The 467,171-nt window shown below is 40.0% G+C and overlaps 3 protein-coding genes across 5 annotated transcripts; 2 read left to right on the forward strand and 1 right to left on the reverse strand.

Moving 5' to 3' along the window:
• Nucleotides 1-128,764: 128,764 nt before the first annotated feature.
• On the reverse strand, nucleotides 128,765-364,252 carry LOC124787986 (uncharacterized protein C2orf42). 3 transcript variants are annotated; one of them, XM_047255016.1, is made up of 15 exons: nucleotides 363,953-364,252; nucleotides 358,174-358,313; nucleotides 346,727-346,834; nucleotides 320,592-320,815; nucleotides 307,099-307,287; nucleotides 303,021-303,155; nucleotides 270,284-270,469; nucleotides 269,785-269,947; nucleotides 256,001-256,143; nucleotides 221,222-221,344; nucleotides 190,050-190,260; nucleotides 173,311-173,441; nucleotides 160,371-160,544; nucleotides 145,126-145,276; nucleotides 128,765-129,592 (listed from the first exon to the last, which is right to left on the reverse strand). In XM_047255016.1, the coding sequence occupies exons 4-15, from the start codon at nucleotides 320,805-320,807 to the stop codon at nucleotides 129,357-129,359; spliced, it is 2,058 nt and encodes a 685-aa protein (XP_047110972.1). In that variant the 5' UTR covers nucleotides 320,808-320,815; nucleotides 346,727-346,834; nucleotides 358,174-358,313; nucleotides 363,953-364,252; the 3' UTR covers nucleotides 128,765-129,356. The 3 variants fall into 3 exon arrangements, with proteins under 3 accessions (XP_047110972.1, XP_047110971.1, XP_047110973.1); XM_047255015.1 differs by lacking the exon at nucleotides 358,174-358,313; XM_047255017.1 differs by lacking the exons at nucleotides 346,727-346,834; nucleotides 358,174-358,313.
• LOC124787987 lies at nucleotides 328,377-330,002 on the forward strand. The gene is made up of 2 exons (XM_047255018.1): nucleotides 328,377-328,530; nucleotides 328,891-330,002. The coding sequence occupies exons 1-2, from the start codon at nucleotides 328,378-328,380 to the stop codon at nucleotides 329,416-329,418; spliced, it is 681 nt and encodes a 226-aa protein (XP_047110974.1). The 5' UTR covers nucleotide 328,377; the 3' UTR covers nucleotides 329,419-330,002.
• A 37,057-nt stretch (nucleotides 364,253-401,309) lies between the features above and the next one.
• LOC124788268 (60S ribosomal protein L27) lies at nucleotides 401,310-406,637 on the forward strand. Its single transcript, XM_047255473.1, has 4 exons — nucleotides 401,310-401,413; nucleotides 401,597-401,822; nucleotides 406,321-406,454; nucleotides 406,537-406,637. The coding sequence occupies exons 2-4, from the start codon at nucleotides 401,604-401,606 to the stop codon at nucleotides 406,583-406,585; spliced, it is 402 nt and encodes a 133-aa protein (XP_047111429.1). The 5' UTR covers nucleotides 401,310-401,413; nucleotides 401,597-401,603; the 3' UTR covers nucleotides 406,586-406,637.
• The last annotated feature ends 60,534 nt before the right edge of the window (nucleotides 406,638-467,171 follow it).

The raw sequence follows: 467,171 nt of genomic DNA on the forward strand, positions 1-467,171 counted from the left end.
TCATGGAGCTCCTGATTGGATTGTTGTACAAGGTGTCAGCTACACTATTAGTCAGTCTTAAAACATGCTGGATATCTGTTAATAATTGTGCTGCGGAGTCAAGTTTGTTGAATAGTCTGGGCAAGCACTTGTCATTGCCTTGGTGGAAGGTATGCCTGAGGGCTTTATGGTCTGTATATATTGTAAATGCCCTCACTTCCAGCTGTACATGGAAATATCTCATCACCGCATAAATGGCCAACAAGCCTCTGGCGTACATGATCATCATTGTGTGAACATTAGTTTGGATGAGAAAAAAGCAGGGGGTTGCCTTGTCTTGTTTACATATTATGGGAGCTGAGTCCCAGTGGGTGTCTGGCTAGCATCCACTACTAGTGTCAAGGTTGCATCTGCCACTGGATGAATGAGGAACACAGCATCAGCAATGCTTATATTGCATCAATGCATCAATCATCACCAGTATCCTATGTACGAGTGTTTTGCCTTTTGCTTTTGGACCAGCCAGTGTGGCTGTGAGTGGCTCATGCAATTTGGCTGCCTGTGGCAGGTGGCAGCAGTGAAAGTTGAACACATTGAGAAATCTGTGTAGTTCCTTCGCTGTTACCAGATGCGGAATATTTAATATGGCCTTGACCTTCTATGGTAAGGGGTATGATCCCATTGACAAAATTTGATGGCCCAAGAATATTATTTGAGGTTGGCTAGACACACATTTATAAACATTCAGGATGATACCATGTGTGGCCAGGCACCAAAAGACTTGCTTGAGATGATGCTCGTGTTCCTCCAGTGTTTCTGAGAAGACAGGGATATTGTTCAGGTATGCAAAACATTTCAGTAAACCTCGTAGCATTGAGTCTATAAATTGCTGCCACATTTGTACTGCACTCCTCAGGCCAAAAGTAATAACCAAAGGACATAAATAAATTATCAAATAGGCCGAAAGGCATTATAATGGCCATTTTAGGGATGTCTTGTTCGGCAACAGGAATCTGGGTGTACACCTTGGCACAATCAAGTGCACTGAGCACTTGTTTTCTGCTTAAGACATGGTTGTAGTCTTTCAGATGTGGAACAGGGTAATGGTCAGGGATGTTCCTTGCATTTAAGGCACAGTAATAACTGCATGGTCACCGCACACCAATCTCTTTGGGTGTTAAGTGGAGGGGTGATGACAATGTGCTGCTGAATGGGCAAATGATGCCTTTGTCTAACATAGTATCATATTTCACTTTCCCAATGGTGTATTTGTCTGGAGCCATGTGTCTGGGCCTGCATGACATCAGGAGGGCCTGCTGTTGTGTTTATTTTAATGGACAGTATCATGGCGTAACCTATTGTGGGGTTCCGGGAGGCCTTGTGAGCAACAGAAACTTGTTGAGTAGTTTGGTGTACTCTCCTTCTGCAACCTGGATGACATTGGCATCACAGCTAGTCACATGGTGTTGGAACCCAGCCATAGACAGCATGGTGACAGTGTCCAGCAAGTGGGCATTGGTGACATCTGAGAGCAGGCAGTAGTGTGGTTAGAAGTCTGCCTCAATTATCAGCTCTGCCACATCTGCCTCAAAGAAATTCCATGTTAAAGTATGTCACAGTCCCAGATCTAGCTCCACATGTTGCATGCTGTACATCTGGATGGTGGAATTGTTAGCTGCTGACAGTCTGAAGTTTGGGGCTGGGCAGCACTTATGCAGTTTGTCTTTCAGCAAAATACTCAAGTACAATCTCGTGTCAACAAAAAATTTGCAATCCAACTTGTGATCAGTAATAAACAGGTTGGCAGAGGAACAATCAGATGCATCAATGTCTTTCTGGTATTTAAGGTTGACATACTCACATATCAGATTACACTTAATGTGCTTGGTCACCGAACTGCTGAGGGTATCAGAATATGTTAGCTGTTGGTGACTCGTCAAAACAAAGAGTGTTGGATGCATAATAATTCTATGATCTCCATCAGTATCTACCTTTAACATGGCAGTTGGTGAGAAGTTCACTGTATTGTTTGCTTAGGTTGTAAACTTTGTTCAACAGCCCATCATTCAGTTGCTGTTCCCGCACCACGACTTTCTTTGTCAATTTGTCGCAATCAGATTTGATGTCCATTGAAGTACTGCTGCACATTATCATTTGGTCAGTCAGGAGGTGGGTATGATGGCATCCTGTATCCAGTCAGCCAGATCAGCCATATTGTCCAGAGGCATTTCAGTATGTGATGCAGTTATGGCCTTTACTTGTGCTGGCAACCTAGTGGTCCATAACATGTGTAGTAGTGTGTCCAGGATGGTGTGCACATAAATTTTGCTTCCTAGGTGGTGGAGATATTCTGAAGGCTTTCTGTCACCTATATCCTCATGGATGAGCATTTGCTGTACCTTTTCTTCCTGTGAGGCAAACTCTCAACACGATTAGAGCTTTCAGTTTCAGGTACGCATCTATCTCTGGTGGTGTTGTTATAATATCCTGTACATCCACCGTGTACCTGTGATCAAGCTGACTAATGACTAGTGCAAATTTGGTAGAATCATTTGTTATTCCAGAACACAGAAAACTTGCCTGCACCAGCGTAAACCAGAATATGAGATTGTTCAGCCAAAACGGTGGAAGCTATACTGCCAGCCAGTCTTGAAGTAACAGCTGCATTGTTATCTGGCACATTTCTGATGTGTAGCACAATATCTTCTATTGTAATCCATACTCCTCACCACGATCATGTCAAGGTCACCAGTGTTGCTAATCTCATCGGGATACGAGGCTGCAGATTATTTTGATGTGCTCAGCATGTGGACTATGAATGGCAGTTACTGCATTCAACAATTCACTGCTATGAGTTAATATATGTTGCTTCCAACTATTTTGTGTAATAAACTAAATTAGGAGAGAAGATATGAACATTTATTTCCTTCAACAGTAGTGGTAGAACAAGTTACAGTCAGTAACAACAGAATAATTAATTTCTAGTTCACAGAATTTATGGAATGTGCATGTGCATGCCACAGCAAGGAATAAGCATGAGGCAGCACTCCAAGCAGCATGTGTGTGAGCAGTCAGCTGATAGCACATACCAAGCATGGAATCTCACATAGTCACCACACATATATATAAAAGGAATATGCACAGCTACTAAAAGAGAACATACACACAAACACAGTGAGAGCGGTGGAGGGAGGGGGGGGGGGGGGGTGAGAGATAGATAGATAGGTAAACAGATAGAGAGAGAGAGAGAGATTACAGTATAAAAATTTTCAACAGCTGCAGCTTGTCTCTTTCATTTATAGAATCTTTCACACTGCAACAACACTTGTATTTATGATTTTCAGTGTTTGGTTCTTCAACTTTTGGCTTGTAGTCTTTGTATTTGGACCAGCTCTAAATGTGATAGCCATATAATACAGGGTGTTTTCAAACAAGCTAAGTCTGTGACAAGGTAGCTTGTAGTCTGATCTATGCCTCCTTTCATAAGCTTGTCTAAAAGAATCTTCTTTAAAAAGTTGTGGGTTTTGTAACTTAAAGAGGAGTACTTCATATATAAAAAGACAAGGAGTTGTCAATAAGGCAATGAATTTCAATAACGGTTTACATGATTGGCTGCTACTAGTTCCAATCACAGGCTTATTTAAAATCATCAGTGTGTCTTTAAGCACAGTCTACATCATTTACTACTCTGCTCAAATGCTACAGCACTGAATACTAGAGAAAAATACAAAACATGAGCTACAGGTAAAATGGGAGAATGACAAAGATGAATAAATGCCACAGGAAACACATGAGTGGGAATCATTAGGGCAACAAAGCAAGACAAAAGTAGAAGGCATCTGGAAAATGTAAAGAGTGTTTAGTAGCTAAAATGGGTAAGTGAAGATGACAACAGAATTTAAGGTAACAGAAGTAGAAATAACGAGCAAGCAGACCAGCAAAGAGATTTATAGGTGCACATGACAAACAGAAAGAAAAAGAACAGAAGAGGAAACACTTCCATTTTAATTCAACGTATGAACAATCTGATGAAGCTGCATATTATAAGCTACTCACTGTCTTACCTTTGCCTATATGATTATCAATCAAGCCAGTATCCTGTGAGTCCCTAAAAAATTCACCAACACATCTTCTGCTGAGAAATAGGTTTCATTTTTCACAGAGTACTTTCACCTTCAGCAAATAACTATTTTGATTGTTGCTTATGAGCTATAATAACAATGACAGCACTCATTCGTTTTCTGCTTCATCTTTTCTTTATGTAATTTTGAAATGTCTTCTCTTGAGTGCTTTTGGTATGGAATCAACAAATCTAGCACCCATTGAATCTTAATTTGTTTGTATCCAAACCTTTACTGGCAATACTGTGGATCATTTAGGACAACTGCCAGCAAGCAGTTACATGTCAGGTCTGTTTGAAAACTTGAAGTAAAACATTACAAGAAACGTGGGAACCAACACATGTGCCTAATAACAATATAGCCTGCAGGTTGTTTAGAAATTCACCCCGCTTCTTAATCCAACCACCCCCCCCCCCCCCATCCCCTCCCCCCAAACCCAGGACCTTGCCACCTGTGCAATTTTCCATTCTTTAGGTATGGATCTTTCCTTGAGTGAGTGATTGTATATGACTGCTAACTAAGGAGCTATTACATCAGCATACTCTGAAATGAATCTAATAGGTACAAATCTGTACTAGAAGATGTACCTTTACTAAGTGATTTAAACTGCTTCACTACACCAAGGGTATCTACTTGTAAGTTACTCATGTTGCCAGAAGTTCTTGATTCAAGTTCTGGAATATTTACTTTGCCTTCTTTGGTGATGGAATTTCAGAAAACTGTATTTAGCAACTCTGGCACTGTCACTGGTAACATTGCCATTGGTACCATACAGTGATGGTATTGACTGTGTCTTGTTACTGGTATACTTCATATATGGCCGGAATCTCTTTGGATTTTCTCCCAGATTTCGAGACAGAGTTGCATTCTGGAAACTGTTAAAAGCATCTTGCATTGAAGTTCACACTAAATTTTGAGCTTCTGTAAAATTTGGCCAACCTTGGAGATTTTGCATTCTTTTAAATTTTTAATGCTTTTTTCATTATTTCTGCAACATTGTTCTGACCAAGTGGGAAGTGGAGGGGGGGGGGGAAAGGGGGGGGGGACTCCATTCCATCCATTGCTATCGATACTATTTCTCTGAATCTAAGCCACATCTGGTCTACACTTTTTATAGTTAGTTTAGAGATAACGGAGGCTGTCCCCTAGGCAGCTGTCTAGTGAATTTTATTTGTTGTTTTAAATAGATATATTTTGTGTTTATTTTTTGTGGGTTTGGATGTTACAGTGTACAGTCTCGCTACAGCAATGTTGTAGTCACTAATCCCAGTATCCATCATAATGCTCCCTATTTGGTCATTGTTATTTGTTGCTGAGAGGTCACGTATCTTTTTGCAACCATTTACACTTTGAGTGGGCTCCTGAACTAATTGCTGAAAATAATTTTTGGAGGAAATATTTATTAGGATTTCAGATGATGTTTTATGCAACCACTGACTTTAAATATGTATTTTCACCAACATATAACGGTTAGATTTAAGTTGCTACCAAGTATAATTGTGTGAGTGGAGTACCTATTTGAAACAAGACTCAAGTCACCTTTGAACTCTTCAGCAGCTGTATCACCATAGTCAGGTTGTCAGTAAAAGCAACTATTTATTACCTATTGTCAGTTGTCAAATGTAACCTCTATGCATACAAAATCACAGGAACTATCTACAGGGTTATTACAAATGATTGAAGCGATTTCACAGCTCTACAATAACTTTATTATTTGAGATATTTTCACAATGCTTTGCACACACATACAAAAACTCAAAACGTTTTTTTAGGCATTCATAAATGTTCCATATGTGCCCCTTTAGTGATTCGGCAGTCATCAAGCCGATAATCAAGTTCCTCCCACACTCGGCGCAGCAATGAGTTCGAAAGCATCGTTGATGCGAGCTCGCAGTTCTGGCACGTTTCTTGGTAGAGGAGGTTTAAACACTGAATCTTTCACATAACTCCACACAAAGAAATGGCATGGTGTTAAGTCGGGAGAGCGTGGAGGCCATGACATGAATTGCTGATCACGATCTCCACCACGACCGATCCATCGGTTTTCCAATCTCCTATTTAAGAAATGCCGAACATCATGATGGAAGTGCGGTGGAGCACCATCCTGTTGAAAGATGAAGTCGGCGCTGTCAGTCTCCAGTTGTGGCATGAGCCAATTTTCCATCATGTCCAGATACACGTGTCCTGTAACGTTTTTTTCGCAGAAGAAAAAGGGGCCGTAAACTTTAAACCATGAGATTGCACAAAACACGTTAACTTTTGGTGAACTGCAAATTTGCTGCATGAATGCGTGAGGGTTCTCTACCGCCCAGATTTGCACATTGTGTCTGTTCACTTCACCATTAAGAAAAAATGTTGCTTCATCACTGAAAACAAGTTTCGCACTGAACGCATCCTCTTCCACGAGCTGTTGCAACCGCGCCGAAAATTCAAAGCGTTTGACTTTGTCATCGGGTGTCAGGGCTTGTAGCAATTGTAAATGGTAAGGCTTCTGCTTAGCCTTTTCCGTAAGATTTTCCAAACCATCGGCTGTGGTACGTTTAGCTCCCTGCTTGCTTTATTCGTCGACTTCCGCGGGCTACGCGTGAAACTTGCCCGCACGCGTTCAACCGTTTCTTCGCTCACTGCAGGCCGCCCTGTTGATTTCCCCTTACAGAGGCATCCAGAAGCTTTAAACTGCGCATACCATCACCGAATGGAGTTAGCAGTTGGTGGATCTTTGTTGAACTTCGTCCTGAAGTCTCGTTGCACTGTTATGACTGACTGATGTGAGCGCATTTCAAGCACGACATACGCTTTCTCGGCTCCTGTCGCCATTTTGTCTCACTGCACTCTCGAGCACTCTGGCGGCAGAAACCTGAAGTGCGGCTTCAGCCGAACAAAACTTTATGAGTTTTTCTATGTATCTGCAGTGTGTCGTGACCATATGTCAATGAATGGAGCTACAGTGAATTTATGAAATCGCTTCAATCATTTGTAATAGCCCTGTACTTCATTTTTGCTACAAGATAGACTACTTCTAACAGCAGCAAACACACCACAACCAACAGTATTTAATCTATCCTTTCTGAGCACCATTAGGTCTTTTCTAAAATTTTTGGCTGAACTTATCTCCAGCTTCAGCCAGCTCTCAGTACCTACAATGATTTGTACTTTAGTGGTTTCTATTTGTGCCTGGAGCTCCAGCCCTTTCCCAGTGCAGCTGTGACAATTTACTACTATAATATGTATGGTTCCTAGGTCAAACCTTGCCCTGTATTTGCCCTACACCCTCTGAGACTGAAGCCCTTTTTGTTGTTTCCTTAGACCACTGCACACAGCCCCCAATACCCATGTACCTGTCTCCTGTGTGTAGTGGACCCCAAACCTATTAAGTGGGACCCAATACCCCACCACACTACCATGCAAGTGGAGTAATCTGCAGCCTACATAGTCACAGAATCATCTGAGCCTCTGATTCAAACCCTCCACTCAGCTCTGTATCAAATGTCTACAATCAGCCCTGTTACTAATGTTACAAATGGTGAGCTCTGCTTTCATCTCACAAGCCAGACTGGCAGTCTTTACTAATTTAGCTAGATGGATGAAACCTGCATCATCCTGATTAATTCAGCTTTTGAAGTGCTTATTAAGGCTACATCATCTGCATAAGCAAGTCTAGTAATGTTCTGTCCCTGCAGTTGGATCCCTTGTGGATTAGTTTTGGTGAATTCTCTATCAATCTTCTCTAAGATAATATTAAATAGAATAGGTGAGATGGCATCCCCTTGTCTCAGTCCAGTGTACACCTTAAAATTTTCAGTCTCTCCTGCAGGTGTCTTAACTTTGCATATGGTTTCTTCCAAACACATTTTAACTAATTTGATTAATTTTAATGGTATTTCAAATTCTTTCATGGTGTTTAAGAGTGTCTGTCGGTGTATGCTATCATAGGCCTTCTTGAAGTCTATAAATAGAATATGGATATCTACATTAAATTCCCATGCCTTCTCATTTATTTGTCTCAATGTGAATAAGTGATCCAAAGTGGATCTGTTAGTGCGGAAACCACATTGGTAGTCCCCAATCAGTTCTTCGGTTATGGGAATCAGTCTGTGTAGTATACACATCGACAAAATTTTATACGTGACATAGAGTAGGGCAATTCCTCTGTAGTTATCACAGACAAGGGGATCATTCTTCTTAAAGATGGGGCATATAATTGCAGTTTTCCAATCGGCCGGTATGTTTTCTGTCTCCCAAATTGTTTCAATTAAGGAATGTAGTTCTATTTCCAATTGTGGTCCTCCATTTTTTAAAAGCTCAGCATATACCTGGTCTTCCCCACAGGCCTATTTACAGCTGTATCAAAATTTTAAGGATGAGATCACTTAGTACTGAATTCAAAATCCGTTTTTATCAGTCAACTATTGTACCAGTAGCATTATATGGATGTGAAGCTATTACATTCAGGAAAAAATATGAAGAAAAACTGTTGATATTTGAAAGAAAAATACTAAGAAAAATATTTGGACCAATCTTCGATGAAAATGTCATGGAGTGGAGGATAAGGAAAAATGAAGAACTACGGGAGCTGTACAAACATAGTACCATTGTGGAAATGTTAAAGAAGAGAAGACTGAACTGGGCTGGTCATGTAGCAAGGATGCCGGAGAACAGACTACCCAAAATAGCATCCACTAAGAAATTAGAAGGAAAGAGAAGAAGAGGAAGACCTCGAATTAGGTGGATGGAGAATATCCGGGAAGATGCAGCTAGGATGGGCATCAACTCTGATTGGACAACAATTTCCCTGGATAGAAATAATTGGAAGAGGCTCGTAGAGCAGGTGTGTGGTCGATAAGGCCTTAGCCACGTGTAAAGTAAAGTAAAGTAAGTAAGGATGAAACCAGAGAGACACTCTTCTGATCCAAAGAGGTACACATCATTAGTACTGGCATGAGCCACCACCTGCAATTGTCGGCACCCTGTGCTCTCCATGGCATCTGGAAGAACCCATTCCACACCTTGGATGATTGCCCCAGTATGCACACTAAATGCACATTGGATTTATTCCCCTTCTTGGCAGCCACGTCCCTAAGGGCCCCATTTATATGTCTACCATTGGAGCTCCTAAGTATCAATAATCCCAACCTCTGTGGCTGCCTGGATCATGCAGCCTGAAAGGCTTCCACTACAAAAGGAAAAGCAACAGCATCTGGTTCAGGATCTTCATTAACCACAGACAGCACCTTAAACCTACTTGTCAGATGCACTAGGGAGACATTTTAATGGGTCCCCCAGAAAGTCTTTCACTGCCTCCCATATCTTGGGATAACTCCCAGTTGACAACAGGTGAAGGGTGAACCTCATGTGGGCAGTAGCTCAAGCATCATCATTAGTGGGCCAATTGGGGGACCACGTTGTATGTGCTGAATGCCCTCAGATCTGCATGTGCATCGGCAACAGCCTCAAACTGCACCTCCTGGAGCTGTGAGTTATGGCCTCCGTGTGAACATGGCAGTCACAGTCCCTCTCCATACTGAAGATGATGGAGCTGTACGCTGTACAGTTAGTAAAAATACTAGACTGCTGAGTAAGCACACGTACATGCAAGAAAGTTAAGAATTAAACTGCTAATTTATTGTCAAGCCTGTCCTATGGTCAGTATTTACATTTGCCAGAGTGGCCATTGCAGTTGTGATGCACATCGCCTGCAAAAGCATCCATGATTACAGTAATATCATTGGTCATTGATTGGGCAGGTGTGCTGCTGCTCCTACAGTGGCAGCATGATGTGCACGGTATGGTATGCTTTCAGCAACAGGCCCTTGCCTTTGTCTTGCATTGTTACTTACTAGAACACTGTTAACATGAATCTTTGATTCCTAGCAGAACTCTTGTCTGAAAGAAGTATGAATGAGCTGTAGAAATAGACTATAGGCAAAATAAATAACAGCCAATTGACTTTGTGCCACAAAAAAATTATTATTAAGGTCTACACTACAGTAATTTCACTATCGTGAAACGTAGTGTTATTCAAAACCATCAGTTAGATGGTAAAAACAATATTAATAGAAAACCTCCATATCTTTGAAGGCCACACTAAAACATTACAATACTGCAAATTTCACTGGTCTCGAAGAATCAAAAACGAAAAATGGAAAAATGAAGAATAACTTCATGGAAAATTATTCTTTTTCTGTCATATAAAATGAAGGTCTTTCCTGTATTTATTACAATATTGTTTTAAATATAAATTTCTGTTATCAGTATTCCATGGAAATCATCAACTGGGTGGTAACAAGAATATGTATTTGAACTAATTCTCTGAAGACCACATTAAAACATAACAGGTCTGTAAAATCAGTGTGTTTAAGCTGTCAAAGAACTGAATAAAAGATAAATTATGGGAAACTATTGTATTTCTTTTTTCAAAACAGAAATGTTCATTATAAGTATTCTATGGAAATCTGTTTCAATAAAGTCTTATAAGAGGGCTCTTCAGCATGTTTCTGACCTTATTGGTCACACAGGATGTAATAAAAATCACAGGAGCTAAGATAGGAAATTCAGTATTTCATCTGTATTACCTAATATAGGTAATAGATCCAATGGCACTACAAAGAGGACAGCTTCTTGTCAGATATAAATCAATTTTCAAAAACAATTGTAATTCATAATAATATAACAACAAAATTATAGTTATATGTAATGACTTTGAAGATAATTATTTAATTGTTTTTGATAATTTCTTGTTTTATTTTTCTGTGTTTTTTTTATGTTCATAGGTATACAGGAGAAACTGAAGACCATCTACAAATTGAGGAGAAAGATGCTGGGAAACAAAAAACAGATTCAGCTGAAGGAACCAGAATTAAACAATCAAATATTATAGCTACTGGGAGACAAATACTAAACATTGACAAATTTAAAAGGCCAACAAAATTGTCAACAAAAATTGTTGCATATGAAATTGTGTTATATTGTAAGACACACAGTTATTTGTTCAAGTACTTACTAAGATTACAGATTTGACACAAGTATTCTTGAAAATATTATCATTTTCTTTCTCTTTCAGTAATCCTATGCATCCTGACATCACAGCTTGTGATACAAGCAGGCTCATCTATTGAAGCAGTAAACCCATTGGCCATATCAGGTCTCATTATTGTTTTACTGTGTATTGTCTGTATATTGATTTCCATTGGACGGCAACCAGTGTCAGAAAAGGAATTAACTTTTAAGGTACACAAAAATTGATGATATGGTAAACACTATTAAAGGAACTCAGTTTTAAAGAACTTGAGAAGTGGTGGTATTTGAGAATTGTTGTACTGCATGAAGGGATCAAATTTTGTATAATGTGCAGAATTTTGGTCCCTACCAGATGTATCAACATTTCAGGTCAAATTTTGAATACTAAAGGAAAGTAGTATTGTAGAACACAAATTAGTAATTGCAGTCCTCCCCAGTAATACTATATAAAAGGTGAGATTATAATGTGTTAAATCTCAAGACATATGAAGTCCATGTTATGAAAGTTATTTCATGGAGTACTAATCAAGCATATTGATAATATCATCCATTCCTTACAGACTGTGAAAAAATGCAGGTAGCAGGAAAACTAAAGTTTTGAATGATTCATTGATTTTATTTTGTTTGTGAAATTTCAATTTGTCATTCAGCACTCATTCCAAAAGGATTACAATATTCCTAGTATGGGTAATTATATGTTATCCAGAAGCTGCACACTGGACAAAAATTCAATATTCCAATATCTTATAATTGCTTATGGCATAAACTTGGTGCATGCATATGTAGAACTGCTCAACTATAATTGTAATTGTAGTTTGAATAATAAAGAATTTTTTTGTTTCAGGTACCATTTATACCAATTCTGCCTGCAATATGTATTTTTGTCAACACTTATTTAATGATGATGTTGGATGTATTCACATGGATCAGATTTGGTGTATGGCTCATTATAGGTAAATATACTAATTGTTTTAAGAAGGTAGTGTTCCACAGCTCATAAATATTAAAATAAACCATCATTATTCAGTACCAAGAGCTACTGACAAAAATTTCTTTATTGTATAACCAATTTCAGTCCACAGACTATTATCAGGGCTCCTGTTTACCTTTGGTATGCAGGATATCTGATGATAATCGTGGACTGAAACAATATAGTAAAGAAATCTTCACTAGTGGCTCTTGCCAGGCAGTAATAAAATGTTTAATATACAATTTCTGTGTTTTTTTAGTGTAATATAGTGCACTAAAGGAACCATTCATTGTTCATGTCAACTTCATTGCTGGCAATATAAAAAATTCCAGTGCATGTTAGTATTTCCTTATACTCAACATAATAATCATCCACCAGGAGTGGGCACAAATCAAAATAAATGATAGGACAATGGTTGTGTAGGGGATAGGAAAAATAAAAAGACTATTTTCAGCAGAAGAGCAAATTTAAGTGTGATATGAACAGAGAAAGATAAATATCACAGTCATCAAAAACACTCTGGAGGGGTGAGGGGAATACAAGAACAGTATAAAATAGCTGGGGGAGACACAAAGGGCGAAAAAGGTAATGGAGAGTATTGGAGAGAAAGATGAAAGTTCAACATCTTGTTGATGATGTGGCCTTTATAGGTGGGACACAAGTTTGGATAGGACAAGAATGGGGAATAAAAATTTCCATGTTGTTTTATGAGGAACCATCCCAGTTTGCCTTAATCAGCTTGGGAAAATAGCTGGGAACTTACATCATGGGGAGGATGAAGGAGAAATCAGAGATTGATGGAGAAGGTGGGAAATGTAGGAGTCAGTGAGAGGGATGACAATACATGATATGAGAGGGATAGGAAGAGGAGACGTGGAAGAGGGAGAAGTGGGAGCAGGAGGAGGATTGTGGAAACAGAAAGGACGTCAGGCAAGGAGAGGAAACACAATACGGTGATGGGGTGGGAGGGAGAGGAGAGTGAAATAAAAAGGGGCAAGAGTGTAAAACTGAGAGGTTGTGAGGAGAAATAATGAGAATTATGAATGGATGCTATGAGTATGGGAGTTATGTCGAGAGATTGGAAGAATGGTGCATAAAGCAAATAGATGGGAGTGTGGTAGGGAGAGTGTGATGGTTGTTGTATTGATGACAGGTCAGTGGAGATGGTGAAGTGACGTAATGATTATGATGGAATGGGGAGTTAGGCCAGTGGAGTAGTTGAGAGGAAATTGATAGAGGTCAGAAGGAAAGAGAGCAATATTATAGGAGGCGACAGCAGAAGAGGAACAGAGTTTAAGAAGGAAAGCAAAAGAGAGATAGTCCCCTATTGTAGAAAGGTAACTAGAGTACAAAAATTAAAAGTACATGCAGATGTTTGTTATAATATAGTCCTCCAGCACTCTGAATCCCACTGAATTTTTAATCTTTCACTTAATTATATTCATGCTAGATTTGTCAAATATCTGTTGTGCATTGGTCACTACTTGCAGTGGAAGACATTCCTTTGTCATCTGTAACCTTCTTATCACCAACCCCCATGATCTGTCAATAACACTTTGTCTTAACTTCATCAGTTGAAAATTATTCAGATGCAAACTTTTCGGTGCACACAACAATTAGACACTATGTGACCTGCCACTTTCATCCAACCAACACTTTTTAAGAGTTTGACAGCTCCGATCTTGCCTCTGTCACTTCCAAAATCCCTCATAGGAAAAGCGTATCTTCTGTAACACCTACCACGTAAAGTCTTAAGACCAGTCTTAAACTAATAATTATCCCTGTGGAAAAGGCTCAGTACTGTGAAGAAAGATGAGAATTCAGCATCTTGTTGATGATGTGGCCTTTATAGGTGGGACACAAATTTGGAAAGGACAAGAATGGGGAATAAAAATTTCCATATTGTTTTATGAGGAACCATCCCTGTTTACCTTAATCAGCTAGGGAAAATAGCTGGAAACTTACATTGTGAGGGTCAGATGGTGATTTGAACCCTGCTCCCCCCAAATATGTGATAATCAATATGCCAACTCACTTGGTTCACTACTGTGATAGTATACTACTGGAATTAGCTGATGGAGAGTATTTGCCAAATGGTAGATTACTATACTTGCAAATCTTAACACTGAAATTCTCTACCACATATCCTACTTGATCTGAATACTTGCAAATGTCTTTCACCTGAAACCACCACTTCCTCCTCCTGCTCCCAACCTTCATCACTCCCCATGTGTTCTTATTTTAAATGTTTCCTGAAACTCGTAAGTCCAACTCCCTTGTATGCCTTATTGATTTTGGTCACTCTGCATCCGTCAGAACATATTGCTATTCTCAATACTAGCTTCCCCTGTTCAGATGGTTTTATAAGACTCTCTGTCTACAGAAAAAACCACTATCAACAGTACTTCATCTGTGATGTACACACATCTACCTAACTCAAAAGGCAATACCCTACTTAGGGATATGATGGATTCTGTACATACAGCGACAAAAAAATTTTCTCGGAAAATGCTAGAAACCTCACCAAGTATGGTAGGGCCATATGGTTCACAACTCACCTCTCATGTCATCCTTCTATGATCCCCTAATACTTTCTGATTCATTGTCATCATTGCACTGTACCAACAACCAGCCAGCACCTGAATGTTGCAACAACATTATTCCACAGAATTAAACTACCTTTCATCATGCACTGGGGAAAAAAATACTGCAAAGATCTTTGCTGTACAACCATAGTAATATTTTGCAGCTTACCAGTATTTGGTCCATCTATTTATCATTCATGCTTCCAACATCAAGCCTCCTTTGATCATACTCTTGTGAATGACACATTGATAGATTTCTTCCACACACCCAAATCAAAAGTTAAGCATAAACAGATAAAAGGAAAATGGGAAGAGGAAAGGTAAGTAATTACTGTAAATAGCCATTAACATTACCCAGCAAACTTATTACCATGTTCTCAAATAAGAAGACAGGCTGTGGCAGTGGAGGCTCTCCTGTAAACAGCAGCTTGCTGGGAAGATTTGCCTGCACGAGTACAAGCAGTTGGGTGGCTGCACCGCCCTAGACATGAACTACTGCCATCCATAGCAGGAGGCTAGCTGTGGCTGAAGTGAGCCCACGGTAGCCCACCAGCTGGAAGGCAAAGTCTCCAGGAGTGGAACTAGCCCAAGTAGTTGACTCATTTATGATAGAGTCCAGTCTCATGCAGGCACCTTGCAGAACCCCATTACCTCATTGCCCAGTATGGATGTATCTTCATAGTAGGCACTGCCAGGCTAAAAATACTTTGGTTAGAAATGATGGGTTTTTATACTGGTTAGGTGCTCATATGCTGTGCCAATGTGCTGCTTCTAACAACATACACTGAAATAAGGCAATGGACAGTAGGTGTAACAGGTAGCCTGCCAATGCTGTGGTCAGACCACCTATCTCGCCATTGGCAGTACTGCAAGCAATGGTCCCTGCAACCTGTCTGCAACAGCTGTTATTACTCGGTAGCACCAAAAAACTGTGTTTGCACTTCGCTTCTCTCAGGAAATCAGTGTGAATTCTAAAGAACACTTATGTGAAAAACAGATTCTTTATTCATGTATTATAGCCTGCAAACAGCACACAGAGATGAATGGAAAGTTTATCTTTGTAAATATTTGTAAGCCATTCAGCACTCCCATATTGTCAACTAATAACCATTATATAATCCTATGGAGTATCTCCACAGATCTGCAGCTTGTATAATGAATTTTTGACTAACAGAAAAACTTGTACTAATATGATACATGATAAATGGAGATAGAAATGAAAGTAACATCTTATGTGTCATAAGCAAGCAAAATAAGACCCCTCAATACACATAAATATTGTGTCAAATAATGTCAGTAGGACTATCAGATTGTTAATTGATGATTCTGTTGTCTACAATGATTGAAAGGCAATTTAGAAAGACTTAGGCATAAATTTCCATAGATTTAAAGAATGGCAGCGCTCTTTAAATGTGAATTAATGCTAAAAAATATTCATAACAGAAGCAACGTGTTAGTATCTGCTTACAAGATTAGTGCTAAACTTCCATTGGCCATCATTAATGCTAATCTTCCATTAATGCTAAACTTCAATTTTTTCCAATATTTAGGTATAACACTAAGAGGTAATGACGAATGGTGCCACGTATTTTTTCAAATACAGGCAATTTTATGTATAGATTTTATAACTGTCTAGGCCAGTTTGACAACCCAAACCCAAATAACTGGAGGATGACACGTAAGAAATAGTAACATTTTATAAAACTATGACTCTTACAGTACTTCTTCATGGCAGTAAATGCTGGGTATTGGCAAAAAGAAAGTAGTATAACCAAATACCGAAACATCTAATATGAATGGGTACAGAGAAAGAACCATAAATGACTTTTCAAACTAGCATTAGCTTACAATCCAGCAGGAAGAGGACATGTTGGAAGACCTAAGAAGCAATGGACAGACAATATGCGAAGCCTGAATGGAATCAATGCATAATCCATGAAGTGTAGAAGAAGAAAAAGAAGACAACTAAGAAGTAATACGAAATGCAGCAATCTGTGAAAATCAATGATAGGTAAGGCAAATGTGGATTTAGTGGAAGGATTCTCACAAACTGCTGTGCACCTGTACAGGAAATCACAGACATGACCAATGTCATAACACTGTTTCATCATTTGCAGTCCTTCTCGAGTAAGAATGACAGTAGACATAAAGTGAATTCAAAGATGTGCTGTTAGTATCATAAACAGTTGGTACAGTCCATATGAAAAAGTAACAAAAATGTCCAGAGATTGTAAATGGGGCTCTTTGTAATAAAGATGACACGATCATTTCAAAATCCTCTTGGGTGAATTTAGAAAACAAGTAGTTCAGGAAAACCATGTGAGAGTTCTGCTTCCTCCATCATATATTTTGCACAGGAATACCAAGGAATACAGGTGGTTCCATTTCCCTTACTTAATACACAAATGAAAACGGACAGAAAGTCACTATTATTGGTGCAAAGGACTCTCTGCCAGAAGCAGTAAAGTGACTTGTAGGGTATAGTGTAGTCACTTAGTGGAGAAAATTTAAAAAAATACTGAGTATTGGACCAAATTTGTAATTGGATTCAGGATAACCTTGCAGACAGAACTCAACATGTTGTTCTAAATGGAAAAAAAATCAAGAGATGTAAAGGTAATTTTGGGAGTACCCTAAGGAGTGTTACAGACCCTTATCTGTTTATAGTTATACTGCCCGAAGGGCACCCAGAAGGGGAGGAGGAAATGAAAAGAAACTTCCCAGGTTCAGAGGGTGTGATATGTCATTTCAGTGGTTACAAAATGGAGTCAAATTTATAAAGAACTGCAGTATGAGCCCACGTACCAGTACGATGTTACACACACTCTTTCTTGGACAAATGCACTAATTTGGTTGGGAATGGTGTCATAAAGCCATTGTATCCACTCCTAAAGCAATCTGGAGCACAATTGTTGTAACTGATCATGGATATCCTGGATACTGCTACTCTGATCCCACATATATTCTATCAGGGACAGATCTGCAGATCTTGTTGACAAAGGAAATAGCTTAACATCATGCAGCATCTGACAAATAAATGTGCCGTGTGTGGCTGAGCATTGTCCTGTTCAAAAATTACAGACATTTTTGTTTCCCTTTATTAATGCATGAATGGAAAAGGACAGAAAATTACTAATATTGGTACAAAGTACACTGCACTATATGCATTAAAGTGACATGTGGCGTATAGTGCAGTCATTATGTAAACAAAATTGAAAAAAAAGTAAGTGTTATCATTCAATTCAGGACTTCCTTGCAAATAGAACTTAATGGAACAAAATCAACAGATGTAAAGGGAATTTGGGATTAACCAAAGGGATTGTTACAGGCCCATATCTCTTTACAGTTCACACTGCCTGACAAAATGTGAAGCATACAGAATAGGAGGTGGAAATGAAATGAAACTTCACAGCTTGAGAGCATATGTGATGTTACTTCAGTGATTACAAAATCAAGTCAGACTTATAAAGAACTTGATGGTATGAGCTCATATATCAGTATAATGTTGCAAACCCTCTGGTTTGGATGCAAGCACTGATTCGATTGGGAGGGGTGTCATATTCACTCCTGAGGCAAACTGGCCCACGACTGTTATAACTGATTCTCGATATCCTGTATACTATCACTGCTAGACCCAATATGTTCTATCAGGGACAGATCTTCAGATCTTGCTGACCACATGAGTACCTTAAAATCATGCATACAGTTAACAATGAAGTGAGCCATGTGTGGATGAGTATTATCCTGTTGAAAAATGTCATCATGATACTGCCGCATGAGAGGTAACACATGAGAATGCTGGATGTCCATGACATACCACTGCGCCATCAGCATTCTCTCTGTCTCAACCAGTCAAGACCTGACATCACATTCACTGGTTCCCCAAATCACAATGCCAGGAGTAACACTGCTGTGCATCTCCAAAAGATTGGAAGTATGGGTCCTCTCCCCAGGTCACTGCCATGCTTAATGATGATGGTCATTTAGGGTAGTGCAGAACTATGATTCATCACTGAACACAGTGCAATACCCTCATCAGCTATCCATATTTCCCAGTCAGGCACCACTCCAAATGCAGCTGCTTGTGTTGTAATGTCAGTGGCAGTATACACATGTGACAGTAATTCTCTAGTCCGGCTGCTGTTAGTTTCCAATCATTAGTGCAGGATGATATGTAATGTTGCTGGGATTACGGTGAGAGTTTATAGCAGGTGCAAATGTGATGGAGTTATGATGTGATTTGTGCACAATAGGGTGATCCTCTCTTCTGGTGATCAGATGGGGTCAACAAGTATGCCTGCCCTTACATTCCCGTGCAGACAAGTGTCTGCTCACTGTTACACCAGAATGCCCCAAAAACCTGGATGGTGCATAATATGACTAGTCTGCCAAAAGGTGACTAATAATGAGCCAGCTTTGAAACTCTGTCAGGTGCTGATAATGCTGTCTCAGATGAGAACACAGCACCACTGTGTACTTCACAGTGATCACTCAACATCTGACACTGTCCACACCCTTTAAATGCTATATCAGGCATGGTATCAACACAGATAATACCAGTGTACTCTGGTGGCCATTCTACCTGCCACAAATAATTGAAACACTAAATCATACCATTGATGGTATGCACATGTACAATTTCACATTGACATCTGACCAAGTCTTCTATGTGCTTCACTTTTTTTTGCCAGGCAGTGCACTGGGTGGTGATAGTTAAACTTTTGCAATTTGAACCAATGTAGATGGAAAACTATTTATCATATGCGTATTCAGCTTTATAGGAATGATGTTCAATCTGTCCATTGCTGGACACAATGTGCAGTCTTCAATTAGTGCATGAGCTCTATCATGAGAGCTGAACATTCTACTGTTTGAAAAGATCTGTGAATAATTGTGTAATGGTATATTAGTGTGGTACCAGGATGTCATGGATGCAGACAGTCATCACATTGAGCAACATTTGTAACCTGGAATGTAAACATGGTACACAGCTATGAAATGTTACCTTCTCATGTGGAAATTAAAATGTGTTTCCTTTAGTGGTTTATTCATTGTTTCTCTTCTGCATGCCCTTACAAATGTTTGCATAATGTTTCATTTTCCTGCAATCACTTGTTTTTCATGGGCCCCTCTCAAGTAGTGAAAATTTAATTATAACCAAGTTATATGTTACTGATATAATGGATAATGTTGAAAGTTCCATGAGGCTATTTACAGATAATGCAGTTGTTTATAAGAAGGATGCAATGACAGGAAACTGTAGTAAATTCAGCAAGACTTGCAGAGAATAGATTAATGATGCAGGAACTGGCAGTTACCCTGAACATGTATAAATGTAACATATAGTGCATAAGCAGGTGAACAGATCCACTATCCTTTAATTACATTATTGGCAACGAATTGCTGGAAACATTAAATATCATAAAACACCTAGCATTAGCCATTCAAAGGGATGTAAAGTGGAATGATGACTTAAAACAAATAGGAAAAGCAGATGACAGGCTTATATTCATTGGCATTGGGAGAATCTTAGGGAAATTTAATTCATCCATGAAAGTAGTAGTTAACAAATCACATGTTTCACAAATTATTGAGAATTCTTCACATGAATGGTACCATCACTATGTTGGATCAATAGAGATGATAGAGAATATCCAATGAAGAACATCATTTAGTTGGTGGAAGAACATTACCAAGATGCTCAACAAACTTCAGTGGCAGACATTACAAGAGAAGAGTTGCATATCACAAGGTGTGTTTACTATTGAAATTTCGTGGCCTACGTTCCCAGAGTAACTCATACACATATCATAAAATGTTGATGACAAGAAAATTCAAGAAACTAGAGATCAAGCAAAGGCTTATTCACAGTCGTTCTTGTTACGTGCCTTTCGTGAATGGAATATGGGAAGAGGATAAGATGGTAGTACCAGAAATATGCTTTGCCTCACACCATACAGTGGCTGGTGGAGTACAGATTTGTATGAAGATATTAATTAGAACCTTTTCTCAATTATGTATTTTGGACAACCTAGTACAGTATAAATCCTGTGACTGAGCTGTGCTTTGTTTTGTAAAGCCTTTTTTTTATCCTGATACTGGAACATATTTTCTTTTCTTGATTAGACATAACTTTTGGATATAGTCTCTAGACTTAAGTTTATGATTATTCTTAACCTATTACCCAACTATAGGTAAAGCAACTTGGAATATTAGCTATATCATTAAAAAACTGTCCTGCAACCTTTGTGATAATAACCAGCCACTGACCAAATCAAGTGAATTATCAGCACAATATGGCCAATCAACTGCAGTTTGTGCTACTCATTGCCAAAGTTAAGATCAACACTTGCTTTGTGACTCATGCTGTATAAATGTTCATCTGCAATAACAATTCTGGAGTTCACAAGTGGTAAATGTCCTTTTGCTATATCTTGAGGTCCCACAATCCATTCACCTTAACCTAAGCTATCCCCTTTGTCCTCTCTAACATTCTCTTCAGATTCCAATCCTCTCTGTAATTAATTTTAGGTCTTTATAATATTGCCTATTCTAACTTTATTAATCATCAGAATTTGTTGTTTGTTATACATTAATAATGTCAATTTTTCTTATTTGTACACCTTTTCTAACACTCTGTTTGTTACGGCTCTTTTATTTGTTTCCTTTCTCCTTATAATCTGTTCCCCCTTTCTGTCATGTATGTAACACAGTCCCCTCTATACCTAGCACTGTGAGTTGTCCTGCAATCCTACACCCTGCCTTGCACCCCACCTTGTACCCATTACATGCAAACTTGCACTCTTGCCCCACCCTCCTCTCCCTTCATAACGGACCACCAGTTACATCACACAACAGTGCAGTGACTTTCATGTACCTAAATGATAACTCTTGTGTCATCATATTGATCCCTCACTACTATATTGGCAGAATTGTACCCTGTCCTATGGGCATGCAAGATGAGCAGACAATCAGATTCATTCTCCAGTTAAACAGGTTAAATCAAGACTCATTTGTGAATAGACCAGTACCCCACTGTTCCCAGGCTCATTTGTGGTGGGCAAGACAGTGGGTTTGTTTTAACTGCTTGTCTGCCTATGCATTCATGTACAGGGTATTAGTTCTACTTCTGGTTCAAGTTTAAGCTTTGCTTTTTGTACTGTCACAAATAATCTCTACAGTCATTTGCTGGAAAGAAGTAATAAAATATAAAGATGATAAGGAGACACAAACAGCAAGAGAAAGGTAGGCACTTATAATGCTGTGTGTTGCTCTGCGAATTTTGTCTGACCGTAATAGATATCTCCAACACACTAATTTATATGCAGCTGAAAACTTTGTGCAGCAACTGTGAATGGAATGTGTGTGGTAGAAAAACACTACAAGAGATAAGTTGTACCTTAGAGTTAGTTATTGACCATTATTTTGTAATTTTTCAGGGCTCTTGATTTACTTCACAATTGGTTATTGTATCAGTGACCCAAAGGACAAAAACACTAATGATGTTACTGCACAGGGGCTGGATAATTTGGCATACACGGAAAATGCTGAATGAGCTCTGTTGCTGCTACAATAATGTGACATATATATGTATATACAGTAACTGGATAAACACAATTCATCATGGATAAAAAATCTTTGTAGCTTGCGTGCTTCTATCTGTATTTGTTTTTTATTAATTTGTAATGTTTAACAATTCACAAATATATTTATTCAGTTACTTTTTTAATACAAATGTAGCTTTGAGAAACATATGAATGTTCATGATTATCCCTATCGTCATTAAGTAAAATATGTACAACCATCCATCATCAATGACAAGCTGAGAACACTATAGGAATCTCACCAATACCAAACTGTAACAGTGACACTCAGTATACTTGTGACACTAAGAAATCTGGGTAATTGGGTTTGTATGAACTCATTGAACAGGATGATATTTGCTACTGGCAATAGTGCTTTTCAGTTCTCCCATAAAAAACAGCACATTTTTACGCAGATTAACAACATGAGGAAAAAACTGCTGCTGTACATGGAATATTTGTACAAGAGTTGCATTATCAAAAATAACTCATCTCTACTCAACAATCAAGCGTGTTAACAACTGATAATCCTGGAATTGTTATGTTCAAAAACTTAAATAAACCAATTGATGTTCCACAATAATATTTATTTAATACAAACAATCCTGTTGGAGGAACGTCCTCAACTGAGCATTATACCAGAGTTTGGAAATACCACTACAGTTGTAAAGTTCTTTTAGTATCACGTGACCATTTTTGGGCTCTTATAAGCCCATCTTCAGCTGTTGTAACTTGGTGCTGTGACCCCCGTGTGCCGCGATTTATGTGTACAAGGCATGGTGTGCGCTGTGCTGTGCTCCGGGGTCACAGCACCAAGTTACAACACCTGAAGATGGGCTTGTAAGAGCCTGAAACTGATCGTGTGATAATAAAAGAATTTTACAACTTCAGCGGTATTTTCAACTAACTTCTGGGAATTATTTAATAGTTCATTACAAATGACTTTTGGCTTTATAGGCCATCCTCAGATAACTTAACACTAAACAGATAGTCCACACATCACTGAGAGTTCAAAGGTGTGCAAAAATTGCTTCCCCCCCCCCCCCCCCCCCCCCCCCCGAGATAAGTGACATTTTACAAGTATATACATCAATACAAAAACATAAGCATAAGGAATTCACAAAAAAAACCTGTACAAATAAATCTGATACTACTTCATATTCAAAGTATAGGAATGTCTATGCTAATATGCTGTACAAGTGAGTAATGGCATAGACTACTATGTTATTTGGACAACTGGTGAACATGATGAAAAGGTTGAAAAAAAGAGGGACAGAGAGAGAGAGAGAGAGAGAGGGGGGGGGGGGGCAGACAGGAGAAAGGAATTGTAGTGGCAGACATCATCACACATAACTACCAAGTCAAAAGCTGATTTGTTCAGTGCAGCTGTCAAAAGAGTTCATGTGCTGGCCACCAGGAGTGCTGGTCTAAATTTCTCTTTGATGCTGATATACTTACCTTTGTAATGATCATTCTGTTTTGTTTCATTATATGTTTGGATTGTTCTGCAGTGTAACAGTGACCTGGTTTATTGTAAATAAAATGTTCATGATACACCGGAACTAAAACTTCTTATCTGTACCTGGCTGAGTTACAAGCACTTCACATCCAGTTCAAAAGGCTATCAACTAGCCATGCCATATTACTGACCACAATGTGATGCAGCCCATGAGAATAAACCACATTACAGCAGAATTATGACCAATTCTTGAAGAGTCAAGAATTTTTTGAGATGGAAGATGTATGCACCATATCAAGGTTCACAGAGGAACTACCCCTGTTTTGGCCACACAGTCCAACATTATGGTTTGCTCAAGTCAAGATGAGTTTTCTCTCTGCTACATGTTAGCAGATTCTACTAAATTTACACTAGTGGTCAGCCAATTAGACCATCTCTATGCTGGAGAAGTACAAGACATAATAACCACATCTCTGGAGACAGAATCGTACAAATGATTCAAGACAGAGTTGATCTGCACAGGAAGAGTGAGTGAGACAAGTACTTACACAGGAAGACATTGGGGACAGAAAGCCTCTGACATCTTCACAGCAAGGTCAATGTGTACACAGTACCAGATACACTGTTGTGCACACTGTGCTGCCATTTCAAGTAAAGGCAATTACAGTGTAGCAGACAGAGGCGCCACTAGACATCATAGCAGACCTGGTAGATAGAATCCAGGACATAATCATGCCGTTCTCATAAAGTTTAACAGTGGCAGCATGCCCAAGTGCATCACAGTGATGTGTACAGATTACAGCAGCCTCATGAATGAGGCTGAAGCACTGACCAAACAGAATGGTGAGCTACTCTCTGACCAAAATGTTAGAGGATGCTTTCATAAGAGGTCCAGAAGTCATTCCTCTAGGAACTCCCTGGCAGTGGGCGACACCACACAGCATGACTTTTGTTGGTGTCATCAGAAGTTCAGATACCAGGTGCAGGAAAGTGCTTTGCCATGCACATTCCCAAACAGCAATGGCAATCAGAAGAAGGCTCACCTGATTGCCAGTCACCATCTCTAGGCCTCTTCATCATCAATTAGAAGACAGCACAAAAGTTTCTAATGGACACAAGATCCAATTTATGTGTACTTTCTGTGGACCCTATTGCATAAATATCAGGCACCAATGTTGTACCACCTGTCTGCATGAAATAACACATCCATAGTGACCTACGGCAAGCAACACACAGAACTAAGAGTCAGGATTGTGTTGTGTCTTCACTTGAAAATTTACCATATCAGACATGGCAGAATTCATAATGAGAGCTGACTTGCCAGCAACATCATCATCTGCTGCTGGACATCACCAATGCATGTCTTGTTGAGAGCATCACTGGTCTATCAGCTACCAGTTTTTGACACAGTGCAGCTGTGCACAACACCAAACTTATCCAGTCAACAGGCAATGGATATGCTGAGCTACTGGAGCAGTTCCCAGATATCACAGGACCTCTAGGTGCTCTGGAAAAGGTACACCACAGCACTGTGCACCACATAACACCACTGTGGCACACCAATTTCATGAAGGTGAAGATGATTGCTCCATACCATTGTGCTACTGCCAAAGCAGAGTTCAATGCTATGTTGGAGGAAGACATCATACACCCTTCCAGTAGTCCATGGTGGTTGCCACTACACGTTGTACCAAAGAAGCATGCTGCATGGAGCTATGCAGAGATTACCATATCACTGCTAGAATGGTGCCAGATTGTTATTCTGTTCCCCTATTAAAAAACTAAAATTGTGCATTTCATGATGCAACTATATTTAGCATGCTAGAGCATGCCGAGGCCTCCACACAATTCCTGTGGCTGAAGAGGACATAGTGAAGACAAGTATTATTACATCATTCAACCTCTTCAACACTCAGTTGATGATATTTGCCATATTAAATGCTCTGCAGACTTGGCAGAGGTTTATAGATCCAGTGTTACAAGGTTTGACATATTGTTTCGCGTAGCTTGATGATGTTCTCGTTTTTTCAATCAGGGTAAATGAATACAAAATTTATTGTTCCACAGATGAATAAATAAATAAATAAAAACACCATCAGCACTTAGTCAAAATCCTTACACATCTGGTCAAATACAGAGTTATATTAAACACTGTCAAGTATGTTTTTCAGCAACCACAGATCACCTTTTAAGCCACCTCATCTCACCTGTGGAATTGTTACTGCTTCCAGAAAAAGTAGAAGCAATACTGAAAATTCCACATCCCAAAACCACAAAAGAACTCTGCTGCTTTCTGGAAATTCTGAGTTTTTACCAGTGTCATCTACCCCATTCAGTAAAGATTTCCAGAACCTCTAACCACAGCATTGTCTGGAGCTAAAGTTTTAATACTGTGGGTGGCCACTGTGTGCACCGCTTTTGAGACAGCCAAGTATAGTCTACCAATGGTGGCACTCCTTGCACACCCTGCATTAGAAGCACCTCACAATGGTGATGTATACAAGTCAGACTGTGATCAGTACAGCATTACAACAATATGTAGATGGTGTGTGGCAGCCACTCACATTTTACTGGCACAAGTGTATCTGCCACAACAAAAATGGAGCTTGTACGATTGTGATCTATTCGTGGTATAAGAATCTTTTAAATATTTTAAATATTTTCACATGCTGTTGGAGGCAAGAGAGTTTGCAGTTTACACAGACCACAAACCACGCCCCTATGCCTTCATGTAGAAAAATGATAAATGCTCAACTATGGCAATACAATCAAATAGAATTTATTGTTCAATTCAGCACCATATCAGGAACTGACAACATAGTAGCTGACTGCCTATCCTATGTAAACAGTATAATGAACATGGTGAATGTTACTCAACTCACCAAAGCACAAGAGTCAGATCAGGAGCTTCAGGATGTTTTGAGAGATACTTCCTCCAACCTACCACTGAAACTCATTGATTTTCATGCCTTGTCAACATTAAGCTATTTTTTGAAGTCTTGAATGGAAGATCTCATCTGTTTCTACCTTCCTCATTCCTTGGACAAATTTTTGAATGCCTGCACAATTTATGTCATCTTGGTGTCAGGTCAACAGTTAAACTGATCACTATCTATTTTGTATGCCATGGTATGTAGAAAGACTGTAGAAACTGGACTCCTGTATATCTTCAGTGCCAGCTTAGCAAAGTATCTAACCATGTACATGCACCTATAGGAGTTTTTCCAGACACAATTGTAAGATTTTCACATGTACATATTATGTAGTAGGACCATTACTGCCCTAAAATGGCCAACAATCAAGGATATCTATTAATGGCAAGTGATCACTTTACCCACTGGCCAGAAACACTGGCCTCTGCCTTTGTTTTGCATTGGATATCCTGGTTCAATTGTTCACTACAAATCATAAAAGATTATGGCAGACAATTGAAGTCTGAACTATATGTGCAGTTGAACAAATTCTGCAGTGGTGTACATCGTAAGATACTAAGCTATCACCCAGCTAGTGACGGAATGATTGAATGCTGGCACTGGCCATTAAAAGCCTCACTAATGTGTCAGGGATCAAATTGGACAACAACTTTACTGTTGGTCTCGCTAAGTCTGTGAAACTTGCAAACCTGAACTGGACTCGTCACCAGCTAAGCTAGTCTATGGAGGAGTACTACAACTTCCTTGTGAAAGCATTGATCCATATGTGGTCTCGATGGACGACACCAATCAAACACACTTCACTTCTGATCTGAGAGAATGGATGACACAAATCGAGCCACGCCCAACATTGGGGTATGGGCATCACAAGCAGCCTACACTATTGAGAGTGACCTGGTAGAATAGGTTCTGCAATAAATCATACAAATATTGGGTTGGTACCTGCTTTCTTGCAGTACAGCCAGTCCCAGTTGAACAGCTCCTTGAGGAGGATCAATATGGAGCTGGATTGGCTGCTTTTAGTGGCTACTGGACCAAACATAGATTTGGTTCCTGTTGATGCTATTGGTAGCTGGAATTTCACTAGGTATGGCCTGCATCTCAAGAGGAAAGGGGAGGATAAATTGGCTGGGCTGATAGCAAAATCCTTAAGGGAGGGCACTGAAACTCATGGGAGTACCTCTTTTCTAGGCTAAGATCAATGTCCTGTGATACAACATTCAGTGGAATCAAGCATAATGAGAAGCTCAGGCACGGAGATTCTTATAAAAGTACAGTGAAAAATAGTAATCACATATTGCATCAGAAAATTATGAGCCTAAAAAAACAAAGTAGATGAACTTCTTGTTTTTTTTTCAAAGATTTAGAAAAGAAGAATGCAATAGATGTACTAAGCCTATCTGAACATCATAAAGCCATGGATATGGAAAAGGTAAATGTAAGTGGATGTAAGTTTGCAGTACATGTAAGTAGAGACAATATGGAAAAAAGGAGGGGTTGCCATATATGTTAAAAGTTATCATAGTGTGAAAAATATAGAAACTAAAAAATTTTGTGTAGAGCAACATACAGAGGCATGTGCCTCTGGTCTTAGACTAAATAATAGTAATTTTATAATTGTAACTGTGTATAGGTCCCCATTATGAAATTTTCCACTATTTCTGAAAAATGTGGGTTCTTTGTTGTGCTATCTGTCAATCAGAGGGAAGCAAATCATTATTTGTGGGGATTTCAATTAGTGAGGATTTTCTGAATGAGTCTTATAAGAAGAATGATCTTGAAGCATTACTCAATTCTTTCAATTTGACATCAGTTTTTGATTTTCTGCTCGGGTAGTACAGGAAAGCAGCAGACTGATAAATAATATTTTCATAGACGAAGATAACTTTAATCAAATAAACATTTATCCCATTAAGAATGGTCTTCCTGATCATGATATACAGTTAGTTACAGCAATGGCACACAGTCCTCCAAAATGATGCACTCGATTAACAATTTAATGATTGCAAAGTTTAGGGAAAACTTGCAGCAGTTAGACTAGGATGAGGTGTATCAGGAACCTAATGCTAATTTAAAATATAAGTTATTTTATGACATGTTTGTGAGTATTTTTGAAAACAGTTTCCCAAAGAAAAAAGTAATATATAATTTTAAAAAACTGGAAGAAACCATGACCTGATAAAGGGATAAAAATATCTTGTAACCAGAAAAGCGAAATGTATCTAATAGCATACAAGAGAAGTGATTAGATTAGATTAGATTCAGTTTTTGTTCCATAGACCTAGAAATAAGATGATTCTTGTGCGTGTAGAAGATGTCAGAAAATATAACATAAAAATCATAGAACAACTGAATATAATACTCACTTCACTAATCAAAATACACTCCTGGAAATGGAAAAAAGAACACATTGACACCGGTGTGTCAGACCCACCACACTTGCTCCGGACACTGCGAGAGGGCTGTACAAGCAATGATCACACGCACGGCACAGCGGACACACCAGGAACCGCGGTGTTGGCCGTCGAATGGCGCTAGCTGCGCAGCATTTGTGCACCGCCGCCGTCAGTGTCAGCCAGTTTGCCATGGCATACGGAGCTCCATCACAGTCTTTAACACTGGTAGCATGCAGCGACAGCGTGGACGTGAACCGTATGTGCAGTTGAGGACTTTGAGCGAGGGCCTATAGTGGGCATGCGGGAGGCCGGGTGGACGTACCACCGAATTGCTCAACACGTGGGGCGTGAGGTCTCCACAGTACATCGATGTTGTCGCCAGTGGTCGGCGGAAGGTGCACGTGCCCGTCGACCTGGGACCGGACCGCAGCGACGCACGGATGCACGCCAAGACCATAGGATCCTACGCAGTGCTGTAGGGGACCGCACCGCCACTTCCCAGCAAATTAGGGACACTGTTGCTCCTGGGGTATCGGCGAGGACCATTCGCAACCGTCTCCATGAAGCTGGGCTACGGTCCCGCACAACGTTAGGCCATCTTCCGCTCACGCCCCAACATCGTGCAGCCCGCCTCCAGTGGTGTCGCGACAGGTGTGAATGGAGGGACGAATGGAGACGTGTCGTCTTCAGCGATGAGAGTCGCTTCTGCCTTGGTGCCAATGATGGTCGTATGCGTGTTTGGCGCCGTGCAGGTGAGCGCCACAATCAGGACTGCATACGACCGAGGCACACAGGGCCAACACGCGGCATCATGGTGTGGGGAGCGATCTCCTACACTGGCCGTACACCACTGGTGATCGTCGAGGGGACACTGAATAGTGCACGGTACATCCAAACCGTCATCGAACCCATCATTCTACCATTCCTAGACCGGCAAGGGAACTTGCTGTTCCAACAGGACAATGCACGTCCGCATGTATCCCGTGCCACCCAACGTGCTCTAGAAGATGTAAGTCAACTACCCTGGCCAGCAAGATCTCCGGATCTGTCCCCCATTGAGCATGTTTGGGACTGGATGAAGCGTCGTCTCACGCGGTCTGCACGTCCAGCACGAACGCTGGTCCAACTGAGGCGCCAGGTGGAAATGGCATGGCAAGCAGTTCCACAGGACTACATCCAGCATCTCTACGATCGTCTCCATGGGAGAATAGCAGCCTGCATTGCTGCGAAAGGTGGATATACACTGTACTAGTGCCGACATTGTGCGTGCTCTGTTGCCTGTGTCTATGTGCCTGTGGTTCTGTCAGTGTGATCATGTGATGTATCTGACCCCAGGAATGTGTCAATAAAGTTTCCCCTTCCTGGGACAATGAATTCACGGTGTTCTTATTTCAATTTCCAGGAGTGTATGTGAATACATTACAGTAAATTGGAGCTGCTAATGTTTACAGAATTAATATATTGTCAGAATGAAACATAGTTATGCACTTTTAATAAAGTTATCATACACAAAATGCCTAATCTTGACTGTTGCAACCAAGTGCTGCGAGAACTGAAATCCAACAGACATTTTTACTTAAGCTGGTCTAACAGACCCTGTTAAGATATTCATCTATAGAGTAGAAGGAGTTGTCTATCAAAAAGTCTTTCAGACTCTGTTTAAACTGTGCTTTTCATGAAATCAAGCTCTAAACGGTTGCTGACAATCTATTGAAAATGTGTGTTCCTGAATACTGGACCACTTTTTGGACCCAGATAAGTGATTTTTGTCTTTATGTAGACTGTTCTTATGTCTATGATACTGCGTATTGAGCTATTGGTTGGAAATAGAGTCATATTATTTGCAAAACTTTCATCAAGGAATAAATATACTGAGAAACATTGATTGGAATACCCAGTTACTAGAATAGATTTCTACATATGTTTCTGAATTTACATCACAAATGAGTCTCATTAGATGCTTTTGCACTCTAAAGACTATTGCTTGGTTTGATGAGTTACCCCAGAATATGATCACATGTGACATAATGGAATGAAAGAAATTTAACACTATCAACCTCTTTGATCTCCATGTCTACATGTGTTATACACATGCTAGAAGGAAATCTCTTACAGATTTTGAACTGCATATTGCGGGTCTTTTCAAAGCTTAATGACAGTGAATTAACTTTAAACCATTTATTACTGTCAGTGAAATTTTGGTTAGCAGGATTTCTAAATCTGTACTTGGCTCACTACTACTAATAATAATATAATAATAATAATAATAGCTTTATTCAACATCGAATGGTACACTGCACATGTACAAAGAAACAGTAATGATTAAAGTTATTTGTACAATACACAAGACACATTCTTCTGAATACGTCATTAATTTACAACAAAATTACAATAAGATGTTTACTGATTTCTATTCACATAATTTCACAAAGCATTTGTTGGTCTTCATATAAGTATGGTACTCTTCTAACATGTTGAAAGGGTGTTTTACTAAAAATTTCTTAAGCTGATGTTTAATTGTAGGAAGAACCATGACTGCATTAGGCAGTGCATTAGCTAATTTTATACCTGCGCAGTGAGGCCCCTTTTCGTAAAGTGCTGTTCTGTGGCTGCCAATGTAAAATCTTTCTTTATTTCTAAGTATTGTACTGGTGGAAATCTGAATAAGTGTTTGGGTGCAGTCTTTTCATAAGCAATATGGCTTTTAGAATGTATGTGTTTATAACAGTTAACACCTCTGTTTTTGGAAACAAGTTGTGACAAGATTCCCTATATTTTGCTCCACAGATTATTCTCACACCCCTTTTTTGAAGAATGAGTAGCTTATCTAGATTAGCTTTGGTTGTTGCCCCCCAAATTTCAATACCGTAGTTCAAGTAAGAGGAGAAAAGAGCATGGTATGCAGTCTTTAGGACTACAGTGTCTCTACAGAACTTGCTAATAGTACTGATTGCAAATATATTTTTTGACAACTTAGTTGTGTGTCCCATTTCAGGCTGCTTTCGATTGTTAAGCCAAGGAATTTTACACTAGACTCTTTCTTTACCAATTCATTGCCAATGTATAATTTAATTTCATTATTCAAAGTACTTTTGTTAAACTCCATCAAACATGTTTTACTGGTGCTTACATTTAAGTGGCTTTCATTAAAAAACTGAACAATTTCTTTTGTAACATTATTACACTCGGTCTCTAGTTCATTACATGATTCCTTTTTACACACAATGGGTGTGTCATAGGCATGCAGAACAATTTTGGAATTTATAGTACAGTATTTAATATCATTTACATAGATCAAGAACAGAAGGGGGCCCAACACCGAGCCCTGGGGCATGCCATATTTTATGCATGTGATCTCTGATTTGTAGACACCACCTTCCGTTTTAAGTAGAACAAACTGTTTTCCATTGCTCATATAACACTTTATTAGGTCACAAGCAGCGCCTCTAATGCCCATGTTCCATAGCTTGTCTAATAGGATGTCAACATTCACACAATCAAAGGCTTTTTCCAGGTCTAGGTATACACCTGCCACATGTTCCTTGCTTTCAATACCCCCTAACACCTCTTCAATTAGTTGAGCAGCTGCAGTGTTAGTTGATTTACCTTTTAGGAATCCATTTTGATTTTCGAACAGCAGGTTGTGTTTGTTAAGAAATTTTATAATCCTGTTCTATATAACTTTCTCAACTATTTTGGAAAAGACAGGAAGGATTGAGACTGGTCTGAAGTTTTCTATTTGGTTGTTGTCACCTTTCTTAAAAATGGGTGTTACCTGTGCTATTTTTAGTCTGTCTGGAAAAGTGCCTGATTCTATTATATTGTTGACTGCTACAGACAGAGGTACAGAGACATTTTGGCTACAGGCTTTTAAAACATTAATATTTAGGCCATCATGCCCAGCTGAATTAGAGGGTTTTAGAGATCTAATGATGCCCATTCTTTCTGCACAGTTTGTGGGAGCCAGATATATACTATGGTCACATGTATTACCTTTAAAACTGTAGTGCATGTTTTTATGTTTGTCATTTATGGCTTCCCCTACAGAAGAAAAATATTCATTAAAAATATTTACAATTTCCATTTGGTCTTTTATGAGCATGCCATTGTGGTTAATAGTAAAGTCCATACCGGATTTGTCATTGCAGGTTTTAAAACTGTTTATGATTGCCCAGATGCCAGCAATTACGTTGTGTGAGTTTTGAAGCTTATTTGCAACATAGTTGCTCCTCGTCTGTGTGTGTAAGTCCTTATAGTGTGCTTGATATATTTTGAAGGCTTCCTTTAGCTCAGGAATCTCTCTACTATTCAGCATTGCACTGTGGAGTAGTTTTAATTTTTCCCTCGCTTCAGTGACATTACTATTTACCCAAATATTTTTGTTTATATTTTTTGTTTGTTTCTTTTTTGTGATTACAACTGGGCATGTGGTATCAAAGCAATAATAGAAGTCAGCAGCAAAGCTGTCATATGAAAAGCTATTATTTTCAAACCATTTTATTTGTGCTAGCATGCAGTTTAGTCTATTTATGTTGTTGTTTGAGGGCTATCCACAAAGTACATTACGTTTTGGATTTAAAAATAAATAAAGTATTGGAATTTTTTTTTATTATATACAGATGAAAGCCACACTTAAATACTACTTTTCTACATAGTTGCCATTTAAATTAAGGCACTTATCGTAGCGATGGACAATCTTGGAAATTCCTTTGTCATAAAATTCGGCCGCCTGCGCCTTCAACCACGTGGTTACCTCTTCTTGAAGCTGTGCGTCATCATCAATTCATGCTGCATGGCCAACCACTTCTTCATTGCTGGGAATAAGTGGAAGTTGCTCGGTGCCAGGTCGGGACTGTACGGCGGATGAGGAAACAACTCCCACTCAAAAGATTCGAGAACTTTACGAGTGGCATTTGCCATGTGGGCCTGGGCGTTGTCGTGAATCAGCAAGATCTTTGAGCCCAACTTTCCCCTGCGCTTGTTTTGTATTGCTCTTCTGAGGTTGTGCAGAGTTTGGCAATACCTTTGAGAGTTTACTGTAGTGCCTCTTTCCAGGAAATCCACAAAAATCACACCTTTTCTGTCCCAAAAGACAGTTGCCACGTGGTTGAAGGCGCAGGCAGCAGAATTTTACGACGAAGGAATTTTCAAGCTCGTCCATCGCTACGATAAGTGCCTTAATTTAAATGGCAACTATGTAGAAAAGTAGTATTTAAGTGTGGCTTTCATCTGTATGTAATTAAAAAAATTCCAATACTTTATTTATTTTTAATTCCAAAACATAATGTACTTTGTGGATAGCCCTCGTATTTAGGCCTACATGACCATTTGGCCCAGAAAATGTTGTGTCTATATATACAAGCAAGTCAGAAAGATTTACAAAAAAGGTATTTGTATTTGCTGCAGCTGGCCTGTAAACACCAGTAACTGTTATGTTATCTCTACCCCATTTTAGGTTTATTGCAGCAAATTCTGAGACTCCTTCCAAGCAGAAGGCACTCACATCAATAGCATTAAAATTACTTTCATTTATAGTGAAAATTGCTACACCTCCCCCAGTCTTGTCTTTTCTACCGAAGGCTGTGCAGAATTTCATACACAGTGGTTGACCAATGCTAATCAGAGCTTCATTGTACCAATGTTCAGTTACAACTAATATATCGGGTTTGTCAATCCGTGAAATTACATCTAGATCATTATGCTTATTTCTAAGACTACCAAGATTCTGGTGTATGATTTTAAGTCTGAGTTTTACCTGCTGGACCTTAGAGGATAATTTTAAACTAGCAATGAGGCCAGCAGGCTTTACAAGTTTCCCTGGCTTGCCAGCAGTGGCTGGTGTTGTGGCAGGTTTTGTTGAAGTGGGTTGTACCACCCCATGGCAATGGACTTCTTTTCATCACTTTGTGAACAACGTCGCCTGACTTCCTCAATAATTTTGCTACTAACAATCTTTTTGCCTCTTTTGTTCATGTGCAGACCATGAGTTGTGTGCAGCTTCCTTTCTAGATAACTGACATCTTCTAGAGACACATTCTGAAATTTACTACATAGAGCTTTAATCCTATCATTTGTTTTATGAACTTCCCGGTTCACAATAGACTGTTTCATAAGATCATGTCTCTGTGGAATGTTGACAACAATTGTTTTAGTGTCATTTAACTTACCCAGTACCATTTTCATATGTCTAATTGCATCATTTGCTTGATTTCTTGCTACATCATGTGAACCTCCCATAATAACGACACGGTCATTATATCATCTGCAAACAAAACAGACTTAGCATCTGGCAATGTAACAGATGAGAGGTCATTAACGTACACAAGAAAAAGCAAAGGACCCAAGATGGAGTCTTTGAGAATATCACATGTAATTAATTCCCAATCTGATGAAGACTGAATGCTTTCTTCACAAGTATTTTGTAATGACACCCTTTGTTTCCTGTTAGTTAAGGCTTGAACCATTTCACAGCACTGCCAACGTCACCATAATATTCTAACGTACTTAAGAGAATGCTGTGATTCAGACAGTCAAAGACTTTTGAGAGGTCATAGAAAATGCAAGTAACCTCTAATTTGTTATCTAATGAATTAAGTATACTCTCACTGAACATGTAAATAAGCTTCTCCGTATTGGGATCCTTAAGGGGCCCAAACTGTGATGTGGACAATATATTAATTGCAGTCAGATGCTTAAGAGGATGCTTGAACACAACCTCAACATTTTCCAATAGTTCTGAAAAATCCAGCAAAAGTGAAATTGGTTGATAGTTTCATGGTATCTATTTATCCTCCTCTTGTAAAGAGACTTAACTTCAGTATATTTTAACCAGTCTGGAAATGTTCTGCTGATAAGAGGCTGATAACACTAGTCTGCATGGTATCAGATGACTGAAAACTAACATGTGATTCTGTCTCAAATTTTTATGCTGATTCCAAATCTGTTTTCAGTTTTTTCCTATCACGTACAGTTTTGCTGCAATCTGCTTCAAAGCATATTGCTGTGCCAGTAGCATTATGCATACTATCGGATGGAAATTTTGTCAATACAGCACTTTATACCTTTTGGTTGCTACATCTGTTGATGTTATTTGTTATTGTGTCACCTTGAAAGTATTGTTTATCTCACAGGCTTGCATTACCAGTGCTATATTTTGATTATTCTGTATATTTAAGACACTATTAATAAAAGAGTTTGCCTGTTGTTTGTAGTTACTACAATGTCAACACTCAAGTGTGTGAATGACCCAATTGTTTTCTGTTGCATTTGTGGAAATAATAGTGCCTGAGCAGAGAATGGTTAAAAGAGACACTGTGAAAAAAGGTTACCATGCTTATTTTAAAATGAAATGTGGTGACCAGGATAAATTATGGGCGCCAAAGACAGTTTGCTCCTATTGTGTTGAGGATTGTGGAAGGAAAACATGCATGCCATTTGTGATTCCAGTGGTGTGGATGTAGCCTAAAAATCACCTTAATGACTGTTACTTCTGTTTAGTTAATGTTCACTGGTGCAATTCCTTAAATAAGAAACAAATTTTGTATCCAAACTTTGCTTCAGCCGTTAGGTCAGTTGTACTTGGAGAAGATCGGATTGTCTCTTCCTCCAGCTGTTTTAGAGAAACTGGCAGAAGATGATGGTGAAAATGAATTTGATGCAATTACTGAAGATGGTTGTGGTATCTACTAGCCTGAATATGACTTTACTCCACAATTATTCTCTTAGAGTGAAATTAATTATCTTGTATGAGATTTGAATCCACCTAAGGAATCTGCGGACCTACTTGCCTCCCGGTTAAAAAGTAAGACTCTTCTGGAACCAGAAACACATTACTCATGTTACATATATAGAAAGAACTAGTTGCTTCATTCTCACAGAATGATTCCTTAGTTTACTGCAGTAACATAAAAGAGTTAATGAACTTCTGTGGCACTGAACATGATCCTGCCCGGTGGGGGTCTTTTACTAGACTCATCAGTAAGAAGCCTGAATGCATGTTGCTGCATTATGGGGATGTGTATGGGTCCATTCCTATGGCCCATTCAGTTCAAGTGAAAGAGGTGTATGAGGACATGGAGATAATGTGTGGTGACTTCAAAATTATTGGAATAATATTAGGACAACAGGCTGAGTTCACAAAAATGCCTTGCTTTATATGCGAAAGGGCAGTCGGGCAAGGAAAACACATTGGACTGTGAGGGTTTGGCCACAGTGGAGTAATTTTATGCCTGGAACTAATAATATCCTGCACAGACCGCTTGTGGAAACATAAAAAAAAGAAAATTCTTGCTTCCACCACTACACACAAATTCAGGCTTGATGAAGCAGTTTGTAAAAGCTCTACCAAAGGATGGTCCATGCTTCAAGTAACTTTCCAAGAAATTTCCCTTCACCACATGAGACAATTTTTGTTGGTCCTCAGATAAATAAATTGATAAAGGATGACGATTTTGATAAGACAATGAAGAAGAGAGAAAAAGACATGTGGCCCGCCTTCCAAGCTGTTACTGAGAACTTTCTGGTAATAACAAAGATCCTAATTGCAAGGCATTTGCTGAAAAAATATTAGAAAACTTTGAGAAGATGGGATGTAATATGAGTTTGAAAGTCCACTTTCTACACTCACATATTGACTACTTTCCACGAAAGTTGGGACATTATAGTCAAGCACAGGGTAAAAATTTTCACCAAGATGTGAAGGATATGGAGAGGAGGTACCATGGGAAATGGAAATCGTCTATTATGGCCACATATTGTTTGAAGTTGAAGAGGGAAAGTCATCATATACAAGGATCTACAACAAAGTCAAAGAAGAGAAGCCATAAAAATTAATGGAACACTGTTGACTTCAAGTTTTTAGGCAAGGTAGTCACAAAATAAATTATTGGGGTTCTGTGGAGTATTTCTTAAATGTATTGTATTTTTTTTAATGTGTTTTGATTAAAACTCATATTGTGTGAGATGGTGTTTCAATATATTTATGGGCTCAGAAGTAAAAATCATCAAAATATTTCATCTTGTTTTGTGTAAATACCTAACATGATAGACAAAAATGGAAGTTATTTCTAGAATCAACATAAAAATTGTTTCAAGGACTCCTACATTCAACAAATCATGTGGCAAAAAGTTTTAAAATGCAGACTAGTGTTACACAAATAAATTAAGATAGAAGTCTAAACTTTGTTGATATATTATCAAAAAACTAGAATTCTTTGATTTTAAGGTTTTTTGCTGGAGGTACTTCTTTGGAAGATATAAGTATCACTTCCATTTTACTGAAGTTATTTGCAGAGACTGGTCTCAGATGTTCCATTGCACTGTTTACTGAACTTGATAAGACAAAGCTGTCAGTAACAGAAAAAAGGATTGTTAAGAGACTTGCAACACTACATGCATTTGTTACCAATGTCTCATTTATTTTTAGAGCTAACTGTTTCTCTTCCTTTCTGGCCCCACCTATCTCTGTCTTCACTGTGTCCCATATAGTTTTTATTTTGTTGCCTAATGCAATTATGTTTTTCTCATAATAAAGCTGCTCTGATTTCTGGATTACTTGCTTCAATATTTTGCAGTATTCTGTGTAATCCATTTCAATGTTAACGTCAGAGCTTTTCCCAGATACAAGGTACAGCTTCCTTTTTGTTCCACGTAATACTCTTATTCCTTGTGTAATCCATGGTTTATTTTTATATTTCTGTTTGATTTGAGTTACCTTTAGGGGTAAACAATTTTCAAATGAGGAAGTAACTTTATTAATGAATGCTCTGTATTTTCCGTTTGAGTCCGAAGTACTGTAAATATCTATCCAGTTTATGTCTTTGAGCAATCTGCTAAAATTCTCAATTTTTGACTGATGTGTTACCTTCCTGTACTGAGATTTAATAATTTAATGTCCTGACAAGTTTCAACATCAATCATAAGATGCTGCATGTCATAATCAGATTGCCTATTTTCTATTGGTCTTCGAATGTGACTTTTTCCCCTAGACTTGTCAACAAAGATAATATCAGTAGCAGTCTCAGAGCATTGACATACCACAATTGCGAAGTTCACTGTGAATGACAGTTTTACTGACTGCAATAATTGTTCCCTGACAGAGCTTTTGAATAAATCCACATTAAAATCACCTGGAACCACTATTCCTTGTTTTTAATATCATATGGGACACCAGTGTTTCCAGATTTATTTATGATGAGGTTAAAGTTTCCTGAAGGCACTCTGTATATAGTTAATGTTATAAAGGATTATTATGAACTACTACCGCTGCTGCATAAGCTTGTAAGTGCTGCTGTGAGCAAAATTTATTAATATCAGTATTCTTGAAATTAAAATAGTTTCTGATAAATGTGGCAGCTCCTCCTTTCTCCATATTTTCTCTACAGAAGTAAGAGACTAACTTTAATCCTGTAACATTTAACACATCTGTATCAGTAGTCACATGTTGTTCAGAGAGGCAGATTATATCAACTGGTTTGCTCAACTCTAATTCTTCAACACAAATATGCAACTCATTAAGCTTACCCCTCAGTCTTCAGATATTCTGGTGCAATATGGACAACTGATTTTGAACACTGGCTGAATTACAACTGAATGAACTTAATTCTTCAGTCAGTTTTTGAATATCTCCAGTTTCAATCAGGGACTGATTGTATGACTTGTGTACACTAAAATTTGCTTTCTGGTTACCTGTCTTACCAATTTGACTGTCATTTCCAACCTGTCTCTGAACATCTTTCATTTCTGTTCTGCCTACCCTAAAAAAACTGCTGTTCTGTCACTTGTAACCATGGTACCTTATCACATGTGATAGTACCTCCCCTTGAGTTATTTGGTAGTAGCCCAGACAGTTTTTCCTTTCCTTTCCTGTTGGGGTGAAGGCCATGCCTGGTATAGTCCCACATACCAATACAAAACGGGAACCACACCAATATGAGACCCCATACTTGATTCGAGTGGGTGCTATGCCTATAAATTAACTCTCCTAACAGAAGAGTTTAAATGACATTAGTCATAGTGCCTCAGAACAGACACAAGCCCAACACCAGTGTGTCTCATTGCTGAAGCTCTCTCTACCAGATCAACCACAGCTGATTAATTAGGATCTCTCTCTATGCCCTTGCCTACCTCACTCACTATTACTATGGTGTCTTTTTGTGTGAAGCCTTTACAAAGTCAATCTATATCCTTTATCATCTGTCCCAGATTTGCAATAGGCTTAAAAAAACTTGTGACATGGTAACCTGACCTTAGTCCATCCTGCAACAGTTGGCTAACACCTCTACCATGTGAACTACCAAACAACAGAACTTCCTTCTTCTTCACACCTTTTTCTGACTTCTTACTTCTTAAACACTCTTTGAAAGTTTGTTGTGTCCTATCTACTGCTGCAATTATCTGTGGTTCCTCAGTTTACAACAGTGGCAACTTATAAAACATGTTCCACATTAACAACAAAATTGTCTGAGAAAATCCTATTCCCATTTCTTGTACAACTTGTTGTCACTTTTTACCTCTCTTTTCCCTTCTCCCTACTTAACCTTTACAGATCTTGTTTTGCATTATCTAGTTCTGCCTGAAGGGCAGCAATTGTTTCCTCCTGTTCCACTATCTTCCTATCTCTATAGCAAATCCTACACAACCAATGAGCCTTGTTTATTTCCCAAATTCCTGCACCACTACAGTCACTCACATAAAAGAAACTGCAACAACCCTCACATCACACCCTGAAACTAATAATCCTATACAGCAAGTCATACACTTCTTACTCATGGCAAACAAATCTTAACTTTAGCTTAAATTAAACAATAATAACATCATAGACTACTCAATTAGTATATTAAATTTCTTAGAAAGTTTAGGTCTAAATTTTGGTACTAAATCAAAACTTATGGAGAAAAAGAAATGATTAAAACTATATTATTTATGTGTCAAAACAAAACAAAATAAAGAGCTGCACTTATTTCCAACTTTTTTTACTTTGGCTGCTTACTAGAGAGACAAATGGATAGTGTACAAGAATACACCAACAACACAAATTGTACTTTATTGAAATAATCATGTAACTTACAGTATATGATAATGTAAACAAAAAATAGGTCAAAATTTGTGCCTATGAAATGTTTGATTTTTCTGAAGAATACACAAATAAAAACGAAATCTTCAATAGATAGCTTACAACAGTTATTAATTTACTTATTTATGATATAACAGTGCGTAAATTAATTGGTATTACACATTTAAACATGTGGCACCCTTGGCATAAAGCACCATATCTTTGGACTCAATTATCTTTGATCTATCTTTGGTCTACGTTCTCTCAGTGTGCTACGTTTGTACTGCCATGTTATATTTGCTTATTTCTGTGCTAAATAAATGTATATTGGATGTTTAAAGTATGTTAGTACCACCCTACGACACATGATAGCCACAGTGCTGACCCCAACAATGTCATCGTGTGATCACGAGTTATTTTGTGCTTCTTTTCATCATGAATGGGCTTCGTGTGCCAGCCCACATTGTTTCCACCACAATGGATCTACCAGTGCCTTCCGGGGCAAATGCAACAGACCTAATTGACTTTGATTGCGATCACGAGTGGACATATGTTCCTACTTTGAACTTGGTACAAAGTGAACAGTTATTTACGCTCGGCCACGCCGGGGGCCACCTAACCATACCCAGTTCAACATGGCCACCACTTAGTGCAGCAATACAATAACGGTCACAACATGGACAGTGCATGTCACCCAGCTATGCAGTCTCCTTCAGTTTGGTTTGATTTTATATGCCGCCGAAGTTCCCAGAACTGTGATTCAAACATTCGTATGCACTGGGTCATACCGTTTCAACACCGCTGGTCGCCTCGACCATGCTGGTTTCCATAACCACCACACCGTGGTTGCATCACGACCACCTTCTGCTCGCTTTCATAATGGTGCTGGCCATTCCACCTGCGCTGGTTATTGGGTCAGCCCCCCCAGTGGCTGCACCATGACCACCTCCTGCCCACTGTTGCAATGGCACTGGCCATTACAACTGCGCCGTGTTCTTCGGCTAGCCTGCAGTTTGGACACACCGTGCCAATTTTTGCACCCACACACTCCACGCCACGTGCTGCATGTGGCTGCCCCCACCCCACGCAGACCTTGGGCGACTCACCAGTCACCGCTACTACACTTCCAGTGTTGGAGGTGTCCTGCCCTGCTCACATGGATCTCCGCCTGCTGGTGCTGCCTCAACATGTTTTACCCGGCAGGTTTCCCAAACTAACCTGCTTTGCAAAAATATAACACTAAGACTTGGTTAGCATTAGTGGATCACCTACTGGACATCCATGGCATTTTGGATGATGACGCTCCTTTTGTCCGCCTGGTGAGTCACCTCCATGTTCACACAGACCTCATTAGTGATCTGCTCCTCTCACTGCCCACCTTGCCCAAGTATTTGATGGTGAAAACACTGCTCATGAAGTCCCTTTCTTGCCTGCTGGTGGAGGCTATCCACGACATTATTTACAATGAGCACCTTGGCGACCACGCAACTCACAGCTTTGGCTGCGCTTTGTGCATTAATTGATGATCAAGCATTACCTGACGCCATGGTTTGGACTTTGTGGATGGTCAAACTGCCTTTGGACCTACAACTTCATCAGCTGTCTCATGTTGCCGACACACTAGAGGTTCATTTACACATAGTGGATCAGGCTTACACTGTCATTCATGACCGACACTGCCTTTCATGAACGACCTCTCCTTCACCCTCAGCTGGCATGCCTGTGCCTCCAGATACACGTCCAGCTGGCAGAGGCCAGCGCACTTGCCTCGGCACCTCAGCTGCCAATCAGGAGCTGCCACCTAGCGGACTACAGGAGGTACTGCCAGTGGTCTCCTGATAGCTGCTGACGTCACCCAAGCAGCAAACCAACAGGCTACCAGCCCTGACACAATCAGCTGGGCTGTGCTGGTTCCACGCTACTTATGGGGACACTGCCCACAACTGCCACGCACCTTGTGCCTTCCCCAATCGAAACCAGAGGGCACATTTAGGCACAATGTTCTGCCGTGATCCTTCACGGCGCCTACCGACCGATGCTGCACCACTCATTCCAGCAGCGCAGCGTCTCTACGTCACTGACTTGTGATCAGACACTCACTTTCTCATCAACACTAGTGCCGATGTCAGCATTATCCCAGCCAAACATGTGGGCAACATGCTTCCCCCTGCTAATCTCGCTTTGATTGCTCCTAAACATTATCCTAACATGGTCCTTGGCTCCATCAAGATGTCGTTTCACCTACCACCATCCACCACCTTCCCTTGGACGTTCCACATCGCCGACGTGGATGAACCTGTGATCAGGTTGGACTTTCTATACCATTACAAACTTTCACCAGACCTGCAGGCCGCCACACTCTGGCACACGTCTGGTTCTACTGTTCCGTGCTCGAACGAGTTCAGCATGACTTCACTCTCCTCCTCCTTGGCTACACTTTCCTCATGTGCATCTCTGCTCAAATGTATTACTGCACAGCACTCTGATCTGTCAGACTTGCACTCACAAATCAATGAGCTCCGCACACAGAATGAGGCATTACACACCCACATTGCCAGCTCCTTTGCTGAATTCTCACATGCTTGGAGTACGATTCACAGCCTGTCTGCAGAGTTGGAACAAGGTGAACCAACACTTGCATCTACTGCATCTTTGCACCACATTGCTCCTGTGTCGAGCTTTCCTCCGCATGCTCCCATTTCCATGTCATCACGGATGAATCTACAGGATGTCATGTTCTAGCTTCATGGGATTCATCACATCACATAGCTGCTGCACCATGCTGTCCCTCATTATCTGCAGCCGATGCCCTACCCGGCAAGGTCAGTGAACCATCGTCGCATCTGCCCACCCTCTCATCCCCCCTGCCTGCCTCCCTTCATGGATATCAGCCATCAGTAATGGCACTTGTCATAGAATCCATGCCAAGGATGGCCCATCTGTACATTATAAGGCCCGACACCACCAATGCTTCGAGTGACGTTCCACTGCCTATGCAGCACTTTGACACATGAGACTCTGGCAGAGTGATTTGCGACATGCCAACTTCTCACACTGGATGCTGTCTTCAACCGCCGCTCTGGCATGACAATTACTTGTTCCAGAGAGAAAGCTTCCCTCCACCGTGCTCCGCACTGCCAGGTTGGAGGGGGGCTCTGTGGCACCTCTGGCATAAAGTGCCATATCTTTGAACTCAATCATCTTTGTTTCATGTTCTCTTGGTGCGCTACATTTGTAATGCCATGTTGTATTTGCTTACTTCTGTGATGAATAAATGTATATTCGATGTCTAAAGTGTGTTATTACTGCCCTACGACACGTAATAGTCACAAACACATCTTTATGAGAGCTCTGAATGTAAATGGCTCAGACCCAGAAACAGTCAAATATTATAAAAAACTACTTCACTGAATTAAGGAAAAAAAGTGCAGAAACATGTGTATCATGTCTGATAATAAAATGAAAATAATCTGGAATATTGTTGAAAGGGAAACAGAGCAACCAAGATCATAGGAAGACAATATGGCCATTAAACTGAATGAAAAGTGTGTTAATAAAAAGTCAGAGATTGAAATATTTTAACAATCATTTTTAAATATTGTGGAGAAAATAGGATCCAGATTTTCATTAGAAAAGGCAAAGCTGTTTGTGGAAGAAGCAATACCTATGAAATTTGATAAAAATGAAATTCCAGCCACCTCTCCTTTTGAAGTTAGGAAAATAATAAACTCACTCAAAAGTAAAAACTCTCATGGAGTTGACAGCATCTCCAAACAAACAGTAAAAACTTGTGCCCAACAGATAAGTAGTATTCTCAGCCACATACACTATGTTATCAAAAGTATCTGGACACCTGGCTGAAAATGGCTTACAAGTTGGTGGCACCCACCATTGGTAATGCTGGAATTCAATATGGTATTGGCCCACCCTTAGCCTTGATGACAGCTTCCACTCTTGTAGGCATATGTTCAGTCAGGCGCTGGAAGGTTTCTTGGGGAATGGCAGCCCATTCTTCATGGAATGCTGTACTGAGGTCGGTGAGGCCTGGCACGAAGTTGACATTCCAAAACATCCCAAAGGTGTTCTATAGGATTCAGGTCAGGACTCTGTGCAGGCCAGTCCATTACAGGGATGTGATTGTCATGTAACCATTCCACTACAGGCCATAGACTATGAACAGGTGCTCGATAATGTTGAAGAATTGCTCTTCAACATTGGGACGCAAGAAGGTGATTAAGACATCAATGTAGGCCTGTGCTGTGATAGTGCCATGCAAAACAACAAGGGGTGCAAGCCATCTCCATGAAAAATATGACCACACCATAACACCACCACCTCCGAATTTTACTGTTGGCACAACACACGCTGGCAGATGACATTCACTGGGCATTTGCCATGTCCGCACCCTGCCATCAGATCACCACATTGTGTACCATGATTAGTCACTCAACTCAATGATTTTCCTCTGTTCAATTGTCCAAAGATTACATTCCTTACACCAATTGAGGCATTGTTTGGCATTTACCAGCATGACATGCCGCTTATGAGCAGCCGCTTGACTATGAAAGTCAAGTATTCTGACCTCCCACCTAACTGTCATAGTACTTGCAGTGAATCCCGATACATTTTGGAATTTCTGTTTGATCGTCTGGATAGCTGTCTGCCTATAACACATTATGATCCTCTTCAACTGTCGGTGGTCTCTGTCAATCAACAGATGAGGTTGACCTGTACGCTTTTGTGCTGTATGTGTCCCTTCACATTTCCACTTCACTATCACATTGGAAACAGTGGACCTAGGGATATTTAGGAGTGTGAAAATCTTGCATAAAGATGTAAGACACAAGTGACCCCCAATCACTTGACCACAGTCAAAGTCCATGAATTCTCTGGAGTGCCCCATTCTACTCTCTCACAATGTCTAATGAATACTGAGGTCGCCGATATGGAGTACCCGGCTGTAAGTGGCAGAACAGTGTGCCTAATACGGAAAACATATGTTTTTGGGGGTGTGCAGATACTTTTGATCACATAGTGTATGTAATAGCTCACTGAAACAAGGCATTTTTACCGATAGACTGAAATATGCTACCGTCAAACCATTGCATAAAAAGGGGGATATGTCTGATGCTAACAATTGTTGCCTAAACTCATTTCTGACAGCTTTGACTGCTGACAAAATGCCAATTTAGTTTCCAAAAAGGCTTTTTAACATAAAATGCTATATATGCTTTCAATGCTCAAATATTAAATTCTGAATTTCTGAACATCACCAATTGGGATTTTCTGTAATCTCTCAGAGGCTTTTGATTGTGTAAATCACGGAACTCTTCTATATAAGCTGAAGTCTTGTGGTATGAGTGGGACAGTGCATAAACGATTTAATTCATATTTAATTGGAAGAGTACAGAAGGTTGAAATAAACAGTTCACATAATGTGCAGAAATCAGCAGATTCCTCAAACTGGGGAGGTATCAAGAATGGGGACCAACAAGGTTTCATCTTGTGCCCTTATTGTTCTTAATATATATTAATAATATTAATGACTTGCCATTCCATATTCACAAAGAGGTGAAGCTAGTTCTTTTCGCTGATGATACAAGTATAGAAATCACACCCAAGAAACAAGAAAAATTATTAAGTGGTTCTCTGCAAATGGACTCTCATTACATATCGCTGAAACACAGTAAATACAGTTCTGTACAGTACATGGTGCAACACCATTAATAAATATAGTTTCAACAGAAGTCTGTAGTTTAGGCAGAATATTCCAAATTTTTGGGTGTATATGTTGATGAGAGATCAGATTGGAAGAAACACATTGATGATCTTCTGAAAGGTTTGAGTTCAGCTACCTATGCTATTAGGGTTATTGCAAATTTATGTGATAAACATGTAAGTAAATTAGCTTACTATGCCTATTTTCATTCACTGCTTTTGTACGGCATCATATTTTGGGGTAATTCATCATTAAGGGAAAAAGTATTCATTGCACAAAAGCATGTAATCAGAATAATAGCTTGAGCATAGCCAATATAATCTTGCAGACATTTATTTAAGGAACGAGGGATATTCAAAATATTGTTAGTAATAACTTGCCTCAATTCAAAAGCAATAGCAATCTGCAGAGCTACAACAATAGGAGAAAGGCTAATCCTTACTACTTTGAATTAAATCTAACATTAGCTCAGAAAATCTTGGTCTCCAAGTAGCAACAAAAATCTAACAGATAGCCATTCAGTATTTAAAAACAAATCAAAATAATTTCTGATTAACAATTCCTTCTACTCAATAGATGAATTTTTAGATATAAATTGGTAATCTTATACATACAAAGAAGCTTGCATTATGGCATGTAAAGAAACCTTTTGTTAAACTGACAAATTCCACATCTTTACATAGTGTCATTTTTGTGATCTGTGAAATAATTAGGAATCTAATCTAATGAAATCTTTGTGCACTGTGAGCTACAGATCCGGACACATGTGATGTTATGCAGAAGTGGAGTGAAACCTGCACTGACACCTCTGCACATAGGACCTCACTGTGTCATTAGCAGAAATGGAAAAACAACAGAAATTTCAGCCAACTGTAAACCCAGTACTGTCTCCATAAACACATTTAAGCCAGCCTTTGTGTTGCAAGAATTGCCACAAATGCATGCACAATGCAACCTACCACAGCCTGCACTTTGAGTACAATGAATTCCACTGGAAACAGAAGCTCAGCCAGAGCACCCATTATGTGCTGGATGGTACATATAATTTATGGCACAATTTGTGGATGACACACCTCTGTCCCAAGGAATCTGATGTAGTGGCAGACATCAACACACATAGATAACAAGTTGTCAGCTGATTTGTGCAGTGAAGCTGTCAAAAGAGTTCGCATGCTGACCACCAATAGTGCTGAGATTAAATTTCTCTCTGCTCAAGTGTGACACTCTATGACTGTTTTATTCTGACAAAAACTTTGCTTAGTTACCAATCAAGCTTGGCTGATATACTTTCCTTTGTAATAATCGTTCTGTCTCATTTCATTATATGTTTGGATGGTTCTGCTTGTGCACAGTGACCAGGTTTATTCTAAATATAATGCTGTTCATGACACACCAGAATAAACATTTTGTATTTGTATCTGGCTCACTTACAAGTGCTTGATATTCAGTTGAAAGGCTATCAACTAGTCATGCAACAAAGTCTATGCATGTGGGCATGGAATAGTTACAACAAGTACATTATCTAACCACGAGAAAAATATTAACTGGTGTGCTGTTAGTTTAGTAAGGGTGAACAATGAAACTTTGTTTGGTCATTAAGGACATCAATATGGAGCTTCTAAGTTTTTAATATATCTGTGTTCTTCCAAGTACTGACAGAATATTCAATAAATAATTGTTGCTATTTGGAAATGAGTTGCTGGTATTATTGACTATTTAACACTAAAACTTAATGAAAAAAATAGTAATTAATTCTACTAGTAAAGTGCATAAAAATTATCAATTACATAGTATAAACTAGTCAACAGAAATAACATTCTACTGAGCTCTATGAAGATGTTACAACACCCAGTAAAACATTAACAATTCAAAAGCCTGCAGGACAGAACCAAGAGAACAAATACATTTTGCATTATTACACTCTTCCACTTTGGATGCATTCACCATTTGTCTTATTGATCAATAACTTTGTTAAAAAAGTTATGATTTCTTTATTTTATCAAAAAGATTTACTAATGAAACAGTCACCAAGAAAACTTTATTTTATTTATTAATTTAATCTGAACCCACTAGGGCCATCATGACCTCTTACATTGGACCAGAGTTTCACACATACAGTACCTTTTTTACACCATATTTACCCAAGAAATAACAATCTGAATAGGACAAATAGTATCAGAATGAGTTAAGTGTCTATGATGACAATGTGAGTAAATGATACTGACTGTGTACTAAGTGTTGCGGCACCACCGTTAAGATAGGAAAAAGATTCAGGGTAATATTTCTGAGTGCACAAGTTACAGCCAGGCGCAGGCCTGTTGACAGTAAGTTATGCTTACCAGCAGTTGCGGAGTAGAATGGAAGCCACAGGGCTGTAGAACTGCTGAAAAGAGTGAATACAGTGGTTTGCAAGGTGCAAGTTACAGGCAGAAGGGCCCCACTGGCCTACCTAGGTGTTATGAGTACATGACTCAGAGTGTCACGTCAGCAAAACAGAGGCACACAGCCACATATAAAAAGGTGCCAGTTTTCTAATGAAATGGATTCAAGTGTGGCAGCTCTCCTGGATTTGGGGGGGGGGGGGGGGGGGGGTAGAAGCCATGTCACTCCACTGGCTACAAGCAGCAGCAGATGAGGCACCAGCATTCCAGTCCACGGCGGGTCGCTGGTTGGACCTCTGAGGCCAATGCAGAGTCCGTAGCCAGCCAGCGGCAGGCTACTCAACAGCTCGCTACTGTGGGCAGTCTTGTTGGCTCCCAACACATGCTGGCGACATCCCAAGGTGAGGGCTGCATATATGGCTGTCAGATCACTGGCGCTTGTTGTCACTGTGATCGTAACCACAACAGCGAAGAAGTACACAGTGGGCCACCCTGCGGCTTCCTGCGAATGGCCCTGAGACAATGAGTATGAAGGCTGCTCAGTCAGCTGCCATTTCATCCTGATATCATCAAAACTCTGTGGCTGTACACAGCCAGCATACCACAGTACATTGCATGGGTCACTGAGGTAGACCTTCCGTGCTAAGCCGTTTTGCAGACAGCGAAGTATTGTCCTTGGCATCGTGCGACCCTGTGACATAGACAGAGAGGAACACAGCACTGTAGTTGGGAATAATAAAACACTTGAAGATCATGGCCAAGTTTTAATACGGCGCATCCTCACAGTTTCCATCCACGTCCTATATTCCTCCACTGCATGCCAACATCTGCATGTAGCAGTGACTGCTACATAAGAAGGTACTGGCAGTATTTGTACTACTACTGCTGCTACCACTAATAGCGACAATAGTAATAATAATAATAATAATAATAATAACAATAATAATAATAATAATAATAATAGTAATGACAATAATGACAGTTTCTTCAATCCATAAACTTCAAGTTAAAAAATAGTGACATTAATGCACTGGTTTTGAGGTGTAAATGTCATTTGTAGAATGAGATGTTCCTCTTCCTTGATCTCCACTCACCAATGAAAGATGTTTGTGGGTTAAGGTAGTTGGTAGGTAGGAAACACCTTACTTTTGGAAGGTTTTTGATCAGAAATATACTTATTTTGTGCTGTTGACAATAATGGCTGCTGGCTGGTGGTTCTACCTGCTGGGCAGAGTTACCTGCTTCATGGGGTTGTGAGTGAAGGGTGTAAGTCCAAGTGGGAGAAGCTCATTCACAGTTTGAGGGCACTGTGTAGCAGGACTCCATAACAGCATTGATATTGTACGGTGACTGATGGAAACTGCAAGAGAATTGGAAGACCCAGTAAAATACAAGAGCTGCAGTTCAATTACTGGACTGTTTCAGTGACCAGTGCCTATCACTATTAGTAGGAAAATAAACCATGAAACACACTAGTATCTCATTGGTAGATTACAAAGCACACTAGGAAAGGTTATGATATTCAAAAACAGATTATAATTAATGTGAGTAGTTAGACAACTGGGTTGTAAATTCCAGTTAACAGTATTATTCATGTTACATAGGTTTTAACCTTTCCAGTACATAAATAGATAACTTTTTGTGACCTCAGTGTGTGGTAGTATATTTATGGCACATGTTTGAGTTTGTGCTGTAGTATATCACTCTGCCCTCTGTACAGGGTGTCACTAAGCTGTAACACCCCTTTTATTTAATGAATGGTTACAGATATCAAAACTATGTTTTGCACAGTTGATAATATGCTGAGGGGCACATAATGTTTTGTATGGATAATGCTCTGAACTCTGGTATCAACCAAGATGTTGAAACAAGTATGGTTTTTCTTTAATGGAACCATACGGTTTTCGTAACTGCAGTCAACAGCTCTTGGAAAGACAATTACAGTGATATAGCACTTGTTAGTATTGACACTGAAACCTTTCACAAAAGAACCCAAAAAATGTACTAAAATTTGAAAGCAATATGGCCAGAGTCAGCTATTGCTATTGCTATTTGAGTACATTTCCTGTTTTTATGGAAACAGCCACAGTTTCGTGAGGCAGTTTTCCATTTAAACACTCCCCATTGCTGCTATGTGTAACAGCTGTTGGTCTCTCATACTTCAAAATGATAAATAGCCCTAGTCATGGCAAAAAAGGAACTGTTGTATTAACTTTCTTAGTTTTGAAAACAAAATACCTGACCTCTCTTTAGTTTGAGACTCCTGAATGCTTCTTAAACGTAAAACACTTGCTGTCAAACAAATGTGTCTACAGATAATACTCAAAATTGCAACTATAAAGAATACACTTTAAATAAACTAAACATTTTAATCAGACTGATGAACAGATGAATGTACATTGGATTATATGCCATCACATGCTGTGACAATTTGACAGCATGTATCATCTGGGCTGCAGGATAGGCTGTGTCTTTCAGAGCTCTCCATAGAAATAAATCAAGAGGAGTTCTGGCGTCGATGAGGTCAACACAGCATCAATATACGGTTGTCTCTAGACCTTGAGCATCGTCTTTGGACACTAATCTAACATTATCTTTGCTCTCTTCCTCCATGTCCAGTTCTTTGTAAGCCTTTGATGTGTTTAGGAGAATAAAGGAACTACTGCAAAATGGGAGTGTTGTTTGGTGTAACCGACCCGAACTTCCTCCTCACTGGTGACCCCGAGTTGTAACGTCTTCCATTATTGCCATTTTACTGTGTCCGCGACCTCCACGTCAGTTATTTTCATGAATATTACATCGACACAGCATTCGAACAATGACTTCGGCCCAACGCCTAACGCCGGATTTTGTGATCGACATGAATCATGTTGTGGGTGATGTACACCCACCAGGACTGCAACACGATGCCTCTCACTCGACGATTATGCCGATTTCGCCAGACTTTTTGAGCCTGCAACAATAAGTGAGGTTAGGAGCGTGCAAGACTCCGGCTATCAAATGCCTTTGTTCCCACCACATGTGCCCTTCCTCATCGACTGTGCAGTTACCTCTTACGGATCTCCGTGCAGTGCGGGACCAATGCCGATTTCTGCAGATGTTTCGTTGGTCAACCTACCACCTCCAGGACAACAATTTGCCATGCCGCAATCCATGCAGTACCATGCGGATACCTGCCACGTGGCCGGAACTGCTTCATTCACAGGCCACCCTACTCAGCATCCAACCACACCCACACCTGCCTCGGCTCAGCATCAGCACTTGCCTTCCTACTTCAATACCTCGACCTGCAACAGGAACAATAACTTGTTATCTGTGCCTGACCTCCACCCCCGTCCCACTGCAATGCGTCAGTGTTTTGTGCCATGAAATTCACCTTATCCGCACACCGTTTTGAGTGGAGTGACTATGAACAGTGAACTTCCACACATTCCATCCCACATTCGACATCATTTCCCAAACTGTGCTTCTGGACAGCCAACACCTCTGCAGCCTTCCTGCAACACAGGTGGCCCCGGCTCTGATCATATGTTGAGCTTTCTGCGGACTAACACGCATTCTCAAACTTTGAACTTTTTCTCACCTGTCGCCCACGCGCCGGCTCCAGTCGACCTACCGCTACCATTCTCCGCACATCTCGGTGCCTCAACCGTGTTGGTCTTCCGTGACGCGTCAGTTCGAACACACCCACAACATGTTGAGCTTCCACAACTGCAATCGACAAACCGACACATTATGGTGTCTCACCCGCATCGGCCTTCCGCGTCACGACGGATCGCGCTCAACCACAACGTGTCATCTTCACGCTGCCTCCTGAACAGCCATCATTGCCACATCCCCTGGAGGCACACTCTCCTAGAATACTACAGCAACAACAGCTCATTTCAGGCAATGTCCCGATGAACTCAACACAACCTGTTCTTCCGAACATTCTACAACACTTACCGATGCTGCCGCCGTTTAATCCCGACAGAGATACAACCTGGTTCAAAATTGTGGATGAAGTGTTCGACCATAACAAACTTGATGGGTCAACCAGATTTCTGTGCCTCATCACCCACCTGCACGACCAGGAGGACTTGATTGCTGACCTGGTCGATGCCCCGGACTCATCTAACCGGTACACTCTAGCCAAAGAGACAGTTCTACGTCGGCTTGCACGCTCAACTGAGGCAGCAATACGGCAATATGGCAATACAGCAAGTGCTCCACATTGAGCAACTAGGCAACAACAAACCTTCCCAGCTCTGGAGACGGCTACGTGCCCTGGTCAGCGCCGATCTATTCTCTGACACAGCTCTCCTCGCCATCTGGTGAGATAAACTATCTCCTCACATCCGCTTTGCTCTGGCTCAAATGCCTCCTGAAACTGTCGAGCAAAGAATGACGATTGCTGACAAGCTACACGATGCATCACTAACCCACTTCGCCAGCCACTGCCTACCTGACAAGTCTCAGGTTCAGGCTTATCGGCCTGCGGCCGGATGCAGCCGGGGCCATACTGTGCCGACCGTTCCACTCGCTCTGGGAAGCAGTAAACAAGCAACTGGGATGTCACCAGCTCTTCCCGCAGTCATGCCCCCTCCTGCAACCAAGCCTGCTGCGGCCACCGAACCTCAGCTACCGCCACTGGCAACAAACTTTCCGCAGGAAATGCAACCACACTACCCGTACTGTTACTCCCACACATGGTTTGGTGAGGCGGCACGGAACTGCAGACCACCCTGCTACTTCCCAAACGCCAATCGCAGGTAGGTTCGGGTGCCCCCTCCTGCACACAACATGACAGGCACCCCCCAGTGCTACATTCTGTCCGGGAACGACCGGATAATAGTGGACGACTTTACATTAAAGACATTTCGTCGGGATACCTTTTCCTAGTGGACACAGGCGCCGACGATTCACTGCTGCCCACGTTCTTAGTGTCATCGAACATCTGCCTTCATCATACTTCACTGCAAGCCGCGAATTCAACTAAACTACAATGCTCAAGTTCAACTTCACATGTCGTTTCACTCTCCGCAAACTGCAAATCTGAGTATGCGAATTTGACGAACCTATACTAGGCATTGACTTCTTGCGACACCACAAACTTCCACTGGACCTAGTGCAAAACACTGTGTTTCACCATCCGTCCAAGACTCACTTCCCCTGTGTTCCATCGAGCAACCCCCCCCCCCAACCCCCCCCACCCCGTTACAAGAAACCACGCATAAGTGCCTCGTAGAGCTCGAACACGTCGCTCGCCTATGCAAGGAAAACTTCGAACTCTCACTCCAGCTCCATGTGACACAGCTCCAGCTCTCCGATGCAGCAAAGGAATTGCAGACACTATAGGAAGGACAAAGCAAGGTCAGTAAGTGCGCCAAATCTGCTTGCAATCCCAGCAATCGAACCTCCGTGTGTTTACCTCCTGCTACCCCTTGCAACTGTGCTATCAGGACTGCCATAACATGTACTGACAGCTCCGCAGGGCCACACCCTCCTAACATGGCAGCATTTGACACTCGGCCGGACACAAGTGCACATGAGCAATGAGCGTCATGTGTTCCCGAACTGACAGCTCCTACCGCGCCCCTCACAGACAGCACCTCAAACTATGCAACATCGGCTCCTGCAGGCCACCGTGTGACCGCCACTGACAACACAAACAGTGCACTCGCGCCTAGCGTTTTGCCCGCGACCGTGCTGCCACAGGCATCACCCTCAGACAATGGACTCACTAACAGCTCATGAGCTCTACCGAGCTCGCCTGACCATGGTGCCACTGCTTTGGGCCAGCGGCCATCTTGTCGTGTTGACTCCCGGGACAGTTTGCCGCCTTAGCTCCCGTCGGATCCGCAGAGTGGCTCCGAACACCACGAACATGCCTCGTCCGCATGGCCCGCCCCACCCACCACACATTGTAAACAAACCACCTCCCGCACCACCAGCAACATATCCATTGTCATCAATGACATGGTTCACAAACTTCGCCTCACGCCAGGTCCCCCAGTCTCAAGTAAACCATGTCAACTTTGTCCCGAGTGCCTCTCCAAGCTTAAAAATCAGATTTCTGAACTACTAAGCTCTGGCGTCATTGAACCCTCTGCCAGAAGCTGGTCTACGCCGATACATATGACACCCAAGAAAGACGGGTCCTGGCGCATGTGCGGAGACTACCATCGACTAAACGCATGAACAATTATGGACACCTATCCCGTACCCAACATTGCCGACTTTACCGGTTCCCTTGCAGGTGCGACCACATTCTCTGTAATTGATTGCAAACAGGCCTACCATCAGATCTCCATAGCACCTGAAGGCATCAAGAAGACAGCAATCACCACCTCGATCGGGTTATTTCAGTTTTGATTCATGCCCTTTGGCCTGAAAAACGAAACCCAGACCTGGCAACGCTTCATCAACAAAGTACTATTTGACTTAAATTCTGCTTTGCATATCTTGATGACATTCTTGTGTTCAGCTCTTCCGTCGAGGACAACATTCGGTATGTGCAAACTGTTATGAACACTCTCGCGGCAGCAGGCATCGAGACCAACCAGGACAAATTGCAGCTACATCAACCTGCTGTCACTTTTCTTGGTTTTTGGGTCTCTGCTGACGGCATTTCACCACCCCCTAAGAAAGTACAAACAATACTAAACCTACCCTGACCTGCGTCATTCAAAGAGCTCCGACGCTTTCTGAGGACAGTTAATTGATATCGCCGACATCTACCTCGGGCTGCGGAGATTCAGGCTCCACTGACGGATGCCTTGGCAGGCATCCACACTTCTGGATCTCAGCCCGGTCCATGGACCCCTGCTAGGACTGACTCTTTCACTGCCCTCAAAAATCTTCTTGCCGAGGCCTGCACTATCACGCATCCTCATCCCAATGCACAACTTTTCATACCACAGACGCAAGCAATACTGCCATCAGCGCTGTCCTTAGCCAGACAATTGACAGCCAGACTTCGCCTCTGCAGTTCTTCTCGTGCAAGCTCACCAATGCACAACGGAAATATTCCGCGTTTGACAGGGAGTTGCTCATGGTCTACGAAGCGATCAAGCATGTTAAGACAGACGTTGAGGGACGCCCTTTCTATATTTTAACAGACCACAAACCCATGGCTGCGGCCATTACAAACCCGACAGCTGACCCGCCTCCTCCCTGCTTCAGATGTATGGACTTCATATCTCAGTTCACCACCGATGTCAGACACATAAAGGGTACTGACAATATAGTTGCTGATTTCCTTTCACGAGTTGATGCTGTTCATTCACTGTTAGACCTCTCTGAACTGCCTAACCTCCAACCTGCTGATGAGGACACACAAAACCTGATTTCAGAATCTACCTCTTCACTACACTTTGTCCGCACCACCTTCCCTGGCATTTCCGGTGAAATATGGCGCAACGACAGTACGGGCACATTACGCCCCCTCATCCCAACCTCACTCCGTTGACCTGTCTTCAACACACTGCATAATTTAGTCCACCCTGATGTTCGTGAGGTCCGCCCACCCCGTAGTGGAGTGCTTTGTGTGGAGAAATGTCAACAAGGACTGCCAGCAATGGGCACTCTCCTGCATCACGTGCCAATGCTGCAAAGTACACAAGCACACTTCACCACCCCTTGGAGCCTTTTCGATCCCTCCTGGGCGTTTCCAGCATATTCATATTGACATTGTCGGCCCTCTCCCCCTCTCTAATGGCTTTCGTTATGCTCTCTCGTCTATTGACCGAACAACTCGCTGGGTCGAGGCTGTCCCCCTCCCCAACATTAAGGCAGAAACTGTTGCTCTAGCTTTCGTCGAGTCATGGGTATCGCATTTCGGATGTCCAGCTATCATCACGACTGACCAGGGCAGACAATTTGAGTTGGCCCTGTTCAATGAGATTTGTTACATCTGCGGCATCCGGCGCATCCATACCAGAGCATATCACCTGCAAAGTAACGGGCTAGTTGAGCACTGGCACTGCACTTTCAAGGCGGCTCTTCGATGCCACGACTCTCTATGGACAGAGGCCCTTCCCCTTGTGATACTTGGCATTCGTGCATATACGGCCAGAACATTGTTCTCCCTGGCGAACTTGTGAGCCCTTCAGCTTCACTCCCTCAGTGTGACTTACCTTCCTTTGTGGATTGCGTCAGACACCACTTCATCAACCTCCATATCCCTCTGCCTGCCAGCCACTCCCACCCTAAGGTTCACGTCCCAAAATCTGTGGACAATTGTGAATACATCATGCTCCGAGATGACACTGTCTGTGTTCCCCTCCAACCTCCATATACCAGCCTGTACCGAGTTCTCCGGCGCTCAGCCAACACCTATGACATCCAGATAAAAGATTCAGCTGTTACAGTCTCTCTCAACAGACTTACGCCAGCTCATGTCAAGCCCACTTCTACCCCCTTCAGGCCACAACCAAGCCACTCACTGTTGTGGCTCACGACACTCCGATCACTCCCTCCACGTCGGACTAACACACTCGGTCGAGGGTCGAGTGACTTCCAGCTCCAATCATCAAGCTCTTCTCTGACCTCACCCTCTACTCTGGTGTTACGAACTCCATCGAGTGATCACAAACTCCCCACATCGAGCTTACCTACGATCACGCCCTCACCGCCTGGCCCTTCGCCGTTCCCTTCAACCTCTCCCCCATTGCCTGCCTCGCCCTGTCGAGGTTTCTCATTCGCCCCATCTTGAACGTGCCCTCGCTCGAGATGTTTGTGCCTGTCCCCCCGGACATAATCCACGACATCTCTATAATACTACGCGATGATACACTGTTCGTCATGTGTTTCCCTTCATCCAGTGCTCATGACACAACCACCGCCATTCCCTGCCATCTGGTGAAATGTGTTCTCCTCTCGCCCGACGTCGACCTAGACACGCTTTGTGTGTTTGCCATGCCCACCGGAGACATCATCGTTGTCGCTCCGTTCCACCCGCAAACCGCCGGCGTCTCTGTCGCCGCACAATCAGCACGCCCAGTATGACGCCCGGCGCACTTCAGCGACTTCCAGGTTCGGTGGCTGAACCTTCCTTCACGACATCTACCCAAGCAGCTCCCCGACGACACTGTCGAGCTGACTGTGGTCCGGCTCCTGTGGACCACCCCTGCCGACGCCTTGGTCACCCCCCCCCCCCACCAGCCTCTCAAGAGTACTCCGTACTGCAGGGGGTGGGGGGCTATGTGGCGCCGATGAGGTTGACACCAGTATCGATATATGTTTGTCTCTAGACTCCGAGCACCGAGCATCGTCTTCGGACACTAAGCTAAGATGATCTTTGCTGTCTTCTGGCATGTCTAGTTCTTTGTAAGCCTTTGATGTGTTTAGGTGAACTAACGAACTACTGCAAAATGGGAGTGTTGTTTGGTGTAACTGACCCAAACTTCCTCCTCAGAGTCAAATCAGGAGACCTGGTTGGTCATTGTACTGCAGTATCCTGTTGTGTCCATTACTCAGGAAACTTTTCATTCAGTGTATGCATTCCACTGTAACACATGAAGAGTAAGCTGAGCAGCAACTATTATGGAACTACATACAGTGTTGATTATCCAGTGGTACTTATTCTAGACGAATAAGTAGAATTTTTGTAAGTAAGTGTGCATATTTATTTTCATTTAATATCTCTGGGAAAGTAAGGTTCCACAATAGAATTTCTGTGTGGTCATAAATGTTGCTTCATTGGTGAAAGGCAAAAATTGGAAAAACAGTGTTGTCTCCCAGGCATCGTAGAGCAAACCAAAAAAAATTCTATACAATGTTCAAAATCACACCATCCAAGTGCCTGATGTAGTGATGAATGATAAGGGTGGAATTTACGTCACTGCAAGACGCAGACAATTGTTGTCTGGCTATCCCATATTATGTAGTAATAGGTGTCGTGCAATCCTGTGGACTGAAGGGCGTTGTAGCTAAAACACCTTCTTCACATGCTCTGTCAGCTGCAGTCTTCATTCTTATCCTTTGATGTTGAAGCTGCCTGTTTGTATTAGTGACCTAATAATTCATGGGAAGGCCTGGCATAATGGACAGCGATGATCAGGATAGTGTGTTTCTAAAGCTGGAAGTATGAGTGAAATACAAGAAGAGAATTTTATGGCGTATAAATACATCATGAATTGCCTACTTATTTAACAATAACGGCAGTCCGACTTTACACGTTCTATCATCTAAACCATTAGAACGTGGCAACCGACGTGATCAGAACTCAAAGAAAGAGGAGTTTTAAAATGAAATCAAGGTAAGAAGATATCGTGAGTTGCCATAGCAACCAATAGTAACAAGACAGAGAAAGTGTTTAGCAGAGTTGGATTCTGCATAAACAGCAAAAAGGGTGAAAGTTGATGAATACCAGACAAAAGACGAAGTAAGGAAAATCTCAACAGTTTAGACTAAGAAGAGTTAAGATGAGATCTATTCAACAACAAGGCTCCAGTGTGGAGAGTAAGCAGCCCTCATACACATCGCGGGGGTGTGGACGCAGTAACCAGCAACCGTCGCCAATGGCGCCAACTGCTAATCACTGGTGCTGACTACAAATCTGTTCACTGACACCGATGCTAAAACCAACCTTTGGTGCTGCCAGAGCCAGTGCTGTTCACTGGCACTGATTCCACACCTGCTCGCCGATGCAGCCTAAGCTACGTTGTGCAAGACGCGACAGTTGGCTGCGACTGCGACGCTGCCCCCTCCTCTTTTCGCACCCTGGCAGACGGCGACAAGGCCGCAACACGACAGGAGTCGTCGCTGTTTCCCAAGCTCTGGTCGGCGGCGGCGGATTCAAATACATAAGAAAAATAAGAATTCCGATTTTCTTGCTGTAAAAAATACTGTATGTTAATGGAACAAAGTTACATCGGCTCCCAGAGTTAGTTTTTCGATACAGATTCTCCTTTTACTTTAAAAAAACTGAAAAGTATCTCTTCCGGTTTTGCGTGTTTTTTTCGCTGTATATTACTTCTCTATCGATTGTGAGGAAAGTAAAGGGCACAAAAAATTGATATATTCGTATCTTACAGTTTCACATCACAGCTTGATAATGAGGTGTCTATTTTTCCGATATTCGTCACAGTTATTCCGATACTTAATTTACAAGTAACCTGCTGCATTAAATTTGAACTGTGTAGAGTGAAAAATGTGGTCGCTGGCTACTTTGCGTATGGTTCACGTTAGGTCATACATCGTTGCCGATGAAACGAAGCTAACATATCGAAATTATTTTTTAAGTTGAGATCAGAATGATATCGATCTCCGTTTCCGAGATTTGGACTCATATATCTCCGGGAGGGTCGCGACTAGCCGCCAGTTCTGTCGACGCGCAACGTGAATCATGTCATCGCACGATAGAGAATGCATTTGTTTTGTTTCGCTGACACATTTGGACCTAATGAAACCATTTTATGTCATATATTTCTCCGGTATGAGTTACTAATATTTCTCCATATTCTCTTGACAATTTCATTTAAAATGCCACAAAATGTAGGTTTCTTAAAAGTAAAGACATGCTGCCTTCAATATATTTTCTTCTCATTCTTGGGAAGATGATAAATTACTCACCTCTAGTATTTTCTTCTGAAGCTGGACGAGGATACCCAAGTAGAAGTAGACGTCCTAACAAAACCAACAAATGTCAAAAATTTACGTTTTTCAACAGAGCGAAATTAATTACAGAAAGCTGTACAACAATCTGTTAGTGGTTGGTGGTTTTTCACAACTGGAAGGTATCATCAAGACACCAATCTACCGTTTACTCTCAAAGTGAAGGTATTGTAAAATGGAACTTTCTCGTTTTACTTTAGATTGTTCATTTTATAATGTACTTGCCGTTTTCAATTTTTATCGTCACAAAAAAAAGAGTAATGCGAAAATTGACCTGGTAGTTCATTTTCATCATTCTAATTCTACATCTGCATGGATTATACTGATTTTCGTAACAGGACTGAAAAATTTGCATCAATGGGAAAATGATATATATTTCACTCACTTGCCAGTTTCAACTGTGCACCAATTTCTTCCCAAATTCCGTCTCTGAACAAAGTGTCCCTATATTTATGGTTCCTCAAATCGTAAAGGCAAGGATATTGCGAGACCAGCTCACAGATCATCACATCCTGTGAGCGACTCATTTCAGTTTTCCTTGACTGACTCGACATCTTTCTGGCAGCCGTACGTCTTTGTGTCGTCCGACTTCCGTCGCAACACTGCTCACTGGTGCAGTGCTGCGGCAGCTGCCGCAACAGTCGCGTCGCATCCCAAACTCGAACTGCGCATGCGCCAGCAGGCAACTTCTGACGTCACGTAGCGACCCGTCGCAGTCGCTAGTGTGCGTCGCGTCTTGGGCAACGCACCTTTAAGACTCTATGCGGAGTGAGTGAAAGACATAATTATTTGAATGTAAAGTTAAGGACACTGTTCAATAATAGACTATTAGTATAGTTATTATACTCAGACGTGAATTTTTTTTTATGATCACGAGATCTAAAAGTAGAAAGAATATGGATCAAGAACAGCAACTAGCAGAACCAGCCACAGCTATTAAAGTGACTAGGGAAATGCCAGACTGGTCTGAAATAGTGAATTTAATTAAAGCATAGCAGGCAGATTCGGCAGCTGTAAACGCTCAAATTACTACTTTAAGTAAAAATCTAGAAGCTCAGAGTTTACAATTAAATTCTAGATTAGATGCACAAAGTAAAGAATGTACTGCTCAAAATACTTCTATAAGAAAGGAACTAAGTGCTACTTTAAGTGAAAAACTAGAAGCACAGGGTGAGGTTTTAAATGCTAAGTTCAGTGCCTTAAATGATAAAGTGGAGATTTAGCAATTAGATTTAAAAGAGTGAATTAATTAATTCCTGACTAACCATGTAAACCAGCTGTTCACTGACTTTAGTCATACACAGAGTAACCAATTCCAGGACTTGGCTAAAAAACTGGAATTTGATATTGAAGATAAATGTAATAATTAGAATCTGAATTTAGTGAGAAATTAGGATCATTTCAAAGCAAATGCAATGTTACATTTGATGCTGTAAAACAAAGATTACACACTTTAAAGGAAAGTATTGAAAAGCAGGACAAACTAATTCCTATAGTCCAATTGAAAATTGCAGGCATTAACATGCGAGTTGATAACGTGGAAAGAAATTTTAAAGAGAAACTAGCCACTTCAGACATAATAATATCAGTAATCTGGAGGAACAGGTAGAGAAAATAACTGATCGAAAAGTTGCCATGAGGATAATCTCCAGAAACGTTTCAACTGTTGCCTTTTCCAATCTTAATGATAACAGCAATGTTATAGATGACTTGTGCAAAGAATTCAAACTTACCCAAGACAGAGTAGAAAATAAAATAACGTTACTTAATGTTGTGTTTCCTAGTAAAGTGGTAATTGTTTTGTTGTGGGGAGACTTTCACAGAAAATTTAACGAGAAGTATGGTCTGTAAGTAATCAAGAGAGGTTAAGGTTAGATCCATGGGATCCGGGTGGAGTCACATCTGTCTCCCAGGGATGTTAACATTGTGTGTTAACAGGCGGAGTGATGACCATCAGATCCCTAGTTGTTTTTGGTGTTTCTTCTGTGCTATTTTTTCCTGCACCGAATTCCCTTCAAGTCTTAAACTATTCTGTAATCTAGTCTTGAATTCTTAAACTATCCTATAATTTTAGTACATATAAAACTGGATGTGACAGTAAAGTAGAAAACTTAACAGAATCACAGATGAAGGGACTAGTGTAGCAGGGGATACAACCCGTCGGCTTTGGACATTGACGTCACAAGTCGCCAATCGAGAAGCGATTCTTCTTAGTGTTGTAGCTCCCTTCAGTGGCTGATAAGTGTTTTTTGGCTTTTAAAAAAAAATCTCACGAGATAGAATAAACAGATCCACTTTATTAAGCAATCAGTAAAAAAACGAAACTGAAACATAACAGCAAAAGCGAAAATGGTAAACTGCTATCTGGCGACTTGTGACGTCATTGTCCAAAGCCGACGGGTTGTATCCCCTGCTGCACTAGACCCCAGATGAACAATGATCTCTAGATGTGAAATGAAGCAAATAAAATATTATTTGAGTGAAAGTTATAGTATAATGATACTATTTAAACCGATTGATTTCTAGATGAGATAAACTGAACAGAGTATTTTATGTGTGTATAAAATATAGTATAAAATGATTAACTAAACAACTATTTCATTGTAGTGTATAATTTTCTATATTTATAGAACATTTTATACCTTTTATGAGATGTGATGTAAAGGGGAGGGTTTGTATTAGTTTTGGAAGGGATGGGTAGTCTAAGTACAAGCACAACTAACATTAAATACACACCACATCTTTCAGACAATCATCACAGACAAGTGTGACTGATTCTTCACCATCTGCTGTTCCATAGGGTTGCTAAGATTTTCTTCGGGGACATCAAAGGCGAAGGTGAGAATGTCCATTCTCTCAGAGATGTTTAACACCATACCTCCTCTGGTCTCTCACTCAAGTACTGGTGCAGTAGGTATCATAGGGATGGGAGGTGGGAAGGGTTTCCTGTCTTTAGGGCTATCTTCTTTCTCTGCTTCGATCTTAGCAACCATTTCTACTTTTTTCCTTTCTTACTTCTCATTTGAGTACCGGTCTGTCTTTCCCACTTTACATATTCATATACTTCTATAATTGAAGTCCTTATTTTCCGTAGTTTCCAATAACCTTCAACTTATTTCATATAAGTAGGCCAAAGAATCAGGATACACAGACACACTTACGCATACACACAACAAAACACAAAGAGACAAACACTGGAAGTACAGATAAAAATGATGTAAGAACCATCAAGTGTTATAGGGGGAAAGAATGTGCACATGGGGAAATATGCACACATGGCTGTTTATTGAGATGGTTCTACATTGCCTAGTTACTTGAGAAAACTATCAAGTAGATATTTATTAATATGTATGTATAGGAAATATATGTATAAGAACAATGACGATTGTAAAACTTCCTGGCAGATTAAAACTGTGTGCCGGACCGAGACTCGAACTAGGGACCTTTGCCTTTCGTGGGCAAGTGCTCTACCAACTGAGCTACCCAAGCATGACTCACGCCCCATCCTCACAGCTTTACTTCTGCCAGTATCTCGTCTCCTACCTTCCAAACTTTACAGAAGCTCTCCTCCGAACCTTACAGAACTAGCACTCCTGAAAGAAAGGATGTTGCGGAGACATGGCTTAGCCACAGCCTGGGGGATGTTTCCAGAATGAGATTTTCACTCTGCAGTGGAGTGTGCACTGATACGAAACTTCCTGGTAGATTAAAACTGTGTGCCGGACCGAGACTCAAACTCAGGACCTTTGCCTTTCATGGGCAAGTGCTCTACTAACTGAGCTACCCAAGCACGACTCACGCCCCATCCTCATAGCTTTACTTCTGCCAGTATCTCGTCTCCTACCTTCCAAACTTTACAGAAGCTCTCCTGCCAACCTTGCAGAACTAGCACTCCTGAAAGAAAGGATATTGCGGAGACATGGTGTAGTGTTTCCTTTACTCGGGGTTCTGCCGTGAAAATATGAAATAGAAAATCTGATTGGGTTTTGAATTTTGGTGGTTTCAGTTACGAATAAGGCGGACTTCGTATTATTGATTGAGATAGTGCTGTAATTTGACCGTGCACGGCAGACCGGGTCGGCAACACTACAAAAAGCGACTGTACGGAAATAGCATCAGAAACTAGTGGAAATTTACCTTATAATATTGTTAAAAATGCAGTACTTATTGCAATATAGTCTTCACGGCTGTCCTCCTAATTCCCTTGTAGGACGACCCGTCTTTCACTTTTCTCCGTCTGTTGAAAACTTCAAGTTGTCACTGTCATGATCAATTTGGTGATAACGCCCTCGAATCACTATTGAAACAACCTCGTTTTGTTATATAATTTTAATTTCCACCCAAAAGCACATTCAACACAGTGCGGAAAAATATACGTCTTTCGTATCAAGACAAGAGAGAGAGAGAGAGAGAGTAATCAATTAGCTGTTAAAAACTAAACCTACGCAAAAGTAAAAAAAAAAGAACAAAATTATTTATAAAAATCGGTCGCTGGCGCAGCGCTCTTCCGCATGCGCGATCGTAAATTATAACTTTGTATTGGCGGAGCGTGGCAGTATAGAAAATTTACATACATACATATATATATATATGAGAAAATAAGAAATTTACATATTACAAAAAAATATTTCTGAGCACAATGCTCTTTGCATATCAGTCTTTGTATGCAGTCTTTTTGGTGTGTATCTTCTTTAGAAGTCCTATCATTAATGTCTTTGAACTGCGGCTTATTATCGTTGCTTTTAGCACAGCGTTTGAATTCGTGTTTACAATGGAATTAATTCCAACAATAAAAGTTTCTGTTATATTGCTCCAGTGTCTTTAAACGTAGTATCGGCTTCTGAATGTGTGTGTACTGCCTGGCTCTCTTGCGTGTGACTTGAAGAAAATCCAAAGTTTGTTCATTGTGTCAACACGAAATTGTGATCTCCAGCAGTCGAATTTTGGTGGCGTCCACCGGGGTATAAATAGTCAATGAGGGCACAGGAAACACCTCACTGCCTACGACAGGTGATGAGCTTGTCCTATACACCAACCTGAAGACCTGCCGGCTTCCACTACACCATAGACTTCAAGGCATATTGAGTGCGGTAGCGTTCTCGCTTCCCGCGCCAGGGTTCCCGGGTTCGATTCCCGGCGGGGTCAGGGATTTTCTTAGCCTTGTGATGACTGGGTGTTGTGTGATGTCCTTAGGTTAGTTAGGTTTAAGTAGTTCTAAGTTCTAGGGGACTGATGACCATAGATGTTAAGTCCCATAGTGCTCAGAGCCAGCCATCAAGGCATATTGACACTACATAAATATTTTTTGACCAGTGTTCCATCACGTTGGTTTCTTCTTGGCATTTTCAGTTCCATTTATATGAATCATGTGCTACATGCACAAGTCCTTTGCAGTTCATTAACATCTCCTTAAAATACATTTCTTGATATAATAGGTACATAAATATACAAATATTTACAATTAATCATTACATGAGATATTTACATTGTTGTCAAATAGTACATATACCGAATTAAATGAAAAATATAGTAAATTTTTACGTTACATTCAGTATCATTGTGCTAACATGTGAATTACATTACATTCAGATTGAAATATACATTTTATTTATTTTATTTGTTAGCTCATTCTTTTTCCTTTCTTTCCTTTTTTTTATTCCTTTCCTTTTCGTTACACTTGCATCATTTTAAGATAATTGTGGCAACTCGCTAGAATATTCAACTTAAAATTCTTCTTGCCTCCTGGAATAAAATTTACACATATTTCAAGCTTCAAGACAGCCCTCTGTAGGAGGATAGGTTCATGGGATATTTGCTAACTACTTCTTAAATACTAGTAAAGGGAAATACGGAAGCGTCCGATCTAACCCGTCGGCTTTGACCCATGACGTCACAAATATAGCGGAAACGACAATTCCAATATGGCGGATATAGAAACGTTGCATACGTATCACAAAGACGAAAACACATAGAAAAACAACACACACAAAGGTTTCACAAGAACAATCTGCTAACATTGATAGCAAACAAAGATAATAATAAACAAGTGGTACTCAAGGACAGGCAGGGGGGGCTGTGCCCCCCCCCTGACCCCCCCCCCCCCACCGCCAAAAAAAACTTCCAACCTAACCTTGTATTCAGGGCTACGCTACAGATCAATGTGTAGGTCAATCAAAAGGTAAAAAAAAGAAACAAATAAAAAAAAAAGAAAAAAAACAATATTGATTCATTAGACATAACGAGTAGCGACAAAACATATAGACCATAAAGATTGAACAATCTAATGGCAAAATGATAAAAGCCTCATAGACGACGTTAAAACAAAAAGTACAGTAAAAAGGTAAACTATATATTACAGGCCCTAAAACTCCTACTAAGGTAACGTCAACGAGGCAACATCTACAAACACGCCACACTCACAAACCAAACTCCGCGTCGTAATGACGTCACACACCACAACACCCTTATGTCACGGGTAAAAGCCGACGCGTGAGATCGGATGTTTCTGTTGACCCTAGTAAAGTTATCTCCTACAGTGGACTACACAAAATAAAATATGATAGACAAAATACATGTTTACTTAATATAATGTAAAATTTCCTATACCTAATACCGTTTCTGAGTGTGGTGTCCCCACTATTGCTGTTTCTAAGAGTGGTGCCCCTCTAAATATCTTAGGATCCTACAAGTATGTACATCAGTGTGGTAAGTGTGTAGTTCATCTCCTTCCTTTAATGAGTATCAAGCAATATAAATAAAGGTTTTACTTAATAAATAAATAAATCTTCTTAGATAATTGCTGATGCGTTCCATGCTGTATATCCATTCTGTATTTACCTTGTGGTACCTTTAAAATTCTATTCATAAATAAATATGTGTGTATGTCTCTCAATACTGTCAAATAATCACAAATTATATAATATCAAATATTTTATCAACATGTGTTTTTTTTTTTTTTTAAAGGTAGGGATGAGAGTGTGAGCCGCAACAGAGGACTGATGTTTTGTTTTCTCCTTATTCTCCTTTCTATTTAATGGTGCATTACTTCAGTACAGTAGATGAGCTTTAATTATGTCATTAGATGACTGCTAAATATGTTCTCTTAAATAATTCTTCCAATCTGAAGTGTCAAGCCTACATAACTCCAAAAATTTCATTACAAGTTCCCATTAGATTAGTGTTAAAGTGTTATAGATTTAAATCTTCTGGTATATTTTCAACAGTGGCTGCTGTAAATAATTCTTTCCACATAAATCTATACTTTCACCTTTAGTTACAAGAATATATAATGCATCACGTAAGTTATTATCTCAGGCATACCAATCTTTCAATAAATAATATTCTTTCAGTACTTTCATTCTGTATTCCATGAGTACATGCAATATAGCGTTCAAATCTAGTTTCTTTGCTCTCAACATATTCTCAATTACTCATAACATTCTCACCTATCCAATATTCATTCTTCACAAAATAACATATACTTATTCCTCAGCATTATATATATATATTTTCCTCTTATTCATCATCACTTACTTTTTACTTTAATAATAATACCATTTTCTCATTTTATATTCCATTTACCTCTCTCCATATTACTATTTGTCCTCTTATCAAACTAAAATTACATTCATTCATCTCATTCAGTCACTCATATCAAAATTACTATTATCACATGCCTCCTAAAGAAAATAATTCTGTTCAGTTCTCTGCCTCCTCTAATGTGTATATGCCTCAATAGCAACTCCTCTTATAACCAAATATCTTATTAGCTATTGGATGGTTCACATTGCTTTTTAGACTTACCTGCATTCATTAGATTGTAAGTATATGTATAACTTCAATGTAGGCTCATCATAACTGTATATCATATTAATTATCTTCTTCTCATATTACTGTATGTATTTTTTCAAATGTTTGTGTGGATGTAGACCTCTGGGTTTATGTGTTAATGGATATTCTAATGAATAACAGCCAGGGTGTGGAATATTTGCAATTCGGTATGGTCCAGAGTATAAGACCTGCCATTTCCTGTTTAAATGTTTCAGTTTTGTGGGTTTAGGATGTGTTCTTAGAAAACTAACTCATCAACTTGACACCTCTGTCATATTTCTGCTTTCTTTCCCTAGCTTTGTCATGTAATGTTGTGTAAGCTTGTCTTACCTTTTCTTCTAAACTAACTGGATTTGTTGTTGCTGTAAATTTAGGTAGAGGGTCTGTCCATTTATTTATTTCTGTTTCATCCATAATTAATATGGTTCGTGTGTATCCAGTAGAAATGTGAGTTAAACTGTTCACTATTTGTTCAAATGGTGCTAGGTATTCTACCCATTTTGTGTGCTTCTCTGGTGTGTGTGTTCTCATAAACTGTCCAAATTCTCGAAATGTTCTTTCTACCGGGTTTCCTGCCGGAAATTAAAATATGTTTAACATTCTGTTCTTCAATAAAAGTCTTCCATTTTAAACTGGTAAAATATGCTGCATTATCCGTGATCATAACTTCAGGTTTTCCTATTCTTACAAAATAATCTGTTAATAGACATCTGGTAATAGCAGTGGTAGAAACTGAACGTAAAGCATATAATTTTAAATACTTCGTGAAAACATCTAACACAGCAAGGATGTATTTCATTCCTCCAAGTGCTTGTGGATAGGGTCCTGCAATATCTAAAGAAATTAGCTGTAATGGCCTCTTAGGTATGATTGGATGCAATTCACTCATGCTTGTGCGATTAGAATATTTGGCTTTCTGACATATGATGCATTTCGTAATATTCCTCAATACTCTTCGCCTTAAATTTGGAAAGTAGCAATATTGTATAATCTTATCTGTACATTTGGTTACGCCATAGTGTCCCCAAGTTCTCTGTGTAAATAAAATAAAATCATCAACATGAGCTTCTGGTAAGCAAACACACCAATGCTGTGATTCAGGGTTTCGTCGGTGAAATAGTACTTCTTTGTGTAATGTGTAATATTTTTCAAGATGTGGGTCTGTTCCTGCACATAATTTATTCTTTATCTGGATCCACCTGGGATCATTGTCCTGCAATATGGCTAACATCCTGCACATGTTTTTGTAGTAAGGTGCAAATGTACCGTCATACATGAGTAAAATTTTGAAATCTGATGTTTGTTCCTTCACATCTGAAAATTCTTGTAGGCCTTGTGGTAAACGAGATAGAGCATCGGCTATAACGTTGGATTCTCCTTTTATGTATATAATATCAAAATCATATTTTTGTAGTGATGCGCACCAGCTTGCAAGACGTGAATGTAATAACTTGCATGATAGCAGGAAAGAAAGAGCTTGATGATCAGTATAAAGCTTAGTACGTTTTCCCCATAGAAAGTAGGGGTCGACAGAAGCGTCCGATCCAACGCGTCGGCTTTGACCCGTGACGTAAGGGTGTTGCCGTGTGTGACGTTATGATGGCGCGGAGTTTGGTTTGAGTGTGGCTGTCTCCAGTTCTGTTTTATCTTATTTTATTTACTTTTCTGATCTGTTCATTCTATCTCGTGAGATTTTTTTTAAATTTAAAAACACTTATTACTTATTTTAATTATCTGTTTCCTCGAATTTCTGTTTTAGTTTATTATATTTATCTTTCTGATCTGTTCGTTCTATCCTGTGAGATTTTTTTTTAAAAAAGACAAAAAACACTAATCAGCTACTGAAGCATCTTTATCTTCTATGGGTTGCAGGGGTTACGACCCCTGGGGAGGTGGGTGGGCATTCATGCATGGCGGTCTTCACTTACACGTTGTAGCTACGCAAGGCGTCTAAATTTGTTTATATTTAGTTTGCCCCCCACCCAAAACACCCCATTTCTCACGCTTGTCCCGTTAGTGTCATTAGGCTTCTTGTGGAAAGTGTGTGTGTTTGTTTTTGTTTCCGCCATATTTGTGACGTCATGGGTCAAAGCAGACGGGTGGGATCGGACGCTTCCGTATTTCCGAAAGTAGCGAAACTTGCGAAATGCCCATACTATGGCAAGTGTTTCGCGCTCGGTCACTGAATATGACTTTTTGCATTCAGTGAGCGTGCGGCTAGCAAAACTTATATGTTTGATGACTGTTTGTTCATCTTCTACATGAATTTGGAATAAAAATGCTCCGAGCCCATAGGAACTTGCATCCGTTACTAGGCAAAAGTCTGACGTCATGTCAGGATGACATAACAACGGTGCATTTACTAAAGCATTCTTAATAGCTTCAAAATCTGTCTGACAGAACTCTGTCCATTTCCAAATATTATTTCTTTTGAGTAAAGATAGAAGATGTGGACTGTTAAGAAGACCAAGAAAGGCTTTGAGTTGTTTACGATTCTGTGGGGATGGAAAATTCTTAATTGCATCAATTTTTCTTGAGTCTGGATAAATGCCTTCAGTTGATATGGTGTGACCAAGGAATTTGATTTCTCTCCTCCCTAATTTCGTCTTTGATAAATTGACTTATGTGTTTCATAAGTAAAAACACTGATTTATACAAATGTAACAGTGAATACCATCAGTATAACACAAGGAGGAAACATGATTTCCACACTGAAGGTAAAAATTTGAAGATTGTGCAGAAGGGTGTACAGTCCTCTGGTATAAAGATATTTAATGCTCTTCCTCCAGAAATCAAATGTGAAATTGCCAACAAATCTACATTTAAAGAGCTTCTGAGGCAATTTCTTTTAGCCATGTCATTTTACAGTTTGGAAGAGTTTATGAAACACAGTGAGAAACGGCCTTAAAATAAGATGTATTATCATATAAATTGAACATTAAGCTGAACATTCTTGTCACATATGTAACTCTTTTAGTGTTAACTGCTTATATTTAACAGTCTGGGTTATATGACCTTTTCAGGTTTAATTTACTTTGTTTTATACCTGTAATCTGTAGGTCTAAGGATTCTCATTCCATTATATTGTGTTATGGATCATTGTAGTGGTTAAGTAACTTTATATTCTTTACCTGTAAACATAGTGTACAAGTACTTGTCATTGACAATGTAAAAATTGACACACACTACATCCATGTGAAATTGTCACAGTTGGATCCATGGTGTAAGAAATAAATAAATAAATAAATAGTGACACCTGCGTCAGAAAATTTAGTCAGAAGTTGCTTCAAAAGATTAACATGTTCTTCCCAAGTAGTGGTGGCAATGACAATGTCGTCAACATAAACTGTGATTTGCGATAGCAATTGTGGTCCAAGAACAGAATCTAAGGCTTCAATAAATACTCCAGCACTCAGTCGTAGACCAAAGTGTAGAACACAAAATTGATAACTACGTCCCTCACATAGAAATGCAGTGTATTTACGGCTGTTTTTATGGAGGTTCACCTGCCAAAACGATGAGTGGAGGTTGATATTGGTTAAATACTGTACATTATGAAATTTTAAAAGTTGTTCTTCCAAATTTATAGGTCATGTGTTGATTGGAATTATGACTTTGTTAATTTCTCGTGCATCCAGCACTAACCTTACACTACCATCCTCTTTATTAACTGCTAGGATCGGACTGCAATATGGTGAATGTGACCTTTCAATGATACCCCAAGCTTGCATTCTTTCAATCTCTTTCAAAACTGTGGGTTTCTTTGACTAAGGAATATTATAATATGTTCTACAGTATGTTTTGTGTGGTTTAACATCCATCTCATAAGTATAGCCTCTAATAATTCCAGGTTTCTCCACAAATACTTCAGCAAATTGCTGCAAAACTTCAAGTATTTCAAGTTGTTGTTTCATCGTCAGATATTCAGATTCTGTGCATTTCTCATATAAATCATTAGGTTTAATTCCCTGAGATACAGCTTCATTAAAGGTTAAATCACATATGTTTGTTGCTGGTGGATACACAAAATGTAACTGTTCAAACTTACCTTGTTTACTATTTAAGTTTTTACTCTGTGTTAACTCTATTGTCAATTGTTGGTTTACGGTTAAATGGCATTTCCCTTTTCCTAAAGCTATGATTGCTTGATATTCATTCAAAAAGTCAATTCCTAATATGCAATGCATAACTAATTTATCTACAACTAGAAAACTGTAATTGAGTGGTATATTTGAAGATGTGAAGTTAATGAGAGCTTGAAATTTCACGTTCTTTCATTTGTTACCGGTGGCACTTATAATGTGGCAATTCTGTACTGGCAATGTTTGTATGTTCATTATTTGTTTGAGTTCATTATATAAAGACATTGAAATGACACTTGCTGCTGCTCCTGTATCTCACTTCATAACTACCAATCATAAATCGTGTTATAGCCTGAATAATCTTCTTTATTTTACTGGTACTATTAAAATCTACATCCTGACATAATTCTTTTTCTATTTTCTTACTGTCATCGTATCGGAGAAAACAAATCGTCGGTTCCGTTGCGCTCTGCTCCCTATCGACCGTAACTCGAGCGCTTAGCTCGGTCGTCGTTCGTTTTCCGGCAAATTCTGTTGTTGCTGCGGATTGGGGCCATTGCCCAACTCAATAATATTTACATTTCTGTCACGTGTCACCCAAGTATCAGCTGTTTGGTTGTTGACATTAACTCGCGTCGCATTGGGAGTTCCGTTAGGTAGGAATTGAGGGTTGCTGTATTGCATGTGTCATGGCGGTGGTCCATTGTGATTTCCCCATACATTATTTCGCTCATGACTGTAACTGGTATTGTCATTACTGTTATTCCTGCGATACATGTTTGGATGTTGTTGTATGTTGTTTCTCTGAAAATATCCTGGATGGTACCTGTTATCCTCTCTTCTTTGATCTCCTTCTTCTGTTGTTGTTATTTTGACTATAACTGTTATTGTTCCGATTGTAATTATTGTTCGGATAACCATTATAGTAATAATTACCGTTTCCTTGCCAATGCTGCGAGTTGTTTCTCCTAATATTGAATGGATTTGCCCCAGTGTAGTGCGAATTGTTTCTTTGAGTGTTTTGTTGTGGTGTCGGAGGTGGATTCCAATAGCCTCTGTCATTTCTGTTGTTGCGCGTACGCGAATTTCTTGGATGGATCGGATACAATTGATTGAAATTCCTGATCTCGTCTCTGTAAACAACATCTATCTCATCAACATAACTGAAAAAATTCTTTATGTTGTCCTCGGATACTCCTATTATTTTATCACGGTAAGGAAATGGTAAGTGGCTTTTAAGTGTTTCTAATTACGTCTGGTAAATCGGCTGGTTTTGTCCAATATAATGTTTTGTCTAGATAGCGTTCAAAGTATTGACGTAATGTCTCTTTCTTCGGGTTGTAAATTTCTGGATTGTATACTTCTCGTTTTAAATTTTGCTGTTCTGTGATCGACCAGAATTCCTCAAGAAATGCTTGTTCAAACTGCTCAAATGCTAAACATCGTCTTTTCATTGCTGCTCTCCACTTAGCTGCTCTTCTACGTAACAAATTTGTAACATATCGAATTTTATCAGCTTCTAACCAATGTCTCGGGAAAATACCGTCAAATAGCGGATGAAAACAATCGGATGCACTTTGTCTTTCTCATCATATGAAAATGTCTGAAAGTATCCATGTCGTACTAATGTTTCATCAGCTACTCCCGGTGGTATTATGGGTCCCGCATTTTGTGACAAACTGTGCATAGTATGTGGTGATGCCTGATAGTAATTTTGATCTTGTGGTAGCATTGAAAATCGTTCATTGGGATTTGCATCACTCATTGGTAATCCTATTTTTGGCTGTGTGCTGGGCCTAGCATTATTCGGATTCTCATTTGTGTTTTGGTTGCCTGTTATGGGTTTTGGTATCACTGACAAACTTGGTATTACATTTTCTTTATATTTACGTACCTCTTTCCGAATATTATCTGGTTCCTTTGTCTTATCTAAAATGATATGTGTCACTGTCTCAAACTTCTCATCTAAATAATCATCACATAATTCGCATTCATGTACAAGTTTCTCTGCTAGAGTTGTGTCATTCTTTAAAGATGCTACATCTGCTCTGTCTTCAAGTTTTTCTAACTTTTCCTGTAAGGATTTCTGCCCCAATGTTACATCATTTAATCTGTCTGAAAGGTCTGTAATCGTCAGGTCTAAGTGTTCTTGGTTTGTTTTTACGGAATTGTGTGACTGTCGTAATTCGTCAACTTGGGTACTGGTTTTCTGTTGTTCAAAAACTACTGTTAACAATTTCTCATTACATCGTCGTCAGTCAGTTTTTGCCTCGTCACTGAATTCCACAAATACCTTTTCTTGTCTCGTTACCTTGCCAGATAAGTCAGTAAATTTCCTTCCAAGACTACTGGTGGTTTCTGTCAAGTCTGCAATTTGTCTCGATTGTTTTTCAAAATTTTGTTTTATGTCCCGTGTCAGTTCATCGAATTTAGTGTCAAATTTCCCAATCTCACGTTTTAAATTGTCGTCTAAAGCGTCACAATTCTCTGTTTTGGTCACCAAGTAACTTTAGAATCTGGTTGAGCATATCAGAGTCCTGTGTCTTAGTTTCGTCATTTTTTTGTGTCTGCCTGATGTCTGGTTCTGAAGTTGACGTTGTCAATGTCGCGTTTTGTCGCGTAGTACTCACTCAGTCACTCTCCATTCGCCTGTATATCTGTTTAAATATAGGGGTTGTTGTCTTAATCGATCCGGTAAAATTATGTCTTGAGCATCCTCACTATTAAGTTCAATATTCATTTGACTGTCGGACATGTTTTGCAATGTGTCACTTTCACTAAACTCGTCCGCGGAAACAATTTCTACGCGTCTAGCGTCCATCTTGCGATTTTCGTAATTAATTGAAAATAAAATTTTCCAATGGAAAAAAAATTTAAAATATGATATGTTGAAATCTGAAATTTCTCTTCTTGAAATCGATATATCTATATGATTTTTAATTAGAAATTGAATTATTAAACGGGTACTGAAATTTTCCTCTCTCAAATAAATGACTGTGAACATGCTCTTCACTTATCATTTGCAATAATAGTAAATCAATTTTAACTACAATCAGGAAAAATTAATTTCGAAATAAATGGATGGGAATAAAGGAAGTACAGATGGCTGCTTGAAACTGGAAAAAAATGTAAATTTCTGTACTCACCAATTTTTTTTTTTGTTCTTCAGTCTTATGTTGCAAATGTAGCGTCAGGTATACAGTTTTGAATCCAAAATTTTTCTTTCGCGTCCGTGCAAATTATTTTATGGAACGTTATCCTTTTCCTTTTTTTTAACAATTTAATTTCCTTAGCATGAAAATAAAAATTAACACGAATTAATAACAGGGAAAAAATATTGTTGTAAATTTCATGCACGTAACGTTACAATTTAAATGAGTGAGACTTAGGCCAAATTCATTTTCTGATGCTATTAAGTGATTAAAATTAGATAAAATGTCCAAAATTTATAATAATTGCACTTGTATCAAATCCGGAGATTGTGAGTCCTGTCACCAGGACGCCAATTGTAGTGTTTCCTTTACTCGGGGTTCTGCCGTGAAAATATAAAATAGAAACTCTGATTGGGTTTTGAATTTTGGTGGTTTCAGTTACGAATAAGGCGGACTTCGTATTATTGATTGAGATAGTGCTGTAATTTGACCGTGCGTGGCAGACTGGGTCGGCAACACTACAAAAAGCGACTGTACGGAAATAGCATCAGAAACTAGTGGAAATTTACCTTATAATATTGTTAAAAACGCAGTACTTATTACAATATAGTCTTCATGGCTGTCGTCCTAATTCCCTTGTAGGGCGACCTGTCTTTCACTTTTCTCCGTCTGTTGAAAACTTCATCAAGTTGTCACTGTCATGATCAATTCACAAATTTGGCGATAACCACCTCGAATCACTATTGAAACAACCTCGCTTTGTAATATAATTTTAACTTCCACCCAAAAGCACATTCAACACAGCGCGGAAAAATACACGTCTTTCGTATCAAAACGAATGAGAGAGAGTGAGAGTGAGAGAGAGAGAGAGAGAGAGAGTGAGAGAGAGAGAGAGAGAGAGAGAGAGTAATCAATTAGCTGTTAAAAACAAAACCTACGCAAAAGTAAAAAGAAAAGAACAAAATTATTTATAAAAATCGGTCGCTGGCGCAGCGCTCTTCCGCATGCGCGATCGTAAATTATATCTTTGTATTGGCGGAGGCGCGGTAGTCAAAGTACCATTACAATGGCTTAGCCACAGCCTAGGGGATGTTTCCAGTGCTCTTGCCCGCGAAAGGCAAAGGTCCCGAGTTCCAGTCTCGGTCCGGCACACAGTTTTAATCTGCCAGGAAGTTTCATATCAGCGCACACTCCACTGCAGAGTGAAAATCTCATTCTGGAATGATGATTGTATATCGCATATGTTCATAAGGATATAAAAACTATGATAATTTCACATCAAGGATACATAAGGACGAAGTGTGAGTAAATATAAGAGGGAAGTGTGAGTAGTTAAGGAGAGCATAAGCCAAGGAGGAAGTAATGAGCATAAGCCAGGGAGGAACTAATTGTGATAATTACTCAGGAATGTCAGTTGAACATTTGTTCTTACAATTTGTAGGATAGTGGAACGAGTATAGCATAAGGAAAGGTATGACATATTGAATAATATATATGTGGTGTATATTGGAAGCATAGGAGTGGAAGCATAATGGAGGACTCTAGGGGATTAAATGAAGTATTAAGAAGTGAGTGTTAAGTGCGAAACAAATTTAGTTTCCATTCAATATTTAATTATAGTGTACATAAAGATGTACACTAGGGAAATGAACCACGAGGCCTACTCAGGAAGGATAAGGAGGGTGCACCCAGCATGTATTGGATATAAAAGTGTAGGTAGGCAGACCTAAGAAGGGGTGACCTATACTGTGTGGACAGGGGCACCAAGAAGGGGATTGACCTGTACCATAGGAAAATAGGAATCAAGAGCGGCGTACCTACTGAAATGGAAGGAGGGAGTGCACTCATAGGGTCAACCCATATTTAAGGTATAGGTACAGTTCCTAGAGAGGAAAGGACAGTATCATAACAAAAGTCACAAAATTTTGTGGAGATTATTCTGGTAAGTTTGGATTCTATATACCACTAGCATTATTATGTTTTATGAGTGTGGAAAAGAACACTTTCATTTTCCCCGAGTTCCTCCAGACTACAAGCGATGGTAGATAATGAAACTAATGCATACTAGAGAAAAAACAGTACAGAGAAGTAGAGTAAAGAATGACATAATTGTCTATGGCACCTGGAGTTTATGATTGGAAATCAAGAATGTTGTCCACATGATCCCTAGACATAAAAGTACTAACTCCAATAGTTGGTGAAATGCTCAGATAGTTATTATCAAAGTGAAGAAAGAAGAGCTAGATATTAAGTGCACAATTACTAGAAGAAAATGTGAATTAGCGTTATGGGAGATATTAATGTACATAATGAATATGTATAAAATATCATGTGTTAGAGCTAAAGGGAGGGATATGTAGTGCTTCGAGAATTTTGGGGTAAATTCTAGAGACACTCAGTCTTCCACTGTCTCGAACACTCATTATTTTAAGTATGAGTGTAGGAGAGTGGAGATGTGTCTACCGCACCACCAGTTTTTGTGTGTGCAGGATGGACATGTATCAGGAGAATACTGCAATCGTGGCAGTCAATTGGCACAGACGAATGTTTGCCACTCACACCATAGAATATGTATGTGATGTGTAAGGAGCAAGCACATTATTTCTCGATGGTGTAAGGATTATAATTGTTATGAACAAATGAAATGTGATTTGACTACAGACTCTTAATTCGGGTGTTAGACTTGCTAGAAGCAAGAACTGTCTTTGTATTTCTGGTGGTTATTAAACTCATCACATTGTAAATATACTTAATTGTATCTGACAGTTAAAGATGCAATTGACTTGCAAGAATTTGTGTACTTATGTGAGACTTGTGGAAATGGAAATATACCAGAACTGAACTGAAAGTATTATGAGAGTACCTAGTTATTTCAAGAGCAGGGAGAGAGAGAGTGAGAGAGTTTTTTTTAATCCCTCTAACCAGCATTATTTCTTTGGAGAAGAAGTTGTGGACGTTGACACAGCCGCATATCCAGAGAAGAGGATTGGCCGAACGTTTCAAGTAAGTCAATTGTAATAAGAGGAAAGGAAAGTGTGCAATCCAGTTTTGTACCGCTTCTCTTGTTGCCAAAACCATTAGACAATCTCAACAGCATTCTTTGACATTCAGTGTACAAAAGTAGCATGTCTAACTTCTCTTCATTGGTGAACATGTCTGCATGGAAGGAATGTTGAAGCTGAAAGGACCTGCCGATAATTGATACAATTCTTGCTAGTTCTGCAGTGCAAACAAGTAAACAGTAAAATGCTTGATACAATGACATAACCTGGCATTAGTGTGTTTATAAAACAATAACAAATTTGAGCCAACTTGTCTTTCTCTTTAAGAACAATTTTTGGAATGTTTTTCAAATAATTTCAATCTCAAAATTAACAAATTTTATATCACAGTACCCATATTTTCAAATGCATTTTGATGTCATTAGGAAAAGTATATCATTCTGTTTAAAAAATCATACTAGCTTCAACATCTTGATCGATACAAGACTTAACACTTTATCACATGACAAATGTACGTGGCTCTTAACATATTATCATTTGCCAAAAACCTCATTTCAATATCTGGAATGATTCACAAAATAAAAGGAATGTTGTGTCTTATCTGAATCATTCAGTATATGAGCACAGGCTCTAGGTTTGTGCAGTATGTCTTTATGCCCAACCAGTGTGTGTGTCACTGCACAATGTCTTTCATTTCGCAATGGTCATTATGCAATAACTGCAATATGCAAAACATAAGTGATGCCAGGATAACTAGGTGATGCTCCACATGTTCTGTTGTAAGAACCAGAGCACCTTGGACTAGGCAGACATTGTTGTACTGAAAAATAGATCCGAATATCCTGGTCAATCTTTAGTGTCAAGCATTGAGGCCATCTGTGTATCACACAGACACAACTCGTTTCAGGAAGGGTGGGGGGTGGATCTCATGTAGTCATTTGGGCCACTTTCAGTGGTGTCACAAAAAATTCTTTGATAAAGTGAGTCAGTGTAACAGTCTTCTGAAAATATACCACTTCCTGGCTGTCAAAAGCAACAATGAAGCATTTTGGCAGGTGGTAAAGAGTATTAACATTGATATGGAGGCTGATTAAAAATGTCGTAAGTGTACCAGCATAGGAATGGACCCAGTGGTGTAATCTCTGAATTGCCTCATCATGGAGCCTTGCAATCAGTGAACAAGTAAAACTCGGTACTGTATCAGAAGACAATAAACTGTTTTACATTGTAAATTATAACTACAGCTTCTGGTTTAATCAGAGAATAATTTTGTTATTCTGACATCATTGTTTTTCATGCATAACCAATTGGATGTCTAACTGCATTCTCCTTATGTGAGAGAACTGTGTCTATGCCATGCTGTGATTTGCCTGTGGCAATCACTAACTGTTCCCCTTGCACTTACATTGTTACATAAGGCTGACTTCAATGACCATCTCAATTTCTGAGGAGTTACCTCGCATGCTCAAGACCATTGAAAGGCTATCTTTTTCTTACAGTTCTGTTAAAGTGAGTACACAATATTGGCAGCCCTTAGGGTGAACTTAATATAATAGCTTGCTTTGGTGAGAAAAGATTCCAATTCTTTAGTATTCAAGGCCGAGGTTGCTGATCTGTGGCTTCAACACATTGTTTCATGGGTTCATTGCTGTCTTTTCTCTGACTGAACACTAAATATTGTTGGAAAAAGTGACACTTTTGTGAATTACATTTCAGTCATGTGGCTTGGCGATGTGAAAACAAAACCTGCAGATTTTACAGATAGCCTTGTCTATTCCAACCACTGCTAATTTTATTATACTATAGCCATAGGAGACCCAAAGGCCCAAGGAAATGCCCCTCCACAGGTGAAACTGTTAAAATCTTAGTGATAACAGCTGAAGTATTCACAATAAAATCCCGTGTCTGAAACATTCCTGAGAAGCAGTGGAGCTCACATAATACTACATACAGAAAGCTGGATAAAATCTGAAATTGATGGCAGTGAAATTTTTATGGTTCATCTAAGCATGTATTGAAAGAACAGGCTGATGATTTAATGGTATGGGGAAATGGAGGGGGAAACATACAAGAAAGGCAAAATGTTTACGAGGAAGTGTGGGACAGGATATATTGGAATTTAATGCATAGTTGTGTGAATTGATGGTGACAATGAGAGTGGCAATGGATATATGTATTAGGAGGAAAGTACTACAGAAAATGAAAAGTGCTAAAGAAGAGGGAAGGCACTAAAGTAAATAGAAAGTTTCAAGTACCAGGGGAGCATAACAGAAGGCAGTGGGAGGAATGATAAGGAGATCATTCAAAGGGGAAGGCTAGTCCACGGATTCCCATAGAGAGTAAAAAGACTGACATGGAGTAAGGACATATCTACTAAAAGAAAGCAATTGTTATACTGGGCATATGATGCTCCAGTACTCGCATATGCATCAGGAAAGTGGGCAGCACAGAAAAGGCAAATGAGCAGGATAAAGGCTTATGAGATGAAATTTCAACAAAATGGTATAGGACTTACTAGAGAGGACAGAGTAAGGTTTGAGATGGTGAAAGAAACAGTGAAAGAGAAGCCCATACAAGAAACCATAGAAAAGACAGTACTAAGGTGGTATGGGCATGTTAAAATGATGGGTGTTGGTGGGATACAGAGACAGGTTCTTGAAATGACTATTAGCGGGCAATACTCATACAGGAAGGCAAAGACAGAAATGGATCGATAGAGTGAAGGAATGTATGAAGAAGAGAGAAGAAGACTGGGTCAGAGAAGAGAGAGAAACATGGTGGGAAGTCAGGAAAACATGGCTATGTTCCAAATAGACACAGTCATGGGCTGTAAACTCTATGATGATGATGATGATACTGGGAAATGGAGGTGATGTTGGTGGTGTACTTGACACAGTAGAAAGGAACTCAAACCTGCCAAGGTAGAAATTGAAGCTGTGTTCGAGTTTGTTGTGGCAGGACCTAGCATCAGGTGTGGGCAAAAATATGTAATTTGGTCTTTTGTCCACCATTGGACTACCCCCAGATGCAATTAAAAACTTAAGAGAAAATTTCAGGTCTTTCTAAGGCTTATGCTCCCCGATCATTCTTCCAAGAAGAGGGGGAGAGTTTGATCTCCAACAGCCAGTTGGGATAATTTTAGTATGTGTACATAGCAGGTATGACAATACATTTTTGTACATGTGGCAGGTATGACAAAACATCATATGAACAGTAAAACCACTATTTCGGTAAACTATATAGATCAAATAGTTCAGAAGCCCACTCATGCTAAATGTACATACTTTATTTGTCAATGTTCACATTTAAGTTGGTACCGGAAAGCAGAAACCCAAAACATTAGCATTGAGCAGGAGCATATAAATAAATAGCTCAGACTTAAAAGGATGATTGCCCAAGCATTGAATAAATACTTACTTCTTGCAGCAGTCGTTGATGGGGGAGACCTTTCATGGTATACAGTCTCTGTAAAGAAACCTCTAAATAAACGGCATAGAGTGTTGTTCCATAACTCAGTGGTAAAGTATCAGGCTATGAATCCAAAGGCCTGTGTGTGATCCCCAGATGGTCCTAAGATTTTTATCTGTCTCTTATCACTTCTTTAGTCTCTGGCAATGTCTGTTAATGTGAAAAATGTCAAGCTGCATGGGTGTTGAGAATCTGTGTCGAATTGTAGCTCCTCCTATAACTTGCGCAGAAAGTCAATTTGAAGTTCAGAGGACTGTCAGCTTCTTCCCCCTTCAGAACCTCTTTCTGCACCTTCTCGTTGGTTGAAAATTTAATTCCATTTATGTGTGGAGGGAGGTCAGTCTGAAGGCATCTGGTTAGGGGAATACGGGAAGATGTTTTAAAAGATCCCAGCCAAATTACTCCAAAAGCACCTCAGTGGCTAAGGCTGTGTGAGGAAAGGCATTGTTGTGCAACACACACACACCTCTTGTCAGCATTCCCCTCCTTTGTTTTGAATACTCCTTTTGAGTTTTTTGCTTCTCACAATATTATTGTGCATTGATAGTCTCTCACTGAGGTAGAAACTTGTCTAAAATGATGCCTTTTCAGTGCCAGAACACAGTGGCCATGATTTTTTCCAGAAATTGTGGTTTTGAATTTTTTGGCAGATGGCACTGTCTTTTTGTCTTGGGCATGTAATAAGTAACCCACATTCAATCTCCATTCACAATAGAACTTAGAAAATCCTCACCTTCCCACTGAAGTCATTCAAGAAACTCACAGGCACACGTGATCTGATTTTTCTTGTGCTGCTCGTGTCAGCCATTTGGGACCCATCTTGTGCAGTTTCCAGTATACCAAAATTTCTGTAACTGTATCATATAAAAGAATTCTGGAGACTTGTGCAAACACTGAATAAATTGCATCCATTTCCAGTCAGTGGTCTTAGTAAACAGCTTTCTCAATTTTTTGCACCAACTCATCAGACAAAATGGAAGGTCTTCCACTCCTGTGTTCATCATGAGTATTTATTCTGTCCCCACTAAACTCTCTACACAACTTAAACATATTTGTTCTGTTCATAACACATTTTCCATAAACTGTTTTGATTCAAGAAAAAATTTCAGTAGGCGTTATTCCTTCTGTGAGTAGGAAGTAGATCACAGCGTGTGGCTCACACTTGGCAGGGTTTCTTATCAACATATTTCATGTAACTAGACACTACAGTGTGAATTTACATACTGCAGTGTTCCTGCAAAGGTCGCTCTGGCCAGGGAATCTCCCTCTATCACTCAGTGTTGCCAACTATAAAAAAAAAAAAAATCAGCCTCTTATGATCACAGAGCACTCAATTTTTGAACATGCATCATATCTTGAATAGGACAATGCCTAGTGGAGCACTGTTGTGTTCAAACCTAACTTCACAACAAATTCCTGCTTCACTTTTTAGATTAAACAAGCGGTTGGATGAAAGCACAAGCAACACCTGTGTACAAGAAGGGTAGCAGAACTGATTCATGAAACTACTGTCATGTAACATTGACATCCAAATACTGTAGAGTCTGAGAACAACATACTTTCAAATGTAGTGATATGTCTCAAACAGAAGGGATATACTTCATGCTAGCCAGCATGGATGTAACAAATAAAATTCGTGACTGGATTTAGAATTTCTTGGTAGGTAGAACACACTGCAATGGATGGGGATTTATCAATAGATGTAGAAATAACTTCACGCATTCCTCAGAGAAGAGTGTCAGGACCATTGTGGTTAACTTAATATATTAATAACTTGTAGGGAAATATCCTATAACTACAATGACTATGAGTCGCAATTAGAAGCAGTCAACTCATGCAAATACCTGGTTGTAACAACTTATGTGGCTAAAAAATGAATGATTACATAAGCTTAGTCATAGGTAAAGTAGGTGGCACACTCTGATCCATTGGCAGGATACTGTGAAAACCTATCTGTTAACAAAGAAGATTGCTTGCAAAACACTTATGCAATTCTTCCTAGAATATCGGTCAAGTGTGTGATTCTGGAGTGTTTGGTGCACAAAATGTTGAAAAGTTGCAAGTCCAAATAGTAATTTCTTATAGTTATATAATTTGAAAGGTGTATTTATTAAAACATTTTTTTAAGTATTCATGTAGTGGAAGCTGTGAATAGATATACGATAAACCTATTTTGAAATAACAATTGCTGTCTCTTAATTCACATACAGGTCCTCTGGCTAAGGGGTATGAAATGATCACTGACTGAGCATTTATAGTGCCTATAAAATCTTCACACAAGTTTAATTTACAATTCGGTTTTTGATAACAACTAATAGAAAACAGTGTGGCCCACAGGTGTGAAGGCAGTCGTTCAATGACATATTCTGCAACTATGACTGGAGAAAGGCAAGTTCAAAAATGTTTTTGACAGTGACATGAAGGTAGCAGAAATAAAATAAAGATTCGAAGGACATGAAAAGGAAGCAGTAAACAAAAAGTTGTGTGAGACAGAATTGTAGAGTAGAGCATTCTAAATGTTATTGAATCAGTATATTCAGCAAGCAGTAAGGAAAATCAAGAGGCATTTGGAAAGGGAATTAAAGTTCAATTATAAGAAACAGAAATTTTGCAGATGACACTGTAATTCCATCAGAAATAGGAAAGGACTTGAAGAGCAGTTGACTGGGATTGAGAATATCTTTAAAAGAGGTTATAGGATGAACTTCAGTAAAAGTAAAACAGGTACCTAATGCAGCCGAATTAATTCAGGAATGCTGAGTCAATTAGATTAGGAAATGAAACACTTAAAGTAATAGATGAGCTCTGCTTCATTTGATCACCATAATAACTGACAATAGTTGACACAGTGAAGATTTTAAATGCAGACTGGCAATACCAAGAAAAGTTTTTCTGAGAAAAGAGAAATTTTTTAAAATTGAATGTAAATGTACGTGTTTTTGGACTTGACTGAAGTTACTTGTCCTGGAATGCAAAGAAACATAAATGAACAGTTTGTATGCAGATCAAGACAAGAATAGAAGCTTTTGTAATCTGGTGTTACAGAAGGATGCTGAAGATTAGACAACTAATGAAGAAGTACCAAATGAAAATGGAAGTGTAAGAATTTATAGCACAATTTGACTAAAAGATCTGTTGATAGTGCACTTCCTAAGGCATCAACAAACTGTTGATTTACCAAATAATGCAATAAATTGCAGAGAACTGTTTAAGTAGCAATATTAATTTTCTTTATTACTTGAAGACCAGTTTTAAGCCTAAGAGTTAGATGAATGAAGTACAGCCCTGCATTCATTTACAAGATGTGTTTAACTAGAATGAATAATCATGTGGCTGTCATAATGGATGTTATTGCATAGCTAGGTGGATGATTTGGTAATGAGCTTACACTTGAAACTAGTCTTCAAGTAATAGAGAAAATTAATATCGCAACTTGGACAGTTCTCTGCAATTTATTACATAATTTGGTAAATTATACAGTTGCTGACATGCCTTCCAGAATCCTAGATCAATATGGTAATGGAGGGAAGTGTGATGGATAAAGATTATAGAGGGAGACCAAAGCTTCACTGCCCTATGCAGGTTCAGATCAATGAAGGTTGCAGCAGTTAAGCAGCAGAGATGAAGAGGCTTGTACATAATAGACTAGCTGCATCAAATCAGTCCTTGGATCACAATAACAGTCTTTCTAATTCAGATTTAGTCACTTGGGTTAGAAGATAATGCTGTCTCGGAACAGGAAGCTATCTGAAATCAAATGCATTTCATTGCAATTTAAAAACATAATGATAGTAACGGTATAAAGTCCAAATACATTTTTGACAACATGCATGGCAAAGAATACAATTATTGACAGATGTAAACCATTTGTAAAATGCCTCAGCTGAATTATTATCTTTAATGGGGATACATTGTCTGGCCTGACTCGGCTTTGAAGAACCTAGGCAAATGAAAGTTTGCTTATCAAGTAGCGAAACAGATGAAGTGTTGTCAACCTGCTAAGTTACTAGTTTATCTTTCATTCACAGGGAAATTTTCAACTTAAAGGGCATGCAGCCAAAGATATTACATATTAAAGTTGTTTTATTTAGAGGAAATTGTTTTATTGTGTCTGACTATTGCTTTTCATTTTGCTGTTCCAGAGATTAGTTAAATGGCCTCTTTAGCACCAGTAATCATAACATGAACTGTATGTGGGTATTCTGGTCAGAAACACACACACACACACACACACACACACACACACACACACACACACACACACACTACCTACCTACCTACCTACTGGATTAGTATGTGCTAAGCTGTTTCCAATATGTACTTTGGATGTGACCAGTGGTGGAACATTCACAAGCTTCTGCACTTATGGGACCCAAAAGAAACCTTCCTTTTGTCTTATACGTTTGTTGGTTTGTCTCAATGAATGGGTAATAGTGGGAATGAGAAATTTTGACTTACATCTTGCAAAATGGATTCAATATTGTCAGGACATTTGATCAGACTCGTGTATCAATGAGTAGCTCTATGAAAGTAAATTCAATAACTAGAACAATGTCACCAACAGGAGCTAGCTTTACTTCTGTTGCAAACAGCTGACACTAGTTCATGTTTTTTCCAGACAATTGCAACAGATTGATCACTCATTACACTGTACAAATACATGTAATAACAGCTAGACTAAAACTCTACTACTGGCTAACTTGTCATCACAGTCATATAAAGCTGATAATATGACCATAGCTGCCATTGTCAGTTTGTGTGCCTAAACTCTACCTGCAATCATATGCAAACTTGATCATCTGTGATGTGGTGTGCTTTTTCCTGTATGGAGAAGTTCCCTCTGCAGCTATTAAACTCTTGCAACAATTGTTGGACAAAGTGTTGGTTATCATAGAAGTACTCTTATTATACTAATAATGTACAAGATGTGATTTATTTAGCCCTGAAATTCTGCTGTCAATCCCCTCAAGCAATTTTGTATGATTTTCTAGCTAATTCATGAGTTCTAATCTAATTCCCCAATTTCATTGTTCATATTACTTTTCATTCCTCTTAATTCATTATTTAATACTGCCAAAGAACTCATGAGTACTGCTGTCCAAGGATTCTCTGTTTCCACATACCAAGATGATTTGGGATGTTCCTGATTTCTTATTTATCCTTTGATGCACACAGCCATAGGTAATAAGAGTGAAAAACAAAGTACAAGTACAGTTGAAGAGATGTTCACTAAATTTTTATGTGGTGTGTGTGACTGATGCTTGGAGTTGCCTTTGTGTGCTCCATGCATTGTGAAGTCACTAACTGTTACTGACAATGCCATGTTAAAAGCTGTGCTGCTACAGCTGCTGCCGCCCTTGATGACACCATCACCACTATGCCAAAACACTGTCAAAGATGTATTGCAGTGTAGTATCACCCAGTGGCACACTGAATACCACCCAATGTCACACTGAATACCATAGCCATTCCTAATCCTGTGTGCAAGTTTATCCACAGATATGCCTACCTGGCTACTTCAATAGAAAAATTGCAGACAAGGTCCCAAAATTATGAACTGACAGACCCAATGAAGCAGCAAAATCAGAACACTTCCTATTTCCAGCAGAACAGTTAAGAGTACTGAATACAAAGGCATCTTGCTGAAAGTCTGAAATTTCAATAGATTGGACCAGTTCAAAAAAACTGATTTAGGTGATACACAGAATCATCTATGTTTCAATAAAAGTTTATTGTGACAAATTAAAAGTTCAGTCTAATATTATGTTCATTTGAGACCAGAGAGTGTGACCTATTTCAGAGCAGATGTACCACAAAACACATATGAATCATTCTGTTGTGGACAAAAACCAGATCACCTGTCCATCTAACACAGATTACTCTGTGAACCACTATTAATTCCCGATGACATTACATATCTCTATAACTTCATGTGATTCATTAACACAATTGATCCAGCTCAAGGTACTGTTCAACACCTGGAGGCTACCATATGAAACTCCTCACCACTTCCGCCAAACCAGACGAACAAATGTTTCTACCACACAACTGGTCACCACTGTCCTCCCACACATATTGCCCCACTGGACATCATTACCTGTGCCTCTGGTTTCCTGTTGTTTTACGGACTCATCTTATAATTCATTTCTATAATATATGACATCACGTGCACAGTAAGGAAACAAAAATATTAGGCCTAAGTGGTTGATTCTACAATGATTGGTATCCAAGACACACAGTATAAAATATTGTTCTTAAACTGCATAATTTCAAGTAAAAAAGAAATGTGCATAAATGACAAGATACTCAAAAGTGTTTGGTGTTGTTCTGGAAGGAAATTGGGGGACTATATAACAACAGGTTGCAGATAAAATAAATAATAGGAAAATATATCAAAGAGAAGAGAACAAAAAGACAGTTCTAATTACTGATAACAACAACTCTTTCTCATCATTTGTCATTTCTTATCATATACTCCTAGTTAGCCTACAGAATTGTATCGTAATAAAGTGGTGACCATCAGACGCACGAAATTTACGTCTCTCAATATGAATATTCTCCATCAGCTTCCAAATTCTGCTGAGCTCAGAACGGAAGTAATTTCCAACCACCAGGATATGACTTCCACAGGTTTTTCCTGGCATAATCCCTATTGTCTGCAAGTGTTAACTGCATTCTGCCTGCAGTCCTTCTGGGCCTTTGCAGTTGTTTCTGACTTACCAGAATGCATCACTTTTGTACAGACCTGGCCCATGCCTAAATCTGTCAGCTTACAAGAAACTGCATGGCCATATGCATATGGCCCTCATGAACCCATCAATTCTGTATTTACATGACAGTCAAGCAATTTCAACTAACATGATGAGGGGCAGCATCACAGAACAATAAAAAAGACTGTCTTAAGTCACAATACCGCTGCTCTCAAATTCACACACATTCTGGTAGATGTTTCACTTCTTACATGGGACATAACACAAACTTTTTATAACCAACGAACATTCAGATGTGATTTCTGAGTGACAAACTTGCTGCTTAATCTTTACTTATGTACAAACTTTAAATGGCATTGCTCCTACCTACTCTGTGTATTTATACTGAGATGCTAATCATTTGCAGTCCAAGCATGTAGAAAGGTTCATGTCAGTTTGACATTTGTTGCATGTTGCCTTGATTGTATTGCAATTATAATGGCCAGGAATATACTATCCTTGTAATTTGATTTCCCCTTCCCCTCCCCACCCCGCTACCCAAAAGAATTAGCCACAGCTCATTAGCAAACAGAAATTTACAACAAAAACTAGTTGCTTCATTTTTAAAGGACCCTATAGCAGAAATAATACCCACTGCAAATGAAGATGAGTTAAGACTCTATTAACTATAGGGGAAAATAATAATGATTATAAGAATGCTAATGATGATGATGATGATGATAATAATAAGATTACATATTGGATAACCACAGCGACTGCATAGAAGCGATGGAAAAAACAGATGCCTACAAATATCTAGGATACAGACAAAAAATAGGAATAGATAATACAAATATTAAAGAAGAACTAAAAGAAAAATACAGACAAAGACTAACAAAAATACTGAAAACAGAATTGACAGCAAGAAACAAGACAAAAGCTATAAATACTTATGGTATACCAATATTGACCAACTCATTTGGAGTAGTGAAATGGAGTAACACAGACCTAGAAGCAATCAATACTCTTACACGATCACAATGCCACAAATATAGAATATATCACATACATTCAGCAACAGAAAGATTCACATTAAGCAGAAAGGAAGGAGGAAGGGGATTTATCGACATAAAAAACCTACATTATGGACAGGTAGATAATTTAAGAAAATTCTTTATAGGACGAGCAGAAACTAGAAAAATACACAAAGCAATCACTCATATAAGTACATCGGCTACACTATTGCAATTTCATAACCACTTCTACAACCCTTTAAATCACATAACATCAACAGATACGAAGAAAGTAAATTGGAAAAAGAAAACACTACATGGCAAGCATCCATATCATCTAACACATCCACACATCGATCAAGACGCATCCAACACATGGCTAAGAAAAGGCAATATATACAGTGAGACGGAAGGATTCATGATTGCAATACAGGATCAAACAATAAACACCAGATATTACAGCAAGCATATTATTAAAGATCCCAATACCACAACGGATAAATGCAGACTTTGCAAACAACAAATAGAAACAGTAGACCACTTCACAAGCGGATGTACAATACTAGCAAATACAGAATACCCCAGAAGACATGACAATGTAGCAAAAATAATACATCAACAACTTGCCATACAACATAAGGTAATAAAACAGCACATTTCCACATACAAGTATGCACCACAAAATGTACTGGAGAATGATGAATACAAATTATACTGGAACAGAACCATTATAACAGATAAAACACCACCACATAACAAACCTGACATCATACTCGCCAATAAAAAGAAGAAATTAACACAACTAATCGAAATATCCATACCCTACAAAGATACAGAAGAAAACAGGAGAAAAAATTGAAAAATACATCCAACTGGCTGAGGAAGTCAAGGACATGTGGCATCAGGATAAAGTTGACATTATACCAATTATACTATCAACTACGTGAGTCATACCACACAATATCCACCACTACATCAACGCAATACAGCTACATCCAAATGTATATATACAACTACAGAAATCTGTAATTATTGATACATGTTCAATTACCCGAAAGTTCCTGAATGCAATATAACATATACCGTACAGTTAGAAGGAAGTCACGCTTGATCGAGGTCCGCATCACTTTCCATTTTTAACCAGACATAACACCTGAGAAAGGAAAGAAATAATAATAATAATAATAATAATAATAATACTGTACATGTCACAATGGTATCAGGAGCTCAGGTGGGCATCTGGGGTGTTTTTCCTACATGTAAATTGAGAAATGCCAGGATTCAGAGAAAATTGGTTTTATTCCCAAGAACTACCACTAAGGGTTACAATATTCATGAAAATGGACTACAGCCATGGAGTGAACCACACATGGTAAGGAAAGAGCATTTTGCCCTCAATAGGAAGGATTGGTGGACACATCCAGGGGGTAAGGAAGCTGGCAGACAAAAGAAGATGATGATGTTTGGTTTGTTGGGTGCTCAACTTGCAGTCATCAACACCCATACAAAGTCCCAATTTTTACACAGTCCATTTTTTTACATAATCCAATCTAGTCACTGTCACACATGATAATGATGTTGAAATTATGAGGACAATGCAAACACCCAGTCCCCAGCCAGAGAAAATCCCCAACCTGGCTGGGAATCAAACCCGGGGCCCTGTGACCAGACAAGAGAGCGACCCTTGTTGTGACCTCTACCTCGCTGAGCCCCTTGACTAACTCCCATCCTCCCATTGGCGGTTTGTTGCAGAAAGTTCGTGTCTCTCTCTCTCTCTCTCAGCAACACAATAGCTCAGTGTAACTGCTTGGGAACTGATCACAAGTACTGTGGAGTAGTTTATGTAACTGCTCATTGCCACTGCCTGAGGCTAAGTTAGAAAGATGGAAGTAGAATACAATAAAAATATTGACCATTATTACCTGTTACCACGTGCAATTCCTCCCCCCGCCCCCCCCCCCCCCCCACCCTTCCATGAGAGCCAGTTACAAGTCTGTCATTGTTACAATGGCTGACACTAATCACTCTTAATGACCAATTGAGAGCACAGAAGTTTTTCTTTTGATGTATATGGAAGGTGGCCAACATTTAGCATTTTTATTTAAAAGAGGGGTCTTAAAATTAATGGAGGGCTGAATTCTCATTTTAAAAAATTGATAATGAAAGACACAGTAGGGGCAGGGGGTATAAAGTTTGAGTTTTTACTTTACAATATAATTATCCATTGGTGTCACTTCAGTGATTCATTATTGGAAGTCTCTGTTAATAGGAGGAACAATACCTCTGGTCAGGTAAATACAGGGTTATAAATACAAAATCAAATAGGAGTAATGCAGAAGTAGGTTTAATAATGAATAAAGAAAACAGGAGCATAGGTAAGCTACTACGAACAGCGTAGTGAATGCATTGTTGTAGCCAAGACAAAGCACATGCCTACCACAGAAGGACAAGCTTTTTGACAACTAGCTCTGCAGATGATGAAGAGATTGAGGAAATAAATTATTCAGATAGTGAAGGGAGATGAAAATTTAATAGTCATGGGGGACTGGAATTTGATAGTAGGAAAAGGAAGAGAAGGAAAAGTAGTAGGTGAATATGTCTGGGGGTAAGGAATGAATGCGGAAGCCACCTGGTAGAATTTTGCACAGAGCATAACTTAATCATAGCTAACACTTGGTTTAAGAATCATAAAAGAAGGTTGTATATATGGAAGAGACCTGGAGACACTGGAAGGTTTCAGACTATATAATGGTATGACAGAGATTTAGGAAGCATGTTTTGAATTGTAAGACATTTCCAGGGGCAGATGTGGACTCTGACCACAACATATTGGTTATGAACTACAGATTAAAACTGAAGAAACTGCAAAAATGTGGGAATTTAGTATGGGATCTGGGTAAACTGAAAGAACCAGAGGTTGTATAGAGTTCCAGAGAGAGCATTAGGGAATGACTGACAAGAACGAGGGAAAGAAATACAGTAGAAGAAGAATGGGTAGCTTTGAGAGATGAAATAGTGAAGGCAGCAGAGTATCAAGCAGGTAAAAAGACAAGAGTTAGTAGAATTCCTTGGGTAACAGATATTTAATTTAATTGATGAAAGGAGAAAATATAAAAATGCAGTAAATGAAGCAGGCAAAAAGAAATACAAATGTCTCAAAAATGAGATCAACAGGAAGTGCAAAGTGGCTAAACAGGAATGGCTAGAGTACAAATGTAAGAATGTAGAGGCATCATTAGGGGAAAGATAGATACTGCCTACAGGAATATCACAGAGATGGCTCTGAGCACTATGGGACTTAACATCTATGGTCATCAGTCCCCTAGAACTTAGAACTACTTAAACCTAACTAACCTAAGGACATCACACAACACCCAGTCATCACAAGGCAGAGAAAATCCCTGACCCTGCCGGGAATCGAACCCGGGAACCCGGGTGTGGGAAGCGAGAATGCTACCGCACGACCACGAGCTGTGGACAAAATCACAGAGACCTTTGGAGAAAAGAGAACCACTTGTATGAATATCAAGAACCTAGAAGGAAGATCAATTTGAAGTAAAGAAGGGAAAGCAGAAAGGTGGAAGGAGTATATAGAGAGTCTATACAAGGGCAATGTACTTGAGGGCAATATTATGGAAATGGAAGAGGACATAGATGAAGATGAAATGGGAGATATGATACTGCATGAAGAGTTTGACAGAGGCCCTGGGAGTAGACAACATTCCATTAGAACTACTGATAGCCTTCAGAGAGCCAGCCCTGACAACAGTCTACCACCTGGTGGGCAAGATGTACGAGACAAATGAAATACCCTCAGACTTCAAGAAGAATATAATAATTCCAATTCCAAAGAAAGCAGGTGTTCACAGACGTGAAAATTACCGAACTATCAGTTTAATAAGTCACGGTTGCAAAACACTAACACGAATTCTTTACAGACAAATGGAAAAACTGGTAGAAGCCGACCTTGCGGAAGATCGGTTTGGATTCTGTAGAAATGTTGGAACACATGAGGCGATACTGACCCTATGACTTATGTTAGAAGATCGATTAAGGAAAGGAAAACCCACATTTCTAGCATTTGTAGACTTAGAGAAAGCTTTTGACAATGTTGACTGGAATACTCTCTCTCAAATTTTGAAGATGGCAGGGTCAAATACAGGTAGTGAAAGGCTAATTAAAATTTGTACAAAAATCATATGGCAGTTATAAGAATCGAGAGGGTATGAAAGGGAAAGAGAGTAGTTGGCAAGGGAGTGAGACAGGGTTGTAGCCTATCCCCCATGTTATTCAATCTGTATATTGAGCAAGCAGTAAAGGAAACAAAAGAAAAATTTGGAGTAGGATTTAAAATCCATGGAGCAGAATTAAAACCTTTGAGGCTTGCTGATGACATTGTAATTCTGTTAGAGACAGCAAAGGACCTGGAAGAGCAGTTGAACAGAATGGACAGTGTCTTGAAAGGAGGATATAAGATGAACATCAACAAAAGCAAAACAAGGATAGTGGAATGTAGTCAAATTAAATCAGGTGACACTAAGTGAATCAGACTAAGAAATGAGACACTTTAAGTAGTAGATGAGTTTTGCTGTCTGGGGTGCAAAATAACTGATGATGGTCGAAGTAGAGAGAATATAAAATGTAGACTGGCGATGGCAAGGAAAGCGTTTCTGAAGAAGAGAAATTTGTTAGTGTCAGGAAGCCTTTTCTGAAAATGTTTGTATGGAGTGTAGCCATATATGAAAGTGAAATGTGAACAATAAATAGTTTAGACAAGAAGTGAATAGAAACTTTCGAAATGTGGTGCCACAGAATAATGCTGAAGATTAGATGGGTAGATCCTGTAACTAATGAGGAGTTACTGAATAGAATTGGGGAGAAGAGGAATTTGCCACACAACTTGACTAGAAGAAGGGATTGGTTGGTAAGACATGTTCTGAGGCATCAAGGGATCACCAGTTTAGTATTGGAGGGCAGTATGGAGGTTAAAAATCGTAGAGGGAGACCAAGAGAAGAATATACTAAGCAGATTCAGAAGGATGTAGGTTGCACTAGGAACTTGGAGATGAAGAAGCTTGCACAGGATAAAGTAGCATGGAGAGCAGCATCAAACCAGTCTCTGGACTGAAGACCACTACAACAACAATACTGTTAATATGGTTAATTTCTTTTCTTCTCTCTCTCTCTCTCTCTCTCTCTCTCTCTCTCTCTCTCTCTCTCTCTCTCTCTTTTCTCAAAACCATTGGAGTTGGTGCAGCAGCCAGTAGTCAACTGTGTGTAAGTGGAGCCAAGGTGATGATGGGCACAGTGGCAGTGATCAGCTAGGCTGCATCTGAGCTGAAGTACATGGTCACCTGGATGCTGTAATATGGACTGGATTTCAGATGGCTAGAGTGCCAGCTGACCAATGAGAGCATGTCGAATACCAGCAACTGCAACACACGCAGGCATAAAGTGCATCAATGGAGGCTCAAGTGACTCACATTAACAAATGAACAAGAGGTAAACTAACAATAAGTGATAGATACAGATAAATAACGAGCCCGTAAGAGGTGTAATTGGCAACTGTTCAAACCTGGTATCAAACATTTTCATTACAAATAGTTAGTTCATTTTTACTCCTGGCATGTGAAAAATACTTTCCCACACAACTGTTTTAACGAATTTGCATAAAACTTGAGTAGACAGTTATACAAAACTCTGTAGCTTAACCTATTGGGAGGGCCATGCCTGTGGAGTAATGTGACCCATCAGACATTACCCAAAGTATTCACCATCTGGCTGGGGATCTGGTACAACCTGTGGTGGTGGCTCACAGGATTTACAGCAGCCATGTTTATACAAAATCCATACAAAGATGCCACAAACCAGTAGAGCTACATACACAGACACAATGCTTGAAATGACCACTTGATTGGAATAATTCTGAGTGTGCCATTCACCAATGTGCATGGTAGCAAACGACGGGATGAAGGAACACAGTTCGCAACAATCAACAAGCAGTGAACAATAAACATTTTCACATACACTTTTTAGCAACTAGAGCAGGGGTTGTTCCAATAACATGTATTGCTGAAATGTGAAGCATGGTCTGACATGCAAGTGATATACTTAATTAGGATACAGTTGACATGTTACGCAAAACCTGAGGGTGAGAGATGGATCACTACAATGAGAGAGGAGCGATACCTCGGTATAATGTGATTGGAAAAGAATGTGATAGTCTTGATATTGTCAGAGGGCTTAGTCCCAATTAATCTGGTTAGCTCATCATTGAAAGAAGAAAGAAATACAGAATAGAGCTGACAATACAGCAATAGGGTAAGTGATAAAAGTGAGAGAGTCAAAAAATTAACTGCAGCAGCAGCCAGTCGTGGGTGCCCGCTGGCAACTTCGGCAGAAGAGACGCACATGCACCATGCCCCATCAGTAGCATAAGTAATGACCATGTCAGAATCAATCCATGCTTACTTAGTCTACTGAAGAAATCAACAGGCACCTAGTCTCGCATCAATCAATAGGTTACATGTTTCAGCATTTCCCTTTGCCTACGAGCATAGTGGCATGGCCACTAAGAAATTTCTTCAGAAGTCTGTTATTTTAGCATATGTGATAGAGCTTGTGGCATTACTGTTACTGATAATGATTTTGAATGTATGTTTGTGCAGATAACTATACCAGTTTCATGGGCTAATCTTTTTCTATCTCCCGTTTTACTGAAGATTGCTACTGCGCCAAAATTATTGAAGTAACATGCACCATGGTGCACAGACTGTACTTAGATTCAGCATGAAAAGTATTTGTTGTGTAAAATGCACTGCATGCACATCTCTCAATGAGAGCAAATAATTATTTACAATATTTAGATAAGGATGTATGTCCTCATATTTGGAATGATTCCCTCAATTGCTATTTTCAAATGAACAAAAGTTGCAATAATGTGAAGTATCTATATCTTCTATTTCCAAATAGCTCAGTCGGAGCATCCTCTTAACTGTGCTGAACATTTTTATACGTAACACAATAAAATGAAAATAAAGATGCACTTCAAAGTGGGGAGGCAAAAATCAGAGAGAGGGAGTAGACTGTCAGATAAAATACATAAAAAAATACAAAGGCATGCAGGTGGAGCCCCAAAATCATATGCTAAACACAATAAACATTTTCACATACACTTTTTAGCAACTAGAGCAGGGGTTGTTCCAATAACATTTCTCTCTTGCCATATACTTCAGCTTACAGGTTGGTATATTTCATGTGAAGGTACTGAGCAGTGAGTGCCTAACGATTCTCCCTATACGTCACAGTATGTCATTCCAATATTACTTCTACTTGTTACTAAGACATTATCTTAATAATCTTGGCTCACTCACATGGTTTGCTAATGGAGTGAAATATTCATGATGGTCTCGTATCACTGTATGTTTTGTGTCTTTGTGCCTGTACTCTTTATTACCATAAGTCATCATTGTTGGTCTTTGCATTGATTTATTCAACCTACCTGCAATGTCCTAGGAATCGTTACACTGCTTCGTTGATTCTTGCAGACACCAGCAGTTGATTTTCCAGTGACAAACTTACCTTGAAGTCTGAAAACTGTAATTCAATGTGGTAAATTATAGAATGTAATTTGAAGTGTGGCTCTGAGCACTATGGGACTTAACATCTATGGTCATCAGTCCCCTAGAACTTAGAACTACTTAAACCTAACTAACCTAAGGACAGCACACAACACCCAGTCATCACGAGGCAGAGAATATCCCTGACCCCGCCGGGAATCGAACCCGGGAACCCGGGCGAATTTGAAGTGTGTTTCTTTTTTTTAATTCACAGCACAAATTTTTATATGTATTTTGTAAGGACACGAATAACAGTGTTTAGTAAAATCAGTATGCAATTTTCATGTGAAAAGAAGAGATTGGGGCTGTATTCCAAAGTTTTCTAGCTGTGTTATGTAAAGGTGTTGGATGTTGTAACTAAGTGACACTTGGCACAGGCACTGTGGCACGATACAGTGGTATGTCCTATAATCAGCAGGGTCTGGTGTCGCATCAGTAACAAGAATATCTTTGGAGTGTGAACTGCTCATGTAGTGCCTTTATGATGAACAATAGTGATGTGGCTGGGAAATGTATGAAAATGTATCTGGCTCGTTGGCAGTGTGGTAGAATCAATAGCAATTTGTAATACTTGATAGTGTTCTGTTATTGTTACTAATGCAAAACTCATAATTTATTTCAATTACGTTTTGTGACATAAGGATACAGCAGCTGGAAATACTGCAGATTGATAAGCTGGTTACACATAATCACTATTAGATGCTCAGGTCCTCATGCCGTGATTGCAGCTATAAAATAAATGGCAGTTCTCGCCATAATTTGAGTGAAGCATTACTGAACACAATTAATAATGGGTATTACTTACATTGTATCTTGAGTAGAACTTCATGTTATTTGTATCTTAATGTGTGATTTCTGCTTAGTTTGAGATCGCCACTAAGAATAAGTTTACTCAGGCGGGATTTGACTTTACTGGCATCTTTTATTGTCTCTGTCTCATGTAACAAAGATATCCATGAAAATGCATATCGTAGCGGGCCCTTGCTAAAATATGAATCTCCGTCAATCACTTCTGCCACAATGACAGATAGGATGGCCAAATCTGCTGGGAAATGTTAACTGAAATTCCTAATGGGACTGGTATACTTGAGTTTATTAAAAACTACATCTGTTATGGTTCTGCTTCTTTAAACACACAGTGGAGTCAGGTTGCATGAGAAATTAGAAATATTTTCCTTTATCTACTGAAAGCTATTATCATTAGCTGGCATGCTATGATTGATATGGTGGATTGCACAGAATGCTTTCAGGTGAGCTCTGAGCAGTGTAACATTGGACGTATTTAAGCCCGTTAGACAAGTGTGTAACCATTTATTTAATAATGGATTTAATGCTTTAACTTAACGTTTTAATAATTGAATAATTCTGTGCTAAGTGGGATACAGTGGATGTTTTATGAAGGGAAATCATGTTCCACTATTCTCTGTTTAGTATAGAAATGCACTTGTGCAAGTTATAAACAACAAGCAGGCATGTTGCCAGAAAGCTGTGTGCCGTATGACATCTGAGCGATCGCTGCTGCGTGCCACCAGAGGATGGGAGGGGTGAGGTGGGGTGGAGTGGGGTGGGGGTGGTTGGCGGGGGGGGGAAGCCCAGCATGCATTCAAAGCTCTATGCATGGGCAATGATGTGGTGTCACTTGCCTTACATGCTAAGCTTTTCAAATTGTAACTTCATTAATATTTCCTATCAGGAGAATGGAAAGACATTTACCTGTCAGTATGATCCTACGGTGTATAAATATTTAGTGACATGCTTATGGTCCTGTTGCCTCTAAGCTGTTGCATCAATTCTGTCTGGCTAATATTTTTACAGATACAAACAAATAATTCATATCTTTCTTGTCCTATTGTGAAGTTCTTATCACTACACCTTTCTCATTTAGTCCATGGACCTCAGAGTTTAGGGATGCTTATATCTTAAAGCATAACAAGGACATGCTGGTAACATTTTTCTTCTTCTTCTTCTTTTTCTTCTAGTTTGTTGTGGTGACACTTTTACCTATCGGTGTGACTTTAGGGGTAAAAGCAGGTGGGGATGCTTGAGCTAGCACATATGGGCCATCATTCTGCTTTATCTGATCAAAGTGCACTATTGTAGTACAGTCAGGTAGCTGAATCTCAGCATTCATTGGGGAGGTGATGCACGATAGAGGGAAGTGGTCCTCATACCAAGGAGTGAACTTCTTAGTTTGTCCCTTTTTTACCATGGGATTTCAGAGGTATACCAGACCAATGGGCTTATATTGAGGGAGTGTAGTGCTTTTATTGCTGCATTCCAGCTGTTTTTATATGGCTTTGAAATTACTATTTAATTTGGTTCCACATGGCTTTGATATGGCAGGCTAGCCTTTTCACTTTGCCTTTATTGATGTCAGAGGGCAATTTATCAATTTAAAAAGGGGAACTCATGGGTCTCCCATAGATTGTTTCATATGGGGAATATCTCATTGCCTCACAGACATGACTATTGTAAGCCGAGGCATCAGTTCCTACATATCTGTCCAAATTTTACTGGGTCTTCCCTACATAATATGATAGCATTCACACAATAGTTTTGTGCCCATTGTTTAGAGTGAAAGGGTGTAGCTCCCAGTTTTTTGATTCTCAACATTTTGCAACTTTATGCATACACCTCTGACATTAAATTTGAGCCTTGATCAGTGAGTATTGTGTTGGGACTTCTGAACAGCAATATCAAGTGACTGACAAATGCAAAAGCAACAGTTTCAGCATTCATATCTGCAAGTGTTATCAAAAATTAAGCACCTTGGAAAGTGATCAATTATTGACAATATATATTTATTATTCTTGGTACTTTGTGAAAATGGGTTGCAGATATCCAAGGCCAGAACTTGTAATGGTTTCAATTTAATGTTAGTAAACGAACTTTAGTCCTTGGTGGAGGTACTCTTTGTGCACAAGGCCAATAATTTTATATACACTACCAAATGTCAGTTATTCAACCTCTCCAAGAGTAATTTGAGGCTATTCTTGCACTCATGGCTTGTCACCCATTACGGCAGACCTATAAACTGTAAAGGCACTGTGCCATTATTCACTGTTGCAGTTCTTTAGGTATTACTGCTCTGTTACTGAATGGGGTCTTGCGACATGGCACACCATCTTCTGTAACAAAATCTGGGATTGTATCATACCGATGGCATCCTACATCCCTCTCCTGTGCCTCTTTCCCCAATTGAAACAACACCTGTATGAACAATTCTATCCTTTTGGCTTAGGCCGTCGGCAATGCTGTGCAGGCAGCCAGACGCATGCCAAACTGCGTAATCATATTCTGATAATTTTAATGCTCATCTAGTCATGCGACTACTGGGCTCTTTTAAACTTAACATCCATATTAAAGCAGTGCGGTCCTTAACCACAGTGAACTGACTCCTTGTAAGAAACACTTAAAGTAATTTACTCCAAACACGGAAGCTAGCAACTCCTTCTCGGTGGTAGTATATTTAATTTCTGCTATGTTCATTTGTCTTGAGGTGTAAACAATTGGTCTTTCCTCACCATTATATTCCTGACTTAAAACAGCTCTGACAGAATAGTCTGATGCATCCATCTAAAGAATAAAAAGTTTTTCAAAATCTGGATATCTTAGTCAACATTTCTTTAATTATCCTCAGTGCTGCTTTGCCCTCATCTATTCATTCAACTACTGCATCTTTCTTTACTAATCTTGTTAATAGCTTTGCTATTGTAGCATAATCCTGCACAAAACATCTATAACAACTGGATAAGCATAGGAAAGATTGTAACTCTTTTACATTTCTTGGGTTTAGAAAATTATCCACTGCGTCAGTTAGCCTAGAATCTGGCACTGAACTTGTGACTGTGCAAAAGAACATTTTTCTAGTTCTAAACTCAAGTGTGCACTTTGCTATCAAGTCAATACATTTCTTAATCTTTCAGCCTATTCTTTAATTGTTTTTGCAAAAATTTCAGTGTCCTTAAAATACAAAAAACACATAGTCGGCTTTAAACCTCACCAGTAATAAGTCAGCGAATCTTTGAAAAGTGACAGGAATATCTCTGAGACCAAACGGAATGCATAATAGTTCATATAGTCCAGATGGGACCACAAAAGTAGATTACGCTGCAATAAGAATCAGATGATATCCAGAACGCATGTCCAGGGTGGTCAAGTATTTGTAATTTCCTAACCTGTCTAAGGTTTTGTCAGTATGTGACAGTGGGTAAGTATCCTGATTTCTTATTGAGGGTATTAGTGCACAAACCTTCCTCACAGGTAACTGCTTACATTTTTTCTCTTCCTGCTGTTTCTGGTTCACTACTTCTATTTGGGTAACTTCTTCGCCATTGGCTACTATTGCGCCACATGACATTTCTATGTCCCTTTGACTAAAATTGTAAATACACACAGGTATTTAAAACCTGTTACCTTTTACTTCAGGTCTACTTAGATCTCTTTTAACATGGATTTGCAGACTGTTGAGAAAGTCATTCTGGGTAAGTGGGTCAACAAGATAGTTCGATCACAGAGATACACAGACTTTCACTTCTCACTCCACTGCTGTCACAGATATGATTGTCTTCAATGTCTGTATATGTGGTTCAGTTGAAGCTTGTGAGGTAGGCCCCACTTCACAAGTCCTTTGCGAATGAGACGCATGCTCACTGTCTGGGCAGTGGTCTGTATCACTGAACTGAACAGTGCATGTCCTACAGTCTATCAGGGAATGATAGTGGGTTAGGGAATCATTCCCTAAGATAACATCAAAGTCCCATCAACGTTTCCTTGCTACTTCTGTATCAAAGATACACTTTTTCCTTTCAGTGTGCAGATGCCTGCAGTAATGACTATCTTGTCTCCACGTCCCCTTATATTGTGGCATGGTGGATTTAGCACATGCTTGTCTTTATTAGAAACAAAAAGAACACTAATCTAAGCTCCAATACTCACAAGAATTTTGACAGTCTTCCCTCTGAGCTTTCCCTCTAAAACAGTCTGCCACCTCAGTGGGCTCTCCCCTTTTTACAGAGTTGATATATTTCATTGAGGATTCATATACCGGGTGATCAAGAAGTCAGTATAAATTTGAAAACTGAATAAATCACTGAATAATGTAGATAGAGAGGTACAAATTGACACACTTGCTTGGAATGACATGGGGTTTTATTAGAACCAAAAAAATACAAAAGTTCAAAAAATGTCCGATAGATGGCGCTTCATCTGATCAGAATAGCAATAATTAGCATAACAAAGTAAGACAAAGCAAAGATGATGTTCTTTACAGGAAATGCTCAATATTTCCACCGTCATTCCACAACAATAGCTGTAGTCCAGGAATAATGTTGTGAACAACACTGTAAAGCATGTCCGGAGTTATGGTGAGGCATTGGCGTCGGATGTTGTCTTTTAGCATCCCTAGAGATGTCGGTCGATCACGATACACTTGCGACTTCAGGTAACCCCAAAGCCAATAATTGCACGGACTGAGGTCTGGGGATCTGGGAGGCCAAGCATGACGAAAGTGGCGGCTGAGCACACAATCATCACCAAACGATGTGTGCAAGAGATCTATCATGCGTCTAGCAATATGGGGTGGAGCGCCATCCTGCATAAACATCGTACGTTCCAGCAGGTGTTTATCAGCCAGGCTGGGGATGATGCGATTCTGTAACACATCGGCGTATCTCTCACCCGTCACGGTAGCAGTTACAACCAGAATCACGCATTTCCTTGAAGAAAAAAGGCCCGACAACGGTAGATGTGGTAAATCCAACCCATACCGTGACTTTCTCGTCATGCAATGGAGTTTCCACGACAGTTCTAGGATTTTTGGTAGCCCAAATTCTGCAGTTGTGGGTGTTGACAGATCCTCGGAGCATGAAATGAGCTTCATTGGTCCACAACACGTTACTCAACCAATCGTCATCTTTCACCACCTTTTGAAACGCTCACACAGCAAATGCCCTCCGCTTCACTAAATCGCCAGGTAACAGTTCATGATGCCGATGGATTTTGTACGGATAGCATTGGAGGGTATGCCTCAGTGCCAACCAAACAGTAGTGTATGGAATGCCGGTGCCACAAGCGCTGACTTCCCCGTGCATAGATGAACCCGCTACAGTCTCCATTTCTTCCTGAACTGTCTCAGCAGCATTACGCTTTGTGCTCGGTCAGCCACTACGGGGTCTATTGGCTTTGAACTTCGAAATCATTCTCACCACAGCTTCATTTGTCAATGGACCTTTACCCGTTGGAATCCCCTTCCTATGGCGATAGGATCGAAATGCTGAACTAGCACATTCCCCGTTCTTATAATACAGCTTCACTAAAAGCGCCTTTTCTGGTAATGTCAACATGCTGCAACTGCTGGTGCATCTGATTCTCTCTCTCATTACAGCTCCTTTTATACATGATTGTCACGCGCAGTCACTGACATTTTGCTGTCCAGCGGCATCTGTCGGAAATTTTGTGATTTATTTATTTATTTTTTGTTTGTTCTAATAAAACCCCATGTCATTCCAAGCATGTGTGTCTGACTAACTATTTTTTTATTGCCTGCTGGTATGTTCCTCTTGGGGGAATTCAGCCACTTATTTTGCAGACAACAATCTTGTTTGTGTCCGACAGTATGGCATTTCTTACAACAGGAAGTCCAGTAGCACTTGGCCGTATTGTTGGGTATTTGACAATTCATGTCATTAATGAACATATATTGTGCTTTTCTGGCATACTCATGAGTGGATGCAAATCTTCCCGCTTCCTTGCATAATAGAGCAAGTCTGACTGCTTCATGGAAGGACATGGGGGAGGCAACCTCTACTTCACTCCCCATTTGTGTATTGATTCTACAAATGAATATATTGATTGCTCTCACTTCAGCATCTTCAGTTAACACTTCACTATGTGTATTGTCCCTTCCTAGGGTGTATGTGTGGCAACATACTCCCCTAATTCTAGAATGAAATTTTCGCTCTGCAGTGGAGTGTGTGTTGGTATGAAACTTCCTGGCAGATTAAAACTGTGTGCCGGACCGAGACTCGAACTCGGGACCTTTGCCTTTCGCGGGCAAGTGCTCTACCACTGAGCTACCCAAGCACGACTCACGCCCCATCCTCACAGCTTTACTTCTGCCAGTACCTCGTCTCCTACCTTCCAAACTTAATAGAAGCTCTCCTGCAAACCTTGCAGAACTAGCACTCCAGAAAGAAAGGATATTGCGGAGACATGGCTTAGCCACAGCCTGGGGGATGTTTCTAGAATGAAATTTTCACTCTACAGCGGAGTGTGCGCTGATATGAAACTTCCTGGCAGATTAAAACTGTGTGCCAGACCGAGACTCGAACTCGGGACCTTTGCCTTTCGCGGGCAAGTGCTCTACCACTGAGCTACCCAAGCACGACTCACGCCCCATCCTCACAGCTTTACTTCTGCCAGTACCTCGTCTCCTACCTTCCAAACTTAATAGAAGCTCTCCTGCAAACCTTGTAGAACTAGCACTCCAGAAAGAAAGGATATTGCTGAGACATGGCTTAGCCACAGCCTGGGGGATGTTTCTAGAATGAAATTTTCACTCTACAGCGGAGTGTGCGCTGATATGAAACTTTCTGGCAGATTAAAACTGTGTGCCGGACCGAGACTCGAACTCGGGACCTTTGCCTTCCGCAGGCAAGTGCTCTACCAATGAGCTACCCAAGCACAACTCACAAAAATGGGTCTTAAAACAAGCAAAATCAAAGCAGTTGGTTTGGTGTCAAGAATGAATTTTTTAGGTGCAAACAATGAACTGCAGAATTTTCTTTTTTCCCTGTCGTGATTCTACAGATGAAAATGTGATGAACTTCTTGACCTCACAGTCTATCAACTGCTATCTATGAAGTCACACCACAAACATGTCGCTGGCCAATATAGTGATGCCATTTCAAGAGTTGATTACAGTAATAACTCAGACAGAAGCAAGCTTAAATTCAAGGCCATTGTGTGGTTACTCTGATGACCTGGATTCTCCCTCATGACGCTCATTTAAGATTGGGAGTATATTGAGTTCTCTTTCACTTTTACCACTTGAGTGGCATCTAATTTGTCTTTGTAACTGATCAGGTCAACATGTCCATTGTAACATGCATCATGTTGGGGACTTATTAACTGTATGTGTGTACTTATGCAAGCAACAGCCTGCTCCTTTGTTTATAACGGGTATCTCAGACACGCTACAATGAGCGGAAGCATTGTGTAGCAACTTGGCAAATACCTATGCTGTAACTTTTAGGATAAAAATGCGATTTTTACAGGCTTTGTCCTGGTCTGAGTACAAATGGTTGGAGGTTAGTGAGTCGTCTCACATTATGTCAAAAACTAAATGTATGAATGCAAGAGCCAGAGGCATAAAGGTGAATAGTTGTGTACACCGTCACTATTAGTTGTTCTTGTGTGTTCAAGTAATCAATCAAAACCTTAGCCAATAATATTTGTTCTTCAGAGCAAACACTACCATAAGGGAAATATAATTTTCTTGAGTGAATCTCATAATGAGTTACACAACACTGCATGTTACATCACTAATCTTTGCAGGAAACACATATAACAATGTAATATCGGATTTTAAGTGCATGCAATGCACGTTGTTCAGAGTACATGTCTTTTACCTGTTATCTGAGGTAGCCATACAATACAGGATGTCTATAAATTAGTTATATAGAAGTAACCTTCCATTGTGAAAGGGGGGGGGGAATAATCTTTGATACAGCACTAAATGCTGTATAGCTTCAAGTTTTATTCCTGCCTAACACTGTTAATTCCCGAAGTTCCCACTAGGTGGCATGTGCAAATGAGTTATTTCAACAGTCATCATGGAATCATATAATGGTGCAGGCTATGCACATTATTATTTATAGTTTCGTGAATCCAAATCCGTTACCACATTTCAGAGACAATTCAGGACTAAATGTCACAAGCCACCACCTCAAACATAAATTGTTATTAAATAGTAGAACTGTTTCACCAATACTGGCTGTGAATCACATAAGATGCTGGGTCAGGGTCGGCTAGCAGTCTCTTATGCAGCAATTGAACGAGTTCAGCTGTTTTAAATTCATTGTACAGGTAAATCAAAAAGACGTGCTGGCTTAGAATTGAATATGCCTACTGTTGTAGTGTGGAAGGTATTACGCAAATGCTTGGCACTGAAACCCTACAAAGTGGAATTGTTGCAAGCTTTAAGAGAAAATGACAAAGAAAAACGAGCTGAGTTTTGTATAGAAATGTTTAACAAAATGCACGCTGAAGATGATTTTCTTAATAAAATTGTGTTCGATGATGAAGCCACCTCCCATAACTGTGGTAAAGTGAAACAGCATAATGTTTAACATGGGATAAGCAGAAGCTAAGTCACATAATCAAACATGTACGGGACTTGCCTAATGTAAATGATTTGCACTATAAGCTGTAACAAGATTGATGATCCTTTCTTTTTTGTCAAGTCAGCAGTAACTAGCATATCACAATGGGTCAAGCTTTAAATTATCCAACAACTCAATTACAATAGGTTGCAAGCACAGAATTTACTTTCCAGCAAGATAGTACGTCACCACATTACCATCATGAAGTTGTCGCATATCTCCATAGTGATATGTTGACATGGATTGGACATTGTGGAACAATAAACTGGCCACCACATTCACCTGATTTAACCCAAATGGGCTTCTATGTATTGGGTTACATTAAAGGCACTGTGTTTGTTCTTCCATTTACAGGAAATGTTGACAAGCTGCAACAACGGATAACACAAGCAGTTGCTGCCATACATAAAGACTTGCTTGATAGGATTTGACACGTAACTGATTACACAGAGATATTGTCATGTTACAAAAGGTAGCCACATTGAACATTTGTAAATAAAACTTGAAGATATGTTGTGTTCAGTGCGGCAACAGACCTTTCTGTATGTTATTTACCTTCTTCACAATTAAAGGTTACTTTCGTGTAACTAATTTATAAACACCCTATATATTTTTCTTTCACATTTATGTTTTCTTTTTCCTCTTGAAATAGAAAATAAACTAAACTTGCCTTTGCAACAGTTGGAAGACATTATTTCCATAGAACAATGTCTTATTTTTAAATTGTGTGTGTGACTCCTCATCTATTCGTTCACTATGTACAGGCTGAATAAGAATCTTTAGGATTGTTGCCAAAGCCACGATATCAATGGACAGAGTAAATAGGAACCACCAACTTCTTCTGAAGACTGTTAATACAGCCATAAAAAGTTTAACCACAGTTTAAATTGAGCCTGAAGAATTTATTGGTGATTAGTATACTGTCATTGTAGGAACTGTAGAGATTGCTGCCAGTATATCTGATGAGGGCAGCCACCAGTCTAATGAAAAAAAAAGGTCTAATGAAAAATTAGAGAAGATATAAAATGTAGACTGGCAAACCTTTTCTGAAGAAGAGATATCAGTTAACATTGAATATAGATTTAAATGTCAGGAAGTCTTTTCTGAAAATGTTTGTATGGAGTGTAGCCATGACTGGAAGTGAAACAAGGACAATCAGTAATTTGGACAAGAAGTGAATTGAAGCTTCTGAAATATGGTGTTACAGAAGAATGTTGAAGATTAGATGGGTAGATCACCTAACAATTGAGTAGGTGCTGAATAGGATTGGAGTAAAAAGGAATTTGTGGCTAGAAGAAGGGATAGGTTGATAAGACACATTCAGAGACATCAAGAGGTCATCAGCTTAGTACTAGAGGGAAGTGTAGGGGGTAAAAATTGTAGAGGGAGACCAAGACATGAATACAGTAAGCAGATTCAGAAGGACAGAATAGTTATTCAGAGATGACACAAATGTAACACTGGCAAAAGAATTAGCTACAGCCTGGACTCTTTATAGAGAAGTAGTAGCTCACTACAAATATCTTGATTGGCTGTTCTTTATTTTCAGACAGACAAACTAAAGTTTTCTATAGTTTATCTGGGCTATGTAAACAGAACAATATCATGTGCAAATCTCATATGTTGCATTTTATCCCCAGGTTCATTCTTTTATACATCTGTACATAACATAGCTAAAAATTGGTGACCTCTAAAACACAGAAAAATTCACAAACAACAAAGACTATGCAGCATTGTATGGTACTGTTGTATCAATAAGTTAATCAAGCTTGGGCCCAGTTGGAGTTGTTAAAACTAGGAGAAGACTTGCACAAACAGATTAAGGATCTTCAGGCTGCAATAGTAATGTAAGACAACAGAGAGACATGTCCACAATTGTTGAGAGATGAAAGAAATTCAGTGAACAGGCAGGATGACAAATATGAGATAAATCAAGCTCAGTATTAAAGGCCAAACTCTGTGGGTCTTGCCGCAAAGGCCACAATTACGGTTTGCAATGTTAGACCTAGCATTTGTGCAGAACAATGTGACTGACAATCAACACTGAATTCATGTTAAGGGTAAATAGTTTGGATATTAGTGTGGCCACTGTAGCCGTGGAGGTTAGAGTGGAAACACCACAGGAACAACAGTATATACATATGAAGAAAACACCAATAAATTGGTTGTGTATGGCAGTAGAGCAACAGATGCAGCAAGTACTGTGTAGCAAAACAGATAGGTGATAGAATGCCTTCAAAATTCTGGTGGCATTTACAAATTATTGTTACAAAATGCAGAGTTATTGGATGTGATGCTACAACACATATGGATGGTGCAGCTGCAAATAGCAGTAAAAGAGACTGTAATCACATATGAAAAGAGCCAACATCAACTCAATAATCACAGCTGCAGACATGGTGTATGCAGCATTGGACAAGGCAAACGCGTCAAATGTAATAAAAGTGACTGAAGAAATCAACACACAAGAGACTGCAGCTATCTGAAAAGAGCAACAGATGGATATTAGTAAGCAGTTAAGCTACCTGAAAGAGCAGACAAAAGCATTACAGAAGCAAGTAGCCACACTGGCAGAAGGTAAGAAGAATACACTCAGACAAGATGTTGCAAGTAAGAGTGGACAACGCCCTTAAGAATCAGCATGATTCAACATGTTGGCATTTCAGTGAACAGGCCACAATGTGTAGCTCTTTGGTACATACCCAAAGGGCACCAGCAGCTGCCAGTAGGTGCGGCAGGCTGCAGAATTAACAAATCGCCATAATAAAGAAGCTGAACACAAAGTGGGTAACAAAACAAACTTCTAACATTGTCACAAAGATTATATGTGAGAGATGTTACCACAGATCGTTTCTATCTCTTTGATTATGAGTCTGATGTTGGTACATTACCGGTTGCTGAAGAAAGGAAGCACAACAACATTCAAGGCTACTCACCTCATGGCTGCAAACAGTTCACCAATAGCAATGTGTGGAAATCAAAGAGTAGAGGTGGATTTCGGATTTAGTAGGAGGTACACATGAAATTTCATACAAGCAAATACAGCACAGATCATTCTGGGAGCAGGTCTTGTTTGTCAGCAGAAGATCGAGATAAATCTCAATGCAGTATAGGTAAAGATGGACAGAGAAATCGTAACATGATGTTCAGGCTGAAGTGCTGTGTATGCCATAGATATTGGGGAGCAGATAAAAAGGATGTTGCATAATAAAGAACACCATATCAAGACGACCCCAGGCCAACCTGTCTCACAATAGCTGAGAAGATTCGTGCCTGACCGTTTTACTGCAGCAAAGGCAGAATTAGAGGACATGCTACAAACAGCTATTATATTCAGATCAGACAGCCCATGGGGATGATGCTGCGTCTAATCAAAAAGAAGGATGGTGCTTGGAGGACCTGCAAGGATTACCACATGCTGAATAAACGCACAATTCTGCAACAAAACCGTGTGCCTAATATTAAAGATTTCACCAATGTGCTAGTGGGAGCCACAACATTCAGCATAACTGGTTGTGAAAAAGTGTACAATCAAATACAATTGGCAAAAGAAGACATACCAAAGATTGCTGTGACAACTACACTTGGGTTGTTCAAGTTTTTACGAATGCCATTTGGGTTGAAAAATGGTGCACAGAGGTGGCAGCGTTTCATGGACAAAGTCCCCAGAGGGCTAGATTTCTGCTTTGTGCCTGGATTACATCCTGATATTTTCCAGGACTGCTACAGCACACAAGGAACACTTCAAGGCAGTATTTGACCAGATATACTAGTACCGCATAGTAGTCAACGAAGCAAAACGCACTCTGTGGCAGAAGCAAGTAAATTTCCTCAGCTATGCAGTTTCAGCAGCCAGCATCTCAAAGACAGAATAAAAATCATGAAGAATATACCTTGCCCAACAGAGTTTCATCAATTAAGAAGAGTCCCAGGGGTTGTAAACTTAACTGTTGGCATCTACCAGGAGCTGCCAAGGTACAAGTGCCACTGATGGCAGCACTAGAAGAAAAGACATTACAGGTCGATGGTCAGTGCAGTGGAGACCAGAGATGCATTAAGCCTTCAACCAGGTAAAAGACAGCTTGCAAAAAGCAATTCTTTTAGCCTGTACCCTGCAAGCTGTACTATTAGCAATAGTCATGGACACCAGCCTATAGGCAATTGGCGTCACACTCCACCAGTATTTGGGAGATTACTGGCAACCTTTAAGTCCCTTTTCTTGCAAGCTCACAACATCAAAAGTAAAGTGGAACGCATTTGGTCGTGAACTACTAGCTGTTTATGAAGCAGTGCCGCATTTTCACCCAAACACAAAGGCCATACCATTCATAATACATATGGACTATTAAGCCTATAACCTTTGTCTTCAGCAAGCAGGACAATTGGTCACCAAGAATATTCTGACAATTCATATTTGTTGGACATTTTATTCCACATATCAGCCACATTAAAAGGGCTGAAAAAAATAGTGTCTGATTTTTTTCATGGGTTGGAGCCATCTCATACACTATGGATTATAGGAGCTGGCCTCAGCACAGTCTGCCAATGGTCAGCTAAAAGAATATTTACATGGGGCTGCACTTTAAGCAGGTACAGCCAGCAGGGGCTAGGGTAAAGATGTGGTATGATGTGTCAAAAGGCAGATCCAAACCTTTCATACCCGAAGGACAATACAAAGTAGTTTTCGACAGAACTCATAATTCATCCCACCACAATGCAAACACAACTGTAGACTTACGACAGAATGATTCACATGGTCCAGGATAAGGAGTGATTGTTGCAGGTGGGCAAAAGTGTGTGGCGTGCAAACAATGTAAATTGGGCAGACATGTCCAAAAATGACAGACCATTTCTACCACGTACAAGTGAACACTGTAGTACCGCTTTCCCTGTAGGAACAGTGCTGATACTTGTTACACAGCCATCGGGCAATATACACAGAGGGCAGAGACAATTCCAATCAAAGACAACTCAACAGAGATGGTGGCAAGGATTTTTTAGGAATGCAGATAGCACATTTTGGCTGCCAGTCACACGTTACTATAGACTAGGTGTGACAGTTCGAGTCAACACTGTTCCTAGAACTGGTTAATCTGTGTGAGTTCCAACATCACCATACAACCACCCACCACCTGGCAAGTAACGAAATAGTGGAACGCTGGTGCATGACAAGGAAAGCCGTGATAATGTGTCATGAGGGCACTTGGCCCTCCACACTGCTGCTGGTATTTTTAGTCCTCCACACTGCATATAAATAAGATATAGGAGCTTAGCAGCAGAGATGGTATAAGGTGAGATCTTATGCCTATCGTCAGTCTTTTTTTCGACACGGCAAGAACTGGAAGTAACCAATCTGCCATACTTGCTGCAACAAGTGAAACCCAAATAATCAAGCTATATCTGTCACCAGAATCACAGCATGGGGAACAAAAATTTTTTGTGCATAAAGATCTGAGTACACGGTCAAATATAATGTAGAGGACAGATGCAGTGTCCCCCCCTCTGCAAACACTGTATGCCAGACCATACAGAGTCCTAATTGTGATGAGCGTATGAGGCCAATACAATGTAATTGCAAGCAACAGACAATTTCCCTAGAATGAGTACAACCTGCATATGTACATCATCAGATGACAAAGTGGTTCATGAAAAGGTGGAAGCAACTGTGGGGCACTGCAGGGAGATGGAAAGAAGGAACAGAGCAAGTACAGTGAAGTACAGCAATGCAACTGTCAATACAAGGAACCCAGAGGAGATTCCAGTAGTTCACACCAGGGCTGGTTGATGCATGCAGTACAAGTACCCTACATTTCCAGAACTCCCCTTGCCCTCTACTGAGGGGGGGAGGGGCTGAGTGAGAATTGCCACTGGCAGAGCAAACTGCGTGCCTTGGAATAGACACAGTTTGGCATTACGTTTACTTTTTGCGGTTAAAAGATTACCCTTTGGAATTTTTTGTCTTTCGACAGTCTGCATGAGTTCTTAAGTTATGTGTTAATAAAACTCATTGTAGTATCCAAAAGTGCCTTTTACTTGGTTTACTAATATAGTGAATATGCAGAACAGCAACACTCCATTTAGTGTCCTATACGCATTTTCTAAGGCTGTGTAATTAATTTTGGTGCAACTGGATTTGTTTGTTGATCCACTTTTCGATACATTCTTTTCAACATTATTTTCCTGTTTTGTCTGGATATATTGTTGTGATTCCTATGTTTTATCAAGCCACTATGGTTCATTTAAAGACACTGAGTACAATTTTATGGAACATGAAATGGAAATTCTTTGTGTAACCATGAAATTAGACATAGTGTCATATCGTATTCATGATATTTCCCTACAATTCGAATGTTCTTTGTGAACTCATTAAAAGTATACTTAGTGTACTATAGGAGAAGTAGAAAAGTTGTTTCTAGTAGTGCCAAAATACCACAAATATAGAACAATTGCATATCACAAAATTGCTACAATGAACACAGTATTGTAGAAATTTTCCCCCACTGTGATTTAAAAACTGCACCTTCGAGCTTTTCCCAGATCATTCTGCAGTAATGAAGAAAAAGAATGGTAAAACAAAGAACACACACATAGCTTTTTTCTTCTTTTTTTTCTAAGAAAAATGTCACAGTAATAAGAGCCTTGAATTTTACAATATTTACAATTAAATGTCACTTATCACACAAGTTACCACTTGAATTATGAAATTTGTGCATTTTTTTAAAATACTACTCTCTAAGGTAATTGTACTAGCTGCAATAGCCAAAACAACAAACTGTCAACATTCACATGAAAATTATTACAAATTAATTGTGAACAGCATCATTAGTTACCAGTTTTAAAAATTATTTGAACAGGACAAGATAACTGGTTCTGAAAATGCACAGAATATAATAAAATTTGAAGTATTTTGCACCCTATAAATACGATCATTAATTCAGGTGTGGTACAAACATCCACAAAAAGACAACACATCAACAAAGCAATTGTCATTATTTTTCTTTCTGTATTTACAGTTCCACAGTACAATACACACGAACAACTAGGCTTAAAATTTTTTGTCTAAAATCAGTCTGTTGACAGCTAACCATTACGTCTATAACATTTTATATTAATTAATTCTCTACTGCTTTACACATTCCTAGTAATTACCATTCAAAAATTTATCTTCAGTTAATGTTCAACAGTTGACTAAGAGTTAAGAAATAGCATGTATAATCTACATGTACAATTCTGAGTAACAAATCTTTTGAGAGACAACTGAAGAAATAAAGTGAGTGGACAAATAACGCAGCAGAATCTGGAAATGTAATAAACATGAAATTATGGAACACCTCTGCTTTCAGGTAATGGGAAGATCATTTCAGCAACACAGACACTTTACACATCATAACAGTGAGGAGATTAGAAGAAGATGCAAGAAAGCAAGAAACATTTACAGAATATTAATGTCATGATCAATGACAAATGCTTACTATTCGAGCCCAGTGCCGGACTCAGCTTGATGCTGGAATCAGTCTCAAGAAAATTTCTTTCCTGTGTGTCACATCATCAATAAAAATTCAATATTTCAACCCCTTTAGGAGGTAACCTTAGCCCATGTGATAATACATCTAACTTGCAGTTTGTTACTAAAGCTTTAAGTATATTACAATGTCCTATCAAACACTACTAGTCAAAGTACTGGAAGATAAAGAAAACTCTTTATTAGACCATACAGCCACAGTACAATTGCTCTGCCATATAAATTAAGAATGTAACTCTCTCAAAAGCAAAAGCTTCCCTGGTATTCATAATGCCTCAAGTAAATTATCGAAATTGTGTTTGTTACATATATGCCATGTAATCAGTCACATATTGATGGCTCTAAGTATTAACATCAGGGACAAATTGAGTTATGATATTCACCAGAATTGTTGTTTCACTACTTTTCTACTGTCTAAAAATCTTATCTCTAGCACTGCAACTTAAGTGGCAATAGCAATCTTCAGAATATTGTTAAGTCATCTAGGGAACACATTCAACAATGAGAAGAATCAAGAATCACAAGTCATGAACGAAATTTTTCCTGGGAGAATAGTAGGACAATAAAAATCATAATGGCAGTTACTAAGTTTTTACAGGGAAGTTTATAATTTACAAGTGCACGATGTTTATTGTCCTTGCTATTCAATTGGGAGCACTGTCATCTGTGGTTTCTTGTAGCTAATAATACCTATGCTGATTGTAGACTTGGTTATAAGTATGAGGATGATCTGTGATTTTGCACAGAATAATAATTGATAAACATGTGTGTGAATGGGTTCAGAGTTCACTACTTTTATTATTGGTATCAGTAATTAAGCTCCTGACTAATTATGTACTCAAGTCAAACATTAAAAATAATGAGCCTGGTTCTCAACCCTGTGAATGCTGTTGAATGTAGGTAACCATTTTTGCTCATATGAACAATAATAAAGAACTGAATTTTGTATACAGAACTAAAAACTTGAAAAGAGTTGTGAAATTCTGCAGATATTAATATATACCCATGTTATATAAAAATTAAGAATATTTTTCATAATTCATTTGCTGCATAGCCCCATTCAGCACCACAAGTAATAACGTGTGATGTCGCAGCAGTAATTATTATTTGAGGCTGCTTATTTCTTTCTACAGAAGTGTAAATATGAGGGAGTTTTTCCAACTGATGCTGGAGGCAGTGGTATCTGATTACTAAATGATTGTCCCAATAATAGCACAGATTTAGTATCAAAAGATAATATTATTTGCTTAGGTTGGTTGGTTAGTTGGTTGACTGATTCAGGGGAGAGGACCAAACAGCAAGGTCACCGGTCTCATGGAATGAGGGAAGGATGCAGACGGAAATCAGCCATGCCCTTTCAAACAAACCATCCTGGTATTTGCCTGAAGTGATTTAGGGAAAGCATGGAAAACCTAAATCAGGATGGCTGGATGCAAGCTTGAACCAACATCCTCCCAAATGTGAATCCAATGCATTGATCACTGTGCCACCTCACTCTGTACCAGTCCTTGTACGATCACTGAAGTTAGGCAACATCTGGATCAGTTAGTACTTTGATGGATGACCGCCCGGGAGCATCAGGTGCTGTTGGCTCCCTTCATTTTGTCCACCCCCTAACTGAGTGGTCAGCACTGATGGCTGCCATGCCACAAATAATAATAGGGGAAATGTTTCCTACTGATGTTGAAGGCTGTAGTAGCTGATTTCTAAATGATCATCCCAATAATATTACAGACTTAGAATCAAAAGGCAAGATTAGTTACTTACTTTTCCAACGGCGTTACCATGTTGAATACACTGGTTCTCTTCCAATCACCAAAGTTAAGCAACATCTGGAGCAGGAACATCAGCTGCTGTTGACTCCCTTTATTTTGTCTACCTCCATAACTGAGTGGTCAACGTTGATCGCAAAGACCCCTATTTAGCGCCACAAATAATAATGTGGGAATCATTTCCTACTGATGCTGGAGTCTGTAGTACCGATTTCTAAATGATTGTTCCAATAATATCACAGATTCAGTATCAAAAGGCATGATTACTTACATATATTGTGAATGGCCATACCACATTGAATACATCGGTTCTCGTCCGATCACTGAAGTTGAGCATCATCAGGCCTGGTCAGTACTTGGATTTGGTGGCCACCTGGTAAAATGGGTTGATGTTGGCTTACTTCATTTTTTCTGCGTCTGTAGCTGATAAAGCGAGGTCCCCAATGATGGGATTGACTTTTTGAAATCATCTATGTAGTGATGTAGGTTAAGAGCCCAAGTTTCACACTCTGAGTCTATTCACCATGGTTGGCCCTTGTCTGCTAGTAATTGATGAAATTTTGTGTGATACTCTCCGGTTTAAGAAAACGACATGTAACACGGTGATTGCACAGTGTAACAGTCAAGGTACTGGATTTGTGTGTAAAAGGTAGTAGATTCATTTCTTACCAGGTGACGCAAAATTTTTTATTTAGTTAGTCTACAATGAAATAACTTTTGTCATTTTTACCCAATTAATTGGTTTACATGTATATTTTTCATTTCTATTTCTTTGCAACATCATTTTAATGAACATATTATTATTATTATTATTTCAAATTGCTTTCATTTATTTCTTCGTATCGTGCTTTTTCCACTTGGAATCTTTGTGCATGTGATTCTTATTATTTCTGTGTATTAACTTTGGTTTGATTTATTCCACTTTCATCATCCTATTTTTTTTTTTTTTTTTTTTTTTTTTTTTCGTTGTAGCATTCATTGTTTTTGTTCCTCATTTTGCTTGAATTTCATTTTATTTATAATACCTTCTTTTGCTGAAATCTTATCTGCTTTACATGTTTTAAATATTTTTATGATCTTAATCAACCAAAAAATGTAAATCTTGTAATGAAAAACACACTTTGACACCACTGCACAGTCAATGTAAATAGATCATTTTGTCTTTTGTTTTTTAACCACTACATTGGTGGTTTCAAATGTCTAACTATTAAGATAGATTAATAAAAATATTTAAATGCACATGTACAGAGATCTGTAGTGGAATAGGAAGAAAAAGAAAAAATGAGAGCAATTTGTAAAGTAGGTTTAAAGTGATGTGACAAAGGAATAGAAAGAAAAAAATACATTCAACCCAATTTATTGAATAAAAATAACATCTGAAGTCATTTTGATGAAGATTTAAGAGATTTCAAATCACCTTGCAAGATACGAACGCACAACCTTTTGCACGAGTCCTGTACCTTCACCGTTATGATGTGCAATCACTCTTTTCCATCTGTCTTCTTAAAGCTGGAGAGGGTCATGCAAAATTCCCCCTTCCTCCCACTCCCAGTCTGCCTGTTGATTACATGCTCTCGTGGGCCCAGTAGCGTGAATGGCAGCAGAGTTTGATACCGAGAGCTTAACATACATCACTGTATACATAATTTCAAAAATTTGATCCCATCACTGAGGAACTCTCCTTGTGAGTGATCAGCATACATGGCTGCCGTGCACATGACCTGGGTTCAATTCCCAGAACTGCCACAGATTTTTCCTTGGTGGCACAACTGGTACGAGTTGCACTCAGCCTTGAGATGCCAAATGAGGAGCTACTTGACCGAGTAGTAGCACCTCCATGGTCTGGAAAGTCTATATTCCTCCTTACCCCATCTGCACGCTACTGGAATGCAGAGGAAGACATGATGGCCAGTAGACATCCTTTGAGCCTTCAAGGCTGGCTAGGAATTCTCTCTCTCTCTCTCTCTCTCTCTCTCTCTCTCTCTCTCTCTCTCGCCCCCCCCCCCCCCCCCCCCCCACTGTCTCCCTCTTATTCACAATCAACATAATATCAATTCTTAGTTTTGTTCATTCCAACTGTTCTTAGAGAAGCTTTATTTTTGTACAGCTGAAGTGGTGACAATGTGAAAGGGGGCAAAAACTGAGTATTTACATTTGGATAATAGTAATGACCCTGTTGTTGATCCTGATTTTGGTGTCACAACAGCTGACAGTTTATCAAGCAGATGTGATGAGAAGGAGTGGAAGGAGTGAAAGAGAATATTGTTGAAAGGGAAACAAAAGGAAGACAAAGATAGAGGTTTTTATAGCACACACATTTCAGGAAACAGTATACTTTAAAAATTTCATGTTAACATTATGCATTTTATAAATAGAGAAAACTCCTTACAAACCAATGGGCAACCCACCTTCAAAGCAGAATGTAACGCAACATGCTTCTCATCAGACAACATGGTGATGCTCAAGTAATGAAAGGAAGACCCACAAAAGGAGTAGGACTCCATCCTCAAGGATGCTGCACAGATAGCATAAGGAATCCTTGCACAGAGGTTTGGCCATAAAGGCCAAAATAGTGCTGAAATCTAAGCTAGATTAATGAAGCCTGAATGTGATCCTAATTTATGCCAACTGAAATGTCATAATAAGTCAAACCAAGAAGGCAGGCAGGATATTTTTGAACAGTTTTGGAGATCATAGCAGACAGCGAGAATTCATCTGTTGACATGTGAAACATGTTAGCAGAAAACAGATCCAAAATGTGACTGAATCAAGAAGAAAAATTTGAAGACTGTATTCTGTAACTGTTCATGAAAATAACACTATGGTGTGTGAGGAAATGTTTCTACATACCTTCTCTCTTGCAGATATATGAATGAAGATTGCCACGAAAAAACTGAGAGCACGTGGAATTTTGTCATCTGATATGAGGGGGAATGATTCCAAAAGGGGAAATAAGAGGGTCACTCCAAAAGAAATGCACACTATTTTTGTAAAAATACAGTTTTCATTCTGCATGTGTGAAAGTTTTACAATGTGTAGATACATCCTTCCCACTTGTTTTCAAACTTAGTTCAACCTGTTCCTGTGAGTGGCGCTGTCACAGCATGTCTTCAAAAGGGCTGCTACACTTGACATTCATCAGAAGAAACGTGCTGTCATAGAATTCCTGTGCTGTGAAAACAAGAAAGTGTATGGAGATGCTGCTGTCGATCGCAGTACAGTTACTCGGTGGGCAAGCAGGTTACATGATGAAAGCGGGCACGGCAATATTGAGGATTGTACTTGCAGCGGCACGCCTCATACTGCACACACTCCGGACAATGTGCAGAGAGTTAACGAATTGGTGACTGCTGACAGACACATCACAGTGAACGAATTGTCACGCTACGTTGGGATAGGGGAAGGAAGTGTTTGCAGAATACCGAAAGTGTTGGCGTTAAAAAAGGTTTGTGCCAGGTGGGTTCCCAGGATGTTGACAGTGGCTCACAAAGAAACAAGAAAAACGGTATGCAGCGAACTTTTGTAACAGTACGAGAATGGTGGAGATGAATTTGTTGGAAGAATTGTGACAGGTGATGAAACATGGCTCCATCATTTTTCGCCAGAGACAAAGAGGCAATCAATGGAGTGGCATCATGCAAATTCAAAACCACACCTCCTGCTGGAAAAGTTATGGCTATGGTGTTTTCGATTGCGAAGGACTCTTGCTTGTGGACATCGCGCTAAGTGGAACCACCATAAATTCTGATGCATATGTGACGGCACTGAAGAAACTTCAAGCTCGACTGAGCCGTGTTCGACCACATCAGCAAAAAGCAGGATGTTTTGCTGTTGCACGACAATGCACAGCCACATATCAGTCAAAAAACCATGGAAGCGATCACAAAATTCGGATGGACAACACTGAAACACCCGCCTTACAGTCCTGACCTGGCTCCATGTGACTATCATCTCTTTGGGAAACTGAGAGACTCTCTTCATGGAACAAGGTTTGAAGATGATGACTCCCTTGTGCACACTGCGAAACAGTGGCTCCAACAGGTTGGTCCAGAATTTTACTGTGCTGGTTCCAAGATGGTGTAAGGCAGTTGAGAGGGATGGAAATTATGTGGAGAAATGAAAATATTGTACCTAAAGGATGTATCTACACACTGTAAAACTTTCAAACAGAATAAAAGATGCATTAAAAAAAATAGTGTGCATTTCGTTTGGAATGACCCTCGTACAAAAGAACCTGAAATAAAGGAGTCAGCGCAAGAGCATACAAACAGCTTTCCTTGTGTGGAATCATATTACACAAGGAGAGAAACAAGCACGAAATACCTTGATACCAAACTGAGCATTGCAAAGCAGCACACAATGTGTAAAGAATGTATCAGGGAAAATAAATATATCTCTTCGAATCCCACACATATATTCAACCAAGAATATAATCTGTCATTCATTCAGCCTAAAAAGGATAAGTGTGAACTATGCGAACTTTACACCAGTTGTTTTAAAGAGGAGAAAACAAAGTTTGCAAATATGCCTCTCACATTGCAATTAACATTATTGTAAGAGAACTAAAAGAAAAGTACAAAATCACTTCAATCAGGTAAATCCATAATCAGTGTATGTTTTGATATGCAGAAAGTGTTGGCTACTCCTTAGTCTAATGTGAGCCTTTACTATTACAAACAGGAATATTCCATTTTCTGTTTCACAGTGTATGACAAGCGAAACAAGGAAGGGCAGTGCTATGTTTGGCACGAGTCCATTACCCATCGCAATCCAAATGAAATAGCCAGCTGTCTTTACACCATTTCTTACAGATGCAAGCTGGTAAAGGTGGCAAAATATTCAAACTCTATTTGGATAACTGTGAAGGCCAAAAAAGGAACAGATTCCTATTTTCTATGTTTGTCATTACATCTATTAAGTTTGGATTGTGAGTCACACACTGCTTTCTATAATGGGTGCAATTCCCAGAATGAAGGTGCGACATGCACTCTTTGGTTGAAAGAAGAACAATTTTGTGTAAATTCTGGATCAGTGGGTCACCTTAATTAGAATGAGCATGATCACCAACAAGCCATGCACATTGAATGAAATGACTCAGGACTTATTATAAGACCTCCAGAAACGGGTGCAGAAGCAATGGTGGATATATCACACCAACAAAAATTAAATGATGTGGAGTAAAGTATGACCGTATAAAGTTTACTTCAAGCACACATACATGGAAGAAGCAAGAAGGTTCTCTTGTCCTTATGGAACAGCAACTGCATCCCAAGTGCTTATCATCAGTTTTATCAATGCCAGGTTGAAAAACAAACCAGTACACCAGATCATACTGATGGTGATGTATCAAATGCTGATGAATGGGATCTCTTATGAAAAGTGCATAAGATCATCACAATACATTATTTTCTCAGTTTTTGTTATCACAAAGCTATTGTAGCACAACTTATGATAGAAATATGCTGAAGATTTTCCAGAGGAAAACACCGTGTAAGTCCACAAAGCCCATTTTTGAAAACCAGTCAAGCATATTAAAATAATATATTAAATACCTTCACTTGTATCTGTTTATCAAAGTTTAAAAAAAACTGAAATAAATTTGGATTTATATTATTCATTTTAAACTTCTTTTACTTCTCCTGCACAGCTGACAGTTTGGAGTTACTATCTTAATACTTGGAGCTGTTGTTAGACACTGGACTCGCATTCGGGAGGACGACGGTTCAATCCCGCGTCCGGCCATCCTGATTTAGGTTTTCCGTGATTTCCCTAAATCACTCCAGGCAAATGCCAGGATGGTTCCTCTGAAAGGGCACGGCTGACTTCCTTCCCCATCCTTCCCTAATCCGATGAGACCTATGACCTTGCTGTCTGGTCTCCTTCCCCAAACAACCCCCCAACTTGGAGCTGTTGATATGCAGTACATCACCATACAAAGTATATTTCCAGGCTCGCTAAAATATACAGTGTCAGATCCCTTTACAAGCAAACTAACGCCACAAATGTGAACAACTAATGTTGTTGCTGCTGCTACTTGGGGGAGAGTGGGGGTGGGGGGTCAGAGTTGTAGGTGTGCAGCGTGATATAGTTGGCAAGGTTTTGTATGAACCTATGAATCAGGCAACATGGTGAGCATGTGATGCTCAAGAAAGGACTGTTAACAAACAGTGGGTGGCCCCTACCACTCGATCCACTGAAACTGTCCATAGAAAAGTTGTTTCAGACTAAGTATAATGAGTTGTGGCAGCATTTTCTGGAGTAACTCTTCATTAAGGATGAAATTATTTTTGTTGTACAGAAGCAAGTAACAAGGATAATATGTGGTGTCCACTCTACAACCTCTTAAAGACAGCTTTTCAGATATAGTTGACCATACTGATAATAGCCTCACATTATATTTACTTCACATGAAGTCTATTGTCAACAATCAATCACAGTTCAAAAAACCAGTAGCATTCATAAGTATAATGTACTACAAGGTGAAATTATTTCCACTATCTATAACTTCAAGTGGCACAAAAAGGAATGAAATCAAACAATGGAAAATCCAGGATGGATTTCACAAAAAGGAGTGAGATAATCAGTCATAAAAAAAATTTTGACCACTTACACAATAGTGGGAAGGGTCTAATACACAATAAAATTAATTTCAAACAAAATTTTAAATCATATTTGCTTGAAGTAAAGATTTGTGCCACTGAAAATGGGGTATTAGATATTGAGCACGGACTCAAATTAGGGAAAGATGTGGAAGGAAATCTGCTGTATCATTTTCAAAGGAACCATAGCAAAATTTGTTTTAAGTTATTTATGGAAACCACAAAACCTAAATCTGGATGGATGGGCAGGGATTTGAATATGCATATGTCTGAATTTGAATCCAGTGTCTTATCTTCAAGTCAACCAAACAATTAAGCAATGGGAAATCCAGGGTGGAATGTAACAATATTATGAAAAGTATAGTTGATACTCACCATGTAACGGAGATGTGGAGTCACAGATCGGCACCCCAAAAAGACTGTCGGAAAGTAAGCTTTCAGCCAACAACCTATTCACGGGCCATCTAGAGGAATCCTTGCTAAACTCTCAGAATCCCAGATCCTTCACCTGGTTCAAATTCACTGATGACATCTTCATGATCCGGATCTAGGTTGAGGACACCCTATCCACATTCCTCCAGAACCTCAACATGTTCTCCCCCATTCGCTTTACCTGGTCTACCAACCGAACATGCCACCTTCCTCGTTGTTGACCTCCATCTCAATGATGGCTACATCTGTACCTCTGTCCATATCAAACCTACCAACCACCAGCAATACCTCCACTTCAACAGCTGCCACCCATTCCATACCAGGAAGTCCCTTCCATACAGCCTATCCACTCCTGGCCACCACATTTGTAGTGACAAGCAGTCCCTCTTGAAATATACTGAAGGTCTCTCCAAGGCCATCACAGACCATAATTACTCTCCCAATCTTACACAAAAACAAATCTCCCGTGCCTTATCTTTCCAGACACCTACCACCTCCCAAAGTCCCACCGTCCGGCCACAAAAGAGCATTCCCCTTCGTGACACAGTACCAACCAGGACTGGAGCAAATGAATTACATTCTCTGCCATGTCCTGAAATGAAAAATGTCCAATCCACTACTCTACCCAACTCTCCTACAGTGGTATTCTGCTACCCACTGAACTTGCACAATACCCTCATCTATCCCTATACAATCCCTGCTACTAATTCTCCCAACCTGTTGCCTCATGGCTCATTCCCTGTAATAGGCCTAGATGTAAGACCTGTCAAATATATCCTCCCATGGCCACCTACTCAACTACTCCAGTGCAGCCACAAGCATCACCTATCCAGTCAAAGGTAGGGCTACCAGTGAAACAAGTCACGTGATCTACAAAGCTAATCTGAAACCAGTGCTGCTTTCTACGTGGGCATAACAACCAACAAGATGGCTGTCCACATGAATGGCCACTGACAAACTGTGACCAAGGAACAGCTGGACCATCCAGTTGCTGAGCATGCTGCCCAACACAATGGCATTCACTTTAATGAATGCTTCACAGCCTGTGCTATCTGGATCCTTCTTACCACCACCAGCTTTTCTGAACTGCATAGGTGGGAACTCTCCATGTCATTGTCCTTCACCCACGTATCCTCTTCCCTGTTCCACTCCAGCATTACCTTGCCTCATATTCCACCAATGCACCTATAGTCTTTTCATTCTCTCCTTTGATGCTTCCCCACCCCTCTGGCCCCCCTCCTGTCTAATCCCCCGACTGCACCTAGCTGCCCTACCCCTTCTCCACCTCATCCCTATATGCTCCCACAAACAGCACTCTACTCTCCTCCACCCGTACCCTATTATCCCTCCAACTCCCCACCCCAGCCTCCCCCTAAATCTCACCACCCACATGGTTTCTCCTGTCATGCACAGTTGCTTGCAGTTTGACCTTAGCAGCCAGAGACAGTGGTCATGTATGTTTGAGTTGCCTTTGCATAAATGTGTGTGTGTGTGTTTGTTGTCTAATTCAGATGAAAGTCTTTTGGCTGAAAGCTTACTTGGTATCAGGCTTTTTGTGGTGCCTGACTGTGACTCAGTATCTCAATTATATGGTGGGTAGCGATCAATCCTTTTCATAATATTGTCAAAGTTAAAAACAGGCTGATAACAAGAAGTAGCAGCATTGTGAACAACCATGAACACTCCAGTTGAGTTACAAGGTACATTGTCACCTTACAGTCCCTTCCAGGAAATGCTAAAGCACAACAAAATTGTGCCTGCGACTTCCACCAGACTTGCAGAAATAACAAAAATAGAAATTATTTAAGACCTCAATCTATTTCTCACACTTCTCAACACAAAATTTTCAAAATGGCTTGGTCATGGCCTTTGCCATTTAGTAACTGAAAGTGTGCAGTTTCAACAACACATACAGAAATGAACAGCATTCATACACTCATATGACAGCTATCATTAACAGTGGTCATACCACTAGATTTTATTTTGCACCATTATGCAGGCACACATAATAAATGTAGTGAGAATTAGTAAAACAACTACACTATAGCCTCAAGTTACCTCTAATTATAACATTTATTCTATCTGCTCATAATAATTTAATGCCTTTGCATTAGCTCTTCAGACAAGGAGGTGAGATAAAGACCAATCAGGTCACACATTAGGTTAGTAATCACTGATCATGCAGTGAAGTCTATCTCAAGTACTTGATTGCAGCTGAATGACTGTTCTGTTTTCTACGGGCATGAACAATTTCATATTGTGAATATGAGGGTATTTATGTTTCTAGTAGAAATGTTTTTTATAATACAAGTGCAACATTCCAACTGTAGAATGAAACTAAAATAATATGTTTCCACATAGTTGCAATTGTAATTGAAGAAATGGATGATCTTGAAAATGCAATGAATACGAAGATATTTATCACAATATAAAGACCATCAAAAAGTCAAAAAGACAGTGCTCGAGAGAGAGAGAGAATGGCCTCTCATTCACTAATGATTTCCTTGTATACAGATCAATCGCATCTCTACGCACTTTTGCCACTGATTCTGGATGTCCTATGACTAAATATAAAATGAAAGTTATAAATATCAATAAAACTACTGCTGACACATGAATTAATTTAATTAGCATTCTACACTGCTATCAAAGACACATTTCTTCAGTTTTGGGTTGGGGAAAAAGGAAAGCAAGAAACATAAACAACCAAGCCCCTAAAATTGTGTGCCGCATGTGGAGTGGCATGTGGTTAGCACACTGCTGTTGTCACAGTAAAACACACTGCCAGCTTTTCCTTGGAGTCATTACTTCTCATTCAAGAATGAACACCACTGGCACTACATGACTTAGTGCATCTTGTTTCAATCTTCCTGCCAATTAGAAATTCCTGGCAATATTGACAATTGAACCGAGGTCAGATGCCAGATGCATTGGGTGTCAAGTTTTATTTCAAAAATATGACATTATATTGATGCATACTCATTTCGAGGCAGTAGAGTACTTTTAATTCTGCATAAGTATCAAGATATTTAACAAAGTAATTGGTTTTGCTAAAGAAAGTAAATGTTAGGGTGACAATACTTCAATGACAACGACATTCAATGACAAAATGTCAAAAAAGAAAAACCAGATAAAATCAATGAAGTAGTTGAAATATTGTGTCAGATTAAATATAAGTTAATTTCTACTTTGTATTACATTCTCATGTTTGCATCAGTCAGCCATTCTTCTGTAACTGGCAAGTATATGCTAGAACATTTTGGAGTTATGTATAGGGGTATGAGTGCCTGCAGAAACTTCTTCAGAGAGGGGTCAAGATTCGAAATCTGCCAGATTTGATATAACTGAGTCGGCAAATCTGAGTATGTGTCATGACCCAAAAATTAAAACTGTCAGAAGAAAACAAAACTTATTGTGCCTCAAAAGATCAATAGGTATCTACTTACAATTTTTAAGGTAGATTACATTGGTGCCTAAATCATAAACATATTTCAATAGTATAAGCAAAGTCCAGCTTTTTCTGTTATTAATGTGAATATTGATGTCACCTTTTTGATTCAACGATGTGAGATTACATCCTGATCCACGGCAGCCAAGTTATGTAGTATAGCTAGAATATATTCACAAAACTAATTTATTCATACTCCCATACTGTTAGGTTGAATCCGAAAATTAAAAATCTAAAATACGAAAAACGTCAGAATGACAGAGAAAATTGTGGTGCATATCAACAAAAATACCATATTAACACACCTCAAAGTGGAGTAATATGGAATAAAGTTTTTAAAAAGGCTTACTCCACTTTGATGACATCTTATAAACCTTCACATGTGTTTATGTTAATTTTTGCATTAGTTTCATGATTTCTATTTTGTAGTGTCAAATGGCTTAACTCAGATTGAACAAAATTGTTTTGAAAGATTCACCTATTTGGTTGGTTTGGTAAAGTGTAGCCTATGGCCAATATACGACTTGAAGAATGTGGGAAACCAAATCCAAGGACTGCATCAAGATAACCCTTGACTCTCCAGTATGTAACATGATTGTGTAGCATGGCAACTGAAATGCACAATTCATAGCACTGTGACTGCATGTGGCACTGTGTTGCACTCATAGATTTTTAAACGTCCACAGCCTGGAAGCATATTTCTCAGCCTTGAAATTTCACACTTCTTTCCTTTCTTCTAGTGTAGAAAAAGTTATTTTTTTTTTTTTATTTATATATTTGGGATTAAGTATAGGTTTGTACAGCTACAACATAATGTGGCTGTGTTGTTCTCTCATGTGAAACTGAAAACAGAAACAAAAAGACATTATAGATTTTCTTTTTGAACAGAGAGATAGTAAACTGCTGTTGTGATTCCATTGTGCATCAAGTGAGACTATCCTTATTGGTGACAAAATCTGTGCATCAGGGTGCTGGACTGGCTACTTTCTGCAGCTCGATAAGGGCTAACAAGGAATTGACGGAATAAATTCAAGACTTTATTTCGACATGGTTATGTAGATGTTCGTATTCACTTTGACAACAAATCAGCCACACAATGGCAGCTGCATTAAGGAATTAGTATAATTTCCCATGAACAGAGTAACAACTAAGAAAATCCTAGGTATACAATAGTGATTACTGAAGCTCATTGCTGTCTCCAATGTTAAGTTTACAGCTTAATAGAATCCTAGTGAATGACTGCTAGAAATTCCTGGGAATTCACTAATGAATAAAAAGGTTTTACCCAGATTCCAGGAGGGGGAGGTGCCCCTCTTGCAACCCTCCCACCCACCCATCCAAATAGTGCACCGGATTTATTTAGCTACCGACATTATATAGTTGCACATTTTCATTATGTCTTATGTAAGAAACGGGCATTAATGGGATGTATATGGTTGAATATTCTTTTCTGTTTGTAATTGTTTGATGGAACTAAGAAGATGATGTAAATCTAAATGTACACATTACGAGAGAACAGCCCAGGTGGGTAGAAAATGATCTTACAAAAGAAGCTGTGTACAATGACTAATTTCTTAGATTTTGAAAGAAGCTCATTCGGATACTAAACTTCGAGTAACAGCTGTGAAAAAGATAGGCACAATACTTACGATGTCACCTTTGCAAAGCTGATTGAAATTCAGATCACAGAAAAATAAATATGAGTAGGTTTATGATCACAATGACAAAAGTGTGCACAAGAAAAGCTACAAAGAATGGCATGTTTCAGATTATGTTAAAAAGTAGAACAGACAAATAAAATAGGGGGAAAGATAAAATCAAGTTCCCACAAATTCAGAGAGCAGAGTGTATAAAGTGTGGTTAAAAGCTATTGTAAATACTTTTATTTTCAAACGCATGAACTGCTCCTCATTTATTCTTCAGTCCTTCATATTCTACACAATACAAACATAAACAACTATTAGAAAGACCCCACATTTTTATTATGTATTAATCATATGACTCACAATTATCATCATTGAAACAATATTCACTGTGACTGGTATTGTACGGCAGTATGCACATTTTTGCATGGCTTCTATTTAGTGGTACATACTTAGTCTCACACCCTCACTGACAAGCCATTTAACAAACATACACTATAATATTTTCAAGTCTTCATAGTGAGTATTATCTACCAAAAAAGCACACTTTTTTCAACTTTAATTGTAATTTGAAAGTATCACAAAAAGCCACAATTTTTTAAACATATATAACAACGCAAAAGCTGCAAAATTCTTTACTAAAATAAGTAATAACAAAATTACACTGGCAGTTCCCCTTCTGTAACACATTTAAACTATGGTGCATAAAAAGTATAGCATTATCACAGCTGAGTGGCCTTGATTATGGTTTCTCTATCCACACTACTTTCCCAAAGAATTACATACATCTCACTAAGTATACTTCAGAAAATCTTATAAAACAGTAAAATTACTACTCATGAGTACCAGTAATGTATAATAGCTAATCTGCAGATCTTAAGCGCTTAACATGTACATTTTACAGAGGTATCACATTGGCAATAAACCACAGTCATCTACTCTTGTTATTGAGATGTCATCATTAAGCCGAGATTCCAGTCTCGAATATGTTTGCCTTAATTGTAAATGCTTTTCCACTTGTCCATTACGTTGATGTCCGAACTCAAATCTGATCCTCAATTCACCAATACTGCTTTCTGGCAATATATTTGGAATCCACTCTATAATAAATGGAGTTGGGTCTGTCTGGTCAGGTGCAGTATTACCTGTAAACAATATAAAGCACATGAAGGAAACTTTAAGCAGGTACAATGTTCAAAATAGTAGTAGTAGTACTAGTAGCAGCAGCTTTATTCATCCGTAGATCTCTTTTTACAAGGATATAGGACACGTCAAAGTATTTACACATTTAGACCAATTTAAAATAAGCTAATTCATATACACCTATATTTACAGACTTCTAGTTAGAGACAATCATTACATTTACTCCTTGTATACAATACTTTTTTACAAGTAACTTATTAAATAATGTATTGCCACATTGTTCACTCATATCTCACTATAAGTCACTACACACACTGTACACACACTGTTTCATAACACTTCACTCACCAAACACACACACACACACACACACACACACACACACACACACACTGGTGATCTCTGGACCATTTTCTGTACCGCAACTTCCCATTTGCTATCCTGAAAAACTGAGTCAGCATCCCTCCATAATGAGTGAGATGTTGAGCTCAGAAAGAGGAAGAGGTGTTAGTATTGTGCTATGCATAGCTTGGGGGTAAGTATTTCTAGAAAGGAAAAAAAGAAGGAGAAAAACACAAAGTGAAAATGTTATGTGGAATGCTGGATATTTTATAATCATTATTATTATTATTATTATTATTTATTTGTATAACTTTTTTTTATCAAACCCCTACTCTGTTTTAGCTAAGTAATCCCTTAATGTATAAAATGTATTGCATAATAGGTACTTTTTAGCTCCCTTTTGAAATAAGTGTATTTTGGCAATTGCTTTAATCTCCTTTGGTAATTTATTGTACAGTTTTATTCCTTGGTAAAAAATGCTGTTTTGAGTTTTATGTTTATTTTTTCTTGGTAAATGTAAGTTGAGTCTATCTCTTGTTGCATGGTCATGGACAGAGCTGTTTGTGCAGTAATTACCAATGTTAGTTTTGATGTGTACAACTGACTGGTAAATGTATTCACGTGGAGCAGTTAAAATCCCCAGTGTTCTGAACAGATCTTTACAATGAGCTCAACTAGAATTTTTGGTTATTATTCTTATGGCTCTTTTCTAGAGTTTGAAAACTGTGTTCATATTTTGTGCATTTGTTCTCCAAAAAAGAATTCCATAGCTACGAATTGAGTGTACATATGAATAATATGTAACTAAAAGACACTGCATTTTACAGATATTATACCTTTATATAGGTCACTGGCTGTAATAACACACAAAAGACAGAAAAATTTTGTATGTTTGTGCAAATACAATGCGGAAGATTATTACCTTATGTATACAATGAATGCTATATAATGAGCTCCATGACTTCTTAGCTCTTAGATGTTATACTGACTACCATCAGGATGTGCTGTAAGGGCTAAGGTAATCCATAATTTTGGAAGTTAAACATCACTTCACTATGATGAGCACTGTTCTGTAGCAGAAGTTTCTGATTCCAAAAGGTCATCAAAATGTTTCAAGCAAATAAAGTAATACAATTGGGCAGTGTGATATCTGCAGCCATGAATAATGATACTGTAATTCAGTTTGAATGACAGTGAAAAGGAAAAAATATTACTTATCACACACAGTTTTCTGTTTGAAGGTAGATAAGAAGTTCATTGTGAGAGATATAACCAATATGACACTTATAACATGAAGACCTATATACTGACACATGTATTTAATTTATTACTGTTAGTCAATTCCTAATGACAGTGTTAATCTCACTGATTTGCCGCTTCTGTTTTGGTTAAAAAGTAAGCACACGTACTTAGTTCATTAGAAGAATGTTACATAAACATATCTACATGTCAGTATATGCTAATAATCACTTTTAAGTTGATCTACTCACAAGCACTGGAACCAACAACTGATACAAAGATATGCAGAGAGTCAATAACTGCCTACACCACAGCAAAAAGTACTTCATCAATGCTGCACAGAACTTGTAGAAGTGGAATACCTGGTGGGGAGCAATATCTGTGAAATCATCATCAGAAAAAGATTCCAAATGTTGATCAAATACTATCTGATCAAATCAGGAACAGCAAAAAAATCACAAACCTTTTGTGAAACTTACACTGGCCAAAGAGCTCTAACAGAGAGACTGATCCAAGCCGAAAAAATCAGCTAAAACAAAACTCAGAAAAATGAGATTATCAGTAGTATAAGACAATCAAAAGAAAACGTGGCCTATAAGCTACTAACACTCAAAAATGGTTCAAATGGCTCTGAGCACTATGGGACTTAACATCTGAGGTCATCAGTCCCCCTAGAACTTAGAACTACTTAAACTTAACTAACCTAAGGACATCACACACATCCATGCCCAAGCAGGATTCGAACTTGCAACCGTAGCGGTCGCGCGGTTCCAGACTGAAGCGCCTAGAACCGCTCGGTCACACCGGCCGGCTACTAACACTATGCTTTCAATTAAAGAACAACATGTGCTAGAGACATCAGACTGTGATTATTCTAAAATAGTTACATTCTATCTGAGAAATGACTGAAGTATGATAAAACCACATAACTTATTAACCCTTATTCAAACATAAAGATTCCATACTATGCAACAATAATTAAATAAAACAGCACATTACTCAATGAAAAATGCTGGGCACCCAAACATGACTTGGGAGTTTTGAAACTTAGGAAATAAGCCCCAGAGTGAAATTTTACAAAAGAAAATAGAAGACTCCTAGGACAAGGAAACATTGCCTGAAGATTGGAAAATTGTCTTAATCCACCTGTTATTCCCGAGAAATATCATGAAAAAGTGAACAAAAGCTTGGAATCTCCTTGCAATCAGTGACTAATAAAATTCTTTCAGATGGCATCATGGAGAGACTAGGAGGCCACGATGATCACCTAAGAGGCAAATATCAAGGGATCTTTAGAAAAAGTTGGTCAATAGCTGCACAAATACAGAAACTCAAATCAATAATGGTATAGTACATGTTTGTTTTGCATAGTAAAATGTCTTTCTTTGTACATATGCAGCAGTTAAGAGTCACCCTGGGATCACAAAGTCTAATATGAAGTTTCTAGAATGTCTTTCAAATTCCACTGAGGTTAGAAAAGGAGTCTGACAAGGAGGTAGCTTTCCCTGTTGGTTTCAATGGCATCCTCAAAATGATCATTACGACATGGCAACTGAAACTAACAGAAACTGGCTTGCTAGTCATACTTGGATCAATCCATAGACTGGCAGTAAAGGTTGAGGAGACCACCCAAGCTTGCGAAATTTCAATGAAGCTCACAATTTGAAACATTCTCCCCAAAACTGATTGTTACCCTCTGGTTCCGGGCCAAGTGAAAGACCTGAACCATAGACTTCGAAGATTTCATGACAAGGAAAGCTATGAGTTCCTAGACTTGTGCCATAGGGCTCAGGACAGTACCATTGCTGAAGCTTTCTCAACAAAGTGCCAGAGTTTAAGATGAGTTCACATACGACTAGGCACAGAAAGCTGGTTGAAACACAAAAATGATAGCACTGAGAATTTTGGAAAAAATTTAAGTATATATTGAAAGGATAGGTTAATAGAAAAAGGAAATGGTGTTTTTTCTGCAGTAGATGAAAAACTCAGATCTACTGAGACAGAAATCAAAGCTGCATACAAGACTGTCTGGGTAAGACACAGTATAAAGTGTGGGCATGAACTTATAATTGAATCTTTCTATAAAGCAAACTTTCCAAAAATCTCAGGTTGTTAATAATTATGTTCTCCAATCATAATGACAGCATCGGAAGAGACTTTACTCATAGGGCAATAACTGGGAAAAATACAGTACAGTATTGTAAGCAATGGGTGTGATAAGACATTCTGTGAAAAGATACTATATGCCTTATCTGAAAACTACCCATAACAGATAGTTTGAGAGCCCACTTATGATGGAAATACGTTGTATCTAATGGCAACAAATAGATTTGACCACTTTGAGGATGTCCACATTGACACTCATCTCCATGACCATGCAGTTATAGCAACAATGATTACCAACATACAAATGTCAACCAAACAAGTAGAAAGATTTGCGTGTTCAGCAGACTAGATAAACAGGTAGCAGAATCCTACCTCAGTGAGGAACCCGCAATGTTTAGCTCAGGATAGGATCATGTAGGAGAACAGTTTAATGTGTGCTGAATAGATATTTACTTAGTAGAACATGTCACGAATTCTTAGGGGAGGAATCAAAGTTTTAGTCATAAAATATTGCACAAAGACACACGCCTTTAGAAATTTTAAGTGTAACAAGGCAAAGTAGTGGGAAGAGTTCTTGTCGAACCAACAAGAAACACCCCACTGGCAAATACTTGGGACGCGGTATCAAAACTCATGTATTATAAATTCTTAACATATGCAAAACCCTACGTTAATTAAAAATAGAAAGGTAGTGAAGGTAAAAATGTATAAAGAATTGTCACATTAAATTTTGATTTTTCCACAAACCATGCGAAGCATAAATTTAACTGAGAAAATGAGAAGTTTAGAATTTATCTAACGGAAAGCATCTTGAGGTTGAAAGATAGTGAGACTGACAGTACAAAAACCTTCTTTGCGAGACAATAGTGAAGAGCTACAGGAATGAGTTGCAGGAGCTGGTGCTGTTGGTGATGCAGAGACAGAAGATCGAGACCACAGGGAGTCACCATTGGTGATAACAACTGCTGGAACTGCCAACATTATGGCTACATCAGGCAATACACTTAAGAGACCACAGTTACAAAAGTTATGATTATTTAACACCCATTTTAAATGGCACATGGTTAGGAATAGTGTTGTCAGTGGGAAATTTACAGTGAACACCTGAACTGATTGTCGCCATGCACATGACGGTTATGGTTTTCTTGTTGTCATATTCAAAATTCACAGAATACATTTACTTTCTCACTGATGAAACTTTCCTGGTCATTTTCAATTAACATTTCTTCCTTCAAAGGGAAAGAAACCTAATTTCATTTCTGAACTGATATGTATTTCCAACAAATTATCCAAGGACAAGGACAAGGAATGTGGGGGGGGGGGGGGGGGGGTGTTCTGCAGCTGCCAAAGTACTGGAAAACAGCAATAAGAAGACTTCACAAGTAAGTGGCCAGTACATTACATCAATGGTGACTTAACTGCCTTTCCCAAGAAACTGAATTTTCCTTCTTGGAGAATCAAACACTACTCTGATGATGATTAAAATTACTTAACATGTCAGAACAAATACTGGGACATGGTTAGTAAGCAACATAAACTTAAGTTATGAGTAAATTAATTTTATTAATGTTAAGTGGGTTTAGACAATCTGTAGAGTGAGAGTCTTTTTCCAGCACTGCTGTGTTGATATGTGTGGTATTCAATGCTCAATTAATTGTGACAAATTCAAGTGTCAAACCAAAGTTAACCAAGAGAAATATTTTAAATTACTTGGTTTCAGTAACTGTCACTTTATGAGTAAGCAATGTGTATGAACTGTTGAACTCTGGTGTGTCTTGCCAGTAGCAGAGGTTTCCTTTCTGACTGGCTGAAGCCAGTGGGGAGATAATTTACAACCCTCAGGTAGACAACGAGACTAAGGCAGATTTTTTGTGACATACGTGGCTGGTCCCACACTGTCAAGACCAGTCCAGCTACTTAATTAAAAAAAAATTCACCTTCTCACTAGTCTGATAACAATTACGTCAAAATTAATGTTGAAATGTGGTATCTACTGGAAAAAAAAAAAAAACATAAATAGTTGAAAGAAGCATTGATATTACTACTATTGTAATCAAAAAGAAGAAAATGGCTTTAAAATAGGTAAATAATAATTGCAGAATGTTTCTGGACCAATTTATCACTCATTACGTGTTTCATGCTCTGCCCACCTTCAGATTTCCTGACGACAAATTAGTAACAGAAAATAATGTTTAAAATCTTGAAAATTTACACAAGTGTCTCAAAAGAGGACCAATGTTTGAACAACAATGACATTTAAAATAAACTACATACCATTTAGAATGTCAATTGGCATTGAGAGAAAGATAAAATTTACTATTTCACTCAGAAAATAACTTTATGACAAACAAGCATGCTGCTTACAGTTGAGTGACGTGGCTAGCAGATAGTCCCCTGTAAAAGAGCTTGTAGACACTAGATGGTGCAGGCTCTGTGGCACTGCCTTAAATACCCACTACATCACTGCAAGCAATAACAACATTATTTGTTACACAGTTTATGTAGTTTTTCTTACACTATAAATAAAAGACAAATTTAAAGACAAATGTTGAAATGTACAGTTTCAGTAGCGTAGAAGAGAGCCTATGGATGCAGGATGGTGTGCTATGATGCTACCATATATGACATGTGCATAATTACGAGTTGTAATTTCACATAAAATATATACAGATTTTTTCCTACATTATGAATAAAAATTAGTGCCAAAATGAAGCAGAGAGAAGTTTAAAATATATACATGTCTTTGCAACAAAAAACATTTTCTGTAGAAAACATACAATTAAAAAAAGAAACAAAACTAGGAGCCTTTGTCAAGAGGTAAAAGTTGCTAAATGAACCATAAAATATTCAGGAGGGCAGTGGAATGTTTTGTGGCTTACTTTCCTACTAGTGGTGATAGGAATAGGTGTTAAAACATTCCAACAGTCGATCTGTAGCTCTCTCATTTTACTGGATTTTTCCAATTTCTTTTTTGTTTGCTGTTGGTCACCATACAATATCAATGCTGTAATGGTCCTGCTAGGCAAAGCCCTTGAACCACGAACCAGCTTCCCCCTGAGGACTTTGATCCATAGTGTCAATGATGCTGAGAGTGATTTTTTCTTCTATCTAGTGGAATAACACACCCACAGAAGTTGAACTTGATGTATTTCCCATAACATACGTGCCAAACTTCTTCTAATTGATCTAGTACATAGGCGTGTAAGTGTAGTTCGATATTTGCATGAGTGCATCCCACAAGAGATTGTGAACAATTTCATACAATAAAATCTGAACATAACTTGTCTTTTCGGTGATGATTTCTTTGACAACATGGAGGTCACATGCATTCCATGCCCTTAACTCATGGCCCCACGGAGCAAATGACTCCATGCAGCAGGTAGAAGTGTCAGTCCACAGCTTTCACCATCGACAGCACAGGATCAATACAACTGAGATGTGCACAAACCATCGAAAACCTACTGACAGTGAATTACTTCCTACTTATAGCTACCTTAACCTACGAATATCTTATATCAGCCAATGGAGATAAAGGTTGTGAAACATTTTGTTCTACGAATGACATGTTACACTATGTAACCAAATGAAGTGTGTAAATTCAGATTTTTGTTCATATATTTACGCTCTATCAAGCAATAATTCACCAAAAATGATAAAAAACAATTACCTACTGCTGGTGATCTGTTCATCAATTATTAGATTTGGAGTTAAACAGCAGTTAGTGTTAATTTCAATCTATTTGAGGTTATCTAGTGTTCTACCTTTTTGTTCTGAATGTAAAAACTTAGGCTATTTTCAGTTGACTGTAAACAGAGGTTTTGTCATCTCAGGTGACAACCAAGGGCTCTGTTATTGCTGGTATGTGTGTGCTCCCTAAATCTTATCTTAAATTCCTTACCTACATTGTAATAGTTTCTTTATTGGCCAGACAGCTAGAGAATTTAAGATAAGATTCAAAGAGCATATGTATGACAGAAACAAGAGCATCCTTGGTTGTCACCTGAGATAACAAAATCACTGTTTACAGTCAAATTTAGCCTAAATATTTTACATTTGGAACAAAATGGTAGAATGCTAAATATCCTCAAATAGGTTGAAATTAACACTAACCAATGTTGAACCAAAATCTAATAATTAATCAACAGCAGGCAATGGTTTTTTAGCATTCTTGACAAGTTGCTGCGGAACAGAATATATGAATAAAAATCCGCATTTCCATACTTCATTTGGTTAGGTTGCGTTCTCCTGTATATTTTACAGTTCATTTAATAACATTTACCTCTTAACACAGGCACTTAGTTTTGTTTCTTTTTTATTTAATGTTTTATACATAAATTATTTTTATTGCAAAACCCTGTACATATTTCAACCTTTCTTTGCCTCACATTGGCATTAATTTTTACTCATAATATCAGAAAAAATCTGTATATGGTTTATGTCAAATACTGTAATATGTTGTAATTATATGCATGTCATATACATTAGCATCATAGCACTATGGCATCCAACATCAATAAGTTCTCTCCTGTGGTACTAAAACCTTGTTTTTACATTTGTCTTTGCTAAGAAAGCAGTATCTTTTATTTACAGTGTAAGAAAAAACTGTATAAATTTTCTAGATTTGCAATGATGTATCGGGCATCTATGGCATCGCCACAGGACTTACGACATCAAGCACCTACAAGCTCCCTTACATGGGACTGTCTGCCAGTCACATCACTCAGCTGTAAGCATCATGTATGTTTGTCATAAAGTTATTTGCTGAGTGAAATAGTAAACTTTACTTTTTTTTCAATGTTAATAGACGTTATTGTCAAAATTGTAAATTCATTCGGTACTAAATGGTATGTATTTTATTTTAAATGTCTTTGTTGTTCAGTTGGTAAGATCGTTTGAAGAAGAGAATAGAAGCATTTGAAATATGGTGATTTAAAAAATGCTAAGATTATATAGGTTAATAATGAGGTGGTAATGAATCACACTGAGAAAAAAGAAATTTATGGCACAAATTGACTAAAAGAATGGCTTATAGCACATATCCTAAGGCATGTTCAAATGGATCTAAGTTGCCGTAGCTAGGTAGGGCTGAAGGGGCTTACACAGAATAGACTAGCACGGAGAGCATGGAAAGCTTGAAGACCACAACCACAACAACAACATCAACATTAGAAAAATATCCAGTTTAAGTGATATATCAAAGTAGAAAACTCTCCAAAGCACATCACTTTTAGTGCAGTATGTTGTGGTAAAGTGTCAGGAAATGTGACACACACACACACACACAAAACTTTTCAGCAATTTGATAACTTTAAGGAATGCCCATCTTTACAAGCATAATAAATTAACACACAAAGTTCATATTGTAAGCAGCTGCAATAAATCAGATAAGCAACACCGTGGTCACCAACAAGGAAATAAACATATGACAATATTTTTTTAAAAAAGGATGAGCTGTTAGACTTAGCATCTTATTTGACAATATACTGGCTGGAGAACAATAAATATAGCAGCAGATGATTCCCAGAACAACATGGGAGTGGTTTTGCAATACAAAATCAGGGTCAAAAACTGAGGTTGGCAGGGAATAGCCCCTACCTTTGTTTGAAAGGCCCTCATTCACATCAGCTCAGCAAAACAACATGCAAGTATGAAAAGAGGTTTAGAAAGAAAACACAGTCTGTTGTACATTGGAGCACGGTTTTGTCTGTGTATCCGCATGGAAATAAAATTTTAACAAAAAGAGGTCTTGGTTGTAACTGTGCTACAAAGAAGTTCCATACCTCCCCCATAACATATTTTAAACTAGTCACAAATCCTTTACTGTGACATTTAACTGCAAACTTCCACATGAAACTGTAATAACTTCAAGCTGAACAAATATATTTCAAGGAAGATTCAATACATGAAAGTCACAAATCAAGTAAACAGAGTAAGACGTGTGTACACTTTAACAGTCAAATCATAACTGAGTCCAAGTCTAACGGCCGCTGGCTGGCTGGCCACTTAGGTAGCCAGCCAGGCACTTATGTAGCGCTGCTGCTGCATGGCTGGCACACAGCACCGCATGTAGAGGACGCGCGTAACTGTGCAGTGGCACTTTGAAAGATTGGCGAGTCACAACACTATTCCCCCCCTTTGAAGTTTTTGCACAGGTCTTGATGGAAGTGGCCTGTAGATTGCTAATGTCCATAGCTGTTGTTTGACTGGCCGTAAAGTCTCGAGGAGCAGGCTTCCCGTACGGACGGAAGTGACCCCGATGATAATGGGTCGAGATGACAGGAGACGTGGGGGTCGAATCTGCTGGGGCCCCGTGCACCAATCTGTCCATTGTGGCAAGTCCGGTTGTTATAACAGGAGACATAGGCGATGTGTCCCCGTCCGTACGATAAGGAGGCGAGTAGAGTCGCTCTGACAGATGATGGTCATCTGGTTCCTGCATGGGCACGTCTCCTGGTGGTGTCACTTCTTGTACTGGCACTGATATGATGGTGAGAAGACTGCGTTGTGAGTAATGAGAGATTCCAGTATCCCGAGTGTCAAGTAGAACCGAAGCTGGTGTAGTGACATCTGGAACAGGCGTTGCCGGCAAACAAGGCCGAAGCTGGTCCGAATGACGCACTGCAACACCTGTGTCCGTCTGGATTTCATACAGGCGTTGGCCACGGTGTCGCAAGATGCGGCCAGGACTCCATTTTGGCCGCCTGCCATATCCCCGTCCCCATATAAGGTCATCGGTGGTGAACCGGTCAAGCGAAGGCACCCGTGGCCGTGAGGTGGAAGGCCACAGAAGATGAAGTAGCGTGCGGGGCTGTCAGCCATGTAAGAGCTCAGCCGGGCTGTGGTCGCCCATGGGGGTGAAACGGTAAGAAACCAGAAATTGGAGATGCACATGATCAGCAGAAGAAGTCAGGAATTTCCTCATCTGAGCCTTAAATGTGCGGAGCAGTTGTTCAGCCTCACCGTTTGACTGTGGATGGAACGGAGGGGCCACGACATGCATGATGCTGTGACGGGCACAAAAACCGCAAAATTGGAAGAGGCAAATTGCAGACCATTATCAGTAACAAGAGTAGAGGGAAGGCCTTCCAAAGAGAAAATGTGAGCTAGAGCATTGGTGGTTGCCGCGGTGGTAGGCAATGTGCAACGGACAATAAAAGGAAAGTTAGAGTAGGCATCAATAACGAGAAGTCGATAAGTACCTAAAAAAGGTCCCGCGAAGTCAGCAAGAATACGCTCCCAGGGCTTCTCAGGCGAAGGCCACAGTGACAAAGGTGACTTCGGGGTGGTGGCCTGTGACACACAAGGGCTGCAGGCAGCGACCATGTGTGCTATTTCAGAGTCGATGCCGGGCCAGTACACATGACAGTGCGCCAGAGATTTTGTGTGAGAGACACCCCAGTGCCCTTGGTGAAGGAGGCGCAAGACCGAAGCACGCAAAGACGCAGGTACCACAACATGTGGCGAAGCATTTTCGGTGGAAAGGAGGATAACACCATCCCTAGCCGTGAGGCTGTAACGCAAAGTGTAGTAGTTCCGCAATGGATCAGAAATCTTAGCGGACGGACAATCTGGCCAACCCTTCTGCATCGTCCCTATCGAATGCCAGATCAGGACCCACGGGAAGGCGATACAGTGCATCAGCATTCGCATGTTGAGCTGTCGGCCGGAAATGAATCTCATAATTGAAATGAGACAAGTAAAGAGCCCAACGCTGGAGGCGGTGTGCAGCTTTGTCGGGAAGTGACGTTGATGGATTGATGGATGAAACAAGATGAAACTTGGATCCATAGAGAAAAACACCAAACTTATGAAGAGCATAAATAATGGCCAAAGCTTCTTTTTCAATTTGAGAATATTTTTGTTGGGCATCCGTGAGCGTTTTGGAGGCATAAGCAATGGGTTGTTCAGATCCGTCAGAAAAACGGTGCGCAAGGACTGCACTGACCCCGTATTGAGAGGCGTCCGTGCAAGAACAAGATGTTGGCCAGGTCGACAAGTAGCCAGGCACAGGGCCTGTTTCAGCATAGTCTTCAATTTCTGGAAAGCCGCATCGCATGATGCGGACCAGTGAAAAGGCGTGTTTTTATGAAACAGGCGGTGCAACGGCTGAGCCACCGAAGCAGCAGACAGTAAAAACTTGTTATAGTATGCTATTTTCCCCAAGAAGGCCTACAGTTCCTTAACAGATGTAGGGCAAGGAAGGGCATCGATCACAGCGACAGTTTGCTGAAGCGGACGAATACCATCCCGAGAGAGTTGAAACCCCAAGTACGCGATAGACAGCTAGATGCCTGAAAAAATTTTGATTTCTGAAGATTACACTTAAGACCAGCAGTCTGTAAGACATGAAAAAATGTGCGGAGATTTTGAAGATGTTCGTCAGTGGTGGAGCCAGTGACAACAAAGTTGTCCTGGTAATTTATACACCCAAGGACAGTGAGCAATAATTGTTCCAAGAATCGCTGAAAGAGAGCAGGGGCACTGGCAAACCCGAATGGCAATTGTTGGTATTGATAGAGGCTGAAAGGCGTGTTAAGGACCAGAAACTGCTGAGAAGCAGCATCAAGAGGAAGTTGATGATAAGCTTCTGACAGGTCAAGTTTCGAAAAATACTGGCCTCCAGCAAGTTTAGTGAACAATTCTTCAGGTCGAGGCATAGGGTAAGTGTCGATAAGGCATTGAGCATTTACAGTGGCTTTGAAATCGCCACACAGACAAATATCACCATTTGGCTTAGCAACAACAACAGGAGAGGACCATTCACTGGAAGTGACAGGAAGCAAGACCCCTGAAGCAGTGAGACGATCCAGCTCCCATTTGACCTGATCACGAAGGGCCACAGGAATGGGCCTAGCCCGAAAAAACTTAGGCCGAGCAGTGGGTTTGAGCGTGATATGAGCTTCAAAGTCGCTTGCACGGCCTAACCCAGGAGAAAAAAAAGGGACGAAAATGTCGTTGACAAGGAATCCAATTGAGCATAAGGAATAGCATCAGAGACGATATTGACAGAGTCATCTATGGAGAACCCAAAAATGAGAAAGGCATTGAAACCAAAAAGATTCTCCTCATTACTAAGGTCGACCACAAATATGGGAACAGTGCGAACGACAGATTTGTAAGATACCTCAGCATCAAATTGTCCCAATAGAGAAATCTTCTCTTTATTGTTAGTCCCTAAGTGCCTAGTGACAGGTGACACGATTGGAGAACCCAACTGAAGACACGTCTGAGAACTGATGATAGTGGCAGCAGAACCAGTATCCACCTGCATGCGAACATCTCGACCAAGTATTTGGACAGTGAGGAATAACTTCCGTGAAAGGGAAGAAGTACAATTGACAGACAACACAGAATCAGAATCTGCATCATGTTCATGAACATCATGCATGCGGTCGGATTTGCAAACGGATGACACATGACACTTTTCTTGCATTTGTGACACTCGGCCCAACGTTGTGGACAATCTTCTCGTGAATGTTTCGTAAAACACCGCGGACATGGAGGAAGCTGCCGTGGGTTTTGCTGCAGTTTCTTAGAGGTTTGGTTAAGGTTAGGCCGAGGCTGCGCTTGGGAGTCTACTGCGGCCACGTCGGCCGACGGGGACACGCCACACGCTTCGTCAACATCGCACAGAGGTTGTATTTCCCTGACGTCGCCCCATGCCTCTATTTGCACTCCAATGGCGCAAGAAATTTCAAAAGACTGAGCGATGGATAGGACTTCATCTAGAGTTGGATTTGCCAACTGAAGGGCACGTTGCCTAACTTCTTCGTCGGGTGCCGATAGGATAATAGCATCCCATACCATGGAATCGGCCTAGGATTCTTTGTGAACTTCAGTAACAAATTGACACTTTCTACTGAGGCCGTGAAGGTCAGCAGCCCAAGCGCGATAGGATTGATTCAGTTGTTTTTGACAATGATAAAAGGCAACACGAGAGGCTGCCACATGCATTTGCTTTTGAAAATAGACAGACAGAAGTGAGCACATTTCAGCAAAGGACAAAGACGCAGGATCTTTCAAAGGAGCCAATTGCGACAACAACTGATACATTTGAGGTGAAATCCATGAAAGGAACCGAGACTTAAATGTTTGTTCATCAGCGACATAAAATGCCAAGAAGTGCTGTCAAAGATGTTTTTCGTAATCAGACCAGTCTTCTGCCGTCTCGTCGTAAGGAGGAAAAGTAGGTAGAGACAACGACAAGAGACGCCCCACATTTGATGCCACGACGAAATCACGAGTCACATTTGTGAGAAGCATTTGCTGTTCTATGAGACCTTGCAATAGTTGCTCTAAAGTAGCCATGGAAACATGTGGGTCAACGACAGAAAAGAAAAATCACTACCTCGTCGCCAACTGTAATAACTTCTAGTTGAACAAATATATTTCAAGGAAGACGCAATACAAGAAAGTCAAGTAAATAGAGTAAGACGTGTGTACACTTTAACAGTCAAATCATAACTGAGTCCAAGTCTAGCGGCCGCTGGCTGGCTGGCTGGCTGGCTGGCCGCTTAGGTGGCGCTGCTGCTGCGTGGCTGGCAGACAGCGCCGCATATAGAGGACGCGCATAACTGCGCGGCAGCAATTTGAAAGATCGGCGAGTTACAACAGAAACAGCCCAATGCCCACAACATTAAACAGCCCAATGCCCACAACATTAGCCTCTAAACCTAAGCTGAAAAAATTACGACATCCACTTCAGTTGACAAGCAATTAGAAGCTTCCTCGTGTCTATTCATAAGGCAATAATTAGGATTCAATGTTTGGGACTTGTGTTCCTTAACCAAAATGATTAGCTAGAAATCATTAGGCAACTTCCCAATTAATGCGTATATAGTTGCACAAGGTATTAGGTAGAATGCAACATATGTGCTACATTAGTGCAAGCTGAGTTACACAGCTGTAAGCACTTGCATGTATTTATTCTTCTCATTTAGAAAAGGCTCGCATGAAACAAACACCATAGAGTCTCCAGAGCCAAGTAATACACTTGCTACACAGGTGTTGCTGGGGAATGATATCCAAGAAATACATCTTGCATCCAGATGTCTACTGGGCACACTTCGATAAAGATACCGAAAACTTAATCTGAGCACCAAACAGCACTGCAAAAGGTCACCTGTACCTTCATAAGTACACACACTTTGTCCCAAACGAAAAGACCCATCAGAAAAAACATATTTAGATTTCACAGGGTCATTCCTAACACCAAGTTGTTGATGGTCATGGGTGTAACCTCAAAGTATCAGCACATAGCTAAGACACCCTCCATATACCAGGAAGTACGGTATCTACGTGACTTAACGAAATTTGAGTCAGCCCAATGATTATACATATAGGTCAACAGGTAAGTAAAATGAAAGCTGCACAATTGGGGATCATAGAGCTATTGAAAGATGCAGACCATACGCTACAAAACATGGATGCAATATGAGTTTATCAGGTGGAATGACTATTCTACACCAAGTTGGATCAGAAGATGTCATGGACAACCACACTGATATTTTCATTTTAAATGGTCATATGCAGCTGCTACAATATGTTTAATGTGCTAATTTTTTGAGAAATGCGTTTCAAAGTACTGTTAAGAAAAATACTTTCCACTTCCTGATCCACATCACTTAATCCTGAGTTAGAGATTAGGGTAGCAAACTTGGTCACTGATGACACAATGCTTTTGTTACAAGAGACAAAGCAATAAATACTTTGATACTGCCTGATATATTATATGTAAAATTAAGATCTATAATGGTTTTGACATTCCCCAACACACACTAGTCATCATCACAACAGACCTCCATCCTGAGATGAAATCTCATGAGTTGTTGTATAATACTGTACTTACCAACTTTTAGGAATGTCTTCAGTTCAAGAGGCTTAATCAAAGGTTGGCAATTTGTTTTTCTATAAATTTCATTCTCATCACTTTTATGCCGATATGGTTCATATGAACCATCCCTATTCTGTATAAAGCTTCGTGTTATTTCCAGTGGCATCTGTTGAAAATAAAGGTGTAGTGAAGCAACAAACATTCCACCAAGAAAAGTAATAACGCATACAAATAAAGAAATAAGGTCAAGTACTGAATTCCTCTTACTACTTATAACAACATGAATAGAGCAGATTGCTACTCACATCATAGACAAGACACTGAGCAGTGAACAGCCACATTTACAAAAAAAATGGTTCAAATGGCTCTGAGCACTATGGGACTTAACATCTGAGGTCATCAGTCCCCAAGAACTTAGAACTACTTAAACCTAACTAACCTAAGGACAACATACACATCCATGCCCGAGGCAGGATTCGAACCTGCGACTGTAGCGGTCGCGCGGTTCCGGACTGGAGCACCTAGAACCGCTCAGCCACACCGGCCGGCGCCACATTTACAAATAAGCTGTATATTAGTCACTGGACAGAGCTCTTTGTGGCAGCTAGGTGGGGCATCAAGAGCTTCTGCTCGGGAAGGGTGAGGGTCAGGGAGAAGAGAAAGGGACAAGCAGGTGCACTAGGAGAACAGAAGGAGTGTGTGAGGCTGTTGGTGGACCAGGGAAGCAGAGAGATTCAATTACTGGGACTGATAAAGGTTGAGGCCACAGGGAATTACAGGAACAAAAGATATATTGCAGGGAAAGTTCCCACACAGAAATTCAGAAAAGCTAGTGTTGGTGGAAAGAATCCAGATGTCACAGGCTGTGAAGCAATCACTGAAGTCAAGTACACTATGTTGAGTGGCATGCTCAGCAACTCAGTGGTCCATTTGTCTCTTGGCCACAGTTTGGTGGTGGCCATCTATACAGATAGAATGCTTGGTAGTGGTCATGCCCATGTAGAACACAGCACAGCAGTTGCAGCTAAGTACTCCGACAGGCAGTACTACAGCTCTCTGACTCCTACCCTCCCAATCTCTTTCCCCTGTCTTCTGTACCCCCACGACCCACCCAAGTCACGATCATCACTCACCCCAGTGCAATGGCGCTTGCTTGCGCTCTCTCTCTCTCGCTCTCTATCTCTCTCTCTCTCTCTCTGTGTGTGTGTGTGTGTGTGTGTGTGTGTGTGTGTGTGTGTGTGTGTGGTGTTTCTTCATCCAACGAAGGATTTATTCCAGCAGCTAAACCAACAACAGTCTACTTTTAGATGTGCCTTCCACTGCTCAACACCTCCTCTACATGGATGGTAGCAATCGATCCTAATTCATGTTGTTATTCCATCCCAGATCCTACATTGTTTGATTTCATCCCTTACTACTTAAAAATACAAATACATCACCTGGAATTATATGTCTTATTTGTACTATAGAAGCAGTAGCAAAAAGTGAACTACACCAATAAAAGTGTATATTTCACTCTAGTTTGTTTTTCTGCAGGACACAGTGGATATCAAAAAGTTGATGACTGATCTTCTGAGAATCTAACTGAGCTACATGATTTGATGATTAAATGGTTAAAGTTATTAGATATGTGAAAGGAAAAAGAGTGCAGAAAAAGTTCATCAATACTGCAATGTAAAAATGCAAGAGACAGTGAGAGGGGCTAAAGGAAAGAGTGATAGTGGAGTGTAAGAAGCAGAGCGACGGAATTCCACCAGACTATGCACAAAGCTTGACTAGTTCTTAGTTGGTGTTACTCTGATCACATATGTCACTTTCCACACTCTTGATACCATCACAGACTACAAACATTCAGAAATCCTCATTCTGATTAAACCTGCCCTTTTGTATATTACGCTATGTTAATGTTAGTCTTAAATCATCTGCATTTAAGCTATTTGTTATATGACTATGCTTATGCTTTGTAGAGGCATGATCAGAAAAATAATTCAATTTACTTGAATGAGCAGTGATGATACAACCTGCCGGCTATCAATACAACTAGAACATTACTAATTCCCTTACCATTTGGATGTATCCTGCAGATAATAGTTCCTCAATGATTTCTTTCATCTTCTGTGGCTTTCTTCCAAGACTGCTTGACCACCTTTACATTTTTTCCAAGACTGCCCAGCCATCATTACAGTAGCTGATCAACAGTCCAGATTCAGTTGGACAACTAATTCCTATTAAGCTAGTCCATAAGATTTGATTATCGGCCAGATGTAAATGACTTGGTTGTTGGCTGACCAAGACACAATAAAAAGTCAAGTTTGTCCGGTTCTTCAAACTGAATTATTAACATTAAACTAACAAATAACCAAAATTGTGCACGATGAATTGCAAGAAACATATTTTTCTTGACTATGGCTAATTTCAACACTCAACATTTCCAAGTAACATAATTCAGTTTGTTCTTTCAATGTAAAATTCACAAATGGAATAAGAGGGAACGAGAACCACACTGGTACATATTTTACACTCTACTAAGCACTGAAAGATGTCTTGCAGGGTGTAAATGTGGATGCAGATGTAGATACGCTAAGAAAAACTTGTTTTTTCCTTGGCAGATACTTTTAATCTTACAAAAAAGAAAATAAAGTTCCAAACTTTTGGCATGGTAATACTTGGGAGAATGTACCTGTGTTCAGGATAAAAGCTTTTCTGTAGGTTGCTGGAAGATACTGCAAATGCTATTTGGGCATTGACAGTGTAAACAGGCTGAAATGATAAACTTAACATCATTTAGGTGTATGTGGAAAAGATGTTCTGGGCAGCTGTCCACCAGCCTCTGGAGTAGAAGTAATGCTGCTCGCAGCATTAAGTGAAATTGATACAGTTAATTTCTGATGCTATCAACTGTGAAACAAATATGCTTGAATGATGAGTTGAGCTAGTATCACCCCATAATTCATGATGGTCCCAGGATACGTTCACTCATATACAATAACACAAGGAGGGGTGCAATAACCTTCCCCTCAAATTACATTACCCTGTCAAAAGAACAGAAATCAACTGCATTTGTTTTGCTTAGTCACCACAAATGGCAGTCTTCTACAATTGTCACAGTGTATTGCACTGAATCTAGCCATCCCCAATGAAAACAGGGACAGCACTTCCTTCAGGCCACATTAGGTATGGGAAAGGCTGTTGTGTCACTTTCTATGTCTTTACTGCCCTTAGTGAGTCAGTATTTACAGTGAACCTAGTAAGTCCCATAAAGTCAACCCCGTTAATTAACCAAGCACCACGATGGACAAACCATAGTTTCTTCTTCTCCTCTCCACAAATGCACAATGATAACCTGCATGCTCTCAGAGCAAATAAAATTACGTGTTCACATTCTTAATCTACAGATTTGCAACTGGGTTGACGTTATGTTTTTTTCCTGTGATATTTCAAACTTTCTTCCTCTGATATATTAAGCACTGTCTCATACAGAACCAAACAACAAAACTAGCACAAATAGCACCGAACACTCGTGACGAAGGTAGCCCTACAAACAGTTTGAGAAGTGACGACATCATCTCAATTGCAAACCCAGAAATCTTAAGAATTCATTAATTTTACCAGAAGCTTGAAAGTTCTAATTGTTGTTGATTTTATTGTTTCCGCATTATGTAAAAGATCTCACGGCAAAACCTTCTATATGAGAGGCTTCATACTTAATATACTGCTAAATGATTGGGTATGGGCATGGGCCTTTACAGAAATTTATCCAACAGGGACCTTTAAGGTAAGATAAAGGAAATTTGGGCTCATATGGAGGCATTGAGACAATCATTATTCCCTCGTTCCATTTGCGGGCGGAACAAGACAGGAATTGACTAGTAGTAGTACAATATATGCTCCACTATCCACCATACATCAGTTGTAGAGTGTAAATGTAGATGTAGGTGTATATGTACAACAAGAGCCTAAAATTAACATCTTTTTATAAAACTGATTTGATGAATTTGAAGATTTATCCTGTCCCAAGAACCAAATTTGACATAAGTACACTAAATTTGCTGTATCTTACATGACTACTGCTTATCCAATACATATTTTTTCAGGGTAACTAAACTTGTATCTAACACAACTGACACCTATCCTCTAGCATATTTTTGAAGATAAATTACTTTGGTATCTAAAAGGTAAATGGGAAACAAGCTGAGAGCACAAAAAGCGGGCAAAAAGGTGCCATCAGATATGTTACAAGAAAGAAATGTTGAGTGAATTAAATTCAAAGAAAGCATTGCTGGAACTGCAGTAGAAGTATGTGGTAAACCTAGAAGCAAAATAAATGTAAACAAAACCCCTTAATGGAACCACAGAGCCGAAATTGCTGTGAAAGAGAAAAATGAAGACAGGAAGGTGGAGACAAAGAAATGCAAAAGGATTGTAGAAGAAATGAATCCAGTGTACATGAATTACAGCAGAAATACAAGATCAGAAGTTAAAAAGTAAAAAGAATTGTAGAAAAAATGAATCCAGTGTACATGAATTACAGCATAAATACAAGATCAGAAGTTAAAAAGTAAAAAGAATTGTGGTCAAAGGAAAACAGAGAGTCTGGATTGATTTCACAGATAAACTAGAACAGGAAAGCTAAGTTAATTCTAAACTATTTTACAAAACTATAAGAAATATGAGAAGACACAATGAATACACAACAGCAATAGAACAACCAGACAGCAACATAGTCAGGGGAGAAACAGAAATAAGGAAGACCATGAAGGCCTATTTTTAAAAGCTATACAGCAACCCAGGAGAAGACCTCAATGAAGTAACGACACAGGTTAGTTTTAGTTGTAATGGTAAGCCTAATCAAGAGAGTCCACCAACATAGAACGAGGTGGAAACAGCCCTTTATATTATACACACAGAAAAATTAACAGAATTTGATGAAGTCGGTGCAGACATGATCAAATCAGCTAGTCCATTAGAAATACAGTGGTTGATAGAATAACAGATGCAATATGGAAGAACAGGAAAATTACAGATGATAGGAAAGTGAATAATAGTACTTCTTTTCAAAAAATCTGGGTAAGTGTGAGTCGGACACACACCAAGAGTTCTGTACAAACTTAATTACATATACAGATAACTCATCTGTCCCAGAAATTAAGAACTGTAGAATTTTTGGCTGTTATCGATATCAGACTGGAAATTCCAAGAAATTCGAGAATGTTTAAGTTTTAAGTTAAAATTTTTTGTGTAATTTTACATTTGCTGTTGTAATTTTTTAATTAATTTCTTAATTTTGGAGTTATATTAACATGATGTGTTAACTGGGAATCTCAGATGCCTTGACTCTGTCTGCTCTCATCCCTGTTGCAATTACTGGTAAGATTTGATGAAAGTCTCCCACGAAGAAAATGGGTACAGCCAGCCATAGGGCTACAGATGTTACGTGTAAGTCAGATTTTTCTGTGGAAAGTTTCAACAGATATTTTATGGGACATTGGAACCTCATCTCAGACAAAGGAAGTGCTGTGTGTGTCCTAGGCATAGCTGTCAGCGTAATAGTTTGGTGGCCTTATGCCAAACACTGCTAGGTGGCAAAGACATTATCTTGACAGCGACAGGGGAGTTCATTCCATCATAGTTCAGCTAATTAAAACTCAATCTTTTAGGATTAATAAACAAAACCTACTCTGTGAATCACTATCCATTACTGAAAAGCAGATCACAATCCATACAATAGGCCCTGAGACTTTTTTTTTACATATTTGAATGCAATGTAAGTTTGTAATGGCAAAAATATATTTTTATATGTGATATAATTACAATTTCACAATTTTCGGATTTTTTCATTTACTTGTACTGTGAAACCATGCTTCTCGGAAAATTTGGTGATTCTAAGTCAACTGGAAGTACCCTATAGGTTTTGGTGGGTGAGATTGTGAGTATTAAAATACGTGACCATAAATGGCTGCTTCTTTTAATTGTGCAGACTTAGAAGCCTAAATGTTTTACACTGCCAAGGGACCACAGACCTTTTATGTAAGATCAATTTCAACTTGATAGCTCTACATTTTTCAGATAGAAATGGGGCTTAACAGTTGGACAGACAGACAGATACAGACGAATGGACAGACAGACAACAAAGTGGTCCTGTAATGGTTCCATTTCTAATGATTAGTGTGGAACCCTAAAAAGATAGCAAAAAGAAATGGAGCAATTATAGAGGAGTCATCTTATTATGTTACGGCCTGAAAATATTTGAGAAACTACCGAAGATAATAGACCCATTGCTACAGGAAGAGCAGCATGGATTCAGAGAACACCGTGCAACTACAGATCTCATGCACAGAATGCTGTTGGAAAAACACTGGGAAAAAGGCAGAGATTTAACACTTGTGTATTCAGATCTTGAAAAGACATCTAATACTGTTCCATGGAAGACCATATGGGAAAGCCTAAGAAAGAAAAATGAACCCACAAACCTAATTCAGAAAGCTAAAATGGGTTGCGTTGGGTTGTTTTGGGGAAGGAGACCAGACAGCGAGGTCATCGGTCTCATCGGATTAGGGAAGGATGGGGAAGAAAGTCAGCTGTGCCCTTTCAAAGGAACCATCCCGGCATTTTCCTGGAGTGATTTAGGGAAATCACGGAAAATCTAAATCAGGATGGCCGGACGTGGGGTTGAACCGTCGTCCTCCCAAATGCGAGTCCAGTGTCCTACCAGTGCGCCACCTCGCTTGGTAAAGCTAAAATGATTTACGATGGCTGCACAGTTGTGTACAGATAGAAAATGATCATTTTGATTAGTTCCAAACAATTAGAGGAATTCAACAAAGCAGAGCTCCTTCTCCTTTACTTTCTATCACTGCCATGTATGAGGTTATGAAAGGAACTAAGTAGAGTGACAGAAAGAATACCAACGTATTTGCATTTGGAGATGATGCTGTAATTTGGGATAATACATGGGAGACGTCCAGGAGAGTATGGCCACAGGAAAGACCATCTAAAAGCACATGGATTAATGATAAATAAATCAAAGATGGTTGCAGTGTCAGTGAACAGGCAGAACAAGAAAGGAAAATAAGAGTGTAAATACACGGCTGGAAGCATTAGGCCAGTACAAATATCTTGGGTGCATCATTGCGAATGATAACAGAATACAGCATGAGATCAATAACCAAATTAAAAGATCAGTTCAGTTCTACCATCAAGTTGGGAATTCACTACGGAATGAACATGCTGCCTTATAATCAAAACAGACTCTCCTTCAGTTGTACCTTATCTTCATGACAACATCTGGACTGGAAACCTGCACAAAATCCAAACAGGATGACAACAAACTGCAAACTACAGAAATGTAGGTTAGAGTGGGGAGACAAAACTAAGGGAAGAAAGTGGAGTACACATTTCCTTCAAAGAAAAGGTGACAAGGGCCCGTTTGAGATGGCTGTGTACAGAAGTGATTGGTAGAAAGCCAGTAAGAAGACAAAGGAACAGACAGCTGGACCAAATAAAGGAGGATATGGGAATGAGAGGGGTCAGCTGCGATACAGTACTGAAAGAGAAATGGTACTGATATTTTAGTGAGATGACTTGCTACAGCTGACTGAAACTTCAAGAACTGCACTCCAGTCATCAGCTGTCTGAATTATTCTTTATCCTTTACTGAGCTCATTCGTAATGATCATCATCATAGGAAGATAAGGAAATACATCAGATGGATAGGCAAATCATCTTTCCTTCAGATGAATGGAAAGTCCTCAGAGTTACTGTATGTTTACATAAACATACATAATACACCATGACTGTAAATAGTGTAAAATTAGCTTTACAATAACTCACAACCTTCCTACCTGTGCAATTCAGAAAATCTGGTGTTGGTAGTAAGGGTCCTGATGGCACAGCTTCCCGACCCTGCACCTATCAGCCCTGTCCTGTCTGCACCATGTCACTGCACGCTCTCAGATGCAGCACACCACCTTCCCCTACCCTCACCTTGCTGTCCCTCCCCCTCCCTGGCCCATACCTCCTCCTTACCCCCACCACCTACCCCAAATTGCCGTTCATATCAAATCCAGGGCTGGAGACAGTGGCCATGTATCTGCATTTTTTATTTCTGAAGGAGGTTTATTGAAAAGCAATCATTTTAAGTAACTTTGTATTGGATGTGATGCCCTCCACTGAAATGATGAATAAATTACACTGAATGTTGTTCTATACGATGTTGAAAATCGAATGTCTAGTACTACTATACTATTTTTACAATTGACCTTGCACATCAGTGATGATTTTGCTTCTATTACATTATATTAACATTTTGATTTTACACATCATCAGAAGAGGTACCCTCTAGAGACGCGAGCTTACATCATGCCTCCATTAGTAGTTCCTTGACACTGTAACTGTAGTCAACTTCTTATATACGACAGCACATGTTTTGCTTAACATTTGTAAAGACATTATTCAATGTCCTTGCCAATAAATATAATGATCTTAGATGGTATTTACTTATGTTCTTTAAAGTTGTGTACAATTAATTTCATTTGAGGTCTATATAGCCTCCTTTTTTTGGTATAGCTGTATTATATGATTCATTACATGCACTTCTCTTTATCAGTTGTTACCAGGTCATCTGATGATAGGCTGTTACATTACATTACATTTATAGTTTTCCATGGATCCCTTGGAGAGGAGTATCTGGGATGTGGAAAGAGTCAAAGGTTATTTTCTTTTTTTTTTCCTTCTTTCTCAGCTACATGGATATTGTATAATTCTAATGCAGACAGATGTATGAGCTATAATCCTTGTGAAGATATTCATTGATGGAGTAGGAGTTGGCCAACAAGAAGTCCTTTAATTCACTCTGAAACCGATCTTTATCACTTAAAAAACATTTGATATGCTCTGGTAAGTTACTGAATATATGAGTACTCATGTATTTGACTCCTTTTTGTACTAATGTTAAGCTTTTATAGTCCTTATACAGATTTTTTTGGTTATGGTATTATAATCATGTTTTACACTATTTTGTGTAAAAAGAGACATAGTGTAAATGACAAAGGACATCAATAAGTATATGTACTGAGAAGTAGTAGATAAAATACCAAGTTTCTTAAAGAGGTCTCTGCATGATGATCTAGAACTGACACCAGATATAATCCTAATGACTCGTTTCTGAATTTTGAAAATTTTCTCTTTGTGAGAGGAGTTTCACCAAAAGATGATTCCATAACACATTAGTGAAAGGAAGTAGGCCGAATAAACTAACTTCTTCATTTTTAAATCACCTATTTCTGCTATCATGCATACTGCAAATGTAGCTGAAATAAGGCATTTCACTAAGTCCAGAGTGTGAGTTTTCCAATTCAGGTTGGGGTCAATTTGTAGCCCTAAAAATTTGACACTGTCTGCAGCTTTAATTTCATTTCTTGAATACATTATCAGTGAGATCATGGGTACTGTTTTTTTTACACCAATACTTGTATCATCAGCAAATAAGACAAAATTTGCATTTTGTGACACTGAATATGGAAGGTCATTAATATATAATAGGAACAACAAGGGACCTAAAATAGAGCCCTGGGGCACCCCTTTTCTAATGGTTTCATATTTTGAATGACTACTGTTATGTGGGAAGCCCGATACAGACACACACTGTTTTCTATTAACCATGACCCTCCTACTTCTGTGTCCTCCTACTTCTGTTATCCCATACCAATTTAACTTTTGTATAAGAATATCAAGCTTAACACAACCAAAAGCTTTAGCCAGATCACAGAATATTCCAAGTGGTAATAACTTTTGTTTTATTGATTCTAATATATCACTGTAAAAGTGAATATAGCTTGATCAGTTGACGATCCTTTCCGAAATCCAAACTGATTGTGAATGAGAATATTTTTCTGTACTAATGTTTATAAAGTCTATTGTACATAACCCTTTCAAACACTCTTGAAAATATTACCAATAATGAAATGGGATGGAAGTTTTCCACTGATGATTTGTCCCCTTTTTTGTGTAATGGTTTGACAGTAGCATATTTAAGCCTATCTGGAAAAGTACCACTGTGGAGGGATTCAATGCATAAGTAACACAGTATGTCACAAAGTTCTGAGGAGCAACATTTAATTATGGTAGTGCTGATTTCATCATAACCACTGGAACATTTGTTTTTAAGAGAGCTAATAATATTAGAAATCCCTTTCAATGGGGTAGGATATAGTTGAATGTCAAAACATGTCACGAGCAAGCACAATAAAGGGTTCAAAACCACCTGCACCTATATTAGTTATGCGAATACCATCATTTTTAAATTCACTTTCATAAGCAAGGGGATGAATATACAGACATCCAAAGGCACTGAGTAAAGAGTATTATCTAAATGATTTTTGTGATGTAAATCCATTTTTGTGTTAAGTGTTTCAACAGGAATTTTTTCAATGTGCAATAAATTTCCAATACTTCAAAAATATTAGGTGCACTGCCCTTGTTTTCTTAATGCATATCTGAAGATCAGTGGGAAGATCCATAATTGAACACCCAGTTTCCTGTAGAATTAAACACCCAGTTTCCAGTAGGTGGGTACTTAAGGCTGATTTGTAGCCTCAGTTGTTAATGAGTTTCTTAAAGCATATCACAAAATTTCTACCAGTTTGACTGATCTTTGAACTACACCCATCACATGTAATGCAATACACTCCAGAGATGTATAACTTTCAAATTTCGACTTTTCCCTATGTCTGAACCATTATTTTCTGACCCTTTGGCCATTATTTCTAGGATTAAAGCAGGCTGGAATTATGTTTTTAGAACTCATATGTTTGCCAGTCCTACTGAAAATGTTACCAAAATAAGGTATTTTATGATAAACCTTATCATTACAGAACTCACTGTGTATGGCAGCAAGGGTAATGGCGCCATTAAGCAATTCCCAGGCCACACAAGGATTATGGTTCCCATTCTTGGTCTTTAAAACACTTCCATTAATGTTCGTAACAAAGTCAGCCCCATATCTGCTGGAATGAGCTATCAACTAAATTACGCTGAACTCGCCTTCGTAGGCTGCCATCTTGCATTGTATTGGATGGTTTGAAGAGTTATGGATTACCAGGTCAGTTAGCTATAGCCTTTCTATAACGGCTGATACTGTTGTCCAGAAATGTAGCAGACTGATCTAAGAGAAGCGAGGTTCTGTTAACACTCTGTTCTTATGGCATATATGGTTTTTCACTTTTTTTCTATTTTCATGGTTACTGAGATATACCTTTATTTTATAGTTTGCTTTTCGGGGCCAATCATTTTAACTTGGGCCACTGCTTTGCAGCAAGTTACTTATTTCTAGTGTGTGTGAATTCCTAAGGGACCAAACTGCTGAGATCATGGGTCCCTGGACTTACACACTACTTAAACTAACTTAAATTAACCTATGCTAAGAACAACACACACACACACATGCCCACGGGAGGACTCGAAACTCTGGTGGGAGGGACCGCGCAGTTTTAGGTGGACTTGTAGCAAACTACGGATCTTTTGTTACTGCACGGCCACTCCATGCGGGTTACTTCTATTGCTTTAAAACTGAACAGTGGGACTTGGCTAGAACTGTGTTCCCTATACACTACAATAATTTAAAAGATAATGTAAGTATATTATTCCTAGCAGCCTTATGTGATTATGATCACTTATTTTTAAAAATTGGTTATTTCAAAGAGTAAATCAACATCTAATTCTATTCAGCAAAACATATGTCATTATGAAGATGAAGAGATTTTGGGACAGCATTAAAAAAAGAAGCAGTAGAAATAAAAGTTCTGAAAACACCATCAATAAGGATAGTGGTTTGCAGCTCAGCACAGCCTGGGATCCGGATATCGTGAAGTTGAAGCAGGCATGACAGACGCAGCATGAAAACATTAGCAAGGAAGAGAGCACCAATGATGCCAGAGTCAGCAGCCAGATACATACTATAATTACCAAGTTTTAGGTGGACTTGTAGCAAACTATGGATCTTTTGTTACTGCCTATGACTCCTGACACAAAAACAGACTTTCGATAATTTAACAGCATGATTATTCAAAATGAGCAATGACTGTCGCAGGCTGAAGAAACAGTGAGGCCCTGGCGACACGGCAGTCATTCACCAATTGACAATGGCCAAGGAGGGCTTCGTCAAAAGTTCATGGGAATTTAACCAGTTGACTGGGCTGGAACCCCAGAAGGTTTTATTAAGTAGATATGTTACTCCTATGATGTACGGATCACCTGGTAATGCATTCTAAGGATACAAAAACCACTTGTGACCTTCCAATAAAGGGCTTTAACATCCTGAGCGGAAGACTTTTTATTCAACATGCAGAGTTTTGGCTGTGGTTGCCCTCATTTCAAAGTTATGTTTAATAACTTGACAATAGCCTGTCCAACAGGTTATGTGCCCAGTAAAATGTTTTACTAACTGGGGTAATATTTTATTTTCTCCACATTCATTAGCCTAATGTTTTAAGAGAGCTCAATTATTACAGCAAAAGTTTTCCCTTGGAAGTGGAAAAGTAAAATATGGATCAAACAAAGTTTTTCAGTCTCCAGAAATTTGATGCAGCTAATTTTCAGTTATAGAAATATCGAATGGAAAGCACAGATACACAGAAATTGTGGACTAAGCTTAATACATAAGAAATGTTTTTTTATCTTGTCTGGTATGGAATTTGACCAGTGGCAAACTGGTATATTGTGTGCTATAGCAAGTGATATGTGGAATCGTCTTAAGATAATTCATGAATGGTGATCTGCAGTAAATAAAACGACACTAAAAAAATGCCACACAGTGAAACTAATGGGCAACATATTATGTGTGAATCAATTCATATTCTTTTAGCTTTGGCTGGATTGCATGGTATGAACATGAAGCAATTTTTTGTGGAAACTGCCTTTCTGAACAGTTATTTGCAAGAAGATTTTTCACATCCTGAAGGTTTTATTAACGATAATGCAACCTTAGTCTGCAAATTAAAGAAAAACCTTTATGGACTGGAGCAGTCTCTAACATGTATGGCTGGATCAATTACCCGGACACTTCCTAGGCAAAAATGTGTTGACAGATCTAAAATGGAAGCAGATTATGTTGCATCATCTGACACAGTTGTTGAAATAATGAGGATTTCCACATTCTTGCAGGAGCTCAGTGTCTATATGGAACAACCAATTTAATTCTTTGTGGACAACCAGACAGCACTGCGAATGTAAAAAGCTAATGATCATCACAAAAAGACTAAACAAATATTCAGAAAGTTTTATTATATTAGTCAAAAGATAAATGAACATTGTATCCTTGTACCCTAAATCAAATCTGGTCAGTTGGCAGACACATTTACCAAAATACTGACCAGAGAAAAGTTCCAAACTAATTGTAAATCATTATCAATTCTGTCTTTAAAATCAGAAAACAAGAACGGTATCTTGTGATATCTGTGTGCGAGTGGACAATATCTTACTAGAGCATCTAGCAGTAGCATTGACTTATCCACTCGCGCGTACACACACACACACACACACACACACACACACACAAGAGAAAGAAAACTTTTTAGCTTTCAGAATAAATCCTTTGTCAAGCTAGAGTATAAATACACACTCAAAACACACACATAGACACACACTTGTGCCAGCTGGCTGTGCAAAAAGCAACTGACACTAAGGCCAATACCAGCAAAATGCAACATCTGGCCTTGTGTGTTATGGTCTTGGCATAACATAAGCTCACCAGAAATTGTAAACGTTTACAGTTAAATGGATAATTATCGAAAATAAGTGGGCTTCTGGGTATAAAAATACGTTCACCTGCACAAAATTTCTGCTTCTTTCATTTGCAGAGAAGTAAATTAAAGGCTGATTTCTCAAGAATGAGATAATGCATGATGTTGTCGGTCAGAGTCATGTCACACTTCGTTTCCAGAGTGAGTTAAAGCCTTATGTTCTCAAGCCACAACAAGTCTCACATCACTATCTTCATTGGATTCTTGAGATAATACAGTTATCAGGTTTTTAACTGTTCTGGTATATTCAATAAAGACTCGACCATTTTTAGGCACTTTATTCATCAATGAAACAAAATCAAAAAGTAAATGAGTAGGCACCCAAATTACAGAGCAAACTTAATAAATACAGTTTTCCTAGCAAATAATATAAATAATACCTATTGAAAGATGCAAAGCAAGGTCATTAAGTTTTTAATACACAAAGCATAATCAGTTAATCTGTGTACCATAGCCAAGTAGATTAGCTGCTACTTTGTATTTGTAAAGGTAAGTTGCGGTGTTCAATTCTATCACTGACATAAATTCCCAGAAATACATCTCTCACTGAGTTAAAAAAAAAAAGAAAACTAACAGCACCATGTAACCGTTCTTTGATGTACTACGCCATGACAAACATCTGAACTACTAAGCTGAGCAGAGGAGTTTAGATACAACTTTGAATTATGATACCCTTTTTCTGAGATCCAATTTCAATAAAATAAAGCTTATATGCTGCACCAAGCTATGGAGTTACCTCTGAAAACCCCATGAAAATTTGTCTAGTAGTTTTGAAGATTATCATGTACAAAAAATACTGATGGTTTCACAGTTTTATTATTAGAATAGATAAAACTTTTTTATCCCAAGCTGTAATAACTTTATTACAGTCTGTCCAACACAAATTAATTGAATATTCCTCATGCTGTGCTCTTTACATTTGCTTTGGATTTGTTTAGCCTTAATTTGATACAAGGATTACACTTTATTTAAATCTGCAGTGAAGCTTTCTTTGCTTTTGTAGCAAAGTTTTAACATTACAGTTTAAACGATCTTTCTCATCCGATCCTTTTTATGCAGTGTCTTGCCTTTTCTGACATACAGCCTAGACTCAGTGACATTAGTCTGCCACCTCTTAGGGTCCCTAAAAAGAGCTCATTATGGTAATAAATTTAAGGATGCAGCAATTCTGCACACATTTGTTCACCAAGGAGTGAGGAAAAGAAGTAGTAACTTTTTAGCACAAGGGAATCTGTGCTGTTCTAGAAAGGCAGATAAAAATAGTCTAGAAAGACGAAGATCACGATTAAAACCTAAAATTATTATTAATTTAAGTTATCAGTTCATGTTCTGAAATTTCACTTCTTTTGTTTCCTTCTTAGAAGTTAAGTACAAATTATGAGTCAATATTTTCTGACCAACTTTCATGCAACATACAAATACAGGAATGTTTCACAACTCACACCATCACACTTTTTCACTTACCAGAGATGTTTCAAAAATTTGCTTCACTTGAATGATATTTGTAATGTTCCAGGTGTATTTTGTAAATGTCCCTATTGGCACTGAATGTCTTCTGATGAATGCTGTGGTAGAATTTGGTAGCCTCTTTTTTCTACTACCACATGAAATACGTTCACGAAGGCAATCAAAGAAATTCTAAAACAAATTGATAAACAACAGTAAGCAAGGACTGTTTAATTCCAGTAAAGGTCATATACAGAAATATTTGAGAAGAAATAAATGTAAAAATTTTCTTACTGTACACCAAGAAGCAGCTGCTTGTTATTGAAAATTGCTTAAGAGTCCAGGCACATCTGATACTTTGACATTCTATCAACTATGAGGTCATTAAAGATGGCACTTAGGCTTCGAAAAGAAAATAAAAAAGGGGGGGGGGAGGAGGAAATCTTTTGTATCTTTTTCCAAGGAACCATACTGACATTTGCCTCTAGTAATTTAAGGAAGCCACTGGAAAACTAAATTTGGGTGGCCAGATGGCGATTTGAACCCTGATTACCATCTGTCCCGTTGAACATGAGTTCAATGCGTTAACCACTGTGTCACCTTCCTCAGTAGTATTATTTTTAGGGTAGAGGGGAAAAAAGGGTGACAGTGAATGAAATGATTGGCGAAGGTAGTGACTTGGAACTGGATTCAGAACTTAAAAATAAATAAACAGAAGTAAGATGTAATACACCAAAAGGAGAACCAGCTACCAGTGTTCAGTTAAGAGTAGATCAGTCATTTCTAAATGAAATTGGAGGTACAGTATCTAATTTCAAATGAGGTACAGAGACATGTTCTTGCCATTTGGCAAACTGAAACATCAACTGGCAGAACAAATGGAAACAGAATAAATGAGAAATGAAAGCAAAAACATTAAGCTATTTAACTGCACATGTTACACAGGACAAGGGATCTGATGATGGTTTCAAAGAAAAGTGAGACCAGTTTTAATAAGTAAAAAGAAATTCTGCGATCCATACTACGAAAAACTGTCATGAAACAGATTGGAATGTAACAAAGTATGTCATTCTATAAACATTATAAAAAAACTTAGGGCTGATGATGGTGGAGGAGGAGGAGGAGGAGGAGGAGGGGAGGAGGAAGAGAGGAAGGAGAAAGAAGGAAACACGAATATGGATTGATTAAGTTTGAACAACAGAATATAATTAAATAACAAAAAGACATAATACACTTAAATCAGCTAAATTAAGAAAAGGGGAAGTTAGAGATGCACTCAGAGACTGAGTTATTAAAGCAGTGAGACAACAGAATACAATATAGAATATATATGGGAAGGGGAGGCGAATGGAAATTTGTAAAATTTTAAATAAGCATGAAACCAGGTCTCTTAATTAGTAACAAATATTTCTCCCTTCAGAGCAAGAGAACAAAAAGTAAAACTGATGTACACTGTTAAAGGGTTGAAGGAGAAGGAGATTCTTCACTTAATGACACAGATGGACAAATGAAATTAAAATACAGTAGGCTCCAACATAAATACTAACTCACTCTGGTGCAAGATAAGCTTGCTTACCATTGGTTTGTATGAACAACTACAGAAAGATCTCAGATGAAGAAAGAGTCGATAATGTGTGTTTAAATGGGAGGGACTAACACCTCTAGTTCCAATACACTGTTTTTATTTGTTTATGCCTCTGCATTGACTAATCAAGCACTTTTCACTTTTCCTTCTTCTCTCATTGGCATTGGCACCATTAGAGATGAGGCAGTAGCTTGGGATGAACACGAACAACGAAGAAATTTAACTATTGTTTTTTTTTTAATGCTCTATCCTACTATTGATCTTAGTTATTGCGGGAAAGTACAGTAAACTTAAATCAGGAGGTCCTGACTGGTATTTGAACTCTGCTGTTCTGTATTGACTAATCAAGCACTTTTCACTTTTCCTTTTTCTCTTATTGGCATTGGCCTCATTAGACATGGAGCCCAATACTGATCCTGGTTATTGCGGGAAAGTACAGTAAACTTAAAACAGTATGTCCTGACTGGTATTTGAACCCTGCTGCTCAAGAATTCAAGTCCCATACTTTGTCATTGTGTCTCCTCACTCAATTATATTGCAAGAGGTGGTTCAAAATCAATAGTAAGACGTGAATATAACAGTGACAGTATCAGCTGATAGGACTTGAGGAAATATTAAAGACAAATAACTTAGTCCAAGATCTTCCAATGCTTTCCTATCAGGTACAAGTGCCTCCAGGTGCCCATCAGCTTGCCCATAAGCATGCACAGGTGTGTGTACACTATCCACCACGCAGCCATATTGCTGACATTCTGTGCATGGGTGAGCCACTTGGCCACCCCTCCCCATGCGCACTAGGCCAGTGCAGTCAATCACATACGCTACGGCCCAATTGCACAACTAGCTGCCATCAGGTGTTTGCCCTTCACGGCCCACATGAGCTCATGGGAACCTCGCTGTCTGCGGGCACAAACTCTTTGTCTTTAAATATGTCTGCTTGTTTCTGTATGTGTGGATGAATATGTGTGTGTGTGCGAGTGTATACCTGTCCTTTTTTCCCCCTAAGGTAAGTCTTTCCGCTCCCGGGATTGGAATGACTCCTTACCCTCACCCTTAAAACCCACTTCCTTCCATCTTTCCCTCTCCTTCCCTCTTTCCTGATGAGGCAACAGTTTGTTGCGAAAGCTTGAATTTTGTGTGTATGTTTGTGTTTGAAAGTAATACTTATATATCCAAAAACAAAGATGATGTGACTTACCAAACGAAAGTGCTGGCAGGTCGATAGACATACAAACAAACACAAACATACGCACAAAATTCAAGCTTTCGCAACTAATGGTTGCTTCATCAGGAAAGAGGGAAGGAGAGAGAAAGACGAAAGGATGTGGGTTTTAAGGGAGAGGGTAAGGAGTCATTCCAATCCCGGGAGCAGAAAGACTTACCTTAGGGGGAAAAACGGACTGGTATACACTCGCACACACACCCATATCCAACCGCACATACACAGACACAAGCAGATATTTGTAAAGGCAAAGAGTTTCGGCAGAGATGTCAGTCGAGGCATAAGTACAGAAGCAAAGATGTTGTTGAAAAACAGATGAGGTATGAGCGGCGGCAACTTGAAATTAGCGGAGGTTGAGGCCTGGCGGATAACGAGAAGAGAAGATATACTGAAGGGCAAGTTCCCATCTCCGGAGTTCTGACAGGTTGGTGTTAGTGGGAAGTATCCAGATAACCCGGACAGTGTAACACTGTGCCAAGATGTGCTGGCCGTGCACCAAGGCATGTTTAGCCACAGGGTGATCCTCATTACCAACAAACACTGTCTGCCTGTGTCCATTCATGCGAATGGACAGTTTGTTGCTGGTCATTCCCACATAGAAAGCTTCACAGTGTAGGCAGGTCAGTTGGTAAATCACGTGGGTGCTTTCACACATGGCTCTGCCTTTGATTGTGTACACCTTCCGGGTTACAGGACTGGAGTAGGTGGTGGTGGGAGGGTGCATGGGACAGGTTTTACACCGGAGCGGTTACAAGGGTAGGAGCCAGAGGCTAGGGAAGGTGGTTTGGAGATTTCATAGGGATGAACTAAGAGGTTACGAAGGTTAGGTGAACGGCAGAAAGACACTCTTGGTGGAGTGGGGAGGATTTCATGAAGGATGGATCTCATTTCAGGGCAGGATTTGAGGAAGTTGTATCCCTGCTGGAGAGCCACATTCAGAGTCTGATCCAATCCCGGAAAGTATCCTGTCACAAGTGGGGCACTTTTGTGGTTCTTCTGTGGCAGGTTCTCGGCTTGAGGGGATGAGGAAGTGGCTCTGGTTATTTGCTTCTGTACCAGGTCGAGAGGGTAGCTGCGGGATGCGAAAGCTGTTTTCAGACTGCTGGTGTAATGGTTCAGGGATTCCGGACTGGAGCAGATTCGTTTGCCACGAAGACCTAGGCTGTAGGGAAGGGACCGTTTGATGTGGAATGGGTGGCAGCTGCCATAATGGAGGTACTGTTGCCTGTTGGTGGGTTTGATGTGGACGGACGTGTGAAGCTGGCCATTGGACAGATGGAGGTCAACGTCAAGGAAAGTGGCATGGGATTTGCAGTAGGACCAGGTGAATCTGATGGAACCAAAGGAGTTGAGGTTGGAGAGCAAATTCTGGAGTTCTTCTTCACTGTGAGTCCAGATCATGAAGATGTCATCAATAAATCTGTACCAAACTTTGGGTTGGCAGGCCTGGGTAACCATGAAGGCTTCCTCTAAGCGACCCATGAATAGGTTGGCGTACGAGGGGGCCATCCTGGTACCCATGGCTGTTCCCTTTAATTGTTGGTATGTCTGGCCTTCAAAAGTGAAGAAGTTGTGGGTCAGGATGAAGCTGGCTAAGGTAATGACAAAAGAGGTTTTAGGGAGGGTGGCAGGTGATCGGCGTGAAAGGAAGCGCTCCATTGCAGCGAGGCCCTGGACGTGTGGAATATTTGTGTATAAGGAAGTGGCATCAATGGCTGGCTCTGAGCACTACGGGACTCAACTGCTGTGGTCATCAGTCCCCTAGAACTTAGAACTACTTAAACCTAACTAACCTAAGGACATCACACACACCCATGCCCGAGGCAGAATTCAAACCTGCGACCGCTGCAGCAGCGCGGCTCCGGACTGGTGCGCCTAGAACCGCATGACCACCGCGGCTGGCTGGCATCAATGGTTACAAGGATGGTTTCCAAGGGTAACAGATTGGGTAAGGATTCCAGGCGTTCGAGTAAGTGGTTGGTGTCTTTGATGAAGGATGGGAGACTGCATGTAATGGGTTGAAGGTGTTGATCTATGTAGGCAGAGATACGTTCTGTGGGGGCTTGGTAACCAGCTACAATAGGGCGGCCGGGGTGATTGGGTTTGTGAATTTTAGGAAGAAGGTAGGGGTGCGGGGTGTCAGTGGAGTCAGGAGGTTGATGGAGTCAGGTGAAAGGTTTTGTAGGGGGCCTAAGGTTCTGAGGATTCCTTGAAGCTCCACCTGGACATCATGAATGGGATTACCTTGGCAAACTTTGTATTTGGTGTTGTCTGAAAGCTGACGCAGTCCCTCAGCCACATACTCTCGACGATCAAGTACCATGGTCGTGGAACCCTTGTCCGCCGGAAGAATGACGATGGATCGGTCAGCCTTCAGATCACGGATAGCCTGGGCTTCAGCAGTGGTGATGTTGGGCGTAGGATTAAGGTTTTTTAAGAAGGATTGAGAGGCAAGGCTGGAAGTCAGAAATTCCTGGAAGGTTTGGAGAGGGTGATTTTGAGGAAGAGGAGGTGGGTCCCGCTGTGACGGAGGACGGAACTGTTCCAGGCAGGGTTCAATTTGGATAGTGTCTTGGGGATCTGGATCATTAGGAGTAGGATTAGGATCATTTTCTCTGTGGCAAAGTGATATTTCCAGCAGAGAGTATGATTGTAGAACAGTAAATCTTTGACAAGGGCTGTTTGGTTGAATCTGGGAGTGGGGCTGAAGGTGAGGCCTTTGGATAGGACAGAGGTTTCAGATTGGGAGAGAGGTTTGGAGGAAAGGTTAACTACTGCATTAGGGTGTTGTGGTTCCAGATTGTGTTGATTGGAATTTTGAGGTTTTGGAGGGAGTGGAGCTGGAAGTGGGAGACTGAGTAGATGGGAGAGACTGGATCTGTGTGCAATGAGAGGAGGTTGAGGTTTGTTGGAAAGGTTGTGAAGGGTGAGTGAGTTGCCTTCCCAGAGGTGGGAAACCAGGAGATTGGATAGTTTTTTGAGGTGGAGGGTGTCATGCTGTTCTAATTTGCGGTTGGCCTGTAGGAGGATGCTCTGAACAGCCGGTGTGGATGTGGGAGAGGAAAGACTGAGGACTTTTATTAAGGATAGGAGTTGAGGGGTGTGTTCATTGGCTGAGTTGATGTGTAGGTAAAGGATTAGGTGGGTGAGGGCAATGGATTGTTCAGTTTGGAATTGGTATAGGGACTGATGGAAAGATGGGTTGCAGCCGGAGATGGGAACTTTAAGTGTGAGGTCTTTGGGGGTAATGCCAAATGTCAGACAAGCCTGAGAAAATAAAATATGGGAGCGTAACCTGGCTAGGGCGAAGGCATGTTTGCGGAGGGAATGTAAATAAAACTTAATGGGGTCGTTGTGGGGGGTGTTGTGAGGGTGACATGGTATTAGAAGGTGGAAAGTGTAACATGAGGCTAAAATGAAAATAAAAATATATGGGGAGAGATAAAGGTGAACTAGAAAGCAACTGGAGATCTGGTGTGAAAAAAGGCGAAAAAGTGTTGGTTAAAGCTGGGCTATGTTGATCCTGTGGTGAACTTGGGTTGGTAGACAACGATGTGCACAAAGGTTAGGTGGTTGTGTTGCCGCCAAAACACGTTAAAGGGTGGAGAAATTCAGAAAAATTTCGAAAAAACTGCGTGTAAATGTATTAAAAGGAGTGGTTTTGTGGTGGCAGATTATGAAAATGAGGCTAACAATTGTCTGACAAAGAAATAATGACGTTAAAACCTGTGGAAAGCGGCTAAAAATGATCAGTGATGTTGGAAAAACAGAAATGGAAATAAAGCGAAAGTTATTAGAACCAGCCGAAATGGTTGTTTAATAGTTGAAAGGAACTGTTTGTGAACTAGAAGCGGTGGATTTTATAGCAGCAGTAGTGTTGAAAGCGAAAAAAATTTTTTTTTTTTTTTGGTTATGGTTTGGAAGTGGGTTACGTATTATTGAGTATATATAGGCGGGATAAAATTGTATAGTAGATTACGGTAGAATGGAGAAGGTGAATACAAAGTGAAACTAGTGGCAAAAACAGAGAGAGAAAATAAGACAAAAGAAAAGATATCGAAATGCAACAGTGACAATAACAAACGTAATTGTTGGGTTCAAATTAATGATATGGATATAATAGAGGGAAACATTCCACGTGGGAAAAATATATCTAAAAACAAAGATGATGTGACTTACCAAACGAAAGTGCTGGCAGGTCGATAGACATACAAACAAACTCAAACATGCACACAAAATTCAAGCTTTCGCAACCAACGGTTGCTTCGTCAGGAAAGAGGGAAGGAGAGGGAAAGACGAAAGGATGTGGGTTTTAAGGGATAGGGTAAGGAGTCATTCCAATCCTGGAAGTGGAAAGACTTACCTTAGGAGGAAAAAAGGACAGGTATACACACGCACACACACCCATGTCCAACCGCACATACACAGACACAAGCAGACATTTGTAAAGGCAAAGAGTTTCGGCAGAGATGTCTGTCGTGGCATAAGTACAAAGGCAAAGATGTTGTTGAAAGACAGGTGAGGTATGAGCCACGGCAACTTGAAATTAGCAGAGGTTGAGGCCTGGCGGATAACGAGAAGAGAAGATATACTGAAGGGCAAGTTCCCATCTCCGGAGTTCTGACAGGTTGGTGTTCGTGGGAAGTATCCAGATAACCCGGACGGTGTAACACTGTGCCAAGATGTGCTGGCCGTGCACCAAGGCATGTTTAGCCACAGGGTGATCCTCATTACCAACAAACACTGTCTGCCTGTGTCCATTCATGCGAATGGACAGTTTGTTGCTGGTCATTCCCACATAGAAAGCTTCACAGTGTAGGCAGGTCAGTTGGTAAATCACGTGGGTGCTTTCACACGTGGCTCTGCCTTTGATTGTGTACACCTTCCGGGTTACAGGACTGGAGTAGGTGGTGGTGGGAGGGTGCATGGGACAGGTTTTACATTGGGGGTGGTTACAAGGGTAGGAGCCAGAGGGTAGGGAAGGTGGTTTGGGGATTTCATAGGGATGAACTAAGAGGTTACGAGGGTTAGGTGGATGGCGGAAAGACACTCTTGGTGGAATGGGGAGGATTTCATGAAGGATGGATCTCATTTCAGGGCAGGATTTGAGGAAGTCGTATCCCTGCTGGAGAGCCACATTCAGAGTCTGATCTAGTCCCGGAAAGTATCCTGTCGCAAGTGGGGCACTTTTGTCGTTCTTCTGTGGGAGGTTCTCGGCTTGAGGGGATGAGGAAGTGGCTCTGGTTATTTGCTTCTGTACCAGGTCGGGAGGGTAGTTGCTGGATGTGAAAGCTGTTTCAGATTGTTGGTGTAATGTTTCAGGGATTCCGGACTGGAGCAGATTCGTTTGCCACGAAGACCTAGGCTGTAGGGAAGGGACCGTTTGATGTGGAATGGGTGGCAGCTGTCATAATGGAGGTACTGTTGCTTGTTGGTGGGTTTTATGTGGACGGACGTGTGAAGCTGGCCATTGGACAGATGGAGGTCAACCTCAAGGAAAGTGGCATGGGATTTGGAGTAGGATCAGGTGAATCTGATGGAACCAAAGGAGTTGAGGTTGGAGAGCAAATTCTGGAGTTCTTCTTCACTGTGAGTCCACATCATGAAGATGTCATCAATAAATCTGCACCAAACTTTGGGTTGGCAGGCCTGGGTAACCAAGAAGGCTTCCTCTAAGCGACCCATGAATAGGTTGGCGTATGAGGGGGCCATCCTGGTACCCATGGCTGTTCCCTTTAATTGTTGGTATGTCTGGCCTTCAAAAATGAAGAAGTTGTGGGCCTGGATGAAGCTGGCTAAGGTAATGAGGAATGTACTATCTTCCTATGTTGAATTTGCTCATATTTTGGTTTTCACGTTTTAATTTAATATGATTTAGTAAGTCCTGCAATGGTCTTTCTGGCAGCATTGAAGCATTTGCCTTAAACAGTCTAGGAAAACTATGGGCAATCTATATGGGATAGCTGGATGAGAATTTGATTCTCTTTCCTTTTGAATGAGATCCTAGTGCCTTAATCACTCTGGCATCTCACTAACGTTATTCACACAATACTTTGGGAACAGGCTAATTAGGTTTTATATCCTGTCAATGATGAAATAATTAAGAGACACAAAGCAATTTCCAACTGGAAAAGCAAGGGATAGGAAAATAGTCAAAGCCCTCTCAAAGAAACGATTCCAATATACGTAATGTGAGACAAGTATGCTAAACACCACACCACGTTGATCAGTTCAAGGTTTCAGAATGGAGTGAAATGAGACAGTGAGTCATCGTCTCTGCTCCTACAGTTTTCCTCTTGACGGTGAGCAACAATCTCCACCAGATGAAGCCATTCATGTATATGCAAGGGTTTCTTATATTTTTTACTTAAGATACATAATGTTTACACTACTGCATAGTGTGACATGCTGCTAAATGGTCAGAAGGCTAAAGTCTTGGCTTTTGTATGCATATATTTTCTTTCCACATGGCGTTCCATTGCATATGCCGGTACTAAATATTTTAACAGGTTTAGTTGTTTTTTCCTTTTGTCCTTCCTTGCACACTATAAAAATGTTTACTATAGACATTTCAAGCAGCCAGAAAAATAGTTTCCATCACAGGTGCAGTGACTTTCTGACAATGCCACACGCAGCTCTGCCCAAAACACCCATTCTTTTTGTATATGTTGTGATTACTGTAGGTGTTTCAGTCGTTACATGTCCACACCATTTCCTCTGCTACACCTGTTCCTGGATAACACTGCACCATGTGCTTAACATCAGTATCTGTACCTCATCCTGCCATGCTTGTATCTGTACTACCATATATATGTGAATAATCTATGCAGTTGAATAACCCTTGCATCCCAATTTTAAGGAAAAATACTGGCTTTAATTTGTATTTTATTTGTAAAAAAATATTCTAATGTAATGGTCCTATTCATCATCCCCAGCAAAAGAATCACTGTTGTCATCACCATCTTGCCATACATCGTTGTCCTTGGTTCTGTCCAGTGAGTTCATGATACCACATTTTTTGAAGAATTTATCGACTAGTGGTTGTAGAATTAGATCCCATGCACATTTCACCTACTCACAAATCTAGAACATTTGGTGCCAACTTGTGGTTTTCATCGGCTATCCATTGCACATGTTGCTGTTTAAATACAGCTTTGAATGGTTGATCTACACACTCATCTATTGGTTGCAGGTCAGAAGTTAGGCCTCCAGCAATAATGACCAAGCCAGTTTTCCTTGCACTTCCTCAGCTGTGTGTCCACGGAAGTTGTGCAGGAGCAATATGTTACTTAAATTCAGTAACGCACCAGGCTGATATTGCCAAACATGCATAATCCAGTCAACCACAAGATCATTGTCCATCCACCATTTCAGATTTGCTCGCACTAATATGCCTTTCAGTGATGTTTTTGGAATAGCTTTCCTTTTTAAATATCACGTACGGTGATAGTTTTTGTCCATCGCCAGTTACACACACCACTCCACAGCTTTGCTTCTCATTGTCAGCAGTTCATATCGCGATGCTGGATTCCCCTTTCCTGTTCATGGTGTTGTCAACCATCATCTCAAAAAAGACTGGCATTTACTCTTGTTACCAATTTGGGGTAATATATAGGAATGTCTTTGGTGGAAATTTGTCATGTAGCAATGAAAATGCATTACCTTTTGCTCGTAATCTCCTGGAAGCCATAGAGTACTGATAGTTTTCCTTCAGAAGCCCAATCCATTTCGACTGAAAGATCTTAACCCTTTAACGGCTCTGGACGTGTTAACGTGCGTGCTTTGCACCTGTCCCTGTGTGTTCTGAAAGTGTTTATGCGTAGACATGTTCAGAGTACCAGATAGAGGGACCGGTGGCGCGCGTGAACACGTTCAGAGCACACAGGGACTGGTACAAAGGCACGTGCGTTAACGCGTCCAGAGCAGTTAAAGGGTTAATAGCCAGCCCCTGCTAGCTTTGAAACTGGTGATGCTTAGTTCTTTGGTTAAAGCCAATGGGATGAGTTGACACATTTCACAAGTTATCATTCATCCATACCGTCACTTCTCGTCTACATAATCATAGGGTCTTTTTTCGAGATCTGGGTACTTCACTTTCTGGCTCCGAAATACCCAGTGATTACCATTCGTTTCTTGAAGCCACTTTTTGTTTTTCCACCAGTAATGAATACAACCCTCACTCACATGATGAGTGATAAGAACTTGCCACCATACTTAGCAATTTTGTATGTGGTTAATACTTAAATTCTAACATGTTACTGATGCGTTACAGACTGAGGTCACAATAATGTTACACTACAACATGATCTATTGTTGTAGGCAGAGCTGTACCAACGTTATTAAAATCAATCTGCATAACCCAGTTTTTTGTCCTGAAATTGCATGGATTATTCGCGTTATAAGGTATATCATTTTCAAGGATACCATGTGCATAATTTTATTTCGCTATTGTTTTATTTCATATCTTCTCTGGTATGCCAGCCCTACTTCTTTGTACAGTTCTTATCAAGCAGATCCTTTTCTTCTGCAATTCCTCTTCCAAAATGATACTTGTGTAAAAACAATCTGCACATGTATGGAAACATATGCCATAAGAATTCTGCAACATTTCTTCAAACATATGGTGTATGATTTGTGTCATGAATGGAAACTCTGGTTTTTGTGATTGAACATTTGGACGATGATGTGTTGTATGAAAAGTACTGCGCTAATCATTTAAAGTGAGATCAGAAGGCAGTGTAATATCTTTCAACAATTTTCTGTTCAAGTATAGCACAAAATTTTGTTCTTCGGTCACATGACTGTCAGTATCTAATGGCAGGTTCACGTACAATATTCAAAGGCTGTGTATGGTTCTAGGACATGAAAAGAGATGAGTAATCCAGTTAAAAATTCGAAAAGTACTATTTCACAATGGACTTTGGATTTATAGCCATTTTGAGAACCAGTCCCAGAAATGTATTCAGTTCCTTTATAATCATGTTTCGTCTGTCAATATACACAGAATATTTCTTTAATAAACAATCAGCGAACTTTTATGAAGCATATCAGTTGATTTGTTTTGTCATTTTCTGCAGAAATTGCCATAAAAGCAAATGTGAAAACTGCAATGGTGTTTTCTATTATGGGGTACTAATTAATGTGAGTGTTATTTCTTTGAACAGTAAATTTTGACGCTGTAATGATATTCTCACTGCCACACATTTTTTTCGAACCACCTGTACCCTGTTAGTCATAATTTTCTTCATTGCTTTTACAACTCAAGTCATGGTTTACCATTATCACTTATTCCAATGTTAATTTCTTCACTCTGGATCACTTATTCATAGGTTGACTCATCACTTGCACTTTTTCTGTCATTATGGAGCCTGCCCTGATGGATGGGTGATCTCAAAACACTGCCACATAGTAATAAAATTTCTCTCTCTCTCTCTCTCTCTCTCTCTCTCTCTCTGTGTGTGTGTGTGTGTGTGTGTGTGTGTGTGTCACATAGTGGTATTACTGTTAACAGTGGTGAAAGAAAGGTCCATAAGGTGACTCAACAACCCTGAGGTGCCCGTTCCATGTAACAAAGATTTTAGCTGTGTAAGTTCCAGGGTGAAACAGAATGGGCCATATGACTGGAAAATCATGATGTGTTACTGGGTGAGATGGTAGTAAGTTCCTATGGGACCAAACTGCTGAGGTCATCGGTCCCTAGGCTTACACACTACTTAATCTAACTTAAACTAACTTATGCAAATGACAACATCGACACCCATGCCCGAGGGAGGACTCGAACCACCAACAGGGGAAGCCGCACGAACCATGGCAAGGCACATCAGACAGCACGGCTACCCTGTGCAGCACTGGGTGGGATGTGTATGATCACAAAGGGTTAAAACACCGGAGTCACATTGAGGAGCAGTTCAGTTCAGATCTAGATAGTGATGTTTTGTGATTTTTGAAAGTTATTTAAGGTAGATGTTGGAATAGTTCCTTTGATAAAACAACAGCTGCTTCATTTAATGACATGTTGATCGAACACTGAACTCCTAACCTTCCTTCTTTTTCTTTTGAAAGTTAAGGAATTAGGAATTTGGGCATGTTATTTACTTGTAGCCCTAGTAACAAATAGTTGTTAACAAAATTTATTTATGAAAAATACTTGCCTGTGGTATATGAAAAACAAGTGGATCTGGTCTTCCATCAAATTGGAAATGCATTGTTTGATTTATCCTTTCTGTCACTGATGCCAACCATTGAGTGAATGAGAAGCTTGTCGTCGTTTCATCAATATGATCTGTAACACAACAAGAGCCCCAACAAAATGATAACAAAATCAACATGTTCAAATTTGTCTTTCATGACTAACTAGTTCTTCAAAGACATTATTCAGTCAATGATTTGCTATTTTATGTCAGCACTTTATATCTTGTCCTGTAGCCTGGCCTAAAGTGCAGTTAGGACACAAAATATCAATTCATTAGATGACTCACCTGGTAAATCTGTGTGCCTTTCATGGGCGTCAGTTTACCAAATGAGTTGTCTTAAAATATCTCACAGCTTCTACCTGCCTGCTTTTCACATGCAGTTCCTAAATTCAAATCATTACTCATTTCTGAGACTTTCTGAAACAAATTGCGCCTGGGCACCAGTAAACCAGGCCTATCACCAGTATACAAACAAGCAACAGTATAGTAATACTGTAGAAAGTCTTGCATATAGCTAAGTGCAACTGAAGATGTCCTCAATGGAAAAAAAAAATGTATTCATCAAATCAAGGGCACCTGTACAATAGTTTGTAGTGTGGCTGAGGGTGGGGGGAGGGAGGGGGATCAGGGCTAGACCAAGAGGTATGGAGTATTTTTAATACTTGGGAAGATGAATGGCAACTTGTAAGTAGACATAAAGCAGTTCCAGTTGTGACCCTATTCAAATTCTGTGTAATACAAACTTCTAAATAAAATTCTTGAAAGAAAAACACATGACTACCCTAAGAAGTGGGGTCTGGGGGGCTACGCATGCATGCATGCATGCATGCACACACACACACACACACACACACACACACACACACACACACACACCACTAAATTTGGCTTCAGAAGATATGTAAAAGACAGCCTAGGATGAAGGGCATTGAAGGTCATTAATGGTGGGGATGGGAAGGTGGTACAAAGTAGTATAAGAAAACAACAAGGGAACTAGGAGGAAGGGAAAGAGAAACAGGAGGTGGAGGAAAGATAAGTGGTGGTTGGGGAAAAGAGAATTAGTAAATAGGGAGATGAACAATGGCAGAGGGGAAGAAGAGCAAGGATACAGAGGAGCAAAGAAAAACCAGTGACAAGCAGGGAAAGAAGGTCAATGAGAGAGATGAGCTGAAGACAACTGCGAGAGAGGACAAATAAGGTATGGGACACAGCAGGAGAAAAACAATGGGAGGGGGAGGGGTACTATATCAGCATAGACAGAGGGATTAGTAATCACGATATCACCACAACGACAATGGTTGCTCAAGATAATAAATCCACTAAGATGGATAGGAGAGTATGTTTTATGGTGGAAAGAGTACATTAGGAGTTTCTTGCATCCTGTTTAGAGAATGAATGTACATATGTACGTAATGTTTCTAGCATTTGTAGACTTAGAGAAAGCTTTTGACAATGTTGACTGGAATACTCTCTTTCACATTCTAAAGGTGGCAGGGGTAAAATACAGGGAGCGAAAGGCTATTTACAATTTGTACAGAAACCAGATGGCAGTTATAAGAGTCGAGGGACATGAAAGGGAAGCAGTGGTTGGGAAGGGAGTAAGACAGGGTTGTAGCCTCTCCCCGATGTTGTTCAATCTGTATATTGAGCAAGCAGTAAAGGAAACAAAAGAAAAATTCGGAGTAGGTATTAAAATCCATGGAGAAGAAATAAAATCGTTGAGGTTCGCCGATGACATTGTAATTCTGTCAGAGACAGCAAAGGACTTGGAAGAGCAGTTGAATGGAATGGACAGTGTCTTGAAAGGAGGATATAAGATGAACATCAACAAAAGCAAAACAAGGATAATGGAATGTAGTCTAATTAAGTCGGGTGATGCTGAGGGAATTAGATTAGGAAATGAGACACTTAAAGTAGTAAAGGAGTTTTGCTATTTGGGGAGCAAAATAACTGATGATGGTCGAAGTAGAGAGGATGTAAAATGTAGGCTGGCAATGGCAAGGAAAGCGTTTCTGAAGAAGAGAAATTTGTTAACATCCAGTATTGATTTAAGTGTCAGGAAGTCATTTCTGAAAGTATTCGTATGGAGTGTAGCCATGTATGGAAGTGAAACATGGACGATAAATAGTTTGGACAAGAAGAGAATAGAAGCTTTCGAAATGTGGTGCTACAGAAGAATGCTGAAGATTAGATGGGTAGATCACATAACTAATGAGGAAGTATTGAATAGGATTGGGGAGAAGAGAAGTTTGTGCCACAACTTGACCAGAAGAAGGGATCGGTTGGTAGGACATGTTCTGAGGCATCAAGGGATCACTAATTTAGTATTGGAGGGCAGCGTGGAGGGTAAAAATCGTAGAGGGAGACCAAGAGATCAATACACTAAGCAGATTCAGAAGGATGTAGGTTGCAGTAGGTACTGGGAGATGAAAAAGCTTGCACAGGATGGAGTAGCATGGAGAGCTGCATCAAACCAGTCTCAGGACTGAAGACCACAACAACAACAACATGTACGTAATTTAGTTCCCGTACAATGAACGTAGAGGAATTATGGGCAAAGTTTAAAAAGACTGTAATTTGCGCTCTGGAGAAGTATGTGTCGAGTAAGTGGATTAAAGATGGAAAAACTCACCCTGCTTCAGTAACAAAATTCAGAAAATGCTGAGGAGGCAGAGTATGTTACATTCTCAGTTTGACAAGGAATGTGGATATGTTAACAGGTAAATGTTGTTAGACATTTCTATGTCTATAAAAAGATCAAGGCACGAAGTATACAGCAACTTCCACTGTCATACTTTAGTGACATATATTGCCAAGAACCTGAGAAAATATTTGTCCTACATAAAATAACTAAGCGGGACCCAGGACGCTATCCAGTCACTCATCGACCTGTTTGGTGTTACAATATAAGACAGCAAAAGGAAGGTTACAATATAAGACAGCAAAAGGAAGGCTAAATTTCTAAGTTTCATGTTTAAGAAATCATTCACAAAGAAGTACCATCCAAACACACTGTTGTTTGATCATCACATACAGTCCTGTATGGAGGACATTACAACACTAGTCAACAGGCATTTTGCATCTGGGATGTGATGCATCAACTAGTATGTATTTTGGTGTGTAGAATCCGAATATACCTTTCAAAATGTTCTAGCATGCACCATTTTTGAGTTTTTAAAGGTTTTTTTATTTTTCATATTCATATTTCACTTTTTTCTGTTCTTCTGTTTTGATGTTTAATTGTTTGTTTTTGATTTGCACAGGAGAGCTAAAAGATCTACAAATTGTCAGTTGGCGTGGTAATCCAGTGCAGTGAAAGAGATCCTCAATGAGTGTTTCCTGTGAAAGATAGTGCAAACCTTTTGTGTTTAAAACTTACACTAAGAAAAATGGCAACTAATAAATCACACTGCTGTCTACACCACCCCGACAACTTTTGTTATGTGTGTGGGAATGTGGGAAATTCACTCCAAAAGTCCAAAGAAAATCAATCACTGATATGGTTAAGAAGTCATATAAATCATATTTTGATTTTCCTGTTGGTGTCAAGATAAAAATTTTGCACCTCATATTGCCTGCATAACCTATACTACAACCTTAACCGAGTGGTTGGAAGGAAAATGCTGAGCCATGCCATTCGCTGCTCCGATGTTGTGGTGTGAGTCTAATGACCATTATTCAGACTGTTACTACTGTCTTACAAATATTTCAGGACATTCAAGCAAAACTAGACATAAAATAAAATATCCAAATGTATCTTCAGTGCATTTGCCTGTGCCCCATGATGAGATGTTGCCTGTTCCTGTCGTTAACTTGAAAGCTACGGAACCAGACACCATGTCAAGTGAATCAGAAAGTATTGAGCATACAGAAGAGTACTGCCCTCAATATTATGACACTTCACCTCAGCTCTTTAATCAAAAGGAATTGAACGATTTGGTTAACAATCTAAAAATTTCGAAACAGCAAGCTGAACTCCTGGGGTCGAGACTGCAACTACGGAACCTTCTACCTCTAGGGACAAAACTTTCCTGTTTCAGATCAAGAGATACTTCCTTCGCTCAGTATTTCGATATGCAGAATTCAATGTGTGTATGTAGAGATGTCAATGGTCTGATGATGCAGCAAGGTGTACAACCTAATCCACAGGAGTGGCGACTATTTATTGTCTCCAGTAAAACCAGCTTGACAGCAGTACTACTGCATAATGGCAATGCATTTCCATTGGTAACTTTGACTTACGCAGCAGACATAAAAGAAACTTATGAAACCATGGCTTTGCTGCTAGAGGCAATCAAATATAAGGATAATGAATGGCAGCTTTGCTGTGATTTAAAAGCTGTTGCACCCCTTACAGGTTTACAGGTTGGATTCATGAAATACTGCTGCTTTTTGTGCCTTTGGGATGGCCGTGACACCAGGAACCACTATACAGTCAAGTAATGGCCTATAAGGAAACATAAATGTGAACAATACCCCATTGGTTGAGCACAATAAAATCATTTTTCCTCCCATTCACATCAAGTTGGGTCTTATCAAGAACTTTGTAAAAGCTCTGGATAAAGAAGGTGAGGCCTTCAATCACTTAAAAGAAACGATTCCCAAATTAAGTGAGGTAAAGCTGAAAGAGGGTATATTTGTTGGACGACAAATAAGAAAATTTCTGAGAGATCCAACCTTTGATACCAAACTCACAGATATCCAATTATCTGATATGGTCTTCTTTTAAAGAAATTGTGAAGGGTCTTTTTGGATAACAGAAAAGACAAAAACTATGTTACCATTGTGAATGATTTGTTGGACAACTATAAGAACATGGGAAGTAGAATGTCACTTAAAATTCACTTTTTACATTATCACCTTGATTTTTGCCAGAAAATTTGGGAGCCGTAAGCGATGAGCATGGTGAACGCTTTCACCAAGACATTCTTACCATGGAACACTGTTACCAAGGATTTTTCAAAAACCAAAGACGATTAAGGGTGAAAATATCTTCTGAACTAATTTGGACCTTTTATTGGCATCATGCCCATATATACATACAAAATAGTAGTGATTTCAAATGTTCTGAATGTGTATTTTTGTTTGACTTAATTGTATCAATTTTTGATATTACCATTTTTTATTTTGCTGTGTATCTAGGAAATGTGGTGTAATAGAGAAAAACCGATTTTACCAGTGTATTCAGCATCCCAAAATTAGGTAAATCCACCCATTTACAAACCAGATGCAGAAAAAAAGGTTAAATTTGTTAACTAGTGTAATAGGCATCCCTGGCACACAGAATTAACTGAAACAGTTGAAAACAAATAAAGTTGCTGTATCTTGGTGGAGTCCCAATTCAGTTTTACAGAGAGTAATCTATAGCATTGGCCTCTTACTTAGCTTTCTTCCATTAGGAATCTCTCACTTAGCAAGAAGTTCCAAGTGACTGAAAAAATGTGCAGTTGACTCTACACATGAGAAGGATAAAAGAATGGGTCCATAAAATTACAGATGAATATCCTAAACACAAGTCTGCTGCAATAAATCCTGAGCATATTCTACATATGAATATAATAAACTTCCTTGAGACAGAAAAGATTCTGTCTACAAATTACCAGGATTTAAAACTGAGTTTGCCTTTTTCTCACGTGATATCCTGTGAACCACAGATAACGGGCAACAGGCAGATTCCACAATCCTGGATCTACAGAAAGCTTTTCATATGATGCCCTACAGTAGACAGTTAACAAAGGTCCAAGAATACAGAATAGGTTTCCAGATATGTGAGAGGATCAAAGAGTTTTTAAGTGTACATAGTCCTCAACAGCAAGTGTTCATCAGAAACCTGGGTACTGTCGGGGTTGACACATAAGAGTGAACAGCAGTTTGCAACTGTTTGCTGATGATGCTGTAATATATGGGAAAGTATCAATATTAAGTGATTTATAATGACACAGGATGATTTAGACACAATTTCTATTTGGTGTAATGAATGGCAGCTTGCTCTAAATGTAGAAAAATGTAAGCCAATGCAAATGAATTGGAGGAAAAAATCATGTAATGTTTGAATACACTATTAATGGTGTTGTGATTGATACAGTCCCATTGATTGAATGTCTATGCATAATGTTGCAAACCAAATATGAAATGTAATGAGGATGTATAGATGGTAGTAGGGAAGGTGAATTGTCAATTTTGGTTTATTAGGAGAATTTAAGGAAAGTGGAGCTCATCTATAAAGGAGACCACTTATAGAAAACTTGCATGATCCATTCATGGAATCTCCACCACTCAGATTAAATGAATATCGAAGCTATTTACAGGCATACTGTTAGATTTATTACCAATAGGTTCAGTGAACACATGAGTATTATGGAGATGATTTGTGAACTCAAATGGGAATACCCAGAGATACTATTGAGAAAACTTAGAGGGGCAGAATTTGCAGCTTACTGAAGAATGATTCAACTGCAGCAAGTGTACACTTCGTGTAAGGAGTGCATAGACAAGAGAAACTGCAGGTCATATGGAGGCATATGGACACCCTCACTCTATTTGCAAGCAGAACAGGAAAGGAAGTAACTAGTAGTGGTACAAGATACCCTCTTCCATGCACCACAGGGTGGACAGTGTAGTATGTACTTAGACGTAGAAGTGGAATAGGGGAGAGGAATAAGAGCTCAGACAGAGCTCTACAGGGCATGTAACAGCATAGCTAAGTTCACGAGGGAGAGGGTAATAAGTGGTAGGAACTAGGAAATCAGTGGGAGAGAAGCAAGAAAAGACAAACAGCAACCAAGGAGAAAGAGCAAAATTTGAGATAGTAAATAAACCATGATAGGTAGTACGACATCAAAGAAAATGTGAAAAATATACAGAGAAACTTATAAATAATTAAATGGAAAAGAAAAGGGAGATGTACGAGATCAACATGAGAAAGGAGCGGAATAGAAGAAGGAAAGGAAGACGGGAATGCTGAAACAGGCAGAAAAGTGCAAAGGGGGTAGAACAGTTGGAGAACAGGTTCTGGTGGATATGATATACATTATGTGATCAGAAGTATTCAGACACCCCCAAAAACACACATTTTTCATATTAGGTGCATTGTGCTGCCACCTACTGTGAGGTATTCCATAACAGCAGCCGCAGTAGTCATTAGACATCGTGAGAGAGCAGAATGGGGGGGCTCCGTGGAACTCACGGACTTCAAACACAGTTAGGTAATTGGGTGTCACTTGTATCATACGTCTGTACATGAGATTTCCACACTCCTAAACATCCCTAGGTCCACTGTTTCCAATTTGACAGTGAAGTGGAAACATGAAGGGGCTCGTCCAGCACAAAAGTGTACAGGCCGACCTCTTCTGTTGACTGACAGTCAGCCGACAGCTGAAGAGGTGTTATGTGTAATAGGCAGATATCTATCCCTTCCATCACACAGGAATTCCGAACTGCATCAGGATTCACTGCAAGTAATAAGGCAGTTAGGTGGGAGGTGAGAAAACTTGGATTTCACAGTCAACTGGCTGCTTATAAGCCACACATCACGTTGGTTAATGCCAAATGATGCCTCGCTTGGTGTAAGGAGTGTAAACATTGGGTGACTGAACAGTGGAAAAGCATTGTGTGGAATGACAAATCATGGTATACAATGTGGCAATCTGATGGCAGGGTGTGGGTATGGCGAATGCCCGGTGAACTTCATCTGCCAGCGTATGTAGTGCCAACAGTAAAATTCGGAGGTGGTGGTGTTATGGTGTGGTCGTGTTTTTCATGGAGAGGGCTTGTACCCCTTGTTGTTTTGCGTGGCACTATCACAGCACAGGTCTCCATTGATGTTTTAAGCACCTTCTTGCTTCCCACTGTTAAAGAGTAATTTGGGGATGGCGTTTGCATCTTTCAACACGATCGAACACCTGTTCATAATGCATAGCCTGAGGCAGAGTGCTTACATGACAATAACATCCTTGTAATGGACTGGCCTGCACAAAGTCCTGACCTGAGTCCTATAGGACACCTTTGGGATGTTTTGGAATGCCTACTTCGTGCCAGACCTCACCGAATAACATTGATACCTATCCTCAGTGCAGCACTCCACGAAGAATGGGCTGCCATTGCCCAAGAAACCTTCCAGCACCTGATTGAACATATGCCTGTGAGAGTGAAACTGTCATCTAGGCTACAGGTGGGCCAACACCATATTGAATTCCAGCATTACCGATTGAGGGCGCCACGAACTTGTAAGTCATTTTCAGCCAGGTGTCTGGGTACTTTTGATCACATAGTGTAGATAATTGATATTATTATTATTATTACTATTATTATTATTATTATCATCATCACAAAAATGAAATTTGTCAATCACATCCAGAGGAAGATGGGCACCAGGGTACAGAAGTTGAAACTTAGTTTGAGAAACAAGAAACTTTCTGAAGATAAAACCAAAAAGGGAGAAGCTGCCAGACAAAATTATTGTCAAATTAGAATGGAATAACCATTATGAATAACACAGGTGATTTGTTCAGAATGACACAGAAATTATGGACTACATTCTTCCATAAACTGTCAACAAATGACAAACCCAAACATCAACTTTTCCCTCATGGCCCAGATTCATGGTGCAAGTATCACAATACTCAGTACTGAAGCACTTCATACAGCCACAAACATTCCACCCCAGCAGCAGTCATGCAAGATATAAAACCCATTTACAGAGACCTGACACATCCAGATTTATTGAAGTTTCTACATGAGCAGACTCAGAATCCAAATAAGCCTTTCAACAATCTCATAAGGACTCAGTACCAAAAAATGTTTTTGTTGGTAGGAAGACACTAAAATGGGGAGGGGGTTCTGTGATGCAGTTACTGCTTTTAATTACGACACACATTCATAGGATGATTGTGCTATGATGTATGGGAATTAATCCTGAAGTAAATCGGACTGTAGAACTTCAACAGATGGGCAAGATTTGCATTCAAAGCAAAGTATGCAGCAAAAATGGCTACTAAAGTGACCAGAAGGGAGAAAAAAATATAGTAATTTTTAGTCATTTCAAACTTTATTAACTGTTTCTGAAAATCTATATTTTCAGTTACATTTTTCCCTAAATCTCAGGAACCACTAGGAGTAGAGTATGCAAATTTTCAGAGAATTGCAACACACATGCACTGAGTCTACTCAAGTAAAATAAAATATAATGTTAAGTGTAATTAAAATTATTTTAAAGAAAACAAAAAAATACAAAACTTTAACCACATATTTTTAAAAATTATATTTCACAAACCAGTGGCTGATATGCTATGATTTTAGTTCAGTACAGACAGAACATAATGTGTAATGTCCTGTAAAAGTTTCATGTCCATTGTTACATTGGCTTCTAGAATACAGGGAAGCCAAGTAACAAAATTTAATATTGACATTATAGGGTATTCCAATTCCCCCTAAAAAAATGCAGTAATTGGTAAAGATCCCTAATGGCCTCATCACTCACAAACAACACTTGGAAGTCACTCAAAGAATGTGAAAGAACTGCTTTGATGAACAGAGAGATAATGACCCATTTCAAACCCAGAGAGTAGACGATGCAGTTATCTTGCACTGTCACCATTTTTTTAAATTTTAATTTTTACTGGCAAGGTATCTCTGCAGAACGAATAATGTTAAATATTTTTAAAACAATTTCAACACATCATTTGTAGGACACTAGTAACAGAAATTTTTTATTTACTTTTTATGTGGCAAAATAAAAATCTGCTAGAAAGGAGGACACACATGAAAAGATTTTTTCTCGTATGTAGAATTTCATAAAAAGTATCTGATAATAAGAAATAAATTTGGTCAAAAGAATCTATAAGAGTTTTTATGCAAACGTTGAGAAGAAACAAATACACATTATAAAGGGAAAAAAACTGGTGGTTTCCTCTCTTAATTATAGAAAAATTATACGTATGGTACACAGACAATGATGATTGCCCTTAGATTTCTCTGACTTTAGGTTTCTCTGTCTACTAACTTTGTTCCACACAGATGGTGTGAACCTCTCTTCTGACCTTTTAGTTGCTTAAAAGAAGTTTCATAAGCTGCCTGACATTCTATTTCTGTTACCTATCAAATCTATAATATCTACAATATTAGGAAAAGGATGAAACATTAATCACCGTAATAATGACACAATGAGTTGCTGACAGGCACAATTAAAAGACTGTTACACATTTAGCTTTTGGCCAATGTCTTCTCCAGGAAAGAAAACGCACACACTTCACACAAGCAGGGAAATCTCTCGCACACATGACTGCTATCTCTGGCAACTCCAACTAGAACAAAACTGTCAAGTTGAACAAAAGTAGCAATTTGAAACGGAGCATGGAAGGGGGAGGTATAGCCAGGGTAAGGGTGGAAAGAGAGAAGAACATTATTTGGCAGAATGTGCAAGGATTAGATGGCAGCAAGACAAAACTGCCAGGCACAGCATCAGGAGACTATGATGCAGTGAGGTAGAGGGCAAGGGGAAGGAGAGGAGTAGAGAAAGATGGGTGGATGCATTGGCAGTGAGTGGCACACAATGAGAGTGATGGGGATGTGAACAGGGAGGACATGCTAGAACAAAAGGACCAGAAACTGTTGGGTGGAGGGTGTGGGGACAATAGGTCACCATAGGTTAAGGGCAGTATAATTTCGAGAGCAAAGAATGTGTTTAATGACAATTTCTACCTGTGCAGTTCAGAAAAACTGGTGGTGGAGGAGAGGATTGAGATGACAAACATTGTGAAGCAGCCATTGAAATCTAGTAGGTTATGTTCAGCTGCATGTTGTGACACAGGATGGTCTACTTAGCTGTTGGACACAGTTTGGCAGTGGCTGTTCATCCTGGTGAGCAGCTGGTTGGAAGTCATAACAACACAAAAAGCTGTAAAATGATTGCAGTAGTGCTGGTAAATGACGTGGCTGCTTTCACAGGTGGCCCAGTCTCTGATGGGGTAGGATATGCCTGAAACAGGACTGGAATAGGAAGTGCTGGGTGGGAGGATTGGGCAGGTTGTGAACCTGGGTCTTCCACAGTGATATGACCCTTGGGGCAAGGAGTTGGAATTGGGAGTAGCGTAGGCATGGAATAGGATGTTGTGGAGGTTGAGTGGGCCAGGTACACCACTTTAGGAGCGGTGGGAAGGATCTCAGATAAGATGTTCCCCACTTTAGGGCATGACAATAAACGAGCCCTGATGGAGGATTTGGTTCAGCTGTTTCAATAAAGGGTGTTATTGTATGACAAAGGGGTCACTCAATTGCAGCTGGCTCTTATGGGTTGTGGGAGGATTGTGGGTGCGTGATGAGATGTCACTGGAATTCTACTTGCAGAACTACATTTTGGGGGATACTGCCTGGTGATACCTTCAGCGTACTGGACAATGGAGTTCTTGTCACTGAAGATGAAGCCATCCTCAGGTGGCCAAGCTATAAGGGAGCCTGGTGTGAAAGGTATGGTAACTATCGAAATGCAGCTACTGTTGGTGGTTGGTGGATTTAATGTGGACAGAGTTGTGGATGGAGCCACCAGAGATGAGGAGGTCAACGTCCATGAAGGTGGAATACTGGGTTGTGGAGGACTAGGTGAAGTGGATAGGAGAGAAGGTGTTGATGTTGTGAAGGAATCAGAATAGGGTGGCTTGGCCCTGAGTCCATATCATGAAGATATCACCAATGAATCTGAACAAGGCCAAAAGTTTGGGGGGTTTGGGGAGGCTAGGGAGGTCTTCTCTAGATCACCCATAAACAGGTAGGAGTAGAAGGCTGCCAAGCAAATGTTCATGGCTGTGCCATGGATTTCTTTGTATACCTTCCCTTTAAAGGAGAAGTAGCTGTCTGTTAGGATAAAATTAGTAAGATGTATGAGGAATGAGGTATTGGATCTGGAGTCTGAAGGATGTTGAGAAAGGTAGTGTTCAATAGTGGCAAGACCGAGAGCATGAAGGATGTTGGTGTATAGCTGGACAGCTGTCTGCCAGGATGAATGGACACTGCCAAACTGTGGCCAAGAACAACAATCTACATCCACATGACTACTCTGCAATTCACATTTAAGTGCTTGGCAGAGGGTTCATCGAACATGAGTAGGAAACAGATGGTAAAGAGCTGGAAATGATGTAGAGTAGATGAATTAAGTGAATGGATACTTTGGCACTGGAGACTAGATTCCGGGCTATTAGTTGGATGTGCTGATCAATGAAGGCCAAAATTCTTCCAGTGTGAGCACTATAACCAGCTACAAGGGGATGACCAGGATTGTTGGGCTTGTGGATTTCAGGGAGCATGTAGAAGGTGAGTGTGCTGGGTGTCATTAGGTTGAGGAGGGAAATGGATTCAGTGGAGTGGTTCTGGGAAGGGCCTAAAGCTTTAAGCAGGGACTGGAGGTTATGCTGGACATCTGGGATGGGATTACTCTGGCATAGTTGAAAGTGGAGGTGTCAGATAATTGGCATAGGCCTTCCACCACATAGTCGTGATTAATAACAACCTGTGAAAGCAGCTGTGTTCTATATCAGCTCTGCTGTAATCATTTCACAGATTTTTATATTGGTATGACTACCAACCAGCTGTCTGCCAGGATGAATGGACACTGCCAAGCTGTGGCCAAGAACAAAGTAGGCCACCCTGCAGCACAACATTCAGCTGAACATAACAGGCTTGATTTCAATGGCTGCTTCACAACCCAGGCCATCTGGATCCTCCCCTCCACCAATAGCTTTTCTGAACTGCACTAACAGGAGTTATCCTTACAACACATTATCCTTTCTTGAAATCATCCTGGCCTCAACCTACAATAACCTACTGTCTCCACACCCTTCACCCAACAGTTTCTACCCCCCAGTGCTCTTATCACCTCTTCCATATTCATTTACCATCACCCACATTTTGTGCCACTCTCTGCCAATATACCTGCCTGTCTTTTCCCCTTGTCTGCTCCTCTCCTTTTTCGCACCTACATCCCCCCCCCCTCCCACAACCTTCCTCCCCCACTACCTGCAGATGCTGTGCCTGACAGTTTCAATCTGCCGCCATCTAGTCTCCGCATGCTCTGCCGGACAGGGCTCTCCTCTGCCCCAATCCATACCATGCTCTCTCTCCCCCCTTGCTCTTCCCCTTCCCCGCCCCATTTTGAATTGCTTCACTGAACATGACAGATGCTGGAAATAGCAGTCAGGTGTGCATAATGTGTAAATGTGTGTGTTTTCTTTTCTATTAAAGAAGGCTTTGGCTGGAAGCCAGATGTTTAACAGTCTTTTCATTTTGCGTGCCTGCAACTCAACATGTCATCTTTAGGGTGAGTAACGATCTATCCTTTTCCTAATACTGTTGATATTTCAACCTGGACTGACTTCCCACTGTTTAAATTTATATTATCTCCACGTTGTATATATTTATGATGTTCAGAGGGCAACTCAGGACTTCACTTACATATGGCCTCATGTACTTGGACGTTATTTTCGTTTGGAGTGGAACTGTACAGAAAGTCAATAAATCATCAATTAATAATTATGCAATATAGCTAAATATCCAACAATAAGTTAAAATAATAAGAAAATCTGTGAAATAAGGATGGTTAACAACAGTCTGTGTACGAAGGCATGTACTGGAGACCCTGCTACTGTAATGTTAAGAAACACAATTAGCCTTATTTCAATTAAACTGGGAATTGCCTTGGATAAAAGATAAGATTATCATCTGCCTCAAATTATTAATATGTAATATAACTGGATAGGAAAAAAAATCTTCTCTCAAAGTATCAACACAAGAAAACACATATAAAAGTTAAGGAAATGTGCAAGCTTTCAGAGCCAATAGCTCCTTCATGTGGCAAAAGTGTTAAAGGGGAACAAAGAGAGATGAAGGAAAAGAACTATCAAGTTTTAGGAAATGGGGAGAATTATGGAAAAATCACCCAGAACTTTTCCATAACCCTCACAATTTTCTAAACCTCACCAGTACTTCTCCTTCATCCCTCTTCCTTCCCCTTTAATCCTTCTCCTAAACAAAAAAGCCACTGGCTCCAAAAGCTTGCACATTTCCTTAACTTTTATATGTGACTTCTCCTGTCACCACTGGTGAATGTATCTTCTATCCAGCCAATTTTATTATAGGTCCAAAAAACTTATTATTTTTGCTTGATTATTAATTTAAATAGCTGGAAATATGAAACAGGAACATAAGATAATGAGCCACAATTACAAAATAGGCTCATGAGTCTACTCCCTCATCGTATCATTCACAACAGTGTTTGTAACGAAGCAAGCTGGGATCTTTTTGCTTCCTCTCTTGTTTTGCCATCTGCCTCCTTAAATTCATTTTATTTTCATTTTTCCCTAATTGTCATTAAAATGCCTGCATATAATCTGCATTTTCATAAAAGAGAAAGGTTGACCCTCAGTATTAAGAAATATACCCTCAGATATAATTTTGTGCTTAGATTTATGTATGTAATTAATTTCCCAATTTATTTTGACTATTCTTAGTTAATATCTTTTGTTATAGGGTGAAATCAGTAATTGTTTCATGACTTAGATTCTATTGTTGATTCATAAACAAATATAAATTCTGTATTAATTATAAACATTTGGAATAAGACCCATTAGCATTCTTTACGTGTTTATTTGGCTCTATTCAAAAACATATTAGCAAAGCCAGCCCTTAATTAATTCCAAAATAATTACTGGATTTGTCAAAAATATTGTTTGTATAACTATATCTGTTAATTTCATCATTTAAACAAATAATTCAGCTTAACCTTTGTGGTAGAAGTAACTGTTTAAAAGAAGGAATTTTTCTATATATTCAATTAATTGAATGAGTTATGTTTTAATTGAAATTTCTGTAACTCAAATATCGAACAATGTATAGTTTCAGTGCCTATTATTGTGAGGATATATAAACGCCTGATTTTTGATCCCAAGACAGTCAGTCCAAGACCGATTTTCAGAAGAGGAACCTGTATTGGTTAGGTCAACAACAATGCATCATCTTAACCTTGAGATAAGAAATACACAAATAGACCATGTGTTAAAATAACGACAGTGTTCAATAGTGCCACACATACCATATTATTCTGCAAGAACTGCGTGGTTAGGTTTTTATTGCTCGTACATGTTCAATGGTAAACTATTGCAGCAGTATGCTGATGTTCACCTGCAAACTATTAATGAGGCTTATAAAAAGTTAACCAGTGGTAACTGGCCATATTAACTGTGTAATACTGGAGGGTTGTGAACAGTGAAAGTAAAGAACTGTGAAACGCAACTGTGCAGCTGACGGTTTCATCATTTACAGTAGTCAGTGTTGAACTTCCACCTCCACACCCCCCCCCCCCCCCCCCCTCCCATTTTTCAGCCAGTATAACAATGAACGCAGTACGTCGACACCGAGGGCTATCAATGAAGAAATAAAGCATGCGAACGTAAAGATAATGTCAAAGAAATATGACAAATATGAAGGAGTATCTTAATTATGAAAAATGTGGGTAATTAATTGAAAGACTATTTTAAAAAATGTATTTAAACTCTCCTCAAACAAGTAGGAGCATTGAAAAGGTTATCATAGCTTTTAAAGCTCTGGAAGAAGATTATTGCCACATGAATCAAAGGTTTGCTGAAACAAGTTCTTTCAGCAAAATGTGGGTAGCTAATACAAAAAAAGTGTCAAAACAAATGGACACTAAATCTTTCAACTGTCCTTAAATGTTCAATAACCTCTCTATAAAAGTAAAATTGATCTATTTCAAAGTCTCCTCCCATTGCTAAAAAAATTAAAAAATTAGTACAAAAATGCTGCATAAACTGGCTTTGCTCTGACAATAACCCTGAGCTTAATGACTAAAGCTCCCACGAATGGAAGAAGTCACAAAAGAACACATTACATAACACAGTACTATTATATAGAGCTTTAGAATCTATTACACTGCTTTTTAAAGTAGAAATAGTTGTTTTAAATTGTGAGGCAAACAGTTTGAGTGCTATTCTAGTAACTAAACTGGGGGGGAGGGAGGGAGGGGGGGGGGGCAGATGAAGGATAGACAGAGATATGCAGGAAGAGGTAGACAGAGACAAAAGACAGGGAGAAAGAGATAGAGGGGTTGGGAGAGATGGAGGGAACGAGGAAGGAGGGAGAGAGAGAGGAGAGGGGGAGGGGGAAGGGGAAGGGGAGAGGGGGGAGAGAGAGAAGGGAGGGAGGAGAGAGAGAGAGAGAAGGGAGGGGAGAGAGAGAGAGAGAGAGAGAGAGAGAGAGAGAGAGAGAGAGAGAGAGAGAGAGAGAGAGAGACGGAGTAGCATGGAGTTAAGAGACGGAAATGGTTGTGGTGGTGTGGGGGCAGGGGGGGGAGGGAGAGAAGAGATCAGGAGATAAAATGTGAGATGGGGCTGGAGTCAGAGTGGGAGGGGGGTAATCATGTGGGAAAGAATCATAGAAAGTGGTGACAGTGAGCGTAAGGATGGTGAAAGAGTGAGGGGAGTGGAGGAGGGTACGAGGAGTGAGGGAATGATAGGGATGTGAGTGGGTTGGGGAAAAGGGGAGAGATGGATAGAGTGATGTAATCAGAGTGAGGATAGAGAGGAAAGAGAGTCATGGGGGAGAGATAGGAGGAAGAGACTGGTAGGGTTAGAATGGAGGCAGAGGCAAAACAAAGAGCACAGCATGTTGGAGTGGCTAAGGAGAAGAAACTAGACCTGTAATTTCTGTTGTCTGTTTTCTAGGCTGCTGTATTTTTGGAGCACTGCCTCTCCTATTTGCTGTGTTACAGCCTATCTCTCTGCTACTGACAGTGTTGCAGTTACTTCCACTAACAGTGTTCCCACAGCTTTCTGTTATACGTGGGGGCTGATCAACAAGTGCAAGCAGTGTTGTCTGCTCCTCACGCTTCCGTTTCACTGTCAGGACCTGTAAAAAAATAACGCAAAACAGATCCAGATACTATCTTGGAAACATATTAAGATACTGATATGTCAAAGAGTGTTTCAACACTTTATACAAACACAAATTTAAGCTTGAAAGACTAAACACTTTTCCAAAATGATTTCATTACATTCTATATAAAGGAAAAAAATACACACACTATGTGACAGTCTCTGGATACTGACCTTGCAAGTGAAATGGATACAAAAAACAAGTTACAAAGATATTACAAGATGACATTGAGACAGTAAAAACCAAAATATTGACTATAAAGAAATAAAATAACGGATTATTTGAGAAAAGCAGTTTTTGTGTGTGTGTGTGTGTGTGTGTGTGTGTGTGTGTGTGTGTGTCACAATAAACCCAACAAGCCAAAAAACTGTAGGCTAATATAAATGGAAGTTGTTGACATACATTAAAAGGAAAGTGTTGCACCCTGCTACTAGTGAGTGTGAGTGTGCTGAGTGTAGTGTTGTCGCACGTGTGTACTTAAATCAACCGCCAACTGCACCAGAGCGGACCGGCCACTAGAGGGCGCCTGTAGGAAGTGTGCACATGGCATAGTCTCCACCGTACTGTCTACTGAAAACTTGTGCCTATATATATGCACAGAGCAGAGCTGTCTCACTGTTTTAGTTTGTACCGCTCACATCATTTGTTCTGTGTATTGCATATGTTGCACCTGGTGTATGGATTCGTCTGCTTGTTACATGTGGAGTCATGAGAGGCTTATTTCCATTACTGTTAAAAGGTTTATGAATAAAGTCTGATTTGCGTTATTCATATCAGTTTCGTATATTACTTTGTTACTACACGACTGGCAATGAGATTCGAACAGTTTCTGCATGTGCAGTTTTTAAGTGTGATTTCATCATGTGTAATCATTATGGACGCTGTGCTACCGGCCCTGATTGAACAGCTTACTTTGCCAGTGACCACTTTGTCAGCTTCCATTAACAGAAAGGTTACCATTCCAACAGTCTATCCGCCCACCTCTTCTCCGTGATGATGATTCAAACAAGGACTGAGAAGCTTACAAAGAAAGACTCGGACAGCACTTCTTGGATTTTGGTGTGACACACTCGAATTTGTGCAAAGCCTTATTCCCCTCGTGGATTCCACATAAGGTGCATCAATTACTGTGTCAGCTTGCCCCTTTACACGAATCACCAGCTCTTACTTTTGATCACATGTGCAGTTTATTGTCCAACAACCATCACAAACAAACTGATGTCATAGTGGTGTGAGTTGAATTCTCCCGATGCCACACCAGTCATACAGGGCCTGGGCAGCCAAACTTCACGACCTTAGCCTTAAGTGTCACTTTGTTACTGATGCTCATAATGACTCTTATGCAGATTCTATAGTGTGTGACACATTATCTGTTTAGCTACAGACAAGGAAGTGTGGCAGAAGGCTTCACTCTGTGAAAACCACACACTGGCAGAAGTTTTGCAAACAGCACAATCTTTTGAAGTTTCTCAGGCAGCAGGTAACCAAACTGATGCGTGGAATGATGTGGCAGTAGTGTCACAAGATGTGCACACTAGGACAACAGATAGGTTGCAAGGGGAAGCAGCAGTGTCGGTGGTAAACATGTGGGCCCAGCACCAAGAAGATCAAGGCCAGCCCACGCGGCTATGACCACCACAGTGCCACTGACAGCATTTTCTGTTTCCATCTTGTCCTGTCTGTTTTGTCCAGCACAAACATTGAGCATGCTCTAAGTGCTGGACTTGTTGTAACGCTTGCCAAAAGAAAGAGCACATTGGCTCCATGTGTCCTTCACTGAAGATTGCTCAGGATATGGACATGGACATACACTGTGAGACTCCAATAGTTGTGACTTCTCCCAAATTGTTTATAAAATTAAATTTTTGACAAGGGCACCAGTTACAGGCTGACACAGGTGCTGCAGTATCATTATTGAATTCTCAATTCTATGAGAATTTACGCTTGCCACTGTTTGCACCAGTCATGCGGAAGCTGGTCAGTTATAGCAATCAGAACATCGCGCTGTTGGGGCAATTTACAACATCTGCTTCTTACAAGTCAGTTGCTTTTTTTCCATCACATTTTTGTTGGTTGCTGATGACAGTGTTGAGAACTTGTTTGGGATAGACGCATTTCAGGTCTTTTGATTTTCCATCACTGACACAAATAACCTTGTGCTGGATCATGTACCATATTTTCAACTGGAAACACTGCGCAAGGATTTTTCAGATTGGTTTTTGGAAGGCATATGGTTGTTACAAATTTTTCTGTTCATATTTCTTTGAAATCCACAGTTCCCATAGTTTTTGTGATGTGTGTCCTATCCCTGTTGCACTGACTTGGAGAGACTTCAATTGCTAGGGGTGGTGCAACATGTTATGACTAGTGAATGGTCGTCTCTGTTGGATGCATGGATGCAGTTAGTAAGCTGTCAGAGAAACTTTGCTTCTGTAGTGACTCCAGTAATACTGTCAATGCGCAGCAATCATGGGTATATAACATTTCCCGTGTCAGGAGGAACTGTTGGCAAAAATTTTGGGTGGCCAGTACTTTTCTAAAATTGATTTAACTGAAGCACATCTGCATCTTCCAGTGGACGAAGAGTCTCAGCAAGTTCTGGTTTTGAATATTCCTTTTGGTCTCTATGAATGTTTGCACTTTACTTTTGGTGGAGCTAGTGCTCCTGCTATTTTCCAATGATTTTTAGAGAAACTGACTATGCATGTCTCAAGTTGCATTAATTATCTGGATGATATTGTCGTCACATGCTGCTCTGCCACCGATCACTTGAAAAATTTACACACTTTGTTTTCTGTCTTACAGTCCGAAGGCTTACAGTGTAACCTTGCAAAATCTCCGATCCCCCCCCCCCCCTCCCCTTCTATTGTCTATTTGGGGTTCAAGCTCTCGTGGGTGGGGTTCGCCCTCTACCAGACAAATTCTCCACTGTTATGTTTATGCCTTGCCTTCATCCATGTAGGAAGCTCAGGCCTTTCTACGGAAGATAACCTATTACCACAAATTCCTGTCGGGGAGGAGGAAAGGAGGGCAGAGGGGGAGGGGGGGGGGACACCCCCATTGCCTTGTAATGCATGTACCTTTTGCCTGGAGCCCGGACTACAAACGTGCTTTTCAGATGTTGAAATGTGAACTATCTCAGCCCCTTGTTTAGCTATATTCTCTCTGGACCAGCACATAGTTTTGGTGACTGACGCCTCACAGTACAGCCTCTGCACAGTCCTAGTGCACCAATATGCTGACGGCTCTAAGCGATCTGTTGCTTTCACCTCTAAATCTCTCACTCCGGCCCAGGAGCATTACTGTCAGGTGGAAGAAGAGGCCATTCCACACTCCTTCAAATGAGGTGGAACGATGAGTGTGTACGTTCGAGTTCCACGTAAAAAGTCTGTGGTGGATTCTTTGCCGGACAACGCCCGTCTCCATTTTCTGAGCACAAATCGCTTCACGCCTATGGCAAGAGCAGAGCCCGTCCAAGTTGCTTCACGGCAGCAGTCGGATGCCTCCAGCTGCTTTGTGCTGGGATTGCCGGTGTGGGAGCAAGTGTTTTGGCACAGGCCCAAGTGGGTAGTGGTCACTGTGGTCCACTGCCAGGGATGCCATCTTTGTGACGCCCATACAGTTGACAGGCTCACGGTGTGCCACTTTGATCACTTACACTCCTGCTCACACCAGAAGCTACCAGTTTGTGGGTGCAGCCCCTGTTGCAGCAGCTCACACTGTCACCTTGCGTCTCGAGCCCATAGTCACCTGCTGTGAAGGTGCTCCTGTCCCATCGGCTGCCTCCTTAATGTGCGGCGTCCTGGAGCTCCAGCTTCACGGCACTGAGCACTGTTCCATCTCCGGCCTCGGGTCCGTTGCTGCAGTTTGCTCTCGCAGTTCGGCCACCTCCACTGGGCCCCCTCTCTATCAACAGCTCAACCTTCGTCACCAGTGGGTCCAACCCCATCTCCTCCTAGAACCTGCTTGCTGATGACGATGCAGAGATGGCGATGGCACCCTCCTCTTCAGTGCTGTCATTGGAAGCTGTACAGTCCCACCACCCTCACGTGTGCCCGTGTCTCCACACATTCCAGCCCTACGGTCCGGTGCTCACCCAGCACATCGTCCCACCCTTGCTATCAGCATTGGCTGCTACCTCTTGGATGCAACGGACGCATCTCTTGTCAGGGCACCGGCATCTCCTCCATTGACTGGGTGCCCCCTACGTGTAAGGGAGAGGGGTGCTGTATACTGCTACTAGTGCATCTGAGTGTGCGGGCACCAAGTGTAGTGTTGCTGTGTGTGTACTTAAGTTCTTTTAGTTTGTACCGCTCACAGCAGTTGTTCTGGGTATCGTCTATGTTGCACCTTTTTTTATGAATCTTTTGTCTTGTTACATGTGAAGTCATTAGAGGCTTATTTCCATTGCTAGTCAGAGGTTTATGAATAAAGCCATATTTGTGTTACTTGGAATGGTTTTGTGTATGACTTGATTGCTACAAAAAGCAAGACCATAGCTGTGCAAGGGAACAAAAATAAGTTTCTGATTTTTGGTTCCAAATGTGATTACAGAGATGTCTTTGTATACTTTAGAATGAATTTGTTACAAAACAACAGCAGAAATGAAGAAATTCCTATGAAGACAAGAAACATAATTCGTTCAACAAGAGGTGTCTGTGCGAGATCCAGGCGGAACTAATGTGGCCTGAAAGGGGTGAAATACCAAAAGTTCTAGCTGAAAACTCCAAATATGGGAACTATCCAAAAGAGAAGGCACTACAGAATAGGCTTTCACAATACAATTCCCAGCACGTAGGTTGACAGAAGGAAAATTACATAAAAGTACTACACCAGTACATCCGATACATTGGTAACAAGAAACTAGAAGCAGAAGTATTCCTAAGTGAAATAGAACCACACATATTATGCGTTAATGGGACATGGGCTAACTGGAAGTCAGATAGATAATCAGCCAATACAGGTGAATATCTTTTCCTGTTACTTCTGCAGAGCTAAACAAAAAGGTGGTGGAGTTTCTTTACATATTCAAATCAAAAAGCTCCAGCAGGCTGAAGTAGTGAAGCTGCAAGATTACTCATAGCTAAAGAAAATTATTTTGAAACTACTTGTGTAATGACAGGTGACTTAAAGACTGTTTTATGTGCACAGATACTTGGTGGCAAGATCAGCATCTTTCTGAATAAAACTGGTAACTTGCTGCTAATGGATATGGAGAGAAACACTGTTATCAGTGAAGACTTCAGTACTGGCATAGAAAAACAATAAAAATCAAGGCAAGATTTTGAAGAACAGTTAATACAAGACAACATGGTGGCAACAATATCTGCACCAACAAAAGTAACTTTTCAAAGTCAGTTGTTGACAACATCATTATTAATGTTAGTAGATGTACCTGTGAGCCACATAAAGTTCAAATAGAAATATCTGCTTCTGCAGAAGCAATGAGATAGTATCAGAATTAAACTACCAAAGAAGTCAGGATCACTAGTGAGCAACATATTAACATACTTAGAACAATATTAAGTGGGGAATCCTGGAATGAAACCCCACAGGTACATAATGTAAAAGGAAACTATGATGCATTTATTATAACAATTAAATACCATTTTAATATGATATTCCCCAAAGTAAAGAGATGAGAAAAGCTGCTGGATCAAACATACTGGATTATCAGTGAAATATTAGAACAGAGAAGAAAGCTGCAGGAACTGAGGTAGGTGGGTGAAGCTGAAACCCATGAAATATTACAAAATAAGTACATGAAAATAATAAAAGAGGTAAAAGCAAGTGCAATTAACACAGCCATTATGAGCTCAGAAACCAAGATAAAGGCAGCTTTGAATGTAATTTGTGGTGGAAGAAAGGAAAATAATGGATCAAACAGAAAAAAACACAGATCAGGTCAATGAAAATAGACAACACAATGTTACAAAAAGTAGAAAATAGGCAAACATACGCAATGAAAATTACATAAATGTGGTAGAAAATGTGAGGATATCTTTAATGTTTTATTGTGTACACTGTAACCCAAAAGTCCGTTAAGATCTGAAAATTCAATACTTCACAGAATAATGTAAGTAGAGAGGTAAAAACTGACACACAAGCTTGTTTATTCAAACAAATGTGCACAAAATGACCAACAGATAGCACTCCAAACGATACAAAAGCAACAGTTCAGTTTTAGCAAAGATATAACAAATGTTAAACATGTTGGAAGTCATTCATCAACAATACTCGGAAGTCGAAGGACTATGTTGTGAACATCACTGTACAGCATATGAGTAGATATGTTGACAAGTTCCTGTAGGATGTTGTCCTTCAGCATCCCTAATGAGGTCAGACGATCGCGGCAGAGTTGTGACTTCAGCTAACCCCACAACCAATAATCATACATGTTGAGGTCTGGGCACCTGGGAGGCCAGGCAGAATGGAGCTGGTGGCTCAGCATGCAATCTGCACCAAACAACGTGCACAAGAGGTCTTTCACACATGTAGCAATATGGGGTGGAGCACCATCCTACATAAAAGTTGTACCTTCCAGCAGATGTTTATCAGTCAGACTAGGGATATGTGATTCTGTAATATATCAGTGTACCATGCACCTGCCATAATTCTCACGTGGCATCCCTGGAGTGTTGCTGTCCAGTGCCATCTGCTGGCCAGTTTTTGCACTCATTTCTTGTTTCAATAAAAGCCCACATCATTATAGGCATGTGCATCAAGTTTTTCCTCTCTATCTATATTATTCAAGAAATCAGTGCATTTTCAAATGTAAATGGACTTTTGGATCATCCTGTATGTATATAATTGGATTTTATGTTGGTCATCCTGTATGTATATAACTGGATTTTATGTTAAAATTTGGTGGCTTTTATTGTTATGGTCCAGTCAGACCAATGTAGTTTGTTGACTCCTAATCTTGTTTAATTGTTTTTATATTTTGTAATGAAATCTGACCAGTGTCCTGTTTGTATCATCACATTCAACAATTGTATCTACTGAAATGGACTCTGCTTGGGGGGGAAAAAAAATTAAAATTGGAAAGACGTAGTCCAAAAAAGGAGGTTACTTAGGTATCACAACATTCATACAAGGGAAAACTATACTGGAACTAAAATCAGTAAGTGAACAAATAATCACTCCATTGCTGGACGCAGCACACAGCTCTTTCAGAGATGAACTTTTCCAAAAAAACTGAAAATAAGCAGAGTTGTGCCATTGTGCAGGAAAGAGGATAAGGTGTCTCCAATGTTTACAGACCAGTTTCACTGACATTAGGTTTCTCACACATCCTGGAAATCCATATGTCTGATAGGTTAGCTGTTCATCTGGATAAACATAACATTCTTGCTCCATCACACAAAGTTTTCAGAAAGGGTAAATGTACAGAATCAGGAATTGCGAGTCTGACAGAATACACTATGTAGTTCTTAGACGAAAAGAAGATGGTATCAGCAATCTTTCTGGATGTCTCTAAAGCATTCGATAACATTGTCCATGAAATACTGATACAAAAATTGGAAAACTACGGCATTCGAAGGCAAGCTGGAAAGAGGAGATCATCATACCTATGCAACAGTATGTATCAAAGAAGACCTCATACCAATTAGAAACCAATGTCATCAAACAAAAAGTTCCACAGGCTCTGGTAATGGAGCCTTTGTTGTTTAGTCTGTTTGTAAATGGGAGATCCAGCCATGACAAAACTCTTCCATCTGGTGTGCAAGATGTATTAGACAGGTGAAGTACCCTCAGACTTCAAGATGAATGTAATAAGTCCAATTCCAAAGAAAGCAAGTGCTGACCGGTGTAAATATTACAGACTTCAGTGTAATAAGTCATGGTTGCAAAATACTAACCCAAGTTTTTTACAGAAGAATGGAAAAACTAGTAAAAGCTGACCTTGGGAAGGATCAGTTTGGATTTCAAAGAAATGTAGGAACATGCAAGGCAATGCTGACCCTACAACTTATCTGAGAAGATAGGTTCAGGAAAGACAAAAACTAGACAGCAGTTACAAGAATAGAGAGGCATGAAAGAGAAGCAGTGGATGAGAAGGGAGTGGAGTTGTAGCCTATCCCCAATATTATTCGATTTGTACATTGAGCAAGTAGTAAAGGAAACAAAAGAAATATTTGCAGTAGGAATTACAATTCAGGGAGAAGAAAAAACACTTTGAGATTTGCCAATGACACTTTAATTCTATCAGAGTCAGCAAATGACTGGAAGAGCAGTTGAATGGAATGGACAATGTCTTAAGAGGAGAATATGCGATGAACATCAACAAAAGCAAATCAAAGGATAATGGAATGTAGTCAAATAAGGGAATCAAATTAGAAAACAAGACACTTAAAGTAGTAGATGAGTTTTGCTGTTTGGCCAGAAAAATAATGATGGCTGAAGAAGACAGAATATATACTGATGTGACAAAAGTCATGACAGCGATGTGCACATACAAAGGTGATGGTAATATCATGTACATAAGGTATCCAAGGACAGTTCATTGGTGGAGCTGTCATTTGTACTCAGGTGATTTATGTGGAAAGGTTTCCGACGTGATTGTGGCCGCATGATGGGAATTAACAGACACTGAACGTGGAACGGTAGTTGGAGAAGCAAGGGACATTCCACTTTGGAAATCATTAGGGAATTCAATATTTTGATATCCACTTTGTTAGGAGACTGCTGAAAATACGAAATTTAAGGTATTACCTCTCACCACGGATAACACAGCAGCCAATGGCCTTCACTTAACGACCAAGAGCAGCAGCGTCTGCATAGAGTTGTCACTGCTAACACACATTCATCACTAACTTAAATAACTGCAAAAATCAATGTGGGATGTGCAATGAGCATATCTGTTAGGACAGTGTGGCAAAATCTGGCATTACTGGGCTGTGGCAGCAGATGACTGACACGAGTGCCTTTGCTAACAACACATCAACTGTAGCACCCCTCCTGGGCTTGAGACCATATCATTTGAATCCTAGGCAACAAGAAAACATGCCCTGGTTAGATGAATCCCAATTTCAATTGGTAAGCGCTGATGGTAAGATTCAAGAGGTAGTGCAGACCTCACAAAGCCATGTACCCAAGTTGTCAACACAGCACTGTGCAAGCTGGTGGTGGCTCCATAATGGTGTGGGCTGTGTTTACATGGAATGGACTGGGTCCTCTGGTCCAGCTGAACCAATGATTGACTGGAAATGGTTATGTTCAGCTACTTGGAGATCTTTTTCAGCTATTCATGGACTTCATGTTCCCAAACAACAATGTCATGTAACGAGGCCACAATTGTTTGCGATTTGTTGAAGAGCATTCTGGACAGTTCAAGCAAATGATTTGGCCCTCATATCACCCGACATGAATCCCAACAAACATTTAAAGGGCACAATCAAGAGGTCAGTTTGTGCACAATATCCAGCACTGGCAAAACTTTCACAATTATGGATGGCTACAGGGGCAGTATGGCTCAATATTTCTGCAGGAGACTTCCAATGATTTGTTGAGTCCATGCCAAGCCAAATTGCTGCACTACACTGGGCAAAAGGAGCCAAACATGTTACGGCATAAAGTCAGCACCAGTATGCCAGTCAGGAACGGCAGAGAAGAAAAGGCTACAAAAAGAGGTCAGCCAGTAGTACGCTGACTGCCTCCCTCCAAGACAACAACGCCACAGCAGCGGCCCCTAGATGAAGATGACATAAGTGCTGCCCCCGATTGGTGGCAGCCACTTCAATAGCAGCTTCAATGTTAACCACTTCGTTAGCCAACACATTGTAGCCTTTTCACTAGCAATCTCTACGTAGTACAGTTACAGATCAACAGTCATTGCAGTTCAGTTCTCAGATCAATGTTAAGTATTTGTACTTGTGTTGTAATAAAACTCATTAATAAAAGTTGTTTGATTGTTTCTCTAGCGAACCACTATACAGGATTCTTAGACACAACAATATGGTGATGAGATGTACAAATAACATGGTGCTGACGATATAAGAGCATTAATATACCAACAACCAGTTAACGCTTCAAACCCAGAGCCACCAGCTGCCACAGATTGTCTCTGTTTTGTTCTGTCGTGGGCTTTTGTGTTTATCTGGTGCCTTAATTCTACTTTGTCTTTCTTTGTAGTGCTGAATTTACATCTTTTAACAGTGTCTCTTATGGCGTCCCCCCCCCCCCCCCCCTTGCCATGCAGCGTTTTCAGGTGGGTGTTGCAGAAATTTTCTATGCTTGTGTGTTTCTTTTTATTACTTGCATTGTCTGTTTGTTGCATTGCAATCTCCGTCTCCCACCCCCTGCTCAGGCGCCTCAGCTGCAATTGGTAGATGCAACACAGCTAACACAGATGTTTCAGTTCCCGATGCAGCAAATTGCAACCCTTCTAAACACAGTACAGCAGTTACTGGCCAACCAAGCAACAAACGTTGCGCGACCACCTGACTAGCATGCAATAACTGTAGCTCCAAGTGCCATACCACCTTTTCACCAGTTTAACAAAAAAGAAGAGGAATGACTCAAGTGGTTGCAACAGTATGAAGCCCACACCATTGCTCACAAAGTATCAGGTACTGTGAAACTACATCACTTTTTGTCAACAGTAGGAAGTGCAGTCTTTTGCCTCATTCAGAAATCGTTTCCTAATGCCACTCCAGGTGAACTTTCCTATGATCAGGTTGTAGGTTCACTAACTATTATGAATGTGGTGGCAGCTAGGTACCAATTCTTTCATTGCAAGAAAAGGTCAGAACAAAATTTTCGCGAGTGGATAACAGATTTGCAGGGTATGACAAGGAAATTCAAATTTTCTTGTGGTACTTTATACTCAGATGTTAAGTTGCGTGATGCGATCATGTACAATGTAAATGGTGTCAATCTAAGAGAACAGATTTTGAAACAGTCAGATCTGTCATTTCATCACACAGTGCAAATTCCAGATACAGTGCAAATTCCAGATAAGTATGATTCAGGAGCTTCAGCAGCCAATAAATTTGAGCAGCCACCAATTTGTTGGGTTGAGTCAATCCCTTGCTCTTGACCAGCCCAGTAGGCAGCAATAGCATGCATGCGCCAAGCCACATAAACAGTTCTCTAAATAGGAAGCTACATCAGTGAATGGATTAAGTCACGTCCTTGGTGCTAGTCACGGCACAAATGCCGAGATTGCTGTCCAGACAAGCACAGTGTTAAGCTTGTGGCAAGAAATATCACGTACAATCTGTATATATGCGATGGAACAAACATAATAATTCCGCCCACTCACAAAAATCTAGTCACAAGGCCCATGTAATCAATGCAGTGTATTCAAAGCATTAGCAAAACTAGCAAGCAAGCAGTTTCTTCTATGCTATGTCAGGCCAACAAATTTTTTGTTCATTTGCATCTTAGTGGAAAACATGTGAAATTTCAGTTGGACACGGTGCCTCTGTTACATTGCTGAATCATAACACATATGAACTGTTTGGCTTCCCATGCCACTCTAAAACTAGCACACACCTGACGACTTATAATGGACAAGATATTCCCATTCTCAGAAAATGTACTTTGCCTGCTGTGTATCGCTCGCGTACGCAAACTGTGACTTTCACTATGCTACAATTAAGTGACTGTGGGAACATATCTGGCCTTGATTCATTTGATTTGTATGGCTTTCAAATTCGTAACACTGTGTTATCAGTGACTGCATTCAATGCCAAAAATAGTGTAGCTAGCTTGTTGAATGAATTCCCTGAGCCCTTTTCTGTAGGTTTAGGCAAGGCTAACAATTTTGTTGCACATATTACTATGAAAGACAATGTTCAGCCAAAATTTTGCTGGGCCAGAACTGTTCCCTTTGCATTGCAGGACAGAGTCATTGCTGAACTTAAAGAATTGCAAGATAGTGGAGCTATTGCACCCATACAAGCTAGTCAGTGGGCAAGACCACTGTTTTGCTCCCCAAACCTTGAGGCCGCATTCACCTCCATGTTGACTTTAAGTCTACAATCAACCCACAAACTATGATTGATACTTATCCATTGCCTCACCTAGAGGATCTCATGGACAGGTTAGGCGCTGGTTGCTACTTTTCGGAAACTGTCTCACGCGACGCATGTCTTCAAATACCCCTAGATGAAAAATCTCAAACCGTGTGTGTTTTGAACGTCCATTTGGGCTTGTTAAAATATTTGCATTTGCCTTTTGGCAGTGCTTCCGCATCCGCCATTTTCCAATGGTATTTGGAACTTCCAACATCTGACTGCTCAATTACCATGCTGTTAAAACTATTTGGACAATATTGTTGCAGCAGGTCGCACACCTGAAGAACACATTGCATATTTGGGTTTCTTGTTTTGTATGTTATATGAGACAGGACTAAAGTGAGGACTGGACAAGTGTGATTTTTTTTTAAACCTGAGCTGCAGTATCGTGGTCACGTCATAAACAGTCAAGGTGTACATCCTCTTCAGTCACATTTGTTTGCCATACGTGACCTGCCACTTCCTCACATTGTCACAGAATTGCAGTCAGTCTTAGGGAAAATGAACAATTATATTTCTTTCATATAGAATGCTGCACAAATGGAATGCTCCAGCATATCGCTTGCGTCGCAAGAACATCTCCTTTGTTTGGACAGAAGAGTACCAAGAAGCTTTTCAAAAACTTAAAGATGCATTGCTCAGTGACTGATGCTTGGTTCACTTTGATCCTGACAAACCAGTTGTGTTGCAAGTTGACGCTTCCTCTTAAGGAATCAGTGCAGTGCTTTCGCACAGATTTGGTGATAAAGACAGGCCTATTGTTTTCACATCAAAAGTGTTGTCCAAAGCTCAGTGTAACTATTCACAAATAGAGAAAGAGGCATTGGCTATTGTGTTTGGTGTCATCAAATTTCACCACTATTTGTATGGCAGAAAATTCTACTTAGTAACAGATCACAAGCCATTGCAGTCCTTGTTTCATCCGATGAAGCTGGTTCCTGTATGAACTGCCCAAAAATTGCAAAGATGGGCTTTGTTGTTGTCTCAATACCACTATGAGATTGTGTATTGTCTGACAGCTCAACATGGTAATGCAGATGCACTTTCATTCTTTCATTTATTCCAAGTGGCCCTGATACAGACTTTGACGCTTCTGCTGCATCTTGCTGTCACGTCGATGCTCAGGATTCTGAATTGCTTCGATCCTTTCCTCTGAACGACGGGAAAATTGCACAACAGGCCACAGAAACAGATTCAGATTTTCACATTTTGCTAAAATACAATCGCACATCTTGGCCTCGCCGATTGCATAGCAAAAGAACTCTGTAGTGTGCCAATACTTTGCATGTCAGCAAAGCCTTGCAATACAGAAAGAAGTGATTCTTGTTCAAAAGACAGTGGACAGTCACATGAGTTGATCCCCAAAGCGTTGCAAAAACAAATGTTGCAGTTACTTCACCAACAACATTGGGGGATTGTTCATATGAAACAGTAAGAGTGTGACAGATGACGACGTAGTGTCACACATGTGTGGAAAATTTGACCACTCTGCCACAAAAATTCTCTGCTTGGCCTAAGTTTCAATCACTATGGCAACGTGTCCACATAGATTTTGCGGGTTCTTTTTGGTACATTCTTTGGTTGATTGTGGTAGACTCTTCAGCAAGTTTCCTTTTGCTGTGCCAATGAACTCGACAATGTCACATAGCACAGTTCAGGCATTGTCCTCTATTTTTGCCTCTAAGGTTTGCCTGAAGTCAGTGTCAGACACCGGCCCTCAATTCATGTCAAATGAATTTGAAACATTCTGTGAACTCAATGGCATACAGCATCTACATTTTGTCAGAAGCTTCAAGCAGCAGACGGCCAAACTTTGCACCACACACACTGGGGATCCATCATTGCAACTGTTTCTCGCCTCCAGGCGGATGGCGGGGTACAACCAAAAGTCTGATGTCACCTGCAGCCACAGTTTCCGGTCCATCAGAGCATCCATGCTCCTGCATCCTCCCCTCCCCCTCCTGTTATTGATACGACGATGGTCTGACACTTTGGTGGAGAGGAATGTTGCAGCACAAAGTCAGCACCAGCATGCCAGTCGGGAACAACAGAGAAGAGAAGAGAAGGCTATAAGAAGAGGTCAGCCAATCGCACACTGACCAACCTCCCTCCAGGACAACGTGACAGTGGCGGCCCCTAGGTGAAGACAACGTAAGCGCCATGCCTGACTGGTGGCAGCCACGTTGATAGCAGCTTCAATGTTAGCTTCTTCATTAGCCAACACATCATAGCCTCTTCATTACCATTCTCCACATAGCACAGTCAGAAATCAGCAGTCACTGCAGTTCAGTTCTCAGATGAAAGTTAAGTATTTGTACTTGTCTTGTTGTAATAAAACTCATTAATATGAGTTGTTTGACTGTTTGTCTAATGAACTGAGTATGCAGGATTCCTAGAAACTTCAAAACATGATATTAGAAGGTATTACATGACTTTTGTCACCTCAGTGTAAAATGTATACTGGCAATGGCAAGAACAGTGTTTCTGAAGAAGAGAAATTTGTTAACATTCAATATAGATTTAAGTGTTAGGGAATCTTTTCTGTAGGAATTTCTCTGGAATGTACTCATGTATGGAAGTGAAACATGGACAATAAATAGTTTAGACAAGACGAGAATAGAAGCTTTTCAAATGTGGTGCAATTGAAGAGAGGAGGAGGGAGAGGAAATCAGTTCGGCAACAAGGTCATTAGTGATGGTGCACAAGCTCAAGTTAGGGGAGAATGGGAAAGGAAATCAACTGTGTTCTTTCAAAGGAATCATTCCAGAATTTGCTGAAGCAATTTAGGGAAATGATGGAAAACCTAAATCAGGATGATTGGATGTGGGTTTGAATCATCATCTTCCTAAATGTGAGGCCAGTGTGCTAACTACAGCACCATCTCGCTTGGTTGCTACCAAAGGACACTGCAGATTAGATGGACAGATCATGTAACTAATGAGGGGATATTGACTAGAATTGGGAGACAAATTTGTGGCACAACTTGATTAAAGAAAGGACCAGTTGATAATACACATTCTGAGACATCAAAAGATCAGCAATTTAGTACTGAAGGAAGTGTTGGGGGTAAAAATCGTAGAGGGAGACCAAGAGATGAATACAGTAAGCAGATTCACAAGGATGTAAGAGCAGTGCCAAAACGGTCTTCAGATTAAAGACCAAGACCACAATAACAACAACAACAACATTAAACTATATACGTGTTAAGGAGAAAGAAAAGAAAATAATGCATGCAGATGACATGACAATACTGGATTGTGGCAAAAATTTGGAACAGATTGAGAGAAGAACATATATTTCTGCAAACATGCAGTGCTCAGACACAAAGAGGAGTCTATGCACATGGGTATAAAAATGGATACAAAGTTAGAAGAAGTAGAATCGACTAGATTCTCATGTATTACTGTGGATAATGAGTTGAAATAGAAACCATATATTAATTATGTAGGTAAGAAACTCAGTTCCATCCTATTCATAATGAAGCAGATACTGCAATATGTAAACAAACAGCTTCTGTGCACCTTATATTGTGGGCTCTTTGTACAGTACCTGAAGTATGGAATGACAGTATGGGAAAACTAAAAAATTCGAGAAACAATAAGTGTATTCGCATCAAAAAAAGCAATTATGATCATTTTCGGAAAAGGAAATTCAAAATATGCAGAAACTGCTACAAAAATATATGCATTTTTAACTTTTACATCTTTATACATATATAAAACAGTAATATACATCACAAAAGATAGCTCACAGCGGATTACAAATTTTAATGTACACACCCACAGCACATTGAGGAAGAACAATACACAAAGCATACCCTACAGACCAATAATGCCTGAAAAAGGATCTCAGTACTTGGATTTCAAGTTACTAAGTAGCCCACCAAAAGTCAGCATACTTGACACTAACTTCCAAATGAAGACTCTCTAGTGGAAAAGGAGTCTAAGTGTATTGCAGAGTACCCACTGAATTAAATTTGTGTATATTGTTCTTTATAATCAATGATATTAGAGAGTGTAATCAAAATCCATAGGAATAATAGCAAATGATAATGCATTTCTTCTGTATCTGAAGTGTCCTATATTACACATATATTTCCTGTACACAATGTAATGCTACAGGATCAAATTAAATTCAATTCCATTTATTACACACATGCCTGTCACGTAACTATTAGATGATTACTTTGTTAAATAAAATTCAATCTCTGCAAAAAGCTTAGCATCATATTTTGATACAATGAAACCAAAATTTGTTTTTACTTTGCCCAAAAAATATTGGGTTGTTTGCAGGTTTTTGGTGAACTGATGTGGCAGATAATGACCAACTATGCTCACCAGCACTCTTTTGCACAATTGCATAGTCTTCATTGACTTTCAAGGACTGTGAAGCTGATGGAGACCACAGAAAAACGGCCTCCCACAGGAAAGTGTGCTGGTTCCAACTCTGTTCAACATATAAATGAATGAGAAACCCATAGCACCAAATAGCAGGAGCTTATCGTATGCTGATAACTTCACTTTAGCCACCCAGAGCAAAACTTTTGAATCAGTGGAGAACACCGTTATGAATGCCCTTAAAAAACTTTCCATATACTACAACTCAAACCAACTTAACCAAATCGCTCAAAGACCCAAGTGTGTACTTTTCATTTGAGAAACAGGGAAACTAGCTGCAAATTAAAGATGGTATAATCGGGTGTTGAACTGGAACCCTGTGATATTCCAAAATATCTGGGAATGACACTTGATAGATCTCTTACTTTCAAGAAGCACTGCATAAACTGCAAGTCGAAAGTTCTCACCTGGAGCAATCTTCTATGGAAATTGGACGGATCACAGTGAGGGTAGCCAACCTGAAACTATACAAACTTCAGTAATGGCACTACACTAGTCTATTGAAGAGTAAGCAGGTCCTGTTTGGTGTCATTCAGTATATGCCACAAACAGGTTGACATACCTCTGAATGACACCTGAATAATCATAACAGGTTATGTGAAATCCAGTTAAGGCAAATAGCTTTACTGTCTTCTGTCTGAAGAGAATAGCTGCAAATGAGGAAAGAAAACTAGTGGAGTAGCATAGAACTCATCCTCTGTATGTGCACAAACCACAACCACAAGAACTGAAGTCAAGGGGGAGTTTCTTTTTAGAATGTCAATGGCACTTAGAACCACTGATGAAAAGCCTGGTTGCAACAATGGAGGGCTTTGACCTACCAGTCTTCCTGTCTCAAAAAATTTCTGAAATTTTACCTCCTGGCTATGATGAGGAATGGACAATTTGGAAGTCCCTGAATAGACTGGGATTTGGAGTTAGTGGACCAAAGGTAAATTTAGCAAGATGATAATAAATGTGATCGTGGAAAAGACCAAACTGGTCATTTTTTTGGGGGGGGGAGGGGGGGCGGACAAAATAAAATAGTCATAACTGTGTCTAATGTGTGTTTCTGATGTGAGAAAAAAATTAATAATCATCCAAAAAAGTTCAAATGAGTTCCTGCTCTGGCCACCACAGAAAAACCACCTGATTTTCTTTGGATTATAAAGTAACAGGCCTTTCTTAGAGGATAAGTGCATTACCATGATGATACAGAAATATGCAGTTACAAACAGTTGCCGCAGTGTGAGAAGAATGGGTTCTGATTTTTTCATAATCATATGCTTTAATTTAGACCTTGCAGCTTCAGCGAAGTCCAAAACAGCATCATGTGATCACACTGCATTAGACACAAGTGAGATTCTTTGCAATTCACACGTACGGAAGAACCGATTGCTACTCACTGTAAAGATCACTCATTGAGTTGCAGACAGGCACAATGAAAAAAGACTGTTATGATTAAGCTTTCCACTAAAGCCTTTTACAGAAAAGAGAAACACACCTGCATTTACACAAGTAGGCACACCTCACACACACACAACTGCTAACTCTGGTTGCTCGGGCCAGACAAACTGAAACATGTTGAATAGCAGCAACAATCTGTAGTAGGGTGGGTAAGGGGGAGGGAAAGCAGGGTATGGATGGAGGAAAAGGAAACAGTGCTGCTTGGAGAAGCATGCAGGGACTGGAGGTGGCAGACAAGGCTACTTCGTGCAGTGTAGGGAGAGAGTGAGGGAAAAGTAAAGAAGGGAACAGAAAGAAGAGGTGCAGGGAAAGGAATATATAGCTGGGTGCATTGGCAGAGAGCAGAACAGAAAGAGGGTAGGGACATGTGTATGGAGGGGTTGATAGGGCAGAGGGGGAGGAAATTATTGGTTTGGGGGGGGGGGGGGGGCAGTGGGGTTACCTTAGGTTGAGGCTGGGATTATTCTGGGGGTGAAGAGTAGCTGGTAGTGGAGGAGAGGATCCAAATGACCCAGGTTGTGAAACAGCCATTAACGTTTAGCATGTTACATTCAGCTGCATGTTGTGCAGTATGGTGGTCCACTTTGCTCTTGGCCACAATTTGGCAGTGGTCTTTCATCCTGGTGGATAGCTGGTTGGTAGTCATACCAATACAGAAAGCTATACAATGATTGCAACAGTGGTGGTACACCACATGGCTGCATTCACAGGCGGCTCGGCCTCTGACGGGGTAGGATAAGCCTGTCACCGGATTGGTTGGTTGGCTGATTTGCGGGAGGGGGCCAAACAGAGAGCTCATTGGTCCCATCGGATAAGGCAATGACGGGGAAGGAAATCATCTGCGCTCTTTCAAAGAAACCATTTAGCAATTAGGGAAGTCACAGAAAACCTAGATCAGGATGGCTGGATGCTGGCTTGAACTGTCGTCCTCCTGAATGCGAGTCCAATGTGCTAACCGAGTAACAGGACTGGAATATGAAGTGCTAGGTGGGTGGATTGGGCAGGTCTTGCACCTGGGTCTTCCACAATGATAAGACCCCTGTGGCAAGGGGTTGGAATTGGGAGTGGCATAGAGGTGGACTAGGATGATGTGGAGGTTGGATGGACAATGGAACACCACTTTAGGAGGGGTGGAAAGGATCTTGGGCATGAAGTCCCTCACATCAGGACTTGGTTATATGGTTATACATAATCAAAGCCCTGACAAAGACTGTTGTTTAATTATTCCAGCCAGATGGCAATTGTCAAAATGCAAATACTGATGTTGGTTGGTGAGTCTAATGTGGACAGGTGTAGATGGAGCCCTCAGAGAGAAGGTGGTGAATGTCCATGCTGGGTTGAGGAGAACCAGCGAAGTGAATTGGAGAGAAGGCACTGATGTTGTGATGGAATGAGGAGAGAGTCCAGATCATAAAGATATCATCAATGACACCCTATTTGCATTCCTTCATGTTCCAACATGGCAGGAGTCATAGCTGTGTGCAGTCAACCAGCACATGGGACACCGAACCAGTTTGCATGGCCTTGTTGAGATGACAGATGCCTCACCCAACAAGTCACCATGCTTTTGTTAACTTCCAGGTCTAAACAGATGTACTGCATGCACCTATGTATATCACTGATGCTCTTGTTTTCCACCAAAAGAAATTCAGTGCCAGCTCTGCCTGGAACGCAGCTCTGTTACAGACACCATTTTGAAAGCTATGTATAGCACCGCCATCAGTCAGAACATCATGAAATTAAGCGGGAATATTCCATAATGTTCCACAACGAATTTTGCATTTTTTTTTTCCAACCAAAATTAGCTGAGGGGGAAAAAAATGTATTTTGAATGCCCCTTTTTTTTGTGTGTGTGTGTGTGTGTGTGTGTGTGTGTGTGTGTGTGTGTGTGTGTGTGTGAAAATGATATTAGAAGTAAATGTCCCCTAACCCAGGGTCCTTTGTGACTTTTCAGAACTCTCATTTCCTAAACCTCACCAATGCTTACCTTTCACCTCTCTTCCTTCTCCTTAACCTTCTACTAGAAGAAAGAGCCAGTGACTCTCAAAGCTTGCAAATTTCTATAACTTTACATGTGTTTCTCCCTGCTGCCACCTGGATAGTAGATAATTTTTTATCTATCCAATTACAGTATATGTTTGAAGTTAATTTTGTTATACATTAAATTCTCAACATTGCTGGGTAGGTGGCCAAATATGTTTATGGCTGAATACTTTGCTCCTTTCTGTGTCACACTAAGGCTGAGTGGAGTTAGTTTATGAATGCCATTGTTGTTTTCAAACTGAGACTGACTGTTGACAACAAACCTCATAATATGTAGTGATTATTCTCCATTCTGAAGTGCTGTTTCACTGTGTACACTCCCCAAGTCTCTTAATGCAACACACTGCATCCTTTCAGTTAGCAAGAATGAAAACCAATAACCAGCAAGAGCTCCGATACCACAGTACTTGACCTTCTCTAAGAGAATATTGTGAATTCCATAATGAAATGCCTTTGATAAGTAACACAGGATACCAGATGGAAATAATTTGTCAGGATACCAGATGGAAATAATTTGTCATTTAAATTTCGTATAACGGGGTCTGTGAATTGAAAATTTGCATTTTCTGTGGAGACATACCTTTGAAATCCAAAAATATTAAGTGTGGTATCACATATCCATGTGACCCCACTGGCTTCTTTAGGTTGGTAACAGAATTCCAGGTTTTCATCTGATGCCGATAACAGTCACACAAGATCTGGTGGACCCAACGGTATGCACCTACTGAGCCACCCCCGTCACTCTGTACCATGGGCGCCCTCTGCTGCCGCGATACAGAATGGCCAGTGGCAGGCATTCAGCCCACTAGTGCCTCTTTACTACATAACGCTATGGAGACGTCACTTAGTCACAGCACTGACTCCATGTCTGTACTTTAGCTCAGGGAGCCTCTTCCTTGCTGACACTGAGAGCCAGACCTCATTTCTTGCTGCAATGTTTGCAATGAGTATTCATTCACTTTGAGAAATACAAGCTAAGTAATTCTTCTGTTTACTTTGTTAACTTGCTTGCTACTCATTTTTGTTCCTGTCCAGCTTTCCCATGACAACAGTTGCCGCACCACTCTCTAACCTATCTTTCCTTACCATTGTGAACAAAGTCAAAAACAACACTAAGAGAGATTTCTGTTACGGTTGTTGCATACATAATTTCTTCTAATACCATCTAGGAGCAGGCAAGAAACTGCTCAGTAATTATTAACAGATTACTTACTACATTTCTTGTAAATGTATAGCTTAATCTGTTTGCAAATATTATCTGTGATAGCGATGTGTTGCATATTTATCTGAATAAATTGCATACAAGTAAAGAACAGAATTGTGTTTCTTTATCTGAGATATTGTCAATGCCATGAGAGTTTTGGTTTTGAGGGAGTTAAATATATTCTTTATTTCTTTACTAAGAACTGAATATTTATGATTTGCCTGTATCATGGTTCACAGAGCCAAAGGCTTCAGCCATGTCACAAAATATAACCTATAGTAATAACTCTAGTACATCACCTGTCCAAATAAATATAACCTTCTCAGTTGACAATCCAAAAGAAGCAACTGAGTTAGTTTTCCTGTATGAAGTGTTTGTAAATTCCTATCTTGAAAACTTTGCAAACTTACTTCCTGACAAGTCCAATATGGAGGTGAACCCTGTCCTTTCCTACTCATTCAGTTCCAGTGTTTTCTTCCAACATCAATATGTTGGAGTAATTGAGTTATCAATGACTTTTTCATATGTGTTTCTGCAGACTACTTTTTTTTATTTTTTTATTATTTTTTTACCAGTATTACTCTATAATCTGTCACTATCAATGTGATACATGTATCTACCCCTCTGCCACTTTCTAATAATCTCATACCCTGTTCTTTTCCTGCACGGAATTGCAAGAGCGGGCAGGAGGGGTGAGAGAGGGAGGGAGGGAAGGAGAGAAGTATTCACACCACTACCTATTTAACTCCAGGTGAGTGGTTGCTTGTCCACATTTTTCGATTCCATAGCTTGCATTATAATAATATTATGTTGATATTTGATTTCCTAGACAGTATTACTTTCTTGTTTATGAAATTTCATTTCTCTCTGATTGATGTGCTTCAAGTGTCATTTCTTTTCCTATAAAAAGATCCTCTGTAATTTTCAAAAGCAAATGACCACTTAATAATGTAGAAGTATTCCACTTCAAAATATGGTGGTTCTTTTTCTCTAACCCTCTGAATTTCAGTTTACTCTTTGTCATTACTGGTTTGTGAGTGTCCAGATCAGCCACTTGGTAAGTTACACAGTTCAGTATTTGAATTCCTAACTTTTACACAACCCCAGTAACTCTCTAGGGCTTTTTTTGTATATATACTTTCTTCTACCATAACTTTTTTTAAATATAATGTTAGTTACAATTTGTTATTACAGGCATGTGTCACATGCATGTGAACTCATATTGCATTGGCCTGTGTCAGATGTATTTCAATTTATAAAAGAAAAGCTTTATCATTCTTAATGTTTTAATGGTATTTTATTAGTTTGCAACACTTCCCAGTCTATCAATACTCTGATTCCTACAATGTCGTTCATAAATATGATTGGTATTCTATGTTTGATCATTCAGTAATTTCTCATTATTTCACTTCATTAATCCCTACTAGCTCAAGTTTCCCTCTACATTCAAGTCCTATGTTTCTTGCAGAACACACTAATTTGAAATATTCTGAGCTACAAATTGTAGAAGTTATTATTTTATCAAATATCCCAAAATGTTGTTGGAGCAGTTGTCTCTCATTCCTTCATTTGGAATGTACAACAAAGGTTATCTTTCTCATGACTGTTATCTTTTCCCCAGGATTATAAATGTCGGCTGTTGTTAAAAAGCTGTTTTCATCAAGATATTGTCCCTTTAAGATGCACTTTCATGTTGCTTCAATATTGCATAGTTTGTCTGTTAATCTACGTCTATAATTTTTTTTACATTGTCTTTGATGCATTTTGGCCTCCTAAAATCCTATCCTGGCTCTTCCATAAAGCATAGCATATTTTTAACTTTAACTTCAGGGGTTTTCTTGGTCAATTTGCTTTTCAGTCTGAGACAGTGTCCACATAATTTTAATCTCACTCTGCTTTCTGTGCTCTTTCATTGTCCAACTGTTATCTTTATTTATTACTGGTCTTACAATTGCCCTCATCATTTCCCTCCTCCTCCTCCTCCTCATTTCTTTCCTGTTAACTCTTCTAACTTAGCAAGTGAAGTGGGGAATCAGTTAAAATATTTCATAGCATTTTTGGGTTGCAGTTAGCCAGGCACTGGGAATATTCCAAAGGTACAGTGACTGTTTCCCTGTCACTCAAGTAATGGAGGAAGAGAATTAGAGACTACAAGCCAGAACTTTACACAGTAACTTATGTTCATTATGAAAACAAAATGACATCATAGACATAGCATCTTATGAATGGCTTAAATACCTGGCAGGAAAGTAATATAACTAAAAAAGGAAAAGGACACTTTGAACAAAGTATATGTTAAATAAAACTGTAAAGATAAAAAGTGGAAAAGCTTTTTTGCCCATAAGTGCATTCATGTAAATAATGTCATGAACAACAATGAGATAACCACAAATTAATTTATACTTCAAGAAGCATGAAGCTGTCAATGAGCAATAGAAACACTTTCCTTTGGTCAACATTTTAAATATCAATTCCGTCAGTAGTAATAAACGAAGAATGTACAGGCAATCTGGCAGAGGTGGATCTGATATAAGTGCCACTATAAAGGAAGGACACATAGTACATACCAGTGGATTTTAAACAGTGCATTAGTGTTGAGGACAGCAATCCTGTGACTAAGGTAATGTAAGTAAGTTTTGACACTTCTCCAAACACACTCATCCAACAGTGGTTGTTTTCTTTTATTTCAGCATCTCTCAAATAAATATCTGTGAAATTGGTTAGCAACATGATATTAAGATTCCATTATTTGGAGAACTATAATGAAGAGCTTTAGCTGCTTGGTTATCTCAGATATTAATCCTTCTGTATTTCATAGGAAAATAACTTCGAACTTTCTATGATGAACCCCACTAAAAATTCAACCAGGAAATATACTTTGCCAATTATGGCACCAAATTGCAAAAAAGCCACAGATTTAAGCCTTCCTCAGTCTGCCAGAATACATTCACAAAAATGTAAACTGTTTTCTCAGTAGTAGTTTGGTTTGGGGTTCCAAATACAATTACAGCAATTTAACCTCAAAGAATTGTTGAATGTACTTCCAGAATGTCCAACATATTTCCAACAATCTTATGAGGAGGAAAGTTGCTACTCACCATATCGCAGAGACGCTGAGTTGCCATTGGCCTTCATCAACAACACACACACACACACACACACACACACACACACACACACGACTGCAGTCTCAGGCAACTGAAACAACACTGGCAGTAGGGTTTCAGTTGCCTGAGACTGCAGTCGTGTGTGCGAGTTGCATATGTGTGTGTGTGTGTGTGTGTGTGTGTGTGTGTGTGTCTATTGCTGATGAAGGCCAATGGCCGAAAGCTTTAATTGTGAGAGTCTTTTTGTTGTGCCTATCTGCGACTCAGCATCTCCAGCAATTTTCCTTCTCATAATACTGTTACATTCCATCCTGGATTTTCCATTGTTCAACATATTTCCAAATTATTTAAAATATTTTTACTTTCATTTACAAGATACTCATGTGTAAATTTGTCAAATATTATTTTAAACAGGCGCAGATAGGGGCACTGAAATAATTTTACTTTAAATCCGTCTTGATTGCAAATTTTTTTTTATTATTCATATGACCGGTTTCGGTTCATTCAGAACCATCTTCAGATCTGATATTTAAGTTACAGGAGTAACCCGTCCATTTCAGCAACTTTCACATGCTACGTCACATGTGACGTAGCATGTGAAAGTTGCTGAATTGGACGGGTTACTCCTGTAACTTAAATATCAGATCTGAAGATGGTTCTGAATGAACCGAAACCGGTCATATGAATAATAAAAAAATTTGCAATCAAGACGGATTTAAAGTAACATTATAAAATCACTGATTGCTGTTATCCCATAAGACATTATGTCTGTTTTTGCAAAACTGAAATAATTCTCCAAAGGAGTGTGAAAATCTTAATGAAACAATCCAGTTTCTCAGAAAAATAACTTAAAACATTAATAATTAAATAATGAAATTCCAGTGCAATTTAACTTGCATGTTCATTGACTTCCAGTGCAAAGTTTAACTTGCATGTTCAGTGAATAATGTTAAATCACTGCTAGTTGAAAAGCATTAAACAGTCAGTATCATTTCTGTGGATGTACTGTTCAGTTTCTTCTTTCAATAAACTTCTAAGAAGAGGTTATAATCAGTAAAGGAAAAGTACAAATAAAAATTTTGAGGAAACATTCAGAGTACACAAATTATATGAAGTAATCCAACAGAACCAACACTAACACCCTTTTCTATGTGTGTTGCATTTCCGAGATTAGGAGCTTCTGTGGTGCTAACTTGCATTTACAGTGTTGTGCAGTCCTGATTATTCCATAAGTTTATAGCATCACACATTTTGAGGATTAATTTTTCACTTTTTCAGTCTCCAAATTAAACCCATTTCTGGAAGTATATCATCTCATCCATTTTATTAAAGTAAGTGGCTAATTGTAAATAACAGAAAACAAATACACTCTGCATTAATGTACTGTTAGCCAGTTTCTCTCTAGTGACAAGGGACAAGCAAAAACTGCAAGCTCATAGAGGGTGGTGGGGTGGAGGGGGGAGGGGGGGGGGGGGGGGGGGGAAGGCAGCAGACAGAAAGCACCCTCCCCTTTTGTAGGGCCATCTGGTGCTGACTTTAAAAAAAGTGGGAAGATCTAAGAGCCAGTTGCCAGTTCACCTTTTTCACTGTAACATCATTTTGGAGTAGAAACCCCACTTTACTAACCCATCATGGCCAATGCCAACAAGCAAATCACCTCCAGTCAAATACAAGTTATCATGGTGATGAGTTGTTTCAATCAATGACTGAATAAATACATGTTGTAGCAAATTCTTGTAGAATATAAATACTGTTGAATTTAAGGAGATCACTCACCAAAAAGCAAAAGCATTGAGTTGTCAATATGCACACACTAAAGAAAGAAAATGTGCTAGCTTTTGGAGTTATCCTTTGACGAGCCAGAGTAAAATAAAATGTGTATTTTACTGTAGCTCATCAAAGGATAACTCCAAAAGCTAGCTTCTTTCTTTTGTGTTTGCCTTTGACAACTCAATGCTTCTGATTTTTGGTGAGTGGTCTCTTCCAATCCAAAACTGAATAAATACAGTCAATCAACGGAACACATCCGAACAGCCGAGCAAACATAATGCAGATGTTAGCATCAAAAATACGCTCACCTTCATGAAGATGACAGTTCAAATCCCCATTTAGCTGCTCAAATTTCGATTTTCTGTGGTTTCCCTAAATTACTTAATATAAATGCCAGCACAGTTGCTTTAAAAATGGCACAGTCAATTTCTTTCTGTATCCTTTCCTAATCCAAGCTTGAACATGATATGTAATGACATTGTTGTCAACAGTATACATTAAAACCTAACTGTCCTTCCTTCCTTTGATTGTGTAGTATAATTTGTAATTTTTGCTTGTAATGCTTCAAATTACATTATTGTAATGTTTTGGGTGTTTTGTGTTCCTAGTTCACATTTTTTAATTTCTCCTTGGCGATTTTTCATTCAGTCCAAGTAATCAGATCCATTCTACCAAGCAGTCACATTTATCAAGTTTTTCATTGCACCTATGTTCAGTGTTTGTAAGGATATCATTCACTCAAGAATTAGCAGTTTCACAGAGAATTAAAAAAGACTATTTTTGCATTTATTTCATCCTTAAAAATTACACTAATATTATCAGTAAAAGTGAAGCACTATAATTCAAATCTTCATTTTCCATTAACATCATGCTACCATACTCCTTTCTCCTTATTCATTCTCTTCTGATTTTATCCAACACCAAACTGTAATGATTAGTAGAACAACATAAGTTACCAAGCCATTATTTTAATTCTGAAGAGCTCAGAAATGTCATTTGCAAACTTAATGCCTGCAGTAAACCAATAAGCATTCCATAATACTCAACTGTTTTAATGATGTCAGCATTCCAATTCTGAGGACTCTTTACAGATTGCAACCTTGGTAGAAATCTATCTACTTCTCTCAACCTAGCTTGTTAATTGCCAATTCTGTAGGCTACTCATTTTAATATTTAACTCAACAGTACTTCAAACTTTTTGTAGTGGTTTGTATGTAACTGGTGGTAAAGAGATGTCAATATAACCAAAGCTATTTGCCTTGTGTGCTTTCTTATGTAACACTTGGATGTGGACCTGTTTTCACCAACCACTCTTTCCTTATTTCCAAAATTCTTTGACAACCTTGTGCAAATCTTTAAGTGCCTATTTGCGTGTATCTATCACATTTGATTTCAAATTCTTTCTTTCCCTGATGACCCCCCCCCCCCCCCCACCACACACACACACCAACTGTATAATAGATTCATTCTCTCTCTCTCTCTCTCTCTCTCTCTCTCTCTCTCTCTCTCTCTCTCTCTCTCTCTCTCATCCATTTCTGATGTTTTTGGAGCTCTCTTTCCTTGGTGTAACTTTTTTAAAAAAGCTGTTGTTCTCTTTATTTCTCACAATTTAGGAGCTCCTCGATACATCAGACTAGAATTCACAGCTGGTTCTCTTTGTAAGCAGTCACCATACTAATTGGTTTGCAGCCCATTCCAACCGCTGTAAAGATTCTGAACAAGTTCTTACTACTGTTGTCTTTACTCTTATAGTTCTTCCCATACTTACATTTAACTACTCTGTTATTCTGGCATACCAATTTTCCCTTATGTGTGTTTTCTCCTCCTTGATTTTTACCAATGCTTTGGGGCAATTTTACCATTGTTCCTCTGATGTGTGCCAATGTTCCACATTTCTGGCAATGAGTGTGGTATTAAAAAGTCATCAATGTTGTGTCCTCTTTCTCTATGGTTTGTTTGGATACTGCTATGTGATCCAACTGGTAGTGGACCAGGTATGTAATTCGACCAGGTAAGACCTATTTTCAAATAATACTTTTCCTGGCAGAATTGACACCAGTTTTTGGGCCAAACTGTTTTTGAAGGAGTGAGCTTTTCACCATTCCTGTTACTGCAACTGTATGCTAGAAAATCACCTCTAAACATTTACGTCTTCTACTTGTTGGTTTACATGTTATCATTGTGAACACATGTAATGTAGTGCATGCTTTGTTTCTTCATCTCAACGAGATAAGTGTAATTCGTTGTGACATTGAATTTATTCCTGAACAAACTGTTAATGTTGAAAGTTCGAACCATTGTGCAGCCTGTTTCTTACGCCAGGTTTCTCTCTACAATATTCTGTTTCAACCAAATTATAACACATTTTGATTTGTGAACCTAGTTTAGTTTAGCATTGGTATGTAGATTGTGTGTCTTTTTGAACATACTTGTTCAATATTTTTGACTGCCTATTTTCAGAAAGGTGACGATGTTCAAAGTACTTATCTGACATATTGTGCGAGAACTATGTTAAGAAATTCCATTTCTTCATTATACGATGTTCTACAATCACCAGAATCCAACTGAATAACTATGTAACTTCTCCATGTTACAGAAGTTTATCTAGGTATTGGTGTACCTGACATCTTTTGACTTAAGTTATTTGTGAACGGACTTATCACCTTCATGAAATGCCACATCTGTCTTCAAATCACCAGGTGGCCTTAACAGGTGATCCAACATGGGAATGAAAAGATGCCCTTCATAGCGTATCAGTATTACTATAACAGATGTTACTTGTTATCATAAATTACTATTTTAAATTTTTTTGAGTGTCTTTTTACAGACTTCTTCTGTTTTATGGAACAGAGGATGTATACTTTGAAGATTCATAGATGTTACATTTAACAAAGCCATTATATGAACAGAGGTAGCTAAACAATATTTTGATGTAGCAGAATGAAAGTATGAATGAAAGTATGAATGAAAGCATTTCTTATGACATTGCGAAATGAGAAGAAACACTGCAATTTAAGACAGAAAAAACAGGTTTTATTTAAAATCATTTGTGAAATGATTTTTCTTCCATTTCATATTTTCAGGATAAAAACTACAATCATCACACCTTTCAAAACAACTTTCAATGACGCAGTGTGTACCCTTACCTTCTGTGCCAGATTAAAAGTAACAGTGAGTGCACCCTTGGACAATAACTCTAGCAATTTATTCTAGACTTATGTACTCTCAACTCTTATGTGAAAACCAAGCAGAGTTAGAACATGTAAAATTTGAATTGTATTAATTAAATATTGGAAAAAAAGAAGGGATGCTGAGAAAAGTGACAAAGTGCAAATACAGCATAATTTTGTTGGAACAAAGGAAAGATACACTTGAGAAACCCTTAAAATTATGAGACAGAATTGATGGTCAGTATCAGAATATAAGGGAGAATACTTAGTACTGCTGGAAGTCACTTGTAAAAGTAAGCGTTTGGAACTATTAGTTCATTTGTCAGGGAAGAGAGAGGGGTAAGGTGGGGTTGATAAAAAGGAAGGGTGAGTCACTCAGACCCATGGATGAGAGGAATCCAGCTGTTGAGGGGACAAGGTTTTGTTGACACATTCAGACGTCAGGTAACATATATATTTGGCTGGTTACCTTAACACTGGGATAAGACCCAATTCCCAAATGTGTTGGCTCCTGCCATATCAGTTTTTTAATTTACATCAACTACTTTCCACAATGGTCCTCAATTCTACTTTACAGTTTTCCTTCCTCCGCTTTTCTACTTAAACGCTGCTTTCTGTCTCTCTGTCAGTTCCAGTATTATTGTGGAGCGCTTATTCTTGTCATTTTGAATCTTTAAATCTCATGATATCTTCCCCTCCACCCTCCCCAAATAGAATCCCATCCTTCACTCATCTCCTTTAGTTTATATTTACAATTCCCAGTGATATCTCACAAGTTTATCTCCCATCTTTCACGTGTGGCACATCACCAGATTATAACTGTAATTCTGAATGTAAATTTCAGATGTGATTCTTGTGTTCTGGATTATCTCATACCTTGTCTCTCTCTGGATTCAGGACACAAAATGACGTCTTTTCCCTCCCTTTCTTCGGAAAAATCTCACCCTTGCTTTTGCCTTTTTCTGCTAAAGAATGGTGTTTAATAAGGCCTTTAAGCCACACCTTTACTTGCATCTTCTCATTTGTACCTCAGTCAACCATGTTTTAGCTTTTTCTATTTCATCAATTAAAATCTTTTTGCAATTTTTCTGTCTCATGTATTGTTAACCACTATAATCACTAAATGGAATCGTATTTAACATGGTCATCATTCTTAAAACTAATTGGCAGTTTTTCAACCTACAAAGCAATAACATAAATTGTTCAAACTTAGCAAATTCACTTTCCATTACAAAGCAATATTTTGCAGTGTCCACCAGGACTACAGTTTGGATTAAACTGATTTATTATGTAAGAATTTTATCAGCAGAAAAGTTTTCTTAGTCTCAGTTCTCACTTCAAGACAATATGTGTGGTGCGGTGTGGTGTGGGATGCGGGGTCTGGTGTGTGAGTAGTTTTATTAAACACAATTCAGCTCAATTACTAAAGATTTAATACATCATTGCTCAAGTTATTCTCGGCATAAGAACAGTTACAGTAACATAGAAGTCAATAATAAGAGATTTCCATGGATGTTTTTTCCCGGTGTTATTTGTATGGATTGACATGTAGATAAAAAACATTGTGTTAAAATGCAGTATGTGAAATTTCGTCACTTCAGAAATTGCAATCTGAAATTTCAAGTATATTTCAAATGTCTACCTTTTCACAGTTAAAATAAAATGCATAGGAAATACTTTACAAAGTAAGTACCAAAAGACTCTTACACTTCAAGCATTTCTTTTATTTAAAATGGGATTTTAAACACCAAACACATTATTAGCAATAACACACCTCAAGTGGAGCAGTGGTGTCACCTAATAAGCTTGTCTCAGTAAATGTCAGCTCTCCAACTGCGTCAATATCACGTATCTGTACTTCGACAGGGTCAGATTGAAGTACATCCAAACTATGTACCTGGAAATTTGAGGGCAATATAAATTTGGAAACATTTACATGGCATAACAACTTTTAACTGGCAATGTTTATTTAAACAATAACAACTTCCTTCTCCTTCACTTCAGGTAATAGGAAACACAGATATCCAAATGTTGGACCTCATCTATCTCTAAACTAGATTTGTGTAGACTGTTGAATTTACCCCACCACATACACAAGAACTTGAAATATGTAGATTCTGTGCATAGGCACATACTGGTTGATTCCGTGATGACGTTCCAAACTTTCTGGGATGAAGGAGAAAGGTAACTGTATCAATTTGAGTAAGGGCCCCTGGTCCAGAAACAGCTGAATCGAAAGTTATAAGTGAAAAATGTTCTGTTACTTCTGACAGTAGAATAGATGTACAGGTATTGTTGTTGCTAAAAAAAAAAAGTAGAATAGATGTACAGGTATTGTTGTTGCTAAGATGTTAGGGTAGCCAACTTTCAGTCTTGGTAGTATGCACAAAAACAAAAGGAAGTCTAGTAAACATGTGCTTTAAAATGCATACCTAAAAGAGCTATGGGCACTTGTTCAGTAGAAGAGATGTGTTTCACAGTATCAAAGATGAACAAGTGCTCATAGCTCTTGAGGTGAGCATTTTAGAGTCCATGTTTACCACACCCTTTTTCTTGTTTTGGTCCATACTACAGCCTCTGAAAGTTGCCTACCCTACAATCTTTTCAATAACATTATCGGTACATGTCTTCCACTGTCAGAGGTATCAGAATGATTTTTGCTTATAACTTTTCACTTTGTCATTTCTGGACCAGGGTACCTCACCCAAATTATACACTTACCTTCTCCATCATCCATAAGTTTGTAACATCACCATGGCACCATCCTGTAAATACTGTTAACAATTTTCCCACCCAAGTCATTTATTCCTTTTCTCAGTAGACTACACCCGTATTGACATGGTGATGTTTAAAGAAACAAAGTACAGTATTCAATAACAGGGCCTCCCTTCCATTACAACCAGTAGTTTCAAGCAAAATTTATTTGACTGCATGTACACAGAATAAATTTAGTGCACACAGAAAATAGAAAAGATACATAAATAAAAGATTATTACAATGTAAGCACTATTGTCGATAAAGATGGGAACATTCCAGTCACCAACAGCATTACCTCCAACCTGACTCCTCTACAGAAACAAATTCTTTATGAGATTATGTTGCATTGCCTTGATGTTAAAACCATTGAATGATGCTGCAAGGATACCTAACTTAATACTATTTGCTAGCCAAAAATGTCAACTTCAACAGATATTCTGAACTGTCATCCATTTTAATACAGTTTTACTTTTCTAGTTTTCAGCTAATTGTATAAAAAATATTATAGCATGCTTACAGGCAGACCTTTACAGCAAAACATATCGAAAATATGACTATGTTCATAGGCATATGTAAACAGCTAAAGTAATATTAGTGATATATTGAGATAGCTTTGTTTTGGCTGGAGAATGTGTCGTATGCAACTTAGTTTTCCTGTAGAGAAAAAAAATGTTGATATTCTTTCATTTGTGAAAGCATTCTGCATTGTCTTCTACTCTATTTTATGTAGATGTGTTTGTGTTTTGGAAATTGAGTCAAAATATACTATGCAATAACACATTGTATAGTAAAACAGCAAAATACTGTAAAAATTGCTATTCACCACATAGCGGAGATGCTGAGTCACGATAGGCACAATAAAAAGATTCACACAATCATAGCTTTTGGCCATTAAGGCCTTTATCAGCAGTACATACGCATGCACACACGCATGCACACACACACACACACACACACACACACACACACACACACACACACACACACACACACAAACGCAACTTGCACACATGTCTGCAGTCTCAGAGAGCTGAAACTACACAGCGAGCAGCAGCACCAGTGCATGATGGGAGTGGCGACTGGGTGGGGGTAAAGAGGCGGCTGGGGTGGGGAGGGGGAGGAATAGTATGGTGGGAGTGGCAGACAGTGAAGTGTTGCAGTTTAGACGGAGGGCAGGAGAGAAGGTGTGGAGGGGGGAAGGGATTAGTAGACGAAAGGAGAGAAATAAAAGACTGGGGTGTGGCGGCTGTGTAGTGCTGGAATGGGAACAGGGAGGGGGCTGGATGGGTGAGGACAGTGACTAACGAAGGTTGAGGCCAGGAGAGTTACGGGAACGTAGGATGTATTGCAGGGAAAGTTCCCAACTGCGCAATTCAGAAAAGCTGGTATTGGTGGGAAGGATCCATATGGCACAGGCTGTGAAGCAGTCATTGAGATGAAGGGAATCATGTTTGGCAGTGTGTTCAGCAACAGGAAGGTCCACTTGTCTTTTGGCCAGTTTGTTGGTGGCCGTTCATGTGGACCAACAGCTTGTTGGCTGTCATGCCTACATAGAACGCAGCACAGTGGTTGCAGCTTAGCTTGTAAATCACATGACTGGTTTCACAGGTAGCCCTGCGTATGATGGGATAGGTGATGTTAGTGACCGGACTGCAGTAGGTGGTGGTAGGTGGATGTATGGGACAGGTCTTGCATCTAGGTCTATTACAGGCGTATGAGCCATGAGGTAAGGGATTGGGAACAGGGGTTGTGTAAGGATGGATGAGTATATTGTGTAGGTCCGTTGGACAGCGAAATACCATGGTAGGGGGGGGGGGCAAGGGGGGGGGGGTGGAAGGATAGTGGGAAGGACATTTCTCATTTCAGGGCACGACTTTGGGAGATGGTGGATGACTGGAAAGATAAGGCACAGGAGATTTGTTTTTGTACAAGGACGGAAGGATAATTACGGTCAGTGATGGCTTCAGTGAGACCCTCGGTATATTTAGAGGAGGACTGCTCGTCACTGCAGATGTAATGACCAAAAGTGGCTAGTCTGTACAGAAGGGACTTCTTGGTATGGAATGTGTGGCAGCTGTTGAAGTGGAGGTATTGCTGGTGGTTAGTAGGTTTGATATGGACGGAGGTACTGATGTAGCCATGTCTGAGGTGGAGGTCAACATCTTGTTGGGTTGAGTAGGACCAACTGAAGTAAATGGGGGAGAAGTTGTTGAGGTTCTGGAGGGGGGGAGGGGGGGGGGGAACACGTTTTGGAAAGGTATTTCATATACAGCAGCAACATGTACACTGCATATTTTCGTGTTACGATGATATAAATTCGAATTCTACCAAACACCGCATGTCACTTTCCAAGGTGGCAATGAAATCAAGATTGCGACGTGCTTTTGTAAGCCAGTCATAGCTCATGTCATGTGATCCCGCCAGCTGATGACAGCATAGGACACGTGATGTAATCAGCCAATAGCAAAATCACTCTTAAATAGTGCGAACACACAAATAAGAAAAGTTGATGGTTTAAATTAATATACATAGTGTTGCTACGAGAAAAACAGAGGTTTCACATATAATCACAGTCTCAAAGATTAATAAGCTGCAAGAGAAGCTAAGCTTCCACATATAATGTTGATCTTTTGTGCGTGTGTTACACTTTAAGATATATCACACAAATGTGCCAGTAAAATTTTTAATAATGACGTAAATGTCTGATTTTCTGGGCTTGAAATTCTTCTAGATGGTCATCCTCAAAGACTTGATTTTTAATTGACAGTCAAATGCTCTGTTGTTTAAGAAAGTCATCATACATTTTCGCATATAGTTCATCTTGTGTAAAAGGAAATTTACTTTGAAAGTAACGCTTTTCAAACCACCATCCGCAACGTTTTACCATGACCTGTTAGAAACTGATTCATTTCAGCAGTTGCCAGAGCGCGCCAGAACAGGCACCACTGCTTTTGTGCAGCTACGATGACACAGGAAGCCCGTATGTTTGTACGTGTAAAACATTAAAAGATCTTGCACTATGTCACAAAAGAAACAAGACATCAAAGGACACTTCAAGTTCATCGGAATTTCATGAACCATACTAAAACGCATAATAGGGCTTAAAGTGCACATTCTTATGTCCAGATTCGGATGTAAATTTTCTTGAGTACCAGTGCTGTATTATCTCATGTTTGGTTCTTTATTATGGCATAATGCTACGCGAGCTAGAAGATGGAAAACGTGCACTTGAAATGCAGCGAACAGTTGAAACTAGCCAACAGTGTGAAATTAAAGACGTCATTTCCAATAAATAGACTGCATCAGCGCATAAGATTTAGTTAATTAGTTACGTGTTCCATTGACCAATTGCACGGAAAAACCGTTATGATGTGGAACGTGTCAAATGCACAAGAAATGCGCACAAGAAACAAGGTTTCCCCCCCCCCCCCCCTAAATATTTCTATTATCTATCCCACTCCCTTAAATGGCACAAAACGCATATATTATATCTCCAGATTTATTTACTCATATTCAAGAATTCAGCTATGGTATAGAAGGAGTTGTCAAGGAGGTAAGATTTCAATTTGTTTTTGAAACTATTACTGCTGTCTGTCAGGCATTTTATTTCATCCAGTAATTTATCAAAAAGTTTTATAGCAGCATATTTTATGCTTTCTGTGCCAAAGACAGGTTAAGTAAAGGATAGTGTAGGTCTTTCTTTTTTCTGGTATTGTAATCATGAATGTCGCTGTTGATTTTAAATTGGTCCATGTTGTTGAGAAAAAAATTCATTACTGAGTAAATGTACTGTGAAGCAGTTGTAAGCATTCATAATCTTTTAAACAGATGCCTACAAGATGTGCGACTATGAACCCCACACATTATTCTAACTACTTTCTTCTGAGCTTCCTAAGTGCTGAGTTGCCCCAGAATATTATTCCATATGACATCAGAGAGTGGAAGTATGCAAAGTACGTTAGCTTACTAATTTCTACATCCTCAAAATTGGCAATTATTCTGATTGCAAAAGTTGCTGAACCTAGTCGCTTTAGGAGATCCAAAATATGAATTTTCCAATTAAGATTCTCATCTATATGTGCACCCAAAAACTTAGTGTGCTCTACCCTGGCTACTGATTTCTTTTGATGTGTTATGTTTATTGAGGGAATTATACTTTTTGCAACAGAATATTGGATGTACTGTGTTTTTTCAAAGTTCAGAGCAAGCCCATTCGCAGAAAACCAATTAATAACTTTTCCAAAGACCTTATTTGTATCATTTTCTATCAGACTTTCTTTTACTTGATTAATAATTATGCTTGTATCATCAGCAAACAGTGTCAGTTCAGCATCTTGTTTCACATAAGAAGGGAGGTCATTCACATATATCAAGAACAGGAGGGGACCCATGATCAAACCTTGTGGAACACCTAAAGTAATTTCACCCCAGTTAGATGAAGTGGCAAACTCCTTTGAATCACTTGAAGCATATAAAGGGACTTTTTGCGTCCTATTCTGTACATATGACTTAAACCACTCACATGCTGTTCCATTTATACCATAGAATTGTAATTTCTCTAACATAATGTCTGTCATGGTTCACACAATCAAATGCTTTGGATAAGTCACAGAATATTCCTACTGGTGACATTTTACTATTTAAAGACTCAATTATGTGGACAGTGAAACTGTATATTGCTGTCTCAGTGGAACATCATTTCTGGAATCCGAACTGTGATTTACTAAGTATCCCATTACTGCTGAGATGGCTAACCACTCTTGAGTACATTACTTTCTCAGAGATTTTTGAAAATGCTGTAAGCAAGGATACTGGTCGGTAATTATTGACATCTGGTGGTTTCCCCCATTTTGTAGAGAGGCCTGACAATGGCATATTTTAACTTGTCTGAAAAAATACCCTGAGTCAGTGATGCATTACATATGAGACTCAAAACATCAGCTGTAATTGCTCCACATTGTTTTAATAACCTGTTAGAGATGTAATCTACTCCAACAGAACATTTATTTTTCAAAGATTTAATAATTCTCCTTATTTCACAAGAGGTTGTTAGATGAAACTTAATCTGACAAAAAATTTTCAAAACTGACTCTTCCATGTACTGCCTGGCTTAATAAAAGCCAAATCCCTTTTAGTAAAGCTACAAAAATAACTTCATTGTTCTGCAAGGTGATCAATGCTTGACTGTCAGAAAGGTCGAAATAAAACCTGAAAATAATAACATATTTTAATTCATTTGATAGCTTCAGGCCACAGAAATCCATTTTGTTTTCATTTGATATGAGGGTAATAAATGAAGAGGAAACAGCAAAATCACTAAACATAAACACAGGTCACGTGGAGACTACCCACCTCCCCACCACAACTCGGCTGCTCTGTGCATCAGCCCCGGATCTACGATATTTCCGAACCAGGGCAATACCAGATATTGGCGCCCAGCCACGCATCCGTAGCCAGAAGTGTGGGAGAAGGTACTATCCATACGCGACTCAACTGTGCATGTACAAGAGCCCACCCGCAACTGCTTAAACGAATCTAATGTCAACAGCTGTCATGTCACACTCATCGGAGGCAATTTCTCATTAGGAATCATTGCATAGTTTTTCCAAAGCCTTTGACACACTTTGCTGTTGTCAGACGCTTGTATGAGCACTATGTTTTGTTGTTGTATATGGCAGATTTCCTTTGCAACTTAAGTTTTATTTTTGTTTTTTCTTCCTCTTGTTAATGTTTTGTTGTGCAGTATTATCCTGCAGACACAGGATACAGTAATATCCTTTGTTGGAATATTGGTTCTTACCAGTCAAAATCACAGAAATTTAACTGAAAACTAAAACAATGAAACATTCCCGGGATTCTAAAATATTCCGGGTTTTTCCCGGTTTTCTCCCGGATGAAAAAATTCCCGAGTTTTCCCCGGATCTCCCGGGTCGTATACACCCTGAACAAGTAATATATGTCATTTCTGTGTAATATGCGAGACGGAACAAGATATCACAGCCTTTACTCAAACAAAGGAGCACAGATTGATTGAATAGATTGGGGGCAGAGAGCATTTCCACAGAGGATTAAAATAACTTTTTGAGCAATATATCATCTATTTCATTTGACATTTAGCATCACACTTTGCCAATACCTTTTTATAACATTGTACAGTAATGTTCTGTCTATCTTTTTACATATTTTGTCAGAAGACATTGCAACAATATCCAAATACAGTAAACATCACCTTTCCAGGTGAGTACTCCGATGTTTCCTCAGTGTTTCAACTGTAACCATTTCTTGACAATTCTTTTGTTTTTCAGCCATAATTGTGTACCAAATATCACAATAAGAAGGCTAGTTATTCGATACCTGCATCTACAATCCACAAGCCGCATTTTGCAAAAAATACACTATGTAGCACTGTCATTTCCATGGCTGACGTTCAAGAAGGACTGTCAGCACTGCAAAGGAATTATCTGAATGGGACAGAAATCAGTACATGTGATGCACAAGTACAGACAAACAAATGACCACAATTTCTGAAAAATTGCATGATTTATTCAAGAAAAAAAGATTCACAAATTGAGCAAGTCAATAATGCATTGGTCGACCTCTGGTGCTAATGCAAGCAGTTATTCGGCAGGGGACAGATCCAGCAATTTTGCTGGTGAAGGAAGGATTTGGCAAGCAAGAAGACAAACAGTGGAAACTCTCCATCTGTGCGGGAAGGCATTATATCTTGCTTCAATGTAAACCCAGGTTGGATTGCTACAAAGCACAAAAAAGTAGGCATACATTTTGTCGACGTGCTGCTGCACTGTCAGGATGCCGCGGATGACAACCAGAGGGGTCTTGCTGTGAAATGAAATGGCACCCTATACCATTACTCTCTGTTGTCAGGGCCTACAGAGGGCGACCAACAAGTTGGTATCTTACGAATGTCGGGGTCATCTCCAGACACTACTTCGCTGGTCACTGGGACTCAATTTGAAGCAAGACTTATCACTGAAGACAAATCTACTACAGTCAATGAGAATCCAGTCTGAAGAAGTGCCTGGAGACATCCTGGTTAGCAGTAGGATACCAACCTGTTTGTCACCAGCCATATGGCCCAACAACCAGTTGTGATGATCTGGGGTGTCATTTCTCTTCATTACAGGACCTGTTTGGTTGTATGTCAGTGATACTCTAGGCCCTGTCTTTTTGTTCTTCATGGCAAGCCATCCTGAGCTTACATTTCTACGAGATAACGCCTGCCCACACGTGTCTTCCTGCTTGCCGAACCCTACCTTGACCAGTAAGGTCACTGGATCTCTCCCCAACTGAAAACATTTGGAGCACTATGGCTACGGCCCTGGACAGGGTTTGACATGATATCCCTCAGGAGGACATTCAACAAATCTATCAATCAATGCCAAGCCTAACTGCTTGTATAAGGGCCAGAGGTGGAACACTGCATTACTGACCTGCTCAATTTGTGAAGCTTTTCCTCTTGAATAAATCATCCAGTCTTTCTGAAACTGTAATCATTTGTTTGTCTGTACTTGGACATCATCACATCTACCGATTTCCATCCTATTCAGATAATTCCTTCATGGCATAACATTTCTTTTTGTCTTAGTGTGTATGTTTTCATTTTAAAGTAAACCTCTCTGATACACAATACTTCTCTTGTAATGTCTGCCACCAAAGCTGGATAGGCATATATGTGATCCATCTCATGCTCACTAAACAAACTTCTGATGAGGCACGTTACTGACATTTCAATTTTCTATGAATATTAAGTTTTGCAGACTGACAAGCAGAACTCAAGGACCAGTTGAATATAGGTTTTATAAGCTTTGTGCATGAACAGCTGCCATTTGAACTGGATGGAGTTCATAACAGTATGGCCATTGAGACAAGTGTGGAAAAATAAACTACATAAAAATCTCAATTATAACAAAAATAATAATGTGACAATGATAAACACAAAACATGTAAATAGTTCACAAATATGAAATATTTACAGTTTGCTGGTTATAACCAGACCACTAAAAAAATGTGTTTTTATTTCTCCTCAACAGCCTAGGTCTGAGATGGAAGTGAACACAAAAATGATGAATATGTTAGTCATTTTACAATTTGTTTGTCATGTCACCCAAAAATGTGACAGTGAAACACCATGAAATAAATCATGGGCTGTCTCTTCATTAGAAAACAAGGTGCCTTAAACAAAATTTTGTGTACAGACATGTGTCCACCATAAGCACTAGAAGCCAAGTGTATCGTTTATATTTTCTCACTAGAGAGCTAATATAACAAGGAGTAGTCTTACACTGCAAGTGTGCTAATGGCTATTAATTTTGCCTGTGCAACTTCACAGAATCATCACGGCATTGTTGAAATCACTGAGCCATAACTTTAATTCAACAGTTGAGTTAGTGAATGTAAGGGAATGCTTACTGTACAACAAACCAAAAATGCAGAATTTCTTGGTTGCCACATATATTAATTTATTTGCCTGCACTCCCACGTACTCTAGAAACTTAGCAAAATTATGGCTAACTAGCTGTTATTATCTGACTTTGCCTGTGCAGAGCTGAAGGTCACTATTAAATAAAAGTTACATGTGACCTGGGAACGTGTGAAAAATCTCTCATTATAGGCATTTTAGTGAAAAATGATTTGTTTTTATACATTGCTAAAAAAATATTGATGCAAGCATGCTATACTTTGCATTATTTAACTTCAAGGATGGAAATTTGTAGAACATACAATGTGTACAACTTTGCTTCCGCTGTTTTTTCCCGAATATTTGAGGCTTTAATGAAACAAATTAGTTACTCGTGTATCATTCAAAGTATTTTTCATCGCTGGCCACTGCTTTCTCCCATCTTTCAGGCAGTGTATGAAACCCGTGTCGAAAAAATTGTTCATCTTTTGAAGCGATCCACGAATCAATCCAATTTGTGACTTCTTGATGAGATTGAAAGTGTTGATCAGCCAGGCCCTGAGCCATTGATCAAAACAGGTGATAGTCCGAGGGAGCAATGTCTGTAGAATATGGCGGATGGGGAGGGACTTTCCATTTTAATGTTTCCAAGTATGTTTTGACCTCTTTTGCAACGTGGGGTCAAGTGTTGTCGTGTTGCAAAATCACTTTATTAATGCCTCTCGCCGTATTGCGGCAGTTTGTCTTTTAATGCTCTGCTCAAACACATTAATTGCATTCGATAACGAGCACATGTGATTGTTTCACTTGGTTTTAACACCTCATAGTACATGACACTGAGCTGGTCCCACCAAATGCAGAGCATGATCTTGGAACCGTGAGTATTCAGACTGGCCATCGATGTGGAAGCATGGCCGGGATATCCCCATGATTTTTTGCATTTAGGGTTATTGTAATGAACCCATTTTTCATCCCCGGTCACAATATGATGCAGAAATCCATTCCGTTTTTGCCTCTGAAGCAACTATTCACAAACACACAAACGCCATTCAGCATCTCTTGGTTTCAGCTCACACGGGACCCCAAGTTCCTTCTTTGAATGATTCCCATAGCCTTGAGACGTTTTGAAATGGCTTGCTGTGTCACTCCCACTAATCATGCCAGTTCGTCTTGAGGTTGACATGAGTATTAAAAAAATTCTCTCTTCCACCACTATGCCCGTCTACGACATTAAAATCACCGTTCTTGAAGTGTTGAAACCACTCACAACATGTTCTTTCACAAATAGCATACTTGAGAGCATTCGATGAGACTCAGCCGCTGTTTTCTACATATTGGAACAAACAGTAACACCTCCCACAAATGACGAGGATTAGGCTCGTAAACTGACATTTTCAATCAAGAACAACTTTATGATACAGACACAAATCAACTAATGTTTGACTGAGGTTATGTTGACTGAGGTCCAAGCTAACTGCCTGACATCTGCGATCCGTTTCTTTCGACTGCTACTTACCGTTGTCGCCACTGCAGGTCAACTAGCTATGTAGCCACATGGTGAGTATAACCTTATCATTTGAATGAACTGCAGAGGATAGCCACCATGGCCAAACTAACTGAATAAAGAAAATATTAAAAATGGAAACTCTAAGCAAAAACTAAACCAAACCAGTGACAGAGAAAGCAATCAAATGGTTTTAAAGACAAAAACTAGACAAATGTGTGAATGTAGATGTGTCCTCACTACGAAATATAGTTTATGAGTTATTAAATATTTAGTGTTTTGGATATAAAATAATTCAATAATCTCTTAAGTCATTCAGACAAATATAGTGTAAATTGTTAGGGCTCAGTGAGCACCACTGAACTGTTCTAACAAATTTTCTGTGAATCTTACATATTTCAAATTATAGGCAAGAATGTATAATCTGTGTATGGAAAAGTGGATTTCCTATTATATAAAACAGGAAACAGTGAAGGTAGCGGCACCACTGGAGATGTATGACTGTAATTAGTTTAATTGTTTCATATTTATAAGTGGTATAATGATGCAAAATAATGTCCATATGGGCAAAACCATTATTTGTGATAATCCATTAAAGCTACACGAAAATTACAAGTAGCATTAAAAAGCTGATCAAATTTGCTCTAAATTTAGGTGTAAATTCATAGTTTATACATGTTTATTGAAGTCAGATATGCACAACTTTGACTCAAATCAGTGTAAGGTATACGTAATGGTGGCCATTTTCATGTGCGATGGCTTGGATTTCAGTACACAGTCGGAGTGGAGCTAGCATACAGAAAAGGCTTGTGAGTGGCTGGAAGTTGTCTTGTGAGTGAAGCCAAAATATTTTCTAAGTTTTTGGTCATGGACTTGTACATATTTCCTGAGTGGCGATTGCCAAGACTTGGAAACATTTTTCAGCATAAAGACTCTGATTAATGTCAGGATAGGCGACGTAGTCTAAACCTTCATGAATTGTTATGCAGATAAATTTGATATATTATTTGTTCGCGATTACAAAAATTCAATGTAGAAGTGTGCTGAGCCACTTAAAATATTTTCTGAGGATTTTCCAAAGATTACGCAAACATGTGCTGCTGGTTGACTTACTTAGGTTTTCATACCGACAATTATTACTGTAATACTAAACTGTTGCAAATAGTGTAGAAGGACATTGCATTTAATTTTTCTGCAACAAATTCCATCTGTGAAACGCGAAAATTATTTCGCTGCAAATTCCTGCCTGCATATTTATTAAACTTGTAACTGATTTCCTTTGGGTTAATGCAATGGATGCAGTGGTTGGCCCCTGGATAGTGACATGGCTAATATTTTAAAATCTGGCCACACATCAGGAGACCCAATGAACAGTGTTTTTCTCGCTTAATTCAATTTTCATTCATACAGATGCATGGGGGGCTCTTGAGTCTATCTCTGGTGAAAATACTGGTTAACTTCACCATTAGTCATTTACTTTTTTGATAACAAGCAACAAGACAACCAGTGTGTACACTGCATTAACATTTCACATCCCCCCCGCCCCCAAAAAAAACCCATACCATTGCATAATGGAGACTCAGGTCCAGGATTATTTCTGAGTGGACTAACTCGGTAGGCAGTGCACATTTATGAGTGAAGCCAGCGCAGCAAGCAACTTGCAAGAAATGTGCTACCAAGTACCGAGCAGTACCAACATGCACCAATCACCGAGTGGCCAACAGCCAGCAGGAGTATCAATCAGCACATGATGCCCGCCCAATCACTGACCAGTGGGATGGGAGTTGCAACTGCTGCCGTCACCGCTGAACCATACACCGCACCATGCTGTAACACATCATGCCTTACTTCCCCATCACGACTTACCAGACTGATGACTGCACTGTTTGGTCTCCTCACCCAAATCAGCGAACCAAACACAACTTATTGCAGAACATCAGAACAACCAACAACAGCATGAAGCAGAGGCCTAGACTCCAAGCCACAGTAATGGAGCCAGAAAATGGAACAGCACACAGTGACTGTGAATCCACAGCTACTTGTAGCGGGACTGAGAGCCCAGAGTAATTGAAGGTAGGCAAAATTAAAGCAATGGTGAGTTGGATAATGACTTAACTTAAGACTGAGATGAATAATTTAGGTAGCAAAGTTGAGAGTACAGATTGTTCTAAGGGAAGTAAAATAGATAATCTAGGTGGTAAAATCAAGGGAGAATAAACGATCAAATCGGGAATTTAACTGGAGGTAAAATTTGCCAGAACTGACACAGTCGAGGCTGAATTAAGGGGTGAAACTGGTTCAGGAAATAAGTTTTGCTACAAAAGAAATGTAAAGACAAGGCCACCTCTGATTGTGTTGGAAAGAAAGATTGTGGCTAGCAGTGATGAAACAAAAGCTTTATTGATGGGTGAATTGGCAAGCACAGCTAGAAATCTAAGAAAAGAGATGATAAGCATGCTAGTTGTAAATAAAGATGAAATTAATAATGTAAATAGTAGAGTAAGCAATTTAGAATAATGCAGTGTTTCTGGAAATGTGGGCTGGCCTATCACGCGGGTACCCAATGGAAAAACGTTTTCAGGAGAAGGTAAATACCATGCTGTGTATTTCCTTGTAACTTGCAAAGATTGTTTTATTGAAGGGATGAGAAACCAAAATAGAAATAAGTTCTTTAAGAGGTAATTAGAAGGTCCTGCTAAGACATGGGCAAATTAGTGTGCTGATCAATTCACTTCATACAATATGTTTGAACATTTATTTTTGAATACTTGGTGGACCAAGTCAAGCAATGCAGGTCACGGAATGAGTTTCTTCATGAACCAGTGTATTGGGGGGCAGGGGGGTGGGGCGGGGGGCCGGGGGGCGGGGGGGGGGGGGGGGCAGTAGATCGTGGAGTGGAGCAGGGGAGAGGAGACGGCGGAGTGAAAAAGGGGGGGGGGGAGATATATACTAAAAGAGTATTAGTGTCAATGGCGTCGAGAAACAGCTGAAATGGTTCCTCGGTGGAATCCTTGTTAGATTCTATATTGAATTTGTGGCTGAGTTAGCCCCTTTCTTAATTATAATCTCTCATAGATCCCTCAAATAAAAAAACCATGCCCAGTTTTTGTAAAAAGGCATAGGTCACACTCGTCTGTAAGAAGGGTAGTAGACGCGATCCACAAAACTACCGTCCAATATCCTTGACATCAATTTGTTGTAGAATCTTTAGAACATATTCCGAGCTCAAACATAATGAAGTATTTTAAACAGAATGACCTCCTCGATGCTAACCGGCCGCAGCTCATGGTCTCGAGGCCGCGTTCTCGCTCCTGAGTCTGGGGTCCTGGGTTCGATTCCCTGTGGGGTCAGGGATTTTCACCTGCCTCGAGATGACTGGGTGTTTGTGTTGTCCTCATCATTTCATCGTCATTCATGAAAGTGGTGAGATTGGACTGAGTGAAGGTTGGGAATTTGTAGGGGTGCTGATAACCACACAGTTGAGTGCCCCACAAACCATCATCATCATCATCAACATCATCAATGCTAACCAGCATGGATTTCGAAAACATCAATCATGTGAAACCCAGCTCACACTTTTCTCACATGACATACTGAAAGCTTTGAATCAAGCCAACCATTTAGGCGCAGTATTCATTGATTTTCAGCAAGCATTTGACTTAGTACTGCACCTATGCTTATTGTCAAAAGGATGATCACATGGCGTATAAAGTGAAATTTGTGACCGGGTTGACGAATTTTTGGTAGGGAGGACACAGCATGTTATCTCGGATGGAGAGTCATCATCAGATGTAGAAGTAGCTTTTGGTGTGCCCCAAGGAAGTAAGTTGGGACCCTTGCTGTTCATGTTGTATCCTAAGACCTCGCAGACAATGTTAATAGTAAAATCAGACTTTTTGCATATCACACAGTTATCTGTAATAAAGTACTATCTGAAAGAAGCCGCATAAATATTCAGTCAGATCTTGATAACATTTCAACACGGTGCAGAGATTGGCAACTTGCTCTAAATGTTCAGAAATGTAAAATTTTGCTCTTCACAAAATGACAAAACATAGTATCCTATGACTATAATATTTCAACAAGCCACTGTAGGAATCTGCCAACTCATACAAATACCTGGGTGTAACAGTTTGTAGGGATATGAAATGGGATGATCACATAGGTTCAGTCACTTGGAACGCAGGTGGTAGATTTTTGTTTATTGGTAGAATGAAGTGGAAGCGCAACCCATTCTAGAATACTGCTCAAGTGTGTGCGACCCATACCAGGTAGGCCAAAAAGGGAAACTGAACATTTACAGAGAAGGGCAGCACAAATGGTCACAGGTTTGTTTAGTTCATGGGAGAGTATCAGAGAGATACTGAAGGAATAGAACTGGAAGACTCTTGAAGATAGATGTAAATTATCCCACGAAAGTCTATTAACAAAAGTTGAAGAATCAGCTTTAAACGATTACTCTACAAATATACTACAACCCCTTACATATCGCTCACACAGGGATCGTGAGGACAAGATTAGAATAATTACTGCATGCACAGAAGCATTTAACAATCACTCTTCCCATGCTCTATACGTGAACGGAACAGGAAAGAAAACCTAGTAACTGGCACAATGGGATGTATCTTCTACTTTGCTCCCCACTATAGTTTGCAAAGTATATATGTAGATGTAGATGTAGAGAAATCTGGCAGGAGGAATTACGAAAGTTGGTGCATTTAGACCAACCGCTGGTGATCCTCACTGAAATTTTCACATTAAGGAGAATGATACCTGAGAATTTACAGTGGAGGTTAATACACTGACCTACAGATTCTATGAAGAGTTTCTTGACTTTTAGAGGATTGATCAGGCATTGTGCCGTAAGCCAAGCTTACAATGAGCTTAATAATCAGCAAAACCATCGGAGAAATTACCATGAGAATAAAAATAACAGAAACTGAGGGAACAATCCACAGAAACAGAATAGTGACAGGAGTCATGATGACAACTGGAGAGGGAAAAGGGAAAAAAGTGGCGATAATAGGAATCACAGGGGTCCAGGGGGAATATAATTACAGAATGAACCATGACTAATGAATTAAAATAGAACTGAATAACAGAGGGCAACAGAGACAGAATTTGGAAAACTGAAATTTGTTCCAACTGGGGTCTGCACTGGAACAAGACATCAAGTAAGAGACACAGGGACAAGAGACGGGATAGTGATTATATGCGTAATAGTTGGGTTTTTTGTAACAATAAAAGCAAAGAAGTAGGGAAGAGAGGATATGTAAATGGAGGCAGTTACGGAAATTAACAATTTGTTTGGAAGCTGATTTAAACAGCATTATAAAAAAATGCTTAAAGGAGAAATTTTTGCAGAGAAACAAAAAAGCAAAAGGAAGAAATTAATACTGACGGTCTATTTAATGAAGGAGACAACAGTGTTGTGAATGTAGAGGAAAATAATGTTGGTTTGGCATTTATGTTAAATAATGAGCCAGAATCAGCTATGGAGATTGGGCAACTGAATGTGTGTTGTGATGTTGAGAATGAGAAGGTAGTTTGCAATAAAAATAATACTGTACTAAATGAAATGGAATCTATTTCAGTAGAAGTAAATATAAATTGGGTAGAGGCAATACTGCCAGAATCTAGTGTTTGTGTGAAGTTAACTGTGGTCAGGCAGTTGAATCTGTATCATATGATGATTGTGATTTTTGTAATATAGAGAATATAGCTGCATTTTTATTTTTATGGTCTGGCAATCAGCATTCATGGTAATTTTGTAATACGGTGGGGGGGATTGCAGCAGATAATTATGTTTTTGCATTAGAAGCTGTGTGTAACACTATTAATCCTAGTGATGTAAATTCTGTTGCAAATAGTATAAATGAAGAAGTGGGACAGGCACCTTTATTTGCTGAACCTTGGGAGAATAAGGAGGAGTTTGATTTTGATTATAGTTACTGGACAGTCAGGAACAAATGGGTTCAAAAGTGGACACCTGAGGATTAGTGAAATAGCACAGGATTTGAAAAGCACATTAAGAATGAGGAAATATTTGAATTTTCAGTCACAAGAGTAAGAGTAAAAAGTGCTACTGGGAATTACAGTAAGCCAGTAAGGAGATACATAGTTTTAGTTGTAAATTATTTAATGTAGCTTTTGTTGTCATGCCAAATCAGAGTGTAAATGTGGTGTTGGATGGACTTTCTGAATAAATATGAGGCAAATATATATTATAAAGACAAGGCACTGAAAATAAATGCTGAAGGGTGCAGGAAGAAAAATCAGTTTAAGAATGCCTTGACTTTTCCAAGGCATTCTGACCACTGATGAAATGGGAAGTAGGCAGTGAAAAAAGGGACAGGTGCAGATGAATTAGAAATGTGTACCAATGTGTATAGTAGATTATGGTTAGCTTATAGTTTGCTTTATTTTCTCTTTTTTTTTTGTACTTTTTTAACATTATTATGTATATGTGTTTGGTGTTTAGAGATAAGATTTTTGGTGAAGCAATGAGAGTAAGGCCACATTATGCAAACAGTAGTTGATTGTAGCCAATGTGAAGGTGAAATGGTGTTATATATAAGAAATGAGTTGTTTTCTGTTTTTAGGAAAAGATTTTGGGGGTCATGGATGTGTGCTACACTGTTGTCTTTGTATGGTGACATTCTAGTCATTTTGATAGATAGAACAATATGCCTATGTTATTATAATGTACAGAGGTTTTGGAGGGTTATTTTGCTGCAGGAATTTGTATATTTGGGGGGGATACGTTCTTTATGAAATTGTCAACTGTAAGAATTTTGAATGGGTTAACTGTAAGAATTTTGAATGGGTTAACTGTATGAACTTTGTTTAAAAGTGGGTGTTGAAACAATGAACTACAAACCAAGAAGAGAATAAAGTGAGACACAATAAGCTGCAATTGCTGTACAGTAATTAGATGTGTTAATTTGAATATGCAGAAGACCGGCAACAGCAAGCTTCGAGCTCCACACATTCTAAAGTAATGTGTGAATGAAACAAATCATATAAAACAAGTTTCATATGGTGTGTTGCCTTGGCTCCTATTTCCTGTTTTAATTTTATATGTTTCAGGCGAAACATATACCAATGCAAACATTCATATACAACATAGTTCTTATAGCGCAAGTAACGTGTTGAATGGAATGGGTAACACACTTAGCACAAAACAGAGGTTCAGAATAAGCAAAGCTAAGGTGTAACTGAATCTGAAAAGAAGAAATTGCAAATAAGTAAAATATGTAGGTACATAAGGATGTTAAAATTAATTGATTAATTGGGCAGATAAAGAATGAAATGAATATGTACTAGAAAGATTATGGAACACAGAACAAGGAACAGATTATTAGGTCACTTGTTACAGTACCAAGGAGTAGTTCACACAAAGGTGACAGAAGCAACAGCAGGGGGGAAATGGCAAAGACAAGTAAATATCAGAAATGTGTGTTGGATTGAGTACTATTACTATTATTTACTGATACACAAACTTTTACATTAAACTGATAATGGCAGCATATGAAACTAGTTATCAGCATGTTTACTACGCTCTCCAAAATAAACAGATGTTGTTCAGAACGATGCCTACTGTAGTTGCAAAAGGTTGTAGTCTTAGGGCTTTTACAAAGTATTGTTTGATTTGAAATCATTACTATCCAACATTATCACTTGGAAGATGTGCAGAAATTCCCATTTCCTAAGTTTTTACTTCATCTCCCAGATCCTCATATTTAGCCATCTTCTCATCTAAGCTTGTTTGCAGAGTTGGATAAGCCAGTCATGACAAAAGTGACTTGCTCAGCTTTGCAGATCGTTTATGTATCAAATTGATTGCACTGGATCATTTTGTAAGTTATTACTATTATTATTATTATTATTATTATTACTGTATGAATCACAAGTACATCTGTGAATTAACAGTAGTCTAAATTACAAAATTATATGCAGACACAACTGGCCCAAAACATGTCTTTGTCTAGTGACATTCTAGTCTTTTGATAGATGGAACAATACACCTATGTTATTATAATGAACAGAGGTGAAGTATCTTCATAAAATAGAAAGAAACAACACTGAAAGTGGAACTACGATGCTAAACAAAAGCTGATCTGTCTACCAGATGCTCAGTACTTAACTCTACAACATTAGTAATTTTCTTTCTTACTTGTATTCCATTCATGATTGTCATTTATGTAGGAGTGGTTTAAAAGAGAACCAAATGACAAGAACAGCACTGAAAACAATAGGAATGCTTTCTTGATTCTAACAATATTGCAGCAGTAGCCATTCCACTGTCACCCCTTTATACACAATTTACGGAAACCTACAACAGGTACTCTAGAAAATATGTTCATCCCTTCACTATTCATGAATTGACACAAACTGTTCTCTTCAGAAGTTGTGGCAATGACTTATCAGTCATAGTTTCATGTAAGAGAGGCTATGTGGTGAAGAGCAAATTGTATGACTTGGTGTAGCTCTCTCAACCATTCCTGTCCAGTGGCATGGACAGATGGATCCTCAATGGCAGTAATACTAGACAAATGTTATACCATTGTATGGTTGATGCCTGAAGGTTTCATCACCAGAAAAACTTTCTTCAGCACACCAGCCACTGATATTATTTCACTACCCATAAATAATTCTGATCTTCAAAATTCTGAGGAATGGTTGACATATCTGGAGGATTATAGCTCACAAAACTTTTGTCTTTTCTCTCTTTAGTGCTGTATTGGCAATTGATTCATATTAATTATATGTATCAATCTTTCCTTCTCATCCAAGCTGGTAATTCTCCTCTGACCCACAGTTGTGGTTGAATTTTCCGAAATCTACCCATTTTCCTAGACCTCTCCAGTCATTTTCCTTCACCCTTCTCCCTTCCCCTTCAACTCTTCAGCCTGAAGAAGAGCCACTGGCTCCAGAAGCTTACCTCTCTTTTTATGTGTGTGAGTTCTGCTGCCAACTGGTGAGTAGATTTTTTATCTATCCAATTACTAATGATGATGTGATCCCAAATTATGACATCAGTCAAATCTTCTCATCATCACAGAGTGTCTTTCTCTATTGTATGTTTGTGAAACATCACATTAACATCTTGGCTGTTTGGTGGATTCATTTTGAGATGTGTTATACCATACTAAATAACTGTTCAAGTCAACTGACTCTGTCATTCAGAAGATACTATGTCTAGTGTAAGACTGACAGCAACTGTCATGGTGGACATTATTTTGTATAAACATTCAGCCAGTGGATAACATAATGTTAAATGTTTACAAAAGCTCTCTAGCCATAGGAGCAAGCAAAAACTGTTCTCATTTCTTGACAATTGGTACAGACCTACAGTTTGAAATTTTGATAGCTACATAACATTATGTACACATTGGTGATAACACAAAAAAGCCTGGTAACTCTCGATATGTTGTGCAGATGTAAAATGGGCATTTCTCAAGAGGGAATCTCAGTCCAAAAATGAATAGTTTGGCCACTGTCGAAGTTTGAGAGTGGTGGCATCTATGTGTCCTCAGATTATGTCAGCTATCTTAATTAGTTATGAAACCTACATGCCACCAGTGTAAGGTTGATTCACAGACTGAACACATAGCACTCCTGTGCATGTGCTGCATCTTCTTACATCCATTACTCTACTTACAAGTGGGTTGTTGTGTACCAGTGCATTAATGTTGCTGATAGTTTTACAGCATGCACCAGTACACAAATTAAACTGACTGATATGTTGCTTACATAAGACAAAGTTAATGCCAACAGCAGAGTTGCTGCGCAATAGTAGGCAGAGAGGTTTACCAACAGAGATACTGCCCATCATTTGACATTTTCAGCAACTGACAAAAGATCAGAAAAGCTGCAAGTTCATAGTATATATTTTTCTCTTTTAGTTTTTCTCAAAATTTTAGCATTTACGTACAGCAATGAACATTTTCCATGGCTGTTACATTTTGTTGTACGTAATGCAGTACTGTGGAATATTAAGAAATTTACAATATACATGGTATCCTTATGAATACTGTATCAATTACTGTGACCTTGTGTCTAACATTAACTATCAAAAATAAATGCCCGCTATCCTCAGTCCTGAATGGTTGCCTCTGAAAAGAATGTTTAGAAGCACTTCAAAGTGGAACTGTCCCACCTGTGCTCTCAATGAGGTAGAAGTGGTTGGGCACATTTCACTTCTATGTGTGGAGAGTTGTCTGTGAACAAGAGTGACATCCAGTCCAGTCAACAGTTGTGGAGGGCTACACACAACAAGCACAGTTTGTGCAACAGCATTTATAGCACAGCATATTCCAGTAACAATTCCTGATGGCATATAAGTAGCACCATCTGGATGTCACAAAAACAAATCAATGGTTGGTAAAGGGGGACCAATATCATGGCCACCAGATCTTATACATCTTGATCATTTTCTACAAACTACAGTGTACGCTACTCTAGTAGTATCAGGCGATGATCTCATTGCATAGATAAATGTGAAATGAAGTCTGTTTAATTCAATACAAGCCAACCACCTAATATACTACAGATATCTCTCATCATCTTGTTATCACAAACTTAGAATCATGACTACACATAAGTATACACATATAATGCATCGAACCAGGAACATTGTGGTCTAATTGTTTTTTATTGAAAGTTAATTTATTCATGAGATATCAGGATTTGAAGATAATATAATACCATTAATATACAAAAATACATTATTCAAAACTGAAACATAAGAAAAACAGCCTAGTTAACTTTGTGGACAAATTGTTAACTATTCTGAGAAACCCCCTCCACGAATCCTGGACCTTGCCGTTGGTGGGAAGGCTTGCGTGCCTCAATGATACAGATAGCCGTACCGTAGGTGCAACCACAATGGAGGGGTATCTGTTGAGAGGCCAGACAAATGTGTGGTTCCTGGAGAGGGCCAGCAGCCTTTTCAGTAGTTGCAGAGGCAACAGTCTGGATGATTGGCTGATATGGCTTTGTGACACTAACCAAAATGGCCTTGCTGTCCTGGTACTGCAAACGACTGAAAGCAAGGGGAAACTACAACCGTAATTTTTCACACGGGCATGCAGCTTTACTGTATGGTTAAATGATGATGGCGTCCTCTTGGGTAAAATATTCCGGAGGTAAAATAGTCCCCCATTTGGATCTCCAGCCAGGGACTACTGAGGAGGACGTTGTTATCAGGAGAAAGAAAACTGGCGTTCTACGGGTTGGAGCATGGAATGTCAAATCTCTTAATCGGGCAGGTAGATTAGAAAATTTAAAAAGGGAAATTGATAGGTTAAAGTTAGATATACTGGGAATTAGTGAAGTTCGGTGGCAGGAGGAACAAGACTTCTGGTCAGGTGAATACAGGGTTACAAATACAAAATCAAATAGGGGTAATGCAGGAGTAGGCTTAATAATGAATAAAACAATAAGAATGTGGGTAAGTACTACAAACAGCATAGTGAATGCATTATTGTGGCCATGATAGATACGAAGCCCACACCTACCACAGTACTACAAGTTAATATGCCAACTAGCTCCATAGATGACGAAGAGATTGATGAAATGTATGATGAGATAAAAGAAATTATTCAGATAGTGAAGGGAGACAAAAATTTAATAGTCATGGGTGACTGGAATTAGATAGTAGGAAAGGGAATAGAAGGAAACATAGTAGGTGAATATGGAGTGGGGGTAAGGAATGAAAGAGGAAGCCGCCTGGTAGAATTTTGCACAGAGCATAACTTAATCATAGCTAACACTTAGTTCAAGAATCATAAGAGAAGGTTGCATACATGGAAGAAGCCTGGAAATACTGACAGGTTTCAGGTAGATTATATAATGGTAAGACAGAGATTTAGGAACCAGATTTTAAATTGTAAGACATTTCCAGGGGCAGATGTGGACTCTGACCACAATCTATTGGTTATGAACTGTAGATTAAAACTAAACAAACTGCAAAAAGGAGGGAATTTAAGGAGATGGGACCTGGATAAACTGACAGAACCAGAGGTTGTAGAGAGATTCAGAGAGAGCATTAGGGAACGACTGACAAGAATGGGGGAAAGAAATACAGTAGAAGAAGAATGGGTAGCTTTGAGAGATAAAATAGAGAAGGCAGCAGAGGATCAAGTAGGTAAAAACACAAGGGCTAGTAGAAATCCTTGGGTAACAGAAGAGATATTGAATTTAATTGATGAAAGGAGAAAATATAAAAATGCAGTAAATGAAGCAGGCAAAAAGGAATACAAACGTCTCAAAAATGAGATCGACAGGAAGTGCAAAATGGCTAAGCAGGGATGGCTAGAGGACAAATGTAAGAATGTAGAGGCGTATATCTCTAGGGGTAAGATAGATACTGCCTACAGGAAAATTAAAGAGACCTTTCGAGAAAAGAGAACCACTTGCATGAATATCAAAAGCTCAGATGGAAACTGAAATATGGTATCCCGGCTGAGACACTAGTTGAAATATGGTATCCCGGCTGAGACACAAAGTTGAAATATGCTCACTATTTTTATTTACTTAAATTTGGCATATTTCGTGACAGTACCTTTCCCGTTAAATGTTTACAAGGCGATATTTGTCTTGGCTTCAGTTGTCTAGTGGAAGTATGATTCCACAATGCAATTTTGTCGGCTGCAGAAATGACCTGGTTCAATGCGTTTGCCTCATTTTTGGTGCTTCAAATACCATTTCTTCAAATGTGGTTTCTTCTTAAGGTTTATATGAAACAAGTAGTAACATAATACTTTTTTTTTCCTTTCACTAACAAATTATTTATGACGGCGACCTGCACATTGTTCTACCGTCAACACACACCAAGAGTTAACTGCCGACTGACTACAGTCAAAGACAACTCTAGCGTCAAAGACATTTTACACAACACACAAGCTTCCACTTGTAATCAGTCTCTTTGCTATTCTTCAACACATTTACTAATAGTAATCAATATGCTTTCACTCTCAAAAATATAAGTAAATTAGCATATAATAAGGCAAATTAAAATAAAAAAATTCTGACAAAAATATAAGAAAACATTTACAATTTGGTATCGACAAATCCGGTACAAAATAACACATCTCCCAGATCCATTACAACTGCTCCCCAGGGCTTTTGTTGTTATGAACATATACAACAAAATTCCGACCACACTCAGTAATGGATCTGTATTACACAATTAGTACATTAATGATGCATTCTGATAACCTCTTCCAAATTTGGACTCTTTGAATCTGTGGACTTGTTACTGGCTGTTGTTACAATGATCCTTCCCCATCAATCTCATACACAAAAAATTCAAGTAAAGAAATTATTTAACATGACAAATATATATGGCATAAAACATACATGAGATATATTCTAAAATACAGCATACAGATTGAAAATAATAGTAAGGTAAAACTCATTTGCTAGAATAATATTAAAAAAATTTTTTTTCCATATTAATGTTAATTTCATTATGCTTACATATTGTACAATAAAAAATGTTACTGGACACATATATAGTGTAGTGTTTTTTCCTATATATTTGCCTTTTATATATTTTTACTTCTGATTTTCTTTCTGAATTTCTTTTACTCATGTTTTTTTTGTTTTGTATATTTTTTTTTGCTTATGATTTTCTTTTTAAATTTTTTTTATTTTTTTACTCATGTTTTTTTGTTTTGTATTTTTTCTTATGATTTTCTTTTTAAAATTTTTTTTATTCATGGTTTTTTTGTATTTTTTTTTTCTTATGATTTTCTTCTTTTAGTACAGCTAAAGATACATCAGTATTATCTAAATTTTTTGCAATTATTTATGTACACTTGCCTCTCTACTACAATATTACTACAAGTCACATTCTTGTGAAGAGTACTTTCGCTCCCCACAACATCAGTATAAAGAACAATAAATTGCTCATATATCATGAGGCTTTATCTAAAATTGGTTTTGAAACTTATACCTTTGCATGCATGTCATCACATGCATGCCTTCACCCACAGGGAAGACTTAGCTTCCAAAAATTAGAAAAATTCGGAAATGCTTACTATGGAGACTTTTTTTTTTGTTGTAAAAAAGTAAAAATAAATCTTTCTCTCATTCTTTGTTACAACAGTGTTTCTTCATCAGTTTCAATTAACATGTGACTTCAAATTATTAATTTATACATGCAAATATCCGTACTTGGTTGTACAGGTAGTTTTTTGTTCCAGCAAGCATATTCCAGTGGAGGACTTTTGTTTTAGATGATAATAGGTTATTTAAATTTTTGAAATTATGATTTCTGTTTATACATTTTCAAAGAGACAACATTCCTGAGACCAAATAATTTCTTTGACTTAGGGTACACCAAACGATAAGCATTAGGGTGTGGATTTTCTGACTTCAAAAGGCTCAATATAGATATCAAAGAATTTTTTAATTTCTGAAGTTAACATTTTTGATTTTTCATGAGATTTGACCAGAACAAGATCCCCAATTTTGAAAGTGGTTAATTTTACACTATTGTTATGTCTTTTATTCCTCTTTTCCCCTTGTTTCCTCATAGTTTCCCTGACAATATCTTCTCTCTCTTGCATAGTTAAAGGTGTACATTTAGGAAATTCAATAAGTTCCGATATAAGATTTGGAGGTCTAATATTAAACATAATCTCATACGGTGAAAATCCTGTGGAACTATGTTGTAGGCTATTCACAATATCTTCAAAATTTCGAATGTGCTCAAACCAGGTTGGATGTTTATGGCTACAATAGGTTCTACAAAGTCTCCCAATTTCCCTCATACATCTTTCTGCAGGATTGGTGGATGGAGAATAAACAGATATAAGAATATGCTTCAATTTTGATCTTTCAATAAACTTTTTCCAAATTTTAGAGGTGAACTGTGAACCATTATCTGATAATATAGCGAAATAATCTTTTTCAATTTTTATTATAATTTCATGGCTAGTAGCTTTTTTCACTGGATATAGTTTAATTAATTTTGAAAATATATCTACCATAACAAATATGTAACAGTGACCACCTTTACTCTTTGGTAACATTCCATATAAGTCCACTGCGATAAGATCTAAAGGTTTTCCGGAATAATGTTTTGCATCTCTCCACCACGTCTTTGATTGCTCACTTTAACTCTCTGACATTTGTCACAGGTTGCCAATTCTTTTCTTACCTTCTTTCCAATATTGTAAAAATAAACGTTTTCTTGTATCTTTTGAATGCGCTTCTGTATCCCAAAATGACCAAAACTTTCATATATGTAAATGATCAGCTTATCAGCATGTGCCTCTGGCCAACACAGTTTCCAATTATCAGAATCTACATCTGTTCTCCGAAATAAAATCCCCTTATGTAATTTGTAAAATTTATCAAGTTTCTCATACCCCTTCTTGCCTAGACATTCTTTGATTAATTTCCAACTTTGATCTAAATTTTGATTTTTTCTAATTTTGTTACACATAGCTCTAATTGTTTTCTCATTTTCCACCCCTTTCAGGTATCTAATTTTGAATTGCTTTTCCTCCTCTTTCAAAAATCTCCTTTTCTCCCCCAATTAGTAACCTCGAAAGTGAATCAGCTACTACATTCTCAGAACCTTTTATGTGTTTGATTTCAAAGTCAAACTGTTGCAGAAATATTGCCCATCTGGTCAATCTACTGTGGTATAATTTGCACTCTTGTAAGTAACTCAAAGCTTTGTGATCCGAAAATATTATGGTTTTATGTCCAATAAGGTAAATTCTAAATTTTGTGGAAGCCCAATGAATTGCCAAAAATTCGTTCTCTGTGAGTGTATAATTTTTCTCATGCTTGAGCAACATTCTGCTTGCAAATGCTATGGTACAATGTATCTTAACTCCATTCTCTACTCTTTCTTGAAATAACTCTGCTCCAAGCCCATAATTACTGCTATCAGTGTTCAAACAAAATGGTAAATTAAAAATCAGGTCTGTGCAATAAGTGTTGCTTCCTCAACTCTTGCTTAATATTATCAAACTCTTCCTGACAACTTTTATCCCAAACCCAAACAGTGTTTTTCTTAAGTAACTGACTTAAACATGGTGCATTCAGACTCTGATCACTTATATGTTTTCGGTAATAACCGCATAACCCAAAGAACGACTTTAATTGTTTTTTAGTCTTAGGAATAGGAATTTCTGAAATTGCTTTAATTTTTTCTGGATCTGCCAAAATTCCCTTGTCTGTGACAACATGACCCAAAAATTTTAATTCAGAAACTGCAAACTTACATTTCTCTAATTTCAATGTCATCCCCCCTTTTTTAAGTTTTTCGTAAACTGACTTCAAAATCGAAAAATGTTCCTCCCAATTTTGCCCTGTAACCAAAATGTCATCTACATAAATTATCAGTTTAGATGCAAGTTCTTGCCCCAGTACATGATCCAAAGCTCTTATAAATTCGGAAACAGAAGAATTTAACCCAAATGGCACAACACAATATTGGTAACTCTTACCATTGTACAAGAAAGCAGTATATTTTCTAGAATTAACCGAAAGTGGTTCCTGATGAAAACCCGAAGTTAGATCCAAACTTGACATATATTTTATATCTGTAAATTTATAGAGTAACTCATCAATATTTTCGGGATGGTCTGTCTGTCTGAACAAAATTTTGTTTAAGTGTCTAGAGTCCAAAACCAATCTTACTCCACCATCTTTTTTCGAAACAACTACTAAAGGATTATTATATGCACTCATACTCCTTTCTATTATATTACATCCTTCCATCTTTTTCAGCTCTTTCTCAACAGCAGGTCTTTTTGATATTGCAATATTGTATGGTTTCATGAAAAATGGTTCATGAGGTTTTACCTGAAGCTCACACTGATAACCTTTTACCCTACCAGGAATGTGACTGAAAACATCACTGTATTCCCACAGCAGATTTTCTAACTGTTGTTTTTGCTCCCCAGATAAATTTTGTGTTTCTGAAATTTTCAAGTTTACTAAATTCCCAAATTCAACTTCATCAGTATCAAATCTATGAATTTCAATATTCTCCAATCTATTTTCTTTTAGTAAATTGATACTGTCAAAATTTCCATTACTCTGATCACCAAGTGTGTTCACAAAATTTGTCTGAATGTATTCCCTTTCACTAGTTTCTATCAAAAGTTTTCTTCCAACCCAATCAAATGCTGTATTTACTTTTACTATACAAGTCATACCCAAAAGAAAATCCTCATTAAATTCCTGAATTACAAAACATCCATGTGTGAACAACTTGTCTTCAATTAAAAATGTCACTAAACCCTGGCTTTTTACCAATTTACTGCTCTTCCCAGTAGCACCTTTTATCTTTACCCCAACAACTGGCATTTCAACATAATCTTTCCCCGCTTTCGATTTCTTGTTTAACCTTTCAGATATTCCCGAGATCTCACTTCCTGTATCAATTAAACATTTACCAAGCCATGACCCAATTTAAACTTTTATATAAGGACTGCAAAATTGATCACTTTTCTCAGAACCTGTATCCTCATGTAATAAATCACTTTCAATTTCCCCAAACCTCTACTTATCAGAATCATACGGTATATCATTACATGTATTATTTGTCACAGTTATAAAATTTGCACTAGATACAAAATTGTCATCAGTACTCTCTATTATCTCAAATAGCCAAGAATTTTCATCCAAATCACATTATATACTATTGAAGTACTTATCCTTCAGCTTTTCAAAAATAAAATCTCTCATCTTTTTCCACCACTCAAGACATATAGTTTCACATACATTAATAAGCATCTTTCTAAAGTTCTTGTCAAAAGAAATAGTTTCACTGTTCAGCCATAGATTATTAAGAAATGTGTGTGTGTCATTAGTATCTGTAAAAGTTTCACTTAGGCTAGAAGTTATACATGTGTCATGATTATTTGTAAAGTCAGATTCTTTACCAACATCAAAATTCACACTTTTACATACACCCTGCTTGCGAGCCTTATTCATTCTGGTAACATCCCTGGGAATTTCTATAATATTCTCACTATTTAATCCATTTTCAACCATGTGTATACCCAACTCCCTATTTAAACTAATGAAACACCTTTCCTCAACATTATCACCAATACCATTACCATCATTATCAACTTTATCATCAACATCATTATCATTATACATATTCAGGTCATACACATTCAAATTATCCCCCAAAATATAATTTCCCCTTTCTAAAGTTACCAGATCCCTTTCACCAATATTTTCATTCTCACAACATGCATTCTCTCTTTCATTCACACACGTCTCTGAACTACTACAAATTACATCATCTGACAAAGTGTTGTTCTTTTCTGCCCAAGTGTAAAACTCTGTTAAATTAAATGAATCACAATTACTTTTATCTACTGTATGTTCTTGTGTACTGAAAATTTTATCTTTATCAATATCATCATTATTTTCCTCTTGAATTTTTTTCAATAAGTAACAACTAATAACCTCATGTGATAGGTTAGGTATGGAACTGTCATGTTTGGGTTTATGATAGTCACATCCATTGGTCCTTTCATCATGCTCACCTTCTGCCTCAACCTTGCAGACCTTCAAGGGGGCGTCTACTCGTTTTTTATTTCCTGAATTACAACTGGTTCCTGTTTGAACTGCTGATTGTGGTTCTGCCAATCTCTCCGATCAACATTTCTGTTCCCATTCCTATGCCAAACATTACCTGATTGTTGGTAGTTTCTATTGTATTGACCTCTAGCAAAATTTCTGTGATTTTGATCTCTAAAGTGTTCTCTATTTTGTTGATTATTTCCACGAAAATGTTGTTTTGGATGAAAATTATGGTCCTTCTATTGAAAATTGTTATATCCCCCTGAATTTTGACTGACACCATGATAATTGTTTCGTTCCCTTTTTTGAAAGTTGTCATTTCCCCAATTTTGACCATTACCTTTCTGAGTAAACCCACTGTGTGTTCTTGTTGTTACCCTATCCAACTTTTCAATATAATTGAGAAACTGCTCTACATTACTATCAGGACAATGAACTAAACTCAAGTGCATTGCTGATGGCAATCTTCTCTTTAAGGTATCAAGTTTGATCAAGTCATCCAAAGGTTTTGTTAAATGAATAAGTTTTTGAAGTTCACTTTTGCAAAATTGTTCCATGCTCCCATCTGATTCTCTATAGTTTCTCCCATTCAAAAATTCACTTTTGATTCTAGTTTGTTTAAGATCATCCCAAAAATTTTCCAGAAATTTTGATTCAAATTCTGAAAAGGTCATCCCCACAGTTACAATCTGGTTTGCCCAAGTCAAAGCTTCCCCTTCCAAGAATTTTTTCACAAATTTAATTTTCATATCATTTGGTGAGTGAGGTAAAAAACAATCCTTACAATACTGTATAAAATCAATGGGATGTAAGGGTCCATCTACCGAAAAGTGCTTCACTGGAATATTATATACAAGATTGCATGTGTTGACACTGTGATTTTTGCTTTGAAATTCAATGTCAAAACTTTCAAGTTTTTCGCTAAGTTCTTTGACAGATTTTTTGTTTTCTAAATCATTGCATTCTCCTTTTTTTTCTAGAGTAACCAAACGATTGTCAGTTTCTTTTTCTACATTTTTTACTAAAACTTGTGTGTTCTCATCCAAATTTTTAATTTCCCCTTTTATCTCATTAAAATCAATTAAATTTCTTTCCCTATCTACCAGTAACTCTCATTTTTTACAGTATTAATTTCATCGCTCAATTTAGCATCAATTTCATTTACTTTTGCTTCCACAGATTCAATTTTTTCCTCAACACTGCCAACTCTGTTCGAAAGATCACCCACTTGGGTATTGACTGCTTGGACTTGCAACAAAATGTTATCAATTTTTTCATCCCAGTAAGTCTTATTGCCATCAACTGATTGTTTAATTTCTTTCGTGAAATTTACAAGAAAACTTTTTAAATCAAATTGATCGGTTCTTTCTGTTTCATTTGACCTGTCCTGATTTTTGAAGTATATTAAATTACTACTTTCTACTTTAGGCACAACACTCCCAAAAATCTCATAAGTCATTGTGAAGAAAAAAAAATGTATACACAACAATACAAAACAAGATAAAAAGATTGTTTTAACAAAATACGAGGGTTTCGTGACTTATCTGGAACACTCTTCTACTGTTGCAAATCCACATTTTCCATCCATGTGATTGTTGACCAAAATTCTTGAAATTACTTCTGTCGTGAACTACATCTTTTGCCGAAACATTTCTTCTCCAAAACTTTTACTTCTCGATGAACACAAATACTGTAACACACATTCTGAAAACTGGTATTAACACACAAAAATTTTCTTCCTCGTAGCACTGTCGAAGATCACATGAACACAATATCCCAGCTGAGCCCCCAGTTGAAATATGGTATCCCGGCTGAGACACTAGTTGAAATATGGTATCCCGGCTGAGACACAAAGTTGAAATATGCTCACTATTTTTATTTACTTAAATTTGGCATATTTCGTGACAGTACCTTTTCTGTTAAATGTTTACAAGGCGATATTTGTCTTGGCTTCAGTTGTCTAGTGGAAGTATGATTCCACAATGCAATTTTGTCGGCTGCAGAAATGACCTGGTTCAATGCGTTTGCCTCATTTTTGGTGCTTCAAATTCCATTTCTTCAAACATGGTTTCTTCTTAAAGTTTATATAAAACAAGTAGCAACATAATACTTTTTTTTTCCTTTCACTAACAAATTATTTATGACGGCGACCTGCACATTGTTCTACCGTCAACACACACCAAGAGTTAACTGCCGACTGACTACAGCCAAAGACGACTCTAGCGTCAAAGACATTTTACACAACACACAAGCTTCCACTTGTAATCAGTCTCTTTAGTATTCTTCGACACATTTACTAATAGTAATCAATATGCTTTCACTCTCAAAAATATAAGTAAATTAGCATATAATAAGGCAAATTACAATAAAAAAATTCTGACAAAAATATAAGAAAACATTTACAATTTGGTATCGACAAATCCGGTACAAAATAACACATCTCCCAGATCAATTACAAAACCCAGTTCTAAGCAAAGAAGGGAAAGCAGAAAGGTGGAAGTAGTATATAGAGGGTCTATTACAAGGGCAATATTCTTGAGGACAATATTATGGAAATGGAAGAGGATGTAGATGAAGATGGAATGGGAGATATGATACTGCGTGAAGAGTTTGACAGAGCACTGAAAGACCTAAGTCAAAACAAGGCCCCAGGAGTAGACCACATTCCATTAGAACTACTGATAGCCTTGGGAGAGCCAGCCCTGACAAAAAACTACCATCTTGTGAGCAAGATAAATGAGACAGATGAAATACCCTCAGACTTCAAGAAGAATATAATAATTCCAATCCCAAAGAAAGCAGGGATTGACAGGTCTGAAAATTACCGAACTATCAGTTTAATAAGCCACGGCTGCAAAATACTAACATGAATTCTTTACAGACGAATGGAAAAACTGGTACAAGCTGACCTCGGGGGAAGATCAGTTTGAATTCCGTAGAAATGTTGGAACACGTGAGGCAATACTGACCCTGCAACTTACCTTAGAAAATAGATTAAGGAAAGGCAAATCTATGTTTCTAGCATTTGTAGACTTGGAGAAAGCTTTTGACAACGTTGACTGGAATACTCTCTTTCAAATTCTGAAGATGGCAGGGGTAAAATACAGGGAGCGGAAGGCCATTTACAATTTGTACAGGAACCAGATGGCAGTTATAACAGTCGAGAGGCATGAAAGGGAAGCAGTGGTTGGGAAGGGAGTGGGACAGGGTTGTAGCTTCGCCCCAAGGTTATTCAATCTGTATATTGAGCAAGCAGTAAAGGCAACAAAAGAAAAATTCGGAGCAGGAATTAAAATCCATGGAGAAGAAATAAAAACTTTGAGGTTTGCCGATGATATTGTAATTCTGACAGAGACAACAAAGGACCTGGAAGAGCAGCTGAACGGAATGGACAGTGTCTTGAAAGGAAGATATAAGATGAACATCAAAAAAAGAAAAACAAGGATAATGGAATGTAGTCAAATTAAACTGGGTGATGCTGAGGGTATTAGATTAGGAAATGAGACGCTTACAGTAGTAAATGAGTTTTGCTACTTGAGGAGCAAAATAACTAATGATGGTCGAAGTAGAGAGGATTTAAATGTAGACTGGCAATGGCAAGAAAAGCATTTCTGAAGAAGAGAAATGTGTTAACATCGAGTATAGGTTTAAGTGTCAGGAAGTCTTTTCTGAAAGTATTGTATGGAGTGTAGCCATGTATGGAAGTGAGTGGACGATAAATAGTTTAGACAAAAAAGAGAATAGAAGCTTTCGAAATGTGGTGCTACAGAAGGATGCTGAAGATTAGGTGGGTAGATCACATAACTAATGAGGAGGTACTGAATAGAATTGGGGAGAAGAGAAATTTGTGGCACAACTTGACCTAGAAGAAGGGATCGGTTGCTAGGACATATTCTGAGGCATCAAGGGATCACCAATTTAGTATTGGAGGGCGGTGTGGAGGGTAAAAATCGTAGAGGGAGACCAAGCGAGGAATACACTAACCAGATTCAGAAGGATGTAGGTTGCAGCAGGTACTGGGAGATGAAGAAGCTTGCAGAGGATAGAGTAGCATGGAGAGCTTCACCATACCAGTCTCTGGACTGAAGACCACCACAACAACGACAACAACAGTCTGAGAAAGTGATTTGTTTAGCTTATGTGTCCATACTGCATAAGTTATTAATTAATTAAGACAACATTTTAAGACGAGAATAATTTTTATACCATGTAATATTTCAAAATTCTGTTCGATAATACTGAAGTCTGAAATTTGCCAAACACGGCAAAGTTCTTAGAGTTCCCATATTTTGATTTTTATAGCACATGCTCAAATTTTAAACTTTTGTTAAATAAATTATAAATGGTTACCCTCTTAGAAGCCAGGTAGCTTTTAACTAAACATGAAGGTTCATTACAATACCAAAAAGTAGTGCCTTGTACACACACACACACACACACACACACACACACACACAAACAAACAAACAAACAATTTAACAGAAACATAAAACCAACAGGGGTCGCACAATGTTTTACATGCTTCAAATTAAATTCTGAAGTCACACCTTTGCTCGTTTCACCACGGGTGTCAGTCTCTACAATGCCGTTGAACATTCCGCGAACAAGTTGATCAAAATTTTGAACCACTTTCATTATGTGCTCAATCAATCAGTTTTACTGGGGTAAGAGGTGTTCTAATTTTAACACATGTAGATAACCTACACTTAAAACAGAACCTGATTTTTCTGTTGTCTTGTTTAAACTGTGAAAACGTCACTAAACAGTTAAGTGCAGTGAGTGGGTAAACAGAGTGGACAGCAGAGATACTAAGTCATTATGAAAGGGCTACACGCCATGTTTGTGGAAGACTGAATATTTTCCTTACTCAGAGGTATAGTAACTGCCGGTTCACGCCCGTTCACATTTATCTAGTTTTGCCCACGTTAAATTTGCTATGTTTGATTGCTGATTAACAGAGTTCATAGAAATTCATGAGCTATAATTTTCTCTCTCAAATATTCAACTTTCTTTGGAAAGTGTGATGAAGCATCAGATCTCAGCTTTTATACAAACATAGTTACAAGTAATGGACTTTGCAGAACTGTACAAACTAATACAACCTTTCATAATGTCTCAAATAAAGTGTAATAAATACAAATATTTGCATCATCAATCTATATGGTAATATAACTACTATTTCTCAAGGAAATACACGTGTATTGTTGGTGAGTTGAAGTTGCTGTTGAGTTGAAGAAAATCAATTCTTTTTATTTTTTTATTTTTATTTATTTATTTATTTGGGTAATTGAGGGACAAACCTCTGCCAGAGTGTCATCAGAAACTGGAATACTGGAAGCATCCAAGAGAGTGGCGTCATTTCTTAGCACTTGTACTTCCACTTCACAAGGTACCCCACTAGCCAAGATTGTAACCATCTGATTGTTACAGTCTTCATCTGAACCTAGAACCATAAATAATTATTCTATCTTCCAAATGATACAAACAGTTATATCTCTTTTTTTATAATTATTTTTAACTGTACATCTCACAAAAGTAAACATAAATTTCTCATGCATTAACCGAGGTCTATACAAAAATTATTGCTAAATTGATTTCTTTACAAGACTACATCTTCATTCAAACAATGCAATTAATAACTTCAAATTTTCTGTAAAAAAGGGTAGTACTGCATTAGAATGATATGTAAAAGCTATAAAATACAGAAATATTTTAAAAAACATTTTGCAATGCATTTAAATAACAGCAAAAATTTGGAACATGTAAGGACTATGTCTCCTTTCTTTTCTAATCTGATATCCCGAAACAGAATCACATAATCCATTCTCAAATGCATGTTCACTGATTTAAGACTTAATAATTTCAAAATTCACTACACAAGTATTTGATAATATTGAATGTGATTCACATATACCCTGGTAAACAAGACAAACAAGCTCAGTTCTCCAAATTTTTTTGCCATAAAGTTATGATACATAACATCAAAATTCCAGGGCAGGCAATGTTTAGCAGGCAACAGTGATTCGAGTTTCATGCCCAGCCAGAGAGTTGATATGGAGGAAAGGTCAGAGGCACTAAGGTTTCATACTACATCTACATCTACAGCCATACTCCGCAAACCACCTGACGGTGTGTGGCGGAGGGTACCTTGAGTACCTCTATCGGTTCTCCCTTCTATTCTAATCTCGTATTGTTCAGGGAAAGAAGGATTGTCGGTATGCCTCTGTGTGGGCTCTAATCTCTCTGATTTTGTCCTCATGGCCTCTTCACGAGATATACGTAGGAGGGAGCAATATACTGCTCGACTCCTCGGTGAAAGTATGTTGTCAAAACTTCAACAAAAGCCCGTACCGAGCTACTGAGCGTCTCTCCTGCAGAGATCCGAAATGTGAAATAATTTGGGTGAAGGTCACAGTTAAAGCAGGCTCAGACATGGTAATTGGATGTCTCTATAGGTCCCCTGGCTCAGCAGCTGTTGTGGCTGAGCACCTGAAGGATAATTTGGAAAACATTTCGAGTAGATTTCCCCACCATGTTATAGTTCTGGGTCGAGATTTTAATTTGCCGGATATAGACCCGGAAACTCAAACGTTCATAACGGGTGGCAGGGACAAAGAATCCAGTGAAATTTTTTTTTTTAAGTGCTTTATCTGAAAACTACCTTGAGCAGTTAAACAGAGAACCGACTCGAGGCAATAACATATTGGACCTTCTGGTGACAAACAGATCCGAACTATTTGAAACAGTTAACGCAGAACAGGGAATCAGCAATCATAAAGCAGTTACTGCATCAATGATTTCAGCTGTAAATAGAAATATTAAAAAGGTAGGAAGATTTTTCTGTTTAGCAAAGGTGACAAAAAGCAGATTTCAGAGTACGTGACGGCTCAACACAAAAGTTTTGTCTCAAGTACAGATAGTGTTGAGGATCAGTGGACAAAGTTCAAAACCATCGTACAATATGCGTTAGATGAGTATTTGCCAAGCAAGATCATAAGAGATGGAAAAAAGCCACCGTGGTACAGCAACCGAGTTAGAAAACTGCTGCGAAAGCAAAGGGAACTTTACAGCAAACATAAACATAGCCAAAGCCTTGCAGACAAACAAAAATTATGCAAAGCGAAATGTAGTGTGAGGAGGGCTATGCAAGAGGCGTTCAATGAATTCGAAAGTAAAGTTCTATGTACTGACGTGGCAGAAAATCCTAAGAAATTTTGGTCTTATGTCAAAGCAGTAGGTGGATCAAAACAAAATGTCCAGACACACTATGACCAAAATGGTACTGAAACAGAGGATGAAAGACTAAAGGCCGAAATACTAAATGTCTTTTTCCCAAGCTGTTTCACAGAGGAAGACTGCACTGTAGTTCCTGCTCTAGATTGTCGCACAGATGACAAAATGGTAGATATTGAAATAGACGACAGAAGGATAGAGAAACAATTAAAATCTCTCAAAAGAGGAAAGGGCGCTGGACCTGATGGGATACCAGTTCGATTCGACCACAGCATACTGGGTATCATATTAAGTTTCACCTGATGACCGATAACAAGCCCCCTTTTTGCTACCTTTTTCCCACTTGAACCTTCTTTTTAAGATGGCACAGCAGGTGAGAAGTTGGAGACACTGTCCCTTAGTAACTGCAATTACTAGATCCATACAGGCCCATCATGCAGCAAACACACACACACACACACACACACACACACACACACACACACACACACACACACACACACTTTCGTGCTTGCAGTGTGGTTCAGATGAAGAGTTTGACAGGCACATAGTGATGACTTTCTCCTTGTTATCCTCGGAGGTACATATAGGCTAATGGCCTCCATAATTTTTTTATACCTCTCACTTCTTCTTGTTCTATTTTATTCGAGATGCCACAAGTTATACAGTGTTTTATTTGTCTCCTACATTTCTATCAGTTTTGTTGTAGATGTGATGCACCACGTAAATTTTGAAGCCATGTTGATAAACATTAAATGCCAGACAGCAGCAACAATGTTAGCGTTCCATGTGGTTACATTTCTCCATGCAGTAAACAGAAGATATATGTTTTCTTTGATCAAATCTAAGACGAGGCACTACATTCAATCAAAGACAATTTGATCAAGGTCTAACTTTGACAACAAAGTTCCATATTACACAATCAAATCATATTTGACAAAGAAATGCAAATGATGATATCTTATCATTAGCCACAGACAAATCTGAATGCTATGTACTAATTCCACCCACACACTTCACTTATGTAATGAAGCTTCTCCACATTGCATATTAGGGAATAGGCAGAATGAAGGTAACAGTGCAATGTCATGTGTGAAGTGTAATGTCGTGTTGACACCACCATACAACATATGGCTCAGAAATGCCAGCCTGCACCCACCATCAATCAGCACTGGCACAGCATTTCAACCCTTGGTCATTTTACGACTATCCCCAGCAAAGAATATATATAGTGATTTCATTGGGACATTCCAAAAAGCAGTGTAGCTGCTGGTTGTCAACACCCTCTCTAACTTTCCATGTGTGGCACATATACAGGGTGTTACAAAAAGGTATGGCCAAACTTTCAGGAAACATTCCTCACACACAAATAAAGAAAAGATGTTATGTGGACATGTGTCCAGAAACGCATAATTTCCATGTTAGAGCTCATTTTAGTTTTGTCAGTATGTACTGTACTTCCTCGATTCACCGCCAGTTGGCCCAATTGAAGGAAGGTAATGTTGACTTCGGTGCTTGTGTTGACATGCGACTCATTGCTCTACAGTACTAGCATCAAGCACATCAGTACGTAGCATCAACAGATTAGTGTTCATCACGAACGTGGTTTTGCAGTCAGTGCAATGTTTACAAATGTGGAGTTGACAGATGCCCATTTGATGTATGGATTAGCACGGGGCAATAGCCGTGGCGCGGGACGTTTGTATCGAGACAGATTTCCAGAACGAAGGTGTCCCAACAATAAGACGTTCGAAGCAATTGATCGGTGTCTTAGGGAGCACAGAACATTCCAGCCTATGACTCGCAACCGGGGAAGACCTAGAACGATGAGGATATCTGCAATGGATGAGGCAATTCTTCGTGCAGTTGACGATAACCCTAATATCAGCATCAGAGAAGTTGCTGCTGTACAAGGTAACGTTGACCACATCACTGTATGGAGAGTGCTACGGGAGAACCAGTTGTTTCTGTACCATGTACAGCGTGTGCAGGCACTGTCAGCAGCTGATTGACCTCCACGGGTACACTTCTGCGAATGGTTCATCCAACAATGTGTCAATCCTCATTTCAGTGCAAATGTTCTCTTTACGGATGAGGCTTCATTCCAACGTCATCAAATTGTAAATTTTCACAATCAACATGTGTGGGCTGACGAGAATCCGCACGCAATTGTGCAATCACGTCATCAACACAGATTTTCTGTGAACGTTTGGGAAGGCATTGTTGGTGATGTCTTGATTGGGCCCCATGTTCTTCCACCTACGCTCAATGGAGCATGTTATCATGATTTCATACGGAATACTCTACCTGTGCTGCTAGAACATGTGCCTTTACAAGTATGACACAACATGTGGTTCATGCACGATGGAGATCCTGCATATTTCAGTCGAAGTGTTCGTACGCTTCTCAACAACAGATTCGGTGACCGATGGATTGGTAGAGGCGGACCAATTCCATGGCCTCCACGCTCTCCTGACCTCAACCCTCTTGACTTTCATTTACAGGGGCATTTGAAAGCTCTTGTCTACGCAACCCCGGTACCAAATGTAGAGACTCTTCGTGCTCGTATTGTAGACGGCTGTGATACAATGTGCCATTCTCCAGGGATGCATCAGCGCATCAGGGATTCCATGTGACAGAGGGTGGATGCATGTATCCTTGCTAACGGAGGACATTTTGAACATTTCCTGTAGCAAAGTGTTTGAAGTCACACTGGTACGTTCTGTTGCTGTGAGTTTCCATTCCATGATTAATGTGATTTGAAGAGAAGTAATAAAATGAGCTCTAACATGGAAAGTAAGCGTTTCCGGACACATGTCCATATAACATATTTTCTTTCTTTGTATGTGAGGAATGTTTCCTGAAAGTTTGGCCGTACCTTTTTGTAACACCCTGTATAGGGGATAGGCAAAATAATGTGAATACCAGTACTTACTTGGGAATGGTTTATTAATAAGGGGCTGGACCCCCATTTGCCCATAATACAGCTGTGATTCTTCTTGGAACATTGGCATATAATGATTATATAGTCTCCAGTGGAATGATATGCCACACTTTGATCAGAACCTCTTCTAATGCTGTAGTGACTAGGGATGCGGAAATCTGCTCCAGAGTCTGTGCTCCAATACCGCCTGTAAGAGTTCGATAATGTTCAAGTCCACGGACTGTGCTTGCCAGGGAAGATGCTGCAGCTCAGTTGTGTGTGCTCATACTACGATTGTACTGTTCTGATTGCCTGAATGAGTGCATCATTGTTGGGGAACAACATTTGAATCGTGGGGTGCACCTGATCACCTACAATGTTCACATAATGATTGGCTTTAACATTGCCTTTGAGGGTAATGATGGGACCAGCAGAATACCATAATATGGCTGCAGACATCATCACACTTCCACCTCCATGCCTAACTGTTGGAATCAAACAATAAAGATTGCAGGCTTCTTTTGACATTCTCCAGACTTAAACCCAGCCCAATGTTGGAAATAACAAAAACGTTGACTCATCAGACCATATGATGTGTTTCCACTGATCAGCTGTCCAGGATTTATGCTCCTGATACCATGTTTTACTCTTCTTTGCGTTTGTTGTCATCACTAATGGTTTCGGTATAGCAGCTCATCCATGAATATTCGCTTTATGGAGCTCTCGGCGGACAGTGTTGGTAGATACGGAGTAAAGATGGTTATTGAGCTCTGCAATCACTTTAGCCACTGTATTTTATGTTGTTTTGACACAATTTATGATAGCGTACGATGGTCTCTGTCATTTAGTTTTTATTTGCACCCACTATTATGTTTACACAATAATGTCTTTCCACATTTTGTGTAGGCTCACATGACTGTTGAATTAGTTGCTTTTGAAACATTCAATAAGTTGCCTGTTTTGGTTACTGATGCTCCAGCTAATCGGGTCCCCACAATCTGCCTTCTTTCGAACTCTGTTAGGTCTTTCCTTGCACATCGACCTCAGCTCTGAATGCAAATGCAAAGCATGCACTACTCATAAACGACCTGCACTGATGCCTAGTCCGTACTTAACATGCACAGTCCAGCACAACACATGCCTTACATGCATTGTTGAGCATCAAACACAACCATTCCATTACTACTACTGTTCACATTATTTTGTCTCTCACCTGTAGCTACCACTACCACCAACACCAACAACAACACCATCACCACCAACCACCAGCAACTAACATCCATGCCTTCTTTCTCATATTTGCAATAGAGCCCTCCATCCTGGTTTCTGACAACAGCCTTCAATTTACAGCCTCTATATTTCAGGATATTTGTGAACACAACTGTATTGAGGACCTGACCATCACATCTTTCCATTTCAGTACCCAGTCCAGAAATTGACCTTCAGAATGCAGATGTGCAATATAATGATGACAGCTGACTCCAGGGTCATACTCAGCAGCTTCCTCGCAACCTACCTGTCTGCCCCATAAATGGACGTAATCTGTCTGAAATTTTACACAGGTGCTAATGGTGCACCCTTTTTTGACGCATGTTCCCAACTCAGCTGGCCCACTGCCCTTGCACCTAGTCTTATTACCACACACACTCCCATGTACCGGCTAATAGGGAGTGGCAAATGTTTGAGGTTGAAACTGACCAGGATCACAAGGTCATCCAGTGCAATCAGCTCCAGCTACAGTGAAATGTAATGCCCCATCCCCCTTAACAATCAACTGGACATGATTCGCACAACTGTGTCTGTAACTAGCATGCCCAACAGCCTGCCTGTCACTACTACAACCTCTGCTATTGTTTTAGGCACCAACAAGGGGTCAACAATGATGAACAACGGGAGCTGGTGGGGGTGGAACCGCTCCCATGCCCTATCCCACTTCCAGCTCTCATCAAGATCACAGAAGCCCTCACGAAGCAGTCAATGGAGGCTGAGCATTCTTGGACTGGTGTGCCCATGGAGAACAAGCTGTTGTCCTCCTCTGAACCACAGCTAGCATCCACTCCCCTGCATGCAGGACAAGTGGTGCTCCAAAACAGTAGTCAGCCAGCAATTCCACAGACAGTGTCGATACCTGACCTGTTAATCATGATGAAATACCACGAGAGCATTCAGCGGAAATTCCAGCAACTCAGACCCTCTTCCCTAAACAAAAATTGGAGAGAAGCCACAAGAATAAAAACAAGCAGCTTTTGTCCCATATTACTCCTGCTGATATAATTATCTTATACTTTCATGTTGATCACTCTCCCTGCATCATATCCAGTATTTTTGCATGTTAACTCGCGCACCTTTCTAGCTCCACATAATCTTGTATCTCATCCTACGAACGCTCCCCCACCCCCACACACACACTTTCTCCATTCTATCCCACTAATTCCACCTCATCCAGTCACATATGCTGTTCCCCTTCTTCACACTTATCCACCCTCAGACCTGCTACCCACAGTAATATATACTATTTTTCTTATCCTTGTGACTTCTTGCCAATTTTAGTGAGTTTTCGCATTTCACTATCATCGACTCCCTCAGATTTGATCTTGTTTCCCACTTTTGCATCCTTTTTGTGAATTTTCATAGGTATTTGGGTGTATTATTGTGAAATTTTTCGGGCGTAATTCTACAGTATTTACGCAATTTTTCGCATTTTTCCACCACCATAGATCCTTGCTCCTTCCATCTGCATCAGGACAGAAAACTTTCCTTATTCCTAGCAGATCCCAGTCCCACATGCTGCTCCTGCATTGTTGCTTGGCTCATGGAATCACCCCTAATGACCTTACCATCAAATTACCCATCTCTGGCTGCCACCTCTCCTTCCACAATGGCCTCCACCTGTTCATATTCCGCCAATCCTTAGCCCTCGCCAACATAGTCCTGCAAAACCATATCAACCTAGCCCAAACCTCCTTGCTGTACCTTCTCTCCATCTGCAAAATTCTCCTGCTATGCAATCTCAAATTCCTGGAACCCATAACACACATTGAAACTCTTGCCCTGCAGGAACTTGAGCAACATGCACAACACCTCCAAAAAAAGCTCTCCATCCTGCTCACTTCCTACTCCTTAGAGTACCACCGTCCACCACCTTTACAACAACCTCCAAGCCTCCCCCATGTCCCCACATAGCTGACAAACCCTGTTTCACAGACCTACTACACTTACCCCACCCTCCAAAACTCCCTCCCAGCACCACAGAGAATCCAGAACCTAAACAGACTCCCAACACAGTCATGAACCTTTCCTCCAGAAGACTTAGCCCCACAGAAATATTGGTCCTTTCCAAAGGCCTCACCTTTTGCCCCACTCCCAAATTCAACCATGCACGACTTGTTAAAGACCTTCTCTCCTTCTCCCGGCCCGTACAGTGGAAACACTTTTTTGCCACCAACACTACCAACCAGACTCAATCGAAAACCAATATTGAACCTTGCCTAACTCAGTTCACTCCTCCATCCAACTGTCATTCCCCTCACTGCCCCCAATCAGCCCCTGTTAACTTTCCAGAATTTCTTAACCTCCAACCTTGCCTCACCATCATTCCCCAAATCCCTCAACATGCAAACTAGCCTTACATCCACAGAAATAACTGCAGTCCACCATCTAAAAACTGATCCTGACCTCATAATCCTACCTGCAGACATAGACACCACCACCGTTGTTTTGAACCACAAGGATTACCTGGGGGGAATGACTCTGCCAGCTGTCAGATACTTCCACCTAAAAACCTTGTTATGATGACCCATTCCAGCAATCCAGCAGGAGCTCCAGATATCCAGTCACTACTCAAATCCTTAGGCACATCCCAGAACCTCTCCCTGGAGTACATCTCTATACTCACTCCGACAACTCTCGACACTCCTACCTTCTACATGCTTCCTGAAGTCCATAAACCCAACCACCCAGGACAACCCATTGTGGCCAGTTACTGTGCCGCCCCCCCCCCCCCCCCTGAGAGAATCTCTGCACTCGTATACCAACACCTTCAACCTATTGCCCAGAACCTACTCTCTTATATAAAAGGTGCCAACCATTTTCTCCACAGACTCTCCCCAATTCCTGCCCTTTACCACACGTGCTCTGCTCGTCACTACTGATGCCACCTCCCTGTACACTAACATTCCTAATACCCATGGCCTTACCGCTGTTAAACACTACCTTTCTCAACATCCAACAGATTCCAAACCAACAACCTCCTGTCTAGTCGCCATGACTACCTATATCCTCACCCACAATTACTTCTCCTTTGAAGGTATTACCTACAAACAAATCTGGGTTAGGCTATAGGCACCTGTATGGCACCATCCTATGCCAAACTACTCATGGGCCATCTATAGGAATCCTTCCTAAAAACCCAGAATCCTAAACCGCTCACCTGGTTCAGATTCATTGATGACATCTTTGCTATCTGAATCAAAGGTGAGGACACCCTATCCACATTCCTCCAGAACCTCAACAACTTCTCCCCCATTTGATTCACCTGGTCCTACTCAACCCAACAAGCCACTTTCCTAGATGTTGACGAGCACCTCAAAGATGGCTACATCAGTACCTCCGTCCATATCAAACCTATTAACCACCAGCAATACCTCCACTTCAACAGCTGCCACCTGTTCCATACAGCCTAGCCAATCATGGTTGTCGCACCTGCAGTGTCAAGAAGTCCCTCTCGGAATATACTGAGGGTCTCACTGAAGCCTGCACTGACTCTAATTATCCTCCCAACCTTGTACAAAAACAAATTTCCAGTGCCTTATCTTTCCAGTCTCCCACCACCTCCCAAGTCCCACCGCCCGACCACAGAGGAGCATTCCCCTCGTAATTAAGTACCACCCAGGACTGGAGCAGCTGAACTTCACTCTCCACCAGGGTTCTGATTACCTCTCCTTGTGCTCTGAAATGATAAATGTCCAGCCCACTATACTTCCCACCCCTCCCACAGTGTTATTCCACTGTCCATCGAACCTACACAATATACTCGTCCATCCTTACACAACCCCTGCTCCCATTCTCTTACCCCATGGCTCATACCCCTGTAATAGACTTATATGCAAGACCTGTCCCATACATCCTCCCACCATCACCTACTCCAGTCTGGTCACTAACATCACCTATCCCATCAAAGACAGGGCTGCCTGTGAAACCAGTCATTTGGTCTACAAGCTAAGCTGCAACCACTGTGCTGCATTCCATGTATGCATGACAACCAACAAGCTATCTGTCTGCATGAATGGCCACCAACAAACTTTGGCCAAGAAACAAGTGGACCACCCTGTTGCTCAACACGCTCCCAAACATGATATCCTTGATTTCAATGACTACTTTACAGCCTGTGCCATATGGATCCTTCCCACCAACACAAGCTTTTCTGAATTGTGCAAGTGGGAGCTTTTCTTGTAATTCATCCTATGTTCCCGTAACCCTCCTGGCCTCAACCTTTGTTAGTCACTGTCCTCATCCACCCAGCTCCTTCCCTGTTCCCATCCAGCACTATACAGTTCATTCCACCACCACACCCAGTCTTTTTATTATCTTTTTATTATTTTTCTCTCTCCTTTTCTTCTACCTCCCCCACCCCCCACCCCCAATTCCCCCCCTCCCCATCCCCACCTCTCCCCTCTGTCTAACCTGCAGCATTTTACTGTCTGCCACCCCCACCATACTATCCCACCCCCTGCCTACCACAGCCTCCTCCTTACCCCCATCCAGTCATATGTCTGCTATGTGGAGAGTAGCTACTTTCCTTTCCATAATACTGTTACATTCCACCTTGGGTTTTCCATTGTCTAACATAAACTAACATTTCATGGAACAAGACTAAACAGTTTCCAAATAATCTTAATACGATCCTTGTTAATAATGCATACACAAACAATGCCGATTCATTGCTAGCAATGTACTTTGGAACACACAGTTGTGCACACTAATGTGATTAATGAGAGTGTGACTGAAATAGTCACTCATTGAATGCAAAAGTACCTTAGAAGAATTCTTCGAAGCCAGGTCATTCAGGTATTTCGTGGTGGACAAACTGGAGAGCTTCTGCATGTTTTGGAATACACTAACCACTACTCGTTAGTCAAAAGACAGGCAATATTAGAAATATTACCAATCGAAAGTTTTGGGTCACAGTTGAGGAGAAGGAAGACATAAAAAGATGTATTCAGCAGTACTGTAAAAGGAAAGATAGACATTTAATTATGGACTATTGCCAGCATGAGATATGAAAACAATACACAATTTGGCTGCCAATGAGGCTTTTGTTATATGTCAATTTATATGGTTACAAGAACTGTATATTTGCCTCACATGTCCCTTTATGAATTAGGTTTTGTTTAGCAGTAAATTTTTGCGTTAAGGTAGCTGCTATGAGATTTTATTTCAGCTATTCGGAAATTCGGTTTCATGTAATCGAGAATGCCTTGCGTAAAAATAATGCTGTGCAAAACTTTGAATGATTAATTATCTACATAAATATGAACTGCTGTGGAAGGAATTGTACTTAACAGAATAAGAAAGTAAATATCTTTAGTATTTAAAACGTGGAATAAGATTTTTGAGTAAACTGTATTTACAGTCATATGTTTTCACTGAATCACTGCAGCAAAAAGTAACGTGTTTTGTTAGTGAGCTGCATAGTTAGTAATGAAAATATCAGCATTGTAAAAGTAGCTTACACTCCACTGGATGTTCAAACTATTGATTATCTCGCAATATTCGGTGCTAAGTGAAGTTGATTGCCAGTAATGATTTTATTATTATTATTATTAAACTAGTTTCAAGTAACAAATTGTTTTCACAAAATTTCTCCTAGCAATCAAAATAGATTTACAAGCAACATATTAACATTTTTTAGTAACTTCTGTGCAGCGACAATACAAATAGGGTATTTATACATAAGGTTGCAGCAAGGATTCAGATCTCTACTTTGTTATCAAGATGTCACTGATTCTTGCATCTTTAATTTCATATTTATCAATATTTACTCAACAAATATTTGTCTGCTGACTTCTCTTTTTATGAGCTAACATTTTTCATAATTTCAAGACTGCTAGGGATCTGCAACATGAGTGCCACTTTCTCGATCATTTCAAATGCCTTTCCATTCAATTAAAGGAAAGTTGTAACAGATAAATCTTCAATTATAGAAAGTTTTTAGGGCTAGAGGGGGTGTCACAACCACGCAAACCTATGTCAACCAGAATCGCAGCAGTACTGCATTCCAAAGATGGAGCAACATGCTATTACGCAAGTGGTTTAATGTCTCAGCTCATCAGAATACATAATCCTTTGGTCTGTCTCCAAATAAATCCAGAACAGCTACGCTAGGCCAGTTAATTATATCTTAGTAACATGTAATTTTATTTGATGTAATTATTACAGTTTCGGTTCAAAGTTCTTTGCTATCTGCTCGTTCCTTCTTTTGGCTTGTAATAAACATTTATTGATGTTGCTCCTTCAGAATCTGCATGTGATATACTTATCTGCTTACACCTTTTCTTTAACACCCAGCATAAAAAAGTCCTTAATACGTCATATCTTTACTTAAATGTCATAGCTGTATGTGTTATTTGTACAGTCTTTTCTTTATTCTATAAGCGGTGGATGAAATTTGACATCTCTGAAATGGAACAGATAATGGACAAAGATGCAAGAAAGGCACAGCAGCAAGGATTGCACAATGCAGAAGGGCTTGCCACAGAAGGAAAAGTGTTGCAAACAAATAAAATTGTATACCAAAGATCAGCAGAAGATTCACAAAAATCTATGCTTGGAGCATAACACTATAACTGTAAAACAATGAGTAGTAATGGGAAAACAGAAACTAAACAATTACAATTCTTTGAAACGTATTGTGCAGGAGACTGCTGATGACCATACTGACTGACTGATTAATAAATAAAGAAATCATTAAAAAAGAGAGATGATTAATAAATAACATAATAAACCAATGAGATAGAATGGTTAGGTACATATTACAATTTGAGTCTCTATTGAAAACTGTAGCTAAAAAATGGTATATTAAAAGAATCACTAGGGTTGGCAGAAATGTGTGTGAGAAGGATGGATTGCTGATGATTTAGGACGCAGCAGTTATGCTGCAATGAAACCAATAAATGGCAAGTTCGAGGACCGAAATACTGAAATCAAATGATACTTAGAGTTGATGAGTAAAACAACAACCACAAGAATTTTTTTCTTTGCATAATGAATATCCACCCTCACACCTTCACTTCTCTAGTAACTCTCTTCTACTTCCCAACCTCCTCCTCTGTCACTTTACGATTACAGTCCCTTACCTCCAAGTTGTTGAATTCCCTTCCTGCCACTATTAACTTCTCGGCTTTTCTTATATTGGCAGCTATTGGCATTTAATCACCAATTTCCTTCTTCCATTCTGCTGTTTATCTCTTTGCCTGTGCGCATGAGCGGTATTCTTGCTCAGTTCCCAAATAATACCGATTCCAGCCATTTCTTCCCCTTTTGCTGGAGAAGGAAACTCAGTTCCGCAAGAAATCATTATTTTTCACCTTTTGCTCATATGTCTATCTGTTATTGTCAGGTGGATATGTATTTTTGTCTTATCTGATTCAAACTGAGTTGGAAGTTAAACACATATTAAACCTAACTTGTATCAGCCTAAACACCAGGACATCATCATATGATGTCAGAGTGAAAAGAAAGTCACCAGAGCAACATTACAACTACTGAAATGAATAAAGTTACAGAATACTCACACTGTTTGCACAGGTGGATGAGCATACTTTCTACTGTATGACAATACATACAACTACAAATATTTAGTCTTCAATTTGACAAATTATTAATAAGAAATGAAAACATTCAAATAATATTTAATAATTTTATGCATACTTGTCAGAGATGTAGGTATCACCAATGGCTTGTCTAAATTTATATAGTACGAAAATTCATCTGAAAGTTTTGGGTCACTTGCAAATGCACATATACATGCATAAAAGTGCACACATCTCTTGAATGTTGGGTCATCTTTATTGCTTGCATGTTTTACTTGACCCTAAAAAAAAAAGAAAAACTATTAAAAGCAAAAACTTTCAGCAGAATTATGCCACTGTTAACAAAGAACACTATATTATGAAAGGGCAGATACAACTGATATGTGACAGTTAAAAAGTGCAATTTTCTTATCACTTGTGTACCACAGCATGTATCTACAAAACAAAATAAAGACTACAAGAAGAGAGATGATTCTTGCCTGTTTCTAGATATGAGTTCTTAACTACATAAAAATAAAAGGCACAGGACACACAATACAACTCTACTAACAATTTAAGAGTATAAAGATAATTGTTCCCACACAACCCATTAAAACTGTCAGTTACATATATATTACCTTAAATGCTGTACAGCTGCAGAAATATTTATTTTCCATTCTATCTTTCAGCCTTGACATGAAAAATGAAAAATGCAGATATCCCAATGGATGTTTTGGACTTGCTTTACACTTCACAGCCATTATATTTTTTGACACTCTTTGAACAAGAGGGCCTGCTGACTCATTTGCAAGAAACCAAACTGCCTGAAGGGGAAAAGAAGGAAAACAAATTTATTCAGTTTTCACTTGATCTGAACATATTAAATGAGCTAAAATGTATTGATGATAATCTGGATTTTTTTTTGTTATTTTTAATATTTGACAACAGTTTTAGCATTGTTTGCTATGCATTAATAAGATAAATAATTACAAACACTTGTTGGTTACACCAACTGGTTACAATTTTTCATATTTTATTGTGAACCGTCACAGTCGTCAGTAATGGTAAACATTTAAGTTTGTATTCTATGATGTCTGGGTACTGCATTGCTCCTACTTCCGAAGCAAGGAGAACTCCCGTCACTTTCAAAACACTGCTATCACAGACTAGCTGTGTTGAAGTTTGTGACAGCTGTGAGCAAAAAGTTTGTAACAGCTTGTGACCTGTTATGTTCAGTGATCTAGCAAGTTGCTCAGTTTCAGTAAAAGTGTTTATCCTCTTAAAAGTTTAGTGTACAATATACGAGGTGTGTGCAAATGAAAGGTGACTTTACATTTTTCTGAAAAAATACAAGTATTTATTTATTCATCAATATTCATGTTGTCCCCTTCAAAGTAATCCACCTCAGATACAATACACTTGTGCCAATGGTTCTTCCAATCCTCGAAGCACTTCTCATAAGCACTTTTTGGTACAGCCTTGAGTACTTCCAGCAATGCAGTTTTTATTTCCTCAATCATTGAAAATCTTCAGCCTTTCATAGGTCTCTTCAGTTTTTGGAACAGGAAAAAGTCACAGGGGGTCAAATCCAGTGAATATGGTGGCAGAGGCAAGATTGCCATGTTGTTTTGGCCAAAAAATCTCTCACAAGCATCGATGAATGAGCATGTGCATTGTTGTGATGCAAAAGCATGAATTGTTTTTCCACAATTCCAGACATTTTCCACATACTGCTACTCGCTGAGGGCGCATAATATCAAGGTAATACTCCTTATTGACCATGCGACCTTGAGGCAAACATTCATGACACACTACGCCACAGTAACTAAAAAAACAGTGAGCAAAACTTTGACATTTGATCGAACTTGGCGTGCTTTATACAGTGTTGGCTCTCTGGGATGCTTCCATTGGGATGACTGGGCTTTTGTTTCGATGGCATAAGCGTAAAACCATGTTTTGTCACCAGTTATGACCCTTTTGAGCAAATCAGGATAATCAATGACATCATTTAAGAGCTCCTGAGCGATGCTCATGCGACGGTTCTTCTGATCAAAATTGAGAAGTTTTGGCACAAACTTTACTGACAAACGTCTCATGCCTAAAACATCCGAAAAAATTGCACGGCACGATACGACCGGTATCCCAACATCCTCAGTAACTTCTCTCGCGGTAATTTGATGATTTTATAAAACAATTTTCTTCAATGTTATCATCTGTTGTTGATGTGCTGGGGCATCCAGAGCGAGGTTCGTCACTGGCATCTTCTTGGCCATCTTGGAAGAGCTTGTACCACTTGTAAACATTTTTTTTTTTTTTTTACTTACAGCAAACTCACTGTATGCCACTGCCAACATTTCAAGTGTTTTAGAGCACTTGATCCCATTTTTCAAAAACAAAATTTGATGCCAATTCTTTGCTCCATTTTTTATAATAATTGAAAATCGCTGAGCACACTAAAACATGTCTAACCTTTCTATCTGTCAAAAACAAACAAAGTATGCTGTACACTTGAAACTGTGAAGATATGTTTGGGACCTGTGTATCAACATATATAAAAAAATTGATAATCGAATGCACGTTGCCTGCACAATTTGAAAAGTCACCTTAGTTTTTGAACAGCCCTATTATAGAATTCTATACAATGTAGTCTAGTGTTGCTACCATCCTTTTGTGTGTGAATCCAGAAATAAGAAAGGGAACTGGTCTAGTTACTGGGTGTTGTTGATTCAGAGTTAAAAAGTAATCAAAAATATCTTAGAAATGGATAAATGGTTAAATATGTCAATGACTGAGAGAACAGATCATACTGAAGCTATAGATCATATAACAGGTATGTTCAGTTATATGAAACTGCAAACAACTGTGCCTTCACACACAAAGAAAAATGAAAATACAAATAAATATTTATTTTGATTTACTTGTATTTCTGCAAATGCTGAAGACAGACCTGCTTTGTGAATGAAAACCAAAACCTGTAAATTAAAAAGATATCATTCCAGAATGAAATTTTCACTCTGCAGTGAAATGTGCACTGATATGAAACTTCCTGGCAGATTAAAACTGTGTGCCAAACTGAGACTCGAACTCAAGTTCAAGTCTCGGTCCAGCACATAGTTTTAATCTGCCAGGAGGTTTCAAAAGATACCTATTTACAAAACACATAATGCTCTGCAAAATTTGAGGATGATCTAGACAAAGTAACATAAAATGTCAACTACTTGGTAGAAATGAATCAAAATGTGGGAGCATGTTGCCACGGTCTACCGGTGATGCAGAAAACACTGGAAGTCAGATGGCATGAGATCAGTGTGGTTATAGCATCAAATGGGGCTGGCCTCACAACATGCAACAGTAGCAGGAAAGAAAAAAGACAGTGGTGTGTCAAATAGTGAGCAATTATTGTGCACAGCGGTAGTGGTCTTCATTACAACATGGCTCAGAGACAAAACTTGGATGGCTTCCTATGGAGAACAATCATCAGGAAACTGGAAGAAGGATTAAGTTTTACAAGTGTGGACCAGAAGTTTGGTATTGCTCACAGCATTGTTTCAAGTGCATGGGGAGCATTCTGAAACACAAGTACTGCTGCCTAAAGGAGAGGAGGTGGTCGACCAGTCAACTAAAGCAGCAGATAACTGCTACATTGTGCAACAGGTGAAAAGGGGCCCAAGTCAAACAGAGTGTCAATTACAACCACATTTAACAGGACTGAAAGGTATGACATCTCACACTCTACAGTGGCATGGTGACTTCATGGGGGGTAGTCTCTTTGCCCGATGACCAGTATGTTGTGTTGTGTTGATACATGTCCATTGACAACCCCGTTTGCGATGGTACCAAGAGCATAGGGACTGGACCAATGAAGACTGGGGGTGCTCTTTTCCGGTGACAGCAGATTCAGTCTGTGTAGTGTTTCTGGACTTACCCTCATGTGGTGAGAGGAGGAAACACACGTCACCTAGGGGTGCATCTGGGGTTATGATGTGGGGAGGCATAATACTGCATGGGCATACCGACCTCCAAATCTTCGGACACAGTACAGTCCTCAGTCATCGTTATTGTGACATTGCACTCCTTCTCCAAATACCTCTTTTCGGGGGTGCATTCACACCCGACTTTATTTTTATGAAGGGCAAAGAGCAACTTTTACGAAGGACAATGTGTGAGCACATCTAACAGTGCATGTGGAGTAGCTCTTCGAATGAGAGGATATTTTGGGAACTGACTGGCCAGCCAATTCCCGACCTAAATCCCAGCGAGCACATATGGGATTCAAAGGGGGAACATACTGCAGCACATATAAATGCACCAACAACAACCCAGCAGTTTTCAACTGTGCTGACAAAGGACTGGAATACCCTACTTCAAGATCTCCTTACCAATCTTGTGGCCAGCTTGGCAGCACCCTGCAGAGCACATATTATTCACCATGATCACATACCCTACTAAGAACTGTGTGCAGCATTTTGTAATGTCCAGGGGACCATCATAAATTGCGCTAACTTCAGTGTAATTATTGTCTTTGAAAGGAAGTGTCATTTCTATTCTTCTCGTTGTTTATCTTTCCGTTTTCTTCTGCACTATACTGTAACAGTTATTTCTACATACAGACCGAGTTTTATTGACCTATGTTACTTTGGAGTAAAACATCATACAAAAGTTACTTTTGTCCTGATGTTTTGCACACCAGGGCATTTCCTATTCAAATATGTATTTTTGAATAGCTGCTGGAATTATAGAAAATTCAAAAACTGTCTATTAAATCCTGTGCATTGGTCAATAAAAAGTCCCTATGGGCATCTTACTTAATAGCAAATTTAAAAAAGCTCCACTGTCAAATGATACGAATTTTGGAAATTGGCAATGACCAATCTGAGGAATTTATTGCAATGATTAATGGAAGTTCAAAATTTGCATTTCAGGTGGATTATGCTACAAGCTTCCCACAGCTCCTGCAATATGGAAAGTATTGTTATGCTGAATATGCACAAAGATTTACTATTTTGTCAGCTTTTAGCAGTGCATGTTACTGGCGAGGAGATTTTTAAAAAAGTAAATGCATTTTTTGATGAAATGAGCAGGAATGGAATAAATATATTGACTTTTGTATTGATGGTGCAATGGCAATGATGGAAGAAGTACTGAAAAGAATTAAATGAAACTTTTTGTGCTTCAAAATGTGCCACAAACAACAAATCAACACTAAAGAAACTGGTTAAGATTTTTATTATGAGAACCATGTCTGCCATCTATCTTCCCTGTAAGCACCAGGCATCTCCAGAAAGTAAGTACAATTTTATAAAAAGAACTCATAGAAACATTTTTGCAAACCAAAATTTATTTTTACAAGAAATAGCATATCTTGAACTATTTTTCTACATAGTTGTCACAATTATTTACATATTTGTCATAGCAGAAACCAACTTTTCTATGCTCTCTTCACAGAAAGGTGCCACCAGTGAAGACATGTACAACTGATCACCATTTTTTCCGCTTTCATTGCTGTCAAAGTACCCTCCTCCAAAGTTACACTTTATATTCAAGGACAAGTCGTAGTCACAAGCTGCACGATCGGAGCTGTATTGCAGGTAATCAAACAGCTGCTAAGCCAATTGCTGAACAAGGTTTTGAGTGACACCTGCAGAATGGGGATGTGCATTGTCATGAAGCAATACAATGCCTTGACTGAACATTTTCTTTTTGAATTTCATGCTCAAGTTTCCTCAATGTTTAACAGTATCGTACCACATTGATGGTTTCACCTCTGGGAAGGAATTCAGCAATCAGAATGCCCTCTCTAAGGACACACTGCACACAGTTTATTGTGTTGGCAATGTTACTTTGAACCTTTGTTTATTGACTGCCTCCACACCATCGTCTCTTGTTTTGATTCTGGAGTGACATGATGAACCCAAGTTTCATCACCGGTCACAATTCTGTTTAAAAATACATCTTGCTCATCGCAGTTTCAGCTAAGAAATCTCGAAGCACTGCCAAGTCACTTCATTTTGTGGACACCCATAAGCATTTTCAGAACCCAATGGGAATACAATTTGCAAAAATTTAAACAATTTGTGAGAATTTCATGCAAAACAGTTTTTGAAATTTGTGGGAACTCATCACAAAGCATTCTTATTGTGAACCATCTGTTTTCATGAATTTTCTCTTTCACCTTCTCAACTAAACCATCATTGACAACAAAGGTCACTCTCTCCATGCTTATTCATGAACAATTTTTCGTCCATCATTCAACTGTCTCACCCTCTTTTTCACCATTCTGCCAATTATTACATATCTGCAAACTGATGGTGAATTTCACCTAGCTTAACATTCTTTGCATTAAAAAATTTAAAAAAAAGCATATTACAGAATGTACTTCACATTTGGTGGGTTCAGAGATTGTCTTGAACATTTCGAACCATCACTAACAAATGCAAAAACCACAGAATATGGCTGTAATGTCGTCAGTGGAAAGACAATGAACCAGAAAGATGAGTGCGAAAGTATGGAACTGCGACACTAGTGCTGCAGTGGTGGTGGAATGAAATGGTACTTACTTTCCTGGCTTGTCTTGTATTAGTTGCGACAGATGGTATTTGTTGTTGCATATTATAAGGGCAAAGTACTCAAATTTTCTTCTCTTGATGACAGTGAGAATTTCTAAAGCTTTGCTCATAGGCCACAGCACTGCCACACTTTTAACTTTGATATGCCCATATTTCAAATACCTCCAGTTTCATACACAATACCGTGGTAAGTGTCCATGACGCAACTCCATACAGTAAGATACTGAACACATTGCACTGAAGTAGCCCATTGTGAAATGAAATACTTACATCACAGCTAGTCAGAACTTTCTTCATTTTCCAGGAAGAACTTCTCTGGCTTGTTCAATTCTGCAGTGAATTTTTTGAGAGAAGTCTCGCTTATCGCTGATTTGACACCCCACATATTTATGTGGTGAAAAACATTCTATATTATCACTGCCAAATTTAAGAGTGAGCTGCATTTCACCTCTGTTTCTGCTGACAACTATCAATTTTGTCTTCTTGGCATTTATACATAATCCCATGGCGTTGCTCTCTTCAGTAATAGTACTTAGTAGTTCTTGAAGATCTTCCAGCCTGGCTGTAAGTATGACAGTGTCATCAGCGTACCTGATGTTACTGATGATAACATCATTAACAACCCATCCTTGATATTTTCTGTCAACAGCATCTCAAAAAACTTTTCGGAAATGATTTTAAACACTAATGAGGAGAGTGCAGCCCTGGTAGACTCATTTCACAATCAATACTAATTCTGTGAACTGACCATTGACATACACACTAACATTTTTGTTCCAGTACACATTACCAATCACCAAGATGTCACTACCATCCAGTCCCAGTCCACCTAAAATATGCATCAGTTCACCAAGCTGAGCACAGTCAAAAGCTTTCTCACAATCAATGAAACAAGGATAAACATTGACATTAATATCACAAAATCAATGAATTAATACTCCCAAGTCCTGAGACCACTCCTGAATCCTAACTGAGAATCTCCAATGCTCTCCTCACATTTTTGGTACATGCTCAAATATGGTATTTTAAGGAATAGCTTGAGGACATGACTCATAAAACTGATCATTCTGCAGTCATTGCAGCACTTTACATTGGGTTTTTTGAGAAGTGGCACAAATGTTGATTTCAGGAGTCATGTGGTATGATTCCGCACAATACATACTGTTGAGCAAACCAACTTTTGAGGAAAGAAACTGTCCATCCTTGAGCAAATTTAATACTTTCATGTGTATTTAGTCCCATTCTTTGATATTGTTATGGCATGCTCTACATCTGCTCTTGTGATATTCACACCAACACTCTCCCAGATACCATAATCAGCACTTTTATTGTGCCTGAAGTGATTTTCAATGTAGTCCCTCCACTCACCCAGCTTCTTTTCAGTACTATAGAGGTTGTTGCCCTCTCTTTTTATGAGGAGCTTACTACCACTGAAGTGGTAAATCCCTGTTGCTTGCCTTACTTTCTTGTAACGTTCAATGAATCATGCTTTTCATGTTCACTGTTCTATTTCAGTTTCACCTTCGTTTCTGGAAGATGATGATTTTGCATTACGTATTTCCTTACTTTCTGCAATTCTCTGTACATTAGGAAGTCTTTACTTTTGAAGGATCTTCTGCAACCAAACAGTTGTAGAATTTCATCTGTCATCCAAGGCTTGGGTGCTTGCTTTCCGTGTCCTTCAGTTTTTTGTGGCTTACTTCATAAGCTATAAATTTGATTTGGTTACAAGTGTCTTCATCATCATTTATATCTATGTTTGATAGGCTGTAATCTACTTTCATACAAATTGCTGTTCGGACTTCATTCCTCAGTACTGACAGGGCGTGTACGCGGCGGACACGAAAAAAATACTAAGATTATTCCTAGATTTCCTGGTTAAAAATACAGTTTTTCTGGGTGAAAGTACATTTTTTCCATGTAATTGATAATATAAGTACCCTCGGAGCTATAACATGTATCAGTCCTTTGAATGGTAAAGGTTTTACACACCAGTGTAGAACTTCCCAGCACTTCTAGCAGAAAACAACACATTTTGAAAAGACCCTTAATGCTTGGCAACATGTACACTGCAGATTTTAATATTATGAAAGTATAAATACAAGTTCACCAATTACAGCACGGTAGTTTCTGTACACGGAACACAAATATATAAGTGCGATGCCCGTGCTTTGATACGGAAGCAGAGGCTGTTGTTGCGTTCTGAGTAGCCTGGCAGCGAACTTCGAGTTCAGAAAACTATGGCGCAATACGTATTCTTGCTTCACAAGATACGATTATTAGATAACATTTTTCATCAAGGAAATCTAAGCTTTCACATGTAATACTGGTCCACAAAAGATTTTTTCTCTTTTTTTCAAGTGTATGGTTAGGCAGGATCCTATGAGCACGGCTTAAACTGCAGCAGCTGAATATTTCTGACAAGCATGATCACAAATTTCACTGCTGTGCACCGAATACGTGTTCTGTCAAGCAATTCAACTTTTCTGCAGAAATGTCGATTACCTGTGAAATTGCTCAAGAACTTCTCGCCATCGTTATTGCACAATTTGTAAGCTATGAAAAAACTACCATAAATATGAAAAACTAACTTTGAAGATTGGTCTTTTTTAGTGTGTGTTCCCTTTAAGATAAATCAAACATAAATGTGCCAGAAAATTTTAAATGATGGCATTAATGGCTGGTCTTCCGGGCCTGAAATTTTTCTAAGCTGCCAATCCTGCTCCTCAAATTGTTAAGTTTTGATAGAGTCAGACTCTACACGATTTACAAAATTCACCACACATTCTCACAAGTTTCATAATTCATCTTACTGTCGAGGAAATTTACTTTGTAAGTATGGCTCCTCCAAACATAATTTGCAATATTTTCCCATGACTTATTAGAAACATACACAGTTATGACATCACACTCACTGAACAATGTTTGTTTCTACGATATATTGCATAGTCTTCATCCTAAACCCTTTGACACATTTGCTGTCAGCACACGTTTGTATGTGCACTATTGTTTTCTTGTTATAAATAGCGCATTTTCTTTACAACTAAAGTTTTATTTTGGTTTCTTCTCTCATTTATGTTTTGTTGCTGCATTATTATTCTGCATTAGTGGGATGAAGTCAAATTATTTGTTAGAGTATCAGTTCTTATCAGCCAAAATTACGGAAAACTCCTAGAAGCTTAAAACATTCCCAGGTGTTTCCCAGATGAAAAAATTGATTGCTTCACTGTACTGGGTGACTATTTTTGTACATGTTTTTCCATAATTTTCTTCATTCCTTTTCCTCTTCATTTGTTTTGTGAGTCTGTGTAGGTCATTAGAGAAATTGAGGAACTTTTTGGTTAGGTCAGATTAATTTACAATTCCATGGCTTCAGGCAAATTTCTACGTTCACAGCTTTGGCGCACTTGTCCTAGGCTGTTCCATATGCATGATGGCTTTGGAGTTTTCCCTTTTTGGCCTGATGTTTTGGTTCAATATTTGTCTTTTTCTGCTCACTGCCAGATATGTTTGTGTGCTATTTGCCCTTTTTAATGATCTGGTTATTGTTGTGTTGGTATTCTCCATTTTTTTTTTTTTTTTTTTTTTTGGTCTGTTCAAGTGCAATCTTTCAAATACACTAGCAAGTACACATATTTGAGCTGCCACTATTTTTGTGTGTCCACACAGAAACATGAATTTTTTCAATGTTTTCCACTGCCAATGTAAAGGGTGCAACATTTCTTCATATAGGTGCAAGAAAGCCATTTTATTGTCCCAGAGGTTGCCCAATACATGCCTCATCAACATGAGACACACGTTTAAGTTGAGGCTTTTAACAGAGATTTGTACTTGTCTTACCATCCAGACTGTTAAGCCAAGAACCCTGCACCATGTGGCACACAGTGCACCATCATCATCTGAAACAGTGGTCATTGTAGCATGCACAGAGCTTACAGCCATACATGACTGGAGCAGTAATCAACTCTCAGCTCACCAAATCTATAACCTTTCATGACTAGCTGAATTTCCTGAGGTACACATCATCTGGCACAACAGCAGGCCGTGTTCTTCTCAGTTGCCATGTATGTTGTAAGCATTATTACAAACCATCATCCATTATACTGTGTGCATATCTGCTAGTTTATTCAATAGCACAAATCTGCAATACTTCACAAGCCTTTTGTACAGCACAGTGACGTGCATGGAGTGTTGGCACTCAAGGTTCCACATACACTTAAGGTACACAAAGAATTACAAATGGAATAACAACTGGTGAAGTGTATTTCAACAACTTTGGTATTGTGTCAGTGAGAATAAAGGTAGCAGTCTTTTGGCGCTCACTATTCATCCTCATAACATTTGTGATTTTCCATTCTTATTGTCATTCTTTGTTGTTAAAGGGACTTATGTTCTTCCTGCTAATTAAAACAATGCCATATAAAGTGGTTTGCAACTCTAGCCCAACAATTACTTCCTTGGCCAGTTGTCACTGTCTCAACTTTACGTGACCCTTTCTACCGCCTCTTTATTGCTGTAACTAACTCAGCCAACTCTGCTACTCCCAATTATTCATGTGCGGACTATTTACGCATCTTTAAAAAAGAGGGCAGTGGAGGGAGGTGGGGGGGGAGAAAATATGTGCAATATTTTTCTCTAGCAAACAATAACAAACAACCCATCATGTGACAATAACTGCCATTTTGATTGTTTAAATGACTGCCACGTGACAACAGAGTACCATTTCCATTTTTATCAGCCAACCTGTTCCATGTAAATCTAATACAAATTCAGTTGTCTACACTGAAGTGACAAAGAAACTGGTATAGGTATGTGTATTCAAATACAGAGATATGTAAACAGGCACAATAGAGCACTGCCGTCGGCAATGCCTATATAAGACAACAAGTGTCTGGTGCAGTTGTTCGATTGGTTACTGCTGCTACAATGGCAGGTTATCAAGATTTAAGTAATTTTGAACGTGGTGTTATAGTCGGCACACGAACTATGGGACACAGCATCTCCGAGGTAGCGATGAAGTGGGGATTTTCCCATATGACCATCTCACGAGTGTACCATGAATATCAGGAATCCAATAAAACATTAAACCTCTGACATCGCTGTGGCCGGAAAAAGATGCTGCAAGAAAGCAGCCAATGACGTGTGAAGAGAATCATTCAACATGACAGAGGTACAACCCTTCCACAAATTTCTGCAGATTTCAGTGCTGAGCCATCAACAAGAGTCAGGGTGAGAAACATTCACCAAAACGTCACTGATATGGGCTTTCGGAGCTGAAGGTCCACTCGTGTAACCTTGATGACTGCATAACACAAAGCTTTACGCCTCATCTGCACTTGTCCATGCCAACATTGGACTGTTGATGCCTGGAAACATGTTGCCTGGTAGGACAAATCTCGCTCCAGATTGCATCGAGCCGATGGATGTGTACAGGGGACTGTTCAAGCTGGTGGAGGCTCTATAATGGTGTGGGCATGTTCAGTTGGAGTGATATGGGACACCTGATGTATCTAGATACAACTCTGACAGGTGACATGTATGTAAGCATCCTGTCTGATCACCTGCATCAGGTGACATGTATGTAAGCATCCTGTCTGATCACCTGCATCCATTCACATCGATTATGCATTCCAACAGACTTGGGAAATTCCAGCAGGGCAATACAACACCCCACACGTCCAGAATTGTTACAGAGTGGCTCCAGGAACACTCTTCTGAGTTTAAACACTTCCGCTGGCCACCAAACTCCCCAGACATAAACATTATTGAACATATCTGGGACACCTTGCAACGCGCTGTTCAGAAGAGATCTCCACCCCCTCTTACTTTTACGGATTTATGGACAGCCCTGCAGCATTCATGGTGTCAATTCCCTCCAGCACTACTTCAGACATTAGTAGAGTCCATGCCACATCTTGTTGTGGCACTTCCGCATGTTTGCAGGGGCCCTACATGATATTAGGCAGGTGTACCAGTTTCTTTGGCTCTTCAGTGTACATCTACATCTATACTCTGCAAACCACTGTGAGGTGCATGGCAGAGGGTAAATCTCATTGTACCAGTTGTTAAGGTCTCTTTCCATTCAATTCAAGTATGGAGCCACAGGAAGAATGATTGTTTGAGTGCCTCTGTAGGTGTGGTAACTAATCTAATTTTACCCTCACGATCCTTATGTGAGCAGCACATAGGGGGTTGTAGAACGTTCCTAGAGTCATCATTTAAAGCCAGTTCTTGAAACTATGTTAATAGACTTTCTTGTGATGGTTTACATCTTTCTTGTGATAGTTTACATCTATCTTCAAGAGTATTCCAGTTCAGTTCATTCAGTATCTCTGCGATACCCTCCCATGGATGAAACAAACCTGTGACCATTCATGCTGCCCTTCTCTGTATATGTTCAATACCCCCTGTTAGTCCTATTTGGTACAAGTCCCACACCCTTGAGCAATAGTCTACAACCAGTTACACGAGTGATTTGTAAGCTATCTCATTTGTAAACTGACTGGATTTCTTCAGTATTTTATCAATAAACCAAAGCCTACCACCTGCTTTACCCATGACTGAGCCTATGTGATCATTCCATTTCATAGCGCTACAAAGTGTTACACCCAGGTACTTGCATGAGTTGACAGATTCCAACAGTGACTCACTTACATTATAGTCATAGGATACTGTATTTTTTCGTTTTGAGAAGTACAAAGTTTTAAAACTTCTGAATATTTAGAGCAAGTTGCCAATCTCTGTACCATGTTGAAATGTTATCAAGATCTGATAGAATATTTATGCAGCTTCTTTCAAATAGTACTTCATTATAGATAACTGCATCATCTGCAAAAAGCCTGATTTTTCTATAATACTGTCTGCAGGGTCATTAACAAACACAAACAGCAAGGGTCCCAACTCACTTCCCTGGGGCACACCCACAAGTTACTTCTAATCTGATGAATACTCTCCACGGTGTGTCCTCCCCACAGAAAAGTCCTTCAACCAGTCACAAATTCCACTCAACACCCCACATGATCATACTTTTGACAATAAGCTTAGGGACGGTACTGAGGCAAACACTTTTCGGAAACCAAGAAATACTGCATCTACCTGACTGCCTTGATCCAAAGTTTTCAGTATGTCATGTGAGAAAAGTGCAAGTTGGGTTTCACATGATTGATGTTTTCGAAATCCATGTTGGTTGGCATTTTCTGCTGTTAATTGGCATGTAAGTGTCAGCAAAGCAAGTTAAAAGAAATCTGTAAAAAGAGACAATGGAGAAATTAAAGAAATATTTGTTGATATTAAAATAAAAACCAGAATTAACTGAAAGATTTAGAAGGTGAAAACTGCTGCAAAACTAAGTGCTGATTATGCTATTGGAAACTGTTTGGGACTTTAAAAAGAATAAGAAGAAAATACAGGATTTTGTCAGGAAATGCAATTCTAGTTCTGAACCATCTGCACAGAAAAGCATGAAGAGATCATCTACATTTGATGAATTATATGCTGCTCTTCTGCAATGGTTTGGCCAAAATTGAGCATAAGGTGTCATTGTTTCAGGCATGATGTGTACTGAAAAAGCTAAATGTTTTCATGAAGCTCTAGGGTTAGAGGGACAATTTAATATCTCATCTGGATGGCTAACCAGATGCAAACAGTATCATGGGATGCAAACAGTATCATGGGATTTGCAAACTTACTGTGCAAGGAGAACGTCTCAGTTCAAGTGCAGAAGAAGAGAATTTCTCACCACTAATGCTTGTGGGAACCACAACGTGAAACTACTAGTGATCGGAAATCAAAAATCTCTGATCATTCAAGGATATTGCAGCTAAAAAGGATATTGCCGCTAAGGGCCTCTCTGTGCATTATTACAAATGAAAAGGAGCATGAATGGATAGTGAATTGTTCAAAAACTGGTTCCATACACGTTTTGTACCACAAGTTTGGCTATTTCTAGAGGAGAAAGGATTGCCACAGGAGGCTGTTCTATTGGTTGATAACACTCCTTCACATCCCAATGTGGATTCTTGTATGTGATTATGGTCTCATCGCAACTAAGTTTTTACCTCCTAATATGACTGCCATTATACAGCAAATGGACAACAGTGCAGCTGCATCGGTAAAACAGCACTACTGGGCTGGTCTACTGAGAAAGCTAGCTGATGAGGATGATTTGGTGGCATTCTGAAACAAGTTTAAATTCTAGGTGCCATACAAGGGATTTCTGATGCCTGACAGCAAGTCAAGCCACATACATTAGTTCGATCATGAAGGAAAATTCTGATACATATAGAAGAAAGTGATTTTCAAGGTTTCAGTGATAGAAGAAATAACAACAGCACAAATAATGAATCTAGCAACAGGTTTAAATAGTTTTGAAGATGTCAATGAAGAAAATCAGAATGAACGGTTGAAGACCAATGCATATGAAACCAGCTTCCAGTAAATGAGAGACACCGAAATTGTGACCGCTGCTTCACAACAAAACAAAGAAGAGGGCAGTGAATATGATATGTGAATGAAAACAGTGACTTTGTCATCGCTGTGCTTCAATGCAATGTGTTGGTACTCTTCTAGATTATATGGGCCAGAGGGGGTTTCATGACGAGGACATTATTGTTGCAAGAAAAATTCAAAATTCTATGAGAAAAAATGCCAAATCTACTCAGAAGCAGACCAACACCAGACTATTTTAATAAATAAAGAGGCCTACAGTACCTACGCAAAGAAATGGGATAAACTTTTGAACAAAAATACATGTTTGAAAATATCTTGATTATTCATGTTTTTCAATTATTTGTTTATCTTTTCCCCCACATTAACCCGAGTAATCGATAGTATACTGTATTAGCCCTCTCAGATTTGGCAGACTTCTAAATGGACTAGCCAACACAATGTTTTTTAATTGTTTGGACACATTTCAGCTCAAAAGACCAAATTAAGTACTAGATGTGGTAATTGTTGCTATTTCAGATTCAATGTATTTCCCATGAGAAGATATTGCTAAATACATCACCTCAGGCAAAGCCCCATGTATCTGAACAAGCCAAACATGAAAAGGTATGCAATAATTACTCTATATTTTGGTCACTGTCACCTTGACAGCCTTCCATCTCTCGCTATCCTTGCCACTTGAACTGTTAAGCCAAGTTACCCACTCTGCATCATTCGGTGGTCAGGTTGCTACAAGGTTTCAGAACGTACAGTTATAGAAAGGAGATTGCACTGTGGTATTTCTCCCCTTAATTAACTGTGTGTCCATCTTATGACTTGAGACCATAATGAGGCATGTCAGAAGAGAGACAAGTTTCATCTGATAAATAACTGCTGGTAAAATACTGAGAATCAATTTTCCAAGATCACAGATGTTTGCCACTACCTCGAATTTTCACATGGCAAACATATAACTCATGCATAGAAAGACCACGCATAAAGGAAGTCTTTTCTATGTCCACACTTATTACTTTATCTCTGCAAGTGCATATCTTGAAACCAAGTGCCACACTTCTTCTAACACACCACTCTACACAGTGCCATCTTTCGAAAAATTAAGGAATGCAATGATTGCCTTTAGTCACAGTGTGGTTATTAGCTGTGTTCTCACTGAAGGTAATTATTATTCACACCCTTTTTATTTGTCCCTTAGCTACCTACATATCAACACAGGCAGGTGGTAAAATAGGAACAATTTCAATATCACAACCACTAACATTTGCAGAAAAAAAAAATACAAGCTACAATGTCACTGCTGAAACACACGCACATGCCGCCCCCCGCCCCCCCCCCCCCCCCCCCCCACACACACACACACACACACACACACACACACACACACACACACACAAAGAGAGGGTAACTTCCTGCAGGATGCAACAAGCAACAATCTGGAGATGGTTGTGGAGGGGAAGGGGAAGGGGAAGGAATAGTAGTGGACAGGTGGGCAGAAAGACAAATGCTGTCTGGTGGGGTACTTACAGACTAGAGTGCCAACTGCACAGCACCAGGGGATTGTGGGGCAGGGAGGTGGGGGAAAAGGTAACAAAAAAGGAGAGGAGTTAAGACAGACAGGTAGATGCATTGGCAGAGGGCTACAAATCAACAAGGTGGGAGATGAGAATGGGGAAGAGATGATACAACAGAGCGGGTGGAAACTGTTGGGTGGAGGACACGGGGACAGTATGTTACCATAGATTGAGGCTGGGATAATTACGGGAGTGGTGAATGTGTTGTAAGAATAACTCCCATCTACACAGTTCAGAGAAGCTGGTGGTGGATGGAAGGGTCTAGATGGCTCGGGTAGTGAAGCAGCCATTGAAATTGAATGTATTGTCTTCAGCTGCATGTTGTGTCACAGAGTAGTCTACTTTGCTTTTAGCCACAATTTGGCACTGCCTGTTCATCCTGGTGTATAGCTGATTGGAAGTCATACCAATACAAAAAGCTGTGCAATGATTGCAGCAGAGCTGGTAAATGACATGGCTGCTTTCACAGGTGGCCCAGCCCCTAATGGGGTAGGATACAGCTGTGACAGGAATGGAATAGGAAGTGCTGGGTGGGTGGATTGGGCAGGGTTCGCACCTGATCTGCTCTTCAGTACTGCTCTCTGTACACTTGTTATTAGTATATTTGATTCTAATAGTCCTGTGTTGAATATTGATATTCATGTCATGCTCTACACATTATTTAAGTAATGAAAAATGTAATGTTGATGTGATGATGGTCCATGACTGAAACCGGTTGATATTTGGGTTTAAAATAAAAGCGGCTGATGGTCAAACATGCATTTTATACATTACTTGACAGCTGTTGATAGTCACCTTCTAAAAATGTTTAAAACTGCGGGGAGTGCCTGCCTGTGAAGGCCTTGGTGAGACTCCTCAGCATACTGAGCAAGGGATGGGAGGTTTTTTTTTTTAATTGTGAAAGGAATGACAACTGTCAAAATGCAGGTACTGTTTGTGATTGCTGGGTTTAATGTGGACAGAGGTGCGGATGAAGCCATCAGAGAGGAGGAGGTCAACATCTAGGAAGGGGGCATGCTGGGTTGAGGAGTACCACATGAAGCGGATGGGACAGAAGATGTTGAGACTATGAAGAAACGAAGATAGGGTGTCTTGGCCCTGAGTCCAGATCATGAAGATGTCATCAATGGACCTGAACCAGACAAGGGGTTTGGTGTTTTGGGAGTCTAGGAGGGTCTCCTCTAGTTGGCCCATAACAGGGTTGGCATAGGACAGTGCCAATGGGTGCCCATGGCTGTGTTGCGGATTTGTTTATATACCTTCCCTTGAAATGAGAAGTAGTAGTGGGTTAAGATAAAGTTAGTAAGGTGAATGAGGAAATAAGAAGTGAGTTTGGAGTCTGAAGGATGTTGGGAAAGGTAGTGTTCAATAGCGGTAAGATGGCGTCAACAGTGTTGAGCAGGATCCAGGAGGTAAAGGGGTGGGTATTGTGGAGAGTTGGTGAAGGAAGTGGTTGGTGTCTTTGACATGGGAGGATAAATGACGGGCAACTGATTGGAGATGTTGGTAAATGAGGGCTGAAATTCTTTCAGTGGGGGCACAATAACCAGCCACTTGGGGCATCCATGATTCAATGGGTTTGTGGATTTCAGGGAGCACATAGAAGGTGGGTGTGCAGGGTGTCATAGGGGTGAGGAGGGAAATGGATTCAGGAGAGATGTTCTGGCTAAGGCACAAGGCTTTAAGCAAGTACTGGACTTCTGGGATGGGATCACTCTGCCAGAGTTTATAGGTGGAGTAGTCAGATAATTTGCAGAGACCTTCTGCCAGGTAACCACTGTGATTCATAACAACAGTGGTGGAAACTTTGTCTGCAGATAGTTTGATTACGGTAGGATTTGTTTTGAGGTTGTGTATGGATGTTCTTTCTTTTACTGAAAGGTTAGTGTTCTGAGGAATGGACCTGGGGAAAGATATTGAGGCTCAGCTGGAGGTAAGGAATTCGTGGAAGGGGAGCATCGGGTGGTTAGGTGGGAGGGCAGCAGGATCACGGTTCGATTGTGGTATGAACTGGAAGAGGCAGGTTTCAATATTGGAATTAGGGTGGTTCTGGTGGAGAGATTGGCAGCAAAGAAGTGCTTCCATTGCATGGATAGGTAGAAGAAGAGTGGGTTTGACATGTCCAGCACGGTTAAATGTCGGTATAGGGCTAAAGGTAAGGCCTTTGGATAGGATTGAAACTTCTGTGGAGCTAAGGGTTTTGGTGGAAAGATTAACAACAGTGTTACAGGAATGTTTTGGCTCTGGATTTGATGAAGGGTTCATAGGGAGTTTTGGGGAACGTGGCAAGTTGAAAAGGTCAGCTGGGCAGGGTTTAGCTGCTATGAGGGGTGGATGAGGAGGAACATGTGGGTACAATAGGTGTTATGTAGTGATGCCCTCAGGCAGCAGTAGGTTGTCAGAAGGTTGGATAACTTATGGAGGTGGTGTCTGGAATGCTCCTCCGGGTGTTGGAGAGCAAGGGATTCAGTATCACAGGTGTGATGTATGGAGCAGGGATTGCAGAGCAGTAGTATCTTGCGGAGGGAGCACTTGTGGTCCTGGGGTGCCTGTGCCATGGAGATGTGTTTTTGCAGTACTAGGTTTGTGAGAGCTCGGGATTGGCAGACTCTGAAAAGGTCTAGGTCACTGTTAAAGGAGGAGTGGGATCCACAGCAAGGAATCTTTACAGTTGGGCCATTTGGGTAGATTCCATGGTTTAGGCAGCATTTGAGAAACAGGAAGTGGGACTAGGTTTTAGCCAGCGAAAGGGGTACTTTTCTGAACTGGTGCAGAAAGATGGAACAAGGGCCCATTGTGGCAGCAATGGGTAAAAGAAATGGGGATGCAAAAAGTGGGCAAAATAGGTGGTGATGGTCGTGGTAGGAGCTGGATAAGCGAAAAGATGTGTAAAAATATATATACATAAAGATACGCAAAAACACTCATAGATATGCAAAACACACATAGAAACATAAAAATATGCACAAAAACTTAAAAGTATGTGAAACTGCAGGAAACCACATAAAAATAAGCAAAAATCTGTGAAACTGCATGAAACTACCTAAAATACATACAAATAGGTTAAAAACAAAGAGAAATGTGGGTCAAAAGGAACAATGAGGTATGGGAGCTTGTGTGCTCTGACAAGTGAAGAGAGAGGGAGGGGGGAAGGGTTAGGTCAAGAATCTAAAGTTCATAAGGCAAAGGTGGGTATGGAAAACAAAAAGTTAAAGTACGACAGGATGAGGAATGATGTGGGATCAACAGGAATAAATGTAATTGTAACTATCAGAGGAAATAATCTGGGCATTACATGCTGCATCAATAATCTGTGCAGCCACAAAGTCTGTGTTGAGCACTCATGATCATTCATACAGTGTGGTTCAGAAGTAGATGCGGTTTGGAAGGCAGTGAATAAACACAGGAAAAAAGAAAAAGACGGACACTAAGAAGAGTAATGCTGTAGAGAAGAGTAACAAAGGAGAAGTTCACAGGGCTGTAGGATGGAAGAAAGCCATACGGCAAAACTCAAACAACGGAAACTCCAGATAGTAACATCAACAATGTAGGAAAAGACAGACTGCTACCTACTGTAAAGAAGACGTGAAGTTGCGGACAGGCATAATAAAAAAGACCCTCACCTATAGCTTTCGGCCACAGCCTTCATAAGTAAGCACATGTACACACGAATGCCAACTCCAGCATCTCGGGCCGAAATGCAACATCACATGGGATGCAAGCAACCATCTGGGGTGGTGGGGGAAAGGGAGGGGAAGGGGAAGGAATATTTGTGTATGGATGGGGAGAGAGACGAATGCTGTCTTGTGGAGTGTGCAGGGAATAGATTGAAAACAGGCGCAGCATGAGGAGGTTGTTGGGCATGGAGGTGGGGAAAAGGGAAACAAAAAAGGAGAGGAGTGGGGAAAGATAGGAGGAAGTGCTGGCAGAGAGCTGCAAATATACAGGGTGGGAGATGAGAATGGGGAGGAGATGATAGGACAGAAGGGGTGGAAACTGTTGGGTAGAGGGTGGGGACAATACGTTACCATAGATTGAGGCTGGGAAAATTACGAGAGTGGAGCATTCGTTGTAAGGATAACTCCCATCTGCGCAATTCAGAAAAGCTGGTGGTGGAAGGAAGGATCTAGATGACTCAGGTAGTGAAGCAGCCATTGAAATCAAGTGTGTTATGTTCAGCTGCACACTGTGCACAGGTTGGTCTACTTGGCTCTTGAACACAGTCTGGCAGTGGCCATTCATCCTGGTAGACAGCTGCTTGGTAGTCACACCAATATAAAAAGTGTAAAAAGCTGTACAATTATTGCTGCAGAGTTGGTAAATGACATGGCTGCTGTCACAGATGGCCAGGTCCATGATGGCGTAGGATAAACCTGTGACAGGACTGGAACAGGAAGTGCTGGGAGGGTGGATTGGGCTGGTTTCGCACCTGGGTCTTCCACTGAGATATGCTCCTTGTGGTAAGGGTTGGGATTGGGAATGGCATAGAGATGGAGTAGGATGTTGTGGAGATTGGATGGGTGACAGAACACCACTCAGGGAGGAGTGGGAAGTCTCTCAGGTAGGATGTTCCTCATTTTAGGGCAGGGTAATAGGTATCAAAGCCCCGGCAAAGCATATGGTTCAGTTGTTCCCCTCCAGGGTGGTATTGGATCATGAAGGGAGCAAACCTTTGTCACTGGTTCTTGGGGGTAGTTGGAGGATTGGGGATGTGAGGAAGAATGGCACGGAAGATCTGTCTGCGGATTAGGTATGGGGGAAAGTGCCTGTCTGGAGGCCTTGGTGAGACCCTAAGAATACTGTGCAAGGGGGTTTCTGTCACTGCGGATATGCCATCCCCAGCTGAATAGGAATGGTGTGAAAAGGAAAATTCAGATATTGTTGGTGGTTGGTGGATTTACTGTGGACAGAAGGGTGGTGCGCACGCACGCACGCACGCACGCACGCACACACACACACACACACACACACACACACACACACTGTTGAGGAGAACCACGTGAAGCAGATGGGAGAGAAGGTGTTGAGATTGTGAAGGAACGAAGATAGGATGTCTTGACCCTGAGTTCAGATCATGAAGATATCATCAATGAACTGCGTCCACCTCTCTCCCCATTCATATACTGCTATTCCTTCCCCTTCGTCCCCACCCCACCCCCCCCCTCCCCCAGAATATTGCTTGCATCCCACATGATGCTGCATTCTGGCCTGAGATGCTGGACTTGGTGGTCGTGTGTGTGTGTGTGTGTGTGTGTGTGTGTGTGTGTGTGTGGTTTTTTTTTTTTACTGATGAATGCTGGAAGCTGTGGCCGAAACCTATATGTGAGTGTCTTTTAATTGTGCCTGTCTGCAACTTCACGCGTCTTCTTCACACTAAGTAGCAATCTGTCTTTTCCTGAACTGTCAACTTTAATTATATGTACTTTCAAATATTCATCAGTTTTGTATGAAAATATCAACCGATCTAGATGTTTCACATAAAATATGAAATTCATGTTCCAGATTCTTCTTTAGCAACAGCGAATTGACAGACTGAAGGTCAGTCATCCTTTTCTACTCCACTCCACTCTGAGACATTCCTCGTGTGTGGAGTGGGGTGCATTTGAATGATCTCTGCACACAATTAAAAAAACACTTGATGGCTTGGTCTTTCATTCTGTTGCATAATAAACTAGCAAAAACTCATGAATACACGTGTCTAAGTTTCTGTATCAATTCTGCATAGCAAAAACCTTCTGAGGCTCCCACAATACCACAACCATAAGTAAAGTGGTAAAGATTGTAATTGTATATATCAATGCTTCACACAGGCAATGAAATACTTGACAAGGAATGTATACAAGTGTAGCTACATGAGCAAAACATATTTTTGAGAGAGCGCACCTTTCTAATCTGTCAACTTTTTTTCATATATAACAATGAATAAGTTGAGACTTTCCAAACTTTTGAAAGGTCAAGAAAAAAGGAAGAATATAGTTTCACATTTTACTGACAATGAAGTCATTAATGATAAAGCACAGGCTCAGATCAAAGAATGATGAGGAAGGAAATTGGCCATGTCTTTCTCTCAAAGGAATCACCTTGGCATTCATCTTAAAACATTTTTGGAAAAACCTGGAAAAACTTACAGGTAATCTGGATGACAGGATGGAAATTTGAGTCATTTTCCTCCCAAGTGTGAATCCAGTTCTCTAGGTAATAAGGTACAGATAGCCAAACTAAGAGTCAGAAATGTTTGTCAGCCAACATTATGCACTGTAAATGAGTTTATTATTACTACCCTGAGACTATCAGAGACACATGGAATCAAACCAACAACCAATGACTCTAATAAGAACTATTTAAAACATAAAGTGGGGGATCTCCACTAGCTTTGATGTCACTACTAGAGTAAATAACTTCTTTTCCTATTTTTGCTATTTATTTTTGGGTAACAATTACCTAGTAAATATCAAAATAACTCACAGGTGGTTTTTTTCTCAGACGTTAATTTACTTTTGTTGATTCTAGTGGTGTAGTTATTTCTGGCGAAGAAATTTTAATTACAGAAAAACTTTATAGTTAAAATTTTGTACAACATCTATATCTACATACATACTCCACAAACTACATTATGGTGCATGGTGGAGGTGCCTTGTACCACTACTAATCATTCTCTTTTTTGTTCCAGTAGCAAATGGAGTGAGGAAAAAATGACTGACTATAAGCCTCTGTAAGAGCCCTAATTGCTCTTATCTTCTTTTTGTGGTCCTTATGCTATATATACATTGGTGGCAGTAGAATTATTCTGTAATCAGTTCCATACGCTGCTCTAAATTTTTTCAACAATGTCTTGCAAAAGAAGATAGTCTTCAATCCCAATTTGAGTTAACGCACTGTTTCTGTAATATTCACATGATGAGTGAACCTGACGGTAACAAATCTAGTATATCTCTCAACTGTTTCACGGTCTTCCCTTAATCCAACATGATAGGGATCACAAACTCTCAAGCAGTACTCAAGCATGGGTTGCAGAAGTGTTCTACATGATTTTTCCTTTACAGATGAGCTAAATTTTACTAGATTTCTCCCAATAACCCAAAGTCGATCACTTGTCATCGTTTCAGCTGACCTTACGTATTCATCCCATTTCATATCACTTTGCAACATACCTACACACTGTGTCAAACAGCACACCCCCTCAACACTATATTTGAACACTATTACAAGATTTTTTTCTCAAATTCATTTGTGTTCGCTTACATTTTTTCTACATTTAGAGCATGCTGTCATTCACCATGTCAAAGAGAAATTTTGTCAAAGTCATCTTGTATCCTGCTACAGTCACTCAATAACAACACTTCCCGGTACACTACAATGTCTTCAGGAAACAGTCATACGTTGCTATCTGCCCTATCCATCAAATTGTTTATTTATATAGAGAGCATGAGCAGTCCTGTCATACTTCCCTGGGGCACTCCTGATGATACCCTTGTATTTTATGAAAACTGGTCTATTCTTTTAAAATCCTTTGACCCACTCATATATCTAACAATCTGTTCCATATGCTTGGACCTTCGTTAACAGTCTGCAGCAGGGAATCATATCAAACACTTTCACCTGCTGCTCTTCATCCATGGTTCCCAGGATATCATGTGAGAAAAGGGCACACCAATTTTCACCCAAGCGATGATTTCTAAATTTGTGCTGATTTATACACACGACCTATTCTGTAGCAAGGGATTTATTTAATTTGAACTTAAAATATTCTCAACAATTCTGCAGCCAACTGATGATAAAGATACCATATGCTATAAAAATTTTGTCACCACTAATAAACTTTTGCTGCAACATTGACCTATACTGACAAAGTACCGAGTTAACTTATTACAAAAATGTGTTTGATTTTGCCTTGTATCATCAATAACATGGAAGTTATCTTAAAGGTTGTATTAAAAATCAAAGTTTAAATCATTAACAAATACCGCTTAAATGCAACTCCAAGAAGTAGGACTTCTTCAATTAACATTTAAAAAGAAACATGAATTACTGAGAGATACATGGAATGTGTATTAATTATTTTAGTAGGGTCATTCCATGTCAATTCAACCAATTTGAGAAAATGTTCCAGCTGATAGTCTCAGATTTGGCTGAAATTTAGCACACCAATGTTACCAAGTGTGGAACACTCATGTACAAAATTTTAAGTTCCTCTGCCAATTAGTTCCAGAATTATGGCTTGTGAAAGAAGGTGGCATGACCCGGAAATTGCAACCCGCTTCTGGCAATCTATCTTCAGACCCAACTTCAGGTCTTAATAACTTTGGAACTATGCCGCACAGTCCAGTGAAATTTTTACAACCCAGTAACATCCACTTAGAGAACACGCTCTATGAAACAAAATACCAACAACATATTTCTGAGGGAAAATAAAAAATTCCAAAATGTGATTAAAAAAATGTAATACGTTAAAAGGTACATATTGTAGGTGCCCTCTATGCCAAATATAATTCACTCAAAAGCGGTGATTTTTTTTTGTGGTAAGCTTAATGTGGCCTGAACACACAGAACTCATCTTGCCCATATCAGTCACACAAACAGAGTTACATGCACACGAAAATAAAAAATTTGAAAAATTACCTGAAAAACATGGATTTTCTAAGTGTGGTAGCACGAAAGGGACAAGTTATATCAAAGCCAATTTCAAACACTGGATAAGTAAACCATAATATAATATGTGGCAAAATTTCAACTTATTATTGCAAGGCATTTTGGTACAATAAAAGTTGACAGAGATGTATTTGGTTACATTTCTTTTAACACGATTTAGCAAGTAATAGTGATGATGCAGGCAGCTTGTTTCAGCTAAAGCTGCAGCAACTGTTGGGAACTATTAGGCAACAGAAAGTTAAACAATGGTAGTTGTCAGGGACAGAATGAGTCATTGTTAGGCAGGAACAACAAAGGAAACAAGCAACAATTACAGGTTACTCATGTTTTTAAGATTCTAGTTCAGACTGGTCAGTACTGTTGTGGAAAGTCAGTATGGAGGCAGAAGAGTGTACTAGTGGTGCTTTTGTTCAAACAAGTTGCAATACTGGTAGAGCACAAGCATCTGAATGTCATAAAACAACATATGGAACAAAATGTGGCATTCACTTTGTACTGTATGATCTGGATGAATCGGACCAAGATTTGTTGCTATGGAGATCCGGGATACATCCTGTGGGCACAAGAAGTACAGTTCCAGGAAACTTTAGTTTTTGTTATCATCATATAAAAGTGTTTCTGAATAAGTATTCTTTCCTACAAAGAAGTTGTTTTGATTCATTTCGGATTCATAAGAAGACAGTGATGTGTAGCCTCAGAGAAATTGATATAAAATCAGTATTGAAAGTGAATCAGTGCATGGGACTTAACATCAAACCAGGACAAAAGTTATGTTCCAAGCGTGTTACGCTGCTAAAAAAATGAAGAATATTCTGACAATTTACATGACAGTGGCGAAGACTATCAGCCACCTACAACCACATGAGCAATTAAATACTTCATTGACTGCTCTTGGTTTGTCTCCCATGAAGACACACAAAGTTGGGAAAAGAGACAGGCCCAGCTATGGTAGAAGAAAACTACAAGAAGCTCAAATGGAATTAAAACACAAAATAGCTGACACACTAATGGTGGAAGAGGAAGAACTATCTGCTCCAAAGGAACAGAAATCATGCCAGAAATGCTCTGATTTGGACAAAATTATGCATGATTTGAAAGAAAAATGTGCCACATCCACACGCCAGAAAAAAGTAGCTATTCTTACCCTTGCACCTTCCAGCTGGTCTATTGACTACACAGCAAAGGAATTCAATGTTTCTATATATATGGTAAAGCAAGCTAGGAAAATAAAAGCAACCCAAGGAGTGCTTCCACAACTTCAGCAGGCTCAAGGTAAGCAATTGAGTTCAGAAATAAAAGTGCTAGTGTCGGAGTTATATGAAAATAATGACTACAGCCAAATAATGCCTGGAAAAAAAGACTATGTAATGGTGAAAATGGGAAATGTATGTGTACAGATGCAAAAAAGACTGTTGCTATGCAACGTATCAGAAATATATGTAGAATTCAAGGAAAAGTATCTCAATACTAAAGTAGGTTTACTACCTTTTTTCAATCTTCGGCCAAAATGGGTTGTGCCTGTAAGTGCAAGGGGCACACACAATGTTTGTGTATGTGAAACCCATCAAAATGCTAAGCTGATATTTGCTGCTATAAAGGATTCTGGTCTGGATTACAAAGGTGCAATGAAGCTGCTAGTGTGTGACATCAGTTCCTACCAGTGCATGATACACAGATGTGAAAAGTGTCCTGGTAAGGCAAATCTTGCAGAACACATGAATAACAAATTGTATAGTGAACTCCTTATGGATGACGATGAACTTGTTTCTTATAAACCATGGACACACATGGATTGCACAAGTCTTGAAACAAAGCAAAGTACAGTGGAAGATTTTGTTGAAATGTGTTGTTAAAAAAACGGACAAAACTGACCACACACAGCTTCACAGCAACAGCACAATTGGCTTATCTCCAGTTTTGTAAGGATAATCTGAAACAAGATGAAATGATAGTAATACTAGACTTTTCTGAAAATTATGCATTTATCGTTCAAGATGCCATCCAAGGATATCATTGGGATAACAGTCAAGCAACTCTCCAGCCATTTGCGCTTTACTATAAGGTGAATCAGGTGATGTGTCTGTCATGAACCTGTGCATTTTTAATGACTGTTTAATTCATGATGCCATTGCAGTTCATGCCCTCATTCACACTGTTATGGCATATGTGAAAAACAGGCTGCCTCACATACATTTTGCGAAATATTTCAGTGATGGGGCAGCTAGTCAGTACAAAAACTGTAAAAATCTCAAAAATTTATGTATGGATTACCATGATTTTCAGATTCAAGCAGAATGGAATTTTTTCGCAACAAGTCATGGTAAAAATGTATGTGATGGTACTGGTGCTACCATTAAGCGCATGGCATCACAAGCTAGTCTGCAGCACCCTATAGAAGGTAACATTCTAACACCTCTTCAATTATTTACCTGGGTACAGAAAAATACCTCTGGCATACAATCATTCTATGTTTCGAAAGATGAGGTGAAATCAGTTGAAGAGTTGCTAAAAAGCAGAATAGAACATGTTAAAACTGTTGCAGGCACAAGGAGCCATCATGATGACTTCTCTCACTCTCTAACAATGTGCAGATGAGCAGACTGTCTGGTTATAACTATAGGTTCATGCACAACATGTGTCTTCACAGTGTGTCTGACTCAGTATTCAGCAGCAACATACAACCAGGTTGCTATGTTATTGCTGTTTACGATGACAAATGGTACTTAGGATGTGTTGCAGAGTGCTGTGAAGCAGAAGGTGATGTATTTGTGAACTTCATGGCACCAGCAGGACCAGCAAGATCATTTCATTGGCCACATTTGACAGACAGGTGTTGGATTCCTTTTGAACATATTTTTATGACAGTTCCAGTTCCTACCACAGTGTCAGGAAGACAGTACAATTTGCCACTCAATGAACAGAGTACAGCAGCTAAAGTGTGGGAGAAATTCTGTTCGAAGCACAATTGACTGGTTTTTAGCAGTTGAGGTGCAGTAAACATTAATAGGTTGTGTTAATCTGTCCATATGCTGTTGCTTAGTGATTAAACAGTCATGGGAGAGGATAAGAAAAGGCAGAACAGTTTACGATATGTTTTTTACAAAATTGTGTTGTGGAACAATGGCCACATCACCAAATACATCTGTCAACTTCCATTGTACATAAATGTCTTGGAATAACAGGCTGAAATTTTGAGATATATATCATTATCGTCTACTTATGTAGTGTGTGAAATTTGGCTTGGATACCACTTGTCCCTTTTGTGCTACCATACTTCAAAAAACCATGTTTTTCAGGCAATTTTTCAAATTTTTGTATTTTCGTGTGCATGTAACTCAGTTTTTGTGCCTGACATGGGCATGATGAGTTCTGTGTGTGTTTAGGCCACATTAAGCTTACCACAAAAAAATTATACCCTTTTTGAGTGAATTATATTTGGCATAGAGGGCACCTACAATATTTACCTTTTAATGTATTACATTTTTTTAATCACATTTTGGAATTTTTTATTTTCCCTCAGAAATACGTTGTTGGTGTTTTGATTCATGGAGTGTGTTCTCTAAATGGATGTTACTGGATTGTGAAAATTTCACTGGACTGTGTGGAATAGTTCCAAAGTTATTAAGACCTGAAGTTGGATCTGAAGATAGATTGCCAGAGGCGGGTTGCAATTTACGGGTCATGCCACCTTCTTTTACAAGTCATAATTCTGAAACTAATTGGCAGGCAGGGGAAACTAATATTTTGTACACGAGTGTTCCACACATGGTAGAATTAGTGTACTGAATTTCAGTCAAATCTTAGACTATGAGCTGGAGTCCCTGGTTGAACTGACATGGAATGACCCAGTAATGAAAATTTCACTAGGGTAAACTGTATGAAGTAAGGCAATTTGTATGATTTTTAAATTATTGGTAAAAATATGCTTCTATTTAGACTACATTCAGAACCACAAAACAAAAGAGAGTGGAAGAAGCTCTCAAAAATTATTCTTAGTAGCAGCAGGTAATGCCCTGTATGTAATTAATGCATAGTTTTTTGGAATATTAACAGAACTTGCCATCTAGTGAACTGTAAATTGTTAAGGCTTGGTAAAAGCCTCTGTGATGTCTCCAGTCAGAAATCTTCGAAAGAATCATGTGGCAGTAAATTAATATTTTTACATCTGTTTCAGTGTGTTCAGTTTTGGACAGCCGTTCATTGACCTGCTCATTGATTATGAATGTTAAAAAGATGAAATTCCAGAAGTAACTGAACATCAAACACTGAGACATTATTTTTTGTAGTCTTACATGTTGTGGTAGCAAGTACAACAAAGAAGTTGAATGAAGTTTCAAGTCAGCTTGGACAATGAAAGATTAATCAATATTTTTCATTACTGTAACAACAATGATATTCATTGGAGAAGAGTAGGATTGCTTTCAACGACAGATTGAAAACAGATTAATAGTTTAGGCAGATAACAAAAACAATAAAATGTTTATGCTAATGTTAGGAGTACCAACCTAGTATCTGCTTGGAGTACTTTACGAAAGCAACAGAAACATAAATCAGACTAATTCATCAAGTACTTCGACGCTGTTCCTTCTGTATTAGGATACCTTGTGGGACCTGAACAGTTTTTATTCACAGAAAACATTTCTGGATGACTAGCCAGGTTGGTGATTCCATTTCCAGTTGGTCAGCACTATAATGTGCTGCATTTAATACTGAAAACTGTTTAAACTGCAGCACCTCACCAATTTCCCTCAAAGTTATTTACTGTACACAGATGAGATCAAGAAAAGAACCAGAATGTATTATGTTGATAGACAAGGGTAAAAATTCATTTTAAGGGCAAAATTAAAAACATTTACCTACAGACACATAACTGAATATTGATCCACTCTGCTGATCATGAAGCTTTTCTGCTAATGGGTACATCACGAATGTCATCACAAAAAAATTCAAGAATAAATCTGCAGTAAGCCATTATATATTCAGTAGACCGTGCCCTGGAAGAAAGAGGTAAAACTAAAAAGCATGCTTATACTTTGTGTCTCTCCACTTGACAAGCGACACCACCTAGCAAAATTTGACACTTTTCCAATTACCAAAATAAAATCCGTAAACAGATGTGACTTGTTACCACCAATGTCAAATTAACCAAAATTACATTAAAGTCTCTTGTTTTCATGGCAGCCATTAAACACATATTAATAAATGAAATTACATTAAAGTCTCTTGTTTTCATGGCAGCCATTAAACACATATTAATAAATGAAGTATGTGTGTTTCAAATATTAATGTGAGGGCTTTGGTTCAAAAGGGCAATATAAGGCTAAATAACACAGTGGAACCAAGAAATGCATCCATTCTAAATCACCGATAAACACATGAAAGCAGGGCTTCAGCATGCTTTTCCAGCATTAGGTGGCCTTCTGACTGGAAGGTGCAGCCCCCACTGGGATCAACTTCCTCAAGTTCTAAGAGCTTTGTCGCAGCAGAGAGCAGCTCCCCTGGCCCCCTATAGCCAGGTGCAGTGGTCGGTCACCGGTTCACAGGCTGTGTGTTCAGGGCACCACTTTGGCAAAGTAGGAAGATTTTTCACGGAAACTGCACAGGCGTCTGACAGATGCTCTGTACAAAATAGCTGCAGCAGTGTGGAATAAAGGAACAGCTGAAACTGTAGATGACCTGTGCATTTCTTTACACCATGTCCTAGTCAAACAAACTGCCCACTGTAGTGCTTGCTGGACACAAGCTGGACACTAACCATAAAAGGAGAGACTATGAGCGGACAATCCAGTAGACAACATTACCAGTCTGCATGTGTGTGAAACTTTCAGAATGTTTAGCCCGTTGTTTGGAAAGGTGCCTGCACCGCTTTCTGATACCAGAGCATAGACGTTGTTGAACTGTCTCCTATCACACAGAGTGGGAGACAATATAATTAATGGTGCCTAAAAAAGTAGACAGAGTGGAAGTTAATGCACCTTTTCCCAAGAAAGAGAAGTATGGATTTGCTTGCATTGGTCTGAGCCACAACCTTTTTCGAGAGTGAGAGTCTGTACTGAATTGTTAAAATTTTGTTTCACTTGCAAAATCTACAGATGGCAGTGGATCAATAAACTTTTCAGAGGAGAGACGCCATGCTTTACACAAAACGTCCCACTGGACATATGTATTACAAACTGGCACACTGGCACAGACAGTTTTTAGTGACTTCTCCACTTCTCCGTGTAGAACTCTGAGGAGCGGGTTTTCTTGGGGACTCTTCTTTGAGACTTCGTCGGTGAACTTTACTGTGATCCTTCTGCTGTCTCTCCTGTGGGCATTTCTAAAGATGCACTTCATCTTCAGTTACGATTTCAACTTCGGCTTCTGCAGTTAGGAATTACATTGTTTTTGATGGCTCACTCATGACACAGATATTCGGGGTGCCTCCATGTGTTTTCTTCACCCCACAATGCTTGATGCAATCATCATGCCCAATTTAGAATCATGTGTTTAATTTATTTTGGTGCAATGCAAATTTAGTACCAGATGCTTTTTCTCCCTTTCCTGTAGACTTTGCCACTAAGTGTTGTTTTTATGTTAATTGAATGCACTGACAGATTCTTCTGATGCCCAATTTTCTCTTACATCTGTTTGATTTGGGAAGTCATTATTTCATTTATAAATCATGTTTTAGTTTTCCTTTTGAATTCTGGAACAATAAATGTTGTTCAAAGTGACCTATTTTTGAATTCAGTGCTTAGATTATGCCCATAGCTCCATTTACTATTACTGATTTTGGCAAGGACCTTACCCACAACTAATTCAACAGGGCCATTATTTTCCCAATCATTTCCATTGCGCACAGTTTGTCACATCAAGTCTGAGTTGGGGGGGGGGGGGGGGGGGGGGCATCTAATTTCAGGTTGTTCGCTTGATACAGATCACAGGCGCAGTCTCTATTTAGCCATGCCCTACTGATGCCTTGAATTCCCACACTTGGCTCTGATCCGAGTCTTGCAAAACTACTTACTGATGAACAACTAAATGTTTATAGTTATTGTAAAAGTATATGTCCACAATTTTACACATAGTTTCTAAGTATTTTACTATCATGTGTTTCCTGTTCGTAAATGAAACCAGGAATTTAGAGGAAGGAATGTTTGTATTATTATATCATGTCATTTGACAAACTGTTTACACAATATGGAAAGCATGCTACAATCATTCATAATCTTCTGAAATCATTCTGTCAGACAAACCAGGAGGACGAGTCTAAGATGATGCACATTTCTACCAAATTTCACTGACGGACAAGTAAATATCATTCACTAGGCCTACAAGCCTCTATTGTGACTCTTCATTCCATAAAATCTTCTTCTATTGCTCCACTGACCAATGATAGCACTGTTTGCAGCGTACTAAACAGTGAACCCTTATTCATTGTCATGACCAATGGCTTCTGGGTAGCAGCACACTCACGAAATTCCTATTTTTGTGACTCATCTGCACCACTAGTCCTCTGAAATAGTCAACAGAGATAAACAAAGATTGGTTTCTGTGGTACGCTTTACTATGTGGCAGCCTTTGTCAGTTATTTTCTTAGGCCTACTAGGGTGATCTGGGATGATCTGTTCATGTTGGAGAAATGTTGGGACACCCAAAGCAATTCCTGCTCTATTACTTATCTTAGAAAAGAGGCTGGAAAAAGGAAAACCTAAGTTCATTGCATTGCATTGCTTACAGAAAGTATTTTACAACATTGACCCAAATACAAATTGGAGGGTTTGGAAGTCTTTTCTGGAAGTGTATGTCAGCAGTGTAGCCTTACACGTAAGTTGAACAGGGATGATAAACAGTAAAAATAAGAAGAGAATATGCACTTTCTCTGCCTAACATGAACCTATCAATATATCAAAATCTTGTACGTGTATGAATGTCAAGAAACTGCATAACTGGTGGTACGTACTTTTATTCCCCTTTACATTGTTCTCATTATGTTGCATTATTTTTGTAGAAGCTTGAAAATGGCATACTGCCAAAATTATAATTGTAAAATAAACCACTAACAGCTGAAAGCAAGACGACTTCATTTGCTAAAGATCATTTGCCTCTATTGTTTCATTACAGCAATACATATAAATCTCACTGACTTATAAACCTGTACTGACCTCTTTTATCTCGTTGCTGATATTCAGTGCTGTCAGAACAGAATCCTTCAAAGCTAGAGGCACAGCTTCAGTGAAACAACGCATTGCAGCACGGATGTGCTGACATGTTGTTAATGTCATCGTGTCAGACTTTTCCTGAATGAAAAAAAGGCAATCACAATCCATAATTTACATAAAAGGAATAACAGTGAACTGCCTGGTATAATTAGATGCTCTATACAAATTTGACTAAGAACTATCCACAGAAGATTTAAAACAACAACTTACTGAATCAATGTGTGCAATAACAGTTCCATTAACTAAGATCTTTGATAAAATTTATTACTGCATTTTGTACTTTGTACTCTGTGCTTTTGATCTATTGTATTTAATAACAGCTCATTTCCCTATGCACTTTGCAAAGAAGTTACTTTCTTTTTTCAGTGTGTTGTAATTGTTATCCTATACAATATAAAATACCCCCTTTCATTCACTGACCATAGTCTACTGCCTTACTGCTACATTTATTTTTTTATTTTTATATATGTGTGTATGTGTGTGTGTGTGTGTGGGGGGGGGGGGGGGGCCTCGCGAGACCAAAGTTAAGCAGGGTACGTGCAAGATTTTCCTTGTACACAAATGGCATATTCAGGACCCAGAAGCTTACAATGCTACCAGAGCAAATTCAACCCACACTATTTGTTGCTTACTTTCACAGTGTATAACAAGAAGGAAGCATTTTGTTTTGTTGACAATATGAAGTTCATATCTTTCAAAAATTCAGAGACAGTTTAATTTGATGAAAACCAAGTAAACTGTGTGGGGAATAAATGTTACCAAATGTACAAGTGAAAATCTGATATAAAAGACTACATGAAGGACAAGATGCTGCACGTGTGTTGTCAATGACCAGGCACTGCATATCATCCAAGAGCATAATGTGGTATGATATCCTTCAAGCTTTCTTCATGGATTTGAGTATGCTCCCTAGTTGTCATTCTATCTTTGCACTATATCTCAACAACTTCTCCAACTGTCTTCATAAGGTGTTGACTGCAAGAGTTTGTTGCTTGCTGTTTGGACTCCAACCAAACTCCAAACAGTACACACTGCATGCCATCCTCACAATTGTTTCCTGACACTGCTAAACAATAAAACAGTCATCAGAAATTCAAAACCAAAAGACAGGCTACAACAACACGTAAAATATGTTCATAGAATTCTCCCAAACGTCCCAGCAATGGTGCTAGGATATGGAAGGTATGTGATTCTTGCTGTTTAAAACCAACTGCCAATGGCTACTTTGTCTCTTTGTTGATAATATTTTCTGTCTGAGAGAAATTGAGTTGACAAGAGGACATGCCAAAAGAGCTCTGTGAAGCATGTACCAAACTTAGCACCAACCAATCCCAATGATTGTTTCAGTGGAAATGGGTGAAGAGAGGAACCACATCAAAATTACAACTCTACTCAAACCCCACTGAAATTTATTGGCAAAAAGCTCAACACAGACTTTACTCAGCTTTTTTGACAGATCCTCTCGTGAAATTACTTTCTCTTTTCAGGGAAATATTACAAACAAAACAGATAGGGTGTCCAGGGGCAGCCCCTAACCACACACATAGGGAACTGACATGAATGAAGATGAAAGAATTGTGTGCCTTTCATTTGCTGGTGCCATTTCTGAGAAGATTAACTTCTTGTAACAGTCCATAAATTCTTTAAATGACACCTTTTGCTCTTAGCTATGTTTCTTCATTCATCTCATTTTACTGTACTATTACAATTTTAGCTCTGGTGCCATTTTCAAGCACCTACAAAAATATAATACAATGCACTAAACAATATGATGTCATATTATGGCGCAGAAAAAGATTAAAAATAATATTCTTTTAGAGCTGTTTCACTTCTGAGCTAACAGAGTCAATGATTGTTATTAATGACAGGAGTAAATGGGTGTTTTTCATAAGCAGGTTGAAGTCATTCCATGCACGACAGAGTTAACAATGTCACATGTAGTGTACGTTATCGATCATGATACTTCATTTTATATAGCGTAAACTTGAGTGGATCATGTGCAACACAATGGTGTTCATTTGGTTAAAAGTGCATACTTATAGTACATATACCTACCTATCAAAGGAGGTGGGGGTGAAAAGGAAGTGTAGTCCACAATGCACAAATACCCACACTTGATTCATCCAGTATTTGAGAATGAGAACGCTTAGTGACTTGCAACAAACTTTACACATAATCAAAACTTCATAAAACTTTTTCTCAATGACAACCCCCATAAAATGATGAAAGGGAAAAAAGTGTATCACTTAGTAAATGTTCACTGTTCATGGAATAAAACTGCCGCATCAGGCATAATGTTTTAATTTATCACTTCTTTACTATTAGCTATGTTCACAACAAATTTTACTCGCAGTATTCATACAGACCGCTGAATGTACAAGCAAAATGATGTCACTGTTCAACATTTAGCTCAGGAAATGACGACATCATAGTCATTGAGCTGTATGAAAATGAAACTACTGGGCAAAATTCACTAGAGTTATAGGTGAGATATACGTACAAATACATGTGAAATACGTTAAATACAAGTGGAATATATTTGATGGGTGTATACGGGCAAAGCCACAGGTAACAAGCTCATCCTAAATCCCTGGAATGATTTCAACAAAATTTGGTACACACATTATTTATGACCTGGAAAGAAATGTTGTGGGTAAGAACCACAAGCCTCCTAATGAGGTGGCGATGGTAACATGAAGAGAGAAGGGGAGAGGGGAAGATGGACAGACACAGAGTAGAAAAGAGGAGACAGGCTAATAAAAGATTGGAATCTCTCTCTCTCTCTCTCTCTCTCTCTCTCTCTCTCTCTCTCTCTCTCACACACACACACACACACACACACACACACACACACACACACACACACATCCTTTCGCATCACCTTGGTTCCGAGAGTTCTGGAACCTGTACAGAAAATTGGAATAGAGATCAATATAAACATCATTTCCGCCCATTTTACTGCTCATGAAAACCACACATTGTGTATTGTACCACAATACAACAAGAAATAAAATGCAAAGATGCTGGTATTGTGGTACAAGCAAATAATTTTTGGGACAGTGTAATGAAGGAGGCAACTGAAACTGGAGTGATAGATAATTTAATCAATAGAGATAGAGACTTCAGTTTAACTAAAGTGTGGGATCTGGCACTTCATTTGCTTAAATCATGCCACAAAATATCTCAATGGTTTTTGTCTGCTCACAGGTAAGTGCCTATTAAGATAGTTTTTGGTAAATGGTTTTTTTTTTTTTTTTTTTTTTGCATAGCCTTTCCATTGGTTTCCAATTTCTGTTGGCTGTCTTATTGATTAATGGAGTTAAGAAACAACTGTTGTGGTGGCATGCAGTGTGTGCCAGTTACATTTTTGAGTAGGATCCAAAAAGCAAGTAATGGAACTGTGCTTGGCAACTGACAACAAGGGAAGTTGTCAAAATACTGTGCAATAATAAAATGACAGTTCTTTGTTATGACACAGAAATGTTAATTGTTGAATCTGTTGCCAGTTAAAATTACTTGTTACAACACACTCACTCGTTACTGCAAGCTATAAGTTTGATTTTAATCATTTATCAGCCCATACAAGTTACTCTGCGACAGACAAGTTCTAAGTAGAAACTTCTTAGTAGACAGCATACACATCAAAGGTTTACTTTTGTGTTTCACCATTTGTGAACAACAACAAATTTATTTAATATATTTTTCTTTGGCAATCCCACCAATATAAAATCAACCAGGGTAAGTAAGGTGTGCTTTCTTCGATCTGATCTGATTCTCAGAAGAAACCAGCCTTGTCTTTAATCAGGAGACCAACTTTGCAGTTATGTAAAATAGTTTGTATACATTGCATGAAACAGATCAAGGCAGCTGGAAATTGTTTTTCAGCTAGACTTCATCAAAAGGAGTGCTAAGTACTGTTACTGTTGTTATCCGAATTTATAACTGCCATCAGTTGTCCTGTTCCAATTTCTAAAACTAATATAAACATAAATCATAAAATCAAGAACAAATAACAGCTTACATGACACTTGAGGACACTGGCATCAAATGATCTCTGACAAGTGTCAACAAAACACAAAGCAGATGTCTGTGTAATCAAGTTCACTTCATTTTCTAAACTGGAATCTGTTTCTGTTGCATGCTGCACAACAGGGAGCTGAACAAATCCACGATAGTCAGGTCCTTTGTCCCGAACACGCACTGAATAAACCTGGAAAAACAGAACAAACTGCCTTTAGATTATTCTTGATGATAGGTGACACATTTTCACAGGAGAAAGGGCTCAATAAGATGGTTTGAAATGCTTAATACCCAATGAATACTTTTCCTCATTTTTCTCCTATTACTCATCCTCAAGTTACTATGTTATGTCTCTCCTTCTCCTTTTCCTCAACACTACACTCTCCCCATTACATTTCTATGCTCAACTTCACCCCTGAACATCAACTTCCTGAATGGCAAGATATAATTTCCAATTCATAATCTTAGCTTCAAAAAGAACAGTGACACCCCCCTACATTAGAATGCCATCCTGTTTCCATCTGGTTCAAAGATCCAAAATGTTGGTTAAATGTGTACCCAATGAGTAGTCATCATATTCTCCCCTTCATTCAAAGGGTAAACATATTTATTAAAATTAAGTTGGAACAAAAAGATTAAGTGTCTTACTAAAAAACACCAAGAAAGAGGTAAACTCAAGGGAACAGATAATTGATCTCTGCAAATCTGATCTATGTTAATCTGGAGACACTTAGTATAACCCAAATTTCATTACAGTACATGAGTTCGGGATAAGAGGTTGTCACTGATTCAAAAAAAGACATTACAGTAAATGAAAGAAAGAGATGCATGATCAATTATGTAGTGGACCACAGGAAAGCACATACTAAAGTACATTACCAGTACCAATCAAACACTCACCTTACTTTATAATCAAAGTATTCTCCTGAAACTTAGCAGATAAATGTGACTGAGTTTTGTGACATGTAGAAATAAAATTATTTGCCTTTAATGTGATATGTAAAACACATTAGTTACACCATAACATATCTCCAAGGGTATATACTATAAGCACCCACCCAACAAAATTTCTCATCACATCTGACAACTGTTCAGTATGGCAGTGATGTGTTGCAATAAAAGAGACGAAAGTTCCTGTGGGGAGTAACAATTTAAAAGTCAGTAAGATCGAATGAGCTTTTCGTCCTCTACAACTTCTACCATTCAATGACCACTTTCTAATGATGAGATTAGGTCAAATTCTGGAGCATCAGATGTAAAGTTAGATTTTGTTGCAGATTATCTACGTAGCCTAAGTATCACACTGTTTACCCCAGAGCTTTGCACCTCCTGTCTTTTATTTAGAGGTATAGCACACTGTTAAGGATACTTTGATCGGCCACTTCACTGAGCAAATCTGCACAGTTGTGCAGATTGCATTGGGGCATAGCAGCAAACAAGGTTCTTTCATTTTGTAACGTCTGGTTGGCAGAAAAGACTACCACGAAGTGTAATACTTCATTAAGTAGATATTAGAGGAACTGCATAGCCTGAATCTGGTAGTTCCTCAAGCTTCCTGACAGTCCTATATTTTTAATCCCCACAGTATACACTATGTTTTAAGTATGAAGATCACGTGATATGATTACTTTATCAGTTCATGTACGATGGCAGCATACTTCTTACTGGAAAGTTAACAATAAAAACATGTTCAAGCTCTACAAAATGATTCCTCCCAAAACCTTTATAACACCAACTTATGAGGAAACTTGGACCCATGCCAACAGCTAAGGATGGAATCTCTGAGTAAACTTAACAATGTGTTGTGTGTCTCCCTGTAAAGGTTTATTATCTAATAAACACACAAAATAAACCTATGGTTTAATCTGTTTAGATGTGGAGGTGACATAGGATTGTGTATTCCTTCCAGGAGGAATGGAAGAAGGTGCACCATGCAGCAGTACTCTCCTCAATAGTGCAGAGTTTATTAGAAGGAATAGTAGCCCACCAGATGTTCCATCTCCAAAAAAGTAGTAGTCTCATTTGCACCTGCAAATCCATACCTAGGATCATCAAGATGAATGTAAGGCCATCAATTGTCTCTTTAGCCAGAATGTTGGCCAGTTTATTCCTTGGGAGAACCATATAACTTTGGAGCCAAAGAAAGAGAACTGAGCAGGCAGCAGCAGACATGGGTTTGAATCCCGGGCATGGTACAGACTTTCATTTGGTACATGAATCCCAACCTTGACACACATTTTCATTCATTGCTTTAGTCTAAGTATGGCTAAGGTAAGAACAGTAGGTAAGAATAGCAGATTTCAGAGAATAACAAGAGTAGCATCAATAAATGGATTGGAGATTACTCACTTAATTACTAAAAATTAAAATGTGGTCAAGGGAGGACTGTTTAAAAAAATGTAGTGCTCTGTTAACAAGTCTCAGCTCCCCACAAAAACACTATATGATCCTGGCAACCAATGCTCCCGACTGACATAAGATGTAAAACCATGCATTGTCATAATCATGGCTTTAGAATAAAGATGGTAGCATCCCAATACTACCAAAGAACTGAGAGGAAATGATGTCAGAAGGTCAGGAGGATAACTGAAACTTTAGGTCCTTGAAATAGATCAGTCCTAATTCATGCTCTGGTTACTAACCGGAGCAGGAGCAGGAGGAGGGGAGGGGGGGGGGGGGTTGCAGGAAAAAACAGTGAGCACATTGTAACAACTTTCAAGGTTAGGCGGAGGTACTAGAAGAGTGCATCAAGGCATACTCCAACTGATAATTCCACCTGATGGTGGGTGTCAGTGGGTTGATGCCCCTTGTACACAAAAATAATATGATATGTTGGTCATTAGGAAGTTGTAGGATGATGATCACATAAGTGAGCAAGAGCTGATATCATCAGAACTGAAGAAGGAAGATCCATGCTTCAGCAACAAGTCTGTCTACAAGGCTAGTCCAGAAGGTTCCAGTCACCAGTCTTACTCCACACTGATAGATCGGAAACAACAATTTCAATGCTGAAGGTGCCACTGAACCATAAGGAATGGGCAAGGAAGCAGAGAGTGTTAAACACTTGCATGCAGCTACAAAAGAGTTAGCAAGTTGATATCCAACAGTTGCGGTAGTCTGGGTGCAACTGCTTCAGACACCTACTGCAACCAACCATGTAAAAAATTTCGTAAAATCTCTGCAGCAAGATGTCAGTGTTGTCACAGCTCTACACACAGCTATTGTTCAGGGTGGATATGCAGACAAGGAAAACAAAATTCCCAAATTTCCCAGTTAAAAACACACTTTTTCCTGGATGAATACAAACTTTTTCCATGTTAAGTGACAGTGTACTTAACCTCAGAACTGTAAAATGTATCAATCATTTGAATGGAGAAGGTTTAATATACTTGCATAGAACTTCCTATAACTTAAAAAAAATGTTTTGGAAAGATCTTTGATGTACAGCAAGATGTACATTGCATATTTCCATATTATGGTATGCTGCATAATTTCTTATTACGAAAGTATATATTCTAATTCCACCAAACACAGCATGATAATTTTCGATGCATTGAAATCAAGACTGTGATTCGCTTGTGTAAGCCAATCATGGCTCACATCACGTGGTCTCACCAGGTAATGACAGTAGATATTCAGAGCATAGGGCACGTGATGTACTCAGCCAATAGCAACATCACTATTAAGTAGCATGAATACACAAATATGAGAAGTTGATGGTTTAAATTAATATACGAGTACATAGTGAAGCTACAAGTAAGACATAAATGTCTGGTCTTCTGAGCTCGAAATTCTTCTAAGAGGCTGGCCCTCAAAGAGTTAAGCTTTAAATGAGAGTCGAACACTCAGCGATTTAAGAAATCCAAAGCACATTCTCACACTAACGTAATTCATCTTATGTAAAATATCATGGTCGGTTCTTTATTACGGCATAATGCCACATGTGGCAGAAGATGGAAAATTGCACTTGAAATTCAGCAAACAGTTTAAGCTAGCTAATAGCGTGGAATGAAACACTTGGTTTCAAATAAACTTACCGCCTCTACAGAAAAGATTAATAAAAGCCAAACTTCTTTTGCAAATCGACAAAAATAACTTTGTTATTCTGCAAGGCAATTAATGCTTGACTGCCAAAAATGTGGAAATAAAATCAAATCAGGAAACTGAAGCTAATACCATATTTTAGCCTACTGTAATTATGTGAATGTATTTTAATTCACTTGATATCTCCTGGCCACAGAAATCCATTTTGTTTTCATTTGATGTGAGAGCTGTAAACAAAGCGGAAACTGCAAAATCACTAAACGTACACACAGGTTACGTGGAGACTACCTTCCTCCCCACTACAACTCAGACTGCTCTGTGTGACAACTCAGACTGCCCTGTGCGCGTGCGTGAATCTGGCAGCTTGGGTGTGCCAGAAAAATTTTTCTTGGTAGCACCCGGCTGCTTGTTGCTACTGCTGATACAGCTAACTGCCATACTTCAAGTAGCCAGAAGTGGGAAAAGGTACTGCTCACAAGTGACTAAACTGCGCATGCGCATGAGCCCACTGGCAACTGCTCAGACGAACCTAATGCAAACAGTTGCAATGTCATGCTCATCACAAGCAGTTTGTTGTTATGAAATATTGCATAGTCTTCATCTTTGACACATTTAGCTTTTAGAAGATGCTTGTGTGTGCTACTATCCCCTCTAATAAACTCTGCACTATCAAGGAGAATACAGTTTCATTGTCAGCTGTCATGGAGCTTCTTACTATGACTTGACTATAGTCTTTCACTGACAAATATGGGGCAGCCATGTTAGCTTTATATCAAAGAGGAGTCCCAAAAACTGGGACTGTGCAACAGCATCCAAGCGCTGGATACCCAAGTACAATTCTAGGTCCGGATGGATCAAGGTACGGAGGGCTTTTGGATGCACCTTGCAACTGCTGTTCACCCAATGCTACCAACTGTGGGGTATACTAAATGCAAAAATCATTGATATACAGCACCGGGGCGAGGAGTAGTCTGACGGAGAACCATTAACAGCAATGAAAAAGAGAGCAACATTCATATAAAGCCCAGTGGCATACTGTTCTCATCAACCCCTGAGGAGCAGAGGGATGTACTGCTCTAACTCAAAACAACCGATGGGATAAGAACTGACAAATGAAAATAAATAGGGAGCCTCAAATCTCCAGCCATGGAGTGTAAATAAAATGTGATGGTGTTAAGTGGTGTTGAATGCCTTACGTAGAATCCTTTTCTTTAAAAAAGTGTTGGTGTTTATAGAAAGCCTGTTGGATTGCTGTTTTTAACTAAATCATATGGTCAGTTTGGGATTGTCCCTCCCAGAAACCACAACCATAAGAGGAAAAAAAAGTCCCTTCATTCAAGAACACAAAATAATTATCAGGAAATCATCCTTGCAATGAGTTTGCAAGGCACATTGGTGAGGCTAAATGGTCAGTAGCTGTCAATTAATGTTGTGTTTCCAAATGGCTTAAAGCTTGTGAAGTGTTACTCTCTTGCCATTGCAAAGGAAAAACACCTTCTAGTCAAATACGGTGGAACACCCAGAGTAGATGGAGTTACTGAGTAACATTCAGGTTTAGGATTGTCTGATTATGAATTAAATCAGGGCCTGGGGCCACACTGTGTGACAAGTCAAGAGCTTGAAGCAGTTCCCAGTCAATTAAAGATTCATTATATATTCAGTGTAACAGAGGGCGAAGAATAGGATGACGTCTTCAACTTGCCTTTTATGCATTTAAAAGGTAGTCGGACAACAAAAGGATGCCAATGGTGTGGCAAAATGGGTCACAAGATGTTTAACAAGAACCAACACATTGGTAGATATACTGCCATGAAGGAGGAGACCCAGGACAGTTGTTGGTCTTTGGTGGTGCAGTAGACTACGAAGCTTGGCCCTCACCTCGGATGAAGGGGCATATGTTCCCAAGAAGAAGACTTGGTGCTCCCAGCCTCCCTTTTTACTGTGTTTAATCAGACAGTGAGCCTTAGCACAGGGCCACTTTGAGACAATGATCAGTGGAGGATGCCATTTGAGGCTTTACGGGGACTTTTGCTAATCCTGAATAGCTGTTGCAATTTTTTTCAGTCTACTATGGCACTGGCTGTTGGCACAGTGGACCCATAGAAAGGGAATAGCGTTCCATTGCCAGGAGCGATCATGTAGGATAAATCTACATCAACCTCGTCGATGCAATCTGACAGAGTAGGGACAAAAAAGACAACAGAGGTATACAACTGCCACTTGGCTCTTGCGAGAACCCACCGTGGTAACTGGTTTGTCAGGCTGTGATAAGGAAGTGACACGATCACTGGAAAGTGATAACTGTCAAGAAGATCACCACATAGTGACCACTGTAGCGACACTACAAGATGGAGAAGTGATTGTAAGGTTGATAGCTGAAAAGATGCCTTGGATGGCACTGCAGAGGGCAGGAGAGACAGATCAAAATCAGAAAGGAACTGGATAATCAGAAGGCCCCTATCAGGCAACGTGATACTTCCCACATTGGTTTGTTTTTGTTTTAGGGTGCAAAAACAACTAGGGTCATACACGGTACTGTCAAAACCGTAAAACACAAAGACAAAGAGAGGAATTAAAAATGACTACACGTAAATCCCAATCGATGGAAGAGAAGACAGCTAAAAACAGGGATGTGGAGAAAGGTCTATAAAATATCTCATAGAGAAACGGAATCCTGAACTAAAAATTAAATGGCCTTCACCACACTGCTATGACAGACAAAAAGTAAAACGTGGTAGACAGCCCACACATCATTCATTAAAATGGCCGATAATTCAGATGCCAAACACAAATGGGAACATAAGCGGTTAAAAAAAAGGGCATTCTGTCAGGAAATGGTGGACAGTTAAAAGTTGGACACAATGTGCACAAACTGGTGGGGGAGCACCACTCAACAGATGATGATGGCTAAAAAGACAGTGCCCAATATGCAACCTAGTTAAAATGATCTCCTCACTGCCAGAGGGCCAAGAGGAAGTCGTCCAAGCCACTGAAAGAGGCTTTAATAACATGGAGCTTGTTCCCATGAAGAGAGGACCAGCGGTGATGCCAAAAAGACACCACCTGCTGACAGACAGTAACACAAAGATCGTCAGAGGGAATGTAAGAAGTAGCAGGCTGACATACAGGGACTGTAGCCTTGGCAGCAGCATCAGCAGCCTCGCTTCCTGTCAGACCGACATGACCACGGACCCACATAAACATCACAGTGGCTACATCAAGAGTGAGCAAGCGACAGCTTTCCTGGACCCATTGCACTAAGGGTGTGTAGCACACAGAGGTTTTGAAGGGCACTGAGAGAGTCTGAGCAGATGACACATTTGAAAAGCCTTTGTTGCCGGATGTACTGCATGGCCTGATACAGGGCAAACAGCTCTGTTGTAAATACTGAGCAGTGTTCCGGAAGCTGATACTGAAAAATGGGCACCAATGTCAAAGGTACACCTGACACCATGATCCGTCCGAGAGCCATTAGTGTACACAAAGGTACCATGCAAAGTGCTATGCGAAGGTTGTGAAACTGAAGGCGATAGGGTGAGGTTGGAGTAGTGGCCTTAGGAAGCAAATGAGGGGCCAAGGTGAACATGGGCCCACCACACAAAGCGAAGGTAGTGAAGGATTCACATCCACCAGGAAGTTGCAGGGAGGGTAAGTTAAGCTGCCAGACCAAGAGCCAAAGCGAACTCCATGAGGTAACAGAGAACAGGGACACATCCCATACTGGCAATCCAAGGAGTCATCAAAGAAGGAGGCATAGGATGGGTGGCCAAGCTTGGCAGACAAATGGCATTCATACCTGGTGAGGAGAAAATCACAGCAGTATGACAGTGGTAGTTTGGCATACAGACTCTCAATTGGCCTAGTGTAAAAGACACTGGTGACCAAACGGATGCCATGATGGTGGATAGTATTGAGACAGCATAAGAGGGACAGATGTGCAGATGCATAAACAAAGCACCCATAGTCTAGTTTTGAATGGACAAGGGACCGGTACAAACGGAGGAGGGTGGTTTGATCTGCATCTCAGGAAGTACCATTGAGGACACGTGGAACACTGAGGGACTGCATATAGTGATCTGCCAGGTAAGACACATTGGAGGACCAAGGAAGTTTCCTATCAAGCATGAGCCCCAGGAAGTTCATAGTTTCAATGAACAGAAGAGCAATAGGCCCAAGATATAAAGATGGCAGAAGAAACCAACTGCGCAGCTAGAAATTCATACAAATGTTTTTGTCAGTGGAAAATCAAAAGCCATTGCCGATGTTCCATGAATAAAGATGATCAAGACACCGCTGAAGATGCCGCTCAATGAGAGAAGTCCGTAGAGAACTGCAATAGATGGCAAAATCATCAACGAAAAGGGATGCCCGCGGGATACAGGCCATTACAGGGTTAATGGCGATAGCAAAGAGGACGATGCTCGGGAGAGAACGGTTCTAATGGCTCTGCGTCCTGTGGGACTTAACATCTGAGGTCATCAGTCCCCTACACTTAGAACTACATAAACTTAATTAACCTAAGGATATCACACACATCTATGCCTAAGGCAGGATTCGAACCTGCGACCATAGCAGCAGCGCGGTTCCGGACTGAAGCGCCTAGAACCGCTAAGGAGAGAACCCTGAGGCACACCGTTTTTCTCGATAATGGTGTCCAACAAGGCAAAATCCACACACACCTTGAAAACTCAGTCTTTTAAACTCCTGAAGGAAACAGGGCAGGCGACCACAGAATCCCCACATGTAGAGCATACGGAGGATACCAGTCCTCCAGCAAGTGCTGTAGGCTTTCTACAAATCAAAAAACACTGCCACAGTCTGGGATTTCTGCAGAAAACCAGTCATGATATGGGTGGGCAAAGTGACGAGACAGTCAGCTGCAGAACGCCGCGCTCGAAATACAACTTTGCAGTGGTTGGCAAAGTGCAAGACTTGAGCCACCACATCAGCTGGGCATGAATAATACAGTCCATCATCTTACAAACACAGCTGATGAGAGAAATGGGGTGGTAGCTAGAAGGAAGCTATTTGTCTTTACTGGGCTTAGGTACGGGTATGACAGAGGCTTCACACCAGTGTTTGGGAAACATGCACTCTGCCCAGATGCAGTTGTACGCATTAAGCAAGAGAAAGGTGATGCAACATCAGAATGTGAACAGTACCTGGCCCTGGGGCAGAGAATTGGGATGAACTGAGAGCACGATCTAGCTCCCTCATAGTAAAGGCGGCATTGTAGCACTCGTGATTCTTTTGAGTGGAGAAAGGTATCGCCCGAGCCGCTTCCACTCGTTTCCAATGGAGGAAGGCACGGTGACAGTGGGAGGAGCTTGAAATCTCCATGATTGCCAATGTTTCCTATGGTGCGCTCCTTCCAACTGGGGGCCCCCTTCAGAAGGGGACACACCTACCTTAGGTGACCGTTCACACCTCAGGTCACACCTCCCAAACACCTGACAGAGGGACCAATCGGCAATATGGGAAGGTAGCAGCTTACCCCTCCCTGGCCCTGGCCTGTACCTGGGGGTAAGTGCAAACCCTACATGTCGACCTGGGGCTGGGAATTGCGTGTTTCCCAGTCACCTTTTATGCGTCAGATGCATGGGCCGGGCTTCAGGAGCGCACAGGAAGGAAGAAGAAAAAGAGTAACCTCAAATGCCGAAGCTGAGGAATGATAGGAGAAGGGGAATGAAAAAAGAAAGAAGGAACAAAAGACAGTGGAGAGATTGATCTGATTTCAGCTACTGAATATGCAGAACACATTTCCAACAATATAACATGCCTGGTTCCCCATGGGAGGGGAAAAAGAATAGCAAGAAGATAGACATGCAGCATGTAAGGGAAAAGATGCTGCAAAGGGTGGGGCCCCATGGTAGCCAAGCACAAACCCACCAAAGAGCGGCAAGGTGCCTGGAGGTTTCCATGTTGGGTAGCGCACATTGAAAGTGGAAGAGAGTCATTGAATTAAGGTGGTCTCCTGTAGGTGTGTAAGTGTTTTGCATTGGGTTAAATGAATGTCAAAAATGTGGATCATTGGGGTAATTCACACTGACACTTACTGCTTCCAATGTGGTACAGAGGAGAAGCCACTCACTGAGGACATCTGTATGAATCAATCACATGCTCTCTCGAGACAAGTACGGTTCTGACAGAATAATGGTAATGGTCATCAGTGAGATGTGTTTCTTGGAGAGCAACATAGATCGTTGGACAGGAGGAAATTATCTGTTGTAATTCTAGTAGCTGTCAGTAATATCCATTCCAGTTCGACTTGAGCATCACACAAGAGTGCACTGGTAAGGTGTGACAGGGTCAGGATCACAGATCACAGTCCAGGACCACCGTCTGTCACCAGTGGGGATAGAACAATAGAACAACAACAATAACAATCTCAATAGGAAAGGGAAGGGTACACTAGCTGAGACGATAGCAAAAAGGGGGAGGGGGGGTACTGAAGCTCATGGGAGTACTTCTTTTTTAGGCTAAGATTAGTGTCCAGTCATCCAACATTGACTGAAATTAAGCTTAATGAGAAGCTCAGACAGGAGGATACTAGAGATGTTAAAATAACACAAGGTTCTCATAACTGTACAGTGAAAACATCATATAGTCACAGGTATTTAAATGGTAAATGTAGGTGGATATAAGCTTTCACGGCATGTAAGCAGAGACAATATGAAGAGAGGAGGAGTTGCCATATATGTTAAAGCTGTCATAATGTGAAAAATTTGGAAACTAAAAAATTTTGTGTAGAGCAACATATAGAATCACATGCATGTGAGCTTAAACTAAATAATGGCACTTTTATAACTGTAGCCATTTTCCCCCCATTGGTAAATTTTCAACTATTTTTTGAAAAACTTGGATTCTTCGTTGTGCTATCCATCAGACAGAGGGAAGCAAACTATTGTTTGTGAGGATTTGAATGTAGATTCTCTGAAAGAGTCTGATAGAGAGCTTGACCTTGAAGTATTACTTGGTTCTTACAATTTGACATCAATTATTGATTTTCCAACTCAGATGGTACAGGAAAGCAGCACAATGATAGATAATGTTTTTATAGACCACGATAACAACGTGTGTGTGTGTGTGTGTGTGTGTGTGTGTGTGTGTGTGTGTGTGTGTGTGAAAATCTGCTACAAACTTGGCAAAATTTCACAAAGACATTTTAAATGCTTAGCCAAGCATACAGGGAGGACTGTATGAGTCACACACAGAGCTACAAGTGGATTAAACATTTTCAACAGCGCAGAATGTCGGTCTGTGACAATTCCGAGTCTAGACATCCTTCCACAACAACAGCTGATGGCCATGTGAATAGCATTCAAGCTGTGATTTGCAAAATTGTCGTTTAAATGCTGGGGAAGTTGCTGAGGAGGTGGACATCAGTGTAGGATCATGCAATCAAATTTTGAGTGAAAAACTTGAGATGTGTTGTCTCAGTGCAAAATTCGTACCGTGTTTGTTGACTGAAGAACAGAAACAGACCCATGTTGAATTGTGCGAGGAACTCCTTGCCACTGTTAATCACAATGAAAACTTTCTTAAGAATATCATAACAGGCAATGAGACGTGGATGTACGGCTATGATTCTGAAACTAAGATGCAGTCGTCGCAGGGGGTGGGCACAAGGTCAGCTTGTCCAAAAAAAAACATGCAGGAGTCGGTCGAAGATCAAGGTGATAATGGTTGTGTTTCTTGACTAAAAAGGCATTATCCATCATGAATTTGTGCCATGTTGTCAGAAGGTACACAAGGAAGTCTACCAGGGAATCCTAGTGCACATTAGGGATGCTGTGTGCAGGAAGAGGCCTGAATTGTGGGAAAACCAGAGTTGGATGTTGCATCATGACAACGCACCAGCTCATGCGTCATTCCTTGTCTGCAGTTATCTAGCAAAGCACCACATTTCCATTATGCTGCATCCACTGTATTCTTCAGACCTTCACATTGAAAGGACATCATTTCCAAACCATAGAGGAGATACAGGACAACACGATGAGAAACCTGCACACCATCCACAGAATGTGCTCCAGGTGGTGTTCCAGAATTGGAAGAAATGATAGGAACGGTGTATTGTCAGTAGAGCGGTTATTTTTATGGAGACAGTGGTTAAAATGTTGTACAATAAAAAATAAAGCTGATACAGCAAAAGTTCGGTTTCTTTTTGAACTCACCTCGTATTTCATTCTGTCTGGAAATATCCCCTGTAGTGCTGTTGTGATATGTGAGTGAATACATACCATATATGTGAGGAAGAGGATTTTAATGCTTTTCTTGAGATATTGTCAATTCCATGAGAGTTTTTGGTTTTGAGGAAGAAGTGCATTCTAATTTCTTTGGCAGAGCATGGAATAATTGTAGTTTGTCTGTGTGACTACCAATCTTCTGAGCTTCTTCAAGGAATTGTTTATTAAATATGTTGGCTACCTGACAGCTATCATTTATTATCGGCTGTTTTCTTTTAAAGTCCTCTCATTCTTTAACTAATTTCTCAGTTTCTCTTTTAACTGATTCCCATATAGATATCATTTCACAATATAAATCAGTGATTTCAGACATCATACAGAGATATCCTGATTTTTAATCACTTTCTTTGACAGCCATATTTCTTGTTAAACAGTCCTACTTCTCTGTTTGTCCTAATCATCCAAACAATTTCCTTTGTCTTACACATGATATTTCGATTCCTTCTGTAATATAGGGCTTTATGACGTCCTGTTAGTACCACAGTGCCTTCTTTTCTTGGCAAAACAGCTGCAGAGTGATACAAATCCATATCAAATATACAAACCAAGGAACCACAGCATTAATGCACTGGACTCACATTCAGGAGTAGTGTGGGGTTCGAATCTCTGACCAGCCATATTGACTTGAGTATTCCATGGTTTCCCCAAGTTACTACAGTGAAAACTGGGATAGTTCCATTGAAAAGGCAAGAGCCAACCTGCCCCATTATTGAACTAGCTGATTCAAGTTTGCATGTGTTTTACATACGTATACATTACATCTGTAATTGATCTGATATGTTCTGCAAAAATACCTAAGTACACTAAATCTATAAATACATAAATTTTGAACTGACATTTGTCTTGCATATGCATCCCACCAGTCAGCTTCATGTAAGGCTGCTTTGCAGCTTTCTGTTGTCAGTTCATCAATTATTCTTACTGTTTTCCATATTGCCTCATAAGTATGTGTATGAGTCTCTTCCAAATGGGATCCTTAGATTGTAAACATAGTGAAACCTCACAAATAGAATACCGGCAGTGGGGCTACAACAAATCTCTCAACTGTAAATACAGCTCACCACTGTGACTATGACACCATTTCCATATATGATATTTATAAAACATGAACTGTAGGCACTAACTGAATGCAACAAAGAACTGTTTCCTGAAAGAATACATAACAGGACCCTGTACAGATTAAAATTATGTATAAAGAAAATACCTGTGTTGTTGTTCCTGTAACAAGTTTGCAGGCTTCCGTTGAAAGCTTCCTTTTCTCACCAGCTTCCTTGAATACAACATTACAGGCCTTATTCTTGCAACAGACACCTCTTGTTCCATTATATGTCCCACATTTTGGGCATTTACGAACTCCTCGAAGTGTTGCTCTGCCCAAATCTGAAAGTAATGCTTTAAGCCTGGCACTGTCATTGGGCATATTCAGCTCTGCAATACAAATCAATAGTTGCATCTTCAACAAACAAATAAAAAAACAAAACATACAATTCAAAGATTTACATGCTTCAGAATCTAGACCCAATCACTGTCAAAACACAACATAACATAACCATATACACAAACTGCAGGTGCCACGATACTGTAAACAGCAATCAACTCTTTTTTTTTTTTTTTTTTTTCTTTTCTTTACAACCAGGACGACATTCATCATGTTCAAAATTGAAAGGTTACAAAATAAAATCAATGCGGACTATCCTTCAAAGAAAGCCAGAGGAAGGAGGTATAGAAGGTGCAGTATTTCTGGTAAGAATAATGTGAACATCTTTTAAGGCTATGGTTTATGTAGTAATTATTTTAACAGTTTTTTAAACTGGTTGCTGTATTTGCAATTCAAAGCCATTTTGAAGCAAGAAGAACTATCAAGTACCTCCAGAGCAAATGTTTGTAAGAGGGTTGAAAATATTTCCAGCAAGGCAATAAAATTGATGGCCCAAGTTTTATATTTAGTAGATACATCATCTATGAAACGCACCCTTCCTTCAGGATAATTTTCCGAAGAGACTGAGATGTATGAAAAGGAAAGTTGCTACTCACTACATAGCAAAGACTCGAGTCGCAGATAGGCACAACAAAACGGCTCTCTCTCTCTCTCTCTCTCTCTCTCTCTCTCTCTCTCTCTCACACACACACACACACACACACAGTGACAAACGAAGATTGAGGCCAAGAAAGTTATGGGAATGTAGGATGTACTACAGGGAAAGTTCCCACCTGTGCAATTCAGAAAAGTTTGTGTTAGTGGGAAGGATCTGTATGGCATAGGCAGTGAAGCAGTCATTGAAATGAAGGATATGATGAAAGTGCTAGAGCACTTGCCCACGAAAGGCAAAGGTCCCGAATTCGAGTCTCGGTCCGACACACAGTTTTAATCTGCCAGGAAGTTTCATATCAGCGCACACTCAGCTGCAGAGTGAAAATCTCATTCTGGAAACATCCCCCAGGCTGTTGCTAAGCCATGTCTCCGCAATATCCTTTCTTTTGGGAGTGCTAGTTCTGCAAGGTTCGCAGGACAGCTTTTGTAAAGTTTGGAAGGTAGGAGACGAGGTACTGGCAGAAGTAAAGCTGTGAGGACGGGGCGTGAGTTGTACATGGGTAGCTAAGTTGGTAGAGCACTTGCCCGCGAAAGGCAAAGGTCCTGAGTTTGAGTTTTGGTCCAGCATACAGTTTTAATCTGCCAGGAAGTTTTATATCAGCACACACTCCACTGCAGAGTGAAAATCTCATTCTGAAGGATATGATGTTTAGCAGCGTGTTCAGCAACAGGGTGGTCCACTTGTTTCTTCACCACAGTCTGTCGTTGGCCCTTCATGGGGACAGACAGCTTTTTGGTTGGCATTCCTACATGGAATGCAGCACAGTGGTTGTAGCTTAGCTTGTAGATCGCATGACTGGTTTCACAGGTAGCCCTGCCTTTGATGGGATAGGTGAAGTTAGTGACCGAACTGGAGTAGGTGGTGGTGGGAGGATGTATGGAACAGGTCTTGCATCTAGGTCTATTACAGGAGTATGAGAAATGAGGTAAGGGATTGGGAGCAGAGGTTGTGTTAGGATGGACGAGTATGTTGTGTAGGTTCGGTGGACGGTGGAATACCACTGTGGCAGGGGTGCGATGGATAGTGGGCAGGACATTTCTCATTTCAGGGTACCACGACAAGTAATCAAAACCCTGGTGGAGAATATAATTCCGTTGTTCCAGTCCTAGGTGGTACTGAGTTACAAGGGGAATGCTCCTCTGTGGCCGGATGGTGGGACTTTGGAAGGTGGTGGAAGACTGGAAAGGTAAGGCAAGGGAGATTTGTTTTTGTACAAGTTTGGGAGGATAATAGTGGTCAGTGAAGCCTTCAGTGAGACCCTTGGTATATTTTGAGAGAGACAGCTTATCACTGCACATGCGATGACCACAGGTAGCTAGGCTGTACGGAAGGGACTCCTTGGAATAGAACGGGTGGCAGCTGTCCAAGTGGAGGTGTTGCTGGTGGTTTGTAAGTATGATACGGACAGAGATACTGATGTAGCTACCTTTGAGGTTGAGGTCAACATCTAGGAAGGTGGCTTGTTGGGTTGAGTAGGACCAGGTGAAGCAACTGGGGGAGAAGTTGTTGAGGTTCTGGAGGAGAGTGGACATGGTGCCCTCACCTTTGATCCAGATAGCAAAGATGGCATCGATGAATTTGAACCAGGTTGAGGAGGAAGACCCTTAGTACATTTTGAGAGGGACTGCTCATCACTGCAGATACGATGATCATGGGTGGCTTGGCTGCAAGGAAGGAACTTCTTGGTATGGAACGGGTGGCAGCTGTCAAAGTCGAGGTATTGCTGGTGGTTAGTAGGTTTGACATGGACAGAAGTACTGATGTAGACATCTTTGAGGTGGATGTCAACATCTAGGAAGTTGGCTTGTTGGGTTGAGTAGGACCAGGTGAAGCAACTGGGGGAGAAGTTGTTGAGGCTCTGGAAGAGTGTGGACAGGGTGTCCTCACCTTTGATCCACATAGTAAAGATGACATCAATGAATCTGAAACAGGTGAAGGGTTTGGAATTCTGGTTTTTAGGGAGGGCTCCTCTAGATGGCCCATAAACAAAGTTGTCGTAGGATGGTGCCATGCTGGTTTCTATACCCCAATCCCAGATTTGTTTGTAGGTAATGCCTTCAAAGGAGAAGTAATTGTGGGTGAGGGGACCAAACTATTAGGTCATCATTTCCTTGTTCCTATTAAAACAATTCCACAAGGGAGAGAATAAAACAAACGAGACTTACAACACTAAACTGGAAGAAAGGGGAAAACTGCAAGAATGAGCAAAGGGCAACCAACACTACAATGGATAAAATAGGACAAGAAAACAACTGAGAGATGCAAGAAACAGATAGAAGAAATTAAAACAAGAGCATATGACCACAGCTGGCTGATCACGAGAATAAAAAGGATAAGCCAGCCACTCTGCAACACATTAAAACCTCCAGCCTAAAAGCACTAGGGTGGAGGACACAGAGGGACAAAGGACATGCACTAAAACTTAGATAGAATGACAAAACACACCCTGGCGTATTAAACGTAAAACTAAACCAGCCGATGCATTGTCAGCTAATTAATGGTAACAAGTCCAGAAACCGAAGATTTCATTGCAGGCCAGCCAAAGTGGGACAGCGCAACACATGGGCCACTGTCAATCGTGTGCCGCACCGACACTGAGGTGAGTCATCACGGCGCAGGAGATAGCCATGGGTCACCCAAGTGTGGCCAATGTTGAGCCAGCAGAGAACCACTGAGTTCCTGTGAGAGGCCCACATGGAAGACTCTCATGCATTCGTAGTCTCCTTAATGACATGCAGTTTGTTGTGCATACCGAGGTTATGCCATTCTGTCTCCCAGAGCCGAAAAACCTTGTGGCCCAATAACGAACACAGGTCAGTTGCAAGTATGTTGATCTCCATAAGTGGTTTCCGTGTAGCTTGTTTAGCCAGCCTCTCAGCAAATTCATTGCCTGGGATGCTGACGTGTCCTGGGGTCCAGACAAACACCAATGAATGACTGGACTGTTCCAGGGTATAATGGACTCCTGGACGGTCGCTACCAATGGATGGCGAGAGAAGCACTGGTCGATAGCTTGTAGACTGCTCGAAGAGTCAGTACAGAGAAGAAACAACTCACCAGGGCATTAGCGAATGTGCTCAAGAGCACGAGATATGGCCGCCAGCTCTGCAGTGAAAACACTGCAGCCATCTGGCAAGGAGTGCTGTTCAATATGTCCTCGGTGAACATAGGCGAAGCCAACATGACCATCAGCCATTGAGCCATCTGCGTAAACCCCTTCAGAGCCCCAGGACACATCAAGAATTGATAGGAAGTGACAGTGCATAGCCGCAGGGTTAACTGAGTCCTTAGGGCCATGCGAAAAGTGTAAATGAAGCTTTGGCCTATGTTTACACCATGCAGGAGTACGTGAATGGACCTCGAGTAGAGGTGTTACAGGGAAGGACTCCAGTTTAGACAGAAGAGATCGGACATGAACCGCAATTGTAAGAACTGACCTGGGCTGCCGATGAGGACGATGAACCGCCATGGTTGGGAGAAGGAGACGGTAATTTGGATGCACATGAGAGCTACGAATGTGTGCAACATAACTGACAAGAAGTTGTGCATGTCTGATCACCAATGGAGGGACTCTTGCCTCCACCAGAACACTGGTCACCGGACTCGTTCTAAAAGCTCCCGTCACTAGTCCAACTGCATAGTGGTGCACTGGGTTGATTAAACACAATGCTGAGGGCGCCACCGAACCATAAACCAGACTCCCAGAGTCATTGTGGGATTGAACAAGGGCTCTGTAGAATTGCAGCAGCGTAGAGCGATCAGCAGTGAGGGCATTGAGGTGCTGCCAGGACTTCCACTTAAGCTGATGAAGGTGAGGAAGCCAAGTCAATCAAGCTTTGAAAACCAGTCCTAAGAATCGATATGTCTCCACTACAGTGAGTGGATTGTCATTGAGGTAAAGTTATGGATTTGGATGAATGGTATGATGCCGACAGAAGTGCATGACACACGACTTTGCAGCTGAAAACTGGAAGCTGTGGGCTAGAGTCCATACCTGCACTTGAGGATGGCTCCCTGTAGGCACCATTCAGCAACACCAGTACTATGAAATGCAGGAGTTGTCTGCACTGCAGGACTCCATTCTCCTGGGGGGGGACTAAGGGAGGCACCAACTTGGACACAGAAACTACAAAGCGACAGGAAGTTTTGGACAAAAATCAGAAGCGGGCCCCAGATACCCCACTCATACAAAGTGGCAAGGATATGATGTCGCCAGGTTGTGTCATAAGCTTTCCGTAAATCAAAAAAGACAGCAACCAGGTGTTCGCACCTGGTAAAGGCTGTTCGGATAGTGGACTCGAGGAACACAAGATTTTCAGTGGTAGAGCAACCCTGGTGGTAACCACCCTGGCATGGAGACAGTAGACCCCGTGACTCCAGGAGCCAACACAACCGTGACTTACCATACATTCTAACAGCTTACAAAGAACATTGGTGAGCCTGATGAGCCGATAGCTATCCACATCAAGCGGGTTTTTACCGAAGAGCACATTGTACGATAGTGCTCTCCCGCCGTTGTGATGGAAAGACACTATCGCACCATATCTGGCTGAAGATGGTGAGGAGATGTTGCCTGTAGTCCAATGAGAGATGTTTAATCATCTGACTGTGGATACGATCTAACCCAGGAGCTGTGTCAGGGCAATGTGCAAGGGCACTGATGAGCTCCCACTCTGTAAATGGAGCATTATAAGGTTCACTGTGACATTCAGTGAATGAGAGATCTTTCCCTGCCACAGGCGCGGCTCGTGGTTTCTATACTGGGGAAGGCTGCGGCATTTATCGATCGGAGCCAACATAGGCCTCGGGTTACACTACAGATTAGTCTGACATACAACTAAAAATTCAGGGGGAGGGGGGGGGGGTGGCAGATCACTCTCTACCCATAATTTTACGTACTGCATCTTCTATAATCAGGTATTAAATATGATTAAAAGCTAATTTCGAATTAAAATCTTTGGTTAGTGTTTTTATACGTCATCATTACATATTCTGACATTTTGCAGCAAATCATATGAAAAGACGCATTTTGGAGAGGTCTTTAATACGATGAATGTTAACTTTGCGGTTGCTTAATATTTTTGGTGTTTTCAGTACTAAACTTAAGGCGTTTATTGTGGTTAACCTCCAAAGCTCGAAGTTTACGCGTTCGCATGACGATACTAGAGCGGAATGAAGCATTTTAGTATGGTTTATGAAATTCCGATGCTGCTGGAGTAGTCTCTGATACCCTGTTCCTTTTATGACACTGTAAGATCTCTTAATTCTATATACGTACGAACATACGTAAACATTGACTTGAAGCTAAGTAGGCAAATTTGCTCAATAGTTTTGAACTAAATATTTTGTTTCAAATATAATGACAGCTGTAGCAGAATTTTATAGATCTGCCTTCTGTGAAAGTGTTTTTCGATCACAAGGCACTTGTCTAGTACTACTTCTGGGCCTGAAGTTATTTCTTAATTTGTGTTTACGTCTTAAATTTATAGAATGCCATTCCATGCTAAATTTTAGACTGGCAGCATACCATGTTTTATCGTTTTAACTCCCCACATGGCTTTCATATTTATTGCTAGAATAGAATATAAACTGTCATTGTACAGTTTCTTTGCCTCACAGACCACCATGTTAATTTTTTCACATTTTGAAATAGTCATGAAATTTATTGTCCTTTATTCCGGTGTAAGCTACACAAGAAACTGTCTTTTTTGTTGCAAGTAATTTGTATTCCATCCTAGTAGCTTTTTGCGGTGTTGTGTAGATGTAAACCAGTTGGAAATGCTACATAACAATATTGCAGAGTACGAATTTTAAAAAAAAAAAAAAAAAATCTGTCAAAGCCACCCCTTAGCAAAATTTTATGGTACTTCGAGCTGTGGAGTCTAATTTTGAAATGATATTTTGCCAAGAACTGCTTCCTTATTTGCATCCTTTATCTGTGTGGGATATGATAAAACAATTGCTCTAAGTACAATTCAATATGTCCTCTCAACAACATGCCGCACGGCTACACATGGTCACGTGATGCCCCACCAGAAATACGACGAAAAGCGTATGAGCAGAGCAAGCACCAAGCACGGGCTGCCTACGTCATCGTAGCTGGGCATGCGCACTACAGCCTGTTGTCTGGCGCTTTCTGGTAACTGCTCAAACGAACCTACAGTGATGTTTTCGTGACGTCACAAGTGTTGTGCTGTGATTGGGTGGCATGAGCAATCCGTGCAACTGCCATTATAATTCACATGTTTGAGAAGCAAACAGTTCGTATTTATTGTGTATTATGAAAATATGCATTTATATGAAATAGCGCACTAAAGATCTCTCCAAAATATGTCATTTTTAGTATGGTTTGTTGTGCTAAAGTACACAAAATGTGACACTGTAGCGCAACACACTGTACCGGTACCAAAAGTGATAAGTTTCGGGAAATGGGGTCTAGTGTAGTAGGGGATACAACGAACACCTTCTAACATACAGGCCTCCCAGCCAAGACGAGTAGGCCATGTGACGTCACTTTCACTAGGCCAGTGGTGGAAAGACAGATTTTGCTACAACTAGCGCTGCTGGTGGCCAAAACTGGATCTAATAGCCATACCAACTATGCAACAAAAGGCACCGGTAGAATACATTGTTCGTTTAATTGAAAATGAGTATATGAAGCACTGCAAGAAAAAGTAGCACCGTTTACAAAGCAATATGCGATAAGAAATCTGCACCGTGAGATGCTGTGCTTAATTTGTATGGATTTACCTTTATAAGCAATTCGAAATTCTGTGTTTATGTTGGCTAACCTACCCGGGAAACAAAACTTGTGTTCTGTTTACTTTCAAAGTATAGTGGTTGATTCGTCGAAATTACATCTCCGTTTAACTCTGAGATTTGATTTAATCGTTCGAAATGGTGTATAAGTGTTGTGTTCCACGTTGCAGAGGAAATTACGAAAATAAGCCACGAGTAGCGGTGTTTTCTTTTCCTAAAAGCACTGAACTACAGCAGAAATGGATATCTGCAATACATCGTGAAAATTTCCAGGTTACACAGAATTCGAAGGTAAGCTCAGGTTCTTTACAATTCAGTTAGATTGTCTCAGGGTGTGTGTTCTTTAATTTAGAGAGCGGGAGCAACTAATCATATATTTAAGTAGCACGCTCTTTAGATGTTCATTAACAGCTGAATTCGATTGACTTGATGCCCTTCTCTAGAAGATCAACTGCATTACATACATTACTGAGTCACTGGAAAACTGTGATTTACTTATGCAAGAATAGCTTTAGCCTTTTAACCTGAAATACCGAGTGAACAATAATCGATTTGATCTGAAGATAACTGACACTAATCCCATGTGTTAGCATTAGTACCCCCTCGGGATTATTACATGTAGCTGATAAAAGATTTTCTCATTATTTCAAGGTCTGCGAGCTCCACTTCACTGAAGACCTCATTCTGAAACACAGTGAATATTTCGACAGTTCCACAGGGAAGAAATATTCTGTGCCACTTCCAAAACCTCGCCTTAAAACAGGAGCCATACCATCCATTCTGCCTAACTGTCCGAAGTATCTTTCATCAGCTTCTTGTTCGAGGGAAAGTGGAGATGAGAGACGAAAGCGTCTGGAAAATAGAGACTTAGAAATAGCTATTGCAGCGAGTGTAGCAACTCATGCTCAGTATGAACAGGAAAGACATTTTGTGGACTTTAATGGTTTTGTTAAGTGTTTAGAGGGTATCAAGCTGCCTAATGACTGGCATCTGATAAAGTCAGAAAGTTCAATAACTTTTGTTCTAATAGACGTCAAAGGTATTCCTACACTTTTGTGTTCTGTTGTGGTGACTACTGACCTGAGCATGTATTTATATGAGGGTAAAAGTGTAATCTCAAAACTTGGTACAAGAAAGTTCCCTTTAACTATAAACCATTTAAATGACTTAATTAAATGAGACAGGTATTTGTAATTGAATCCAAGATAAGAATTCAGACTCTGCTTTCCTTGAAAATTTCATCCTCTGCTCTTGGTGAAATTGGCATGGATTTAGCTTCTTTTGAAAGTGATTGTGTAGATGATATTACCTTACCACCACCATCAAACTTTCAGAGCATAAGGGATTTCAGTGAAGAACAAGTTCAGTCTGTTCAGGAATACTTGCCTGTTTTCACATACTTGTCAGGATACTGTGCCAGAGCTGTTCTTAAGAAGCTGAGGTGTGAAACATGTAAAACGTACTTAGTGCTTGATAAAACATTATCAGTAATAGAAAGTGATGAAAGCTATGGACTTCTAAGAAACGTATATAGAGGTGGATTGTATTGCCCTAATAATGAGGTCATTAATGCTGTTATTTTCACTTATTTGATTGTTAAAAACTTGGTGTCTGGAGAACATGAGCTCTCCTTCATGAGATGTACATCCCAGAGAAATCTAGTTATAAGATTAGCTGTTGATGTAATTAAAAGGGAAGACTTTTTCCTAAGGGAATTTTCTTGTAGTCAGGTAGATCAAACTGATGACAAAATTCTTCAGTCTGTAGTAAAAGTAGCATGTAATATATTTCTCAATAATTATGTTAAAAAAATTAATGACAGCCATATTGGCAGTAAAATGAAAAAGAGAAAACTGTCAACTGTAAAGTAGTTTAGAATAAATTTTGTGACAGGTTAACAAACATTTACATTTGTCATTCTCTCCTAATTCCTACTTTCCTCTACTTGATGTGTGTAGCTGCATTGCTTAAAATGAATGTGCATAAAATTAGGCCTATATTCTATTTACAATGATGTCACATCATTATCAAGAATATTCTGTTAAATATTTGGGAGTTTTGATGAGAGAGACAGACAAAGGTGTCAAACTTACAAAATCCCTGATTTTGCTTTGTGGGTTAAAGGTTAGAGTAGATTCAGTTTTTGTACTGTAGAATCAAAGATGATATGAGTCTCATGGGTGTGGGACATGTCAGAAGATATAACATAAAAACATAGGACACTTAAATATAATACTCACTTCCCTGATCATTTTGCCAGTAGATTGTCAAGATATCCAGATATTTAACAATAAACTGAAACTGCTAATATCTACAGAATGCTACGGCCGCAGGTTCGAATACTGCCTCAGGCATGGATGTGTGATGTCCTTAGGTTAGTGAGGTTTAAATAGTTCTAAGTTCTAGGGGACTGATGACCTCAGAAGTTAAGTCCCATAGTGCTCAGAGCAATTTGAATCATTTTCTACAGAATGTAAACAGTCAGAACGAAACATAATTATACACTTTTACTAAATATCTCATACACAAATTACCTAATCTTGACTGTTGTGGCCAAGTGCTGTCAGAGCTTAAATCTAACAGACATTTTTACTTCAGCTGTTCTAACAGTCCCTGTTAAAAAATTCATCTATAGAGTACAAAAGCAGTTACCTACCAAGAAGCTTTTCAACCTGTGCTTTATCTTAAATCAAGTTTTTAATGGTTGCTGGTAATTTATTGAAAATGTGTATTCCTGAATATTGGACCAAGGTAAGTGATTTTAGGTCTTTATGTAGATTGTTCTTATTCCTAGTATTGGTACTATGTATTGAGCTATTGGTTGGAAGTAGAGACATATTGTTTGCAACAGATTGCATTAAGGAATAAATATACTGGGAAGCAATGGTTAAAATGACCAGTTCTTTGAGTAGGTTTATACATTATGTTCTTGAATGTACACCACAAATGAGTTATTTCACGCTTTTGCATTGGCTAAATGAGCGTTTGTAATTAAACTTCTCACTGTGACAATATCTCCAATATCTATGCGATCATTGATGAGCCATTCATGCCGCAGTGAATTACATTTTTGCCCCAGTAATAAACTTATGATCACTACAATAATTTCGTCATGCTGTCTGTTAACTGTTACGAAGTATCTCCGTTAGTGTCATTTACTGACTAATGGATCTAGGTTTCTGTAGCGACGTTTTTCTTAACAAGTAAGTCAGATTTTGCATACGATTTTAAACACAACAGAAGGAGATCACACTGTGTTGTGATCAGTGTGCCACATTGCGCGCGATATCATACAAGGGCGGCACAATTTCTCTGTAAAGGGCAAATTTAACGATCAGTGAATTTGCTATGGTTTCACTAAAGAAATACACGTTCATCGGCTCTAGCGCACAGGCTGTCTTGCAGCGGCAGATGTTAGCCTAGCGCTGATGACGTCATAGTTCCGCCGTGAGGCCTGTGTATCAGAAGGTGTTGATACAACCCGTCGGCTTTGGACAATGACGTCACAAGTCGCCAAACGAGAAGCGATTCTTCTTAGTGTTGTAGCTCCATTCAGTAGCTGATAAGTGTTTTTTGGCTTTTTTTAAAAAATCTCACGAGATAGAATAAATAGATCCACTTTATTAAGCAATCAGTAAAAAAACGAAACTGAAACATAACAGCAAAAGCGAAAATGGTAAACTGCTCTCTGGCGACTTGTGACGTCATTGTCCAAAGCCGACGGGTTGTATCCCCTGCTACACTAGACCCGGAAAATGTCATCACGTTTATGACTGGCTAAACATGACACTACACTTTTTTACTCACTTCAATTAATAGGCTAAGTAGGACTTGATATAAAGAAATTACCTCTTATCAATTATGAATGCACTTTTGCTTACCTCAATTCATTTGTTTATAGACGAAGTCAGCTCGTCTCCCCTTCTGCGCAGCAAAATGGTCTATGACCATTTCATTGAAATTTGGCCGATTCAATAATTCCTTTTCTAGGGAACACATTGCAAGCGCACAAAGTCTGTCCTCATTCATAGTGTTGCGCATGAATGTTTTCACTCGCTTTAACGTCGAGAAGCAGCGTTCTGCCGCGCCGGTCGTCATAGGGAAGGTTTACTATTATTTGCAGAAGTTTTACACTTTCAGGAAAAGCTTTAGCCAGATTGTTATCGTAAAGAAAGTTCAACAAGGTCAAAGCACCTGACGCCTTCATAAAATCTTTTCGGCTGTACAACACGTTCAGCTCATGACGTAGATCAGAAGACTGTAAATTGAACAAATTAACAGCTATTTTAAACGCTTTTTCCGGAAAAATAGTTTGATGTTTTGCAAACAACGATGGATCAAACAGCTGTGCAATCGATAAGTGATCATTGAAACTGAATCGTTCTCTGATCTGAGTTGTGATGAGGTCGCAAACGTTTCGTGCACACACTATTCTTGATTCTGTGAAACGTCCCCGATTTGCAGTTGGTTATACCTGTTCCCAGTGATCGTCGGTTTCAAGTGAGGCCCTAATTTGCTGGACAGAATCCGCAAAGTGCGAAACATATTCAACAGTTTTCACTGGATCAATATTCCTCTTCTGCAGTTGATTAAAGAGAATGTCACAGTGAGGCATGACTGTATTTAAAAAATTTAACCAGAAGAGGAAATCTTCGTCTTGCAGGAAACCCTCCAGTCCCGTGGCCTTGTTTATTGTCTTGTAATCACTGGCATCATCATCAATAATTCTTTCTAGGCACTCAACAATTTCCTTTTGGTATTTGTACACAGTGGTTACGCCCCGTGATTTAAAATTCCATCTGATGGACTGAGGACAGGTAGGAATACGCTTCTTCACTACTTCGTCAAGAATGGCTGTACGGCTAGAAGACCGGGAAAAAAAGGTGGAAATTCCTTCCAAGTTGCTAAAGAAGATCCGCACTTGTTTATTGCCCGTCACACAACGTTCAACAATTAAATTTAACTGATGGGCGTAACAGTGAATAAAGTGAGCATACCTGCACACTTCTCTAATTCTAGTTTGAACACTTTTATGGCCACTCGTAACAGGAGCGCCGTCGTAACACTGAGCTATCAGTTTTTCAGGTGTTTCATGTACATTCATTTTCTCTAGCTCGCAGAGAACAGCTGCAGTTACATTGTGTGCACTGTGACTTTTTGGGCGTACAAAGGAAATAAATCTTTCATTTATTTGTCCCAGTAGCTCATAGCGAATTATTAGGACCAATTGTGACAAATTTGCACAGTCAGTAGTTTCATCAACTTCTATTGCGAGAAAGTTTGCCTTCGACAGTTCACTCCTGATGAGAGTGAGGCATACCTCATAAATTGATTCCAGGAGTTCATTTTGAATTGTCTTCGATAGGCCTAAGAAAACACGGTTTTCTGATTTCTCAATGTGCTGCTTCAAGACGCAGTCCAGTTCTGCCATAAGACTGACTAATCCTCGAAAAATTCCTGGGTTTTTGGAATCTTCCGTTTCGTCGTGGCCCCATAAGGCAAGCTCGAATTTGCCGCAAAATTTAATACAGTCTATCAGTTTACCCAGAATATACCGATTTTTTGATACATTTTCATTATATATCTTTATATTATGGCGGTAAGCACTGTCTAATTGGCACATAATGTCCACTTTCCCTAGCATTGAAAACTCATTGAACCCATTTAAATGTTTTTCGTTGGAATTATGTTTTTTCACCTTTGCGTGAAAATTCTTTAAGCCAGCGATACCAGTTTCAGTCCAGGCACTATCAGTACTATTTGGTGAAACAGAAAAATGCATTTTTCACTTCACAACCACACAACCACTCCGCTGCATCGTACATTGCTCTATTAAAACTGCGTTTGTATCCTTGCCTAGATTTGCACTGTTTCTGTTCTTGATTGATCGTCAGATCGGGTCTGGGTGCACCAAGTTCTTTCACTTTCATCCTGTGGCCGTGTTCCAAGCTTTTACCTATTAAATTGCACACTGAATTCACATTGCGCTGGTTTCACAATCGCCGTATGTCGCAGATATTCACAAGGAAGTAAAACTCCCTAAAATCTTGCAAAATACACTCCGAAATAGAAACTTGCTAATATCACACGGTATCAACAAAAGCAGTCAGCATCAGCAAGCAAGGAGAATAAAGTAACGGGACAAATTTCGCGCGCTTTGTCCTCTCGCTAGATGGCAGTACTGGTACGTTACCGTAGTCTAGTGCACTCTGGCGGGATATTTGCAAACTTACCTTCGACCATAGATATTGGTAGACTGGTCATGACGTATAAATCGTGGCATCAACATCTCTACTGCTATACCACGTGACTATTGGCAAAACAATGGTGGTATCCTGTTGTGCTTATGGTTGTACCGAGCGTTTTGTGAAGGGAAGTAACATTAAATTTCACGTGTAAGTATTATTAGTATAATTTAGCGGCATTTCTTGAATACTGATAAACTATTGTGTGTATCATATCCCTACCCAGAACGCCACAGTTACGTAAATTGGCGGTTTGAAGTGCTGTGTGTGTTTCCAGGCGCACATTGCAATCGTATATATTTCTTCAAATGGTAAGCTACAAAGCTGCTTTTTCTCTTTCGTATAGGTTTCCAAAGGATGAAGGGCGCAGGCAGATGTGGATACAGGCAGTGATATTTCGAAGATTTCAAGCCTACTGCACACACACGCATCTGTTCGAAGCACTTTGAAGAATGAATATATATATACAAGGATGATATGACTTACCAAACGAAAGCGCTGGCATGTCCATAGACAAACAAACACAAACATACACACAAAATTCAAGCTTTCGCAACCAACGGTTGCTTCGTCACGAAAGAGGGAAAGAGAGGAAAAGACGAAAAGATGTGGGTTTTAAAGGAGAGGGTAAGGAATCATTCCAATCCCGGGAGCGGAAAGACTTACCTTAGGGGGGAAAAAAGGACAGGTATACACTCGCGCGCGCGCGCGCACACACACACACACACACACACACCCATCCGCACATACACACCTCTATATTGTGTGTGTGTGAGAGAGAGAGAGAGATATTTATTATCAATAACCCTTCCCACTCCAAAAGCAATGGCAATGTGCATTGCTGCTACATAAGAAGAAAGGATGATTTTTACTATCCTGGATTAAATCTGACTTTGGTACAAAAAGGGGTGAATTATGCTGGTATTATTTTAAAGAACAATTTGCAAAAACAAGTTAGGGGTTTGATTTCTCATCAGGGTTTAGTTTTATTTTGTACTTCCCAGTTACAAAACATACAAATATCAGAAACAAGTACTGAATACCATTTGCAGAAGGTAGTTGTATGGCCTATGTTAGTTTCCAGATAATAAGCTGTAATGTATGGGTTAAATAATATGCTGCTACAAAAATCTTTGGTCATTTACCGAAAAGCATTAAAAGCCTGACAGATAGCCAACCAGCATTTAAAATCAAACTAAAAGAATCTATGAATGACAGCTCCTACTCAGTAGACGATTTTTTAGGTATAAATAAGTGATTGGAAGAATTGTCATGTAATGATAGGTCTACCCTTCATTAAACTGACACATCATTGTGAAGTATCGTATTCATGATCTGTGGAACAAGTATTCATGTAAGTAGGTACTGATTTTGTAGATATCTTATTTGATACATCTACGAAACAAACTGTTTAAACCAAAAAAGAGCTTTCAAATGAAACTGCTTTACGTTTTGTGGGTGAACGACACAACTGGGTTCGTTACATGTGTGTTTACGTTACAGGTTTCGTTGTTTATGCCGATTTATGAAGTCTATAACACTTTCTACAACCAAGGCACTAAAACACACACATGCAATATTTACATTTTATGCAGTGCATAACGCTTATTGTTAGTAGAGAATGCATCTCATAATTGGTAACACTGAAATATTCGCGGCGAATATATTGCCGAACATCGAAAGTGTTTCAGCAGTTCACAAAGTTCATTGTGAAGTAATGGCTGTAAAACTAAATTTGTACAGTGGTTACGCAATAATTTATCACTGCCAGCTGTGTTTACATAAGCTACATTTAATGTGGTGAAGTCAGCAGGAAATCCACTGAGAAATACTGGAAGTGAAATCAGGAATCAGAATGCTGCCTTGAACTCCCGCCGACGTTCTGCCAACAGTCACGTGATTCTATGTTGCAGCCACGCCAGATGTATAGCCGCTGCAATGCTTGCCCAGTCTATTAGTATCTATGGTCGAAGAAACTTACTCTAAATGTGGATACAATAGCCAATGGCAGAAACAAAACTACTATGTAAAACATTATCAAAATAATAATAATAATACTAAACGTCGATTAATGACGCATCGAGGCGTAGTAGAGATGTGCAGAGACAGAGATTGGATAGCGAAGTTTCGGCCGCTCTACATTCCTTTATTACATAGATAGTGGAACGTGAAAAACGTGTGGTGGTTGGTATGACACCCTTAGGCTGCAAGCTCTGAGCCTTCGGATCGCCCATAACGAGCAGTGCTATGTAGAAGCCACGCCCCCAAACCCCTACTACATGCAGCTTACGCACTTTCCAAGGCGCAGCCTAAACACTACTAACCGTTCGGAAAACATTCATCGATACAAACAGTTCCAAAAACGTTGATCGTCGTTATTTTAATCGGAATGGGAAATATGCGAAATTCGTCCTGATAATTTAAATTATGTAATACGTTCTTGCGAAATTTACTTTAACATATATTTTGGGGCGGCTCCGCCTCAGAGCCTTTAATTACGAGCCGCGCCTGCCCTGCCATCCATCATTTGAGGGTGTGAAAGGCTGGGGGTAATTCTCCGACGCAGAGGCTCGAGCATAGTGCTCAGCAAAGCACTCAGCAATTGCGTTTGGGTCGGTAGATAACATGCCATTGATGTTAATGCCAGGGACACCTGTCGGGGTCTGGTACCCAAAAACACATCTGATCTTTGTCCAGATTTGGGAAGGTAACGTATGGCACCCAATGGTCAAGACGTACCTCTCCCAACATCCCTGTTTCTGTCTTTTTATAACCTGGCGAACTCAGGCACGGAGCCATTTAAAAGCTATTAGATGCTCCAAGGAAGGGTGCTGCCTCTGTCACTGTAAAGCTCGACGGCACTCTTTAATCGCCTCAGCAATTTCCAGCGACCACCAAAGTACTGAATTTCACCGGGGCACCCTAAGGAACAAGGGATCACATTTTCCACCACAGAAACGATCGTTCCAGTGACCCGTTCAACTACCATATTGAAGGTACCATGTGGGGGAGATTCAACGGTGACAACAAAGGTGGAAGCTTCCCAGTCTGCCTTGTTTAAAGCCCATATGGGTAGATGTCCGGGGGAATATTGCCGGGGGAGTGACAAGAAAATGGGAAAGCAGTCACTACCACGCAAGTCATCGTGGGCTTTCCAGTGTACAGATGGGAGAAGTCCAGGGCTACAGGGGGATAAATCAATGGCCGAGTAAGTACCATGAGCCACAATGAAATGTGTGGGGGGCCCCACTATTTAAGAGACAGAGGTCGAGTTGAGATAGTAAATTTTCGACATCTCTACATCGTCCAGTAAGCAAGGTGCCACCCCACAAGGTGTTATGGACATTAAAACCTCCCAAAAGTAAGAAAGGTTTAGGGGGAGTTGATCAATCAGTGCAGCCAATACATTCAGGGGTACCACACCATCCAGAGGGAGATATACGTTGCAGACAGTTATTTCATGTGTCATCCTTATCCTGACAGCCACAGCTTCACGAGGAGTTTGAAGGGGCAAAAGTTCACTACATACCGAGTTCAGGACATAGACACAAACTGCTTCTGACACTCCATTATATTCGCTACAGTTCTTGTAATATCTGCTATAACCAAGGACGGCAGGGGTCCTCATTGCCAGGAACCAAATTTCCTGGAGGGCAATGCAGAAAGCAGGTGTAAAGCTTAACAGTTGCCGTAGCTCAGCCAGGTGATGGAAAAAACCACAGCAATTCCACTGGGGGTGACGTTATCGTGAGACTGGAAAGGCATGAAATGCTTAGGGAGGCAGTTTATGCCTCAGGGTCACCTGCTGCCACCGATTGAGTATCCGTGCAGTCAATATCCACAGCCCAGTGAGATCTAGGTCCTCAGGGGAAGCCAGAATCTCCACTTCACCCTCAGATGCAGAGCTTGTAGGTATCAGTGGTGTGGGTGCCACTGCAATGTCTTGGTTCTTGGGGGTCTTTTTCTTTTTAGGTTTCTCTCGCCATTCCTTAGCTTTTTCCGGCTGGGAGGGCTTCACTGATTCAGTCTCAGGGACTGAGGAGGACTGTGAAGCCCCACAACCAACTACCTGTGGGAGCTTCAGCCACTGGCAGGTGTCTGCTTTGCCACTGGTAGGAACCTGGGAATGGAGTGACCCAAGAGATCCCCTCCTAGCGAGAGGAGCCGAAGAAGACTTTGCTTCTCTGGCTGAGAAGTGGGGGCTGATGTCCCCAATGGTTTGGGGGGGGGGGGGCGGGGGTTGCTCCCACAGTAGGTGGTGCAGGAGCAACAGGAATAGAAGTGCCCCTCCCCCCCCCCCACCATCAAGGGGGGCAGGCGGAGTCTTACGGCACTGAGAGCCAACTGTAAATGGCGGAACTGAAGGGGCTAAAACCATTGTCGTAGCAGCAGCACAAGTGGATGTCATATGCATAGGATGTAGCTGTTCAAATTTCCTCTTAGCCTCATTGTAGGTCAGTCAGTCAAGGGTCTTGTATTCCACGATTTTCCTTCCTTTCTGTAGAATCCTGCAGTCCAGCGAGCAAGAGGAATGGTGCTCTCTGCAGTTGACACAGATGGGAGGCGGGGCACATGGAGTATTGGGGTGTGAAGGACATCAATCTCGGCAGGTGACACTGGAAGTACAGAGGGAAGACATATGCCCAAACTTCCAGCACTTAATGCACCGCATCACAGCAGTATACCATGACCTTGACCTTCTCGGCTAATGTGACACCCTCGAAGGCCCCAGTGGCAACCTGATTATCCCTCAGACCCCAATGGACTCACTGGACGAAATGAATACCTTACTGCTCTAGGTTGGCCCACAGCTCATCATCAGACTGCAAAAGAAGGTCCCTGTGGAATATAATACCCTGGACCATATTGAAGCTCTTATTGGGTGCGATGCAAACAGACACATCCCCCAGCTTGTCACAGGCGATTAATGCCTGTGACTGGGCAGAGGATGCTGTTTTTACGAAGACTGACCTATACTGCATTTTGGACAATCCCTCCATCTCCCCAAACTTGTCCTCTAAATGCTCTACAAAAAACTGAGGCTTCAGTGACACAAAGGATTCCCCATCAGCTCTCGTACATATGAGGTAATGGGCGAATAAGGTTCGCTGCCATCCTTAGCCTCCCATGATGTGGCCAGGGATGGGAACGATTTGGGATCATCCTTCCTTGAATTAAGCTGAGTCCTGGAGTGCTTAGAGACTGCTGGTGTTTGACCACTAGCAAGTGATGACGTAGTACACTTCATGGGATGTCATACGCCCTGATGCCACCCACTCCGACCAGGAGCCCTCACCACGGGTGCCATCCAGCCACAGCTATGGCCACCTGGCAGGATGGCCATTGCCAAGAGTCCTAGGAGGTGGGAATCTACTCCTTGGCATACGTGGGGAGTTACCAGCACAGTCACCAGCAGAGTGATCCCTGTGTAGTCAGGGGGCTACAACCAATGGGTACATGGTAGCCTCACCACAACGGACTGGCTACCATGCTGGACATGAGGTGCAAAGAAGTCCATGATCATCATTGGCGCAGAAAAGTTCACTGCACAGTGGACGGAAGAAAAGTCACCCGGGAAGTGTCCTCACCCAACAACTGGAGAATGAGCAGAACTATAAATCCACGCCAATTAAGTGAGCTAAAGATCTCAGTGCACGATGGACAATATGCACCATGTAAGGCGCCCTTCCCAAATTGGCTCACTCTTTGGATAAATTTGGAAGAATGGAAGTCAAATCATATAGGGGCCATCACATAAGGGGTGAAACGTAAGACACTCCTTTTAGTCACCTCTTACGACAGCCTGGAATACCTCGGGCCTGTTCTAACCCCCGGACCTGCAGGGGGAGATATATAGTTGTTCATGGTGACTGGGAAGGAGGTTGTTGGTCTGGAATCCATCGAGCATTGGGAAAGGTAGTGTTCAATAGTGGTAAGGGCATGGGCATTACAAATTTTAGTGTACAGGGAGGTGGCATCAACAGTGACAAGCAGGGCATGTGTGGTAAAGTGTGGTAGGGGTGAGCAGAGAGGTGGACCCCCCCCCCCCTCCCCCCAGGGAGAGGTTCTGGGATGGGCCTAAGGATTTGAGTAGTGACTAGAGATCCTGCTGGGTTTCTGGAATGGGCTCACTGTGGCTAGATTTGTACGTGGAGGTATCTGACAGCTGGCACAGTCCTCCCGCCATGTAATCCTTTTCGTTCAAAACAACTGTTATAGACCCTTCGTCTGCAGGTAGCATTATAAGGTCGGGATCAGTTTCTAGATCGTGGATTGTGGTTTTTTCTGCAGATGTATGGATAGTTTGAATGTTGAGGGGTTTGGGGAATGATGGTGAGGCAAGGTTGGAGGTTAAGAAATTCTGGAAACTTAACAGGGGGTGATTAGGGCAGTGGGGGTGGATCACGGTTGGATGGAGGAGTGAACTGAGTTAGGCAAGGTTCAATACTTGCCTTTGGTTGAGTCTGATTGGTAGGGTTGGTGGCAAAAAAGTGTTTCCACTGTAAGGACCGACAGAAGGCGAGAAGGTCTTTAACAAGTCCTGCATGATTGAATTTGGGAGTGGGGCAAAAGGTGGGGCCTTTGGAAAGGACCAATATTTCTGTGGGGCTAAGTCTTCTGGAGGAAAGGTTCATGACTGTGTTGGGAGTCTGTTTAGGTTCTGGATTCTGTATGGCACCGGGAGGGAGCTTTGGAAGGTGGGGTAAGTGCAGTAGGTCTGTAAGACAGGGTCTATCAGCTATGAGGCAATGTGAGGGAGGTTTGGAGGTTGTTGTAGAGGTGACGGACAGTGGTACTCCAAGGAGTAAGAAGTGGGCAGGATGGAGAGCTTTTTGAGGTGGCGTTGTGCATGATGCTCAAGTTCCTGCAGGGCAAGAGTTTCAATGTGTGTTATGGGTTCCAGGAATATGGTATTGCATAGCAGGAGAATCTTACAGATGGAGAGAAGGTACTGCAAGGAGGTTTGGGCTAGGTTGACATGGTTTTGCAGGACTATGTTGGTGAGGGCTAATGATTGGCGGAATCTGAACAGGTTGAGGTCATAGTGGAAGGAGGGGTGGCAGCCAGAGATGGGTAATTTGATGGTAAGGCCATTCGAGGGGATTCCATGAGCCAAGCAACAATGCAGGAGCAGCATGTGGGACTGGGATCTGCTAGGAATAAGGAAACTTTTCTGAACTGATACAGATCAAAGGAGCAAAGATCCATCCATGGTGGTGCAAAAAATGCAAAATTAGAATTATGTCTGAAAAGTTACACAAAAATACGTCCAAATACTTAAGGAAATTCAAAACAAGGATGAAATGGATGCAAAAGGGGAAAACAAGATGAAATCTGAGAAAGTCGACAATAGAGAAAGCCCAAAACTCACTAAAATTGGCGAGAAGTCACAACGATCAAAGTAAAGAATAAATAATGAAAAAGATATTACTGTGGGCAGTAGGTCTGAGGGTGGATAAGTGTGAAGAAGGGGGATGGCAGATGTGACTGGATAAGGTGGAATTAGTGGGTGTGAATTGGGGCATCCGCAGAAAGAATGACAGTCCACCAACTAAAAACTGATCCCAACCTTATAAACCTACCTGCGGACATAGGCTCCATCACTGTTGTTTTGAAATGCAAGGATTACCTGGTAGAAGGACTCTGCCAGCTGTCAGATACCTCCACCTACAAACCTTGCAACAGTGTCCCTATTCCAGAAATCCAGCAGGATCTCCAGTCACTACTCAAATCCTTAGGCCCATCCCAGAACCTCTCCCCAGAGTCCATCTCTTTACTCACCCCTACCACTCCCTGCACTCTTACGTTCTACATTTTTCCTAAAGACCATAAACCTAACCACCCAGGACACCTCATTATGGCTGGTTACTGTGCCCACACTGAGAGAATCTCTGCTCTTGTAGATCAACACCTTCAACTTATTACCCGGAACCTACCCTCCTATATAAAAAATACCAAACATTTCCTTCACCGACTCTCCACAGTTCTTGTCCCTTTACCACATGGTGCCCTGCTCATCACTATTGATGCCACCTCCCTGTACACTAAAATTCCTAATGCCAATGGCCTTACCGCAATTGAACACTACCTTTCCCAATGCCCGATGGATTCCAAACCAACAACCTCCTGCCTAGTCGCAATGACAAACTATATTCTCACCCACAATTACTCCTCCTTTGAAGGCATTACCTACAAACAAAATGGCTATAGGCACCTAAATGGCACCATCCTATGCCAAACTACTCATGGGCCATCTATAGGAATCCTTCCTAAAAACCCAGAATCCTAAACCCCTCACCTGTTTCAGATTCACTGATACCATGTTTTCTATCTGGATCAAAGGTGAGGGCACCCTGTCCACTCTCCTCCAGAACCTCAACAACTTCTCCCCCAGTTGCTTCACCTGGTCCTACTCAACCCAACAAGCCACCTTCCTAGATGTTGACCCCCACCTCAAAGGTAGCTACATCAGTATCTCTGTCCATGTCAAAACTACTAACCACCAACAATACCTCCACTTCGACAGCTGCCACCCGTTTCATACCAAGAAGTTCCTTCTGTGCAGCCAAGCCACCCGTGGTCATCGTATCTACGGTGACGAGCAGTCCCTCTCAAAATACACCAAGGGTGTTGCTACAGCCTTCACAGACCATAATTATCCTCCCAACCTTGTACAAAAACAAATCTCCTGTGCCTTATCTTTCCAGTCTCCCACCACCTCCCAAAGTCCCACAGTCCGGCCACAGAGCAGCATTCCCCTCGTAACTCATTACCACCCAGGACTGGAGCAGCTGAATTATATTCTCCTCCAGGGTTTCAGTTACCTCTTGTTGTGCCCTGAAAAGAGAAATGTCCTTCCCACTATCCTTCCCACTCCTCCCACAATGGTATTCCACCATCCACCGAACCTACACAATATACTTGTCCATCCTTACACAACCCCTGCTCCCAATTCCTTACCTCATGGCTCATACCCCTGTAATAGACCTAGATGCAAGACCTGTCCCATACATCCTCCCACCATCATCTACTCCAGTCCAGTCACAAACATCACCTATCCCATCAATGGCAATGCTACCTGTGAAACCAGTCATGTGGTCTACAAGCTAAGCTGTAACCACTGGTCTGAATTCTATGTAGGCCTGACAACCAACAAGCTGTCTGTCCGCATGAATGGCCACTGACACACTGTGGCGAAGAAACAAGTGGACCACCCTGTTGCTGAACACGCTGCCAAACATCATATCCTTTATTTCAATGACTACTTCACAGCCTGTGCCATATGGATCCTTCCCACTACCACAAGCGTTTCTGAATTGCGCAAGTGGGAACTTTCCCTGCAATACATTGTACGTTCCCATAACCCTCCCACCTCAACTGTTATTAGTCACAGTCCTCACTCATCCAGGCTCTTCCCTGTTCCCATTCCAGCACTACACAGCCATCATTCCACCATCACACCCAATCTTTTTATTTTTCACCTTTTATGCTACTCCCTCCCCCCTCCCCACCCTTCCCCAACTCTCCCCTGCCCTCTGTCTAACCTGCAGCACTTCACTGTCCACAACCCCCACCATACTACCCTTTCCCCTCCCCATCCCCAGCCTCCTTACCCCCGCCCAGTCGCCACTCCTATCACGCACTGGTGCTGCTGCTTGCAGTGTAGTTTCAGTTGCCAGAGACTGCAGTCGCGTATGTGTGTGTGTGTGTGTGTGTGTGTGTGTGTGTGTGTGTGTGTGTTTTTTGTATATTGTTGACGAAGCCCTTAATGGCTGAACACTTTAATTGTGAGAGTCTTTTTGTTGTGCCTATCTGTGTCTCAGCATCTCCGTTATATGGTGAGTAACAACTTTCCTTTTCATACTATTGTTACATTACCTCCTGGATATTCCACTGTTTGGTATATGTCTGTTAGGCTTCTCTATAAGAAGGACTTTGTAACATATGTTGGTAATTAATAGTCGGTCTAACATTTTTTAAGAGGTACTCTTCTCATAAGCTGTTTATACACCTGTACAATATTGGCAAACTTAACCTCTGATGTTTTGAGTTTGCAGCCAGATGTAATTTCCTTTTTGCACTCAATTTTCAACAGTGTACCTTGTAGTCACTTTACAAGTAAGTCAAATATTATCCCTGTGATGTTTACATTAGCATTTTATACTCTGTCAACAAGAGAGCACAAGGAAAACTTTAAAAAATGATGATAACTAAATACATATATAATAAACAATGTGATATTCTAGTATGAATACAGTGGAGACTTAGTACAAATAGTCTATGCATGTAACACGTTAAATAGGTGCTAATGATTCTCAAGTAACATACGTAAACTGTGATACACACTTTAAAAAGTGGTTTAAGTACAACAACAGGGAACAACACCATGTGTAACAGAATTCATTATGATGATAAATTGGGTCATCTACCAATCAATATATCCAAACTTACTTAATAACTGGATGCCAAAAAGATAATACTGACACAAAGACTCTTAATTTACCATAGTGCACAGAAGAGTTAGCAGCAACAGAGAATTCACATGGATTTGCTGAACAGTAAACAGTATGCAGAGAACATTCAATGCTTCACACAGTCCATGTTCAGGTATGTTTCATTTTGTGTTTCTTCTTCAATGTTCAAGGATCTCAAAACTTGCTCTGGGCTGTTGACAGGTCTTCCAATTCATAACTTTGCATCTACTGAGTGAAGTCTAACAGATGCTGTGCATTAGTGTACACATTCTTCAGTATACTAACATAGGCTGCATCAGTGTCTTGTTTCTAAAGAGTTTCTTGTACAGACAAATTTGGAACTGAGCCAAAAGTTTTCTTCAATTCTATGAGTACCAGGCAAATGCTAATTTGTACTCACTGCTCTGTTCTGTAATTTAATCTATCAGTTGCAAATGGTCCATTATCCATGTCTACTTCTAAATCCAGTTTGTTTCCTTCATTCGGCTGAAATACAATGATTTTTTTTATTGGGTTGTTCATAATTTTAGTGAGTGTCCTGTGTTTTACAGGGAGATGGCTGAAAGGTCTGCAGCTTCTCTTGCATTGCCTGTCTCCTTTCTTGTAAAGAAGAGTAGTTAGAGCATTGTATCAGATTTGGAAAAAAATTCTTCCTCTGCAAACATTATTTTAAAAAACTAGTTTACTTTTTCATTGATTTGCCTCCAGCTTCGAACATTAATATTCAATCACTGCATCTCCAAGTGCCTTACTTTTTTTCAACCCCTAAAGCCTTTATACAATTGATCTGACATTCCTTCAGGAATATCACTATTTTCACAGGTAACTAATTATCTGTGTTTCTGATTCCTCTCATGAACAATGCAGACATTAAACGTATCTTCCAATGTTTGTACAATTTCCTCCCAGTTGTTAGCTGCTGTGCCATCTGTTATCTTAACTGATGCAATGTACTGTCCACTGAACATATATTTCCATTTCACTTTCTTCATTCTTTAGCTGTTTCAGTTGTTTTTCTTGCCAAATTTTCTTCTCACATGCCCTTAAAGATATTTCTGAATAGCCTAATTTAATGCAGAATGGTTTATCACATTCCTTTCATAGTTCACATGGAACAGTTGCCTTATTCTAAACAGTAAATGGAACATTAACTGGATTATAAAGATGGAAATGGTAATCAAATTACATAACAACAAAGAATAAAGAATGTATGGAAGATGTGCTTAGAAAAATTATTTTGTTCAAATGCTCTGAATATGGAAGACGTAAACAAATTACTTAACGTAAAAATTACACATTGAGATGCCGACAGGCGTAACAAAAAGATTGTTCCACATTCAGCTTTCGACCAGAGCCTTCTTGACAAAAGAAAACATATACACGTTAACAAAAGCAAGCACACCTCATACATATATGACTGCTATCTTTGGCAGCTCTGAGTGAAATGCCTAATATAGTTGCAATTCCAACGCAGAGTTTCCATTGTTTGAAAGAATTACTTAAAGTGGACAAATGATTTCCAATCAATATGCAAGAAGTTGAAATGGCACTTTAGGAAATGAAATGTGTAACGTGACTGGTGGGTATGGGAGTACTATTGAGCTCTCAATGGTTTAAGCCAAGGAAAGACAGAAATACTGCATTTGTGCAACAACGTTTATGAGAACTGTGAGTAACTAGATGACTTGACAGAAATAGTTATGGTGTCAATAGTGAAATAAACTAACGGCATGAAATATATCCCATACATGACAATAAATTTGATACCTCATTCAGCGTAAGTTCTCCCAAGATTAATGAACAGTCGGTATTACATGTTTCAGTTTCCTGCAGCTCAAATGGTACTGATTTTGACTTATTACCATGTCAGATAACCTGTTCAAGAAGAAAGGAAAAGGGGGATATTAAAATAACAGGAAACCAAATTACAAATCAAACAAACTTCTATACACAATTATAAATACTTGAATACATTACATAGTAACTCATCAACTGGATAAGCCCAGAGAGGTGCTCTCAATTTAAACACATCTGCACAGTGATTGTTGCAACTGAAGGCTACAGCTAACTGTGCAATAGAGTAAAGTGTTCAGTGGACTAAACTTTACGATATCTGGCAGCAGACTGGAGTTAACTTGAAAGAAAGGAGACTAACAACCATTCTATATATGACAGCTAAAACTAATGATATAGGATATGAGGAATTAAAAGAGGAGAGGGATCAGATACGTCGGTTATCTATCACCTACTTTGTTTAATATCTATTTAAATGATTTAGTTAAAAGCTGCTTCCAGCGAAAGAGTTGTCTGACAACAGGGGGGAAGGATAACCAAATGTATAAGATTTGATGACGACATGGAGTTACTAATAGAAAATGAAAAAGCAATTAATAACATATTAGAAGAACTGAACACTAGTTGTGATGAACATAGAATGAATATAAATGTGAAAAAGATTACGACAATGGTTTTTACAAAGCAAGATAGAAATTTGTGATGAATCAGTGGAAGAACTTGATAACATCAAGTATCTAGTATGCAAAATAAAGTAACATGACTTATAATCAAGAAATAAAAACTAAGATGACTATTGCAAAAGCAATTATTTACAGGAGGACTGTTTTCTATTGACAATTCAACAAACGATCAAAGGAAAGATTAGTGAAGTGTTTTGTATCAAAAAACGTATATTGTACCTAAAAATGGAGAGTATGCTAGCAAGACCATAAATATGTAGAGGCTTCTGAAATGTCAGTCTGTAGAAAAATGGAAGGTGTGAAATGGACGGATAAAGTAATTAATGAGGTTGCGTTACATACGGAGAATGAGAAAAGACAAATACTGGAAACAGTTAAGAGACAGAAAAGAAATTGGCTTGAACATTGCAAGGGCCTGAATCATAAAGGATTCAGTAAAAGGAATGGTGACTCGAAAGAGGACCAGACGAAGAATTGATGACATCAATGATGATGACAATTGTAAACATAAAGTGGCTCAATTTTATGGTTATTAGCCCCTTGATCCTCTCATGGTGTCAGAAGATGTAGGTATGAACTTCCCTTCCTTTCCTTTCCCGTCACACCCCACTCCCCCCCCCCCCCCCTCCCCTCCCTCCCTGGCCCCACCCCAACCCTCACTGTTTAACAGTAATCGAACTATCATATGTTTTGTACTAGGTAGATAAATGAGTAACTAGCCTACTAAATTCAACTGTCAAAAATACAACTAATTACACTGTGTAAAAGTTAGAATGGCAACCTAAAATATGTGGTTATAATGTAATTGGATGGATAAAAAAATCTGCTCACCAAGTGCCGAGAGGAAAACACACATATAAAAATTATTATGTATGCAAGCTTTTGGAGCCAGTGGCTCCTTCTTCTGGCAAAAGGGTTCAAGGGGAGGGAAGAAGGGTGAAGGAAAAGGACTGGTGAGGTTTAGGAAAAGGGGTAGAGTTCAGGAAACCCCTCTGAGTCAAGGGACACTTACAGGATGGGATGAGAAGGAAAGACTTTACATTTTCAAAAATTGATTATATTTTCATTGACATAAAATATGTAGTTAGTATCATCCACCCCCTAAGTCGATATAACTATGTTCTCCTCCTTAAAACTTGTTGTAATATATAACTAACTTCTTTGTATGAAGTGTGTCGCACCTGCTAGACTGATAGGTGCTGTAATATATATATACGTCCATTTGAAGTCAGAGATCTTGAGTAACTGCACAATATTCAAGGATGTGCCAAACCGCTAATATTTCTCCGCAGGTGCACTGCAGGGGTTGTTCTTGTCATAACAGTAATCAACAAATTATTTTGGTATTCCAAATTCTGAAGTAGCATAAGGAAATACCTTCCCTTACTAATCTGCATAGCGACGTGTGCCAGACCTTAGTGATTCATAGACTATAGGATGGTGTACTATATTGCCATGTCTTCTACAAGTGGTGTCTTATATGTACGCATAACTCAGCACTTGGAATATCTAGTTGAATGTTTCCCGCCATTGCTTCTTTGGCCAGTTTTCCTGTCAGCTCATTACACGAAATGCCAACATGACTTTGTCATCGAGAGAAAAACAATGAATATTCCTGTTTGTCATGTATAGCAGATACCAATGGATGTTTTGGACAGCCTTTGTCTGTTGTTTTAAAACACTCAAGGAGTCACGGCATAAACAAAAATTCTATCAAGGGGAAGTCGATATGTTTTGCAGAGCTCTATGTATAGCTACTAACTTACTAGTATATACTGCATTCTTTTGCTAAGGAATGTTATTCTTGATTTAAGTTGTGTACATACGCATCGCCAACTTGTTTGGAGCCATGTGCTTAGAGGAGATTAAAATGAGGATACTTTTGGATGAATGAATAAAATGCACATTGATAAAAATTGGGAGTAGTATTCTCTTTGGCAGCACACCTTAAGCTCATCCTCACTGTTGGTTAGGGAACATACCTTGGCTTTCAAGACAGAGTATTGCAGCAGGTAATCGGAGGAAGTTGAAGTTCATGTCTGTCCAGTCATACTGCTGCCAGTTAACCTGTTACAAGAGGGTTGACGAGTAACAGGGTTATGGGATTGTGAAATAAAATGAGATGACAGGGGTGGTAGGGCATTTGACTAATCACGATTGCATCATTCAATAAATGTTGTTGGCATTGTATTTTCTGCTGTGGTACTCCAGCTTCCACAATGAGCTATGGACTAGACTTGTTCAAAGAGCTCCAGCTGCCAAATGGATTACATTGTGGTGGACAGGATTTAATATTTCTAGGATGGATGGTGCTACTGACGTATAAACAATGCTTCCATAGTCCAAAGAGGGTAAAATGAGTTCTTCATAAAATGTTAATAAAACTGTTTGCTTTGACCCTAGGTGCTATTAGCGACAAATTGGAGAGTATTTAGTTTCTCCATGCAAGAAGTCTTGAGTTGTCATATATGTGGTAACCATATAAATTTACTATCAAAAATTATGGCACTTAAAACTCACCCTTGTGGGTCACCATTTTCCTGCACATATAGGTTACTACGTGCCAAACCCACTGTCTCCAAACAGTCTACGATTTTTTAAAAAATCTCTATGAAGACTAGTAAATTTGCTAAAAAAATCCACTTATGCAGAGTTCCCACATTATATCATATGCCTTGTGTAAGTTAATAAATACTGTGACCATATGTCGTTGGTTAACAAAGGCCTCTCGAATCACAAACTCCAATCATATGAGATGATCTGTGGTGGATCAAGATCTCCGAAAGCCGCATTAGAATTGGGAAAAAAGATTTCTAGATTCCAAACACCAACAAGAACATGCATTAACCATCACTTCTAATAATCTTCCGAAGTTACTTGTTAGGTTGACTGATTTGAACCTGTTCCTATGTCCTCGTTTCGATACAGATATTGTGGTCATCTCTCTCTCCATTGCAAGGGAAATTCACCCTCTTGCCATAATTTGTCAAAAACTTTTAGACTAGAGTTTTTACTATTTTGACCAAGATTTTGAAGTATTTGATTATGGATATAGTCTCATCCTGCGGACATATCTCTACATTGTTTAAAGTGTTGTGAATTCCCAGGTCGTAAAGGGTGCGTTGTAGGTTGCCAATGAGGTAGAAAGTTAAAGTATTACATTCTGTTAAAAGTCAACACTGAGTGGAATTAGGATGGTAATTCTTAGATGCTGACATTTCTGCATAATATACAGTATAGCTAAAAGGTCAGCAATGTCAGAGAAACTAGCGTTCATTTCCCTTTATCAACAATTCCCTGGATTCTATTAGTGTCCTGAAATCCATTAATCCACAGTAATTTGGACCACATCTGTGATGTTGGGGTACCTGCTGTCACAGAAAAAACATTTCACTCCCAACTTTCTTTCTTCTTTTGTTTTACTAAGCAACAGGCTTTTGCCCTTGTTGTTTTGAATAAAACTACATTTTCAGTAGAGGGATGTCACCCATGTAGAGTTCTTCAATGGAATCTGCGATCTCTTTGCACTACCATGGAAAAGTTTCCATCTAGAAATATCTGAAGAGAATGGTATTATTGTTCTCAGCTTGGATGATCGTGTCTGTTGCATCATGTTCTACTTCATTGATCCTCTTCTTTGTATTAATTGTTCTGCACTTTAACTGTGAAAGAATTTCAATTGGTTCTTTGCAGTGATGAACATGGTAAACATTGGTTGTGATGTAAATCTAGGACCGATACAACAATTGGGTAATAGTCATGTTTGCAAACATTGTCATGAACATTCCACTGGATCACAAGTGCGAGGTTAGGACTGCATATTGTCAACTCTATTGCAGAACAGGAGCCATAAGCAGTGCTGAAATGTGTTGGGAGCTCCCGAATTTATCACGCAGAGATCGAGGTCTGAGAATAGTCTTTCTAGTTGTTGCCTTTTACTATTTGTTATCTCACTGCCCCATAAATGATTATGGGCATTAAAATCTCCAAATAAAATGAAAGGTGAGGAGGTAACCATTTAATTACATCTTCCATCTCTCTGTAGGAAATTTCTCGGTCAAAGGAAATGTAGATATTACTGATTGTCATAATTATGATCAATTGTATTCTAATGGCTATTAATTCGAGTGTAGTATTTACAGGTACTTGTTCACTGGATGTGTGTGATTTGACCACTGTACAAACAACTCTGGATGCTCGTTCCATGTTTATTCTATTTTCACTACATGCATTATACCCTCCAGAAATCCAAAGATGGTCTACTAATCATCTTGATTCTTGTGTAATACAATATGTATTATGCGATAGTTTGTGATTAATTTTCAAATTTCTATAAAGTGGTGATACTGTAGTAGTCATTGCCATTCCATTGTTAAATCGCAGTAAAGATGGCGTGATCAGAAACGATGAGAGTGATGGTATGCTTTGGCCTACACAATGTTCCAATGGCTCCTGTGGGGTTGGCGTAGTTTCCATAAATTCTTTTGGTGTCAAGGAGTGTTCGGGTTAAAAAAAGAACACATGAATTAGTTCTCTGTCTTTTATCTGGGTAAGAAGAACCACTGACTAGTATTTGACTGTATGTCAGTTATATTTTGGGACGAAGAAGCTGTGGAGTGGGTCTTCCTCTCTCGTTCAGTTGAAAGGACATGAAATGTCTTCTGCAGCATCTCTGTAAGACTGTAAGTCAAAAGTAGTGAAAGTCTCCATTGCACATATTTTTTTGTATTGTTTGAAAGTTCTTGGTTTATATACGTAGTAGATTAGATGTTTTTGAGGTGGTGGGGGAAGGGGAGGTGGTGTAATGGACGTGATTTTTGCATAATCATATTTTTTTCCGTGGCTCTGGATTTGACAGGTACTTCATCATGTTCTATTCTTGGATTTTCTTTACTAATTACTGGGCAAACTGGTGAATGTGGGGCATGGTGTTACTTACAACTTACTTAAAAAGGTGATTGTGCACAAGAACAACCTTTATGAAGTGATCTTCCACACTGTAAGTCTGCTGTGCAGCAGGATGACATGTGTTCAAAATATAAGCAACAAACACATTTCGTTGGCAGTGGGACATAAGGTTTCACATTACCTCTCTACAGTATAACTTTATCTTTCTCTGGGAGGACATATCCTTCAAAAGTTAAGATGAAAGTGTGCATATAATAGAGGGAAACATTCCATGTGGGAAAAATATATCTAAAAACAAAGAAGATGTGACTTACCAAACGAAAGCGCTGGCAGGTTGATAGACAGCCGGCCGAATTGGCCGAGCAGTTCTAGGTGCTTCAGTCTGGAACCGCGCGGCCGCTACGGTCGCAGGTTCGAATCCTGCCTCGGGCATGGATGTGTGTGATGTCTTTAGGTTAGTTAGGTTTAAGTAGTTCTAAGTTCTAGGGGACTGATGGCCTAAGATGTTAAGTCCCATAGTGCTCAGAGCCATTTGAACCATTTTTGATAGACACACAAACAAACACAAACATACACACAAAATTCAAGCTTTCGCAACCGACGGTTGCTTCATCAGGAAAGAGGGAAAGACAAAAGGATGTGGGTTTTAAGAGAGAGGGTAAGGAGTCATTCCAATCCCGGGAGCGGAAAGACTTACCTTAGGGGGGAAAAAAGGACGGGTATACACTCGCACACACACACACACATATCCATCCACACATATACAGACACAAGCAGACAAACTCTTTGTCTTTAAATATGTCTGCTTGTGTCTGTATATGTGTGGATGGATATGTGTGTGTGCGCGAGTGTATACCCGTCCTTTTTTCCCCCTAAGGTAAGCCTTTCCGTTCCCGGGATTGGAATGACTCCTTACCCTCTCCCTTAAAACCCACATCCTTTCGTCTTTCCCTCTCCTTCCCTCTTTCCTGATGAGGCAACAGTTTGTTGCGAAAGCTTGAATTTTGTGTGTGTGTTTGTGTTTGTTTGTGTGTCTGTCGACCTGCCAGCACTTTCATTTGGTAAGTCACATCATCTTTGTTTTTAGAGATATATATATATATATATATATATATATATATATAAAATAGAGGGAAACATGCCACGTGGGAAAATATATATCTAAAAACAAAGATGATGTGACTTAACAAACGAAAGTGCTGGCAGGTCAATAGACACACAAACAAACACAAACAACACACAAAATTCAAGCTTTCGCAACAAACGGTTGCTTCATCAGGAAAGAGGGAAGGAGAGGGAAAGACGAAAGGATGTGGGTTTTAAGGGAGAGGGTAAGGAGTCATTCCAATCCCGGGAGCGGAAAGACTTACCTTAGGGGGAAAAGAGGAAAGGTGTACACTCGCACACACACACATATCCATCCGTACATACACAGACACAAGCAGACATTTGTAAAGGCAAAGAGTTTGGGCAGAGTTGGACATCTCTGCCCAAACTCTTTGCCTTTACAAATGTCTGCTTGTGTCTGTGTATGTACGGATGGATGTGTGTGTGTGTGTGCGCGAGTGTTTTTTCCCCCTAAGGTAAGTCTTTCCGCTCCCGGGATTGGAATGACTCCTTACCCTATCCCTTAAAATCCACATCCTTTCGTCTTTCCCTCTCCTTCCCTCTTTCCTGATGAAGCAACCGTTTTTTGTGAAAGCTTGAATTTTGTGTGTATGTTTGTGTTTGTTTGTGTGTCTATCGACCTGCCAGCACTTTCGTTTGGTAAGTCACATCATCTTTGTTTTTAGATATATTTTTCCCACCATGCTAGACTAGCTCCTTGTCTGTATGGCGTGTAATGTCTCTGTGAAAGTTAATTCCTTGTACCATATTCAAAGTTTTGGGTGGACTAATAGTCACTGGTCTATCAATCCAGCCTTTCACATGCCTGAAGTGCACGAGACTGTGCAGCAAAGGGGCCTTTAATCAACAGCAACGCATTTTACACTTTTTCCAATGCATCTACTTTTCCACATTTATCTTTATTTGCTCCATGAAAAATAATGGCTTCATTACTGTAAAAGTCTGTCCATCTGGTCCAGTACACACCAGGTACTGAAAAAAATGTTACGTTCCCAGTCACTTGGTTTGTCCCTCTTAAAGACTTGGCAGCCAGAGAAAGTGGTTGTGTGTGTATGAGCTGCGTGTGTGTGTGTGTGTGTGTGTGTGTGTGTGTGTGTGTGTGTGAGTGAGTGTGTGTGTGGTCTTTTTATTGTGCCTGTTTGCGACTCAACATCTTCGCTAGATGGTGAGTAACAATTTATCTTTTTCATAATATTGTCATTACTCGATCCTGAATTTTCAATTGTTTAATTTCCATTTTGTGTTGTAAAGTACTTTGATTGATGAACAATGTGTACCAGTTGAGCGAAGCAAACTAAATGTCTTAACTGTTTTCTGGAAGGTCATCTGTGTTAAATACTAAGCGGCAAATGGATTTATTTATGTGTGAAGAATTGATTTAGATTATTGTTGCAAATGGAAGAAATCCAATTTCCTCCCAATGAATTAATGATGTCCAGGATCCATGGTACAGACAAATAACTAGATAGCAATCTATAATTCTCCAGTACACATGAAAACAAAGTGTTCATATATGTATCATAGTCCAGATTCACAACTGACAAACTGTTCTGTTTAATCACTGTCTACAGGCTAAGGATGAAAGTTTTGGCAACTTCAGCAGCGTTATGTCAAGTGTAAATTACATAAATAATTAATGACAGATCAACAGGATGAAGTTTTCCATACTACTTCTTGGTACATGCTGTGATAGGTGGACTAGCGTTTTATACTCCCGGACCTTTCTCTCTTTCCTAAACCTGGAGCACACTGGTGATAAAAGAGGTCAGTATAGACACACAGATGGGCTAATGTGAGCAGTTTAAGCAAACAAATTATCAAATAGTCTTCTCTAACAATGAAACCCAAGTAGTAGAAAGTTCTTGGAATTACAGATAGATTACAAGTTTAATTGGAAAAACCCCTGCCTAGAATTAATGAAGCACCTATATTCAACAATATTGGCAGTATGCACAATCACTACTATAGCTGATTTAAAATTAATAAGTTAAGTTCATTCTGCTCATTTCCCTTCACTAATGAGTTATGGACTCAAGGACAGTATTATCACATTACAGAGGTGTGTTACAAGAATTGTATTTAATGTTAGTCCTTTGTTGCTACCAATAGCTCTTTTTTCTCATAAAATTATGAAAAGCATGCCTAAAATGGGACCAAAAACAACCTCTATGAACATTGTGGCAGATACAAACTATGCAACAGATCAAGATTCGAACCTGTGACTTCGCCTTCCGTGGAAAAGTGCCGTAACAACTAAGCTATCCCATCATGACTCACTACCTAATCTCACAACTTCACTTCCACCAGTACCTATTCTCCCAAATTCCAACCCCCACAGATATTCTCCTGCACATTTGTGGAACTAACACTTCTGGAAGAAAAGGTATTGCAGAGAAATGGCTAAGCCAAAGTCTCAGGGATTGCTCCACGTACAATTTTTTTTACTGCCAATCAGAATCATACAGTACTACATAACACGAAAAGAAGTACTCCCATTTTTCAAAATATTTTTCTGTAAAAAGTGTTGCACAGCTTTGATTTATGTAAAAACAGTGTCACGAAACCACCAAAAGCTGCTGTAATGTTTATCTGCCAACAGACAACCATTTTCAGTCAAGTGACCATCTTCAAGTCGCAGATTAACATTACATCAGGTTACAGAAAGATTCCTTGATGTCAAATTTATAATAATTACACCTACATCAGATGCTAGATGCTGCACCTAATAATAATTATGAACAGAACCGATCACCCGCCAATGACAACACAATACAGCATTTTTGGTTGTTATGTAATGCTCTTCTTTTAAATTCAACATTTCATTTTAATAGGACTTACAAACACCTGAAAACTCTGTCACACATTAAACCATTTCCATTACCATGTTCTCATATACTGGTCTCATTGTACTTTTGTGCACTTTGCTTGGAAACAAAATTTGTAATTAAGTGAACTAACTATGTGTTCTAATGAGCTTGAACCTTCCCTTCGTACTGAGTGATGCTTTCATGATGAACCAATTGGTACTAGGATACTCACAGTCTTCAAAACGTAAAATGGGAGTTCACACTGATGAAGGAGTTACAGTCTTGCAACAAAAAACCTATATCCAGAAGCTGGTCACCTGGTAGCATAATGTTCGCAACGATTTCATTTAACTCACAAGTAGATCTATAAGCTCTCAAGTCAACATTAACAGTCATTATGTAGATATATATATGTATACATTATGTAAGGGGGGCAGGTGGCCTCAGCACTGGAATTTGTTGGTGATAAGTAATTGTTCTTTTGGGTCTATTCTTCTCGAGTTGCGATGTTTCGTGTGTTTATGGTGTACTGATTGTGCTTTAATTCATGTAAGGACGTTTGATTTTAGGGTTTTTGAGGTGTTGTGGTCTTGATTTTATTTTTCGTAGTTGAAGGTATTGGTGTTTTGGGATTGTCAGCTATGGTCTTGACCTATATAGGTCAAGGGAAATGTCAGAGTCTATTTTCGTAGTTTTAGTTGTACGCGTTGGTGTTTTGGTATCGTTTGTTTCAATGACAAATTAAATGTGTTAAAATAGTAGAATATAACTTATGCCGATTCCATCCCTTGCAATAGAAATTAAAACAGCAATCAAGGCCTACCTGGTGCTTGGGAGCCTCTTAAGCTGGAACCACAGTGCTGACTTTTCGAGTATATTCATTTCCTTCGCTGCTTAATTTTTTCCTTTCACTTTGAGCTCTACCTTCACCCCTCTTCCTCTGTTTTGGTGCAGTTTTCCTTCACATTTTTCAATATTGTGTATTATGTTTCTGTAATAATTTCTTTGGCAGTGTCCTATTATTGCAAACAAACTACAGAGCTACTTCAGTTGTCAACAATTCACACAGGTTCACGCCAAGGCAACAACAGAGAACAAAGGGCACATGACTCGTTATTTGAACATCGATGTTGGTGTTAGGCACAAGAGCCATCGTGTGACAGCTATAAATACTGTTTCACGCTGTTCTGGTGCTTGTATCAGAATATATGTTATTGGCGTTGGCAGTTACAGTGGAATTTCACCTATAACTCAAATTTTCATTTTTTGGTAATTGATCCATTATTTACTTACATGCCACAATTATTCTAATTTTATCCTCATGATTTCTGTATGAGCGATATGTAGGATGTTGTATTATATCCCTAGAACAATCATTTAAAGCTGATTCTTGAAACTTTGTTAATAGACTTGCTCGGGATAGTTTACATCTGTCTTCAAGAGTCTGTCATTTCAGTTCTTTCAGTATCTCTGTGCCACTCTCCCATGGATTAAACAAACCTGTGACTAGTCATGTTGTCCTTCTCTGTATACGTTTAATATCCCCAGTTAGTCCCATCTGGTATGGGTCCCACACTCTTGAGCAATATTCTACAATGAGTTCCATGAGAGATTTGTAAGCAATCTACTTGTTGACTTTTCCAGTATTCTACCAATAAACTGAAACTACTAGGCCTATATGCTTTACCCACGACTGAACCTATGTCATCATTCCATTTCATATCCCTTCAAAGTGTTATAGCCCAGTATTTATATGAGTTGGCCTATTCCAACAGTGACTCATTCAAATTATAGTTATAGGATACTAAGTTTTTTCATTCCGTGAAGTGCACAGTTTTACAGTTTTGAACATTTAGAGCAAGTTGTCAATCTCTGCACTATCTTGAAATCTTACCAAGATGTGACTGAATATTTATCCAGCTTCTTTCAGATGGTACTTCAGGGATTACAGAAATGTCTGAGTCCACCCATCTGCTTTGACCCACATCATCAATATGGCAGAAATGGCCATTTTAAGCATCTCCAATATGGCACCTATGACATCACTACATACACAAGACAATAAACATGGAAATACACATAAAAAGACATTAACATCTCCCTCCAAAAATACAGTCAAACTACCGGAACAACCATGGGGAATTGGGGGCTTTAGTGTCGGGACAAGCTAAATAAAACAGTAAAAAACGACATGATCCAAAATCACACAAAATGATGGGGAGGGGGGGGCTAAATTACAACACTCCGCTACACCAACAAAAGCTACAGGAATTGGACACTTCCCTTGACCTATATAGCTCAACCGCAACTGTCGATGACACAAAAACAACACCTACAACTACGAAAATTGGAATCAGACATTTCTCTTGACCTCAAATTTTGTATGGACAAAAATCATCATTCTGATTATGAGGTTACAGTTAACTAATTGAATGAAATCATTTACTTACCAGCAAATACTTAGGCATGTTTCCAGAATGAGATTTTCACTCTGCAGCGGAGTGTGCGCTGATATGAAACTTCCTGGCAGATTAAAACTGTGTGCCCGACCGAGACTCAAACTCGGGACCTTTGCCTTTCGCGGGCAAGTGCTCTACCACAGTTTTAATCTGCCAGGAAGTTTCATATCAGCGCACACTCCGCTGCAGAGTGAAAATCTCATTCTGGAAACATCCCCCAGGCTGTGGCTAAGCCATGTCTCCGCAATATCCTTTCTTTCAGGAGTGCTAGTTCTGCAAGGTTCGCAGGAGAGCTTCTGTAAAGTTTGGAAGGTAGGAGACGAGGTACTGGCAGAAGTAAAGCTGTGAGTACCGGGCGTGAGTCGTGCTTCGGTAGCTCAGTTGGTAGAGCACTTGCCCGCGAAAGGCAAAGGTCCCGAGTTCGAGTCTCGGTCGGGCACACAGTTTTAATCTGCCAGGAAGTTTCACTTAGGCATGTTGATTTAAACATATTACATATACTGCTTCACTCTTTCAGGTCTCCTGTAAATGTCAGTTTAAATGCAGGCACCTTTCATATGACCAGAAACTTAAGTTGTTTAAGGAATTCTGCTCACTAAATGATACAGTAAAGCAAAATAACTATGCAATGTCTCACATACATGTTGGCAAAGGAAGAGGCGAAGGTCAAAAAGTATATAACGATAGTAATGAAACTGCTCAGCTGTCTACTGAAGAAGGTGCAGGACAACTGGTCATACCCAAGAAGTAAAATGTAACTGTGTTACACATTGCCTGATGGTGAGGGAGATGTAATAAGAGTATATAAAGGAACATTTATTGAGGTTCTCACTTTGACCAAAAGAAGAGTTCAGACATTAACACAGTGGAAGCAGAGTGGAGAGTTTGTGTATGAATAAAAGTGAGGAAATAAGACAAAACAGTCTGGAAAGATACAGAAGAAGATGAAAAGCTGGTTGTTGCTCATATTAACCCCATACCAAGACAAGAAAGCCACTATTTAAGGGAAAAATCGGGTGATAAACAATACTTAAGTGAGGATCTGACTGTTTATCAATTATTTAAGGAATTTCAAAGGCAACATCACATACCGCTTCTATGCAAAAGTTTTTAAAGACAAATTCCTCAAGCTAAAATTTCATCATTTGTCCAGTAACCCATGTTCTACATGTGACCTTAGAGCCAAAATGAGATGTGATCACAATAATAAAGACAATAAACTGCAGCTAGAACGCCATCACTGAAAAGCATAGAAAGCTATGGATTCCATGAAAGCTCACACAATCAAGAGTCAAGGGTTTAACTCTGAAGTATGTACAGCTGCAATGGATTTGCAAAAGTGATCTCTCTTCCTTCATTAAGGCACAGTGAAACATACTAGTTGCAACAGTTCTCAAATTACAACTTTTGCATTAATGCTGGTGATAATCAAACTGGTCACATGTTTGTTTGGCATGAGGCCATATGTGGCAGGAGTGGGAATGAAATTGCTTCCTGTGTGCACAAAGCTTTTACTTCAACACTTACTTGTAAAAATAAACTAATAATGTGGAGCGACAACTGCTGTGGGCAGAACAAAAAGAAGACGATGTTTCTGTGGGTTTACCTTACAGCAAAGGGTTACTTTACAGAAATAGAACACAAGCTTTTGGTGAAAAGACACACTTTTATGTCTTGTGATCATGATTTTGCTCTCATTGAGAAACAAAAGAGGCTAACTGTGTATGAAGTTCCAAAAGATTTAGTTCGCCTCATCACTGAAGCTACACACACAACACCATTCATAGTGACTATTATGCAAGAAACAGATTTTTACGACTTTAAGTGAGCTGCTGAAAAATATATGAATCTCATCAATGTGCATATTTCAAAAGCACACTGGATCAGACTGACTGCTGAACAGCCTGGGGTACTGCAAGTTCAGTCAACTCTCAGTGAAATTGAAGAGTTCAAGGAATATTACATCTTGAAGAGAAACGTGAAGCCTTCTGATCTTCAACACGTGCAGCTGGAAACACTACACCATGAATGAAGGCTGTCTGAAGAAAAGAGAAGGGATTTAGCTATTAAAGTGATACCATTGGATAGTTATTTATGTTAAACCCTTTGCAAACAGAATGTTTCATTTTCTTTACATTTTGTATCTTTTGTTCTCAAATCCATTAACATAGAATAAAAACACACATGTGACAAAAAATCTGTATAGTTTTAGTGTTTGTGTAGTGATCCCCAACTTTTATAGGCCAACTGTTTTTGTTCCAGTGCTACACACATTTTGTTGATTATCTCTAAATCAATTTTTTGGCACTTTGCCCATTATTTATTTACAAGCCACAATTACTACATGCACAGAGGCATAAAAAAATCATTCTTTCCATGCTCCACACTTAACTGGAACAGGAAGAAACCCTAATAACTAGTAAAATAGATGTACCCCCTGCCAAAATGCATCTCAGGGTGGTTTGCAGAGTACACATGCAGCTGTAGAAATGTAGCTACCAAAGAGTCATCTGTTATATTTTCCATACCAAGTGTCTGTTAGGTGAGTCTGTCCTTTCCCGGGAAATCACCAAATTTGTGAAAATTGAAGAAAGTCTGTCCTTTTCTTAGTCTTACAATCACTCATTAATGGAAACACAAATAGTCAACACACTTTTCTCTTCTGTGACCCAGTCAGAAGACATTTCAAAGACAATCTTTCCCACAGAATAACCGTAAAACACAGTTAGCAGAATTCACACAACTGCTTATTGGTACAGGAGACAAATTTGATGAATCTTTGCATGCCTATTTAAAACTGAACCCTCAGTTTTAGACATAGGAGTTCAACCCAAACACTGTTTATAAAACTGCTTAAAATGAATATGGAGATTTCTCCTTTTGAAGGAATGTGGTACTTTAAAGTACTGAATAATAACAAAAACATCAAAATTTATGAGGTTGGCATTTCTTTTGGAGACAATTATTTTTTTAATTTTAATAATAAAAAAGTTGGGATAACCACCACAAAAGAACTTTGGCAAGTATTTCTAGACTGACCATATCCGATGAGAAAATTGTTATCTTTCACATAAAATAAAAAGCACCAAAAAAACTCGAACTGAGATTTTGCCAAAAACCACACATCATAAACGTCACTGAGGGGTCATCTTTGGTGTCCTGTGTATGGTCAGGAACTTTCTGAGGGGAAAAAACATGTAAGTCTGCAGGTTTCATGGCAGTTGATAGTAAAATCTTCTGACTCATTAGGCCATATCAGCTTTTGCTTCAAATTTCTTTGGGGATATTTTTCAGGATTCCACTGGTGTCTCTGGAGGGCTGAACAACACTAGCGACAGAAATGTGAAGATCAGTGTAAGGAGACAAAAACCAAGAACGAGCAGAAAGCACACTAGATACTGACAACAGAGCAAGACTGTTTGTTCAGTAAAGCTGAAAACATTGTAGTGCTTTGCCGAACACTGTGAGGCATTTAGCATCCATACAGCTCGTTATCTGTTTTTGGTGTGGTGCAGCACTTCATCCTTGACAGATAAATCATTTTGGAAGTGATACACAGACACGTGACAGATAATGTTAAAAAAAAAAAGAAAGAAAGAAGAAGAAAATTGACATAATATTCTAAGGTGACAACATAATTTAGATCCCCAAGGATGTCACTCTCTATTTCTTTCACTTTTTTGTGATGGACATATGGTCTTTATTCACATAGTTCTGCAGAACATAAAGGGGGGCGGGGGGGGGGGGGGGGAGACATGGGAGGGTGGGACTCTTCTAAGCAAAGGAATGATGTTCCTTGTGGTTCTGTTTTTGGTGAGACTGTCTTCACAATAAATTACAGTATGGTACAGCATCCAAAGTAAAGCGCTTTGTACACTGCTGTTTATGTTCCTCTTGCAGTCTTACAATGTCTACATCACAAGTGCCAATTTAGGAGGCTCACAGAATGGACAGTAGTCAATGTTTGAAGATCTTATCCAAAGAAGATGGTATGTAAGAATTTCAACATTTCTAATTACATTGAAATCTGCGTGAACTGTAAATCAATAAAAGCATTCTCAGTTTCAACCCTTTAGTGAGGTTTCTGGACTCTCTCTTCAAAGATAAGTTAATATAGTTGCTGCATCTGAGAGAGAGCTACAGACAAGAAGGTTCAGTGATAACAACACATTGCAACACCGCAATCTTTGTGCAATTTCAACTTGACTATGGAAATGTAATGACCCCAACGTCATCTAGATAATAAATGCCGGCTGGAGTGGCCACGCGGTTCTAGGCGCTACAGTCTGGAACCACGAGACCACTACCGTCGCAGGTTCGAATCCTGCCTCGGGCATGGATGTGTGTGATGTCCTTAGGTTAGTTAGGTTTAAGTAGTTCTAAGTGACTGATGACCTCAGAAGTCCCATAGTACTGTTACTTGCAGTTGCGAATTATTCCACATGGTGGATTAAGCGTACAATGTTTTATCTCCACTTACATCACTGTCACTATCATACTGATGGATGTTCCCCAGAGAAACAAAATTTTATAAATTTGCCATCCACAGCACAATTTGGGATTTGTGCAACACAGAATCTGATGGAAAAAAAAATAAAACATGTAATATCAACATGTGCTGAACAATTACTTTTGATCATATGGATTCCAGAACTCTGTGATATCTTGGAGTAACTAGACTCTGAATGATGCAAATGGGATATGAGACATGCACACGATGCCTGAGTACATCAGTATTAAAAATATTTTGGTTGGAAAACATACGGGGCAAAGAGAGACAGACAGAGAGAGAAGCTCTTACTGACAACTGCTTTCATACGCATCACAAATAGCTATGTTTAGCCAAGATTCAAATCACTCTTGCTTGAGAGGATGCACTGCAGCAAAACAGGCTAATCTTTCGACCTCGCGTACCGATTGAATATAACCAAAACTTTTCGAGTGAAAACAGCCCAAGATGTAACAGGTTAAGCCCAAGATCTAACAGGTTATGCAATACTAAGGTGAATTAATTCCAAAAGAATTTTCTAAAGTTCAAATTCGTGAAGTACTAATACAATATGGGCAGGACTAACGATTTATGAACCATGCGCAAATAACCAGTTGCCATTCATAAGTGAATTCAACATGCTGGGAGAGCACAGGCAAACGCGTAAAATTCCGCACGGACGAAATGAAAACCCATTAATTACTGTCTAATCTGTCTGTACTTACCATTAGGTGTAATCGGAGACGAAATATCTATCGTTCGGACCTGTAATTTTAGATGCAAGGTTCCTGATCTCAAACACGAATAACATTTAAATTTTTCGGTGTTTTGTCAAAATTCATATAATTAGGGTGACTACTGTTATTTGCATTCCGAAGCAATACGTTGTCACAATGAATCAATGCATACAACAACTAAGAACTGCACCAGGTGAAAACACGTTAAAGTAAACAAACACTGCACAAAACTATCACTTCTCGCATATACCACGAAAGATCCGCCATCATCCAAAATTCGCCTGGCATTTGTTTTGACACAAGCTTCTGTGTTCGATAGTTGTTCGGAAAAACGTTATATAGTATCGTTATAATTGATTGTAATTTCTACTTCAGTAGGGTACTTCACTTTGAAGGGATAATATATTAAAGCTTGGTATCATTTCAGAATTTTTCCACTTCACTTCACAGGTTCTAATTTTCGTTCCAGATTGTTCTGTTTTGTCATTTTAATTAAGTACGGTACAGTAAGTAATTAATTTTAAATATCATTTCGACTGTAACGAGCTCACTTCATTTCAACTGCTTTCTTCGTTTACCTCTAATTTTTGCCTAATATTCTTACATTCGTTTCTTTTACACTTCTTTGCTGTATCGTATAAACGTATATTTCTTTTTTTATTTCCTCTGAAAACCCGGTGTGCTTAACGTTGCTGCTAGTCATACTGCACACCCTCGATCTGGATGCCTTCAAATGTGGCCGCAACTTTTTGCCTCACTTCTTTACTAATGATAACAAAGTTACTTGTTTTCTTACTATCTTTCAGGAGATCAATCTCAGGAGCGCAATCATGTCATTTGTTCTTTTATAAGATTTCCATAATATTTTCACAGTTGCATAGAGATAAGCTTCCGATACCTTAAATTTCATTTTCTTTCGTAGGCTCCCAAATTTTCCTCAGGACCATTGTTTCGCTTCGAGATCCTCAGCGAGATTCTCCACAGTAATAGAAACTACTCTGTATCTGCCCGAAGTGAGGGCTCTTGGGAAAAACGAGAGTCACTGGGCTCTGGTAATGCAAACTGTTCGCATGTGTTTATGTTGTGTGAAGCAGTATTCAGTAAAGTAGTTATTGTTCACTATGCGGTTTGTTCGCTCGTCATTTGTTCCCCAATTCACTAAGACGTCCGTAATTACGGTGGTGATCCCGAGTCAGCAGATACTTCACAATAACGAATGCGTAACATTGGGCCTAAAAATGTTCAAATGGACTTAACATCTGAGGTTATCAGTCCCCTAGACTTAGAACTACTTAAACCTAACTGACCTAAGGACATCACACACATCCATGCAGGCAGGAATCGAATCTGCGACCGTAGCAGCAGCGCGGTTCTTGACTGAAGCGCCTAGAACCGCTCCGCTGCAAAGGCCGATATTGGGCCTCAATGTATGACTTTCAACACCAGCAAATAGTGGAAGTAGTCACTCAGGATGCAGACTCAAATTGCGGATTGCACACCATTCTCATTCCATCACTACAGGACGAAGAAAACTGGAGGAGACCAACAAACTACACAGACTGTGCAGGTTTCAGCAGACCAAGTAATAGGCAACTCTCATGCAGTGTGGGAGCAAACATGTCAAATTGTGCCACATACAATCAAATCTTCTATAAGACGTCGCATGTGGAACACTGTCAACATCAGGCTGTTTCATTACAAGACCTAACTGCATCAGAACATAACCTGCTTGCATCGCAACATACCACTCAATTAATCAAACCATGCTCCAATTTTACTGCCGCACTGTTTATAGCCACACAGACGAGAGAGATGTGTACCTGGTTACTACTGATTTGCAAGTATCACAAAAATTTTCATCCTCCAAACCAGGCAAAATGATAACCTTCCAACAAGTGTTCAGTGGCAAGCGACTGAAATAAGGAAGCATTCCTAAATTACCAGCGTTCTAGCCAACCAACCTCAGACTTGATTACAAATTGTCGAATTAATTCTACATAGTTGCAGAATAACAGGTGGTACTGAAAAGTTCGTAGCAGTGCTGAACGATTTGGCAGAGCATTCTCATCTCATTCCCATCTACATCAAACAATTTTGATATAATGAAAAAGGCTTTATTGTTACATTTGTCAAAGGGCCCTGAACGCCTACTACAAGGTCTTGTACAAAGAAGAAACCAGGGACAGAACGACATCTCTGCTATGGCAGCACTTTTAGAAAGCTATACCATCCAACAGTTTTTTCTGATGACACTTCATGGAGAGTGTGGCTACTGAAACTTCCACCTTCACTACATGCCACACTTACTTCAAAGAAGCTGGAACCCACAGAAGTGAAGCTGAACTTGGATTACAGAATCCACACAGAATCTAAGCTACATTATGAGACAGCTTTATGCACCAAATATTTTCGCTGTGTTACACAGTCAGCCATGTTTGTATAAAAAGGAGGTTGTGGCTCGGTGAAATATGAGTCGGCCTTGCAGTGGGACCACAACAAAGCAATGCACACCATGAAAATTACCTTCATGACAAATATGTTGGTATCTTCAGAAGTTTGGTGTAACAGTGCGAATATATTTCACCTTGTAATTCCAAATGCCAGCAACAACAACCCACTGCAGGAGTGCTGGACAGCTTAAGGCATGATGTCAGAACTGTGCAAGATGCAGATGACCAAATAAACCTTACACTCTATCAGCCTATGGACCCTACGATTTTCGTGTTGGATCAGGAAGTATCAGGCTTTAGGTTCCTGGTTTACTCCACTTCAGCAGTTAGCACAGTGCCATGGGAGCAGGCTCGTTTGGAGTGCAATCCAAAGAAAACCATTCTACATGCTATTAATGACACACCTGTTCGTCATTGTGGTGTAACACATTTGATGGTGGATTTCACCTCAGCAGCTGTCGCACGATGAAAAGATAAGAGAAGCACTAACCTCACTGATGCAGCATGCTAATGCAAGAAACAGATACCACACTAGTACTATTAAGGGAAACCAGGAATTCAAGGTAGGCAAGCAAGTGCTATTAAGGTACATACCACGATTCTTCTGCTCTAAAGCTGCGAAAGTACTGCATCCTGCTGCAAGCCTATTGCAGAACCCAAAAACAAATAGAATCATTTGGTTTTACGCTCATCGAGACTCAAGAGTATTTCATTCTAAGCAGTAAACGTATATCTATAAGTAATGAGTAAGTAAACTGTACATTTATCAAACACATATACATCTCGGCACTACTGCAAGGAAATTATGAAGCATAAGAAATTTTATTTCAGCTGATCCAGCCAGCAGCAGGAGAAGAAAGAAGAAATTTCGACTTACGCTGAACATAAGTAAACAACATCAGCCTAAATTTTAATGTAAATGTTATGATGGCATTTAGCAAGTGTGATGAAAATATTTTCGAGACAATATAATTGACTAACTGTACCGATGGTCAAGGACTATTCATGACTGATTGACATGTACACAAAACCACTTGACAACAAAACACTGTCACCTAGGAACGGATCAGATGCTCATCATACAACATAACATATGTTTATGTGAAACAAAGGCCAAATACACACTCCACACACACTTGTAACACGAGAATTCGGTAGGTTTGATTTTAGTGTGTTGCTTTAGATGTATGTCCATTAGTATATATGGGCTTCGGCTTGTTTGCTGATGTACCCAGATGTTGTGTCTAATCTTTCCAATTTCTGGTGACATCATTGCCAAATGCAAAATTTGGTTCGAAAATCTGTAATGTCTGTAAGATTATGTAGATACTTGTATTCCATATAAAGGCAAAATGCAATGTAATTATGTGTGATTATCTAAACTGATGTAAAGCAAAATTTGATATATTGGTATGTAAATGTGATCAGAATTTGTACTATGTATCACAATGCTATAAAGACATTCTACTTACATCACAAATGCCTGTAACCATGATGAAGTATGTATGTGAGCACAATTGTTAAAACTATTCCTCATATATCGCTATGAGAATGATTGCGATGAAACATTTATGTAAAAACTTCTTGACAAACATTCTTTGTACGTCGCCAGTGGAACAGCGCGACCGCTACGGTTGCAGGTTCGAATCCTCGCTCTGGCATGGGTGTGTGTGATGTCCTTAGGTTAGTTAGGTTTAAGTAGTTCTAAATTCTAGGGGACTGATGACCTCAGAAGTCCCATAGTGCTCAGAGCCATTTGAGCCATTTTATGTCGCCAGATAAACTGTGAGCGTGATGGAACTGAGCATGTGAAGTGCAATAACATATGTAGTGCATTGGATAATGACATTTACCATGATGCAACTGTGCAAAATAACATTAGATTAGATTGGATTAGATTTACTTTCATTCCAATTGATCCGTAGTGAGTAGGTCCTCCAGGATGTAGAACATGTCAGAAAACAATAATACATCACAAATATTTACAACTGAAACAAATAAGCTAATGTACCTTCCACAGGTCCCAAGTGGAATGATCGCTATTTTTTTTAATGAACACTATATGAAAGTATCATTTTACAAACACTAATACACTGAATTTAAAATATTTTATTTATTTACAGGGTAATAAACATACACGCACACACACACCACCTCACTTATTTACAATCACCACATTACTGCACTGAAATTGTGTAGAAGTTATATACATATAACCGACAGGAAGAAGGTCGGATTGTAGCCTATCGTGATTGGGGTTTATCGTATTGTGACATTGCTGCTCACGTTGGTCGAGATCCAATAACTGTTAGCAGAATATGGAATCAGTGGGTTCAGGAGGGTAATACGGAACGCCGTGCTGGATCCGAACAGCCTCGTATCACTAGCAGTCGAGATGACAGGCATCTTATCCGCATGGCTGTAACAGATCGTGCAACCACGTCTCGATCCCTGAGTCAGCAGATGGGGGCGTTTACAAGACAACAACCATCTGCACGAACAGTTCGACAATGTTTGCAGCAGCATGGACTATCAGCTTGGAGACCATGGCTGTGGTTACCTCTGACGCTGCGTCACAGACAGGAGCGCCTGCGATGGTGTACTCAACGACGAACCTGGGTGCACGAATGGCAAAACGTCATTTATTCAGACGAATCCTGGTTCTGTTTGCAGCATCATGATGGTCGCATCCGTGTTTGGCGACATCTTGGTGAACGCACATTGGAAGCATGTATTCGTCATTGCCATACTGGTGTATCACTCGGCGCAATGGTATGGGGTGCCAATGGTTACACGTCTCGGTCACCTCTTGTTCGCATTGACGGCACCTTGAACAGTGGACGCTACATTTCAGATGTGTTATGACCCGTTGCTCTACCCTTCATTCGATCCCTGCGAAACCCTACATTTCATAAGGATAATGCACGACCGCATGTTGCAGGTCCTGCACGGGCCTCTCTGGATACAGAAAATGTTCGACTGCTGCCCTGGCCAGCACATTCCCCAGATGTCCCACCAATCGAAAACGTCTGGTCAATGGTGGCCGAACAACTGGCTCATCACAATACGCCAGTCACGACTCTTGATGAACTGCGGTATTGTGTTGAAGGTGCATGGGCAGCTGTACCTCTATACGCCACCCAAGCTCTGTTTGACTCAATGCCCAGGCGTATCAAGGCCGTTATTATGGCCAGACATGGTTGTTCTGGGTACTGATTTCTCAGGATCTATGAACCCAAATTGCATGTAAAAGTTATCACATGTCAGTTCTAGTATAATATATTTGTCCAATGAATACCTGTTTATCATCTGCATTTCTTCTTGGTGTAGCACTTTTAATGGCCAGTAGTGTGTATATATATATATATATATATATATATATATATATATATATATATATATATATATAGGGTATTACAAAAAGGTACGGCCAAACTTTCAGGAAACATTCCTCACACACAAAGAAAGAAAATATGTTATATGGACTTGTGTCCGGAAACGTTACTTTCCATGTTAGAGCTCATTTTATTACTTCCCTTCCAATCACAATAATCATGGAATGGAAACACACAGCAACAGAACGTACCAGCGTGACTTCAATCACTTTGTTACAGGGAAATGTTCAAAATGTCCTCCGTTAGCGAGGACACATGCAACTACCCTCCGTCGCATGGAATCACTGATGCGCTGATGCAGCCCTGGAGAATGGCGTATTGTACCACAGCCGTCCACAATATGAGCATGAAGAGTCTCTACATTTGGTACCGGGGTTGAGTAGACAAGAGCTTTCAAATGCCCCCATAAATGAAAATCAAGAGGGTTGAGGTCAGGAGAGCGTGGAGGCCATGGAATTGGTCCACCTCTACCAATCCATTGGTCACCAAATCTGTTGTTGAGAAGCATACAAACACTTCGACTGAGATGTGCAGGAGCTCCATCGTGCATGAACCACATGTTGTGTCATACTTGTAAAGGCACATGTTATAGCAGCACAGGTAGAGTATCCCATATGAAATCATGATAACGTGCTCCATTGAGCGTAGGTAGAAGAAACTAAAATGAGCTCTAACATGGAAATTAAGCATTTCTGGACACATGTCCACATAACATCTTTTCTTTATTTGTGTGTGAGGAATGTTTCCTGAAAGTTGGGCCGTACCTTTTTGGTAACACCTTGTATATACAAGGTGGTCCATTGATTGTCACCGGGCCAAATATCTCACGAAATGAGCGTCAAACGAAAAAACTACAAAGAATGAAACTTGTCTAGCTTGAAGGGGGAAACCAGATGGCGATATGGTTGGCCTGCTAGATGGCGCTGCCATAGGTCAAACGGATATCAACTGCGTTTTTTAAATAGGAACCCCCATTTCTTATTACATACTCGTGTAGTACGTAAAGAAATATGAATGTTTTAGTTGAACCTCGTTTTTCGCTTTTTGATAGATGGTGCTGTAAAAGTCACAAACATATGGCTCACAATTTTAGACGAGCAGTTGGTAACAGGGAGGTTTTTTAAATTGAAATACAGAATGTAGGTATGTTTGAACATTTTATTTCGGTGTTCCAATGTGATACATGTACCTTTGTGAACTTATCATTTTTGAGAATGCATGCTGTTATAGTTTGATTACCTGTAAATACCACATTAATGCAATAAATGCTCAAAATGATGTCCGTCAACCTCAATGCATCTGGCAATACGTGTAACTACATTCCTCACAACAGAGAGTAGTTTGCCTTCCGTAATGATCGCACGTGCATTGACAATGCGCTGGCGCATGTTTTAGGAGTTGTCGGTGGATCACGATAGGTAATATCCTTCAACTTTCCCCACATAAAGAAATCCGGGGATGTCAGATCTGGTAAACGTGCTTGCCATGGTGTGGCACTTCGACGACCAATCCACCTGTCATGAAATGTGCTATTCAGTACCGCTTCAACCGTGTGTTATGTGCCGGACATCCATCATGTTGGAAGTACATCGCCATTCTGTCATGAGTGAAACATCTTGTAGTAACATCGGTAGATCATTATGTAGGAAATCAGCATACATTGCACCATTTAGAATGCCATCGATAAAATGGGGGCCAATTGTCCTTCCTCCCATAATGCCGCACCATACATTAACCCGCCAAGGTCACTGATGTTCCACTTGTCGCAGCCATCGTGGATTTTCCGTTGCCCAATAGTGCATATTATGCCGGTTTACGTTACCGCTGTTGATGAATGACGGTTTGCCGCTAAATAGAACGCATGCAAAAAATCTTTCATCATCCAGTAATTTCTCTTGTGCCCAGTGGCAGAACTGGGCACGACATTCAAAGTCGTCACCATGCAATTCCTGGTGAATAGAAATATGGTATGGTTGAAATCGATGTTGATGTAGCATTCTCAACACCGACGTTTTTTAGATTCCCGATTCTCACACAATTTGTCTGCTACTGATGTGCAGATTAGCTATGACAGCAGCTAAAACACCTACTTGGGCATCATCATTTGTTGCAGGTCGTGGCTCACATTTCACATGTGGCTGAACACTTCCTGTTTCCTTAAATAACGTAACTATCAGGCGAACGGTCCGGACACTTGGATGATGTCGTCCAGGATACCAAGCAGCATACACAGCACACACCCGTTGGGCATTTTGATCACAATAGCGATACATCAACACGATATTGATCTTTTCCGCAATTGGTAAACGGTCCATTTTAACATGGGTAATGTATCACGAAGCAAATACCGTCTGCACTGGCAGAATGTTACGTGATACCATGTACTTATACGTTGTGACTATTACAGCGCCTTCTATCACAAAGCAAAAAAAGTGGTCCAACAAAAACATTCCTATTTCTTTACATACTACACGAATATGTAATAAATAATGAGGGTTCCTATTTAAAAAAAAAACGCAGTTGATATCCGTTTGACCTATAGCAGCGCCATCTAGCGGGCCAACCATAGCGCCATCTTGTTTCCCCCTTCTAGCTAGACAAGTTTCGCTCATTGTAGTTTTTTCGTTTGATGCTTATTTCGTGAGGTATTTGGCCCGGTCACTATCAATGGACCACCCTGTATATATATATATATATATATATAATCAGTTGGTTCTACTGAGAAATTCATCAACGGAGTAGGAGTTGGCCACCAATAAATCCTTTAGGCTCCTCTAAACTGAATTTCATTGGTAAGCTTTTTATGGCTACTGGCAAGTTATCGAAAATGTGTGTGCCTGAATAATGCACACCTTTTTGTACAAGAGTGAGTGACTTTAAATTCTGGTGAAGATTATTCTTATTTCTAGTATTGATTCCATGAATTGAGTTGTTGGTTTGAAAAACTGATATATTTTTAATGACAAATTTCGTTAAGGAATAAATATATTGGGAACAGTAGTTAGTATCCCTAGTGCCCTAAACAGGCTTGTGCAGGATGTTCTTGAGTTCACACCACATAGAACTCTTACTACAAGTTTTTGTGCCCTGAAAACTTTAGCTTTGCTTGATGAATTACCCTGAAAAATAATCCCATATGACATTATGGAATGAAAGTAAGCATAGTATGCCAGCTTTTTCATTTTTATATGCCCTATGTCTGACACAATTCGCATTGGAAACAGAGATTTGTTAAGATGCTTCAGCAGTTCTGTGGTGTGCTCCTCCCAGATGAATTTATTATCAAGCTGTAATCCCCAGAATTTAACACTGTCCACTTCTTTCATCTGCTTATCATCATATGTTAAGCATATACTGGTGGGACACTCCTTATAAGTTTCTAACTGCATGTAGTGTGTTTTTTCAAAGTTTAGTGACAAAGAATTGGCTAGGAACCAGTGATTAATGTCCACAAATATTTTATTAGTCGATCTTTATAAGACTACACTTGATTTGCTATTTATTGCAATGTTTTTATCATCGGCAAACAAAACGGACTTGGCATCTGGTAATGTTACTGATGAAAGGACATTGATATACACAAGAAAAAGTAAGGGCCCTAAAATGGAACCTTGTGGGACCACATACATAATTAGTTCCCATTTGGATGATGCCTGATAGGTTCATGCATGTCTCTTTCCTAATAACACCCTTTGTTTCCCGCCAGAGATATAAGGTTTGAACCATTTTGCAGCATTTCCTGTTACACCATAATATTCTAATTTACTTGAAAGTATACTGTGCTTTACACAGTCAAATGATTTTGACAGATCACAAAATTTACCAGTTGCCTGCAGTTTTTTGTCTAATGAATTAAGCACTTTTTCACTGTAAATGTAGATCGCCTTCTCAATATCAGAACCCTTTAGAAATCCGAACTGCGACTTTGACAATATGTTATTTGAGATAAGATGGTTATAAAGCCGATTGTACATTACTTTTTCTAAAATGTTTGAGAGTGCTGGCAAAAGTGAAATTGGATGGAAATTTGATGCTATTTCATTATCTCCATTCTTATACAGAGGCTCAACTTCAGCATATTTCAACCATTCAGGAAATATTCCACGGATAAACGACTGATTACACAGATGTTACTTAACTCAGAATCACATTCTTTAATCAACTTTGTTGATATTTCATCACACCCACAGATGTTTTTGATTTTAAAGATTTTATGATGGACAGTTTTTCTGCTGGTGTAGTGAGGGTCAAATTCATATCATGAATGTCTGGTCTAAGCTATTCCATAGCAGCATCTACAGAACCTGACAACCCCATCTTTTCAGTAACAGTTATAAAATGTTTGTTAGAAAGTTCTGCAACACTATGCACATCTGTCACCAATGTATCATTTACTCTTAATGCTATTTGTCCCTCTACATGTCTGGTTCTACCAGTCTCCTCCTTCACTATATCCCATATTGTCTTTATTTGGTTATCTGATATGACTATCTTTTCCTTGTAATATATTTGCTTCGATGTCCGTATTACAGTCTTTAATATTTTGCAGTATTTCTTGTAATGTGCTATAGCATCAACATCAGAACTGTTTCGGATTGACAGCTACAGTTTTCTTTTTGTTTTACAAGTTACCCCTATTCTTTGAGTAATCCATGGCTTCTTTGTAGACTTTTCTCTAACCTTGGTTAGTTTTGGACGAAAACAGTGTTCAAATAAGGTAAGCACTTTATTAGCAAATGTGTATTTTTCATTCATGCTATGAGCACTGTAAACATCATTCCAGTGAATGTCTCTGAGGAGTGTCCTAAAATAATCAATTTTTGGCTTATTGATTACCCTCTTGAGCTCAGATTTAACAGATTTTATATCCTGTTCAGTATTAACATTTTACAGGAACTGGTAAACCACTGAACCTAGAGTCGCGAAGCACAAAAGCATTGAAGACAACATGGATGGAGGAATTTGGGATGAGACTTCAGGGAATGTAATGTTCAAGAAATACGACGGCCACTCCCTTATGGACAAATTGAAGACCGTTGCCAGCATTTTGCCATCTGAAGTCTTGCATCCATGCCTTCACGGAACTTATGTTGTGGATTGGAAGTCCTCTTGTCTTCAATCACACGACGCATGACTTAGGAAGATCAGTGTTATCTCTGAAAATAAACAGTGCAACGAGTGAACATGCCCACATATCAGTTGTCGAATCTGTGAACAGTAACGTCGATATGCAGTAATATTTACATTAGGCAAACTCTGCTGGTCGCACGAGGCTCAGCCCTGGCTTCCCATCGCCGACACCTCGTGACTGCTCCTGTCACTGGCTGCAGCATGCTGTGAGTCAATCAAGCGCGGGTTGGGTGTATAGCTCTAATCACAACTCCACACTCGACGTAGGCTGTCCCCGGTTTAAAAAATCCTCTATACCCAATTTGAGACATGGATTTTGCCTTGTCCATACACCTCCAATTTCTCACATGAAATGTAGATTCCACCCTCTTATAAGAGTTATTTTCGAATACAAAAGAAAGCGGAACCTACACAAGTTTTCACATCGCTAATGTATCGTTACTTGTCGTGAAAATGCTGTACCACAGTATGGCATAGACTACATTTCCTCTAAGTTCTGTCATCAGGTAACGAAAAATCTTTTCTTGTCACCTTAATATCTGTTACAATCTACAGCATGGGTCTGTCTCTTTCACAGGATACCTCCTCACTTTCGAACTCTCTCAAAGTAGCCAAATAGCTCAACACCTATGAAGTCTCTTAATATAGTAACACAGGGGAGTTGTAAATATCAAGTTAATACTATGTACCACTCTGTAAATTCGATAATATAGCTGATTTTATTACGATGGCTATCTCTCCATATGTAGGTGGGAGACCACAATTTCGTTAAAAGATCTCATCGCAACGAAAACACGCCTGATTACTGCTCCAATACATGAATCATATCCGTGGTACTTTAGCCCTCACTTCCACCCACCCAGTGGCATGTCATTGATATCAAACTGATTGACTAATTAATTAAATTAATCATAAGAGTGTCTTTGAATGACGAGTAATTTTCTTTAAGCATTTGGATTACACTCGCCAGGTAATCTTCACAGATTCTTCTATGACGTCTCTGGGGGCTTTCCACAGGCTAAATAGTCACTTCCTCCGATACCAAAATTGGTGGTAACCATCGTCCATTTGCTGAAGTATGCAACGCTAATCACGTTCCATCTGTTAGTTCCCTTGTCAAGCTGGTGGAAGTAAGTACTTAGAATTCTGGTATACTGTCAACGAACCAGCCCTGCTGAGACCTGTCAGTCTTTGAGTGCAGTAGGATCTTTCACTCCATTTCCCATCCTCGTGTCGCCTCCACTAACGACCCGCCACCGCCATGGGTCCGCATGTGAAGAGCAGCCAACACTGCCAACGTCAAACATGTATGAGCCTGAAGACATGGGTTTCCATCAGAATATAGCTGTGTAGAAGCATTCTATGGGATCACAACAAATTAGTGGGTGGATGCTTCGACAACTTAAATGAGAATCCCTGGAGGGAATGCGGTGTTCTTTACGATGAACACTACTGGGGACCAATATTTGAAGCAGACTGCAGAACGATTCTACAGCCACCAACATACATTTTGTGAAAGGACCACGAGAATACGATCAGAAAAATTAGCGCTCATATGGAAGCATATAATTTTCTCCCTCGCTGTATTTGCGAGTGGAATAGGAAAGGAAATTACTAATAGTGGCTCAGGGTGCCCTCAACCACGCACCATATGTGGTGTCAGCTAACAAATACCTTACAGAACAGTTGATACAACATTCTTAGGTATGACCACTAAGATAATAGGAATGCATGCAAGTTGACTGCTGTCTTGGATACTTTCCTAGAAAAGAGATCCATCTGCCTCTAATTTGACGTGAATATGCGTTAAAGGGTGGCAGAAAGTTGATGGAGTAATTGGTTGAGAGAGGTTGTAATGAGGAAGGATTTCATGGTAGACTGATGCGTTCTAGGGAGAGAGGGACATGTTGTGGTAAATCATTTATAGCCCATTTAACCATTTTTTCTGTTATATTAGTTATGTGGTATAACCTGCATTCGACTCATACACAACTGCATGTTCTGAATGTGACGTAGAGAGCTATCCATCTGCAATTGTTAACAGCAAACCTCCCCATATCTCAGTGAGCAAAGGACTTCCAGTGTGTGTGTGTGTGTGTGTGTGTGTGTGATGAATCAAGTCCACCAAACATCTGGAAAACCTATCTCAACACTCTCCTCTAAACAAACGAAGATGTATGCAAAGTATACCACTTCCCTGTCAAATCCTGGACATAAATCGAGTCTCCAATTTAATAACTGCAGTGATTCTAAGCCAGTGACGTGGGTTAGTAGATGCTGCAATCCCTGTGTATACACTTGCTTGACAGTTGTGTGTGAAAGAAACTAAGCTCTATTCATGGAGTTAGTGCTGCATGGCATGTAGTTTCACATGTAAAACCCACAGCTATACATTTATCTATTTCCTCATAAGATGTCGTTGTTTCGTGCATTTTCGTTGCTGACGACAGTTTTGTAAGACTGAAGTGAGCATAGCATAATTTCTGAACACCACATTCCCCCCAGGATTCCCATTTGAGTTCTCGAAGCATCCGCCCACTAATTTGGCGCGAGCCAGTAGCAATGCTTCTTTAGGTCTGTATTCTGAGGGAAACCCATGTCTTCAGGCTCATATAAGTTTGGCGTTGACGGTGGTGGCTGTGTTCACATGTGTGCCGGTGTCTGCGGCGGATAGGAGACCGAGGCGTCTCGGGGGTGGAGAAGAGAGTGAAACATCCTACTGCCCTCACAGACCAACAGGTATCAGCGGAATTAGTGTGGGAGCAGTATACCGGAATTCTAAGTGACATACTTCAACAAGCTTGACAAGGCAAACAAAAGACGGAATGTGGTTAATTGATGAGGCTTGTCATGCTAATTGATTATGATTGCCACCAGTTTTTATATCAGAGGAAGTGACTACAAAGCCTGTGGAAAACCCCCAGAGACGTCAGAGAAGTGTTTGTAAAGGTTACTTGGCGAGTGTAATCCAAACGCTGGAAGAAAATTACTCATCGTACAAAGGCACTCTTATGATTAATTTAATTAATTAGTCAATCAACCTGATATCAATGACATACTGCTGGGTGTGTGGAAGTGAGGGCTGGAGTACCATGGATGTGATTCACGAGTTGGAACAGTAATCAGGCGTGTTTTCGTTACAACAAACCTTTTAACAAAATTCTGGTCTCCCACCTAAACAGGGACAGATGGCCGTTATAGCAAAATCAGCTATATTACCGAATTTGTAGAGCAACACGTAGTATTAACCAGATATTTACAACTCCTCTGATGGGGCATTTGGCTACCTTAAGAGAGTTCAGAAGTGAGGAGGAATCCTGTGATAGAGGTAGGACATACTCTTAGCACTATGTTTGGGAGCCAAAAATGAGTTTAATATTCCAGTCCTGTGATGCAGGATACAAGATATTTTAAGCTGATGAGAACAAATTATTTTTTTACCTGATGAGAGAGTACTTAGAGGAAATACTGCCTATTACATAGTGTTGTACAGTATAAAAGGGAGGATTCTACATATAGTGCTTAAACTCGAAGTGTATTGATAAAACCACATCCATGTCTCAGATAGGGTAATGTGAATTTTTTACGCCCGTTTGTCTCGCAGTGAGCCGCTTTCAGGGGCAGCCGCAAGGTGTCAATGACAGGAAACGGTGGCGTAGTCTCGCATGACTGGCAGGTATAAAGAATTCTCTGACCTGTCGGATCTTGCCTGCAGCTGCACTGACAAGTCCCTGCAGAGACGTCCTCTGGGTGGCTGAATAGTGAAGTAACCAATCTGGTGGTTCAGCGGCTACAGAATCCAACCATTTTGCTGTGTGAGAAGATTCAATACTGTGTGTGTTTGCGCTGGGCAGTTATGCCTCCCATATAAATTGATCAGTTGACTGCTTAGTGGTCACAATGACAATCTCTCTGGCCTCTGAGCATCTGTTATAGCTGGAGATATCTGCGCAGCTCCTGGTGTGGCCGACGTGTATGTGTGAATCTCTAGTCCTCTCCCAATTAGCACTACTGCAGCGCCATTGGCAGACGAGATAATATAGCAAGAGACAATATAATTCAGGAGATAATGCTACAACTCAACAGAGGATGTGATTTACGAATTGTTTTATTGGTTATTTTAGAAAGCAGGAAGGAATATTCGAGGAAAATGAGGATATGCTAAGGAAAAATGAAGAGAAAAATGACAAGCAGTTCTAGAGAATGAAAGAACGGTCTGTGAAAAACAGAGATGATCTTATAAAATGAATGCATGATTCGAGGGAAAGAAACATTTATTCGAGGAAAGCAGGAGAAAAAGTAATATTGAATTTGAAGAATGGAAGGAACAATTTAAGAACTGCGAGGAAATGCTCAGGGTAATATTTAAGGAATGTGAGGAGGCGCAATTTAGCAAGGTTGAAAAGATGAAATAGCTGTTGTTACAGAAATCTGCAAAGGCAAGACACTCTGTTCCTATAACAAGAATGATAGAAGAGGGGTGAAGTATCTGAAATCCATGGAGCACCAGACAAAACTAGTCAGAAAAGTAGCAAGGCGTCGAATCAACTGCAACAGAGAAGATAAGGAATAATTTCAGTCACGCTGAGAAGGATGAACCAATAAACCCTTAATACATAGTGCATACCTTTCTGTATATGTGAAAAAGCAGCAAGTAACATGTTCAGTAGCGCCAATCTTTGAGCATTCAAACAAGTATTTTAGTGACTATTGGTAGAAGATGAAGTACAAAGAAGAAAAAGCGTGTATGGGAGAATCACACATTCCGTCGCGATGTTGGGACACTGCACAGTATTTTTGGAAATTGTTGCAGCACTACCAATACCTGGATGAGCCATACAAACCATCCAAACTTATCAACATTTGTGTGATGAAAATGTCACCCCGTATCTAGAGAGAACTCGCTTTGGCTGGGAGGATTATGTCAGAAGTTAAAGAATTTCCACTATCACTGTGAGCTCTAAGTGTCAACTATGCTACTGTCACCTCGGAAGGACGATATGAAATGGGAGGACAAATGCCAGATCACAAACCTTGGAAGAGGGGGTATACTTCAAAGAGAAGTAACAATAGTAGGTAAGGGATCTATGAGCCCTGGTAGGATGAGAGGGGGTAAAATAAAATGTAAAGGTTCATCGAGAACTGTAAATGTAGCTTAGGGTATGAGTAAAGAGAGAGAAATTAACATGTTAGTGTTTGAAGGAGAGCAATGCAAAGGACAGATTTGTGGCTGTTAAGTTGTTCTAAAGAGATGATATGGAGATGACATTGAAGACTTTCAGTTAAGGAAGTGATAACAAGGTTTTAGTGTTGATAGTGATGCCAGACGTTTTAATACCTTAGTGATAAGGTCTGAGGTAAAAGTTTTTTAGGGTTACTTAGACTTATGTAAATATTATACTATCATAGCCATGATCTGTTTTTCCTGCGTGTATATGTGTCTCTATCTTCTGTTCTGGGGAATCGCTTCTTCTTGTTTTCTATCAATTAGTGTTATCTAAGCATAATTTATGTCGTGAAAGTAGTGTTGGTGAATCTGGAAACGTTAGTTAAGTGCAGAGGAAAAACTGTGAGACCATGCATCTTATTAGCTGTAAAGGAACTGAAAAGTTGTAGACAGTTTTTGGTCGACGATCAGTTGTCGTATTTATTCGACCAATAATGATTTGAGATGGTTAAAAAAAAGAGATGTTGAGTACCATTAAGAGTCATCAATAAGTAAATAAAGAGATCTTGTGAGAAAATATAAGAGTTGTGAGGTCATAAAGGAGAGTTTTCGTGTGGGACAGGTTCAGTTGTCATCACAAGGAGTCAGGAGATACTGGGAAGAAAAACAGTCACCAGCTAATTGGCTGTAGTTATCCTGCTGAAGATAAGCATATTCACAATCAATGAAAGGTCATTACATGCTATTTAAGTGATCTAGAGTTTTCAAAAGTGACAAGGTTGTGTAATTTCTGACACTGATGTTACGTTAGGTGAGAGATATGAGTTACATAGTTATGGTCGTGATTGATCAGTTGCATGTGCTAAATACATTTTATAAAAAACTTGTTTTTGGAAAATTTCTGTGAGGAAATTAACTATCAGGAAGTGAAGTAAATGTTAATATCTACAATGCAGTGAATTAAGAATTAATGAGAATGTAAAAGTTGATACAAATTAAATATATAAAGATAAAGCATTAAAGGGATGTAACTCTATTAATTACTAATTGAGCAAAATTAATTGGAACTAATAGCAAAGAAGAATGTTTTATTAAAAAAGTGTCACTGTAACAGTTATTGAGAAAAAACTGTAACAGCAGAGTGTAACTGTTTTTATGTGGATTATATTGTTGATGTATATTTTTAAACTGTTTGAGGTCACACCAGGAAGGAGGCATGAGAGTGGTGTAAATTTCAGATACAACGAAAGGGCTGGAGCAATTAGGAGGCGTGATGGTCGAGTCACTGCCAAACACACACTTGGCAGGAGAGAGATGGTGGGCCAATTGAAGTGAATGATAGTGGCCTCCTCCCTCCAACCAAGACACCCCTTTTCAGGATCAATAAGCTCCAAGGTTACATACTTGCCCTTGAATGGGACCACGGTGTAAGTGGTGCTCCCAAATTGAAATAAGAACACCGTGAATTCATTGTCCCAGGAAGGGGAAACTTTATTGACACATTCCTGGGGTCAGATACATCACATGATCACACTGACTGAACCACAGGCACATAGACACAGGCAACAGAGCATGCACAATGTCGGCACTAGTACAGTGTATATCCACCTTTCGCAGCAATGCAGGCTGCTATTCTCCCATGGAGACGATCGTAGAGATGCTGGATGTAGTCCTTTGGAACGGCTTGCCATGCCATTTCCACCTGGCGCCTCAGTTGGACCAGCGTTCGTGCTGGACGTGCAGACCGCGTGAGACGACGCTTCATCCAGTCCCAAACATGCTCAATAGGGGACAGATACGGAGATCTTGCTGGCCAGGGTAGTTGAGTTACACCTTCTAGAGCACGTAGGGTGGCACGGGATACATGCGGACGTGCATTGTCCTGTTGGAACAGCAAGTTCCCTTGCCGGTCTAGGAATGGTAGAACGATGGGTTCGATGACGGTTTGGATGTACCGTGCACTATTCAGTGTCCCCTCGACGATCACCAGTGGTGTACGGCCAGTGTAGGAGATCGCTCCCCACACCATGATGCCGGGTGTTGGCCCTGTGTGCCTCGGTCGTATGCAGTCCTGATTGTGGCGCTCACCTGCACGGCGCCAAGCACGCATACGACCATCATTGGCACCAAGGCAGAAGCGACTCTCATCGCTGAAGACGACACGTCTCCATTCGTCCCTCCATTCACGCCTGTCGCGACACCACTGGAGGCGGGCTGCACGATGTTGGGGCGTGAGCGGAAGACGGCCTGACGGTGTGCGGGACCGTAGCCCAGCTTCATGGAGACGGTTGCGAATGGTCCTCGCCGATACCCCAGGAGCAACAGTGTCCCTAATTTGCTGGGAAGTGGCGGTGCGGTCCCCTACGGCACTGCGTAGGATCCTACGGTCTTGGCGTGCATCCGTGCGTCGCTGCGGTCCGGTCCCAGGTCGACGGGCACGTGCACCTTCCGCCGACCACTGGCGACAACATCGATGTACTGTGGAGACCTCACGCCCCACGTGTTGAGCAATTCGGCAGTACGTCCACCCGGCCTCCCGCATGCCCACTGTACGCCCTCGCTCAAAGTCCGTCAACTGCACATACGGTTCACGTCCACGCTGTCGCGGCATGCTACCAGCGTTAAAGACTACGATGGAGCTCCGTATGCCACGGCAAACTGGCTGACACTGACGGCGGCGGTGCACAAATGCTGCGCAGCTAGCGCCATTCGACGGCCAACACCGCGGTTCCTGGTGTGTCTGCTGTGCCATGCGTGTGATCATTGCTTGTACAGCCCTCTCGCAGTGTCCGGAGCAAGTATGGTGGGTCTGACACACTGGTGTCAATGTGTTCTTTTTTCCATTTCCAGGAGTGTATATCTTCTTAGTCAACCTCTCCTCATCTATCCTCATGATGTGCCCAACAAATTGTAACCTTCTCCTCCGTTTCTCGCTCAGTATGGGTTCAATATTTTTATACAGTTCCTGTCGTGTTCCGTGTATCCAGATATCCCCATGTTTTTTGGTGCCCCATATGTCTCTCAAAATTTTCCGCTCCTCGTTCTCTAACTGTATACAACCTCACTTGCTGAGTGTGATCGTATCTGATGGATACAGAGCAGCATTTCTTACAGTTGCTTTGTAATGTCACAATTTGGCATTTCGTGACGGATTTTTCTTGCCATATGTTGTTTTCACAGCATACAGAAGCTTCTGCAAAAGCTGTGCCCTGTCTACTGTGCTACTGTTGCTCTGTACGTCAACAGTTGTCTTCTCTCCAAAATAACGAAAACTATTGACTTCCTCAAACACTTGGCCATCTGTCTTCCAGTCAGACTCAGTTTTCAATGTCTTGGTCTTCTTATATGCAATCTTCAGTTCGATCTTTTCTGCTGTTTCAGCTACATTTTTAGTGCTGTCTTTGCTTCTTCTTCTGTCTCACTTAAGAGTGCCATGTCAGCTGCGATTTCCAGGCAGTCCATTGTTGCATTATGTTGGACCTTGTAGCCTATTTGCACACCTTTGATCTTCATGTTACTATTTATTTGTCTCTACTGTGTCGCTACTTCATCCAATAAAACTGGTGACAGTCCATCCCCTTGCCGGATTCCTGTTTTTATTTCGAAGCTGTCTGACAGCATACTGCAATACCTGATCGTGACAGCAGTGTCGCTTAACATTTCCTTCATTATTGCATTTGATGTAGCATCCAGTCCTCTAACACATCAAGCAGACTACTTCTGTCAAATGAATCGTAGACCTTTTGGAAGTCCACAAATGTCACTATTATCTTTTTTCCTTTCCTGTGTCTGTGTTCTATTACACTTTTTATTCCAAATATCTGTTCTATACAGTTCCTCCCTTTTTTAACGCCACACTGGTACTCTCCTATTGTAGGCCTGAGTTGTTCTTCAACTCTGTTCAGCAAGGTTCTTGAGAAAACCTTTACCCTATGTTTAAGAGAGAGATGCCCCTGTAGTTATCCAGTATTTTCTTGTCCCTTCTTGTGTAGTGGTATTATAATGGCTTCTTTCCACTCTATGGGTATTTTCTTGTTTCTCCAGCTATCCATTATTATATTGTACATACTTCTTTCTATTTCAGGCCCATCCCACTTGATCTCTACAGGACAGTTACCACCATTGCCTGATGTCTTGTTGTTTTTGAGGTTTTTAATTGTCTCTGTTACTTCTGCCCTGGTGGATGCACTGTCTAGATTATCCTGACTTTCGTTCCTAGAGCGTAAGTGTGTCGACTTTACTGTCGGTGCTTCTGCATTCAGCAAATCCCTAAAATACATAGCCATTTCCTCACACACCTCTTTCTCGCCAATTTTTATTGTGCCTTCTTGTCCTATTACGAAGGGTTCTTTTGGCCCTAAGTCTTTAATTCTGCTCTTCATTTCTTTGAAAAAGATTCGTGATTTGTGTTTCTTGAAGGCTGTGTTTGCTTCTTCAAGTTTCTCATTCCACCTACTTCTCTTGGCATTTCTGATCGTTTTGTTAGCATTTTTACTCACATTCTGGAAGTTCGACCAGTCTTCTTGTTTTTTACAGGATTGCCATTTCATCCATGCTTTCCTCCTGGTTTCCACTGCATTCTCGCATTCATCTGTCTACCACTCATGCTTCCTTTCTTGTTGTTAGTAGCCATTCGCACTGCCTCTTCTTCCATCCTCCAGTTCCTTTGAACTACCATTCTCTTTGCATACACTGCTCTGTATTTTTCCAGCAGATCTAGGTCGATTCTGTAAGTGTTTATGGTCCTACGTCTCCTTGTTCTGTAGTGTATCTATCTGCATTTTATTTCGACAAGGTAGTGATCTGTTTCATCCTCCTATTTTTCTCACATTCGTGTTCATAATCTCTCTGTGATTCTTGTCATGGATTGCTGCATGTTATAATTGTTTTTCCCCAATCATGTTTCGAGGGCTGACCCACGTTGTTTTCTTGCTTGCCTTAGCTTTGTAATGGGTGGTCATTATTCACATCTTGTGTCTCCTGCACAGGTCCACTAATCTCTCACCATTCTTGTTTGTTCTTTTGTGGGCTAGATAATACCCCACAGGACCTCTAAACTTCCTTCCCATGCCTATTTGCGCGTTAAAATCTCCTAGCAAAATAGTGACACCTCTTTTGTCCGCATCTATCACTATCCTATCCAAAGTGGGCCAAAAACGTTGAGTTACTACTTTGTCTTTTTTGTTCTTATCATTTGTTGGCCATGTGCATTTACTATTGTATAGGTTTTGCTTCCTATTTTCATTGTCAGGTATCACTGCCTCTCGTTTAAGCCCTTCCTCGCAATGATACTGTCCAGGTATCTAAGATCTACTACAAAGGCTGTGCCAAACATAAAAGGTTGTTTCGACCCCCCCCCACCCCCACCCCCCCTCACCGCGTTACCCTTCCAGAATTACATATCCCTCTGATTCCATTGTGATTTCGTCCCTGAATCTTGTTTCCTGTAGTGCCAGTATGCCAACCCCAAGTTCCCTCATAATGTCAAGAACTTGCTTTAGCTTGCCCATCTTCATCAGTATCTGTATGTTTATGGTTCCCATTTTAAAAGTATGTTTCGGTATGATTTTGTATCTGTGATTTTGAGGTACTGGTAGGTTCGCAGTTTTGTTTCACAGATGATGCAGGCTCCCCAGAATCCGATAGCCAGCTTGCATTGACCTTAGTCAGCGACCGATTAGCCTTCTGAGGTATATTTCAATTATCACATCCTTCCTGACTGCTTCACAAGTCGAAGTTTCGACTTTGGCTACCGCATTTGCAGTAGCATGGTTACAACTGAGGCCTTTTGTGGCCGCTCCTCTGGAGTACAGATGCCACTCTGTTGTGAGAAGTTTCATCCGCTTTTACGACCATTGGAATTCGCCAAATCTTCTTTTGAAATGACTGGCCATCTTCTTCCCCCACTCAAGCCGTTGACCTTTTCACACTACAATTTTGATTCAGTATGAGAAGGATTAAGAGGATGATGAGAATGATTAACTTCGTAGTGGTTAAGAATTTATCAGTGAACTTTATTTTGGATTGTGATACTATACACAGCAATAGTTCGATGTTGGATTGTCAGGTTAGAGTTGTTTACTTTAAGTTTTGTCCTGCTGAGAGGCTGACCTTGTGCTCCTGTCAAAGTTCCTTGGGAATTGGTAATGTGTTACCACCTTCCTCAAGATTTGAGATCAGTCATTTATGTTTGGTTTATGTAAACCAGTTTTTGGAAGTCCTTAGTCACTTTGTGGAGGTGTTGACAGGCAAACTGGCGGTTACCGGTAAAATTGAGTGTAAGATCCGCCTTACTAATGAGATCCCAGTGAGACAAGCTCCACCCAAGGTGCGGAGTTTACTTGGTTTGATTGATGGTATGTTGTCTGAGGGGTCATGAGGCCTTCCATGTCACCCATGTTTCAACTACATTTCTGGTACCTAGGGGCAAGAGTGGAGAGTTTCGTCCAGTAGTTGATTATAGGAAAGTTAACGAAAAGTTGGTTCTAGAGTGTGTACCATTTCAAGATTTACATGATTGTTTCACCTAGTTTGCTGGGGCCCAATTTTTTACAGTTCTTGACCTCAACCAGGCACGTAACCAGAGTCCATTAAACGAGGTTTACAAGCACATTACCGCCTTTTTACTGATTGTAAACTATTCTAAGTCAACAAGGCCCACCTTGGTTTGTCAATGGGAGATGCCATCTTGTCCCGTCTTCTGTATTGTGTTTTGAGTTATTGTAAGTTCAAGTGTGTCTATAATTATTGGGATGACATGGCCATCTATAGCACAATCTTTCTGGACATCTGCAACTCCTGGAGGCAGTTCTACTCCGCCTTAGAGTGGCGGAACTGATCATGAAGCCATCTAAAATCACCTAAGCACACCTTCAAATTTCCTCTTTTGGGAATCTAATTTCTGCTGACGATATTAGGATTGACCAGGAGCGAACTACTTATCTGTACAAATTCCCCATACCTAAGATTAAAAAAGGGGTTGCAAGATTCACTGGCATAGCCAATTTTTTTCGCAAATCTGTGTCCAATTTTTCTCAGTTACCCAATCCTTTTAATGATCTGCAGAAGAAAGGCATCGTTTTTAGGTGGGACGAAATTCATCAGGCATCCTTTGAGACCATTAAGGCTGCGTTTAGCAGTCCACCCATTTTGGCTATTCCCAATTTTGAGCTTCCGTTTGTGATCCAAACGGATGTGTATAATTCTGGGGTAGTGGCGGTCCTCTTGTAAGAGTGATGAACAATAGCCTGTGTGTTGATGAAATTTACAACGCTGAGATGAAATATTCAGTGTACAAATGGGAAGCCTTGGCGATTCTCTTTGCTCTCAAAAAATTCAAGTTCTATGTGGAGCACAGAGAGTTTCTTTCAGAAACTGATAACCAGGCCCTTAGCTGGGTTCTGGCACCTTCCAGAAAGACTGGACGAATTGCTCAGTGGGCGATCCGCATTTCCGCCTTTCGCTTTAAAGTCAGGCATGTTAGGGACCCTGATAATCTGGTGGTGAATGCTCTTATTTGGACGTTCGACACCGAGGGACTGGATTGCAGTGAACATGCATGTTCGTCAGATGATTGGGTAACAGGAATGCTAACTGAGGTTCCAGAGCGATTAGCGAATTTAAAGAGCAAACAGGAAAGAGTACTCCACAATTGCCGATACTAAGCAGAGATTATTGCGTTGAGGACAGGATCCGGGTATAGCCTGCATTGATGACTGCTTTGGTACAGTCGACGTGGCTAATGCATTCCCAAGATCTGTCTACACAAGGAGCTGGTAGTGCCCACATTTCGATTTTTCCATAGCAACATGGTAGGCAGGCACTGGGGTATTATACACTCCTGGAAATTGAAATAAGAACACCGTGAATTCATTGTCTCAGGAAGGGGAAACTTTATTGACACATTCCTGGGGTCAGGTACATCACATGATCACACTGACAGAACCACAGGCACATAGACACAGGCAACAGAGCATGCACAATGTCGGCACTAGTACAGTGTATATCCACCTTTCGCAGCAATGCAGACTGCTATTCTCCCATGGAGACGAACCTAGAGATGCTGGATGTAGTCCTGTGGAACGGCTTGCCATGCCATTTCCACCTGGCGCCTCAGTTGGACCAGCGTTCGCGCTGGACGTGCAGACCGCGTGAGACGACGCTTCATCCAGTCCCAAACATGCTCAATGGGGGACAGATCCGGAGATCTTGCTGGCCAGGGTAGTTGACTTACACCTTCTAGAGCACGTTGGGTGGCACGGGATACATGCGGACGTGCATTGTCCTGTTGGAACAGCAAGTTCCCTTGCCGGTCTAGGAATGGTAGAACGATGGGTTCGATGACGGTTTGGATGTACCGTGCACTATTCAGTGTCCCCTCGACGATCACTAGTGGTGTACGGCCAGTGTAGGAGATCGCTCCCCACACCATGATGCCGGGTGTTGGCCCTGTGTGCCTCGGTCGTATGCAGTCCTGATTGTGGCGCTCACCTGCACGGCGCCAAACACGCATACGACCATCATTGGCACCAAGGCAGAAGCGACTCTCATTGCTGAAGACGACACGTCTCCATTCGTCCCTCCATTCACGCCTGTCGCGACACCACTGGAGGCGGGCTGCACGATGTTGGGGCGTGAGCGGAAGACGGCCTAACGGTGTGCGGGACCGTAGCCCAGCTTCATGGAGACGGTTGCGAATGGTCCTCGCCGATACCCCAGGAGCAACAGTGTCCCTAATTTGCTGGGAAGTGGCGGTGCGGTCCCCTACGGCACTGCGTAGGATCCTACGGTCTTGGCGTGCATCCATGCGTCGCTGCGGTCCGGTCCCAGGTCGACGGGCACGTGCACCTTCCGCCGACCACTGGCGACAACATCGATGTACTGTGGAGACCTCACGCCCCACGTGTTGAGCAATTCGGCGGTACGTCCCCCCGGCCTCCCGCATGCCCACTATACGCCCTCGCTCAAAGTCCGTCAACTGCACATACGGTTCACGTCCACGCTGTCGCGGCATGCTACCAGTGTTAAAGACTGCGATGGAGCTCCGTATGCCACGGCAAACTGGCTGACACTGACGGCGGCGGTGCACAAATGCTGCGCAGCTAGCGCCCTTCGACGGTCAACACCGCGGTTCCTGGTGTGTCCGCTGTTCCGTGCGTGTGATCGTTGCTTGTACAACCCTCTCGCAGTGTCCGGAGCAAGTATGGTGGGTCTGACACACCGGTGTCAATGTGTTCTTTTTTCCATTTCCAGGAGTGTAGAACTATTGCTCAGATCAAGCAACATGTTACTTAGCCTGCCATTTATAAAGATATATGAACATTAGAGGGGGAGTGCGAAAGCTGTAAGAACACTAAGCCCAACCCTAGTTCCTGTAAGGGGTTTTTGCAGTCAGCCAGGGTGGAGCATACTATGGATAAAATTTTTATCGATTACGTAGGGCTGGCCCTCGTACTGGGAATAGTTATATATTGGTGGCTGTGGATACCTTTTCTCACTTTTTCTCTGGTTCTGACCATGACAGCGCCTTTATCAATGCATAATTTGTCCTGAAATTTTTCCACTTTTGGACCATCCTGAACACTCATTAGTGATAAGGCACCTTCCTTTATTTCCAAAGTATTTAAGCGGTTCTGCTTTGAGAATGCCGTCCAGTACATCACCACTAACTCTTATGACGTACAGGCGTCTTTTGCGGATCAAATGAACCATAACCTAAAGGCAGCTATCATATTTTACAGCAAATCTCAGAGCAAGTGGGAACTCTCGACATCCTGGCTCAGTTTCGTGTTCAATGCAGCTCAGCATTTTGGCTTATCAGTTTAATTCCACCCTCGCTAATCTTTGGTCTATTAACGATCTCCTCCCAAAGGACATTACTCCACAAGCTATACAACAGAACTGGTAGAGGGCTAGGTGGAACATCCTATTTGCACATAGGTGATTGACCCACTATTGCAATCAAGGCTGATGGGAGTTCAAGGCTAAGTTAGGAGACCAGGTGTCCATGTGCAATTCCAGCTTTGCATCGAAAGGGGGGTTTGGATTCGCTAATAGCTGAGCCTCTCGTTTCCCGGGATTGTATCAAAATTTGGGGGTTCTGAGCTCCATGAACCTTCTTTTCTACGATTGGTGCACACACAAATCGTCGTGAGTTCATGATAATTAGCTCAAGGAGAGCTGGTACCCAGACCTCGGAGGAGGGCTTTATTGTTTTGGTGGGGGACGCTGACCTGTGGCATCTGCCTTCTCTCAAATCTCCTACTGTGCACACTAGAGAACTAGCAGTTCCTCGCCACAGAGAGCACCTTCCAACTAGGGGGCGCGACCATGGCACCATGAGCAGAATGGCAGTTTCTGTCAGCGACAATGTTGTTTGTGGCGCCAAGTTGGGCGTGACTCCGCTTGGAGTGATGTGCTGTGTAGGACACAGGTTTGGTCATGTTGGCCGTTAGGATTTAGAAAGACATCTGTTGACACAGCAGCTCTCTGACGTTATTCCTGAGTGCACATTCTCGTGGCGATCTGGCCCCTATGTGTTCATCATCAAAATTTACTTCATTTGTATCCGTTTCTGAGCAGAAACAATGCCTGAGACGTGGTTCTAGTGAGCATATGCTCAGCAGTAAACATGACAGGGTGTAACGCTGGAAATCCATATCCTCCTATCTCCATCTATTGTACTATAATTTTTTTCCTTATTTTGTTACCTGAAAATATGACATTTCTGTGTCTTTATATATTGTAACTGTTTTACTATATATATATATACACACACGCACACACATACACACACACACACACACACACACATACACACACACACACACACACACACACACACACACACAGATATATATATATATATATATATATATATATATATATATATATATATTTGTGCAGGAGAGCTTCTGTAAAGTTTGGAAGGTAGAAGACGAGATACTGGCAGAAGTAAAGCTGTGAGTACCGGGCGTGAGTCGTGCTTCGGTAGCTCAGATGGTAGAGCACTTGCCTGCGAAAGGCAAAGGTCCCGAGTTTGAGTCTCGGTCGGGCACACAGTTTTAATCTGCCAGGAAGTTTCATTTATGTCGGTTATGTTGGTTTGTTTTGTAAATATTATTTGCATTTTTACTCTGGGCCTGGCCTAGGGAAAACTATGCTATCGAACGATTACATCGACAGGTCATGTGGGGAACCAAAGTGTTTAGGATCTTCGGTAGTGTTAACTCTGCCGCATGGAGCGCGGGCAGAGGGAGTTTGGCTGGAGTAGGGCGGTGGAGCAGGTGTGTTGAGTGACGCTCCCGCGAGTTGCCGCGCTTTTGGGATTTGGCAGCATGTAATTGCGCTCGACTTGCTATGATAGTTTCTGACATGGTGTCGCGGACAGGAAGCATTAACTGGCGCACATCAAGAGCCCATTTCGCCTGGTGACCATGTCGCGAAGAAGGTGTGCCAACATCCAGATTCTGCAACAGCGACGGCCGACAGTGAGTGACTGTCGCCACCTCCCCGATCGACGACTTCAAACCTGGAAGCATGTAAAGTTTTAGAACTGTATGGCAGACCTCAGCTTTTCAAACTGTCCAATTTGTCTCACAAAATTACAGCAATGTAGCATGAACCTTTGTTGCTCATTGTCCCAATTGCATTACCAAGCAGGTTCCCTTCTTTTTCCGGAATGAACCCGAGTGTCGTTGAAATTCAAAGTGATATCATTCCATTTCACTGCTTTAGTTTCAAAGTTCAGTTAAAGTATTCACAGCTGGCTACAATATTTAGATTACACAACCACAAATTAAGAGTGCGACTTTTGTTACCATATTTTAACTTACCCATGACTGCAGCTCAACTTGGTACATGCTAAATTTTACTTTTGTTAATTGTTCAGAATCATTTAATTCAAGTTCAAAGTTAAATCTCTTATTTCTAAATTTCGTAGATTCAAGTAGCTTTTGAAATGATTGTTGAGATGGCCCAAGACTAATCTTATTTTCTTGAATTTCGAAGTGCTTCAGAAACAAAGTTCACCATTAATTTCAGTCACCAAAATGGTTCAAATGGTTCAAATGGCTCTGAGCACTATGGGACTTAACATCTATGGTCATCAGTCCCCTAGAACTTAGAACTACTTAAACCTAACTAACCTAAGGACAGCACACAACACCCAGCCATCACGAGGCAGAGAAAATCCCTGACCCCACCGGGAATCGAACCCGGGAACCCGGGCGTGGGAAGCGAGAACGCTACCGCACGACCACGAGATGCGGGCCCACCAAATTAACTTTCAATTTACCGGTTTTATTAATTCTTTTGCTAAATTAAGTTAGAGTGTAGCGAAATTTATTACTTCTGACAAACATTCAGTTTTCACACAACACGTGTCAACCTTCAGTTGCCACGCTATTACTGCTAATTATATGTGCATTAATCTTTCATTTTCAGTTATTATAGTAGTTGGCGACCGTAATTTTCCCCAAATCTCAAATATCTAATTAACGCCAATTAATTGTTAACGTAACTACTGCACATTTACTTTCCTTATTAATTTTACCCTTTTCCCAAAATTAATTTCCACCAATTTCATTTGCATTTTTCCTTTCATTTAGATGTAACCCTTTCCTCCCTCTTTACTGACGAATTAACTTCGGTTACGATTGCTTTTCCCAAATTTCCATTAGATGCATGCGGTTTAATTTTTCACTGTCATTAAGGTCGATAAGTGAGGGGACGGTTACAAGGGTTAAAGTATTTAAAAGTGTACAAATGATTGATGATAACGTGTGCAGAGAACAATTGACTTTGGTGGAGGTTGCACCTGCTAGGGGAACTCTTTCCTGACTGAGCACCTGATTATGGTAGATTGCGAAAGGGCCTAGTGGTGCTGCAATTTAGAGGCTCCCTTAGTTTGTCCCTGTCTTATGGATGTTGTGACACAGGCAGAGGACGTCGTACATTTTGGCCACAGAGTTCTCTTGTGGACCTGCTGCCTGTGTGCATCGGCTGCTGACATCGTCTGCGCCGAGCCTGCGCCTCCTGTATCACATCATGCCACAAGGAATTAAGTTATATAATTTTGTAACGCGTTCCTGCCACAATAATTGTAAAATTTCTTTATACTCCTTTTTTAAAAGAGACATCATTCTATCTCATGTTTTGATTAATGTGATTTTAAGAGTTTCACTCTGGTTTTTTTAATGTTTTGTATGGCCATGGACGGCCATTAATCGGGTTGTTAAATTTTCTTCGTATCATCTAGCACTGGCCAGGTTTATATTTGGAAGAGCCATTATTGGCTATTTCTTAATTTGTTAATTTTTATCTTATAGATTTGTTATCTGGCACTACCTGGGTTTAAATTTTTGAAAATCTGTCATTGGATGTTTCTTAATTTGCTAAATTTTTTCTTATAGTTTTGTTATCTGGCATTGGCCAAGTTTGTAATTAAGTGGCTTTTAGATTTAGAGGGAGTATGTTAATGGGGAGGCATTTATAAATAATAGTCTTGATTACCCATCATGTTCTTGGTTTTGTATTAGTTGGGATCCTGTTTACAGATTTGAACTGTGGTATAAGATTGTAGAAAACCAGCTGGTCGTCATTACCAGAATAATTAGGCTGCTTGTTGGCATTGATAGTTTTTGTTTTCCTCAAGCGAGTAAAATTCAAAATTCCACTAAATTCTGTTATTTCTTCTTCAAGTTTTATTTAAGGCCCCATGAGCTTGTTTTTAAATTGTTACTGAATATTTTGGATCCATTCTATTTCAAATTTATAAAGTGGCAATAGTTGCTGGGTATATGCTGAAAGTTTGCTTAGTTTGAAAAAAGATTCTAGAACGCCAGCTGGCTACCTTTATCAGAGTAATTACGCCACATGTGGACATTGATAGTTCCTCTAGTTCTCAAACATGTAAAATGCCAAATCATACTAATTTATGTTATTTATTGCTAAAGTTTTGTTTAAGAGCCCTGTGAGCTGTTAAAGAATTCCTCGTATTCACTCTACTTCAAATTTATTAAGTGGCAATAGCTTTTGGATATATGCTAAAAGTTTGGTTAATGTGAAACTGGAAATGTGAACCTTATAATCAGTTTGTTTAATGTGAAACTGGAACATTGCACCTTATAATATTTTGTAGTAAATGTTTTACAAATTGTAAACGATGTTTACCAAAAGCCCAGGCAAGTAATTTCACGTAATTTACTTTGAGTGCTAGGGCGCCATTTGAATTAAACAGATTTTTTACACCAGTATTGCTGCTGTTGTTTTTGAAAGAAAGTCTTTGGCATTTCAGCTTTAGAGAAATTGTGCATTCACTTGTACTACACTTGACTATGATAGTGGTCAACACTTTACTGTATTTACTCACGATTCATGGAATACTCATCCAATGAACACAATAGAAATCTGTACACCACAGTAATTACCAAATAACATAAAAAGCATGAGTCATATTGTCCAGTCCAAAGATAAATTTAGTTTTTATATCACAGAGATTCATGAATCAATGACTGCACTCACTCCATATCGTTGTCCATCTTAGTCCACCATGTCAATGCCCTCTCCCCTGTTTTGGGAGAGCTGTAGCTGGGCAGTTCATATGTGTAGCATATTTACACACATGGTCTGTCGGTCTCTCAGGTGTAATGAACCTGAAAATTTGCCCCCCCCCCCCCCGGACTGTGGGGTGCCGAAAACATACTTTTTTGCCAAACTGCATAAACACAGTTGGCTTTTCAGTCTGGTCAGGGAGATGAATGTCTCTGTCCTAGTCTGACAAGTCATGTGGGGATATAATAACCTGGTTCTTTCATTGTGTGGTTCATCTGGACATATTTTGGAGCATGCTGACTTAAGGTCGTCAACCAAAACTGTGTCATGATTATCATTTTTTTCAACTACAAATGTTTTGACACTCTTGTCAATAATCTTAAAGGCTCCCATGTATGGAGGGGAAAGACATGGTCTAGCAGCGTCATCTCTAATCCAGACAAACTCACATTTGAAAGAGTATGCCTGGAAGGAAATTTGTTTGTCACCCTGTCATGATGGATTGTTAGGTTTAAGGAGCTGCAAGTGTGTTTGCAGAGTGTGTAAAAAAGTGGCATAATCGCTAACAGACAGATTGGAAGGGGGAGAGGGCTAGAATAATTCGCCTGCTACTTTCAGTTGTACTCCATAGACTAACTGAACAGAGAAACGCCCTAAGTCTGCTTTAATTACTGCACAGAGGCCCAGAAGTACTAATGGTAATGCTGTCGTCCAGGATTTCAGTGGCAGTCCAAGACAGCCTTTAGGGCGCGCTGCATATGCTCTACCATCCCATTGCTGGCAGGATGGGTGCTACATCGAGCCCATCGACTGCAATCTTTCTGCATTCCCTGCCGAACAACTATGTCTGATACTACCTCTTACCCTGGGTATGCTATAATGCGAAAGGTGTCGAACACTCGGCATTGGTACTTTGCTGTGCAGTGGCAGGCGCTCAAAGCATAGGCCCATAGATGAGGGTTCTGCCTGACACTGCTGAACGAAGGTGTCCTTACCTTGTTCTGCAGCTACGTCAGACCAGTTAATGATACAATATGCCACACAGTTGCAAGACAAGCAGTCAGCCATGACGTTATGCTGCCCCGCAATGAAGTACATGTCTGGGGAAAATTGGGCAATGAACTCTGCTTGCAAATATGGTGTGGTGAATTGAGGTCGGTAACATGTTGGAATATGGAAGTCAGAGGTTTGTGATCTGTGAAAATTGTAAATACTTTCTCTCTAGGAATGATCAGAAATGTCTGACTGCTAGATACATGGTCAGTAGCTCTCTGTCAAACATGCTTCATTGTTTCTACTGTATAGACACGTTTTTGGAAAAAAAGCCAGAGGTTGCCGTTTTGTTGCAACATACTGTTGTGACACAGCACCCAGCAGTGTATGACTTGTGTCAACCCACAAGGCGATTTGGCGCGTTCTGAACAGGATGTGCCAACAACGTAGCCTTTGCCAATGCATCTTTCAGGTCGCTTTATGCAGATGTAGAGTCAGGGGTCTATGGAACCTTCCTGCTACTAGATGTGTTTTTACCAGTGAGCAGTTTGTTAAGTGACTCCTGCAGCTTTGCCAAATGTGACAAGTGTCTCTGTAACAATTTTACATCCCCAGGAAACGTCTGAACTCTTTAAACGTAGAACGATGAGGCATGTTTACAATATTTGTCACTTTTTCGGGAAGAGGTGGGATATCATGGAGTTGGGGTTGGGTTGTTTGGGGAGGAGACCAGACAGTGAGGTCATCGGTCTCGTCGGATTAGGGAAGGCCTGGAGCGATTTAAGGAAATCACGCAAAACATAAATCAGGATGGCTGGACGCGGTATTGAACCATCATCCTCCCAAATGTGAGTCCAGTGTGCTAACCAATGCGCCACCTTGCTCGGTGGGGATACCATGGTGTGATATGGTGTAGCAAAGCAACTTTATGTCTCCTTTTGCAAAAACGTAACACCATAGCAATTTAGTCTTTTGAACAAAGAGTACAGATGGTGAATGTGCTCCTCTTTGGTTTTCGAGCATACTTACACATGTAGCAGAACACAAATGGAAAACTGTGCAGGCCCGATTGCATGAAATGCTGCCTGATTTGCGCAGCGTTTTGCAGACCAAGAGGGCACAGTATTGTACTCAAAAAGACAGCTGTCTTTTTTGTCTTTCCGAGCCATAGGTATTTGCGAGAACGCCTTAGCACAGTTAACAACATTGAAATAGCAAGCAGCTTCTAGGTTACCATTAAAGTCAGCTACGTGAGCCACTGGGTACTGGTCTGTGATAGTGTAGGTATTCCAATCCCTGTGGTCTCCACAGATTCTCCATGATCTGTTTATCTTCTTTACCATTTGCAGTGGGGCTGCCCCCACACTATTTGATATTGTTACTGCTCCATCAACAATCATGTTATCGAATTCTTGTTTTGTTGCTGATGATTTCTCAGGAGGCAAGTGCCAAGATTAGAAAGCCACTGGCTGACCCAGTGTTGTCCTAATAAAATGTTGAGCGGGATGACTTCTTCTGCTCTTGTCCAACATTGGATTCGTCAGCGCAGGCAACTCACACAGTAGCTGTTAGCCAAGGTCCTTGCTGACACGCAGGCTGCCTTGGAGAAGAAAGAGGGGAAGGAAGCTTCGCCACCCTCTGGCATGGTAGCACTGCACCGCAGATGCCATAGTTGTTCAAGTGTTCCATCCAACTCTTTCTGCGGTACGGGAACTTTCCTTCGCTGTTTAACATTTTTGTCTTCTAATTCACGAGCAGTCGACCTATTCACAGAACGCAGTCCTTGTATATCAGAAATGTGTGCTTCAAGTAACTTGCAGATCTCTCTCAATTCCGAATGCTCGTTTGTCTTGTGTGAATGTGTGTCTGCTCTCTTCTCGTATAACGCACACGTGTGCGCTCGGCATGGATATTGTAGCGATCTCAACTGTTGTATAACTGATATGGAAGACTCCAGTAGCTCGGAAATTTTGCACGACCCGAAACGGCAGAATCTCGCAATAGAGCACCGACGCGGTTGTACATTCGAGAGAAAGGTATTTGCACTAAGGATTGATGCGCTAAATCTGGCACAACTCAAAAATCAGCTCCTAAAATTGGCCAATTCACTTCAGCGATGAGAAATGTCCATGTAGAGAGTAAGTTGTCATCTAGTTCTAGAATTAGTGTTTTTTCCAGTATGTTCAGACTGCATAATTGTTGGCAGCTGTGAGAAAAGGAACATTTTAATTTTTTCCAGAATTATTCGGCATTTTTGGATAAACACTTATTTCTGAACCAGTGTTAACTAGGAAAAGTGCACCAACGACTGAAGAGAATCGTTCAGCGTGACAGCGTTGCATAACCGTTCTGCAAGTTGCTGCAGATTTCAATGCTGGGCCATCAACAAGTGTCAGTGTGTGAAACATACAACAAAACATAATTGATAGGGGCTTTTGGAGCCGAAGGCCCACTCCTGTATACTTGATGACTGCTTAACACAAAGTTTTATGCTTCATCTGGGCTGGTCGACACGAACATTGGACTGTTGATGACTGGAAACAAGTTGCCTGATCGGACGAGTCTCGTTTTAAATAGTATCGAGCAGATGGACGTGTACGAGTATGGCGACAACCTCATGAATCCAAGAACCCTGCATGTCAGCAGGGAATTGTTCAAGCTGGTGGAGGCTCTGTAATGGTGTGGGGCATGTGCAGTTGAGTGATATGGGACCCCTGATATTTCTAGATACGACTCTGACAGGTGACACGTGATCCTGTCTGAACACCTGCATCCATTCATGTCCATTGTGCATTCAAATGGACTTCGGCAATTCCAGCAGGACAATGCGACACCCCACACATCCAGAATTGCTACTGAGTGGCTCCAGGAACACTCTTCTGAGTTTAAACACTTCCGGTGACCGCTGAACTCCCCAGACATACATTATTGAGCATATCTGGGATGCCTTGCAAAATGCTGCTCAGAAAAGATCTCCACCCCCTCGTACTGTTACGGATTTGCGGACAGCCCTGCAGGATTCATAATGTCAGTTCCTTCCAGCACTACTTCAGACATTAGTTGAGTCCATGCCACGTCGTGTTGTAGCATTCCTACGTGCTTGCAGGGGGCTCACCCAAATTAGGTAGGTGTACCAGTTTTTTTGGCTCTTCACTATATAATGGTAGTCAACACCTCAAGGTGGATTCACACTTGGCGGAACGTCACTGTTATGTCCATCACATCAAAATATTCTCCTCTGCAATATTGGCATTCACATACACCATCATTGAACGTCATTGACATTTCACTTTACGTCATGGTTTCTCAGGAAGAATGTTTCCGTGGGTTGTAGTGTGGCCTACTTTAAGCACACATTGTGAACAAATACCAAAATATTCCACATGATTGCTATTGCAAAAAGGTCTCAATATGTACTGGAAGAAAATATTAAGTCAAAGTATATTATTTCATACACTTAAGGAATACATTCCATAATACACGATACATATCGTGTTCAATGTGCTTTACTCACCAGAGGTAAAGCTGGTGCGGCATGCAGAAGTTTAACATATGATTTGTAACAAATTAACGATGATCTGCAGGTAGAAGAAATATATGTACACATAGTTCAAGTACATTAAACAGTCCATCTAGACATACCAAAGGAAAACCATCAATTTCTGTCGAGGTAATATTGGACGCCTAAATCTTGAATTTCTCCCCATAGTTTTAATTTGTACCTTGCTTCACAGGTAAAAAAATAGGTTGGTTATAGAACTATGACTCCTCCTCTTCCAACTCCTTGTAAAGACTGCGAAACTCTCCTTCATAGTCGGATTTTTAAAAAAATTTCTTACCCAGGCTCTTTTTGCGCTCTGTTTATCATCATCAGGGGCAACAGCAATCGTTGCAGACTGCTTTAAACTAAATTTTGGCATTTTATGATGACCTACCAAGAACTACGAAGTAGCACCTCCGGTGAGTATATGATCGTTTGAGCAGTTGCCAGACAGCGCCAGACAACAGGCTGTACTTTGCATGTGCAGCTACGATGACGTAGGCAGCCCGTGCTTGGTGCTGCTCATACGCTTTTCGTCGCATCTCTATGTGGAATTTAGTATGTGGTGGGGCATCACGTGACCATGTGCAGCCCTGAGGCATGTTGTTGAGAGGACGTAGGGAATTGCACCTGGAGCAATTGTTTTATCAATTCTACCCACATAAGGAATGCAAATAAGAGAGCAGTTCTTGGCGTACTATTCATTTCAATCCTAGACTACACAGCTCAAAGTACCATAATATATTGCTATGTGGTGCCTGACAAATTTTTTTTTTTCAGTTATTACTCTGCAATATTGTTATGTATGCAATATTTTATGTATTTCCAATCAGGTTTATTTCTACACAGCACTGCAAAAAGCTAGTAAAAAATATAAAAAAAAACAGTTCTGTTATAGCTGTCAATATATTTGAAACAAAATATTTAGTTCAAAACTACTGACCAAATTTTCCTACTTAGTCAGCTTCAAGTCAATATTTAATTATTTTCGTACATATATAGCCTTAAGAGATCTTTCAGTGTCTTAAAAGGAACAGGACATCAGAGACTGCTCCAGCAGAATTTCATAAACCATACTAAAATGCTTCATTCCGCTCTAATTGCCCATTTCTCTGTCCAGATGCACTCTGAAATACCTGATATTCAGCTTTTCTATGTGGTTTTCGTGATACCAGTTTTCTTGTAGGCCCAGTACTGTATTCTCATGGTTGGTTCTTTAATATGGTATAATGTCATTCATCCCAGAAAATGAAAATATGCACTTGAATTTGAACAAAGCTGAAAGTAACCAATAATGAGGAATGAAACACTTCGTTTCAAATAAACTAACTGCCTCAGCGAAAAAATTAATAGAAGCGAATTTCTCTACAAAACTGACAGAAATAGCTTCATTAAGACTTTAATGGTTGATTGCTAATAATGTGGAAATAATATAAAATCAGAAAATTGAAACTACTAACTTATTTTGGTCTTTCATGATTATGAGAATGTATATTAATTCACTTGATGGCTCCCAGCCACAGAAATCTGTTTTGTTTTCATTTGACGCGGGAGCTGTAAATGAAGAGACCAGCAATATTACGAAACATATACATGGCTCACTTGGAGAAGGACCCCCCCCCCCCCGACTATAACTCAGCTTGCTCTGCGCATACTCGAATCTGAAAGCTTGGGTGCGCCGGAAAAATTATTCCGGATAGCCTCTGGCTACTTGCTGCTACTGCTCATACGCCAAACAGCCACGCTTCAAGTAGCCAGAAGCGGGAGAAGACACTGCTCATAAGCGAATTCAGCGCTGCGCCTGCGCACTAGCCCGCTGGCAAATGCTCAAACGAAAGAGTGGTGCTATGAACCAGCTGTAACGTCACGACGTCTTCTGACCGTCGATGTTCACAGACGTGACGGTGACGTTCCGACAGGTGTGAATCCTCTTACACATACAATAATCATCCATCGCACACAACAGAAATCTCAACACCATAGTAATTACAAAAGAACACAAAAATACGTATCATATTGTCCTATGGAAAGAAAAATTTAGTTTTTATAACACAGCTATTCATGACGCAATGATTACACTCGCGCCATATCGATTGTCTAATTTAGTCCGCCGTACATTGATAATCTTTGGTACAAACAGAAGTATATTTTTCTGATTGAGTTCTTTTACGTATAGCGTGTGCGGTGTGGTTATTAGGAATAGGGAATCGGAAATCATCTGTAAGTTTTATTTGTTAAATTATCTATATAGTGTTTTGAAGGGATTTTTGTGTAAGTGTCTAGAGGATTAGATATCTCTGGTGCTAAATTGTCTGTTTTTAGCAGCTTGCTGCCTCGTTTAATGGAACGGCCATTTGGTCAATTTTAGTGAGCTTATTAATTCATCAGTGTTATCGTTTACAGATTAACCATGAGGAAAATAATGAAATCGGGTAAAATCGTAATCGTCCTAAGTGGACGTTACGCAGGAAAGAAAGCAATTGTCTTAAAAAATTTTGATGATGGCTCATCCGATAAACCATTCGGACATGCTCTCGTCGCAGGCATTGATCGTTATCCCAGGAAAGTACACAAGAGGATGGGGAAAGCTAAGATTCACAAAAGATCTAAAATAAAACCATTTGTTAAGGTATGTTCAATTCGTGTATGTGTTTCCAGTATCTGCAGTTAATTATGTCGTATATAGTGTTGAATTGAGAGTGCTCAGAGATGACGATTTGAGAGCACTTATCTTCCCGCATGTATTTATATAAATTCCCCTTTTTCGAAATGTGGAGTGTCTCAGATACTTAGTGTTCTTTAGTGTGTCAGGCATTGCATAGCGAGTAGACTACTAAATACGGGCATTGCTATTGAAATGTTGGGTAGGATGCGGGGACTAGTGTAGCAGGGGATACAACCCGTCGGCTTTGGACAATGACGTCAAAAGTCGCCAATCGAGAAGCGATTCTTCTTAGTGTTGTCGCTCCCTTCAGTGGCTGATAAGTGTTTTTTTTCTTTAAAAAAAAAATCTCACGAGATAGAATAAACAGATCCACTTTATTAAGCAATCAGTAAAAAAACGAAACTGAAACATAACAGCAAAAGCGAAAATGGTAAACTGCTCTCTGGCGACTTGTGACGTCATTGTCCAAAGCCGACGGGTTGTATCCCCTTCTGCACTAGACCCAGGATGCGCTATGAATCAAAGGCTTGCTGGTATTTTGTGTGAATGTCTGTGCAGATACCTACACCCCGCAGTTGACGAGTGCAAGATAAATTTTCTCATAGCATGTGCAGGATTAGATGTAGGTAGAAATTTCAAATTGTAGCTCCTTACACACGTTGTGCAAATGCTGTTCCGTCCAGAAAATTCTTTAAATGATCACTACTGCCCTTTACAAACTTGAAATTTGTCTTGTATAAAATTGTGTTCGTAGTTGTACTGATGCTTTCACCGTATTTTAGAGAGTTGTGTATGTAGCCCATGTTGCTTTAATTCAGCCCGGCAAGGAGGCCACATTTATTTACAACTGCTAATTCAAAATACTGAAAAACTATTAGTTCATTTAGATATATACCCTGGAGTACTGCCTCAAATAATTTTCTGCCCTAATTGTGAATTTTCTACTTATCCGGAGAGAACTTCATGGAAAGGTCAACAGGCTGTCCCTCAAAGTTTCATTACTAACATTTGGAACCTATGGGGGTGTGGGTAACAGACTGGTAAAAGTGCACATTTCTTTCCTGTTGCTTTGTGCGATGTACAATGGGAATTGCACACTGTGAATTGAGTCGTATGTGAGTAGCTGATCATATTGGTCATTTGTATACTTCATAAGGGAAGCTTCTTTTTTGCACATCCAGCAATGTAAGCTGAACTGTTAGGTCCCACCCTAACTATTACCTTGAAATTTTCTACTTATATCAAAAGAGAAGCCAAATGTCCATTACATCAAAGTTTATGAATATCACGAAATTGATATCCACTTTCTGAATCTTTATAGATGTCAGTTGTTTGTGATATTTGAAAATTTGTGGCGGATTGGGACTTGAACCTGCATAAATTTTAATGTTGCATAGCTGAAGTCAGTCCAGGTTCACTAAAATGTGAATGTTTTACAATATTTACAGCTGTAATTGTTAGCAGTGTCCCTTCAGGCAAGTGCTTGTGTGAAGGTCATTGTAATGTGGAGATTCTGCTTAGACAGACATTGTAACCGTAAATAATGTATAAATTTCATTGCTGCTGTTTTCAGCAGTGTATGCTGTGTCATTAGGTCTCAAACTGTTGGCTACATCAGCCATGGACATGTTTGGGGATGAGTCAAATGTTTTTACAACTAAGGTTATAACATTTACATTGGCTTGTCATCTGTCACTCAGTTGATGCAACCAATGATATTTGTAGACAGCAGCAGGAGCGTGACACTGCTGGTACACTTCAGATGAATCATTCTTCCTTTCCATCACTTGAACTTTGTCTTGTTTAACTTTTTTCCCCTCTCGTAGGACTTCCCTGTGCACTCCAAGAGAATGTAATTGGTAATTTGTGTTCAGAAATACCACACTTTGTTTCTACATGCAAAGGTTGTGGGTGGTGGCTGCAGTAGGGATCTATCGTATCGTTGTTACCGTGAGACACCGTTATACCAAGAGGAAAAGCACGTCGATCTTAGAGCATGAGATATGATGACCTTAAGCCATTGACAACACACAACGGTCACGGTAGCACCTGATTCCAGAATAGCTGCATTAGTTAGGATCTACGAACTATCCCCTCTTGACCAGGTCCCCAAGACTTAACTCGTAACAAGATCCCTTCAAAGCAAATTGTCATAACGATCGTCTATAAAGGCTTTGTACAACGAGAAGAAATGTTACAGTTTATGGAATAATAACAGATACGACCAAACTGTCTTGTCTCTTCTGCTTTATTTAACATAACTTCGTTCACAGTTTCATTTCGCATTCACCGAAACCCTTTGATGAACAGTTTTGGTTGCTTGACACCAACAGTCAATGATAATGATACAGCTTTTCTCCTTTTTATAAATTGAAGCCCGCTCTCCGCTATATAATTAAAAAAAAAGGTCTCAATACCGCGTCCCTCGTGAGATGCGAATAGACTTATCCCGGAATTGATCGCCCTGTAGGTGTACTCAGTTTAATGACTACACTTAGCTATCCGCTATTTCTCGTAACTGAATGTCCATTTGTTAGTCTGATTATACACTGTAGATATTTAAAATTCGCCCCTATATTTTTCACAACGCACAATTAGCACTTCTTTACTTGTTGTTTTTCTAAGAGTAAACGGAAAAAAAGACGCCGTATCATCGGCTTAGTCGACATAGAGCAAAACACCTTGATATGCCCAATTTTACCTCTTCTTATAGGATCGGCTACCTTACTCATTAATTTACTACATATTATTTCCAATAACACTAAACAGGTATCGCCGTTATATTTTAATTGTATTCAAAAGGATGTTACTACTATTATGACCGACCAAATCGTAACAAATCGCGCGGCGTGCGTTTTTAACGATAACTTTACGCTATTCAAGTTCCGTTACAGCTATCTTGACTCATAATGTTACAGGGAAATAATGTTAATATATTTCAATAGCAGACAATATAGACTGAAGACCGCTATTATTTCGTGATTTTTCATGAGTAACATTTTGTCATCTGTTTAATACCTTGTAGATTTTTTAATACATAAAAGAACGTTCAGAAATAGGGTGCTAGACATCCATTTTAGAGACTTAATGTAAACTTCCTTCGCATGCCCAGATAATGGAATTCCACTTTAGGAAATAGAAATATTGAGGAAACTGTATTTTCTCTAGCATTGACAGCAACACACACTCAACCAAGCTCACGTACTAAAACTTGAGGTGCTCATAACAGGCAACCACTTTTGGAACTTGACATACTGTTATGCCTGTCACATTTAGCGTGTAGATTTTTTCTCCTGTGAAATCTGCTTGAATAGTTTGTCCACTAATGTCAAAATATTCTTCAAAATTTGCTGTATTAAAACTTGAAGGGTTTTTAGGTTTTCATATGCTGACCTATCCAGTTGCTACTTGGTATGCCTAAGCCCAGCTGTTTGCATATTGCATTATTTGTAAGTTGGTCCATAATTTAGGTTAGAAGTTCTAGTAATGTAAAGCTTAGGTCCGTAATTGGGAGTGAATATTGAAGTTGTATACTTGGAACAGTAATGTTTTGATGTTAATTTGCTGCTGTTAGCCTTCATATCTATTGCATATATGTAAAGCAAAGCATCCTATATAAATATGCTGGTATACCATCTGGTATTTCTTTCACAACCTTTGCAGTTCATTCCTTGTTCACTTCATTCAACTTTTACATAATGTTTACAGTGGTTAATAGTATATTTAGATTAATTTGGTGGATATCTTTTGCCTCTGTTAAGAAATAAAAATTCAGCATTGGAAATAAAACTAGCTTTAACTTTGTACTGTATGAAACAATTATCTTTTAATAGAAATCCTCTTACTGGTAATAATTGAGGAGGAACCTTTTACTCTGCTGTGAAATAGGTGTGCTTGTAGGTCAGAGATTCCAATTAGGGGAATTCAGACTGTTTAAAGGTATTTGTAGAGGGCTTATGAAACCGTCAAAATGTGCCATCCTCTCAGCTATACGGGGTGTCTCAGAAATGTTGTGACAAAGTTAAGGGGTTGTAAAGGATGTCTTCCGGTACAAATCAAGGGTAAAAACCCATGTGCAAAACATCAGCCAACAACGCGACAGTGTGTCGTAGGTGCAGGTGTGGTGTGTGCCACTAGACCTCCCCTTTGGCAGCAAGTGTGACTCTGTATGCTGATGGACCATAGGTGTTAAGTCTCACAGTTTTGTTTGTTATTCAGTGATTGTGACTTATCACGATTGCCAGTGGAGAAAATTGAGCTAGATGAAAGAAATGGGAGATTGAAATTTGAAAAAGTGGGGCCTGAGAATAATTTGTTTGATATGGTATGGAAATACTATCTTAATTTAAAATGTTATGGTGATCACACGTGAAATATCATTGTTTTTGTAAATTATTACTTTGTCAAATTGTTTTGATTTATGTGTAATGGTTGTAGAAAATGACATATAAAATGTTTATAGGTTCTGAACTACAATCATCTTATGCCTACACGATACACACTAGAATTGAATCTTAAGACATCTGTTAAGGACCTTAAGGACCCCATGAAGAGAAAGAAGGCGAGGTTTCAGACAAAAGTCAAATTTGAGGAAAGGTAAGAGAACACTGTAGTTACTTAGCAAATCAATTATTCGATATTTTGTATGTAAATATTAATGCAAGATTATTTTTTCCAGGTACAAAGCAGGCAAAAACAGATGGTTCTTCCAAAAGCTGCGGTTCTAATTGTGTTTTCTGTGTTTTTGGAAATTTGTGTTAAATAAATTTGAAACCACAATTTGGTCTTCTGTAATTTTTCAAGTTTTAACTGCTTAAATCACACATTTTACAGTATTGATTAGGTAGGTTGAGAGGAGTGTACTGAGAGATAAGTGCAGTGTGGCACTGCTATTGAAAACTTGCCACTGTAGTAGTGGCCTAATTTCAAGAAATTGGAAATTAGTTACAGGTGGATGTTGTTGAATTCCTTAAATACAAAGACAAAATATGGGTGTCCCAATTTTTTTATCCACGCAAGTTCTTAAAACAGATCAGTTTTCATTAAAAAACTGATACTAGTTTGACCACTGTAGTTATTAACCCTAGGCACACCAAGCTATTTTAGGTTACGTGGAGCACCAATCAAGAGCAAGTTTTGACCATGTTAACAGTAGACTATAATATAATCATGTAATACACACTTAAGTGATTGTTTCCAATGTGCAATCAATAACATAAGTATTGTTTGGAGCAAATAGGGTTTCCAAAAATGTATGTTAACACACGTTCTAATTTGCTCTGGTGCAATGTTTAACAAGCAAGTGTTCAAAACTTCAACAATGAAAGTTCTTTTCAACTAGAATCATAATTTGTACTTGAATATAGGGCTGTCCAAAAATTTACAAATATAGATTATCATATACTGAAAACTTTCAAGAAACACTTCAGTTGGAGAGAATTGTGACATTTAGAAATGAGACAGATGGCAACAAGTTCAATATCGAGAAGAGTTTGAATAAGCATATGGAGACAGTACATAGAATTAATTAAAAAGTTGCCATAAATTTACTTGAAGAAGCAGTTCTCTGAATTACTGCAGTTACTTCATGCCAAGGCTGCCAAATAAAACTGGCAAAAAAATTGCATTTATGGTCACAGGTAATACCAACCCAGGGCAAAATATGCCCTTGAGCACAGAAGTTGTATTTTTGTTTTCAATTTTAAAAATTTAGCCATGTGCAGGACACTAAGGTGAATAAAAATAGAAAGTGGCCAAAAATGGGATGTTCAGGATTTGTAATACAAGAGAAAAGTACCAGCAGTTTTTGCCCATGCTTACTGTTTAGACTGTGTGTGTTCATCATGTACAAGAGAAATTAGTGAAAAGGTATCAGTAAAAACTAATCAGGGTTGCCAGAAGTTCTGGAAATCAGGGAATTTCAAACGTATCAGGGAAATTTGAAAGAAGCATTGGAAAAATCTTGTTTTTGTCTCGGTAGCATGAAATTGATTGTTTACTGAGATGTCAAGCTGTGCTGGCTGGGTGCAGCTGAATATGTGGACTGCTTTCCTACCCTCTCATTCTTGGTGCTTCTCCCCTTCACACCCCTCCCCTCAGCTTGTATTCAGTGCTACCATCACTGCTCTCTGTTAGCCAAGCAGCTGCTGATGAGAGGCAGTTGGCATCTGATTCTTAGAGATTGACACAGCGGCCTGATAAATCCGGAGCATGAGTTGTGTGAGTGATTGTGTGCGGTCTCGTTTTCTGACAAAGGGTGAGATCAAAAATTTGGTTGCGAGAGTGAGATTCTGTCCTATTTGTGTGTGTCTGGCTCAGCTATCATCTTTAGCAAATTGCTATCCATCCACATTGGTATTCATTCTCAGAGTATATGCACAAGTTATCTGTTGCATGGGTGATCACTGCAGCAGTCCCATTTCAACAACATGGTGTCTGTGACACGCCAATAGCTGGCCACACGAATGGGCTTCATGAGCCAAAACCGCAGGCCATTAATATGGGTATCTGTGACAGAACGGGCCTGTCGATCTGAAGCCCATACTTCCCCACTAATGTTTGGGCCTGGTCTGTTGAATCTACTCACCAATCTGCCCGCAGGCTGAGTGTCTGTGTGTGGTGTAATGTGACGGATTTTCATGGTTTATCCATGGACCCAGGACTATGGTGTTCCTTGGTAGGCCAGGGGCCTCGGGCGATGGATTTCAGGAATTGAGACTGTCTCACTGCAAGTGCATTGTACAGTGCAGCATTTTTATAGACATTTTACGTATTCCAGTACATGTTGGCACTTTGAAAAGTTTATATATTAGAAGGTGTGGACGATAAGAAAATTGTGGCAGTCACTGGAAGTTTGTACGCTGTGTACTCGTGCATTTCTTGAAAGAAAATTCACAATACCTGTAGAATAACAGACCTAACACAATGGGTAATAAGTGACAATAATGAACACAGTAGAACCGACATTTCGTTGGTCACGTATAGTGTTGATTTACAAAACTCTTCCCCACCTTATACATTTCTCTGCAGAGGCCTACTTTTTTCGGGGGTTATTGAAATCAGTGAAGGTATTTTAAATCTGCCTTGCGACTCCAAGAAAATGTTTATTTTTTTCACCAAATGTTTCACTTTATTGAAATAAAATAGTGGTCTTAATATGAAACACACATACCATTTGGCTTGCTTTCTCTGTCTAAAAACAGTTCATTACAAAAGGTGTTGATGTTAGTGCTGATTTTTGGTCACACGTTTAAAAATACATTAGTCCTCACGTTTTTGCCAACTTAAACACTTTTTAATTACCTTCGAGATCTCAAAATTTGTCAGGGAAAAATGTGAAAACTTGTCTTGAAATCAGGGAATTTCACTTAGGGAAACTTGTGGGAACCCTGATTAATACAAATAGGTAAAACATACATTGTAAAAATGGAAGCAGTGAGCACTTTGTGAAAAACGTTAATAAAATGCACATCGTAAAAAATGAAGAGGCTGAAATTGTCAAAATACAAAAGACTTAGGTAAGATGATACTGAATTTGGCAAACATCTAAACAAAATAACTGGTATACACTACTTGATATCTCAGTGGAAGCTCACTACAGCAAAAGAAGTATTTAATGAAAAAGGTGCCTGATGGCAGTGCTATGTAGTATTGAGGAAAACCTTTGAGAGGCAGAAGTGGCAATACATAGTGATTTTAAGTGACAAAAAGATTCTATTTATCTATTACATCACCCATTTTATTATGGCCTCAACATTTCACAAGGCATTTATGCACTTTGCTGCTGAAATAATTTTAGGTCAGGTCTACCGTGACAGTACGAAAACACTTCGTAGGTTTGAATAGATTTTGATACTATGAGATGTAATTTTAGATTTAATTCTAATATTGGATATGTAATAAAATATTGTTACTTCTGTTGGTTACTGAACTTGTTTTAAGACGAGCAAAATTGCAATCCTTGTTGCAGAGTAGTGTTGGTATGTTCCACCATTGTTTTGCCCACATTCATTGTTCAGTCCAAAGGTGTTTGACAAGCTGTGACCTAACACTAATATTGCATGACGTGCAAATCAGATTCATGCACAATTTTTGGAATATATGTTCATTGTGTCCCCATGACCAGAGAAATAATTTATTCCCTGGATGACTTCAACTGGAAGATTGTGTAAAATATCTATTTAGTTGAATATTGTAGCAATCGTATTGGTGAGTCATGTAAGGTTTATCCAATTGTAAATTATGGTCCAGCCAAGAGTTAACATGCTCAATAATATCTTTAGCTTATTGTTGCCATCCATTATTAAAAGGTTACCAGAACAAATGGAAACACTGACACATACAGTAAAATTGTCAATGCAAAAGTAAAAAATTATTGGACAACCACAATATAAGTTGTAGCATTTTAAAATGTAGTGAGGGAAACATGAAATAAGATTCATGTGCTGGTGGCAATAATGCATCCTCAACAATACTATTGTATAATGGGTCAGTGATATTAATTTTGATGTACTTTAGGTGTAGTAATTTAAGATTTTGAAAATTCAAGGCTGTTGAAGTAAGTTGGGTAGGTGATGTGTGGACCATTGATTTTGGGGACCTAATGTCCCATAACATTGTAGATATTTTACTTGCACATTTTTAAAATTTTCTTCAGTCTGCTGGAAGTACTTTCCTTAATGAGATGTACATTATTTGCTAAGTTTAATTTTGTGTTGCAAGTAGTACTTAAGACCTGGAAGCAAGATATTAAAAATGTCTCAAGTTGGTTTCATTGTAAAATGGTGCTAGATGTTCTTCAGTGTGCTGAAGGCCTCATTCTTCCCCACTAGAGTACATGGAAAGCATTTATAGATAAATTTTCCTTGCATGTATTTGTGCAGTTTTTCTTCAGGAGATACCCGTTTATGGCATTTTGGTAGCCTGTAGTTGGGGTATAGCATAAGTTATGTCAGAATGTTCAATGGTTGAGCTAGTTGTAATGAGGGAGAAGCTGTCTCAGATGTTGACTCTCCATTCCCAGTGTCTGGCTCCAGTTTAAAATAAAAAAATACCCATTTTGAAAAACTTCAAACCATATGTTAATGATGTGTTATCTCTGAGTGATAGGATAAGTGTTTGCCGGTGCCAAATTCTGGGGGAAAGGAATTGGTTTTCTGCACACTGGTGGTGATGGTTTGGTGAAAAACAGTCCCTTTTATAGTATTTGAAATACAAGAAATGCATATGAAGCAAATTAATCCCATCAAACTGTTAGTGTTTGGTATTATCACAACAGTAAAGTTAATTCATCACTGACCTTTTCTTCAAGATGTAATCAGAATGGAGAACAAAAGTTTGGATCAGTACATTAAGTCAAATCGACATCTTGTTGCAGTCATTTATAAATTTGAAGAGGATTATCTTCTATTTCAAAAAGTTATCGACACAGTGGTTAGTACACTGGACTCACATTCGGCATGGCCACAGCTCGTATCCATGTCTTGGCCATTCTGATTGAGGTTTTCTGCAATTTCCCTAAATTCCCTCAGCCAGATGCTGGGATCGTTCCTTTGAAAGGGCAAAGCTGCTGTCCTTCCCTAATCTGATGGGACTAATGACCTTGCTATTTGGTCTCCTCCCCCAAATCAACCAACCAGTGTCAGACCAATTCATTGTTAGATTACTGGCAACCAACAGCAATAACCCGTTTGAGCTCTTAACTGATTCCCAATCAGAAGGAACCAACATGACAATGGAATCCAGTTCCTATATTATTGCTTTACAAAATGCCATTTAATTCTTCATATTAGTAAGATGGGTAGTAACAAGGATGTGCACCCTTCCCCCTGGGTGAAGTTTCCCACATGCAGGTGCGCGGATGTTGATATTGCCTGTCATATTTTTGATCAGCCTGAACTACAAATGGTTGACACCATTCTTAGAATTAGGTACTGAATATAGTTACTGGTCGTCGTCGTTATTTAGAAACTCACTTCGTTGCCAAACCTGAAAGCAAGGGCTCTGGAGTGCCATTGTGGCAGATATCGATGGTAGGCAATGAAAACCTCGTAATGCTATCTTGTTTAATTTTTTTGTGGGATAAACAAAAAAGTTCCTTAAAAAATTTAAGTTGCTACATATGTAACTATATAATAGCATAGTTATTCACAGATGAGAGAAATCCATGCACTTTCAAATATGTTTCATAATGGAGTTACTGATTACTGGAAGTAGAGATTTTTCACAGACAGATGGAGTTACAGGTTTTCATTGCTTACTATTGATATACACTCCATTGCCTTACAGAGCCATTTCTCAGTTGTGAGTGGAATATGGCTGTACTATATAGGGTTCTGTGTATCTTGTGTAAATACATTGTTCATCATAAGAGCATTAGATTGGTATCAGGAACCTTCAGAACAAGCCCAATACCCAGCATCTTGAATGAGACCGGGGAACCATCTCTTTAAACATCAGGTTGAATGGCCTCTTAGTGTGACATGCATGTAAGATCCATTTCAGTCTTCACAGGGCACAAGTTTATTAACAAAAATTCAAATAGGGCAGTGCAGGAGGAGCAGGTCTAATAATGAATAATAGTATTGAAGGTATGCTACCATAGATAATGTAGCAAACACATTGTAGGAAAGACAGGCATGGAGCCAATGTCCACCACAGTAGTAAACGTTTATACGCTAACTAACTTTGTAGGTGTAGACTGAATGAATCTATGATAGAGGAAATTATTCAGGTAATTATGATGTTTTGTTGGAATCAGTAGTAGGTAAAGGAAAGATTGTAGGAAAACATGGACTGGGGGAAATGAAAGAGAAAGTGGTCTGATAGAATTTTGCAGGGTGTTATTTAATGTTCCTAACACTCGTTCAAGAATCATGGAAGACACTTGGGATAATGAAATGTTTGAGATTGATCATATTATAGTAAGACAGATTTTCAAACTCAGTTTTAAACTTCAACATTTCCAAGGGCTGGTGTGAACTCTGGCTGTAATTTATTGGTTATGAACTGCAGATTAAAACTAGAGCACAGATGCAAAAATGTATGAAATTAAGATGTTGGGAGCTGGATAACTTAAATGAGCCAGAGGTTGAAAGTTTGTGGGAGTGTTACGCAGCACTAATGAAATGGGAAAGAGTACAATAAAAAAAAAAGAACAAATGGGTAGCTTTGAGGGATTAAATTGGGAAGGTAGCAGAGGATCACATATGGAAAAGTTTAAGATCTAGTAGAAATCTCTGGATAGCACAGGAGATACTGAATTTAACTGACAAAAGGAGAACATACAAAAAGTTAATCTGGCAAAATGGTGTACAATGTCTAAAAAATTGGACTGACAAACTGCAAAATGGCTAAGTAGCAACAGTTAGAAGTCATGTACAAGACTGTAGAAACATTGGAAAGATTGATGCGCCTACAGGAAAATTAAAGAAACCTTGGAGAAACAGATGTAAAAATATGAGGGGCTCAGATGGCAAGCCAATATGAAGTAAAGAAAAGAAGTAATATATAGGGTTGTGTAAAGGGAACAAACTTGTGGGCAACATTAAAAATAAAAAGAGGAAGTAGGTTGAAGATATGGTACCAGGTGGAATTTGACATGGGATTGAAAGACCTTAATGGAAACAAGGCCCCTGGAGTATACAACATTCCCTCAAAATTATTGAGATCCTTGGGAGAATTAGCCATGACAACACTAATCCACCTGGTATTAGAGATACAAGAGACAGGTAAAATACTCTGACTTAAGGAAGAATGTAATAATTCCAATTCCAAGAAAGGGGTGTGCTAACAAGTGTGAATACTACCAAGCCATGGTCACAAAATACTGACACACATTATTTACAGAATAATTGAGATAACTTGTAGAAGATGACCATGGGGAAAATCAGTTTGGGTACCAGAGAAATGTCGGAAAATGCGAGGCAATACTGGCTCTGTGACTTAGTTTAGGAGACAGCTGAAGGGAAGACAAACCTGAGATTACAGCATTCGTAGATTTAGAGAGAGCTTTTGTTGTCTGGAGTACACTCTTTGAAATTCTAAGGGTAGCAGGGATAGAACACAAGGACCAAAATGTTTCTTACAACATGGGCAGAATAGCAGACTGGAGTTATTTGAAAGACTTGGAAGAGAAGTTGTAATCGAAGGCTGTGTAACAGGGTTGTAGTCTGTCTTCAATGCTAATCAGTCAGTACAATGAGCAAGCTGTGAAGGAAATACAGGCGAAATTTGGAAGAGAGTTGAGAGTTCAGGGAGAAGAAATAAGAACTGATTTTTGCTGAAGATATTGTAATTCTGTCAGATGACACAGCTGCAAGAGCAGCTGCAGAGTGGTTCTTGTCTTAGAAAGAGATTGTATAGTGGCCAACAAAAATCAAACAAGGGTAATTGGATGTAGTTGAATTAAATCTGGCTATGCTGAGGGAATTAGATTAGGAAATGAGAGATTAAAAATAGTGGAAGAGTTTTGCTATTTCGGTAGCTAAATAACTCATGGCCAAACTAGAGGGGGGTATAAAATTTAGTCTGGCAATAGCAAGAAAAGCATTTCTGAAAAAGGAATTTTCCAACATCTGTTATAAATTTGTTAAGAAGTGCTTTAAGAGGGTATTTGTACGGAAGTGAAACATGGGTAGTTCAGACAATTTTATGAAATGTGGTGTTTTACAGGGTGTCAAAAAACTGGGAACATTTCCACAATCTAATAAAACTAGAAGTGATGAAAGAAAGAAATTGCATTCATAGTAATTGAAACCTTACAACTTCACCATTTACAAAACACTGATGGCATTTATCATTTTCTAAAAATTACGTCCTTTAGGTGGGGTCGCCCTGTACGAATACATTCATGAAATCTGCCGTTGAGGTTCCTCATTGACCACTGCAACATAGCTGGGCTACTGTGAATTGCATCCCGAATTTTCTGTTTTAACTAGTGCAAATTTTAAATCAAGATGATGAATTCTGTGAACACACTCCCGGGACTTTCCAACCACTGGTGCTTGCTTACGAATTGAATGCTGTGGGCTCTGCAAGACAAACATGCGTACAACATCAATGTTCGTTGGAGAACGCACACTTCTTGGTCGTCCTGTTAGTTTCTTCTCGAGGGCAGATCCAGTCTCTTCAAAGTTGTTAATCCAACATTTTATCGCGCATTTTGAAGGAACTGCATCATGGTGTCCTAAATTATAAAAATGTCAAAATTCCCTCTGTGCTGCTACTAAACTATCACTGTTTTTATAAAACATTTTTATGGCTAACCCACACACTGTTCTCTGTTCCACAGAGCCATGATTACTGAAATGGTGGACTCGCTGTCACGAACCCGCAGTGCCCATAGCTGCCACTACTCATTTCAATCATTCCCATTATTCTGTGTCACCCTGTACAAGAATGCTAAGGATTAAATGGGCAGATCAAATAATTAAGGTACTGAACTGAATTGGGGGAAAAATATTTATGGCACAATTTGACCAAAAGGAGGGGCTGGTTGATAAGGCACATTCTGAGGCATGAAGGAACAGTCAGTTCAATAATTAAAGGAAGTATGGGGAGTAAGAATTACAGAGGGAGACCAAGACTTGAATACAGTAAGTAGGTGACAACAAAATCTGAAGGGGAAATATAGGAACCAAAATGTCTCTTAAGGCTAAAATGCAGACACATACATAAAACTAGAAACATGTGCTAACTTGCAAAATCCATGTGGAATGAACCTGGAGCAGTGTAACATACATCCAGTCATGTGCTTTTTTGAGTACTGGACCATTCCTTTGCAGGACCATGGCAGAGTAACACGCTCACCACTACTTTGTTGCATACAATTAAACAATTATTTGTGCGTATAAAATAGGCGATGATAACTTGTTTTGGAGTCAATAAAAATAAGCACATTATAAACAAACTTGTAAAGTACCTGGAAAAGTGTTTCCAGAATGAGATTTTCACTCTGCAGCGGAGTGTGCGCTGATATGAATCTGCCAGGAAGTTTCATACCTGGAAAAGTGTTGAACTGTGCTGTCACTCTCATACATGTACTGACAGTGTAAGACAAACTCCTAAAAGTTGTGATAATGGGGTCAAGCTGTGTATAGACTAGCCAAGGCTGTCCATGGTATAAAACTCAGCTGTTTCGTATGCATAACATCTAATACATACATAGCTGCAGTCTAAACTAACACAGTAATTCCCACCATAAAGTACAGGCTTGGGAGTATATATAAGTTGGGATGGAATTAGACTTGCATTCACTAAATAATGGGCATCATAATGTATGAGAGATATGCTTGCATAGCATAAATTTAGATAAAATAATTTTCTTCCTAAATGACAATTGTACTAAGTATACTTACACAGAAACTATGTGGTTTCTCTACAGCACTCCCATTCCCCAGTTTATGTGTATGTTGAGAATTTGTGAAACATAAGTGATGTGATGAAGCCACTCCTGGAAGCCTGGGTGCAAAAGATTAGCAGCAGAGACAATGAAATTAAAATAATCACTTAATAAATGGATGGAGAATACTGACACAGAAGAAATGAAACATCTAATACAGCGGAGCAGTAGAGAAGTACTTGAAGGTGGTTTGACGAACCCTTTGCCAGGCACTTAACTGTGAATTGCAATTTGTAGGCCCTTAACAGCCACTATACGCCTTATTTTTCTTGCACACGCCTATTTTTGTAAATCGATAATTTAGTTCATGCCCACAGAGCCTTTAATGTAGAATTGTATTCAAGCCAGAAACTTACATTTCCAGATACAATACACTGATGATGGCACAGGAATTTGACCAATAGTGCTAAAAGAAAACCTTCAGTCCAAATAGATGTTGCATTTCTAAAATGGACAACAGCTTAAAGTTTTGACATGGTTTCCTTTTTTGATTATTTTCCACACTAAATGTGTAAAATAAATACTGCACCACAAGTTCTTGCTAACTAGATCCAAAGTGTTTAGGTGTTCGAATATATTTAACACTTGGTGTACATCAAGGTAGAATGAAGCACGTAAATAAGGACATTAATTACATAAGACTGCTACCAAGAAAACTGGCATACCACAGTTTTGGTGAGAGAAAAGCTTGCATCCTTAAGGTTATTCCTAGCAAATGTGTAACATACCGTCATTAGTAACTAGTTACATTAGAAGCACACATACAAAGAAGAGTTACTAATTGTCAGAGTGTCTAACACCTTGACTGCCACCGGCAGACCTTGCACAAAATTACACAGTGTGCCTGCCTGTGCACACACTGCATCCTAAGAAATATTGGACTAAACAAAGTGAAGAGTGAGGCCACCAGCAGGTGCACAGTTATGTGAATCTTTGCAATGTCCACTGGCAGTCAACATGTTAAATATCTACACCCATAATCTGCACACCACTGTGAAGTGCATAGTAGGATACTTCACATTGTACACTTTCACAAATCGAGTGTGAAGAATGGGCGTTTAAAGACCTCTGTGCACACTGTAGATCTTGTTTTCGTGGTTCTTCCGGTCATAAATCGTGTGCTTGTATTTCAGCTTTACCACAAACAAAATACACTAGAATTTCTGCAATGTGTACTAAGTATTCTTGGGACCCACAATTTCCTGTTTATTCCAAATCAATATCACTAGACATATTTTGTTTAGTGTACCTTTCTTTCGTAATCAGGCTAAACAAATCATACAGCCTTGCCAGCCTACCAGATTACACACACATTATTTGCTGTGAATAGGAGGCCACACCTCCATTTATGGCTCAACCTACTGACCCATTCCATCAGTGTCTGAGCGTGTTCTCAGACTTGCAGATTGCTAGGAGTCATTGTGTTCAGTGCATACTAACATTTCCACGTGAGGTCTGCTTTTCACACAAATGCAAGTTGTCATTTCTGATTCCTGTACAGCAGGATATACAGGATAGTAACAGGCTTTGAAGACTCGGAGCCATGCGAGGCCAAACTGTGCATCTTAACAGTTAAAGATAAATTGATGGAGATAAAACTAGTCACCTTATTGAAAGGAAAAAGAAAATGGTAACATTGCCAATACTTTTGTTATGTAAACCAAATAACAAAAGTCCTCGACAGAATAAAAATAATGAAAGGAGTAATGGCGGACACTTACTGCATATTTAAAGTCTTGAACATTTGACAGGCACAAGCAAGTTTGAAAATGTTACTGAGCTTTCAGACTGTGACATACTTTGGATGTGTGTTTGAATTCTGAATTGTGTTAAAACAAAGCGCAATTCATATTGCTATTATACATAGCAGTCAATTCATATTGCTATATTATACATAATAGTGAACACAAAAATGGCAGCTGAACTAGATAAATCACGTTAATGTCAGATCAGTGATCTGTAAAAGTAGTGTGTTCAACTTTTGCAGCACTACATTCAGCTGCACCACACATTAAATGCATGTCTGTAACTTCCTGTAATGAATATGCTCCATTTTTGATAACCAGTCATGAACTGTAAACAGTGCTGTGAACACACTTCAAATAACAGTGGTTTGTTTTGCAAGGCAGAGTGGCCCCATTGTTATTGCAGATGGTTGTTTACAAACTGCTTAGCTCTCGTAACTAAGTGGAACACACTCTTAACAGATTCATGATATTGTACCAACTGAAACATCCATTTTCAGGGTCTTATTCCTGATCTCAAAATATTTAGTTCGGGATCCTGTAGTGTGTGCATAATTGTGTCTACAGGTGTGAGACACACTATGGAACACTCCTAAGGAGTGCTGAACAAAACATTTCAGCTGTTGCAACACTGAGGACATTTTGCAGTAATATACCTCCAATTATTTTCAACAATTGCATGCAGTGTGTGTGTAATTAGGCATCAGTGAGTTGTCCACCATAAAGTACAATTGTTGTATAAAAAAAAGTTAAAACATTGTGTGTTTTCCCTGGCCTCATTAACAAAGAGGAGCCTGCTGATAAGAGTCAACAACTTCACTTAAAACCACAAATACCAAAAGTAACTGGCAGAGAAAGTGCTCTACTTAGGAAAGAGAGAGAAACTTCCAGAATGAGATTTTCACTCTGCAGCGGAGTGTGCGCTGATATGAAACTTCCTGGCAGATTAAAACTGTGTGCCCGACCGAGACTCGAACTCGGGACCTTTGCCTTTCGCGGGCAAGTGCTCTACCATCTGAGCTACCGAAGCACGACTCACGCCCGGTACTCACAGCTTTACTTCTGCCAGTACCTCGTCTCCTACCTTCCAAACTTTACAGAAGCTCTCCTGCGAACCTTGCAGAACTAGCACTCCTGAAAGAAAGGATATTGCGGAGACATGGCTTAGCCACAGCCTGGGGGATGTTTCCAGAATGAGATTTTCACTCTGCAGCGGAGTGTGCGCTGATATGAAACTTCCTGGCAGATTAAAACTGTGTGCCCGACCGAGACTCGAACTCGGGACCTTTGCCTTTCGCGGGCAAGTGCTCTACCATCTGAGCTACCGAAGCACGACTCACGCCCGGTACTCACAGCTTTACTTCTGCCAGTACCTCGTCTCCTACCTTCCAAACTTTACAGAAGCTCTCCTGCGAACCTTGCAGAACTAGCACTCCTGAAAGAAAGGATTTTTTTCCACTGATAATTTTGATGCTACTGGAAAACAAGTTTTAAAGTTGTTATAAATGAAGGCTTTAAGAAAATGGGGAAGTAAGTGCCATTTTTCTTTGGTTAGTACTTACTTGTAATTTTCTAATTCATACTAGGTTTATATATTTAACTGAAGACATATTACACTGTGCTCAATCATTAGAAAATAGAAATTAAATCAAGAACAGTAAAAAAAGAACACGGGTTCAATCTGAGTAATACACAAGTTTAATACAGCACTCTTGAAATCTATTATTACAATGATATTGGAATAATAAAAACATTCTAAACATGGCTCAAATTTTCAGATATGATGCTTTCATAAAACAGTTTGCCTTCAGGTTCTACCAAAAATTCAATCATAGTTTTTAAACCAGTCTTCTTATCTTCTGTAATATATGATTTGCTCAGCAACATAGGCAATACTGTCTCTGCTACTTTCTTTTTGGTCACACCTTTCTTGAGAACATTAATCTCAAGCCACTGTTCGAGTTCACTGAAGGTCCATTGAACCATGTTACCGGTACTAGAAATAACTTTTATCCATGAAAGTTTGCTGTGTTAATGAAAGTCCTTGCTGCTTTTTAATGACAAAAAAAATCAGCTTCGCTTTACATGTTTACTTTAAATGGATTTGCCACTTTCACATTTTTATAATAAAATTTAAGTCTTCTGGAACATTACATTTAGTAAGTCTTCTCAGCTTTTCAATACTGGCAAACTCACAGTCAAAGAAGGATTCCCCCAACTACAAACTTATGGTTTACTTCTGTGTACATTTCAATGCATGCTAAAAAACACCCACAAAAATATCACTGTTTTATTTTTATTCTGCCCACAGCAGTTATCACTCTACATTGAGTTTGTCTGTAGATTTAATTTCTCTGAGGGTTCAAAAAACACAGGGTGCAACTTCATTCCCTCCCTTAACTGATATTCCTTCATGCCACATATTCAACATACTGTTGTTACTGTGGAAATGGATCCAAAGATTGGAATTTGAAAGTTGCTTTACAGAGTACATGATAGTTTGAGTTAAGGTAAGTAAAGGCAGTACTTTTTCTAATCAAAAGCAAATGTCACACTACAGCTACTAGGAATCTTAGGAATCTTAGAGTCATTTAACAGGGTGTATACGCGGACAAGGAAAAAAAATTCCTGGATTTCCCGGTTAAAAATAGACTTTCTCCTGGGTAAAAACATACTTATTCCCTGTTTACTGACAGTATATTTTCTCTCAGAACTGTAGAACTTATCAGTCCTTTGAATGGTTTTGGTTTTATACATGGGCGTAGAATTTCCTGGCGCTTTTGAAAACAAAACACGGGAAAAAAACATGTTTTGGAAAGCTCTTTGATGTGCAGCAACATGTACACTGCATAGTTTTGTATTACGAAAGAATTCCACCAAACACCACATGCTACTTTCGGAAGCGTTGAAATCAAGATTGCTACGCTCTTCGTAAGCCAGTCAAGGCAAATGTCACGTGATCTCGCCAGCCAACGACAGCGGGTATTGACACATATGTTGTCAGCCAATAGCAACATCACTGTTAAGTAGCGTGAACATACAAACAGGAAAAGTTAATGGTTTAAATTAATATAAATAGTGTTGCTACACGAAAGCCAAAGTTTTCACATATAATATTGGTCTATAAGATTAATACACAGCAAGAGAAGCTAAGCTTTCACGTATAATGTTAGTCTTTTATGCGCGTATTACAATTTAAGATATATCACACAAATGTGCCAGTAAAATTTTTAATAACGACATAAATGTCTGATCTTCTGGGCTCGAAATTCATCTAAATAGCTCATCATCAAAGACTTGATTTTTAAATGAGAGTCAAACGCTCTGTGATTTAAGAAATCCATTGTACATTCTCGCACATATTTCAACTTGCGTAAAAGGAAATTTTCTTTAAAAGTAACACTTTCTAAATCACTAATCGAAATATTTTCCCGCGACATGTTAGAAATAGGTTCATTTCAGCAGTTGCCAGAGAGTGCCAGATGACAGGCTTCACCGCGCTTGAGCAGCTATGATGTCGTAGGGAGCTCGTATGTTCGTACGTGTAAAATATTAAAAGATCCTACATTATGTCATAAAAGAAACAAGACATCAGAGGATACTCCAAGAGTATTGGAATTTCATGACCCACACTAAAATGTGCACATTCGTATGTCCAGATTCCCAGTGAAGTAGGCCACGACCTGATATTCAGCTTTTCAATGTGGTTTTCAGGATGTAAATTTTCTAGGAGTCCAGTACTGTGTTATCTGATGTTTGGATCTTTATTATGGCATAATGCCATACATGCTAGAAGATGAAAACATGCTTGAAATGCAGCGAACAGTGTGTAGAATTTAACACTTTCTTTTCAAATATATTGTCTGCCTCAGCGGAAAAGATAAATAAAAGAAAATTTCTTTAGCAAAACAACAAAAATAACTTCATTGTTCTGGAAGGCAATTAATGCTTGACTATCAGAAAGGTGGAAATAAAATAAACTCTGAAACTAATAACACATTTTAGCCTTACATAATTATGTGAATGTATTTTAATTCACTTGACAGTTCTCGGCCACAGAAATCCGTTTTGTTTTCATTTGATGTGAGAGCCGCAAACGAAGAGGAAACAGCAAAATCACTAAATGTAAACACGAGTCATGTGGAGAAAACCCACTTCCCCACTATAACTCAGACTGCTCTGTGCATCAGCCCCGGATCTACGATATTTCCAAATCGGGGCAATATAGATAGGAATGCGTTTCAAAGTAATATGAATAATCGATAGACCAATGTGCACTGGATGCTAAGCACTTTGTGAAACTAGGTTTTTCCCCCTCAAGAATATGAATTTGCCCCCCCCCCCCCTCCCCCATTCTGGGCCTGCTACGCATGCATGAATCTGGTAGCTTGAGGGCCCCAGTAAAATTTTTCCCGGTGCGACTGCTTACACAGCCAACAGCCACATTTCTGTAGCCAGAAGCGGGAGAAGGTACTACTCAACTACGCATACGCACGATCCTGCTAAAACAAATCTTACGTAAACAGTTGTGACGTCGCGCTCATCGGATGCAATTTGTTCCTACGAAGCATTGCATAGTCTTCCTAAAGCCTTTGACACATTTTGCTATTGGCAGACACTTGTATGAGCACTGTGTATGGTGCATTTCCTTTGGAATTTAAGTTTTTTCTCTCATTCATGTTTTATTGCTGCAGTAGTGGGATACAGTGATATTCTTACCAGTCAAAATTACAAAAATTTAACTGAAAACAAAAACAATAAAAAATTTCCGGGTTTCCCCTGCATGAAAAAATTCCCCGGATCGTATACACCCTGTTTAAAGTCATTTACAATTTCTCTTTTTGCTTTTTCAGCTTTCAAATGGTGAAGTTTCAGTTTGTTTCTGAAATCTGTTTTAGCTCCCAGACTATGTTGCAATTTGGCAAGCTAACAAATGACATGTCGTACACGTATCTGTTCTAGGTTGCTTGAAGGATAGTTTACTTTTGAAATTATTATTAAATACCAGATAATAAGAATGGCATGACACGGCTGCCAGGATATGGTTGCTTAAAAGCCTCGTACAACCTGGATATGTTTTATTCCTGTGAAAGACATGTCTCCCCTAAATCCTTCCTCCCACCATGGCTTACATCTCTTGGGAATGATTGTATGTACTCAGACAAAAGCCTTGTCATCATGGGTATATTTTCAATCAATTTTCTTATTGCTCCTTTTTTCAGTGTACACTGAGTCAGCAGTCTGCTTGATTTTTACTAAAAGCTGGCAACTTTTACTGGGATAGGAAAGATATTGCAGAAAGTATTCTTACAAAAGTGCACAATTCATCTTCACCATTTGGAACAGTGTACATTGCAAATGGTACACTGTGTACTTTATATATACCGGAGTAAAGCCTTAACCATACCTGCATACCTCCAAAATGTCATCAGTTCATGGCCCCATGGCTCTATAAATTTCAAAGAGAGAAAATTTTTGTACGTACAGAAAGATGCACAAGAAAATTAAGCATGATTCAGATGAAATCAAAAGTTTCACAACAACAGGAACATGAAATATGGAAATTTCTTGCCCTGAGCCACCACTGTTAACAATCCAAATTTTCGGCACATATACTTTGTACCAAGGACATTAAATTATTATCGATAACTATTATACAGAAGAGTTTCTGTTTATGGAGTCTCTCTTCTAATAAATGGCACTGGCCATTCTTACGCTATGGTAACATTAAAAAAATTTCGTATACTGTTTAATGCTCTCATTTGGAGCAGGATAATTTCACAGTATGCAAATCATTCCACATGCATACAAAAGTTTCAAGGTTAAATAAAATACAATCAGTAAGTAGCTTCATTAGTTACTTAATAAAGAAAGTGCTATACAAGAAACTTCAGTATTGTGGTGTTTCGAATTATGTGGAAAGTAAAATATTAATGCAAATTTTAATATAATGTATAAAATCATGTATGATATGCACAAAAACTAAAGGGACTTTTCACATTTACTGGCATATGAAATGCAAATAATATGGTATTAGAAATATGAAAGTGTCGGCCAACCATCTCTTATTAACTCTCATTAACATGCTTACCAGTTACATATAAACTGCACAACATCGCAGTACACAGTATCTTTCATGATTATTATTATCATCTTTATTATTTTTTTACCCTTCACAATGCAATATGTTATAGAATTGTACTCAGAAATAAAGAGGTGATCATGTGCTTCAACATCCAAGTGGTTCATATTAACTGAAACAGCTACTTTCCCGTAGCCAAGCAACTATTAAGCCCATGTGCAAAAATCACACTTTGTAATTTGAAATGTCCGCTAAAATTGCTCTATTTTATGTGTGGCTTTATAGATTGAATTTCTTGGGACACTGTTTGATTTCTTCAAAAAGTCTCTTTTCAATGGCAGGAAACAACAATCTGTCAAAAGGTACATTCATGCTCACATATGCAGGCTGGTTAATTTTACGAGCAATGTGATTTGCTAATGTTGTAGAATTGTCTTCATTTCCAACACCTAATATTCGTGTCTCCAAAGGTTTGTCACTATACTGTGTCTGGATAGCTAGAGAAAGATCTTCCATAGCAGGATTTTCTGAAGATCCTATCCATATAAAGATGGAATCTTGAAGCCGTAGAACCTGACAAAAAAAAGAAACATGAGATCAGTAAATCAAACATGAAATAGAGGCTTAATTCACCTGAAAGTTACGCCTTAAGTGTATCACACTGTTGCTGTGCCAACGTTCTGATAAATCTCATGGTCAGGCAATAGACAGGAGAAACAGTGTCATTACTCACAAACCTTATATTCAGTAATCTTACTGTGTGAGTGTGTCAATTACTCCCAGATCATTGTTTGTACCACACTATATCTAGTTTTCATGGAAGAATAAAAAGTCCAGGAACTACACGATACATATTGCATTTTGAAATCCAGGAGGCACAGAAGGCCACTCAACTATCTACTTTCAAGAATTCCCCCCCCCCCCCCCAATCAAGCAGCCTACAACAAAGAACACTCTATTCACTCCAACAGGTAACTACCAAGCTCCCCTTCCTCTGAACAAAACTTCATGACCGTCACAGAAAGATAGGGTGAAAGGAGGAGGAAAATAGGGGTTCAGGATTCATATGGAGGACCTGAATTCTTGCACAACGATGACACTTCTTCATATCTCCTGGAGAGACATCTCAGAAAGAACAGAGCTAACGGTGGAGTGGCAATATTTGTCAACAATGAGTATATGACTTCCCCTCTCCCGTGGTCACCACCAGCTTCCAATAAGTTACTGTATACGTGTATGTGCCTTTAAACTAAGTGACACTCCCTCAAACAATCCTGGGGATTATAAAAGACAGCATTTGTGTCTCAATGGTCGAGTTCCCGACTACATATCCATAGGTCTGGGGTTTGTACCCAGTTATTTCTAGGATCTTTATCTGTCACTTACAACTTCCTTCGCTTTTGGCAATGTCTGTTAATGAGAAATGTTGAGCTGCACTTTTGTTAGGAGTCCACATTAAATTGTAGATCCCCTTGTAACTGGCTGGGTAAATCCAGTTCAAAGATCAGAGTAAAACAAGGGCGTAGCACCTCCAAAAAGTCCACACCTAGTAAGGTACTGGTTCATGTTTAGAAGACTGCTTTACTTTTTTAGTTTGCTTTGGGCCTTAACATTCATCATTCAGGTTTCATGAGAAACTGGGAAAACCATACTGACAATGTTATGAAAAGCATACTCTGCTACTCACCATGTAGAGGAGATTTTGAGTCACAGACAGGCACAACAAAAAGTCCGCTAAACATGTGAGCTTTCAGCCAAAGGCCTTATTCTAAAGTATACAACACACAAACATTCTTGCAAGCACAACCGACACATACTTGAGCACTGTCTCTTTCCACTGAGGCCTTTGTTCATGGACTAGCTCTTCAGTTCCAGCAGCACTTTTTTGATAGATCTTCTTCTCTCTTGATTGCAACAGATGTTTTGAAAATTGTGCTCTATTACAATAATCAAGGATCGATTTTCCAAATGCAGTTCCACAATGACTAGTCTGTTGAGCCCTGGTGTGGGTGTTGCTGATCTCTAGTGGCCCACCCATTAGATAGATTTGTTCTTGTGAGATTCTATGGCGTTTCCACGAATAGTTATGGATCTCCAATTCCCATTACAAACTTCTAGGACATGTAGAGGGGTGTGAGTACATAATATTTTGAATAGGAACCCATGTCCAAAAAGTAGTGTTTCTGTGCTATGACTGTTTCAGTTCAGACATGTAACATGTCCCCATCTGCTGAGGGAAACAGAAAAGTCTTAGAGTTGCTTCGATGTTTCATTACATTTCCTTTCGAATTGTTACATAATAATTGTACTGTGTCATGCCTAATTCAGTTTCTCAAGCAGAAGTGGATGAGTTAAAAATCTGAATTGAAAGTGCTGTAGAACAGAAATGGTACATTTCTGGACATGGGTTCCTATTCAAAATATTATGTATTCACTCCTTTCTACAAGTTCTTGAAGTTTGCAACAGGAATTTATGAACACCCTATATAAAGTTCGCCCAGGCACTGCCAACTAACCTGGGTAAGCAAAATCAAAAGTGGAAACTCCAGGTTGGAGTATCAACAATATAAGGAAAAAATAGATTGCTACTTAGTATAGATAACATGTTATGCTGCATACAAGCACAGCAAAAAACACACTTACACATTATCTTTCAGCCAAAGTCTTCATCAGAAAAGGAAACAAACACACTCTCTCGTTCACCCAATCAAGCACACGCACAAGCACAGATGACCGCCATCTCCGACATGTATGATCATGACAGTTGAGTTCTGGTCCAGATGAGGAGGAGATAGTGGCCATGTGTGCATGACGTGTGCTTGCTTCTGTGAATGTGTGTGTGTTTGTGTTTCTTTTTCTGACAAAGGCGTTGGCCAAAAGCAAATGTGTAAGTGTCTTTTCATGGTGCCTGTCTGCAACTAAACATGTCATCTTTACAGTAAGGAGCAATCTATCTGTCCATTATGTTGTTGACATTTTAACCTGGGTAAGCCTTATACAACCAAGATGTGGAAGGTTCCCCATAGGTTGCTTGTTAATGACTATTTTGACTCAACAGCCCTACACTGCAGAGTGCATAACACTCCTTGAAATTGAGGTTCCTTTTGTAGAGGTTTGTACAATCCTCGCAATCCAGGCAGTTAAGTGAATATTTCAACTGTACAAAACACACAAATTCTGCCAACACATGTCAAGGTAGTCACTAAAGTGAATACTAGGTGCACTGTGCCTGTACCCGGGCCTCACTGACCGACTTCCTGCAGGGTATATATAGGGCAACAAAGAGGTTAGAACTGCACTATGGAACGGGAAATACTACTGCAAAGGTCCAGGATCCTGTGTTCACCAATCATGTGTTCACAAAAGGGTTTTCAGCCCCCATCGCCCCATGCAAACAGCTGTCTTGCATCACAGGATGATACCTCTATGAAGTTCCCATTTACTAAAAGGATTATTGTACTGTTTGCAATGGCACATATGAAGAAAAAGTAGATATTTTATAACTGCTGTTTATGCATACGATAGTCGAGTTTGGGGTGGAGGTAGTAGGAATCATGTCAGGATGTCAGAGCGAAATAATTGGCAGTGACGGATGGGTCAGTTAAAGTGACAATAGTTGGCCATCATTTGCCTCGGAGACAGGTGCAACATGCCAGTCATATTACAGATTTAAACTTGGGTTCTCATGGTTGATTCATAATATTCCCGACACTTTTTTTTTTTTTTTTTGTCTGGAAGTGAATTCTAGTGTGGAGCCATTTGAAGGCTATCATGCTCATTGTACATGGGCACAATTACAGACCTCCCAAATTTCCTTTGAATTCCTTTGGTCTACAATCATGACATTGTCTTTTGGTAATGGTGGCAGCATAAAACAGGGATTTGTTATTTGGGAAGTGTAGGTGATTGCTTCTGTGGTGTAGCGGACAGTATTGTCTATGAATTGGGATGGGAACTTTGTGAAGTCAACACTGGAGAAAAAGTCCTCCCATTTTGCTCTTTTAAACCCCCAGCTTGGTAACTGAGAATATTTTCCGATGGTAGTCATAAATTTGGTCACCATAATAGCATGTTGGGTGTTTATACTTTCCCTTGTACTGAAGCTGCAGTTCGTAAATGGTCTTGTCTCCCTAGATTTTTCATCTGTTATGGCAGTCAGGGCTCATTAACAAATAGGAAGAATGTCATCCCTGGCAGTTGACATGGTTCAGAGAATGTTCAGTAGGTGTTCTGTCATGCTATAATCACCCGTAATTTATGGAAGGGGGGGGGGGGGGAGATACTGGTACAATGAGAAGACTTCCACCCAAATTTAGGACATTTAGAAAAGGTGCATGCACAGTATTACATGTTGCAATGTCAAATCAGTATTATATGTTACAATGTCAAATAAGTAAACCATAATTTTCACTTTTTCCAGTGGTGTGTTCTCCTCGAATACCAGAATGAAAGCCGAAGAATCCGGTCTATTTTCTTTTGTCCTTTTTTTTAATGCAATGAAGAAAAGAACTCCACACTATTCCAGATTTGCATGCAGGTATCATCCAATTGCAGTATGATATGTCAGTGGAAGGAAAAGCACAGACATGTGCTGAGTCTCCTGCAGGGAGCAACAGTGACTGAAACATTGCTCATTATCTTGATCAAAAGAGGATCACTTCTCCATATACAGAGTGTCCCAGCAGGAATGGTCAATATTCATGGATATAACAGGAATGCTCATTGGAAGCAAAGAATTTTATATAGAAATATGCCCTATTCTGAATGGTTTCCAAGATAGAACACATAAGTAGCAGGCATACGTGTGTCTTATCTGTCCAAACTCCTTGACATTTTATTCTAAACCAACCTGCCTTAGCACTTTCGACCTTTTTCCTCAGGATGTCTTTCTGTCATTAAACTAGCCCGTTAAAAGTGCAATTGTCTGTGCTGCATTGTGAGTTAAAGTTGTGGGAGGGATCTATAATGTATCAAAGAGAAGCATTGGTTAACTGTGCTTATACACATTCTGGCTAAAATGCCACACATCTACACTAATGAGGAATATAAATATACAGCTTCTGCAATAGTTGTGCTCCTAATGCTGTTGAAGAATTCTGTGGGTGCTTTCCAACATGTCGAACTTCTGATCACAGAGTGACTACCAAAGTCTTCAGCACATTGTGTGAAACAGGTATTCTTCCAAATATCTATTGTTTTCTGAATGTGCAGTTCTACAACCAGTGTAGGAACAGCTACACAGTATTGAAATGGTACAGCGTAGTCCTACTGTCAGCACACAGCAACTTTCTACACATATCAGTGTTCCACAATCAATACCCATTTCACATACAGCTATCCACAATCTTACCACTGGCAACAATGCCGCACTTTAAGTTTGTCACTGGTTAAATGACAATAGTCATTTGCTTTTCCAATAATGCTGTTCAGTGATGAAGCCATGTTTACACATCATGGAATCAACAACACACGTAATAACTGTCTACATCGCAAGAAACCCACATGTTACAGTGGAAACCAATTTCCCAGACAATTTTTTGAACAATGTGTGGTGCAGCATGATCAGTAACATAATGACAGATCCAATCATTTTAGAAGAGCAATTGATGGGACAGAATTACTTGCATTTTCTGAAAAAATCATTAGTCTAACACCTTGCGGACGTTCCTTTGGGCACATGGACTGCACTGTACTTCCAGCATGACGGAGCCCCTCCACATTCTATCGCGTGTAATGGAACATCTCAATAGCTGGATCGGTCGCAGTAGTACAATTACCAAGACTGCCACACCTTACACCATTAGATTATTGTTTATAGGACTGAATGCACAAACCAAAGGTGAATACGCAAGATGAACTGCTTGGTCTCATGGATACTGCTGCAACTCATTAGGGAACACGCAGAGGCATCCAGACAGCAATACAAAGTGTTCTCCCAAGAGTGCACAAATGCATTGAAGCTGACAGTGGGATGTTTGAAAATAAATTGTGAATTGTATAACAGCAGTAATGTGACATGTACGATAATACTTACAAGTGAATGCGTTAAAAATAAATATTTTTGAATTAATACTTTGTAAAACACATGTTGTAATGTTTATTAACTGTTGTACATGTGTACACCTGGCAATGTATTGAACAATACAGAAAATAAATTTTTCCTGCCTCGGAAATTATTTGAAATAGGGCATATGTCCATATGAAATTTTTTTGCTTCAAATGATTGTTTCTACCACATCCCTGAATACTGACCATTCCTCCTGGAACACCCTGTAGGTCTTCAATTTATTCTAAAAAAGAAAAAGAGGCATTACGTTGTCAAAAGTTTCATAATTTGTCTAGTACAAACCATATCTGCGTATTCATGACTAGCATGCCTCCCATGCCATGGTCAACATTGTGGTATGTAGCAGTGCAGTGTCCTGATGTTGCCAGGAAAATAAGCCTTTGGCTTCAGGCAGTTCAATCTGTTTTACCAAGTATCATCTGCCCTGACGGGGCTCTCTCCACAAATGCCAGCCCATCACAGAAAATCACCTGGCACAATAACTATTGCTCAGCCTCCACATCCCGTAGAAGACACACACTTCTTAGCCTATGTCGAAGAGCTTGCAGCACTGACACCAGTAGAGTCATCTCCAAGTGGTCATAGGGAGGGTTAAACTGTGTTGGTACTTGGCAGTACCTCAACAGACTGGCTACTGTATCACACTGTGTGTTGTGGATATAAGGTAGTGCATTCAAGTCAGCGTTCTGAAGATGCTCTTGCACAGGCAGTTCCCTGATGTGCCACATCAAGTGTCCTTTCTTACAAGGTCTGCACTTTAGTACAGTTTGGAAAGATGGAGGTCAAGTCCATATGGGCACAATTAACGAGTTAATTAAAAGGTGAAAATAAGTATATGAAACCACAGATAATAAAAAGCATGTCTCATGGGTGTTGTTACTAATGTGTTTAGCAGAGAGCCATCTTACATGCACGCAAACAGAGCAATTGGAGGAGGAGGAGGGGGAGGGGGGGGGGGGGGAATGTCCTGCAATGATCTGGGGCCCTGTGCTTGCCACACATGGGATCACACAAGAGTCACGAGTTCCCTGAGGGGTACACACCAATGCACTGGTCATCTGACATCTGATACACTTGCTCCAATAAAAAGCAGTTACAATCCAACCCCCCCCCCCCCCCCACACACACACACATACACAAAGAAAAAAAGAAAAAAAAGCAATCTCTGATCTTCTCCCTACCTCACCAACTGTGCATAAAATATGTAATGAATCAGTTTGTGTAGAGTACAATAGTGTCTTCATTCACTGCAATGACAGTAAAGGCATATACATAATCAATGTTCCCTGTAGTTCACAGAGTTCAGATACTTTATCTCTAGATAATCGAAGTTCACAGTCACAGACCACAACTATATATTCTAAAAAATATCCTATTTAAGAGTGTTCATGCAAATAAAGTTTTCATGCAAAAGGAAGTTTCTGCTGTTTTGCTACATACTGTTTGATACGTTTTTTAAATTCTTATGTTGAGACTGCAAAAAAATAATCAAATAAATAAATGGCAGCATTAAAAGTGTACCCTTAAAAACTGTAAAATTAATGTGGAATCTGGTTAAATCTGGATTGGAAAGCAGTAACATTCATGAAAAATTTTCTTTTAATGGTATCTCCATTGATTCTCAATTATTACTCCTGCTACCATCTCATACCAAGTGAAGAAAATCTGAATCACAAAAGTATCAAAATTTTAAATAGTGAGTTCAGTCCTCATTTCAAAGCAGCAGCTACAGGGAAGCATAATAGAAGTTCCTATCACATCACCATCACCAAAATTTAGTTTTCCAAAACCCGAAAATATTTATTGTGTGTTTAATATCTTGGTTAAAAACACCATGGATTGAATGGGACATTTGCTATGAGGAATCAAACTGAATTTGTGGTTGCATCCCGATATGTTTAAAAATGAGAAAGGTTCAAATACTAAGGTGCAGACAAACTATTTATCAGAACACTGCATGAACATAGTCAGCAGACACATTTAATAAACTGACATGCTACATTTATTATCTCATTAAGTTTCTTCAGAAAAGGAGCACTAATGTTTAAGAACAGTCAAAATGGAACACAAAATGGATATCAAATACTGTGTCTATCTAATAAAAAATTACCTGATAAGTGATTAATTTTTCACACAAGACTTCCTGAAAACTGTGTAGTTCTACACTTGGCTCCACTTCAGTTACAGTTTGTACAGAACTGGTCATAGTTTAATTTTATCAGTTTCCTCACTTGGAAATTATGGTAGGCTTTCTAAGTGTTCCTGGAAGATAATGAGTGAAGCACAATATTTATTCAATAAAAACCTTCCATGAAGCAAAGTGCAACATTTCACTATAAAAGCTGCAGAACACAGAGCTGGCACTTCAGACAGACTACTATACCTTGTGTCCCATTGTAGGAAACAATACTCACTAATCATCACCCCACATACTTTTAGTTTTTAAAGGAGTGATGAGTCTAGACATATTATCAGAGAACAGTAAACTCTTTGGCCTTTCCTTGAACATGTAGGGCATATCTAATAAGGAACTTAGCTTTCCTGTGAATTAATTAACAATGTTTATAGTGCTTTCCTGTTCTTGGAAACTAAACTTTCTTAAAAACTCATATTTTTGACAAGAGTTACCTTTTTTTTACATTATTTTGAAATGTTTTCGAGAAGATTAGGAGAAAGACTGGAAGGGGAAGGGGGAGAGAAATGGTAAGGGAGAGAGAAATGGTGAGGGGGAGAGATGGCCACAGATGAGAAGGGCAGGGAGGAGGGGAGAAATACGGGTAGGGGTAGGGGTAGGGGTGGGGGTGGGGAGAAGGGATGGCAAATGGCGGCACAGGGATAACGGTGGGTAGGGGGAAGAGATGGTGAGGTGGAATCTAGTGATAGAGCCAACAGAAAATGCAACTCTTTTCCAAAACCTAGAAACCATTATGAATTAATTAAATGTGTGAAGAATAGTTTGGATTCACACATGTAAAGCAAAAAGAAGCTGCTGTAGCAAAATTCATAAAGGTAGTTTAAGAAGTCCAGAATCGGGTGAACATGTAATTGGCTTAATCTTAGACGTCATTAAAGCATTTGACACAGCAGAACATGAAATACATTGTGAAGTTTCTGGAATAAAGGTAAACGGTTTGAGTCTTATTGAGCAAACAGAAATATCACAGCTGAAACTTCAAGTGGCTCAAAATACATAAAGATCTTTCACATCCAAAGTATGTTAACAAATGAGCACCTTGAGGGCATCTGTTACTGATTTACATTAATGACTTTCTACACTGGGTCAATGTATATGAAACATTATTACTAGGCAATGTCAGTGACATAACTAAAGATAATGCACCATAAACGTTCAATAAGCGGTAAACTAGCTCTTACTATAAATAAAACAATATGAAGTGTTCAAATAAGAAATGTTAAGCTGAAAGTGAGCAATGAAACCATAATGTGTGTTGACTGGAGTGATCAGCAACAAAAATCAAGTGAACACCTAAAATATTGAGAAAAGAATTGGTACACATAGTTACACTATCTGAACATTAATTATTATGTGTAACAAAAGATGTGTTTCAAAAGTCATGAAATATATTTTGTTGACGAGTTCCAACAGGTTGCAACACATGTGGTGGTTTGAGTTGGGGAGGGGGGGGGGGGGTTGAGGGAGATGATTGATTCCTCTGGTTTTCACAGCACCCCAGGTCAAACTGCTCCTAGTATCAGTAGCTGCTGGACTGCTGATTTAGTGTACCACTATTTCGAGACCACGTAATGGCGGATATTTTCAAACAAAGGTGGGAAATCAACTTCTGCATGAAACTCAACAAGCAAGTTATGAGGCGGACAGGGAATTTAAAGGGAGCGGGGCGGGGGACAGGAAGGTGCATTTTATGATCCCCACTCTGGACAACTATCAACAAGCCCAACTGATGAAAATGTGACTCATGTGCATGGGTTGTCAAATGCTGAATGTTGAAGGACTCTGAACAGTCCGAAAACCACTGTGCCATTGTTATGGAAGAACGGAACATGGAAAAGGTGTGCGTTGAGGTGTTTCCCAAGCAGTTGACAGATGAGCAAAAGGTGAATCGAGCGTTGATCATGAGTTAACTGCAGGAATGTGTGGAAACTGAGTGGATTATTTGAACAACGTTATTACCGGTGACAAAACATGGAGATTTGAATATGACCTCGAGACAAAGCACCAGAGTGCTCAATGGAATATTCCGGTGCCCCCTACACAGCAAAAGGTGAGGATGGGAAAATCAAAATTGAAGACAATGTTGACTGTCTTTTTTACCACCAAGGATGTGGATCACAAAGAGTTCAAACTTCAAGGACAGCACATTAACCCTGCCTATTATGTGGGTGTTCTGATGAACAGGTTCATCTGTGTGTGAAGAGCCATTGCTGCTGCATGGCATCTCTCTCTGTCCGTGAGTTCCTGGCGAAGCATCATGTAGCAACTCAGCCCAGCCACCCTAATGTCCTGACCTCACTCCAGTCGACTTATTTTTGTTCCCCATGGTCAAGAGCTCAAGTTATGCTGTTTTAAGAGCAATGAGGCTGTCGAAGCAGCTTCAAATGAGATTCCCAGTGAGGTTTTCGAGGGGGCATGAGACAATCAGTGGAAGAAATGTGTCGATGCTCATGGGGAGCACCTTGAAGAAAACTGACTCTTTCTAAAGAAAACTGTTAAAAATATTTTTTTCAAAAATTATATTTCATTTCTTTTGGGACACATGTTATAGCTCTTGCTTCAGAAGAATGTAGATTTCTTAACAAATATCCATTCCATCATGTGCAAAAGTTTTATTTTCTGTGATAAAAGTGCTCAAAATATGGAATGACCTTGTGAACAATGTGAGCCATCATTATGTTGTTTGAACTAAGAAAACATATGCTATGTAAATGACAACTACTATGTTTCCAGGAATCTGAAAGCATGAGCCATCAGCAAGTTCTCTGAAATGCAACATTGTAGTTATGTGACTCACATCTGCAATATGTTTGTTTGTAGCCTATGCTTCACTAGTTGTTGTTTGTCACAAGTTTTGTTTATAATCTGTTGCTTAGTCCCCCCCCTCCGTGGCGGCTATGATTGTATTGTTTATTAGAGCTGTACTGGTCTAGTGGATGTGGCAATCTATTGAGCAGAATGTTGATTTTGATTGTGTTGGATGCTAGATACATTCAGGTGATTTTTTTTTCCCCTTTCTTTTTGAGGGGACAGACCGCATTGCATCACTACTCAAAGCCTAGGTCAGACTGAAGGGTGATAGTTTCATTAGGAGTTGTCCATGCTAACAAATTTGCCACGACAATGTTTTCTTTTTATTAATACACACTGCAAATCGCAATATTACATTCAAGTCCCCGAAGTTGTATTTAACATGTATGACAACATCCTCACCCAAAGCCTTCTATTGTTGAAGAGGTATCATTTTGTTAGTGATGTCAGCCACTGGTCACATCTTGGTCATGATGACATCACCATCTACTGGTGTGATACGTTGTAAGTTAGTCTTGTTTCTGTTTGTGTGTTTTGGTTGTAAATGATGTTTGTGTTTTATTTGCAATATTTTGTGTAGCCCTTGTGGGTGATGACTGATTGTGTTACAGCAATATTGGAGAGTAGAGATCACAATCCATTCCAGGTTATGTGACGATTTGGAACACACAAAATTAGCACCGGTGGCAATCCAGAAAGGGTGTGACAATGATTCAAATAATGTAGTGTACTAGTAGGGCTGGTGATACAGCGGTCATGTCACATCTGTCAGCACTTTTTTTATGGAGATAGGTAAAAATGTAGATAGCACTAGACATCAGTTAGCTTGAAAAGTGATATCTTCATTGTGCATTGGCAAGGCCAATAAGTGTCCCAACAAGAGTTATTTTTTTCAAATGGAGGTTGCAACAAATGATAATTGGTAACATTGCCTGAGACCTAGGTTAGGTTCAAAGGCTACAGTTTTGTTTTGTGTTGGTAAAGCCAATGAATGTTTCATGAAAAGTTTTTAATTTTTTACAAATTCTGTAGTAAAATTTAAACAGCTAATAAAATTTTAGTGAAGTCATTGATAATCAGCAAGGCACCACATTTTCTAATCTCATGAAAACTATATTCAATCTACGAAAAAAGGGACCTACACAAAAGAATCTTTCTTGCAAAATTATGTACAGAATGGAGTATTATGAGAGTATGGAGGGAAGACATCTTTTAAATGGATTAAATGAAGCATTAGATACTTCAACTTACAACCAAACTGTCCACTTTCAATGTCACCCAGACTTCTGACTACATCCCAGAGCACTGTGTCACCATATCTAGGATTTTGTACTCACACTGTTAGCTTCACCATGTCACAACTTCCACCCTCACCTAAACTTTTAGCTACACTACAGATCAGTCTATCATCACAACCAGATTACAAAAACTAATACAGGCACAAAAGAAATGTCACAGTGTTTTGTTGTATATTGTGTCTCGTGGGGCCCTACCACCACGGCACAGCACGTCCCCAGGTTGTGGATAGGGGATACGGCCTTCAGATATGAAGGGTAGCTGTGAATACAAAAAATAAACAGCTGGTGGGGAGCAGGCAATGGCGTGGTGAACCATCCCTGTTTTTTCTTCTCTTACTATCAAATCTATTCATCAAGAATCAGCAACATTAATGGGCATGGGTCCCTTTGAAGTAAAATATTCTGGAGGTAAACTAGGTTCCCATTCGGATCTCCGGGCGGAACCTACTTCGAAGAGATTCAGGCTGAAAGGAACTTTCAGGTTGAGAACATGGAACGTTAAGAGTTTTAACAGGCCAGGAACGTTCCAGACATTATTAGACGAATTAGATAGATACGATGTAGACATTACAGCTATTCAAGAAACTCGGTGGCAGGGGAGGGTAGCACGAAGAGGGGTAACTATACATTTTTCTATAGAGGTGTGGAAGCTCACAGTTTCAGAACAGTTTTCGCAGTACAGAGAAAAGTGCTTCATGCAATCAGAGAGATAAGGTTCATTAGTGACCGACTATCAGTTATAGCGTTGTCCGGCAAGTGGAGTAGACTAGTAGTAATTAATGTACATGCACCAATTGAGGACACTGAAGAGGTTGTTAAAGACAGCTTTTATGTCGAACTAGAGCAACTGTGGGATGAGTTCTCCTCGTACGATTAATCATAGGTGATTTTAATGCAAAGATAGGGAAGGAGGAAGCATTCCGGCGTACAATTGGGAAAGAAAGTTTGCATAACATTTCGAATGATAAAGGCACAAGGGTGGTTAATTTTTCTGTTTCAAAAGACGTGATTGTTGAGAGCACATATTTCAAAAGGAAGGACATTCATAAAGCAACTTGGGTCTCTCCGGATGGACACACCTGAAACCAAATTGATCATGTTCCTGTAGATCGGAGATGGCACACTAGTATAGAAAAGTTAGGACTTTCAGGAGAGCAGACTGCGATTCTGATCATTTTCTTGTAGTTGCCAAAGTTTACCAATGGCTATCTACAGAAAATCAAGGCAGCACAATGCAGAACTTGTTAGGTTCGACACTGACAAGCTAAATGATGGAAACTTTAGAAGAAGGTACATGATAGAAATTTCAAATAGGTTTGATGCTCTCAGGACACATGAAGATCAAGATGAGGATGTAAATAAACAGTGGCTCACAGTGAGGAATAATATCCAAGAGGCAACGAAGTTCACAATAGGTACAATTAAAAACAGGAGGAAACCGTGATTTGATGAGGAATGCAAGAAATTGGTAGAGGAAAGGAGAAAAGCGCGATTAGATTGGGATAGAATGGGAGACAGAAAACGAGAGGAGTTCTTGAACATGAGAAGGGAAGTTGGTCGTGGGCTACGGGCAAAGAAGAGGGATTATTTGAACAATCAAATTAAAAAAATGGAAACAAACAGTAAAACAAAAAACATTAGGGAACTTTACCTAGACATAAATGAGTATAGGAAGGGGTTCAAGGCTAGGACAAATGCACTTCGAGCGGATGCCGGGGGAATACTGACAGACCCCAGTGCTATATTAAGTAAATGGAGGGCGTATTTTGAGCATCTATTAAATGTACACCGGGAATCAGGAAATGAGAAGGCGTACAAAATACATACAGCAGAACCCCAGATACCTGAGCCAACGTTAAAGGAAGTAATAGATGCAATCAACAAATTGAAAAACCATAAAGCACCAGGATCAGATTGCATAACTGCAGAATTAGTTAAAAATGGAGGACAGAAATTGGTGGGAGTAGTTTACAAAATGATAACTAAAGTATGGGACTCAGAGATGATACCTGAAGAGTGGCAGGAGTCGATTCTGATCACAATTTTTAAGAAGGGCGACAAAATGGATTGTAGTAATTATAGAGGGGTATCACTATTACCAGTATGTTCCAAAATTTTCTCGAATATTCTGCTAAGCAGGCTTACACCATATGCAGATGAAATTGTGGGGGATTACCAAGCTGGCTTTCGGAGGAACAGATCAACTATAGACCAAATATTCATGCTGCGTCAAATTTTGGAAAAGAAATGGGAATACAATAAACCAGTTCATAATCTTTTCATAGATTTTACAAAAGCATATGATTCAGTATTGCAATAAAAATTGTACAGAATTATTTTGGAACTTGGAATACCAAAGAAGTATGTTAGACTTATAGAAGCGTGTTTGAAAAACACAAAAGGTAGAGTACGCGTGGGGAAATTGGAGTCAGAAGAATTTGTAATAAAGAATGGTCTTAAGCAGGGAGATGCCCTGACTCCGCTACTTTTTAATTTAGTCCTAGAATATATTGTATGAATGGCAGCAGATAATTCAGAGGGTGCGGAGTTACATGGAAATATTAAGATATTAGGGTATGCAGATGACATCATTAGCGATAGGAAAGAATCTGTAACAGCAAATGCGAATGAGTTAATCAAGGCTAGTGAAGATGTAGGTCTAAGGATAAGTGAAGACAAAACTAAATACCTGGTTACTACTAGAATGCCAACAGCAGATCAGGAAATGTTAAGAGTTGGAGACATGCAGTTTGAAAAAGTGAACACATTTAAGTATCTAGGCGTGGACATCACTTCGAGAAATGAGATTGAATCCGAACTGAAGAAGAGATTATGGGCAGGAAATGCGTGCTACTTCTCACTGAATAGATTACTTTCATCATGGATATTTTCTAGGAATTTAAAGATTAGAATATACAAAACTATTATTCTACCAGTTATGCTGTATGGGTGTGAGACATGGTCTCTTACTGTGCAAAATGAAAAGCCATTTCAAGTATTTGAAAACAAAATTTTGAGGAAACGTTTCGGAGCAAAAAGGGATGACATTAGCGGAGAGTGGCGAAAACTGCATAACAAAGAGGTTCACGAACTCTATTCAAGCCCTGACATAATCAGTATTATTAACTCACATAGGCTGCGATGGGTGGGTCATGTAGCTCGAATGGATGAGGGCAGGGCAGCACGCAGAGTACTGGTAGGGCACTCAGAGGGAAAACGTCCTGTGGGGAGACCGAGGCATAGATGGGAGGACAATGTGAAGGCTGATTTGAGGAGCCTAGGTATTGAAGGTGAATGGAAGGAAGTAGCCCAAGACAGGGACAAATGGCGAAAATACGTTGCTGCGGTAATGGACTCTCGAGTCCGGTATGACCAGTGAGTGAGTTCTGTTGTTTTCTTCTTTTTTCCAACAATGCACTTCAAACATCACATGCCACCTCATCATTACACTAAATTACAGGATAAAGCTGACGTCTCATACCTTTAGGTTCAGTTGACTCTTTTAAACAATATTATTTATAAGAAAATAAATGTAACAGTACGTAACAAGCAGTTTGAGCAAACTAACTATGGTAACTGCCTGCAGGGTCGACCGAAGCGTCCGATCCCACCCGTCTGCTTTGACCTGTGACGTAAGGCTGTTGTGGTGTGTGACGTCGCGACGGCGCGGAATTTAGTTTGTGAGAGTGGCATGTTTGTAGGTATCGTTTTGATGTGATCGGTGGTTCTCTCTCGTGGTGTGTCAGGTGATATTTTTGGTTTAGTTCGAGTGTGTGGCATGTTTAGAGGTGGCGTATTGTTGCGGTGGGTGGTTCTCTCTGGTGATGTGTTTATGGGTAGCGTGTTCCGTGGCGTATGGGGTTCATTTGCGTGATAGCATTGCATGTGTGTGGTATCGGGACTGTGCTTTCAGTGGAATATTTTTTAGTGAGTTAACGATTTTAGTTTTTTCGATGTTATTGTAGTTTTTTTCCATTCGTCGTGTGTGAATTTTGGTAAATTGCCTTTTTTATGTCTTTGGTAGGTATGGATATGACTGAAAAGCTCAACAGTTTTGGTTGTTGGCGATGATGGGGGACAGTGCGTCGTCTCTAATAAAATTTCAACTGTTCGGATTTTTGGATGAAGTGTTCAGTATGTCGTGAAGAAACGAGGCTTACTAAAGTTCCGGCGTCTCGGACCAGGGATGGCTGTATGTGGGGATGTCGTAAGGATAACAGGTCTAGGGAAGTGTTAGATTCCAATGTGTGGTTGTGGCTGTTCCGGTATCGGGAGTTGCTGTTGAGCTATATAGGTCAAGGGAAGTGTTCGATTCCAATTTGTGGGATCGGGAGCTCCTGTTGAGTTACATAGGTCAAGGGACGTGTCCGATTCCAGAGGATATTGTGTTTAGTGGAATTTGGGGAGTTTTGTGTTGTCAGTTTTTTCGTCGTTTTGTGTGGTTTGGTATGGTGGTGTGTGTCTAAATTTGTTGATATTCACTTTGTCCCCACCCAAAAAACCCCAATTTCCCATGCTTGTCCCGTTAGTTTCATTAGGTTTCTTGTGGAACGCGCGCGTGTGTGTGTGTGTGTGTGTGTGTGTGTGTGTGTGTGTGTGTGTGTGTGTTGGTTTTTCAATGTATTTTCGTGTTTGTGGTCATGTTTACGTAATGATGTCATAGGCGCCATATTGGAGTCGTAGTGTATGGTCGTTTCCGCCATATTTGTGACGTCATGGGTCAAAGTAGACGGGTAGAATCGGACGCTTCTATGTTTCCCTGATGGCATCTAGGTACAGCAAATAGAATAAATTAAACTATGTGTCACCTTTAAGTGAAATTGATCATAGTTGGCAAAATGATGTCTAAGTTTGAGAAAATTTAAATACATTTACTAAATAAGACATTGATCAAATAAACAATAGATAAAAATAGTTAACATAAACTGGAGGAGGACAACAATAGAAACAAGAAAATACTACACAGATTGGTAAAATGCAAAATATCTGATAGTGAAGGCATAAAAGTGATAGAAAGACAAAATGAGGGTATAATCACATATGCAAAAGGAATCAGAGAAGAGAAAAAAATATTCTTCAATGCTTTACTGCATGGCACGGCAAGAATACAGGAGTAACAGGAAACAAAGGTTGTACGAGAATCTGAGGTGGAACAACAACTTATTACCTGGCAGAGACTGAGTGTGCCTTCAAGCAGATGAAAGGAGGCCAGTCAGCTGGCCCAGATGAGATAGCAGACATGATAAAGGCGGCAGGCATACAGTGGCTACACCAAACACTAGGAGTCGATTGGAATGAAAACAGAGTACTAAATGTGGAAGAAGGGGATTTTAATTCCACTGTTGCAATTGTAGAGGAATCACCCTTTTATCAAACTGATTTAAGATATCGGAAATATCACAAAAGATTAAGATTGTTGTCAGAAAAGCAGTCTGAAGAGGTAAAGAGGAGAACATGGATTCAAAAGCAGCAGAGGAACAAGATAGAAAACGGAAAGGTGTTGACAAAAGATCACATAACTGTGTTCCTGGAGCTGGAAAATACGTAGGACAGTGTGCAAGTGTTGGTTCATTGATTGGCGGGGGGTGGGGGGGGGGGGTGACCAAACAGTGAGGTTAACAGTCCCATCAGGTTAGGAACAGATGGGGAAGGAATTCAGCCATGCCCTTTCAAAGAAACCATCCTGGCATTTGCACGATGTGACTTAGGGAAATCACGGACAGACACGGGTAGGAACCACCTAACTCCCAACTATGAGTCCAGCGTACTAACCATCATGCCACCTCACTCGGTATGCAGGTGTCACATCTGTGACTAAAAAAAAAAAAAACTAATGGTTCCAAATGATATTGAAGGATGCAAAAGTTGTACAAATGGGTAATGGCCGATCAGACTGGTTCAGGACACAAAAAGATATGCAATAGGGTATTATACTTTCCCCAGTTCCACCTATTGCACTTGCGGATGTGACTGCGAAGGAAATAGGTAAGATAAGATGAACTGAACTCCAAGTTTAAAGAGTACCAGCAAATAGTAACAATGATTATGAACAGGACATCCACCCAGGGCAACCTAATGCGAGACAGAAAGGAAGAGGAATGTGTCGAAGCATAAATTACCTGGGAAATACAATGTCAAGGAATGGAAATGCCAATCTAGAAGTACAGAACCGAGCAAGAAAGTTATCTATTTTTTTTTCATTAATGTGGAACCTGGTGTGGGACATGGAAATCCCTGTAAGAGCCAACCAGACCATGTTTTAACTGTAACTCCTGCCAAATCAGCTTGGAGTGCTGTGTAATTAACAAGACTGAGCACTTTACAAGAATGCGAAACGAAGCTTCAGTCATCAGCCTTGCAGAAGACTAGAAGATATAAAATTAGGAATGAAGACATCTGCTGAGAGATGCATGTGAATATGTCAATGTCAGAGATCAAGGACTGCACAATACAAATTGTTTGGATATGTAAAGAGGATGAAGGATAACCACATGCCAAAAAAATACTTGGACAGATATGTGCTGAGGAAAAGATAATTGAATGACCCAGAAAAAAAGACGGCTGGATCAGATTAATGATAATCTGAAGCCTAGAGGTAAAAACTGGAACAGAATGTAAAAGCAAAAGATATCGAGACTGGGCAAAATTTGGGTAAATTGTTAATGAACGTACTACCCGGCACGCTGGTACAAAGTGGAGACGATGCTGATGATCGCTTATTGGACTATATATTAAAAACCTTTTGCCAAATAGGGTATAGAAGACGTATCACCAAAACTGTGTTCATAACTTGCAATTTACACAGTGTATCATTGACACTAATCTGTATCACGGACAATGTTGTGTTTCATTTTTTTATACTTCTGACCAATATTTATTTATCACGTATGGGGGTACAGACTACGTATAAGACGAACGTACAGTGTTGACATCAGTAATGTATGTCTACTGACAAACAAGTCATAAATAGAACCTATGAATTGAAAGCGTTAACGATTTTACGGTTTAACCATGGCAATTTTTTTAAGTTTCAAATTTATTTAATTCATTGACAGATAAAACTGATAAACGTTACGCACTTTTCTAAACTTAATGTTTAATCTTATCCACATTAATCTTGTATATACATATACGAATTACTTGCTGCACCACTTCACCCCTACAATAAACACATATCGATATCTACGGCCGAATATTTTGACTCACAACTACATCCATTCCACCTACACAAAACATCTACAAACCGCCGACCTGTTTCAAATCATTGTGCAGTACTGCAGTCTGCTACCTCCAAAGAATACATACATCCTTGCGAAAGACATCCAAATTCATTCAAAACTTGCCCTCTAATAAATGGCGCAAAGTAACCTGCATGTTAAATTATTCGTAATGAAACGTTCAGCTACGCTTCGAACTGTCACCCAAGCTGCCACAAAACACTGACAACTAATATTCCTGCTGTGCAAACGGTATTAATGTGAAGAAATCTTAATTCAACTATTGATTACGATCTGACGCTGTGGCGTGTATTCAAGAAACACGAATCGCTAAAACGTGTACGGTACAACTGACGTTCCGCTGAAATTGGTCGATTTGGTTGTAGTTATAAGAAACTCGGGATCTTAGATGCATGAATCTCTTAAGGTGCCTGCACATCGGAGCGAACGGAGTAAATGAATAACAGTGAAAAGAGCATACTTTGCTGTAAATGGGCGACGAGCGTATTTTTTTCCTTTATTGTGATTTTAATACCAGTAGAACAGGTAGGCTGGCAGCAGCACATTACGCCGCTCTTCAGCCAAAGATAGTACAATGATAAAACAGAGAAGACACATGGGTTGGAACAAAACGGCGGGGAAAAAACAGTAGAAACATGAACATAAAAACCATGAAGCAGTTCACACTCGATGACAATCCACACTACAAACTGTTGACACGAAGCACAAACACTGAAGATGTCGATGGCACTGGTGAACGATGGAGTGTGACGGTGAACACTGAACACTAAACACAACGGCACACACGAGACACTGATGGCGATGATTTCCGGCCCGCGAATGTCCACTTAGCGTGTGCGAGTCCGGGGACCCGCCAAGAGAGGAAGAAGGGTGAGGTGGGGAAGAGGGGAGAACAAGGATGCCAATGTCTGAGGAGATGGGGGAGGAGGAGAGGGACAGGGGAGGGGAAGCCCGGGGGAGGAGTGGAGAGAAATGGAGGTGGGAGGGAAGAGGGAGAGAAGCGTGGGAGGGTGCCCAAAGGAGCAAACACAGGAAGAGGGAGGGAGGATCAAAGTTGGTAGGAGGGGTAGATGGAGGGGAGGAGGGCATCACCAGGGAGAGGGAGCTGGCGGAAGCCACCTTGGGAGAGGGTAAGGAGGGTGGAGATATGGACACCGGGTGGGACGTGGGAATACAGGCGCAGCAGCGGGCAGAGGCGGGAGAGGATGGGCGGAGGCGGGAGAGGATGGGCGCGACAAGTGGGTGAGGAGGATCGAGTTTGCAGGAGGTGTACAGGATCTGTATCCTTTCAAGGAAAAGGAGGAGGTGGGGGAACGCAATGAGATCGTACAGGATCTGCATGGGGGAGGGGAGACGGATGCGATAGGCGAGGTGGAGAGCATGGCGTTCAAGGATTTGAAGGGATTTATAAAAGGTAGGGCAGGGCGGAGATTCAGGCTGGATGGGCGTAACAAAGGATAGGGCGGATGAGGGATTTATAGGTGTGGAGTATGGTGGAGGGGTCCAGACCCCACGTGCAGTAGGAAAGGAGCTTGAGGAGACGGAGTCGGGAGCGTGCCTTGGCTTGGATTGTCCAGAGATGGGGGGTCCAGGAGAGGCGACGGTCGAGGGTGACGCCAAGGTACTTAAGGGTGGGGGTGAGGGCGATAGGACGGCCATTGATGGTGAGATAGAAATCAAGGAGGCGGAAGGAAGGGGTGGTTTTGCCTACAATGATCGCCTGGGTTTTGGAGTGATTGACCTTTAGCAACCACTGGTTGCACCAAGCGGTGAACCCGTCAAGATGGGATTGGAGAAGGTGTTGGGAGCTCTGCAGGGTGGTGGCAAGGGCAAGGAAGGCGGTGTCATCGGCAAACTGGAGAAGGTGGTCGGAGGGTGACGGCGGCGGCATGTCCGCCGTATATAAAAGGTACAGAAGGGGAGAGAGAATGGAGCCTTGGGGCACACCGGCAGAGGGAAAAAAGTGTAGGAATCCGTATTATGGATGGTGACGTAGGAAGGACGGTGGGAGAGAAAGGAGCCAATCAGATGGACGTACTTAATGGGAAGGGCGAAGGTTGGGAGCTTGAAGAGGAGACCGGAATGCCATAAGCGGTCATAAGCACGTTCGAGGTCCAGGAAGAGGAAGATTGCGGAGCGACGGGAATTAAGCTGTTCGGAAAGGAGATGAGTGAGGTGAAGGAGAAGGTCGTCAGAAGAGAAGGACGGCCGAAAGCCACACTGGGTAACAGGAAGGAGGTGGTGCTGGCGGAGATGCTGGTGGATGCGGCTGGTGAGGATAGATTCCAGGACCTTGCTGAAGACCGAGGTAAGGCTGATGGGACGGTAGGAGGAGACGGCAGACGGCGGTTTACGAGGTTTAAGGAACATCAGGATACGGGAGGTTTTCCACAGGTCGGGGAAGTAACCGGTGGACAGGACTACATTGTAGAGCCTGGCCAGGGTGCAGAGGAAAGAGACAGGAGCTTCACGAAGGTGACGGTAGGTGACACGATCGTGACCAGGAGCGGTGTTGCGTTTCGTGCGGAGTGTAGCAATGAGATCCTGTGTAGTGATAGGGGCATTGAGTTCCGTGTGTGCAGTGTTGTCCAAGTACTGGGAACCAGGTGCGAGGGGAGGGACAGAGGTGACAGTTCGATCGCGGACATCCGGGAAGAGGGAGTAATCGATCTGGGGATCATCGGGGATGGAAAAGACATCGGAGAGGTAAGAAGCAAAGTGATTGGCCTTACTAAGGGTGTCAGGGAAGAGGTGATCATCATGGAGAAGAGGATAGTAGGGGGAGGGTTCAGTTCCGGTAAGGCGACGGAAGGCTGACCAGAACTTGGACGAGTTTATAGGGAAGGTAGCATTTAAATGGGTGCAGTCCCGGCGTTTTGTAGCCGTGAGCAAATTTCGAATGTGTCACTGGAGTTGCCGGTGGCGTCGGAGTGTGTCCGGGTCACACGTGTGGAGGAAGAGACGGTAGAGACGGCGGGATTCACGGAGGAGGAGGACGGTCTGTGGGGGTAAGGTAGGACGGTGGGGGTGGATGGCGACAGTAGGGACATGGGCCTCCACGGCGTCAGACAAGGTCTGCTGGAGAAAGAAGGCGGCATGGATTACTTCGTCAGGGTGGTGGTAGGTGAAGGGGTGGCTATCGACCTGGGTGGAGAGGGTAGCCTGGTAGGCATTCCAGTTGGCATGGGAATAGTCATGGATGTACTTTGGGGGAGGGTCATTACGAGGGTCGGGGCGGGGGCGACGACCGTCTGAAACGGTGAGGAGGACAGGAAGATGGTCGCAACCAATAGGCTCCAGGACATCCACCGCTATGCGGCCAGGGAGGTTAGGGGAGGAAAGGATAACATCGGGAGTGGAGTTGGATTCGGGACGGGTGTGCTGGGGGATGGGGATGAGGTCGCCTTGAAGGGAGGAGAGGAACCGATGCCACCGCCGTAACTGGGCGGCGGAACGACTATGAATGTTGAGGTCGGCGGGGATCACGTAGGAGGAAAAGGTACGGTCAATGTGGGAGAGGAAGTCGAAGAGAATAGGGACGTTAGGGCGGACATAGATGGTGGCGCAGGTGACGGTAAGGCTGGGGAAGAAGAGACTAAGGATCAGGTGTTCGGTGGGGTCGGGAAGGAGAGGTTGGAGCCAAACTGGGATCTGGCGGTGGTGGCCAATGGCAACTCCGCCACGCGCAATCGGGAGGGGATTATCGAAGCGGTGAAGGAGGTAGGGCGACGTGTGGATGGTGTGGTGGGGTTGGAGGAAAGTTTCATTGAGGAGAAAGGCATCCACGCGGTTGGTGGCAAGGGTGTGCATGAAGAGGTTCTTATTGGTGGGAATGGAGTGGATGTTGTTGAAAAGGATACAGTGCTGTCGCGCCATGACAGGGAATTAGACAAGGGTGTCAAGATGGGAGAAGGTGAAATGGGCCTGGTTGTTGGAGTAGGTGGCATACATTTTTAAGTGGAAAATGGAACCGGCTGCGAGGGAGACCTGTTGGAGGGTGTGAGGGCGCTGGAAAGAGTGGACGTTTTATAGGACAATGGTGAGTAACCTGATGATGTGCTCAGCGGGGGGGGGGGGGGGGGAGGGCGGAGGGAATTGCTAGGAGGGGTGAGGGCATCCAGAGGACGGACAGGGACGGTGAGTTCAGGAGTGGTCGGAGGGGGTTGGGCTTTACACTTTTGGAAGTAGGTGGGATGGGGAGATTGCAGGTATTACAGGAGGGAGGGGATTGAAGGTTAGGACACTGCCAGAGGAAGTGCTCTTGCCTACAATGCGGGTAGGTGGGGGCCTGGCGGCACTCGGCTATTGGGTGTGCGTTATAGTGCAGACACCTCTGGCAGCACAGGGATTGAGGAGGGGAACGGGAGGGGTCGACCTTATAGCGCTGGTTGAAGAGGAGGGCACCCTCCTTCAGGAGATGGTCAATGGAGGGGGCGTCTTCGGAGAAAACCCGCATAAGGTGGGTGGGGCCGGCCGAGTTGAAAATGTGGCGGACCGCCCTCACCTCCAGCGTGGGATGCGCCTTGAGCTCCGCCAACACCTCCTCTTCCGTTATCAACAGACTGAGCTGAGTGATCACGGCGGTGAGGGTTGGCGGGCGATGCGGGGGTTGGGGTTGGTGGGTAGGAGATGGAGAAGGAGCAGGGGTGAGGGAGGCGTTGGGGCCAAAACAGGTGATGGGGAGGCGGGAGAGGATGTCAGTATGGAGGGTTGGGCTGGGGGAGGAGATGAGAATGGAATCCCGTCTGGGAGTGAGGAGAGAGATGGGGCCACCAGGGAAGTGTTGGCAGAGGAGGAGGGAGAGATTCCAGGCCTCGAGAAGGGAAGGATCAGGACGGGAGAGGAGGTATTTGTATGAAGAGGGGGGGAGGAGGAGGAGGAGGAGGAGGAGATGGAGGGAGCAGGGCCAGGCGGGGAGACATCCATGGCATCCTGGGGGGGGGGGGGAAGGAGGACGGGGCGGGGCATTTTTGGGAGCGGAGGAGGTGATGGTGCCACTAGGGCGTTTAACGGCAGCAGAAGGGTGGGTGGTGACATGAGGGACGGGAGCTATAGGGAGGTGGCGGCAAGGGGCTGGTCCCGGCGTGGACGCAGCAGTCGGCGCCAGAGATGGTGACAGTGAAGGCGACGGCGACGGCGATGGCGACGGTGGTGGCGGTGATGGCGAAGGCGATGGGGAGAGTTGGGCATGGGCAGTGGCCCGACAGGGCACCACCCTAGCTGGAGCTGCAATGACAGGCTGGGGGAGTGGGGGGAAAGGATCAGAGGGAGAGGAGGGGGAGGAAGAAGTTGGAGAGGGGGCGACAAAGAGCAAGGGCGAAGGGAGAGTGAGAAGAGGAGGAATGGAAAGAGGGGGGTGTGACTGGGCACACCATGTAATGGTGGTGGTGGCGGCGGAGGGGGAAGTATAAACTATGGCTGTGGTGGTAGTGGTGGTGGGGGCTGACATGATGACAGGGATAAACAATAATGGACAGGCGAAAGGGAAAGGAAAAAACTGTGGACAGATGAAGACGAATGAAGACCAGAGTCCTACGCTGCTGGCGCTGGCGATGGCTGGCAGGAATGCCGCAGCTGCTGCTGCCGTGGATGGAGCCAAGGCCACTGCTGCTGCTGCTGCTGCTGCTGCTGCTGCTACTGCTGCTGCTGGAGGGCTGGCTGGCTGGCTGGACTGCTGCTGCTGGAGGGCTGGCTGGCCAGACTGCTGCTGCTGGAGGGCTGCCTGGCTGGCTGGATCGCTGTTGCTGGCTGGACCGCTGCTGCTGGCCGGTACCGCTTCTGCTCGTCTGGACCGCTGCTGCTCGGCTGGACCGCTGCTGCTCGGCTCGACCGCTGCTGCTTGGCTGGACCGCTGCTGCTCGGCTGGACTGCTGCTGCTTGGCTGGCTGGCTGGCTGGCTGGCTGTCTGACTGGTATCTGAAACCCTAGCGCTTCAATTAGTGCTGGAATGGCACAATCGAAGGGCGGTATCCTTTCGGAGTACCGCCGGAGATGGACGGGCGTACAGACCAGTGGTCTATATATTACCCGGATGTTGAACTTCAGGTATCTGACCCTGCCAGCCATAGATGCTCATATCTGTTTTCTTGCCAAACTACAGCATGCTTGCTAGGAAATACCACAAGAACACGAAAAGAAAATACTTTTCAATACCGCTCCCACAGCAGTATATTACATCACTTGTTGATATAAAGTTCAGAACAGGAAATCAATCTGCAATTCTTTTTCACAGTACAGACCGATGGAAAATAGGAAAGGTTAGCGACAGCCTCTTTTCTTTTCTTTTTAGCACATTTCATTCTCTCCCCTTTGGTGGGAGGGTGAGCTATTCTATTACTTGCACTGCAGTTTTTAGCCAGAGATGGTTGTTTACAATTTTATTTACTTGTTTATTACGATTTTAATGAGCTTGCATGAAAGGTGCTAATTACATTTTGAACACATTGGGGCTCATCATATATAATCAGGACATTTGATGATTACACTACAGAATTTTTCTCCCATATTATGTGCATAATTTTTCATATAAGATTAAAAATAAAAAGTCAAAATAAAAAGAATAAAAATAAAAGTATTAAATATATAATTTTTTTCTATTAAATTACATGATTTTTCTCATGGTCCAACTAGTCATTTTCAAATTAATTTCTGTATACTAATGAAATTGGTTGTATTATGTTGGGGTTTAGTAGAGACTGGGAAGATGGGTTACCTGTTTGTATGAAACATATTGTTGTGGTATGGTAAGGAACAGAGATAGGTAGTAAGTCTTTTAATTAATGTGGTTTTGGGGTTGTAGTTATAGGTGGTAGGGTGTTAAGAGTTGTTACAGCTATAGAAAGAAGGCTTCTAATTTATTAGGTAGTAATATACAATTATAGATTCATTGTAGTGGCAGAACAGGAGTGGGTGACTGTAGAGTGAGCCGGCTTGAGTGTGTCTGTGTGTGTGTGTGTGTGTGTGTGTGTGTGTGTGTGTGTGTGAGCGCTCACGTGTGCGGGCATATGCATGTGTGTTTGATAGTTGGATGTTGGTTACTATGTTGTGTGTATCTGTTTTATTGCCTGACGTCGATGTGATGTGCACGAATGTGCAGTGTCTTCTGCATAGTGGGGGACTGTTTCGTATCGAGACTGCGTGGTGGGCGTATCTGCTGTGTACAGCACGTACAGTAACAGGGACAAGACGCCACCCTGTGGCTCGCTTGCTTGTGGGATAGATGGTTGTGAGCTGATGTTGGTAACACTTATTTTGAATGTGCGGTTGGTTAGGTATGTGTGGATCAGCCAGACCATTTTGGTAGGAATCCCTATTTTGCACAGCTTGAAGAGGAGGCTGTCATGTAATAATTTGTCAAACGCTGGCTCAGTATCCAAGAACACCGAGAGTGTTCATGTCCATTATTGAAGCCTTGGGCGACTCCGTTTATAAGCTTGAACAGTGGGTCATTGGTGGAGTGTTTCCTGCAGAAGCTTGTTTGGATTATGGGAAGGAGTTCTTTGTTTTACACGTATGTCTTGAGTCTTTCTGAAAGTATTCTTCCATAAGTTTTCCCTAGCACACCTAAGAGAGAGATGGGTCTGTAAGATCGTGGGTTTGTTCTTGGTTTGTCCGGCTTCAGAATCATGATCGTCTTGCTCATCTTCCAGGCAGTCTGGATGGTTTCCGTGCTGATACAGAAGTTGAAGATTTGGGACAGGACGGGGAAGAGGATGGGAAATTGTGTCTTTTGTAGGTGTATTCGTCGTATGTCGTACTGTACTGGAGCGGAATTGCGGCCCTTTTGTATCTTATCTACAATTTCGTTGTCAGTTATTGGTTTGGTTAGGGAGTGTTTGCTTTCTCTCTCTGCTGTTTGTGTGAAAAGTAGTCGTGAGTGTAGGAGTTCTACTGTTCGTCTGAAAACTCATCAAAGTTGTCTTGTAGAAACAAGAATACGTTTTGCAACACGTCTTTGCATATGTTGGCCTGTTGTTGTGGGTCTGATGTTGGTTCGTTGTTTGTGATTAAGGTATTTGTGGTTGTCCCTCTTTGTCCATTTAGTGTTTTAAACCGTTTCCAGAATTGGCCTCCGTTTCTATAGTTGAGTCTCGAGTAAGTTTCGTCCCATCGTTTTTGTTTATGTGTCGAGATGATTTGTTTTATACGATTGTTACATCTGTTCCATATCAGTCGAAAGTTAGGGTTATTGGTGCGTCCCATCTCCCTTTGGAATCGTTATGTTCGTTGAATGAGGTCAAGAGCTTCGCAGGGGATTGTGGGTTTCCAATTTTCAACGGTGATTTTGGGTATGGCTTCTTCTATAGAGTGTTTGAAAGTGGAGTCGAGTTTGGTCGTTACAAGTCCGAGGTCGTGCGAGTCCGTCACGGTCATTGGGATCGATAGCTCTTGCGTGATCACGTCTTTTACTTGTCCCATTCTGTGTTGGAGTACCGTCATGAGGTGTGTCTGGTTGTCATTGGGTTAGGTGGGGCTATAGCATCTGTAGAGAAAACGATGGGGAGGTGATCACTTGTAATGGAGTTGCCGACTTCCGCGTTAGCTGTTGAGTCGCTCAGGGCCGTATTATAGGGGACATCATCGGTTGCTGACGTTCCTGACAGCCTCAGACCTAGAACAAAATTTATTTGCCAAACCTCAACATGGCGGACGATGCAAAGCACATGAATCTGCAGACACACTGCAATTCTATATTCAGAGACCAGACTTCAGAGATCACATTTATATATGTCTGTGGACGAGCAGTGTACGTTTCTAAACCACAAGTGTTCACATGTGATCCATCGTTTTTATCGTGCTGGAGCGAATCATCAAAGGAAGTTCGCGTTCTCTCTACTTAGGCGCTCATGCCGATGAAACAGTGCAGAGATGTGCCTCTATTTCTGTTTACATCACAAGAGGTACTAGCGCTCATGTATAATAGGCTGAATCGTTCACCATGTTTCCCCAACTCGAGGATTAAGCGATGTTTACCTTGTGGGTTGTTAACACACTCAAGCAACTTTTTACAATATTTATTATAGAATATGTGATATTGCATGTATGGAGTGTACTGAATAATAATTGATGTCTATAGAGATACTTAGAATGACCTTGATATGTAATAGAAAAATCGAAATGTAATATTACATGGCTATAGGAAAGTATGTGTGAAATTTGTGTGGTCGTTTGTAAATATTAAATGTAATGAATTGAGAACTCGGTAACAATTCTTTAAATAAGGGTGTTATACAGTAACAACCTTTACTTGTTTACTAGTTTTCGCCCATATATAGGCACTTGCAATAGTGGTGCTTATTTTTAATCATAAGTAGGTACTTTAAGAACTGTGGCAGTTTTATAGCAAAGAGGGGGAATTGTATTCGCATGAACTCAATCCTACAAGCATATTAATATGGGCCAAATACCCAACAAATAACTTTTTATCTTATTTTGTGCTCATTGCATTAAATTAGTTCTCAGTTTAATGAAATGGCCTCATTATTAACACAAGAATAAGATAGAAACTTCGTTGCTTATTGAGCTTGGTTTTTGACTTTATTTTTAGAAGGTTATGTTACTTGTGCAAGATCCTCCATAATGACCAACCCACTATAAACATATCGTAATTATCACTTGTCCTACAATACTTACATAATAAATGGCGTCAAGTCTTATGCAGTTTTTGTATGTATATTTATGACAATGACATATAAATACATCACAATAAACATTCCTCTCCACTTTGCCAATTGCGAAAATATCTCAGCAATCTAAAAATTTTGAGATGATCTGCTTCAGTATAGTTTTTGAGTGTGGGATGGAACACAATTGTACACAACTGGTTTCACATTTACAACTACTTTTATTTTTGTTGAATATGTAGCACCGGTCTGGCAGAACTCTGCACACACCTAGAATGTTGATACTGCTCTCAACGAGACAGGCCGCATCATAACAGGTTGTCTATGACCAACTCCAGTTGACAAAATCTACCCACTGGCAGGCATAGCATCCCAAGAGATACGACGAAGAACAGTGGCAGAAGTTGAAAAGAAAAAACATGAAAACGATCCCAGGCACCCCATGTTTGGAAGTGCTGCACCGTGTTCAAGTCTGAAGTCCAGAAAAAGTCTCCTGCAAACAACTGAAGCAATTACATCTTAACCTTCCATTCTCCAAATTGGGCTGTGATGGGACAAAATAATTGGAAACAATAGCCAAAACCGAAAGAAAGAGCCTGCTGCTGGTTTCCAACTACCATATCAAATGTAGAAGACTCTGAACAGACTGCGGACTGGAGCAAACAAAACTTGAAACGACGGGGATACGTTTCTAGAGATGCAGCCTGCAAATGTGGAGAATCTCAAGACGATACACACCTCTTGGTCTGCCCAAAGTTGCCTGAATCGTGCACACTTGATGACCTGGTCACAGCAAATGTTCCAGCAGTCATGACTGCCAATTTCTGGGCCTCAAAACCAATTTGGCTCATATACAATCCTGTGTATATATTGTAGATATGTTTGATTTTGTAAATAATTTTATTGTTGTATCCTGGGTACGAAAATAATAATAATAATAAATACTTTTATTAACATATACTTGCAATACACATTTGGGCGCTAGGTCTTGGTTCCCAATAGTCTCTGTGGCAGTTTATGGCCCATCTTTTTCTTTGTTCAGGATCATATAGAAATCTAAACTTGTGAAAAACATTTTTGCAATGGTTATTTCAGTTTACAGCTGAGCAGCCACCCATATTTACGACGAATTCTTCCACACATTTAATTAGGAATCTCCACTTGCATCATGACTCATAGGTAAACAAGTATAAGTAGCCTGTACTTTGGACCGAGTGAGGTGGCGCAGTGGTTAGCACACTAGACTCGCTTTCAGGTGGATGTCGGTTCAGTTCCACATCTGGCCCTCCTGATTTAGGTTTCCTGTGATTTTCCTAATTCGCTTCAGGCAAATGCTGGGATGGTATCTTTGACAGGGCATGGCCACCTTCCTTCCCCATCCTTCCCTAATCCGTTGAGACCAATTACCTTGCCGTATGGTCTCTTCCCCCAAATCAAGCCAACCCTATACTTTGCTGAAGACATGGCGGATAGTTCAGCTTGTAGGAGTCTTAAGAGGTACTGAGACTCCTTTTTTCCCGTTATTGTAATTTCCTTCCCCTCGTCCCATATGGGCAAGGGATGGGCTGTCAGTCGCCACTCTTCAGCTATCTGAGAGTAAAAATTTTCAAACATATTATAAAACTGGATATAGTGGTTAATAAAATGAATGTTTGACATAATAGGAAGACAGATTGTCAGCTGCATAATTTAAAACATAAAATATGGATTTGTTGATTTTAAATCTTGACCCCAATGAAAACGTAAATGACTGCTTCATAAAAATATAAAAGACTGATAGATTGTTAAAAATTAAAAGGCCAGTGTGTTGACTGATTAAGATCGAGACACAGACGAGGGAAGTGACAAGTGGCTGTAGACTGCCAGGGAGAGGGATATCATGAGAATGTAAAAGTTGGGGTAGTGTGTAAGAGGGTCTGTGTGGACAGATGTTTGGAGGAGGGATTTGGGAGAATGAAGAGGAATGTCGTTCTGGTCCAAGCCTTAGGATGTGGGTGGAGAGGACTGGAGAGGAATGGAGCTCTGATTGAGGATGGGTTCTCTCAGATCTAGTAGAATTGTACATACATTTTTTCATTGGGTAAGGGAAGTCGACAAACGTTTCTTTGGGAGAGGATGTGGAGAGTGTGGAAGTGTAATGTTTGTGGAATGTGATGGTAGAGGTGCCACAGAATACAAGGGGATCGGCAGTGTCGAGTTTACGGATACTGTAGGACATTTCGAGATATTCAAGTTGGAAGAGTAGGGTGGGGAAGGGTAAGCGGACCCAGATAGTTTGGCAGGGTGCTTGGTGTATGAGGATCTGTAGGGCATGATAAGAGGAAGGAGGAATGGGAATCCCTGCCACGTTTCTATAGCAGAAGATGGTTCTTTTGAGTTCACAATCAAGTGTTAGTCCTTGATATTTTAGTATGTTAGTTAACTTTGTAGGAGTGTCATAAATAATAAGGTGAAAATCATGGAGGCAGAAGCTGCAGGTGGTTTGGCCTATAATTATTGCCTGGGTTTTGATTGGTGTTGATTAAGAGGAGCCACTGGTTGCACCAAGAGGTGAATTGATTGAGATGCAGCTGGAAGGATCTTTGGGAATTTATTCTGGCAGGAAGGGTACAGCGTGAGGAAGACAGTGTCATTGACATACTCGAGAAGATGGACAGGAAGGAGTCTGGCATATTGGCCGTGCAGAGGACATATAGGAGAGGATAGAGTGCAGAACCTTGGGGCACACCTGCAGTGGTATGGAAGATACGGGAGTTGGCGTTGCTGATGGTGACATAAGATGGGCAGTTTGTGAGAAAGAATGCAATGAGATGGATGTAATTTATCGGTAGTGGATGGGTCTGGAGCTTCATGAGGAGGCCAGAATGCCATGCATGGTCATATGCTTTTTTGAGTAAAAGGGAGACAAAAATAGATTTTCACTTGTTGTTTTGGTGGGAGAGAGTTAGTCATCAGAAGAGAAATTGGGACAGAAGCCATGTGGATGGACAGTAATGGGTAGGTGTTGTTGCAGGTGTTTATGGGTATGTAGCGACCTCAGCTCGCTAGTCGCTCCACACTAACCAGTCAGCAATGTCGCGAACGGCCAATGCCAGAAGACCGCCCCCTTCAATCGCCAGTTGGCCTCTACCTATTGCGGCACGAGCATCGGAGTGTGTGCGGTTGTCAGAAGCGTGCTACCTGTAGTAACCGTGTTAATACTGTTGTCGATCAGCTTGTTTTGTAGACGATCGAGGAAATAAAGTATCAGTGCCTTAAAGTGAAGTGTACAGTTAATAAATACCTACCTAGTGGTGACCCCAACGAAAGTATCATGGAGCAGTTACAACAACAGTTAGGACAGCAACAAGAAGAGATGAAGCACTTGCAGCAAACAATTACGCCACCAGGAACAACTTATACAACAACAGCAGCAGCTACTGCACGATCAGCAGCGCAAACACGTGGAAGAGATGGCCGCGCAAAACAGCGACAGGAGGAGCAGCTTCGAATGCGGCTGGAAGAAAGGGGACCGCCTACCGCAGAACAACAAGAGCGGGCGGAGGTGCGCTGCCAGGAAAGCGCGTGTCTGGCCTCCCTGTCATCCCCTGCCGCCCCCCTTCCTACGGCGAACGGCAGTTCTATCTGCACGTCGGGTGGGACTGTCCTGTTACCTACCTGCAGCCCCAAGGTCGTCGAGTCCTTCCACCTGCCACCACCCCTAGGGACAGCCCCAGCTGCTCAAGTGAACTGCGTGGCTTTCAAAGCACCAGCCCTCTGGGTGGAGTGTCCGTCCCTCTTGTTCACGCACATCGAAAGCTATTTCGTCACAGCCAGGATAACGCAGGACGCCACAAAATATGCTCATGTGGTGGCACTAGTGGACAGCCGCTCTGCCCGCAAGGTCAGCGATGTGATCGCCAACCTGCCGGTTTCTAGGACGTACGAAATTCGGAAAGGCGAGCTCATTCGGCGTCTCTCCTTCTCTAACATGCAGCACTTAAGACAGTTGTTGCATAGGGAGGGAATCAGCCCCCAACAAACTGCGCATCGCAAAAGCAGACTTCGACACAATGATCCAAGCAGGCATGGTATGACCATCTGAAAGCAACTGGGTGTCTGCTCTACACCTGGTATCATAGAAATCAGAAGGCTGGCGTCCCTGTGGCGACTATAGAGGACTCAACGCCCGTACAATTGCCGACCGATACCCCATGGTGCGCCACATTGGAGATTTCACTTACCAATTGGTGGGGTGCAGCGTTTTCTCGACTTTAGACCTAGTAAAATCAGTAAAATCCTACAACCAAATACCAGTGGCAACAGAGGATGTCCATAAAACTGCAATAACCACGCCCTTTGGACTGTTTGAATTCCCATACATGTCATATGGCCTCCGAAATGCAGCACAGATCTTTCAGCGTTTTATCGATGAAGTTTTGCGTGCATTGGACTTCTGCTTCGCATACATCGACGACATGTTGGTGGCATCATTATCGACAGAAGAACATGAAAGACATCTATGCATGGTTTTCCAAAGATTTGATGACTACAGAATCCTCATAAATCCGGCCAAATGCGTTATTTGGGCTGAGGAAGTGATATTCCTCAGATTTCGGGTTTCCGCGACCAGTACGTACCCACCAGCTGAGCGCATCACCCCACTCACAACTTACCCAGCTCCAAAAACAGTGCGTGAGTTGCGTCGTTACCTGGGGATGATCAACTTCTACTGTTGTTTCTTACCATGAGCTGCTGAAGTGCAGGCACCACTCCATGCCACCCTCACTGGCTCCAGAGTGCGTGGCTCCACACCTGTCATGTGGACTGATGAATTGCAGACAGCATTTGAAGCATGCCAGACAAGCCTCAAGCAGGCCACTCTCCTTGCGCACCCAATCGCCGATGTCCTGTTTTTCTCAGGCACCTTATCCTCTGCTGACGGCGCTGTCTTACAACAGAAGGTAAATGCGTGCTGGCAACCATTGGGTTTCTTCTCCAAGAAGATCATGGAGAAACAGCGCTCTTGGCCACCATTTAACACTGAACTGTTAGCAGCCTATGAGGCAGTCAGATACTTCAGATTCATGGTGAAAGGGCATGGTTTCACTATGTACACAGATCACCAGCCATTGACTTTCGCGTTTTCACAACCAAGAAATAACTATGCCCCGAGTGCAAATGAACCAACTAAATTTTATTTCGCAGTTCACAACAGACATACGGCATATAAGTGGTTCGAAAAACGTCACTGCTGACGCCTTGTCTACAGTGGAAAGCATTTCCGCACCCATGAACTTCGCCGAACTAGCTGCAGCACAAAATGGCGACGAAGAGTTAAAGAAATTGCTCAAAGTCAAGACGGCTTTGCACTTGCATCGTGTACCACTGCCAGGTACTGAGGAGCTGCTATATTGTGATGAGTGAACAGGCCGACAGCGGTCATACATACCTGCCTCTCTACGATGAAGGGTTTCCGATTCTCTACATGGACTTCTGCCACCCAGGAATCCACACTACGAGGGCACTAGTAACGCATTGTTTTGTGTGGCCTGGTATACAGAGGGACTGCCGTACATGGACTCAGACCTGTGTTCCCTGCCAAAAGTGCAAAGTGACGCAGCACATACGAGCTCCGTTAGGAAGATTTGACATCCCAGAGGCTCCGTTCTCACATGTCCACCTACACATGGTAGGACCACTCCTAGTCGCCTGTAACTACTGGTACTGCCTCACATCAATCGACTGGTGGCCAGAAGTATTCCCACTGGAAACAGACAGCCGAGAACGTGATGCGTGCCTTCACTGGTGGTTGGATTTCACGTTTTGGCTGTCCCCAACAAGTGACATCCGACAGGGTCGGTAGTGGGAAGCGGACATCTTCAGTGCAATGGCTCGATGTATGGGATGCACCTGAAAAGGACTTCACGATACCACGCAGCCTCAAATGGCGTTGTGGAGCGTCTGCACTGTTCCTTGAAGGCTGCCATAAGGTACCACACGACAGATTTGTGGATTGACGCCCTCCTGGTAGTGCTATTGGGACTGCGAAGTTCACTAAAAGAAGACCTACAGACATTTCCAGCGGAATTAGTGTATGGCGAACCCCTGCGTATACCAGGAGAGTTTTTCATACAACAAACTGGACCCGTGCCCTCTACTTACGACTTCCTCACAGAACTCCGCAGGCAAATTGAGGCCGTGTGACCACGTGAAACTTCAAGGCATGGAAAACAGGCTACCTTTGTGTTCAAAGATTTGGCATCGACGAAGCATGTTTTCCTGCGATGCGGCCCACTGCACAGGGCACTGGAACTGCCCTACCAAGGCCAGTACGCAGTCACGGGACAGAATGACAGAACCCTCACTCTCCGCATTAAAGGGGTAGACAAAGTCATGTCCATCGACCCGTGCAAGCCAGCCTACCTAAGTGTAGAAGACGCCTCCGAAATGCAGGCCGCCACCAGTCACAGGGCACCTGTCAAACCACAGCGGACAACACAGCAACGTCGCACTGAGCAGCCCTGCCCGCCAGGAAACCAACCAACTACCGGCCACCCAGACGCAGCAGTTACTCAGCAACAACAGCCGACAGACCAATGTGCAGCCACAACAGAAACCCGATACGGAAGAAAAGTGCGGTTCCATTTCGACCCAGTGGACATTCACAGTTCAAGTCAGAAACAACATTTTTTCTTTCCACCTGGCTTTTTTCTCCCTTGTGGGGGTGTGGTGTAGCGACCTCAGCTCGCTAGTCGCTCCACACTAACCAGCTGGCAACGTTTCGAACGGCGAACGCCAGAAGACCACGCTCTCTAGTGGCTAGTCGGCCTCTACCTACCGTAGCGCGAGCATTGGAGTGTGTGCCGTTGTCGGAAGCGTGCTACCTGTAGTAACCGTGTTAATACTGTTGTCGATCAGCTTGTTTTGAAGACGATCGAGGAAATAAAGTATCAGTGCCTTAAAGTGAAGTGTACAGTTAATAGATGCCTACAGGTACATTGGGACATGATGGACTCAAAAACCTTGCTAAACACAGAGGTGTCAGTGGTGAGTTTAAGAGGTTTGAGGAAGAGAAGGATTCGAGTGGTTTTCCACAGCTGAGGACAGGAACCTATGTAATGGATTATGTTTTAAAGGGTGGCTAGTATTTCTAGGAGGGACATAGATGTCTGTAGGCTACGCAGTCATGACTGAGAGAAGTGTTGCGTTTGTTATGGTGTATCTGCTGAATGTCTTGTGTTATTACTGGAATATCGAGTTCTCTCTGTGCGATGTTGTCAAAGTACTGGAAGCTACAAGTGAGCGGTGAGAGGGAAGTATTGGTATGCTCATAGACTGTCGGGAAGAAAGAGAAATCAAAGTGGGGTTCGTCTCGGATGATGAAGGTGTCAGAGATATGGAATGCAAAGTATTTGGCTTTGCTTAGGTTGTTGGGGAGGGGGTAAACATTGTGCAGAAGGTAGGTAGGAGGGAGCAATGTTGTTCCCAGAAAGACAGTGAAATGCTGTCCAGTATTGGTAAGAGTTTATGAGCAGTGTGGCATTGATATTTGTACATGTTTGGCGCCAGATTAGGCGATTCTTTCGTTCAGCAGATTTTGGATGTGTCGCTGAAGTTTTCAGTGGCATGTAAATGTGTCTTGCTCATGGATCTGCAGGAAGGATCAGTAAAGGCGACGGGATTCACAAGGAGTAGGAGAGCACATGGACGGAGTGTGAATAGACGAGCTTAATTGGAATATGGTGAGTTGCGGCGTTTGACAACGTCTGTTGTTGGCGGATAGCAGCATGGTGGATGTCATTGGGGTGTTGGAAAGATCAGGGATGGCTTCCGAGTTGAGTAGCAATGTATTCCTGTAGGTATCCCAGTTGGTATGAGAGTAATCTTGGATTTGTTTGGGAGAGGCAGGAAGAGCATTGGCACAGGTATGGTGCTGATGACAGGAGATGGTCGCTTCCAGTGGGGTTGAGGACTCCTACGGTAAAGTGGCCAAGGAGGTTAGGAGAGGTGAGGATGACATCAGGAGTGAAATTGCTTGCAAGATGTGTATGCAGTGGAAGAGGGACTATATCGCCATGGAGCAAGTCAGTAACCACTGCTGGAGTTCAGTATGGCAGTACCGACAGATGTCAAGGTCAGTGACAATAAAATATGTAGAAAATGTATGGTCCATGTGTGTGACAAAGTCGTAAGGTATGGGATGATGTGGTTGGATATATGTATAGTGTCACGGTGTAATGTAGCAAATTATTACGACTTGTTTTCTTGCATTGAAAGTGTAGATGGCCATGGAGTCAGGGAGAGAGCAGATTTTGGTTCTTACACTAGCACAGCTGACGGTGGCTACTGGGCCAAGTGAGCTGGGGGCTTGCTTAATGCTGCATGCAATAAGTTACAGATACGCATTATGAATCTGAAGAAGTACTATTAAATATTAATCAATCTTTTTCACACTTAGTACACCAAATTCTATGGATAACATAACCATACTATTAAAATCTCAAATCAATTACTTCAGTACTTACAGAGATATACATTTTTACCTAAAATACATAATAACCGTGGTGGCATTGTGAAACTGAGTTAGGGACTATAATGTATTCATCTATATTATCAACTGGAACTACAACCAAGAGGACAGGTTCATGTAATCCAATTTTCTGGAGTTTTCTTTAGTTTCATTACTACAGATTTCTGGCATAATTAAAAATTCTTTTTAAAATTATTATTTCATCACGTTTTGCTTGTCTGAGTGTTGGAGAGACTGAGAGAGTAAATGGAGGACATACATAAAGTGAGAATGTAATATTTTGTTAAAAGAATGTATATGTATGCATGAGAAAGTTGTTATGCAATAGGGGAAATTCTGATGTACGTCCAAGTCAGCTTCATTTCGTAAAAAGCAGCCAGAAGGGTCGTCGAGTATTAAATTTATTAGTATTTTATGTTGTGGAAAGGAATCATACTTTGTTTTCATTATATTTTATTTAGTTTCAGAATTACGAGATTGCTAGTCTAAATTATTTGTGGTAATCCGACTGGCTGACATTAGAAATACCCCGAGTATGGAAGTGCTCGAGATGATCTGATTGGCTGCTTAACATACTAGCCAATAGGAATTCAGTATTTCCCGTGTGTTTGACTAGGGCTTTGTGCCTCAGATCTATAAGTCGAGAGAGTCTCTCGGGAGCCGTCTTCTGGTAAGCACGTGGTAAAGTTTGTACCAAAATGAAGAAATTCGCGCGTTTGATCTGTTCTTATGTAGTTGACGAAAAGCGAATGAAGTGTTGAGTATTTTGTGAAAGTTTGAGCATTGTGAGTAGTTCATCTTAGGAGATATTTGCGAGTGAACATTTCATGACGTGCATAAATCCCGTGTGGCGTGTTTTGTGCATATTACGAGACATTATGGCGAGCAGTTCTTTACAGGAAGTCTCCTGAACGACTGACTGCGTTAACTCTCAAGTAGTCGTTGGTCAGTGACTGTTCAGGACATTCAAAATATTGGGTCGGACTAAGTCTTTTCTTTCTGATGTCTTGAGCTATGGGTGGTAGGCAGAGGGAGTTGTTGGGTGGAAGTGATTGTCAATAGGTCACTGGTCACCGAATCCGCACCACAGATGGCCCACCCATATGTCACAAAACTCAATGTCTTAACGCTTCGAAATTGCTACCAGCGAGTATGGTTTCTGTTCAGCGAATAAAACCTGTGTGGTGGCACCCGGAGCCACTTCCGGCTGCTCCCTGCCAACCTGCCTCCGCCGACGCTTCACCCGCCGCCGCCGCGGCGGCCTTCGACTCGCCACTGCCTGGGCAGCTGTCCAACGCATATGACCCGGACGACGACGCGCCTAAGCCGCACACTTCGCGCGCCAGACGCCACCTCCGCCCGCTGCGCTGGCATGAAGATTTTTTTGTGGACGTATGCTAGCTCCGCCCCGCCGTGCTCAGCACTGCCGGCCGGGGGTGGGGGTGGGGGGGGGGGGGGAGGGGAGGCAGGATGCTCTGTGGCGTCTCTGATGCGAAGCGACAGTTCTTTGACTATGCTCGTTGATTTTGTGACGAAATAAATGTCGTTTCGATCCTAAAAGTATGTTATTACGGTTCAATGCTACATAAAACACACAGGTTTATCCGCCAAATACGTAATTATGTGACGTTTAATTAAAACAAATTGTACCAAGAATCACATGTTTTTATGAAGCTTCAATGTGTCATTAGCATGAAATGGCATGCTTTTATAAATAGTAAGTTACGGTACAAATTATGGGATCTACTATGGTGTTTCCCAACCACCCAGCATGAAATGTTAATGAAAGTCGATAGCAGTTCCAGTGGGCTTCGATAAGTGCGCGTGATGTCAAAATCACGTCATGTTTACGCAAAGTCTTATAAATTGTTGGTTACTCTCCTCGTGACTGCGGCAGCCATTCTAGTAGATGTATTAAAGCAGAAGGTCTTTATATGCTCAGCTGGTTGATTCAATGTAAATTTGGAAACTATTGCTGTCTTTTCTTTCTTTAAAAGTGAGAAACTGTGCACTACATACTCGTTATTTACATGTGCTGTAGTTCGAAAGGTAATTAAGAAGCTCCTCCATTGCTAAATAAATGTGCTGGTTGCATGAAGTGTGTTCTGATTTGAGGAAAAAATTACAACTATTGCTGTATTTCCTTTCTTTGAAAGTGAGAACCTGTCACATACTTCTCATTATTTACATAGTACTATGTAATACAAAAAGTAATTAAAGAGAAGCTCCCAACTGTTAAATAAATGTGTTGGTTATGTGAAGTATGTTCTAATTTTTGCCAAGAAAATAAACTTCTTCCTCTGCTCCTGTACGTAACTGAAAAAACGAGAGAAAATACCAGCAGGATTATACATGTAACAGTACCAGAATATATTTCGTTTGCATAGGTACTTCGTATGAAGACATTCTTGTGTTAAAACAACAAGCTTGTAGTTCTACTTTTATAGTCTGTAGGCAGCTGACAGTGAGACTAAGTTACCTTTTTTAATTCAGTATTTTTTATGTTTTTTTGTTCTGACAGTGAGAGGTAGTTTGTTTTTACCAGATAATCAACATGTTTTGAATATTCACTTTCATTTTCGTGGTTCATGCTTAATTTGTAAAATATTGAAGCTCACAGGAAATTGAAGAGAATATTTAATTTTTTCCGATGGCAGGATGTGACCCGAATTATCGCATTAACAGTTCCACCTCTTCATTCACTATTGATTACATTACTTACTACACTGAGGTGACAAAAGCCATAGGATACCTCCTAATAGCGCGTCGGACATCCTTTTGCCTGGCTCAGTACAGCAACTTGATGTGTCATGAACTCAACAAGTAGTTGGTTGTCCCCTGCATAAATATTTAGTCATGCTGCCTCTATAGCCATTCATAAATGTGAAAGTGTTTCTGGTGCAGTATTTTGTTCATGAACTGACCTCTCAATTATGTTGCATAAATGTTCGATTGGATTCATGTTGCGTGATCTGGGTGACCTCTTCACTTGCTCGAGTTGTTCGGAATGTTCTTCAAACCAATTGTGAAAAAATGTGGCCCTGAGACAAGGCTCATTGTCGTCTATAAAAATTGACTACAACTAGTCACCAAGTATCCAGATATAACCATTTCTAATCAAAAATCGATTCAGTTGTATCAGAGGACCCAGTACATTCCATGAAAATGCACCCACATAATGTTAGCAAAAACACTCGCATCGGTTGTCTGCTGCCCTAGCCCATTAACTCAAAATTTCGCTGCACTGTTCTAAAAAATACGTTCGCCGTAAATCCCACATTGATTCCTGCAGTTATTTCACGCACTGTTGCTTGTGTGTTAGCATTGACAACACTACTCAAACGCCGCTGCACTCGATCGTTAAGTGAAGGCCGTCGACCACTGTGTTGTCCGTGGTGAGAGCTAATACCTGAAATTTGGTATTCTTGGCACAATCTTGACATTTTGGATCGAGTTCCCAAACGATTTCCAAAACAGAGTGCCTCATGCATCGAGCTCCAACTATCATTACACGTTCAAAGTCTGTTAATTCTTACTGGGAGGCCATAATCACGTTGGAAACCTTTTCCTGTGAATCACCTGCGTAGAAATGACAGCTCTACCAGTTTAGTGCCGTTTTATACCTTGTGTACGCGATACTGCCGCCATTTGTATATATGCATGTCGCTATTCCATGACTTTTGTCACTTCAATGTATACCACAGTGATGATGTACAACTTATAACTTAGTTCTTCGTCACAAATCTTCTGAAACCTTTAAACGCCGATAGCTCATTATCTTAGACTTCATATCAATCAGTTGTATCTTTTTGAGGGATCCTCAATGTCATAGTGTTTTGGAATAAGGTTTATCTATAGGACATATGTTGTAATGTAGTTATGGTATAGAACACACCAAATATGAGCTTGACGAAATCCTATGTGGTCTCACCTGGGTGCCTCAGTCAAAGGTATCTTTGAAAGAGTGCAGCCACGTTACCTGTCATAACGTTTACGTAAATAAAGGCACTTGCAAATTCTCACTAATTTCTCAGAGAGAGTGTTGCGGCTGTATTGTGTTGCTAGCACGCAGCACGACTTACTTCTTACTTTCTTCTGTTTTAGAACCCAATAATTCTAAACTCATAACACACGCAACTATAGTTGGAACCACAAACAATGGTGGTCGAGCTGAGAGGCTCGTTCTGTGCATCTGTCGTGAAGTCATCCTCCAACAGCCAGTGAACGTCGTTAGTTTTCTCACTGCTCTGCTATGAACTCACTCCAGTGTGAGTGTTAAGTTAGATTGTGGTAATTATTTGGTGAATTTTAATGTTTCTTGCGATTTATCGTTGCTACCAGTGGTGCTAAGCGAAGAATTCTCCACAAACCAGCGAGAGACCAAATTTACAGGATACACACTATCTTCAAGGGTGGAGCAGAAAACATTGGACCTATCACAGATGTTGCCAGATGTCAGAAACGCCATGCAGAAGCAAGCTGTGTCAGCTTAAGAACTATTCAGTGGATTACCAGTGAAGGTAATTTGTTTCTACCGATCAGTGGAAGCTCAGTTTTCAGATTGCCAGGGAAACATCACAGTCGCGTAGGCCTGTCACGAATTTAGACGATTTCGACAAAGATGTTCTAAGACGAGTTGTGCTCCATGTGACAGACAAAATTCCCTACTGTCTAAAATGTACGTTTAAAATGAATGAAACTATAAATTTTAAGGGCAGTGTTACCTCAGTGCGATAAGTACTTTAAAAACATTGGGTTCAAATATGTAAATAAATGAGACAGAAGAAAATTTTTATTGTAACATTGTGATATCGCTCCTAAAAGGGCACAATTCTTAAGAAATATTGTTGAAATAAGAAAATCTGACAATAAGAAAATTTATTATTTGGACGAAACTTTGGTAAACCAGGATAATAGAAGGAAAGCATGTTAGAAACTGAGTGATGATTTTGGTAGCTTTAAGTACCAGTTGGTAAAGGTGGACAAATAAATGTGCTTCAACTGGTTCTGCGCCTGACTCCATTTCATAAAGCAAATTATTGTTCACAACAAAAAAAGAAAAGAAATGCAGGGGATCATCATTTTGAAACGAAGTCAGAGGTATTTACATTATGGTTTAGGAAACAGTTTCTCCGCGACATGCCTGTAAATTCAGTGATTGTTATGACAATGCGAGTTATCATTCACTTGTTGTTGACAAGCCTCCCATAATAAGTACAAAAAAGCTGATATGGTGATGTGGTTTACAAGTAAAAAGATACCACATACTACCAATCAAACTCAGACCATATCATTGAATCCTGTAGGGCTTTGTAAGCCTCATGTAAAAGTTTATGAAATCA

The sequence above is a fragment of the Schistocerca piceifrons genome, chromosome 3, assembly GCF_021461385.2.
Source record: "Schistocerca piceifrons isolate TAMUIC-IGC-003096 chromosome 3, iqSchPice1.1, whole genome shotgun sequence".
Lineage (NCBI taxonomy): Eukaryota > Metazoa > Arthropoda > Insecta > Orthoptera > Acrididae > Schistocerca > Schistocerca piceifrons.

Coding starts and splice junctions, on each gene's coding strand:
- LOC124787986 (XM_047255017.1), bottom strand. CDS start 320,807: ATGCCCAATGACAGTGCCAGGCTTAAAGCATTACTTTCAGATTTGGGC. Junction 307,288..320,591: donor TTACAGGAACAACAACACAG/GTATTTTCTTTA, acceptor CTGTTTTTCCAG/GTTTATTCAGTGCGTGTTCG. Junction 269,948..270,283: donor GCAGCTGTACAGCATTTAAG/GTAATATATATG, acceptor TTTTTTTTTTAG/GGTCAAGTAAAACATGCAAG.
- LOC124787987 (XM_047255018.1), top strand. CDS start 328,378: ATGGTGTATAAGTGTTGTGTTCCACGTTGCAGAGGAAATTACGAAAAT. Junction 328,531..328,890: donor AGGTTACACAGAATTCGAAG/GTAAGCTCAGGT, acceptor CATTATTTCAAG/GTCTGCGAGCTCCACTTCAC.
- LOC124788268 (XM_047255473.1), top strand. CDS start 401,604: ATGAGGAAAATAATGAAATCGGGTAAAATCGTAATCGTCCTAAGTGGA. Junction 401,823..406,320: donor AAATAAAACCATTTGTTAAG/GTATGTTCAATT, acceptor AAATGTTTATAG/GTTCTGAACTACAATCATCT. Junction 406,455..406,536: donor AAAGTCAAATTTGAGGAAAG/GTAAGAGAACAC, acceptor TATTTTTTCCAG/GTACAAAGCAGGCAAAAACA.